We start from the raw sequence: 576,716 nt of genomic DNA, 5'->3' as shown, positions 1-576,716 counted from the left end.
TTTACTCACTTTCCACACATGCTGTTCCTCCCAGCTGGGCGCTCTCGATTCCTCAGCCCCGTCTTGGTTGACTCCATCCTATCCATCAGAGTTCCTTATCCCACAGCAATTCTTCCTTCATCTTTCCCTACCAGCAGGCATCACTATAATAGTTTCCTGAATCCTCTTCAGACCATGAGCTCCCCGGGGGCAGGGCCATGTCTGTTGTGTACCAGTGTACCACAGTTTTCATAATTGTTACAATAATAATCATCTACGAAGTGCTGAATATATGCTTTACGTGATCTCATTTTATTCTCATTGTATGCATATTGCAGAGCATTCACATACACGGTATTTCAATTTATTCTTTTCCTCGCCAATATGACTGCAATGTGGGTACAATGTTGAGACAGAGGAATGGAGACAATGGAGGTTGCTCGACCAGAGGCTGAAATGAAAGTAATCCTTGTATATGATTAACTATGTGGGAGACCAGAATTCAGACAGGAAAACCTCCTGGAGCCAGACCTCACTCTCTTAATAAAGTTTTTAAGTTATTTTCCAGGGCTACTGCCTTGGAGAATAAGACTCAGCAGCATCTTGTGGAAACAGTATGTGCAGATATGTAATTCCCAGAATCCCTCACACCCAAAGTCATCTAAAAAACTTTCATTTTCTGAGTTATGCATTGGATTGATAACCACAAGGCCAGCAGTTCAAAACCGCTAGTCACTCTGCTAGAGAAAGATGAGGCTTTCTGCTCTAGTAAAAGGTGACCATCTCAGACACCCACAGGGACAGTTCTACCCTGTTCCTATAGGGTCACTATGATTTGGAATTTACTCAATAGTCATGAGTTTGGTTTGAGTTTTACTACGAATGAAACACTGTGAACTACAATTCCCAGAATTCTTCACATCCACTGGGAACCTTTAAAAACTTGGAACCCTATGCATTGAAAGGAACTTTTTCCTGAAGTCATTAATTTTCAGGTTCCTCTGGAGTTTCTAATGTTTCCTCAATGTGGCCTCTGTTTGATCAGACTCACTCTTTCTATGTGTAAGACACAAGAACCTGATCCCAGCAACAATATTACTGAGGAATGGCAGGGGCTAGATCAGCAGTTCTCAACCTTCCTAATGCTGCGACCCTTAATACAGTTCCTCATGTTGTGGTGACCACCCCCCCAACCATAAAAACTATTTTTGTTGCTACTTCATAACTGTAATTTTGCTACTGTTATGAATCGTATATAAATATCTGATATGCAGGATGTATTTTTATTGTTACAAATTGAACATAATTAAACATAATTAAAGTAGAGTGATTAATCACAAAACAATATGTAATTATTTATTGTGAAATAGTTACGGGTTTTCTGATGGTCTTAGGCGACCCCTGTGAAAGGGTTGTTTGACCCCCGAGGGGGTCACAACCCACAGGTTGAGAACTGTGGGCCTAGGTTATTGTCTTTATATTTTAGCAGCCAGGTTTCCAGTTTTAATGTGCTCTTGCTCAAAGAAAAGGCTCGCTTGGGGTTTCAGAGCCCTGGTTCCCCAGACACTTACGGACAAGAGCTATAGCTGTACCTGGTGTTTGCTGAAGTCTTACCCGCTGAAGTCAGCTGGGCACCAGTGGGTCACTCACCAACACCACGCTCCAGGTGGCAGGCTGAGCGCTGGACTTGAAGTCACCAGCAGGGAAGCACAGGAGGCTAAGACTGTGTGCTGTGTGGCTTCCACATACAACATGCACACACGGAAAAGATATATTATCGGGAAGCAAAGGCTACGTACATTTTTCAACCATCTTTTCACAAGCCCTCTTCTCCTCCATGAGCTGAAACTTAAAATCCTCCAAGCTGTAGCACTCAGTTTGCAGACGGCTAAAGCTTACAGTGGGAGCCCTAAACAATCCATTTTTAGAAATTGAAGTACTAGAGTCACATGGTCATGAGCCATCTCCTGATGGTCTTGGTCCAAGGGTCCGGGATTGCCCTTGTACATTTTCCTAATCCGGAATTGTGTAAGTACCACACTCCTGGCCCCTTTCCCACAATAGAGCTCTGCCGGTAACTGTGATGAATTGATCTGCTGTCAATCATGATTCTGTGACAGTTTCCTTCGTTCCCCACCTCCTACTCAAGCGACCGAGTCTCTATGAAATGGGTCTCTACAAATTCTACTTTAATTTGGGGTCTCCGGCTCCTAGAAAGTTAGAAGCCCCCTAAACTTGGCCTGGACTCCAAGGCAGAAGGGCCTTCTCCGAGTCAAATGGGGACAAAGGAGAATTCTGTCTTTTTCTTCATACTTCTGCAGAAAAACATTGGCAATGCTTTGTTCTGTCTTCTCACGGGTGTGGTGGCGATAATTCAACCAAGTCAGCAAAAAGCTGGGGTCACGCAATGGCTCAGGCTCGCGCTGAACAGAAACCCGAAATCGAAGCATTTATCTTTCATCCCTCTCATTCTTTTATTTAATGTTATTATTTCAGAATTTTATTTTATTTGTATGAACAAACATACTCTATAGTTTGGAAACTAAGCACTGTGGCAGGAATTTTAAAGACAAACAAGAGTCCCTGCTGTGATCCCTCTTCATTTCTAGGTCTCCGCCTCCTTAATTCCACACCCTTGGTATTTACTCCTTTGTACTGAAACCCAGCCAGCTAGTTCTTGATTTCTTTTCAGCTTGAGATATTGGCTTCTACTGCCTCTCCCCCACTTCCCTCCCTCCTACTCACCCAAGTTTGGTTAAATCAATAGGCCGTGTTCCTATTATTATGAACTTCTTACCATTTGCAGCTCCGGCACATTCATAGACTCTCTTCCATTCACTTTGCTTCATATTAATGGGGGAAATAGACTATGATTCACTTTGCTTCATATTAATGGGGGAAATAGACTATTTTCATCTGTTCCAGAAGCTTCATCCATCTCCATTTAGCCCTCTCTTCTTCAAAGCCTAGGCTTGTGCAGGATCATCAGAGGATGTAAGGGGACTAAATTTTAAGTCATTTCCCTTCCCCCAGGGTACTTGCTTAATTTTTATTAGGAAACACATGTTTTTTAAAAATATATATTATTTTTTGAACCCCCCAAAGAATCTGTAAAGCAAACTTGCAGGCTGCTGGAACATAACCACTTGCTGGAGTGACATCCTGGGAGGAGTCTCTCCCAGCGACCCCTGTGGGGTTCGAGCCTGTCACTGTTTTAGGGAGCAGAAAGCCCACTCTTTCTCCCTCGGGGCTGCTGTGGGTTTTTCACTGCCTACCATACAGATCGCAGCCCAGAGAGTAACCACGACACCACCAGGCTTCCAGGGTGGAAGGGGTTAAAATCCAGCTAGTCAGAAGTTGGAAGGGAAGGGATGTGGGGGGTGGGGGTGGGGTGCGAGGGGAGGACCGAAGAATGCAAGGCCTCTGGGGGGAAGGCGGGTTGGCTGGAACTGGCCTGCTCTTCCTGTGACTTGCTAAATATAAGGGTTAAGTAATCGCCATCCCAAGGGGGGGGTCATTCTAATGGGAGGAGCTAGGCAGGGAAATAAGTGGTTGTTTGCAATTTCGGGTCAAAGGTAGGTTGGAGAAAGCCCCATTGGCACATTCTTTTCCTGCGCTTCAGCCCTCTGAGTTCAGTGTCATCGCTGTTTGGGGGGGTTCACACCGAGCAGTCTGTCCCTGCCCGGCTGTGCCACCTGATAAAGGTCAAACACGCCCCGAGGAAGGCCTGGCTGTCCCTGGTCGCTTTGATTAAGTGCCTGCATTCCTTTCCGTTCTTTATCTGAGCATTCCGGACTAAACTGGGACCGATCCCTGAGAAGTGCTGACGGACAGGGGGTCTCTGCTGACAGGCACCCAGGCCTGCCCCAGCGCAGGGGCCCCGCCAGGGCTTTCTTCCCAGGAAAAGCCCTCGCTGCGGGAAGGAGCCCTCGGAGGGTCGGGAATGGTCCAGGGCCTGCGGGTTCGCTGGCGTCCCTGCCTCGCTCGTTTCCTGGTGCAGCCGGAGGCCGGGGACAGCAGCCTCTCCCTGACATGCTATTGTTTGTGCTGAGCATGAACCCCGTCAGCTGGAAACTTCGGATCTCTGTTCATAAATAGCCACAGAAGGAAAACCTGACAGGGAAGGGGCAGGGAGAAAGAAAGAGCTGGCTTCAGAGAAACGAGTTGTATTTGACATGTTGGAAAAATGACTCAGATCCACTCTAGCTACAGACAGGAGTCTCAAACAGCTGTACTAGCAGGCAGAGACCATTGTGATCTTGATGACGCTGGATCAAACTCACTCCTTGGCCGCGTGGCCTCCCTATAGACCCGGGGGGATTTGTTCTGGGTGCAGTGGTCTCTTTCTTGTTCAGGACAGCAAGTTTTTCCCATGCTTTTTGACTGCTGATGGGGGTCTTGTCTTTCTTCCTCATTATTTGTATTTTGGTCTTTATATTATTGTTATTTTATCCTTACCACCTTAAAAAAATGCCTTACCTGTGGAAATTCTGCTTTGCGGAAACACCGGGAGAGGGTCCTGCGATTGCAGATGAGGTATTTGTTCCGTCTTCGGCTGTTGGTTTGTGTGTACAGGAAGGCCAAGCGGACATTTCCCTGGTGCTGTGAGGAGGGAGGGCTGTTGACCCGCCCGCTCCTTTAGAGCAAAGCGACAGGCACTTTGCAAACACGTCCTATAAGGAGCAGAGCAAGGCTGTCATTTGCATCCCGAGGGTTCAATGCCCGTCAGAGGCCTTGAGTCTCCAGGTCCTGCTGAGTGTGGGAAAGGCACCGTCTCACGGGAATGGCCGTCCTGAGAGGCGCCCACCGTGCTTTCGTGGCGGGCGGTCAGCCTGAAGGCCTTTCCTTTGACCATTGCCTCAGCTCAGTGGCTCCCCAGAAGCACCCTTTGTTGAGGGGGGTGGGCATCTTGTAAAAATACATAGTCTGCATTGAGGAGGTTTGAAGGAAGGGCTATGCGTCCGCATTTCTAGCAGGCTCCAGAGGATGCTGGTGCCAGTTAAACATACTTTGTCACATTGCAAGTCACGATGTAATGAGTCACGAGGTAGCAGAGAACCTTGTAGGGGCAGAGCAGCCCCCGACATTGTCCTCAGGCCCTGGGACTTGGGGGCTCTTCATCCTCCCCACGGACTCTGGCTATCCCGGCGAACGGGATGGTCCTGGGCCACACCTCTGTCCTCAGACCACCCAAGGGCTGGGGGACACTCTACCCACTGCCCTGCTCCTCTCCTCCACTGAAAATGTGTAAACCAAACCAGGTGACTCCATCGTGTGGTGGCCCTGTGTGCGCCCGAGTGGAACTGGCCTTGTAGATTTCTGGGGGTTGTTCAGAAGGGATGGCCAAGTCTTTGTTCTAAAGCACCCCTGGGTGGACTTGAACCTTTCCGGCCTTTTGGTCAGCAGCAGAGCGAGTTCACCATTTGCAGCAGGAGTCCCAGAGCGGGCGCCATGCTAAGACAGAGTCCGTGCACTTTCACTCCCAGCTCTCTGCAGGACGGTGACCACTGCACCTGGGATGGCAGGGGAGGAGGGCAAGCCTCTGAGACGTGAAATGATTAGCCGAAGGCCACACAGCCGGGACCCTAATCATTGTGCCGTGCTGCCACCTGACTCATGACCCGCATGGCAAAGGCTGGGAGGGAACGAAAGGCAAGGCACCCTCTTGTTTGGTGGGAGCAGGTCAAGGACTTTGTCTCATTCTTGTCACAAACAGGACTGCTTGCATGGAGGATACCAGAACTGGGCTTCCAAGGTCAACCAAAGCCCTTCCGTGTGGCTTTGAAAGTCAATGGAGCAGGGTTATCTGAGGTCCATGCTGCTGGGAGAAGACAAAAGAACTGATAACAATTCAAACAAGAGACTTTGGGAAAGAAAAGCCATAAGGGAAAATTGGGCTTATCTCAAAAGGTGGCCCTCAGATAACCTTGGCTTCCATGTTCAGCTCTCAGTCAGCCCCGGTGCTCCTTCCTCCTTACCTCCTCCCAGAGACTGGATCCGAGTCAGAAAAAGGCTCCATCTACTTTCTATTGTTAATGTGGTCAAATAGGTATCGCATAAAACCTGCCACCATTTTAACCAAAATATATATACATGTGTGTGTGTGTGTGTGTGTGTGTGTATCCACAGTCAAAAATACACCATTTCCACAGCTTCTACCTACGTGTGAGCAGTCCAGAGAGGTTGGCGATGTTCTCTGAATTGCGTGGCTGTTCTCAGCCATTCCACGCCGTGACTCCATTGCCAGAGGAGTAGATTCACTCAGTCCCTGTCTGCTAAGCTTTAGCTCAGTGTCTGCTTGGTCTCACAGAGAAAGCTCTTCAAAAGAGCTTAATGTGTAAAACAGATATACTTTACAATTAAAACTATATATATATTCATGAAGGCTCCAAGTGATCGTTTAGTTTAAGGTTAAAAATTTTTTTAATAATTTTACTGGGGGCTCCTACAACTATTATCACAATCCATCCATCCATCCATGGTGTCAAGCACATTTGTTGCCATCAGCATTCTGAAAACATTTGCTTTCTACTTGAGTCCTTAATATCAGCTCATTTTCCCCTCCCTTCCTGTACCCCCTCCCTCATGAACCCTTGATAATTTAGAAATTATTATTATTTTGTCATGTCTTACTCTGTCTGATGTCTCCCTTCACCCATTTTTCTGTTGTCCATCCCCCCAGGGAGGAGGTTATATGTAGATCCTTTTCATCGGTTTTCCCCTTTTCTACCCCATCTTCCCCCCACCCTCCTGGTATCATAAGGTGAAAATTTAAAGATTATCTCAGAGCAATAATTTCAGGGACTCGTTCAGCTTTAACAGCTCTGGAAAGTCTGAATTCCATTAAGAATTTGAAATTCTTTAAGCGTACAATTCAGTGGTCTTCATTGTGCTGACAGTGGTGTTTGTTCTGGTGTCTTTCGTACGCACCTGTCTAGTGCACCCTTTGAAAGAAAGACACTGATCTGCTGCATTCAAATAGAGCAAGGGTCTGGGGAGCCAGGCACATCCGTACCTGTAGAAGAGGAAATACATCTGCACACCTAATAAAGGTACAAGGGTGGGAGGAGGGCTAGGCACTCATTTGTAAAATCAATCTTATTAGAAGAACTTTGGAAGTTCCATCTTCTTATCCCTGTTTCCTCATCCTTAGCATGAGTCTTGAGCTATCACGTGCTATGACAAATTACCCACCCTGGCCCCGCTCATCTTTTTCTGTAGTCTCACTCCACTCTTGCTCAATTCGAGCTCTCCTCTGAGCCCCCTGCAAAGTCTGACATCTTTGGGGAAGAAACCACGCCACACCCTTCATCCTTCATCAACTCACTTTAGTCAAAACCTGGCTCTATCTGAAGGACACTATTGCCTCCTTCCCTTGCCCCAAATCCCACACACATTCCTCCACTCCTCACCTTCCCACCCCAACCTGACATAGCCACTAAGGGTCCCGACTTATCTCCAGGTTCTTTATCCATCTGACTGTCTTCTCCATCCTCAGCTCAGCACCCTTTGTGGTGGTCTACACCCTTTCCTGAGTCTCGTGGTGCCTGCCTACCATTCTCTAGGACGGTGTTCAAATACACCAGGGCTGACTGATAGCTGAAAGTGGAAACAAAGGTGAGCTGAGTGCCACCTCAGATAGTCTCTCCCACTTCCTGTTCTAGAAATATCCATAGATATCTTTTCCTTACATGTCTAGAGACCCTTACCTCCACTCCATTTTAGGTTGCCAAGACATAAGCAGGTCATCTTACAGAATGCCTCGAACCCCGGAGTGCCTGACACTCTCCTCTGGCACTCTTGCTCTTGATGAGCAGTGACTTTGTCCCTTACCTCTCACCATCTTCTTGATGCCTCTCTTGCTTTACTTACACCCCGCTCAGACTAGAAGCTTTCTACTTTCAACTGCCCAGGCTCAAGTCTCCTGCCCACTCATTTCTGCAAGCTTCTTCCCCCAGCATCGGTGCTTCTCCGTAACCTTACAAGCTTTCTATCTGGATAACCATACCTCTCATGTGGGGCCATCAACTAAGGAGCATGGCTACTGGCTTCACATCGGACTCTGATTCAACCACAAGGAAAACTTGAGTGGCCCTTGGCAGTTCTTCAGTTTCCTCTGACTTCTCCGACAGCCCACAGAGCCGCTCAGTCTTTTCTCCTCTCTTTGAGATGCCATCTCTGGTCCCTACTCTTCCATGTTTTTTATTTTTGAAAATGTTGTGATTGCCTGAAGGAAGGAACTTTGTCATGTTCTTTCCACTTCCGGCCAGCCCTGTAGTTAGAATATTCACTCCTTTCAGCTTGGAATAGCCCAATCCACTGTAGCATTTCGCTAGTGCTCGGCCCTTACCCTTCCCTTGTTTGAAACCTATCACATTTCTGCATTATCTTCCCAGACAAAATCTCAATGATTCTAGTAAGACTGTTCCCACACGTGCTCATTTTGCTTGCCGCTAAGTCTTTGATTATGATTTTCTTGGAATTCTTCTTTATTGCCACGTGACAAATTTTATCCTCTCTTGGAAACAACTCAAATGCCTTCTTCCTAAGAAGTTGTCTACGAACCTTCCTTTTAGAAATGAATTGTCACCTTTGTTTTCTTAGATCTCGAATCCTCTTGCAGCATTTATAACTTTCCACCGTATATTGCAGTTAACACCGAGATCTGTAAGTGTGTCAAGGATGAGGCTCTATTTTACACATCCCTGAGCATCCATATGTTACAAGTGGTTAACACACTCAGCTGCTAACCCAGAGGCTGGAGATTCAAGTCCACTCAGAAGAAAAGTCTATCTACTTCTGAGAAGGCAGTCATTGGAAACCCTATGGTGCTCAGTTAAATTCTGACTTAGATGGGGTTACCTCAAATCTCAGTTGATTGGGTAGTGACTGGTTTGGGTGAGTTCTATAGCCCCCCTCCCACTAGTAACAGCATAGTACATGACACAGTATTCAACTATGATGCATTTACAGAAGAGAGGTACACAATACCTAGACAAAAAAATAGAATTTATAGATACATAGTGGTGGGAAGCACAGTGTAACAACTGAAACTCAGAGCTTGACCAAGAGACTGAAACTCAGTAAAAGACACAAGTTCCCTCTAGATCTTATCTCTGCGTGTTAGATTCATTTTCCTGTGCCAGTCAAGGACCCGCCACATGGCACAGATGATGACCAAGAGCAGCATGCCAGGGTTCCAACCTCAATGAGGGGCTGCATTCCTTTTCTTAGGTTGAAAAATCTTAGAGAAGTACTCTGACTGGTCAGATGCCTGCCCCTTGGCTAATCAGCTATGACCATGGGGTAGAATGACTCACTATAGAGCCAGCTCTGTTAGGAGCTCACTTCTGAGTTTTGCAGATCTTCATAAGTCAAACACTGGCAGCCATTGAGTTGATACGAATTCATAATGACCCTATTGGACATGGTAGAACTGTCCATGTGAGTTTCCAAGACTGTAACTCTTAACGGGAGTAGAAAGCCCCACCTTTCTCACTATGAACTGCAGCTGGTTTCAAACTGCTGACTTTGCAGTTAATAGCCCAACACCTAACCAGGACACCACAGGCCTCCTCCATAAGTCAGACAGGCACCCCTCAAATTCTAGTCCACTTGTATCCAATAAATGTATAATGTAGATGTGTTGTTAATGCTTATGTTGATTCATTTAATTATATAATTGAGTTTTTCCCACCATTTTATCATTCAAAACATTCAGTTATGTAGTTCATATTAATACAGATAAATATTAACAATACACATGTAATTATGATATAAAAAGTCAATCACTGCTTAGAATGATTCCTGGTCATGCTATCTCTGTATTATATTCTTTTTTTTCCTGTATCATATTCTTAAGACCAAAGGAGCCCTGCTGTATCACTGGGCTGTTGTAACCAAAAGGTCACGGATGGAAACCACCCGCTATTCCTTGAGAGATAGATATGGCAGTCTGGTTCTGTAAAGTTTCATGACCTTGGAAGCTGTGTTAGTCTGGGTAGACTAGAGAAACAAATCCAAGGACAGACATATGTGTATAAGAAAGAGATTTAAATACAAGCGCAATTGAACATTGAAAAAACATCCCAGCCCAGTCCAGATCAAGTCCATAAGTCCGATATTAGCTTCTATTTCCAATATCAATCTATAAAGTCCTCTTCAGACTCACGAAACACATGCAATGACACTGAATGCAGAAGATCACAGGCCATTGAGTAGAAAGTCTTTGGATCCAATGTCATTGGAAACATCTCAGCGCTGGCAGGGGTCTCTCTGTGACTTCTCTGGCTTCTAAGGTCTGGTTGCGTCCATGTGGCTTGTCTTCTGCAATGTCTCCCAGGGAGTGGCAGAGAGAGAGGTGTATTCCGCCTCTAAGGAGGAAGTACCAGATTTCCCAGAATTCTCAGGAGAAAGCCATGCCCACTCAGAAGTTTCATTGGCTATCTCCAGATTGACAGCCTAGACTCCACCCCTACACTTTTAATCCTTAAATCGACACCAGATTTCTGACTTGCACAGAAACCCTGTGAGGCAGTTTACTTTGTCCAGTGGGGTAGCCATGAGAAGGAATTGACCTGACAGCAGTGGGTTTGGTTTGGAACCTTCTCTTGTCTAGTCATTAAAGCAGAACTTCTAATAGTGACTCCTGGTTTACTTAATTTCCATGAGAACATATACTTGAAGGGAATAAAGCTATTTCTTTCTTAAAAACCAGTTGTTCTCTAGTCTTCGTCAACTGACGACTCCATGAATGTTAGAGTAGAACTGTGCCCCTAGGATTTTCCATGGCTAATTTTTTTTGACAAAGTAGATAACCAGGCCTTTCTTCCAACATACTTCTCAATGGACTCAAATATATCAGCTAGCAACTAAGTGCACTAACTATTTGCATACCACAGGTACTCATGTTTCTTAAAAGGCCCTTGAAAGTCATTGTTTTTCTAATCTAAACAGGATTTCTCTGTCTGGGAATCTGGCCCCCAACAACAGCAAAAATGACAGCAAACCCCCATTTGCCGTTCTCAATCCTGCTTTTGCCTTTTCCCCCTTATATTCAGTCAAGTTCCTGTTTATCTTGACTTAATTCCACCTCCTTGCATCCACAAAATCCCAATACATGTGGCTTTGCCATCTGGGAGACTGTCTTTACTTACTTTGCCCATATAGGTCAGTATTTGACATGAAAAATTATGGGCATGTTCCTTAAAGCTGCCTTTCCTAGTCCCTGATGGCCAAGGCTGTGACTCTTAGACTAGAGAAATGTGTGAAGGGTGAGTTGATCTGGACACTCTGTGACTTTTTCACACTTCAGGATCTTTAATGCCCAGGGTGGTCAGCTTGACCTTTTTACTGGGGCCTCTATGCCTCCACTGGAAGTCAATAGTAATGGAATTGCCCAGAACTTCTGATCTTTCAGTTCCTGAAGATTGGGGGGTGGAGGTAGGGGTGTGATAAGAAACCTGTTTCAACTAAGCACTATAGGTAAGAAGTGTAAAGAGGGAAGACATATAAGAGCAGGAGGTGTGTTTCTAATGTCTGACATAATAGCCAAACATTTCTATGAAAAGGAGATTCGTGTATCCAGAAGATTCAGGCCAAATTTCTAGAAAACCAACTAATATTTTCCCCTGTGGATTAGGCTGCCCAGATTTACCAAATAAAAATATAAGGTTCCCAGTTAAATTTGAATTTAAGATAATTAATTTGGGGGATATGAATGTCCCAGGCAATACTTCAAACATACTAAAAAAATTATTTGTCTTTTAGCTGAAACTCAATTCTAACTGAGTGTTTTGTATTTTATCTGGAAATCCTATTTAGAGAGGATATTTTGAGTTTATAGAGACCCAATTTTGTTTTTTTAAATCAATGATGATTCTTCTCTTAGATTTTTATCTATGGAAATTAGGCCCTTCTCATGATTTATCTCCATGCCACCATCCTTGAATTGAAAATTTGCACAGCTCTTTTCAGGCTGCTAACTGTGAGGTCAGCAGTTCAAATCCACCAGCAGCTTTGAGAGAAAAGATGAGGCAGTCTGCTCTCATTAGGTTTTATAGCTTCATAAAGCCTTGGTGGGAGTTCTACTCTGCCCTATAGGTCACTATGAGTGGGAATCAACTTTATGCCAATAGGTTTGGTTTGGGTTGGGTTCTCTGGTCTAACCTTGGGAGGCCCAGTGTGGTAGTTACATGTGGGACTACTAACTTCAGGGTCAGCAGTTTGAAATCACCAGCCACTCCTTGAGAGAAAGACAAGGCTTTCTACTCCCATAAAGACTTACAACCTCTGAAACTGACAGGGGCAGTTCTACCCTGTCTTATAAGGTTATTGTGAGTCAGTCTAACTGTTGTTCTTCCTTATACCCAACATTTCCGCTTCCAGCACAGAACATGAAAGAATCACAGTTTGATCACTGGATAAATGAAGTAAATGCTCTTTCTTGTCGGTATGCGCTTAACGAATTGATTGCCTCTAACGTCGATCATCTTAGTAGCAGGTTCAATGTTACAACCTTTAGGCCTCATACATGTCTCAACTAGTCGGATGCAGTCATCCATTCAAGGACCATCATCAAACCCTGCTAGCTGGAGGAGGAGGAGGAAAATGTATGAAAACATCGGGCAAGTCCTCGCTCAAAGCCTGTTGTGCCATTCACTGCTCAACGTGCTAGGCGCAGTACAGTGAAAAAGCCCATACCCTAGGGGGACTCGTAGTTGATTGAAAAACTCATAAAAGAGAACGGGGAAAGAAATCAAGATCCTCCCCACCACCACCACCCTGAGCCAAGGTAGACACTACTCTAGGTTTTTATTTCGCTGAAAGCAATATACAAGCTGAAGGCAAAAGCTCAATTTCCTAAAACCACAGAGAGAAGTTTTAAAGTTGGAGTGGAAGAAAAGAAAGAAGAGGCAAGAGGTAACTGGCCACGGTGGGCTCTTCGGTGGAAAAAGAAATTTGATGGGATAAAAGATGACGTTGTGGCTAGCATATGGCCCCCTGTCCCCAGTTCCACGGAACATTCATTTCTCAGTTATCTGGTGGGGTTGAGTGTCTTTGGGAAGGTCAGACAACAGGAAAGCTATGGCGTCAAAGTGAGTATAAATTAATAGCCAAGTTCTCTCCACAGGAGTCTCCCTCTATCGAGGTGACTTTGTGGAACTTCTGATCCCCTCTATTTGATGGAAGGTAAAGAATTCTTGCTAAGAAGGCAACCTTTCCATCCATGCCAAACTTGGATTTTTGTGGAAGCCAGGGAAGATACCATTGGCATGAGCGACCATGCTCTTTGGCAGCGGTTCAGTTTCTTTTGTTTCAAGCAAACCAAGGCAGATCAGGCAAGGAAATAGGGTGGAGGGGAGATGGGTGTGTTGAAGGCAGGGTACGGGAACTTATGGGGGAGTTCACAGCTTCAAAAGCAAAATTGGACAGGCTGACCTTGGAAAAGCAGGGCTGCTCTATGGACCTCACCAGTCAGAGCTCGGGGCCCTTTCCTCTGGCCTGCTGCGGTCACCTGTTTCAGCCATACTTACTGCCATCTGTCTTCAAATCCCTGTGAGAGAATCTGATTAGTCTGGCTCCCGTGGAGGGGTCTCTACCCGTTGGGGACAGCCAGGTAGCATAGCTGTGGTCCTTGGGGGGAATCATTTGAATTCGGCAGACTCCCATGTTCATGTCTCTTACTTATCCCCAAGCTAGATAAAGAGTGCCAGCTCGAGCGTAGCGGGTTATGCATTAGCCCGCTCACCACAAGGTCGAGTCCACCAGCACCTCCGAGGGATACAGATGTGGCTCTCTACTTCCCTCAAACCCCCATCAAGAGTTCCATCCAGCCTCAGAAACCACTGGGGCAGCTGTACCCTCTCTTTCTTTTAGATAGAGAGTTTCGAATCGTGTCATCTACTTTGGATGGTATAGACATACTCTGTCGCTGTTGAATTTTTCATGGTTACCCTAGAAATTCCATCTTATAAACTTGACCTAACAATATCTAAAGTTAACCAATAGTTTCATCTGCCTTCATCACATGCCCTCACCCCCAGAAAACACACAAGGAACTTAACTGCATTCTTCCTATCTCCAAAATGCCAAACCCACTGCTATCGAGTGGATTCCAACTCAATGAACTGAACCTAGGCTTACAGGATTTCTGAGACTATAAAGATTTACTGAATCCATCAGCCTCATCTTTCTCTTGTACAGCAACTGGTCGGTTTGAACCCTGTGGGTTTCTGAGTCCCTAAATCTTTATGGGAACAGAAAGTCTCACGTTTCTCCCTCAGAGTGCTGGTGAGTTTGAGCTGGCAACCTTGTGGGGTTAGCAGCCCAACCTGTAACCCACTAGCCCCTCAGAGCTCCTTTCCCACGTGCTTAGATATGCTTAGGGCTAGGCTGCCCATTGCCCTGAGAGAATGGTTTCTGATGCTGCTCGGACATAGAAGATGAAGGTGTCTTTCTGCAGGAGAGCAGCTGCTTCCTTCAGCACTGAGATGCTCTTCTATCTAAGACTCCTTTCCACGTCACAAAGGGTTTACGGTTTCTTAAGTTGCTTTGGTCTTTTTCATCCACGGGAGACCGCCCATAGTTGCAGCTTCTCACTGATGTGCCTTTGGTTTTCTCTCTCCTGCTCCCAGCCAAGAACATAACTCCTAAGCCTGTGGTTCACTTCTCTTCTCCCCTCACCCCATCCCACCCCACTCTTCATTCCACACCAGGAATGATCATTTATAAATTCTTCTTTTTTCATGTCTTACACTGACTGCTGTCTCCTTTCACTCCTTTTCTGCTGTCCATCCCCCTGGGAGGGAGGAGCATACATCAATTATTGTGATGGGTTCCCCCTTACTCCCCCTACCCCTCTTCCCTTATGCTCCTAGTATTGTTGCTCCCCTTATTGGTCCTGAGGGGTTTATCTGAGCTCTTATCAGTACCAGTGCACATGTTCTGGTCTACCCAGATTTGTAAGATAGAATTGGGGTCATAATAGTGGAGGGGTTTGGCATTAAAGAACTAGAGGAAGATTGTGAGTTTGTCAGTGCTATACTGCACCCTGACTGGCTCATCTCTTCCTGTGGCCCTTCTGACAAGGGTGTCCAATTGACTACTAATGGGCTTTGGGTCTCCACTCTGCCCTCCCTCTCATTCCCATTGATATGATTTTTGTTTGTTTGTTTTGTTTTGGGTCTCTGATGCCTGATACCTGATCCCATTGACAAACAATGGGATCACACAGGTTGGTGTGCTTCTTCCATGTGGAATTTGTTGATTGCCACTTAGTTATCTTCCAGCCTTTCAGACCCCAGATGCTATATCTTTTGATAGTCGGGCACCATCAGCTTTCTTTACCACATTTGCTTATGCACCTATTTTGTCTCCAGCAAGATGGACATCACAGCATTCTGTGTTAGTAGAACAAATTGTTCTTGAGGTGAGGGATTGTCTGAGTGGAGGCCCAATGTCCATCTGCTGCCGTAATACATTATAAATAAATATATGTACATAGATCTGGTCCCTTGTCATTGTATACAAACGTATTTACATAGATGCATGCCTGCATTTGACCTCTGTAAATGCCCTTTGTCTCCCAGTTCCTTCCTCTATTTCTTCTTCCTTTCCTCCTGTCCCTCTATGATGGTCGGCCTTCACCCGGGTTTGGGGCATTCCTTTCCGTTAGAGCCCCAGGCATCGTATGTCCTCCTCGCCATCAATTTTAGATCACTTATTCTCTTGTCCCTGGTTTTGTTGACACCTCCTTTCTTTCCCCCATCTCTCCATCTACCATGTCCCCCCCGGAACCGTCGGTCCAGTTGTTCTCTCCTCCGGATTGTTCATCCCACCTATCTTGTCTGAATAGACATGCATAGACAATGATATGCGCAAAAACAAAGCAAAGCAAAACATATTTTTAAAAATTTTAAAACAAAATAAAATAAATCAACAACAGCTAATACAACAAAACCAAACAAAAAGAAAGAAAAAACAACAGCATAAACGGAAAAGCCCTCAAACGGTTCCAGGTCTGTCTGTTGACTTCATGAGTGTTTTCCAGTTGAGTTTGCTGGGGTGCCACGCCCTGGCCCCACAGTTCACCATTGGCATACCTCAGGGACTTCTTTGATTTGCCTCCTCTTGCTGCTCTGCTGTACCCCCTTAATGTTTCACCCCAGTGTGGCGGAGTCGGATCGGACGCATCTCCCATACTGAGTCCCCAGTGCTGTCACCCTTTGCGCTATGTGTCAGTGAGGGACGTTGTTGAATCTTGTGATGGGGCCGGGCCTGTGACCCTCTCTGTGCCTTGGCTGCTCTGAGCTGGAATATTGTCCATAGGACTTGGTGGGCCGGGATGGGGTGTGTTCCACTCTCTCCTTCCCTCTTTATTTGCTCCTGATCAGATGCACCCCACTTCCTGAGCTGCAGCTTCAGTGCTGTCCTCTGCAGTGCATTCTTCTTGGGTGGATGCTGACGCTTGACAACCTTATAGGACAGACTAGAACTTCCCCTATGGGTTTCTGAGACTGTAACTCTCTCTCTCTCTCTCTGTGTGTGTGTGTGTGTGTGTGTGTGTCTGTGTTTCAAAACCATATTATTGGGAACTAATACAGATATATCATTCCATAGTTCAATCAAATCAAGCAGTATTGTACAATTGCTACCACAATCAGTTTTAAAACATTATCTTCCTTCTTGAACTCCTTGATCTCGGCTCCCCCTTAGCCCCTCTTCCCTGATTGTACCCCCCAGGAACCCTTATTCCACTTGCTGTCTCTTAGAAAGACCTGTCTTTTTCCTGTAGTGGCTGGTGGTTTCGAACTGCAGACCATGTGGATCGCAGCCCAACTCGTAACCACTACATCATCAGGAATGCTTCATATTGCACCCAAAGGACTTACTCCACATCTGAAGTCCACAATTGGAAAAGGGAAATCACTGGTGAGTGACTGCCTATTGTCTCCCTTCCTCCTCCACCCACCTTGATCTCAGACTCCCATCAGGGTAGATTCCTGGAGAGACAGGCAGGCACACTTTAGTCATCATGAGCGGGAACTGTCCGGAGAAAGAAAAACAAAGTCAAGCTCTACCCATTTTTTTTTTCTTTTCTGAGTCTGCTACACGCTCATAGGGAGGTTGTGTGGCAAAGAGAAGGCAGTGTGGTAAGGAAGCTAACGGGAAGAACAAATATGATAGATAATTCTAATGTTTTACTGATGGCATTCAATTTACATACCATATATATTCCTGTATAAGCCAAGCTTTTCAGCACATTTAAAATGCAGTTTTTGTGGTAAAATTAGGTACCTCGACTGATAGTCAGTTCAGCTTATACTCAAATATATATGGTATTCTTCCTTCTCATTCTAACAATTCCAGTAAATGACCCATTTTTTACTATTGTGTTGAATTTTCTCTGTTAAGAAATACAGTTATATATATGACAGAGGTTGGCATGGGACTATGCATTGACAGTCTACCACCTTTGTGACCCATTTGTTTACTTGTCTAATCCCTGTAGCCTTTGAACTTGCAACCCTTGATAAATGAGCCTAATCAGGAGATAGGAACTTCCATTTAACTATCACGAGGAATGAAACCTCAAGCCAGGGGGGCTCTGCCATCAGGTCCTTAGTTAAGAGAAAATAGACATGATGACCGGTTGTAGTTATAGACATGGGTTCAACGAGCATTTACGAAAGCCCTGTTATTCACTAGATTGCACACTTTAAAAACACAAGCCATCCCATTCATAAGAAAAGAATTACACCCCTTCTTTGGTGCTGAGCAGAGAAATGTGAGAAAAGAAAACTATTTTAGGACTAAGGAAGGAAGAAAACTTCTCACTGGACATTATCCCATATAGGGGAAACTATTTCAGGAATATTTCCGGGAGTCTCAAGGGCACATTTTAAAGCTTAACTATGAACATTGCGCTACTTGGGTAAGCCTTTAGTTCCTCTGAAGAAAACGCTGAGAGTCTTGGGCATAAGAGATTTGCATTTTCTTCCTATTAGTTCATCTGACATGTTAGCTCTGTGGAAAGCTTATGTCCTTGCTATTACTATGAAACCCACCATACCTGGAGTGGGGGCTCTCAGCATACTGCGCGAGAGAGTGTAGCACTCTATTAAGGAAAGGAGCATTGTGTGTCTGTGCGGTTTGCCCCCACCCCCACCCCGCCCAAGGAAAACACCCCTTTTATTTCTCTTTGATGACAGGTATTAGAGCCTATCTTGGTTTCCAAGCTGTCCGTTACAGGCAAGAAATAAAAGGCAGCATGGCGTTCTGGATCTGCTTCTGCCACTTCCTAGAGGATAAATCGCCATCTAGCCGATGCTTGCTCGTTATCTCTCTAATGCTTGTCCCTTTCTCTCAGTCACGGCACCCTAAAGTCATCGGTTATCCATTCCTCACTCATTCTGCCCATGTCCTTCCGGGGGGGAACCTGATCATACTCGAGGTTCCAGGGACAAATTGCTTGATGTAAACCAATCATCCTAGACAGCGATCCTCCTGGCCTCAGGGATTGGATCAAAACGGACAATTTTGACAATGGTCAGTGGAGCATTTGCTGGAATTTCCAGGATGGAAACTTTCTTACTCTTTTTAATACCTGCAGAGATGGATGGTCCTTCCCGGATGAACATGAATGAAAAAGTATAAACCCATGAAAATGGCTGGTAGTTTTATTGTGACCACAGATAAGACAGCCTTAAGAAAATAGTCCATGAAGAAAGCAAACAAAGACATGAAAATAAATTGAACCTTTGTTGAAGTCATTGAGCCTGCAATCCACCTTCTATGAGTATCTGGATTTTTCAGTGATCTGAACCAATAAACTCCCTTTGTTGTATAAAGCTGGTTGGAGTTAGGTGCTCTATTACCTACCACCAAAAGATATCTAACTAATGTGATAGAGGTTTAGATGTGATCATCAGTAAGAACCCTTTCCACTTCCACATTTAGTCCTTCCATGAAACACAGTGCCAAAGGAGTCAATAGCTGTTACCAAGTTTGACCATTATTGCCTACATGAAGAGAGTTAAGCATATTTTCAAAACTTGAGACCGTCTGCCAGAGCTACATTCTCTCTCCCTAGCTGCAAACGCCCACCCCCCACCCCCATATAGTTCATTCTTCATGGGCTTCGTATACGTTGCACTCCCGATTGCCCTCTGAGGATCATCTAACTCAAAAGATCACGTGAAAGTAGGAGGCTTTGGGGAGAAGAGGGTGCCTTATTCTTGGTGTAACCAGCACTTTGACTAAAGCCTGACACGATGAACAAATGAGTAGCTTTCGTGAACCATTTATCAAACACTAACTATATGTTGAGGATCTCTGATAGCATAGTGGACTACGCTTTGGTCTGCTAACTGCAAGGTCAACAGTTGGAAACCACCAGCAACCCCATGGGAGAAAGATGAGGCATTCTGCTCTCACAGAGATGTACAGTCTCTGAAACCCGCAGCAGCAGTTCCACTCTGTCCTGGAGGGCCGTTGTGAGTTGGAATCGACTCAATGAAAGTGAGTTTTGAACCAGATGCTGGACTCCCTGGGTGGCACAAATGGTGCTGTGAACCAGAACATTGGAGACGTAACTGCTGGAGGTTCCCTGAAAAAAAATCTTTGAAATAAACAGATAATCTGCTTCACCCCAAATTAGCCACTAAAAGGCTTACGAAGCACAGTTCCACTCTGCCACGTGTGGAGTTTGAATCGACTTGACAGCAACTGTTCAGTTGGTTGGTTTTCTTTGACGATCATTTGAATGGTAGGACTCTTCTGGGGGAGCAGTTGAAGCAAACCTCTTGTCACCAAGCTTCACATCTTGGAGAGTTTGTTGTGTGCCCCGCACTGTAGAAGACATGTAAAGGAAGCTGTGTTTGCAACCAAAAGAAGCTTGTCATCTTGTTACATACCGAGACCTACACATGCACACACTAATTATAGACTGTGGGAATTCCAAAAATCAGATATCATAGGCTCGCACGGTATCATGTACCTCCCCATTATAGCATTTGTCCCCTTTGCAATTATATATATATGTATCTATGTCATAATTGTTTAATTGTTTGTCTCCTCACTAATATCTCTGCCAGTGAGACTGGGACTGGGTCTATTTTGGTTTCATATTGTCGTCCTCAAAATGTTGAAATAAATTAAGTACCTGACGCACAGTAGATACACACTCTACACCAGTGGTTCTCAACCTTCCTCAGGCCACGGCCCTTTCATACAGTTCCTCATCTTGTGGTGACCCCAACCATAACATTATTTTTGTTGCTACTTCCTCACTGTAATTTTGCTACTGTTATGAATTATAATGAAAATATAAAATATGAAACGGAACTTCATTTAGTACTTTCAAGAAAAGCTGTCATGTTGCATGGAAATTGTGAGTTACTTCATCTTCCTCTCAAGAGAGCCTTGAGTAGTAAGACGTGGCTTTGTCAGTCACGTAATAAAACTCCGGCTCACTGTTGTCAAGTAGATTCTAACTCATAGCAACCCTCGCTGACAGAGTAAAACCCTTTGGGTTCCTGAGACTTTTAGATGTTTTATGGAGCCAGGCAGCTTCTGAGGAGCAGCGAGAGGGCTTGAACTGCTAATCTTCTGGTTGGCAGATCATAGCCCACTATGCTATCAGGGCTCCTTGTCAGCCTCAGAATGAGTATTTCATAGGTATTTGCTAAATTAGTGAATCTAGCCCAGTAGGGTGTTAGCTGTAAAGTAATCATTACATCTACCTCTGAGCACTCAAGGACAGAGGTGGCCATCAAATTCCCAGAAGCCCTTCACGCCTGACAACTCTAGGATCTTCTTCCTATGAAATAACAAGGCGATTGCTCTTTACTTACAGTCCCACAGGTAGCATTCATACCGCGTATTCTAACCTCTACTCTCATGGCCATAAATCACAGTAAAAAATGATCTCTTTGGGGAGATACTAAGTTGCTTTTAAATAGCCAGTCTTTATAGCCACGGTCTTCTATTCTCAAGGGATTGGTTGACTGCCATGAGATTGGCTGATTCATGGTCTACCAAAGGAATTGGTTGGTTCTTGGTCCTGGTGGGAGGACTGAGCCTTGAAATTGACTGGGAGTAGACTGACCCATCCCACAGAGGTGAAAGGGGACCTTATACCCATCAAGACGAGTCTGGAAGAAGCAACAAAGCCCACATGGAACAAGCACACTAGCCTGTGTGATCATGAGGGATCAATAGGATCAGGTATTAGGCATCAAAGAACAAAAAATCATATCAGTGTGAATAAAGGGAGTGAGGAGTGGAGACCCAAAGCCCATCTATAGACAACTAGACATCACCTTATAGAAGGGTCTCGGAGAGGAGATGAGCCAGTCAGGGTGCAGTATAGCACTGAGGAAACATGCAACTTTCCTATAGTTCTTTAATGCTTCCCCCCACCCTCTACTATCATGACCCCAATTCTACCTTACAAATCATGATAGATCAGAACCTTACACTGGTACAAATAAGAGCTGGAAACACAGGGAATCCAGGACAGAGAAACCCCTCAGGACCAATATTGAGAGTAGCCATACCAGGAGGGGAAGGGGAAGGTGGAGTGAGGGGAACTGCTTATAAGGATCTATCTATAACCCCTCTCAGGGGGGTGAACAACAGAAAAGTGGATGAAGGGAGACATCGGTCAGTGTAAGACACTAAACAATAATACTTTATAAAATATCAAGGGTTCATGAGGGAGGGAGGGAAGGTGGGGGGAGGAGGGGAAAAAGAGGAGCTGATACCAAGGGCTCTTGTAGAAAGCAAACGTTTGGAAAATGATGATGGCATCAAATGTGCTTGACACGATGGATGGATGGATGGATGGATGGATGGATGGATGGATGGATGGATGGATGGATGGATGGATGGCTGGCTTGTGATAAGAGTTGTATGAGCCCCCAATAAAATAATTAAAAAGAAGAAGAGTCTGGAGCAGAGAGCACTGTAAGGTCAATTATGGCAGATTTCCCCCTTCTGACTCATAGAACCCTGTAGGAGAGGGTGGAGCTGCCCAGGGGTGCTGAGCTGTCTGTTATGTTGGATGGAGTCAGGTCCCAAGTGACACTTTATCATTGGATCTCCCCTTTGACTCACTTAAAATTTGGTTTGATTTTTGACATTTGCTTCTGTCTTTTTGACTGAGAGTTCTCTCTCTTTTGATTTGTCATTGTTGGCTTGTTTTTGTTTGCTGGCTGGCTTCTTGTTTGTGTTTTGTAATATTTTCTGTATATGAAATGCAGGATAGGTAGATAAATCTATAGAGAGAATAGCTGGATTAATAATTAATTACCTTGGGGCATGGCAGGGTGGATAGGGGGCATGGGAGCGAACAACAAGCTCAAGCAAGAAGAGACTGTTCTCCACTTGTTTGGGGTGATGGTTGCACAACTCCTCCGCATACGCTAGAACTATTACATTGGGAGCTACATGCCAATCACGCTAGTTTTTTAAACGGGGTAAAAGGACATTTCTCCAAAGGGATAATACCCATTAAACTTATGAAAAATAACTTACCATCATTAGTCACTAGAGATGATTGTATAAGATAATTATAAATGGGATATATGCCACTGAATTGTACACCCAAGTAATTTGAAAAATATAGGTATCTTTCACTCTGATAAAAAAGGAAAAACATTTTAAAAGCCATAACTTAACATCTACCTGCCCCCACCCCCACCCCTAAGAAAGAGTCTGGAGCAGAGCGCATCTTTCAGACCAAGGGTCCAGGGTCCCTGTGCTGAGAAGAGCGAGGTGTCACATTGAAGACAGCGCCAGGGGACAAAAGCAGGCTGTGACAGACTTGCTTGGGGAGAGTTGAATGCCTTTGGGCAAGTGGCTTTCCGTGGTCCCAAAAGAGTTGCAACACTTGCCCTTGCCAGACAGAGGCCTGAGTGTACCCCAGGCAGAACTAACACCCTTCTCCCTATGGACAGCAAAAGCCCCGGGAGCATGGGGCCGAGGAAGCTCCGCAGGCCGAGGTAATATGGCAGGAGGTACCAGCAGAAGCTAGCAAGGCCCAGTGGCAGAGAAGAAACATTGGAAGCCATAGAGGCCCTTCCCTCAACCCTCCCCAACAGTGTGCTGGTAGCCAGAGGCAATGGTGCCCAAACAAGGCATCTCACGTGGACCCTGGCACTCTGGCCGAGCCACCTGAGAATGGGAAGAATAAGTGGTTCTCCTTTAAGAATCTTGTTATTGTTCACTGTTTGCTTTCTACAAATAATAGTAATGGCTTTCACTTTGCCAACATGGTAAGTGTCTTATGACTCTGGCTCAATCACACGGAGTAATTGATGCCAGTGGGAGCGCATGGCTGCCTGGAAGCAGGAGGCCCATGTGCTATGCAGACAAACAGAAAAGAAACGACCTGTATATTTAAACATGATATAGTCCCACATAGCAGGAATCACAAACAGGGTGGTGAGTATGAGAAAAAGTGATTTACCCAATAGTTTCCTGGCCGAGGAATTCGTTTCTCCCTAGGCTTGACCTGAGTGACAAGAGCCAGACTGGCTGTATGCAGACGAGGTGTTGACAAGCTCCAAAATCTAGCCCTCCCCCATTCCAGAATCTCCCCCCAATTTCATTATTAGAGATGGTTTTCTTGTTGCTTTAGGCCACCATACTTCCCTTGCAGTTCTTTCAAATACAAACTGTCTTGGAAGTCTCTTTGTTATTTTACTTCCACCCTGGAATGAATTGGTGTAACCTAAAAGCTCCCGGCCCTCAAATGGATTCTGACACCCAGCGACCCTATAAGACAGGGCGGACTTCCCTGTGGGCTTCTGAGACTGTAACTCTGTTCGGGAGCAGAAAGCCCTGTCTTTCTACCGACCTTGCAGATCAGATCGCAGCCCAACTCTTAACTCCTCCGTCCCTTTATCCTTTCTCCGGAGAGAACAAGCAAAATAGGGCAATGCAGAGGATAGAAATGGAGACGTGGCGCGGTGGGGGCCGGGGGCTAAGGTGCAAAGATCAGGCACTGCAGGGTAGAGGGTACTTTGTCTCAGTCTATTTCACAGGTGCAGGAGCTTTGCTTTCCGTTTTGAACCTTTGAGATTTTGACATTCTCTCGTTACAGAGAACAAGTGAGGGAGTGGGGGAAGGCTTATAAAAGTAACTCGGATATTTCTGGATTCATTTATCCCTATTCGCTGAAGACCTACTATGTGTCAGACATTCGCAACTTGGCAATTCTACTCCGAATATCTCACTTTTGTGGAGCATGGAGACACCTGGCTTATGGTTCACTCCCCTCTCCCCCACTTCATCCTGCACCAGGAGGGGCACCGTGCAAAGTGTGTGGATACCGGAGTCAACCTGCCTAAGCTCAGTAGGCCAAGGAGGACTGGCCCGAGAAAGAGGCTTAGGATGCAGACAATGGTAACAGACGCGGGGCCAAGTGTGCAGGCAACAGCACGGGGTAGGTGCCTGGGGCATGTTCTGCAAAAAGCTGGAGGGCTCCCTATGGACTCCATGTGGACACAGACTCACTCCCTAGGAGGCCGGGGCCAGAGCAGCCCTGGGGAACTGGGGAGGAGTCAGAAAAGTTTAATGGACAGTAAGGGTCACATTGGGTATGTGAAACACTTATAAAAGTCTCCACCCTCATTTGTACCTTTGGGGGAGGATTATGAACAAGTATATGAGGAAATACAATAAAGTCCCTGGTATAGAGCCTTTTCTTTCCATTCTTAAAAAAAAACCTTTTATGGTGAAGTAGGTGAAAATTTGTAGAGCAGATCATCAGTTTTACATTCAACTGTTCGTACATATTTTGTGTCAACTCATCCATTGTGTCTCCTCAATGCCCCGTTGCTTAGCCCTCTTCTGCCCTGTGTTTCCTATTTCCTTCCACCTCCCTTCCTACCCTTCGGTCCCTTTGCTCTTGAATGGTGGCTGATTCCACCACAGGGAGAATTCTAGACCTGAAGGCAAGGGCCATAGTCTTGAAGGTCCCACCGGTAAGCCCTGCCTCTGCTATGATTTTGGGTTCTGTCTGCAGTCTCCCCCCGGATTTTCCAAGCAGTGGGTGGTGGTAGCCAGGCACCCACTGGTTCTTCTGGTTTTGGGGTCATGGGAACTGATGTTTGCATGGCCCATTAGTTAAATGGATGAATTGCTTCCAAATGTCTTTCAAGTCTCATCACCATTCTTTCTTCTGGGAAGAGAGAGACCAATGGTTGCTCCTTAGATTGCCGCTCACGAGCATGTGAAATCCCAAGTGCTACTCAACCAAGTAGGCTGCAGAACATTGTCCTTATGAATGATGTGATGCTGATAGACCTTGTTGTCCCCAGGTGATGGGCTGGAAGCCCTAGTCCCAGCAATACATTCCCTCGAGGAATTTTCATATGTCTTAGAAGTATTCATAATTGGGCTTCTTATATGCTCTACCACATTTATGAATATATTTGCAGCCCTGTTCAGCCTGCATATCTAAGCATCCATTCAGAGGTCACCACCGTTGTAGGATTGTGTGTATGACACTATTTGCCTCTGTCGCCTTGAGCTCTTACAAACATCCCAATATCTTGCCCTACCTACATCATTTTTACCCATCTCCTTTTTGTGGCGTTTCCTCTTCCCTTTCATCCAAGTTAAGACCTATCTTACCTCTGCAGGACAGTAAATTACTTAATGTGGTTCTACTAGCCAAAGCCTCTAATTCCCACCAAATGACCTTTCTCTGTATGGGTCTGAGGAGAAGGTGGAGGGAGGTACTGAGAGAATTCACCTGTAATCAAGAACAAGATTCCCGGGAGTGCCATCCTGTGGTGTATAAAATGAGCCCTTTGAGAAGTGGGAGATGAATCTCATTCCCAGACAGAGCCAGGAATATGCAGGGAACCTCCTGGATCCAGAAACCAGCGATGGCAGCAGAGGAGGAGGAGCAGCAGAACCAGGAGCCAGAGTGTGGACCGAAATGATGGACTTCCCAGCCCAGAAGGAGGCAGTGAGTCCTGCTGAGCCCTGGGGGACAGGCATTACAGCCGAGGAAAGAGCCTGGCAAAGGCTTGGCTTGTTCCTACAAAACAACTTGTGAGTGAGTTCATAGAGGGATTATGTTATTTATCTAGTGCTGTGATAATAGAAATACCACAAGTGGATGGTGTTAACAAGTAGATCGTGTGCTTTCACAATTTAGAGAACTAGAAGTCTAAACTCATGAAGCCAATTCTAGGAGCAGGGTTTCTCTCTGTGTTGATTTTGAAGGAAAGCCCGCTCCCTTGAGCATCTGTGGGTCTGGCAGTCTTTGGAGATCTCCGTGTGTCTCGGCATCAGTCTTCCTCTGGGGCTAGAAGGTTCTCAGCACAGGAACCCCAAGTCCAAAGCAATATACTCTACTCCTGGGGCGAGTTTGTCCCTCCTCTGTTCCCTTCTCTACCCTTTTATCTCTTACAATATTGAAGCTATTGCAGGCCACACACCAGGGCAATTCCCCTTACATTGGACTTCAGTAAGAGTTTTACATCCAAATCCTACCCTAAAACCTATGACTGATTGACTGCTGAAATCAAATCATAAGGAATGATTATATCATCACATACATGTCAAACCACTGAGAACCATGGCCCAACCAAGTTGACATGTATTGTGTGTGTGTGTATGTGAGCACATACACAATTCCATTCATGACCATGAGCCTGAAAGGCCAAAGAGAGTGTATCATGCTACCCACCGCTCAGACATTGCAATATGAGTTCATCCCCGGTGTCCTCTATAACAGGGCCCATGTCTTTAAAAGACTCTTCTGTTTCCTGAAGGCATAGACTAAGGTCACTGAAAGCAGAGCCTGAGTCCCTTACCTCTTTCTATACCATGTTGGTCAATCAAGATGCGTGACGTTGCGACGCTATCGAAACTGCCATCATCTTGATCTCCACTCCAAGGAATATGTTGAATCTAAAAGCCCAGGAAGATCTTGTGGGACCAAGGAAATTTGGCTGGAGACTGGGAAGGTGCTAAAGACAATGAAGTCAGGTTTTTCATCAGAGATGCCGATGGAGTTTTGTTAACATTATGATCAGTCACAGTAATAAGAACATTAACTAATTGAAGAACGTTGTTAGCAGTTTTGTGGTTTGTCTGTTTTTCCAAAATAAATAGCAAATTTTTAATACCTAGCCTACATTCAGAGCTACAAATCAATTTAAAAATTAAAATGACCTTATTAAAAGCATGCCAGTGTTATGAATAAGTAAATTAAAGAATAAAAAGCTTTAGTGGCCAAAAAAAATGAAAATATTTTAACTTCACTAATTACAAAAATAGATAAACTATACATATATGAAGTTTTTAAGTTTTATTGACATATAATTCACAAACCAATTCAATGGTTTATATTTATTCAAACAAGTTGTGCAATCATCACCACATTGCAAATTTAATTTACTTTTAAAAAGTAAATTCAAACTACATGCATAGTTTTAATTTACTTCCTATGTATATATTATATTTTAACCTCTGTTGATGTGAATATAAATTGATGAACTTTCTGGAAAGCCAAGTGGTAATACCTGTTAAGATTCTAAATACTGGTAGTTTTCGTGCCGCTTTTCTTAGTTTTTAAAATCCTATCAGCTAGTTAAAAGTTGAGACGTAAAAAGAAAAGTGTTCTGAAATGAAAATTCACATTAAGAGGCTCTGCATTGAATGAAAGTCTGACAGCCGCTGATCTATCCCAGCCTCACTTAAGCAAGGTCTGAAGGCACCAATGTAGCATTGGAAGTTCTGTGATTTATCTCACTGCAACTCACATGTGAAATGAAACAAGCAGTTCTTTGGACGTTCATTGAATCATCCCTGACCTCTGCCTTCACTTATCTCCAATTTGGAATGCTCTCTTCAGCCATCAGCCATCACCCCTACCCTGAAGGACTCCCCCACCCCAGATAGCAGTCTTTTCCCAACACCCCCCCCCCCCCCATGCTCGGAATGTTTCAGAGTAAAAGTTGACTGTGAATCCGTCCCTTCATTACATTCCGTTCACCTTCCTCTCACATTCCACACCTTGCTCTTGGCTGGCGGCTGCTGGGTTTCGTCCGCTCTTGATTCCCCAATTCCGCTTGATAGTGCCCAGACTTGTTGTGAGCTAAGTCCTTTGTTCCCATGTTCCTGGTGGCTCTGGGCACCCTTTCGTGCTGTCCCATGCCTGCGACAGTCTCCTCCTTGTCTGTCAAGAGCTCTGCGGCCAAATCCTGGTGTGAGATGGGCCCTGCTGCTGTTTCCCGGTGGCATTTACCCTGGGCTTGTCCCTGAGGCTGGCTCAGGAAGCACAGGACGGCCTGAAAGAACCCAGAGGGCCACGAGCAGCAAAAACCAGCCCATGCCAGCCGCAGGCTTGCACTTTCGGGGGGGGGGGGGGGGGGTTCAAAGTAGAGGATTTACCATGGCTTCCTTTCCAGCTCTGTTCTCTCCTCTAAATAGAGGAACTCGGCAGCGAAGGGGTGGGCAGCTCGAGGCCGGTTGCTTGAAGCAGTAGGAATTCCAAGAACAGGAGCGAAGGAAGGATAAACAAATGGCTTAGTGCCTGCCTGCCCCAACAACGTCTCCTGGGACCCCAGAGCGTGGATGAGCCCCTTGTGATCCATGGCTGGCTTTTGGAAGAAGCCCCTGGGCCTGCCCTCCTAGTCCATGTCCGTCTGGAAGTTCCCCTGAAATCTGTTCCACGTCATCACAACACGCAAGCCTCCATTGTTGGGTGGACCGTGACCGCTCGTGAAGTGTACTGGCTGGGTAGAGCTCAGAAATGCATCTTTATCGGGGATCGTCACGTTCCCTGGCATACACACTCATCTTCCATGTGTAACATTATCTTCACGTGCATACAAAACCCCGAGGCTTTAGAATCCTCATTTCGCAGATGCAGGCTTTGAGGTTTGAGCGCTAAATCCTGTGCCGGGCTCACATAGCTTGTAGGGAGTGCAAACTAGATTCAGTTTCGCTTCCAATCTAAAGTTTAAATGCTTTCATTTCTCCTTAAAAAAAAACTGGTTTTCTGATTACCTAAGAAATATGATGAGGCTCCTTTATCTTTTAATTCCACTTTCCAATAACTTTTGGAGATCCTCTCATGAATTTCTTTTAAAGAAATTTGGAAAAGACAAGATAAAATATAAAAGAAACAGTCCAAGAGATTTATTATTAACCTTTTAAGAACCTTTTCCTTCAGCCTACATTTGTTGTACTCTACGGCTTTTTGTCCTTCCTCCCCTTTTCCTGTCTTTTAGGCCTCGGTCCTTTTAACCCCATAAATCTAATAATTATTTTTGTCATTTTATTGGCACATAATCCACATCTTATATTATTCAATAGTTGTATTGAGTGGTATGAAGAAGAGCTGTGTAGTCATCACCACAGTCAACTTCAGGACATCTTCTTTCTGGTACCCAGTGTTATGAGCTCCCGTTCCCCGCCCACCCCACCCCCCACCACCTTTGCTGTCATAACTACAAGAAATCCAGTTTCTGTCTCTATAGAGATACCTACCCTGGATTTCATATACAGAAATACATATACTTTTTAGAAAAACAACTAACAACCAAAACAAAATACAACAGAGAAAAGCCCTAATCGAAAATAAAGTAGAAAATATTAAAAACTAGAACAACTTTGGATTGGGTCAAATTATTAGGTGTTAACAATAATTCAATCACTCGAAATATACAATCCAAAGGCTTATATGTACAGATATGTGTAACGACCACCATAGTTAATTTTAGAGCATTTCATCAACCAAAGAGAAGCCTCAGGAGTTCTGTTCAAGACCACACAAGAAAGAAAAGGAAAAAGCAACCAGAGAACACCACTAAGTTCAAGTCTACTCCTCACATTGACTGTAAATCACATGAGATCAAGTCAAGGGAGAGAGAGTAGAATAGACAAGAAAACATGAATCGTCAATAGTTAATCTACAAGAGACGCACCTTAGACACAAGTACATAAATAAGCTAAACTATCAAAGGGGGAGGCGAGAGAGGAATACAAAGTGTAACCAAAGAAGACCAAAAGTGGCAATACTAATCTCTGACAAAATAGATTTGATGTTAAAATCTCCCACAAAAGACAAAGAAAGGCATTACAGAATGATGAAAGGCCATTTCCCCTCGAGGATATAAGCATAACTGTTTCCACACCCACTGACAGAACTCCAAAATACATAAACCAAACCCTGACAGCATTGGAAAGGCAAATAGACAATTTCACAATAATCGTAGGAGGTGAAAATGCCACTTAAAAATGTTTTTGTTGTGAGTCAGATGGTTTGCAGAGTAGATCACTAGTTTTACATCCAATAATTCACATCCATCTGTTTCATCTCATTCGTTCATTGTAATTCTCTTGCATAACACCATTTATCCCACTTCCTCCCTGGGTTTCCTGCTTCTATTCTTCCTTTTTTTCCTAACCTTTCTGAACTTTGCCCTTGGGTAAATGATGCCCTTTTGATCTCAAGTGGTTGATTATTCTAAGGCTTGTACACCTCACTAATGTTATTGTTCCCTTTATGGCCTGTCTATTGTTTGGCTGAAAAACAGAACCACAGGAGTGAGTTCAGTTCGAAGGGTGACTAAGGCCATAGTATAAGCGGTCTCACCATGCTTATCTAGCCTGTCAGCAAAGGCACCACTAAAAAGAAAATTATAGACCAATATCCTCATGAAACCATAGTAACATAGATCAAGAACCAATGGTACCGAAGGAAGAAATCCAAGCTGCACTGAAAGCATTAGGGAAAAACAAGGCTCCAGGAAGTGATAGAACCCCAATCGAAATGTTTCAAGAAGCTGATGTAGCACTGGGAGAACTCACACATCTATGTCAGGAAATTTGGAAGGCACCCAGTTGGTCAACTGATTGGAAGAAATCTACATCTCTACGTACTCCAAAGAAAAGTGGACCAACCGAATGCACAAGCTATAGAACAATAGGATTGATAGCACATGCAAGTAAGTTTGCTGAAGATCATTCAATACGGTTGTAGCCGTACATTGCCAGGGAGGTGCTAGGGAAGGTCAGGACAGATTCAGAAGAAGAAATGGAACAAAGTATATCATTGCAATGTCAGATGGAGCTTGCTTAAATAAAAGAACACCAGAAAGATGTTTACTTGTGTTTTGTTGTTTATACAAAGGGACTCAATTGTGCAGATCATAGCAAACTATGGAGATCCTTGAGAAGAATGAGAATTCCAGAACATGCCATCATTCTCATGTAGAGCCTGTACATGGAACAAGAAGCAGTAGTGGGTGGGAACAGAGCAAGACAATGCTCCATGACTTAAAATCAGGAAAGGTGTGCATCAGGGTTGTCTCCTCTCACTATACTTATTCGATCAGTATGCTCGGCAAATAATCAGGGAAGCTGGCGTGGGTCTCCACGTGGCTCCTCCAGCTCCAGGGCTCTGGCTCCATCAGTGTGTCTCCATGTGGCTTGTCAACAGGAATGTGTAGCAGAGAGAGTGCATCTGGCCTCTAGTGAGCTAGTTAGTCCTTTGTGCCTCCAAAGGAGGTCATCAATCTGCAACCTGATTGACAGGCTAGACTCCACCCCTTTGCAAGTTGACAGGAGATTATGTAACTACCACATCTATTTACCAAAAAAAAGAAAAGAAAAGAAAGAAACGTTAACTTTATCTAACACAATACAGAAAACTAACTCAAAATGGATCAAAGGTCTCATTGTAAAACCTAAAATCAAAGTGCTTTTGCCAGCTAGCCTTTGCTTTCATTGGGTACAGTTGCTTTTCCACAACTGATTAGCAGCAGATCCTCCAACAAGCATTGCCTTGAATCAAACAGACACAAGTGTGGTTGAATCTAGGGCAGGGCTCTTTTCAGTACAGACCCTTGACTCCTTGAGCTGTGAACGAATATGTGATTAAGTGAAGCAAAACGACTTGTAAGAGCAAAACTGGGGCAGAAGGAAACAACACAAGGGTCCAGATATAAAGCCAGATTCTCCTTGGTCCCATCCTGCTTTGTTACTGTCAATTTTGAGCTTATTACTTTCCCTGAGTTTTGGTTTCTCCAACAAGGGTCCCTAACACGGGCTCTCAGGAGAATTCAACCATTCAGAAACTGTTTATGGATCACCTACTAAGTACAGTAAGCACCTGAAAGTGGCCGTGAGCCGATCATCTGCCATCCCAGGTGCGTACCACAGTGCCTGGAAAATTTTAGGAATCAACTCAATGTTTTCCAAATGAATAAATAAATGCATGCGTGGGAAGGGGCTTAAATAAATGAATCAATAAAGAAGAAAAATGAGTTAACACATAAGTACTGCCCATGGCAACGAAGGTCAAGACGATATGTAAGTTCTAATGTCTCATGCACTTCCATGGAAGCAGTTGGGAATAAAAGAATTACTGCATATACTCATGTATAAGCCAAGTTTTTCAGCACAAAAAATGGGCTAAAAAATGGGTTCGGCTTATACACGGGTCAGTGGCATAAATGGATGTCATCTGGTCAAGCCCGACTAACAAAAGGAGGAAATCTCATGAAGCCTGACATAGAGTTAATAGCAAAGTGGGTTCGAGATGCATGGGAAGACATTCCAGAAGACATGGTGCGATGTGCCTTCCAGAAATGTAGTATTAGTAATGCTGTGGATGGCAGTGAAGACTGCGCTTTGTATGAAAATGACAGCAGTGATGGTGATGATGGCAATCTCAGTGAGGACAGCATCTATGATGACCTCACACCAGCTGAAGCTCTGCATTGGGATACGGATGATGATGAGGAATCCAGTTTTGAAGGATTTTAACTCTTTACATTTTACCTTGGTTGCTGATTGAGCTCAGGGAATAGTCCTCTTAAGGTACCATTGTTGATACCTTATTGTTTTTGTTGAACCTATTTTCCACTTACTGTGCTGGTTTACTAATGTTAAACGACTTGCTGTCCTTTTATTTCTGTTTTTTATTTAAAATAAATATTTAAATACATTACTCCACTGATGTCTTAATTTTTAGTAATTTTATTTTCATTTGTTTTGATTATTGAAACTCACCAATAGCTTCTGCATTGTCCACCCTAGGTTTATACTCGAGTCAATCAGTTTTTCTGGTTTCCCAGGTAATAATTAGGTACCTCGGCTTATACTCAGGTCAGCTTATATTTGAGTATATACAGTAAGTCCTTTAATAGTACATAGAACAAAGAAATAAGTGATTAAAGACGTGATGGAAGGCCAGAAGTTAAGCCAGTCTCACTGTGTAAGGAGCAATGTGGCGTGACAAGATGGCCAGGCCACTTTTGTAACTTGTCAGGGTAGCCAGCCCCTAACAAATCATCACAGGCCTAGCAGGAGCAATTAGAATAAGAGAGATAGAAGATGAGGTAAAATAAAGGAGTCAGACACATTTCATGGTATCATGCTCACCTCGTGGACAGTCATGATCTCACCAGGCAGGTCAGCGCCCAGCATGGGTGAAGGAGAAGGGAGCAGAGAGGGGACTGGAGAGGGGACCAGAGGAGAGAGAGGGCGTCTTTTTTGTTTTGGAGATATTTGTAGGTAGCTATAAGACAGTAGTTACATATATCACAGGTGAATGGGAATCATAGTAAAGTCTCTGAGCTCAGGGGAGGAAACCTAATACCTTCATTGGGGGAAGGCATGAGTGGGGATGGGCACCACAGTGGGAGGAGATAACCAGGGAATGTCTGCCTCCACAGGGAGACAGAGCCAACCATGTGCTCACTTCCAGGCAGCATAGCTGTTGGGAGAGAATCTGTGCAAATGACATTTGTTAGTTTCCCACAGTTAATGCCCTTAATGATTAATTTCCTAGTTAACTATTGACATGACCCAACAGAGAAGCCTAAAAGCTGAAAATATCAAGTGTTTTATTATCTGGAATTCCCCCACATGTCTGAGCTCTGACAAGTCACTTGTGACTCATGGAAACACCAGCAAGGAAAACACATTGTAATCTTTTGAAGTATTTCAAGAAACTCAAATAAAATCATCTTTTAAAAACTCCTTGGTGACCCGAAGAGGTACCAGGTAATAAAGAAGGGATACTGGTTGCCCTACACATCCGAGTGCTCCAACCATGACATCAGGTAAGAATTGAGACTCTCAGGACAGGGTTGCCACAGAACCACGTTGCCACACGTGTAACTAGTGAATCGAATTTAACGAGAGGAACGGTGGAGATGTTTGCCTTCTCATTTTCTTTTAAGATACAACAGAAAAATACATCTGGCTATTATTCTGGAATACTGCTGATTCATCCAACTGTAAAATTCAGCAAGGGATCATAAATAATAGACTTGAATTCAAAAATACTTTTGGAGAACCTAGCAAAGAGAGCACCATTCATCTCTCAGTTGGTCGTACCATGGTGTCTCGCTTGCCGCTCTGATACTGGAAACTTTGCATCACTCTTTTAAATATAAGTAAAGTCACCCATGGTGGACATCTTGCAGAAGAGCTTCTAGACTAAGACAAAGTTGGAAGAAGGGTCTGGCGATCTACTTCTAAAAATTTTTGGCCACTGAAAACCTCATGAATACCAGCAGAACATTGTCTGATATAGACCTGTGTTAGGGTTCTCTAGAGCAACAAAACCAGAATGCTAATAATTTTATATATATATATATATATATATATATATATCATAAGAAATGAACAGTTAAGTTAAAGGTGTTCCAGAGGTAGTGTAGCTTGCAAATTGAGGCAGAGAACAAGCAAGGCAGCATCACACTGGTCCAATGATCAAAGAGCAAGTGACAAAACAGATGAGGCTTTCCAAGCCATTTACCTCTCTGCCCTTCAATTAATCCCACATGTGTTTATCGCCAGGTTGGCACAATAAACTACCTCAGACCCAAACAATTAATCCCTCAGATTGGAAGTCACTCAAAATGCAACTGGGGACGAGCTGTGTGGTAGTTAGACAATTTTATGTCACCTTGAAGCTGTGTGTGAGTGTAGGAGTGAAATCCAAACTGTCAAGTAGGCCACAGCCAGATGGTGCCTCCTCCAGGGTGTGGTCTCCTTGAAATGGGGTAGAGAAGTGTGTGGGGTGTCGTGATGGCGTGATTTGAACGTCAAAATGTCCAAGATTTATTCCAAAATACATCACAGTTACTGATAGGGAAAACCCACATATCTAAAAGAAAGATCAGTTTAAATGATTATTATTCAATTATATACACCTGTATACACCAACCATTAATGCCAAAAATGAAGAAATTGAAGATTGTTGCCAACATCTGCGGTTTGAAGTTTGTCAGTACGTAATCATAATTACTGGTGACTGGAATGCAAACATTAAAAATAAAGAAGGCTCACAGGTTGGCAAATACAGTTTTGGTCATAGAAACAATACTGGAGATGGTATGGTAGAATTTTGCAAAATCAATGACTTACTCATTGCAAATACCCTTTTCAACAATATAAATAGTGACTATCCACATGGATGTTATCAGAAGAAATACATCAAAATAAGATTCATTACATTTGTTGGAAGAGACCATGGAGAACTCAAAATCACCAGTCAGAACAAAGCTAGAAATTCACTGTTAAACAGACCATCAATTGCTCTTATTCAAGTTCAGATTGAAGCTGAAGAAAATTAAAACAAGTCCACAAGAGCCTGTGGTATGAATTGGAGTGCCAGCCCCACCACTAATCACGGGTTCAGTAAGCACAATTGTATGGTTGATATATATATATATGCATATATTTGTATATGTATGTGTATATATATGTATATATATAATAAAGTCATCTAGCACGTGAGAGTGAAGAGAGAGTCAAATAATGAAGTCAGACACATTTCATGATAGCATGCCACCTCCTGGATGGCCATGATCTTACCAGCCAAGTCTACGCACAGCGTTGGCCGAGGCAAGGTGGGGTGTAGACCTGGCAGGAGGCTGGAGAACCCCACTTGGTGGTCCTCCTCAGGGGAGCCTGGCCACGAGAGCAGGAGAGAGCCCCCAGGTCAGAAAGCAGGAGGGAGCCTGAACTTTATTGCTAACCAAGGGTTATATATCCTTAGGGGGGGGCACAATTACAGGTCACCACACGTCACGGGAAGGGGCAGTACAATAGGCACACACATCGTAGGAAGGGGATGCATGATAGGCATAAGCGTGGCAGGAAGGGGATGAGCTAGGGGTGTACACGTGACAAGAAGGGCAGACCCTAGATTCATGATGGCAGCCTAACCTTGGTCATCCTAGGGCGGGTTTGACCTCTCTGGCGTCTCTGACAAGGAAACAGACAACTACTATCCTTATCAAAAGGGAGTGGGCCCTATTTGTTGTGGGATAAACAGTGGTGTCTGCTTGCTCTAGATGGCTGATAACCCTTAGGGAGAATAATTCTGACCTACTTCTCATGACCTCCAAGTGTACAGTCATTTGCAAGCAGCTAAGTTTGGCATATATTTGGGAGGGGAGGGGACAACTTGGGAGAAATCCTTCTGTTTCCCACAAGAGCCAAAATATGATCTTGAACCCTATTCCACTTGAATTCAGAGACCACAGATTTGATACCTTGAACACTCATGACTGAGCACCAGGTGAGTTGTGAGATGTTCTCTAGGACATCACACATGAAGAAAGCAAAAGGTCATTAAAAAAATAACAGGAAAGAAAGAAAAGATCTAATTATTTTTAAAATGTTCAAGTATTTCTCCTTTTTTTTAACGTTTTATTGTGGTTGGGGTGAATGTTTACAGAGTAAATTAGTGTCCCATTCCACAGTTTATACACTGTTTCTTTTTGGTTGTTTTGAATTTTATTTTTATTTATTTTTAATCATTTTATTAGGGGCTCATACAACGCTTATCACAATCCACACATGCATCAATTGTGTGAAGCACATCTATACATTCCTTGCCCTCATCAAACTCCAAACATTTGCTCTCCACTTGAGCCCCTGGCAGCAGCTCCTCCACAGTTTGTTTCAAGATCTTAGTTACAACTGCCTCGAGAGCAGCACCCTCTCCACTTCTTCATTGGGTCCACATTCACTAATATTTCATTCATGTCACAGATAAGTAAAATGGCACTACAGATAATTCAGAACTGGTTGTAGCAGTACATTGACAGGGAACTGACAAAAATTCAACTTGATTCAGAAGAGGATGCGGAACAAACGCTGTCATTGTTGGGGTCAGATGGCTCTTGGTCGAAAGTAGAGGATACCAGAAAGATGTTTGCCTGTGTTTTATTGATTGTGCCAAGACATTTGACTACATGGATTGTAACAAAGTATGAATAACATTGTGAGGAATGGGAATCCTAGAAAACGTATTTGTGCTCTTGCAGCAGCCTGTACTTAAACCTAAGTCAGCCATTTGATCAGAATTGCGTAGTTGAATATAAGGAAAGGTGTGGAGCCGTTTTGTATTCTTTCACCATATTTACTCAGAATGATGAGAAAAGAATCCAAGTGGCCGGTTTATAGGAAGAAGAGCACGGTATTGAGATGTAAGAAAGACTCATTAACTCATGACATATCTTGTTTGCTGACCGTGAAGAAGACGAAGTACTTACTGATGAAGCTCAAAGACTACAGCCTTTGTTATGAACTACACCTCAACATAAAAAGTAGAAAACAACAACAACACCAAAGTCATCACTTCTGGGACAGCAAGCAGCTTCATGATAAAAAGCAGCAACGTGGAATTTGTCAAGTGTTTCGTGTTTCTTGCATCCACAACCGATGCCCGTGGCAGCAGTGCTTGGAAAATCAAGCAGCATGTCTTATGGGGCAAGCTTGCTGCAAAAGACCTTTTTAACACATCAAAAAGCCAAGATGCTACTTTGCGACTCAATCTCACACGGCTTTGAAAGTTGGACAATGAATCAGGATGACTGCTGAAGAGCAGATGCACTTGAATGAGGGCGCTTGGTAAAGTGGAGGGTCAATGAAAAAGAGAAAGACCACCAAGGAGATGGACTGACGCCTGGGGCAGCAAGATAGGAGGACAGAGCAATGTCCATGAATGTGGTCGGTGGCTATTCATGGAACCAAACTTGAGGACATCTGACAACAAACATGGCATCCATGAAGGCCAGTAGGGGTTTAGCTGGCAAAGGACCTGATTGGAGGACACAGGGTGGCTTCGTTCACATCTCTGGATCCTCCGATGGTTGGCTGGGACTAGTGACCAGAGGGCTACTGATACGTTGGTCTCAGGTTAGTCAGACTTCTTTAGATGCCTGCTCGTGGTAGCCAGGGAAACTGTTCCAAGAAGCCCATGCAGAAACTGCAAAGCGTATGTCTTAGCGTCAGGAGGTTTTGAGTGTCCCCTCTACCAGCCAGGCAAGTCACAGAGGACACCCAACCCCAAGGGAAGGGGCTCTAGCCTCCATGGGAGAAGCAGTAAGAATGTGGTACTTCATTTCCTATATTTGAGAATGGGGGGAGTGTCTACGAAGAAGTAGGCTGCCTGCCCACGCATCCTTTCTTTTCTCTGCCTCCTTTTTTCAGTAGTGTGAAGATGTGCAGTGAACTTGCAGGCTGAAGACTCAAGCTGCCAGCCCCGCCCAGAGACTGGGGGCCACTGCAAAGGCAGCCGTGGAGACTGCAGGCTTTCTCTGAGGGCAGCTTTTTCGGACTCACCTCCAATGTACCTCTTCTGGGAACCTTTCCGTCTCCAGATGCTTTGAAAAACTGCTGTGCTTTTCCCAGGAACAACACGGTGAGTAAACAGAATGGGGACTCAGAACACTCCAGGTCAGGCCTTTACATGTTTCAAACACGTTATCTCACAAATTTCGGTTCCTAAGACTGGAGAAGGATTGATACATTGGAATTATGGTGCTGGTGAAAAATATTGAGTATACATGGAGGACCATCCCTAGGCCCTGGTGGCACTGAGGGTTAGGCCTTGTGCTGCTAATCACAAAGTCGGCGGTTCAAACCCACCAGCTGCTCCTTGGAAGAAAGATGAGACTGTCTGCCGAGACTCAGGAAACGTCCATAGGGCCCCTCTTGGTTGTAATGGGCTCAGCGGCAGTGCGTTTTGATAGCGGTATCACTCAGACTCGTGTTACCCTGTTCGGCAACTCCTGGTGTCACTCCACCATAGATCTCCTGCACCAGACCATCCACAATCCTTAGTAATGCGGGCGATCAGTAATGTGACAGACAGATGGACACTGCTGCGATGTAACATTCCTCAGATGGTAGAGTACTAACAATGAACAATTTTTAGTATATTTTATTGGGGGCTCTTACAGCTCTTATCACAAGCCAGACAGATATCCATTGCATCAAACACATATGTACATATGTTGTCACCTTTTTTTTCCAAAATATTTTCTTTCTACTTGAGCCCTTGGTATCAGCTCCTTATTTTTTTCCTCCTCCCCCCATGTCCCCTTGATAATTTATAAGTTTTTTCATGTCTTATACCAACCGCTGTCTCCCTTCACCCACTTTTCTGCATGAAATTATTTTATAAAATCTTTCTACGTTGGATTACAACATTATCAGTTATAATACCCTTAGTAACTGATCGAAGCCTTTAAAAAATGTTTCTCCTCTTCTTTTGATTACAACTGTAATCCCGAATACTAATTTACCACCATATCATAGCTAAACCAGAAAACCCGGCCACATCAGCAGCTTTTAAAACACTCTGGAAGCGAGGGAAACAACAGCACGGCTTACAGTTCGTGTCGACGAAACCACAGGATCGGAAGTATCGCTGTAATGGGCTACTGATGGCAACTATGGTCATAGCACATGGTGCAAGAAGCCCATTGCGTAGAGAGTTAGCTTTGTAGGTCCCTGTCCACTGGACCTACAGGAAATGTGGACATTGTTGTAGCCCACGATAGGGATATTTTTATTTTAAAAGGGACAAATATCTGATGAAAGGGCACATACATTTCATAGGTAGGCATTTGGGGCTCATCGCCTCGGACAGCGTCTCTTGGTTATATATTTTTCCTCCCCAAGGCCGGGCCCCTCCCGTGCCGGTGCCAGTACTGGGCTTTTCAAACAGAGAGATCTGGGACGCGGCTGGACAAGGGCGGCACGCTGCGGGAAGGAAGGCTGTCCGCCAGATGGACCGACGACGCAGGACTCCCATACCGGGGCACGCCGAGCCAGGGAGGAGGGAGCGGGCAAGGCCAGGCAGCATTTACTTCTGTTGTATGCAGGTCTCTGGGAGACGAGACCTGCTCCGTGCACCAAACAGCCACCCCTGTGAGGGGACAGACACTTGACTGGCCCCAACCCAGAACAGGGCCCTGGCGATGAAAGTCCATACTCCCCTCACTCTAAGTGGATTAATCGTCTTATAGCAAATATTTTCACAATTTATTTTTCCCCAAGACAACCTTCTAAGAGGGACTATCATCTTACGTTCTTCATGGAGGAGGAGAGAATCTGCAGGCCGGGGTTGGGTGACTTCCCTGAGGTCACAGAGCGCTGTCATGAGACAGACCCCTTCAGGCTGTCTGCTCGGGTGAGTTTGCTCAGGTCCTAAGGCAGCCGCTCTCGAGATAAACGCCTCTCACCCAGAAGAAGCCAGACACACTGAGTGTTCAGACAGTCCTGATACACCCTCCTTCAGGCTTAGAGAGCAGAAAGGCTCGGCGGGGGCATCGGAGGGAGACCTGGTACAACAAGCAGGCTGGTTTGTCTACTCTGCACTTTCAGAAAGTGTCTGTCCCTAAGGGCAATCAGTCTGACACTGTACAACAGCTGTGACACTGGGCATACCCTTCGGCCCAATCATCTCCCCTTTGGAACACACCCCAAGGAAATAGGTGAAAGAGAAAATAAAGCAAACTGTGCAAAGATGTTTACAGTTCTACCGCTCACAATAGTGGAAAAATAGCACATGACCCAATGCCCCAAATTGGGAAAAGGTTATGCAAACTCTGGCACATGGAGACAATGGAATGTTATGTTGCTATTTTTAAAGAATCAGATTTATAGAATCTGGTGATAACGTTAAAGTTCACGTGGAAGAACAAGTTAAGAGAAGAATGCACCAGAGTATGCACACGGTGACTATAAATATATACACTCTGGCTAGAGATATAACTCAGTCTGCATACTCATGGATAAGGATCAGACATGAACAGAGATATGCAAAGAGCCAGTTCTCTGAATTTAGAACAACTTCCCCCTCAAGTTCACAGTCCTAAGAAAATTCAGCTTTGGGCCTTTGGAGAAGAGTCGGGTAAAAAGATGTATCACGCTGGCAGAGAGGGGAGAGGGGTTTCCTGATGCAAAGTGTTAGGGTGCATCTGCCACACACCGTGTCTAGAAGAACAGACTCCCAGCTCTGCTAGTGGGAAAGGAAACGCAGCACCACCCACCCACGCCCACGGATTGGAGCCCTGGCCCCTCTCTCCTCTTCGGGCCTGGTCTGGAGAATGGCAGTGTGCTCCAGGCAAGCCGGAGCCCGTCTCAAAGAAAATTCCTAGGATGATCCCTGTTCTACCTTACAAATCCGGCTAGACCAGAGGATATACATGGTACAGATAGGAACTGGAAACACACGGAATCCAGGACAGATGATCGCTGCAGGACCAGTGGTGAGAATGGCGATACCGGGAGGGTGGAGAGAAGGGGAGGATAGAGGGGGAACCGATTACAGGGATCTGCATATAACCTCCTTCTGGGGAATGGACATCAGAAAAATGGGTGAAGGGAGATGTCGGACAGTGTAAGATATGACAAAACAATAATAATTTCTAAATTATCAAGGGTTCAGGAGGGAGGGGGTAGCAGAAGGGGAGGGGGAAAAGTGAGGAGCTGACACCAAGGGCTTAAGTGAAGAGCAAATGTTTTGAGAATGATGAGGGCAATGAATGTACAGATGTGCTTGACACAATGGATGGATGGATGGATTGTGGTAAGAGTTGTATGAGCCCCTAATAAAATGATTTTGAAAAGAAAGAAAGAAAAGATACCTAGGATCTGAAATGACGAAGACCAGGGTATTGGCAACATGGGTGGCGGTCTCCAGGCACACTTCCAGCCCTCATCTGAAGCCTTGGACGCTAGACACCCCTTGACATACGGGAGGCTGGGGACTGAGCCTCCCTTCCTCTTCCTCTCCCTGCCCCCAGTGTCTGCTCCTTATCTGGGAGCGTCCTGCTCTGTTCTGGGTACAGAATAAGTGTGTTCGTCTGGGTAGACTAGAGAAACAAATTCATAAACACACGTATGTATATAAGGGAGAGGTTTATATACAAGAGGAATTGAACATGGAGAAAACATCCCAACCCAGTCCAGTCCAAGGCCATAAGTCTGATATTAGCCCATATGTCCAATATCAATCTATAAAGTCCTCTTCAGACTCACAAAACACATGTAATGAAGCCAAATGCGGGATGATCACAAGCTAATGGGTGGAAAGTCTTTGGATCCAGTGGCGTAAGATCTCCGTGCTGGCAGTGGCTTCTCTGACTTCCAAGGTCTGGTTGCGTCCATGTGGCTTGTCTTCTACAATGTCTCCCAGGGAGTAGCAGAGAGAGAGAGGTATCTTCCACCTCCAAGGAGGAAGTACCAGATTTCACAGAATTCTCAGGGGAAGGCCATGCCCACACAGAAGTCTCATTGGCTATCTCCAGATTGACAGCCTACACTCTTAATCCTTAAAGTGACAGGAGATTAGGTGACGACCACAGTAAACTTTGTCTCTCCACTCAGCTTGTACGTGCTCATCACATGGCGCGTGGCCAATCCCACTTCTACATCTGTTCCCGCCAGAAGGAAGCAAGGTCTCTTCAGCCACGGCAGGACAGGGAGCATGCAGACCCCGTCCGCCTGGCGTCAGGGGTGGGAAGTGAGAGAGAGAGACCCTGGCCATGGCATACAGCCCTCAAAGCTGACCCTGACTTTGTTCTGCTTCTTTTCCGTGTGAGTAAAGCATACGTGGGTGAAGCAGGATTTTATCCGCTGCCTGTATGTAAGTCATAGCTTTGTTGGTGATCCAGACCTTGGTTCAACACATAGACTATGGGGAAAAGCTGGGAAGGACTGAGGCTGGCCTATCCTGCAGCAGAGACCCAAGAGCTTGCTTTGAGAGTTTATCTGAGTATGGGAAAGAGCCAAGCTCGGGATAGAGCTGCCAAAGACTACATGGTGGTGGTGGTCTGGTGTGTTGAGTCAGTTCCGAGGCCTAGTGACCCGATGTCCAGCACAATGAAACACTGCCCTCTCCCACACCGGCCCATCATTGTTGTTTGATCCCATTGTGGTTTCCACTGTGTGAAGGCTTCTCCTGCAGGGCCTGCCCCTCTTCTGATGCCCCTCTCCTTCACCCAGCCTGGTGTCCTTCTCCAGGGACTGGTCTCTCCTGACACCATGGAGAATAGGAGAATGAAAAAAAAAAACAAACACTGTCACCAAGACAGTGTCCACCTCAATCGACCCCACGTTTTACAGAGCAGTCTGCTCCACAGGGCCTTCTTGGCTGCGATCCTTACACAGGTAGACTGTCAGGTCTTCCTGCTGCTGCCCCACCAGCAGGTTTCACACTGGCCACCTTTAGGTGATAGGTGTGCAAAGACACTTTTGTGCCATCTAGGCACCAAGATATAACTAATATCCGAGCTTCAAATACAGGAAGCATAAAATAACACAATTGGACAGGGAAATGGACAAATCCTCAGTTGCTGTGATCGTTAGGTTTCTGTCCACGTGGTGGGCCAGGATTCTCCCATGCTATGATCTCACTTAGTGTGCTCCACTCGTGATGGGGTCTTCTGTGAAGCAGGTACACAGTTATCTGGTCCTTGTCTTGATCCACTTGAGGGAGGTGTCATTCAGGTGGGGGCTACTCTAGGATACATTGACAGTGTGTGGAAGCAAGCAGACTGGGATTTGGATCCTGCCTCTGGTTCATCGACTTCCTGTTATATCATCAGACTGCCAATGGTGGATTCATTCAGCCGATCTAATGCTTCCAGTAGCCTATGATCTTCTGGCTTCACCTTCCGGCTTTCTGTTTACCAGCCTCTGCAGTTACAGGAGTCAGGAGAAACCTTCAGTTCACATCTGGCCCATGGCCTTGAACTGGACTGGACTTACCCACTTCTACAACTGTGTGAGCCATCTCTCGATATGAATCTCTTTCTATAGGCAAACACTCACAAGCACCACTAGACCTGCTTCTCATGAGCACCTGGCCTAACATTGTCAAAGATTTATTTCTTTTGTTAAAGAAATTTTGTTATTTTTTTTCTTTCATAAAATTTCTTTCTTTTGTTAAATGGATAGGCAAATCAAATCAGTCATTATTCAGAGGAATTGAACAAAAATACCATCCAACTTGGCCTAATTCACAAGTGGCAGTGAATTCCACAGGACTGGAAGTGTGTAAGCAAAGCAGGGAAGGGTATATCCGACAATTAACCAACAGTCTAGGGAACACAGCTTCCCTGACTCATGAAGCCCCATGGGGAAAGTGCATAGCCAAAATTGAACATTCGGCTCCTCATCTGCTAAGATACTCCAACTGGTCCATTGTCAGGGGGACCTACATCCTGAGCTGGTTTTGAGGATGTTTCTAGAGCTACCCAGCGGTGTTGAATTTGACACAGCGAGAGGTGCAACCGGCTGATTTCTTTTGATTTTTGCCCCCCGATAAAAATGTGACTGCCTTGAATTGAGTAACACCTATGCTAATCTCATTAATCAAGCACAGCGCTGTCAACCAGTCTTCCAGTCCACTTCTCTTCCAGTCATGTCAGGGCCTCTGAGGAATGCCCAGAAGCATAATTCATGATTCTTGCCTTCAAGAAACTTACATTCAGGTGATAGTGTCTTGTCTAGCGGTTTCCGTCTGGTAGTGTGAAGTGCTATCAGTAAAACTATTTGAACAAGTTCCCGTATTATATGGATGTTGATGTATAAACATATACATAGATATATTAAATATTGATATGCATTTATTTCCTTCTTACTTATGTACAAAACCTGCTGTGGCTGAGTCATTTCTGACTCAGGGCTACCCCATGTGTGGCCCCAGGCATTTTCTTGGCTGGAATCTTTATGGTAAAAGTTCACTAGCCTCTCTTCCATAGTGTCTCTGGTAGGTTTGAACTGCCAATTGTCAGGTTAATGGTACCGTACAACCCATTTGTGCCAGTCAGGAAGGGGTCTATGTATAGAAAATGTAGACACAATTTTATTCAGAGAAATATCTATGAAGTTCATATATTTTCCTCCAAACTCTTTGAGCCATATCCTCCTCTCCCAGGATGTGAGCATTCACTGAGAGACCATAACTCTTGCCAACGGAGAGGTATGTCCAGTAATATTGGATAAGCCACAATGCGAGTAAATACAGCAAGGTTTGCGGGAATGCGTGTTTATATCTAATGATAACATTATCTATGAAAAACTTTGTTCTATTGGTAGATATTAGAAGGAAGATTTGAGCAACATTTCCTAAACCAGTTGGTACTATGAATAAAACCTTATCATAAAATATAAGCAACTTTACAAAAGCATTAACAAGAAACTTTTTAAAAGAAGCTGTCATCTATGGATTTCAGTAGTGTCTAGCACTGAGCAAGTGGTTCATTTATTAATTCAATATGTACTAAGAACCTAAAAGTTCTTAATAAAGCCTAGGAGTTCTGTATACATCTAGGAGGCCTCTGGGTAGCAAGGATGGTTTGCTCTCAGTTCAGACCCACACAGAAGTTACTATTGAACAAGGCCTAGTGTAATGAGCCCACTCAGTTGTCCTCAGTAACAATTGAGTCACCATGAGTTAGAATCAACTTGATGACAACAGGTTCCATTTTGCTGCTGTTGTGATCATTGCTGTGTATGGTTGGGGTTATGTAGCAAGCACTGTATGTGAACTAAGCATTCAGAGTACCACTCACTCGCTCACTGCCCATGAATCAATACTGGTTCATGATAACCCTGTAAGACAGTAGAACTGCCCCTGTGGGTTTATGAGACTCTAAATATTTACAGGAGTAGAAAGCTTCACCTTTCTCCCACAAGAGTGGATGGTGGTTTTGAACTGCTGACCTTCCATATGTTCCATAAGCAGTCCACCTCATAAGCTACCACAGCTCCATAGTGGGGCAAAAAACAGACAGCAGGTCCTTGAACCTGTGGAGATAAACAAGTGTTTGAGACAGAAAATAAACATACAAGCAAAGAAATAGCTAATCACAAACTAAGGTGCACACGCTGAAGTCAATGAACGGCGAGTGTGATGTGATAGGAGGGAAGGAGGAGAGGAGGAAGCTACTCTAAAGAAGGTGCTTGGGGAAGGCTTCTTCTTAGGAAAATGACCTTTATGGTAAGTGCTGAAGATGGAGTTAGGGTTACCACACAGGAGAGAGAGATATAAATGGCACATTGCCAAACACAAAGCATAGCACCAGAAATATCAACAGAAGAGCAAACTCAAACACCCTCGGGCGCCATTGCGGTCACTTGAAATAGCCCCTGCAGAGGCTAGAGAAGAGTTTTGTTTGAGCCAGTGAAGAGACGTCTTCCCTATCCTTGGGCAACTGAGATCCCCACTCAGCGAAGCTCATTGGGATCAAGGTTTCTTCACTACCAAGCCATGCCTCAACCTCCTGCAGAAGTTACCAAGCCTTCCACTGTCGAGCCTAGTCCACCTGATAGCAAGCCTGCAGAGAGTTTCCAAGACTAAGAATCTTTATGGGAGCATACAGCCTCTTCTATTTTTCTCTTGTGGAGTGGCTGGTGGGTTTGAGCTTCTGACCTCGTGCTTAGCAGCCCCATGGCTAACCCACAGGGCCATTGGGACTCCTTGCAATGGACCAAGGCTACCAAAGCTCAGGCTTGAAAATATCAAAGAAAAATTTAGGTTTGTTCAAAAGCACCTGCTTTATCTCAAAAGGTAAAACCCTGGAAGGCGTGCTGTCAGTTCCATACCCACTGGAGATGCTAATCTATAGGGGGCTGGTTGGATTTATGACATGGGATAATCTGGGAATCCATTCTGTCCATTAGGTCGAGCTAAGTGCTGCCAGGAATGTGAGCAGAGCTTTGCTGAAGCAGGGAAGCAGATAAGTGGCTGTGGCACTTTAAGTGACTCCAGATGGCCGGCAGGTCCCACAGTGGCAGCTCCACACAGGGCGACTAGCTACAAACTCACATAATCCTCCGACGTTTGGATTTCAAAACACTAGCCCTTTGCTGTTTAGTTTCACTGGCTTCTTATATGCACTTTCATGACAAGACAGCTGGAAGGGAAATCACCCAGGACCCAGTTTACTGTTGGAAATAACAACTGTGAATCTGGCCCTCGAGTCAAACGCGACTCATCTTCCAGGGTCTCTAACATGGCTCTCAGAGCATCATTCCTTTTCTGAACACCGCCCACGAGTGAGGAGGACAGCCCCTTGATCTCTATCACTAGAGAGGGAGCCCCGAAGACAGTAAACACTGGGCTCAGACATTGTACTCTAAGAGAGGGGTCTTTCCAGTGGAAAGAGAAAGGCACTCACAATAGCAGAATGGGAGCGAGGAGACTGCTAACACAAAAACCTCATCACCTTCAAAGGACTAAAGTCAACAATGTAATTTTAGCCATTCACTTTCAGGAAGAGGTTCAGAACTTAAAAGAGCTAGCCAGCAAATATACCTACTGAATAAATCCAACCTACTGAATAAGCCTAAATTCACCTAGCCCCCCCAAAAATACAGAATATATTTGATTTTGGTCCCCAGAAAAAAGCACATTTTTTTCTGAATAAAAGATGCTAAGTAAGGCCTGAGAAAAGGAACAGGTGAAAGGTAGAGCCAAACCACTTTCAAGTTTTTAAGAGATTCATTTAAAAAAACAAAAACAAAGACTCCAACCAAGTTCACTGCCTTGCAGTCCATTCTGAGTCATAGAGACTCTACAGGCCAAGGGAGAGTTCCCCCTGTGGGTTTCCAAGACTCAAACTCTGTACGAGAATAGAAAGTCATGTCTTTCTCTTTGGATTGGTTGGTGGTTTTGCACTATTGACCTTGAGATCCGCAGCCCGACAACCCACTACGAGACACTGGGGCTTTCTATAGCAAAGATGAGTTACCATCATTTGCAATAAGCATCTGGCACTATCTCGCCTGGCCAGAGATATGGGGGCTCTGTGGCTAATAAACAGTCCACATGGGTTTGCTGGTTCTGAATAATCCTGCAGAGGAGGGTATGACAGTGATTCTCAACCTGTGGGTCAAGACCCTTTTGGGGGTCGAATGACTCTTTCACAAGGGTCACCTAAGACCATCGGGAAACACATTATGATTTACATTACAATTCATAACAGTAGCAACATTACAGTTATGGCATAGCAAAGAAAATAATTTCATACTTGGGGTCACCACAACATGAGGAACTATATTAAAGGGTCACGGCATTAGGAAGGTTGAAAACTACTGCCCTATGAAGTGTCTGCCTTTAAAAACCCAGTTGCCATCAAGTGGATCCCAGCTCCTGGCTAGCTCACATATTTCAGAAGAGAGGTGTGCTCCACAGTTTTCCAGGGCTGTGAGTTTTCAAAGTAGATCGTCAGGCATTTGTAGACCCATCATTGAGGAGCCAAGTGCTTAATTGTTCAAACTACTGTGACAGTTATATAATCTCCTGTCAACTTGTGAAGGGGTGGGGTCTAGCCTGTCAATCAGGTCATAGCCAAGAATGCCTCTGTGTGGGCATGGCCTTCTCCTGAAGAGTCTGGGACTTCTTTCTTTCTCCCTGGGGGTGGGACACACTCTGTATTGCATGCGTCTGAAGAGGAATTTACAAACTGGTATTGCATATATGGGCTAATAATGGACTTGATCTGGACTGGGCTGAGATGTGTTCTTAAAGTACAATTGCTCTTTGATATAAAGTTCTCTCTTACACACATATAAGTCTCCCAAGTGTTGTTTCTCTAGTCTACCTGGACTAACACACCTACTTAGGGCCCATGTCCTTAGTGGCAGAGATGGATTACATTGCTCTTGGGTACTCGGTCCCTGTCAGCGATTGTAACTCCCCACCCCACCCCCAAACAGTTTTATTGGCATGTGTGTCAGTCCGTGTGTTAGTCTTAGTTGACTAGAGAAACAAATCCACTCGCTCTCACTCCGGGGCTCTCAGTGCACGCATAGCTCCATGTGGCTTGTCAGCAAGCACATATATGTTTTTTGAGTATGTTTTCAAAAGAAAGAGAAAACTGAAACATAATTAACTATAGTTAAAAATTCACGTTGGCTCAGCTCACAACTTTCCAAATGTTGCTATTTATAGAAACAAGTCAACACTTAGTCGTGAACCTAGACAAAAGGACAGTGGTATTTCAGGCAAATAGTCTATTGCATAGGGTCTATTATGAAAGTATTTGAAAATATAGGTATTCAAAATTACCTTCTTTAGATAAGAGCCTATTCCTCATCTAAGGTCAGATATGGTACATGCCAAAGTTATTTAAAACAAAGCCATTTTTTTAGTTATGAGTATAAAAATGAATTCCCTTCCCACCCACCTTTTTTTTTGCCCAACAAGGGAAAGTTTTTCACTACTTTCAAAGTGATTAAAGGCAACCAAATGGACTTTTAGGGAGTTTTCCAAAAGAAGGGGGGAAAAAAGGTGTGAGCTAATGCCAATCTGATAGGATAATCTGGATACCTGAGGGAATTTTGTCCACAAAACATTAAGTTAGCAAAACTAAAACCACAATATGTATCAGAGCCTAAGAAATGCTACTGAAATATATGGATAAATATATCATTTTTATGCCATTTGTATTATTATATACACAATCTTCACATGAATCTGGTGGGAAGGACGAGTAACAGTGAAAGACTTGAGGACATTGTATATCACACAATTTGCTATTGTTAGAAGTTGTTATCAGTAATTTTGTATCTCAGCCTTTCTGTTGTCATTTACATTAAGCAGAGCTTCCAAGTTAAGAAAATATTTTAAATCCGTTCTCTCGTCCCCACTGGAGAGAGACACACTGAATGAATTAAACCTGCTCAGTGCTGCCGACACTCATGTTTCCACTGGTTGGTGGTGCAGACCATGCAGGAAGATAAAGAGATAGCTAAAGGCCCTGCAAAAATAACTGACATATTTGTGGAGGTAGCGCTGTCTCCGCTACCAGGCACTCCATCGGCCCTTTCTCACTGCACTGTGTTTTCCTTTGTGGAACATGGTCTAGGAACTAATCTAGTTTCTTATCCCAGAAGTTGTTGGGTTTTTTCCTCAAAATTCTATTTACTCCACCAATCTCTTGCCTTTTGTCTTTCACCTTCCCTAGTTAGCTCTGTGACTTAAAAGATTATATATATATATACTTAGCATGATATCTTGGTGTTTTTTTGAAGGATTCTCGGTGAAAGCTAGCCCTCGGTCCAAAAGGGGATAGGGTGAAAGTAGGGCAAAGAGTTCATTGAGATGTGGCTAGATGTACTGCGAGGCGCTTTGGTGCTATAGTGGGTCACACGTTGGACTACTAACAGCAAAGTTAGCAGTTCAAACCTACCAGATACTTCTTGGGAGAAAGACGAGACTCGGCTCCTGTAAAGATTTCTCATCTTAGAAACTAGCGTGGCAGTTCGATTCTTCCCTAAGCAGTCTCTGTGTACGGGAATCAGCCCAATGTCAGTGAGTCTGGGTTTGGTATGTGTGTTGCTCCAAGAGTAAACATCTGAAAGGTGTCATTGAACCTGTAAAACATCTACTAAATTGCTTTTTATTTTTAAAATGAGAAATTGCTTACTATGTGGATGTTGTATATGCACCTGATCAATAAGCCAGACGGTGTCATACAATCCATGTATGTTCTTTTATGTTTGTAAGCCGTGCATTAGTTCATCTATCATAATCACCATTAAATAAAAGGTATTAAAGCTTTGTTGTGTCTTTTTTTTTTACTGGCGCCATTTGAATTTGTAGCACTGATTAAACTCAGTGGCAGATATCTATTTCCAAAAGTCCCTTGGCTTTATAAATATAATTCTTTTTCCTCTTTTTAAAAAAGTCAGTCACACACCCTGAAGCTGAGGGATCTAGCTGCAGCTCAAACTAAGGTGCAAGTAGCAAATGTTCTCTAATGGCTAACAGAGAAACAAACCAATGTTTAGCACTGTGGGCTTTCAGCAACTCAGAAAACTAAGGAAGTCCAGTGTGAAGCCTAGTATTATAATCTGTAAAGTATGCACAGTGTCTGGACCGATACAAGTACAGAAACATAACTTAAAGGGGTGAACTGGGAGCCATGAGAGAGGTAGGACACAGAGCGATGAGTTCGGTTTCGGAAATCCCCGTCCTGAAGGCTGAGATCATTTCACAGAAACGTGCCACAAAGAGAGGCTTGCAGCTGGAGGTTCAGTGTGAAGACAGAAAGGGAGGAATCAGCCACGGAGACGTTTGAGGCTTTGGCTAGATAAGGGAGAAGGTGGAGGAGACATACCATCAGGGCAAGACAACCTCGTTCATTTAGACAATATAAATATTCCCTTGTCTTCTCCTCCAGCGAGTAATCAGTTGAGATGTTCTGTTCTATGTCTGCCTTTTCCCTGTCGTTTTGGGTTTACTCAGTCAGTCCCGAAGGGTAAGCAAATGCCTGTTCCACTGAGTCTGAACAGCAAACAGCTCAGCATCAAGGCAAGAAGGCTCCAATGCATAAACTCCATACCCATACGTGGATTTGGGAGTAGGCAAGTCTTGCAACAGGGCACAAAGCATGGGGCTAAGGTTGAGTGGAAAAAGACAGCTTAAAGTTAAAGAACAAACAAACAAAAAAGACTGAAATCTTGCACCACGGTGAAGGTCCTGGGAAGATAGACCTTTGAAGGTCAAACAGAGCGAAGAGTTTGAATGGAGGGCAGGAGTTTCGATGAGTATGGAGACAAGGTATGATGTGCTAACCTAACTACCTCTCCTCCACTTAAGCATTCTAATTCTGACAAGTTCTGATACACTTCCCATATTTTACCCACGATTGCAGGCTTTCAAGCCTGACTCGGAACACACCACCCCGTGTGTAGTGTAAGACAGTTTAAAGGCGCTTGTAGTTCCCACAGCTGACGATCCAAACAGTACGCACCTCAGAAGTCAGGGTGAAAGCTTTTTCTCGAATTCGAAAGAGGCTTCCGCAGTCCTCCTGCTCTCTGAGTGGGCATGAAAAGGGTACCCCTGTGTCTTAGTATTCTCCAGAGAGACAGATCAATAGATACATAATTATTTTAAGAAGTTGGTCTCATGCTGTTGTGAAAACTGGCCAATTCAAAATCCACTAGTCAGGGCTAGCAATTCCAGCTGGATCTCTATTTACAGTTTTGAAGCAGAATCGTCTTTTCTTGGGAAGCTTCATTTTTCTGCTCTTACAATCATCAACTAATTGGATAAGGCCCGCACATCCGTGGAGAATGGGCTGTTTACTTACAGCCGGGTGATTTAAATGTTAATCACCTGTAAGTACCTTCATCACAACTTCAAGACTAGGGTGTGACAGAACAGCTAGACACCAGAGTTGACACAAAAGTAGCCATCACACCACCGAATGTCCAAAATTCAATGGTTAGTTTACTAAAGCAAAGGACTCTGCCATTCTTGTGCCATGGTTTGCACACCATTTTCTGTAGTCCCCAGCCCACCCACCTCACTTTATTACTGGGACCCCCCTCTACTGCTGTTGCGTGTGACTCATTACAACCAGTCATCTCAAGGGAGGAGGAGAGCGAGTGGAAGAGGAGCTTGCTTCCATTGTGTAAGGGAAGGAGCTGCCTAAGCTAGTACCTCCAAGGCCACTCAGGGCTAGGTTTGAGAAAGCAAGTGTTACTGGGTTCGCAAAAGATGAGCTCGTGCTTACTAACTCAGCAGCATGCTAATTCACCGCAAGCAGGTGCAGTTAGAGTTAGGACACTTCATGCTCTTGTTCAAGAGATAGCATGTGAATTCCAAGCGATTAAGAAAGAAGGCGGGAGGGAACTAGGAAGTGCCGGGAGGGAGTGGGATACGTGCGATCATGTTGGGGATCGCAAGAAACAAGATGAAGCAAAATGCATACAAGTTGCGGACTGGACAACGGATCTGCCTAGTAAACCCTCACAAAGAAACACGCGAAACGATCCCCTGAAGTGTCCGTGTGGCACCTAAACTAGTCTCTGGCCATTTCATCTGGGCAGCAGTTCAGGAAAGGGGGTCAGGACACTAAGGTAAGCACTGGGGTATGTCAAGACAGCTGTGGAGGCGGTGATATTTTTTTCGGTAGCCTGGGGACCTCTGCCTTAATGTCTCAAGAAATTAATTTTGGGGTTTCCTCACCCCTCACAGGCCAAAATCTTTTTCCTCGGGCTATTCAACCTATGTGTGGGACTTGCTTCTGTGGCCCGTCCCTTTCTCACAGAACCTTAGCTTACTCAAAATGCCTGCTAGTGTGAGCTGGCCCCAGAGCCTGCCCTGCGGGCCCTACTTCGTGAAGGAGACCATCAGTCTGGTGTTTGACACCCCCCCTGGGGCTGGCCTAGTCATTTCACATGCCTTCGTCTCATCGTAAGAGGATGAGGGACAGTCGAAAGGTTGAAAGAGCTACCATTGGGCCTAGACTTACAGAACCAAGAAGCAAATAAAAGCATGCCACCTTTGCATAGACATGCAACTTTTTAATTATATTTCCTTCTTTGCATGAAATTAGAACTAATTGTTGTGTTTATAGAAAAGACTTTGCCAAGCAAATTGGCCGAGAAAATGTCCTTGTAATAAAAGGGGAGCATCCTAGTACCCTCTCCCAGCTCCAGCCAATAAAGCAGGGTCTGTATTGCAGCTTCAAACATCACATGATTCTAACTTCCTCCATCACTACCAACACTGCTAGAGTCAAGAACAGAAGAGCCCCATCTTTATTAATTCCCTAAATACATTGTAACTGTGCATCAGTCAAGGACTGGGAACTGGACTGGGCAGGAGAAGAGTGACAGGTGCAAAGAAGCCATGGTCCCTAACCCACTGGTGCTACAATCTAGCTGAGGAGATAAAACACATGTATAATCGCCACACTGGAAAGCAATACGCCATGTCCCCCTTGCGAGTGAGTGGTGGGGCTCTGACGTGCCCTAAGAAAAGGAAGGGGCATTTTCTGGTTGAAGAGAGGAAGTTCAAGTAGAGCTGGCCTTTTGCTGATTCATTCAAGAAATAGGTATTGGATGTTACCACTGGAAAACATCAAACGCAAAAAAACTATGCTCACTGCCATTGCATCAATTCTGACTTATAGCAGCCCTGTAGGATAGAGTAGAACAGCTCCTGTGGGTCTCCCAGATTGTAACTCTTCTTTCTACTACCAAGTGGCTGGTGGTGTTGAACTGCAAGCCTTGAGTCAGCTGGACTAGCCAATTAACAATCAATGCACAGCCCGGTACGCTCCCAGGGCTCCTTCTTCAGAGGAACACAAGTGTGATAAAGTCGGCGTGGCCTAGGACCTCTACAGGGTCCAACAGGGAAAAGAGAATTTAATCGAATGATCACAAAATTATACAATAATACATTCTGTGAAGGAAAGGACACAAGGCTAAGAAAGCACTCCTTAGCCCAATTAGTCAATTTCTTAGCCCAAATCAAACACCTGGTGGAAATGAGCCACTGGGCTCGGGGTTTGGGACCATCACCCTGAGAGACATTCAGGTTAAGTGGCATATCATAGTTTACAAAGACAAGGTTCTATGTTCTATTTTTGGGAGTAGCAATTGGGGTCTTCAAAGCTTGGAGGCAGTTATCTAAGGTGACTCTCATATCTCCCAGTCCAGAGCAAAGAATAGTGAAGAAAATTAAAGATTCATGGAAACAATGAGTCAAAGGACTAATGGAGCACATGAACTTCAGTCTCCACCACCCTGATGCCTTAGAACAAGAGGGGCCAGGCTCTTATTCTGAAAGGGATCACAAAGGGTCCTGGATAGAGTGGTAGAAAAATGTGGAATAAAACAAAAAATCACTAAAAAGACCAGGCTGGTTAGTTGGTGTCATCTAAGAGACTATGGTCATTAGTTACCCTGGAAGTCTGGAACTGAATTCACCTCGGGGTTCAGATTTCGGCCAATTTTTCTCACTGCCATTGAGTTGATTTGGGCTCATACGGACCCTGTAGGACAGAGTAGAATTTCCATGTGGGTTTCTGAGACAGTAACTCTTTACTAGAGTAGAAAGCCTTGTCTTCCTCCTGCTGAGGGGTCGGGTAGCGATTTCCAGCTGCTGGCCTTGCAGTGAGCAGCCAAACACAATAAGCTCTGACATCCGGAAAGCAGTAACACCAGTGAGATAGGTACCACTCCCCAGAAGACTGACTCCTCTGAGATTGAAGACAGCGTCTGCCCCAGGGCAAGGTTCCCAAGGCAGGGAGAGGGAAGGAAAAAAGAGGAAGGCCAACAGGAACCCCAGGAAGGACGTGGGGCGAGCGATGTTCCCTTGTGGGGATTGCAACCCGTGAGATGAAATAAAATGTGTATGCATTGTTGAACGGAAAACCGCTGTTCTCTGTAAACCTTTACCTAGTTCACGATAAAAAGTTAAGAAGGAAAAAAAGCCCCAAACGTGGGGCAGTGAAGGGTTTAACTATTAGTTGAAAGGTGGGTGCTTCAAACCCCCTAGAGTCATGGATGGAATTGTGTCCCCTCCGAGACACGTGCTAGAAACCGTAACCACCATAGGTGTGGTTAGAATATTCTTTGTTGCATTGAGTCCGTATATATATAGGTGCACCGTGGTGTGGAGATTCAGACATACGAGCAAGCAGAGAAAGGAAGATAGATGTCAAGCCACGTGGGGTCAGGAGACAGAAACTGCAGACTCGGGACCTTCCCCCAGAGCTGACAGGGAGAGAAGGCGTTCTCCCACCGCTAGCACCCTGAATTCGGACTTCTAGCCTCCTGAACAGAAGGCCAGTTTGTTTGTTAAAGTCATCCACTTGTGGTGTTTCTCTCAGCGTGGCAGGAGTTGCTTAAAACAGGCATCTTGGCAAGCGTTTCTGAAAGGCAGTTCCACATGGGGTGACCGTGAGTCTGAATCAACTCTATTGTGACTCCGCCCAACATCATTTGTGAAGTGCTGTCTGCATACTGAAGTCGCCCTGGTGGTGTAGTGAGGACACATCAAGCTGCTTACCACAAGGTCAGCAGTTCAAAACCACCAGTCACTCTGTTGGAGAAAGATGTGCCTTTCTACTCTGGTAAAGATTCACAGGCTTGAAATCTCTCAGGGGCAGTTCTCCTCTGTCCTACAGGGTCGCTGTGAGTTGGAATCGACTTGATGGCAGTTCCCTGAGTCCTGCAAACTGGAAGCTAGCCATGTGTTATTGTCTTTCATCTTCCCAACAACTCTACAAAGATGATATTACTATTATCTCATATTGTACATAAGGAAACTCAAGCTTACAGAAGTTAAATCATTTTCCCAGGGTCTCAAGCTAGCAAATAACTAGTTCAAAATTAATGATTTCCATTCTACTTAGTTAAAATTTCAAGGAATTCTTTTTTTTCTTTTTATTTAGTCCAAGTTTCATTGTTGAACCTGAAAATATTTTTTTTTAATTTTAACAATTTATTAGGGGCTCATACAATTCTTATCACAGTTCATACATATACATACATCAATTGTGTAAAGCACATCTGTACAGTCCCTGCCCTAATCATTTTTTTCTCCTCTTTTCTTTTTTTACATTTTATTAGGGACCCATACAACTCTTATCACCATCCATACATATACATACATCAATTGTATAAAGCACATCCGCACATTCCCTGCCCCAATCATTCTCAAAGCATTTGCTCTCCACTTAAGCCCCTTGCATCAGGTCCTCTTTTTTTTTTTCCCCTCCCTGAACCTGAAAATATTTTTAAGGAAAAAAATTATTTCCAGGAGTATCACAACTTACAAAACTTCTATAGCTTGAGGACACAAGAAAATATCAGTTTTTGCTTTTTAAATCAAATAGATTTTTAAATGTACTAGAGCCAATGTTTTTGAAGACATGGGGAATTAGAAACCTTTGCACAGCAATTTCACAATGGAAATTGGAACAACCCTTTCGGAAAGCCATCTGGCAATGGTGTCTGGAGAACAGGAGCGTCCGAATACCCGAATATCATGCACCCATTTTCAAAGAAATGACACTGCGGAAATTTGACCGAAAACTAGACGCCATATACATAACGTTTTCTATGCAAAGGGATTAATTGAAACATTATTTACGAAATGATCAAGACAAAGAAAACTATCTAAAAGGACAAGTAATTATTTTTTTAACCTATAGGTATATATTTATTATTAATTATTTGACCATACTACATATATTTTATGTTTTTTAAACATTTTATTGAGAGCTCTTACAGCTCTTGTAGCAATCTATATATCAATTGTATCAAATAAAATGACTAATAATTCTTGAATGTGAATGAAAATTATTATACATTTAGTTAGCAGGATATCATGTTTCTTAAATATTGTTTATATGATAATATGAGGAAATGCTTGTTACAATATCAGATTTTAGAAGTTAGATAGAAGATTAGATGAATATGGTTCAGGAAAAATAGTATGCAGAAAAAAATCATTATAAATTATTAAACCAAAAATTCTGATGAGATTACCCTTGAGTAGTGAGTTGTGATTTTTTTCTCATGTATCTATTTCTCAGGTTTCCTAAAATGAACATGTGTTACTTTATAATTGAAAGATCAACTTTTTTTAAGGAAAGGTAAGGTTTAAAAGGCCTCGATTCATATTGCACTTTTTGACTAAAACTAAAGTAAAATATTTTCTTTTCCCACTTTCAAAGATGGCATGTTCTTTTATTTATAATGCCTTGAGGGCAGCGGTGTGAATAAAAAAGACTGATAAATGAACAAGAATTTCTGGGTCATCAAATACAGCCCTGGAATAATTGAGCAAAACCCCTGTCTTGAAGAAGTTTGTAAGAAAATAATTTTTAAAATTTTTAACCATACCCCTTCCCTGGGGGACGGACAACAGAAAAGTGGGTGAAGGGGGACGTCAGACTGTGTAAGATATGACAAAATAATAATAATTTATAAATTATCAAGAGTTCCTGAGGGAGGGAGGGGTGGGAGGAAATGAGGAGCTGATACCAAGTGCTCAATTAGAAAACAAATGTTTTGAAAATGATGATGGCAACAAAAATACAATAGTGCGTGACACATGGATGAATGTATGGATTGTGATAAGAGTTGTATGAACCCCCAATAAAATGATTTAAAAAATGTTTAGTCATGTACATTTACCCCAACTTCATTTATCAGAACTTCGTTTATTATTTAGTTATGTAAAGAAACACTGATACCAGTTTTAATCACAGAGAACAACGGCGGCAACGCGAATTTGGGAGACCCCTAATCAGAAAGCTTTTGAAATGATTAAATTACACAGATCTGAAGACGAGTCCCACGGGAAGCAGAGGAGGCCTGAGCAGCTCGGATCCAAACTAGTGCACGCGAGCCAGGGACCCGCAGGCACCTGGCTGGGTGGTGGGAGGAGCTGAAGACTGACGGACCCCACTCCCCAAACTGCTGAGTTGCCTTCCCCGTGGTTTCCAAGTCAGCCATCCTCCCGGATGGAGTAGACCTGCCCCCGCAGTGTTCCCACGACTGTGCATCTGTGCCCCGTGATGAAAGCGTTCTGCCTGTCTTTCTCCTAGAGAGCAGTTATGGGGTTGAAGAGCAACATTCTAGGTAATAGCCCAGAGCTTTTTTTAAAAAAAAATCATTTTATTGGGGGCTCGTACGACTCCTATCACAATCCATATATCTACCCATTGTGTCGAGCACAATTGTACACTTGTTGCCCTCATCATTCTCAAAACATTTGCTTTCTCGGCTCCTACTTAAGCTGAAACTCAGGTATAATTCCATGAACCCTTATACTAAATGGAGATCACCACAATACTGGTTGGTCTGCCTACGATTTTATTTTTACCTCAGTCTCTGTCCAGTCTCAAAGTTTGCCATTCCTTTTCACGAATCCCATGACAATTTGACACAGGTCCAAATAATACCTCTTGGCTTTTTACTATCCCTATGTAACCATTGAATGTTGATGGAAAGTGCTTTTAATTTGTAGTATTGAGCATAGTCTGTTTTAGGCCAGGGAGCATGAAGCCATTGTGAGTTAATGCGTTTCATCATTACCAACAATATAATGAGCCGTGTTTTATGTAAACTGGGCAGAGGGTAACACTCTACACACCCTCTCTTCAGGGCAGATGGCAAAATCTCATACAGATGCAAACCCAGGAGGGTAGAGTGAGGACTGAGGCTCTGGGGAAGCAAGGAAGATCAAGATACGACCAGTACTTTGTTACTTAGGAGGGTGTGGGTACGCTCCCCATAGACGGCACATACATAGATACTGTAAGCAGAGGAGGCACTGAGAAGACCCCTCCCCTGCACCCCTCTCCCCACCAAATCTTCCTTTATATTTATCACAGTGCCCAAGGTTCCCTGGAGTCTTGAAGGCTAACCAGTTTATGGCTCTGCTTGGAAGATTGCAAAACACCCCTATGAGTATTTCTTAGCTAAAACCTTCCAGAAAGGCTCGAGCCCAGCGGATCAAGATCTTCGATGGAAGAGGCAGTTAATAGGCTTGGACTTTAGAGTTTAAATCCTCCATCTGTCACTTAGTTGCTGAGTGACTTGGGACGGGCTGTTTGCCAAGCCTTGGTTTCTTCATTTATAAAACTAGGATATTATTTACTTGGACAGGCCAGTTGTAAAGAGAAAACTGTATGTAAAAGAGCCGACCCAAAGACGAGGAGTCTCTATCTGAGTTGTTAGCTCAGGCTGAATAGATGTGCCTCCCTCAACGCAGGTTTATCTCCGGCAGGGGGGTGAGGAAGAGTGTTTCCACCTGCGGGGCATCCCACATCCCTGCCAATTGTGGGCTGCAGAGCGGGAGACCTTGGCTGACCAGTTCAGCATCTCCCCTGATATCCAACCCTGCCCCCGTGAAATCAGTACCCTCTCAAAGGCATCCTGGCACTCAGTCTGCCCTGAAGGAGGGGAGACAAGCTCCTAAAACAGGAAAATGCGAGCGTCCCCAAGGGAAACGTCACCAGTTGAAGTCTGCCTCCGGGAAAGCTTCTTGTGCCCATTTTCTGCGTCCAGGAAGTGGAGATGTGAGGCAGTCATCAGGACTCTTGGCCACATTCCTCTCTGCAGTCTGGCTCTACAGTTGTCAACGGCAATAAAAGCTCCGTCCTGCACCACCCTCACGATGGTTCTTATGTCGCAGTCCCTGTGTCCATCCATTACGTTAGGAGTCTTCCTCTCTTTTACTGCTTTACCAAGTATGAAGGCCTTCTCCAGGGCCTGGTCTCTCCTGACAACCTATTCAAAGTTTGTGAGACAAAGTCTCACCATTCTTGCCGCAAAAGAACTTTCTGGTCATACTTCTTCCAATACAGATTTGTCTTTATAGCAGCCCTTGGTACTGTCAATAGTCTTCGCCAGTACTATAATTCAAATGCATCCATCTTCTTCGGCCTGCCTTATTCAATGTCCAGCTTTCATGTACATATGAGGCAATCGAAAAGATCATGGGTTGGGTCAGGTGCATCTTATTCCTCAAAACAACTCCCTTGCTTTTCAACACTCTAAAGAGATCTTGTGCAGCAGATTTCCCTCATGTCCCTTTTGATCTCTTGACAGCTGCTTCCATGAACATTGATTGTGAATCCAAGCAAGACACAATCCTTGACAACTTCAATCTTGTCTCCATTTATCATGCTGTTCCCTGTTGATCCAGTTGTGAGGATTCTGGTCTTCTTTACGTTGAGTTGTCATCCACACTGAGTCTTGATCTTCTCTTGGATCTTCATCAGCAAGTGCCTCGAGTCCTCCTCATTTTCAGCAAGCAAGGTTGTCTCATGTGCATAGCAAAGGTTGTTAATAAGCCTCCCTCTAATCTGATGACACTTTCTTCTTCATATTATCCAGTTTCTTTGATGATTTGCTCAGCATACAGATTGAATAAATATGGTGATTGGCTACAACCCTGACGCACAACTTTCCTGAGTTTAAATCTTGCAGTACTCCCTTGTCCTGTTCACACAACTGCCTCTTGATCTATGTACGGGTTCCTCATGGGCACAATGAAGTGCTCTGGAATTCCCATTCTCCTCAAAACTATCCATAGTTTATTGTGATCCTCACCGTTGGGTGCAGTGATGCCCTGCTCTTTAAGGCTTTCATAGGCTCATACAAACATGTCTGCCTCATCAGGTATCCATGCCTCATCAGGTATCCAGGCCTCTACCAAATTGTCACGGCCTCTGATTCAGAATCGTTTCTGACCTCATCCTATTGCTATTGAGTGAATTCCAACATATGTGGACTATAGAGGACGGAGCAAAACTACCCAACAAGGTGTCAACGATGCAACCTTTACAGGAGCACACTGCCACACCTTTCTCACATGTTTGAACCCCTAGAGACCTCGATTCAGAATATATGAGGGCTTAGAGGTCAAGAGATCCTAGACCCGGATAGTTGTTTGGTTGTTAGGTGCTGTCCAATTGCTTTCAGCTCATCGAGGATCTATGTAGAGCAAAACAAAACATCCTACAATGCTCCCTCAGCCTCTGGTTTGAAGTCCTGGCTGCTCCCTGTCAGTGTATGACTAGAACGGCTTTTAAATACTCTTCATTGTCATTTTATTTGGATGTGATGTTAATGGTATTGTTTGATAAGTTTTGAATTGCACCGCATCATCTTTCTTTGGAATTATTCTCATGATTTCTTCCAGTGTGCTAGACAGGTAATGGAGCTTCACATTTCTTGGCATAGATTGATGAGCACTTCCAGCAATGCCTGATTTGTTGAAAGATCTTAGTTGGTGTTCTGTGAATCCCGGGAGTTTTGCTTTTCTGTTTTTGTTTTCACCAATGCCCTCGTTGCAGCTTAGACTTCTTCCTTCAGTGCCACGAGCTCTTGATCATATGCTACCTTTCGAAATAGTTGAACACTAACCAGTTATTTTGGCAGTGATTCTGTGTTCTTTCCATTTTCTTTTTTGATCCTTCTGACATCACTTAATATTTTGTCTTAGAGTCTTTTAACACTGCAGTTCCTGCTTGAATAGTTCTTCAGAAATGCTGAGCATTCTCAACTCCTTTTATAGGTTTTCTAACACCAGATCTCTGCACATTTTGTTAACATGCTTTACTTTGTTTTCATGAGTGGCCCTTTGAAGCCTTCTCTTCATCTTTAACTTCATCATTCCTTCCATTCACTGTAGCTATTCTCCATTTAGAATAGTCCCTGTCTCTTCTGACATCCATTTCGGTTTGGTTTATTTGTTTGTTTTTTCCCTTCACTTTCATTTACTTCATGCACTTTGTCCTTGATGTCACCCACAACTTGGCTATGGTCAGTCATTAGTATTTAATGAGCCAAATCTATTCTTTAGATGATCTCTAAATTCAGGTGGAATACATGTAAGGTCATATTTGGCTCCCATGGTTTTGTTCTAATTTGCTTCAACTTCAGTGGGAATTTTCACATGAGCAATGATGGTCTGTACCACATTTGTCCCTTGATCTTGCTTTGATTGAAGACATTGAGCTTCTCCATCATCTCTTCATAGTCCAGTTGATTCCTTTCTACTCCATCTGGTAAGGTCCATGTGCATAGTTGCTGGAAAAAAATCATTTGCCATGAGTAGGTCATTTGTCTTCTGCGTTGTTTCTATTTTTCAGGACATCTTTCCATCCCCCAATACTTCTTCCTTCCAACTTTCATATTGCTGTCACCAATAATTGCCAATGCAGCTTGATCGTGTGTATGATCAATGTCAAACTGCAAAAGTTGGTAAATATCAACTTCTCCATCTATGGCATCAGTGACTCCAGCATAAATTTGAAAAAACAATAGTTGTATTAACTCATTTTCTTGTAGACTTATGGATATTACCATACTCTTGATACCAGTGTACTTCAAGATAGATCTTGAAACAGTATTTTTTATAAACAAAACATTACACTGAGAGCGCTGATACTGAAATTCTTTTGGACAACTGACAAGACACCAAAAAAAACCAAACAAAACCACACTTATTGTCACTGAGCTGATCCCGTCTCACTGGGAGATATTGAGCAAGCTAGAACTTCCTGGTGAGTTTTAAGACTGCAACTGTTTATGAGAGTAGAAAGCCCACTCTTTCTCCCATGGAGCAGCTAGTGGTTTCAAACTGCGGACCATGCAGATTGCAGTCCAAAGCGCTAGCACTGAGCCACCAGGGGTTCTCTTGTCCAAGGACCATTCCTCTGTAATTTATCATTATCAAAGCGGTAGATGATATGAATGTCTGATTCAAAATGGCCCATAGCAGTTCGTTTTGGTACATTAACGCCTAGGGTGTTAATCTTTAAGCATTAGAGTTAATTTTGACCATTTACAGCTTTTCTTCATTCATATTTCACACACTTCACATTCTGGTTACCAATGGATGGATACATTTTCTCTTCCTTTTGGGTCATGCTACATCAGCAAATGAAGATCCTGAAGGCTTTCTGCAGCACACGTCATCAAGGTCGACTGTACTTTCAGAAGGCAGCCCTTCTCCGGCTGTATGATGAGTATCTCCCAACCGGAGACACACAATAGCCCACTGCTACCCAGCGGCTTGTTGTTTTCAGAAGGAGACTGCCAGAACCTTCTTCCTAGTCTGTCTTCTTCTAGAAGTTAAACTGAAATTCGTCCGTGATAGGCACCCTTGCTGGTATTTGAACTACTGATCACATGACTTCCAGAATCAGACAAAAACACAAGCCACCACAATACAACATACTGACGGGCAAAGAGGGAAAGCCAGATTTCCTGGGTTCAAATCCTAGCTTCCTTACTTACAAAGTGTGTATGTGAGCAAGTCCGTTATCTCTGCTCAGTTTCTTCATCTATAAAACTAGGGTAATAATAGCAATCTATTTTAGAGCATTGTTAACATCATAGAATGAGTTCTTATTATGAAATATGAAATAGGGCCTAACCTCTGATATTTTAAAAGAGGCTGTAGCTCGTGAGACGGTTGTTCAGGGGAATCAGTTTTTCACAAGCTATTTTAATTCATTCCACTCATTAGCCTTTAATGTAATTTCAGAAATAAAAACAAGAGATTCAAGAACAGCAAAGTAATGCTTGGCAAATGACTACTGACGGACAAGGGGACTTTGGAGGCACTGCTGTGAATTACTCCTTATATGGACACTTTTACAAAGCACTGGACTATTTTCAAGGTAAACCGGTTATGTCAAGAAGCATGAAGTCAAAAGATTGGAAGCAAACCCAAAATTACAGGATTGCACATGACAAATCAAAGGAAATTAAGCATCGCCAGAAATGTAAAATTAAAATCCCTGCTTTGAGTTGTACATTAGAAGTCAAAAAAAATCAGATGTACCCATCTTAAAATGGAGAAAATTCCATCTAACTAGCTCCAGACGTATTTGGGGCTCCAAACCTGTATATTACAAATAGACTCAGCACTTTGTCAGAAATAAAACATGCAACACAGGAGGAAGGGATCCCAGTGCTATTAGCAGTGTGCTATGTCTTCCATGCTTTTACACTTCAGAGGTGGTGTTGCAGCTCCTTCCTTGTTTCTGTTTTATTGTTCTTTCATTCATTGTCTTCTTCCCATTCCTTTGGACGAGGTAGCCAGTTAGACAGTAGCATTGCTTGGATCTATTAGAAACAGGTGACTTCTCTTCTCTGAACATAGTAAGTTCACCTTTGAAAAACCCCTTTCTGCTTCTGCTGCACTTAACAGCAATTGTTCTAACAATATTTTTGGCTCCTCCAACCTTTCAGGAATTGCATAATTCACTCATACTGTGTTGTGGCAATTTGGGGCATAACACAAATGACAATGTGTCACTCCCTGGTTGTTTGGCACCTTTTCTCTTTATGTTCTGTGTTTGTTTACTGAGCTAACAAATACAAGGGAACACAAATGTTGTATTTCATCCACATTATAATGAGTTTTATGAGATGAGTAAATAAATATTACAAGCTCAGTTCCATCTATTTTTAAATTTCTATTATTAATTAGGAGTTAAAACCTATATCATGTCATACCATAGTTCAATCACATCAAGCAGTATTGTACAATTGCTACCACAATCAGTTTCCAAACATTCCTTTTCTTTCTGGACTCCTTGACATCACCTCCCTTTTACCTCCTCCTAATTTTTTATACCTATCAATGTAATGAACATTAATATGAGCACTAGAATACACTATTGCACCAAACAGTGTTAAAAAAAGTAAGAAATATAAATTTGAAAGACCCCTGATTACAAGTGCCATTTTAACAACCAGTTGGCTGAACTCAACAAAAAATTAGGTTATTGGTTCTGTGAACCGGCTAAACCCCAACCCTAATTTATAGTATGTACATTTAAGGTAATTCTTGACATTCGTGTTATTGTTTATTTTCCACTTGTTTCCTCTAATTGTCACTCCTCTGTTTCCCTTTGCTTGCTTGGATGGATATGAATCCGGGTCTCATCTTGCTTTGCTCATAACGTTTCTGGTGTATCTCTTTACACCGTTTCCGTAATGGTTGATCGAAGTGTTACACTATACATCTGTCCTGGTGTCAACATTTTCCCCCTCCGAGTGAAGCATAGACGCTGACTTACATTTAGATCTCTTTAGGTCCGGTTCACAGCAGCCTTATAACAAAGTGAAACCCTCCTGGACCGCATCATCGGCCCGAGTCTGGGGCTGCCTGAGCTCATCCTCTTGGCTATTGTGTCAATCCACTTCATTGGAGATTCTCCCCTGTTCACTGACCCTGTTCTTGCCCAGACAGAGATCCTCTTCCAGGGATCGATCTCCCCTGATGATGTATCCAAAATCAGTGCGCCGTAGTGAGTCTCGCCCTCTCCGCTTCTCAGGAATATTTTGATTGCGTTTCTTCTAAGATGATTGGTTCTTTCTCTGGCAGTACATTCACTGTGGGTTACCAACGCCACAGTTCGACTGCATCGATTTCCTCTGGCCTCCCTTTTTCATTACTCAGCTTCTGCATGCAGACAAAGTGATTAAAAACACCCTGAGGCGGGCATGGGGCACGTTAGTCATCCAGTGGCATCTTTGCTTTTGGATTCGGAAAGAGTTCCTTTGCAGCTGATTGGACCTACGTAGTACATTGTTTGATACAATGTCTTTCCAGGGACATTGATTGTCAACCCAAGTAGAATCACAGTCACTGGCAGCTTCATTTTCTTCTTTATTTATCATGATGTTTCTTTTTCACATGTGTTCTGAACACATGTGTTTTCTACACAACGAGGCATCATCTTTCCTGGAGGTTGGAGCCCCTGAGCTTCATCAGTAAGCGCTTCAAGTTATCTTCATTTTTGTCAAAGAAAGAGGTTTTCATCTGCATGTCTCAATTTGCTAAGGAGTTTTCCTCCGAGTTTCCTTCCCAGGAGCCCTGGTGATGTAATGGATTCTGCATCGGGCTGCTAATCTCAAGCTTGGGAAATCAAACCCGCCAGCAGCTCCATAGGAGAAAGATGAGTCTTCTGTTTCTGTAAGACTCACAGCCTTGGCAGTCCAAAGGGGCAGTTTCACTCTGTCCCGTAGGGTTGCTATGAGTCAGAATTGCTTCGATGGCGGTGGATTTTGGTTGTTGTTGACATTTTTCCTCATTTAGTCCAACTTCTCCAAGTATTTATTCAGCACACAGCGAATAAGGACAGTGAAACTCTACAGGCCGAACTCACGCCCTTCATAATTCTGAACCACATATTTTATCCCTTGTTCTGTGGAAGCAACTGTTTCATGATCCTTGTACAGATCCCACAATGCAACAGCAGGATTCCAATTCTTTAGCTCTCTTCCCTCTAAAAATATCACTGCTTTGAATATTAGATGTGCTACCATTGTTTGCGCAAAGAATCAGAGAGGATATGTACAACTCAGAGGACAGGAAGGTCTATTTATGTAGCCCTCTCTTGAGTGTTTCCACTCTCACAAAGAGCTACAGTCGAAGAAGCCCACGAGGGCAGTTCTACCCTGACCCTTAGGGTTGGTATGAGTTGTAATTTACTGGCTTGATGGCAGTGAGTTTGGGTGTGTTGCTGTTGTAATATCTTATCTTTCCGATATTCTTTCTTCCTTCCTGATGCTCCAAGAGTCTTTCTTTCACCGTCACCTTTGTGTTTGGGAACCTCCTTTATTTCCTGTCACTTGAATTAGTAGTGCCCATTCCCAATAGGTGTCCCCCTAGAGGGAGGTGCCATCTTAATAATACAGGGTTGCTATGAATCAGGAGTGACTCGACAGGACCCATGAATTCTATAGGTAGTGTCTTGTCTTCTCTGACTTCATTTAAGATTTTTGTTTGTTTGACTTTAGTTTTCTTTTTTGACTTTAGTTTTCAAGTGGGAAAAGATGAGACTTTCTGTTCCTGTGAAATTCACAGGCAATCTTAGAAATCCACAGGAGCAATTGTACCCTTACCCTGTAAGGTCGCCATGAGCCAGAGTGGACTCAATGGCCATGAGTTTGGGTATTTTGCTTTCAAAGGGATCCCTGGTGACATAGTGAGTTACACACTGGGCTGCTAACTGCAAGGCCTGCAGTTCAATTCTACCAGTCACTCCATGAGGGAAGAGGAGTTTTTCTACTGCCATAAATATTTACAGTCTCTATGATATGAAAGTAATAATCTATAACTTATCAAGGGTTCGTGAGGGTGGGGGAAAGTGGGGAGCTGTTATCAGGGGCTCAGATGGAGAGAAAATGCTTTGGAAATTATGGTGGCTGCATGTGTACAAATATACTTGACACAATGGATGAATGTATGGATTGTGATAAGAGATGTAAGAGCCCCCTAATAAAAGTATTTAATAAAAAAGTTTACAATCTCAGAAATCCACATGGGCAGTTCTACTCCATCTTATAGGATCACGGTGTGTCAGAGTCAAAGTATAGAGTTTTTGGAGTCTTTAGTCAAATTTTAGAAGTTTTCAGCCTTTTTCTTTCTTTTCTTTAGCCTTCATTTTTTCAAATAAGTCACTCTCTTTCCCTCCCCTTCTGGGGCTCCAGTGCTACACATATTGGATCTTTTGCTATTGCCCCCACAGGTTTCTGAGACTTTTGTCATCCGCCCCCTCCATAATATTTTATCTCACTTGCTCAGATTGAGTAAATTATATGGGTTTAATTTACAAGTTTACTGGTCCATCCTCACAAGCTCATTTGGCAAGTTAAAAATTTTCCCAGTCTTGTATTTTTCAGTTCTATCATTTCCCCTTGCTTCTCTGTATTTTTTTCTGAGAAGTGCTAATTTTCATTTGCTTCATGAGCATTTATATTTAGTGGAGCATTTTCATGATGGGTGGCTTGATATCTCTGTGAGTTGGTTGGTGTACGTCGGTGTTGGCACGAGTTGTCTTTTCTCGTTTAACTTAAGGTTTTCCTGTGTCTTAGTATGGGGAGAAATTTTCATCCTGACCATTTTGTCTATTATGAAAGGAGGCTTTGGCTTCTTTTCAAATATTTTATTTTAGAAAGAAATCACCTCTGTATACTGTATAGGTGTTCTGGACTGTGGTTGCAATGATAATTTGATTTTTCAACGACTCTGTGGTGTTATTATTACTTTTTTTCTGCTAAGCTTAGGTGGTCCTGCTAACCTGCTGGTCCCTGCTTTCTGAAAGAGTAAAAGTCATCACCCCAGACCAGGCCACTTGGTGCCCCTTGATGAGGGGGAGACATAGTGGGCTCTTCCCACTATCCTGATGTCTCTGAAAAAATGTGGCTGCCACTTTTTAAAAATTAATGGACTGTTTTTTAAAAGCAGTTTACATAAAAGGTAAGCAGAAAATAGAAACAGTACTTATATTTTCTCTCGCCTGTCCCAAGGTTTAGCCTGTTGATAAGATCATGCACTTAGTGTGGTGCATTTGTTACAACTGATGAACTAATATCAAAACATTATTATAAAGTCCACAGTTTAATTAGAGTCCACTCTCCATGTTACATAGTTCTGTAACTATGCACTGGCTGTGTGAATGTACCATGTCATGGGTCCGGCACTTCAGTATCACACAACATCATTTCACTGCCCTGCGCATGTCCTGCGCTCCAACTATCCCTTCCTCTTCCACCTTCCCACACTCCTGAAGCCCCTGATCTTTTTATGGTCTCTACAGTTCTGCCTTCTGGTTAGTTTATTCTATAGTGTTGCCTTTTCCACAGTGTTCCATAGTGGGAATCATATGATACATAGCTTTTCAAACCAACTTCTCTCCCTTAGCATTGTGCATTTAAGTTTCGGCCATATCTTAAACGCGCAGTGTTTGTTTATCCAGTCACCTATTGAAGACCATCTTGATTGCTTTCAACTTTTGGTAATGAGGAGGAGAGCTTGTGTAAATAAAACCAAACAAGTTTTGATGCTATTGTTGATGGCTGGGCTACACTAGGATGCTTTCAAGATGTGCATTCAGTTGGACAAGATACACCAAGCATTCTGGTTAATGTAGTTAACTAAAATAGAAACCACTGGTTAAGTCTAAAATAAAACCCAATAAAGCAACCTTAATAAACGTATCCGATATGGGGCCTTCTTGAGTGTTCTAAAGTGCACCATTCGACCCCGCTCGACTTGCTGAGGAGCCGCAGGGGCTAAACACGGGCTCCCCGCCAGCTGAAACCAATGAGGATTTGCAGGCCTATTCCCATTGGAAATGTTTCATTAGCCGGCATTTTGAGTCAAGATATTGGACTGGCCAATGCATGGAAATTCAATGTAATTCAAGGGAAGGAGTCTTGTTATGAAAATAAAGAATCCTGGGTTCCAGTTTTGTTTCTGTCACTCCTGAGCTATTTGCTCCAAGAGACATGTATTTCTTAATCTGATTTAGAGAAATTATTTCTGGAATACTTTCTTCCGAGTGTTGTGAGGGTCAAATCACAAAATATATGAAAGCATAGGCTGCTACCGCAGGTAAGAGAAGCCATGCCTTTTTGGATCGTGGACATTTGATTTCATGATACCTGCCTGGCTTTTAGAATGCTGTCTGGTACCAAATCATCATTTAACGATACTCTCGAGTGGATTCCTACTCGGAGCCAGGCTCCCACCCCACCCCTCCCCCACCCCACCCCCACCCCCCGCAGCATCTTCCAACCTTGGAGTGGCTGGTGGTTTGGAACTGCTGACCTTGTGGGCCGCAGACCAGAACATAACACTCCGTCCTCAGGAAGGTGCTCACGCGACACTGCAGACGTAGGGTGTCAGGATGCAGTGACTGATCTGGGACCCAGAAGACCTGACTGTTCTGCTTTTACACCAACGAGCTATGTGACCTTGACGAAGTCACCTGAACTGTAACACAATATGCCCACGTGCAAATGCAAGAATTGGACCTGGGGAGTTGTCAGAGACCTGCCTGTTCTAAAAATATCCTATGAAGTACAAAGCCACCGCCAGGCCCGGTGTGGCCGACTGATCGTTGCCGCAGATGTCAAACGCGGCACTTTTGCTTGACTGGCTTCAGTGTGGCTTTCCCCAGGCCGAGATGGTCTTGCCCACCGCTCTGCTTCACCGTTTCTTTGGGATGTTGCCTGAAGACGCCTCTCCTTCCCTGGTCCACTGGTACTACTGCGAGAGGCCATCACCCCTGCCTCAACCAACCACCCACTATCACAACACGCTGTCTGTCTTTCTCCAGCGGCTTCAAAAATGTCATGGGAAAATGAAATGGAAAGATAATGACAAAAGGAAGCAATTATATAAAGTACTAAAAATGGCATCTGGCATTTCACAAATGCTATATAAAAGTTTGTAATGTAACTAAAGTTTGGTGGGATTTTTTAAAAAAGAAAATAACAGAATTCCCATGGACTTTTAAAAGCCCCTTCGTATATCCTTCAATTGGGGTTATTTGAAAGTCATAGAAAGAGATCTTAGAAAACAGCTATTTCACAATTTTCTGAACGAGTCCTTTCCTGAAGAAGTGCTGCATGCGCGGTGGTGCAGTGCTGGGGAAATTCTTAATTCCCCTTTTGTAGAGTCACAACTCACAATTGAATGTTAAAAGCACCTGTAAATCCTTTAATATTCTCTGATCTAGAGTTCCCCAAACTAATTTTTATTACAAAACTTTTTTGTCTCCGTATAGATCTATCTATCAACATATCTTGAAACTAATCTCCTGAAAAATATAGTTTGGAAGTCAAAACCATCAGCCACTCTCTGGGAGAAAGACGGGGCTTTCTACTCCCACAGGGACTGCTCCACCCTGTCCTACAGGGTCACTATGAGTTATCATCAACTCCATGGCCGTGAGTTTGGTTGGTTGATTGATTGGTTGGGGGGTTCAGAGAAGTGATTTGGCAAGGTCACAGATCTGCTTATTGGCACAACTGGATCTCAAAACCCAGATGTCCAAAATTGCCCTGCCTTGAGGGCGCCCTCGTGGCACAGTGGTTGACGTGTTCAACTGTTAACATAAAGTCAGCCGTTTGAACGCAGCGGCCACGCTGAAGGAGGAAGGTGCGGCAGCCTGCTTTTGCACAGATTGCAAACTTGGAAACCCGATGGAGCACTTCGACTCTGCCCAAAGTGATGCTGTGAGTTGGAATCATATTGACGGCAACTGATTCTTACTCTGTTCTTTGCACTATACCACCATACCACCCCCTACGAACCAGACTCGAAAGTTGCTGGAAACAACAGAAAATGGTTTTTAAAAATCATTTCAATACAATATATTTCTACACATGCAAGTTGTATGTAACCTTTAAGAGGGGCATACCGTTCTATAAACTGTATACTCACCATTCAGTTTAGGAAATATAATATTATCAGGCCCTTTGAAGCACCCAGAAGTCCCTCCCCCTTACATGTCTCTGTGTTTATCATTCACTCACTTTCACTTGTATTTTTATTGCATATATATACACCCTTAAAATATAGGCTTCTCTCTTGCCTAGTTTGAACATTTAATTAATGATATAACTGTAGTAAGCTGCCTGGGAGTGAAAACAGGTAATCATCCAACTACTAGTCAGAAATTGGGTGACTGGAACCCACTCTCAGGAGTCTTAGAAGACAGGGCTGGTGATCCGCTTCCCAAAACCCACAGCCCTGCGAACCCTGAGATGCAATTCTGGTGAGATGGAACCAACTCGACCACATCTGCCAATATTACTGTCAGAAACGTCTACAACTTGTTGAGCCTTTGCTCATCGCTTTATGAAATCCGTGCAGGTTGGTAAGGGTTTAGAAGACTCTCTCTCATTCTTGTGTGGAATTCCGCCATGTGATAGATTTGTCTCTGCTTGTACATGCTCAAGAGTCGGCGCCCTGAGTGTGATCTCGAGCTGCAGGACACACGGTTCTTCAGTTTTCCCAGCTCACGGATCTCACTGTGCCGTTGGCAATTCACTTTCTGAACAGCGGTGTGGGAGGACTTACATGGCTCCAGATTCTTGGCAACACTGTCTTGCCAGACATTTCTTTTTAATTATAAAATTAAAAACAAACCTCCAAGTTATGGACAATATCAAACATGTACATGAATAATATTATGAACCATTCAACAATTACAAGCTCATGGCCAATTTTACATGGTCCATTTTGGGCTTTTATTAATGCAATGCCCACTGTGGCGTCACTTCATCTGTTGAAATGTCAGAATGCAGCCTTAAAAGAGGAGGAGTCAGCCTTTAAAATCGTGAGGCAAAACATGCGGGAAAGTATGCGAATCTTCGGGCCACAGTTGGATGAGTGGTGAATTTTTGTATTTGGACATACCTGTATAGCCACCACCAAATGAAGATCTAGAACATTTCCAGTTCCCTCACAGGGTTCCTGTTTCAGAACTCTTTTAAAATATAAGGAATATCGCTATCTCACCTAAAACAAGGACTCCTTTAATCTTAGGACATATCCAATTAATGTTCAAATTTCCTCAATCGTCTCATCATTTTTTTGTTTTATTATTTGCTAAAGTCAGGGTCTAAATAAGCAAAAGCCTTTTCCCCTTATAATTTATTTAATAAACACTTAAAGATGGAGGCTTGGTGGCACTTCGAGATAGCTATTGAGCTGCTATATCCAAGGTAGGAGGTTCAAATGTACTAGCCACTCGGGGGGTAGGGGGGCGGGATGAGGTTGCCTGCTCCCATAAAGATTTACAATAGCAGAAATCCTATATAGGGTTGTTATGAGTCAGAATCAACTTGGGTTGGGTTTGGTTTTGCGCGCGCGTATATGTGTGTGTGTGTGTGTGTGTGTAATTGATTATTGTTAGGTGATTTCAAGTCAGTTCCTATTCATAGGATCCTATGTACTCAGAAGGAAACACTCCTTGTCCCTGCACCATCCTCATAATTGTTACTATATCTGAGCACATCACTGCAGTCAATGTATCCATCCATCTCCTCGAGGAGTCTCCTTTTTGGACGACACTCTACATTACCAGGCATGACGTCCTTCTCCGGGAGCTGGTCCCTCCTGGCAACATGTGCAATGTGTGTGGGACGAGGTGCTGCTATCCTCCCTTCTCAGGAGCATTCTGGCTGTACTTCTGCCAAAAGAGACTTGTTCTCTTTTTATGACAGTCCATGATCTCTTCGATATTCCTTGCCAAGACCATCATTCAAATGCATCCATTTCTGGGGCCTTCCTTATTCAGTGTGCAACTTTCAGATGCACACGAGATGATTGAAAATACCTTGGCTTGGGTCAGGCACGCCTTGATCCCCGAGGTGATGTTTCTGCTCTTTAATACTCTAAAGAAGTTTTTGCAGGACATTTGCCCAATGTAATATGTCATTGGATTTCTTGACTTCCATGATGTTGATTATGGATCCAAGTAAAATGAAATCCTTGACAACTTTAATTTTTTCTTCATTTGTCATAAAGAAATTGGTGCAGTTGTGAGGATTTTTGCTTTATGTTGGGGTGTAAAATCCATATTAAATATTATGGTCTTTGTTCTTCATAGTAAGTACTTCAAGTTCTCTTAGTTTTCATCAAACAAGGCTATATCATCTGTATATTACAAGTTATTAATGAGTCATATATACTTTCACATGCACATACACACTCATCCATATCCACATACATATATATAATGCCAAACTCACTGCTGTCGAGTCGATGCTGACTGATAGCAGTCCCCAGTGAGTTTCTGAGCCTGTAACTGTTGATGGGAGTTGAAAGCACAGTCTTTCTTCCAAGGAGATGCTAGTGGTTTCTAACTGCAGCCAACATGTAATCAAGACACCACCAGGGCTCATATACATATACAATAACTCACTGACATGTAGAGCTACTTAAGAGAGTAGAGAGCCCCATCTTTCTCCTGAGGAGTTTCTGGTGATTTTAAACTTCTGACCTTGCACTTAGCAGTGAGCAGTAAATAGTTAGTCCCACGCTTACCCACTACTCCACCAGAGCTCCATATACAATATAAACAATCTATGTGTGTGTATGTGTATATATATATGTATATATAAATATGAAATTGACTATGAATTACAGCAATCTTGTATCTGAAATCAGTAGGTCAGATGATGGGCTAGAAATTCCAGCAGGATGTCCATTTATAGTCTTGAGGTAGAATCCTACTTTCTTGGTAAACTTCGGTTTTTGCTTGTAAGATCTTCTACTAATTAATGAGTCCCACCCCATTATAAAGGGCAATCCACTTTACTTAGGTCAATTGATTTAAATTCTAACCATATGCAAATCCCTTTAGAGTGGCATCCAGTGTTTAACCAAGCAATGGGGCATCATTTGACATACAAATTCAACCATCACAGTGGTTATCCAGTGAAGATATGGACAAGAGACAAAAACTGGCAAAACACAGAAGAAAATAACATGGACTAACTATGGAAAGATACTCAAAGAAATCAAATAAAACCATTATGGTTTTTACATTGCTAAAAATCTTAAGATTGATAGTCTCCTATGAAAATTGCATCTCAGGATAACCAAATGATGAGGGGAATTTCTCTTTAGAGGACTATACTTACTTAACATAGGAAAAAGAATCCCACAATTTTACAGCTTCCAATGACTTTTAAAAGGTCTTTTGCAGGAGATTTGCCCAATGCAATAGATTAATTTCTTGATCAGATTCAGCATCAAACTTTGACCAGCACATCCTGTAAGTGGTAGTTTGTTCTACTATCAGGAAGCATAAAATGTCTCATTGTGTCCATTTTTGTGTGTCATGTGAACAATCATTAATCATCACCACTTAGTTCCATTACTTCACTGGATTGCTAGTCTTTTCCTTCCTGGTTTTTAAGAGTTCTTTACATATTCTGGAAATCAATTACTTGTTGGTTGCAGCTGTGCACAGCCTCTCACAGCTTATTATACACAAGGACTGGCCATTGGGGATTTCCCTATATTTGCCAGCTTGGACACACATTTTTCTAAAAGCTTCAATATGTTAACCAGCATTTCAGGGCACAAATATACCGACACTAACAGATGATGTAAAGTCTGTATGAAATTTACGGAGAGACTTGAAGGCAGAGAATCAGCAGCATACATGGGCCTCGATCTTCTCACTTAGCTGTGGGTAGGTGTTCTTGGACAGGTAGAACTAGAAACACCCAGGAGAGTAGTCTAGTCAAGAATCCTGGCAGCCATCCCACTCGCCATGTTTCTGGAGAACTTGGACTGTGGCAAAAGGTGCTTCCTAGACAAGGGCACACACTTACTGGAGAGGGAGAACCTCTGGAGCTCAGCCATGGCAAACCTGTTCTTGGGCTGAGCTAACCCAGACCTGCTGAGTGCACATGAGCCACCACTGCCACTAGACTTGCCCCTCCTGATTTCTGAGGCGCCCAGGGAGCAGCGGTCAAGGAACCCAATGGCATGTTGCATTAGGTAAACCTGCTACAAAACACCCTTTTAAAGTGTTTGAAAAAGTAAAGGTGTCACTTTAAGGACTAAGGGGCTCCAGACCCAAGCCCCGATGTTTTCAATCACCTCACATGCTCGACATGGGATAAGAAAGAAGAAAGAAGAGAAAAAGAAAGAAGCGGACTGCAACATCTTTCCTTCTCGGAAGAGCCGGTAAGTTCAAATCACCAAACTTTCCGTTAGAAGTTGAGTTGTTAACCACTTCACTACCAGGGCTCTTTGGTAAAGGAGAGGGGCAGCGCACACACGCGCATATACACACATGCACACAAATGTCAACAGGGTGCATTTACTCAGTGGCTCCAACAAAAGGTTCAAACATAGCATCAGCCGTGAGGATAGCACCTAACAATAATAACATATCTGAGGGGTTTTGCAGTGAGAGTTCTCTTCCCAGGCTTTCTATCCTGCCATTTGACCGGAAACGGAAGTCCTCCAAAGAGCATGGATGAGGTCAGCTGGATACTTGCGAGGAGACTTTGAGAGCCAACGTACGGATTGCTGCCACATTGAACTTCCTGAAAACTTGACTTTGATCAGGTCCATCTCTAGCTCAAAAGTTTTCCAGAGACCCCACTTCCTACATTAGTCCAAACTCCTTGGCTAGCCACGGAGGACTTCTCCAATCTTGCTCTAATGCAGTGCTCCCAACCAACTGGAACAATTTCTTGGTTAAACTCCTAAAATATCATTTGAGTGCACCAACTACATTTTTACTGCCTTTTGTCTAATTATTCAAGCCAGAAGTTTAACATAAAAAACAAATTCTCCCTTCCCTGGGAAGCACATCCTGACTGTTCTTAGCTCTTAGGAAATATCTGTTGGTTAAGTATAGATGATGACTTCTTTTAACAGTTTTCTTGACATATAATTCGTGTATCATATCATTCAATAATTCAAATAGATATAAAAAGAGTTGTCCAATCATCACCAACACATTTTCTTCATTATTTTTGTTTGTTTTATTTTCTTCATTCTTGTATTCATTATTATTAGCTCCTCATTACCCCCAACCTTCCCTGCCATACCCCTAAAGAACCATGATCTAGTTATCATTGTATAGATTTACCTATCGTGAATTTTACATAGTCATTTTTTTAAAAGACAACAAAATAAAACACAGAAAACCTCAATCCAAAAGAAAGCATAAGATAATACAAACTAAAACAAGTAAAAGATTAGTCAAAAGGGAAAACACATGGTAGTATGATATATTTTACCATAATTATCAGTCGTAATCCACTTCCAATGCATGCTGTCTGAAGGCAAGACGACTCATATCCCTGTTCATAGTCCATTTGTATATCTAAAGTTATTTATAGATGTGTGTTTCCCTACTCCACTTTACTGTTTGTCTGTTTGTTCCTGCTCCACTTCAGAGGCAGCAGTATCCACTGTTGAGAAATAATGTAAGTGACCTCCTTGAAACAATTGGTAATTCTACTATTAGTATCATCAATGAACCCAATGGTATAGACTGTAAAGTACTATTGATAAAAGAAAAATATACACATGTAGGAAAGCATTGCAGACTAAAATATATGGGATGTTCACTTATACATGTTATAAACTTAAGTACCTGAATGTTATTTAAGAAAGAAATGAGGTCTAGACACAAGACAAAAATGTCAATAATGTTCATTCATTAAGGCCAAACTATGTCTGCGGGACTAACCAGAGACAATAACTGTGGAAAGAGTTAGTACTCACCCTGAGACCCATGTGGTTCTGATATTTCCCAGCATCCTTTGCAGCTGGCTTGGAGCGATGTGAGTTATTCTGACCACAGGACTATGAGGAGGTGACAAGGCAGGTAAGAGTTGATGCATTTTCCTCCGACTCTCCAGTCCACTTCTGTAGCAACCTTGGGGGCCATGTGTTTCACACAGCAGTGCCACAAAATCGAGGCGGACTGCCTTGTCGACAGTGAGCGAGGATTAGACCACAGAATTTTGAAAGCTGACTTGTTACTGCAGCATTGACTAAGCCCATTCTCATTTCATCTGGTCGCTGTAAAAGTGTACTAGGTCATCTTGGCTCCAGGTCCCTTATACGAAATGCCCAGTGAAGCCCCAGAAACCGCCCCTGCCACTGAGCAGGAGTTGCCACAGCCCCAGGCTGAGACAGGACCTGGAAGAGAATCTGACAGTGATGAGTCAGTACCAGAGCTCGAGGAGCAGGAGTCCCCACAACAAGTTGGCAGCGGCAGCTGAAATCGATGAGGAACCAGTCAGGAAAGCAAAGCAGAGTCCGAGTGAAAAGAAGGCACGCAAGGCTATGTCCAAACTGGGTCTCCGGCAAGTCACCGGGGCTACTAGAGTCACTATCCGGAAATCTAAGAATATCCTCTTTGTCATCACAAAGCCAGGTGGCTACAAGAGCCCTGCTTCTGATGCTTACATAGTTTTGGGGGAAGCCAAGATGGAGGATTTAGCTCAGCAAGCACAGCTAGCAGCTGCTGAGAAGTTCAAAGTTCAAGGTGAGGCAGTCTCGAACATTCAAGAAAACACACAAACTCCAACTGTGCAAGAGGAGAGTGAAGAGGAAGAGGTTGATGAAAGAGGTGTGGAAGTTAAGGACATAGAATTGATCATGTAGCAAGCAAATGTATCAAGAGCAAAGGCAGTTGGGCCTCGAAGAACAACAGTAATGATACTGTAAATGCTATTATAGAATTAACAATGTAACCATCTGAAAACAAAGGAACACTCCCCCCTTTGTGTGTGTGTGTGTTTCAAAAATGTAACTGCTGTTTGGTTTGAAATTTGTACTGTTTCTATCAATAAATTTATGGCTTGGATGAGCCCCCATTCCCCCCCAAAAGTGCACTAGGTCTTAACTCTGATGTAATCTTTCTTCATCTATCATTATTAGTTGTGTCTGCCAAGCATCACCATTCCATCTTTTAAACAAATATTCCTCCCCTTATTACAGAAGCATGACCCCTATGGAATGTCCATGTTCCTGCAGGCTATAGTGGACCGATCCGGGATGCCTAACCCAAACTGGTCAGTGAGTTCTCTCCATGATGCCTTATTTGGAACCAAGAGTTCGCTCAGACTCAGACTTTGCTAGTGACGGAAACATATCCTGCTATGTGGGGAAATCATGCCAAAAGATTGAAAAGCAGTGACATTTTAGACTCTGTACCCATTTGTTCCTGGAACTTAAACGCTTCTCAATGTTTCCCTCATCTTAATGTGCTAACTCTTTTCTGAATTCCAAGAGGTAATACTGTATATACTCAAGTATAAGCCGACCTGAATAGAATATCAGCGGAGGCACCTAATTTTACCACAAAAACTGCATTAAAAAGGTGCTGAAATGGGGAGCTGATTATCAGGGGCTCAAGTGGGTACAAAATGCTTTGAAAATTATGATGGTGGCATATATCAAATGTGCTTGACACACTGGATGAATGTATGGATTGTGACAAGAGATGTAAGAGCCCCCCAATAAAAGTAAGGGAAAAAAAGAAAGAATAAAAGTATAATTATATATATGTTTTAAATGTGCTGAAAAACTCAGCTTATACATGAGTGTATACGGTAAGTTCCACTTTGAGTGGGGTGTCTGTCACCTACTTGCAGTGAATCCAATGGACATCTCCTTTTTTTATTAAATCATTTTATTGCGGGCTCATACAACTCTTATCACAATCCATACATCCATCCATTGTGTCAAGCACTTTTGTACATTCGTTTCCTTCATCATTCTCAAAACATTTGCTTTCTACTTGAGCCCTTGGTATTTGCTCCTCATTTCCCCCTCCCTCCCTACTTCCCCCTCCCCCATGAACGCTTGATAATTTATAAATTATTATTTTGTCGTATCTCACACTGCCCGACCTCTCCCTTCACTCACTTCTCTGCTGTCTGTCCCCCAGGAAGGAGGTTATATGTAGATCCTTGTAATCGGTTCCCCCTTTCTCCCTCACCTTCCCTCCACCCTCCCGGTATTGCCATTCTCACCCCTGGTCCTGAGGGGTTCATCTGTCCTGGATTCCCTGTGTTTCCAGTTCCTATCTGTACCAGTGTTCATCCTCCGGTCCAGCAAGATTTGTAAGGTAGAATTGGGATCATGATGGGGCGGAGAGTGCGGAAGCATTTAAGAACTAGAGGAAAGTTGTATGTTTCATTGTTTCTACACTCCACCCTGACTGGCTTGTCTCCTCCATGCGACCCTTCTGTAAGGGATGTCCAGTTACCTACAGATGGACTTTGGGTCCCCCCTCTTCACTCCTCCTCATTCACAATGATATGAATTTGTGTTCTTTGAGGCCTGAAACCTGATTCCTTTGACACCTCGTGATCACACAGGCTGGTGTGCTTCTTCCATGTGGGCTTTGTTTTTTCTCAGCTAGATGACCCTTTATTTATTTTTAAGACCCCAAACACTATATCTTTTGATAGCTGGGCACCATCAGCTTTCTTCACCACATTCGCTTTGTCTTCAGTGATTGTGTCAGGAAGGTGAGCATCTCAGACTGTCGAATTATTAGAACAAAGTGTTCTTGTGTTGAGGGAGTACCTGAGTAGGGGCCCATTGTCCATTTGTTTTCTTAATACTGAACCTATAAATATATGTACATAGATGTATTCCCCGTCATTGTATATAAATATATTTACATATGTATAAGCCTGTATTTAGATCTCCATAAATGCCCTTTGCCTCCTAGATCTTTCTTCCATTTCTTTTTTTAAAAATCATTTTATTGGGACCTCATACAATTCTTATCACTATCCATACATACATCCATTGTGTCAAGCACATATGTACATTTGTTGCCATCATCATTCTGAAAACATTTGCCTTCCACTTGAGCCCTTAATATCAGCCGCTCGTTTTCTCCCTCCCTCCCCACTCCGCCCTACCTCACGAACCCTTCATCATTCATCAATTATTATTATTTTGTCATATGTTACACAGTCCGACGGCTCCCCCTGCCCTCTTCTCTGCTGTCCCTCCCCCAGGACATCTACTCTGTCTCCGGAGAAGCCTCCTCACACCAGCTGTGACGGATGAAAATGCGGCCTCAGAAAAAGCAGGTTGAAGCTCTAACCCTTGTCCACTTGCATGTGACCCCGTTGGGAAATCACGTTTTCTTTTATTGTGTCAATGAATGAATTCATACCAGCCTAGGAGCAGGGGAGGTCCTAACTCTAGCCCCTTCTGAGTGGTCTCATAAGAGGCACAGCAGATATGGAACTACGCAGATGGACACAAGAGGCCATACAAGGAACCATCTTCAGCCCAAAGAACAACAGGGACTCTCCGGAGCTGGGCACAAGGAGGGACCCTCGCCTGTGGCCAACAGTATAGACTTCCCCAGTAAGCACAAGCTTCTCTGTGCTTACTTACTAATCTGTAGTGAGCTATGTCACAACCTGGTGACAGCGGGCAGCCTGATGGGGCTTCTTGCCTCCAACATTGTAAAGCAATAGATTTCAGTCCTAAGCCATTCCTTTTTGGCAGTTTATTGTTATTGTTGTTACAGTATCATTAGACACCAGCCTAACAGGAATTTGGAAATCATTTTGCCTGTAAAGTGGTCCCCAACTGGTAATGCTCCTTAAGAGCATAGGATGCCCTAACCCATCGCCAGTCATCTTCCAGCCAAGAGAGCTTCTACCTTAACATCAAAAAGAGATATGTGGTGTCTGGCTCTATGGAGCCATGGAGAATGTGTGTGTGTGTGTGTGTGTGTGTGTGTGTGTGTGTGTGTGTTTGGGGGGTGGGACAGAAAGAAGTGGGGACTTTGGAGGCACCAACCTTGCCCGACAGGAAGAATCAGGACAGGAGGCTGGTTGTGTCGCACTGAAAGTCTGCATGAGACGGTGCGGGAAGGACTGTTTTGTCAGGCAGAAGCTTTTAGAAACGTTTTCATTCATGGTAGCAGAATGGGATCTGCCTATTGGGATCCACACGCATCCTCTGAACCTATGCCTGGGGCACCTGCAACTTGGTGACCAGTACCTCACCATACCAACTGCTCCGGGCCTCATGGCCCCGAGCCTCTTTTCCTGAGAGCTTTCTCTGACTGCAGAGGGCTGCTCACCCCATTGCCAACCATCTCAGAAGGACCAGGGCATTAACAGGCCCAAGGACCGCTCTAATAAACGAGGGCTGGGAATTGCTGTGTAAACGCCCCAGTGTTCTCGGGCTTGGGGAGGGTAGTCTCCTAAGGAGCCGGTGGAAACGAGCTGTAGCCTGGGAGCTCACTGGTTCTCTTTTACTCCTCTCCCCCATGCCTCCCCACTCCGTCACTACGGTTTCTGGTTAGATTACTTGCTCCTACATGCTAGTCTCAAGAACTGCTCCTGGGGACTCAACCTGAGACTATTTATTATTGTTACTGCTATTATGTTATTATTGAGGTGTACACTATGCAGGTTGGAGGAGCCATTTTTTAAATGTACCAGGATGTGAGTTCTGACAAACACCTACAATCATGCAAGCACCGCAGCAATGCTGCTGAAAGAGCTGTCTATTACCCTTCAAAGTTCCCTGGGATCACTTTGTAGTCAGCCCCTCCCTCCACTCAAAACCCCTGGAAATGATGATTTGTGTTCTGTCCTTATTCCAGAATGTGCTAGCAATCGAGCCATACACAATGATCACTAAACACAAACCTGAGATTCGTTGTGTTGCCGGGGGCACTAATGTTTGCTGGGCGTTATTGCGGAGTGACAGTCCATGCGAAGGGGTTGTCCATTCACCAGCTGGTGGGCATTTGGAAGCTTTGGGAAACGCTGCCTATACCACCCAGCACATCCACAAAGGGGTTTCTGTGTGGACATAAGCTTTTATTTCACTTGGATAAATACCTAGGGATGAGATTGCTGAGCCCTATGGCAAGTCTGAAAGAAGCTGTCGAATTGGGTTCCAAATCACAATAGATCCGAGTTGCAGTCGTTCCACATCTGTGTTGGTGTCAATCAGTTTAAAATGTTTACTCATTCTAATAGTTGCGGAAGGATCCCTGCGGGCATGCTCTGAACGAAGTGGTGGGAGGCCAACCATAAGGCTGGTGGTTCAAACTCAACCTATTTAGTAGACACTATTTGTTTATTAAACCTCTATGGATGAACATTAAGATCACATAAAACATCTAGATCGCAAATTTCTTAACATGAATTGCTTCAGCCCTTTTCACTTTCTTCTGGGTTATTGAAAACTACCTTAAATATTTAAAAGTCCTTAATAAACATGAGAGAGCTTCTTTCCATTCTTCATTTATTTCGTGAGAATTCAATAAAAATCCATTAGGCAGCCCCCAGCTTGAAGCGTGATTAGAGCCTCTAACCAGGAAGGGAGCCAAGCAGGATGATGGTCTGGTGGACGTTAGAAAAGTGCGAAGTGCTGAGCAGTCGGCAAAATACTGAGGCTTAGGAGAGTCGGGTTTCTCACGCTCGAGAAGGGAATTACAAATGTGGGAAAGAAACAAAACAAAAACTAGAATCATCTTTAAGTGTCGGATTTGGATTGGCATTACAGTGACTGGTGTCAAATAGTGTCTAATCTAAATGTAGAAACAAACACAAAAAAACGACATAGAACACACACACACTGTGTGTGTGTGTGTGTGTGTGTGTGTGTGTGTACGTACTTCCTGAGCTGGCTTGACACAGAGGCTGCACTGATGGGTCAGACATAGGAAGGGTCATGAGAATGACACAGGGATGGGCAGTGTGTCCTTCTGCTGGGCATCGAGTCAGAATGGACTCAATGGCACCTAATAACAGTGTATGTATATATAGATACATGCAGAGTCTTCTGAAAGTTTGAGGAAAAGTCCATTATGTCTTTCATTCTATATGGATGCCAATACATTATATATATGTATGCACACAGAGAGAAAGGTCTCTGGTTACTAAGAGGGCTTGTAGCAATGAACGCACCCAGTGTCCACATCTCTGTATCTAAATACCATTGCCCACTAAAAGAACTCCTTGTAGAAATGCCTAATTCCAAGACTGGGGTATGAATGGTGTCTGGCACCTTTTTAAAATAAATTTTTAAATGTATGAACTAGTTGTGGGCAGTGGACATTTCAGACATCAACTCTACACTCAACAGTTGGAACCACTCACCCACCCCGTCCCTTAGCCTGTCCTCCCACCTCCCAATCCACCCCCACCCCACCCCCCCATCTCTTCTCCCGCTCACGGACCTCCATCCTCCCGATTCCCTGTGCCAGAAGTAGAGAAGTACTCACGAATGGATGGGGAATACACAAAGGACACAAGAGACATGTGAATGGGGCCTCCCGGACCCCCTCTGGGACAATTTGAGTATCAAAATAAATCATAGTAGTAACATGACATAACATTGAATAAAATAAAAACACTTAACCCGTTACAAGTGGAAAGAGATAAATCAATACTTGGAGAATAAAAAGCTCTTCTTTAGAGTGAAATGTCACCTAATAGATGTAGGAGTGATTAACTGATTTTAAAAATTATATGTATTTATATACAGTAATAATTAATTCAGGCATGAAACATCAATTGATGCTCAAATTGGAAGGTAACCTGGCAATGAGTACTAAAATGCTTATACAGCCTCAAAGTAGTTCCTCACAAAATACTTAGTAATTTCTGTGGCGGTTAGATTTTATGTCCACCTATGTGGAGGTAGGGGCAGAGGCCAACTTATCAATCAAATGGTAGCCTGATGACACCTCTTTGGGAGAGACACTGGGAACTGTTCCTCTCTTGCCATTTGCCTTCATCTTGCTGGGACTTCGTGTCTGCCTCCAGTGGCAGCTGCATGTGGGCCGCCTGGCCCTGAGAGCTGTGGGCACCTGCCATGGTTCTACCAACCTTGGATCCAGACGGCTCTACACCCACTGGCCTGTGATGTTCCTGCGTCCCGCTTCACGGTCTGAGCCATCCACTGGTAGCTTTGTAAGTCTGAAGGGGGCCCTGACTGCCATCAGACCTGTGGACTGGAGTGGATCTAAAGGTGCTTCTTGATGTAAAGTTCTTTCTAGAATATAGATGAGTGTCACTGATGTGCTTCTCTATACCACCAACCTAACACAATTTCAAAAGGAAAAGCAACTTGACCATCAGACGTGATTAACATCACATTGGGAAAAAATGATACCATGAGCCACTTGATGAGACACAGTAAAATGAGCACAGCATCTTCAGAGATATTCCTGCTAAACCGCACAGTTCATCAGTCTAATCCCAAGACAACAGGGGCCCTGCCAATGTAGGGGTTATGCATTAGGCTGCTAAATGCAAGGTCACCAGTTCGAAACCACCAGTCACTCCCAAGGCAAAAGATGAGGTTTTCTATATCTGTGAATAGTGACAGCCCTTGGAAACTCACAGACAAGTTCTACCCTGTCCTGGAGGGTCACTATGAGTCAGCATCAACTGCATGACAGTGAGAATCCCACGACAAAACCAGCTCCATTATTTCTTCAAAATAATGGAGGAACAATTCTGGATTGAAGGAAACTGAAGAGATATCAATGAGCTCCAATGTGTGATGTTAAATGTGATCCTTTTCCTACACGCACTGTAAGCGACAGTTGAGACAACTCGATGGTGTCTCCGGGTAAATCGTTCGTGGCAGTCCTCACACTAGTCTAGCCATTTTACGACAGATTCGGAATGACTCAAAATAAAGTGTCACCAGAACAAGTCACAAGCAGAGAGAAGCCAGAGCAGTGTTGAGTTTAGAGGCAGATGGGGGAACAGGACACAGCAGGCAGTCTCCTTTTGGTCTCTGGTCGGAAGAAACACATCTAAGGCAGAGGACAAGAGGAGGTCCGAGTGGCTACGTGATGTAATTGACTGTTCTTCATTAGCAAACATATAACAGATGCAGGACGCTCTGGAAAGGCCTCTGGGAGCTTGTACGGTTAGTATGATCATGGCCACTTTCTCCCAAGCCACTACCTTGTGAAAAGCCGGAGTTCAAAGTGAACAAAATCACGCCCTCTTCAAAAGCCAGTAACGAGGACCGTGCGATGGGGTGAGAGCCAGAGCATATTCTGGGATTGAGTCTCAGTACCTAAATTTAACCATCTGGAAATCTTTTCTTTGAAGGATCATCCGATGCAACCTTTTCAAATAAAGGATGTGCCTTTTAATAGAACGTCTGTATTTCATCACATGCCTGTCTTCCTTATCTAGTGCTGCTATAGCTGAGATACCACAAGTAGTGGGTGGCTTCAACAAACTGAAGCTTGTTTTCCACAGTTCAGGAGGCTAGAAGTCTGAATTCAGAAACTGCTCTGGGGGAAGGCTCTGTCTCTCTGGCAGCTCTGAAAGAAGGTTCTCATCTCTCTTCAGTTTTTGCCCCTTGGTTCCTTGAAGATCTCCAGATAGCTCTCTAAAATTCTTTAACTTTTTATTGCTAAGTAGGTGAAGGTTTACGGAACAGATGATAGCTCTACTTTCAACAATCCACGCACACGCCGATTCGATTCATTCCTTCCAGTCCCCCCAATATCCCAGCGGGGCTTACCACGCTTTCTCCCTCTATTATCTCCATAGAACTTGGCCTCTATCTTACTCCACGCCTACTTGTTTGCTTGTCCTTCCCTGAAGTTTTTATATCTTGTAAAAGATGGACTCAGAACAAACTTAGTCTTTCCCTGTTCATGGAACACACAAGCACAAACGCTAAGTTTCACAACACATATTTTGGGGGCGATACAGTTCAAACCATAAAAGGCATAGAGCTCAGGCTATGTCACTATTTGCTTTAAAAGTCAAAGAACATTACAGCAAACTATACTTGCTCATGCTTTTTAAATAGGTGGGGAAGATTTGGATTTGACATTATTTATTTCAAGGTATTCATTCTACAACTCCTTGTCTAGTATGTATCAGGCACACAATCTAAGTGAGTGCATCATTTTCATATAGTAATCATGAAAATCAAATTTAACATCCCAGTGATGAAACAAGGCATCTACCTAAGCATACACAAACCCCAAATAGTTTAAAAAATATTTTTAGATCAACTGCAATACTTTCTTAAGTACATATGTAAAAATATCAGACCATGGACATAACTGTCTGGGGTAACTATATTAGAATCAAGCAACCAGAGTCGTGAATATTCAGAGATGTTGCATGCACTTGTTCTGCTTGATTAAAAGGTAGGGAAGTAAGTAGGGAAAGCAGTAAAGTAGTTGGGAATAGAGCAATCTGAGACAACCTGCCTGCACCTCCATTAAAAACAATCTTTATAGAAGCAGCCTGACACATCTTTCTCTGGCGAAGCCACCGCTGGGCTCACCAGGCCAGTCTGTCAGTGAGTAGCTAAGTTATTAATCATAGGGCTATCAGGGCTCCCTCCAAACTAGAGCAGGGAATGGGATGTGGCTAGAACTGTGCTGTACAAAGGTAGAGCTGCAGGAGCCAGTACGATGGATTTGAATGAAGCAAGGTGGGAGATGAGGAAACAGTGTCATTAAATGGTCCACAGACAAGCCATGGGAAGGGGATGGGTCTCTAAGCCATTTCCCAGGAAGATGTGGTAGGACTCCTGGTTGTACACAGGAATGGAAGGAGAGTAAGGAGACTGAACTAATAGGCAGTTGGCAAGCTGTGCAGGGTAGTGGTGCCACCCACAAAAACATGTCAGGAGGAGAAGAGATGTTTGCTAGTGTCAGGGACATGCTGATTGTTGGAAAATGGGTCAGGACCCTGGAAGAGGAAGAAAAGGAGACAGACATGCAGAAGCCATCAGAATAGAAACTATGGTTCAGCTTAATCAAGAGGTCAGAGAAGAGACGCTTGGGAAGTACCTATACTTAGGGAGGAGATCTGTATCCAGAAAAGAGACAGACCAGGTGGTCAGATATGAAAGGACATCCACATTAATAGAATCAAAAAGCACCAAGCCTTGAGGATGATATTCCCTCAAGGGACTATCAGAGCAGCTCAGAGCAGCCAGTCCACAGAGAAGACCACATGGCCAGCCCCACTATGAGACATGACATACCTCACTGAACCATAGCCCTGCAAGGAACGATACTGGAGACACAGTGTGGGAATTGTACCCGATCTAATCCCACCACACACACTGAGGCAAAACACTAAGAGCGTGCAACAGAACAGCAAGGGGAACAGAACAACGAAGTCCCCAGGGAATACTAAAAATAGACTTTGGGGCCAGGGCTTGGCACCCCAGCAGACTCCACCGTCCTAAAGGCCAACAAACAGTCTTGAGGCCAACAAACAGTTCTTGAACTAACTACAGGCTTTTGTTGTTGTTGTCTTTTTGTTTTCTTTTGTTGCTTTGTTTTACTGTCTTGTTTTTGTACATGTTATTATCTTCACAGGTCTGTTTAAATAAGATAGGCTGGATGAATAATCTAGAGGAGAAAACAATGGACCTACAGACAGTTGGTGGGGGAGGGTCATGGGAGAGGGGGAAGTAGAGGGAAAGGAAGTGGTGTTAATTAACTCAGGGACAAGGGAACAACAAGTGATCCAAATCAGTGGTGAGGAGGGTGTAGGAGGCCTGATAGGGCATGATCAAGGGCAGTGTAACCCAGAGGAATTACAGAAGCCCAAATGAAGGCTGAGAATGACAGTGGGACAAGAGGAAAGTCAAAGGAAATAGAGGAAAGAGCTAGGAGGCAAAGGGCATTTAAAGAGGTCTAAATAAAGGCATGTACATATGTAAATCTATTTATTTTATTTTTTATTTTTATTTTTTGTAAATCTATTTATATATGAGGATGGGGAAATATATTTATAGGTTTAGTATTAAGGTAGCAGATGGACATTGGGCCTACACTCAAGTACTCCCTCAATGCAAAAATACTTTGTTCTATTAAACTGGCATTCCATGATGCTCACCTTCCCAACACGATCGCTGATGAAAAAGCAGGTGAATAAGCAAATGTGGTGAAGAAAGCTGATGGTGCCCGGCTATCAAAAGATAAAGCATCTAGGGTCTTAAAGACTTGAAGGTAAATAAGTGGCCATCTAGCTCAGAAGCAACAAAGCCCACATGGAAGAATCACACCAGCCTGTGTGATTATGAGGTGTTGAAGGCACCAGGTATCAGGCATCAAAGAACAAAAACTCAAATCATTGTGAATGAGAGAGAGAGTGCAGATTGGGGACCCAAGACCCATCTGTAGACAACTGGACATCCCCTTACAGAAGGGTCACAGGGAGGAGACGAGCCAGTTAGTGTGCAGTGTAGCAATGATGAAACATACAATTTTCCTCTAGTTCCTAAATGCTTTCTCCCCACCCCACTACCATGACCCCAAATCTACCTTACAAATCTGACTAGACCAGAGGATGTACACTGGTACAGATAGGAACTGGAAACACAGGGAATCCAGGATAGATGATTCCTTTAGGACCAGTGCTGAGAGTGGTGATACCGGGAGGGTGGAGGGAGGGAAGGGTGAAAAGGGGGAACCGATGACAAGGATCTACATATAACCTCTTCCCTGGGGGATGGACAAGAGAAAAGTAGGTGAAGGGAGACATCGGACAGTGTAAGATATGACAAAATAATAATTTATAAATAATCAAGGGCTCGTGAGGGAGGGGGTAATGGGAAGGGAGGGGGAAATGAGGAGCTGACAGCAAGAGCTCAAGCAGAAAGCAAATGTTTTGAGAATGACGATGGCACCAAATGTACACATGTGCTCGACACACAGATGGATGCATGAATTGTGATGAGTTGTACAAGCCCCAATAAAATTGTTTAAAATAAAAAAAGGATCACAGCAGCTATTGGAAATGAAGCTTACTAACCCCAAGGTCAGCACTTTGAAACCACTAGCTGCTCCTAGTGAGAAAGACATGGCCATCTACTCCCGTGATGACCCCACAGGGTCGCTCTGAGTCGGCCTTGACTGGATGCCAGCGCGCACAGTAATGGCCATGAGCAGCGCCATGTTGGAAACTTTCCATGGCTTGTCACTTCTTACTGTTTGAGCGAACCCTGGTGGCAATGTGGCAGTCAGCTTCCACACGATCACAGCCTAGAACCGTTCATGAGGCCGGTTCTGTGCTACAGGGACACCAAGAATTGGAATCACCTCAATGGCAACAGTTCTCTTTTTCTTTTTTTTTTATTTTCCGGCACATTGAAAGTGAAAGCAAAAAGGTGGCTGTAACCAGGAGGCCTATTTCAGATGAAGTAATTAATACCCAGATCCTGTACCCTGCTTTTTCTTTTTTGTTACATTAATATTTTAAACCTCTGTCCTCTTTTTTAGGAATGTTCAACAACACAATTATTTTTTCATTTTTATTAGAAGTTGTCTTCATAAAAAAAATTTTATCAAATCAACTTAAGTATGCAGAAATATATACATACTTAAAAGGAAGTGAGTGAGTACAAGAAAGAAGAAAGTGTTTCTGATTTGACGGTGGTTATGATTGTACAACTCTTCTCGGTGTGACTGAACTACTGAATTGTATGATATGTGGATTATGTACCAATAAACCAAGAGAGAGAGAACTCATGAGCAGCCCTCTAAGTGACAATTACTGGTCTTTCTCTATCCAGAGGACAGAAGGGGGATGCAAATCGAAGACACATGGAAACCATTAGTCCAGAGACCAAGAAGCCATGTGAATGAACATCACTCCCCAGGACCCAGAAACCAGAATTAGATGGTGTCTGGTGATTTTCACTACCAACTGCTCTGAAAGGGACAGGTGGCATCAGAAGGTCCTGGAAGAGGAGGAGAAAGATGTTCAACATGAAGGATACCAGGCTTGCTGGTTGGATAAAGACAGGTGGAAACCCTGCCCTCCCTGACATGATGAGTCTTTGGATCTGGAACTGAAATTGTAGTTTTCAGTCGAGCCATACACAAGTCTATAAATGGAATAATAGCATTATTGATGTGTGCACATCTTTGGAAATTGACCAGTTGGGGCCAAGGGAGCACCATTTACCCAAGGACAAAGTCCAAAAGGGTTGGAAAGCAGGAGGAATGGAGACAAGAAACACAGTGAGTCGGTGGGATCCGTCACGTTACATAATGTTGGATCAGTGAAGTTGAGGAGATTACAGTGAATGGAAGGAAACAAATGGGTACGAATCCTGGAATGTAAAACCGATCATCTAGTCTGTAAACCTTCACCCAACTCACAATGAAAACATTTCAAACAAAACAAGACAAAGTAGGTTATGCAAGTATCAATGTATGAACCTTCTACCCTGGCGATCGCAATGAGGTTGTCCACACTCTAGTCAACGCGGACTGCAGAAACTCAGACTCACTGCCTGGGAGTTGATGCCAACGCAACTGTTCACTCTGTGTGACTCATTACAGGCTAATTGATTATATTCCTGAGACACGCATGGAAACCATATATGTGGATGCCATGAGCTTGATGCCAAAGGCCAATTGATCTGAAGTGTGCCTAGCAACTGCCCACCACCCCGCTTCACACCGCCTGTGACTTCCGACTCATCAGCACATATTCAGCAATTCTCATGGCGGTTCTGAATTTCACTTGTGTCCGTTAGAAGGGGAAGTATCTTCTGGAATCCACACTGTGATTCCTTACATCTCACTCCCGGGTCTAGGTCTAGGATGACCAAATGTGCTAATCTTTGAACATGCTCCGTCCGTACTCTCTGGTTTCCAGAGTTATGCTCACATTGTCATCACCACCGGTGTTTGAACGATACTCATCTGCACAAGTAACTGCCCTAAAGCCTACTGGCTTAAAACACAATCACTTATTTGCTCCCAATTTGAGCCGGAGGAGAGACAGCTTGTGTTTGCGTCACAGGGTATTGGTTGGGATGGTTCAGTCGGGAGGATTTACTTCCAAGAAAGATTACTCATAAGCTGGCTGTTAGTGCTGGCTGCAGCAGAGAACTCACATGAAGCTGTGGGTGAGGGCTGGGCTTGATGTTCTTCCATATGTACCTCTCCTAGTGACTGCGTGAGCTTGCTCGCTGCATGAAAGCTGGGTTCCCAAAGGGAAGCAGCAGAAGCCACGAGGACTGTTTTTAAGTTCCCCGGCTCGGAATTCCTAGAATGTCACTTCTTCTGCATTCTATTATCAAAGCAGTTGCACAGTATCCAGGGTACCTCCCATCGCTTAATGGAAAAAGTGGTGTACATCTCCCCACGAACCACACGGCCCTGGAGCTGACTCAGAGCAGCCCCACAGGGAGAGCAGACCTGGTCCCTAAGGTTTGGGAAATTGAACATCTTTACGGGAACAGACAGTCACATCTTCCATTCTTGTAGTGGCTTATGGATTTGAAACCACTGACCTTGTGCAAGTTCAAGAGTCAGATGTTGACTTCATGACACCAGGGACCCAAACCCAAACCAAACTCACTGCCTGCAAGTCAATGCCAACTCATAGTGACCCTACGGGAAAGCAGGGAACTGCCCCTGTGTATTTCTGAGACCGGACCACTTTATGGGAATAGAAAGCCTCGTCTTTTCCCCAAGGAGTGGCCAGTGGTTTCAAACTGCTGACTTTATAGTTTGCAGTCCAATGCATAACCACTACCCCACCAGAGCTCCTGTATATATGTACAGACAGGTAAAATCACTGGGGCCATCTTTGAAAGCTAGCTACCACCATCCACCTAATGGCTACAATTCATGTGCCTTCCACACGGACAACATGCTTATCTCCTCACCTAAATAGCTCCTCCTACTGCACATCAGCTCATCTCCAGGACGGAACAGCAAGTCACAGTCTACAGGCCAAAGCTTCTCTATGGTCGGTTTTTATATGCCCCTCAGATAAGGATGGAACATATAAATAAAGATCATTTTATTGGGCCTCTTACAGCTCTTATAACAATCCACGATGTTGCCATCATCATTTTCCAAACATTAACTTTTGATTTGAGCCCTTGGTATCAGCTCCTGGATTTTGTTTTTTTTTATTTATTTCCTTTCTGCTTTTTTTAAAAAAAACATTTTATTAGGGGCTCATACAACTCTTATCACAATCCATACATATACATACATCAATTGTATAAAGCACATCTGTACACTCTTTGCCCTAATCATTTTCTTTTTTTCCTCCTCTTTTCTTTTTTTTACATTTTATTAGGGGCTCATACAACTTTTGATTTCGTATTTTTAAAGCGGTATTTAAAAATAAAAAAGAATAAAGAAGACTATGAGATAGGGACCAAGTGTGACTCAGGAAGCCTAAAACATTTACTACCTGGTGCTGTCTAGAGACAGTATAGCAACCCTCGTCTAGCACATTGTCATGTAAGTCAGGTTCAAGTGTAAATGTGACGATTCCTTTAGTAAGGCTCTTCAGTTTTCCTGATCTGAACATCAGTGAACTCAAGAAAGCACTTCTCTGTCCTTCACACGCCCAATATCTAGTGGTAAGACAGAGACAGAAGAACTGTGGTAAACATTTCTAGTCTCAAAAGGGAGAGAGGAGAGAAGCATAGCAGACATTGGACCATAGCAGTTCGGAAAACCAACTAGTCCAAGGTTACCATGAGCTCAGAGAGCCATTACTGTCAGGGGAGGCTTGATGCTCTGCAGGTTTAGAGGTGCGCGCAGACTAGCACAGCCTCGGGGAAAGACCTGGTGATCTATTTCTGCAAAATCAGCCAGCGAAACCCTGAGCCTAAGGTACATGGGTTCCACGACAGTCTTGTGTCTGTCTGGGTAGACCAGGGAAACAAATCCACAGAAACGCATATGTATAAGACAGAGTTTGATATCAAGGGTAAGTGCACATCAAGAAAACATCCCACCCCAGTGCTGGCCAAGCCCCCGAGCCTAACATTAGCCCATATGTCCGACACCCATCCACAAAGTCCTCCTCCATCTCACCAAACACACGCAATGATGCCGACTGCAGGAGGAAAGCTGAGTCAGTGAGCATGTAAGCATCACAGTACTGGCAGATGTCTCCACATGGCTATTCCAGCATGCAGGGCTGCATCGGGGTAGGTCCATGAGGCTTCTCCTTGGGGATGTCTTGCAGTAAGTGAGCCTTGCCAGCTGAAGCAGGGAACTGGCAAAGGCAGTTGCACCCTGGTCCAACCATCAGAGAGCAAGAGACCCAAGAACTAGAAAGTCGAGGCTCATGGAACCATTTCTCTCTCCGCCCCTCAATTAATCCCACATGTATTTATTGTCTAGGTTGGCACAATAAACCTTATCTATCTCAGTCTGATCCCAATGTGTATGGGTTCTTATTCTTAGTGGCTTCTTGCCTCATCTGAGTCACCTTTCCTTTGAGGAATAGCACATGGTAGGTGAGCTCTCTCATCCTGCTTCCTACCTGTGAAGTTGAAGGCCCACAAGCCTTTCTTCACTGGGAAACTTCTTTCTTTCTCACTGTAGTCTGGTAGAAATTTTCACCAAGTCATGAGTTTCTCATGTTTCAAGCTATCCTCATCTCTATTAAACAAAAGCCATTGTTGCAGTCTGGCTTAGACTAGAGGATGTAGACTGGTACAGATAGGAACTGGAAACACAGGGAATCCAGGATAGATGATCCCTTCAGGACCAGTACAGAGAGTGGTGATACCGGGAGGGTGGGGTGGAAAGCGGGGATCTACATATAACCTCCTCCCTGGGGGGTGGACAAAAGAAAAGTGGGTGAAGGGAGACATCAGACAGTGTAAGATATGAAAAAATAATAATTTATAAATTATCAAGGTTTCATGAAGGAGCGGAGAGCAGAAAAGGCAGGCGGGGGGTGGGGTGAGGAGGTGATTCCAGGGCCTTAAGTGGAGAGCAAATGTTTTGAGAATGATGAGGTCAATGAATGTACAACTGTGCTTGACACAATGGATGTATGTATGGATTATGATAAGAGTTGTATGAGCCCCAATAAAACGATTAAAAGAAACAGCCATTGTTGCTGTTGTGGTTAGGTTCCATCGAGTCAGTTCTGACTCACCGTGACGTTATGCACCACAGAACAAAACACTGCCAGGTCCTGTGCCATGCTCACCATTGTTCCTGTGCTTGAGCCCATTGTTGCAGCCACTGTGTCCATCCATCTTGTCCAGGGCCTTTCTCTCTCGCTGCTCCACTACTTTACCAAGCATGATCTCCTTCTCCAGGAACTGGTCTCTCCCGACAACGCGTCCGAAGGAGGCAAGACAAAGTCTCATCATCCAGGCTCCAGCTGCACTTCTTCCAAGACAGATTTGTGGTCCTTTAGGCAGTCCAGGGTACTTCAATATTCGTCACCAGCACTACAATTCAAATGCATTGAATTGGAAGCCATCCACAGCTTCCTCCCCCCCCCCCCCCCGCCGCCTCCCCACTCCAAGACAAGCACCTTAAAAGCCTTGGGCTAGTTGCAGGGCATTTTAGAATGTTGTAGGACAACACTTCAGACTCTGAGAACTCCAGTTTTCGGGTTGAAAGGTTCTATGAGGTACTGCCTTAAATCTACCTGAGGTATCAACTTACCTATTGCTCTACAAAAAGTAACCCCCAAACTTAATGACTTAAAATAATCTGTTCGTATTTCCATGTATCTGTGGGACAGAAATTCAGATTCTACTTGACCGGAACACCTCTACCTCATGTTCTTTGAGAAACCTGCAACCAAGGTATCAGTTCAGGCTGCGGTTTCATTGGAAGGCTCGGCTTTAGGGAAGATTCACTCCTAAACTCACCCCTGTGGCTTGGCTTGGAGTCAGTTCCTTAGGGGCTGTCGGACTGCAAGCCTGGGTCCCTCGCTGGCTCTTGACTGGTGGTCTCTGAATTTTGTGACATGCCACCTGGGCCCCCACGGTAGACAGCTCGCGTTATGGTTGCCAGCTTCCATCAAAGACGCACTCCGTCTCTCTGCAGTCTCATCTCGGCAGTGAGCCCTGCAACTTTGCATGCTTCATTAAAAGCAAGTGTCTAGGTCTAGTTCACGCTCAAGGGGAGAGAATTTCCCAAGGGTTTGCAATATCAGGAGGACAGAATGACTGGGGACTATTTTAGAGGCTGCCTACCTGGCTTGAATTTCCCTATGGCCATATTTCCCTAGTATCATCTTAGAGTTTATTTTTCAAGGAATGGGAGATTTGGTCTCACTTATTTTGGACAGGCTGTCAAGGATTTGGTCCCTAGTAGAGGACATCATGCATGGGAAGTAGAGGGTCAGTCAAAAAGATGACTTGACCCGGTCAACCACGGGCGGAGGACAGGGTAGCACCTCTTTTTATTATTGTTGTACAATAGATGGCTGTGAGTCAGACCCAACTGAACACTCCACACAGCCCTCAACAACGAGATCAGTCAGGAGCACGACAGTTTTATAACAAACCCGGCAGGTTCTGGCTCCTTTATATTTTCCACTGTATTCTGCCTAAAGATAAGAAAGCTTCTTTTCGTTTTCAAAATAGGAATACCAGCTATTTTTATACATTTTTTAGCTCTTTCAATATTCTGTCCAGAAATCAACTGTGCTTCTTCCACATGTTCATGAAGGGCCTTTTCCAGCTTTCATGCAATCCCAGCCCACACCACTTGTTCTGCCAATATATAAATTGGGTCCTGCCCCCCTTCCCCTTTTCCCTAGATTCAAGTAACACTATCCTGGCTGTCCTTCAAGCCTTCTATAACAGATTCCTCAAGGTTCTGGCAGCTCTCATCCTCCCTGATCCCAAAGCCACTGCCAAACATTTTAGATTTCTGTCATAGCAGGATCCCACTTCCAGGTACCAAATGATGTTGTAGTATTATATTGCTGTATAACAAACCACCCTTCAAAGCTTAGTGCCTTCAAACAACAGTGTTCCCTATTTTTGCTAACCATTTTGCAATCTGGGCAGCGCTCGGTGAAGACAGCTCATCTCTCTTCCACTTGGCGTCAGCTGAGCCAGCTGAAATCAGGCTAGAACAACCGCGTCAGAGAGAGTTGACTCCCAAGCCTGGCAAATTAGCGCTGACTGTCTGCTAAGAGCTCGACTGGGATTATGAGCTGGGAACCTCGGTTTGCCTTCATGTGGGCCTCCTGATGTGGCTGCTGGAGCATCCTCCAATGAAGGTGACTGTATCTGAGCACAACGACTCAGAAGGTAAAATCAAGGAGAGAGAGTAACGACTTGGAGGTGGGTGAGATGAGGGAGAAGGGGGTGTCAAGGGTGACAAAAACCCATAAAACACGCCGTCTGAGCTCAAGGACTTTGTGGTTCAGCAGAGCTCGCAGAAGTGAACCTTTACATTCCATGTGGTAGACACTGTAGCTTCTCTGCCTCACAGTTAACTCTCACAGGTACAAAGTCCATGCCACATAAATAGTCTCAAAATAGTCCTTTAATGTTCCCAGAGACAAACATTTAAGACATAACTATTGGTTTGGATTTCCTAAAGCCTCAAAATGAACTGCCACAGAAACAAGAGATGAGTAATAAAAACTATAGGTGCTTTAAGTTTTCCCTTTCAATCTAACAAGCCAATCAACAATGCAGTAGGAGGTGGGCCTGGGAGAAAGCAGGTGTTACTTGGTCATTAGCCCATTCCTTTGTTGCCTTATGATTCTTTGTAGGTCTGGAAACAATTGCTACTGAGGATATCTCTTGTTTGAAACTTTCCTTCTTTGAAGTAACCAGATCATAAAGACCTTGTAGACCATCATTGACTGCATATTCGCCTCCACTCTTAAATGCTTTCCCTCCCTCACAAAAAATTTATAAATAGCAAGAGTCTGCTGATTGACGCTCACTGGGTCTAGAATGATAACATTTATCTATTGTTTTTCCAGATAAATCTAAACCATTCTTAATGAGAAAAAACCCAAAAAAATAAAAACCAGGAACCCTCTTTTTGTGGCATATAACTTCATCCCTGCATGCTCTTCTGCAAACATCTTGAATTTCATTTTCATGGATGATGATATTCTAGGCCTTTAGTGTCAACTACCTGATGACACTGTCAAGTTGATGTTAGATTGCTTACACAAGGTCGGTGGTTCATGTCCACCAGTTTCTCTGTGGGAGAAAGATGAGGCTAGGCGCTCCTGTGAAGAGCAGGACACCCTGTGTAGGGGCGCTATGGGTCAGAATGGGCTCCATGGCCATGGGTCTTGTTTTGGGTACCTAATTTAGCAGAAGGAGCCCTGGTGACATAGTGGATCACCCACTGAGATGCTAACCTAATATCAGCAGTTCAAAACCACCAGCCACTCTATAGGAGAAGACAAGGCTTTCCACGCTTCGTAAAGAGTTACAGTCGCAGAAACCCATAGGGGACTTCTACTCAGTTCTTAGGGTCACTATAAGTCAGAATTAACTTGGTGACAGGGAGTTTATTTTTTCATGTATCAGAAAGAGTTCTGGTGGCAGACTTAAATGCTTGCCTCCGAATGGGGTTTGAAACTACCTATCACTCCTCAGGAGAAAGATGGAGCAGTCTGCTTCCTTAAAGAGCTACAGCCTTGGAAACCGGACAGCACAGATGTATGCTGATCTATAGGGTCACCGGGAGGTAAAATTGACTTGATGGCACCAGGTTTGGTTGTTTTTGGACTATGTGTTTGGCACTGTCTAGATGTTAGAACATTGAACAATCTAAACAAAGATCCTCTCATAAAACGTATTCTTGTTTTTTATTCCCAAGGTTTTTGACTTTTAACAATAGACAAAGTCCTGGCTTGGCTTAAAGACGAATGAATCAGGTTCTACATTTGGCATGAAGCCGCATTTCCCTGTGTAGGAGGAGGGGAGGTTCTCCTAGCTCCTTGAAATCACACAACATAGCCCACCTATTCATAAGTGGGGTCTGACTGGCACCCTCAATGACTAGATCGCTGCTACTTTTCTTGGGTGTTTGCCAGGCTTGAATAAGATAGTCCCTCTCTGTAAAGTGCCTTTGATAACAGGCAGGACCGGCCAACGAGGGCAAAGAGCGGGCACTTTTAGTTGGCACCATGGTCCAAGACCACCATTCAATCATTGCTTGGGAAGACATTGCCCCCTAGTGGTTACCTCAACCTTCTATAGCGGAGGGAGAAGATGCCAATGAAGTCAAATCCCTGCATCCAAACAAGGAGGAGAGTTAGCCAACTTTAGGAAGAAAGGTAGCCCTTGCCCTTCTGCAGTAGCTCAGGTGCTCCGCAGGAGAAAGATGGCGCTTCCTACTCCCCATGATTTACAGTCTCAGAAACCCAAAGAAGTAGTTTGACGATGTCTAAAGGGGCACTGAGTCCCAACTGACGCGTCATGGCAGTGAATTTGGCTGAGTTGCCCTTTTGAACTTCTTCTATTGCAGTGTCAATAAACTCTCCGTTTATTTTCCTTCAGGATACACTTTTGTTACCATAGAGGGAAATTACATCATAGAAGCAACCACGAGAATAAGAGAACGTTCTCTATAAAAATCCTCCAGGGAGCCTTTGGATCAACGCGTTGATCACAGTACGTTGGGTTATTATCCTCAAGGTCAGCAGTTTGAAATCACCAGCCGCGGGGTGATTTTGTCTGGAGACAAAAAACCACCGGGTTTTAACTCCCGTAAAGAGTTCCCGTCTCAGAAACCCACGGGGGCATTTCTGCCCTGTATTCTGGAGGCGCTCTGAATCAGTATCGACCTCATAGAGACTTTGGAGTTTTTTGGTAGAAAATCTCCATCAAAATCGTCAGATCTCCAAGTAAAATCCAGTATGAGACCCAGCCTCAATATTACTTTTCATAGTACTCTGAGATAGCTTTTACAATTAGAGAATGAAATTGCTTTCTACAGTTTTAAACCAGCACTCTGCGATTATGCTGCTGCAGAGTTGTTTGGGGTGATCTTGTCTCCACACCCCACTTTAAACTGTGCAAAGGCCTCATGGTCAAAGCCTACCTTACAGCAGGATGGGAACCAGCACAATAGGGTAAAGAATGTCTAGTGGGGAGAAAAGAGAGAACATTAGACAATGTCTAGGGGCGGGGGGATCAATAGAATTTGTGATAAGGACTGTGAAGGAACAGCATTCTGTGAGCGAGAACTGGGGGTCAGTCAGTAGTGGAGAGAACTCACGGAGAGGGACGGACTTTGAAATGTCTGTGTTCTTAGCAGGCAAGCTTGAAAGCGGAAATGATCCACTCTGAGTGAAGCCCTCCGAGGCCCAGGAAAAATGGGATACTTCTTAATGATAGTGAAAGCTGCCATATATTGTGACCTTAAACTGAGCAAGAACGGGTGGGTGCTAGATGTTGTATCTCTACCAATCCAGGTTGTTACAGGTGCTAGTTCTGACTCACGGAAGCCCCATGGGTGTCAGGGTAGAACTTGTATAGAATTGTCCAGGCTTCTCCAGGTGAACCTTCCCTGGGTCCTCGATGGGTTCTCACCACCAACCTCTGGGCTGGCTGGTAGTCCTGCCGCTAACCTCTTGTGCCAGCAGGGACCGTTCTATCCATCTACAACTCAGGGCCATCAAGCCAATGCCGATTCATAGCGACCCTCTCAGAACAGAGAACTGCCCTGTGGGTTGTCGGGATAGTAGCTGTTTACAGGAGAAAACTCGGTCTTCCTCCCTTGGAGCAGCTGGTGGTTTCGAACTGCTGACCTTTCTGATAGTAGCCTAACGGATAATCACTATGTCACCAGAGCTCTTATCAATCTATAATCTCCTTTAATTCACAGGAAACAGAACTATGCAGCACCTCCCCGGAGGTGAAGATCCCCACTTTGTGTGTGCCTCCAGCCCTCTGAAGATCATCTATATTGCCCTCAAGTTCCGCTTCTCACTGTTCCTGGTGGATCCTGACGCACAGCGGCTCTAAGGCAGCAGAAAGCTATTGAGTAGAAAGTTCAACCTTTCCCCTGCAGGGCGGCTGATTGCATGCCCAGGTGAACACACTGCCGCCCAACCACCCTGCCAGGTGTGCTGAGGCTGTGAATGTTTACGGGAGCAGGCAGCCTCATCTTTTCCCCTTGGGGATGCTGGTGGGTTTGAACCGACATAGAAACAGCGCATGGTTTTTGTCTTCTCAGTGGGATCTGGGGACGGGAGGGGAAAGAGTTCAGATAAACAAATAATTCCGGTCAGGGCGGTGAGCGGTGTGAACCGAGGCCAATCAGAGCCCTGGGCGCAGCCGGCCCTGCGGGGCGTTGGTGAAGTGGAAGCTGCGCCCCGACCACGCCGGCCGGTTCCGAGCAAGCTGCCCTCGGATGTCTTCCTGTCTTTTCCAACTGTGGGCTCGGAACGATCGGCGCTGTGGTTCAGTCAGTCATGAAAAATAAACAAATAAACACGGTCGTCTTAGGGATAAGGGTGCAAATTCCTCCAGGAAAGTAAACAAAAGTAGCACAGCCCAGTGCCCGGTCTCCGCCCAGTCCCCGAAGCCCCTCTCTGAGACCGCGCGCACCGACGCTCGAGGCCCACGGCGGCCGCGGGGGCCCCGGGGAGGCAGCGAGGCGGGCGGCGGACCCCCCGCCAAGTCCAGAGTCGGGGTCCGCCGGCCGCTTCCGCCCGCGGCCCCCCGCCCCTCCCCGGCGCGCGCCATCCGGCCCGGGGACCGCCGCTCCGGGCGCCGCCCCTCCTCCGGCGGGGGGCTCGGCCGCTCCCGTGCCGCCCCCCCCTCCCCCCCGGACGGGAGCCCGCAGCCCACGGCCGGGGAGGGCGGAGGGAGGAGAGAGAGGAGGGGAGAGGGGAGGGAGCGGGCCAGGCGAGAGAAAGGGAGCTGCTTCCATCCCGGACTTCCCAGAGCCGGCCCGGAGCACGCACCCCGCGGCTCTCCAGCCCCCGCGCCGCGCGCCGACGCCTCCTCTCTGGGCACCCCGCGTTGCCCCTCGCCCCACCTCGGCCACATCCCCAGCTCGGTAGCCCGGTCCTTGCTTCCTCCCTTCCTTCTCCCGCGCCCGCGCGCCGTCTCCAGGTCTCCCTCCCGCGCCCGGCCACTCCGCCCGCGCCCGGCCCGGTCTCCCTCGCTCTTCCGGAGTCGCGCCGGCCGCCGCCGCCGTCCCCCCGCGGGAGCCCGAGCCGCCGCGGCCCCTCTCCAGCCTCCGCAAGCCCGCGGCGCCCCGCCCGAGGGAGCCCCGGTGCCCCGGGAAGGGAAGAGCGGGCGAGCGCGCTTCGCCCAGCCCCGAGCCCCAGCCCCGCCCGGGGAGAGCGGACCGGGAAGATGAACAACGGCGGCAAAGCCGAGAAGGAGAACGCCCCGAGCGAGGCCAACCTGCAGGAAGAAGAGGTACGGAGCGGTGGCGGGCGCGACGAGGGGCGCGAGGCGCCGGGGCTCCCCTACGTGCCGGCGGCGGGAAGCGGGCGCTGGTCCCGGGCGGCAGGCAAGGTGCCCTGGGCGGGGGCCGCCGCAGTCGGAAGTTTGCGAAGTGCCCTTGCCCCAGGACGCCCTTGCCCCAGACGGTCCCTGGGACCGTCTACCTTTGGGGGCTGTGTTTTGGGGGTGTCCGCACTCGGTGGCCACACTGTACCTAAAATCGCATAAGTCCGAAGGACTTTACGGAGACTTTTGTAAGTATAATGATCAACTTTGTTTGCTCGGGAATGGCGAAGTGGCTCCGGGGTGACCTCGGGATCAGGATCTGGAGGGGCAGGCTAGAGATCTGCTTCTGAGATTGGAAGAGTGTGTGTGTGTGTCTGTGTGTGTGTGTGTGTGTTAAGAAATTAAGGAATAAGTTTTCCTTCCTTCAGAGATTATCTTCTGCTCCCACACCCCTCCACACTCCCCGCCCCCCTTTTCAATGTTAAAAGGATGTGTGTGTGTGTGTGTGTGTGTGTATGTGTGTATTAAGGAACTCAGGAATAAGTTTTCCTTCCTTCAGAGATTATCTTCTGCTCCCACACCCCTCACACTCCCCGCCGCCCCCCACTTTTCAATGTTAAACGTTTTTGGGTCAATATCCTTCAAGCGGAAGCATTTTGGTTTAATAGACAATTCATCACCCGCATTCTTCTCTGATGAGTCAAAGACCCCCGAACCTGAGCGGCTAGTTTTAGCAAACTTAGCGGTGATGTAGATCGATACAGGGGACATGATTTAAAAAAAAGGTTAACAACTTAATAGTTCACCAAGTGACCTTCGGAGCTATTTTAACAGCCCTTTGATTCCTGAACATAAATTGTATGTGATGCGTTCATAATAACGACAAAAATTTGCGGCTACGAAGAGTTTCTTTGGTGGAAAGACAAAATCGTGTAAATGTAGAGAGGGATCCAAACATTGCAGAATTTTTGTACGTAGGGTATTCGTGGTATCCTTTTAAATACTCCGTTTCTGCAGGTAGTTACCTGGAGTCCGAGTAGTTTGCTAATTCACCAGATCTTTCAATAGCTGACTTTTGAAACACACTAAAGGAACTATTTAGTGTGTGCAAGTGCCAGAAAGTAGATCTCTAGATCTGACCTATATCACATTCTTAGACATAGTACATCCTAATATATAAAGTGAAGACCGTGTGGAGCAAAAAACGGTTCCGAAGCTGAGATTCTTAGTGAAGCGCAAACAGATTCAGATAGTGAAACCAAAAGTGGGGGGCATTTGTTAATAGATGTATAAGCCAGCTGTGTGTTAATCTATTTGTTAATGAGAACTACCTCAGTGGAGAAGTTTCGAGAACTAAGACTATGTAAAATGATGCAAAGTAAATACAAGGTATTCCTCTTAATTGTGTGATCATGCAGGCTACAAGAAATGTGATAAGGTAGAAACAATTTCCTTCTTACCTGAGGAAATTGTCTTTAATAATTCTGAAAGTAGACTTAATTTTGAAAAGTTGTTTTTTAACAAGTGAAACCATACCGATCTCATCCTTTTTAAAGAGATGGAGACTTGACTAGCAATCCTACTGGTTACTTGGCTAGGTTAGTAATTTTCCTTATCACTTAAGAAAAGCTTTACTTTACCCAGTCCATTCAACACCAAGAGAATCATGGCCTGCTTCAGATATTTTTCTTATTTCATTGAAATTAGCCGTCTATGCACTTGAGGGGTACAAATATATCACTTTCTTTCTGTTTAAACTCCCACCACCCCCAATTGTAAAAACTTGTAACTGGGGAAAAGTTAAGCCTGGGAAGTCAGATTACTTTTTCCTTTTGGTAGGCGGCAAAAAGAGGTATGAAGGTTCCACAACCATAACCCATTTAAGTGAATGGAATTGAGTAGCAAAAAGCCACATTTTTCTGCAGGGCCGGCCTCAGCGGCCACCAGGACTGAGGCTTGCATGCTTAGTTCCAGGGCCTTGCTTCACTGCGGAAGATACTACATCCCACCAGTCTCCCTGCCACCCACCATCCCGTGTTCCTTTCAGGTGGGAATTCCATGTGGTACCCAGGAAAGTGCCGGTGCATTTATTTAGCCAAACATTTGTGGTTTGAAAAATAGGTGGACAGATTTTGGCACTCAACTATTGCAAGAGGAGGGTACGACCTCTGACAGAAACTAAGGAAAAGAAGAGTTGCCCTGGATGATCTAGGCAGTTTTGCCCCCAATTTCCTGTTTTGGGTTTTGTTGGTTTGGGGAAGACTCCCTCCCTCTCTCCCGCTCCCCCCAGCCCTGAAAGCCACAAGTAAAGTAAATATTGGTATTTGGTGAGTCCCGTTAATGTGCTCAACAGTGTACAAAACCACCACACTGGACTCTTTCTCTGCCCACCCAGAGGATCAGCAGTTCGGTCTCAAGCACATTTAAAAGCTTTGGTAGAAGACTCCAGTAAACAGAACACACACATCTAAAGTGTGTACATAGCCCTCCATGGCAGGAGAGGAAAAACGCGTTTTGTTGTCGTTTCGGATGGCCATTAAACTGACTGGGAAATGTGGATACAATCAGCAAGAGAAAATAGTTTGTTTCATAGATCATCAGGGTGGTTCGTTTGTGTTTTCTCTCTTTTTTTTTTTTTAATTGAGCTCTTTTATCATCCAGAATATTTTAGGCCCATTCGAGAGCGTTTGATGCTTTTTTACTCTGAAGCGATGCTGCTGCTGAGATACCTATTGACTTCCAGCTCGGTGTATTGAACAGAACGAGAGTTAGGATAAATTTTGCAGCGCGCTAGGGTTGGCAGTTTTTAAGAACTTGGGAAGGACATGCACTTCTGCGTTGGGTAGCATTTAAAACTTTGAGGAAAAATCATTTTAAGATTTGGCCAGCCAACTGTGTCAGAGAGGTAGTACATCTGGCTTCCTGGTTTCTAGTGTGTTTTTAACTGTTTGTTCTTGTACAAGTTGTCCTTATAAAGAAAAACTAGTCATTGAGCTCTTACTGGGATCTAAGATTTATACGCTTTATTCTGTAGAGAGCATCCGGTAATATTTTACATCATTTATCAAGTGAAAGAATTCCTCAAATTTGTCTATGTACTTTTAGTCCATGTAATAATATTCTCTTAAAATGCCTTAGATCATTAACTTGATCAGACTTTATTACTAGTAAATTTGTAAGTCATAGACTCTGTTAAGTTGTAGCTAACCATTTATTGTAAGTTTTAAGATGTTCAAATATACCAAAACTTTGTAATCTTGTCATAGAAAGAACTTGCATGTTGAACACAGGATTTTGAACTAGAAATCTCTTTTATGGAAAGTGGATTCAAAAACAAAGAAAGAAAGAAAATGGATTCATTGGTAACCTGGTTTTTATTTTATCCATGCCATGGAGTATTTTTCAGGAGGATTGCAAATCCTCCTGAGGCACTGGTGTGAAGTAGAGTAATCTTCCCTAAATTGCTTTGACTGCACTGACGTGCTTAAAATAAAACCAAAATAGGGAAAAACTTGTCACTGTTATGAATATTGATCAAAAAGATGTCAGGCTGAAATCATGTAAAGGAAATTCTTCAGAGCTTAAATCAAATTTTTATGTTTACTTTTAATGTGCTTAGTAATTTTTCCAACATATTGGGTCATACAGAACAAATGATATTTCTCTTTGGCCCAGAGAAAAGTGGGGACCATGTCAGTTTGCTGTGGCACCCCACATTGAGCAGTAAGATCAGTTCATATTAAGACTTTAGAACATACAGGACAATCTTAAAAAATTGTAGCTGTCTTAGGAGTTTCTGTTAATGCTGAAGCAAATCTAATACCATGAACATATATTTCCATCGTAGAATAGGATTTGGTGACAGTATTTTGGATGAAAAGGTGGTGTGACCTTCTGGTAGAAGGGTGATCTTAAGATCATTGCCAGTTGACATACACTTGGAGTTATTTTTCTGGTGGTGGCTGTAGAATTTCCCTGATGTTCTGTTTTGAGGGCCAAAGTGTCTACAATTGAAGGACTTGGGCATTACCAATTAAAGCATGCTTATGGCCCTTCAATTCAGTCACTGTATTTTTAGGAATTTACCTTAAGGAACTAGTAAGCATGCATGAAGATTTGTTTACTTATATAAATGATTTTTACCTCAAAAAAAACCTGAAACCAACCACACCAGCATTGAGTCAATTCTGATGCAGAAGGAAAGCTGCCCATAGGGTTTAAGAGGCAGCCTCGTCTGTACCTGGAAACTGGTGCATTGCAACTTTCCTTTCCTTATTTTTAAAGAAAGTGCCTTGTAATTTTGCCAAAATATTGGGGTCATAAAGAACATAGCGGACTTCTCTGTGAACTTTCCAATGCGCCATCAGAACCCCTGCTAATGTCATCGCATGATATTTGAAAGGTACTATGAGGCAGCCAGGAAAGGCCATGTTCTTAAAGGTTACATTTTAGTTGAGGGGATCATCCTCAATCCATGATTTCCCCTAAAGATTATATGGAGTCTCCTTGGGTGGTGCAAACAGCGCACTCCAAAACTTGGAGTTTCCAGAACCCCCCAGGGTTCCACAGAAGAAAGTGCCCATGACCAGCTTTCCCAAACTTTCCCAAATGCAGCCATTGGAAACCCCTGTGCCTGAGAGCAAGCAGAGATTCTGCTTGAGGGCAAATGACTTGGATATGTAGTGTGTAATGATAGCATTTGATGAAAAGATTAAAAATTTACATCGCCTGTGTACATAAAATCAAGTATTTAGCAAAAGCAACCTGGATAGATGACAAGTCATTGTTATTTACTTTCTGCGACTTGTCTGTGTGTTTCTAAATTTTTCTGTAATGAACATAGGAACAAAATTAATGGACTGTCCGGTGGCTTTGCAGAGTTCTTTGAATTCCTTTGGAAATGTCTGTAGATGTCACAAAACCATCTTCTGTTCCCTATCACCTTTCTTAATAACGCTTATCAAATTCATTTCGTTAGCCTGGATCCTGGGAAAGTTGTTAGCTGCTCCCCTATTCTAATGGGCTTTTCCTCAGTCAGTCCCTCTCAGATCCTCAGACGTCCCAAATCCTTCAGCAGCACTCTGTTCGCCACAAAACCATGCTCGATGGGCCTCCACACTGTGCTCTCCATACCACCTCTCACCCTCTTCCTCTCTGGAAGAAGAGCTATTTCCAAGCAGGATTCAAGCTTCCGCCTCATCTGAGGGCCCACCCCAAAGATCCGTTTTGTTTTTTGTCCTCAGAATGCCGGCAGAAGTGACTTCCTGTTGTCTACTTCTAGTTCTCTAGCTCCTAGATTGTTGCCTTCTTTAATTTTTTTTAACCATAAAACATTTCTGTCATCTACTACTCAACACCTACCCTAGTATGGTACCATACCAGCAGCTCAATTGGTTTATTTATATACATGCATGTTATTTATATAACAACAGAAAACCCACTGCCTTCAAGTTGATTCCAACTCGGAGCGACTGGAACAGGGTTTCCTGAGCTCATCTTTCTCGCTAGGAGTGCGTGGCTTGGTGGGTCCCTTCCAGTTAGCAGTCCATTGCTTTCCTGACACTGGAGTGCCATAGGCACATGTGGTTCTTCATCAGTACCTGGTGTACAGATGGATCCTTACTGATGAGGTTAGTGATTATCCCTTTGTGTAGATGAGCTGTGGCGAAGCAGCCACTTGTTTAGAGCTGAGGGTGTTCTCACTAGGGATTGACAGGAGGAATCCCGCTGGACCAGCAGGAGGGGACCCTATCTCCTTGCCCCCCTTACCCTTATCTGTGCACAGATAATCATGCTCACTCTCCATGCAGAACTACTCAGGTGTAGTTGAGTTTCCCAGGTGGGCTCAGGTAAGCATGCCTGGCCCATCAGGCCTTCACTTAGGTACAGTGGAGTTTTCACCACTAGCCTTTGATTTGCCCTCTTTGATGTGGGCTTCCGGTAGCCCTGGTTAGGTGGAGGAGCACGGAGCTCCCTGTGTTCCCAAACAAGCCTGCTCTGTGTGACAGCCACTCAGGAATGTTTGTGTTCAGTTTCATTTGGCACCTTACTGTCTGCCTGGGGGCAGGCGAGAGGGAGTGCAAATGCTCCTCTCAAGCCGTGCTTGCTTTGGTCAAAGAACAAACTTCAGAAGGAAGGAGAATGACCCTTAATAGCGGCAGCAAAGGTGACTGCCTGGGACTAGATGGTAGATGGAAGCTAGTGTTGAGGGGAGTCTGTTGGAGACTCCCCTCCCCCTGCTAATAGGTTTATGGGGATAACTTCTAACAGGCCTCACCCTGAAAGGGTTCTGGGGGAATATTTGGAACAATTTTATTGCATTCTGGGTGAGGGGGGCCTTGTGGGCATGGGTAGGGTTAGTGGTTAACATTATATCATACTGGAAACGGACCAAATCCCTAGAAAAGAGCACCCAGTTTGTGAATTTCGCTGTTAACAGGAAAAAAAGAAAAGGAACATGTCAGTAATCTTTTTATTCACCCATTCCAGCGATAATCGTCCCTCAGCTTTTATTGAGCATGTATTATGTACCAAATACCGGCGAAGCATTTGCATGTGCTGGTTTATGTCATCCTCTCAGCAAGCCTTCATGTGGAAGCAGCAAGGTTCTGGGGGTTGAATAACCTGGCACAGTGCGGTGTGCCGGACCCTGGAAATGCCAAGACCCAGGAGGGGCCGGCCCTACCCTAAGTGGCTTCTCGCAGTTTAATGGTGTGACCCTGTGTCAATAAACAAGTGTCCCGCAGAAAGCCCGGGTGTGAGAGAACATCGCCAGATCTGTGAGGACAGGGTGGTGTAGCCGTGTCCAAGAAAGCTGTCGTAAGTGGAATTTGAGCAAGACCTCCATGAACCCTGTCAGATCGGGAAAGGGTTGTGACAGTGGAGAGAGAAGATGGCTCCGAAAAAGGGATGACCCCTGTTGAGCCTTTTTTTTTTTTTTAAATTTTTTTATTTTAACAATTTATTGGGGCTGATACAATTCTTTTCACAGTTCATACATATACATACATCAATTGTATAAAGCACATCTGTACAGTCTTTGCCCTAATCATTTTTTTCTCTTTTCTTCTTTTACATTTTATTAGGGACTGAAACAACTCTTACCACAATCCATACATATACATACATCAATTGTATAAAGCACATCCATACATTCCCTGCCCCAATCATTCTCAAGGCATTTGCTCTCCACTTAAGCCCCTTGCATCAGGTCCTCTTTCCCCCCCCCCCCTCCCTCCCTACCCTGTTGAGCCTTTTTAAAAACACTTGTCTCTATCCAGCTCTGACTCCTGACTCTCCCTGTGTGTCAGAACCCCGGCTGCTGGTGTTCGGGAGCAGGGTCGCTGGGTCCTCCGAGTGCACTGGAAGTCTTAGAATGTGTTAACTGTTTAGAGTGTGTTCACAGTATGAACCCCTCAAACCCAAACCAACCTCACTGCCAGCTAGCTAATGCTGCCTCAGACCACCCCTAGAAGACAAGGCAGAACTGGCTCCCCGGGGAGCTCCCCAGCCCACGACTCTAGAGGAGTTGAAAGCCTCCTCTTTCTCCCGTGGAGCGACTAGTCCTTTTGAACTGCTGACCTTGTGGTTAGCAGCTTGTGGCCTCATCAACTCTGCCACTAGGGCTCCTTTTGTCCCACCTAAGCTCTCCTCTATGAAAAGCTAGAGCCAAGGTTTTTCAAGCTGTGGGTCACGACCCCCATGGTCTTAGGAACCCAGACTTGGCTTTTTACTCCTCCTGTCAGAAAATGTAGCAATGTAGGCTACTGTTGTTATATTAAGACTGTTACCCCTGCTACACGGTGTTTCAAGACAAAATTTCATTTATTTGTCATTAGAAATAAACACTTTACACTATATAATTACATATTGTTTTGTGATTAATCACTATGCATTAATGATTTTCAATTTGTAACCATGAAAATACATCCTGCATATCAGATATCTACATGATGATTCGTAACAGTAGCAAAGTTACAGAATAAAATAGCAGCAAAAATAATTTTATGGTTGGGGGTGGTCACCACAACATGAGGAACTGTATGAAAGGGTCGCGGCATTAGGAAGGTTGAAAACCACTGATCTCAAGCCTCTCATAACAGAGCACTTCCGGCAAGGCACCCGGGCTTGGCAGGAGATATGGGGGCGGGGTGGGGTGGGCAGTGCAGATGAAACTGGAGAAGGGAGGGTGGGACAGCCCAGTGAGATGGGATGTCTGAGTCCTGACGTGGTCCATGCTGGGGAATCTTGACTCGAGCCTGTGCTTAGAAGCAAGAGACTTGGTTGCATTCTGGGACGTTCCAGTGGGAAAGGGGCTCTAGAGGAGCTGGGCGAATTCAGAGTAGGATCCAGACTGAGGAACGGGTAAGGTGTAGTGGCTGGCCCTGGTGACTGAGAGGCGGACATGGGAGCCCTGATGCCTGCTGGTTGGGTGGCAGGGAGGACTAGAGACATCCCTTAAGCCACTCAGTGTCTGTCTTTTGGAGGACTAGGCTGGATGGTGGTTGTATCTGTACAAGTGGAAAATCGAGAGGCTGGTAGAGAAGACGGCAACTGAGACAGGAAACTGAGAGGTGTACAGTGCAGCGCTCTGCTCTTGAATTTACATATTTCAAAACAATAGAAAAACACAACTGACCATTGACAGACAGTAGGGGAGATACGGCTGTGTGCTTCCCAAATTGAAGAGAGACATGAGACCTGAGGTCTTAGGAAAGATACGGTTTACTTTAAAACATTTTTTTTAATGTATGGAGGGAAGTGGGAGAATCAAATTCTCAGGTAAAAATTATACACTATTTAAAAAATGATACTTTTTAAAGCACTCTAATTTTGGTATGTAAGAATAAACTTCCTATTTATAATTTTTGTGTACATTTGTATATTTGAAAGCCTAAGTGTGGGGAAAGTGTAGAAAACTATCAGGGATCATAGGATTCTTGTCATACACTTTATTGCTTTTATGAACTATCCAGAAATGATTTTCCTCCAAAATTTGTAATATACAGGCTTCTCGCCTCACCGACTTTTCCGAGTTTTGAACCTAGAAAAGATCCAGCCACCACTAAATCTATAAATGGACTGAAGTGGCTGATCGTCTTGTGCACTTATAGGAAAAATAAATAATCCAAGTTGCTTCATTTGAAAACTTTTTTATTGAGGGCCGGGGGAGGCTGGGTTCCGACTCGCAGCCAGTGGCCCTATGGAACCTGCTGGTGGTTTCGAACAGCTGATGCGAGTCAGATTATCCCATCTGTTGGACAGATTACTCCGTTTATTCAATGCTCCTTTCCTAAAGGTTTGCTACTTGTTCTGACCAGCGGCGGAGAAAAGTTTTTCTGGAACTTCAAAAGGAAGCAACCACTTTATTTTCTATTCCTGCTTCTCTAAGGTGCTAACCCAGCTGCCACCATTGTAGCTCCTGGTGTGTGGAATGTGAACAGAGGAAATGGTGGTAATCAATGCCCTTCTCTCTTCGAGGGCAGCTTCAAATTCCAAGTGGTAACCTGGTATTGTCACACAAATTTAAAATGCAAAGAGAATGCCTTGGTGGCCCTGAGCCATCTGGGAAGATCCTACTCAAGTATGCGAAATCTGCATTTCATCAGCCCATAGAAAACGAACTCAACATCTGTTTCCACTCATTATCTTCCATGTCTCATGAGTTGATTCTTAATGGCATTCTTCTGATTTTCCTGAATTCTTAGGCCACCAGGTAGATATACTGACTAGCGGCCAACAGTGTCCTAAGAGCAATCCTGAAGGTTAAAAAACAACAAGTCTTGAATCCCCCAGATCCTGTTTCGTGAAAAATTCCTGTTATGCTCACCTGCAAGGTGGCTGGTTGAGTCCTTGTGGGAGAAGGTGCCGTGCAGAAGTGCTATCTAATTACTGAAGTACCGGGGTTCCCTTTGCGCTTCCAGGGGAAGTGCTACCAAAGTGTAATTACTCTCCCCAGCATGTGTGAGCCACAGGACCTACAGATGTGTGAGTTTCCTAAGAGGTATCTATCTGCTTTTAAATACAGTATCCCTCCTAGCTGGCAGGATGTGATTGGGGCGCTGGGGACATGCACTTCCGTCCGGTGCCTCCCTCGGATGGTGGGTGACTGCGCACTGGGCCCACTGGATCCGCTGGTAATTGTTGCTCCTCAGGGCCTTGCTTATCAGAGTTGAAGGAACAGGAAAAATAGACGCAGTGCTGGATCCACTGAGGCCACACCCACTTCTGATTTTGCCCTCCCTCTCTGAAGCCCACTTTCCCAGGCCTTCCAAAGCATTGCCCCAGGAGGGAGCAGAGGCATTCTCTGAGACCCTTTTTTGGTTTGTTTCCAAAGTTGGCTTTTTGACCTTCTCTTAATACGCCTAAGAATATCCCGGGGGGGGGTGGGGGGGGTTTGGTGGTTGTTTTTCTTATACAGGTGCCAATCCAAATGTAAGCAGACTTGTAAAAGCATTTGTGGATTTTGCATATTAACTCAGTCAACCGACCCAGCCTTCACTGGACAGCGGCTGGTTTGTGCTTGTAACAAACCAGCTGAGCGGGTGTGCCTGCACAACTCCATGGCTCTCCCGCTGAAGTTGGGAAGGAACTAGGTTCACGTGACTAAGCCCCTGCTCATCTCTGACCTCATCTGCAAGAATCAGGGCCTCATGTTTTATATTTCAGCTACTGGAGCCTTGTTTTAAGTAGCTAAAACTTGCCAAACTTGTTCCTGCCTCAGGGCCTTTCTGCTGGCTCTTCCCTTTGACCCGGACACCCCTATCCCAGATGTTTACAGGGCTGACTCCTTCCTGTCACTCTCTCAGATCTCAGTTCAAATATCACCCCGAGAGGGCTTTGATCTCCAAGTTTAAAGGAGCTGCCATTCCCAACCTGGATCACATCCCTCATTTCCCAGCTCTTCCTCTTTACGCACAGTACCTGTGTGCTCACGGTCACTGCATCCAGCAGACACCTCCCTGGTCATCATACCTACAACAAGGTCTGAAGCAGCCCCATTTATTTGTTAGATAAGCTGGAATACAAACCAGCCTGTTTCACGCTGAAGGTTGTGCAGTATAAATCACATCATCAAAAAGAAATCTCACAGCATTTCCATATTGAATTTTACTTATCAATGTTCGTATGGTTCATTCCTTGGGCCCCCAACACCTTCCTCGCAGAAACTACACTGCTCATCTGATGTTCTCTGAAAGTGAGAAGTTTTGTTTTGAAGGCTAAATAGACGATAGGCCCTTTGCTAGTGGTTCAAGCCCTGGTGGCGTAGTGGTTACAAGTTAGACTGTGATCTGAAAGGCTGGTAGTTCAAAACCACCAATCCCTCCAAGGGGGAAAGATGAGACTTCCTATACCCCTAAGTCAGTTACAGACACGGAAACTTGGGCGGTTCTACCCTGTCCTATAGGGTCCCTATGAGTCGATGGCAGTGAGAAAGCTGTAGCTATTTTCCACACGAAAAGGACTCCTCCCTCTGTACATAGTTCCAGAAAACCAGGAATGAAATATGGGAAATGTGAGTAAAAGTGGGGTCAGAGGAAGTATTTCATGCCATGAACTTGCGTCCTGTTTTGCAGTTGTGACTCTTGGGTGGCAAGGGTTTATGTTAAGAACCCAGTTGGTTTGGAGAGTTTGCCTAGCGGCACGCTCTATGCCAACCTCCTTAACCGGCACTGTAGAGCGAGGTAAGGGCGCTGCAGCTGTATCCTGAGTTTAAGCACCTGTCTCTGGTCCTGAAGGAGTGGTTGCTGGGGCTTGGGGAACTCTCCGTAGAGCTCCCACAGCCACATCGTGCCCACTTGTCAGCCTAACAGAGTCAGGTGCTGTTGGGTTGGTTTTTGTTGTTTTTTTGTTTTTGTTTTCTTCAGGATAAAAAGAAAAAGTAAGCACTTGGTACTCTAGGCATCAGACTGACAAACTCCCTGCCAGTTGGACAGAGGAATGCAGTAAGGACAAAGCGGGCCATTGGCGTTTCCTCATCAATGTCCTGATACTTGACCTTGAGCAAACTTTAACTCTACCCTCATCCATTGTCTAATTATCTTGGAACCCATCTGTAGCATAGACATACAAGGGGTGCCCCCCAAATGTGGATTTTTTTCAAAGCTATGTATTTCATGTAAACTTTTTAACAAAATAACCGTATCACCTTCAAAGTGCTCTCCATTTCACTTAATACATTTGATAAATCTGTGATTCCATTCTTGGAAACAGTTTTAAAACTCATCTCTTTGGATGGCTGACCGTGTCTCCCTTGATTTTTTTTTTTTTTTACCCCCTCACCTCTTTGTCTCAAATCACTGTCCTTTCAGGTCCTTAGTCATTCACAGAAACAAAAAGAAATCACACAGAGTGATACCAGAAGCGTGGACATGCTGTTCTTTGCCAAAACTGGTGCAGAGATGGCTGCGTGAGCCAGGTGCATTATTGGGGTGGCAAAACCAGTGCCCCCTCAAATCAGGCCTTTTTTGGGCCACATGCTTATGCAATCTTTCAGAACCTCTAAATAGAAAGCTTGATTAGCAATCTGACCCTGTGGAACAAGCTCCAAATGCACTTCTACCCTCCCCCCCTCATATCACATCCCTTTTTGGGGGATACCCTCTCATATCTCTATATAAGCCCTTAACCAAATCATTGATACCCTTCTTTTTTATAATCACTGGAGCAAACCCCTCTGGAGCTTGTCAGCCTCCATGCCCTTAGTTGAAATACAGAGATTGGATAGACAACACTTGATGTGCACTGTAAAATCCTGGGTTTTCTCACTTCCAACCGGCTTTCCAGTTCCTCATTGTTACACAGAACACTGTTTTCCATGCCAGGATGCATCAGGGCTGAGAGGATAGGCTGTTTGGGGGAATGGTTTTAAGCCCTTTAAATGAAAACACCAGACTTTGCCTGTTTAGTTTGTTAAATTATTATTTTAAGGAAATGAAAAATTGTTGAAGTGCTGCACTTTGGAAGTGTCTTTATGAGTTTGAAAATATTTTCTTAAGCCTGGCTTTCATACCTGGGAAAAAAATTTTTTTCTCTTTAATTCCTAAGAAAATGAATGCCTTGCCTTGAAATGGGTGGTTCTTTCTGGGTGTCAGCTAGAGGCAGGAAATGACCCTTCCTAAACAAAAGGACTCTTTAAGGCCCATCCTGAGTCTTTTGTGTTTGAGGAGGGTTTATGCAGAAAACCAGAGCTAGGAAATGAATCTCTGCTTTAGCCATTGGGGGGAAGGGGCAAGGGAGGGAGGGGAAGATTCCGGGGCACACGCCCTCCCTGGTGCCTTCAGAGGGCGGGCAGGCGAGCAGCCACCCTCTGTGAACCTGGAAGTGATCTAGTTATCAACGGTTGGGCAGAGTTATAATCGCTCACCCTTGTAGGACAACTCCCCCTCATGAGAGTAGGAATGGACCGATGATGCCAGTGTGTGGTTTTGGCTATTTATCCATAGTAAAAGGTCAGTTGCTGTAATTTGCTAGTAAGCAACCCTATAAAAGACATCAAAGTTTGGGAGGGTTACCTCAACTACCATCCTCATTTCTCCAAATTGAAACGGATGGCCTTGATAATAGGCAGGGCTTTCTGGGGCACAGCATAGTGGATGAATCTACTACTCTTGGAAACTCACAGCCTTGCAACCCCTCAGTGGCAGTCAGTCCTACCTTGTTATGGGGCAGGCTTGCTGGGAATTGAGTCTGTTGTCTCTCCACTGATGGGTACTGAGGGTGTTGTAACTGTTGCTCTAGTCAGTGACCCTCGCTGAAGAAGCTCCAGGTCTGCTGAGGAATGTGCCCTCTGGTCAAAGTGACTTTAGAACCAGTGCCACCCATTAGGCTCCCCAGCCCTTCGCTGCCATCCATTGGCCCTCTCTTACAAAGCCTTGCTAGCTCAGAGCTGGACATTTCTGCTCTTCAAGGGACAACATTTTCCGAGGAATCTACACCTTATCACTATTAATTAGGAACACATCTTGAAAAAGGTGGCTTACTGAATTTTCAGGACTCTCAAGAATAGCATACAGCTTTTCAAAGGAAAAAAAGTTGTTACCCCACTATTTTTATACTTTATGTTTAACTCTGAATTTGAGAAAAAAGGCCAGGGGTGGTGTATTTAGGCTTCTCTGTGTTAAGGGTTGCAAGGAGCTTAAATACCCGCTGCCCCTGTGGTAACTGGTTTGAAAGGGGTGTGTGTGTGTGTGTGTGTGTGTGTGTGTGTGTGTGTGTGTGTGTTGGTTTACACCTGTGGTAACTGGTTTGAAGGTGTGTGTGTATGTGTTGGTTTACTGACTCCACAGCACCAGAGACTTAACTGAATTACTAAGATAAGATTAAAGTTGCCTCCCAGATCCTATTATGAAAGAACATTGTTTCTACATTACAGGTACTAGGAGAATGTATTTAAAATATACAGAGAGGAGAACATTGTTCAAAGGAGATGGGACCATTGTAAAATCCAAAGTTACAGGGAAGATTTATTCTCCTAGAAAATTCCAGTGTCTCAAGTGTTGGTAGATATTTCTCATTTCCTGAATAAAAATTTTAAACCTGTCATATGAAACTGGCGAACATTATAATGCGTTATTAGATTCACGACTGTAGAAATACATACTCATTCAAGGGATCTTACATATGGTAGACTTTTATTTTTTTTCTTTATCTTTCCATTTTCAAAGTACCAGTGATTTTCCAGTTACTTTGTTAGGATCACTTGCATTAAATAAAACAAAACAAAAAAACACCATAGAAGTACCAGCCAGTAATAATCTATCCTCCGGAAAAGTTTAAGCTACTTGCAACAGAGTAACAGCACCACAGCCCTTTGCAACACAGTTTCTGCATCAGCCTTCCAAGCGTGTAGAACAAGGTTAACGGTTCACAGCTGGGGCACTTTGAACCAGGTTTGCTTGTGCTTTAGATGGATTTGGGTACGCAGTGTGTCTGACTCTATTGGCATCAGAAGTTGTTTTTTTGTTTTGTTTTTTTCTGTAGCTCTTTGCGTTCGTGGAACTTCTGGTCACTGCTGAATCAAAGTGATCAGGAATGTTTGTCCGCTCTCCCTGTGTTCTGAGGCGATCAAAGGGAAACGTCTTGCCCTTCGCAAGTCCGGCATCTGTTGCCATTTGGTCATAGGGCACCCAGCCTGCTGACTCTGTGTCTTAACAACGAAAACAAGAACCAGTGGGGAGGAAGCAAAGACTCAAAGTCCTGTTGGCTTTGGGGATATTGTGAGTTTCTGATTTTGGAAAATACATAAGGGGGCTTCAAACGTGCTTGGGAAATCCACTTACCTGTTAATTCCATTTTCCCACAGACTTTTGGAAGCCCGCTCGGATATGCCAAAAGTTTTAACTTAACTCTCCTCTTCATCTCTCTTCCAAAACACCCCACAGGGGTTTTAATCCATAGGAAATGGGTCCTTGTCCTGCTGTTGTCATGATTAGACAGAGAAATGTTTTTGGCATGAGCTTAGTTTGTACCCTGAAGTCAACAAGCAAGTATTTTTTTCCTTTTACGGTATTGAGGTCAGACCAGGTAGAGCTTGGCAGCTTCGCGGTGTAAAAGACAATGGCAAAGGAACCCAGACGCTTGACCCGGGTCTTCCCGCTCCTTCAGAGAAATTTGCTCTTTGGAAGCTCTCCGCAGATCTAAAATCCTTGTTTTCCAGTTTGAAATTGTGTTTGCACTCCCCCTTTCCACCCTACCACCCACTGAGTGATGTTGATTCATACTGAGCAAGCAGAGCAGATAGTAAAAGTTGCTGAAGCTGTGAAGCTCTCCCGGTGGGGGGGGGGGGGGCAGGCCAATGTCACCTTTAAACAGAGGGGTCGCTAGTGAGTTTCACCCACAGACCAGAGGTGAGGTGCCCAGTGCTTCACCAGGCTGTCACCCAGGCTTAATAGTCAGTCCTGTGCCCCAGCCAACTTCTGTCATAGGGGTGGGGTTCATTGTACAGTTCTGAGATGATTTTCCTTTACTGAAACACCCAGTATATTCTTGCCAGAGCCCTGGTGGCACAGTGGGTGATGCATTGGGGTGATCAACTCAAGGTCAGCAGTTTGAAGCCACCAGCCACCTCACAGGAGAAAGATGAGACTTTCTACGCCCATAATGTTTGGACACCCTGGGAGACCCCCCACACAGGCAGCTGGACTCCATTCACAGTGACTGGTAATTAACCCAATGGCACTTGAGGTTTTTGACAAGTGTATTCCTGTAGTTCATTTTTCTGTGTAGGCCATGTGCGGTCTGCTGCTGTCTGAAGTGGCCATAGCATACAAAGTTTATGGTTGGTTATTTTGCCAACATCTCTCTCCTAAAGGGGAATACGGGCATCAGAAAATACAGGTAAGCAAAACCGAGAGAAGCAGAGTCCTACATACACCTCACCCACAGTCAGTGTCAGCACCTTAATATGTATTTTTAGCGTCTTCTATGTATCTACCTCTCTCTTAAAAAAAAAATTAGATCGCATGGTAGAGTCTTTTTGATTGGATCGGCATCGCTGCACTCTGTGTGCCAGGTACCTTTCTGCCTCATTTTTCATTCTGTGTTCTTGGCGGCGCACAGTGTGGATACCCCATAAGGTTGTCACAGCCCACTGCACCATGTTGGGCAAGGAGCTTGCTTCCAACTTGGTGACATGCGGAGCTGTGCATCCTCCAAGCCAAGCCTATATGTTTGCTTTCGCCGCTTCCTTGGCTGAAACACGCAGAACTAGAGTTCCTGGGTCATAGGCCAGACATTTTTGGGAAGACTTTTGATGATTAATGCCAAGCCTTCTCTAGAGGAGTGCACGAACTCCCACCCAGAGTCACTTGCACGACCAGTCTCCTGTATCTTTGGCCACTGTGCTGTCTCGAAGTGGTTCTTTGTGGCATATTTTCACCATTGCCTTTTATCTGTGATTCATAACTCATATTTCAGCCTCATCTGTATAACACTTGGATGCTACATATTGAGGGGTTTTTTACTTCATTTGAAGACCAGAAATTCTAAAACCCACCTCCCATGGAGTGAATTCCAACTCAGTGTGACTCAGTCAATATAGCATTTCCTAGACTGTAAATCTTTTTTAAAAATCATTTTATTGCGTGCTCCTATAGCTCTTATCACAATCCATACATACATCCACTGTGTCAAGTATTTTTTTCCATCATCATTTTCAAAACATGTTCTTTCTACTTGAGCTCTTGGTATCAGCTTCTCATTTTTCTCCTCTCCCCTACCTCCCTCCCTCATAATTTATAATTATTGATCATTTCTCTTTTTTTTTCATTTCTTACACCCACCGCTGTCTCCCTTCATCCACTTTTCTGTTGTTTATCCCCCAGGGAGGGGGGTCATATGTCGATCATTGTGATCGGTTCCCCTCTTCTAGTCCACCTTCCCTTTGCCCTCCTAGTACCACTACGCTCATTATTGGTCCTGAGGGGTTTATATGCCCTGGATTCCATGTGATTCAAGCTCTTATTTGTACCCGTGTACATCCGCTGGTCTAGCCAGATTTGTAAGGTCCACTTGGGGTCGTGGTAGTGGGGGAAAGCATTAAACAAGTAGAGGAAAGTTGTGTGTTTCATCAGCACTGCACTGCACCCTCACTGACTCATTTCTTCCTTGTGACCCTTCTATAAGGAGATGTCCAATTGTCTACTGATAGGCTTTGGATCTCCACTCCGCCATCCCCCTCATTCACAGCAATAAGATTTTTTATTCTGGGTCTAGACTCTATAGGGGCAGATAGCTTCTTTTTCCCATAGAGCAGTTGGTGGCGTAGAACCTCCAACCTCATGCTTAGCAGCCTAACACTTAACCCACAGCAGTACTGGGGCTCCTTTGGTTAAGGATTGCTTTTCTCAGATGCCATAGGCACTGAAAATACTTACCCTTCTGTTAATTGAACGCAATGAGTGTGAGCTTTGATCTTTTGTATTAGAGCCAGGAGCCCTGGTGGTGACAGTGGGGTTACACATTGGTCTATTAACCACAAGGTCAGCAGTTTGACTCCACCAGCCTCTCCAAAGGAGAAAGATGTGGCAGTCTTTTTCTGACAGGAAGATTTGCAGCCTCAAATCCTACAGGGGCAGGTCAGTCGCAGTTGACTCAGTGGAAGTGAGTTTGGTTTGGAGTGGACATTAGTTCCTTTTTATCATGTCTGCAGGGGAGACTGCTACATTGAGTGTTCTGTGTGCCGTTCGAGAATGTCACTGACTCAGTCCCATGCCTTGTGGGTGAACTAGTGATACCGAACTCTACTTTTCTGGCCCATGATTGGTTTGCCTTTGCGATGGAGAAGCGACCCTGGTAAAAATGTTGGTCAATTTGACATAATTCTTGGTGGGATAGTTAGCTATCCTTGGGAGGAGCTTTGTGAATACAGTTAGATCAGTGGTTCTCAACCTCCTGCCATGACCCTTTAATACAGTTCCTCATGTTGTGGTGATCCCCCAACCATAAAATGATTTTCATTGGTATTTCATAACTGTCATTCTGCTACTGTTATGAATTGGGCAACCTCTGAGAAAGGGTCGGTCCCTTCCCAACAGGGTCATGACCCACAGGTTGAGAACCACTGAGTTAGCTCAACGATGCCATGTTTTTGGTATGAGCTTATGCCCTGGTGATGTGCAAATGATGGCGTGCTAGACTGTCAATCTCAAGGTTGGTGGTTTGAACCCACCCAGCAGAGGAAGACCTGGTGGTCCTTCTGCTCCTTAAAATTCACTCACTGAGGAGAAAATCCGATGGGGCAGTTTTACTCTATCACGGGGGTGTCTGTGAGTCCCAATCAATCCCAGGACAGCGAACAGCAGCAGCGGCAGCAGGCCTGTGCCTGCGAAGGCCCTGCCAGGAGTCTTCCCCAGTCTGAGGGACAGAATGCCCGTGCCCCGTGGAGGGGCTGTGGTTTCCAGCACATGCACAGACCAGACACTGACCGAGGAGAGGGGGGCTGGGGGACTCGTGGTGTGGGCGGGCAAGCACCATGAACCTCAGTCCACGGGCCTCCTTAATTGTAAACAGAACTTTCCCAGGAGCACACACCCTCCACAAAGCCTACACACATGTTGTTAGAATGTGACTCTGGGAAATGAGCCGCTGTAATGGAAAGCTCTGGCTTGACTCATCCTGATTGCTATATGTGAGTGGAATTTGCATCTCATTTAGCGTATTTCATCTAAGGATATATTTCAGCCCCAATTCCCACTGAGGTCATGAAATAACTGAATTTACATGGACCCTTAACACTTTTCTCAAAGGAACTGGGAGGTCTCTTGCAAATGAAAACATGCCTTCTTTTTCTCGACTTCATCGATTCTGGTTCTGGTTGACAGATGGTGGAGGAGTCCATGAGGAACGCTTTGGTTAGTGGTGAAGGGCGCAACTTTCCTGGGGTGCAGTCATTGGTACTTGTTGAAGACAAGCCATGAGCTAGGGCAGGGGGTCCTCAAACTTTTTCAACAGGGGCCAGTTCACTGTCCCTCAGACCTGTTGGAGGGCCAGACTATAGTTTAAAAAAAAAACTATGAACAAATTCCTATGCACACTGCACATATCTTATTTTAAAGTAAAAAAACAATTGGGGCAAAAACACCCGGCGGGCTGCATGGGGCCCGTGGGCCGTAGTTTGAGGAGGCCTGCGCTAGGGGGTGTCTTAGCTGTCTAGGGAGGGTGGGGAATATAGAAGCGTGGTTATCAGTGTGGAATCATTTCCTGTCTCACTCAGAGCCAGCCAAGACAGGAAGCAGCAAGAGCTCAGTACATATTACACTCCCACTGCGTTCATCGTAGGCACTGGCGATACAACAGCCATCATGTGGGCCAGGTAGAACACGCTGTGTTAGGAGAGGCGGGCTCCAGGAGCTGGTAAGATTTAAATGGAAACAACAGCAAAGCAGGTAGGTGGCTGCCATGGTGACCCCATTGATGTCAGAATGGAACTATAGTCAATGGGCTTTTCAGTAGCTGCTCCCCCCCCCCCTTCCTTTCAGAAGTAGAGTATGGAAGTAGAAAACTTCATCTTTCGCCCAAGAAGCCACTGGTGGTTTTGAGCTGCTGACCTTGAGGTTAGCAACCCCACGTAACCACTACACTGCCAGGGCTCCTGGTCTGTGAGGACTCTGCCTTCGTGGAGGAATTTAGAGACCCAGGATTGCCGAAATCCTTGGATCCGTCAGTAGAGTGGCAGCCGCTTGTCAAGGAGATGAGTCACCCGTATATAGCATCTCCGGTTTCCTCAATCTGGGTGGCCGTAGACTTCTCAACACAATCCACTCTCTCCCGCCTTTTCTAGCCTTCCTGTCTCTGGACAGCGGACTTCCACTGGGTCTCCCTTCTTTTTTGTCCATTCAACCCTCGTGGAAATTCCTCGCCGGAAGGTACTATTTTCAAGTCAACCAACAACTGAAAACATTTGGAAGCCCTTTGATGAAAGAATCAGATGGGTGTGAAAGTGCTCTGAAGATTGTTGTGTTAGTCTGGGTACATTAGAGAAACAAATCCACAGAAACTCATGTATAAGAGCGAGTTTTATATAAAGGGTAAGTGCACATTAAGAAAACATCCCAACCCAGTGCTGCCCAAGCCTACAAGTCCAACATTAACCCATATGTCCAACACCAGCCCACAAAGTTCTCTTCCATCTCACAAAACACACACAGTGATGCAAACTGCAGGAGGAAAGCCGAGTCAGTGAACGTGTAAGCATCTCAGTGCTGGCAGGGGTCTCCACGTGGCTGCTCCAGCACCCGAGGCTGCATCGGGGTAGGTCCATGTGATTTCTCCTCAGGGACATCCTGCAGGAAGTGAGCCCTTCCAGCTGAAGCAGGGAACTGGCAAAGGCAGCTGCACCCTGGTCCGACCATCACAAAGCAAGAGACCTGAGAACTAGAAAAGTGAGGCTCACTGAGCCATTTATCTCTCCGCCCTTCAATTAACCCAACGTGTTTATTGGCCAGGTTGGTCAATAAACTTGAACTGTCTCAGGTGTAAAACGACGTACAAATGTAGACCACCATCTTTATTACCATGGCAGATGGATCAGATCCAGATTTCTCGGTTTAACCGTTAAAAGTTTCCATGGTTAGGCCCTTGCCCATGTTTCCAAACTTCCCCCGGACTCTGACTCTCTCTCACCAAGAAACCAGCAAACTAGTCTAGCACCCTGTTCTTTTTTATTTTTTCCCTTGGGAGGGGGAAGGAGAGGGGGAGAGGGAGAGGGAGGGAGGAAGGGAGGGAGAGAGAGAGAGAGAGCCCCTGTTCTTTTTTTAATAGCAGCCTTATTGAGATATCATTCGCATACCTTTCAAAGTATACAGTCTGCTGGTTTTTAGTATTATGTCCACAGAGTTTTTAATATAGTGACCCTGTGCCGTGCAACCGTCACCCCCAAGAGATGCCTCATGTCCAAGTGTAAGTCATTCCTCACTTCCACCACCGCCACCCAGCCCTGGGTTCAACAGCTTTCTGCTTCTGCATTTGTCCATTTCGGACATTTCTGTAAGTGGAAAACAATTTGTAGCCTTCTTTGTCTGGCTTTTTTCACTTAATATAATGTTTTCAAAGTTCACCTACTCAGTATTTCAATCCTTTTTAAAAAAAATTTAAATCATTTTATGGGGGGTCATCTAACGCTTACCACAATCCATATACACATCCATTGACTTCATTCATTTTTGTGACTCTAACATTCAATTGTTTGGACCTGATGATATCTTTTGTTTATTCTTCAGTGGATGGACATTAGTGTATCCACCTTTAGGGTTGGTTCTCTGCATTTTACAAAGCCATTCCCTCCTCTCTCCTGCGTAGTGTGTTTTCGTCCATCTTGTTCATTATTGATACCCCCCAACACACACACAGCTAAACTCTAGCCTAGGAGATGGGAATCTTTGGGGGGAAATAAAAAAATTCCATTGTCATTAACTCAATTTGTCCATGAGCTTTAAAACCATTTTTTTATTAATTAGGTAAAGTGTATGGAGCAGAGCAGGTTGTTAGTTTTCTCTTCAACAGTAATACACATTTTGTCTCCATTCATACGATGCAGCCCCTCAGTACATCACATACCCTTCCTCCTTCCTTTATTTGCTCTTTCCATCCTTGCTGATCTCCTAGCCCTCTGTGCTCTGTCCTTGGGTCAGAGCTGCCCGTTGGGTCCTAGTAACCCGGGTGTGTTCAGGGCCAGGCCCGAAGGGCAAGCAAGCGCCAGAGGCTTCAGGGTTCCTGTGGCCTCTGCCCGTCCAGTACCTGTTCTCTTTCATGAAGCTCAGCCTTTGTCCACATGTCTCTCCTACTCTCCAGGGCCTTCCAGAATGCTCCATTTGTTTCGGAGCTAGGGGTAGCAGTAAAGTGGGCACCATCTAGTTAAGCCCCCTCATCTTACGTTATTTACTGACTTCCCATGTATTAATTTTAGCAGTACATTTATGTGTATATATGTAATATGTTTGTCTCTTTGGGCCTTGAGTTCTTTTTTTTTAAAAAGAAAATCTGTTCAACGAGTACATATTTATCACCTGTAATATGCTGACTACTAGTGAGCAATTGGGATAAATCAGTGAACAAAGTTACCATTCTTATCTCTATGGTTACATTCCAGGCAGTTTTTTTAAAAATTGTGGACAAGATGCAATGTAGATCCTCAGTAAGCATTATTTGATGACTGTCACATTAAAATTTTCTCGATTCTTTTAAAATTTAATGCTTAGTTGTTTTTACCAAACAAACCAAACTCACTGCCTTTGAGACAATTCCAACTCGGAGTCAAGAGCAGTGAGTTTGCTGCGAAGCCGCGGGTGGTTTTGAACTACTGATCTTGGGGTTCACAGCCCAAGGCATAAACACTAGCACCAGGGTTCCTTGGGTGCTGCCAAGTCAAACCTGACACATAACGACCCCATGGTCTTCCCCTCTCCGTGAGCCTCCATTGTACCAAGCATGACGTCCTTTTCCAGGGTCTGATCTCTCCTGTTACCATGTTCAGAGTACGTGAGGTGAAACATTGAACTAGACCTGTCTCCATGTCAGCAGCCTCTTACTGGCACAGTGATGAGTTCCTGAGTTGGCTCTTGAAGAGAAGGGACAGTAAGAACAAGCCAGGAAAGCACATCTCGTCCCCCTCCGTCCAGTGGGAGTCTTAATTAGTGCAAGGATTGGAATCTCGAGGACGCGTCGTGGGAAGAAGGAGAGGGAGGGTGGAGGCTCTTCCTCGCTGTCAAACTTGATAAATGTGCCCCCTCCTTCCTGTTCCGGAGTAGGAAAGGGTTTGCTCAGTTCCTGGCAGTGGCGAGGCCAGTCTGACCCTGCAGCAGGCGCCCCAGGAGGGCTGCTGGCCCTTGTCCTCCTTGCCTGTCATTGGCTGTCGTTGTCTACGATCCCTTTCTTTCCCCATCCCCTTTGAGAGCGCTCGCTTGGAGAATTCATGAGCTAATATTTGTAGAGGCCTCTGGAAATGTTAAGTGCTCGGGGTGGCTCTTATCGGCTCTAGTCGCTCGGAGCACAGCGGCCTTATAAGGCCGTGCACGGGCCCAGGGCTGCTCTGGGAGCTGACCCAGCCTGCCACTCCACGACTGGGACGTCTGACGGCGAGCCGAGCACAGGCTCGGATTTTAATACTAGAGACACTACTCTTTTTTCAGGGGAGGGCGGCTGATTGTTAGTGCCTTGTAAGACCCCCACCCCCATCCCACCCCCCACTTTCCGACACCTGTTTTTACACTCCAGCTCCAGGATCCTTGCTCAGTCAAAATCATTGGTAAATCCGGGAGAACAGAAATAGTGGAAAACCAGCTAAGCTGGCTTTTTTTAATTGTTCCTGGAAAAATAGGCTCCCCCCCCCACCCTCCGAGAGTGGTTTTGAAGTGAATTCATTCTTGCTGCTGTATATAAAATCATAATAGCAGATATGACATTCCTATAGCTCTCCCTTTTAAAAAAGTTAAATGCAAGGCATCCTCTATCGGTTTCCTACAAAAGTTGCTTCGGTTTTCTTTCAGGAGAAAGACATTCCTTTTCCAAGAGTGGTGTGACCACGTGGGAATTCACGTGTTCAGAAACCGGCTGCCTGGGTTCTCAATAGAATAAGACGCGTTGATTCGGCTGTTGAGGGGTTTTGGCGCCGGGAGTGAAGTTGACTCCTCTTGAGCTGGGGGCAGCTGAGACCTGAAGCTGGGCTGGAATTCATTTCCTTTGTGAAACAGGCTCCTCGGGTTTGACTGGCCTTGTTCTAAGTAACCCTTATGCCTCGCTCTGGAAGGCGAGATGGTGCCACGACCCTCCGGGTCCTGTGGTGCGAAGTACAAGGACCTGGATATTTTGAGTTACTCCTCAGCCTGCTCTGAGACGGGCGTTACCGCAATGGCTGCAAGCTGTCAAAGTACTGTTCAACTTTAGTCAAGAGAGGGGGGAAAGGTCCAGATGTTGTTTCATATGTTCTTGTTGATCTTTAGAAATATATTTTTTTCAAGTAAAAAATAAAGTGCCAATTATGTGGGCACTTCACGTAGCATACCATTTAGAAGTCTTTTTGAAAGAGTTGTCAGAACCAGAGACTTGGGGTTACAGACGGGCTGCCGTCATTCATGAAGGAGACACACGCGTTGGTTTGCCAGGGCAGGTTCGCTTGTAAGTAAGCCAAAAAAAAAATGCATCTAGAGGGACAAATATTTTGGATGAGCCTTGGCACTCCTGGATCTGAGAATGTTTATAGGAACATGACATGGTATTGCGGAACGTTGGCCTTTGGAATGGTGGGAAATAGGGCAGGTAGGTGGGTCTGTTGCTGGTTGGGTTGCTTGATTAGGACCGCCTGTTAATGGGCTCTTGGTCACTGGGTCATCTGTAGCGGCAGCCAGCCAGCTCAGCTGTGCGCAGTCCTTGGCCAGGAGGCTGGTCAATGTGTGTCATTGTCAGGAGGCTGGAGTAGATAGTGCAGATTCCTCTTTAGACCCCCAAATAGCTCACACGTCCTTGGATCGTGGGCTGGCTTGTTTCATTTGTAGGGAGATCATAGACAACATTTAGAAATGTTACCGGTTGTCTTCATTTAAAAAAATATGTCTACCGTGAGTCTTTGGAACGTACAGACAAGTCTAAGGAAAGGAAGCAAAACTCACTCGTTTTTCTGCCACTTGGGGTTTTTCCATCCTTGATATTTTCTCTTTGGCTTCTTACCTCTCTCTATCCCTACTCCCCCATCTTCCTTTCCACCTTTTTTCCTTGGTTTGGTTCTTGAAGAGGAGTATTCCTTAGCCCTTTGTCTGAGTCTTTCGTTCTTGGATCATACACGTCCATGGATGGTATCTTTGTGCGGCTCTGTGTTCAAATACCCAAGTGTCCCCACTACTTCCATTTTCATTGTCTCTCGTGCACCTCAAATGTACCATGTCCAGTCACCGATAAATTGTTCTCCTCCCTAAATCTGCCATCCCATGGTACCCATCTCTAGGAGTCAGCCGTCACCCAGGCACCGTTCCTCCCTTCCCTAACTAATCCACCACTAAATTTCCACAATGCGCCCTCCACATGTCTCTTCAATCTGAGGGCTTCTGGCCCTCTTTGCTAGTTTCAGCAACCAGCCAAGCTTTCCTCTCGGTCTCTACTCTTTCCTCCCTTCCGTCCTTGCCCTTCAGGACAGTTCGGAGAGACCTGGTTGTTGTCGTTCCGTGCCACCAAAACACTGCCCGGTCCCTCACAGTCATCTCAATTGCTATTTCAGCCCTTGGTCCCAGCCACTGTGTCAATCAATCCATCTTGCTGAGAGCCCCCCTCTTTTTCACCGACCCTCCACATTACCCCATCCATATCATTAAGGGCACTGTCCATTGAGCAGGCAGCTCTTCCCCATCCCGTGGGGCGCACCTTCCAGCCTGCGGGGCCCATCTTCTGGCGCTCCATCTGACAGGGGTCCAGTGCTGCTTTCAGTGGTTAGGGCCTCGGAAGTGGACCACCCATACCTTCCACCCAGTCTGCTGAAACCGGTTCACTATAGGTAACCCAGCTGGTACCGTGGCTTCCAGCAACCCGAGAGCCACTGAAGTGTGACAACAAGTGGTGGAGAATGATCTGTCCCCCGCCCCCCCAAATTCCAAACCCCTACCATCCAGTTGTTTCCAGCTCTCAGAGAGAGCCCTGTAGGACAGACTCTAGGTTTCCAAGACTAAATCTTTGGGAGACTTGTAGTAAAGCCTAAGACTTTCTCCCGCAGACACTGCTGGTTTTGAACTGCCGGCCTTGCTGTTAGGATCCCAACTCAGAATCCGCAAGGGTCCTCAGAGATGACCTTAGAAAAAAGGAATGTGCTGTTATTCATCTGCTTACCACCTGAGCCCACCCTCTTCCCAGAGAGCCTCTTCTGAGATGTTCGCTCTTGCAGGCTCTACCTTTAGTAATACAGAGCCCCACTCGCTTCTGAGGTGCCGGATTCCAGCAACACTTACTGATTCGCTACCACGCCAGACACCAGGTTCTAGCGGCTTCACTGGAGGGAAAGCACTTGGCCTGTGGGAAAACCTGAGCAGGACCAGGAAGTTCTGTGCTCGGCTTGCCCTTTGCACTCACTGCTCTGGAACCCTGAAAGAGAGTAACTGCTGGCTTTGCGTGAAGGACACAGGACGATTGCGGGGACTTATTAGGAAGACACGTGAAGGAAGCTGCCCCGCATTGACGGGAGCCCAGGGATGTGTGGAGGGATTTGTTTCCCGCCGGTACCTGCTCTTCTCTGAGGGCAGCCACGAGGCTGCTGTGTGGTTTCTTTGGGAAACCTTAGCCCCTCCTGGACTTGTGGCTGCGGGCTTTTTATTTTTCTAATTCTCAAAACGCAGTGGACCTTTAAAAGCAATAACTATTTGAGTTCCTTGAGGATGTCGAAACAGTGCCTTTGACAGGGTGGACATCCAAGAGCCCAGAATTCTTTGGGGGAAAAGGTTTAAATAGAAAGTAATACTGCCTTCCAGAAGCATTTAGACCTAGGAGGCGGCTATGTTGGGAAACACTCGCTTCCCATTTGAGTATTTTGTTTAGCAAAAGTTTCTGTGATTTCGAGCAGGCCTTTCTGACTTTCTGTCTTCCTGCTTGGCACGTTCCCTGCTTCATCGCTGACTTGTTTTGAGCCTTCTTGGCCAGATAAACTAAACAATGTGATAGAGGGTAGGAAAGGCCCTTCGGTAATGGAGTTAGTGTTTGGGTAAACATTAATCCATAGGAAATGCAGTGTTCTTTGCACTCAGCCCATATAGATGCACTCCCCCGCGCTCAGCCCTTGCACGCTGCTCTTTTTTTCTCTTGCTGGGAAAAGGTTGCTCTTCAAAGGGACAGGCACTAAAATTTTTTTTTTAAACTAAAGAAAACAAAGGGACAGGCACATCTTTTCACTTAATTTTAGAATACAATAAAATCTTTTGATTGGGTTGTGTTGACTGAAAATTTTGTTAAAATGTTCGGGTATTTTTACTGTCATGTAAAGACAAGACAGAACACATCACAGTGAGTAGGTGTTTAAGACAGGGGCTCTGTCTGATTCTTCCTCACTTAGCACCAGATGACCGAAGCCAACATGAAGCCTTGTCAGGAAACCTGCTTTTCATAAAACGCTGGAGAGTTACAAAGATCTATAAAGATCATGCCTCAATTTTAACAGTTTTATCGGTACTTCATCCACAGATCATACCATTCAGTAGTTCAACCTTATCAGGAAGAATTATATAATCTTTACCACAATCAATTTTAGAACATTTTCTACCCACCCCACTCATTGTTATGCACGCAATGATGTCTTTCCATTTTGGCAGGAAAACACAACGGACATTCAACAACTCCTCCATGTTCAATTCGGTGTCGTTCATTTCACTCGTTGTGCTGTACATTCATTATTGTTATCCCTCTCCAAATTGTTCTCCTTCCTTCACCAAGGTCTCCACAGGTCGAGTTTCTTTTTGGTTTTTTTAGTCGTTTTCTTCAAATCATACACTTCCAGAGTTATATTGCTTCTAGTAGAGTTGTCTGTACATCATCACAATCTGCTCTAATGCTCCCTCCTGCATCTATTAATTGCTCCCCAATTCTCCCCTACCCCTTGCCCCCTTCCTACAAACCATCGTTTCAGTTATTGTCTTCATGCATGCTCCCTTTCTGTGCATTTACCTACTTATATGTAGAGAAAACTGTTTTCTTTACCCCCACTTTCTATTTTAACTCAACAATGATCTTGGCTCTTTCAGGCCAGTGTGTCCATCTAGAGCTCATTTGCTCTTGTAGCCACGTGGTATTTCATTGCGTGGATGCACTGTGACACACTTAGTCATTTCTGGCTAGTGAGCACATTGGCTCTTTAAATGCTATTGCAATCAGCCTATTTGCATATATATCTTTGGGAAGAACTGTTGGCATCAATGCCTGTTGAGAGTTTGCCAGGCATGCTGAATTCAGGATCACAGTAAGTTTTGTTATTTGATAATTCAGAACTAGTCTTTCAGAATAGCAATGTACAGCCCAAGCCCCCCAGGTGTGTTTCTTCACCCCGCTTCTGCCCAGCATCGTATCTTCATTACTCTGCAATCATTGGCTCGAGGGGGAGGGCATTTAATTTATTTTACTTTGTATTTATAGGTGGTATCTTTTTACCAATCATTTTTAGTTTTTCAACTTTGGTATTTATATATACTTTAATTTCCTGTTTGGTTGTCTTGATTGACTTCTAGATATTCTTTATTATATTGTAAGTATTGATTGATTTGTCTCTTAGATCTTTTTCAAAGTTGCTGCCAACCCCCACCTCCTCCTTTCCTTGTTTTTTAAGAATAGACTCGAATTGGCATTTGCTATAATTATGATTATCTGCTTGGGAAATTTAAGATTATCAATTGAGAGTTTTGCGCAGAGAGGGGAGAGCCATATGACATCTAATTAAAAAATTTGGCTATACAAGATAAACATAAAAACTGGAGGCATAAATATATATGGGGGAGGGGAAGGAGGCTTAGAGAAACAATCCTGATTTAAAAACAGTAAAAGATATTCCTGACAGCAGTAACAAACTATAATTTTGTAAGTACTACATGAATGTTATATTCTGAAGAACTAATGTCTTGACCAACACTTCTGGATAAAATACTTAATATTATAAATCCCTCAGTTTTCTCCAAGTAAAGTGCAAGGCCAGTTAAAAAATCCAGGGTACTTGTAGAAAAATTGAGAAACTAGTGCTAAAGTCCCAACTGGACTTATAAATATATACGTGTATATAAAGCCAAGGAGTTTTTGAAAAAGAACACTGGAGGGAAGGGGACTTCCCTCCCCAGATATCAAAATCTATTTCAGATCTTTGGGTTTAAAAATAATGTAATGTTGTTGAAAAAAGTCACTGAAGAAGGAAGCGGAGCCCAGAAGCCACGTGACCTGCTTCCTATGGTTTTCCAGCTCTCTCCTCCCTGAGTGGATTCTAACTCCTCGGGACCCTGCAAAGGATTGGATGCCAACTCCTAGTGACCCTGTGAAGGGTCTCCAAGGAGGTGAATTTACAACGGGAGCACCCGGTTTCAGCTCTCTTTCAAAAAGCTTCTTTTCCCAAAGTTTTTAGAAAGCAAGAACCTTAAAGACCATCCATCTTCTTCCAAAACACAGTGCTAAGTACTTGCGATGTTTCCCATGTGAGTAATAGACAAGTCAGTGCAATGGAATGGCCGCTGGGTGTCCACCAAAGAGCCAGAGGTGAGCAGCCTATAGCGGGACTTCTTAAGAGCTTCGACAGAGGCGCTTGCTTTCTTTCTTTCATGGAAGAAAGATGAGGCCTTTTATTCCCATAAAGAATTATACTCCCTGGAACCACTTCCCACCCACCCCCATGAGTCCTAGAGGGTCACTATGAGTCAGAATTGACCTGATGGGAGCCAGTGAGTTGCTTGCACCACCTAAAGTGATGGAGCATTTTGGTCGGATTGTTAGGACGCAGCCAGTGTTGTACATAGGCGCTATACAAAGGCACCTAACAACAACACTATTTCAAATGTGATGGGATAGTGTTTTATACCTGCGAGTCATCCATGTAAAGTCAATAAACAGCTAAAGCATTAGATTTCTTTCCTCCCATACGTCATATGTCTACTGAATTGTGAAGATGAACCGTAAGTTCAGGAATGAGAGGGGATTTAGAACTCGGGATCGGGGTGGGGGGGAGCCCAGCCACTGTGAAGCTGCCAACCAGGAGGTATGCAGTTTGAACCCCACAGGAGAAAGATCCAGCAGTGCTGCTCTGGAAAGAAGTACAGTTTAGGGAAACCTATGGTTGCTGGGGTGGGGGGGGATGTTGATGTTGCTGCTGTTTGGTTCAGTTACTTGCGTGAAATTTGTTTTGAGTTTCAGAATGTTTCTTTAAGGTCGGTCTGAGCTGGTCAGCTGCGGAACCTCTTGTTTAGCAAACCAGATAGCATCTGGGGTGGAGCAAAGGGGAAACACGCATAATCACACACTCGCCAGCTTCCTGGCAAGAAGAAACTGGTCCCCAGGCAACAGCAACCAGGCTCATTGAGCCCTGATTCTAGCCAGACACATCCGAAGGAGTTATTCCTGGTGGTGTTTTCATCGAGTTCGGCATTTTTGGTGGGTTGTGTGTGTGTGTGTGTTTCCCATTAGCAGTGTCTTAAAAGTTCAAATGCCCTATCCAGATGTTTTCTTACACTTGAAAGCACAGCGTCAAGCAAATTGTTAATTTTAAACATTTATTGGGCCCCTAGTATGTGTGAAAAAGAGGACGACGCTCAACGAGAGCTGAGTTGACACAGTGGCTGCAACAAGGGGCTGAAGCCGAGCAGCGGCGGTGTGGATGGTGTGGGACCACGGGCGTTTGTGGTCGCTGGGCGCCCACGCGATGGCATCCAGCAGCCGCCGTCTGCTTCCCCGCACTCTGTTACCGCTGCAGATGCGTCGAGTCGATGCCGACCCATGGCAGCCCCGCGTGTACCCACGCCTGTAGGGCTTGGGGGGCAGGTCTGTGGAGTCACTGGGCGGGTAACACCACCAGCCCCTTCAGTTAGCAGGCGAGCTCTTAGCCCTTCTGCCGCGGGCCCCTCTTGATCATCGGCAGTGGGCTAGGAGCCGTATGGAAAGGTGAGCAGGGACAAGATTAGAAAAGGATCATTGCTATAACGTGAAACCAAACTGTTGACAGTGGGCAGGGAGCTGCCGAGACGTGCGTAGGAGCTGGACTGTGTCGGATTAGCTGCTGTTACTACTGTACACGAATCCAGGCTTTGTTTGGGCAGGATAGGGTTCTACACTTCCCTCAGAGGACGCTTCGTACAAGAGAATCCCAAATGTGTATTTCTCAACAAATGAAACCAGGGTGTCTGGAAAGCCTATCACTATGTGAACTGGGGTCTCATCACACCCAGGAAGTTATGGGGTGGGAGAGACATAGCAATAACCCCGCCCCTCCAAAAAAAGTGAGAGAAATCCTGTAGCTTCTTAATGGACTGCATTGAGTGGATGTGTTTGACCGAAGCCGAGTGGCATTTCCGTCAGGATTTGTTTATGTCTGCTGTTTGTGCTGGGGAGATTCCGTAAAACAGGAAATCCTATTCAGTGCACAAAGTCCCTTTCATTTTGTAGCAGTCACTGATTTGTTAGTTTCGACTGCCCGACAGCGTAGGACCTGCTGCTCACGTCGCTAGCCGTCGTAATGCAGGTTGCCAGCCCATGCCCTCGCTCCCCTGTGCCGCACTGGAAGGAGAGCTGCCCAGCCCCACTGAGGACGGGCTCATTCTGGCCCCTGAACCCACGTGGGCTCTGGTAGGCTGTTTGCCAACGTCTTACCAGGGTTCTTTTTTTAATTCTTGGGCCAGACTCTCAAGCATCTGCAGTATTTGCCCCTTATCGTTTTGTTCTGCTGCCCATCACCTTGTGGACTTTTACAGGCCACCGGTTCTGCTTTCATTTGAAGCCCTGTCTGGCAGGACTTGGCGCTGGCACCTCGTGCGTGTGTGTCCTAGTTGCCTGGCTGCAGCCTGAGGTCACTGAGGGAGGATTGGTCTGGACTGGACGCATGGGAGAAGTTGAGATTTAAGAAACCAAACCAGTTTCCATTACATAGATTCTGACTTGTGGCAGCCTTGTTCGTGTGGGTTAAGCGCAGAGCAGAGTCCCAGAGGGCTTAAGGCCTTGACTTTGCGTATCCCCACGCCTCTCCCAAAGTGTCTCTGGGTGGGTGGCAGCCTTTATCCCTTTGGTGTCGCCTTTGCACTGCTTTCAGCTGTTTACCTCCCCAAGGGCCCTCATGGGAGCCAGGTTTCTTCCTGCTCGCTCCTTCCCCTTTCTTTCCTCGAATTTTCAGGCCTTCTTTGCTGTATCTTTTCATGTCTCAGACCTCTCAGTCAGAGATTGGCCAAGGCCTTGTATCCATCAGGATCCAAAACCAAACCCATTGTCATGAGGTCTATTCCAACTCACAGTGACCCTGCAGGACAGAGGAAAACTGCCCCTGTGGGAAACACTGTAACTCATTACGGAAATAGAAAGCCTCATCTTTCACTGAAGGAGTGGCTGGTGGTCTCAAACTGCTGACCTTGGGTTTAGCAGTCTAATCCAAAGCCCTTTATACCACCAGGGCTCCTTACCAGGACCAAAATTCTGGGTTAACTGATGGTGAGGGCGGAGGGGAAGGGAAGGGCACTTCCCGGAAAGAGTAAATCTTAGTCTTGTTTTAAAGAGACAAGTCACACGGGTCAATTGAGAAGAGGTCAGGTTCCTCCTCTGGAAGAAAGACATGATGGGGGCGAGTTTTAAATTGGGATTGCTTTAGCTGCAAGGTCAGCAGTTCCAGACCACCAGCCACTCTGTGTGAGAAAGATGAGTCTTTTACTTCTGTAAAGATCTGCAGTCTTTGGAACCCACAGGTACCCTGTCCTCTGGGGTCTCTATGAGTCAGACTTGACTGTGGTGGTGAGTGGTGAGTTTTGTAGCTCTTAATCAGCTAAGTGTATGGAATTTGGCATCAGCCAGTATGGGATTCGAATCCTGGTTCTCACTAACTAGCTGTGTTGTCCAGCGGCCACTTGTTTTCTCTGAGGCTAGTTTTCCTATATAAATCCAGAACAGCAAAAGTCTACAAAATACCGTGGTCACACAGATTTAAGACTTATGCCTCCACGGGATTTAAGTAAACTACTCACAGGTGGAAAGTATCGTTAGAGAACTGAGAATTGAATGCCTGGGTGGCCCAAACAGCTAAGTAGCAGAATTGGAAACTGGGACTGGTGGGCCATTAGACTCCTTCCCAAGATGCATTTGAAGACGTACCTGGAGGTCTGCATCACCCTGGAAACCCTTGGCACTGTTCTTCTCTGACAGATATGGGGTCACACAAGGCGACTCAACAACTAACAGCAACTTCACTGCGACAGTGAATGAGGACAGACAAGCCAGGCAAGAGGACCAAGTCCCGTGGTGTTGGCCATCCAGTGCGATTCACAGCCTGCACTGGCACTTGCTGGCTGTGAGTGCCCTCTGTCCTTGCTAAGCTTTGGCTCCTTGGTCTCTCTGCCAGCAGAGAATGATACTGGTGGGGCCTGCCTCGGGGAGTAGATTAAAGAAGATACTGTATGTGAAAACCATAGCACAATGTCTGACACAAAATTTGGGTTAGAAAGGAAGCTGTTAATTTTACTTCATGATATGCTTTAAGGCACATAGTTCATAACCCAGTAAAAGAACAGTAGACCAGCAGTAACAATTATGCTATAGTGCTTCATTGCCTTTGAAAGGCAGCTGTTCTGTTTCCAAAAAGGATTTATACCCTTGCACTGTTTTCTTCCCTTTTTTGCACTATTTTATTTTCAAGGAATAGACCATGCACACACTGCAAACAGTAACCCTTTTCTCCGTGATTCCCTTTGCACAAGTTCCCATCTTCCTTCAGAAGCGAAGGTGAGGTTCCTTAGTATACGCATATAGTTCCCCTTTGTTTTTTGTTTGTCTTTAAAAGTTCTTAAAATGGAAACAACTATAAGATGGGTCAAAAGGGAGATCAAATGATGTTTCATTTTAACGTCACTGTGTCTGGCATAATCAGCTTTACAGTGCTCTCTGATAACGAGGCTGGTCACATCCCTGTCTATGATGGGAGGACAGTTCACTGGAGGCTTAATGCAGGTGTGGACTGCAAATGGATTTTGGGCTTTTACCATCGTAGCCTTATGCAAACCAAGTGTTCAGCAAATGGATTCTGGGCTTTGTGTTAGTCCGGGTGGACTAGAGAAACAAATCCATAGACACTCGTGTAAAAGAAAGAGCTTTACATCCAAGAGCATTTGTCTATAAGTTCGATATTAGCCCATCTGTCCAGTACCAATCTATAAAGTCCTTTTCAGACTCATGAAATACATGCAATGATACCGAATGCAGGAAGATCACAGAGCAGTGAGTGGGAAGGCTTGTGGATCCAATGGTGGGGTAAGCATCTCAGCACTGGCAGGGGTCTCCATGTGGGTGGCTTCTCCAGGTCTGCTGCCATCAGCATTGATCTATGTGTCTTGTCAGTAGAGTGTCTCAGGGAGTAAGCAGAGAGAGAGAGAGAGAGATGTCTTCCACCTCCAAGACTGAAATCCAGGAGTTCCCAGAATCCTCAGGAGAAGGTCATGCCCACACAGAGGCCTCATTGGCTATATCCTGATTGACAGGCTAGACTCCACCCCTCCACTCTCAATTCTCAAATTGACACCAGATTATGTAATTGCCACAGACTTCCGCTGGCATCCAGAGCCTCCTGCAAACCAGGTGCTCACAATTTAAGCTTTGATGCCATTCCTTTGTGATTTATGTTTTATTAGTTAAAATCCTTGGATCACACAGGCTAGCGTGCTTCTTCCATGTGGATTTAGTTGATGCCTCACCTTCATTGCTCCTTGTTTGAAGGCAAACTTTTAGACCTCCGACACTATTCTTTCTGACAGCCAGGCACCCTCTGGTTTCTTCACACTTTGCTACAGCACCCGTCTCTTCAATGAGCTCGTCATGAGGGCAAACATTCATGGATGGTTGAAACAGCTCCTTTGCCTGAACAGAAATTTTGGTAAGAACTGTCTATCTGTCAACTACTTAACATGTACTTTTTCAAATATAAACTTCCTGAGTGCGCATAGCAATATTATAGGCCCAACTATTTTCCCACTTTATTTATGAAGAGAGCACAGTAGATAGGGTCAGTAACTTGCCCATGCTCACGTAGCTCACCTGTCACGGAAAGATGGCATCTGAACCCAGACAGATGTCTTGACCTCAACTGTGGTTTCCTTACCCCCTCCCCCGACTGCTCAGGTTTGCTCAGTACCAGAAGTCTTCTCTTGCATGGACACACCCACTGCCTCCCACTTGATTCCGACTCAAAGCAGCCCCCAAAGACACAGTCGAGTGACTGTTAACAGTTCCTAAGATGACGAGGTGGGTTGACACAGTGGCCGCAACAGCGTGACAACCACCGTGAGGGTGGTGCAGAACCAGGCCTGGTTTCGTCCTGTGGTCCACAGGAGCACTGAATCGGAACCCACTCGCTGACACCTAACACAAAGAATTTACAGTGACCGTGGGCCGCCCGGGCTCCTTTGGCTCGTGGAAAGTCACGCGTTGCGTTGTGCCGAAGTGCTGGCGGTGTGCAGGCGAGCCTGATGGCCCTCGTCAGCTTGACTTCATGTCCCACCGAGGACCACAGCGCCAGTGCGTAAAGAAGAGCTCCTGTGCTTGGTTTCCCTTAGGGGCAGTCATCCTTTTAATCTTGTGGTAGAAAATTAAAGCGAGCGTCGCTGAAGTGTGGTTCGTTTTAAGTTTTCTTTTAAATATTAGTTTTTAGAAGTTAACTAAGTATCTGGCTTCTTGCAGTTCCCCACTGTTCTCATGACACCAGGGCAGGGGTGGAGGAGGACATGGGTGCGGAGAGGGCATTCCTTAGGAGACGAAAGTTACAATATGGGAGGGGGTTAGTAGGGATAGACTAGATGGCAGTGAGTTCTGTTGTTTGGTAATGCCCCAACTTCCAAAGAGCCCTGGTAGCTTAGTGGGTTCAGTGCTGAGCTGTTAACTGCAGGGCTGGCTGTTTTAACCCACCTGCTAGTCAACAGAGACAGGTGAGGCAGTCTACTTGCAGTTAGATTTATAGACTCTGAAAACCTTGTGGGACAGCTCTGTGAAGCACAGGGAGGTGTGAGTCCAGATTGACGAGAGAAGCAAATCCAGAGACACTGATGTATGTTTAAGCAAGAGCTTTATATCAAAGAGTGATTGTGCGTCAAGAAAACCGCCCAGCCCAGTCCAGATCATGGCCACATGCCCATAAATCTGATACTAGGCCATACGTTCCTCCTCAGACTCACACAGCACATGCAATGATGCAAACTGCAGGAAGATCACAGGCCAGTGGGGGCCAAGTCTTGTGGATCCAATGGGTTTCCACGTGGCTCCTTTGGCTTTCTGAGTGTGGCTGTCTACAGGAAGGTGAGGCTTAGGGAGAAGAGAGGCCCCTCGCAGGTCTCCAAGTGGGTTGTCAACAGGAAGATGAAGGCAGAGAGGAAATTCCTAGAATCTTCCTGAGAAGGTCACGCCCACAAGGAGGCACCATCAGGCTGTGACCTGATTGACAGGCTAGACTCCACCCCTAGACTCTTCATACCCTCAAGTTGACACCAGACTATATAACTGCCACAGGGGCCTTCTAAAACTTTGTGGGGAAATGGAATTACAAATGAAAGATTTCCACAAACTTCTTGAAATAGAGGCCCACTGATGGTGCTGGGCATTGGTGTATTTTATCTTAAGAAGGCCTGGTGATGCAGTAATTAAAGTACTTGAGGCCAACCTATATAGATCAGGGGTTTACCCCACCAGCCACTCCATTTCAGTCAAGATTTACAGCCTTAAAAACCCTTTAGGGCAGTTTTGCTGTAACCTCTGAGGCACTATGATTGAGTCATCTGGCAGTGGTGCTTTGATTTTGGGGTTTATCTTATCTGTCTATCGGGAGCATTTGGGGTCCTGGGTAGGTGGCAGCCTTTTATAATAAATACAGCCTGGATCCACTTGGGCAAACATCGCTATCTCAGGTCTTGAGGCCTTTTGAACAGAGTCTGGAGCCAGAGTGCTGCTTGTCACAGCTTCAGGAAGTGCCAAAGAAGAAGAGAAAGTATTCTCCTTTTGCTTGCTGTTATTTTTCCCCTTTTTGTGTCTTAGACTTTCCCCGGTATTGTAAGTTGCGGCAAAGACGGGCTCCAGGCCTGTATGAAAGCAGTCATTGTCACTGTTTTTTTGAGGTCATTGATTGTTTTGAGGTTATAATAATGGTTGTGGACATTCTTCCTCAGTGAACAGGCCCCCCCCCCCCCCCCCGCCCCACACGCACACACGCAAGCTGCTTTATTCATACCTTACGGAGTCAGTGGCAGTTCATTTAAAGGGCCAGTTTGTCCCCTTCTCCGCATTTCCTTGTTCTTATCCTCTGCCTAGGGAGCTCTGGTGGTGTGGTAATGTGTTGGGCTGTGATCCTCATGGTCAGCAGTTCAAAACCACCAGCAGCTCCGTGGGAGAACGACTGGGCTTTCTACTCCCATAACAGTTACAGTCTGGGAACCCTTGGGAAACGGTGGCTGTGAGTCAGCATTGACTCAGTGGCCATGAGTTTAGTTTGGGTTTTAGAGCCAGGATGGCCTGGCTCTAAAATTCAGCTTATTGGTTAATGTTTTATCTTTATATTCTTGCTCACATCCCCAGACATCCCTGAGCTCCCCCTCAAAAAAAAAAAAATCATTCCAGAAAACTGCTGGTTATCTCTTCCCCAGCCACCACTGGCCAAAAAGAAATGGATGTAGAAAGGGGCCCAGTTAGCTAGACTGTAAAAGCTTCCCAGTTCTGCCCCTCCCCCTGCCTCTGCCCTCCTCCCCTACCACACTGAATTCCCCACGCTCACTCACCTTTCTGTCGCTCGGCACATTCTGCTCTCGGTCTATGTGGACTGCCCTTCCATTCTCTGCGCCCCCCCCCCCCCCAGGAATGCCTGCCTGCTCATCTTTCAGTACCCAGCTCAAGAAGAAGCCTGCGTGAACTTTCCTGGCACCCTCCATCCTCTGTTTCCATAGGCATTTTTAAAGGCCTCTCTGACAGCACACATATCATGTTGTAATTATTTTTAAAATATTTGGCAGACTTCACCACCAAGAGCTTGTCATTATCATCTTTGATCGCCCAGCAGAGTGTCAGTTGCTAGATATGCGTGTGATCTGGAGTTTCAACAAGCGAGTGTGGGCTTGCACAGTCAAATTCCGATTCCGACTGCCACGTGGCAGCTCTGTGACTTTCGGGCAATCACATTGTGTCTTTGCGTCACCTTTTCCTCATCTCTAGGCCGACACGTGCCTGACACATGATGAGATTCTCAAGTATTGTTAACCATTGTAGCATTTAATCCCAGCGTTTCAAAATCCGACTGCCGTTGAGTTGATGCTCACGTCCTGGACCCTACGTGTGTCGACAAGTAGGGTTGCACAGGTGGGTCACAGACCGCGGCTTCCAGGCGACCTTGGGGGAGTTGAGCCTCTGAGCTGTCAGCTAGCACCTGAGCATGTTAACACCCCGTGCTGCCCAGAGATTATGTAAGGGTGTTCTTATTGAGAGGATGAAAAATGCTTTAAAAAATCTAGCGTGATTGGAGATAACATTATTTAGTCTTTGCAACATTTAGTCCATCTGTCTTCTTGCAGTGTATAGCCCCTGCATTGAGAAAGACAGACAAGTCTTTGGGTTTACAGGGTACCCAAGGCAGGCTCAGTGGGTCATTCTCTCTGCAGTCTACCACCCACTTTGTTTTCTTGCAAACTGTTATCTGTGTGAGAGCATTAAGCTTAGTAAGAGTTAGGAACTGTGAGCATATTGGTTCTTTTGTGTACACACACACGTAGTTATAGGAAATTGAATGTGTAGCATTTTAATATTAGGGTCTGAGTGTCTTCAAAGGCTTGTGTTTTTCTAATTAGTTTTCAGAGCAGTTGGAGCAAGCTCTGGGGAGTGTGGTGGGCAACCCTTATTTGTAGTCCCCCATTCAACATTCTAGGACAGCGGTTCTCAACTTGTGAGTAGTGACCCCTTTGGGGGGGTCTAACGACCCTTTCACAGGGGTCACCTAAGACCTTCAGAAAACACATAAATATTTCACAATATATAATTACATATTGTTTGTGATTAATCACTATGCTTTAATTATGTTCTATTTGTAACTATGAAAATACATCCTGCATATCAGGTATTTACATTGTAATTCATAACAGTAGCAAAATTATAGTTATGAAGTAGCAACAAAACCAATTTTATGATCGGGGTCACCCCAACATGAGGAACTGTGCAGGGGTCCTCAAACTTTCAACAGGGGTCCAGTTCACTGTCCCTCAAACCTGTGGGAGGGCTGGACTCTAGTTAAAAAAAAAAACTGAACAAATTCCTATGCACACTGCACATATCTTATTTTGAAGTGAAAAAACAACTGGGCATAAAAGCTCGGCGGGGCCACATAAATGTCCCCGGTGGGCCGCATGTGGCCCGCGGGCTGAAGTGTGAGGACCCGTGGTATAAAGGGTCGTGACATGAGGAAGGCTGAGAACCACTGCTCTAGGAACTCACAGGAAACACTGGATCGCAAAAGCAGTTACTTCTTTTTCATAAATGACGGTAAGTCCATTCCAGACCCTAGTGACCTTATAGACCAGCGTGCATATGAGACTGCCCATGTGGGTTTGAGACATGAACCTTTACGGGAGTAGAAAGTCTCCTCTTTGTCCCTCTGAGTGGCTGCTTGGTTCAAACCGCCAACCTTTGGGTTTGCAGCTCAACTAGTTGTCTGTGATGCCACCAGAGCTCCTTACCTTAGTGTATTTGGTTTCTGGGCAGGATCGAGATTTTCCACTAAAGTCTTGTGAGTGGAATAATCCTACTTCAGGCCGGGAGGAACTTCCCCAGCACAGTCTCCTGTCCTTTACAGGTGTGGAAGCTGAGGTCCAAAGCGGTGGAATGATGTGCGACATACCATTGTGTGTGGATGTGGAGATGGCAGGTCATAGGATGGGCATGTGCTTGGCTTGGAAGCCAATCAGGTCGTGCCCTCCCATCCCACTTCGGTGCCACCTGGAGCTCACAGCTCGTTCTCGAAAGCCTTTCTGGACTCCCCCAGCGGTCCTTCCTGGGTGCTTGCATAGCTAACTTTGGCCTTTGTTAAAAGCAGTGAGATCCAGGCCTCCTGGAAGAAGGATGTGCGCTTTCCCCTTTCTAAAGGGCAGACTAATTAAGCAATGACAATGTTGGAGGAAGCCTAACCACCCCTATGCAGTGGTCGATCGAAGACCTCCTGGACTTTTGTAGTAACTAGCCACAGTGTGTAGGAGGAAGAAGCAGCACCCTAGATTGGCTGCGGTGATGGTTGCTCACCTCCAATGCATGAGATTGAACCCTTCAAATGTGTGGTGCGTGCATTGTATGTCGGTGAAACGGTTAACAATCCACAAACTCATTTTTAAATTTTTCATAGTCAGTTAAAAAGACTGTGTATACTCTTGCTTTGTAATAAAAGTATAACCGCTGCACTAGGTCTCATGCTGTTGGATGCTTCAGGTTGCCCAGGAAGATCCCCTCAGAACCTGCTTCATATCACTTCCTTTATGTTCTGGATTTTCTGTGTGTGGAGCTTCCGAAGCTCAGCATTACAGTAGTTTGGGCTGCTATGACTAATACATTTTTAAAAAGTGATATGTATTTGATATTATTTCCTTTTTCTTAATGTGTATCAAGGTGTGGTTTTAATTTTTAAGGTGGAAGGGAGAGTTCTTTCAGTGGAATTAAATAAAATGGAAACATTAAATGCCCAGGCCATTGACCACAGCTACTGACTGCTCTTGAGGTAAGTTAGACTCAGGTGACCCTATAGGACTAGAGTAGAGCTGCCCCTGTGGGTTTCTGAGACTAAATCTTTGCAGGAGGACCGAGCCTCCTCTTTCTCCCAAGGAGCCATTGGTGGTTTTGAAGTGCTGACTTTATGGTCAGCAGCCCAACTCATGACCACTATGCCACCAAGACGCCTTGCCCAGGCCATAGTAAGACTTACAGAAAAAACACCTTTAATTATTAGAGTCTGCATCTAAATGTAACAAATGTAAGAAGAAATCTCATGAAACCTTTGCCCTTGTGGGCAGTGTAGGAAAGAATCGTAGAAGTCTCTATGGACCCTCGTATCTCTGGGAGAAGCAGCTTAGTTTCATGCCTTCTTTCTGTTCCTGGAATGTGGAATGAGGTGTTTGAGAGCTCTAAGCAAAGAGAAGGCTTCTTTGGCATATTCTAAAATGTACTTATTTGGTACTCTCCCCCCCCCCCCCCCGATTTTATGAAGAAAAATCTATTTTTTAGTGAGTTAAGTAATAACTTGGCTTTATTCTTCTAAGTACACCACACACAGTATATCATTACAAAGTTTATCAAAACAAAGAACAAAAGCACAACCATGAAAGTAGTTTTAAGGTTACTGGTATTTGCAATGCCTTGGCAGTCCTATTTGTTGTGAGTGGGAATCAGTTTAATGGCAGTGGGCGTTTTTGTTATGTGTTCGCTTGTTCCTATGAGTTTATCTCACTACTTAGTTAAGGCAGGTCAATCAGGCAGCCGTCTTTTTCTTACGTGTTTGAGTATGTAACACTTTGAGGAACATGTTCCAACACGAGTAACTAGCTTCTCTAGTTGATAAAGCATGATCGCCTCGGCCACCTTCAGTTCATTTCTTTTGAATGTGGATGAAAGTGCTATGAATTATTAAAATGCTCACCTCTTGGGGTCACGTCTTCTAAAAAGCTAGGCTAGGTGTCTACTGTGTGTTAGGAACTAGGCAAGCTGTGAACATTTAAACTCGAATCAGACTCTTTCCTTGTCTAGCACCTTGATAAAACATGAAGCAAGCAGGTAATTACATTGTAACAATATATGTGATTTGTGGGGATGACTTCCTTTTCATACTTCATGGGTAGTTAATAGTGCCCTTGACTTGCATGGGAGAGAAAGGTGTAGGGTTACACCTCAGTGGGAATTGTTTGGCATACGTGGTGTAACTGGCATACGTGGTGTAACTGGCATACGTGGTGTAACTGGCATATGTGGTGTAACTGGCATACGTGGTGTAACTGGCATACGTTACATACAGCATACTCCGGGTGGTAGGTGCACAGTTAAAAGTCTGCTCAGCTGTTAAGGAAATGTTTGTGGTTTCAAGGTCACCTAGGAGTGCCTCCTGGCAATCAATTGGGTATGGTGTGGTGGATGGCAAAGGTCATGGTCTTGTACTGCCTACTGTATTATGCAAATGAGGTACCTGTGGCCCACCAAAGGATTGGATCATGCAAATTGGATGTATGGAACCTTATTGGTTGCTTTTGCCATCCCACTGGGATTAAAATGAGACATCGCAGAGGCAGACAGGCAGGTACACTACCACTGAGAGGAGAAGGGAGCAGAGATCTCCTTAGGCCCCTGGGTCTGTGCAGCTCCAGGAGACAGCAGAACTGTAACTCTGGAGAAAGCGCTCCGTCTGCTGCTGGGGGAGCAGGAGACAGTGCAGTGCCTTCCTGACCCATGGAGGAAGCAAGCTAGATGAGGCTCACTGGGTCGACACTATGTGGTGGAATGGGGTGCGTCTAGGTCAGCTGTTCTCAACCTGTGGGTCGCCACCCCTTTGGGGGTCAGATGATCCTTTCCCAGTGGTCGTCCAAGACCATCGGAAAACATTGGAAATATATTTTCCGATGGTCTTAGGAACAAAGACATGGGCCTTCTATTCTCTCCTATCTGTCTCCAGGCAGGTCCGCCCACATGCAAATATGCCCACCAGACTGTTACCCATGCTACACCGTGCTTCAAGACAAAATTTCATTTATTTGTCATTAGAATAAATATTTCACAATATATAATTACATATTGCTTTTTGTGATGAATCACTATGCTTTCATTATGTTCAATTTGTAACAATGAAAAATACATCCTGCATATCAGATATTTACATTATGATTCATAACAATAGCAAAATGACAGTTATGAAGTAGCAACATAACTAATTTTATGGTTGGGGTCACCACCACATGAGGAACTGTGTTAAATGGCGAGGCATGAGGAAGGTGGAAACCCACTGCCCTAGGTGATACTGACGGACTTTTTTACACTTAGCTGAGTAGGGCGGAAGCCGGTGAAGGGCCCAAGAGGCCCCCTAGGGGCACTAGAGAAAGGTGTGCCATGACTGAGTAGATGCTTCCCTGATCAAAGAACTGTTTCCTGAGTTGTTTCTGACCCTGAACTGTAGTGTAGTCTTTTGCTTCTCAAATAGACCCCGTAACTGGAGGGATAGTTGGTGTTGGAATTGACAAACTCGTTGGACATGGTCTTGGGCTGTGTTGATCCTGATTCTTCTTCTCCCTCGTGAAGTGAAATTAGACAAAGGAGCTGCTACCACTCCACCTTTACAACTTGTAAATCCAACCATTGAAACCCTTTGGAGAATTCATCAGCAGCACTAAACTTTTTAATTTTATTTTAAACTTGGAGTAGACATTACACTAATGAGAGCGTTCAACTGGCCACTTACCATATGAAAAGATCCACAATGTCATTAATCATTCCATAAACCAAACCAAACTCACTGCCTTCCAGTCGATTCCTACTCATAGCGACCCTACAGGGCAGAGTAGACTCGCCCCTGTGGGTCTCTGAAAATATAACACTTTACAGGAGTAGACAGCCTCGTCTTTCTCCCATGGAGTGACTGGTGGTTTCAAATTGCCTTTTAATTAGCCACTGGACAGTTACAAATAGAAAAAAACAACAAAATATCTACTGTTTCACTCCTAGGGTGGCTAAGATTTAAAAAGCTTGCAAGCAGCACCCAATGTACAGCAATTGGTCTCTCTTCTCATCAGGGACAAGAGGGAGATGAATCAGGGATGGGAGGAGGTTAAGGAAAAGTGCTGCTTATCATCTCCATAAACAGTTGTCATTTTTGCCACGAAACCAGAAGCAGAGCAGTGCCGGGTTCTCATGACCAAACATGGTGATGAAAGACAGTGTAGAAGAATGCCGATCAACAGGAGGGAACCGAAGAACAGAACTTCCAATCCTCGTGGCCTCTCTGAGCCACACCTGAAACTTTCCCTGCGATGTCTTTAAACTTCAAACTAATCATCTCCTCTAGAGTTTTTTTTAGCTTAAATAGCCGCGTAGGGATTTTGCCTCCAGCCTTATCCTATTTTAAGATCTATTTATGTGGCATTCATTTGGTAATAACAACTCAATAAGCAAACCTGGTGGTGAGTTAATGTTATTGGGGAGGGGCCACTGGGAAAGGGAGGCTGAGAATGGTGCCCAATTTGAATACAATCAAGGTCCCTGAGCGGTGCACTTCCTGCTGTGTGTATTCTCAACCACCACTAAAGTACATGATTCCTAAAGCTAAATAATGAATAATGTTCATGATTCCTAAAGCTAAAGGCGTACCTTCTTAGGGAAGAAAGAAAGACTACGGAACACAATTCTACTCAGAGGTACCCAGCACGGTGTGGGCGCCACCAGTTGGAATCCACACATCATAACTGGTTAACGGCTGTCAGGGTCCTCTTACCGAATGCACAACTTTAGATTTTCCCTTCCCCAAACCACCCTGCTTTTTACCACACCCTTCACCGTTAACAGCGTTGAAGTAGTCCTGTGGTTGCTTTAATAAGCTGGTCCTCCATTCAAGACATACCCATTTTTCTCTGCTCTGCAGCAGGGTAAGCCTTGGGCTGATAACAAAGGTGTGGGGATCAACCCTGAGTCACACTTGAGGAGAGCGTTGAGGCTGGCTCCTCGTGGGACGTGGGTGCTGGGTGGGCCTGAAGAAATGCTCTGAGCCTCAGGCTAGAGAGAGAAATTCAGAGACATATTTCTACTCTTCTGTACGAAATAATGACTATGGGTCCTGGGGGCACAATGCTTAGGTGCTCAGTGGCAACCCGTGGTTGGGCTGTTCAAACCCAGAGGCAGATGCAGACAGGTCTACCTTGTCCTATAAGGTCACCAGTCAGTTGGAATCCGTTTGAGTGCGCCCAACCGAAAGTCTGTGGTGAGAGCTCAAAGTAACGATGGCCCCGTACTAAACACAGAGATTATTGTCGCTTCACCTAGTGCGCCTTCGGGCTGTTGGTGCACAGCCCACTTAAACCCAGTGGGATGTTTTTGTCCCTGGGCAGTTTTTGTCGGTGAACTGCCAGTTTTGCCTTTTAGTGAACCAAACTACTTCTTTAGTTTTTCTGTTGGGATAAGGAATATGTCCATGAAGTAGCTGTTGATGACATATATTTGTTCCCCGACTCATGGGGACCCCTAAGCACAATGCTAAACAGCCTTGCCCTGTCCCAGTGATTGGGCTGCTGCTATGTTTCATTGTCTGGTTTTACCAACTAGATCACCTGGCCTTTCTTCTTCGGCTGAAGGTCCACTGAAACCTGTTAGCATCATAGCCACATGCTGTCCAGTGGGTGGTGGCTGCTTTTGTGTGTCTTGATTCTTCATAGAACCGCACGGACGCGTCTCCCTGAGCTACTGTTGTCCCCCAAAGCCGGGTAGGCTTCAGGTTTTATATGGCAAATAGTTCAAGGTCAAGAGTGATAGTTACTGTAATAAAACAAAGTATTGCTTCTGGCTCATTTGTAGCATAGCAATAGATTATTATTTTATGTTTTATTCTTGTTTGAACAAGGCAAGGAATACATAAATAAACAGGAAAGGATCATTGCACAGTTGTTTTCTCTCTGCCTCTAAATTGCAACATAAAGACAGCAAGAGAAAAAACTCTCGTTTGTGGATGTGCCATTGACAGAGTCACACAAAAACACCCAAACAACTTTTATTTAAAAACGAGACTTTTCTTGAGTCTTCCCTTAGTGAACACTGGGGAGAAATTCAGTGCATGCGCCTGCTCCTCTAAATTGATGATGTCTTTTACCTAAGAATAGACCCTTCTTTCTGTATAGAAACTAGATAGGCTGTCACCCAGTGATCCAAATAGCCAGCGGCCGTCCGCACCCCCACCCCCCTGAACTTGACTAACAACACAGCAATATAATTTTACTGTTTGAGACTTGGCTGACCCAAATGTGAACTCTCAAAGAAAACAAGAGTCATTACTAAAGAGATTCCATTTCTTTCCGGGGCTTAATTTAGGATGACTTTCCAAAACTTGGGGAAAGAAGAAAAAAACACTCATTCTTGCAATGGCCACTTGATTATGAAGCGAATTAAAGATCCACAGAGGAGGCAAAATACGTACTTCTTTATGTTTGCATTTTACAACATCCTTTCTGCAAGGGTAAACTCCTTTTCTAGGTTGATCATCCACAACAAACCAAACTCGCTGCCATTAAGTCAGTGCCGACTCCACAGCGACCCCCTGTCAGATTATACTCTCGGGCTCCACCTGAAGATTGTAGTGTGAATGTTAAGGGTGGTGACTTATGAAGAATGTAATCCTTAGAGTTCAATTCTTCAGATCCTCCTGTTAGTCTTATCTTGCTGTTCGGTGCTGCCGATTCATTGGTACAATTTTTGTCCTTTTGTGATTTGGCTTATTTTGTTTAGGTTGTGTGTGTGTGTGTGTATGTGTGTGTGTGTGTGTGTGTGTGTATGTGAGAGAGAGAGAGCGCACATAAATGTTTACGTGCTTTGGGTGAAAGTTTACAGAGCAAATTAATGTTTCATTCAACAATTGATGCACATTTGCAATTCACTCAGGGTAAGAGCAGATTTTCTACTTCCTTCTTTGGTTGGGTTCCCTATTTCCATTCATCTTCTTAGGAGCTATGTTTCACATAATGTCTTCAAGTGCTTTCCATACTGTAGCATATATATCTAGACCAGGATCTCTTTCTGGCTGAGTAGTATTCCATTGTACTATGTACCACTTTTGTTGACCCATTCTTCTGTCGATGGGTAAATTAGGTTGGTGCCACATTGGCTAGTGGATAGTGTTACAGCGAACATTGTTATACAAGCGTCTGTGTGAGACTCAGCAAATAGTTGGGGGATATATATATATATATATATATATATATATATATATATGCAGGAGTGGAATTGCTGGTTCATGTGGTAGGCCTATTCTTACTTTTTTGAGAACCTGATGTAACTTTTCACTGCCATTCTGCATTCCCTTGAGCAGTAAATGAGAGTTTTATTCTCCTCGTCAGCATTTTTATTGTCTTTTTTTTTTTAATCTTAGGCATTTTAGTGGGAGTGAAGTGGTATGGTTTGCATTTGCATCTCTTTGATGACTAATGCTGTTGAACATCTCTTCGTGTGTTTGGTGATCATCTGATTGCCTTGGATGGAATCTCTACTCAAGCCCTTTGCTCATTTTATGACTGGGTTATTTGATTATGTATTTTGGTTAGTAAATCATACTAAATAGTTATGATATTATAACTAATGAGGATGAAAATATTTTCTTTTTATGACAAAAGTTTTCTGTTTTTAAGAGGTGCCATGTATTTATTTTGTGTTTCACTATATTACTGTTTGACTCATTGTTAAAAAGGCTGAGTTTTATGGTTTTAGTTTGCACGTTTAGGTCCATATAGTGTGTGTGTGACACATGGTTACTATTTCATTTTTCTGCACGTGGAAATTCCACTTCCCCGGTACCATTTATTGAGGACACTTTTCTTTCCTCGTTAAATTGACTTAGCCCCCTTGTAAAACAAATCCGTTAACTGCCGGTCTGCGGGTCTGGTTCTGGCCTCTCGGGTCTGTTCCACTGGTTTATGTGTTTGTTGCGGCAGATTGCTTTGATTACTGTCATTGACACGGGCTGTTTGAAAATAAGGACACCTCAGTTCTATTCCTTTCCTCTTCTTCTCTTCCATCGTGGCTTTAGCTATTGAGAGCCTCTTGCCGCCCATCAAAGTTAAGGATTAGTTTTTCTGATTCTGTATATAAGGCTTGTGGAAGCTTGACCAGGATTCCATTGATGCTGTAGATCTCTTTGTGTAGCACTGACATTAACCAATGCTCACTCATCTTATTCATGAACACAGATCATGTTTGCATTTATTTCAGCCTTTAATCTTTTCAAGGACACCTGATGGCACACTGGCTGCTAACCTCAAGGTGGGTGGTTCCTACACACCAGTTGCTCTTCCAAGAGCAAGATGAGACTGCCTGATCCCATAAAGACAAGTTCATGCTGCCATGTGGGGTTGATTTGAGTCAGAGTGGACTAGACAGCCATGGGGGGTTGGGTTTAATCTTTCCAGCAGGGCTTAAGAGCCCTTCATGTATGTCATGGATTGAATTGCTTCACCCCAAAATAGGTGTTACCTTGGCTGGTAGTTATGTAATAATGTGATCGTCTCCATGACAGTCTAATGGAATCACCCAATCAATTGTTAGGGACTACCATGGGATGTCACATTCTTTCTGAGTATAACAATGTGATCTAATGTCAATGGAGCTTCCCTGTTGGGTTTCCTTACCTTACAAGCGAGAAAAGGGAGAAAGCTATCAGAGAGGTAGCGACCTTCCACCAAGAAAAAAAGAGTTAGCAGTGGATTATGTTCTTTGGAACCGGGTCCCAGCACAGAGAACCTCTTTAGCCCAAGGGCAGTTAATGTCAAGATCTATGTAGATCTCCACATTCCCCAAATGTCACAGATGTTGGCAGGAGACTAGTTCTTTCCTCCAGAACCACTAGTGAACTCCTAGAGATGGGGCTCTCCATTTGGATTTCCAGCCTTCTCCATGGTGAGACAGTAATTCTCTATTAATTAACATCAATGCCTCTTATTAGCATTAATCCTGGACGGGTTTTTGTAGATGCTATTTTAAATGGAATTATATCCTTGATTTCCTTTTCAATTTATCGTTTCTGGTGTGTACAAACCCAAGGTTTTGTGCTTGGTAACCTTTTATCTTGCAACTTTGCAAATTCCTCTATTAGCTCTAGGCTTTTTCTCTAGACTGTGTGATTTTATATCTGAGATATTAGCATCTGCCAACAGAGATGACTTCGCTTTCATTTTGTCCTTTTGCTCTGACTAGAACTTAGACTGCAATGTTGAATGGAAGTGGTGAGAGCAAGGTACCTTTGAGGCTGTTTTCCCTTGGTTTCAGGAGGAAAGTACTGAGTCTTTCAATTGTGTATAATGTTGGCTGTTGACTGTTCACTCCAACTTTGGATCACATGAAGGGATTTCCCTTCTATTTCAGTCTTCTTTGTACTAGATTTTAACAAATACATTTTTATGTATATGAGTGGGTATTCCCCCCCAAAAGGGAATGTTTTCAAGCTATTATTTAAGTTTTTTTACAAAACAACCTTACCACCTCCAAAGTACTCTCCATTATACTTAGACATTTTCAAGTCTGCTGTTCATTCTTAGAAACATTTTTTCAGACTCATCTGTTTGGACAGCTGATGTCACTTCCCTTGTTTTCTTTACCTCTTCTGTCCTCAAATCACTGTCCTCTCGTGTCCCTCTTCATTCTCAGGAACAAGACTGCATGGAGTGTGCTCAGTGAGTCAGGTGCGTGGGCAAGAGAGGCAGGCTGCTTTTTGCCAAAAACTGGCGCACCGAGATGGCTGTGTGAGCAGGTGCATTGTGGTGGTGGCAAAGCCAGTCCCCTGTCTGCCAAACTTTTTTTTTTTTTTTTTGGTCACACACAGAGATGCAAACTTTTCAGAACCTCTAAGTAGAAAACATGATTAACAGTCTGACCTGGTGGAACTAACTCCAAATGCACTATCCCCCTCACATCCAAAAAAAAAAAAAGCATCGTCTTGATCTTTGATTTCATTTGATAAACTTTTGGGGGGCAAGTTGATGATGGCGTCTCTCACTGACTTGATTGATAGTTGCTTTCAGGTTTGTAAGAATAGCACCATGTCCTGTCACCAGTAATGACCTTGGGAAAAAGTCTGGGTCACTTCCGAGCTGTTCGTTCAAAGAACGTGTTTCCACTCAACCCTTTTTCCTGGTCAGTCAGAATCTGAAGCACAAATTTTGCAGCGATCCTTCTCATTCCCAAATTTTCCTCTAAGATTCTCTGAAGCCAGCTCCAATATAGTCCAGATAACGTCCCCATGTCTTCAGTGATCTACCGTCAGCCTTTGTGCACAAGTGCACAAATTTTGTTGACTTTTTTGCCCCTTCAGTATGTTGACAGATGTGTAGAACAAGGATTGTCATCAATTGACTTTTCACCTTTTTGGAAATGAGAAAACCACTCATACACTTGAGTTTTTCCCATAGCGTTGTCCTGGTAAGCAGTGTTCAACATCACAATAGTTTCTGTGGCAGTTTTCCTGAGCAGGAAACAAAATTTCACAGCCACACAATGTTCTCTTAAATCGGCCATCACACACACAAAAAAGGTTCGAGCGAAATTGCCTTAAAAAAAATTTTCACTGTATCCAGAGAGAACCTTCCCAGGCTATGCCACTGGGTGCACTAACTCAGAGCAAGTTGCTCCGGGCTTGTCTAGCTTACTACTTAAACTCCGCCCAGTTGAGCTTTAGTTTGTTTGCTTAGGAGGGATAGCCCTTCGTATTTATTATATATGAAATATCATAAATTTAGGGTAGGAATGATATTTTTTCTGACATGTATTTGCTATTTAGCTCCAATAATTCCTTACTCTTCAAGAAAATAGTTGTCATGACTTTCGCCTTCCAACTGTTTTCTTTTGACTTTTGCTAACCTCTAAATACTAGCCATTTCTGGTGGTTACTCACCTCAGACCCTCCTATGACTTCCATGCTTGGTATGACGCCTGTCTTGTTGAGTGATTACATAATTTATCTACTTCTATATATGTATCTCTCCTTTGCTTTTTACCCTTCAAGCTCAACATAAAATTTTCTGCAGTTAGTTTTTATCCCTTGGTTTCTTATTCTTTTGCTGATGCAATCACTTTTCTCTGGCTCCTCCTTCCTACCTGTGCTCAGCATGGCCTCTCTGCACACCAGCCTGCCAGGATAGCAGTGCTCTATGTAAATGCTGCTGTTGCTGAGAGCGATCTTAGTTTTCAGGACATATGTTGTATGTTTCCTTACTTCCCCACGACGGGGGCATGTGGTCTGCCACAGCGTGCTGATGCCTTTGAGCCTTAGTGTGGTGTGCAGGTAGGACTTTCTTGTGTTTTGTTGTAATAGCGGACACTTTAAAAGAAAGATACCGATTATCATGGGGAGAAATTCACACGTAAGTATTTTGTACTGGCGACCATCATTGCTCATGGAAACGTCTCTGTTTCTGGAAGTACTTTTTGAGTAACAAACTGTTGCCTGTTTGTGTTCCCCTGTCGTGATATGTGTAGCAGTTTGACCTGGGGTTGTCAGGACTATCAGTCAAAATATTAAAATGGATTTTTTTAAGAGCTTGCCATTTAGAAAAACAAGTTGACTTTCAAAGAGTTTTGTATTGAACTCTTTGTTTAAAAGCCTTATCTAGGTAGACACGTGAACATTTTGTTTTCCCTGACGTGGTTTCTCTGTTCTGCACGGTTGTAGATGCTTATTGTGTATTAGTTCGTTCCCATCTTCCTCTGGTTTCACTGATAAATCACCTGGTGGCTTCTATAGAAGACCAGGTGATCTAGATGGCTCTGTAAATGGTGCCAACTGTGCGGTGCCTGGCCAACTTCTTGTCTTTTTCTTCCCAACTTTTAAGATGGCCGCAATAACCAGTATCAGGTAAAGAGGCTAAGTGCATCTCTCACTTTCTGCCACCTCCCTTTGCAGTGAAGCTAAGATTAGGTCCTAAGGTAAGTGAAATGAATGCCATTTACCTGAACTTTTTAATGGCCTTGGATGGAGGGACACTTGTCCGAGAGAAAACATGACGGGCTACTTTTACACAGAGACATGATGATTACCCCACTTACTTCTGCAATTCCAGTGGAATTATTCTCTAGTACTTTATCCTAACACATTTTGGGGGAGTATGTGGCAAGGATGGAGCTCTTTCAAGTACTAATAAGTACACTGTCTTAATGTTTGTCTTCCCTCAGCATCCAGTTTGTTCCATCTAGGAGTAGAAGTACTAGCTCTGATGTTAAGGTGATGCAGTGGCGAAAGCACTTGACTTCTGCTAGACAGCCTGGGAGTTGTGCGAACCCCAATAAAATGATGTAAGAAAGAAAGAAATGTGGGAGGCGGAGAATAAACTAAGCATCTCGCAGCAAACCTCTTTAATGTTTGCCAAAGGGAAAGGACGTGTTGTATTCCTTCCATGTTTCTTGGCAGGTCTCGTAGTTGAGTTGGGAATGGGTAACTTCCAAGAATCAAAAAGAAATGTTGGTGGTTCATGAGCAAAATATTTGCCCTCAGCAGGCCATTTTCCCAGTGGCATCATAACTAGGAGACACTGATTCATGGTTCTTGGGGGCTTGGGGTGGGGGTGGTCCCTAAGAGATCTTTATGTTCACTGCCTTTACAGTGAACTTATTCCAAAAATGACTGTTGTTGCCAGAGACTCTCTTGACACATGACAGCCTGTTGGTCTAACCGTTCAAAGGGAAAAAATACTCCTTAGAATCGTTCTCCTACTAGGATCTCACTTGCCAATGTTGGTTTTTACCATTAACCAAACATAATGACCAAATAAATTTTGAGTGTCTGGGGGCACACAAATGTGAGATACATATACATGCACATATATTTGGCCTAGCCTAGAGATCCGTTTTTAATTTTTCTCCTTCGCTTTCTTCTTAACACTGTTTGGGGGCATTTTGATTGTAATCTGGTGCAGCATAGGATTGTTTCTAACTGACTTTCAGCAAGCTTGCCTGTGGGCCCCTAACCTAGGTAGAAATGGCAACGGGGCATTTTGGGAGCTAAAATTCAGGCCCCAAATTTAGCAGAACTACTGTGCTGATGGGACAAAACAAAAGGTGATACAGTTCCGCAGACCACGCTGGAGAAAGCATTTGCCATGTCTTAGGGTTGCGAATAACAGGTGTGCACGGTCAGGCTCGGCCATGGTGCTCAACCCCACAGGCGTGCTCCGCAAAGAGAAGGGCTGGAGAAGGCGATGAATCGCCTCAGTTCCCAGCAGGGACTCATGTTCCCTTCACCTTGATTCATCCCCCTCTGACAGAGGCTAGATCATATCATGAAGTTTGGGTTCTTCTTCACCATCAGGAGGATTTTTTATTCTTGTAGTCTTCATGTGGCATCAGCATGAACTTTATGATCCGTCTCCGGTAGACGAATGTACAGATGACAGAATCCGGGACAGAGCAGCCCTGGAGATGGAGTGGGATACTTGTTGGCCTTTTAGCCACGAGGCCGGTGGGTCCAACCCCCCCGCTGCCCCCCAGGAGAAAGAGGAGGCTTTCTCATAGTCTCTGAAATCCAGGGTCTGCTCTGTCCTATAGGGTCACTTCGGACTTCATACAAGGTATGCCGTTTGTTCCTTTGTCTTTTGATTTTTAAAAAGAGACAAACTTCGAGAGAATCTGGGACGTTCTTGATCTAAGAGCATAGAAGGTCTCAGTAACGTCTTCAAAGCATATTCTCTTGGACGCTGAGTTAAATACATGTAGGATGCTCCTTCTGTCATAGGCCACATTACGTCGGTGAGGAAGTCAACCATTTCAGATCCATCTTCACAGTCTGCTTCTTCAGTTCCCCCTCGGGACAGGTCCTCGTGTCTGTCCATCATTCCCTTTCCTGGTCCTGCACTGGCTCTGGGTTTCCTCAGCCGATTCCCACTCTTCCCTCCTTCCTTTGCCGGCCCCAGAAGGTGGGCTTTGTGTCCCTGTGGCCTCTTCTTTTCCTGTAAACCTGTCACAGCCCTTTCCATCTTAATTAGCTTCTCCCACCCCAGCAGACTTCCAAGAGGGCTTCCTGTTTTGCTAAACCAATCCTTCATCTGGGGCTTGTTCTCAGACAGATAAACGCTGGGGTACAGAGGCTTTGGGGAGGAAGCCAGGTCAGGTGCACAGCTTTCCGTCCATTTCCCCAGCCAGAGGCCAGATTTGTAGAAGGTCTGAGCCAGAATCGCCTGTTGGAAGCAGGGAGGCACAGAGAGCGAACCTCAGTAAGGAACTGGGTAAACGCAAAACCTCCTCCACCAGAGAAGATACAGGTCAGAGTGAGATTTGGGGTGACATGGTGACCGGGCGGTGTTAGGTACTGTTGTACCCCGGCTAGAAGGACAGTCCTTGAACTTGGGATTCTGATGGAAAGAATTGGCGATTCACTCTTCTCTTGCAGTGCAAAAATGCCTGCCCCTCCCTCCCTCCCTCCCTCCCTCTCTCCTTCTCTCTCTCTCTCTCTCTCTCTCTCTCTCCCTCTCCCTCTCCCTCTCCCTCTCCCTCCCTCTCCCTCTCCCTCTTCCCCCCCCCTCTCCCTCTCCCCCTCTCTCTCTGTCTCTAGTTCGTTCTTTTCTCATGGTACAGTGAGTAACGCGTCTCCCCAGAAGCAGGAGCTTTGGGCAGGGGAGCTGTGGAAAGTGCATGTGCGTGGATCTGCTCCTAGTGGCCCTTTGATTATGACGGTTTGGCAGTCATCACTCCTCCACCTGCTCTGCTGTTTCCCGCCAGCCCTAGTTGTGTGCGGTGCGGCTTGTTTATAAAATATTGGAATGAGTTCCCAAAGCAGTGTTGTTATTCCCAGTACTCCTCTTTCTTCGGAAGCCTAAATCTGGTGGGTGAGCGGGTGTGTGTGCTCATGCGTGCACATATTTAAGGTGACCTGTAGATTTCAGAATGCAGAAATCATTGAACAAGATCACATGCAAGTAAAATTTTGTTAAAGATAATTCACGCCTCAGGGGCTGTAGCAGCAGATACATTTGAGCTGTAGAAATCCAGCTGGAGTCAGAGGGGAAGTGGACGGAGAGATGGTATTGTTGTAGTGTTGCTGTGCATCCGAATTGACAGGATGGCAAAGAGTGTGGTTTTTGGAATATGGTTCGAAAAATCAGTCACCTCATTGATCGATATGAAAAGAAGAGATACAATGGTTAAGAGTACACATTCAACATGGCTTGATTAAAATTCCAGCTGTTTGGAAGAGCCCCCAATAAAATGATCTTTAAAAAAATAAAATTAAAATTCCAGCTAATTACAATTTACTAGGTGTTTCACCTTGGTCAGGTTCCTTTGACCATCAGTTTTGGTTTTTTTAAATCATTTTATTAGGGGCTCATACAACTGTTATCACAATCTATGCATACATCAATTGTGTAAAGCACATTGGTACATTCGTTGCCCTCATCATTCTCAAAACATCAGCTGACGTCAGCTCCTCAACTTTTCCCCTCCCTCCCCACCCCCCTTCCTCATGAACCCTTGATAATTTATAAATTATTATTTTGTCATATCTTGCCCTGTCCGACTTCTCCCTTTGCCCACTTTGAACATAAGTTTTTATATTTACAAAGTTCTTCCTATAGTACAGGAATAAGGTAAGGATCTGTGAGTTTACAGGTTCATAATTATTTATCTAAAATTCATTCTTATTTTAATAGGTAAAATATTACATAGCCCACAGACTGCATATAATCCCCCCCCCAGAACTCTTGGGTAATGCCTAGTAATTAGACACATGAATGTTTTTGCCTAGCAAATAGTCAAACTAAGTGGAATAGTCTATAAATAGAATCATTTTACTCTGTTTTGTGCAGCCCCCCTCCCCACTTAAGGTTTAGGTTTTCTGAACTTTCAGGTTTTGGAGTTGTGGATTGAGTGGAGGTGTACAGAAAACCTTTAGGACAGGTGTCTAACGTACCTTGGGAAAGGTTAGGTATATTACCGAATTCTTTCTATACTTTTTGGCTTCGATGGTTATTAATACATGACTGTGATTCAGAATGGATGTTACAAATGCCGCACTTGTCAATCTGTTTTTCACTATCTTCTGTTTACTCGTTTTTCAAAGAGCAACTTTGGGAGCAAGGTAGGGCAGAGATGGCCCCACACTACTTTCACTTAGATCAGCCTACTGTTCGCTCCACGTTCTTCCAAATGCCTTCTTTCCCAAAAATTTCAAATAATTTCTGAAATGCTTTCTTTTATTATGACTCCTGTCTTCTTTGAAAAGACATTACTCCGAAGGACATGGTGAGAAGAGAAAGCGCCCCTGTAGATCATTGTCTTTTGACCTGCTTTGTTCCCATCCCATTGGATCAGCTGTAGAACATCTGATGGGAGGAAATTCTGAACTTTTACGCAAGTCACAGAACTCTTAAGGTTTCCACATTCTGTACCAGAGCGAGAAACTCCTTACCTTAGGACTGTGTGGCTGGGAGTACACCTGTCTGTGTTAGGATTGTCCTGAACGCTCTAGCAGGCTTGTACAATTTATCCTGAGATCCATTAGAATCCATTAGCACTGCTCTAAATGCTTCACCGTGTAGTTTGTTAGCGTCTCCAGCATCCCAGTTAAGGGAGAAGGGGGAGGGGAGAAGGGCAGGAACAAGGCAAGCCATTAGGAGGTTCTACAAGTAGTTGAACACACAAAAAAACAGTGGCCTGGTGTGTAAACCACCACCTGATTCACAATAAAAATGTTGGAAATAATGAATGCTGTATAATGAAGACCTATCGATACTTTTCTAGAAGACAGTAATAAGATAACTAGATTTTTATCCTTCCACCTAACATGTATTTTCTGTCAACTGGCAACACTAAAATATGGAAAAATCTGAAACAATGATGCGTGTCTGTTTTTTTAGATAAACCACAAAATGGAGGAAGATAAACCACTACACATATATTATAAAAATATTAAATGAGTTTTTACTGCCCTGTATCTTTAAGAAATAGACACATTGATAAGTAACTAAATACATAGATTTTTAAATACTTCAGGAGAGTAAAATCTTTTACATCAGTTCTCTTATTCTCTACAGAACTATCCTTTCCACTTTTGCCCATAAACCCATCACACTGCCTCCTTCGAGTCAAGGCTGACCACACAGCCCTCCATGTGGCCGGAGCACAGCTGCCTTCTCTGGTCCATGGTCGGAGCTCTTTACGGGAGCGACTGCTTCCTCTTGCTCTGCCCCCAGGGGCCCCTTTTCATAACTCATTGATCATTGCTTACCCGACATGACTTATTTTCTATAAAAGTAAGCAGGTTAGAATGTTTATAATTTTTTCTTTCTCCGCAGCATTGCTTCACCATTTATCTTTAGTCAGCTTGCAGATATATTTATGTGAGGGCTTTTCTAAAAGGAAAGAGACAATGGAATGAGTTATGACACAGTAATAGGATACCATGAAAGTAACTTGGAAAGTTAGATAAAATTTGCCTTCTTGAATTAGTAAGCCTTGTTTCAACTTGTATACATCTATCTCTTGTTGGTTCACATTATAGTGATATGGGATAGTAAGATGGTCTTACGGTTGTTATAGTTAGTGGTTTTTAAAATTTTGCGTTTTTTGTGATTAATCTTGTGAAATATAAATCATTTGTCAGTTTCATTTGTAGTTGTCTTATTCTATTTAAATCTTAAGTTTTAGGTCTTTAACAAGTCAAACGTTAAAGATAATACTGAGTCTGTTTTGCTTAAATTTAAAAACCAGAGGGATTAAGGAAGAAAGCAAGATATCTTTGGTTTCTCTGTTCTTTGCGCATTCTATTTTTTTAAACAATTTTTTGGGGCTCATACAATTCTTATCACAGTTCATACATATACATACATCAATTTTATAAAGCACATCTGTACAGTCTTTGCCCTAATCATTTTTTTCTCCTCTTTTCTTTTTTTACATTTTATTAGGGACTCATACAACTCTTATCACAATCCATACATACATCAATTGTGTAAAGCACATCCATACATTCCCTGCCCCAATCATTCTCAAAGCATTTGCTCTCCACTTAAGCCCCTTGCATCAGGTCCTCTTTTTTTTTCCCCCTCCCTCCCCTTTCCCCCACTCCCTCATGTGCCCTTGGTAATTTATACATCGTTATTTTGTCCTATCTTGCCCTATCCGGAGTCTCCCTTCCCCCCCTTCTCTGCTGTCCCTCTCCCAGGGAAGAGGTCACATGTGGATCCTTGTAATCAGTTCCCCCTTTCCAACCCACTCACCCTCCACTCTCCCAGCATCGTCCCTCACACCCTTGGTCCTGAAGGTATCATCCACCCTGGATTCCCTGTACCTCCAGCCCTCATATGTACCAGTGTACAGCCTCTGCCCTATCCAGCCCTGCAAGGTAGAATTCGGATCCTGGTAGTTGCGGGGAGGAAGCATCCAGGATCTGGGGGAAAGCTGTGCTCTTCAGCGCATTCTATTTTTAAGACTTATTTCAGGCAGAATAATTTTTATTTCATCAGTTACAATAACCTTTAAAAGAAGATCATTTTGATTTAATAACATGAAAATAACTTCTTTGTGTAGGTGGTTATTAGAATATTGATTCATCTGCAACAACGGACCCAAAATAATAGAGCCTAAACATACGAGCTGTCCATTTCTCTCTCACGTAAAAGCATATCAAGTGGTCCACGGGTGGTGACTTGGCAAACGTTAGGACCTTCCTGTCGCCACAGGTAGCTTCCATTGTGCCCACGGGCTGTCCCACTGCCTGCCGTCAGTCGGTGTCTAGACTGGAGAAAAGAAGGAAGGAGGAAAACATGTTTTCTTTCAATAAGGGCACAGCTCCAAATTCTACTCCTGCCCGCACCACGAGGCCAGAACTTAGGAAATAACTGACGAGGGAGTTTGGAAACATTTGTGACCAGCAAATATGTGTTCGTTTATCATTAGGTGAAACGGGCAGATCTACTAATGTGTGTTGTATTACCGTGATGCTTTGTTAATTGTGAATGCTGATAGAAATCTCTGAAAAGTGCGGAGGGGCTCGTGTCCATACTGCCATTGGCTCTAGAACGCACCAGCCTTCTGTTCCATAGTTGACTACGGAGGAAGGGCTCTCCTGAATCCAATATAGGAAAAGTTTGGGAAGAAGACGGCACGGTTTAATAGAAGTGGAACATACATTATGGTATAATTAAGGGGGGACAGGAGAGAAAAAGCATAGAAAATAAAGATACCCATGAGTACTATAAGAACTTTATTGTCTCTGTACAGAAAATTGTACCTACGTCACTTTTCCGCTGTGCAATGTATCGTGGACACCTTTCTGTTTCAGCCATGTAAATCTACCTTATTTTATAATACTCTTTAGGATCTCTGTGGTGTCATGGTTATGTGTTGGGCTGTTCCCCGTAAGGTCAGCGGATGGAGACCAGCAGTCACCCCGCAAAGGAAGATGAGCCTTTGTACTCCCCGAAAGCGCTGTGGTCTTGGAAGCGTACTGGGGCTGCCCTACCCTGTGCGGGACGGAGTGGGCTCGAGGCAACGAGTCACCTTTCTAGAATCTATTTGTTAAATTCTGGTTTGTCTCCTACTTCACTTGTGACTACATCACGTTCTAGATGATGCATTGTAGATCGCTTACTGATATAAGTGGAAGGTTTCTGAAGCCTCTATTTCCTTTTTATCCTCTTGCTTCAGTCATCTATAATTGATATTTTTGTGTGTTAGAAGGAAGCGTTAAAAACGTTTGATGTGGCCTGCAACCGCAGTGCCCAATGTTAAATCCAAAATGACGCAAAGAACGAATTCTCTTTGTGCTGGATTCTCACTCTAGATCATGTTTGACAGGATTTTGTTTTCTCTCGATTAGAATTGAATGTATCAGTTTATGTGACTGAAGAATTAGAAGAGTTACATTTATTTCGTATTTGTCCTATGCTCTGTGAAATTAAACCCCCTTGTCAACCTGGAGTTGCTCTTAAAATAAATTGTTTAATAAAAAAAATAATAAATCCAGTTTATCCTGTTGCTTCACAAATTCCAGTCAAGAAATCTTATCCATCAAGTTGGAATTTTTTTAGATGGACGCAGCGGTGTGAAAAGAAAAGATGGTTATTAACAGAAATTTGGAAGAAGCAAAATGGGATAGTGGTTGAGCTTTTGGATTTAGGAGTCAGATTCAGGTCTTGGCTCTCTTTACTTTCTAGTTGTGTGTTTTAAACAAGTCACCTAAGCTTTCTGGACCTCGTTTTCTCTTAGCCTCTAAAATGGGGATAGAAATAGGACCTAGTTCACTGTCAGTCCATCTCAATCAGCATGCTGTCCTTCTGCAGAGACTGGCCTCTCCTGACAGCTGGAATTAGGATTAAGTAAATTATTACATGGTTTGAAACTACCAGCCATTCTGGGAGAAAGAGGCTGCTTTCTACTCCTGTAAAGAGTTACAGTCTGGGAAACACACAAACCAGTCTACCTACCCTAATCCCCAGTGTCCCTGCGAGTCAGCATTGACTCAATGGTTGGGTTTTGCTGCCTTGGGTGACTCACTCATCAGCCTGGCTGGCTTACCTACCCAGCCCTCAGAAATGTGTGCACTGGCCTAGGAATGCCGGAGAAGAATGAGAGGTCATTGCTGCAAGGACAAACAGCCATTAGAGCAACGCCAGTCTAGCTCACCATTCTGGCCTCTTTCCACAAATGTATTGTGAGCTTGTTCCTACTTGAAAATGAATGGAAAGAAGAAAAAAAAGTAAGAGAAATGGATTTTTAAAGGTATGAATAACAAAGCTTGGAGAAATTTTATTTTAAATCCCGGTTTTTAATGAAAATGCTAGGAAACCCTGGCATGGCTCTCTTTGTTTCTGATTGAATCATATTTTGATATTCTGAATATCCTGTAATTAATGCACTTTCCTCCCCTCCTAGTGTTTCACTTTTGTGAATCACCTGGTGATCTGGGAGAGAAAGAACACGCATTCTGCCACTGTGAAGACTGGCCACTTCGGAAACCCTCATTGCATCTGCTATGAGTCGTAACCGACTCAGTGGCAGGGCTGGGGGGCTGGTTTCGTCCTCACATGGCCTCTGCGGGAGGAAATAGAAGCCCGTTCGGTCCTCCCCTCACCCGTGGACAACCTGAGGTGCAGAGCATCCTGCGTCTCTGCGACATAGGGCAGATTTGAGGTCTTCTCTTCTCTAAAGTCTCTTAGGCATTTTTGTTTTCGCGGTACTTTTCCATTGTTTCAGGGGGGAAATTTCCTTTAGATCCAGATTTTACAGTTTTATGAGCAGATTTGGGTTTCAACCGAAAATCTTGAAAAATCACCATTTATTTTTAGTTATACTCCAAGTCGACGGGATGTCCTGTTTAGAAGCAAGGCCCCATGCCTCCTTAGAGGATAGTTTATCTTTCTTTTAAACAAATAGAGGTATTATAGAGAACGCAGATGGAAGGCAGGTCGCCACATCAAAATAAATTATGCATGATTAACTTCTCCCAAATAACTTCCTTCTCCAAATGAGGGGATCGGGGACTGGATTAAAATTACCCAAGTTCAGATGGCCATGCCTGTTCATGTTAAAATCAAGACACATGGGGACTAGCTAGCATTTTAATATTTGCTTAAAAGTAAATGGCTTTTAAAAGCCCCGGAGGTAAACTAATCGCATGTTAGTTACTAAAAATTAATCATTAAACAGTTCGGCATGACAGATGGACCCCTTTAGCTTGGCCTTCCCTATTCGGTAGCCTCAAGGAGCCCACGTGGTGCAGTGTTCTGCTACTTAACCACAAGCTTGGCCTTTCAAATCCCACAGCCCTTCCATGATGAAAGACAGGACTGGTCCCATAAGGACTGACTGCCTTAGAGAGCCTAAGGAGCTGTTATGCTCTGTCCATCGGTCCTCTACAGGGAACCCTGGTGGTGTAGTGGTTTCGAGTTGGGCTGCTAACCATACAGTCAGCAGTTCAAAACCACCAGCTGCCCCACGGAGTCTACTCCCTAAAGAGGTAGTCTCTGAGACTCCCAGGAGCAGCTCCACCCTGTCCTATAAGATTATGATTGATGGCAGCGGTGAGTGTATGAGATGGCCGTTGTGAGTCAGCATGACTCAATAGCAGTGAGTTTGGTTTTAGTTTCTGGAATTTGAGTTTTTGTTGGCGGGAATACAGCACCCTCAAGTCTAGCAGTTGGGATTCTGTGCCCTGGTGGCATTGCATAAGTTACGTGTTCAACATCCCCCAAAGAAGGCTTTCTTCTCCAGGAAACAGCTCCTCTCGGGGACCCACAGAGGCAGTTCTGTCCTGTCCCGTAGGGCCTCTTACGAGTCAGAGTTGACTTGATCACAAGGGAGTTTGGTTTGGGTCACACGCACAGCATTATTTCAGGTGGGAAAAGGTGACATCCACAGCAGACAATTTTTGGGGGGAAGCAACGAGGGAGGTCATTAGTACCACTAGAACACAGGACTCATAATTTCCTGTCAAGGGCTCTGTTCCCTCCGAGCCTCTGGCCTCTGTTGTGAGATGCCACCACAGGGCTGCGATTGTGCATCTGAGGCAGTGGTTCTCAACCTTCCTCATGCCGCGACCCGTGACTCTAGTTCCTCATGTGGTGGTGACCCCCCCACCATAAAATTATTTTCATTGCTACTCCATAACTGTCATGTTGCTACTGTTATGAATCAGGTTGTTCGACCCCCAACGGGGTCAAGACCCACAGGTTGAGAACTGCTGATCTAAGTGGTCACCGGCTGAAAGACTACACAGGTTAAGGAAAGCAATGAAAAGATGTGTACTTTACAACCATCCGTGTTACCATGAAAAACATGGGTGTTTCTGTGGACTTTTATCTTTATTCAGAGGTGGCCAGAAACCAGGGTCTGTCAAGTCCAGCCAGGGGGGAGCAGGAAGAAATGAACCAACCAGCTTGATGTGTAGGGTGATCGTACCATATCTTAGCATGCACCGTGAAAGAAGGCCCCCAAGCTGCCGCCGGGGGAGAGGCGAAGAATCACTGAGTTGGGTACTCGGTCTGGCTTTTAATCTAGGCTTTAGATGAACGGGAGTGTTGAGGTTTCTTTAGCTCTTCTTACTCTCTACATCTTGCCGCACCCCCCCCCCCCCCCGCCGTCTCAGAAGGGATCTTTGTATCTGTGTGCTTTAAGTGCACAGAATTGTTTGCCACCCCCACCCCCCCAGTCGTTGCTTTTGATATAGCATCTCTTTGAATTTGCTCATCTTTTACCTGGATGATGCCCGAGTGGGGAGCAGTCACAAATGGACCTTATGCCTCGTTGCCCCCAATCCTTGGGAGTCTGTCGTGTCCCTACCCCGGGGTGGCTGGTACCACCAGTGAGGTTTATCACCAAACCCTTTACTTCCGAGAACTCGTGGGTCCACTGCCTTGAAGATGGGTGTATGTCATTTGAAACAGATGAGTGTGGGTGGATTTTTTAATATGCAATCATTTTTCATGATTGTGTTCTACTCAAACCTGTTTAAAATCTTTTCCTTGGAGTTTTCTAAATGCCATCCTAAAATGTCGGTCTCTTCTAACTCTTAGATACTTTCTCTGCAGTGTCTGAAGCATCTCGTACACTGCCTTGAGGAATGGTTATGCTGTGGCTGTTAGTAATATCTGTGGTGTCCGCAGCCGTTTTCCCAGCATACGGTGAGAAATGCAAGGGATCCAGCCTTGCGTATTCAGAATATTCAGGATGAAAGTTCGGACTGCGAACCTGGCAGCTAGTTAGAAATGCCTCATCTCGGGGCTGGGACTGTACTCACTGAATCAGAATGGCCGTTTTAGCAAGATCCCGTCTACCTGTAACCGAGTGTGCACACTCAAGCTTTGGAGACACACCAGTGTCAGTTCTCGGTGATCATGGCTTCATTATGTGCTCCACAGCTGACTTTTCTGAAACAAAACCAAACTATTACCCCCAATACTTAGCTTAGGGGACATCTCAGGAGACTGGCTTGCTTGTTACATTATTTTCTGTAAGAAACGATAGTGAAAGCTCATGTCGCGGTGTCACTAGTTTAAACACAGATTTAATGATTTCCTCCTAAATAAGTGCAGAAGTGCCTCATAAAATATAATTACAAATCTGTTTCTCGTATGGAAGGGCCTAATTATAACCTCCCATCATGAGCCGCTGCAGGCCTGCCTCATAGACAGACCTCTCTCCTCTCTAAGATGAAGCAGCGTGTTCCCAACAGACTCTGCCCGTGGCACTTAGCAATTAGGAACTTTCCAGGGCCACAAACCGTCTCAGTGGGAGTAGGTATAATTGAATGCTGTTGATGGGTTCACTATAAACGACAAAACCTTCCCTGGGCTTGTGACGCGTCATATCAGTGTTCCTCCATTGTGCCTGCTGCACTGTTTATTAAAATCACCTGTGCGGCGTCTTAAACTCTAACAACCATAGTTTTCATCCCCAGACCAACAAAATCATAGTTTCGGGATGATAGTCCTAACTCCATATGACACCAGGTACCTGAAGACCGGGGACACCTGAGAAACGGCGCAGCTCATCACCTTTCTGATCCTGTGTCTGAGCGCTCCGGATGTCAGCGGCTCTGTGTTCTGAACACATTTCACTCCAAGAAGAGGAGGGTGTTGGCTCCAGGTTGCCAGTTAATATTGGGCTTTGAAATTGTGGGGACTTAAGTACTTTAGGTTGTTGTTTGTCAAGGATTTACAAGCATCTCGTCGTCAGGAAGTTATTTCAGACTTCCTCTATTCCTTGAAAAGTGGCGTGAAGATGTCAGGTTTCATCCAGTCTACACACGAAGGAGACAAGATGTAAGACAGTAAAGTGATGAAACCAAATGGGATACATAAGAAGTATGTTCCTTGTTGGTCTACTAACCACAAGGTTAGCAGTTCAAACCCACCATCTCTTTCTCTGCTGGAGAAGGAAGAGGTGTTCTCCTCCAGTAACGACTTACAGTCTAGCGACCCCACAGACACAGATGAGCCCCTTTTCCTTACAATGAAAATTCTGGCCATTTTGGTAAGACAATTTAGATACCATTCACTTGTAGCTTCTTTAAATCGCTATTATTTTAAGGTACAAAAGAGACTCCCATCTCAAATATAATTTAAAGAGCACAGTTGCTAAGTCTTGAAAGAGACCAAGCCACAGCCACATCATCTAAATCAGGGGTCCTCAAACTGTGACCCCCGGGCCACATGTGACCCGCTGAGGACATTTATCCGGGTGCTTTTGCCCTGTTTTGTTTTTTTACTTCAAAATAAGATATGTGCAGTGTGCATAAGATTTTGTTCATAGTTTTTAAAAACTATAGTCCAGCCCTCCAACGGGTCTGAGGGACAGTGAACTGGCCCCCTGTTTAAAAAGTTTAAGGAGCCCTGATCTAAATGAAGTAGACCACCGACAGGAGATTGAGATGACATCCAAGCGTCCGGTGAGCTGCCAAGCTTTAAAGGGCAAAGGAAATTGTCACAAAGGCATGGCTGGGAGCAGATCAACACGCCACGGTTACAGGTGGGAGGACTAGAGAAGGAGAAAGCGACCGCAATTGGGGCACATACATCGTGAGACAGGAGGACCTACAAGACTGGCCCAGGGCCTTCTGACCTGCGCAGTGAGGGTCAAACTTCAACCCTGGTACAGAGCCCTCCATCCTGGACCCACCTTGCATCCGGCACCTCATCGGCGAGCCCCTGAGAGACAGACGGACTGCTGCTCCCAGGCCTGGCCAGAGAGGGTGGAGGCATTCTGCCCAGGGCGAGATTACCCATATCCTTGGTTAGTGATCTGAAAGCATTGAATGGAGGCTTAATCTTTGTGGTGGTCTGCAAACAGATTTTGGGCTGGCACCGCCAACCAAACCCTTCTGTAAACCAGGGTGCGCAGCATTTAGGCCCTCAGCCACGATGCCGTTCTGTAAATGCCGGCCTCACAAGCGAACGTAGCTCCCTAATTTAAGATGTAATCACAGAGGTGAAGACGACACGCTGCTGCCCTCCAGGAATTTCTCCTTTCGCTGAAAGGGACTTCACTGAAGGATGAGAGGGGTGTTTGTGGTACAAACAGTCCACTGGGGGGAGGAGGCAGGAGTGGAGTGGCACTTTATTGGGGCGTCTGGGGCCAGTTATAATTTGCCCGTGGTGTAGTAGGAGGAGAAGAGAGTTGCCTGCAGACATACAGATTGACAAAGGGCTTTTCTGAGGGAGCGCAGAGTGGAGTGAAGAGTCTGGGTTCGTGGTTCTGCCGAAAAGGAGCAAGAACCGTCGTGGTGACGAGCGCTGTAGACCAGAGACGGGGAACTCTGTTTTGATGTAGTTGGAAGAAACTAAACACGTTAACAGCGCCGATTATGAGGTTGGAAAAGCAGTAATTTGGACTGTGTGTGTATTTTAAATACGTATTTCCAAAATTCAGGGTGTGTGTGTGTGTGACTGTGTTTCTGTTTTTAAAATCTTTGAGTTATAAGAAGACATGGCAAATAAAGGTTAAGATTTCTGATGAAACTTCTGTCCCTCCCAAATAAGACAAGGGAGACAAATGGGACCGCCAAGGGAGAAACGTGGCCGTGGGCTCATTGTCATGGAGTTGATGTTGACGGATGGGGATGCCACGGGTTTCAGAGTTCAGTCACACTCCAAGGGCGTTTTTTCATGATCGCTGCGTCCTTGCTCTGGACGACAAGCCATCTCCCCAGGTGTATCTCTGGGGGGGGGACTCGAACCCACACCCGCTATTTTAGGAGCCCCGATAACCCTTCCAAATTAATTGATGGGGTATCCAAGCTCTGTTTACACTGGGCGCGTCAGAGAAATGAAGTAGAAGTTAAGCCTCTTGCTTCTTTCAGCATCCTGTGGGGCCGTCGCCCGGGTGGCACGGTTCCTTGGCAGAGTGGCCTGGTGCCTGTGGTGTTACCCCACGTCCCACCAGGGCAGTCTCAAGCTCAGTGTGCATTGTCGTTTGGTGCGCGTAGTGTCTGCTGTGTGTGTGGTGGGGGGGGGCTGTTCTAAAGGTTGGGAACATGTAGTGTGTGCTCTGTGTGTGCGGGGCGGGTCCTCGCGTTTAGTGTCTCTTCATCGAGCGTTTGGGACATCAGAGCGTCCCTGCAAGGCTCCCCGCCAACCACACGTTGATGCACAGCTGAGCTGCGGCCCTTTGGAAGAGTCCTGGCGAGAAGGCCTGGCCCGCCGCGGGTGTACCTTTATTTGGTCATTTCAGCCCCCAGATGCTGCCCGTGGGGGTTCACGCCTGGACGCTGGCCAGAGCTGGGCTGTCACAGCGGGTTCCAGCGAGGTCACTGCCCGCGCTGCGGGATCCTTCACATGCCCCCTGCCTGCCTCTGGTGGGCCTGAGAATTCTTTCCCTCGCAGTCAGAGCCGGGCAGTTCTGACATTGCCTGAGCTGGGTGACGTTTCCCGAATGGAAAATGCCAAGCTGCTTTTCTCTGCACCCGTTACAGACGCGTGAGCTTGCAGACCGAGTCTTGTCAGACTCTGCAGAGGAAAGTTCCTCTAGGTTTCTACCTTCCTGAAGGTGGTGGGTGAATGGCACCAAGTGATAGATGGAGCCGTGATCAGAGGCCATCTGTCCCCACAGAAAGTCCTGTGGTCTTGGCCGTTGACTTCCAAAGGATCTTCCCCTCACTGCATGGGATCAGTGAGGAGCCAGTGGTTTGCACGTTAGACTGCTAACCAGGAAGTCAGCAGTTTGACACCACCGGCTTCTCCCTCTCCGCAGGTATCTGGAATGTCACACTCACTGTATTGCATTCATTTGTGCTTGGTAAAATACAGGGGCAGCAAAAAAGAGGAAGACCCACCCTCAGGCTCAAACATACCAACAGGATGGCACAGCACTGGGCCTTGTGTCTTTCCTTTGTACTTAGGGTCGCGGGCAGGGGTGTGTGTCAGAACTGACTCTACAGCACCCGACGACAGATTCCCTGTACTTTGGAGATGCGTGCTGACACCCAGTGCTGGGTGCTGGGCTGCTCACTAGTATCATTTGAGAAACAACTTACAGTTTGAAGGAGTTGAGGTGAGCTGACTGAGCCCTAAAGACTTTTAAGCTGCACATTGGCGAGTTACTCATCACTAAATAAGCAAGCTGCTGATATTAAAAATTACTAAATGCTTCACATCAGCTGGTGGTGTTGGAGCCACGGTTCACCCGTGTAGAATCCATTCCCCCAGTGCTGTGGAAGAACCCATGCGGAATGCCATGTACGAACGACCAGGAGGTCGTTGTGTTCTACGTGGTGCAGTGGGTGGGGGGATTTCTTCTTGGGACAGATCTTGCCGCTTACAATAATAATCCCGGATAACTTCGCAGATGGAGAAATTCAGAGAAGTCTTGGGATTTTCCAGTTTTCTGCTTGCATTTTATTTCACCAGCCTCTGGAAGGACCTGTATTACGATTTGCCTATGAGATCCTTTTGACATTTAGCTTTAAGACTCTTGTTTGGTAGAATTGCAGTAGAATGCAAACTCTGGTTATAACAGAACGAATGAATGCAACCACTTCCCATCTTCCAGTTTCAGCTTAGGAAGCTAAGTGAAGAGTAAACTTCCATGGACTAACAACTGAAATAGGAGGAACTGAGGCAGAGCAGGGCCGAGTTTAAAGCTTACGGCCGTAAAAAGAATGTGGAGTTGAACTCTTGTAAGATTTGACAACCATATTTTGTGTTAGACAGCATTCAAGTGTATTTCCTAGTAGTGAGGTCGAGTTCCCACGCGGATATACTCATCTCTGCGTAAATCATGAGAAATTCTAGATCTTCTCCTTTTCAGAGGCGGGGGGTGGGGTGTGTGGGGTGTGTGTGTGTGTGTGTGTGTGTTGCAATTGTCAAGCTTTTCAGAGGTGTGTGTGTGTGTGTGATTGATGCAGTTGTCCAGGCATTGGTCTTAAAAGGTTCTACAGAAGCCAAACAGTTATCGATTGGCATTATATTGAGCTGGGATAGGCTCCTGGTAGAGTGTACTCAGTGCTGAATCGCCGTTCCCGTGTCCTGTGTATGTCCTGAGCAGTGCTCAGGCCCCGCATCTATGAATTTATGAATCATGGTTGCACCTCTCAGCCACATGTGCCCCTGTAAGGCCTCTTCTGATCCTAATGGAAATTCTCTGATCCTCTTGGCCGGGAATGCTGGTCTTAAATTCAGGGTAGACCTTTAGTATTCTACAAAGAGGGCCAACAAGGAAATAATCACTTAGGGCAAGCACCTGTCGATCTGTCGAGGGCACGGATGTGTGTACTGTGGATAATTTTGTAGGTTTTTTCCTTGAGAAAAAAAAAAGACACAATTAGCCATTGAAAGCAAACAATCCTGGGAGTCATAGTGACAGCATTGTGCCCATTTCTAGCCTATGCTTAGCATCTCTGGCAACATGGCCTTCTGAACCACAACAGAGCTTCTCAGGAAATGGAAAAAGGTCAAGTCTAATTCATATAAGTGACCATTGTCAGGAAGAAGAAACATGACCAACTGCTCCATCTTGAAGCAGTTGCCCAAAAGAAACAAGAGCCGGACCAAAGGCTTATCAGTCTCCACTGAGCTGCAACCAGAATTGAATGCCTAGCAGGCCATTTTCATGATTGTGGCAATCCATTTTCATGGTGGCAAACATGAATGGGAAGTCAGAGCAGGCCAACAAAGCCTTTCTTTGGAAAAGAGATGAATAGCAGGTCTTGTCATTTCAGTGTTTGGGCTGGTGCTTACTGAACATACAAAGAACTAAATCCACCTGTAGTTTATTTTAAGAGGTCAGAATACTGTAACCAGTGTGTGCTGTCTAAAACCCCTCCTCCGTGTTTTATGGTGCACAAAGAGCTGAGGCTTCGTGGTAACAGATACCAACTCATATACGTTGTCAGAACAAGAAGACACTTCCTTAGGTGTTGGAGAGAACCCTGGACACACAGCCACTTACTGCTTCTGATGAGCGCATCGTGGTGTTCTGTAGATTGTGAAGCCAGTGTGAAGAGATTGATTGTGTGTTCCTCTGATGCCAGAAACATAAGCAGGATTCAGAAGAGAGCATGCAATGATGCCTACCGTTGTTGATGTCAGATGGACACTGGCTGAAAGAAGAGAATGCCAGAGAGATGCTTACTTGTGTTTTCCTGCCTGTGCAAAGGCATTAGACTGTGGATCGTGACAAAGTGCGCAAATCCTCTTGAAAGATGGAGATTTCAGATCACTTCGTGGTGCTCATGCAGACTCTGTACAATAAGAGGCAGCAATTTAAACAGACCAAGGAGACACCGTGTGTGGTTCAGATCAGGAAAGGTATGTGTCAGGGTCATGTCTCTCAGCACACACATTCAGTCTATAGGCTGGGTAAATCATTTGAGAAGCTGGACTAGAAAAAGAAGGGCGTCAGGATTGGAGGAAGTCTCCAACCTCCAATACGCCAGTAACCCAACCTTGCTCGCTGAAAAGAAAGAATAGTTGGAATACTTACTGGTGAAGTGTATTAGATGGGGTTCTCTAGAGAGATAAAACCTGATTGCTGACAATTATATATATATTTATAAAGATAGATATATAACACAAATGAAAAGTTGAATTATAAAGCAATACAAATGGCTCACTGAAACTCACTCCCATAAGAGAACTGTGAGACACTAGCAGTCCTTCAATTCTTGAGAGCCGCCAGGTAGTCCTCTGTAGAGAGAGAGCTAGGCTATCCCAGCACAGGCAGCAAACAGCAAGCCAGGTCACCAACAGCCAGTCTCCAGCTCAAGAGTTGTAAATTCCAATCGTGTAGTCTTAAAGGAACCTCAACTTGTAGTGACACAGTCCACAGGCTAGGCGTCCCACAGGTAGTGTAGCCTGTAAATTGAGGCACAGAACAAGCAAGGCAGCCACAGACTGGTCCGGTGATCAAAGAGCAAGAGAGAAGAAAGATGAGGCTCACCAAGCCATTTATCTCTCCGCCCTTCAATTAATTCCACTTGTGTTTATCGGCCAGGCTGGCACAATAAACTATCTCATGAAGATTAAAAGCCATAGCCTTCGGTATGGATTACACCTCAGCATAAACCACCCCCCATTGTCACTGAGTTGTTTCCAAGTTATAGAAATCTTACCCAACAGAGTAGAATGACCCCATAGAGTTTTTGAAAGTGCAAATCTTTACTGGGACAGGCGCGTCTTCCTCACCAGCCTTGCGTTTGATGGTTCAGTATTTAACCCACTGAACGACCAGGGCATCTCACGCAGCAGAAACATTACAAAGATCTCACCACTGGAACGTGATGCAACATGTTATAATGGGAGAAAGGTTGGGATTGTCAAGGATTTCTTGTCTTTCTGTCTTTATTTTAATTTGAGATTCACAATAAATGCCTATGGACATCAATAGACTTATATTTTTATATTGGGTTGGAAAGTTTGTGGCACAAAGACCAAACAAAGAACTGATACACTTGAATTATGTAATTAGGGAAGATCATTATACCAGTTAACTACCAGAAGAATGAACAAATCTGTCTTCGAGCACCCAAAACCCATCTGTAGACAATTGGACATCCCCTCACAGAAGGGTCATAGGGAAGAGATGAGCCAGTCAGGTGCAGTATAGCACCAAAGAAACACACAACTTTCCTCTAGCTCCTTGGTGCTTCCTTCACCTCACTATCGTGACCTCAATTCTACCTTACAAATCGGATTAGACCAGAACGTGCACTCTGCTACAGGTAAGAGCCTGCAACACAGGGAATCCAAGATAGATAAGCCCCTCAGAGTCAACGAGACTAGAGATACCAGGAAGAGAAAGGGAAGGTGGGGGTGAACCTATAACCCTCTCCTAGGGCCCCGAACAACAGAAAAGTGGGCGAAGGGCGCCCGAGGACGATGATGGATATCCTACATGGGTTCCACGAGATGGATGAGCTTAATGGCTGCAGCTGCAGGCTCACGAACGCAGCGAGTTTTCGGAGAATGTAGGACCTGACAGTGTTTCATTCCGTTGCACACAGGGTTGCTTTTTGTTCAATAGCTCCTAGCAACAAGGTGATGCATAATTTCCACTGATCTTCCAGATGAAGATGGATGGACAAGGGGAAAAGGTCCATCAACCTACATCCAAATATCAGCCAGTGAAAACACACTGGGCCACAAGGATCTGACCTGAAGCCCGGGATCAACTCACTCACGGCCGTGGTGTCACTGCTGACTCACAGCGACCCCTGTGGGTTTCTGAGATGCTTCACTGGAGTAGAAAGCCAGTCTTTCTCCCCGGGAGTTGCTGTGAGTTTCCAACTGCCACCCATGACGATTGCCGCCCAAGGGACAGCCGCTGCGCTGCCAGGGCTCCTGCAGCCCTGATGGTCGGGTGTTTTGCCACCAGTCGCCACAGCACACAAGCTTGTTAGACTCGTGCTACTGCTATTAGATGTCACTGAGTTGATTCGGGAGACAGAGTGACACTAATCCCGAGGGGTCTCTTGACCTTTCAGAGGCAGCTCACCTGGCTGTCCATTATCATCAATGGGGCTTTTTTATTATGTACATTATATTATTATAACATGCTATTATGTGCGTTGAATTATATTGTACATTGTCATGTACATTAATTATAATATACATTATAATCAATGAGGCTTTCTACTTTGAAACGCCACTGGAGAGACCTTGTCTCAGAATCAAAAAATGATTACTCCATAAAAGGGATTCGAATGTATAACTCATTTGAAAGCTTCTTTTAGCGCCTACATCTGTATGTTTAGAAATGTGGGCAGGGTAGAGCTTACCTCGTGAGTCCGTAGTTCAGGGAAGGGGAGAGCCGGAAGCCGCCCGCAGAGCAGCCGGGGGACCCTGAGGCCTTTGTGCAAGCAGCTAGCATTGAGGCGCTTTGCTCACGGCCGCATGTGGCCAATGATTGAGAAGGATGTGAGAACCTTGCCAGGTTCTGAAATTAATCATTTACCTCTTGGCTTTTATTTATGCCCAGATTATATTCAATGTAAGGTATGCTCGTTGTTACAGTTACGGCTTTCCACGTCAAGGCCTGTTTGGGGGCTTTCCGTTCAACCAGGCTTTAGAGTGTTCCTTTCCTTTTGAATTTGCATCTTAACTCAAAAGGCGGTCATTGGTAAGTGGTGTGTGTTTCTCAGCAGGAGCTGACAGTGCCAGTTTTATCCACAATTTTATTTAAAGGCACAATAAATAATGACTGAGCCAATGAAGCTCTTGTTCTTACTTGCCCGAGACGATTTCTACTAGCATTTATTGGTTCCGTCACGTTGGGGAAGAAGGATGTTGGGGTACTTCTACAGAATCCATTAAAGCCCCTTTGGGATAGAGCTGTCAGCAGCTTCATCTCTCCATCTTCCATGAGGCATGTCGTGTCCTTGACTGAGAAATGTGTTTCCCCTTGGGTCTTACAAAGTAAACATCTGTGGATGTTGAAGGCCGAGGGCCAGGCACATCTGTGTCCGTTGACACTGCTGGTAAATTTAGGGCTGCCCTGCATAATAAGTTGACCTGCTGGAAAGTTCATTTGGCTTCATTCATTTGTTCTCTCTCCCTGTTTTGGGAGGTGTTTTGTTGCTGCTGCTGTTTCTTGAGTGTTCAGCAAGCAGAAACCCAGCTTTGCTATTTCAGTGGCTTAGTCACCAGCGTGATGATATATGGAGCGATATGATGGTTGGATTAAATTCCGACTAATCAAACGTATGGTGGTGGTGAGAAGAGAAGAGAAACTAAATTGTTCTCAAATATTCGTGACTCTAGTCCAAGTTCACCATAGAAGAGCTTGAATGTAACCTCTAAAAGAAGTCATTTTTTTCCATCCGCAATGCATGATTTCTTTTCACACATGCTTTCCTGGCCCTTGGTGGTCTGCCTCGTCTGTCACAGAAGAGAATTTCTCTTCCGTGGGAGGTGAATGAAGCAACTGTCTGATATCGGAGACAACAGTGAGATTAATTAGATCCTGGGAAATGTGGGTAATGCCCATTTGAGTTTTTTTTTTAATCTTAATTACCTCGAATTTGATAATCCAGCTGCTTTAAGACTTCTTATCCATGGCCCAAAAGGAGCTCTTGTTTTCCCTGCTTTCATGTGTAAGTTTACTAGTGAGTTATAAGATCAGAACGCACTTCTGGTTCTGGTTTGCACTCTCATTTACAAAATAAGAGTTACTGGCATACCTTTTATAATTTTCCATTGGTAAAAATATAAACATTGTTTCTACTTTCCTAAATAAAGTAAGGCAAAGTCCTGAAACCAGGCAGTTCTCAATCTAACCAAAGAAAAACATACATTATATGATGCATGTTTATTACAGAAAACTGAACAATACAGAAGGGAAAATAAAAACCATCCCGCTCTCTACCATGGGCTGTTTGTGGTGCAGTGGGGTAAGCGCTGGGCTGCTGGCTGCACAGCTCAGCGTTGGGACTCCACCGAGTGACACCCTCGGAGAAAGAGGTGAGGATGCGCCCTCATAGGCATGTGCAGCCGTAGGAACCAAATGGAGCCATTCTACTCTGTCCTGGAGGGTCATTATAGGTCAGAATGAGCTCAGTGGCCGTGGATTTGTTTCTGGGGTTTTTATTATAGCACTTAAGGCTGAATTATTTAAATATAAAAAATCCTGGTGTTCATGCTATAAGGCCTTTCCCCCTCTTTAAATACCGTACATACTCGAATATAAGCCGAGGCACCTAATTATTACCTGGGAAACCAGAAAAATTGATTGACTAGAGTATAAGCCTAGGGTGGGAAATGCAGGATGTGAATTAACACAGAGACCAGAGGGGAGAGACAGAGCGCAGCCACAGACACATCCTTACCAGTTCAGCTGCTGGCGTAAGTGAGTCTCTACGGATACTTCTGCGAATTGGAGCCGTCCACGTCATAGGACGGCTCTGACTGGTTAGATGCGAGTAAGCAAACATTCAAAGCCCTGCAGTGTCAGCAGGGCTTTGAATGAACAGAGGAGGAATGGCAATCGCCCGCAAGATGTTACACCTCACTAGGGTACCACTGACCCGTGTATAAGCCGAACCCGTTTTCAGCACAAGTTTTTTGCCCTGAAAAACTCAGCTTATACACAAGCATATACGGTACCTGTTTAGAGATGTGCTCACCGAGTGAAGCCAAGCTATGCAGGCTTTTATTTTTCATTGAACTTCATTTTTATTGGCTGTCCCTTACTGTTTTATGGATCATCTCCTCTATATTCCTTTTTGTGTTGTTAATTTACTTACTTTTAAAAAAAGCAGTGTTATTGGCACATAATCCACAGAGCACACAATACAAATCGTTCAATCAGATCATCCCCAGATTTCTAATAAATCTGGGGAGTAAACTCTTCTTCCAAGTTTGTCAGATGTTCTCAAATGCCCAGATCATTGTAGTATTTTTATTTAAAACAATGTTATAAATGGCAGTTTTTTAGGTTAACTCTCCAAAACCTAATTTGATCTATCATATCACTAAGCCAAACTGCTGGACAAGTGGTACCAAATAAAACTTATTTCCATAGAAATCTCTAATCTGGTAATTACCTGACAGTGTCTGGTGCATTAAGATACTCATCAAAACCCAGGCTGTGCTGGAGAGCCCAGCCAGAGTGGAACAGAGACTGCTCCCTTGCTCGGTTATGGAAGAGGGTTGTGGATGGCAGAGAGGGCCCACTAGATAGCAAGAGTCTCCCGTAATGGATGCCCTTGGCAGCCAACAAGGCTGTGACAGGCCTGGTGAACACAATCATTTTCATCGTGAGAAAGTTGGTGCACAAGAGGAGGAACACCAGCCTCAAAAGAGATTACTCAAATGAGATATTCAGAGAGCGTTGCTTAGGAACCTAATAGCTGAGATTAAAAATAATGTGAAACAAATTGATAGAACTATGAGGAGAAACCCATAAATTACCGATAACTGAGTTTTTTATCCCTCTTTCAATAATTGATAGAGAATGTAGACATAGAATCAAAAAGATAGAGAAGCCTCAGCAGCAGACTTAGTTTGCATTTATCAACATACTTTACTCATCAACAGCAGGCTGTACTGTGAAGTGTACACAGAAGGCCGAGTGGGCCAAAGAGGACGTCTCAGTCAATGTAAAAGGATTCAAGTCATATAAAATGTGCTCTCAGACTAATGAAATCCAATTTAAAAATCAATTACATCGATATATTCCCCAAATATTTGACAACTTAGTAAAACATTTCTAAATAACCTGTGGATCAAGGAACAAAATCAAAGGGGGGAAATTATAAAGTATTTTGAAGTGAATGGAAACGAAAGCATAGCATACTGTAACTTGTGGGAATGTCAGTAATGGGTCAGTTAACGATAAATTTATAGCACTGTAAGAAAGGGAAAAACGATTTAAACTTAGTGACATTAATATCTTCCTGAAGAACTAGAAAAATAAGAACAAATTAACCCCAAAGAAAGCAGAAGAAATAAAATAAGAAAAATCGGAAAACATAAAGAAGAAGTGGGGGTAAACATCTAGAAGATTGATGGGGAAAAACCCAACCTTGATCCTTTGACAAGATCCACAAGTTGTATAGACCTCTAACCAGGGTCATCAGATGAAACAGAAAAGAACACAGATTACTAATATCAGTGGAGACGGGATACTGCTACAGATTCTGAAGATATTGAAAGGGTAATAGGCAATATATATATATATATATATTTTTTTAGTTTTGATCACTTGTATTAATGCTTTCTCTTCTGTTCAATAGGCAATATTATGAACAATTTAAGCCAGTACATTTAGAACTGATGAAAGGGACAAACAAGCTCCTTGTAAAACACTTAATGTGTAACTCACCAAGATTCACTTCAGAAGTTGTTACATGTGGGGGAAGGGAGATATCGGTCCATGTAAGACATGAAAAAATAATAATTTATGAATTATTAAAGGTTTATTAGGGAGGGCTGGGGATTGGGAGGGGGAAATGAGGCTCAAATAGAAAGAAAATGCTTTGAGAATGATGATAGCAACAAATGTGCTTGACACAATTGATGATGGCTGTGTGGATTATGATAAGAGTTGTATGAACCCCCAATGAAATGATTTTTTAAAAATACTTGTTCTGTGTCGTGGAATCTGTTCCAACCATAGTGACCCTGTGCACAAGAGAAGGAAGCCCTGCCCAGCCCTACTCAGTCCCCACAATCGTCCTCTGCCTGAGCCCATTGTTGCCTAAGTAGATCGCTTAAACACCTTTGTATGTGTTAGAGAAATTGTTTGTTAAAGTCTTTATCACAAAGAAACTTCTATTCCCATGTGAATTCATTAGCAAATTCTTCCAAACAGTTAAAGAAGAAATAATACTAATTATACATAAACTCATCTGGAAAATTGAAGAAGAGGGTTGATCTCCCACATCACTCTACATGGCCAACATCACTCTGGAACCAAAAGCAAAGATTTATGAAATATGGAAACAATGAGCCAATATCCCCTAGAAAGAGAGAGATGAAGATTCCCCCGTGAAGAAAATTCTAAACAAATTTTTTGGAAATTCGAGTTTTAACAATGTATAACAAGATAACACATTCTGAAAAACTCAGGTTTAATATTTAATATTTCAAAATTAGCCAATAAAATTCACTAGACTATAAAAATATTTGTGGCTATTTTTAAAAAGATAGACAAATACACAGAAACCAAACTTGTTTGATGGTCACCAGGGATGAGAAGCATAAATAACTCTCTAGATGGGAGACACCTGTTCCCATGGTGATGGGGAGGCAAGATCAAGGGTGAGTGAGAAGAGCAGAAGCGAGCCAAAGTGAACGCCCAAACTGACCGAGGCGGACACCCAAACTTTGGTAGGTGCTATGCCATGCAGCACTAGAACGGGTGCCTGGTTATGTTGTTAGACGTGGTGTATATTTGAAAGGCATCTTGAAATACATGCATTTGCTTTTAGAGATACCTGTATGCATGCTCAGGTAGATACATATTTATTTAGGCTGCATATACAGCCACACATGTAACAAAGTACATGGATCCACAGTTAGGAGAGCTCTTAGAAGTGTCTGCAAACCATCTGTGGGGTCCGTGTAAAGCAGTGGTTCTCAACTTGTGGGTCGTGACCCCTTTGGGGTTCGAACGACCCTTTCACAAGGGTCACCCGATTCATCACAGTAGTAAAATGACCGTTAAAAAGTAGCAACGAAAATAATTTTGTGGTTGGGGGTCACCACACGAGGAACTGTCCTAAGGGTCGCAGCCTGAGGAAGGTTGAGAGCCCCTGCATAAAGGATTAGAAGGCTTGGGAGCAGAGTCCCAGAGAGCACTGCAGGTCGTCGGTTGGCATATAGTTCACCAGGATACCGTGCCACCTCCTAGTTTGGTGAGTTACATCTAGAGTGTTAAAAGCTTTTGAATGGTCACCTACGATACAACTATTGTTGTCAACTCCTATGGGGATAAAGAGACTGAAGAAGTGAAACATCCACAGGACTGACTCATCAGCCGCAGGAACCAGGGACCTTGGAAGAGCACTGGATGGTGCCTGGCAAGTGTCACGAGGGTGCACATTTGGATCCACTTGTTCAAAGGGAACCTAGTTTGCTTTGTAAACTTTAACTTAAAAAAAATTTTTTTAAGAGCAAGCTGTTCTACAGTAAACATTATATTTAATAATTGGATCACCTTGTAACCAATAATTTAATGATCCACCGTTGCCACCCCGTCCATTCTGACTTCTAAGGGAGCCTGTTTCGGGTGTAGAAGGGCGGCACCCTGTAAAAGCAGTAGTCTCATCTTTCTCTAGAAGAATAACTATTCCCATTCTTAAAAGCACTCCCAGGGAGGGCGCCTTCGGATTTCATGTTCACATCCTCCCATTCTGCTTCAGAGAAGCCACCGCCGGGAGAGCCCCAGGGAATGCAGGTCTGCAGTTGGCTGTGAACCAGCATCAACTCAAGGGCAACTGTGTTACTGTCACATCATTTGTTGTTTTGCGCCAGAGAAATTTCCACATGGTCGCACTATCTTATTGCCGTATAGTATTATGCAAATATGTTAGCAATATTACTATTATCATATAGTGACACTATATTATTGCCTCACTGGGTTTCCTGGGCTGTAATCTTTACAGGACTAGATCACCAGGCCTTTGTTCCGCTCATCCCTGCTAGTGGTTCCCATGAACTGCTGAGAGAGTGTTCCAACACTGCTCCCCCAAGTTGTCGCTAAGCACCCACCTACAAAGGGCATGTAGTTGCACGGTATGGGACCTGGCTCCATGGCTGTGTGATTGCTTCAGTTTGGGTGCTACAAGGATGTTGCCTACTCCTTTTGTGCTTCTTTACAACTAGAATCTGTGAAAAGAGCTGTTCTTGTTAGGTGACCTTAAATGGGTTCCGGCCCATTTTAACCCCAATGCACAGCAGAATGAAACACTACCCTGCCCTGCGCCATCCTCGGAACTGTTCCTAGGCTTGAGCCCATTGTTGCAGCTGCTATGTCAGTCCGTCTGCCTGAGGGCCAAGAGATCATTCTTGCTATTTCTCAGAGGAAAAGGTGTGCGTGCTTCATACATGGTTAACAGTGGAACATGACATAGTTCCTTAAAGAGCAGCAGGATTTCCCTGGAGGAACTCGGCCATGGTACCACCAGCATGAGTCAAGAAGAGCACTAGAAAGGGCGGAATGGTCATTCAATAGGCAAGACTTGGTTCCTAGCCAGCGACTTTTAATGACTTGTGGTTTTACCCTAAGCTACCTGTTCAATTTGGCTGCCCCTCCTCCCGTCCTACTTCTCTGAAGGAAACCCACACTCCAGCCAATAAAGCTTTGCTCTGCTGTGACCGTTGACCATCCCACCCACCTGTTACCCTTCGCTGGCTACCTGCCACCCTTCCTTTTCTGTTGTTACTCAGATGACAGCATGACACACGAGACAGTGGTTTTAGTACATGCTAAGCCCCTAAGTTTGGACCTTGTTTCTTGAAGTACAGATATGCCGTCTTAGTGACTTTTATTAGCAGCACCTGGCAGGGATATGTGCTAGCTGTGCCTGGTAGGAGGCTTGGTGGCATAGTGGTTAGCAGTTAAAGACTGCCAGCCACTCTGCAGGAGAAAGACAAGGCCTTCTACTCCCATGTAGAGTCGCAGTCTCAGAAACGCACAAGGGCAGTGCTGCTCTGTCCTGCCGGGTCACTACAAGTTGTGGATGTGCACAACTTGGTAGCATTGGATTTGTGGGTATGGGTGCCTGGTGGCAGCGTTGGGTGGGCATTGGGTTGGTTGCTAACTGCAAGGTCAACCCTTGGTGATTACCAACTGCCCCATGAGATGAAAATGAGGCTTTTACTTACTCAGTGACAGCCTCAGAAACCCCCAGGGGCAGCTGCTCCCTTCCCACAGGGCTACTCTGAGTTGGCACGGAATCGATGGCAGGGCCTTTGGTTTTGGTGGGAGGTGGGAGGGAGGGAGGCATTGACATGGAGGTGGGCTGTAGGGCGACCCAGCAGAAGCATCATCGGTGAGGTCCAATCTTCTGTTTTGGAATTCAGCAGATATTGAATGCGTTTTAGTTACTGTTTAGATTTTTTTAAACTGTACTCATTTATTGAGAGTTCAAAATTACTGATGCGAATGAGGGAATCCGTTACAAGCAGGAGAAAACAAAAGTTCTTGGGATTTTTTTATTTGTTTGAATTTTATATTCAAAGACCTTGCTGAGGGCAGGAGAAGGAGAGATGACCTGCCCTGGTTCCGTTTTCCCTCCAGAGCTAATATTGAAGTTCTGTTCTGTGGGGCTCCGGTTTTCAGAAGTGGGCTGTGGCTACTTGGAAAAGGAAGTCGGTATACAAATTTGAATGGGTGCTGTTAGTTTGCTGCACGGGGGAATCTGTGTGTAATAGCGCACTGCTCAGTGCAATTCCATCTTTTGATCTCTTCCATATGAGCCTGTTGTTGCAACTCCTGTGCCGTGTCCCAAACCCAGGAGGCTCAGCATCTGCCACAGTCACGGACGCTTAATGCTTGGTTGTGATCGCATGGGTTTTCACGATGACTTTTTATAAAGAGATAGCCATTCCTTTCTTCCTAGTTTGTCTTTGTCCGGAAGCTTTGCTGCAACCCGCCCACTATGGGTGGCCTTTGTGGTATTTGAGATACTGGAGGCAAAGGTTCCAGCATCATAGTAATCAATGTGCAAGCCCCCAAGGACAGCAAACTCACTGACGGTGGTAGAATGAGAAGTTAGCTACTATTAATTCACATTGGTTAATTGACTTAGTTGGCTCAGTGGCACCCAACATTAGGGGATTTATTTTACTTTATTTTTTTTAACATTAGGGTATTTAATATCATGGAGTTGCTTGAATAGGATGTTTGGAGATATGTATTTTTAAGATTTCCGCTGACAATTTTTCTTTGGATGATCCGCCCCCTTGACCACTTCTCACTTTTATTTTTTCAGGTTCGGACCCTGTTTGTCAGCGGTCTTCCTCTGGATATCAAACCTCGGGAGCTCTACCTGCTTTTCAGACCGTTTAAGGTACCTTAAGCTGTGTTTCAGAAATTGGAAAGAAAGAGAATATGTGTGTCCTGCGTGCTTCCTGGGGCTTTGGGGGGATGCATGGATGAACGGTTGGAGAAGCATCCCTTTTTAAAGGGTTCTTTAAAAATAATCGGTTCAGGGGTATTTACCAAGTCCATTCTGATGTGTAATCTCACAAAAGGGAGATTTAAACTACTCTTAGTCTTCCAGTGACTAGAGGGATCTCTTCTCTGACGAATGTGGACATGACACTAAGGCCAGCCGTGCACATTTCACGCAATACCCTTCCTCCTTATCTGCCTGCAGTCAGGAATGTGCATGTGAAACTCATCTAAATACGTGGGCTCACACACTGCGCCTCTCGAGCCATCTGCAGCTCTTTCTGTATGTGCAGGGGGCTTTGCATAAAGTTGAAAAAAATGATGTTATACAAATAACTAGTGATTTCATTTGCTTCTAAAAAACTATATTTATGCCTCTTGAATAACTTTTCAATTGTCGTGATGGACAGGATTGTGGCTTCCATCTTTGCCAGCCCCTGGTGTATATCATTTCTATCAGTCAGTCCTTACACCCAGAGGCGTTCTTATTACTGGAAATAGTGTGGATAGCATTCTTTAGCTACATAATAGGTTAAAAAGGTTTTCATAAATTCGCCTAATATAACCACCATTATTTTTGCCATCGGGAAAGAATCTGTCTCCATGTTTGAAACAATGTAGAAACAAAATTGTAAACAATATATCTTAGATTGAATCAGAGGGAGGTGTCTGGTGCTTAATGAAAGGCCAATGTCAACTGCTTGTCCCTGCGAACTCTAGAAGAAGAAAAAAATCTGAGATCCTTGTATTGATGAGATTGAACACTTGCATGAAGCTGAAATATCTGTGCTGCTATTGAGCGGCCTTGTGAGGGTTTGCTTTCGGCAATAAAAGGAGTAAGTCAGCTGAGCGTAGACAGACGGTGGACATGGAAGGTGTGAGCTCAGCGTGGCATTGGGAATTCATGGTCACGACAGGCACCCTGGGTGAAGCTGGACCCCACCCAGAGCAGGGAGAGGAAAGGGATCTAATTCCTTCAGGAGGAAGAGTAGCGTGGGCATCTCAAAGACCTGCTGGGGGAAGCTGATTGCAACAGGCAGTGATAAGCTAAAGTCTAGCGAAGGTACCAAGACGGTATGATGTCATAACGGTGACCAGGCAACGCTTGTCAGCCACCCCAAGTCAAAAAGGAGTCCCAAGGCCAACGCTGAGGACAACAGAGACTGAATACGGGATTCACCGAGAAGCAGGCAGGAGTGTGGAGCGAACACCAAGTTCAAAGACTTCCCTGCCGCTTTTACTGTCTTACCTTTCAAAGGACGGTGGCTTTTAAGCTAATTGATCGTCCTTAAAGGCAAAAACTAGTGCTTATATATTTGTATTTATAAGGAAAGGGATTCTGCAAGCAATCCCTTGACATGACTAACCTTATCTAATTCTTACTACACTCCTTTAAAATGGGTTGCCCGCTGTTTTTCAGAGAAGGAAACTGAAAGAACGTGTGTACAAAGTGTCGTGCGTGACCAAGCCAGGATTCAAACCCTGGCCCCCTGCTCTGTTGTCCCTGCTCTGAACCCCTAAGTCGCCCTGCGTCTCTGTGGTGTGAGCAGCGATGGCTCCCTAGTCTGTGTGCTTCCTGGAGTGCACGAGCATGGGTCCTTGGCCAGTGAAGCCCTTGGGATATTTAAACCTCCATGTTCCCGCCCCCTGGAAAAGAGGAGGAGGCAGGGCTGTGACTCGTACCTCTCTGGCCACAAGAGCCCAAACCCCCGGGGTGAAATGTTCACAGGAACTAGTTGGTAGCACCTTCTCGGCTCGGAAGATGGACGGGGAATGGATGCCAACAACCTCATTGCTAACACTAGCACCCTAAGATGTTAGCACAGCCACCTTCCTTTCATTGTGGTCCCTGGGGGCGGACCCCAGCTGCACATTTTAGGAACAAACAGACTTTATTGTCTTTCTCCTGAGGACCCAGCGTGGGTGGAAGGAGTGAGCAGAGGGAGTGCCACCATCTTGCTGGAAGATGACCCCACGGAGCGGAAACCCAGCTGGGGAGGTGGCAGTCCCCGGTTCAATGAGTGCACACTCAAAAAAAAATAGTTCAGCACCACTTCCTGCCCAGCCTCCCCTGGTGGCACTCTTGCGATGTTGCTGAATAGGTTCTGTGCAGTATATTTTTTAGCATTATTTCCTGGTACATTCGTAAGGAGCACTGGTGGGGTTGTGGGTTAAGTGGTAAATCAGCTAAACACAAGCTCAGTAGTTCAAACCCACCAGCCGTTGCTAGGGAGAAGGATGAGGTGATCTCTTGAACAGACTGACAGTTTAGGAAAGCCTGTCGTGTGGTTGCCTTGAGTCCCACTTGACTTCCAGCTACTCTGGGAGGAAGGTGTGGCCCTTTGCTTCCCTAAAGATTACAGCCGTGAGCTCTCTAAGGGACAGTTACTCTGTCCTTTAGCACTGCTATGAGTTGGAATTGACCGGAAACATTGATTTCGGTTTCTTGGTATGTTCTTGATGTTTTATTGTTGTTCCTTTTTGAGCAAATATATGACCAATCGTCACATGCTCTGACCCGCCCTTTGTTAATTATCAGTCCCTTTCTCCTAGCACAGTGGTTCTCCACCTTCCTCATGCCGTGACCCTTTCATACAGTTCCTCATGTTGTGGTGACCCCCAACCATAAAATTGTTTTTGTTGCTACTTCATAACTGTAATTTTACTGTTATGAATCATTGTGTAAATATCTGATATGCAGGCTATATTTTCATTGTTACAAATTGAACATCATTAAAGCATAGTGATCAGAAAAACAATATGTAATAGTATATTGTGAACTATTTATAGACAAATAAATCAAATTTTGTCGTGTAGCATGGGTAAACCGTCTTCATGCCGGATACTCGTATGTGGGCATATATGCAGGTGGGCGGACCTGCCTGGAGACGGAGAGAGGAGTGGTGTCTTGTGTTTTGCGATGGTCTGAGGCGACCCCTATGAAAGGGTTGTTCGACAACCCCCGCCCCCTAAGGGGTCGTGACCCACATGTTGAGAACCTCAGTCCTAGAGCTACAAAATCACCACTATTCTTATCTGTTGGAAGCAGTCATTGGTTTTCTGTCATTGCCTAACTTCATATGGGAAAGAAAACACATGCATGAATTTCGGGGCTTAAGGAGGCCTGGTGACCTCGTTCGGACGCCCTGGCAGCTGTGCGGGAGAGAGATACATAAGGCGTTCTGCTCCACAGAGCCAGGTCTGCCCTGTCCTGGGTCTAGCTCAGAGTCAGAGTCGACTCATGGCAGTGAGTCTTGGAAGAGTGTGGAAACCTAGGCGTCTGTGTCCACATATCAATGTACATACAAATGTATTTGCTTTCCAAATAAACGTCGTTTGTGAGAATTGGATATTAATGAAGGGATTCGCTTTATTTGAGTCGTGTGCCTAGTATTCACCGCCTAAACCTGGCTCTCCTTTCTTTTCAGGGCTATGAGGGCTCGCTTATAAAGCTCACGTCTAAGCAGGTAAGAATCACACTTGTGTGTACATCACACTTGTGTGTACATCAAGTCTGTGTCTTCTTTCTTCAGGACAGTGACTAAGGCCCGCTGCTCTCATCTATTCCGTAGGATTTGATTATTGTTATTGCTTTCAGAAGAGCTCAGTTAGGGATTAGCACAGGAAAGCCCGTCACTAAGCCGAGCCTCCAGCTAGGGGGATTGTCAGACGGGAAACACAGTGCCTCCGACTCGGAGCCAGGCTGAGAGATGAGGCTTGTATTGCTATCAGCTTGTACATTGAAGGGAAAAATCATTATCCTAGTTCACTTCGATTCTTGTTTCCCTGCCCTCTATTTCTTATATGGTCAATCCAGCAAGCTTCAGTGATCTCTGAGGATCCAGTGGTGAAGAGGCACGCTGTCTCGCAAACCTCTAAATCGACGGGCAGTCCCGAGTCTAGAGTAGCGCACAGACAGTGCTGAATGGCCGTGATAATCCGTGGCGCTGAGTTCCCAGGAGCTTTTTGCCAGTCGGATGCTTTCCTTCCCGTCTAATCTGACACTCAGTATTCTCAGCCCACGCGTTCCTCCCAATCGGAACTCTAGTGCATCCAGGAATGAGCTGTGTTGCAAGCAGCCTCCTGGACAGCAAGCCCTGCGCCTGCAGGGGATGATCGCCTCGGTTTAACCCAAGTCCTGTGGTTCACGCCTAGGGAAACCCTCCGGATCTGTTACGGCATCCCTGGGATTTGCGATAGAAATGTGGACCTTGCAATTCTGGTCATGCAGGGACAGCCCGCGGCGCTTTTAGTGTTGTACAGTGTTTCCCCTGCACGAACAGTGCACACAGAATGATTGATTCAGTCCTCTCTCCATCTTCAAGATGAAGAGACTGAAGCACAGTGAATTCCATGTAGGGAAGTAGATCCTCTCTGACCCGAATTAACCTCCATTTCTTCCTCCATTGCCGCTCACCTTCCAGCCCCTTCTAGATACTTTTCTAATGACCCTAAATCCCCAGCTCTGCCCATCTGGAACCACCCTCCCGATCCCTGTCTATCCATGTGCGCCATTGCACTAAGCCACTGAGTTGTGATTTTTCTGGAACAGTTGTTTGATGGCTGTCCGCTGCCTGTCGTCATATTCATCGGTTTGCTTCAGTACGGCATTCTCGCTGACCCAGACGACTAGACCGGCTGGCCCTGGGTGTTGGTTTTTCTTCTTATTTCCTTTTTTCTTTCTTCCTCAGCCTGTAGGTTTTGTCAGTTTTGACAGTCGCTCAGAAGCAGAAGCTGCAAAGAATGCTCTGAATGTAAGTACTACAATGACGTCACCTTTCTTTATGAAGTGGGAGGAAGACACAGACTCTCCCTGGACAGCAAATCAAATGGAGGGAATTTGCAGACTCAACCTAACAGGGAGGATTCGTCCGTTTAATGATCCCTCTGAAGAGCTCCTTCCTAGAATTTGTGATCAAATGTGCAAAGTATTAAACAACATCCCATGGTGATGTGCAGCCCTGCCAGTGTTCTCTAGAGTATGTGGGAAATTTGCCTGGCCATCATTTTCTTTACTTCGTGAGATTTCCTTCCTTCTGCGATGTGTGACTAGACTCCCTGCCCAAACCTCTCCCCCTAATTTTGAGAGATCAACATTTTACAGAAGATTTTCCCAATAGACGATGATAAATTGTAGTAGTCTGTAATTGAGTAGTGATAAACATAGGCATCTTGCAGGTTTTGTAGGCTGTTATTTGTGTTATTAATATTATTCCCCTTTGATTTGTTGGAAAATTGGACAAGTTACAGTGGAAAGGTTGCTTGTCAGGGGAAGCCAGCCCCTAACACATCATTACGGGTCCAGTAGGCACAATTGTAGTGATAATAAGCAAAGATCATAATAAAGTTATAGAGAGCATGAGATATAGAAGAGAAACACTGAAATAAATGGAGTCAGACATGATTCATGGTAGTATGCTCACCTCAGCCCCACTTGATGGTCCACGTGGAGGGAGAGAGAGAGATCTTTAATGCTAGCCCAGGCTTTTTATATTCTCTGGGGACATGCAAGCCCCCCAATTACAGGTGAGGACATACGTCACAGGAAGGGACTGTGCTTTAGGTCATACAGTAATGAGAGGGGGTGGTCTAGGGACATACACGCACTAGGAAGAGGAGGGATTGGAGGTATACATGTGACAAGATGGGCGGATCCTAGATTTAGGATGGCAGCTTAACTTTGACCTGTTCTCTGGGTCTCCATAGGATCCATTATCAGTAGGGTGTAAACCCCACCTACTGGAACCAAATAGATGACTGCAGGCTTCCATTGTCTTTAACAGCAGGGAGTGGGGCCCTCTGCAGTCTGGCATCCTCAGGGAGGATGCCTGTGAGCATCTGACCTCCCCCACAGTTGCTAAGCTGCAAGGAGATGGGAGGAAGCTGACTTGAGTTCTAGGTGCTGAGAACTGACTAGTCCTCAGGTGAAGGTCTGATAGAAGTCTCTTCTGTCCTGGTCCTTCAAGTAGCCACTTGAAGGACCGTTGTGTGGCCTTTTGGGAGGGTGACATGTTCGTGTTATGCAAAACCTGAGGTGCTGCCCCACCCCCAGCTGCTGCTCTCAGCTCTGGATGTTAAAGCAGTTGGAGAGAACGTACCTGGGAGCAGACTTGGCATGAGGAAATAAAGCCTTAATAGGGTCTGCTCAGGTAGCACAAAGGAGCCCTGGTGGCTTGGTGTTTATGAGTCAGTCTGCTACTGCCCAGGTTCATAGTTCGAAACCTCCATCTGCTCCTAATCCCGTAAAGAGTTACAGTCTAGGAAAGTGATGGGGCGCTTCTGCCCTGTCCTGTAGTGTCGCTGTGAATCTGTATTGACCCATGGCAGTTAGTTTGGTTTGAATAGGTCACCGAATCATTATCACAGTGACGTAATCCTGAAAGGATCTTGGTCTTGCAGAAAAAGAAATATTCACAATCTCAGGATATATAGATATATATATACATATGTGTGTGTGTGTGTGTGTGTGTGATGCTTATTGTAGGCTATTAAGGAAAAATGCCTAGGAATACCCTAGGGGTCAAGATGCTCTAAAGAGCTCAGTTTTTCTGAATTTAGATAAATGACCTCTGGTGAGAAAAAAAAAAACCCTGCCCCTCTCACACAGGGGCAAACCAGTAGTTTTTTTAAGCACCAGTGGTACATACTGTGTAATTGAATGTTTTGACATAGAAATTGGATTGTGACTTTTGCGTTAAACCCATTAGAGTTTTCTCAGTATAACCAATTTTTTTATTTAAAAAACAAAACAAAAACTATAATTTCTGAGTGGGCAGAATTTTCTTTGATTCTAGCTAGCTGGGGGGATTCTTGGTTCCTCAGACTTAGGTGACCTGAAGCTTTCACCACGTGCTTTCCACTTGTTCTCACAAAGGAGCCTTCACCTTTGGCCACGGAGGACGAGGCTGGTTCCCAGAGCCTGCTGGCCCGGCCTTATGTTCTCTCTTGTATGTACAAAGATGTCACCAACCCACTGTCTGCATGACTGTGACCTTTATAGTGACTTCATCTGAAGAAGGCAGCATTCCTGGCTTGCTTGATCTAACCCCCAACCCCCACCCCAATACACACATGCACCATAACTGAAGTTTATTCTATAATAAATTTACCGTGTTTCCCATGATTGCTTGTAACATATATAGCAAACATAATTTTTTTCTGGTGCCCAAGGGTCCTCATTGTAATTAATGAATCATATTGTAGTGAAAGGGTGACTAGGTGTTTGCCCCTACACCAGCTGGTTCCCACATCATCGCTTTCTACCCTTCAGGTCTGGTTTGAGGGTGTGTTAGTCATGGTAGACTAGAGAAACAAATTCATAGACACTCTTGTATATAAGAAAGAGGTGTATATATAAGAGCAATTAAATATTGAGAAAATGTCCCAACCCAGTCTAGATCAAGTCCATTAAGTCCAATATTAGCCCATATGTCTGATACCAGTCTATAAAGTCCTCTTGAGATTCATGAAATACATTCAATGATGCCGAATACAGGAGGATCACAAGCCAGTGGGTTGGAAGACTTGTAGATCCAGTGGTGTTATAAGCATCTCAGCACTGGCAGGGGTCTCTAGATGGCTTCTCCATCTCCAGAGGTCTAGTTGTATCATGGTAGGTTCACATAGACTTCTCCAGCACCCAGAGCGTAGTGCCATGTGTCTTGTCAGTAGAGTGTCTCTCAGGGAGTGACCAGAGAGAGTCTCCAAGGAAGTAACCAGAGAGAAAGTGTCTCCCAACTCCAAGGAGGAAATCCAACAGATCCCAGAATTCTCAGGGGAAGGCCATGTCCACACAGAGGCCGCATTTGCTATGACCTGAATGACAGACTAGATTCTACCTTATCACTCTTAATCCTCTTAAGTCCCAAATTGACACCAGATTATATAACTACCACAGAGGGGGTCTCCTTAATCTCAACTCTCTCTTTTCACTGGCCATGAGCCTGCCTTTAGTGGAATCCTGCCCCCTCATTATTGGTCATGTCTTAATAACCTGGACAGGCCCTCAAGCCCAACCAGTCAGTTTGGGTGGGTCTGACAGTAGTGATGTAGGAGCACTGGTTAAAGCATTTGTCCACTAAGCACAAGGTTGGCGATTCAAACCTATGAGCCACTCCAGGGGAGAAGATGTAGCGTACAACTTCCATTGTGTATATGGACATAGATATCCAATATTCCCGCTCCGCCGCCCCAAACAAAGAGCAGAACTGAACGCATTGGCCTTTTTTGCTTCACCCCAGTGACTTAGGGAGCTGCAAGTTGCACTGCTAACCACAAGGTCAGCAGTTCAAAACCACCAGCCAATCCTGTATATTCAGTGGCATTTCTAATTATATATGTGAGGGGTGTGGATGTGTATAAACATGCAGTAGGGATCTTTTCCTAATTTTATATGTAGAGGACCTGAAAAGCAGAGCAGGGAGGCATGTTATTCAGCAAGTGTGGGTGAGAGCTGTAAGTAGAAAGAAAGCAACTTTCCTGTAGCTCTCTGTGCACTTTGACAGAACCTCGTGTGCTTTGCTTGTCCGCGGGATTTTGCCGAATTTTCCCGGTGGTATTGTTAATTCATGACAGGTAGCCATTACCAAGCTTAGTAGGTGACCACTGAGTAGTTTCTTCTAGAGAGCAAGTGGGTCTTTCAGTGTTTAATCATGAAGAAGCTGACCTTTTACATGATCCAACATGGTAGATATCCTCTTGCCAGGATGTCTTTTCTAACTGAGGTAGAAATCTGATGGTCATTCCATTATAAATGCCCTCCTCTCATCCTTCGTGCAGGCTTCCCTTCTTCAATTCATTTAAAGAAAGAAGTTTCCCTCACACCAGACTTCCAGATGGCTAACAGACAGTCATCCAGGAGAAAAGGATGATAGCTGTCACCTTATACTGAGAGTGACAACCCAACAACAAACCTAGAGAACAACGACGTTGGGAGGGTGGGGCTGTGAACATCCTGGACAACCATTGTGAAAATCAGCATAGCCCTTCCCCAAGCAAATGGGAATAGAAAGTCCATACAGGCCAGCAATCTCTCTTCTGGGTTATATACCATAAAGAAGGAAGAGCCCCATCACAGACAGACATAAGCACTCTGGTGTTCGGGCCACCCAATGTTCACAATAACAAGACATTGGAAACATTCCAAAAACCCATCCGTAGAAAATGGTTACAGAAACTTGAGTGCATACGCACAGTGGTATACTACGCCTCACTAAAACCAGCGATGAGCCCAGGAAGCCCTCAAGCTGAGTGGACCCAGCGAACATTATGCTGAGTGAAGCTGGTCAATCACAAAAGGGCAAATACTGTAGGAGAGCTTGACTAAGGGTTTTTTTTTAAAAAATACAAAGACTTAGATAATAAAAGGAACTAACGCTGTAGGTTCCCAAGGGATGGGGCCAGAAGTGGGAAGGTGAAGATTAGCAGGTGTTGACTTCAATGAAGGGTAAGATCCCTAAGAGAGAAACATTGATAAGAGTTGGACCCTATACCATTATACCTGCCCTGCATTTTATTTTTGTTTGCTTTTTGTTGTTTCTTTTTAAGTTTTTAGAAATCAATATTTTTTTAATTAAATAAGGCTAAAGCTCAATATCCCTATAATTTCTTACATTTCAACATTACAAACCATTTTTAAAACAATCTGATTCCCTGGGTTATCTGCTCCCACTTCCATTAGTGTCCAAGTGGAGCGGTGCTGGCCTAGAGATTTCAAATGTGTGGGAAAAACGAAAGATAAGCCGATGCTTTGCTGTCAAGGTGAGGAATGGTTGGGTTTTGTAATCGTGTGGATTAGAGGAGCCAGGAATAACAAAGGAAAGGCTCTTTCAAGATTATTTTTGGCCAGATTGGGAGATTTTGCCATAAAAATTCTGCATCTTGACTATTTTGAGTAACCCTCTAATAAGAGTTCAGGGTTACTAGTTAATTTGGTTTGAGTGTGTTTTCTCAAAAAAATTTTTTTAAGGCTGAATGCAATGAACTTTAACAATAAAAGAAAGTCAGTGGAATTAAAGAATCAGTCATTCAGGGAAAAGATTTGTTTACTTCTACCAGGAACTGAAACAACCAGAAACTAAACTATAATAATAAGAAATAGTAATTTATTTTTAATAAATGGTTTTTATGGAGGCAATTCGATTTTAGACCATCAACCCTACACTCTGCAATGCACATCATTGCAGACCCCATCCACTCCTCACCTTGACAGCCAAACATGTAGGCTCGCTTCTGTTCTTCGTGCACCTTTGAAATTGCTGTACTAGCAAACCTCCATTTCACACTAATAGGAGTGCAAGCATATAGTCCACAGAATCAAATTGTTTAAAATTTTTGTTTGTAATTGGGGAATGTAAATAAATTCCGATTTGTCAAAATTTGGGGGTGCGGGATCAGGACAAGATACAGGTCAGGTCTACTGATCAGTGAGGGTGCTGAGGAGTTGTGGGGTAACACATCTCGGCATATTCCCAGCACACTCGTTCCCAGTCGTCATCACCCTGTTTGTAGCAGAATGCAACAGTGCCTGGTCCTGTGTCGGTCTGTCTCCCTGCGGGTCTTCCTCTTTTTCACTGACACATATGAAGGATGTGGTTTCTTGAGTGCGTATACGTATCTGTTTTTATCTGTTTGCTACCCAGTGCTCTGTTTTGATGTTCCCTATTTAAATAGTTGTTGTTCGGTAGCATCTTGTATACCATGGCGTTGATTCTAACTCTTAGTGACCCCCATTACAAATACAAACAAAAAGAAACGTCTGCCTTTGAGTCCTTTCAGCCTTCTGCTCACTTGGAGCAGACTAGATGGTTCCCCAGAGAGTTTCCAAGACTGTGAACCAGAATCTTCTTGTGCTTCCTTGAGGCAGCTGGTGGCTTTCAATCAACTACTTCTCTTTCATCAGCAACTCAACACTTAGCCCACTGAGCCAAGAGCATGAAACTGCCTCAAACTCTACTATTTCTACAAGTAGCTTGTCAGAATTTTTGTCCCATCAAGCCGTTGGTGGGCTTGATCGCCTGAACTCTTGGTTAGCAGCCCTCCTAGCACTTACTCATTGTGCTTCTATGGTCTGTTAGCTATTATTATAAATTATTGTGTCAGAAGTCTCATATAGTTAAACATGGTCCATTACAACTATTAACAACCACATCAGGAAGTAGGAAGGTACCCTGGTGTCATAGTAGGTTATGTGTTTGACTGCTGACCGCAATGTCAGTGCTTCAAAACCACCAGCCACTCGGCAGGAAAAAGAGGAGGCTTTCTACTCTCCTGAAAAGTTAGTCTTGGAAAAAATCCAAAGAGGTAATTCTTCCCTGCCCAAGAGAGTGGCTATGAGTCAGATTATGTCCAAGTTGCACTGAGAGCGTTGTGGGAAATCCCTGGTACCAAGATATGTCTACGATGACCAACCAACTGGAAGAGGCCCATATTTCTGCCCTTTGAAAAGAAAGGTGACCCAACAGAACATAGGGATTATTGAACAGGGTCACGTGCAGTCAAAAATGGCTGTAACCGTCCAGCACTGTCGGAAATCAAACTGCATTCAGAAGAGGAAGCAGGGTATCATTGATGATGTCAGGTGGATCTTGGCTAGTACCAGGAATATATTAGCTGTGTTTTCTCTCGTGGTAATTGTCAAGCAATGTGCTGTGCTCTTACAGACCAGTGTGTCCGCACTGATCGACACGTGGTTATCCACAGGTCCGGGAGTCGTTTGGACAGAACGGGGGTTGGGTGATTTAAAATCAGGAAGATGTACGTCAGCGTCATGCCCTTTCAGCACACTTACTTCCACCTAGACTGAGCAAAGAATCTGAAAAGCTGGATTATATGAAGAAGAAGGGGCATCAGGATTGGAAGAAGAGTTTAAGGACCTTGGATATGTAGGTGACACGACCTTGCTTGTTTCGAGTACAAAGCACTGGAAGCCCTTTCTGAAGCAGACTAAATATTGAGAAGATGAAGATGAGAGCCTTCGGTAAGCTTTACCGTTCTGAAAAAAGCCCAACTCACAGGGAGGAACATTTTGATAAGTGGAGAAAAGGCTGAATTTGTTTCCCTTTTTTAACCTATAATCAACACCCATAATTTGGGAAATTCGAGGACATATTGCAATGGGCCAATCTGCGGCCTGGAATATTCTTTTTATGTTAAAGCACAGGAATGTCGCTTTGAGGGTATTGTGCTTGACCCACGCCAATGGTATTTTTAATCACTCGTGTGCTGAACCCTTGGAGTAGGGAGCAATGGGAACAAATGGGTGCTTTTCAGTTTCTCTGTTTGGAAGCATTTGGAATTTTGAAATGCGTGAAGGGACAAACAAGCCTTTCTTGGAAGAAGTGCGGGCCGAATGGCCCGTGTGGTGTGTGGGGAGGAGGAGGAGAGTGTGCAGAACAGTGAAACGTATCCACTCTTGCCCCATCGTCGCAATTGTTCCTGTGCTTGAGCCAGTTGCTGCAGCCACTGTGTCCACGCGCCAGGCCAGCTCGTGAAGCGGCTTGGGCTGCTAACGGCAAGATTAGCAGTTCAAACCCGCTAGCAAACGTTGGGTGATATCCGGGCTAGCATGCACTCTGCTAATCATAGATTCGTGCCTACATTAAAATTGGATAGGTTTATGTTTTCTTTTTACTCTGCTTCTTCCTCTCAATCCATCCCCCAAATCTGTGGGTTCTTAATTAGTACTTTTTGACTGATTGGAATAATAGATTCTCTACAGATGTCTCATCATCGTTCACAAATCGGAGCTGTTTTCTCTGCCCAGTGATTTCTTTTGGCATTCCACGTGGTTTCAAATGTTGTTTTCCTTCACCAGGTAGCAGTCACAGTTCTTCCTGTGATGACAGTTCTAATTAATGTAAGTGTCTGCCCCTTAAACTGTCTGCTTCACCTGTTAATGAATCACAGATGGAGGAAAACCCATCCTTGGATGACTCATTTCATAGGACGTATTTTGTTTTTCTTTATATACAACAGCATAGGGGTGAAGAAATGTTTTCTCTAGCTCTAAATAGATTTTAAAATGAAGAAATGAGAAGCAGTTTTGCTTTTCTGAGGAACGAAAGGTGACCGTTTTATTTCATATGAGAGTTCTAATAGGAAATGGAGCTAAGATTTTAGAGTATCAAATTGCTACTTAATCATTGAAGTTATAGAATAATTCAAAAACATTTGTGGTATTAAAAGCATGTTCAGTAATTTGAAACTAGTAAGAAAGCATCTTGAAACGACTTGTAAGTGTACCTTGTTGGAAAAAACACTTTATATAATTAGCGGATTTTAAATTTCTTGTTCTACAAATTATAGTGGCATCCAAGTAACTTGAACAACAACCAAAGAACTCCTTCCTGTCGAGTCAATTCTGACTCAGCTACTTTATAGGACTGAGTAGAACTGTCCCATCGAGTCTCTGTGGCTTTCATCATCCTGTGACAGCCAGTAGCTTGTCTTTATCTCCCGGAGAACCGGTTGGATTTGAACTCCCGACGATCCCCTGAGCGTTCAACCACTGTGCCATCAGAGTTCCATTTGAATGTGATGTTTCTGTCACACTGATCCCATCGTTGTTCATCATTTTTGATGGGGAGGCGTGTCTACTTATTTTTTAAAAGCTTGAGTTCTTGAATTACTGAATTTCTGAACAGCCAATAAAAAACTCCACCTACTGCCATGGAGTCTGTTTCCAATTCTCTCTCCACCACTTTCTCCTGTGAAGCAGTTGGTGGGTTTGAACTTCGGGTCCTGTGGTTAGCAGTGCAGCACTTAGAACAGCTGCATGTAATTCCCTTGTTCTCCTGCATCTAAAGTTCCTCATTTGTGAAATGGGGGTATTATTTATTCCAAAATTTCCAAAGGAAATAACCGAGCAAAGCCTTGGCAAATGCACGGCATGTGCGTGTGTTTTGTCAAAGGCAGCCGGAAGTGCACACGCGCCCAGTTGCGCGGACACCTCGGCCCACGAGACATTTTGGGTTTGCCGAGACAGCAGTCTGGAGGAACAGTCTGTTTTCCCTCATCGTGCGTGTCCCTGACAGTCGGCAAGTCCCACAGTGAGATCCTTATGTTTCTACAGCTCGTGGGCTAGATGAACGATTTCCTCTAAACAAAACTTCACAGACACCGGAGTCCACATGGCCTCTCTCAGGCCCCCTCACCAGGCACGGTGTCAGTGTGTTGCTTCTCCGTTTTTACATTTCTCCCTACGTTTCTCTGGGCCGGCTGCTCAGACTGGCTGTGGAGGCTCTGTTAGCATGGTCCCAGCTGGGACTTTTCGACGGGAAATGTGCAAGGCTGCCAGATGAGATCATGAGCCTGATCGCGTGTTTATCTGTTAGAATCTGTTTAGAACTGGTTACTCTGGACTCGCCGGGTTTAAAAGCTGTCACTTGACGTCACTGGGCTGGGGACGAGACCTGTGCCAACGTGGAAGCACCCTGATGCAGGGGCCGGTGGACCCCAGCTGTTTTTCTCAATGACGGTAGTCACCCTGGGGCTTATCAGACTCGCCAACTCCGTTGTCCCCCTAAGGAAATCTGAAATAGGCTCTGCGTCGGGGACATAACATTAAAAGTGACTCATGCCTCAAATATATGTTGTAAAAAAGCACTGATTTAGCAAATGTTCAATGTGTCCGTAGAGAAAGAATCCAGACGTTCTTTTTGCTGGGCTTTTAAAACGACCCTGCGCGTTTTGATGTTCCTTGGGTCTGTGCAGCGTGTGATATAACACTTCCCCTTTAAAAAAGGATGCTTTTTCTGTGAGCATGAGGAGTTTGTGACAGTTCCAATTGTTGCTTTGTCTAAAGAAAGCAAATTATTTAAATCTCTTTAAATGTTCACACAGGAAACTGGACAATATAACCCTCGTTTAAAAAAAAAAAGTCCTAAGGAAGTTTGTGGAAGGAAAATGTTAATATCATCCTTATTCCAGGGAAGTCGACAGGAAGAACTACTGGTGCTAACAAAATAACCAGGCAAATACGAGGGGGCTTCGCAGCATTTGTGGGAAAATTCCATGATCTGTCCATTGACGTTTTCCATGTATGTTTCAAGTTCACCCAGGCAATTTTGTCAAAGAAAAGGTTTCATCTGCTTTGTAGGCCTAAGCAAACCTGCAAGGAGCCCTGGATGGCAGAGCAGGCTACATGATGGGCTACTAATCACAAGGTCTTCAGTTCGAAACCACCATGTGGCAGGAAGATGAGGCATCCTGCTCCCCTGAAAAGTGCAGCCTTAGAAACCCGCGCGGGCGGGAAGCGCGGGCTCGGTGGCAGTTAGGGAAGTAGAAGCCTTCTTCTACCTGGTCTCCCAGCTTTTCCAACGGCCTTCTGACCATGCCAGCTGTGCTGGCCCCGCCCTTAGGACCGTTGCAAAAATGCAGAAAATGTCATTTACCTTCATCATAAAATGCAAGTTGAAAATACAGTCAGTTTCTGTGGAACACAACGTGCAGCGAGTAGGCTCTTCTCTAGGATTTATTTTGCTAAGAAGTCAGGCCACTTTGAGAGCTTCGGAGTCTCAGCTTTTTCCCCGTGACTGGTGGCTGTGCTGTGTGGTGCCAGTGGCACCTTAAATCACTGTCTTTCTGCGCTCTTTTGCTTCCTAGTGCGTGCACGCACATAGCCCCAGATGGCTAGAGGCTACAGTGCTCACCCCCGCACGCTGACCAATGTTTCTGATCCTCTCTGTGGACTTGAACTTTGAGACCACCTAACAGAACCCTTTGCCTCTCTCTGAATGCTTCAGAAGCTTTTCAAACCTTAGGTGGAGGTGGGTGGGGCGGACTTAACCCCTAAGTATCGTGGGCGGTTTTGACAGGACATTTGTCAGTCGTCCTCTTATTTCCTTGTAAGGGTACATTGTGAAGTGTTTTCTTCCTTTATACTCAATGGCATGCCTTCTCTTGCCACTTCTATTGATAGATTTAATAAATATTGCACAGAAACTTTTTAAAGAAGGGGTTTTAATTAAAAGAACCATGAATCATCGATTTTCTTTGTAAATAAAGAGAATTAAGTAAGTGAATGTATCTGGGCTATGCGGAAAACATCTAGCAAATTAGAAATATTAAAATTGTATTTTAATTAGAGGAGCAAGACATAACACCTTGTAATTTGATCTCTTTTTAATAATTCCTACTTTCTTTTCAATGCAGGTTTTTCACTGTTTCGGTGGGTTACTGTTAGCTTTGTTGTTGTTTTGTGTGTTTTTCTGGATATGAAATCCAGGACAGATAAGTCTTACAGAGACTGAACTGGATAAATGGTTTCTTGGTAGTATGGCAGAAGAGATTGGGGGATTTGGGGGAACTAATAATCGTGAATACAAGAAAAAGGAAAATATGATAATTGATTGTAGTGATGATTGTAGAACTCTTCTTAACATGATTGAACTATTAAATTGTGTGATAAGTGAATTCTATGCCAATAAAACTTTTTAAAAATTGCAAGAACAAGACCCAAGCCAAGTAGAATGAAGATGAAAGCTGTATATTGGAGTCATCTAGACTCTTAATAAAATTAAGATCTGTTAACTAAAGAAAAAACTGATATTCATAGAAAAGTCATCATGAAGTACATGTTTAAGAATACAAATTCCTTTCTAAATATGTATTTTTTCATTTAATTTAGAACCTTTTATAAAATTAGTTATTTTGAATAACTTGTGCATTGCTTAAAGGAAGGTAAGAGTTTACTTAGCCATTATGGGCATATTAGTTTTTAAGATAACACTTCAAAATCAAAAGATAAAGTAGTTTCTTCAGAAAGTGCTCTTGGTTAGAAAATTCCTAACGGAAACTAATGACCAATGTTTCCTTTGTATTTTAAATTATTTCAATCCACTCTGTTCTGTATTTGCTTTTAGAAAATCAATCCGAAGTATTTGAGCGAGTACACACGTAGAAATGTCTCAGGAGAATTAACAATAAGTTTAGAAGTAAAGGGATTCATACTGAATTCTCAAACTTAACAGTTGACAAAGTATAAAAGGGTTGTTTCCATACATAATTTAAAACTCGAAAAAAAAGTAGAATCCGTGCAATGTATCGGAACCATTTCTTATGGATTTGGGGATTTTCTTGAAGAAGAGACCTGTAATGATTTTGAGCATCATAGAACATTCAATGGAAGGCAGAAATGTTGTTCCCCCAGTTTACAGTCAGGGATGCATCTCATGGGGGAGTTGGGGGGAGCAATGAGGTGTGTAAGAGAGCCTGGCTGGCAGCTGGCACATCTCAGAATGCTCAATGAGTGAGTAACAGAATGTTTTAGGCTTAGGGGTTCCTCAGAAGGAAGAAGTTGCTTTTCCAAAACCTAATGGAGTGTTTGTCAGTGTAGGCGTGTTGACCAAATTCCTTAAGAAGAAATTTAATTCATTGCATATGTGATATATGATGTATTTGTGCTTAGCATAAAGGTTAGGGCGTTCACACATGGCCAAAGTTGTTTAATCTCCAAATTGAGGCTAGCAGGAGATGAGAGCATCTTTCTGTCAATATTCGCCCTCGTTAAGCGCACACATGCAGAGCGAATCGGGCTGGAGCCCTGGCGGTGTTGGCAGGGGCTCGGCATTGGTCGGGTATCCACAGGCGCACCCGTTTGAACCCATCCGCCGTCCTGAGGCGGAAAGAGATGGTTTTCTGCTCCGTAAAGATTTGCAACCTCGGAAACCCACTGGGCCAGTTCTACCCAGTCCTGGGGCGGCGCTATGACTTCAAAACTGACTCAAAGGCAGTGAGGGAGTTTACCAAACAAAGCTTCTCACGTCCCTCGTGGACGGTCCCACTAATTGTACAGGCTTTCTTCATTTCTGGCCCATGTCAGTGGATTGTGTATTTCAAAACAAAGGCACCTGCCTCCACTCAATACAAAATGTTGTATCAAGCACCAGTGATTTTCCTGTCCTGGAGCTTATTGCGGAAACAAGCCTTTTCATGGGAAGGGAGAGATTCCGCCCAGCCGAGGAAGATGCCGAGGGCGATGCCGAGGCAGGGTGAGGAGCCAGCGCTGCCTTCACCGGCTCAGAGGTGAGCATTCTGATTCACTCCCTGTGCAGGAAGCACTTTGCAGCAGACTTCCGAAGTTTGGACTTCACCGTTTACATTCTTTTCAGCCAACTCGTGCCTAAATCCCAACATTCTGATTGGCAGTACTTGCAAACCATTTGGGGTCTGCGCTAGAGTTTAAGAAGAAAAACAACAACAACCTGTATAACAATGATCTGTGTTTAAGTGGAAAATAGTTTTCTATGTTCGTATTTTCCTGTTTTCACTGCATTTATTAGAGGGCAGAACTTCCACCCCTTGCACTAATTTATGCATTGTGGCATATAAATGACTTTGAAGACCAGTAAAGTTACACATTTCATCCTCAGAATGTTTGAATTTCCTCAGTAGTAACTGGTAATTTTGAAGATAAAAGGCCATGACTTTCCAAAAATATTTAACATTTTTAAGAAGCTGGGCCCTGATGGTGTGTAGTGGGATACAAATCGGGCTGGTAAGCATGTGGTGAGCAGTTTGAAACCACCAATCGCCCCCTGGGGGAAACATGAGGTTTTTCTAGACAGGTAAAGAGTTACAGTCTTGAAAACCAGCAAGGGGGTTCTACCCTGCCCTTTGAGGCTGCCATACTCAGAGTAGACGCAATGGCAGGGAGGGTTGTTTTGTCTTGTTTTTTAAAATTTCTTCCCCTGTCTGTAATACTTTCATTATTATCTCGTGCTTCTTGAATACCCGTAACCCAGATGCGAGGCTTTTCTGCTACCTTACCATAGTTTACTTCATTGAGGCTAACCAAACGTGGCCATGCCCACACAGTGTGGGCAGCCTCCTGGGCCCCAGCTCAGGGCCTGGGGAAGGGGCTTCTGTGCTGAATAATTGGAAAGCAGAAACAGGCTGGAGAAATAGCCCCAGACGCCTGCTAGGCCCTTTGTGGGCTCTTTAAAGGCATGAAATCCTTTCCGAAGGGTTTTGAGAAGTTTGCAGGCTAATGTACTTCGTTCCATTGCAGTGTGTGTTTCTATCGGAATGGTTTTCCTCTCCTCCCCCAGCCTCATTTTTTCTTCTCCTCCGGCTGCTAATAAAATACCAAAGTAAACTTTGTAGGATAATAGGTAAAGCCTAAACAGTTACGGGGCTACTCAGATGATTCAGATGGAGCTGAGTGTATTAAATGTACTCTTAGACCTGCCCACCTTGCAAGTGGGACTTATCCCTGTGCCTTTTGGGATGGCACAGGCACTCTAGAACAGTGGTTCTCAGCATGTGGATCGCGACCCCTTTGGGGGTCGAATGACCCTTTTACAAACGTTGCCCAATTCATAACAGTAGCAAAATTATAGTTATGAAGTAGCAATGAAAACAATTCTATGGTTGGGGGGGGGTCACCACAACATGAGGAACTGTATGAAAGGGTTGTGGCATTGGGAAGGTTGAGAACCACTGCTCTAGATTTTAATCATTCTGAGACTGTTTACACTGCACATTGTTAATCATTCCACTTACCATAAAGTGCTATCATTTGTGTGTTTGCACACTGCTACACACATATCTGAAACTCTTTTATGTCACCATAACCCTGGCATTTTAAATGTTGAATGCACTGGTGGGCCAATGTATAATTATTTTTCTCTTGAAAGCCAGAAATGCTTGCCTAAGCACCAGTGAATTTGCTTTTTCTGATCTTTAGTAGGCTTGTATTGTTATCTATGAATGACCTATTGTCCATGTAAGGAATAAAACTTTAGAAACTCATCCTTTACATGCACTCTTAGAGAGGTAACCCAAGATGTGGGTGCTATAGCAAAGTTTGGGGAAGAAACCAGATGGTGCTTGGCTGTCAGATAGAACAGCATCTGAGGTCTTAAAAGCTTGTCTTAAGACAATCAATCATCTGAGTTAGGTGTCAACTAAGTCCACACTAGTCTGTGATCCAAGGATTATAAATAATAAAATTCAAATCCAAATGATCACCCAGTTAAAAGGTGGCTATAGCAGACAACAGAAGCCCAAAACCATTTGGGGCTATGACCAAAATCCACTGGGGCTAAGCCCCAAATCCAGGGTCCCCACAGAGATTAAGCCTCAAGTGAATCCCCTCTGGCCATGGATGTCAATATCCTTGTCAGAGAGCACTGTAAATCCAGTTATGTCAGATGTTCTCACTGCCAACGAGTCGATGCAGACTCCTGGCAGGATAGAACTGCCCCTGTGAGTTTCCAACACTAACTGGAGTCGAAAACCCTGTCTTTTCAAACTAGGGACTGTTCGGATTGCAGCCCAAAGCTTAACCACCCAGGCTCCCTTATGGCAGTTGCTAGTTAGGTTAAAATGTGGTATCTTATCATTTGATATCCCTTTCAGTGGATAATATTCAGTGGTTAATATTTCCTGCTTTTTTGTGTGTCATGGTTGGTGTTTTTGATGTTTGCCTTCCGTTTGTGTTTTGCATGATTTTCTGTACGTGAACTCCAGGAGAAAGAAATGCCTTCTCTAAAGACAGTAACTGGATTAATAATTACCTGGGGCACGGCAGGGGAGGTTGGGGGAAAAGGAGGACAAATAACAATGAGTGGGGGAAAGAAGAAAATGTTCTGAAATTGATTGTGGTGATGATTACACAACTCCTTAGTGTGACTGGATGACTAAATTGTATGATGCATGAAATATATATATATGTGCCAATAAAACTAAAAAGAAAAGAAGCGACTCATCCCTTCCCAATTAGATCCTAGATTTAGTACTTTACACAAGCTGCATGAACATACTTGTGTCTGTTCTGAACGAAAGTAATGCTCTTCATCTGCCACCCCTGGGAAAGAGATTTTAAGTTGTTTTTTAATTTTGTAGTTGTGATTTACACTGTTTGCACATCAGCACCTGCGCGTTTTATCAGGTAGATTTCATCAGACACATCTTTGCTAAAAGGATTGAGCAGTGAAGGCGCTGGCTAATTATAGGATTGTGATTTCTTTTGTTCATTCATTTTATTGTTTGTTGTCTTTCCCCCTGCATACAAACCCCACTGATAGACGCCTATAACCGGAGCTTTACAGAGACACACTGTGTAACTCAAAGAACAAGTACCGTGAGGGAGTATGGTGTGCACTGAAATGTCTTTAGGCTATCACTTTAATCTCTGCATTTTTTGCCCTGACCTCTGTAAGGCTTCCAACAAGTGCAGGGAGACTTGCTGGTTTCCTAAGTGGCGGCAGCAGCCATCAATATTCTGAGCTCCCCTGGTCTGTGCTCCAGGGACAGACAGCAGGCTGGAAAGCCTCAAGCCCGAATTAAGCAGGTGTGAACCATCAAAACGTTTGTAGACTTAGCCCATATCCACCCAAGATCTTTCTTCCCCACTTCAAAAACTTGAAAAAGTAAAAACTGCTTCCTAGGATCTAATTGCTTTTAAGCTCACGTGTCCATTTGTTTGGCTGCCTTAATTTAGCAGGTAGCTGCTGTTATCTTTTTTCTCCTTTAAAGAGGAGGAGGGGGCACTGATGGGTACAGCCACTGTCTTAATGCTGAGCCACTTGAGAGAGGGGCCAAGGAAAGGACTTGCTGGCAGCACCAACCTTTGTTGGCATTTGTGGTCTGGGTCCCCAGCAGAGCACTTGAGCTCTGTTTACTTTCATAACACTCCAAAGGGAGGGAAAGCCGGTTGGTGTCACAATTCCTGAGTCAAAGAGCATCATCTGCACTCCGGCCTGTGCTTCTTCCTGTGCAGCATTCTCGATTTCAACATGTCATTGTAAAATACACCTCTCTGCGTGGCATGGAGACAGCCCCTACCTACCATGGGCAGGGCCCAGGTCTTTCAATCATCCTTTTCAGGATAGTCGAGGACACCAGTGGCAGAAGTTCAAACAACCGTGCCCTCTCAGCCCCTTAGAAAGTCAACTCTGCATGGCTCTGGTTTTGCTGACATGTTAAGGACTGTGTTTATGGCTTCTTCAAAGGCCCTGTCATGGCTTTATAGTGCTATACAAAGCAGATTTTCCTAGGGCATGGTTATGGACTTAGAGGTGGCTGGCTAAATATAAAGTCAGTGGGCTTTTTGGTAGAAAGAAAGGATGAACATTAATTGGGGTGAATGGCCAAGTCAGATGGAGACCCAAATAGATCGAAAGCCCATCTACCAGAGTCTTCTACAGACTACGCGATTCCCAGCCAGTCTCCCAAGAGCCACTCAGGCTGTGTGAACCAGCAGAAACAGGAAATGAAATCACGGAGACTAACAGAATTCTAGAACCAAATTGGATGGCTCAGGTATCCCACTGTTTCCGCCCAATCGATTCAGTCTGTAGTCTGCTTCCCGGTTCATCGTCCAGGAGACTGAGGAGCAGCAGATCTAAGATTCACATAGTGCAAGTGGTTTATATTTGAACCCAGGCAGGCAGCCTTAAAGCCCACACCCTTACGTTCTGCATTTTTAAGCCTCTTACCGAAGGTGCAGGAGTGGGCTGTGTTTTCTTCTGTTCTATCTAGAGTCATATATGCGTCAGAACTGACAGGACAGCATTTAACAAAAAAGCCTGTCATTTGACTATTCCTCACTGCTTGGCTGTCTGTTGAGTGTCTTGTTAATTGATGGTAGTTTGGGTGCCCCATGAACCTGCTCTCTGACTTGCTGCTGAGCCAGGAAGTTGGAAAAGATACATGAAGACCTCCTTCACCTAGTTCCTTTTCTGTGCCGTGTGTGTGTGTGTGTGTGTGTGTGTGTGTGTGTGTGTGTGTGTGTGTGTGGTTGTTGTTGTTGATTATTGATTGGAGAATGCAGCCCATTGGGTTTCCAAGGCTGTGAGTTTCCCAGACGAGCGCTGGTGGCGGAGCGGGCCACTCTGGTCTGCTCATCACAAGGTCAGCAATCAACACCTCTAACGGCTACAGGAATGGCTGGCATCTTTTTGGATCGACTGGTTTTTTGTATCAAGCACGGCGTCACCAAGGCCCTTTTCTTCTGGGTTTAGAGGGCAGAAAGGAAATTTTCCTCATATTATTTTGAAGGCAAACAAATTCTTATCCTAACTCATGTGTAGGTTTCACCTACTCGTTTGTAGGACTCCGGCTCAGTGCTGAGAGTCTGGGATTGAGTGCTATAGTTAGTTCACACACCTAAGTGAAACTAAGGATAAGAGCTATTTTAATAAGTGGTCTAGTCACGAAGAAATATTATTAAAATCTTATGTCAGACCCCTGGGGGCTAGCCAGGGGCTGAGGTTGAGTTTCTGTGTCGTGCAGATTCTATACGTTGGTTTGACAAAATTGGGGGGTGGAACATAACTTTATTGGAAGAGAAAAAAACGGGGCTTCTAGTTGAGGATAGACGTCTCGACTTTTTTTAGGCGAATCACGTAACATAGTCCTTTCTTTCACTAAAACCATCCATGCAGGCTAGAATTTCTTTGTGTGTTATGGATCATTTGGTTTGGGGAGGGGGGCATGTTGCAGACTTTCTTTTTTAATTAAGGGATTTAAATCAAGAATATACAGATAAAGCTATCTGGAATCCTCTTGCTTATTAGGAGGCACTGGAGCAAGAAAGTGTCCCTTCTTTATTAAAATCTTCTCATATCAGACTGTAGCGCCGCTTCCACCTGAAAGCTTTCTGTCCAGCGGATGTGTGTAGACCCACAACAAATGTTTGGGATTGACTGTTTCATGATAGGTAATATTTTCAATGGAAAGGGTCACATAACTTTCAAATGACTCTTGACTGGAGGCACGGAATCCATTGCCTCGTCGGCTACATTGTGTTGAGGTAAATCCAGGGCAAGTATGTGGAAGTAGTTGGATTAAGAAGAACAAGGCATAATTGGTCTGCTAGAGTTTCTCAATGGGCAGTGACCCAGCAGCCCGGGCTGTTACATTAACAGTGCCGAGGATTCTGCAAGCAATTCCCTTATTTAGGAAAAGTATGAAATACGGTTTACGTCTGGCAGATTCTTCCCCTCGCTTGTTCGCTTGCTCTCGGAGCTCACGGGTAGCTAAATTCAGCCCCGTGGAAACTAAACAACCACTAGTTTATTTATTATCTGAAACTAAGGTAGGTTTTATTAAAAAAAAAAAAAAAGACCATCACAGAGCTGTAGTGTGCACACGTGCTTACTGAAGTTTGGCCTTGACTCTGTGCAACTGGGAATTTGGGGGGAATTACTTGACCTTTCTGTGCCCTAATTTCTTTGTCTGTATTAGGAAAGCTGTTGGTATTTTGGATGGGACCATTCTGATTTCGTATGGAACTGAACATCCTTGACTCCTGTCCAGTAAATGCCAGTGGTGTCTTCTGTTATTGTGACAGCCATAAAACACCCGCCCTCATTCCAAATGCCTAGAAGGAGGCCAAGGAGAGGGGCAGGAAGTGCCAGGGGTAGTGTGGTGTGGTTGGAAACAACTGGATTCTAAGCTCCCAAAATCTCAGTATTCGAAACTCTTGTTAGTTTCTTGTCTTGCTTAGCTAAACCTCAACGTCTGCTACTAAGCATCAGAGATCTTTACTCACCAAGAGCTTAGTTTTAAGAAAATGTGTAGCTGTCACAAGTTTTCACTTACTGCACAATAATATACTTTTAAGTGGTAGAATATATTTGATCTTTTTTAAGAAACAGCACTGAGTTGTGAGAAAAAATTTTAAAGTATGTATTAATTTCACATGTCTTAGATTCCTCGTCCCCCCTCCATTCCACTGCTTTTATTTATATGTGTATTGAATAGCTTTTTCTTTAATTCATCTCCTCCATGTTGTCCCTGAATGACCAAGGACCCTGTTTACCCCACTCATAGGAAGGCAGTGTTGATACTGGCTTATCATTGAGTTGTTTTAAGGCTTGAGCATGACAGTGGTTCCACAAACTCATGGGGGAAGTAGCATATATTTTGCTCTGTGTGTGTGTGTGTCTGTCTGTCTCATACGCACACACACCTCTAATAGAGCTGAGTTCCAACAATTCCTATAGAAGGGAACGTGAATTGTAAATATATTGGGGACCCAGTGAGACTTCAGTAGATGTTTACCCCCTAGTTTCTGACGGGAATGACACATCTATCAATCACAAATGTCACGGAAGTTTGTATTTCTGATTTGCTTTTAACTTCTAAAAGGTAGCCATCCATTTATGCCACTCTGTCCGTTTATACACTGCTGAAAGTGTGTACCCACCAGGATAGTTCCCCTTCATGTCGCCAAAATGTTCTTTGGAAGCAGTTCGTGGTGTGACAGGCCCCCTTTCCAAGGTTGCAGACGCAGAAAGGACCTTTGCAAGTCCTGAAGTTTTCATGGACTGCTTCTCAGAAGCAGATCACCAACCCGCTTTCCCATTTCCTCGTCGTGTGACACTGCGCTGAGATGGCTGGGATGTGCCCGAGCTGCTTTGCCGGGACTCAAACCTGCACAAGAGAAATTCTACCACAGAACCGTCGATGCCTCTTGAAAACAGGCTAAATAATCTTTTTTTTTTTAATCTTAACATTCTTGATCAGATGATTTGAAATATAACAACCCTCTCGTTCAAACTTGCTGCCGAGCAGTCAGTCTGATGCATCGTGACCCTGTGACTGTAAAGCCCCCTCTTTCTCCGTCACCGCGGATGATGGTTTCTGTTAGCAGCCCGATGCGTATCCCACGATGCCACCACGGCTCATGATGCAGCAGCTTGTATCTCATTGGTGATAGCTGTCACGTGTGACTACAGGGGGGACTGACAAAGGGGATACTTTGCTTTGTAAAGGGGAATGGCTACTTTTACAGGCAGTTTGATAGTTCTTCGAAAGGTTCTTTATAAACGTTAACCATAGAGTTACCATATTACCCAACAATTCCACTCCTTGTTAGCATCCTAAAATAATTGTAATGTGGGTACACACACGTGTTCCTAGCATGTTTCATAGTAGGTTCCAAAGTGTAGAATCAACTTAAATGCCCATCAATTGAAGGCCAAACAAAATTGTTTCTCCATATAATGGACTGTTATTTGGCAATGAGCCAATAAATGCGGATAGATTGTTATTAGCTACGTAGTGCACTATATCAGAAACACCACAAGTGGAAGGCTTTAACAAATGGTGATTTATTCTCTCAGAGAATAGTCTGAATTCAGAGAGTGAGATCTGAGAAAGGCCTCCCTAGTGGTTCTGCAAGCAGGCGCTTGTCTCCTTCAACATCTATGAGCTCCGTATTCCGTGGAGATCGCCCAGAGTCTTTGTCTCCATCTCCCCCGGGGCCTAGGAGTTTCTCAGAGAAGTACATAATCTCAGGGCCAAAGGACACCCCGTTCGTGGATCTTCTTTCTTGGTGGCAATGAGGGTCTCCTTCTGTCTGCGTATTTCTCCCTCCATGTCTCTCTTAGAAGAAGGAAAATGATGTAGGTCACTCTCCAGGAGAACGTCCTTGAAATCCCATCACTTGTGACCTGAATAATGGTGGATTAGCATTCCACGCTAATCCTTGTGCCATTGATTGGCTGATCACATGAGATAACGTCATTCAGGATCATCACACCACATCATCACATAGCTGCCAACTACTGAGACTCATGATGTAACCCAGCCAACACGCTTTGGAAGTTAGCGGGGGTCACTCAGGGGCACCTTCCACTCCATGGAAACAGATGAACTTTAAAGACAATGTTGTAGGTAGAAGATGCCAGTGACCAAAGACCACATATTCTGTGACTCCATTTATGTGATATGCAGAGGAGTCCAGTTGGCCTAGTGGTTATGCTTTGGGCTGCGATCTAAACCCGTAGCGGTTCTGCAGGAGACAGACAAGGCTCCCATAAACAGTTACGATATTGGAAACTCCAAGGGTACCATTCTGCCCTGTCTTACAGGGAAGCTCTGAGTTGGCATTGACTGGGTGGCAGTGAGTTTGGATTTGGGGTGTTTTTTTGTTTTGTTTTTGTTTCATTACATAGATCAGGCATCCTCAAACTACGGCCATGGGCCACATGTGGCCCGCTGAGAACATTTATGCAGCCCGCTGGGTGTTTTTGCCCCTTTTGTTTTTTTTTACTTCAAAATAAGTTATGTGCAGTGTGCATAGGAATTTGTTCATAGTTTTTGTGTTTTTTTAACTATAGTCTGACCCTCCAACAGGTCTGGGGGACAGTGAACTGGCCCGTGTTTAATAAGTTTGAGGACCCCTGATATAGATTAATGGTTGAAAAGACCAGGGGTCTCAGGAAGAATGGAGCACGACTGCTATTGCTGAGAGACTTTATTATTCCTTCTGGGATGATGAAAATATTGTTAAACTATTGCCAATAGTTGTACAACTTTAAGTATATTAATTATCACAGAATCGCACAATTGAAGAATGGATTGATGGCATATGAATGAACATAAAATGCTTTTATTAAATAGCTTTATATGAAAATATCGGTTTTTCTGTTAAATCAGCATTAAAACCAAAACAACCCATCTCTGACAGGTTGACGCCCCGCAGTATTTCCAAGGCTGCAGATTATTTAACCACTATCTAGATCAAGCAGGAGAAACAAGCATTAAATATCTTACAAATATTCGTTAAATCTGTCCAATAGAAACTTGGCTTCTAAAATAGACTCTGATATTCAGTCACTTGGCAAGAACAGACTGGTACATTTTCATAGTTGAGTGAAAGAAATCTTTTGCCCCAAACATTCAAGCTACCTCCAACTTCTGATTATCTCGCCCATATATTCTACATAAGCATGACTAGAAACCTCTGAAGCATGGTATATGCAGGAGTAGCCAAACAAAACTCATTGCCACCGAGTCCATGCTGTCTCGGCCAGGGTAGAACTCCCCTTACAGGTTTCTGAGCCTGTTACTAGAAAGCCTCATCCTTGTGCCGTGGTGCAGCTGGTGGGTTCAAACTCCTGAGCTCCTGGTAAGCAGCCCGATGCATAATGACTACGCACCTGGAAGAAGCATTCCAGTTTGTGTGATCCAGAGACAACAATAACAACATTCAAGTATGGGAAAGGGGAAAGTGTCAGAGTCTAAGTTGCAGACACCCAATCATTTGTCGAAGGCTGTGGAGGAGACTGGAAATCCCAAACCCATCTGCAGAGTATCCAGCCCGAGTAAGCGGGCAGAGCCCCATGAGATTCTTCTGGGTGTATTTCTTGCTTGTTCCATGACAATAATTTCTTCCCTGGCCTTTTAAATATTCCCAGTGGTTTTTTCTGTCTTGCTCACTGTATTATTATTTTTATCCTTACCACTTTCCCCCCGTGTTTTTTATTGTTTCTGTTGGGTTTTCCAGTTTTGGAAGCACAACAGGAGTAGCGGCATAGAAAGTAAGAACTTTCTATGGTTTGTAGGGGAGGTAGAAGAGGGGTGAGGGGTGTGGGAGCGCACGAGGGGGAGGGGGTTGGAGGAGCAAACAATGTATGTGGGAGGGATAGGGAGCAGTCACTAGAACTGATGGTGATTACACACCTCATTTTAAAAGTGATTTAACCTAGGAGGAAAAAAAAGAGAAAATGTTCCAAAATTGATGTGGTAATGATTATATAACTCTTCTTGATATGATTGAACCATTGTGTGATATGTGGATTAAGTGCCAATAAAACCTGTTAAAATAGAAAAAGATTTATAGCCACTTCATTACCCTTATCAGTTCCCCATGCTTGATAAGCCCAAATAAAATTTTTAAGCCCAAATAATTAAGAATAAAATCTCTTTCTACCCCAGTCCAGTCCCACTTGGAAAAACAATGGTCTAAATTAAAAGCATTGTTTAGTTTCCGTGTTTCTAAAAGGGAGGCATGCACCATGCTGTGGTCCGTGAAGAATCTTAGTGGGGAGTACTAGGGTCTTGTTTCCTAGGACCCCTGCATGTGCACATGAGAACTCCATTGCTCCGAGGAATTGCGTTTAGAATCAGAAACTATGAGAACAGGCTTGGTGGGGAGAGGAGTAGCGAAAATGAGGTCCAGGGATTGAGATTAAATTACCAAATCAGAGAGCAATCTAGAGAATTTGATCTCATCTTAAGCTTTTTCCCTCGGTTTCTTTCCCGGACTCAAGCTGGGGTTTTCATTGACCTCACATGTGAAAATTAGAAGGTTCCCATGGACGAACAAGAACTGCGTAGAGTAATTCAAAAGAGAATACACCTAGATTTCATTGTGTACTGTGTATAGTTTCTAACGGCAAATTCTTCTCATCTGTTTAAACAAAGGCAGAGTGAATCCATCGCAATAATGTAAGCAAAGCACGGAGCATTTTTCTTCTCTAGCACAAACACTTGGAGGAGCAGGGACTTCTGGATCCCCACATAGCTTGAGCCAAGGTGGAGTTGGTCCTGGGGAAAGAGGCAGGAAGGAGTGTATTGGAATCACTCCCGGGGGTGGGGGTCTTAAGATGAAGTTGAAGCTTAAGAAATGACTATGGTTTTACTGTTTTTTGTTCTACAAGAGAACCCCTTTGTTTCATGGTACTTTCATCAGGTTCAATACATATTCATTCCTCTGACCCACTCAGTTGGAATAGGATGTGTGTGAGATACTAGGAGATCCTAACAGAAAATGACCTTTGCTCTTTAAGAAGTAAACAACTGACTGCCTCCCAGAGGAGAGGAGGCTCCATTGAACGAGGAATGAGTGCTAAGTGGCCACCTACTCTGCCATGGGGTTCACCTGGATGGAGAAGTGTTCTTAAACAAGTGTGTTTGCTCAAATTGGGGCTTTGAAAGACCTGGACCTGTCTGACCAGAAAAGTCAGGCATCAACCACTACCCAGCATTTTTTTTCTCCCCACCCCACCCTCTCAGCACAGGCCAAGAATTTGCCTGATGCTTTCTAAGCAAACCGAAATAAAATACACTCCCAGGGAGTTCATTCCAACTCCTACCGATCCTAGGGGACAGAGTACACTTGTCCCTGGGTGTTTCTGAGGCTGTCAGTTTTTGTGGGAGGAGAAAATTCTCATCTTTCCCACAAAGAGCCAATGGTGGGTTTGAATTATTGACCTTGCAGTTAGCAGCCCAATGCATAACCCACTAGTTGTGTTTATTTTAGCTTTTTTTCCCCCTCCCTGTTTTAAATGGTCATTTCAACATATTACATCAAATAGGTAAAAATTTTAAAGTTAAATATTCTGTCACGTAAAAGGCTTGCTATCCCAAGAATTCACAGCAAGCTGAGGAGAACCTTGTTAAAACTCTAGTAAGAGAACTTACAAATGTTTCTAAAATGGTGAATAGTCTTAAATATATGAACAGACAAGTAGATAACATAAAACGCCAGCTTGGCACAATGGATGAATTATGATAAGAGCTGTAAGAGCCCCAATAAAATGATTAAAAAATAATAATATTACAATGCCAACAAGGATTGCGAAGGGACTTCTAAGTTGAGCAGAAACAGAAAGAAATGAGCCCCTTACTCTTTTAAATGAATAGCCCAACCACCCTGAACTTGAGAGAACCAGTCTAAAGAATTCCTGAATGTATGTGCCTTTGGGCTAAAGACAACTAAAACTGCAAATATATACCCAGCTGTGGTGGTCACGCCTTGGACTGGTCTCCGGAAAAGACTTGTCCCCCGCTCCCGCAAATGATTCATCTCAGACACTCACCGGGGCAACTCTTCTCTGTTTTGTAGGCTCACTATGAGTCGGCATCAACTCAATGGCAGTGAGTTCAGTTTGGGGTTTGTAGTTATGGGGTTTTTGGGATAGTGGTATTGGTTATGAATTTTGAAACTACGTGTGTAAATGGTTAGTGAGAACCAGGATTCTCACCGTAATTTGAGCTCTCAGGGAGGACTCTTGTTTTTTTAGGTGCGATACACAGACAGGTGTGAGCGACGTTGTGTGTTTGAACAAACCTGGGACAAGTTGGACATCAAAAAAACCAGAATAATGACTTAGGTGCCACAGAATAACTTAAAAATCTGGGTCAGTACTAATATGCTCGAATAAACAGGGGAGAGGGGAAAGCTCTTCAAGGATACTTACTAAAAAGAGGGAAAATTGGTGACTGTAATAGAGAAACCTGGCAAGCCATCAAAGCTACTAGAAATGGGGGGGAAAAAAAGACACCATATCCCTCACGTGATACACTGAGCGCGCACAGGATCGCTCTGTGATATTCCTTCCCAAAATGAAAACTCCAATAAGCCCAACCTGAGGGACAGTCTGCAGAAGATACAGTCTGTGCTCTTCAAAATGCCAAGGTCGTTGAAAGTCAAGGACTGAGGAAGTTTTCCAGATGAAAGGATCTGTCCTGGGTCAGGAGAACAAAGAGATAGTTTTGCTTTAAGGAAATCAAACCGAAGTGTGCAGTGGCCAAGGGTCATTGGGACTACAGTTTAACTCCTGACAGATCAAGGAATCAGTTAGGTATTTTATGCATACGCAGAGGGAAGGAGAGGGTGGGGGCATGATAAAGCTAATGTTGTGGTTTGTAGACATCATTTGTACTACTCCTGAAGTTTTTTTGTAAGTCTGTACTAATTCAAATTCAAGTCTTCAAAAAGGTAAATAATACAAAGGAAACACCGACCCAGCTGTTGGTTCCACTCTGGTTTTTCCAATCTTCCAGAGGAAATACTTTATCTCAGCATCCTTTTTATTTTTTAAGTCTATGTGGGCTTCTCTGGTTGCATAGTACTTACACATTGGGCTGCTAACTACCAGGTCAGTAGTTTGAAACCAGTCGGTGCTACTCCTATAAAGAGCTAGTCTCAGGAAATTCACGGGGGCAGTTCTACCCTGTCCTATAGGGTCACCATGAGTCGGCATTGACTAGATGGCAGTGAGTTTGGAGCTTCAGAGTGGGCTTTATAAATTTTAATTTTATAATTATGCATGTGACAAGTTCGCACAGTGTAACGATGTTCAGAATAGAAGCCCCTCCGATGTCACCACAGAACAACGGTCACTTCGTAGCTTGTCTGGGTGCATAGGCAGCCGCGTACGTGCACACATACATATCCAGAGTCCCTTCCACCATTTTTTTAATCCTAAATGCTCATGGCTCTCTTTCTGAGTACATACAGCTCTGCCTCATTCGATCACAATCTTGTCTCTAAATGAATGATTCTATTGAACAGACAGTAAATATTTAGAAAATGATAGCAACAAGTGGAAATATGCTTGATACAATTGATGTATGGAATGTTTTAAGAATGTCAGAGCCCCCAATAAACTGTTTTATAAAATAAAACTAGTTGTTAGAGACTTGGAGCCTGGCATACTTGAATGGTAAAACTATGTGTAAGGACCCTTGGGTGGCTGGGAGCGCAATGAATTGAAGGATCTTGCAAATAACCAAGAGTCCAGTGGGCCTGAGAGCATCATTGGAGGGTTTTTCTTTAGAGAAGTTGTAAAAGAGACTGTTCTGGACACCTTCAGTTTCTGTATATCGTCATTCACAGTCCAAATAGACCCAGGAGAGAAAACAGATCTGATCAATTTGGGCAATGTCAACCCTTCATTTGTCCCCTTCGGGAATATAGACAGTGGCCCCTGGGGCCCATAGAATAAAGAACTGCAAGGCTGCAGTCCCAGCCAGTTCCTACCCAGTCCTTATTCCTGGCTGCTGGAATGGGTTCGTGCCTGGGCTCTTCAGCCTTTCCTCCACTACGTTCAGCTTCCTACACAGGAGTTCTCCAGGGTTTGGTTTCAGCAGCACCACATTGGAAACTTGTGTCAGAAATGCACATTCTTGGGCCCCGTCTCAAACCAACTGCACTTGAACATCTAGAGGCGGGACCCAGCCGTCTGTGTTTAACAGGCTCTCTGGGTGACGGTGACATTCGGGGATCGATTGCACAATAAGCCCTTCGTGATCTCACTGCCTCCTATCTGTCCAGCCGTGTCTCACCTCCTCCTCCCAACACCCCCTTCTCCACATCCTGTCACACGGAACTTGCTGAGTCCTTTCCTGGACTGCCACCTGGTGAACTCGGCTCTCCAGCACTTCCTCTGTGGCGGCTTTCCCATGGCGCCCTCAGCAGAGCATTGGTGTCCTTGCCTTCTGGCCAGGCAATTACCTGCATTCTCCTCCTCCCTCCTTGAATGAGCTCTGACCATCGAGCCAGGGACTCAGGGGCTTCACCTCATTCATCTTTGTGTCTGACACCTGACAAAGGTTTTCTGCTCTGTCAGTGTTTTTAGTCTTGTTTATGATTTTAAATATGGTAACTTTTAACATACCTAAAGCAGTGTGCAGTAGAAAGAATATCTATTTACCCATTTCAGGGATTTACTAACTTTACCCATTGCCATATACGCTCCCCTGCCTCCTCTTCCTCCTCATTCATTTCAAAGTAAATAACCGAACCAAACTCACTGTCAGCAAGGTGGTTTCGACTTTTAGAACCCCTGTCAGGCAAAATTGCCTCTGTGGGTTTCCAAATCTTAAGGCTTTATAGGAGCAGACAACCTCACCTTTCTCCCACAGAGCTGCAGGTGAATTTGAACTTCTGAACTTGTGGTTAACAGCCCAAAGCATAACCCGCTACGCCACCATGTCTACTTTTAAAGTAAATAAATTGTGTTATAGTCTCGCAGTTTGTGACTCTGTATATTCAGTAAATTTTACGTTCACAAGACGTGTTCCTGCATCAGCATCGTATGGAGGAGTCGGTCCCTGGCTTGCGTTGCCTTTCTCACTGCTAGCTGAGAGGTAGACAGTAGAGCTACCCAGCTCACTTCCGCCTTTCTGAAAGGTCACAGCCTTGAAAACCCTGCAGAGCGCATCTTCTGTGCACACAATGGCGGGTGGGATGGGGGGCATACCATGAGTCAGTCAACTAAACCCCCACACCATAATATCACTGCCAGGACTAACCCAACTCTTCAACACATGAATTCCCAGGTTGCCACACCATGCAATCTGAACACCGCTCTTTGCATTTTCCTCAGTCTCTTGCATCTAGTTTGTCCCAATTAAGGACCACACACTGCGAACGAGGGCATTTTAATCATCCTACTACGTCCGCTCCCTCTTGTTTTGCTTTGTCTTGTTTTGTAGTTCAGTGACCAATATTTGCAGCCTCTCAAACAGGATTACATTAATCCAGTACCAGTGACCTTTCTGAAGAAACGGTGGACTGATGTTAGGCTTTTATTTCCAGAATAATCTTTTATATGATCCCAACCCATGATTTTGAGCTGGTAAATCACTCAGCACCAGCGAAGGGCTCCAGGAACCAGTATCGCACCAGGCAGAAAACCAGGAAAGCAATTGAGGACCCGGGCTTGGCGACAGATTCAATTTATAACTTCTTTGTGGTATTTCTAGTGACCTTCTGGGTTTGGGTAGGGATTTGGGGAATTTTACCCCTTCACTTTACCCATTTTTTGGTGTGCCTTATGTACTAAACTTTATGAAAAAAACAAACAACAACCAGATTCACTGCCCTCGGGTTGATACTGTCTCATAGGGACCCCATCGGACAGGGGAGGTAGGACTGCCCCACCGCTTTTCAGCAGCTCTGACTGCTTATAGGAGTAGAAAACACATCTTTCTCCCTCAGAGCAGCTCATGGATTTCACCTGCTGACCTTGTGGTTAGCAGCCAATGTACAACCTCCTGCTAATGCATCACATTTCTCTAGGTCTCTTGGTTTTGCTATAGCTTCTAGAGAACGAAGATGCCAGTTTCCAACTCTCTGAGCAGCAGTGATGGTTCAGATCAGAAGTAGAATTTCTCCCTTCCATGTGAGAGCTAGGTTGGACCTGATGGACAACTAAGCAACCCTAGGCATTGGTGACTTGGGCATTGGCCCGGTTAATGAGCGGGGTGCAGCGGAACTTCCAGGCTAAGTAAACTAGGCAGAAAGGTCTGGCGATCTGCTTCGGAACGTCAGCCAGAGAGAAACCCCACAGACTACAATGGCCTCAGTCTTGGGGGTGGCATAGGCCGGGGCAGAATGTGGTTGCCTTGTCAGTGGGAGAAAGACGGGCCTTTCTACTCCCGAGAAGAGTTACAGTCTCAGAAAGCCCCGGGGGCAGTGTGTCTCTGTCCTGCAGGACAGCATTAATTCAGAGGCAGTGAATTAATAAACGTAAGAGGTACTAAAATAAACTTTTAAAAAAATTCTCCAGAGACTGGGTCATAATAACGGCTCTATGATTTGACAGCATTTACAATGTATAAGTAGTCTTTTTAGTTTTTCTGAGGATGTTCTAATGCCTCGGAATGCAGCTCAGTGATTGATTGAATTATTAGCACTTTGCAGGGTTGTTGAGGAAAACTGAGGGTTGCGTCACCAGTCACTGCCGTCGCGTCCATGTTGACTCATGCTTAGTGAACCCTATAGGACAGGGTGGAAATGCCCCTGTGAGTTTCCGAGACTGGAACTGTTTGCAGGAATAGGAAGCCCTGTCTCTCTCCCTTCAACCTGCTGATCTTGCCGTTTCCCCGCCCTGAGTGTTCCCACGCTGCCACCAGGGCTCCCTTGGTGGAAAAGTGAGGTGACGGGCAGTCTGATAGAGAGGGCGACTGACCTGTGTAAGGTCACAGGGGAGGTTCTGAAAGGAACTAGCACCATGAAATGTTTGATGGACAGCACATCTTCGTAGCCCAGAAAAGAAGACGTTGTAAGTGTCAGCATTATGGATTTGAAATTGCCCTGGGGTCCTCGGCGGCACCGGACCACGGAGGACACAGAATCTGTTGGCATATCTTTGTGCCCTCCAGCGTGTGTGCGCCCTGGGTGGTGGGTTAGCCTCTTATCCTGGGGTGAACCCGCACTGCTTTCGTCACCAGGTGTTAGGCCAGTTTGCAGAGATTGTTGGCTTTCCCTGGAACACCATAATAACACTAAAAACTGCCCTTTCTGGTTTCCATATCAACAGGACACCATTTACATTGGAAAGAAAAACGTTTCATTATAAGAAGAGGTTGGGTGAATTATTGGCAAGACAGGGACTTGACTTGAATGGCACAGATTCCAGTTCCTTTGAATTGGCAGTAATCTTATCCTGACAGCATTCAATGTGGAATACCCGGAGAATAATCATATTAGGCTTTAATTAAAGTCACAAGGTTTCTTTTTGCTCTTTTTGTTTCCTTTTTAAATTTGTTTGTCTTTTTAATTTGGTTTGTTTGGGTTTATCATTCTTATTTTTCTCTCCCTGTTCATTTCCCAGTTCTCTCCTCTTCTACCCTTCGCTTCCTCCTCCTTCTTGAACATTTCCAATGTTTTTGGCTTGGCTAATCCCCATGGATAGAAATTTAGCTGGGCAGGATATTGATTACCAAATATGGTATTGCTGCTAAAGATGTTAGAGGAATGTGGCTTGGTCTGAGCCTCCGGCCTCTGAATAAGCTGCCAAACAAATTAGATCATTTAAAGGATGCTGGAACTTTGATTTGGAATACTTTAGTGGTGTTATTTTAGCTTTGAGGGGGGTGGAGTCCAAGTAGGGGGGCATGTTTTAGGAGGTGAGCCACCAACCCCAGGTTGTGCAAGAGGCAAGTACTTGTATAGGCCCTCAGTTGACTCTGGCAGAGGCAAGACAGAATTCCTTTCTTAGAGGCTGGAGGCTCTCTCTGCCTGAGGTGCTCAGGAGTGTGGAGCTTCACACTGGAAGGTTGTGCGTTGAATGCTTTGGGACTTAAGCTCCAAGGTGCTATAGCCTTGGGGCTTGGTCTCACTGCAAAAGTCTGCAGCACAAACCTCGACTTGTCTGCCAGGAATGGCACTTGTCTCCAGCAGACCCGTGTTTCGGGTCCATATTTGGAAATATTTATTCTCTTGTGACACTAGCTTTGAGAAAGTGAAATCCTCTGAAGTGGCAGCGACGGGAAGCAAATGCAGACGAGCGCCGCTTGCTTCCTTGTATACATTTTTGGCAAGATAATACTGAGTTTTCCTGAATTAAAAATAAACCCAGGAAAGGGAAAGAGCAATTGTTTGTTGTTGTCGTTGTGACTGATTTTTGTTTGTTTGTTTTTCGCAAAACAGGCACCAGCTTTCGTTTTTCGGTGTGGGTTAGGACTACACAAGTGGATTCCCTTGTTCTTCTTCCTCTTTGTGATCCTGACTTGACTTTTTCCTCCATGAGAAAAATCAGGCTCCTGAAGGCTCTGGGAAGCCTCTGGGTCAGGGCTCTGTGGCTTTGTTTTACCTCCCCTGGGCCTTCTGTTCCTTCCCCTCTCTGCCCCTCATTTCCGCCACGGCCATTGCCTCCCCATCACAGGCCCTGGGCCACGTCAGATCCAGAGCGCTTCATCCTGACCCGGAGTGTCAGTGAGTCTTACTCATTTCTTAGGGAAGTTAACTTTTACCGTTCTTCAAGCTCATGAAGAAGACGGGGGCGCTATGGAGCAGACGGTATCCGATTTGTACTTTGGAACACTGACCGGAGTGCCCATGTTCTCAGCAATCCACGTTTACCGTACTCGTGTCCCTCCCAGAACACAGCACACAGGGGCTTCAGAAAGATGTTCCACTTCATTCTAATTCTACTTACCCACCCTTTTGAAGGCCCCTGGTATTAGCATCCTAAAATCGTATCCATTCGTGTCATCTGATGACCTCATAGCTGGGCCACCTTACGCACATTCTCCACATAGAGCAAGACGGAGACTTCCCTCCCTGTTGAGAGCCGATGGGATGAAGACATATTCAGGAATTTTATTTTAATTTGTTTTATTTTTCCATTAAATTGAAATGCTGGTCAGGCCAGAAGCCACTTAAGATGTCCAGTTAGACTTTCCAAGATGTCCAGTTGGACTTTCCAATACTGCCCAGCATTTCTACATAGTAGTTTTTTATGGTAGCTATTAATTGAGGTTTGTCAACTACACAAGGAATTTGCAGGTCCAAATATTATGACTTAAACTGGAAAGCTTTTGTCCAAACAGGGAAGGGGAAAAGAAATGTAGCCAGATTTGTAAATCAAGTAGGAAATCAACTTCCTCCGCCCCCATCCCCGTGGCCGTCGTGTTGCGGTTCCGGTGGGTTCCGTGTGCATCGTGAGAACGAGTGGTTTGCTGACCTCGTCGCGTATTGGCCAAGCATGTTTTGTCACCATTCCGGTTGGAAATGAAAACGTCTTCCATTTGTTGTCTGTTTCCAAAGGGCATCCGCTTCGATCCTGAAATTCCACAAACACTACGACTAGAGTTTGCTAAGGCAAACACGAAGATGGCCAAGAACAAGCTCGTCGGGACTCCAAACCCCAGTACCCCGCTGCCCAACACTGTACCTCAGTTCATCGCCCGGGAGCCATGTAAGTTGGTCTCCGCGCATTTGGTGGGGGTGGAAGAGAGGAATAAGAACAGGCGGGGGCTGCCTGTGAAGCGCACCCCGGGGCTCGGCTAGCTCCCCGTTTTTGAAAGAGCCCCCTGCTCCCGCAGTTGGGCCTCGGAGGACGGCCGGGTGCGGGGCCTGGAGCCCCCGGACGCCGTGCGTGCGTGCGGTGGACAAGCATGCGCCACGTGTCCCCTGTGCGGCCGCCCCGTTGTGAGCGTGTCCTTAGTGACAGTGGGGGCTGAGCCCTTCATGCCCGCCCCTTAGGCACAGAGCCACTGCTCGGCGTTTGTTTACTCCCTGGGTTCAAGGTCAGCAGCCCCACAGCTCTGGGAAACAGATTAAAAATGAAAGAAGCAGATCTGGAGAGGTTGATCCTAATTTTGAAGGCAATTTTGCCATGATTCTGAAGAAGGGAAGAAAGTAAACACATGCCAAGAATTTACCTTGTTTCCAATCATCAGTTCTGGCAAAACAATGCCAGTAACGATAAAAGGGAATTTCGGACTTCCTGTTTTCAATTAACTGGGTAAAGACACGGACTGACTGCTGAGCACGTCTTTCACCCCAACTTCAGTGCGCTTATTGCCTTAAATAGCCAGAGTGCAGTTTCTGCTTGGATTGAGTAAGGAACTTGCAAAGGTTGCCGTAATCCCTCCTCATGCTCCGTCAGCGGCTGAAGTGAGGCGTGAGACAGGGCTTCACGTGCCCTCTCCTTGCCGCCTGGGTGCGATTTAATAGGGCAGGCTCCCCAAGGAAACCCAAGGGACTTGCTCGTGCATGGAATCCTCTTATGCTGTCTCTCTGACCCTCCTGCACCACATGATGATGATGCTCTTCGTCCTAATTTCCCAGACGGTGCGCTTCAAATCTCCTGACTCAGATTGAAAGGCACGTGGTGGGGGGTTCCTCCGTGTCCCCTGGGCCGCTTCGTGTCCGCGGAACCAGATGACCGGAGTGAGCACCCCATCTTCCTTTAGCTCAGCCGTCCCTTCGCCACCTCCACAGCCACCCTGCTGGGAGGCTTTCCCAATAGTCAGAACTGGGAAGAAAACTCTTCACCCGTCTCCTGGGGAAATTTGAATCCTTTGTTTGTCTAAGGGAGATCTAACCAGAGATTGTGTTAGCTCTCTCAGGGTGGACATACACCTCGGTGCTTGTCTCCGGGGAGAAAGAATTCACGCCGAAGCCTGGCTCGTGATCGCAGTGGGTTGATGGAGAATAGTAGCAGTTTCAGGCCCGACAGTGAATGGAACCCAAGCCAGACAGAGTCCGCAGCCGCTGGGAGAGAGAGAAGGGGCCCAGAGCAAAACCTCTGGCCTTTTCAGGGGCCCCATTGGGAGGCGTGGTCAACAATCCTTGTCGACCCCATTGGCTGAATCAAATTCACCTGGCTTAGATGAACCAATGCCCACGTAGGTGTACCATCCTGGCCAGCAGCTCGAACCTCTGAGCATGCGCAGTGGGCGCCCCAGTCCCTGTGCTAGTGACCGAACAGTTTCATCCTCGGCATCATTTTAGTACGGAGGATATAAGGATGGTCTTGCATAATTCTATATCCCTACAGCACCTGGCTCAGTGCTTTGTAACATATATCTACTTAATAAATTTTTATTGCATGAGCAGATGGGTGGGGTAAATTAAGAGTTGAATTTTGGCTATTCAGAATAATTCCATTTATATGCCTCTTCATTTCTCCATGAAATTTCTACCGTCTTGATCAGGGCATCAGACAGGATGCTTTTGACTTAGGAAAGGTAACCTGGAATAATGCTTGGCTTTTCTAGCGAATTTGCCTTCCTCCGATCTGAGAATACCTTGAAAAGATTAATTCAGACGGAAAGGATAATGCCAGTAATACTTAATCCTTTCAGTTCTTTGCTGAATTTTTTTTTTTTTTCAGGGAACTCCAAAACCCTGAACCCTCTAAAGTAGGCAGTCAGGGAAGTGACAGCCAGGTCACACCAGGCAGCAGAGATGGGCAAGCTGGACAGCCACAGGTGCCCTATGCCATAGCAGAACTTAGAGCACTCCCTCCTCTGTGTACCACACTGCTAGAAACGGCCAGGGCATTCCCATGGCAGTGTCAAAATTCACTAGGCTTCGCAGAACAAAGCAGGCTTAAAAGTCAAATAGATATTCGTGTCAGCCAGCCAGCAGTGTATTCTTAGGATAATAAAAGCAATTATGCTTTTATTATCGCTCCTTCTTACCACACAGGGGCCTTGCTGAGCAGTAGTAAGTCTTGTAAGTCGCTAGAGTTCCCTCTAGGAGTCAGACTTCTCGTTCCCTGTGCTGAACCAGTTACTCCCCCAGAAGCTTTGTCCATACCATGAATACGGGGCTTTCTGCTGGCAAGCCCAATTGGCCGTCACTGGTTACCAGAGCAATCTGGTTGGCTATCCATCTGGTGTGGTCTAGGATGAGATCTTAGAACTGCATGTGTGGAAAATCCTAAGGGTTCTTCAATCCTTCCAACGGAATTGATCTTTTGTCCTGTAAGCTATGAGCTATTGGCACTTGATATAAGTGACTTTATTTAATGTTGTTTTTTGTTTAACCATTTTATATGATAGTAGCTGAAAAGCACTCCTTGCCATCATTAAAGAAACACGATCCTAGAATTCAATTACATAACAAACATTCGTTCTAAATCTCCATCAATATCTGTTGGGCTAGATTCTGGGGCCAGAAAACTTGGCTCTCCATAAAGGGTAGAAAGAGATCCTTGCCACTTAGGCTAGATTAACCAGAAATCTACTGTGTGCCAAACATCGCAAGTGAAAAAACCAGGCCTGCCACTTCCCATGGTAGAAGGTGGCTTGCACTGGAGGGCCTTGGCCTTGGCCTTAGATGGAAGATGCCACCTTGTTCTTCCAATAGTTCTCAGACATTATTGTGGCCTTAAGGAAAACATTCTTACCCCTCCTATGCTTTTGTTTTACACACACACACACACACACACACACACACAGTAAAAAGTAAATACCTTCTTCTCATGTTTATGTGAGAGTGAAGTAAAATCACAAGGTTGCCATGAGGATTAAACAGGTGTGTAATTCATATACAGAGTATTAGGTAAAGGCGATGTACCATCTGTTTTTAAAAAGCACAGGTTGCTTTTGTAGTAGTTAAAAGTAAGTATTGATTGAGTTGTCATTACTGTGTTAGTATGACCTGTTATCTTGGCACATTAGGAGAAAGGATTAAGTAAATTCAAGTCCGACAAATGTCATATGCTTTCTTAACCAACTTTTTATGAGTAATTACATTTGGCTGTTTTCCCCCTTTACCTAAAAATCTGGCATAGACTGCGCAGGGTTATGGACAAGATCACCCCATAACGGTCTTGTGAAGCGGAAGATTCTTAGGCCTTTCTGTTTGTTCATGGTTGTCCCCTTCCCGGCAAGTGCAGAGGAAGGTGAAGACGATTTATTTAGAGTGTTGGGGTATGATGGACCTAGAGCAACACACACATATAAAAAGTGTGCAGTTTGACCGGTTTCTCATGAAATATGTAGAATTTAATGGAATACAGGAGCCCCGGTGGTTGTGTGTTGGGCTGCTAGCCTCCAGGGGCTCCCAGGTGGAAAGATGAAGCTTTTTACTCCAATAAAGATTTGGTGTCTCGGGAGCCCTAAGGAGAAGCTCTCAATCCTCTAGAGTTGCTATGAGTTGAGTAGCTAGGATGGCCAAGATAGATCAACCAACTGTTTTGTCCTTGAGCCGATTCAGACTCATAGCAACCCTGTAGGACAGAGTACAACAACTCCTGTCGGTTTGCCTGACTGTAAGTCTTAAAAGGCTTGGACACCTTGTCTTTTTTCCAGGGAGCAATTGGTGGTTTGGAACTACTGACCTGGTGTGACCCACGACACCACCAGGGCTCCCCACTGAAGAACAGTGAGGTTTGAGTCAATGTTATGGGTTGGTGGTAGCGTGCCCTGTCATCACAGTGACTATGCCCTGAGGGCAGAGGCAGACAGAGCTTAGTCGGGCCTGTCCTCAAATTAGACAGCTTCATCTTCCAGTTCAATTCTTAGGGCACAAATGTCCAAAAGGCTCCTGAACTTGGCAACAGTCCAGATTCTTATGTCGCAGCCCCTGGCGTTCTGGGGTTGGGTTGGGACTAAGGCACTGTTATTTCCAAAGCTCTTCAGACGAGCCTGATGCCCAGTCAAGTCACTAAGAGAGGAAGGAATTGGGAAGTTAAATTTCTCCAACCTTGTCACACACTCTCCTTTCCATTCCCCGCTCAGCTTTGTGCCCAGAAACAAAACTTGCTTTATTGAACTGATGCTCTTCAACACCTGGGGGGCCTATAACCACTGGGTGAATAATCCAACCACTTCCTTGTTTGACTGCCATCCCGCTGGAATTTCCCATTTCTCCAGTGCAGACCTGCACACTCGGGCAGTGACGTCTTAAGGCATGTCTAAAGAGAGCCTTTGAACGTTCCGGGATGCTTGTAAAAGCACCTACCAAGAGCTCACCAGGAGACCACGCTCAGCAAATAACTAAGAGGTTACCTGTGTGCGAGGAGGGTACCTGGGGCCTGGTTTCACGTGTCCTTTGTCCCTTTGTCATTGTCCAAGTGCACTTGGTGTAAGCCCATTTCCCATCTCTGCTCCTGAGAAAACGAGCAGCATTTCTCCAGATAGCGTAGGTCAGTCCTTCCCAGAGCCCGAGCTGGGTCCCTGGAAGCTCGGGTCATGGAGAGAGGGGAGGCCAGGAAAAGGCGGGCAGTACTGGTGTTCCGCGGGGCCGGGGGCAAGACTCCTCTACACTGAAAATTGTCTTCTTCATCCTGTACCTCGCTCTGCTTTTTGGTTTTGTGTTTTTGTGCTGGTGTGTCCTTCCAGAGCCGAGGTGGGAACGTTTTCCTGCCAAGGCCCATTTGGATATTTTTAATATCACGCTCAGGCCATGCAAAATTATCAACTTAAAATGTAGCCCGTTATCTTTGACCAAACATTACATTAGCTCACCCATCACGTGCTGGTGGAGACTGTTTCTCTTTGATGAGACGTGTGACGCTAGCTGATATTGATGATGTTGCTGACCTTGGCCAGCCCTGCCCCTGTTCCCTTCCGGAGATTAGAAAAGCGTCAGCCAGCCCAGGCTTGTAGAGAAGAAAATAAGTCAGCAAATGTCACCATTTAAAGATCATCATTGCTGAGCCTTTGCTGTCTCCTCTGCCGTGCCTCTAATATGCATATGACAGCCAGGTACCTCTGCTTTTCGAATGGTTAACTCCTTTGACATGCCATTCATCATTGCGTCAAAGTTCCCATCAAATGGCAGAAATGGAGGTGTGGCCTCTTCCAGGTCTTCACTGTGGTTCCCTTGGAGCTGTGCTCACGTGGAACCGCGTGCCCTGCACTAGGAGTGGTGGTCGGCAAGCCGATTGTGCTGCAGAGAGCCCAGCCAGCTCCTGAGCCCATACCAAAATGGAAGGGAAGACAGAAAACCTGTTCTCACCAACTGCTCTACAACCAAAGGAAAACCACACTGACTGCCATGGAATCGATGCTGATTCAGAGCGACCTTGTAGGACAGGGTGGAACTGTAACTCTTTAAGGGAGTAGAAAACCAGATCTTTCACCCACAGAGCAGCTGGTGCATTTCAACTGCTGACCTTGTGGTTCCCAGCCCAAAATGTAACCAACCCACTACACCAAAGAAACTCCATGTAAAATACTCATTTGGCAAGTTTTTTAAAGTAAAATGAATCTAGAAGTAAGAAGACAAACAAGTTGTCTTGGAAGACGTACAGCCAGAATGCTCCTGAGAAGCAAGAATGACTTTGGACATGTCAGGAGAGACCAGTCCCTGGAGAAGGACATCATTCTGGGTAAAGTAGAGGAAGATGGAAAATGAGGAGGGCTCAATAGAATGGCATAGATTGGCACAGTGGCTCCAACAATGGGCTTCAAGCATAGGAATGGTGATGAGGCTGGTGCAGGAGCCACTGGTGCTTTGGGTCGCTATGGGCCAGAACAGACCCGATGACACTTGACGATAACAGAAATAGGAGGGATTCATAAACAGCACCCTGGATTTGCTCCAGTCGGGGAGGCAGGGTCGAATAGCTGTCTATTCCTGCGGGAACATAAAGAGGGACAAATAGGAGGATCACAATCTGGGCGTATGTCCTCAGGCTGTCTCACTTCATTTCGTGGTCCACTTTGATTGTTAGGTATAAAACCAAACATCCAAGCTCACTGCCATCGAGGAAGAGGCCAGCTCATAGTGAGCCTGTCGGATGGAGTGGACTGTCCCTGTGGGTCTACGTGACGGTGGCTCTTGACACGAGTAAGAAGACCTCATCTTTCTCCCAAAGAGCGACTGGTGGTTTGGAACTGCTAACCTTGCAGTGTCTGACCCCTAAGCCACCAAGGCTCATTGTTAGTTATAAAGGGTCATATAAATGAAATGGCGTGTATTACTTATATACACGTATGTGACATAGACAGTAGATGTCATTTTCCCCTGCATGAACATTTTCAATGCAAGACTGATTACCCAGAATTATTTGTACAGGCTCTGCGTTAACTGGTAGAGAGATAGTGGAAATTGTTGGCCATGAGAGGGTCTCGGTTGAGCAAAGACCCCTTCCTTCAGACGCTGCAGGGAGCAGCTGCAGAGGCAGCAGAACACCATCAGGCTCTCTTAGGTGAGGGGGAACTGGAGTGGTCTTTCCAAAGGCACCTGCCCAGGATGGTTTCTTTTCAATGTGACTTGAAATGCTACAGATGGTAGCTTGCTTTGGAAGGCAGTGCCCCCCCTTGCCATGCCGCCCCACACCCGCCACTCTTGGGAAGAGTCCGTGGCGGGAAGACACCTGCTTTCCTTGTCCTGAGGGAAGGGAAGGCACCGGAGGCTGATGGTCTCTGCAGAGGGAAGTGAGCTGAGAAGGTCAAAAGTGTGAGGCCACGCTTGCAAGCTTGTGCTCACCTCAGTTGCGGCCCATGTCCTCAGGCAGATTTCCAGTGGGTCTCTAACTCCGTCCGCTGTGCCAATGAGTCACGGATCACCCCGGAACCCACCGGCTGTGGTGGCCAGATTGTCACACAGAAGGAAAGTCCCGTTCTCTGAAGAGAGGACACATATTTGACACCCTGGTTCTCTATGAGGGCACCACCTGCCAACACCTGGACACCAAGGGAGACACGTGCACCATGCTATGGTCAAATAGTCCTCTTTTTAGTGGTAAGCCGTTCTTAGAAGCTGAGAGGTAATGTGTATTTGCATGTAGACCCAGGCCTGGCGGGTCAGGCAGAGAAAAACAAAATACTATTTTTCAAAGAACCCCAAACATACTGAGCCCCACCAGTGTTTACGACTCACCTCGGAGTCTTTCTCTCCAAACCTGCAATATGCCTCGTTTTGCTCAGACGCCTAATGTGTAGCGATTCCGTTGAACACCACTACCAAAATATTGTTAGGCAATGACTTGGTGAGAATGGATTCCGAATACAGACGTGGCTTGTTTCCTGTGGAGGGAAGTCTTTATAGAATGATACAGATCAGGTAATCTGATCCATTGGGTTCATACCATTTGACTACCATTGAAAAGGAGGGTCACTGTGAGTCAGCATCAGCTCCGTGGCACTGAGTTTGGTTTTGGAGATGGGGCAGAGGGGAAGATGACTGTCTAGGGCAACAGGGCCGACAGAAATGGGGCAGAGCAGAGCCTCGGTGAGGTGACTTTACACACGCGCGCAGCACTGGACTCAGCAGCCCAGCAACATCAAGCTCCGTGACACATCAGTCCACCACGAGGCCCCGTGGCCGCTCACCCAGCCCCCACAGTGCACTTGCCATTTCTCTTTCGTCTTTATCAGATCGTTTATCTACTCTGAAACAAATAGGAAAACTTGGGAACTCAGAGACCCTCTTTATAAATAGCAATTCTTTTTTTTGATAGCAATTCTTTTGCAATGCAAACAAGTGCCCCGACTCCAGTGTTGTATAAACTCGGACTGTTCTTCAGCCCCGGAGAGAAGTGGAGAATAAAGGGCGCGGGCTTGCTGAGAGCAGTCCAGAAGAATCCGGCGGCATTTAGTCTTTTTTCGTTCGAGGCCCTTCTCGCCTCACCTCCTATACAGGAAGGCCTTTGCTGCCTGTCTGTCGCCGTGTGATGTGGCTCCCTGCCTGGCCTTCCGGATCTGTAGTCCTTCAGCAGGTCTCAGACGAGGAGCCACAGCCCCACTTTGGCCCTGGGCCTCTCCAGGGCCTCCGCACTGTTTCGGAGAGGAGTTGGCTTTCTGACCGTGGATTCGCAGCAGCGCTGGGGATAGAACCAGGGGCTCCGTCACACCAGTCAGGACAGTGGCACCAAGTTGGCCTTGTAACCAGTGCCTCCCTCCACTGCGGCTTTGCCTCCGGCCTAAAAGTCGGTCCTCAGTAAAGCAGAGACGAGGCACCTTGTTAATCTCCGCCCCAAGTGCAAGGAGGCGTGTGTGCGACAAAGCGGGCCTGACGTCCCGTGACCACACTGCAGCCAGCGCGGGTCCCTCCTGCTGCTGTTTGAGGGGTGCCCGGACGGACGGACGGGCAGACGGCACTGCTGCTTCACGAGACGTCCTGTATTGCCTGGAACAATGAATGACAGACAAACTGAATGTTCAGGCTCGGGGTTCTCTGAGATATATTCATGAAAATTCACCAAATGAGCCTGTCACTTGAAGAAAACAGCTGAGGTAATTTGTGACTAAGACTAAAACTCAAGCTTGAAAGCAAAAAAATCATCGTTTCCTTAAGACGTAGATCCACTACCAGGGTCCAGCAACGTTCTAGCTCTCTGAAGACTGTTCTCATGAGATTGGTGTTGACGCTGATGAATGTGATTTTTTTTAATCACACAATGAACTGCGTGAACATTTGGAAGGCCTGCATAACCTAGTGGACCAGCATTGTCCAAATGACTGCTGTATCGAGGTACGAGTTGGACCGGGGATTCTAGTGGGACAGAATGCAAAAAATTCTCCTTGGCAGCTAATCAGTCTTTAAGAAACTACTGATCAAATATGAGTATAGTATTAAAGAGGAATATCTTCAGTTAACTGTGAGTGCAGCTGTGTGAGGCCATGTGTTTTTACACTCCCACCACAAACAGACTGCCGGCTGAATGTAAAAACAAGCAGAAGAGTCTCCTGTATTCTCTTCAACGGAAGAGATTTGCAAAATTGGAGAACTAAAGTTTTATCTCCTTTGTTTTGGAATATGTCGTTTCTCATTAAACTGCACTATTAATCATGAGGTCATTTATTGTCGTAGAAATGAATTCATAAATGGTAAAGTACTTTCATACACTACATATTGATTGTATCGCTCTGGTATCTCCAGTAATGTACCCAGCGAATAGTCACTTCCTGCTCACGGTGACCCACGTGTCTCGGAGAAGAACTGTGCTTCTTAGGCATTTCTAGGACAGATTTTTGGGGAGTCGATCGATTGCCAGGTCTTTCTTTCGATGTGCTTTTTGTGTGCTCACCTGGCACCGCCCTCCTGCATTGACACAGTGTCTGCAGCGGGGGGCCTGGCGTGAGAAGCATTGTGGGGACGGTGCAGGACCCGGTCGGCGCTGGATCCATCTTCTGTTGTGCCTTGCGTCTCCGGGAGCTGTAACACAACACCTGACAACGACCACCACCACACGAGACTGCTGGAATTGTGCGTTTACGTTGATTAGCGAGTCTTTGAAAATCTCTAGTTACCAGTTGCCTGAGTAGCTGTAACGCTGTTTGAGGGAGATGCAGTGCAGTTGCCGGCAGCAGCTAAAGCCAGTCAGAGCTAGAGTGATGGAGGCCGATGGTCTTCTGCTCCTGGGTACCCTGCACACCTGTGCGCTCTTCTCTGCTCCTGGGTACCCTGCACACCTGTGCGGTGCCAGCCTTGAGGCACTGCCTGCTCTACCAGCTCAAGAATACATACTCACGGGGCTGTTGGAGGAACTGTCTAATAAACAACGCAGTCATCTTCAGTAACCTTCAGAGATGCCTCATCCTGCCCCACCCTGCCAGCCTGCCCCATGACCACGTGAAACATTAGCTTCTTTCAGGGAACTTGGAAAAGACCAAAAGGGGAGAGAGGGGAAAGTTAATGTTTATTTAAGTTGCCAACCCTTAGAGTAGTTTTAAAAAATAAGCATGTATCACTTCCCTATACATCTTCCACTGAATACAATGTTACTTTTACTTATATATTATTTCTGTATAGTTTTTACTCTATTATCTGGATATAGTATATTATCTGTATACTTTTAAACTTGTGTGCAGAAAGTTGCATCTAGAAAGGTATCCTTCACCCCGGATAAACATTGTGGTAGGTTGGATAAACCGCTCTGTAAATGTAGCCATCAGCAAGCTCTGCTGCTCTGACCATCTGCCTGGGCTCTCAGCTCTGGGCGTTGCATGTCTCCGCATCCGCAGTAAGTAGGGAGCTGGTCCAAAACAATGCAAAGCCATGTCCATGTCGTCAAGACTCTTTTCCCTGGCGGTAAAATTGGCAGCAGCGGTGCTTCCCTGGACAGGAAGAGACATGGAAGACCCCACGGTTGGGGTGTAGTGTCGCCTGTGTACACACGGTCTCCTTTTCACCCCTCTTTTCCTTGAACTCTGTGACTAGGCACTAAGACCTTCTCATACAGGGGGGAGTGATGTGACGGGGCCGGGAGCCCCCACTTCCCGGCGGACGCATTCTTCATTGGAGGCTGCGGGCAGGGGAATGTCTCTGGGCTTTTCATTAAATCGCCCTCGGAGAAGGTCGGAGTTCAGGCTAGTCAGCATTAGCAGCTCTGCTCAGGGAATGCTGGCGCCCCCCACGCCACGCCAATGGCCCCAGCTGAGCTTAGCAAACTCTGGAGGGAGGCGCGAGATGGATAAACGCTGAGGCAGGTACAGCCCTGCTCTCACGGTGCGGACGCGGCAGTAGGGAAACTGAGTCCCAGGGCCTGCTGAGCAGCACGCTGTCCGAGAAGACTGACCATCTGCTCCTGGTAGATGACCGGTTAGGAGCCCCATGAGACAGTGCCCCTTGGTCTGGAGGGTCACCGCGTGCCAGACTGCAAGGACACACAGCAAATGGGGGGGGGTCTCCCCTATAAGGGAGAGGGGGAGTGCTAATGGAAGGGATGGGCGAATCTGGTGCAAGTGGTGAAGCTGATCATTAGGAAGAGACCTTAGAGGAGTTTCTGATTTAGCGGCTCAAGGCGAGAAAGCTGTCACGAAGTGCAGAATGTGCGAAAGGGCCTCCAGACGGAAGTGAGTGAAAAGTATGGAGGTGTCCGGAGGGATAGAGCTCAGGAGACACCCCGCCCCGTCCCGGCGAGCCTGAGCAGCAGTCAGGGTGGCTGGCTCTGGGAGCCCCTTCCGTGCTCGCCATTCGAAGGAGGCTGCTCTGGGAACCAATGGAAACCGGGTCATGTGTGTTACCGCCTCCCAGTACATACCTCACCAGCTTGCTTCATCTCAAGAACAACCAACTGATGATGGAGGGTGGGGGCTTGGTTTGGTTTGGGGTGCCCCTGTCACTGACTTACTGCTGTTTGCCAGATGTGGGCATCTACTCACCTTCTTGGTGATTCTTCATAAGAACAGTGCAGAGCCATTTGATCAATGGGAAGAAAGGACCAGATGATCAATAGAATGCTGAGCAATAGAATCCTCCCTTCTTTTTGGCTCGCCCTCTCCTCTTGATGAGCAAAGAAAGATGTCCAAAAAAGACAACGACTTCCAGTGAAGCAGCGTCCCTATTTGTCCTTTACAGGAAGTCGGTGTCAGGTCGAGGAGAGCATTCAGTGTGTCATTACCCTGTTATCCTTGAGGAAGGGGGAGGTGTTTGAATAACAACTCCACCAACTTAAACACTATTGAAAATATTTCTGGCTGCCTTCAGTTGCCCGTATCTCATGCAATCGCTGTCACCTTGGTAACCTCACAGGATGAAACCTGTTTGCCAGCCCAAACACAGAAGAGGTTGATGGCTGGGTGATTTGTGTTTCATTTGGATAGTGTTATAATCTAGCTAAGATACCCCTCCCCCACAGAAGCCCGCTATTCACATTTCATGGTTACCAAGATTTCAACTGACTTTATTGATTTATAAAATGTCAATGAAATGTGCAAAGAACTAGAGTTAGAAAAATAAAAAGGAAGAACAAAGAACTCAGGGGGAAAAAAATCAAGCCTTGAATTGCATTATTGCAGGAAGGCAAGCATGCACAGTCCTTGTACCAAAAAGCACCAGTCTGCGTTCCACCATGTCAAGAGGTAGCCGAAGGCTCAGAACCTGGGATGCTGCGGAGAGAAGGCTAAGCTGCACTGAGGGCGTTAGCCAAAACCGGGCTACAGGAACCGGTGGAATGCCAGTTGAAGTGTTTCAACAAGCTAATGAAGCAATGGAAACACTCACTTATCTATTCCAAGAAATTTGGAAGACAGCTACTCAGCCAGCTGACTGTAAGAGATCTATATTTATACCATTTCCCAAGAAAGTTGACCCAACAGAATGCACAAATTATAGCATTACAGTAACATTAATCTCACAAGCAAGTGAAATGTTGCTGAAGGTCACCCAACAACAGGCGCAGCAGTGCCTTGACAGGGAGCTGCCAGGAATTCAGACCCAGAAGAGAACATGGAACAAAGGCTATCACTGCTGGTGTCAGATCTTGGCTGCAAGCAGAAAATACCAGCTATTTGCTTGTGTTTTATTGACTAAGTAAAGGCACTCGACTAGGTAGACCTCAGCAAACTGGACAGGCCTGAAAAGTGGGAATTCCAGAACACTTAATTAGGTTTAGGCAGACCGTGTCCGTGGATCAAGAGGCAGTGGTGTGAACAGAATGCGTGGTTACTACATGGTTCAAAATCAGGAAAGGTGTGTGTCAGCCTTCTGCCCTCTCCCCATACTTACTCAATGTGTCCGCTGAGCTTGTGCGTTTTCTTGTTAGTTCAAGGTGTTTCGCGGTGGGCAGACTTTTGGAGTGGCCCTCGTTCAGAGGGCGCAGCACACTGGGGGCCCCGCCCGGTGATCTGGACTGGTGCACCTTTGTATGCCCAGAATGACCTGCCATTGGCGCCGTAAAATGTCTTTCTGTCGCTGTTTATATCGTCAAAACATCGCTTTTGTCCAGAAAAAAGACCTCTTCTCCAATGATGTGGGCGGTTTTTCCTTTGTTGTTAGCGACTGTAGGTTGTGAGATGGGAAGAGCAGGTCAGTTGCGTGTCCGAGGAGTGGGAGGAAGGCGCAGAGGCGGGTAAGAGCGGATGTCGTAGCACTTGGTGTGTGGAAGTGAGGCCTACGTTCATTTTCGGGTTTTCACCGTAGCTCAAGCCTCCTTTGAGTTCTTTCAGACGACGCACCTGCAAGGTGATAAACCATGCCCTCAGTCAGAGTGTGTGGATTGTTTGTGTCTGTGTTGTCCGTTTGTTTTGTGTTGCTTGGACAGAGTGTTTTAATAGACTGACAGTGGGTGTGGTAAGCGAATGAGCTTTTCAGCAAAATACATTTCAGAAAAGCTGCCTTTTTAGTTGAGCGCTGTCTCTTCACAGTGTGTGATTGATTAACTTGTGAACGTTGCTTCTGTGCAAGTACTGAGCGCACATGGGGAATGTGAGGTCCGAGGTGCAGGATTAAGGATTCTGAATTGCACCGGGCACCCAGCTTTTTTCCCCTTTTTTGCTTACTGAAGCACATCTTCTAAGGAATACATCCATCCTTTTGGGAGCTGCTGAAAACCTATCAGAATGGATGGTGAAGTTGGGATAAGTAGTAATTTATATTTGTCTAATTTCTTATTCTTTTGAAAGCTATTATGGATTCACCAGACTTTATTTCTTTAACTGTTTTATTGGCACTTCATCCACATAACACACAATTCAAGGTTTATACAATTATTACCTCAATCAGTTTTAGAACATTTCCCCACCCCACCCCCCATGATTAAATCACTTTTAAACTTAGTATGTCATCACCATCGGTTCTAGAGAGTGCTCCCTCCCGCCCCACATGCGTTGCTTGCTCCCCCTCCTGCTCTCCCACCCGCTCCCCTACCATCCCTTGCATCTGTTCCCTTCTCTGTGCCTGTACTCCTTCTGAGCCGCCCGAACTGGAAAACCCAACAGCAACAAGTTTAAAAGGCAAAATAAAGTGATAAGGGTAAAATGATCCTAATACAAAGGTAAATACAATAGTGAGTAAGACTGAAAAGACCTCCGTGAACCTTGAAAAGGCCAGGGAGGGAAGTTTTGTCATGGGGCCAACAAGAAATACTTGCACCTCAAACAGTTTCAGGTTGGGTCAAGAGGGAGGTCAACTGACCAAGTATCAGGTTCGATCCAGTCGAGTCAAGATGACAATGATCTGTAGCTGATAGTAAACCTGTTTGAGACCCTTACCCATGTCCAGAGGGGATTTGCCAGCAGCTTGATTGACTAGCTACTCCGCAGGTGGGTTTGGGGCTTCCACAAACTAGGTGTGCACATCTTGGCCTCTGATCCTTTTCCCTTTGACGTATTTGAACTTTGTGGTCGTGTTGGAATCACACACCTAGTGTGCTTCTTGCATGTGGACTAAGTTGGCTCCTCACTGACGTGGCTGCTCTGTTTGAGAACTAGTCTGTAAGACCCCAGGCAGCGAAGTGTGTTTGAGAGACCCCTAACCAGCTCAGGGAGGGGCAGCCTAGCCCTTAGGAACTGGCCTAAATGTACCCTTGATGAAATTGGGGTGCTAGGGTCCAACAGTCATGAGTCCTACCCTGACTGCCTTCGTCGGTGGCCCCCAGCCAGTCTGGCAGCTTTTCGATCTGCGATGGCGGACAAACCCCTTTCCCCTCAGTGGCCCCGCCTGCAACCTGGTGGATGAACTGGTCTGGATCCAGTCGGGACTTAGGTGTGGGTTCCCTTTGTCCCCCACGGCCTCCTACCCGGCAGCCTTTCTGTGAAGCGTGGGACACCATTATGGCCGTGTGCCGATGGTTTCCCTCAGCCGGATGATTTGTCTTTGTCCTGTTTGAAACTTATAAACTTGCCTCTATCATTTATCTTCGCATCTGGGGTCTTGTGTCTCCCCTTGAGCACGTGTTCCGGAAGTTCCCTGGTGAAATTAAGCCCGGACTGGACAGGTAGTGCACGGGACAGCCGAAGGTTCATCTACAAGAAATTAAATCTGTGTCTTACAAAAAAGGGGCCTCTGACTTAGGCATGTCAGATAACATAAGGCAGACTGAGCCAGGATAGTGACTAGATGCTTTAAAATAAGCTCCTGGGGCAGAAAGTTAAATATTTAGATTAGTGTGAAATGTTAGCTTTGTAGCCATCTACCCCCGGCGGAGGATTCCTGGAACATGTCTTCCCTGCTTGCTTTAACACCTGACCTGGGTCCTTGAAATGGAATGTCGGACAGGAAGACACCAAGCGAGGTTGTTAAGTTTGTTTGACATTTTCTCCTTGTTTGTACAAAGGCTTTGGTTATTGCGTTGCACTTTCCTTAATGCTATTGAATTTTTGGATGGCTTTATAAATCCCCGATCGTCCAAATCTGTTGTGGTCTGTTTGGGTTCATTGACAGTTTCCCCAAAAAAGACTAGACACTGGAGCCTGTAGTTCTTACCTGACTTTTTAATCTTGTGTGCTTGAGGCCCAGATTGATTCCGTCACAGTATACGCTGCCTCATACACAGCTGGAGACTTAGTAAACATTTGTGGGGTAATTCGGTGATGGGTTGAAGGTGACCTTGGAACTCTCCTGCAAGAGCAGTGAGACTTTGGAGGCTTGTCATTTACAAGGACAGGAGAAGGAAACAGAAAGACACTCCGGCAGGGTAAGGATGGGCAGCCGTGTGCCCACTGCTGACAGGCAGACCTCCAAGGGCAGTGTGGCCCTTTTAAGACCAGACCTTAACCTTCTAGTTGAACCTTTCCGTTTCAGTGTAGAAAATTTAGAAAAACCAGGTACACGCAAAGAAAGTAAGCCTCTAAAAATCTCATCTGAACCAGGCCAGATATAACCACTGTCATCACATTCTGTGTACAATCAGTCTCATGTTTATATCTATTTTTATATGTATAGTCTCTTTATTGAGCTCCCCCAATTATCTATATTTTTATTAAATATCGTCTGTTATCTTTTTTATTTTTTCCCTAAAAGTTAATTGTTTTCTCCACAGTTTTATTGGCAAATAATTTACATATCACATAATTCAATAGTTCAGTCATTCACTCATATCAGGGAGAATTGTACAATCACTCCCACATCCATGTTTCTTTTAACCTTCCCCCTCCCATGGTTATATCAGCTCCAAGAGGAGTTCTACCATCATAGTCCATTCTAGTGCTCCCTCCCCGTTCCCGTCTTCACCCCCTTGTGAACGGAATAACCCCCTTGTTTTTAAACGGAATTCTTTTCAGTATGGATGTTCATCACCCGCTGCTTCCACTTGCCAAACTTTGTGAATGTTTTCAACCCCTAGGTAATGTTGTTTCATGTCAGATCAATCCCTATTTATCAGTCCCCACCTTCCTAGACAATTTAAAGATTTTCAAGTTTTGCTTATAAAGAACACAGTAACTGGTTTTCTGTTATGTCTTTAGTTTATGTCCATAATTACTACACCTGCCCCTCACTTATCTACACTCTTGCTTTCCAACATTTCATATTTATAGCAATAGTGAATAGATCTATCAATAGCCTCAGAGAACACCAAGACTGATTCACAAAAAATGTTTTGTTTAAATATGCTCTTTAGCTGTTTTGCACATTAGTGTTGTATCTTTGGAAGTGGTGAGCAGCCATGTAAGGTGGGAGGCATGCTGTTATGGGCTAATTTGGCTAGACCATGGTCCCCAGTGGTTTGAGCAGTTACTGTGATGATGAAATTTGGCAGTTATATGATGGTATAATTTGGTCGGTATTGTAAAGATTATTGGTGCTCTGGTATGGTTAGCTTTGAGCTGAAGCCCACCAACTATTGTGCAGGAAGAATATGAAATTACCTGCTACTCTAAGGGTTTATAGTCTCAAAAGCCACCACTTGAGGGCAGAGGATTTGGGGGATAATATAGTTTGCCTACTGTTTTGTGAGCTGATGTGATTGTCCTTCATTTTCACCTAATTCTGATTTTTAACATAACTGGATGATCTAGCCTTTGGAAGCTAACCGTCTTTCTATAAATGAGAAATGAGTGCACTGTAGGATACAATTTGGTAGAAAGAAACTCCGGGGTCAAAGTCTTCTGATATATCCGTTTATTTTCTAGAAAGTTGTAATTCATATAAACCTACCTACATGGGATATGATTGCCTCTCCCACTTATAGATGCAATTATTTCCCATCATACATAAAGTTATTTTACATTAACTGGCATATTTTAATACTTTTGTCAAAAGTGGGTTTTTTTTGTTTAATATTCATTGGCCATTTTGTTTAAGGAAGGTTTGTTTTAGTTAGCCGCTTGGTGTTGGGCCATCTTTTTCTTCCTGATACGTCTGTCTAAGAAAAGCATGCTTCCTTCACTCCTGTGGTTTCTTTTCGGTACATAAATATCTTCATTTTTTTCAAGGGAGAAGCTGATAGGATTGGTGGGGGTTTTTTTGGGGGTTTTTTTTTTTTGTTTGTTTGTTTGTTTTGCATCCTCCCACTACTCTAGGCGGCTTAAAACTGTGGCTAAACTTCCTCTTCTGGCGAGCTGGCTGGGAATAAAATGAACTCCTATGCTCCAAAGTGTGTACTTGATGTTCTCCGCTGCTGTCCAGTCAGCTCTGTGCATAGCAGGATGACATGTGGCCCGGCTCTACCACATTCGTCATTGCAGGGTCAGTCCATTTCTCTCAGCCCCCTGGTCCATCCTCATAATGGTTGCTCTCTGACTCCACTGCTGGACCCAGTGTGTCAGTCCCTCTCCTTGCGGGCCTTCCTCATGCTAGCTGATCCTGTCCGCCACCAAACATGATGTCCTTGTCCACAATTGGGTCCCTCCAGATAACATGTTCAAGTCTGTGACAATAAGTCTTGCCTCGCTTCTCAGGAAGATTCTGATTACTTCTTTCAGAGTGGATGTGTGAGTTCTAGTAAGCCATGTAGATTCAATATTCCTCACCAAATACCATAAATTCAAATCCATCCATTCTTCTTTGGTCTTTCTTCAGTGTCCATCCAGCCTTTGCGTACATATGAGACGATTGGACAGACTGGCTTGGCTCGGGTTCATCTCAGTCCTTCTCGGTGCGCATCTTCGCGGCAGCTGTGCCCAGTGCAGTAGGCCTGATTTCTTGACTTCTCCCATCAGCGGGGATTTGGGATCCAAGTAAACGAGAATCCTTGGCAACTCCAGTCTCTTCTTACTTTGTCATTGTGGTATCTATTGATCCAGTTGTAAGGATTTTTGTCGTCTTGACCTTGAGCTGTCTTTTTTTTTTTTTTTCAATCAGCAAGTGCTTGTTTTGCTGTTTGCAGGCAGAAAAGGCTTTATGTCCTCTTGGCTTTTAGCAAAGTTGTCTTTTGCAGATCACAGGTCAATCATTTGCATATCACCGGTCGTTAATGAGCCCTTTGCTAGTCCTGATGCATCTCTTGCTCAGACTGTTTGCTCAGCGTGCAGATTAAATGTGTATAGTGAAAGGATATGAGCTGGTGCACACCTGAGTAAGCAGTGCTTAGCGGGTGAGATAAATGCTGCCCTTGAAGCCCAAGACATAAAGGCAGGCTTCGTTTCAAGTGTCGTTTAGAATGCAGGTCTCTAGGATTGAGAGGCTGCAATGGGCTGCTGAACGAGGGACGCGAGCCTCAGAAACCCACTAGGACAGAGTCTGAAGTCAGCTTGATACCCTTCATTGTTTCTTCCCAGGCTCTTGCGTTGCATGTAGTGTAGTCACATCTCGTGGTGTCTTACTGTCCCCAGTGACTAGAAACCAAAAGGATAGACAGAGAAAGAGGGTGGACAAGTCAGCCTGCGTTCACTTTTATTGCGTTTACTGGTACCATTTCCATCGTTTATCTCTCTCGCGCTCGCTCCCATAACTATCTATCTATCTATATAGATGTATTTCCTGGTAATGGAGACTTTCAAAACGATAAACATGCTTTTCATTTTCCCCTTGTGTTTATTATTTGTTTTAACAGTGTTTCAATCAGTACCTAAATCAATTCTGACTTGACATTTGGCTGGTCTCCTACACATCTTATTTATATCTTTTTAATATAGTAGCTATTAAATTCTTCTCTCTCTCTCTCTCTTCCCCCCTTCTGGTTTACTTATGAGGAGCCTATTTTGTTTGTCCTGTAATTTTCTATTGTTTATATCTCCGTGGTGTTCCTCTGGTTCTGTAGCTTCTTAAAATGTGATGGTTTGATAAGGCTTAAACAGATGTGGCTGGGGGGGGGGCTATCAGATTATTCTATAGTGGTAAGGTATATTTCTTTCATGAGACATTCATTGATTTGTGGTGACTTTTTAAATGATGTTAATAACCATTAGTAATTGTTATTTAGTGTCCTGCTAGTTACTTGCCATTCCATTTTATAGTCCTTCCTGGGCACCATCCCCCACCCCACCCCTCCGCCTTGCTTATGTTCATGCATTTCATGAAGTTTTTAAAACATTTGATATCGTTTCCAAATTGCCCTGCATTAAGATTATGTATGCCACTTTACATGGAAGAGGAGCCTGGCTGGCATCGTGGATTACCAGTTGGGCTGCTAAAGTCAGCAGTTCAAAACTGCCAGCCTCTGCAGCTGCATGATCGGGCTTTTTACCTCTGTAAAGAGTCAGAGCCGTTTTGATTCAAAATCTACTCAAGAGCAGGGTGTTCAGGGTTTTTTTGGCGAGCATTTACAGCAGCCATGTACCTGAGTCTCGAGTTTATGTGTCGTGTTCTCTCGTTTCTAGTTAAGGTACTCATTTTCCCCAGTGGCGCAGGTTTTCGCTGTCAACCCTGGAACCTTGCAGCCTAGTATACAACACGAATCTGCTTCCGTCCTTGGGCCATAGCCCTGAATGACCTCTCGTCTTCCTTTTTAAGACAGGGAAGAAGGGAGGGAAAAGTAAGGTGGCAAGGTGAGAGGTTACAGAAGAGACAGGAACTGCTTCCATAGGAAAGCTAAAGCCACAAAAGGGATTCCCCAAACCTCCCCGATTTCCCTCCCTGTTGCAGATCAGTGCTTAGATCTGCTCATGCCTTTCCTAGCGACTAGTGCTTTGCACAACATACATTGAACCAGATTGGCAGCGCTGTCGGGCAGTCTTGAGGTTTGCCTGTGAGAGAGGACTTTTCCCTGGCACCTCCTTGCGCAGCCTCTAAAGACCATGGTTAACACGCTCTATAAAAAGTACCAAAGCTGGGCTCATTCCTATGGGAACATTCCAAGTTTAGGTCATCATTTCGCCTAAACATAACATTTTTCTTTCTAGCCTTTGTCTCTAAATTTATCGGTGTATATATTTATGAAGAAATTTAATCTAGATGTGTTTGATAAACCTTGTCATTAAAACGTACTCCCAAAGCCATTTTATTGTATACTAAATGTGTTTCAAACTTGTTTGATTTAAGTTCTTTTCCTAAAATAGCAATTGAACTTGACTTTTGGCAAATAGTTACTTCTCAAAGGTCGTGCTAAATTTTAAGTGTAATAATTTTACACAGACTCTAAACTTAGCAATTAGCATTCTCCAATTTTAGTTAAATCGAAGTGAACTTTGGAAAGTAATATATACTGGCTTCTCCCCCAACCCTTGTCTCGTATTAACAAATGCCAAAGAAAATATGCAAATAGGAAATGGCATGATTCTTGTAAAATGTGTTTTAAAATCTTTTTTTTTTCATGTCACCCTTTCTTCTCCCCCTCCCTATAATAATCCTTTGGAACTATAATAATCCTTTGGAAATTTAAGAAGAGTTTCTGTTTGTCTTCCCCATGTCTCCCTATTTATATATTTTAAGTGCTACCTGATATCTCAAACAAATGTAAATTATGTCCTTTCAAACTTCCCTAGCTTCCTCTCCGAAGTTATTTAAAATTCTGGATCTATAATGCAAGCCATCAGATAAAAGTGGGAGGCTTGTTTCTAGAAGGAAGTGTGCTGCTCCTTTGAGTGGATCAGTATGTGTCAGTATGCAGTTCAGGGGAAGGCCAGCTCCTTGAAGGGCCCAGTCCCTGACACCAGGCTGCGCCAGGGGCTCTCCCAGCCAGCCCGGCCTTGATTGCCTTCTTCTCCCGAGTACCTGCACAGTCTTACAAAGCAGCACACCACTCCTGGGAATGTGTTCATTCATTTTAAAATAGTTGATCCATTCCAATTGCCAAATAGCTGTGAATTTAATAACAGGCTTCCTTTCAGCAGGCTGGTGTTCAGGGCTGGGGAACCAGGCCATGACCTAAGAACTCTCTTGCCCTCTGAGTCAAGTTACCTCCTTAGCATGCCCCTTGGGGCCTGCGTTTGATGGAGCCCTCTGCTACGACTCAGTGGCCACTGGTCTCCTCAGAAACTGTCCTCCCACCACACCGACTGCTATCCCAGAAGGCATAAGGGCAGGCCTGCCTTCTTTTCAGTTTTCCCTTAGCCTGCCCATGAACTCTTTCATGCACATCCTTTCCCTTATTCTTCTGATGTCGCCTTGGCCATCTCCTCCTTTGGAGAACCCTCGGGAGACTGTTAAGGTGGATGAGTTGCCCTACTGGGTGGGTTGGCCCACAGAACCTCATTTTCTCCTGAGTTCCTGGAGTAATAAGACTGGGCTTTTGCATGCTGCCAGTCAGATAAAAAAATCTCAGATTCCCTGCCACCAAGTTGTTTCCAACTCACAGCGACCCTTTAGAACAGAGTAGATCTGCCCCCTTTGGGTTCCTAGACTTAATCTTTTGTTTGTTTTTTTTTAATCTTTATGGAAGTAGATCATCTCATCTTCATCCCGAAGAGCAAAGGGAAGGTTCAAACCTTCCAATTAACTGCTCAATGCTTAGCCCACCACACCACCAAACCTGTGTCAGGCATAGAATAGGTGCTTAATATGTACTTGCTCAATTAATTAATCTAAGCTAGCATATGATTAATTGGACAAACTATGTACCTTGAAATATCCACTCACTGAACTGTTTTTATTCCTTGGCCTCCTGGCACAAGACGAACCCACCCTTCACAGATACCCTTCAGCATGTAGTTTAGAATGAGATATTCCAAACGACCAGTGATTTCTTATACCTGAACAGAGTGTGTTTATTTGTTTAGAGAATTGCTGTCGGGAAAGAGAACGAACGGGCAGCTTTTCACTTATAAAGAAAGGTAGCCACGATCTTGCCATCTTCATTCTAATCAGGGAAGGAAGACAAGACAGTAAGAAGAGGTGTTGGCTACATTGAGTAGAGAACAGCAAGCAGGTAGAAGGAAAGTTCCCTCCATAAAGGTAATTCCACTGAGCCCTTAATTTTAGTTCAGTAACTTCTGCAGCCTGGCAAGTCATAAAGTCGGCCCTTGAAGCCCACCTGGCCTAGGGGAAACGCTCACTCTGAATTTCTGTGGCTAGCCCTTGGTTTTAGGGGTTCTTGTGCAGGCAGGATTAAGAGCAGACTTAAAGTTGACAGAACAGACTTTGGCCAGCCACTGGTTGAGGGTGTTGCATGCGCTTGCCTCCATGAACTCCATCCAGCCTTCTACTCGAGGGACCTCGGGCTCCGAGAAGATGGAGGAAGAAAGGATGCCTTGGGATTGGGTGCTGGTGAGGAATATCGACAGCACTGAGGACTCCTAAAGAGCCCGCAAGTCTGCCCCGGGGGCGGGGGGGGGGGGGTGGCAAGACTTCCTCTCGTGCGCTTTGGACATGCTAGCAGGAGAGCGCGGCCTCTGGAGAAGGACCGCAGGCTTGGTACAGGGAAACTGAAAAAGACCCACAAGGAAGGAACTGGAGCCACCTTGGGCTCACATCACAGAGCAGAGCCATTGTGAGGCTGGCGCAGCCCCCCCCCCCCCCCCCCCCGCCGGGGCAGGGCGGGTTCTGTTGAGCGCAGGACAGCTCTGCGTCAGAGTGGACTGAACAGAGATCCGTGAGGAGAATTACATTATTAAAATGTTGTCGTCTTTTTTATTTTTATCTCCTCCTCCCCCCAAATTAAGAGAGTGATTAAAAATGCATCACCAAAAGTGCCAGCAGGGGTGACCGTTCAGATCATGTCACTGTGTGACTTCACTCCTAACACATCATTCCACCACTTTATCTCCAGCACCATCCAGATCTCAGCCGAAGACAGTGCAGTGTGGGACATCAACATGCCCTGAGGAAACTAGGTCGAATGGACAAGATCTTGAGAGACATTCTTGGAGACTCTCAGGCCAAATTCTCTGTATTGGCAGCAGGGACCGAGGGGTGAAGGAAGACCCCTTCAAGCTGCTGTGGGGGCTCCCAGCCCCACTGTCGTCTCTGCGCTTCTCCTCCCCACCCACTAGTTCTCCCAGTCTCTGAACCAAGCTTTTTTTTGGCCCATCATTTCCCACGAAAGGTCCAGAGACAGTTCTCCAAACAGTTTCTCTTCCCTCAGAGACGTTTGTAAACTACTGTCACGTCATTCACCAGCTGGCCCGCAGCCACTGGGCTCTTCCATGGCATGATCTTTCCATAACGGACCCTCCGAAGCGCCGCTCTGTATGTGCCGTGGGCTTGCTGAGCCCTTGACCAGACTTCCCAGCCCCTGCATCCTGTGCTGGGCCTCAGCACCGCGTGAGAAAAGGGAAACTTGGCGGGCGTCCAGCACCGGGAATGATGGAATGACTGGGATGAGGGGCAGCTCTGAGAAAAGGCTGCAGGAGCGTGCGGCGGGGTGAAATCGATGGGGAGAGAGCAGGCGGCCGTTCCGTTGGCCATTGACTCTCTGTCTTGGAGGAGCTGTGAGATAGGTTTAAAACATGTGTCTGGTGACAGTCCCTCTTTGTGGGGGACGTGACCTTGCGAGGAGGGGTGGTTGGAAAGGCTCCAGTCTCCGCAGCAGTACGATTACAGTCCCTCTGTTTTCCATCCTTGCCCTCTGATTACCTGTGAGGTCATAACATGAGCAGCTGCAGATGGGGGCGGGGAGACACCAGGCATGGGGGGACTCCAGGAGAAAGTTTGTCTCATGGCCTCCAGGTGGGGAGCGAGGAGACCCCCTGGGGGAGTGTACCCTGGGGAGCCATTGACTCTTACACTGATCAAACCGTGGGGGTGGGGGTGGGGGTCAAGAGTAAAGCAAAAATTACCTTTGAGCATTTCTAGTAAGAGAAGATTGAACTAATAATCATGGTGATTGATGACAGTCATGGTGGCAGCTGATGTTCATAGGAGGCATTGCACTGAGCCCTTTCTATTCATTATCTCATTGAATCCTCACAACCTCTGATGTAAATACAGTTCTCCTCATTTCACGAATGAGGGTGTAAACTCACAGAGATGGTGGTGGTTCTTTATCATGTGCCCAGAAGCAGCACAATGAACTGGTAAGCTGCCCAAGGACAGTCCACATTTTGACAAGCATGCATGTCCCCGCGTGGCAGAGACCGCCCCAGGCTGGGATCGCATGAGTCCCGGGCCTGGTGCTGGCATGTTGGTCTTTACAAGAGTCAGCCAGACCCGAGTGTGGAAATAGAGGACAGGCCGAGCATTCGCCATGGGACACGGGCAAGTTCGTCGACCAGCTGTCTGCTCCTGGGCTTGCCCACCCCTGAGGCCAGCTGTGACATAGGAGGTACTCTGTTATTGTTCAAATGACTTCTTCGCTAGGTTGTCGATCCGTTTTTCTTCTGTTTATTTGTGCTGACATGGAATTGAATAACTATGAAAATGTTTGTATCTTATTCTTTTGTGCTTCTTTTCACTGGAACCAATGCCTTTATTTTTTCTCCCAGCCTCCTTTATGTCCTTCCCTCATCCTTTATCCAAAAAGGAAAAAAAAGTACAGTAATAATTCATGGTGATTGAAACTCAAAGTGTGAATGAGCTCAAAGAATCTGGAAGATCCACCATCTAGCGATAATCTCAATATTATTCTGTATTCTGTTACATTTTCACATGTTCTGTAAGTACAAAAGTTCTTGATGTATCTCATTTAATATGACAAACGATGAGCACAAGTGCTAATTTATTTTCATGAGAAATAAAATTTTCAGATGAGCGATTTTAGCCTTAAAGAGGAGCTGGAGACAGAGGTTTGAAACCAGGTTTCCTCCCCAAAGCATTATGCCAACCCCTCCGTGTAATTCCGTGTAACATGTCAGTGGGGTCATGTTCATGCTTACATGGGAGCCCTCCTTGCTTGTCAGAACCACCAGCCTCCCCTCGGGAGGAAGATGGGCTTTCTACTCCAGTGAAGAAGGACGGTCTCAAATTCTCAGGGGTGCTTCTGCCCAGCTCTGTGGGGTCCCTGTGAGTCAGTATCCACTCACTGGCAGTGAGTTTGGTTTGGAGATTTGTGGTTTTAATTTTTGTGTAACTTGCTCTCTGTTTTGTGTACATCTTCGTGTATTTGCAAATACAGGAGTCTACATTATAATTGGCTATGATCATGTGCCACTTTATGATTATCTAACCAGTTCTTAAATTTGAATGTTTGGAATTTTTTTTCCCTCATATCCTCCCCACCACCACCATTACTATCCTTTTTTTTTTTTGGCTCCTATGACTATCTTCATTCATAGTGCTTAACCAAGCATAATGTTGTAGGAGACCTCCCCTGCCCTGGAATGTCTTGAGCAGACTCTGAAACAGTCAGCACCCGGCTCTGGAGAGGTCAAGAAAACCCAGAAAGTCTTGGTTCCTCCACAGAGTCTCCTCCAGGGTTCTGAGATCAGGCTAGAGCTAGCCTTCAGCGATGACTTGCTAGGTGAGCCAGCAACCTTTTGAAGGAGTTGGAAGGAAGTGTATTCATCAAAGCCCCAAGATCTGAAACCACTGCAAAGAAGTGTTCTTTTGCTCTTTCGGTGCCTGTCGTCCCTTCCCAAGAATGAACACAAGCTTCAGGAATGAGTGGGGAGTTGTTTACATTCCCATTTGCCAAGTTCTCACTGTTTATCTTCCTGGACAGTCAACAGTGTGACTATTAACCTCTCACACAATTAAAATCGAGGGTCTTTGTTATGGTTCGTCTTGAACTGTGGTTGAATCTTGCTGGTTGTATAAGGCAAAGGTGGGAGAGCAAAGGAAAAATCAAGAATGCCCTGTACGTGGAGGGTGCCCAGGCCCCTGGGCCCCGGGGGCAGGGCGGAATTCCCAGAGGCATTGGCCAGTGCGGTGTTGTGAGATTAAGTGGATCTTTTTTATGGGATTGGATTCTCTGAGCAAACTTGTAGGGCAGTGTGACTTATTGAAGTTCTATCTTCCAGTTATCATTAACTTAGCCCTCGTTTTTTAAAAACGTTAAATAAGAAATAAAGAGGTTCAAAGGAATGAGGAAGAAACCCCACTGAACACTCGAAGTGGCCGAGAGCACACATTCCAAAGCAGCACTCCCTGCACTTTGCTCATGCAGGTGTGCGGCCCAGAAAACTTGATGAACTAAGGAGTTTTTCTTGTGGTAGAGGGAGCCCTGGGCTGTGCCTTGAGTTGCTAACTGCAAGGTCAGTGGTTAAAATCCGCCAGTGGCTCCGCAGGAGGAAGTTGAGGCTTTCAGCATGCCTAAAGATGTAAAGTCTCAGAAACCCAAAGATGCAGTTCTGCTCAATCGTTGGGGACAGAGGTGCTGGGTTAGCGTCAACTCAGTGACAGTGATTTTGATTTTGGTATCAAGTCGATTCCAATTCATTGTGACCATAAATGACAGCGTAAAATTGCTCCGCACAAGTTCCCAAGGCAATGGTCCTGACAGACGCTGACTGCCACATCATTCCCCAGCACAGTGGCTGGTGGGTCTAGCGGTGGGCCTTTTGATTAGCAGCGAAGCTCTTAATCTCTGCCCCCCCACCCAGGGCTCCTCCTCCTGTGCCATCAGCAAACCAAAGATCAAGCCCACGGCACCAAGTCAGCCCTGTAGGATAGAGTAGAGCTGCCCCGTCTCTCTCCTAGGGAACGATTGGTGGGTTTGGCCTCTGCAGCTTGACCTTAGTGCCTTTCCCTTATTGTCCACACTCGCACGCCACCGCCTCCCTTCCTGTCCTAGATCAGTGTCCATGGTTATGATGGGTGTTAACCATCACCGCACAAACCCTCTGTAAAGTGTTACTTTGAGGACGGAGGTGTACTTGACCCACACCGTGGTATTTCCAATGGCCTCAGGTGCATGTGAATGTTGGACATGGAATAGGAAAACCAATAAGAATCATTGCATGCGAATTCTGGTACTGGTAAAGAACACGGCAAGTCCTGTGGACAGCCCAAAGAACACACAAATCTATCTTGAAGGAATACAGCCACATGCTCCTTGTCAGGAGCCTTTCTGCAAGAATAGCGAGCCTTCGTGTAACATACTTTGGACATGGTGTCAGGAGAGTCCAGTCCTTGGAGGACATTGAAAGAGTAAGGCCTGCCTCCACATCAGTGGTTCTCAAGCTTCCTAATGCCGTGACCCTTTCATACAGTTCCTCATGTGGTGACCACCCCCAACCATAACATTATTATCATTGCTACTTCATCACTGTCATTTTGCTACTGTGATGAATCGGGCGACCTCGGTGAAAGGGTCGTTCGACCCCTAAAGGGGTCACGACCCACAGGTTGAGAACCACTGCTCCACATGATGCACAGACATTGGCCTCAAATGTAAGAACAATTGTGAGGATGGTGCAGGACTGCACAGGTCCCTGTGGGTCAGAACCACTGGACAGCACCTACCAACAGCCTGCACAGACTATGTTGTTCTTTGTGATCCAGTTGATTCTGATTCACGGTGACCCTGGACGTTACAGACTAGAACTGCTCTGAAGGGTTTTCTGGGCACGCATCTCCACAGAAACAGGTCTGCTTGCTTCCATGTTACTCCTTGGGGTGAGGGCAGGGGCAGCGATCCAACAATTCTTAGGTGTTCATTCAAACGCAAACTATTTGAGCCACCTAGGGACTCTGAAATGAATTGTGCATCTCCGGTTCTCTTTAAATTTTGTAATGAACCTTTTAAAAAAACACACAATGTTTAATAGTAAGCGTTACTGTTGTTTGCCGAGTTACGCCTGCTGACTCATCATGGAGCGCCCGACCCCCTTGCTTTGTAGGCTGTGAACTCTGGGAGATGACCGGCTCGTTCTCCCATGGAGTCAGTCGCCCACCAGGTGCTTTCACCTGCCAGCTTTCCCTTAGCAACCACACATGCACGGAGCCATTGTGTCACCGGAGCTTTTGGTTTTACGTAAGATGGATTGGCAGAGGCATCTTGGGAGATTGGCCATTATAACACGTGGACTCTGTCTTCAGATCATGGCCTCCTAGTCGCATGGCTGTGAGCCTGTCACTGGCTTTCTTCAAACACGGATGTACCTCAAAGGGATATTTGGCTGTGAAGGATTATGCTTAGCTTCCCTCCTAATCCTTGTCGCCCTTCAGTAAGTGGACAGTCCCTTAGAGGTCTTCTGTGAACGGTACTGAAATCTCTTTGCCATCTACATGATCTACTACAGATCTGAAAGGCTGTCTGGGGCTAGAAATAGACCAGAAACCCACAGTGACTGCTTGATCTTGGCGTCCCAGACTCGATCAAGCAGGGAGGGGTGTATTGCGCACCCCCTGGGTGTTTCGTGAGTACCTACTTTGTTCCCGGCACCATGTAAGTTCTTAGGATTCAGTGACGGACACAACAGAAAGACTTGCTGCCCACTTGAAACTAAGGTACCTCTCTATGGACATGGGCCGGGCAGGCATTTGTCTATGAAGCCGCTGCTTTCCGAGGATGAAGCTCCCGTGAAACCTGTGGGTTTGTTTGCAGCCTTTGCTTAGGAAGCCACACTTTGGAGAGATTGACAGACCCTCCCGGGATCAGTCCCCCTGTGCCTGAGAATGGAATTGCCTGGGGAATTTCTGGGTCGCCCTTAGCCCAGCGCAGCTGCAAGCCAGGGGAAGGAAGGGGATTGGAAATGGCCTCGTTGCAGTGAACAAAAGTAGATAAGAGTGGTGACGTAGGCATTTAGTCCCCTGGGAACCTTTTTTTTCCTCCCCTGCCTCTGCTTTGGGTTTTCTTCAGCTCTGAGATCAGACATCAGATCCTTGGACCCACAGACGGCGTGGGGTAGCGATTGGCCTGGAACAGCTGGGCGGTAAAGAAAGTGCTGGACCAGGGGAGCAGAGACCGCAAAGAAGGGTGGCGGACATGTATTCGCTGGGGAAGAGCCACCACTAGGCCCTCTGGATCAAGAGCAGGAGCCGCTGGCCTCTGGAATGTCCAGGACATGCTTGTTTTCTGGGTAGCTGGCTGCCTCGTCTGTCCCTTCAAGAGAGATGAGAGATCTTATGAGAGATACGCTCGACTGTCCCTTTCAGGGGAAGAGAGTAGGGAGCCACTTTGATATCAGGAGGCTGTTAAAAGAATCTGGGTACGAACCTGAATTAGGGTGAGAGAGAAAAAAATGGGAAGGGAAAGACCGCCAGAGAGACGTGTCAGTGTGGAGAGGCAGAGGAAGAGGGGCGTCTGGCCTCCACATGCAGGAAACCTTGATGTCACATCCTGGCTTGACTGTGAGTCCTGGAACTGGCCACGCACCCCCTGCTTCTCCCGGTGTCAACATGGCTCAGCTGACCTCCTGCCACAAGGAGCCAGGAAGATGGAATGAGATGTGGAGGGGGGGATGGGGGTACCACATTTGCATCTTGTCATTTTGATGCTGACGTTTAGGAGGACACAGCAGTTGTGTCGCTGGGAGAAGTGTGGGTAACTCTGAACCAAGTACTTGGGCAAAAGAAAAGAGCTGGAAGTGAGCAGAGGGGTTGGATCTGAGAGCACAGTTCACTTTGGGATGAGTAAGTTTGAGGAGTTGAGAATAGAGCAGAAGTCAGAGCTACAGAATTGTGTAGATTTGGTCATGGACAGGGCAGGTGTATTTGTCTCGGCGTCTCCAACACTTTGTGCCTTGGGTTTCCCCGCACACAACACCAGGAGCGGCCACTGCAAGCTCTGCTCTCCAGAGTTGATTGCCGCCTTTGAGTTTTTCAGCACAGATTTATCCCTTCATTGCCTTCTTTCATAAAAATCCTCCTCTTGACAAAATAATAAATTATCAAGGGTTCTTGAGGGAGGGGGTGGGGAGGGAGGGCGAAAATGAGGAGCTGATAGCAAGGGCTCAAGCAGAAAGCAAATGTTTCGATACTGATGATGGCAAGAAATGTACAAAGGTGCTTAACACAATGGATGGATTGTGATAAGAGTTGTACGAGCCCCCAATAAAATGATGTTTAAAAGAAGGGCTCTGCCCTCCAACATGTATGATATGCTCAAATCAATTATTTCAATCAGCACACAACCCCGTGGTCTTCCCTTGCAAAGGGCAGGGTAGCCTCTCTTCGTTTGCCCTGTGGCAGGTGTAGTGAAAGGGAATGTGTTCTGATGCACTGTGCCAGGCACTCGGCCTCCAGCAGAGAAGGAAGCCTGCAGCCCTGCATCCAACGGAGGCTTCTGAAGGATGTGTGGGCCTTCACCAGGTGAAGGGGGTTGAGGAAGATGCCCTGCAAGGCCAAGCAATGAAGGGAACAGGGCAGAGCCAAGCAATGAAAGGGCTGATTGTAGACCAGAGCGGGGAGAGCCAGAGCGGGGAGAGTCTGGTGGAGGGGGCCAGACAGTGGCCAGCTCACACATGCAGTTGAGCAAGGGAGAAATCACAGAGCCGTTTTAAGCAGACAAGTGTAACAATTGGGTTGTTGGGCCAGTGATTCGAGATTAAAGTGGTAGTGGATACAGGCAGCGGTGCCTTGGTGAGACATGAAAGGTGAAAGGGGATGGGGGTGATGTGTACTGCATCTTTTACTGAAATTTGCAGCCTAGAAGGACAGGCAGCTGAGGGCACGTGACATCGTGAGCATGAAGTTACTGTGGGTGTTTCTAACTATAGAAGAGCCAAGACGCAACGTAAATACTGGTTTAAAGTTCTTAGACCTTATCTTTGACTCCGTTCATCTGTCTGAACTATTCTCAGGGCTTTGTGGCCTGTTTCAGACTCGTTCATCTTTCTCAGCGTGTCAGTGCGACCTTAAATGGGAAGTTTCCCTTTTCTGCCATTTCTCTCCTTCAAACTGAAAAGGCAGAGGCCAAGACGATCTTTCCGAGCTCTTTGGTCCTAGACATCCCCCAGAGAACGACTCTCGGTGGAAGGTGGAGTTTGTTGTCGTCGTCCATGGACCACTGCATCTTGCCATGCTAAGAAAGGCCTCCTTCAGGTGTGTCCTGTGGGCTCCCAAGGTGCAGAAGCAAGCATGTAGCCAGAACAGGTGCGATGCCACACAAACTATGCGTGTCCAGGTGCCTCTAGAAAGGGGCGGTTAAGGAGGAACCAATAGCATCAAGGGACTGGTGGAGGGAGTGTAATTTCACCAGAATATCCATTAAGCCCTTGGCCTGACTGCTGACTATACTGGGTGCATTCACACTGGGGGCCCAGAGTGCCCAGTTCAGTGGGGCTAGGCTTTAGGCCGGTGTAAACCAGTGAATTGACTCCACACATCATCATAAACCCAGTGGGAATATGGGAATGGCCAGGAACCCTAAACCCTATTGGTCAGCCTGCCCTTGACCCCTGATCCCACCTCATCTCTGTGATGTATCTTTTTTTTAAATTAAATCATTTTATTGGGGGCTCATACAACTCTTATCACAATCCATACATCCATTGGGTCAAGCACATTTGTTCATTTCCCCCCACATTTGTACATTTATTGCCCTCATCGTTCTGAAAACATTTGCTTCCTACTTGAGCCCTTGGTGTCAGTCATGTTTTACACTATCCGATGTCTCCCTTTATCCACTTTCCTGTTGTCTGTCCCCCAGGGAGGGGGTTAGACGTAGATCCTTATGATCAGTTCCCTCTATCTCCCACACCTTCCTTCCCCTTCCCCTTGTCGTATTGCTACTCTCATTATTGGTCCTGAAAGGTTCATCTGTCCTGGATTCCCTGTGCATCCAGTTCTTGTCTGTACCAGTGTGCGTGCTCTGGTCTAGCCGGATTTTAAGGTAGAATTGGGATAATGATAGTGGGGGAAAGAAGCATTAAAGACCTGGAGGAAAGTTGTATGTTTCATCAATGCTGCACCCTGACTGGCTTGTCTCCTCCCTGTGACCCTTCTGTAAGGGGATGTCCAGTTGCCTACAGATGGACTTTGGGTCCCCCACTCAGCACTCCCCCCGTGATGTATCTTTTTAAGATCAGAAATCCCATGTATTAAAGAACACACACACTGTATTTGTTTCATTTTTAAACCCTTCTGAAGAAAAGCACCTGTGGACTAGGTAAAAGATCCTTCAGTTAGCTAGTTCCTGTGGGTCAGGAGGACGTGGTGAGTGACCATTGATCACAGGCCCCAGGAGGCCGCCAACCACCCCCATCCCCTTTGAGGCGTTCCGAGTCTCCCACTGCCATAGCAAACATGGGTTAAACATGTGTGCAGGGGCTTGGGACTTACTTGATTTAAAATGTCTTAAAATAGCACGGTAACAAAAATAACAACAACAACAATAGCATGCTAAGCCTGAGAAAAGTGTTGTTTGTTTAACATCTGAAGCATGGGTTCTGCCCCCAGTCCATTCCCACTGGCGAGGCTCCCACAAGAGCCTCTCTGGTGGGAATCACGGTCTCATGACCAGGGACCCAGAGGCACCTGCTATGTGTTCTCTGGACCCTGCTGTGAGGGCCTTCCTGAGCCTGCAGCCACCAACGCCCACACTCAAGCTGGTCATTTTACAAAGAACTTCATGATATGGCTGTTCTCTTGAACCTGGTTGTTGTGCAAGCAGTTGGTATCCCATCGCCAGGTCCTGAGGTGGGAACTTTAACTGCCTTTGGGGCGGGGCGGGGCGGGCAGGGACAGAACAGCCATGGTGCCTTCAGGCGGTTTCCAGGATGTGAACAACCTTCCTTCTCTATGGATGGTCGGCTGGTGCATCTTGCCGCTGGCAGGCTGTGAGAAACATTGCCCACGGCTGCCATGGTTGTCCACGGTCTCAGCTTCTTCCTGGGACGTCCCCTTTCCATACCCAACCGTGCACTTCACTGCGCCTGTCCGGCTCCTGGAAATCCCAGGCCAGAAACGGCTTTGGGGGAGTCGGAAGAGTTGGGGTGTCGAGAAGGCTTGGAATGGTGTCCTGGGTGACCAGGAAGGCCTGACGCGGCTCAGGGCCTGTGGCTTTGTGTGCTGTCAGACCGTTCTGAATGACAGCATCCCTAACCTAGCCGGAGTCGGATTTGACAGGTGGTAAAAGCGCACGTCGAGGCTGCTGCTTCACCGGGTCCAAACTCATAGTCCTTGCCTGATGCTCCGTTGGCCTTGCTGAGAAGCTGCTACTTTTAACAGATCGCTTCCCGATCACACTCTCGGCTCAGGCACTTCCCCTTGCACCTGACAACCGGGCTGGGGCTGGACCTCAGTGGAGCCGGAAGCTCGGGAGGGACAGTGAGGGCCGGGCAGTCGGCAACCTGACTCCCATTTCTTCCACCTAGAAAAGATTGTCGGTGTCGACATTGTTCTGCGCAGCTTGATGGAGCTTAGCTTTCATCAGGACGCTGCAGCCGAGCTGCCTCCCTTCCACTGTCTGTGGGTGCAGGATCCAAAGCGCCAGCTGGTGACAGCGTTTGGCCGTGTGCTTCTGAGAGGTCCGTGGAAAACGCTTGGTGATCACTCACGATGTGCTCGTCAGCGGTGGTCATGCTGATGAACTGAACCATCTTGGCGGTCCTCTGTCTGCCGGGGTCCTGCCAGCCCTTTTTCTCCCCAATGAGTTCCCTCGTGGAGTTTCTCCTGCCAGCTCCTTGGAGACGGGTGCAGGGAGTTGTGGGGTGGGGTCACCTTTGTTGGTGGGGGCAGGAGCTCCCCACTGTTTCAGGTCCCGCCCCCTGGGATGGTTACAAAGACATCACAGAGTGTCCGAGGTGGAACCTGTGGGCCAGAGGGCCCCGCAGGCCAGACAGGCAGCAGAAGGTGCTTGTTGTAGGTACTGCCCTCCTCCCCACGCCCCCCTTCTTACTTAGCGTTTGGGACACCACATCCAGCAGGTTATTAAAAGGAGCGTGATTTGACATCTGGGATTGATTGGGGCTTGGGGTTATTGGTGTTTTGTTTTGTTTTGTGAATTGAAACGGGCGGTGTGGTAACCACTAACTCTCCCTTATTCTTTTCTTGCAGATGAGCTCACAGTGCCTGCACTTTACCCCAGTAGCCCTGAAGTGTGGGCCCCGTACCCTCTGTACCCAGCGGAGTTAGCACCTGCTCTACCTCCTGCTGCTTTCACCTACCCCGCTTCACTGCATGCCCAGGTAATTTATACCCATCGGCCACCACTGCACCCACTCCTCCACCAGCCCTTTCAGACCTGGTTCCCCAGAGCACACCATACAACTAACACCTGTCCGGCTAACAGACCCACCTTCAGGAGATTAATGATCCCTCTCAATCCAGCTGATGCTCCTCCGGGACTTACGAGGACCGTCTGACAGCAATGACGTCACCCACTGCCTGATGTTTGCCCCAGACGACACCTCTCTCTCCCTTAATGATCTCACCCTCACATCACACACGAGGGACGGGGGCGAGGTTCCCTCCCTGGCTCGGCCAGCTGGAAAGTGGGTGTCACCAGAGTGGAGGCGTGGAAGGGGCTGCAGGGGAGCCGGGCACTGGTAGCTCGAGTCGCGTGTGTCTGTGCGTTTCTGTGTATTGAAAGACTTCTAGTCTCATGTTCTCCGAGCATCTAGGGACCCCAGGGGATGGGGGGGAGTTTGGAGCTCCCAGGAAGAAGTCTTAGATAATGCTCTACACGTGCTCTGGGGGAAGATTAAGGGCGGCGGCCCTATTTTTAGGAAAGGGCAGGAAAGGAGGTCTAGAATGTAATTACAGGTCAAGGTAGAGATCGCGAGGCTAGCGGACTTGCTGTCTTAGATAAGAATAGCCCAAGTCTGACAAACAGACTCCTTGGTCACTCCACGAAGATGGCTGTCCATCCGCTAATGCTTCCTCCTAGCTCAGCTTCTTGTGTAAGTAGCAGTCAGGGTTCGACGTGGGATCAACCACGCCTTCTTTGTCCTGCAAGAGCCATGAGAAACGCCCACGGAGGCAGAATACTGGTTGCCTTAGTTCGAATGCGTGGGTCACGCTGCTGCTCAGTAGGAAAGCCTAGTTTTCTAAGCAATTGTTGGGCTAAACAGGTGGCCTTTCTTCTCTGTTTGTTCTGCTTTGTGTTTATTGACAAGACTGAATAAAATAAATAGCTTCCTAGAAAATGCTTCCTTCTGACTTAAAACTCTTGCATGTTGTACACAGCACACTATCGTGATTGAGACCCATAGGATCAGCACAGCCGCACGCACACACACACCTACACTCGTGAGAGTTTACTAAAGCCACTGGGTCATCCTCATGATGTCCTTCCACTCTCAGCGGAGTGCTGGTGCCTGGGCCGCCTGGCTTCCCAGCAGAGTCCACGAGAAGGACTTGGGAGCAGGAAGTAGAGTGATACGTTTGTGAAGAAAACTGTTGGTGATAGTGCTTAGCATACTTCACGCAGAAAAAAGTAGCAACAATGAAAGGCGCGCTCACGACCCTGTATTCCTCAGTGGGATTAGTTGTGCCTCTTGCTCCTCGCCCCCCACCCCCACCCCTTTGTCCATGTCATTGCTTGGTAACCCTGCAGTGGCAGTTAGCAGAGGAGGGAGGCAGTTGGCATGGAAGAGCAATCTAGAAATTGTATGCCAAGTTATCCATAGGTTCCCTACTGTGCTAGAGGTCACTACGTAGAGGATTGGAGCAACAAGAAGAGTCCGTATCCGTTTTATCATCCACCCACCCCCCTCTTTTTTCTGGGAATGACATGTCCCTTTAATCCCTCTTCTCTGCTTACATGACCCAGTTGTAAAGCGGAGGCCGCTAGCCCCTGACTTATGGGGTTCCATTCTGCCATTAAATTAAACATCTCTTGCCCCCTCCAACCCCACCCATTATTCTTTTTTTTAATTAATGCCTTTATTTATGTGTCTTGATAAATCTGTTAGCGTTTTAAAGAGTGAACATCTGTGAATAACATGAGCAAAGTATGCACTGCCACATATTAGTGAGACACCCTACCCAAAAAACAAACAACAAAAGCATATCACTGTAACTGATCCTTCTTAACTCAGATGTGTCTTCTGTCGAGGGCTTATACTACCTGCATAATACAGGTCAGTTGGCAACTAAGGGAAATTGTAATGAATACCATGGAAAAATGCCACGTGTGCATAGTCTTTTGACTCTCCGTGGCTTTGGCTAATCGGCAACAAAGCCTGTCACTGTTTCCCCTGGATGATCAAGAGTTGGCAATGGCCAGTAAGGTCTGGGAACTGTGGCATTGGGACATGACATCTGGGTAATCAGCCTTTGGTTGTTCACGTAACGGTTGAACTCCGGCAGAGTTCTGGGAATGTGGAGGGAGACCGGCTTACAAAATCTATGAAATCAGAGCCTTTCCACTGTGAGCACAGATGGGGAGAAAATGCCAAGATTAGACTAACTCGGCCATCGGAGTTCATGAGACACGTTGCCTGTGTTGGAACGCATCCCCTGTGAGTTCTTTTTCAATCTTGTGGTTTTCCCATCCTGGAATCCCCTTGGCGTTGCCACACTTGCCCTGGACTTGGTGGACCTAATCTAAGTCAAATCCACGTGCTCAACCTCCCTTCTCCTTTGGAATAGTCCCCGCGCAATCTTGGCTTCTCCAGCCTAAAGACTCAGGAGCAAATGCAGCCGTTTAAATCTGTGTGTCCAGGGTGAAAACCGTAGAATGAACCGGTGGAGGGTTCTCCTGTCAACTGGTCTGACCCACTTTGCAGATGAGACAGACCTGAGAAAATGGAAAGTATTATCCAAGGTCACAAGTGACTGACTCTACCCTGAGTGTGCGCGGGTCACCTGGTTCCCAGCCCTTGCACTTTCCACCCTGCGGGTCTGCCTAACCAAAGACGTGTTCTTTAACGAAATGTCAGAAAGACTGCGTTCCCGTGGCTCCTCTAACTCGATGGGAATCCCCTCAGAAGAGTCCTGGAGGCAAAGCAAGGGAGACAGGACTTACCTTCACCGAAAGGGCCTGAGAGAATTTTACTAATGGGAGGTCGAGCAGAGAGGGCAGGCCAAAAAGGCGCCATCTCCCTCTGGATAATGCCCTTTCGTTTCAGAAGTCTTATGTTGTTGGAGAAACTTCTAAATAATGTTGCTTTCCTTAGCAATGTCGTGCCCTGTTTTGAGACATGGATTTTTTTTTTTTCTTCTAGTGTTTCTCTCCTGAGGCAAAGCCCAACACACCTGTCTTTTGTCCACTTCTCCAGCAAATTAGATTTGTCTCTGGGAATGTGTTTGTAACATACCAACCTACTGCAGACCAGCAGAGGGAGCTCCCCTGTTGAATGTGCCTGTTAGCCATTGTCCCCCCCACTTTTGCAAAAACAGACAACCACCACCCAATTTCTTGGCAACGTTTTGAGATATTTCAATAAAAAATTTCATGCGATTGAAATGATTCCAAATAGACTGCAGCGTTTTGTTTTCATGGTGATGTGATTTTGGAACCAAGGTGTTACCCTCCGCATCTGTAGGCCACACCTCCCAGGAGGGCACGTGAGCTCGCCAGGTGAAACAAATGGAGGGAGGCGCTTTCTATGCACCACCTGTGAGCATCCCAGTGAAGGAGGGGTCAGGAGTCATTGAATGGGGGTGGGAGAGGGGGAACTGAGGTCAAATCCCAGACTCGGTCTCTGTGTGATGGCCTTCCTGCCCCAAATGGAAGATGCTAATTTGCCATCACATCCCACTCTGACCAACTTACTGTCCGAGACAGTAAGGCCACAAGCAGCAAGAACTGGCTGGATACCTTTAGAGATGAAAGCAGTTTGGTGCGGCCAACAGCCTGACTTCTAAGAAGATCATTAGCCGCGATCAACCTGTTTCCTTCCAAGGTCGCTGGTATTTGAAATGGATGAGGTCTATTAAGTATGTCACGGTGAAGAGGAGAGCAAGGGCTGTCCTATTGCTTTCGGGAGGCCTCGTGACAGCGCCGTCAGCTGTCCCCACACCTTGTACGCACACATCTCGGCTTGTTTAAGGCGGGGTTCGTTTCTGCTCTTCGTCGTGTTGCTGAGAGAGAGAAAAGTCAATACCATGCACTATTCTTGACACCTTCTGAAAGCACACCACCACTTAGCCTCCACACCGTTGGTCCAGAAACCCTTGCAGGTAAGTAAGGCTGAGGGAGCGCCGGAGCCCTGAGGGCCTGAAGTTCCTACAGAGTGCAGATATGACTGCTCTCCAGTTTACGGTTGTTACACCCCACCCCACCCCCACCTGCAGACAGGAAACCAAAGGAGATCACGGCCCAGCAAGGCCTTCCTGGGAGCGAGACATGCCCCTGGGGACATCCCTTGTGACACCCTGGGAACTTTTTTTTTTAAGGTTAAACCTAAAATAAACCCAGAAAAGGACCATGGGAAACGTGACCAGGAAGGAGCAGAGGGACCTAGGAAGCGGGTCTGCGTTGCTTTAAATGCACCGCTGCCCCTTGCCAACCCTAGCGTACCAATTAACTCCGCGCCGTGGGTCTTCATGAGAAATGTCACTGACCGGCTTCTCCCTCTTGTGTCACTGAACCATCCCCTGTTGAGATAGGCCAAGAAGAACACGCAAAAGGGTTTGGTTTGGCCCAGCGTGTATTTAAGGAGGGCGCGTCCTCAGGGAGTAGGGAATGCCTGAGTGTGCGATCAGGTGAGCGGGCCATCCCTTGGACATCTCCTGAAGGGGCAGCATCCTGTCCAGCTTCCCTTGGCACGCACGTGAGGGAAACCCCTCTCATGTCTTATTTCTGTGCCTCCACCTGCGTGGCGGGCAGTAGCGGTGTTAAATGGGGCTCGGTTCTGTAAGGAAGCCTGCAAACAAAACCACCTTCGAGGCCCGGGGAGACCATGTACACACCCGACTGCGCTGGCCAACCTGCCCAAAATAAAGGAGGTTTCAGGAAAGAGTTGCAGGATTCTGGCCACTTGTTCTATAACTCCCAGATCCAAAAAGCCTTGGTGACAGTGGCGATACATTGGGTCAGCAGTTTGAAACCGCCGGCTACTCCAGGAGAGAGAGAGGAGGCTTTCCACTCCCGCAAAGAGCTCGTCTCGGAAATGCACCTCTGCCTTGTTCTAAGGGTCACTTCGCCGGAATGAACTGGACGGCATGGAGTTGGATCAAGTCTTCACCTTGACCTCCGCGTCGGAGGGCCTGGATTCCCCTAAGGTACAGTGTCTTCCTCCGGAGCTGGGGCCTCTCTGTTGGAAGAACCACCCTTTGAAGAACTGCAGAGCTTGTGGGGGGGCTCTTCAGCCCAAGACTCAATTGTTTCCAGACATTGGCCCTTCACTCTAAACCGGAAACTCTGTGAAGGTCAAACTGTGAGGAGGCGCCACTTTAAGAATGTTCTGGCTCCCGAATGAACGAGCCTTGTAGCTCCCTGTGCTGTTTGGTTTTTCATTCACCGGGACTGTCTGCGTGAGCTCTCCTAGGGAGCAGACACATCACACCGAGTATGCCCAGGTGGTTCCCATCTTGCCTCCATGTTAAGAGACATTGCGCCCGGCGAGTTTTCTGTACTGTCCTGTGTGTCGCCCTGGCCTGTGCTGACTGCACCCCTTCAGGTGAGCTTCGCAATGCTGGTTTTCCTTTCTGAGTCCAGGGTCTTCCTGGAGCAAAGTTGAAAGTTCATGCTCTGGACCTGCCAATCAAACTCTGGCTTTGCCAGCTAATTGCTTTGATTGAGCAAGTTCTTTAACCACGCTGGCCTTCCAGTTCGGCGTCTGTAATGGGTTTTCTAATCCCACCTGCAAAAGACTGAGTCTGGTGGTTCTCAACCTGCCTCATCCCTCCGCAGTGCCTCATGTGGTGGTGACCCCAACCATAAAATTATTTTCGTTGTTATTTTCTCACTGTCATTTTGCTACTGTTATGAATCGGGCGACCCCCAAAGGGGTCTCGACCCGCAACTTAAGAACTGCTGACTTAGTTAGTGCCTGGCACATAGAGAGTTAAATATTAGCTAAAGGGGGGTTAGCATTTCCCTCGGATCTTTAAAAAAAAAACAAAACGTGAATTTTCAGCATGCAGTAGGGAGTGCAGGACCAAGACACTTCTTACCTGCCCAGCTGTGATAGTTCATACACCTGGGGTTTCTGGGGGAAGTGAGTGAGACAGATGGGGGGCAATCAGTGTGAGTGCCACCAAGTCTCCAACGGCACCTGCCCTGCACCCGCCAGTGCGGTCCCCATGGCTTGTGCCAAAGCTGCCAGGACTGACTCCCGACTAGGAGTCACTCCTGTAGCTGACCGTGTCACATGGGCTTCAGTACATTCTTGATGTGCTGCACAACATTGAACCCGTTGGCTAGGGATCAATAAGTGAGCACAAGAAAGCCCTTGCTCAGCTGGCTTCTAAGGTACTTCAACCCTACCTGGGTTTTACAGGTGAAAGGAGGCTTTGATCCTGTAGTCAGGAGCCATGGAGGTGGGCGGGAGAGAGACAGCCGTACTCAGGAGTAGATCTTTGATGTGGTGGGAAATCAAAAAGGGAAGTTGTTCACTACAAGTTCATAGTAAGTTCGAGCAAGCTCATGCGAACTTTGCTAATAGTGATCCTACACGGTTACCCACACACCTGCCTGAAGAAAGCCATTCCCCGATGGGAAACTTCCCGAGTGGGCATCCACTGACATCCCAGGTCTCTTTTTCTCACTACTGCCTTATCTTGCTTTCTTGTCTGAGAAACTGGAGAAGAGAAAGCCCCCTGGCCAGCCGGCCGGCCCACCCAGCCCTCCCTGCACTCTGCCCACAGCTCCACCACGACTCTGCTCGGCCTCATTCCTAGGCCATGGAGGTTTACACTCCGTGCCTTTCGGGAGATTTTTCCCTTTAGGGTCTGTGTCCTTTGAGGGCCAACCAAATCCTCTCTCCTGTTCACCCTTCTGTCCCTTTACCGCTTCTGCTGTTGGACTTTGGAGGACGAGGGAGGGCCCCCTCCAGCTGTGAAGTATCTTCGTAAGCATGTGTGGCCATTGCCACTTCAGAAGCCATCTTCATTTCCCTGGGACGCCATCGCCAAACGCCACAGAGCAGGGCCTTTAAAACATACCAAGTTCCTCTCCTCCGGTTCTGGAGACTGGAAGTTCAAATCCAGGGCACTGACAGGAAATCCTATGTTGGGTTCTAGGGGGAAGATTCTGTTTCCCTGTCTCGTTCCGCTTCTGGCAACTTCTGGATGTTCCTTTGTTTATAGGTGGGTCTTCACGTGATGTCTTCTTTCTCGTGTACGACTCTCTCTCAGCCCTCTCCTTTGATGAAACACCACCCAAAACCCTACTGGAGCAGTAGCTCATGTAACTGAACCGATGAAAAAAAGAAAGAAGGGGGTGGGGTAAGCTACCCAAACAAGATCGTGCTTTATGGGTCCTCCGGGGTTAGAACTTGGAACATGTTTTTTGGAGGACTTCGGATTCTTTCATGTGATCCAAAGGCATTCACCCAGAGCCTCTGGGGATTGTTCCGTTGGCCGGAGTGGGTGCTCCTGAAGCCCCACCAGAAGTGGTCTCCTGGTGATGTGGGGGGCTTGCAGGGGCATCACACAGTGCAGTGAGGGCCACTCCTAGAACTCTTCCTCCTGATGGGTGGGCTGCCTGGCCCCCAGGAGGGGCCCTGTGCTTCCTAGACTTGTCAAGCCCTTTCGGAGTTGTCTTTTGGCCGAGACTCAATTCCCAGATCCTGTATGTTCCTGGGCCTCGTCCTCTCCCCTGGATGTGCTGTGTGTGTGTGTGTGTGTGTGTGTGTGTGTGTGCGCGCGCGCGCTCCTTACCTCCTCTTTGAGTAGCAGAGTACCTGTCACGAAACTGGGGCTCAATGTTTTGAAGCTGAGCCAACTGGATTTTAAAGGCAAGTCGACAACTCTGCTAGCGCTGCGGAGCCATGGTGACTCCCAACTAGCGGTCAGCAGTTCAAACCACTGCCATGAGGCAATGCCAACTCAGGGACCCTGTAGGACAGAGCAGGACTGTTCCTGGGGGTTGCCAAGGCTCTTAGCTTTCCTGGAGGAGTCTGGTGGCTTTGAACCCCCAGCCTTGCTTTTAACATCCCTATGTTTATCCCACGGCGCCCCCTGGGATCCTTCTGGAAGATTGCAGCTTCCAAACCCTGTGGGGCAGTTCTGCTCCGTCCCACATGGTTGCTGAGTCCTTTGACTCACTCCATGGCTCTGCGTTTGGTTTCTGGGGGGGGTGGTGGTGGTTGCTAACTTGGAGGGTGTAGACCAGCTCTGTCATCTCACAGAACCTCAATTTCCACATCTCTGAATTGGAATAACTCCCGCCTGATGGGTTACTTTGCAGTAGAGTCAAATACTCAGCATGGCATCGAATAGGAATTACTAACATCTTTTACCATTTCCCCCTGCCCCACGCCCCCCCCCCACACACACATACACACTTGTCAAGAGCCCCGGGGTCTGTGGCCCTCCCTCTAGGTGGAGGAAGTATTTTGGAATCAGGGACAGCTACTAACTAGAGAACCCTGAGTTTTCTTTTATTGAAGCAGCTGAGAGCAGTAGCCAGGGGCCGTGTGTACGGAGTGAGGGCTGGTGGTCCTAAGACTCCTGGCCACCTTCCACATGCAGACACCTCCTGAAAGCAAGGGACGTCTCGCAGCAAAGAAACTTGCCTTTCGACTTGTAGCTCGGGAAATGAGAAAGTGAACTTTTTCTTGAGGAAAACCGATTGTGACAGGGGTATAAAAAAAAACCCAAAAAATCAACTCCAAATGGGATGATGTTTTATTCAGGATGTGTGCTGCCAGTGGGGAAGGCCGGACCCTGGTGACAGGATGGGAAAGTGGGAGGCCCCGGCTGCAACCCCCAGTCCTTCTGCCACAAAGTGCTTCTCGCTTCGCTGGGCTCTCTGCTCCTGGGGCCCTCTAATGGCCCTTGATAGCAAACATAGTTAAAAATTAACAGTAACGAAATTAAATATGGATGACAAGCAGCCGCTGTGGACCGAATCTGACACGGGGTGTGACACGCCTGGGTGCCCTCTACCCACTTGGCGTCTCAAGTGCACTTCTGGGCCACCCGGGCACATTTTGCATGCCTCTTTGGAAGATTGCTGGGACGGACAGGGAAAGAGGCGAAACGCCTGGTAGAGAAAAGGAGGGCAGGAGCTGTCTTCAGAAACCCGCCCTCACTTGGTCTTAGGTGGGGGTGTTCAAAGTCCTGGGACCTGGCTCTAACATCCAAGTGGGCTCAGCTCCTGAAGGTGACCCACAATCCAAATTGGGAGGTCAGGCAGGAGCCTGGCGTTCTGCAGTCAGGACTTGACTCTTCATCTGGTGGGGTGGTGAGAGCTCGGGCAGGCCTCGCCTTTGGGCAAACTCGCATCAAACACCGAGTTTGCCTGGGTGCTAGCGATATGTTCTACTGCCCTACTAGATGCCAGATGCGCAGTAACACGCCGCTTGCACTGTGTCCTCTCGATGCCTGCCAAAGGGAGCCCTGGTCGCGTAGTGGTTATAAGTTGGGCTGCAAATTGTAAGGTCAGCAGTTCGAAACCACCAGCTGCTCTGAGGTAGAAAGGCGGATCTTTTGTCTCAGAAGCTCACAGGGGCTGTTCTGCCCTTGTAGGGTCGCTGTGAGTCAATGGAAGTGAGTTTGTTTTGTTTTTAAGTATCTTCTTAGGATTCCAACTCTCAGGCCAATTTAACTAAAGAGGTTTTGAGGGGAGGGGAGAGCAGAAGGCTCGGTTACATTCTACAAAGTTCTGCTTGGTGGGCATCTTTTCCCCCAGCAGAGAAACCCCACGACCATGTCCATGCACTTCTTTCTGGTGGACGCTCCGTTAGAAACGGAGAGGCCTGCTCTTTCCGAGCGCTGTCTGGAAGGACATTCCTTTGTCCGTGCTGCAGTCTGGCTGGTGGCGTTGGAGTTTTTGTTCGGGATCAGGGTCTGCTTCAGTCTTGGCCCCTCTCCGCAGCCTGTCAGCCTGTGCGCAACCTCGCTGGTGGTGTGGCACGCTGCCCACATGAGCACCTTTGGTCCTGGCCTCGGTGGGCAGTCGATGGTGAGGAGATCCCTTTCAAGACAGAATTGCTGTCTGCTTTGAATCGTTTTTGAAACCATGTGTTCTCAGTAAAGAAAGGTATTTTGAATGATATGAAAACCAACTTTTTTTTTCTCCCGAGGGGGTGTGGATTTTGATGCCCTTAGTGGGACACATGTCACCAGGAGGTCTCTGGTGCTGATAATGGTGGTGGGCCGGGACCTCACCAGACTGCTGCAGGCACTCAAAGTGGGATAGGAGCTTCCCACTAAACCCCAGAATGGGGGTGGAGTGTAGATGAGTACTCTAAGTCCCATGGCTCGTGGACGTGTTAAATGAATGTTGAGACTGGGAGTCCCTCTTGGGGATGATAGCAGAAACCTGACCGAGGAAGTCCATACCTTAACCGTCAGCTAGCAGCCTGTTGTTCACATTAAGGAGTTGTTCAGGTTACTGTCTTGGAGCGCTTTGCTCAAAGAGGGATGGCATAGACATCTAGGAAGCAGTCGGTTTGATGGTCTTTCAGCTCTCATTAGTTCAGAGCAAGAAGTGTGAGTGTCATATTGGGGTACCTCAGTCCTGCAACCGACAGAAAGCCAGCAGTAGGCGGGACCTCCCAGACCACCATTTCTCAACACCAGCAGATGTTACGGGCTGTTACATGGGAAAACGGCCCTGTAGTCCCCAGGGTGAGCCTGAGCCAAACAGGGCTCTTCATTGTGGAACTTCTCGAGACCTTAATGTGTCTCAAGCATCTTCTCCGGGGACATCCACTTTGCATTTCTGTTACATGTCTGGCTGGGAAGCAGCTGCAGACCAGCCTCCTTCCAGCCACACTTGGGAACCTTAATCAAAAGCAGTGCGTCTCAAACTCACGGCGTGTATCAGACCCCCTAGGAGGCTGGTTAACACAGACCACTGGGCACCCCCTCCCGAATTTCTGCATCCCTAACACATTCCAGGTCATGCTGGTGGTCCAGGAGCCACACCCTGAGAACCACTGACCTGGACTCAGCCCTTCTTTTCATAAAGAAGAAAAAAGCGAAGCCGTTCACACCCACTGCCACTGAGTGCCTCATGGTAGCCCCTATATACAGGACGTCTGGGGCTTTACACATCCTTCCAGGAGCATACAGCCTCCTCTTTCTCCCAAGGAGAGGCTGCCTCGAACTGCCAACCTCATGGTTAGCAGTCCAATGCTTATCCGACAGTATCATCAGGTTCCTTCTAAGGCAGTGGTTCTCAACCTTCCTAATGCCGCAACCCTTTCAAACAGTTCCTTGTGTTGCGGTGACCCCCGACCATAAAATTATCTTCGTTGCTACTTCATCACTGTGATTTTGCTATAATTTCACAGGGCAATCCCTGAGAAAGGGTCATTCGACCTCCTCAAGGGGTCGCTTGGGACACTTTTTCCTGTTAATGGTGGTGGATTTGTGCACCATCAAAATCAATCTCACTGATTGTCAAGTGTTAAGCTGGCAAATGTTTGTTATGTGTATTAGAGACCCCTCATTAAGACCATAGCCAAACCAAACTCACTGCATCGAGCCGATTCCAATGCGTAGCCATTGATTGAATGCGGCACCTGTAATGCACGTCTTCCGACTGTGTGGTCTAATGTGGAGCGTGGCGACGGGCGTGATTGTCCGGAAAGCCGATCTCACGGTGCCAGTAATGGCGAACCACTGGGGAAGGCAGGGGTCCATCTGGAGATAAGTCAAGGTCTGTGTCCTTGACCACATTCTTCATGCTCTCAGTCATGTTGTAGTTTATGGCTCTGATCATCTCGGAGCACTGGTGATGCTGTGGTTAAGGTACTCAATTCGGAACCAACAGATCCGTGGTTTGGGCCCACCAGCCAGTCCGTGGAAGAAAGATGAGGCGATCTGCCCCATTAGGATCCCAGCCTTGGAAACACTGCCTGCAGTTTTCCTCTTCCCTGTGTAGGGGGCACTCTGAGTTGAAATCCACCAAGGACAGTGAGTTTGGTTTTCCTGTTTGTTTTGATTAAGGTTTCTTATCTGTCAATGGAAGAGGGTCGGAGTCATTGTTCTGAGTATTTACTACTTCTCTTGGAGCCTGAGCTGGGCAGTGCTAACCATCATAAGGTCAGTAGTTCGAAGCCCCCAGTCAATTTGTGAGCGAAAGATGGGGCTTTCTACTACTCCCATAAAGACTTACAGACTCAGCACCCCCAGGGGCACTTTGATCCTGTCTTGATAGGGTCATCACTGTGCTTTAGCATCCCCAATGACAATTGAGTGTGTTTTCAGTTTTACTACTTTCTGTGGCACTCCATTGTATTGTTGTTGGCATCTTTCTTTTCCTGGGCATCTGTACTGTTTTTCACCTACCTGTTTCAGTCTCAGCCTCAGTCATTAGGTACCCTTCTGGGTGTTAGAGACTCAGCGTTCACCCTTTGGAAGGGGCAGCGTTTTAAGTGTCATGGTAGATTGTCAGGCACATGGCCCCTGGAGAGTAATTACAGTCACTTACCCACTGTCATCAAGCCGGTTCCGACTCATAGCAACCCAGTCGGACAGAGTAGCACTGCCCCTGGGGGTTTCCAGGACTATAAATCTTGAAGAGAGCAGACTACTGCACCAGCCACTCGGGCAAAAGAGGGCTGCCTGCTCCCTTAGCCCACAGCTTCAGAAAGCCTCCGGAGCAGTTTTACTCGGTCCTGTAGGGTCTCTCTAAGCGGGAGTCCTGGTGGCATGGTGGTGATGAGTTTAACTGAGATCCTCAAGGTTCACGGTTCAAAACCGAACCACCAGCTGCTCCTCTGGAAGAAGGGTGGGGATTCTTACATTCATGAAGAGGAACCATTGCATCATCTCATGGGGACTGTTCTCCCCTGTGCTGCAGTGTCACTGTGAGTCGGCATCCACTCGATGACAGTGAGTAGCAGAGCAGGATAGGGGCTCTCTGAGCGAGAACCAGCAATGTGGCTTATTATTATTAAACTCTGATGAAGAAGGTGCTGTTGTTTTCTTTGTTGGTCAGGACGTGTCACCTACCATCTGTATCAAGGGTGTTCACGGCCACTGACCCAGAGTCTTGGTCCCTGTCAGTTTGAGATAGGTCAGGAACTTGGAGTTGTAGAAAAGATGGCACGTGTGAGCACGAGAGCATTTTTCTGTGGATGGAATGATGGCATGTTGGGTCCATTGCTTTTCTTGGAACGCCATTCCATGGCACTAACAAGGAGATCTAAACTCTCCGCGGGGATGTAGCTTATCTAACGCAGGGCTGGGGTCCCAAGCCACTGCAGCATAGCGGTCCACAGCAGAGCACTTTCACCTGTCCCACCCACAACCCAGAAGGAGCCCTGGTGGCATCATGGGCTAAGCATTAAGCTGCTACCCACACGGTCAGCAGTTCGGACCCATTGGGACTTTCTCTGCCCTCAAAGAGTTACTGCCTCGGACACCCACAGGGGCAGCTCTCCTCTGTCCCTTGTGTAGGATTCGTGTGGGCATTGGCTCGGTGGCGGTGACTGCTCCTCATTCCCCTGCCTGCCACCTTAGAGACCGGGCAGTGACCGCACAGGCAGGCAACACAGTCTCCGGGAAGAGGAGCCGCAGCCCCTGGGTGTCAGGAATGCAGGGAGAAGCTTCCGTACCCGCCTGGCAAGCCCCCATAGTGCCCAAGTGTCCTGGCCTCTCATTACCACCACCCCCTTACACACGCACACACCTGAACATTGGCCCTGAGCTGAGCTCAGAGGAGCACCTTTGCTGGGTCCCTGTCCCAAGGCTGCCAGGAGCCCCGGGCAGGCACACGTGAACGTGAGGGAGAAGGCCAGGGCCATGTGTGAGTGGGGTATGGCTGCGTGTGCGAGAGCTTGTCGGACCACGGAGCGGGCGCTCTCGGTCACCTGCACCAGGACAAGGCTCACGCCATCCACGCCCGTGGTGAACACCATCCCATCCCGGCCTCGCGGGGCGTGGCGCCCAGCTCCACCCCCAGGCAGCACTCTTCGCTCCACCCTCGCACAGACCCTCCCTATTTACCGTGCGTCTAGGTTCCCAGCCCCACACCTGCCACAGGGACCCTGGGCCCCAGGCCCATCCTTTATCACCTGTCTCAGGAAGGCAGCTCCAACCCTGCCCTTTGCTTAATGAGCAAGTGGATTCAGATGCACAAAGCCATAAGCCATGGGTAGGTATGCATGTTTCTTGGTTCCTCTCCCTCCCTCCTACCCTGTACCCCAGGCTCCTCCTCATCCTGCCTCTCCCATCTTTTGATGTGCAGTCCTAAATACCTCAAAGAACTGGTTGGTTGGTTAAAAGCCACCTGCCTAGAAAACGATTTGGGTCGTTCACTGTCCCCCAATTGCTGAAACTGTTCCATCACAGCCCTGCCTTAAGCCATTTCTTCCATGCCTGCTGGTGGCACCCACAACTGCGGGGCGCCCGCTAGCCCGCCTTGGTGGTTCCTCCGATGGTCCCACGTTGGCATCCTGCAGACAGAGCTCAGAATGTTCCATACTCTTCAGCCCAGAGCCTGCTACCCTAGGTGGGTGGAGTGGCCAGAGGCCCCCAGTGTGGCCCCACACCTGTGGGAGCAAAGAGCAGCTCAGAGGAGGCTCCCAGGGGCAGGAACAAATGGGACAGAAGGCACTCCAAGGACGACTGCTGTGGGTGGAACGGGGAGAAGGCCAAGGACACGCCATTGGCTCTCGGGCAGCGGGGGCGGTGTGGGGCTATTCTTAAGCACCTGTGCTACAAGGATGAAGTTAGAGCATCTGAGGGAGCCCCGCTCCTGGATTCCAACCCCACTCCCATTAGGATGTCAAGTGGAGTCCCCAGGTTCTGTAACTGCCACACCCCGCCCTCAAGTCTGCCAGAAAGCCTCCTGCGGAGATCTGTGGAAGATGCTGCATAGGGGGACTGATTCCACTGCAAAATAGGTCATTGGGAATGCCGGTGGCTTCGAGTCATGGAAGTCAAAGTCCTGCCAGCCACACATTGTATGTCTGGAAAGTCATCCAGGTGAAGCAGGCTGGACCTCCCTAAGGGTCAGAGCCATTTTGGGGCTGTAGGCTCTGCCCCTCATCAGATCAGGCAACAGAGGACCCGGGACCAGGCGACCCACGGATCCAGAAAGCCAGACCATTCCTGAGGGGCAGGAAGAAACTCCATCAAAGCCATGGCCCCAGCCACTGGTGTGAATGGGCTCGTGACATATCCCTTCCTGACTCCTTGCAAGATGCCTTCTTGATCGAAACAGGTAGATTTCCCACAGATGCTCAGCTTCCTGTGTTGGAAATGACTGAGGAGCATTTGCCTCACTCTAGGCGTCCCCCCTAGGTGTCCCTGTGAGATGGAGAAAGGCACTCTATGGAGAGCTTGGCCACAACAGAGGGGGCTTGAAAAAGTTCATGGGAAAATCCCAGTATCTTTTACTTCCATTTTTACACCAAGTTTTTGAAGCCCCTCCTGTTACAAAAGGTGTAGACACTGCTGGGTAGTTTTCAGCACAAGGGTGGGTGAGAGGCAGGCAGGCAGGCGTGGGTGGGTACCATGTTGGTTGACTGAAGAAGTGGGTACCAAGCAAATCCTCCAAGGCGTCAGAATCTGCCAGGGCCTCATCACCTCTCCCCGCATGTCTTTGCAGATGCGCTGGCTCCCTCCCTCAGAGGCTACGTCTCAGGGTTGGAAGTCCCGTCAGTTCTGCTGAATACTATGTAAGTATTATTCTCCGTTGGGAATGTAGCACGTGCCTTGCGTGCCCGGCTGGGGAAGGGGCGCGCTCTCCCACTGTGCTCCACTCCCACGTGTGCACTTACTGCACGTCTGCCTTTGTCCAACTCCCGGAAACCGGCAGTGGACGGTGCATAAAGGTTTCTGAAGTGAGCTTTGGAATGCACTCTGTGTGAGTCTGACTTGAATGGACTCCCTGAAGAGCCCTGGGACTCATGCTCCAAAGGCAGATCACTCTGTTGACCCAGATCAGGGCACCTTCATCTCAAGCTGTGGGGGGGGGGGCACGGACTGCTAAATGCGGGCTCCATCAACCGAGGCTCTTGCTTCACTTGTCACCTGCTGACCAGCCCTGGTCCTGGGCCAGAAGGAGGACATCTTCATCCTCAAAAATAGGGGAAAGATCAGGAATGAACACCAGAGTATCAAAGTGCACGGTGACATGGCCAGTGTGCGCGGCCACCCCGTAGGCCCACAGCGCTGCTGACCAGGATGCTTTTCCTGGTGGTGGTCGGAAGAAACACGTGGAGGGAGACTATGTCCATGTTCCAAGACATCCAGCAGGAGCCCTGGTGCCCTAGCGGGTACGTTTGGCTGCTCACTACAAGATCGCACCTCGGAGTCACCGGGCCTCTCAGCAGGAGAAAGACGGAGCTTTCTAGTCCCATAGACAATACCGTCTCAGAAGCCCCCGGGGCTCGTCCTACCCTGTCGTATCGGGTCGCTGTGAGTCAGCATCCACTGGGGGTAGGGAGTGAGTGAGTGAGTGAGTGAGTGAGTGAGTGAGTGAGTGAGTGAGTGAGTGAGTGAGTGAGTGAAGACATCAATACATTAAAAGGGTGTCTGTGCATCCCTGGCCCGGGCTTTCTCTGGCCGTGCATGGGTCAAACATCACTCATCCTCAGGGATAAGCATCCAGTTCCGAGGTCAAACAGGGCTTTACAGATTTCTTCATAGAAAGATTCCCAGAGGCTTTACTCTCATGTGAACATCCTGAGTCTGTAAGAGAAGTAGGCATACAGTGTGGAATATTTTGCAGCTGTTTTGAGACCAGGGAGCCCTTACCAGTGTCTTCATGTTTTACGTAGAGCGTCCTTTGGTAAACTGTATCCTGTCCTATTATCCAGGAGGTGATATCAGCCAGTGATGTCAACTCCAGAGAGCCTTGGATGGTGTGAGGCGTGTGGAAAATGTAGTGCAGGACAATGTGGAAGGTACTTGTAGCTATCCCTCACTTTAGAAATGGTGTCGTGGTTCCTGTGCAAGTACTCTTTTAAGATGAAATATTAAAAAAAAAACTCACTGCCATCGAGTCCATGCCAACTAGCAGCGAGCCTGTAGGACAGGACAGCTCGAGCTGCCGAGAGAGACCGTGACTCTTCACAGTAGATGGCCCTCTCTCCCCCATGGGGCGGCTAGTGGCTGTGAACTGCTGACCTCATAGTTAGCAGTCCAACAGGTCACCAACTCACCCCCAGGGCTCCTTGAAGTGGCATTAGTAGATGGTAAATGTATGTTAAATTCCTTTTGGAAAAGTAGTCTGAAATCTTATGGTCTTTACCTATAGTGTTTAAAGTGTTCTCTTCAATCTTTCACTCTCTTGTAAAATCTAAACGTTTGCTTTAGAAGACACGCTGTACTGTCTTCGCCGTATTCCTCCCCACAGAATGCCATTCTTAAGTGTTAACATTTATTCCAAGGTGTAAGTCCAGAATTACATAAGCCATGGTTTATATCCATCGGCCCGAAAATCTTAAAGTCACTTATCCTCTCAGCACGCTGTCTTCATTCAGAAAACCTTCATCATGGAGTCATACGGGAGCGTTGGGCCAGCATGGCCTCATGAACACAGTTCTAAAAGCTGCCATTCCGTCGGCCCAGCTGTGACTCTCGTTCCCGTCCCTCTTCCATGACTCCATTCTGGCAGGGCCTTCAACTAGTAGAGGTTTCTAAGGTGAGCTAACCGGAATGTCTGACCGTCAAGAAAGCGTTCACACCCTGAAATGTCCATCTGTAACTCCGCATGTGCAACGACTAAGGGAGCTGATGTCATTCCTCAAGAGGTTGTCAGAGAAGTCACTGAGGACAAGCAGATCCTGAAGTCTGGGCAACTTCTAGAGAGCCGGGACAGATCAGCCGTTGAGAACGAAGAGTGGGCGGAAGTGGCAGGTGAGCAGGCATCCAAGAAAGGGGAGCCAAGCACCTGTCCGCAGTGTCCTGCTCCGAGAGAGCTGAGGGAGCTGAGACACCTGCATATCTGGCCATGTCGGTCAGCCTAAGGGAGCAGCACTTGCTTGTTTCGTTCTCAGTTTTTTGGTTTTTTCTTTTCTTAGCGCATTTCTGTAGCCCAAAGGGAAGGCATCCAGCATGAAGCAGTTCTACAAGCTGCAGTGTGAAGGCTCTTGAACTTCTTTCAGATTGACTCATATAATTCCTGTCAAATCCTCAATCTCAACGGATTCACCAATCATCCAGGAATGTAGAGGCAGCAATGGGGACCAAAGAAAGGCTTGCTGTTCATCCCCTTTGCAAGAACAGCATATAAAACCCTGTAGGGTCTGAAGAAAGATCTACAGTGGCTGCTGAGGGTGACTCATTTATTCTGAGTAAAAGTCGGACCAGAGGCCAGACGCCTGCCTTTGGTAAGGGTCATTACCACGCTAGGGGTTGGGGATTACGTCTCCCATCCTGCCTGAAGTTAAACCAGTTCCATGTGGCTCCTTCTTGTCTCTTGGATCAAGGACCTTTCCAGACAGCCAATAACCCAAGTTACATAATCCTAGGGAAATGTAACTTAAAATTGGGAACAGGGGTGCTGATGAGCTAATGTAAACATTTTACAGCAAAATGAGTCTCACCAAGGCCAAATGAAGGGCAGATGCCACTGACAGCATCCTTGGCCCAAGTGACCCTTCTCAACTCACCATGGGACGCTTCTTCACCACTCACTGCTTTTCTTACATGAAAAAGAAGGTACCAGAGTGGGGAGCAGCAGCAGTGCTGTCTGGTGTCCGATAGAAGCCAGCAGGTAGATTGGCCATCACTTCTGATGGAATGGAGCCTCAAGTCCTCGCCTTCCAAATCCTGAGTGAAATTCGCATCCTTCAAGGACACTTCCTATTAGCAAAGGAAACCCAGTGGCTTGAGGCTGTCTTTGTCCCTAAGGAGCTTAAGCTTAATGGGAGTCACAGACTTCAGTGTCTTGCCCAGGTGATAAGATGCCCTGTGTGGGGGGCCTGCTACGAGACAGCTCCAAGGTAGGACACGTCTGTGTGGGGATGGGTGTGAGCAGTGCTGCCACTGGCATGGGGGGGCGGGGCAGTGAGCACACACAAGCCCATGGGAAGCCCAGGAGTCAGATGCGAGGTGCCCTTTGCTCGGGGTGTGGACAGTGTTCCCTGCTGCAAACTCGGCCCTCACATCCCGAGGGTTCAGCCGTTGTCATTAGAAAGTGTCCGTTCCCAGAGAGGTTGCGATCAAGAAAGCATGAGCAAGGTTTCTTATCCCTTCCCTGTCGGGCCTCCAAATGTAGGCAGTTGGTTTTGTCTGTTTTCAGGAAAAGAAAAACCGTTGGGATTTGGGGCTGCGGTGAGAGTGCTCTTCTTTTCGAGCTCGTGACGATTCCCTGGGTCAGGGACCGAGACCAGGAATGATAGGCACATGTCGTTAATGGCCGCACCAATCTAGACAAGGCCATTACAAGTGACAACATAGCTGGGATGTGAAACAATTGCGCTTCACGTTTCCTTTAGGGACGAATGGCCTGGTGTGTCGTGGGCTGTGGATGAGGCCTTAGGCACAGTGTCATCCTTAGGGGAGCGTTGGGTTCTAGCGGCCAGGGCAGGAGCTTTGCAGGGAGAAGGCACGGGCTCTTCATGCCCGCGAGAGAGCCGCTGACAATGCTGCAGTCCACACCAGCCATCTTCCCACTGTAGTGTCCAGAGATCAGTACGCATGGTACTTCGAATGATTTATTCCGCCCCTTGCCAAACTCTCTGACACTTGAATTCATTAGCACAACAAATATTCAGGGAACATCTGTGAGTGTGAGGGCTGTCCCAGGTGTCAAGGATTTAACAGTGAACAAAACCAGGCTCAGATGAAGGTGTGCCTCCATGCAGGTACGCTGTGTAGCGGGGAGGTGGCTGTGAGGGGCCGCAGATTCCAACTCACAGCAGCTGTAGCTACAACAGGGACAAAAACGACCTTGACCTGTGCCCTCCTCACAACTTTGTGCACCTTCTTAGCAGCTGCTGTGGCGGTCATCTTTCAGGGTCTTCCTGCCACCTTGCTTCGCACGAACGCCTCGGTGCAGCTTGGACTTCTTCCTTACGGCCCCAGCCTTTCTTGAGCAGACTCCTGCAGGGATGGCCTGTCGGCTGGTTCTTATAATACTGCACTTTCTCGGCTCGAGCTGCCCGTGGCCATTTTCTGCTCAACTCCGTTGATTTCATCATTTTCTCTTTACACTCAGGGCGACACGGAGGGGAAGGGGAATACATGCGAACAGGAGTGAGGGGTATGGCGTGCTGGGGGCAGCGGGGTCAAAGGGACTGGTGTTGGCAGGGAGGGATGTCTAGGTTATGCAGGGGAGCCGGAGGCCACCTGACAGGACATCTGAATGTAGACCCAGAAAATGCCTGCGTTTGAGAGTCAGTGTTTGTAGGGCATTTCCATTATCTTCTCGTTCTATTCCTTCATCAAACCAGACCTCACTCAACCAGCCCTGGTCTTGCGTCTCTCGTTTCCTGGAATACACGGGTCTGCGGGCAGCCAGCCTGACTTATGTGAGGCTGTAGAAAGGCCTTAGAGAAGAGCCGGGCTGTCTTGAAGGGGGGAGGGGGAGTTGGCTTCTCCGCCCTCCTGTTGCCACACTTCCCGACTCCTTGTTTATTTTTTTAACCATTTTATTGGGGATTCTTACAGATCTTCTAACAATCCATCCATCCATTGTATCAAACACATATGTACATATGCTGCCATCATCCTTTTCAAAACATTTTCTACTTGAGCCCTTAGTATCAGCTCGTTTTTCCCTCATCTCTACCCAGCCCTCCCATCCTCATGGAAACCCTGATAAATTATATTTTCATATCTCACATCATCTGATACTGATCCTGTCAACATCTTGTGATCACGTAGGCTTGTGTGCTGCTTCCCCTTTACTTTAAGTAAAAGACAGCCAGCCAACTGGTGGTGAGGCTGGTGCTTCCTGAACAAACCAACACCAACTTCAGTGAACGCTGCAGGGTGTGCATTTTCTGGTGGTCTCGGAGACGCCAGTCTCGGGCCCCAGTGAGGTGACCCAGCTCTTTTCTAGAGGAAGATCTAAGAGGCTAGACTGTATGTTACATTGAGTCTATGCCCACTTGCAGTGAGTGAACTCTACTTTGGGGGTTTTGAGCATGTGAAACTGTACTGGCTCAGAAAGCCTCAATCGTTCACCCGCAGAAGGGTGCTGGGTTCCCAAGGCAGAGCCCACGAAGTGGCCAGGGCTCCTGGATACAGTGGGCCCAAACTCAAGACCACGAAACTTCATGGAAACGCTCCGGCCTGCTCTTTCTGCACTGAACACCTGGTGGTTTAGGATTGCTGGCCATGAGGTGACCACCCACATTTAACCCCCAGCACTATCGGCTCCTTTGGCCGTAGGTGATGACCCACAGATTGAACTTCAGTGGCTCCACAGCTCCCTGAAGCACTCGCTCAGGTTTCAGAAGTGGACACACACAGGCTGCTGTACTCCCTGTTAAGTTGCAAAGGTTCTTTGGGTCCTCTCTCAGGCCTCTGCACAACAGAGCCAGGCTCAGGCCGCTACCCCAACCATCGAGGAACCCCTGTGGGGGACTTGCTGCTGCTCCTGCAACTCACCGAGAGAGAGCCAGGCTGGCAGGGCACGTGCTCCCTCACCCCGGCAGCCCACTGTGAGCTCAAGTCCAGGGTCCCCAAGGCATCTGAGGACCAGAGGCGGCTCTCAAACCACAGGCCTGTGGGCTCCTGCACCGGAAGTTGGGAGGGTCGGAGGAAGTGTGTGGGGTGGTGGGTTTCATTTCCAAAGAGCAGAGTTTGTTTTTCCGACCTCAGGTCACTCGGCTTTCACCTGGAAATGAAGAATCGTTCACAGTCCATCTTTGAATGAGTTCTTTTAATCATTGTGGTTTGGGGTTTGTTTGGTTAAAGTCTTAAGGATTCCCCCTCCCTGCTTTTCATTCTGAGAAGAGACAATCTGGTCCAGCTAAGATCCCCTCAGCCTTACCCGCTGGCTGAGTTAGGTGCCAGTCCCAGACCACCTGCTCACACTCTCAGGGAACAGCCACTCGGGGTTTGCCACCATTGTGCGCGGATGTTCACGGAGCCCTGCTACCAGAATCTGCCTCGTCTGCAGGCAGGGAAGTAGGGCTGCGGATTCAGCAACTGTAGGGAGCAGGTCCTGGGGCATCTGTGGAGCCACCAGGGTTAGTGCAAACTGGCAGCCTGCAGGAGGAATATTAAACATCACTCAGCTGCTAGGTCTGTGTACCTTGTGCAGGCGGGTTCTCAGTGGGCCTGGGGAAGAACAAGAAATGGTCCAGATGTGCTCTTGCTGGTTTGTGTGCTCCTGTGGGTGCAAGGAGAGTGCACAGGACAGCAACACAGTTCGGCTGGAGAACCACAGCCCTGCTCTCCCCGCCTTTGGAGACCTAGCTGGGGTCTCCTGCTGCCTGGGGATTCCTTGCCTGCACCTTCACTCAGCGGCTGTCTGCTTCTTGGCCAGGTGGACCCCTTGCCACCTCTGCCCACAAGGGGTTTACCCCACACCCAGCCCCTGCAGTCCTGAAGGCACATCCCAGTGCCCTGGCAGCAGGCCTTCCTCTGCCCCACCAAGCCCCAGGGTGCTGAGAGCTTTTCAGGCCACTGGTGAAAGGTCCTTTTTGGAGGGCAGTTTGCCCAGCTCAGCAGCGGTGACCCTTGGTGCTGATGCCCTGAGAGCCGTCTGCTCATGGCTCACAGTGCTCCCCCCTCCCCCCTGCAGGTTCCAGGTGTGTGATGGTGGCTGCAATCTGTCTTGTGGGTGTTAATGCGATCTTCAATGGTGGCCACTGTTCTCAAGCGGTTCTACAAAACTGGAACGCACTGGTAAGTTCCACAGCGGTGTGGGATGACCTGATGGGACCAGCGCTACTCCAGTGGTCACTGGCACTGCGGGCCCCAAGGGGCACTGGTGTTGCCCAGGGGTCTTCTCTTCTTGCCCGTGGGCTGCCAGGGAGGTGCCCAGACAGCAATTTATCCCCAGAGCATGGCCTCGCTCGAACGGGGCCCTCCCCACAGCCTTCCCAGGTGAGGCAGACACCCCCGAGCACCCACAGCAGCTTGAAATGAGTTACTCCACCAGAGAGAATATGACGGAGAAAAGCATTCCCAAGAAGCCCCCAACGAAGCCCTTTCAATGACAATGAACATTTCTGGTAGAAATCTTTTTTCAAGTATAGCACATCCCTTTTTCCTGATTAGTCCGTTTGCACTGAAGCTAATGCCGCTCTTGCTTGGGGGCTCAAGACCTTGTTATGAGCCTCTTCAGAAGCAGGTAACTCATGACCCCCGCCCGGCCAGTAGCACATTCCTGGGAACGTTCCCTTGTCTTATTTCATTGTTTGAAGCCGCCTTGTGTCAGAAGGCTGTGCTTGGTGGGGTGTCTGTATTTCCTGTCCATATCCACCTGTTAGCTTCTGCTCCCATGAAGAGGTTCTACCCGCATGAACAAGTTCCACTCTGCCCCACTGGAGCCACTAAAGCAAAAAGCCACACCATGGCACCCGGCGGCAGCAATTTAACATGACCCACTTTAAGAAAACAAAACAAAGTGGCATCCCTAGAAGTCACCTGCCTGCTGGGCAAGAAGCTTGGAGAATCAGTGGTTCTCAACCTGTGGGTTGGGACCCCTTCGTAGGGGTCGCCTGATTCGTAACAGTAACAAAATGACAGTGAGGAAGTAGCAACGGAAATAATTTTATGGTTGGGGAGTCACCAGAACATGAGGAACTGTACGAAAGGGTCGTAGCATTAGGAAGGCTGAGAACCACTGTGCTAGATCTTTTTGGAAAGTCTGGTTTAGAAGAACAGCAGGAGGGCCCGGCAGACCCACAGCGGTTCTTGTTTCGGCCCAAATAAGGCAGCAGCTCTCTTCCCCAGGAGAGGCGGCAAGATTCCTGCTAAGGACAGGGGACCAAGCCATTCGGGCCAGGAAAAGTCATTAACACATTTTGGGGCTTAAGCCATTTCATACTCATACCAGCTCAGCCAGAGGTGCCTGCAGCCCTTGCTGGAGACCGCCTCCTACCTCCCCTGCATGCCTCCCCCCCCCAACCTGCTAGCAACCTGTGCTTCCCATGCTACTGCCGTTTGCCCACCCTGAGCGCCAGGGACCTTCTCCAGCCACTATTGAGTGCTTTCTGATTGGTGTAGCCTGCCCAGGGTGGTCTTGCTGAGAGGCTCACACAGGGACACTTTTTCATATGCGCGCATGGTCTTTCCCCCCCCCCCCCCCCCACTTTCCCCTCCAAGGAAACTTAAGAGACCAATGATAAGACATCTGTACTACTATTGTGTATGTAGTAAGGGAGGGGGGGGACCTTCATGATGTTTTTAAAAATTCATCCCAAGTTCCAGTCACTGAGGACGCTGGAGCTGAGGAACCCGGAAGCTGCAGCTTTAGTCACCTGTTGATTTCCTGGTGGGGCAAAGAGGGGGGTACCTGCTGAGGGCAGCTGAACAGGGCTGCGGGTACACTGAGAGGCACAGGGCTGGCCCGCTCCAGGTTCTCCTTGGGTCAAATGGATTGGTATGTGGTGAAGGGGAACCCCATAAGGATTATGGGAGGTATTGCCCAGTATGACAAGTGTGCTTGGTATCACTAAAATTATACACCTGAAGAGTAACTCAATTGCCAAATGATGTTTTATATAAGAAGGCTTCACAAAGTAGACTGGAATCAGAGAGGGGTTTTCCCAAAATGCTTTTGAAGCCCTCATTTTTTAATAACTTTAAAAAAATAGGTGTACAAACTAGGGTGATATGTCAGACCACTGTTCTTGTGGGCAGAGCCAGCCTGCACTGAGGTGACCTAGGGTCCCAGCAGAGCTGGAACCTCGGGAGTGGGCGGTTCTGGTGGCCACTGTGGGCCGTGGTGGGCACAGGGGGCCATCGGAGTGGGGTGTGTGGAGCGGGAGAGGAACTATTGGTGAAGGAGCACTATTCCCCTGCAGAGGGGAGCTTCTGAGGTGTCAGCTGGCCCTTTTATGACAGGTTAATGCCAGCACTTAATATTAAAAAATGAAGCTGACCAGTCTAAAGTGAAAGATACCATAATTCTTATCACTTAAAAGCTGTCGTCACATAATGTCTCGTATGTATTTAGAGTGGGGCGAAGTGGGTATGGGACCTTTGTAGGACTGAGTCAATAGTAGAGGGAGCGATCGAGGGAAGACATGATTGGCCATCAGTCACATGTTCGTGGAAAAGGCCCCTCCAGGCTGGAGCAGTACCAGGAGGCACCTGGGCAAACCAAGGCCAAATTACAAATGGGAAGGACAAGTGAAGTGGGCAAGCCTCCACCTGGGCACTGGGTACCCCCAACAAGCCTTCTACCCCGGCCCCTCTGCCATAGCACCAAGGGCCCCAAGATGTTTCTGATTGAGAAAATGAAGTGTTTTAGAACTCAGTGTCCCCTGATGTTCCGCTGCCTTCATACCGGGGTGGTTACCTACCTCCAGAGCTTATGTACAGAGGGACATCCGCCATTGTCCCTCCCGAGTGTGTGCTGTGACAGCATTTGCTCCTCAATCTGAGCCTACCCCCCTCAGCCCCCCCTTACCACGATGCCTTGTTTTCCCGGATGCCTTTGGATGCTGTTTAAAATGTCCTCTTTAATACATTCCAAGGTTTGAACTCCGTCCCCAGTTAAACCTCGTCCTTGTTTATAGGGACTGAAATAGCCCCATCTTGACCTTCTGTTCAGTCTGGGAACATGGAAGGCAGTGCAGCTGCATTCCTTTCCCATGCGGGAAGGGGAAGCAAATTTCCATGGCAGTTAAGGGACACTCGGCGGCCATGTGCGGCGCCTCCCTTCTTCCCCAGCATCACCGCTCCTAGCCAGGCTGAATTAATGAACCAGCCTTGGACCCCTTTCTTCCTGCCCACTGGGCCAAATGTTGAACTGCGTGATTGCATATTTGTTGCATTTTGAGGTCAGTGGGTGTTTTTCCCCTGGGAAGCTGCAGACAATTCCCAATCCCCCAAGCTCCCAGCTTCCTGGAGGAGGAGGAGAAGGTCCTTGGTAGGATAAGGTTCTGAGACCCTCTTGTTGTCTGAAGGTGTAGTGGCATTTTTGTTCTGTGCCTGGGACCGTATCTTGGGGCTGAGGAAAGGCAGTTATTCTCCGAAAAGAAAGGAACCATTCATGGTCATCCTTGCCAAAGCCGTGGCCCAGTCACAGAAGCCCGGAGTAGGAGCTGAGAAAGCCCTAAGGCTGTTGTCCATCCCAAGGGGCAGCTGGGAGAGGAGAGGACACACCACATGTTCTTGTCAAAAGCAGATGTCAGCCCAGCCGCTGGGGTCCTGGCACGATGGTGGGGGGCTTGGCGAGCCTGAGGGGAGGTGGTCAGGTCATCATCGCACTGCCGAAAGCCGAGTGACGGTAGAGTCGGGTGGAAGCGTGAACGAGGAAAGGCAAACCACTACTGTGGTGTAGAGGTGAGCGGAGCAGGCCTGTGTGCCAGGCCAGCATCACGGCTGGGCTCGGTGAGTGTCGGGCAGAGTTGGAGCTGTTTAGGTCAGTGTGGTGAGTCAGCTTGGACGAGTGGCCTTAGAAGTCACAGCAGAGAAGTCCAGTAGAAAGCGGGGCATTCTGATAAGGAATCATCGAAGAAATCTCTGTGGGGCCAACAGGGAGCCCAGACCAGTAGGGTGCCCACCGGGTGACTAGACACACGAGTCCAAGCAGCAGCAGCAGACCTACAGACTGTGCCAGTGCCTTGCCCTTCCTTTGGGCCCCGTATAGGGGCCTGCTGGCTCAGTCCCTCCTCTCTGAAGGTCCTGAAAGGTCTGCAGGGACCCTCATCTGTACATCCACTCCCAGGTGGCCTCAGAGCCCGAGCTCTGTGAGTAGCCTGTTGGTGACGGGCTGCCAGCCCGTGCCTTGGTTCCATGTAAGGCAGCCAGAGCAGGGCTGCTGCTCCTCAGAGCAGGTCTCTTGCATAAAAGACACACAGCTGGCTGGCATGTGATCCAGTATGGAAAAGACATGGAGCTTGTCAAGTCAAAGATGTTGGCAGAAATCAGTTCTTGTCCAGACACCACTGGGGCAGGAGAGGTGTCATCCCCTTCATGCTGACCAACCTCTGGGAGGAGCCGGAGCCCCTTTGGCAGGTAAAGGGCAAGGCAGGTGTCCACAGTATGTGGAGTGTCCAGGAGAAGGTCAAGAGCTAATGAGGGAATTTGGGCTACTCTGTACTACCCAAGGCAATTGGGCAGTGCCAGGCCCGGCCTCATAAAGACACTGCTCTCATTACCCACTGGGGCTGTGGCCTGCCGTGCACACAACACGGAGAACCCTGGACCTCACCCCCAACAGGTGGGGGTGCACAGCTGAAGAGGTGGGAGGCTTTCAAGAGCGCTCCTGCTGAAGGCCCTGCTCCTCCTGCACAAGCTCGCTGAGCCTCGTGGGCATGACCCGTCCCAAAGACCTGACAGATCCTGCAGACTCTGATCTCCTCTTTAGCCACTTGCTGAGTGTGCGCTGACCGCACAGCTGTGCCAGGCACGAGAACCAGAAAACCAGTTTGTTCCTCAGTCCTCTTTCAACATCTGCTGGGAAAGTGCAGGAGTTGGTCAGGCTGGGTTGTCTAGAGAAACAAATCCAATGGCAATCGTCTCTGTAGGAGAGAACTTTATATCAAGAAATAGTTCTAGGCATCCCACCCCGGTCCAACTCAAGTCTCTAAGGCAGGGGTACTCCTCAGACTCACCAAGCTGCAGGCCGATGACACCGAAAGCTGCAACAGGACACAGGGGGATCCCAGGCCAGTGGGTGCAGAGGCAAGTAGATCCAAGGTTGCTGGACACATGGCAGGGCACTGACAGCACTCAGAGTGGACAGTGCACAGGGGGCCACCCCTGGGCGCAGGCAGAGTCCCAGAGAGGCAGGCGAAACGGTAGAGGGACAAGTTCCCAGTTACTCCTTTATAAATTAAGGCCACATCCCCAAAGAGGCGTCATCCAGGCTGTGACCCCATTGACAGGTGAACTCAGCCCCTAGCTAGCAAGTCTAGTTGCCAGAATATGTAACTCCCCCCAGGAGGCAGAGAGGTTGGAAGCTCAGTGCAGGTGCCTCTCCCAGAGCACTTCATAACCCAGGGCCTCTAATTAGGTCTGCAGCCTAAATTGACTAATAATTGCCACAACCTGAGCAGGCAGGTAAGCTAGCTCTGAATGTCTAAAGTAAGGGATTCCACCCTCCCCATGATCCATAGGTATGTGGTCATTCTATTGGGCCTTTGGACTTACGGCTAGTGATAGTTCTATTAATTTGTAACGCCCCATCATATCACCACCACAGCAGAATGGGAACAGCTCCGTGTAGGTCACAGTTCAGATGCAGCCAGAGTTGTACAGAAGGGTTTGTGAAATTATCTGAAGTGATGTGACAATGAGGAGACAGGCCCCCAAACGGCTCACGGCATCCGGGGAGCGAGCGGACTCCTCGGACGCAGCCCTGACCACCCCAGGCATGGGCCTGCCCGAGGGGGCTGGAGAAAACCCCAGGCCTCTGCCAGAGGCCTCTCCCTGGCCACTTCAGGAGGAAAGGAGACCTGTGAAGAATCCATGAAGTAAAGGTAACAAATGGAAATTATTATGTTAGTCGTTTTTTCCCGTGGAGATGCGCGAGGGGGCTTCAAAGCATTTCTGGAAAGATGGATTAAAAAGAAAACTGAATTTGTCCACAAACCCTGGGAAGCGTCCTTGTACGTGCGCACATGGGTTTCCAGGCCAGGAACTCATATGGGAGGAAGTGCCGCCCGGGTCCCGAGCGCTGCCCTGATGACCGGTTCTCTTTCTGTTGCAGGCTTGAATACACCGTGCCCAGTTTTGAGCCCTTCCAAGACTTTGCCACAGCCTCTATCACACATCTGTTTTTTCGAAGAAAAAAATATTATATATATAATTAAAATGTTTTACTCTTTTACACTGTATAATTCTAAGAAATAGTGTGTTACTTGTGAATGCATGGCCTGACATACATTTCTGTACAGTTTGGAGATATTTTCAAACAAAACATAAAAGAGGTCAACAATAAAACCAAGAGTTGAGTATTTTTATACCAAACATTTTAAGTGTGACGGGATAGATGGTCTTACACTGGGTCAGATCACATTTTTTGTGCTTAACTTTTAAATGCTTGTAATTATCTTTTTTTCTTTTAAAGTAAACTGCATGTTTCAGGCATGTTTTAAAATATAATCACAATTTCCGAAATTGTATTGTGGATGGGTAGCGGGGTTGCCCTGGGTCAGGTCTGCCTGAGTTAGTATGTGGTGCTCGAGTTAGAAACAAGTACATTTTCTGTGTTGTTAGCTGTGTGACCCTGCTTCTAGTTGGATATCCCTGCAAGACAATCATAAGCCTACAGACCTTTCTGGCTTGGTGACCTGCTCACCGCTGGGCAAGAACACTTTCCTCAATGCCATTTCTTGGCCAGAGGTGTGCACTTAGCCCTGGCAGTTCCATATGGGACTGACTGCCAAGTATCAGTCTCTGTGGGTTTAGTTTTATCTTTTAAAAGAGCACACTCCTCTTGGGTGTTTGTAACTCACTTGATGCATAACTGACATTCCTGATGTCCCCCTCCCAAAGTGGAAGTGTAGACTGCTGAACCGATAGGGGAAACCCTACCCTGCTCGCTCGCCACCCAGCTGACAGCCGTGGGCAGCTCAAGATTCCCAAGAGGATTTGCAAACAGGGGTTGAACTGAGCCGGCGTCCTGAGTCTTCGCAGCACCTTGCCAAGCGAACCGCTTCAACTTTGTCTTTGAATTCCATTTTCCCTTTGTGAGACTACCTACCACAGCAGCTCAGCGATGTAACCAGTGGAGTTCACAGTAAGAAGGTTGTTTGCTTCAAGTAGCAGCCAAAAAGTGCACTTGTGTTGTCCTCTTGTCGAAGAGCCACGTGAAAATGATATTGGCCCAAGACTTCTCCACGGCTAATCATCACCGGGATCTTCCTTACTAATCTGCGCAGATTCATGCTGAACCCCTCAATATGCTCAAGGTTACAGGTCCATTTGGTTCTTGTGTGTCTCATTTTTTCCACTGGAAATAAAGATGTCGAGAAGCTTTTTAAAATCATCACACACACACCCAACAAAAATAAATAAACAAACCCATTGTGGGGCCAGGAGTGAGGTGCTTTCTTTCTCAGGAAGGGAGAAAGGGTGATGAGCGTCTTGGGACCACTGACGTTTACTCGTGTCTTCAGACTAGCTTTGCCTTCAGTGGCACAGGGTGCCTGGTGAGACTTCTGTAGCATGCTTCTAAGGGAAACAGAACAACTCCCATGCAGTCTGTTATGCTTTTATAAACTGTTTAAAGGTACTTTTCCATTGTTGTTTTGAAAAATAAAGTGCATATTCCAGCTGTCACCCCATGGCTTGGCAAGTTCCTTTTTTGCACAACCACCAACCACATCGTGCCCAGCAGACCTGGGACCTGCAGGCATGCATATTCACGTTCAGGCCATGATGCTAAGCACTGGTTATTGAGCCAGAAGAAACAGAAGCAACAATGGAGGCTGATGCACCACAGGGGTTCACGTGATCCAGGAAGGGCCCTCATGCCTCAGGGTTCTCACCAGACCCACCACAGAAGAACAGTTAGTTCACTGCTTCCCAGTATACTGGAGCCTGTGTGTAACTACAGACGCCAACTGAAACTTCCCAGCCTTTCCAGTGCATGTCCAGGACTGGGCACATTGGGTCAGGCTGCTTGGCCTTCAGCCCACCGTGAACTCAGGCATCCAACTTGCCACACAGCCCAGGTACTAAAGGTGGCTCATCCCTAGAGAGTGTCCCCAGCTAGCCCCCAGCTAAACATTTGCAACTACTTTCAGAGGGTTTCCAAGGGGTCCTGGGGAAGGTTGGAGGTTCATTGAATGTATCTTTCCTTAGGAGGGAAGACGTGCCACTGGTGAACATGAGGGTGACACCTAAAACAAACCGTGAGGCCTCTAACAAGATCACAAATTAAGAGCCCAAGAAAGCCAATGGGCAGGTATTTCATTCCTTTGTTTGCTTTTGTCCCCAGACGTATTGAGGCCCCCTTGTAGGTTAGATGTATTTTCAGAAAATCTACTTCCAAAGAAGGAATCCACAGGTGGCACAAACTATTAAGCATTTGGCAACTAACCAAAAGGTAGGCAGCTCAAAGCCACTCTACAGCTTGTTGGAAGGCAGATTTGGCAATGTGTCCTACGGTGGCTGGGTCTTGAAAACCCTACAGAGCAGCTCTGTGCTGCACTTGTAGGTCACCGTGAACCTGAATCTACCAGGCAGCAATTACTCAGTTAATACTGCCATCATTTCTGAGATCTCCCAAACCCACTTCCCCACACTTCTTTGAATTGTGACAGGTGTGTGGCAAAGGCCCCAGGACTCCACATTCCTATACACAAACACTCTTGGGGCCTGGCAGTTGCATGTGGTTATCACCTAGTTATTGCTAAGTGCTAAAGAGCATGCAGGTGTCTTCCCCTAGCACTAGAATAAAAGTCTGGTAACTAGCAGAGAGGGCCCTCTCCCAGTGTTAGTGTTTGCACATAGTTCCTCTCTTACTTCTCATCTCTGAAACGTTTCTACCAGACTACCATGACATAGGACAGTTCCTAACACTCTTTGGAAACAGCTAGAATACTTATTAATAGTGAGGTATTATCTGACATGTCAGTCTTCAGAATGCCTGTATATCTATCTTGTCAGCTCTGTGATTAAAGCTCCCAAATTAGGAAGTTTTTAAAAGCGGCCACAATAAAGCTATCTGATGCTACTGCTGTATATTCCTGATTATGCTGAGTTCTTTTTTTTAGTATGTAAATTTTTTCACCAGCAAGACCAGCAGGCTCATCTTCCCAGGCACCGGGGGTGGGGTTCAACACACCCAAATTGTGGCCTGCGGGTGAGCGTCTAAACAACTGCACCATCCGGGAACTTCTAGATAACTAGTCAAAGAAAATTGAGGGAAACGCTTAAATTCAAGCCAAACTTTTCCCATAAGCAAAAATAAAAGTATGGCGCGCGTGTGTGCACACAAATGACCGCAAACACCAAGTGCTACTCAAGTTAGAAATCGTTACCTGGACAAAGTAGTTCTTCTCCCTTAACACCAGAACACAGACCCTTTACCTTGGGCACGAGAGCCTCGCCAAGCGAGCTAAAAGCGCAAACAGTCCGGGTAAACAAGGAAAACCAGCTCCTCTTGGTTTGGGCTGTGGATGGCTCTGTCCCCAGATGCTCTCCTCCTCCATCTGTGTCCTCTGAAGGGAGCCGGGCACAGTTCTGATTTGCTGAGGTCAGAGCGCTAGACGCAAGGCCAGTCCCACAAAGTTTCCAGTTGATCTCAGCTCCCTACAACTTGAAAGTAACTGTTAAAATACTCCAAATCACACCCAGCATCTTGAATCCACACAGTCCGAGTCCCCAGAATGTGCTGGCCTGGCTCCAGACTACTGGAGCTGAACCACTAGGATGGCCCTCAGCTGTCCAAAGGGGACCTTACAGAGCTGCCCCATCCATCTGCACTGGGGGGGGGGGGGTGGAGATACACTAGGCCTGTTCATGTCTACAAGTCCTTTCATGAAGGAAAACATGCTGCCGTCTTCTAAACTGGTGGGGAACACTGGGCCAGACTAGGCTGTGTTTTCCGAGTGCTTCTCTCAGCACTCATGCCACAGGACGGGCACAGGTAGTCCCAGGCCCACTTAGTTTGACAAACTGCTACCAAATGTATCTGATCAGTACTGGTCTCCCCAGAGCACTCATTAGTACTTCTATGGGCCATCTCACAAAACGCACATGGGAATGAGGTCTCCTCAGACTGCCGTGTGTGAACACAGACAAGCGCCATACTGCTCTGCACGGAATCCGCGCCCCCTGCCTTGTTCAATTCAGTTCATGAAAATGTAGGGCAAGTCCAAACCCTTTTCTACACACAGTAATCATTGAGAAAACAAGGGGAGGGACAGGAGGGGGCGGGGACACTGAGTCTCCCCGATCATGCCTCAGAGCAATTGCCATGAGCAGGTGAGAACCGGGAAGTTCATACATGAAAATTCTCACCCTACCACCCGAGTTCAGAACATGATCTGACTGCTGGCGATTCCATGCAGCTCACAGGTCACTGAGAGCTGGACACAATGCAGGGCTGGCTCTGTGGACACTGGGGTATGTGAGGCCCCCTCACTGCCCTTTCAACACCACCACCAACAGGTAATGACACCCCCCCTCCAATTCCCAGTGCCCCCCATCATCTGGCTGCTCTTATAGGAGGTGACAGCAGCAGCCCATGCTTGGTTTTTACACTTGGTCTGTCAACCACATTCTCAGCTCGCCTCTGAAAGCCTCAAATGACTGTGATGAATTATGGATCAAATGCCCGCAGACTGTCTTAACCTTTTAACTCACTCAGCCATGCAGTTCCCACTTGCCTCTAAATGGCCTGCAGAGCCAGGAGAAATGGGCAGAGGTAGGAACATGACTGCGTGTTAACTTGGGACTTCTGGTAGATGTTTCTAGACCCCCTGGAGAACTGGTCAGGCAGTTACTTCTTCTTATTATTATGATTTTCAAACACAACTAGGCTCCTGTCACAACTTTCCACAAGAATGTGCCCTCCGCTCATGACACAGATGAGCCAATCCCAACGCCGGCAGAGCCAGGAGCTCCTCAGACAGGAGGATTAAGGTTCCCGAGAGAAAAGGGGGATCATCGAGGTGAGGCGGTAGGACTTGAAGGTGTGGTAATCAGGCAAGACACTTGGATTTTCTCAATTTCCTCATTTCTGACTGAAATGAGTTTTAAACTGGGTAATCAAAACCAATGAGTAAGTCCGCCTCCCACACGCTGGTACATTCAGGCTTAGCTAGAAATCAGCAATAACTTACAGTCAGCAATCAGCACTGTCCGGCTTGGATACCTGTGAGGGGGCCTCGGTGTCGCTGTGCCTGCAGACCAGGATGCTGTGTCTGAGACGCCCATGCTGCATCTCCAGGACTGCTCACAATGGTGGTGTGGATGACCACTGAAATTAGGCATCTGTTTTGGCAATAAGCTAGGCTTTAGAGCAGTGGTTCTCAACCTGTGGGTCTCGACCCCTTGGGGAGGATCTAACGACCCTTTCATAGGCGTCACCTAAGACCATCGGAAAATACATGATATATTTCACAATATATAATTACATGTTGTTTTGTGAATAATCACTATGCTTTCACTATGTTTAATTATGTTCAATTTGTAATGACGAAAATACATTCTACATATCAGCTATTTACATTATGATTCATAACAGTGGCAAAATTACAATGATAAAGTAGCAATGAAAATAATATGGTTGGGGGGCATAACATGAGGAACTATATGAAAGAGTCAAGGCATTACGAAGGCTGAGAACCACTGCTCTAGAGTGTCACAAAAATTCGTTCTATGCCACAAGCCCCATTCTACTAGCAGAAAGTGTCTGAGACAGAGGAAGGTGAGTTAAGCTTCCAGGTCTCGATCACCACATGGCCTACGCAGAATTGCACCTTCCCATGCTATAGCTATAGACAGCGAGGAGCAGGACAACACTGGAAGCAAGACAAGGGGTGGAGAGAGAGGCGGGAAGGTGGCGGCTTCCTGTCACCTCCCCAGTGCACTGATGCTCAGGGAGCATCAACCCCTTTGTTGTTTATGCCCTACAGCCTCCACTGGTGGAGAAGACTGCCACATCGAACCATGGCTCGAATGGCCTTCATGAGCCCTGCCAGTGGCTAGGGGGGATGCTGAGATCAAGCTGGCCTCGGTGAGCCTGCATTCACATTTATGTTGAACCATGACTTGCGAATCCATGTGCCTAAACAACACAGGCTCATCCCTTTAGAACAAAGCATGTCACTCAATGTAGCGTTTCTTTACTGCTTTAATGTGCTTACACAAAAAGCATACTTTGCGTCCCAAATGCAAAGTCCATGTTTTCCACAACAACAGCATTGCCAGTGTGCCCACGGGGACATGGGTGGTCAACAGCCACCGCTCTGGAAGGAAAAGACAAAGGCTGAGCTCGCCAACACTGCTAATGCCTTTCTACAATCATTTTATTATAAATACGTTCATTCGGAACAAGCGAAGACTGCATTCAAGACTACCTGCAAACTTGCTCTAAAGTAATAAATGAAGAACATGGAATCAGGAACCACCCAAAAGCAGAGCTAAATATCGAAGACCCTCACGTGCCAGGTTAGAAGTCGCCTGAAGAGAAGGGCTACTGTGCCTGTCACCCCAGCCCATTTCTCAGGCGCCCAGGGGACGAGAGAACCTTCGAGTCTGGTGGCTTGTACTTGGCGCGGAAGCTGAACTGCTGTTTCTTCTCAGCCCTGAGTGGGAGGGCAGGAAGAGTGCGTCTCCAGATTGCTAACATCACCCACAATGCCCTGGACTCTGGATGTGCAGCTTTTTGCTCAAGGGCAGAGGTCACTGTTTGCCAGGAGTGATGTCAGAGTAGTCCTTCAGCACACCAGCCAAGTGTTCGTTGTGAGTCTTAAACCGTCGCTTCTTCTGTGAGGCAGGCTTTTTCCTTCGTTGAATAGGTGCCTAAAAGGATGAGTACAAGTGTTAGTTACAATCGTGACTCAGAGAGGGGTAATATGGCCAGGGTTTACTAAAAATCCCCCAGAAATGAGACAGGGGCAACGAGAAAGGGGCTTTCACTTTCCTCTCTCCTGCTGGGTAGGGCAGCCTCCCACAGAGCAGCTCACTCCCTGCACCAGCTCAAGAGCAAGGGGCGCTACCCAGCTGACACTGCTTTGCTAGCACTAAATTGAGCAAATGAGAAGGCTCTTTGCCGTCTTCCTTTACTGGGTTTAGGAAAAATACCACCACCATTGCTGATAGGAAAAATGAAAGGGGAAAGAAAACAAGACCTGAAGCTAGTCGAGCAAAGCCCGAGATGGGGCGAACTGGACACACAAACGTGTGTGCTATTAGTTTTCCTTTTGCTCGATTACTGAAATGTATCATGTGACTTTTTAAAAACTCAACAAACTAAGCAGCAACAAGAAAGGATAAATGCTGTCTCACACTAATTCATGGAAAGAGCTCTGGCAGTACATCTGTTCTTTTTACAAGTCTCCAAAATTCAGTGAACAGAAACAGACAAGCCAGAGTCACTGAGAAAGCAAGTGTCGGAGCGTGTTGTACACGAATGGACCTGGACAGAACAGAGCAAGCCCATGGACTGGCCAGTAGTGCTCATCCCGGCTTTGCTTTTGGAGCACCGACAGCTGATTAGCTGGAACAAGACACTGCACATGTTCTCATTTGATTATTGCACCTACAGAGGAGTGGGCAAAGGGTGAGGGCTACAAGGGCAGTCCTGTGTGTCCTAGGAAGACTGAAAACAGCCAGGACAATTCAGTGTGACGACAGCTATGCAGAGCCAGCCTCAAAAGGAATGATGCACAGAGACCAAGCAGGTTCCTTTGAGAATCTGCAAACAATATTAGAGGGCTCCCAGATGTTTGGAATGGTGAGAGCTGCTGGGATGAGGCTTGGAGAGGTGAGGAGACTACTTCCATCCACTGTACCCCCAGCAGAGCAGAAACAAACTGGTCTACATCACGAGACCAAGACGCTGAGGAAAACGGGATAGGGATGGGCCACTCATTCTCCACGGAGAACAGGAAGTGAACAGTTCAAAGAACAGAGGAGTCGATTGCTCCTAGGATGACGTACCACTTTCTTTGGTCCGGAGTCTTGCATGGAAGAAATACCCTGTCGCTTTAGATACTCTTCAATTTTCTCCTCATCCATTGAATCCACAGTGACGCTCCTCCACAGCTTCTGAAACTCTGTGCCAATGAGACAGTGGTGAGTGTACATTTCCACAAGCTACAACGTCAAATTTTAACAAGATCTGGGCGTCCCTATCATCTCCCCTGGTGTAAACAGGTGCATGTGAAACTTCATTGCAGAAATTAAGGCATGAAGACTAGAGGATCCAAATGCTGAACTGTGGAGAAGTGCCTGGCAACACAGGCTGTGCCCTTCGAGATCCCACCACTGGGGCTCTGTCTTCAGTATCGAGGAACCAGGTGGGCTGACCTCAAGGTTAGCAATCTGAAACCACCAACTGCCACACAGGCAGGTATTTTTCTTCCCTTTTCAGTACTGTTGAGCTTTCTACTCCCACAGAAGAGTTACAGTCTCAGAAACTCACAGGGCAGTAACACCCTGTCCTTACAGGGTCTGGGGTCGGCATCGACTCAATGGCAGTGAATTTGCTTTGTAACAAAGGGCAAAGTGATTAAGGTCTTCTTATTTCCCGGGTAAGAAAAGCAATCGACAGCCTGTACTTCAGAAATCTGTTTCCTCATTCCAGGCAAAGCGCTCATTCCTCCTCCCCTGGCACAGATGTGGTTTCTCTGCCACCTCACCGTTTGCGGACCCCAACGATCACAAAGGGGCATTTCCAAAACAAAAGCTATTAGCTTCCTAGCTTCTGCTACTAGACAGGCTCAACTAGCTGGGTTTCACGTCAGAGGCCTGCTCATGCAAGTTAGGTTTTGGACTAATAACAGATATTGTGGGTAGTTCTACCCACCCAACCCACCACTCTGAGCTAGACAGACCCGGCCATCTGCCCCTGTGAAAATTACTGTCCAGAGAACCCCAAGGGCAGCTCAATGTCACATGAGGAAGCTCTAAACAACAATGTCATGATCAGTATATACTTTCAAACCCACAAAAATTTCTTATAATGTCAAACTCAGTACACTTCACCTGCCAAAAAGAAAGAATAAAAAAACCAAACCAAAGCACCCAACGCCATGAGAGCTCTGAGGCAGGGACCCTGGGCCTGGTGTTCCCACAGCCATCACCCACACACAATGTGCCTTCCTATCGCAGGAATGCTGTATCAGGGCAGCGGCTGGTACAGCCCCACCACCTTCATTCCACAGCCATTAAGTTTCACATGTGCTGTCAACACGTTCTGTTCACGAACTCTAAATAGAGCAGATCCAATTCTGTGCCAAGTCTGTCCTTTTCCTGTTGCCTCCCCTCCCTCTCCGCTCTTCCTTTTTCAGGTTAAGACATAGTACATCAAGCAAGTGAGGCCCGCACAATTGGGCTCCCGCTCCCTGAAAAGCTTTTTGTTGCCAGTGACTAAATGCAGTAGGACACAATCTACTACAAAGACTTCAACCTGGACACAAAGTTACTTAAATGAAAACATCTCTGAATATCCAGAGATAGTAGAACTCTTGCATCAGCAGACATAGAAATTCTTTAACTGGGTGTTGCTTATCCAGAATTACCTCACTGGATGCCAACTGTTTGTTGCCAAGACTGCCATTCTTTCCAATTTTAACGTTAATTTTATACTTAACGTGTGACATTAAAATCCCTACACACTCTTACTCTAACATTAATGCCTTATATATTCCTCCTGCAATTACTGAAACAACACTAATATAAGCATCACTAGCTAATGTACAGAGCGCATGCAAATCTTGCCACTTGCCTACCAGTCCTTTCCTGATCCAGGGCCCACGTGCTATGTGGTGTAACACCTGGGAGCTCCCGTCTGTAAGAACAGCTCTGTCAGCCGGTGTCGCTCATGGGCACAAGAGTTTGGAACAATACTGGTCATTTCGCAGAATGGCCCCCATGCCCACACTCAGTTTTGGGCCTTCATGGTCAGATACAAATTGGCCATGTGTGGCTGACTACCAGAGGAGTCGAGTATGTCCTAACTGCTTGTCCTACCAAACTCTGACTCCTGGCTAAGGTGGCGGCTGCCAGGCTTCTCCACCTAAACTTACTGTTCTTCCTTTTATAATTAATACGTTTCTTAAGGGGAGATCTTCTGCAACCATGCCAACATCTCTTCTTCTACTTTCACTCACTAATTATAGCATCCATTACAGATGATTCTTGCCTACAATTGTGTGTGAATTTGGGTAAGCAGCCAAGAGTAGGAATAGCTGCACCATGATTAACTTTCAAAAACATGAAATTGGACCCATACCTCCCACCAAATGCAAAATTTAACTAAAAATGAACAAACAGCTCAACGTTAAAAGCTAAAAGTGTACCTCTTAGAATTGGGGGAAGGAGGATGTCCTGACCTTGGATTAGGCGAGTGTTTCTTAAATATGACACCAAAAGTGTACACAACTAAAGAAAAATAAGATACACTGAGCGCTATCAAAATAAAAAAACTCTTGTACTTCAAAGGGCACTATACTAAAAGTGAAAAACTAGCCACAAAATAGATATTTTAAAATCGTTTATCTTACGAGGGTCTAGATCTAGCATCAAAACACTTACAGTCTATAGCCAAAGAGGCAACTCAATTGTTCTAATGAGCAAAGATATCATTGCACATTTGTCCAAAGAAAGGACACATGTCCAATGTAAACATTAGAAGATGCACACAAATCAGCAGTGAGGGACGAAGGAAACAACAGTGCCGGTACCACCTTACCCCATGTGGAAACCGACAGCACCAAGCATGAGTGGGGGCGACTGAGGAAGTTGCTCCATTTCTTTGTTATTTTTCGTGAGCTGCTTAAAAGGGTCCTTTTAGCCAGTCTTAGGACTCCCACAAAATCACTGGCTGGGACGCTGAAAATAAATAAGGAGCTATGGGTCACCAAGGGGACTGGGCAGTCTTTTAATAGCCCAAGGAAGGCACAGGAAGCCATTGGGGGAGGCAGAATTATGCAAATAAAGCATACAGACTCCTTTAGGGGTTGGTCAGCTTTGCCATCCCATTGTATTTAAATAGTTCATCCTGAAGAGAGCAAGAGCACATCTTTGTGCCTGGCTCCCTATGCTGGGAACCTGCTCAGCCCAGGGCACATAAAGAACACACGAGATGGACGCTTGCTGGTGGAGTGGGGGCAGCAGAGGGGGGGTGCCTCCAGTCACTTCTTCACTAACTATACCATCACACCATTTTTACAGTACGGTTCTGGAGAAATTAGAAGCTAATAAAATGCTAAAAATGTTCTACATTCAAATAAGACAAGTGTTGGCTGTACAACTTTGTGAACTCACGGTCAATAAACTGAAATACGGTAAAAGGTTGACTTTCATGCTATGTGGAGCATCACATTATTTTTCTCTTTAAAAACTGTTTCAAAAGAAATCTAAACTGCTGTGGCACTGTGCATTTCTACCAACAATATCTGAGAGTCAAATTGCTCTGCACCACCACCATCCACGTGAGTGTTTCTTATAGCTCACCCCCGCCCCCAGCTATTCTAACACGCTCATAATGATCACTGACATTGAACATCTCTTCACGTGTTATTTTCTTTTTTTTTTTTCCTTGAAATTCAGAAGAGTCTTTTATTCGATTATAACCAGACTGTGAGACTCTGAAAGCGACTCCTTGATTGCAGTCCCAAGGGGGACATTTCAGTCCATCTTTAAAGGCAAAAATTCATTTATCACTTGTCTAGGACTTAAGCAAGCATGGACAGAAGCAGAAAGCAAAAGTAATGTTATTCTTTAGAGTTAGTGAATGGTACAGTGTATGGTATTGATTATGACAGCCTGGTTAATAAAATAAAAGTAGTAATAATCCTGGTTATAAGATCAAAAGGAACAATGTTATTAATTACGATGTTCTGATCTTGAGAACATAAGTATGTTAGGGTTCTCTAGAGAAACAAAACCAGGGCAGTAATGATTTTATATCTATAGATAGATAGATATAAAACATAATAAATAATTAATCTATAAAACAGTACAAATGGTTCAGTACAACTCACTCCCATGAGAGAGCTGTGAGACACGAGCAGTTCTTCAAGTCTTGAGGGCCGCCCTGTAGAGCAATTCAGGCTATGTTAGGTAGCTAGGATAGGGACTGGGGCATCCACTGCACATGCTCAGAGGTTCCAGCTTCTGGCCAGGAAGGGGTGGAACACACAGATGGGTGTTATATCACGTGTTATTTTCTAACCATATGTATTCTTTAGTAAAAATTCAAAACTTTTTCTTTTATTAGTCTATGTTCTGTGGATGGATTGAACTGAATTGGGCTACAAACTGCAAAGTCAGCAATTTGAACATGATCTGGCTTTCCACCCTCACAAAGATTTACAGCTTCAGAAACCCACAAGGGCAGTTTTACTTTGTCCTGTAGGTCCACCAAGAGTCAGAATCCACTGGATGGCAGTGAGCTTGGTCAGAATTTGAGGGATTGAAACTACAGGTACACAGGAGATACGAGTTCAGAGACCTCAACTAGAGGTACACAGGAAAGCAAGTAGCTTCCAGTTAAACTTCCAAGGCAGACCATAAAAACACCTCTATATTGCCAAGAGAGCATATAAAATTATTACTTATAAATGTGTGCCAACAGTGCTGGAATTGTGCCCGATCTGTCCCCACCACACGAAGGTGAAATGCTAAGGATGTGAAAGAGAGCAGCAGGAGGAGCAAAGCAATGAAGTCCCCGGGGAATACCAAAAATAGGCTTTGAAGCCAGGATGTGTGGCATCCCATCAGATCTACCAGAAAACACCTAAAGGTGAACACATCTGGAACTATTTACAGGCTTTTCTTTTTTTTGTGGTTGATTTTTTTTTTTGGTCGTTTGGGGTTTATTTTGTTTTCTTTTGTTGTTTTGTTTTGCTCTACCTTGTTTTTGTGATTATTGTCTCTTCATGTCTCTCTAGATAAGATAAGCAGAATAAACAACTGGAGGAGAAAACAGAACCAACAGTTCCAGGAAGTCACCTGAGAGGAGGAAGAGGGGGAAAGGAAGTGGATGCTAGCAACCCAAGGAACAACAAATGATCTAAAATCAATGGAAGAGAGCATAGGAAGCCTGGTAGGGCTTGATCAAGGGCAATGTAACCAAGAGGAATTACTGAAACCCAAATGAAGGCCGAACATGATAGTGGGACAAGAAGAAAGTAAAAGGAAATAGAGTTAAGAACTAGGAGGCAAAGGGCATTTATAGAGGTCTAAATACAGGCATGTACATATGTAAATATATTCATATGTGACAATAAAGAAAGAGATCTATGTACATATATTTATATGTTAAATATCATGATAGCAGACACATATTGGGCCTCTACTCAAGTACTCCCTCAATGCAAGAACACTTTGTTCTAATAACCTGGCATTCTGTGATGCTCAGCTTCCCAACACGACCACTGAAGACAAATGGGTGCATAAGCAAATGTGAAGAAAGCTGATGGTGCCTGGCTATCAAAAGATACAGCTTCTGGGGTCGTAAAGGCTAGTAGCAGCAATGGAAGCACACCAGCCTGTAGGATCAGGAGGTGTTGACGGGTTTGGGCAATAGGCATCAGAAGACCCAAGACAAACAAACAAAAAAACATGTTGTTGAGAATGAGGGAGTTCGGAGCAGAGACCCAAAACCCATCTGTAGACAATGGGACATCTTCTCACAGAAGGGTTACAAGAAAGGGATGAGTCAACCAAGGTGCAATATAGCACTGATGAAACACAAAATATTCCGCTGGTTCCTTGAGGATTCCTCACCACCCATTATGGTGACCCCAGTCCTGCCTTTCACTGCAGGCTAGACCAGAGCATGCACACAGGTAAGGATAAGAGATAAGAGCTCATGACATGGAACCTAGGAACAGGCATGGGAGTAGTGATACTAGGTAGGGAGGAGGAAGGTAGGGGGAAGGGGGAGGTGAGGAGAGAGGGGAGGAAGAAGGGGGAACCAATTCCAATGATTAACACATAATCACACACACACCCAGGGGGATGAGCAGCAGAAACCATGGGAGAAGGGAGACAGCGGTCAGTTTAAGATATGAAAATAATGATTTGTAACTTATCAAGGGGTCACGAGGGAGGGAGAGAGGGAGGGACTGAGGGAGGTAAAAAATGAGCCAATACCAAGGGCTCAAATAGAAAGTAAATGTTTAGAAAATAATGACAGCAACGTAGGTACAAAAATGCTTGATACAACTGATGTATGGATTGCTATAAGACCTGCAAGAGCCTGCAATAAAATATTTTAATTAAACTTTTAAAAAATAATTTTAAATTTAAAGAAAAAGAAAACTGAACTATTTCCTTTTGCTAAAAGAATGATCACTTAAGCTATTTTCAGGAGAAAAACCTTGGGATAAAACTCCATTTATTCCCACTTTAATCCCTACATTGTTATTATTGCAGTATTTAAATATTATATCTAACATGAAAATGTATTATAGATGTATAAATATTTAAGAAGAGCACTTAAAGGTAAGATCTAATTTTAAAGGAAAGCTCTCACGGAGTCCCAAATCTAATTACTTTTTAATGGACAGCAAATGCTAAATTGACAGAACACCCCCCAAAAGGAAAGAAATTGCTTTTCTTATATTATAAAATTGATAGGGGCTGGCTCCAATCTCAATTACGTGGACACCTGCCCCTCCTTCCCCCTTTAGAATTCACTTCAGAGGACAGCACTGAAGCTACAACTCAAGAAGAGGGACATGTCTGATCATAGCCCACAGGACCAAATGAAGGGAGGGAGGAGAGAGCAGAACACATCCTGGCCCACCAAACCCTAAGAACGACATTCCTGCTCAGAGCAGCCAATGCAGAGAGGACCATAGGGCCAGCCCTATCACAAGACACAACATCCCTCAATGACCCATAGCCCTACAAGGGACAACACTGGAGAGACAGTGCGGGAACTGCACCCAATCTTACCGCACCACACCCAGGCGAAACACTAAAGGCGTGCAACCAAATAGCAAGAGAGTTGAGCAAGGAAGTACCCAGGGAATACCAAAATTAGACTTTGTGGCCAGGGCGTGACACCATCAGACTCCACTGGAAAACACTCCTAAAGGTCAACAAACAGATCCTGAACTACTTGTAGGCTTTTCTTTTTGTTGTTGGGTTTGTGTTGTGGTTTTGTTTCCTTTGGTTGCTTTGTTTCCCTGTCTTGTTTTTCTGCATATTATTATCTCTGCATGTCTATCTAGATAAGATAGGCGGGATAAACCATCTGGAGGAGAAAACAACAGGACCGATGTTTGGGGGGGGGGGGGGCGCCATGAGAGACCGGAAAGCGGGAGGGAGGGGGGAGGAAATGGTATCAACAAACCCAGGGACAAGAGATCTAAAAATCGATGGTGAGGGTATAGGAGACTTAGTAGGGCTTGATCAAGGGCAATGTAACTGAGAGGAATTACTGAAACCCAAATGAAAGCAGAGCATGAGAGTGGAAGGTAAAAGGAAATAGAGGAAAGAACTCAGAGGCAAAGGGCATTTAGAGAGATCTAAAAATAGGCATGTACATACGTAAATATATTTATGTATGACGACAGGGAAATAGATCTATGTGCATATGTTTATAGTTTAGTATTAAGGTTGCAGATGGACACTGGGCCTCCACTCAAGTTCTCCCTCAATGCAAGAACAACTTGCTCAAATAAACTGGCATTCCATGATGTTCTCCTTTCTGACAAGATCGCTGAAGACAAAGCAGGTATATAGGTAAATGTGGTTAAGAAAGCTGATGGTGCCCAGCTATCAAAAAATATAGCATCTGGGTCTTAAAGTCTTGAAGGTAAACAAGCGTCCATCTAGCTCAGAAGCAACAAAGCCCACATGGAAGAAGCACACCAGCCTGTGTGATCATGAGGTGTCCAAGGGATCAGGTATCAGTTAACAAAGGAAAAAAATCATTATCATTGAGAATGAGGGGCAGTAGTGCAGAGTGGGGACCCAAGTCAGTCAGAGTGCAGGGTAGCAATGATGAAGTATACAACTTTCCTCTGGTTTTTAAATGCTTCACCCTCCCCCCCACTATCATGATCCCAATTCTAGCTTTTAAATCTGGCTAGACCAGAGGGTGACACTGGTACAGAAAGGAACTGGAAACACAGGGAATCCAGGACAGATGAACCCCTCAAGACCAGTGGTGAGAGTGGTAATACCGAGAGGGTGGAGGAAGGTAGGGTAGAAAGGGGGAAACAGATTACAAGGATCTACCTATAACTCCCTCCCTAGGGGGGTGGACAAGAGAAAAGTGGGTGAAGGGAGACGGCAGCGTAAGACATGACAAACTGACAGTAATGTATAAATTATCAAAGGTTCATAAGGGGGGTAGGGGCGGGGAGTAAGGAGAAAAAGATGAGGAGCTGATACCAAGGGCTCAAGTAGAAAGAAAATATTTTGAAAATGATGCGGGCAACAAATGTACAAATGTGCTTGGCACAGTGAATGAATGTATGGATCTTGATAAGAGTTGTATGATTCCCCCAATAAAATGATTTTTTAAATTGATAATCAGACAAGTGCATATTTTAAGTATTACAAGAACTGTGCATTATTTAGGCTTACTTCCCCCCCACCTTGTCTCCCAAATATAAAATCAGACAGACACGATGTCAGTCTTATATTATTCTGGGAATTTCTGTAGCACTGGAATGGAACCCGTCAGCAGTAAATCTGATAACAGGTTACGAACAGCGCATTTAGGCTTACTTTTAAGAGCAAAATAAATGCAAAATATAAACTAACTTTCCCTCTGAGGTTCAAATCAATTGTTTAAAGTATATCTATGGAATAGAATACCACGGTCATAAAATCAATGATCTAAAATAGCACCTGAGCCCTAGCATAAAGACTTAAAAGTAGCAGCAGCTGGGAGAAGTCCTGAATTCAAAGGATAAAGTTAGAACTCACTACTGTTATCAAGCAAAAGAACAATTTACCAGCAATGGGGAGAAAGTTACATTGTTATCAGACCTCTGCTTCTGAGAGAGTTTTCATGATAGAAAACACTATCATGAACGGAATTATGTCTTCCAATAGTCCGTGTCAATTTGGCGTTCATGTAATAATTTGGCAATTATGTAATGAGGTAATCACTACATGATGTGATCTGATATGATTAATCAGTTCTAAGAATATTAGGTTGGGCTGTAACCCAAAACAAGAGAATCAAACTCACTGCCATCAGGTTTATGCCGGCTCATAGTGACCCTAAAGGAGGCAGAGAATTGTCCCTGTGAGTTTCTCAAACTATTCTTTAAGGGAGTAGAAAACTTTCATCCTTTTCTCATAGGAGAGCTGGTGGTTTTGAACTGTTGACCTTGTGGTTAGCAGCAGCCCAATGATAACCACTACACACCTAGGGCTCTCTTAAGAATGTAACATTCTAATTCATATTTGATGGGAAGGACAGTTTTCCCAAGGTGTGAGCTGTATCACATCTATTTTTGAAACCAATCCCAAACTCACTGCCTCTAAGTCAATGTCAACTCATAGTAACCCCATAGGAGAAATGAAAAATATTCCTTAGTGCTTCTGAAACTGTAAATCTTCTCCCCCAATACCACTTGAAGATTATAAATCTTATGAGAGCTGACAGCTACATCTTTTGCCTGCAGAGTAGCTAGTGGGTCTGAACTATTGACTTAGTAGTTAGCAACCTAACACTTAACCCACTGCACCACCTGGACTTCTCCTTTGTTTATCTTACAAGATAAAAGGAGAGGAGAGTGAGGGAGAAACCCCAGTACCAGCATCAAAGGAGAGCCCGGAGCAGAGCACATCCTTCTTATCCTGAGTCTCTGTGCTGAGAATCTCCACTCATGAGAAGCCTGATGCCAAGACACACAGAAATCTCTAAGGATCCCACAGATGTAGAAAGGAGACAAAGTTCCTCCCCTTCCTCCTCCTCCAGTAGGCGAGGAAGGGAAGCCTTCCCCTAGAGCTGGTACTCTGAATTTGAACTTTTACCTGCTAAACTTTGTGTCAAAGCCATCTATTTGTAGTATTTCTGTGATAGCAGCACTAGATAACTAAGACAAACAGCAAAGAACATTACATAACTGTAAAAGATTGCAAATGTCTTCCCAGACTGCTAAATTAGTTGTTTCTCCATTATCTAATCAAATGCAAAACTGCAGATCCATTGAGTCATTTTCCAGATGGACTAGTAAAATTAAAACAAGCATTTTGGATAAGTTTTAACAATTTTCAATAGTATTAATAACAGCTAACATCACTGTGTTCTTACTATGGTCAGTTTATGTTCACGGCTCTAACTGCTTTTTGTTTGTATTAACTCAGAATCCTCCTCACGGTAGTAAGGCCAGGTTTACTACTCCCATAAGGATTTACAGTCTGGGAAACCTTTAGATGCAGGTTTGAGTCACTATGAGCTGGAATCAACCCAAGGGCAGTGAGCTTGGTTCCGTTTTTGTAATCTTGCTAAAGACCATGAGGTACATGTACCATTATTCCCACTTTACAGATAGAGAAGCTCAGAGAAGGTCAAGTATATTTGCCACAGCTAGTAAGGCACAGGACAAGGCTTTCTTCTCCTGGGAAACCCACACGGCAGTTCTAACTGTCCTATAGGGCTGCTCTGAGCGCTCACTGATTCAATGAGTTTGAGAGTAAGGAACAGAGTTAATATTAGTACTTAAACCTATTTCTAGACTCCTCAGACCATCCTTCTAAGCCAGTGGTTCTCAACCTAACTAATGCCCTGACCCTTTCATACAGTTCCTCATGTTGTGGTGACCCTCCCATAAAATTATTTTCATTGCTACTTCCTAACTATAATTTTGCTGTTATGAATCGTGATGTAAATATATGCAGGATGTATTTTCATTGTTACAAGCTGAACATAATGAAAGTATAGTGATTAATCACAAAACAATATGTAATTATATATTGTGAAATACTTATTTTTAAAGACAAATAAATGACATTTTGTCGTGTAGCATGAGTAACAGTCTTGACACTGGGTACTCGTATGTGGGCCTATCTGCATGTGGGCAGACCCGCCTGGAGACGGACAGAGGAGCGGGGTCTCGGTTCCTAAGACCATCGGAAATATCTATTTTTTCTATTTTTCCGATGGTCTTAGGCGACCCCTGTGAAAGGGTCACTCGACCCCCAAAGGAGTGGTGACCCATGGGTTGAGAACCACAGTTCTAACCACTGCATTTATGCATTATACTGCCTATAAATTATTAAGGCCCATTTAAGGAAAAAGGGCTTTTGTGAAAGCAGATGCATTCCTAACTTGAATTTGCTAGGTCAAACTATTTTGTGTTCACTTTACTACAGGATCAGAAGAACTACTACAGAATAAATGTCATCTTTACTTCTGATCTGCCATATTTTAGGATATTAGCTTCTATAATTCATAGAAAAGGAATGATTTTTTTAAGTAAGTACAAAAGAAAAACGATGATCGCTAAGTGTGACAAAAAGCTTTACAAAAGAAAGTCAGGAATCCTTGCTACAGCTAAGGCTGCCACCTGGTGCGCTACCACAGCACTAACCAATACACTCAGGAGGAGAGCATTTGAAGGTTAAAAGAACGCCCCTCTAGTTCCTAAATGCTTCCTCCCCACCCATCCCCACCCCCCACTATCATGATCCCAATTCTACCTTGCAAGTCTGGCTAGACCAGAGGATGTACACTGGTACAGATAGGAACTGGAGACACAGGGAAGCCAGGGCGGATGATCCCTTCAGGACCAGTGGTGTGAGTGGCAATGCTGGGAGGGTGGAGGGAGAGTGGATTGGAAAGGGGGGCCCGATTACAAGGATCTACATGTGACCTTCTCCCTGGGGACGGACAACAGAAAAGGGGGTGAAGGGAGATGTCAGACAGGGCAAGATATGCCAAAATAATAATTTGTAAATTATCAAGGGTTCATGAGAGAGAGCTGGAAGGGAGGGGAGAAAATGAGGAGCTGATGCCAGGGGCTTTAAGTGGAGAGCAAAGGTTTTGAGAATGATGAGGGCAATGAATGTACAAATGTGCTTTACACAGTTGATGTATGTATGGATTGTGATAAGAGTTGTATGAGGCCCTAATAATACGATTAAAAAAAAGATGAACAAAAGAGGAGGAGGGCAGGGCAAATGCTAACATTTACAAGGGAGTTTCAAAAGTTTTTGGAAAACTGAAATTAAAAGATAATGGAATTTTCCCACAAACTTTTTCTTAAATCATTTTATTGGAGGCTCTTACAGCTCTTATCACCAGTCATCCACACATCCATTGTGTACAGCACATTTGTACATATGTTCCCATAATTTTCAAAACATTTTCTACTCGTGCCCTTGATATCAGCTCATTTACCCTCTCGCCCCACAAACTTTTTAAAGTCCCCTCATACATATGTCAGTTTTTAGTATGTCTTCTTTGCAAACATTTTCCACTCCCATCATTAATGATATTTTAGGGTTTTTGTTTTAAAATTAGCAAGTTATACAATATTAAGACTTCCAAAATTGAAAACAAGAGAATTGTTGTATAACTACAATATGCAATATACATGCTATACTCCTGTAAGCTCAAAGGCAGAAATATTACTCTGATATTCCTAGTACCGTCTTGGTACCTCTGATAATACTTTGATAACCCTGGCATAACTGAATGAAAGACTCAAAGGATGCTTGAAGAAAATATCTCAATTGGTTTCTAATTTTATAATCATAAACTATACCTCTAATGTAACACAATCAGGAATCACTTTGCCACCTTGAGTATATTTGACAATATCTGGTGATATGTTGGGGTGTTCTGGATGGGGGGGAAAGAGTATGTTACTGTAACATCCCACAATGCACATGGCAACGCCCTACACTCAATTATCCAGCCCAAAATGTCAGTACTACTAGGGTGGAAATTAAACCCCTCAGCCACCTTTCTTATACAGATTGAGTCTGGATTCAATTGTTTTACATAAATGCACACACACCCCAAAATAAAAGGGGGGAGCACAGTTTTTACTATTGTAACACACACTTGACTCTTCAGAAATGTATAGTACTTTTTTGGGGGTGGTGGGGGTGGTGTGTGTGTGTATGTGTGTGTGTGTGTGTGTGTGTGTGTGTTTTCCCTTGTTAAGAAAGCAAACTGTCTTTTACATTTCTCAGAACCTAAGAATTTTTTACCACTAAAGGAAAACACTAGTTATGGTATATAAGAAGCTGACATGTCTGTAATTGTCTCCTTGTAGGTATAACATTCATTGTTCAGTCTACATATAAATAGCGATATGTTCTATTTACATTTTAGTATAATTTAAGTTTTTATAAACACTGAAAAAATTCAAAATTAAGTCAATGTTTCTCTTTCATGTTACAGTTGGGATATTGCACTTACTTTTTAAGAAATAATAGGTCGTTTATAGTATCTACTTCATTTTACAAAAGCAAAGAAATGTTACAAAATATTTGCAATAAAAAGGGTCTATTGAACCTGATTAAAAGATGTAAAGTGCAGCTGTGGGCGAGGGAGGAATACAGGCGCCTTACTAGCACAGTGGTTACGTTCTCTTCTGCTAACTCAAAGGTTCTCCTCAAGATAGATGTCGTACTTGGCTTTCATAAAGATTCCTAAACCAAACTCACTGCAATCGAGTCAATGCTGATCCATAGCGACTCCCTGTGGGTTTCTGAGACTGTAACTGTTCACAGGAGTAGAAAGCCCAGTCTTTCTCCCAAGGAGTTGCTGGTGGTGGTCTTGAACTGCCAACCATGCAGACAATGGCCCAATACATAGCCACTACATCCACATAGATTAAACTTGGAAACCTTGTAGGGCAGTCCTATGTAAGCTTCATAGAGTTGCTAGAAGTCAAAAGCCAGTCAAACAGCAACAGGTACTAGAGCGAAAAGTCCAAATCTCTCCTAGTCTTTGCCTTTGCCCAAAGTCCTCCCGACACTCTAAAATGTAAAACTTAACACCAATGGGCACTTTCTGTTACTTTGCAAGGTGGGCTCTGTATCATTCTCTCATCGTTCACTGAGACCTTTTCTGAGCCCAGCTCCCCTTGTATCATTAGCACACTCTGCTCCTTCCCTTCACTGCCTTCATGACACTCATGCAATCTGTCATCAGGTTTAATTTTGCATACTGTCTATCGACCCCCTTTAGAATGTCAGCTCTGTTAAGGAACAGACTAGTCTGACTGGGGCTTGGAAGATGAACAAATATTTGCTCAATGAATTCATGAATAAATAATAAAATATTGTGACAAAAAAACCAGAAAGTGTCAACAAAGGGATAAATGAGCAGGAGAATGAGTAAATTAACAGTGTTATCTATAATTTTCAGCAAATTACTTAATGAAGACAATGACTTTATACACACATACTCAATGAGTCAATAATTTTGACTGATAGCAACCTTATAGGACAGAGCAGAACTACTCAATAAGGTTTCCAAGACTGTCAATCTTTAAAGAAGATCTAATTTCTAAATAAGTAAAAGGTAGAATACATCATAAAGATTGTAAGTATAAAAAGACACTCGAAGATACCCTCAAAAAATTAACCTCAATCATATGGTATCTACAAAGGGAATGCCTAAAACAAAAGAACATGGTTACAAAGTTAGAGCATAGGTAAGAGACTGTGCCAGTAAGTAGCCCAATTTCAAGGAAAACAATACTAGATAGGACCGCAAAGCTTCTAGACTCAGGCCTGTTTAAGATTTAATAAATATCCTTGAATAATAAAAACTGACATTTAAAGAGATGCAATCAATAAACAAACTTTGAAATCAAAGATGTGCATGAAAACACATGACAGCAGTTAAGTACATCAATTACTGGGGCAAAATGAGAGTATATTCAGGAGCTGATACCAAGGGCTCCAGTAGAAAGCAAATATTTTGAGAATGAGGAGGGCAACAAATGTACAGATGTGGTTGACACACAATGGATGACTGTATGGATTGTGATAAGAGCTGTATGAGCCCCCAATAAAACGTTTTATAAAAAATTATACAAGAATAAGTTTAAAAAATGTCAACTCGGGTTCTAATGCATACATGTGCAATTTCATTGTACAGACAATGTGTTTAAACTTGTCTCTGAAATCAGTGGATAAATACAGGCAAAATCTCTCAGAAATACACTTGTCTGAGACTCCTGGTGCATTCCAAAATAGATCCAACCAAACCAGTGGGTTCGCAGGGGATTTGCTGGATCCGTTCCATTCAAGGCAGAGAGATCAGCTCAGAAGGTTATGGCTACTATCTCCGGGGACTCCAAAGGGGTCGTCTTGATAGGTTTCTTAATGGATAGAGAGAAATCATGGGGGCTCAACAGAAGAAACTTTGTGCAAAGCGAAAACTGCACAAGTGAGGAAAAAGCCAGGAAAATTGTGCCAAGATAAAGTTTCCATCACAACAATGCACCCACTTACTCTTCAAGGCTGTCTTATGAGGATTTTTGTTGGAAAACCTTACCTCTAACAGCCCTGATCTTGCCCCTTCAACTTCTTTTTGTTCCCCAAACTGAAAGAACATTTCAAAGGAACACAAGCTGATCTCTCAAGGATGCCCAAAACTGGTTTTTTGACCTCATACAATTTAAAAACCACAGAATTCTTTGAGAAAGGACTAGAGATGAAAATACTGCCTTCAAAAGTGTACAGACATAGGTGGCGAATTTACATTTTGATATATTTATTTTATTTAATAAGGTTTCTTTGAATTTTCAGCAATACGTTTAGACTTATATGGTAATTCCATTTTCTATCAAAACAAAATCACAGTCACAACAACATAAGTAAAACAGATAAACCAAGACTTGTCTTAAAAAAAGAAAAGCCCAAACCAAAGAGCTAGCAATAAGGGGGGAGAAATTTTTCAAAAAGCAAACAAGATCTTGAACCAAACTCTACAAAATGATTTTCCAGGAAAACATACGTAACCAGTTAATATAAATTAAAAACAAAGTACATGACCAGAGAAAAAATTAGGAGTGTTATAATTTTTAAAGGCAGCAAGATATATCGGTGTATGAATACTTTAAAATCTTTTAAAAAATCAATATCCTCTTAAAGAAAGGTAAGTCAGCAACAACAAAGATCTTGAAAGATACAGAAATGCATTTTATCAATTTATTTACCAGTACCTTCCTAACAAAACTCATAACAATAAAGAAATATATGGCTACTTCAGTTTTTAAAAGTCTCTCTATGTAAGGACATTTGCTGAATGGTTAAATATTTTGAAATCTATCCCATACAATTTAATATTAAATAGTTATGCACCATTATAGAATATCTGTGATGTATAGAAGTCAACTAAAAGAATAAACATCAAACTATTAACAGAATCTATACCTGGGTATGTAAGATACCTTCTTTTACTAAGAAGCAAATATGATTACTTTAATGAATTAGGAAAAAGGCGAGAAATCCTCATTTTGTCCAAAGGTTATATAAAATGGTAAAGGAAACTAGGGGTATTATTAAGGAACATAAGTAAAAAATACAAAAGAGCACTGCGTAGGTGAGATGGAGGGGTCGGGGTGGCGAAGTCATGGGAGAAAAGTAACAAATACCCTGTTTTCAAAAGGAAAGAAATTTCCCAACCTAGAGAGGGGACAGTAAAAGGGCTCAGCTGGGAAGAGTAGAATATGTACACAAATGACAGAAATGACAGAGTGATAGGAAGCAGCCAGGGTCCTGGCAGGTTGGCAAGGACAAACCCTTGAGAATGTGTGCGCCATCCTTATATGGGGGGTACGAAATGAACAGTCAACCAATAGCTGAAGGTCCACCGTTAGTGGCAAAAAAGCTCAACATTCCATCTAGCAGATACCTCAGACTAGTTAAGATGTCCATCCTCATAATTTTGTTGGGCATAACCCTTAAATAAACTCATTCCCTCCACTCAAATCTTGTTTCCTCTCTCAAGTGAATATTTTCTTGGGAGTGTGACAAGAACCAAGAGAAGAAAGAAAAAAAAAAAGCACCAAGAGAAGTGAGGTTGGAAGTCTCCAGTCCCTCCTAGTAACAACAGGAAAAAGCTAAGCAAAGTTGAAACAATGGTCCTCACGGGGGCAAACAATTACAATGGTTTAGCGTGGCGATCACATGAATATTCAGCTATATTACCAAACACAAAATATACTTACTCTTGAAGTTCTCTGATGAAATACTATGGAGAAATTTTAGAGTTTCATGTTACATCTAAGGGTACTACTGTAATTTCTTTCCTATTAACCATTTGCCAGTTTTGAAACTTCAACTTACAGAATAGATCTCCTATGCTCTGCTGCCATCTGCAGAGCTGACTTAATACAGAAAATTTCCACTAAGGCAGGTTAAGTATGTTGCTTGTTGAAGTGGCAGAGAGATAGCTGTTGGAATCAGAGCTGATAAAAAATAAATTAGACCAGAGCATGCACACTGCTACAGACAAGAGCCCGCAATACAGGAGTCCAGGAGAGATTAAGCCCTCAGGGCCAACAAGAAGAGTAGAGATCCAGGAGGAATTAGGGGAGCGTGGGGGAAGAAAGGGAGAATTGATCACAAGGATCAACCTAGAACCCCCTGCCAAATAACGGAAAAGTGGGTGAGGGGCAATGAAGGATGATATGTAAGATGTGGAAAAAATAACCTATAACTTATCAAGAGTTAGTGAGGGAGAGCGGGCAGAGGAGGGAGGGAGAAGTAATGGGGAGCTGTTATCAGGGGCTCAAGTGGGAAGAGAATGCTTTGAAAATGATGATGGCGGCATATGTGCAAATGAGCTTGACACACTGGATGAATGTATGGACAGTGATAAAAGATGTAAGAGCCCCCAATAAAAGTACTTTTTAAAGAACAGAGAAATTAACAATATACTCAAGACAAAAACATACTGTGAAATGCATACAATCAAATGATGTATCTAAGAAAGATTGCCTGTGGGAAGGAAGAGAAATGAGTTTGGGAAACGTAGATAAAGGGAAAAAAATTATTAATTAATAAAATTATCCCTTTATATAAATTAATTAGACCACTAAAGCAGAAATAAGCAGCATAAACTAAATATGTTGCATTATGGGTTGGCAACACCAGAACTAGCTAATATAAAACCAGTTAAGTAGCTGTCTTAATAGAATATGATTAGTACTAGCGAAAGGCACATCTTTTATTATAAGATCTTTAATATTTGAGCATGTAATAATTATGTTTTCTTTGTAACTGTAATCCCCTCCTCATACTTAACTGAGTTAAGTACACGCTCAAGAGAGTAGTAGCAAGCCTCAGGAAGAAGGAGTGGCATGATGAGACCTCAGCACTAATCACCCTCTGACATTTGTTAGCAGGGTTACCTTTCTTGGTTAGTGCCAAGGGATCTGAGAGTCCACCATCCAAGTAGGCAAGTGGCATGTCACGTCAGCTTTGGGGCATAAAACTGGCTAGTTGAGGGATTTTCTCTATCTCAAGACTATGGTACCAAATGCCAATTCCTTTGAAGAAAAGTTCAGCCTACCTAAGCCTATTGGGCCTGGGAGAACCAGCAGGTTCCCTTTTCGAAGTCCTCACCTATGGCACAATGTGGGATCACCTAAGAGTCGTCACCTATACCCTGAAGACCTTTTCCAAGCAGCCGAGCAGCTAAAAAAAAAAGGGGGGGGGAGGGATCAAAATGTGTCTTTCAATGTGCAGTCTTTAGGAGCCTGGTGGTGCAAGGGTTACTCGCTCAACCCAAAATTCAGCAATTCAGACCTCCCAGCTGTTCGAACCATAGGAACAGTGTGTGGTAGTCTATTTCCACAAAGACTTATAGCCTTAGAAAAATCCTATGAGGCAGCTTTACTCTGTCCTATAGGATCAATATGAGTTAGAATTGATTTGCCAGTAATAGGTTTGGTTATAAGCTGTCTGCTTCTTGTAAAAAGCTAATGTTCTGGGAGCTATCTGGTGTGTGTAGGTTTGAGTTAGTGCCTAAAACCAAAAAAAAAAGAAACCCTTACAGAGCCCCAGCTTCACCCTAAGTCTTGAAATAGTCCCAATGCTATCTTGAGTACCACACATTCACTCTCAGACCATGAACCTGCCATGGTGAATTCCCAGTGAGACACAAGAGAGGGCAGTCCAACAAGTACTCACTGTCACCGAGTTCATGGTCTACAGGGCAGAGTAGAACTATGGGTTTATATTGCTTTTGAAATTTCATAATTGAGCTAGTTTAAAGTTATTTTCATACCATTTAATAAAATTTTTAAAGTATAAAAATTTGCAGGATCAGATTTCCTTAAAAGATTTATACTCGTACAAGCAAAGATGTCTTATAACTTAACACTTGTTTAATATCCATATTCCAATGATTTTGTGAATTAAATAAATGAACTCATTCAAAAACAAAAATAATAATATCTACATTAGGACTGACAAATATTTCATTAAAATACAAACTAAAGGCCCCTTACATCTCGTAGGAAACTCAACATATTACTTGACAATTAGCACTGTCTAACTACCAGAGAAGAAAAAAAATGGCTCTCCTTCATTATTCCTTATTCATTCGACAGTCACATGTTGAAGTTTATCATACCAACCTGGCCGAAAAACATATGTGGGGCTAATTGAAGGACAGAGAGATAAATGTGGCTCAGTGAGGTTTGCCTTTCGAGTTCTCGGGTCTCTTGCTTTGTAATGGTCAGACCAGGGTGCAGCTGCCTTAGCCAGTTCCCTGCTTCAGCTGGCAAGGCTCACTTCCTGTTAAGACTTCCCTGAAGAGGAAGTCACAGGGACCTATGCCGATATAGCCCTGGTTGCTGGAGCAGTCGTGTGGAGACCCCTGCCAGCGCTGAGACGTTTACATATTCACCTACTTGGCTTTCCTCCTGCAGTCGGCATCATTGCATGTGTTTTGTGAGATGGAGGAATTTGTGGATTGGTGTTGGACATATGGGTTAATGTTGGACTTGTGGGCTTGGGCAGCACTGGGTTGGGATGTTTTCTTGATGTGCACTTACTCTTTATATAAAACTCTCTCACACATATGAGTTTCTGTGGATTTGTTTCTCTAAAGCACACAAACCAACACACATGTGATTTAACAGAACAATGGTCACAGAAGGCTTGTTCCTTTTTATCATTATGTATCAAGCTTTCATTATCAGGAGATGAAGCTATATTTGTAAAATAATAGACACAAAGAAATAAAGTCCTTTTGGTAAAGTTGCGGGTAAGAAATTACAAACTGTTACAATTAATCTAAAATATTTCTAATGGCAGATTTTATTTTTAATCATTTTATTGAGGGCTCTTACAGCTCTTATAACATCCCATACATTAATTCTATCAAGCATATTTGTAAATATGTGGCCATTATAATTTCCAAAACATTTTCTACTTGAGCCCTTGGTATAAGCTCCTCTTTTTTTCCCCTCCCTCCCCCACAGATTTTAAATTCCATTCTGAAAGCCAATGTTAGGCAGTAGGATCATTAAGATGTTCTGTCATAAAGCATGATGATTATAATGCTTTACAAGTAATGCCATACATTTTAAATTTATATAGTACTATGAATATACTAAATTTCATCGCTCAAAATTATCGTCTTGTGGGCTATAAAAGTATCCACATAGAAAGACTCACCTTCATCCACGGAAAACTGGCAGTTCTTGTCATTGAAAAAAAGAATTTTCTTCTTATCAGGACGATTTACAAATAGTATCTGGTCCCCTAAAGCCTTAAAGATACAAAAGATTTTTCAGTTAACTCAAAACTGACCGAAAAAAAAGAGAGCGCAAGAGACATGCTTTTTGTTTGTTTGCACAACAGAGGGCTCTCACTTCTCTTAGTTCTCAGTGTGCCAGGAGCGCTCGCTGGACTCAATTCTAGTTTTTGAGAGTAAGTTGAACTATTCTTTCAAGGTTGGTTTTCTGATTTTCATTCTTAAGAGGTATTTTTCCCTGTATTTAAAAAAACTAAAAATCCATCCTTTATTACAAAATCCATCCATATTACAGTTAATAATGGGTCCATATGGGGCCTTTTATTAATCTAAGATACGCTGTGGGATCTTAGTGGTTTTATTTTTCCTCTATCTCGAAATAATTTGCTACATTTTCATCTTAACTATCTTTTATTTCCCGTTATGGGATCAGTAAGTAGACAGAAGTAGCAAAAGTATTTTTCTCATGGGAGGAATGGTACATATAAAAATTTCACTGTAGAAAATGTAAAGATATCGTCAGAGAATTTAAAATCACTCAGTGGTTCTCTGGACAGCAGCCTGACAGGGAAAAATGGAAGAAATTAACGAGTTGACCTTGCTGGTATTTCAAGCTTGGTAAAGGTGGGTGATATCAAAATGAGAGCGGGAACATCCTACTTGTTGTTATAACTGTGCTTGTGGTCACCTAGCGTCCAAATTTGGACTTTTCTCTATTGGAAGGTAATAAAATTTTCCCACTAAAGTTCTAAAGGCCCCATGTAATTCTGCAAAGGTTTCAGTCGCCCTTTATGTTGTATCACATTTCAGTAATTTTTCTCAATATTTCAAATGTTTTCATAATGCTATCACACACCTCATAGACTACTCACTCAAACTCACAGCCATCGAGTCAATTCTGACTCAGAGAGACCCTGTGGAGCCAGGTAGACCTGCCCCTATGAGTTTCTGAGACTGTAACTCTTTGGGGGAATAAAGCCTCTTCTTCCTCCCACCACGTGCCTGGCGGTTTTGAACTGTGGACTTTGTGGTTCGCAACCCAACAAGTAAACAACTACACCACCAGAGCTCCTTACTACAGCCCAGTCTAAACACCACCTTTTATACACATGGGAAAACACAAAGATGCATGTGGCTATTTTATTGTGATAGGTGTTGGGACCAAGCCCACAGTATCTCTTTAGTATGCTACTTCTCAGATCAACTCGCAAGTCAGCATTTCTGCACCACTCAGAGCTCTAGTAAGTGCTTAAACATAAGTTGACTGTACTTCTGCCTCTGACACAGAGGGCTCAATTGCATTTTTATAGGGCTCTCTCAGTTCTAGCCCAGCATTAAGGCCGAAAGCAAAAAAATCATATGGTGATTCAGAAGTATCATTTTACAATGAAATAACATGGTTTTATTGTTGTTTTAAGTAAAAAAGTATAGATTTTTTAAAAGCAATTAGTAAAGTGCATGTTCACCTTTTACACAAAAATCTATTACCATATATATTTGAGCATATGTCAGTCGAGGCACCTAATTTTACCACAAAAACTGCACTGAAAATGTACTAGAAAATTCGGCTTATATACACAAGTATATACAGTGCTTTTATTTTTTTAAGTTGCTTCTTACATAGTTCTATTCTCAGCAGATAAAAGGTTACTTATCTGCTTCTCTCCAAACAAGATGTGTAACCTAATACATTTTACTTTTAGGCTTAGCACTGAAAATAATTGAGTTAAACCTCACTAGTTTCCTTTAGGCAATCTTCCCAATTTCAACCTTACATGTTTTTAAATCTGCATGAGTATTTAACCATCACACTTTTTCTAAAAGAAGGAGTCGCATCTTAAATAACCTTAGCAGTCGCTCTTGATTCTATCTTCCTAACAGAAAAAAGAACCTTAAAAATGGTATTCACAGGAGCTTAAGACTCCAGACACTCAATTTCCCATCACTCCTTTAACTGTCCTTTTACAGAGATTAGTGGGGAAAGCAGATTTGAATAAATTATTTCTCAAGTACTATTGAGAGGTTCTAGATTCTATAAGGCAAAGATCAAGTTTGGTCAAAAGAATCCTTGAAAAAAATATCCTAAAAGTGCCTTAAATCAACTAAGGTTCTGGGCCCTAGGTCATTAAGCTCTCATAAACTAATAAAATAAATAATTGCTCTTTGTATTTCAATTATAGTTCCTCCATCTTTGAGAAGGAATTTCTCTAATGTTCTTTTTGCTAAATCTGTATGGTTGAATTTGTGTTAAGTTAAAGCAAATGATTTAACTCAGAAAAGATCAAACAAAAAAATAAAAACTTTTAAAACCATTGAAATGACACCAATGATCTACAAAGGATATTATTTCCACGCAGAAGGAAGAGGAAGGTTACCTTGACAGCTTTCTGTGAATTAGGCAGTCCTTCTTCTATGTCTTCCAAAAGGATCCCTCCTAATCCTCGCTGGTCATGCTTATCTAAGAGCCTAAGGAGGGCCTTCTTATCTTTCAAGTTATACTTGGGCTTGAAGGCATACTTCCCATCTATTACTTCAATTTTGGGATTGTTGACTAATGCCTGTAACAGTAATACAATTTGGATATATTAAGAAATGGAAAACTTCATATACAAGTTCTTAAATTGCACAAAGTAACACTACCTAATACAGTAACAGATTAAAATATCTTATGAATGCCAAATGACAGATCTAAAATGCTGACTGAACAGCTGACTGGAGATGAACCTACTGCTGCTTTTTTGAAAGAAGCTATATACTATTTACATAACTTCTCTAGAAGAGATTATGGCAACTACTCTGAAAAAAGATGCACCCATATTCTTTGAGTACAAGAGGGGAAAATAAATACAACACCAATTAACACTAATAAAGTAAACTTCATATTGCCCACCAAAGTACAGTTTACCATTCATTGGCATTATCACGTTTCACAAAACACTACCCTAGGATGAAACATCTGCCAGTCTTCACCACCTGAAGAAAACTGGCATTTACAACTTTGGAAAGACCTAACAGAACCAGACTAATGCATCTAAGAACAACACCCTATAATGTCAGCTTGTGAATGGAACTGACTAGGATTTAAGGATTACTGAATATAAACTGTTGTACAGTTAATATCAGAAGGAAAGCTCCTTATAAAAAAACAACCCTATTTACTTACTTTTACAACTGCCAACCTGACCATTAAAGGATAAAGAGAACTAACATAAAAAGGAGAAAGGAGGCAGGACACAGTAGTAATGAAATGAATCTTTAACGAATGTTGGTAATCTATGAAGCTGCAAGGTTAGGTAAACCAGTAAAATACACATGTAGATTATACTAATGATATACAAATAATGGGAAAGAGCTACAAAGTGACTAACTGGTTTGTTTTTTAATTATGAAATTCCATTAAGTATATTTTACTTGGTAAAATAAATTAGTTGAATAATATTTGGGGGAGTTTACACATGGTCTTCAGAATCTAGCACTGGTCCAAGAAAGTAGTCTTGATTCTTGTGTTAGCGAACTTGAGATAGGTAAACATCTGATTTTTTTAAATCACATTAATTTCCACATCAGCAAAGTTACTGATTGTGTTAGAGTTTATTTTCTTCAAATGTTCTATGTTGTGCTGAATCCAAATTAAAGCAACAAAATATCTTGCTATTCCTATAGTACCTCATATTCTCAATTTCTTAATATGTAAATGAAGGCAATACTATCTATAAGCATGTAAATTATAAATTTAGCTATTCAAAATAAGCAACACTTATTCTGTAAAGGCCATTATATCGAAATGGCACATGGACTGACTTTTTAAAATAATTTTTAACCTAAAGCCTTAACTTTTTTTTTTGTTTTGTTTTTTAAGCCTTAACTTTAATATAAACATAAACAAAACAAGAATGAAAAATTAAGACATAAAATACTAAAACTAATCAAATAATCTTAAAAACTCACATCCTCGTATGTGTATGTATGGATTGTGAAGAGTTGTATGAGCCCCTAATAAAATGTTTTTTAAAAGTTCTGGTTACAGAAACGACCTCCCAGTAAAGAGCTGACTCATTTTTTTCCCAAACACCATTCACAGGTTTGTAAGACTATTCTTACCTCGCTCATGAGCCATTGTTTCTGCTTGAGTCCAATATCTAAATGCTGTGTTTCATCCAAAATTTCTTCTAAAGTTAGAGGGTGTGTATCCCCTTGCTGATGCCTTGTCTATTGAAGGAAGAAAAAAAATTCATTATTAGATGATTGCTATGTTACCTAGCTTTATTAAATAATACATAATAAAATTAGCCTCTTTAGAAAAGCAGAACATGTATTACCAAAGGAAGTCAAATTACAGTTACATTAAAACCAAGTCAAAAAAAAAAAACCAACAACAACCAAGTCCAACTACGGGCTCCGTAAGATCAAATGATAAAATTGGGGAAAAAATAATTTGCAATTCATGCCATAAGAGTTTTATAATAAAAAAGAGTTTTGTAATATTTCGTAAGCTGCAAGGATCTAACAGAAAAGTAGTACAAGGATAGCCTAGAGACCACAGCAGCAAAGTGCAAATGGCCTAGCACATATGAAAAGATACTCAACTTGAGCCAAGATAGTTCTCACCTATTAGACTGGTAAAAACTCACATGTCTGACAATTCTACATACTGGTGAGCCTTTACAGAATCAAGCTTTCTCTTGCACTGCTGCAGAGAGTGTAAACTCCTAGGGAGGGAGACTTGGCGATATAAATGTAATTAGCCTCTGAGTCAGCAACCCTATTTCTAGGGATGCAGCTATCCTACAGATAGACCAGCAAAACACAGAAGAAAGGATCCACTTCTATCAGGCCATTGCAGCACTATAATAGCACATCACTAGAAACAATAATAAAAAGTTGATAAAACTGCAGTACATCCTTACTACTACACAGATATGTATTAAAATCTTCTGTATGTGTTAATCTGGAAAAATCTCCAGGACAAAAATCATTATTAAATTTAAAAACACATGTAGAGTACAACCTTTATGTGTACAAATATAAACTATGTATATCCTAAAATATCTTAAATATCTGCATATCTTAAAAATTTAGAAACAACTTTCTAACCTTTATGAAAATCTTCCATACAAAACCCTCTGTGAATTTAAAATCAGTATGTCAAATAATTAGGGGAGCTGTTAGGTAAATTGGAGTAGACGGGCTACTGAGCGCCTGTCTGTGTGATATACAGCTGGCCGGTTTTCAACAGCTGTCCTCTGTTGCATCAAACACTGGTAAAGGGCGTAGTCAGTTGAGCGAGCACAGGTCTGACAGCACATACTGTAGGTACTGCTATGTGGGGTGAGGAAGCAACACTGAAACCATTAACATGGCTGCTCAACTGCCAGTCACTCAGGGCTAGCATGCCGTGGTGCATGAAATGCAAAAACCGTGTTTATTTTTTTAATGACATAATATTGTGAGTGCCCCTAATGATATACTATAAAACCCTGGAGCTTCTGGACCCTGGCCAAGAAGCTTTTTGATAGCAGGGTATCTTCAACCAACATCATAAAACCAAAAAAAGTAAATGGGAATCACAACAAGCTCAATGAAGATGAAATATTCAGAAAGTCTGATTTCACTGGGTTGTCTCATCAGAGAAACTAAAAATACAGCTATCCGATTATCGGGTAAAAAAAGCTGGTACAAGATGAGTAATCACCAATAAAAAAAACAGGAATTATAAATGTGAGAAACTTAAAGTTCCTTATTTCTTGCTTTAAGGGCAATGAATGATTTAATGTGGCTCTTCTAGTCCAAGTCTCTAACTTCCTCCAAAGGACCTTCCCCTGCACTGGCCTGGTAAGAAGATAGGGGAAAACACTGATACAATTCAACTGGGAATCATTGTACACAGGATTCTACAGAGTTCCATTCTGGTGAGTAAAAAATGAGCCCTCTGAGAAACAGGAAGAGGAATCTCACTACCAGCAAGAGCCGGGAGTGGAGCTCATCTTTTGGACTTAAGATCTTGGATGCAGAAGACAGCTTGACCATCAGAAGAGCAGCAACAGAACCAGGAGCCAGAGCACGGGGAAAGTTGATGGGACTTCCCACCCATGGAGCAAGAAAAGCTGAGTGCTTTTGTGCGGGAGGCTAACTCAGCTGTGGGGTGGCTCTGCACACTTAAGCTCAGGGGACTGGGTTGCTGACCCATAGAGCTTGAGCTGAAAGCCTCCAGTGGAGGGGTAGTCCCTTTTGAGCATTTATAAGCAGACCCGGAAGAACTTTGTAACATGCCCTGGTAAACTCAACCCGAGCAATTCTCACTGGCCTTACAACTAGTTAACTTAACAAATCCTTTCATCATGAATTGTGTCCGAGTTCTGCGTAACCATTGTGACAGATTTTAGAGCCCAAACAAGTAAAATAGAAAACAAAACATATACTAAGACATTACACTTGCTCTCAAATCAAGTGTTTTTTGGGGTATGTTTTTTTTTTTAATGTTTTGGTTTTTTTAAAGCAAAAACTGGAAGCATGTTTGCATGCTGTGTTGTCAGTTGCTTGTAAGACAGCACCAGATAATGTACCATCTCCACGAGAGCTTGTATGTCTGAGTTCATTATTCCGGCTACTGGATTAATCCACCTGTGATAGTTACATAATCTGTTGTCAGTTTGAGACTTAAGAGTGAAGGGGTGGAGTTCAGGTCGCAGCTTGATGACCTCATTTGGAGGCCCTAAGGAGATAAACAGCTCACTGGGGGCAAGACACAGGCTCACTCCCTGAAAGACATTTCCGTTGACAAGCCCCACATGGAACTACTCTTCCCTGATGATGTAGTCAAAATGAGCCAACTTTTCATTATTCTCACCTCTGCAGAGTATTCTGATTAGTTGTTCATTTTTCTAGCAGTACACAATACGTTCACTGAGACTACATACTACTCTAAACTGATAAAGACTACTCAGTTTTCAGTGATATTGAACTCTGAGCTTATTTGTTAGTCTTGTCCATAGTTTCGGATTATTTTTATAAGCTATACTTGTTCTTTTATTTTTCTTGAAAATTTATAAAAAGCTCTAAAAAATGACCTGGTTAAATTATAGATTCTTTGGTCTATTCTCTGTAATTGTTAACTGTAATTTTAATTTTTCCTTTTCCAATTTTTATGGTTTTTTTGGGGGGCGGGGCCTTGTTTTCTTGCTATACTATTGTATGTAGGGCTTTCAGAATAATACAGAATAGGAGCTGTGACTGATCTCAGTGAAAGCATTCAAGATTACAGCGGTTGTGGGTAAGCCCTAAACTGCTCATCAGAATAGGGTGTTTGAACTTTCCAGTCAAGGTGCAAACACTGTGCTATCTGCTTCTATGAGGATCATTGTTGTGTTCAGATTGATTCCAACTAGCAGTGCCCCTCTAGGGCAGAGTAGAACTTTCCCGCAGAGTTGCCAAGGCGGCAATCTTTATAGAAGCACACTCCCGAGGGATTTCAACCTCAGACGTTTCAGTTAGTAGCTGGCCACTTAATTACGGTTTCACCCGAAGCCTCAGCAACCCTATTGCATACTTCTACGATAACCTATAGGCTATGAATTGGAAATCGACTGGATGGCAACAGGTTTGTGGTTTTTGTTTTGTTTTATGGATGTTGGCTGAAGGTATGCATAGATACCCTTTTATCAGAAGGTTTCCTGACCAGGATTCCAGGAGCTCTGGGGTGTCACAAGATGTCATTAAGGGTTCCCCATGACATTGTGTCATTTAAAAATTAAACATGGTCTTTGCATTTCACGCCATGACACCCTGACACTGAGTGACTGCCAGTAGAGCAGCCATGTTAATGATTTCAGTATTAATCTCTCACCCCACATGGCAGTACATGCACCATATGCTGTCAGAGTTGTGTTCATCTGACTACGCCTTGTTATTTGACACAACAAAGGACAGCTGATGAAACCCGGTCAGCTGTATATTGTACAGACAGCACTCAGTAAGCTGATGATACTAGCAACTTCCTTCCAAATTACCAACTTCCCTAATCGCCATTGTTGTTGGCTGCCATCAGTCCCTAAGTTTAGCAGCCTCATAGGATTTTCTAAACTATAATCCTTATGGATGCAGTACTCCGGTGTCTAGTACAAACATACTTGCACTGCCAGGTCTGCATACAGAGTACCAACTTGTTCTTCCAGGTCTGCATACCGAGTACCAACTGACTTATGGGCGCAAGCAAGATTGACAATGCAACAGACAATCTTTAAGAAACCTCCATTCTAAACAAGGAGTTTTTACATACCATAACTCATCTACCTCCTGGAGCTTGCTGTTGTAAATACTACAAAACACGGATCATGCAGTTATATACTTTTGTTATTCCCATATTCAGTTTTATAATTTATTAGCATTTGTGTTTAATAAATGTAGCTGATAATCCAGCAGTGTGGTGATATTTAAAGATGACTGCAACGGTATGCTGCAATGAGATACAAAAAGGTCAACCATTGCAATGCAAACTACTAGCAATCTAAGTTCTCCTATTCCCCAGAGCCATCTGTGGCAAACAACCTACCATACGTAGAACAGTCGTTCTCAGCCTTCCTCATGCTGCAACCCTCTAATACAGTTCCTCATGGTGTCGGGACCCCCAACAGTAAAATTAGTTTCCCAGCTACTTCATAATAACTTTAATTTTGCTACTGTTATGAATCATCATGTAAGTATCTGATATGCAGGATAGTTTCATTGTTACAAATGAAACATAATTAAAGCATAGTAACTTATCACAAAATATGTAATTCTACATTGTGAAATATTTATTTCTAATGACAAATAAAGTTTGTCTAGAAGCATGGTGTAACATGGGTAACAGTTTTAAGGTGGGGTACTCATATGTGGGTGTAGGCATGTGGGCGGACCCGCCTGGAGACAGAGGAGTGGTGTCTCCGTTCCTAAGCCCATGGGATACATGTGTTTTCTGATGGTATTAGGCGACCGCTGTGAAAGGGTCCTTCAATCCCCAAGGGACGGTCGCGCTGCCATAGAGGATCTCGCTAAATCAAACACTTTTTGTTCCCCAAACACACTTTAACTGTTAAAAATATCCACCCATTGGATAAATCAGATACTAAAAAAATGCTTGAAGAAAAAGGTAAAAGTTGCATTAAGTGAAAAGGCTGGAGCAGCAAACTACCTAGCAGCAGGACTGACTGCACAGAAGAAGGGGCTTGATGGGGACCTGATGGCAGTATGTCAAATTATGAGGAGACAGAATCCTGCACACGGTGCTGTAAAGATTCCCACTCTAAATAGTAAAACACAATGATGAGACACGGTGCACATGCTGATGAGAGTCTGCTTAATAAACTGAGAAGAAACAGCTTCTGTACTTTGGTTTACAAATCAACAGATTTTACCAATGAGTGTCTTGCAGTAGCTTATCTGTGAAATTTGTAATTTATAATGAAAATAAAAATAAAATTTTTCTATTGCAAAGAACATATTTAATAAGGCATCTTTCAAGAGCACTGCGCATGCTGAAAGATCTATAATTCAAATCCACCAGGCACTCCAGGGGAGAAAAATGGGGCAGGTAAAAGATGCTTTTGTAGTTTTACACCCTCAGAAACTGCAAGGAACATTTCTACTCTGTCCTTCAGGATGGCTACAAGTCAGCATAGGCTCAACAGCAATGTTTTGGGATTTTCTTTTAAAATCATTTTATTGGAGGCTCGTACAACTCTTGTAACAATCCATATATACATCCACTGTGTCAAGCACATGTGTACATTTGCTGCCATCATCATTCTCAAAATATTTGCTTTCTACTTCACCCCTTGGTATCAGCTCATTTTTTCCCTCCCTCCCCACCCCACCTCCTTCATGAACCCTTGATAATTTATAAATTATTATTTTGTCATGTCTTATACTGTCCAACATCTCCCTTCATCCACTTTTCTGTTGTCCACCCCCCAGGGAGGGGTTTTGTATGTAGATCCTTGTAATCAGTTCCCCCTTTCTACCCGACCTTCCGTCCACCCTCCCAGTATCACCACTCTCACCAGTGGTCCTGAGGGATTTCTCTGTCCTGGACTCCGTGTGTCCAGTTCCTATCAGAACTGGTGTACATGCTCTGGCCTAGCCGGATTTGTAAGGTAGAATTGGGATCATGATAGTGGGGGGGGGGGAGCATTTAAGAACTAGAGGAAAGTTGTATGTTTCATCTCAACAGTATGGGTTTGTTTTTATGGGGAATCCTTTTCTGGTTATGAGCTTAACTTTAATAAAAGTTATGAAACTTTTTGTTTCATAAACAGAAAGTCTGTATCTTAGAAGAAATGCTTCTTGCTATACAGATGTGCCCCATCAATGACTGGCTCCATGAAAGATTTTGCCACTCTTTAAAAAAGAAAATCTTTATGTTTTGTCACAATTGCTTTCTTCTGAGAGGTACTAGAGTCAAAAACCCTTGGAAATGATAAGTGTTCTGAATGATGCTACAAACTGATTTGCTTTATTAAACAAAGACCAGTTCACTTGAGTACATGAACCTCCTACTACACCCTGAATCCAGTGGCCTAGCAGTTCTCAACAGAGCATGCTGAAAGGCGAATTGCAGAAGTACTTTCCAGAAAACAGTAGGTCATTCATAATTGGATGCTTTAAAGAAGAAAGATGACTGCAGAAGCTAGCTTTCTTAGATTAAACTCTCCCTTTTTTCTTAAATCATGTGAATTAGCCAAACAAGTTTTTGCAAGGCCCTAAGGGAAAAAATGCTTTGACTACAAGTGACAAGATTTTGAATTAGAAAAATCTTTAGAAAATTTGTGGAACAAAATGAAATCTCATGTTTTAGCTTCAGCAAGAAACCAAAAAACAGGATTAAATAATAATTTCCCTCCCTTGCAACAAAAACACGGCCTGGCCTGGATAAAGGACACTTTACCTGACTCTTGTGCACAACCGAAAAGCTCACTGTCTCAAGTTAATGCCAACTCATGGCAACCTTACAGGACAGGGCAGAACTGTTCCTGTGGGTTTCCAGACTGTAACTCTATAGAAATTCTCCTGCTGAGAAAAATACCTTGTAAGCTGCAGTCCAATAAACCTGCACTCAAAATGAGATTTACCAATCTGCCCAGAGACAAGTTCTAGATTTCCTTAGAAAGCCGGCAGTTTTCGGCTTTTTACATGCAAGAGCAAGCTTTCACTGACATCAAGGGCAAAAACTGAAATTGTCTCCTTTCGGTTGAAAACAAACTGTGTTCATCTCGTTTGACTCAGAGCTATATAGCAACAAACAAATAAACAGTGGTTTCACATTAAAGAGGTAAATTCTATTCACTATTTCGAGTTTCAAAAACTGAGTTTTGTGCACAGAGAAACATACCATTACCAAATCTTTTTAATTTTTAAACTCCTAAGTGGCTTAGACTATTTTTATTCAGATTACTTTAGTTTAGAGTTTTAAGTTAGCCTTTCTCAACATCAACAAATTTTCTTGTTATAAAAGAAATGTAAAACCTTTATTTTAATCTAAACCAACTGTATCTATATTTAGAATGTTATCTTTTTAAGAAGTTTTACACCTGTAGCAATGAGAAATACTATATAGTTTAAATATCTTAGCCTTGATACTGACTAGAAAAAACTATGTGTATGACCCCTAGCCATTCAGTTTTATTGTTTCTGATTCTAGCTTAATAATACTGTTTTTATAATTGTCAGGATGAATTGACAAAAATTAGGCCATTGAAAAAAAAATTAGGCCATTGGTCTTCAAATTCTAGCATGTACGTATATACTCAAGTATAAGCAGACCCGAATATTAGCCAAGGCACCTAATATTACCACAAAAACTGCATTAAAAATGTGCGGGAAAGCTCGGCTTATACACGCGTATATACGCTATCAGAATCAACTGACCCACCAGCCACTGCCGTAGAGTTAATAGACCCCGAAAGTTGCTGAGGCTGTAAGTCCTTACAGTAGCAGATTGCCGTATCTTTCTGCTGATACGTGGTTAGTGGCTTTGAGCCTCCAACTTGTAGTTAACAGCCCAGAACATAACCGACCCCATCACCAGAGCTCCAAAAATCATCTAAAGGGCTTGTTAAACACAGCTAAGCTGTGCCCTAGACGTGCAGATTTGGCAGGTCTAAGGTAGGGTTGGGAGGGTGCATTTCAACTTCTTCCTAGGTAACGGGGATGCTACCAGTTGGAGAATGATTCTTCAAGAACCACTGAGCTAGTCTAAACCAAATTAAAAAATAGTCCAACATATTTTAAATAACTGAGGTATATCCCCATAAAGGAATAGTAGTGAAAACGGGGGGGAAAACCACTCTATTATAAACCCAGCACGTTCTCAACTTGTTCTGCGTGATGCCTAATATGGATAAAAAGGTCTCCCATATAAGGGAAATTTCAAAACATTAACAGAGTAGGCAAAAAAATTACCTTTAAATATTTATCTAAAACATGGAAGAATGGTTAGATAGAATGAACACTGACTATACAAGTCTCAAAATATATTATTGTCTGCTATTAGAAATTCATTAAAAATACAAAATCGAGACATAGGCCAACACCAAGTCTCTTGACTTAAAACAAAGAACTGAAACTTAAAATAACAATAGAGTTCTTTCTTTAACTCTTCAAAAGATATACCAAGTAACTAATTAGGAACAAGAGTTAGACCAAAGGAGGTAGCAAATTTGAATTCACGTATCCATTTTATTTATAAATTACTTTAATAATGTATAATCTAAACCATTTTTTTCTGGTTTAGTTAAAAAGAACGTCTTGTTTAAAGCCAAAATCTCTAAGCATCAAAACGGTATGTGGACAAAGTACTAGACTGTCATCAAACATTAAATTTCTAAATTTGTGAGTGAATGTCTTTCAATTAAGTCTCTTCTCCAAAATATAGAGAAGCCATAACAAAGGATCTGCTTGAACCAGGTAGATTTTATCCCCAAAATCATTTACAACTCGAGTTTTGCTATCAGCTACCAAGAGGAGATTGTACTTATTGTACTTATTGCCTGGGAAAACACAGGTTAGCACTCCAATGGGTAACTCACTGTGCTACCAAGGCTCCTTTGGGGCACACTGTTATTAAGTGCAACAGTCGTTTAAATTGCATACTTGAATGAATGTAAATTAAATTTACTTTATGTTATTCATTGCAATAGTAACTGAATAGGCTGAAACACCCTAGGTGTGAGAAGAAACAGATGGCTAAATAATAGTGTGGATTTGGAAATCACTGAATACATTAGACAGGGTTCTCTAGAGACAAAACCAGATTGCTAATAATTTATATATATATATATATATATATACATAGATATATAACACAAGAAATGAACTGTTAAATTATATGGCTCACTGCAACTCACTCCTGTGAGACAATTGTGAGACACTGGCAGTCCTTCCTTCACTAGATGGAGGGCCACCAGGTAGTCCTCTGTAGAGAGAACTAGGCTATCCCAGCACAGGAAGCAAACAGCAAGGCAGGTTCCCCAACAGCCAGCCAAGTCACCAACAGTCAGTTCCCAGTTCAAGAGATGTAAATTCCAATTGTGTGACACAGCAGGTCTTGAAGGAACCTCAAATTACAGCGACACAGTCCACAGGTATGTGTACCACAGGTAGTGTAGCATGCAAAGTGAGGCACAGAACAAGCGAGGCAGCCACACACTGGTCCAATGATCAAACAGCAAGACAAGAAAGGCGAGACACGCCGAGCCATTTATTTCTCCCCCCTTCAATTAATCTCACATGTGTCTATCGGCCAGGGTGGCACAATAAACTAACTACCTCACTGAACTTCAGTATTGGCAATCTAAAATTACAAGTTGCTATTTTCATGTATACGCTTTGTTTTGTATGACATGTCCAGCAGGCATAGTTCTGTATTAGTGAATGAGCATTATTGAAAGTTTTGCCCTATCTCCAACCCTCATTTTTAAAAAAATCACTTTATTAGGGGCTCCTACAACTCTTATCACAATCCCTACATACATCAATTGTGTAAAGCAAATTTGTACATTCACTGCCCTCATCAATTCTCAAAACATTTGTTCTCCACTTATACCCCTGGCATCAGCTCATTTCCCCTTCCCTTCCAGCTCCCTCCTCCCTCATGCACCCTTGATAATTTATAAATTATTGTCATACCTTGCACTGTCCAACGTCTCCCTTCACCCACTTTCCTGTTGCCTCCAGGGAAGAGGTTGTATGTACATCCTTGTAATTGGTTCCCCTTTACACCCAACCCTCCCTCCACCCTCCCGGTATCGCCACTTTCACCACTGGTCCTGAAAGGATCATCCGCCATGAATTCCCCGTGTTTCTAATTCCTTTCTGTACCAGTAATACATCCTCGGGTCTAGCCAGATTTGTAAGGTAGAACTGGGATCATGACAGTGGGGGGGGGGGGGAAGCATTTAGGAACTAGAAGAAGCTGTATGTTTCGTCAAGACCATTCTGTAAGGGGATGTCCAATTGCCTACAGATGGGCTTTGGGTCTACACCCCTACACTCCCCCATTGCAATTTTATGATATTTTTTGTTCTGATGATGCTTGATACCTGATGCCTTCGACACCTCATGATAACACAGGCTGGTGTGCCTCTTCCATGTGGGCTTTGTAGCTTCCAAGCTATATGGCTGCTTGTTTACTTACCTTCAAGCCTTTAAGACCCCACGTTTTATCTTTTGATAGACAGGCACCATCAGCTTTCTTCACCACATTTGCTTATGCACCTTCTTTGTCTTCAGCGATCATATCAGGGAGGTGAGCATACAATGATTTTTGTTCTTTGATACCTGATAACTGATCCCTTCGGCACCTCATGAGCACACAGGCTGGCGTGCTTCTTCCATGTGGGCTTTGATGCTTTTGAGCTAGATGGCCGCTTGTTTACTTTCAAGCCCTTAGGCCCCGGACACTACATCTTTTGATAGCCAGGCACCATCAGCTTTCTTCATATTTGCTTATGCACCAGATTTGTCTTCAGTGATTGTGTCGGGAAGGGGAGCAATCATGGAATGCCAGTTTAATAGAACCAAGTGTTCTTCCATTGAGGGAGTACTTGAGTGGAGGACCAAAGGCCTTCCGCCAACTTAATAATAAACCTACAAATATAGGCATATAGATCTATATCCCCATCCTCGTATATATATTTGCATATGTACATGTCTTTGTCTAGACCTCTATTTCCCTTGACTTTGCTCCTGTCCCACTATCATGCACCGTCCCCACCTGGGTTTCAGCAATACCTCATTACATTACCCTTGATCATGCCCTACCAGGCCTCCCACACCTACCTCACCACCAATTTGGATCACTTGTTGTTTCCTTGTCCCTGGGTTTGTTAACACCACTTCCTTACCACCCCCCCACCTCACCCCCCCCCCCCCGCCAACTCCCCTTATCCCATTTCCCCCCGGAACTATCAGTCCTGCTGTTTTCTCCTCCAGATTGTTCATCCATAATCCTCATTTTTTGTGTAGTGTTCCAGTCACTTAAATTTTTAATCTGTATAAGCCAACAATCTTAATAGTTTGTCAAAATGCTTCCCTATATACATATAGTCTCCTTTGCTCAACAGTACTTTAAATTCGCTAATAAAATCTCTAAAGGGGACCAAAGACATACATATACATACATACATATATATATATGGCGCTTTTTTGCTTGCACTTAATAGTAAGCCCTAATCAAATAATTAGTTCTCATGATGCGGTATTTGACACTTGCCTTCATGAAGAGATCACAGAATATTTGAGTGCTATACCAAAGTGTAGTAAAGAAATCAGATAGTGCCCAGCTATCAGAAAGAACAGTATCTGAGGTTCTAAAGGTTTGTCTTAAAATAAGCAGCCATCCATAAGTGAGGTAGAAGAAGCACACCGGCCTGTGTGATCCAAGGATTATAAATAAAAAATCCAAGACCAGAAGAGGGATTTGCCATTATAGCTTAAATTCTGAGCACCCAGCTTGCAGAAGACTATGGGTGATAGCAAAAGCCAAATCAATTTGTAGAGTCCCCATGTGAATTAAGGTTCCTGTGAATGCCCTTTCACTATTGACCAGATGCGAACAGCCTTGCTGTCAGACAGAGTGCATTGGAAAGTGATTAATGGAGATACACCAAAAAGCCAAACTCAATTCCATCCAGTCAATGCTGACTCATAGCAACAACCCCCCTGGTGGGTTTCCGAGGCTGTAACTGTTTACAAGAGCAGAAAGCCTACTTTCTACCATGGAGCTGTTTGGTGCTTTTGAACTGCTGACCATGCAGTACTGTAGCCCAACTCATAACCACTGCACTACCAGGGCACCTACTAATGGACATATCATTAAAATTTAAAACCTTATCATTTGCTTTCCATTTTGATCAATTTTAAATTTGTTTTCATTTTTCTTATGTTCCACTTTCTTTTGGGATCAAGAATTTTCTATGTGTTTTGTTGTTGTCAACAGGTTGTTTGTTTTTTAATGATTTCTTCATATGAAATCATGACAGGTAAATCTAAAGAGCCAGTAACTAAATGTACAATCTGATCAATCCTGACAAGTGGGTTTCTGAGACTGGAACTCTTCATGAAAGCCTCGTCTTTCTCCTGCAGTGTGCACGGGTAGTTTTGTACTTAATGTTGCGGTTAGCAGCCCAAATTACGATCATGATGCCACCAAGGGCTTGGAGAAGTGTGCAGAAGAGTGTTGCTACTGGGGTTCCCAGTTCACATTAGGGTACATCAAAAAAATCTAAGGTGCCTTTAAACACAAAAAAGTCCAATAAAAACAGTAACTTTCCAGGAGATATGTCAGGTGAGTTAAGTTCCAGGCAAAGAATCAAGTCAACCCAGATTACGGCATTTATTTTTGAAAATTCTAACGGGGTAATCTTGATAGATTTACTCAATCGACACAGGGTGATCACAGGGGCATAACTAGGAAGAAAGTTTAAGAAAATTGGAAACTGTTCTGATGAGAAAAAGGATGTTACTTAAGAAAAGTACTTACCTTCATGTAATTTACAATCTTAGCAAGAACTCCAAATTTATATCCAGAGCTTCCTGAGAGAGCTTTCAAGTTAAATGGTCCATTACTATGATCTGAAAATGAATTTTAAAACACAATTATATAGAGGATAAGATTAAGACAAAACCAGCATTACATCTATACATTAATAACAGATCATTTAAAAAAGAAAATAAGAGAAAAAAATACCTAACAGTACATTTAACTAGGGAAGTAACTAGACTCGCACTTAAATCTATAAAGTATTCCTTAAGAAATTAAAGCAGCTCTAAATAAATGGAATCACTACCCATCTCCCAATGATCCTGAAACTTTGCAAGTAGTATTTCAAACACCAACTGGTCACCTGTGGTGGGCAGGTTTAGCAGAGCTTCTAGAATATGAAAGATAAAGGAGAAAAACCTGCTGATATATTGCCAACCATTAGCAAATAAACACCCTATGAATCACAACAGAGTACTAGCCAATATAGTGCCAGAAGGCAGTCCTCAAGTTTAGAAGGCATTCAAAATGAAGTAATGGCCATAACAATGGATTTAAGCATACCAATAATCATGAAACAGGACAGGGCAGTGTTTCATTCTGTTGTACATGTGGTCACCAGGAATCATAACTGACTCAATAGCAACTAACAACAACAAAATGGAAAAGCATCCTGTGATCATAGACTAGAAGATTTAATATTGTGACAATGTCATTACCACCTAAAATGATCTACAGAGCCAATGCAATCGTGACCCATCAAAAATCCAACTATCTTTCTTACAGAAGAGGGAAAGCCAATACTCAAATTCATGTGAAAGCATAATCGGTCCCAAATAGCTAAAAAAAAAATCTTGAAAAAAAACACAATAGGACTCACACTCGTCAATTTCAAACCGTATAGATCAATGAAAGAGAATTCAGAGTTCTTAAATAAGCCTTTATAGCTATGTTTTGGGCAAAAGTACTAAGAACAGTCTCTTCTGTAAATGGTGCTAGTATTACTAGTTCTCCACATGCCCAAGAATGAGGCTGGACCAATACCTCACACCATAAACAAGCATTACTGCAAAATGAATCAGTGATATAAAAATTAAAGTTTACAACTCTTGTAAGAAAATACTGGGATAAAATCACAAGACCATTTTTAAGATACTTAGATGTAAAATCAAAACAATAATAATAGAAAATAGCAAACTGGATTTCATTTTTAAAGAGTTAATCAACAAAGTGTAGAGAAAACTTTTAGAGTGGGATAAAATATATGGCGAACCAGGCATCTGGTAAGGGCTTATATCCAGAATGCCAGGTGATTCAAAAAGTTCGTGGAAAAATTAAATTGAAAGATAATGCAATTTTTCTACAAACCTTCTGAAGCTCCCTTGTATGTTAACAACTCAATCACAAAAAGACAAAGCAACCCAATTTTTAAAATGGACAACGGACTTCCTATTTCCCAAAGATAATATACAAATGGCCAATAAGCACATAAAAAGATGCTCAAGGTCATTATTGTTGTTAGATGCTATCAGGCAACGTTGCATGTGTCAGAGCAGAACTGTATTCCATAGGATTTAGAACGTGTGACACCTGGAAATAAACTGTCAGGCCTGTCTTCTGAGGCACCTCTGAGTTGGTCCAAACTGACAACCTTACAGATAGCGATGGTCTACTTCTTTGCGGCTGACGAAATTGGAAATCATAACCATGTCATATCACCTCATACCAACGCAATGGCTATTGTCAGAAAATTAGAAAATAGCAAGTGTGGGAGAGGATGTAGAGAAGCTGCATTGCTAGTAGAAATGTAAAATGGTATAGCTACTGTGAAAAACCATTTAGAATATACCCGAGAAGTTAAAACCCATCAATTCTAGTCCTCCATACACCCAGAGAACTGAAGCAGAAATACGGAATGTGTACCACGGTATTTATTACTCAGGATAGCCAAAGGTGAACAAATTCAAGTACCCATCAACAAGTAAAAGAATCTACAAAATATGTTGTTCAAATAAAAGAATATTATTTAGTCATTAAAAATCAAGTGAAATTCTGATAAATGCTATTACATAGGAGAGCCTTGAAAACACGATGCTACATGGACTAAGCCAGAAACAAAGACAAATGTTAAATGAGCCAGTTTAAGTTTCCGTCCAAGGTGATCTAAAATGCTTGGAAGTAGTAGTGATGGTAGTACATCACCTAAATGTTTTTATTTTTTACTTTGTTATTTAATTAGGTTTTTTCCAAGAAAACTAGAACACCGATTTGAGAGGTTAAGTTCCAATTGTGAGTGCAAAGGAAGCTCGCAAGCCCTGGATCTGAGGAATACCTTTGATTTTTGCCAAAATGTGGGGGTCCAAGGCTTTCTGATCAGCCTTGAGCTGATCTGTGATCTCATATTTCTCCTTCTCGGTGTCAAAGATCTCGCCTTCTTGGTGTCTGGGCTTCTGCAGCTGCTTCTTCTTGAAGCAGGTGTCCATGAAATGCTTGAGGATTTTCACACCATTGCTATCAATTTTGGTGGAGGTGGCGATGACAAATTTCTGGTGTGTTCTACGCAGAGGAACTCAATTAAAGGAGAGAGGTCCAGTCACAAGCAGCAAGCCACTGTCCAGCTGCTTCAGGAAAACCACTCCTGACTCGGTGGAGTCCTGTGAGGATGATCTAACAGTCCCCGGGTGATGCTGGCACGCAGTCACCTGACACACTGATTGAAGGGCATTTTGCCATGTCTCAACAGATTCCGAGACACGGCTCCTGTAGGCTAATACCAAGGCATTTGTGCAGCTTCACCACTCGCCATTCTGGTCATTTTGTGACAGTAGCCAGGACCGTCTCTTTCTTCTTCTCAACCCAGGATTTGGCTGCTGAATACTCCCTCTTGTACATGGCCTTTCTGGAATGCATGGAGGAGCTGGAATACCAGCCAATTCCTCTGACTACGATGGGGTTTTGGCTGTAGTGGGGCTTCTCCTTAGGTTTTTTACCCTTGATTTTAGCCTTCTTAACTTGGCCACTGGCATCTTATTTCTTGACTTCTGGCTTCTCCCTGGTGCCTAGCATTTTCTCAGCCTTTTCACCCACCATCTTGCAAGAGGGGAACCATGTAAATGTTATTAATATCAATTGTACACTTTAGAAGGATCAAATGGCACCAATTTTATATGAGAGGCTTTCTTAAAGTTCATGGAAAAGTGGAATTAAAAACAATGGAATTTTTCTACGAACTTTTTGAAGCCCTCTGTATATATTTCAATGCCAAGAAATTGTAAAGTATAACATATTTTCAGACTGGACATGATTTAGATTTTTAAGAGCTTGGGCAGCATAGCTGGTTACAAGCTGGGCTGGCAGCTAACCACAAAGCCAGCAGTTTGAACACATCAGGTATCACATAGAAGACTAGGCTTTCTGTTCCATAAATATTTGAATCTCACACCTAAAGGGGTAGTTTTACTCAGTTCTATAGAGTCGCTATGAGTAGGAATCAACTAGATGACAGAGAATTTAGTTTGGTTTTTGAAAGATGACTAACTCTTCTAAAGCAGTTCCTGTTTGAGTTTTTCAACTTAATGAATTTTATCATGTAAAATTTGGTGAAAAATACAAAATCTATTAAATGTGAAATAAACTATCAATTTTCTCACTAAGTGTAGAAACAAAGTCTGTTCTTAGGTGCTGTCAAATCAGTTCCAACTCATAAACCACATGTACAGTAGAATGAAGCTCTACTGAGTGCCATTCTAATTACTGTTCTTTATGTTTGAGCCCATTATTGCAGCCACTATGTCAATCCAGCTTGTAAAGGGTCTTCCTCTTCTTTGCTGCCTTCTCTACTTTACCAAGCATGATGTCCTGCTCCAGGGACTGGCTCTCCTGATAACATGTACAAAGGATATTAGATGAAGTCTCACCTAAGGAGCATTCTGGCTGTATTTCTTCCGAGCCAGATGTTTTTCTGTTGACAGTTCATGAAACTTTCAATATTCTTTACCAACATCATAATTCAAATGCATCCATTCTTCTTCAGCCTTCCTTATTCAATGTTCAACTTTCACATGCGCATATGAGGCCACTGAAAATAGCATGGCTTGGGTCATTTAGAACTAAAGAACACTTAGTTCTCAAAATAAACATCCAAGCTTTTCAACACTTTAAATAGGTCTTGTGCAGCAGATGTACCCAAAGCAATGCACCATTTGATCTGTTGACTAGTGCTTCTAAGAGCACTGATTGAAATCCATGACAATTTCTATCTTTTCTCTGTTTATAATGATGTTATCTTCTGGTCCAGTTGTGAGAATTTTGGTTTATTTATATTGAGTTGTAATCCATCCTGAAGTCTGCAATCTTTGATTTTCATCAGTAAGTGCTTCAAGTCCGCCTTTACTTTCAGTCAAAAAGGGGTTGTTGTCATTTAAATATCACAAGATATTAAAAAGGGGCTCTGGTGACAGTAGTTACACATTAGACTGCTAACTGCAAGGGATAAAAACCACCATCCACTCCATAGAAGAAAGACAAGACTTTCTACACCCATTAAGAGTTAGTCTTGGAAACCCACAGGGGCGGTTAGACCCTATCCTATGGATCCCTATGTCAGAATCAAATAGATGGCAATGAGAAACAACGTGCAAATAACTCAAAAGTTTAAATACATTTCCTATATAGGTCCTATTATGTCACTCTATCATTAATAACTAATTAGGCACATTATTTTTTAAACAAGGGAACTGTGGTGAAGCAAAATTACTTAGTGTGAAATTACTTAAGGTAATATAATCATATACTTTTAAGTCTTACCAAATGACTGGGTAATTTAAGCGTAGAAGATAGTACCTTGAAGATTGGTCAGTTTTGACATCGTTCTGGGTGTAAGAAGGAGTCTTCTCATACAGAGGAACAGGAATCCATGACTCTCAAGGAAGAAGAATTACTCACAGAACCTGTGAGATCCATGCCTGGCAAAGGCACTGAAGGCACCAGAAGTTGCAAAACAATGCCCAGGAACTGCACCAAGACCAAGAGGCAGAGTGTCCCAGCCCATGGAAAGAATAAAACCAAGTACCTTCAGGCAGGAGCCTGTTTGCAGAGTGGGGTGTCATGGGCATGTACCAATGCTAAGGGAGCCTTGTAACACTTGCTCCACCTGGGCAGAGGCTAAGGGGTAGCGTGACTGAGAGGCCGAGCACCAGAGAAAACATGCTGCTGGCATGACAGAGAAGCAGCTTTGCTATATACAAAAGGGCTGTATCCTCAATGTTTTCTGGTCCTGATTTGTAGTAACTTGTTAACTTCCCTAATACATACCCATAAACTGTGTGTTGTTTTATCAGTTTTGTGTGGCCAATGCAACCAATTATCAAATCCATCAGAGAAGTGCCGTGGAGGGATGGTCGGTTCAAAATAAGGTAAAATAGGATGGAGGTTGGAAACATGTCTGATGTCTACCTTGTGGCAATCAGCTTGGGCTGGGGTGCAGTGGGAGTCCCCTTTCTACAGAAACTGGAAGACGTCACATCAGACCTCCACATTATCATATTCCTGGAGACAATACAAACTCAGCCTGATCCACAGGGCCTTACTAACAAACTTTAAACCATAAGAAGTGATAAATTATGTGTGAGGAATTTTTTAAATTCAATTTATCACCTATTTTATCAATTATTACTTATCAACTTAAACCAAATAAATGAAAATCAATGTAATTCTACTCATTAAAAGATATATTATAACAATTTTAAAATAAACATGAGAAAAAATATATAAGCACTTCTCAATAAGGATGACAACACTGTTTTGAAAAGCCCCTAACCCCCGAGATCTAGTTTTAATGTGGAGCAACCTTTATGGAAGACGTTTTAGAACATCGATCATTTTGTTTCATCTTACGAACTGAAACCCTAACACTATCAACATACCACAAATGAATTTTATTAGTTATAGGCAGGAACAATAAAAAATACATCATAACTATTAGACGCACATTTCAGAAGCACACATCCTATTATCAAGCCATCAGATATCATCATGTTCCCATGTGGCTGATCCATTGGTTAAATAAGTAGGGGGAGGGAAACAAATCTCTGGCATCAGCACAGTAATAATTTAAACAAAAGAATGCATTACAAAAAACACAAGTCAAATGCAACAATTGTCAGCGATCCAAAAGAACAACGTCTAGATGGCAGCATAATACTCTTCAGATTAGTTAGTGAAAAGGCTTTATTGAGTCTTTCTTTTTTTAGACTAAAATGAAATTTCATATACAATTTCCCTTTAAAAAATAATGTGACACAGGAGGGAGGAGTGCAATTTGCGCAGGTGCTAAGCAGAGCAGTTGGACTCAAGAGACATTACCCTGGTGCCAATGGTAGAGGTTTCAAGTCACATGGTGCCACCACCAGCTATGCTGCCTGAGTATCAGCTTTACAGATAGAAGATGGCCGTGCCTAGGGTCCACGGAACTACCATGTTTCCCCACTCGGTGTCTTGCCTCATGCTCTCGTCCTCCTGGCTTGCTCCCCCACAGTCAAGGTCTAGCTCAGACACTGCCATCTCCACACAGTGCTCGCAGCTCTCCAGAGGACAATGCTTTCCCTCTTTTGAGCTCAACAGTCCTTCCTCTGCTCGCTCTCAGGTATCAAGCACTTTCTGCTTAATTTGGAGCATTCAGGGTCAAACCTGTCCTGTCTATTTGCAAATGCTCCCCCGGGCTAGAACAGGGACATGTCCTACTATGTGCCCTCATGGCTGGGCAGGGTTCATGGCCTGAGTAAGGAGAAGGATGGTTCCCAAAGAGCTTTACTGAAAAGCAACAGGAATATGCCATGCTTCTAGAGCCAAGTGGGTATGATTCCACTTGTTTGAGGAAGGTGGGTGCAAGACTGGCTTAGGCTACACACTCCCCCTGCCACTCATATGGGTCTTCACCAGCCTGTAGGAGAAAGATGAGGTCATGTGCTTCCAAAAAGAGTTACAGTTTCATAAACCCTATCAAGCAGTTCTACTATATTCTACAGCAGCGGTCTCATGTGGGTCATAACCCCTTTGGGAATTGAACGACTCTTTCACAGGAGTCACCCGATTCCTAACAGTAGCAAAATCAGTTATGAAGTAGCAACAAAAATAATTTTATAGTTGGGGGGTCACAACATGAGGAACTGTATTAAAGGGTGGCGGCATGAGGAAGGTTGAGAACCACTGTCCTATAGGGCCATTAAGAGTCAGATAGACTCAGACCAGGTATAAGGCATCATGCAAAAAAAAAAAAAAGATATAAGTGTGTGTGTGTATGTATGTGTATATATGTGTATATGTATATATGTATGTGTATATATGTATATATATATCATATTAAATGAAGGGGGAAGTGCAGAGTGGAGACCCAAGGCCCAAGTGTCGGCCAATGGAGATCCCCTCATAGAGGGGTTTAGGAGAGGAGATGGGTTAATTAGGGTGTGAGGTAGTATCGATGAAGAACACAGCTTTCCCCCAGATCCTGGATGCTTCCTCCCCCCAACTACCATGATCCGAATTCTACCTTGCAGGGCTGGATAGGACAGAGGCTGTACACTGGTACATATGAGGGCTGGAGGTACAGGGAATCCAGGGTGGATGATACCTTCAGGACCAAGGGTGTGAGGGACGATGCTGGGAGAGTGGAGGGTGAGTGGGTTGGAAAGGGGGAACTGATTACAGGGATCCACATGTGACCTCTTCCCTGGGAGAGGGACAGCAGAGAAGGGGGGAAGGGAGACTCCGGATAGGGCAAGATATGACAAAATAACGATGTATAAATTACCAAGGGCATATGAGGGAGGGGGGAATGGGGAGGGGGAGGGGAAGAGGACCTGATGCAAGGGGCTTAAGTGGAGAGCAAATGCCTTGAGAATGATTGGGGCAGGGAATATATGGATGTGCTTTATACAATTGATGTATGTATATGTATGGATTGTGGTAAGAGTTGTTTGAGTCCCTAATAAAATGTAAAAGAAGAAAAGAGAAAAAAATGATTAGGGCAAAGACTGTACAGATGTGCTTTATACAATTGATGTATGTATATGTATGAACTGTGAAAAGAATTGTATCAGCCCCAATAAATTGTTAAAATAAAAAAATTAAAAAAAAAAAAAAGAGTCAGATAGACTCAAGAGCACTGGGTACTGATTAAACACTCAGTTGCCAACTACTGTTTGAGCCCCACCAGCCACTCCATGAGGAGCCCTGGTGGCTATGTAGTGATTATGTGTTGGGCTGCTAACTGCAAGGTCAGCAGTTTTCTTTCTCAGAAGAAGGGGCTTTCAACTCCCATAAAGTTACAGCCTTGGAAACCCACGGGGCAGTTCTACCCTATCCTATCGGGACACTATGAGTCATCATTGATTTGATGGCAGTGAATGAGTCACTCCATGGCAGAAAGATGACGCAGTCTGCTTCCTGGTCTGTCTTCTAGTACCAGGAATCAGAATTGACTCGGTGGCAATGGTTTCATCATTTTCCCTTTTGTTGTTGTTGTTTAGGTGTTGTGGAGTTGGTTCCAACTTATAACAACCCCATGTACAACACAACAAAACCATGTCCGGTCCTGTGCCATCCTCACAATAATCTGTCAGGTTTGAACCCACTCTTGCAGCAGTGTCAACCCATCTCATGGAGTCTCCTTTCTCCCTTCGCTCCCACTTCAACAAGCATAAGGGATGTGTCTCTCCTGATAGCATGTCTAAAGTATGTCAGACAAAGTCTAACCATCCTTCTTGTTAAGGATCATTCTAGATGAACTTCTTCCAATACACATTTCTTTGTTCTTCTGGCAGTTCATGGTACTTCCAACATTCTTCACCCACACAATAATTCAAGTGCATCCACTTTTCTTACATCTTCTCTACTCACTGTCCGATTTCCGCACACGAGTTAAGTAAAAACATTATGCCTTGCGTCAGGCACACCTTAGTCTTCAAAGCAATCCTTGCTCTTCAACATTAAAAAGATCATTGGCAGATTTGCCCGAGGCAACACATTGTTTGATTTCTTGATTGCTTCCTGGGTATTGATTATGGTTCTAAGCAAGATGAAATCCTTGAAAACTTCCATCCTTTCTTGGTTTACCATGTTACCTACTGGTCTAGCTGTGAGGATTTTTGTTTTCTTTATACTAAAGGCCACAGTCATGGATCTATGCGCAAGTGCCCCAAATCCTCTTCATTTTCAGCAAACAAGGATGCATTATGTGTGTATGGAAAATTGTTAATAAGCCTTTCTCCAATCCCGATATACCATTCTTCTTCATACAGTTCAGCTTCTCAGGTTATTTGCTCAGTATACAGACTGTATAAGTAACGCTAAAAGAGGCAACCCTCACACATTTTCCTTGACTTTAAGCCACAGAGTACTCCTTTGGTTTTTTGTTTAAACTACCTCTTGGCCTATATACAGGCTCCGCATGAACACAACGACGTGGTCTGGAATTCCATTTACCCCACCTTTATGGCCCCCAATCTAATGTACCAATTTATCTATAACTTAAAGATGAGTCTGCATATAATCTTCCCAGTCCTCTGTTGTTATAATAGCCAATCTCATATTTAAAATTGTATAATGCTTAGACCACAATCCTAAATAATACACCACAAATTAAAACTATCTTTAAACATCCAACTGGAGAGTCTTTTGCCCTTTAAATTTCAAAATGCTTTTTAATGTAGGTAGCAATCAAACCTCCTCTCACCTTGCAGAGTTAAAAATCTTAATTCTTTGCCCTTAATTTTTCTCCTTAAATCAAACCACCAGATGTAAATTACCACTTACAAAGGGCAAGATTTACATATGGAAATAAATTTCATTTATAAGATCTCATGCACGCTTCCTGGAGGAAATATCGTGCATGTAAACCCGGGCTATTTGTTTCCAAGGTTACTACCTCTCCCACCATTAAGCTTCCAATCTTAGCAATGTAATATTCATGGGAAGAACTGCAATTTTACAGTTAAACACTAAGGATTCACAAATTTGGTAGTAATCCACAAAATCCAACACAGAAATGTAGCTCAATGACAAACAGAAAGGTGAGAAAAAGGAGTGGCAGTTTATACCTCAAACAGCTCTATTCAAGTTTATGAATGATTTAAGGATAGCAGGACTTAATGCAAATGAACACAGAGGAACCTGTCAGCTGCACTGTGGTTCAGCCAATAGAAGCAAAGCACCATCTTGGCTGTGCACTAGCCTGCATTACAAACAGACCATACCATCGCTGCAACAGCATCCTTTCAGGGAAAAGGTAGGTTTATACAATTTTATTTTGATATATGTCCTATTGATACAAAAGAAACGTACTTTACCTAGAAAGCCAACCAGAAGGCTTTTACCTACTAACAACCAAAACAGGAAATATATTCAATTCAATGCCTGGTAGATTTTTAAAATAAAAATAGGAACACTGGCTTGCGTTATCTGACAAGCACCCTTACCATCTGTGCCTTAATGGAAAATTCATCACTGTGGAATTTTATATGAACCTGATCTACATCCAGGCCTTAATAATAAACCGTAAAGTGTTTGCGGTCTCCTGGTTAATTGCTAATTTCTCTTCTCTAAGGGATTTCATTTCAGCAGTTTGGTCTATCTTAACAAAGGATTTTTCTTAAAGAGAAATCTAGACTAAAAACAAATTCTGCTCTGATCATATGTAGAAATTACATTTGGCTAGTTTTAAAAACAGTTACTTATAAGAAAGTTTGTTACACTTTGACAAACCTAGGAGGAACCCCCCCTTTTTTTTTAATTTGAGGGAGATACAAAGAAGGCTAAGAAATAAACCATAATTCTAATTTCATTAACAGTAAAAAGACCATAAATGATCACTATGCTGGTTATATCATATTGCAACCAAAGGGATGTTTTATAGGGCTTCAGACTTCTTAACATTTAATTAAAATAATTCCTTAGTGAAATCCTAAAATGTAATTTACTCTAATTTATAAATCATGCCATTATATAGAAACCTTTTAAAATAGAGTTTTATTTTTGGTAAGATATAATAAACTTATCATTGCATTAAAATATAACATTAAAATTGTTATTAAATTGATCCTCAAGGTAAATACAAAATGTAAGTGTTCCTGGCAGATTATATTTAAGACAAAAAATGTGTTCTAAGAGGAGGGACAAGTATCTTCCGGGGAAATATTTTTATAACTCAAAACATTCATTGTCTATTAAAATTTCACATCAACTAATGAACAAATATCTAAATTCACAATATTTAAGCATGAAAATAACCATTTAGTAGATGCTAGAGCTCGAGGATATTATCTGTAAACACTGGCATATTATCTAACTTTTCTTCCTGTGTTTGTGGGAAAATCTATTCAATTCTCAATTTATTTCTTTTATTTCATAGCCAGCATTCAGTTACTGTAAGGAAAGTATCTCTTGTACAACCCAATGGCTGCTGTAATTTGATACTAGCTCTCCCCAAATTCAGCACAATGGTGTTGTGGCTTTCTATAAAAAATAAAAATTTGTCTCACATTAAAAATAAAACACTTCTGTCAAGTAAAACTGTTAGCTTGTAACTCAAATTTCAGGTAAACTGTAAACAAAATCCTACCCACCCACCCACCCCACCACACACACACACACACACACACACACACACACACACACACACACAGTCTTCCACTCTAAAAGCAGACTCCATCTTCCGTGTAATATTAGTGAGAGTTAGCACAGATGGGGACTCATTGCTCTCATTCAACCTCCTTGGGGCTTTCGCAGACCTCAATTGAGGGAGTTACTCTACATTTCAAGGCTATTATAGTTACTTGATTATATTCTCAAAAACATTAGAGAATTTAATTCAAGAGTTAAAGGCTCTTATTTTTTTTTCATAGTTAAATCTAGAATAACTTTATTCTCATTTGGCAATTTAAGGTTCCAGAACTTTTCCAAATCTTATCCCTATATTCTACTACAGCCTTTTTTAATGGGAGGGAAACTAGGTTTGAAATCTCTAAATCAAATTCATTGCTACTGAGTAGATTCCAACTCAGGGACCCTATAGGACAAAGCAGAACTGGTCCCTGAGTTTCACATATTGTAACTCTATTGAAGTTAAAAGTCTCATCTTTCTCCTGAGCAGCAGCTGGCGGCTTCGACCTGCTAACCTTGCAGATAGAAGTTCAATGTGTAACTAGAATATATATTTAGGGGGAAAAAAGTTTTTTTAAAAAACAAGATTTACTTAAAAAGCTCTCAATTCCTGTTGAAAAGATGAGGGATGGAATATTCTGTAAGTAAATTGTTCTTTTTTTTTTCACTTTTACTACTTATAAACTATGCTATAGCATTTATTTAGTATCAGGTAAATAATTTAAGTTCAAAGACCATCTCAGAATTCTATTCCTGTAAACAGTTTGTAGTCTTGGAAACCCATGGGGCAGTTCTACCTTGTCCTATAAGGTTGCTATGTATTGGAATCGACTTGATAGCATTGAGTTGTCCTAAATATAACACAAAAATTATAAGTAGAATTCTACAGTATTCTGAAAGAATAAACGACATTAGAATTAAGGTAGAAAATTACTTTGCATTGAAGGTTTAATTTTTTTTTCTTTCAGGTATTTCCAGTAACTAACTAAAGAATGAATGTTTTGAAGGAAAAAAAGATGTTCCTAGAATTTTAAGTTACAATTATGAAAATGTAGTGTCAAAATTAAGATTTACAATCTCAGTCTTGTAAGATAAAATGTCTTTGTAAATGTTCATGTTGAATTACAAATATAAATACAAATTTTTACATGTATAAAGAAATATAGATGTCGGAGAAAACCTTCAAAATGTTCCTTGTTAGGATTTGGGAAATGAATTAAAAAACCACAAAATTTTTTTTTAAAGATTGAAATATTGAATTGTGTGATTGGTGGATTATGACCCAATTAAAGGGGTTTTTTTGTTGTTTAAAAAAAAAAGTTTTGGTTTTCTCAGTAGTTACCAATATGCTCATTAAGTACTAAATTGTCATCAAATACAACATAAACCTGACACACATGTAATACCTCTTCCTTAAACTGCTTAGACACTTCCCATAAAGTTTACACGTGACGTTAGAGAGGCATACATTGCTCCCCCACAGGCAATGTTCCAAGTATAATTATGATACACACTTTGTATGTAGATAAAGCACATTCTGATCAAAATGGGCATCTACTAATCATAATTCTAATTTTCTTAAAGTAACCTAGAAAACTCAGCACATGTATTACATAGCTATATAAAACTTTTAAAGCAAAGGGGGAAACAGTATATACTTTTTTTCTTTTTAAATTACTTGGTTTGCATTCAAATGCATTCAATGTTTCAAAAATCGAAGACTATTATGAGCTTTGGTGGTACTGTTAGGTAAGCACCAGAATGAATGTTAACTCCAAGTTCAGCAGTTCAAACCCACCAGCTGCTCTGCAGCAAAAGATAACACCCTCTGTTCCCATAAAGATTCAGTCTCAGAAAATGTCATTGGGCTTGTTTGTGCTTATTTCTTTTCTTTTGGGGGGTATACCCTGAGAAATCTCACTGCCAGGCCTGTCTCCATACTTTCTCTCCCTACCCAACCACACAAGTAAACCATGGTGATTAATTTATTGTATATCCTTCTAAGATTTTTGTGCTGACACAAGCAAATGCAAATACATATTTTTATTTCTCCTTTTCCTTTATACATTGTCCCATGCCTTTCTCTTTTCACCTCAACAATTTATCTTTCTGTCACCACACTTGCGTCATTTGTGTGTAATATTCTATTGTGTCCATATCAAGTAAGGTATGGGACATTTACAGAAAAGGGGAAAACAAAAAACATACATTTGCACAATAATCTTGTTGGGGATACTGGGAGGTTTCAAATACTCACAGTATTGCTAGGTACCATCAAGTCAGTTCCTACCCACGGGGACTACAAAAGAAACACTTCCCAACCCTAGGCCATCCTCACCATTGTCCCTATGCGTGTGCCCACTGCTGCAGCCACTGGTGTCTCTCCTTTCACTGCCCCTTTCCTTCACCAAACAGCATGTCCTTCTCCAGGGACTGGTCTCTCCTGACATTATGTCCAAAGAATGCATCACACAGTCTCCCATCCTTGCCTCCAAGGAGCACTCTGGTTATACTTCTTCCAAGACAGATCCATTTATCCTCTTAGCAGTCGTTGGTACATTGCATACTCCTCTCCAGCACCACAATTCAAACAGTTCATGGAAAATGTTCATTACTTTTCAATCCTCCATTACCTACCCCAGCACCTGTGTTTTTGTTTTGTTTTTTAAATCAACTTGTTGACACCCTCTTATACAAAAATACTAATGTAAGGAGCCCTGCGGAGTAGCAGAATGGCTAAGCTCTTAGCTGCTGATCTGAAAGTTGGCAGTGTGAACCCACCCAAGGGCTCCTCTGGAAACAGGCCTGGCCATTTGCTTCCAGAGCTGTAACAACCAAGGGAATCCTATTAGGCAATTCTACATGTCACATGGGGTCGCTCTGCATGAGAACAGACCTGACAGCCCACAACAATTACATTAAGTTAATCAGAAGAATAGTTTATTGATGGGCACAGACTGGCCACAACTAAAATGAATTAAGTATGTGTATGTGTGTCTCTCTCATTACTAATTTTTTTGTAGGGGGAGGCGCCCACAGACCTGAAAGAATTTTAAAGAGTTGGCTTTTATCTGAAAAGTAAACACAAAAGGACATTCCTTATGCTAGAATTTCCTTTTAGTAACTTACATTATTATCTTTATAATGTCTCCCTAGTTTTAAAAGGCCAACCCAAACAAAAACTTACCAATCAAAATACAAAGGAATAATAATCTCAGGGTAATTTCAGCTAGGTACTTCTGTAAATGATAGCTTTATGTGGTCAGTTTTTTGAGAAAAACACTAAATGTCTGCTAGGAAGACAGAATTATAGGTGAAACTTTTAGTCTTGACTTAAAATTTCTATAATGATGCTTCTGAAAGCATCAGTAGTATAATGTGTTAACTATGTCCAGAGGCTCTCTTCTTCCTCTCCCCTCATGGTTCCCCATGCAGCCCCTTCTGTACATTTAGAAGAGGATGCTTCAAAAGAGATGCCTAGATTTTCAAAAGCAATCAATTATTTCCCAACAGAGAATCTTAAGAAATTTTTATGAACACTGAAGAGGTCCTAGTTTAGCCCAGAATAATTTTTCAGACCGACTCCTAAAGGGATTATCCCTGCTCTGCACCTACCCCCAAGTGATACTACTACTTACTTCACACTGGTCTTACTCTTCATCGTCTCTACCAACTCTACTTTTCAAAGGGAACCCAAAACTCATTCATCCTGAAGTAAAAATAACCATGTGTATTACCCACTTGCAGGAAAATCTGCATTTTAGCAAAGCTAAAATTCTGAAGGAACTCCACAAACTGAATGCACAAGTTTGGTTTTAAGTTTAAGATGACTTCAGAAGATATATTTTTAAAGTTTTTTAAAAAATCATTTTATTGAGGGCTCATACAACTCATTACAATCCAAACATCCATCCATTGTATGTCAGACACATTTGTACATTTGTTGCCCTCATCATTCTCAAAAAATTTTCTTTCTACTTGAGCCCTTGGTATCAGCTCATTTTTCCCCCTCCCTTTCAGTTCCCCTCTCCCTCTTGTGCCCTTGGCAATTTATAAATTATTATTTTGTCATATCTTACACAGTCCAATGTCTCCCTTCACCCGCTTTCCTATTGTCCGTCCCCCAGGGAGGAGGTTACATGTAGATCCTTTTTTTTTTTTTTTAAACTTAAAGATTTTCTCAGGGCAATAATTTCAAGGGTTCAACAACCCCATTGACTCCAGAAAGTCTACCTTCCATAATAATTGTAAACTCTGCTCTGCATTTTCTCCCTTTTGATTAGTATTCTTATTTGAAGTTTTTGATCAAATTGTTTAGTAATGGTAGCCAGGTACCATTCAGTTCTGGTCTCGTCAGAAGAGGTAGTTTTTTTCATGAAAGCATTCTATACCTGACTCTCCTTCCTCCTTTGTTGTTCCAGACAAGAGACCAATTGTCATGCCTTGAATTCCAAAGACACTACACAATGACCTAAAAAATATGTTTTATTAAAGTATCTGGGGGTTTTTGCTTGCTTATTTTGGTGGGGGGTTGATAAAGATGATGCTGTGGTTATGTCTATAAATATGATACTCTGATTATGTCTAAAAATAGAATCCTCTTCTCTCATAAATGTATACTGTAATATTACTGGATAAAATTACATACTGTTTAGGATTTTCAGCAAAGTAAGGCTCCATTGAGTAGAAAGCAAGCACAGAGGGACAAACAGCTAAATGAAGCTGCATTATAGGACATGGGATTCATTATACTTCTACCACTTCTGTGCTCGACTTTGAGACTTTTTTCTTTGCTCTTTCCAAAATTTTCTTAATGCACAGGTTATTTTGAAATTTTTAAAAATAAGCTTTAAAAGTTATTTTTGAAAGATTAAGATTATAAAATTCCATTTAGTGTGATTCACTGCTGTGATTTCATACAGAAGAGAAAGGCCCTAAGGCTGTTCTCCATTCAATTTCTCTCTCTGCCATGGAATCGATGCCAACTCAGAGACAGTACAGAGCTATGGGCTTCAAAGACCGAAACTCTACGGGAGTGGAAAGCTCCGGCTATCTTTCTCTTGTGGAGCAGCTGGTTGGTTTCAAATTGCTGGCCTACGGTTAGCAGCCCGAGGCATAACCACTAGGCTACCAAGGCTCCACTTTCAATTTAGAAAACACTAAATACCACCCAAAAACAGTTTTTATGCAAATTACTTAATTTCTTAAATTTCTTATAGCAAGAAACATAAATCATCCTGCCAACTTTCTAATGACTTATGAAGCTTAGATATGAAGACTACTCTGGTAACCAGGAGTTTTTTTGTGTACTCTTTAAAACCAGATTATAAACAGGAACTTTTGGGTCTTTGTCAAGACAGAATACATACAAGTTCTTTTATAACTACACATTTTCGATAATGTATGCTATCAATTTTGCTCCACTCTATCCAAGAATTTATTTAGCCAATGAACAAATATTTACTGGATGTTTATTACATATCACAGATTATAGTAGACACTCACTCAAGGCACAATGGTAAGCAAGACCAAATCTTAATATAAAAATACTGAAACTTTTCATTAACTTATTTTGTGAAATGTAGTCATTTAATAATTAACTCTCTGGGGAAAATTAATTTGTTAAATATTACTGTCCCTGAGTCATTTATATATATATAAAGCATTTAAGTCTATCATACACATAGAAAGTCCTCATACCTAAATCTTTTCATAAATAACAAAAACCTAAAATTTGATTCTTATTCTGAAAATTGCTTAGTTGGCTTTTCTCTCTATTTTTCACTCAACCTCTATTTCATAATTCAGATCTCCTGTTATCGAAAGTTTAAAGGAGTAGTAATAGGAGACAAACACACTGAACCCATAGGGTGAGAGAATTTACAAAGATGATTAGAAAAGCTTTTATACAAGGCAGTGTAAAGCAGAAACCTCAGAACAATTAACCATCATGACCAACAGGGCAGCATTTGCCCCAAAATCAAAGCTTAGAAAGCAGCAATGGGCAGGAAAGAAGTATAAATGGAAACTCAGGGAAGAAATGGGAAGGGTAGTATTATACTGAGGACCTTACAACTATGTCACAAAATAAAATGTGTGTAAACTGTTGAGTGGAAAAGTATCTTGTTCTGTAAACTTATACCCAACCTAAAAAAATGGTCCACTGCCTAATCACACACACAAAGAAGCCAAGATTTCTGGTAGGTAATAACCCCTGACCACTGCTTTAGCCAGGTTTGAAATCATCAGCTGCCCTTTTTTTAAAAACTCTTCAGGGAGTAGTTAACTTCTGGATATCAAATTTAAACAAAAGAACATATATACTGAATGAAAAACCAGTTTGCAATGTAAACTTTACATGATTCACATAAGTTAAAAATTAAAAACATACATGTATAAGTACATATATATGTCTAACAATAATATTTTAAGAGTATGGCATACAGAGTACATTGGCACAGATAAACTGGAAATTCACAGATACAAATCATTCATGATGATTTCTTTATTATTTCTTATGGGAAACAAAGACTGATGAGCAACAAAAACTCAAATTTTAATACAAATATTTGGAATTTTACTGATAAATCTGTAGAGACTGGTCACAAATATTTATATTCTGTTTTACAGATTTGAAAGAGCAATAGAAGTATGGCCACCTTGAGCTCCAGCTACTGGAATGAAACCACTACATCTGTTTATCAGTACCTCAGTTTTCAAGTTCAAAAAATTTACCCCTTCCATGACAACTGGAACACCGCCTGCTTTGTCATTCTACTTTTATTCATATTTACGGTGGTGTCTTTAGTGGTGTTGGCCTTCCTCTATGAAGTACTTGACTGCTGCTGCTGTGTGAAAAACAAAACCGCCAAAGACTTGAAAAGTGAACCTAACCCTCTCCGAAGCGTGATGGCCAACCTGAGAAAGCGCGAAACTGAAGTGGTCTAGCACACGATACAAATGTTCTAACTCTCTGAAAGTCTTCAACCTCTTCTGAGCAAAAAGAAAATAACTTTCTGAGGCCCACCCATTATAACAGAACTGATTCTGCCTTTGAACGGTTACATGATCCCCAGCAGAAAGGAAGAAAGGAGTGAAATATGCACTTTTGTGTATGTATGCCTTTCATTAAATCTACAGTGAAACTTCATACACGTGAATCATTTCCTAAGCTGTCTAAACGTTATTTCAAAAACTGGGAAAATGTTCCTAGGAAACATAAGGCGAATGACACTAAAATAACAAACAATTCACATAATACTACACCAAAGAAAATGGAATAGTCTTCCAGGTGTTTTGATAATTAAGTACTATTTATTAACAAAATCCAGCAATCATTATAATAATTCTCAGTAAACTAGTAATAGGACAGTCTTTAACCAGGTAATCTACCAAAAAATAACTGAAATCCTACTTAATGTAAAACTGAATGCTTGCCCCCTCTGATGACCAAGGCAAAGATGCTCACTCTCATTTCTCCTATTCAAACTTGGAATAGAGGCTCCTGACAATGCAATAAGGAGGAAAAAGATATAAAAGCTATCTCCTTTAAAAAGAAAGAAATGAAACTGTCTTTATTCACAGATATAATCATATATACACAAATTCCATTGAAAGCAACCAAAGAAAGGTACCAGAACAAGCAAGTTACAAGGTTGCAGAATACAAGATCAAGTGACAAAAAGAAAAGGTAATCCTAGACTCTTATAAATAAACTAAAAATTTAAATTAAAAAAAATCCCATTTACTATAGCATTAAAGATTATGGGATAAATCTGACAAATGATAGGTAAAACAATACACTAAATACTACAAAGAATCCCTCCAAAAGAAATTAAAGACTTGAGTAACTAGATATACCTACAACAACTTTACGGACGAGAATAGGCATTATTAAGATATCAAATCCTTCCAAGTTCACCTAGAGATTCAACACAATCTCATTCAAACTCCAACGTTTTTGTAAAAATGGACAATACCAAAATGCTTAATGGAAACACAAGCAGGCTAGAATAGGCAAATTTATTTGAATAATAAATTCAAGACTGATTATGAGAGAATAAGCAATACATGCTGGTATTGGTGACAAGGAAAACATCAGAACAGGGATTTCAGGAATCATACAGCCGTATGCACAGGCAAGAATTCCATGGAGAAAGGGCAGTCTTTTCAACAAGCAGTGCTGAAACAATTGGGTATACATACGTAAACAGGGTCCTTTAATCCATCCATCATATCATACCAAAAAATGGAGATTGTTAACCTTCAGAAAGTCTTGCAAGGCTGGCCCTTGCTTGGCTTCTAGGGACCCAACCCCTAAAGCATTCCCCATTAACAGATAAGAGGGGCTCCCAGTCTCTGGACTGCTTGTGCTAACACAACTTGCTTTCCTTCTGGGAGTTGGAACAATTGCTACGCAATAAGCAGTGTCTGTATATGGTAAGCCCCACAAAGGAACCTGGACTCTGAATCTCTAGTGGACTCCCTAGGCAGAAGTAGATGTGTTACTGTTGCTGGGGAAAGATAAACCCACTCATGGAAAGAGCATAAAAACTTTGCATATGGATCCTTCTAAATCCTGCCTGTTTCTTTTCCTCCTATGATCCAACTGTAGTGGATGTGGTTTATTTCCTTACCACATCTCTGTAATAACCTTAGTGGAGGACAATTTAATTAAAAAACATAACTATTGAATATGCTTATCTAAATCTAGAGTAGACTTGTATATTCTAAATCTAGAGTATAATTTGTAGTTATACATAAATTTTCTATTTATGATAAATTCTTATTGAAGACAGCGTATGTATGTGTGTGTATATATATATATTTATTAACCATTTTAGGTAAAATTAATATTTTTAAAAACTCAAAATTTGCTGACATTTTAGGAAAAAATGCACAATCTAAGAAGGGTCCGAGCATTTTCAAACAAAAATCTACTATTAACCACCCTGTACTTTTTTGAGTTTTCACTTTCATTTTGCTTCCCATATTCACATTCCCATGGGTTATGCTATTCAATGAAAGAAGACTGCAAAGCAGTCAAACCACCACCCAACACCTATCAGAAAAAATAACAGGCCCATTCTCCAAAGCCCACTGGCTTAACAGATACCATATTTTATGCTCTTAATAGTATTTTGTTACAATCCAAGCAACATGAGCAAACCAAAAACCCACTGCTATGGAGTAACTGCTGACTCAGAGGGACCCCCTGTGAATTTTCAAGACCCTAATTGTTTATGTGAGTAGAAAGCCCAATCTTTCTCATGGAGCTGCTGGTGGTTCTGAACTGCTAACTATGCAGATCACAGCCCAACATGTAACCACTACACCACCAGGGCTCCTTCAAAGCATGCTCTATCTACTACTTACGCTGTCCTTAGGCCTGAAGTACCTAAGAATTCACCCTGAGAAACTAATTAAAAAGACAGAGGTTCAAGATAGAATAATGTTTATAATAGCACTGTCCAAAAAATCATAACACTGGAAACAACCAAGCCTATACCTAAATGTGGCACATTACCTTAATGAACTATTAAAAAGCCACTCTAGAAATTAAGCAAAATAGAGAAAGTTTCTGACGTGAAGAGAAAAATGCATTCACAATATAGTTACAGATGATTTTATAAGTATGAATACATGAGTAAGGTCTGAAAAGAAATAGAGAAAAGCTAAAATATCTGACATGTTAAGATGGAATAATGGGTTTGTACAATAAATATGTGGTAAAGTGGGAATAAATTTATTTCCAATTTTGAGAACCCTAAATACCATCATGAAATTGTTTTTACTCATTCCTTATATTTCTTCTAGCAACAGAACCAAACGTAAATCATCCAAGTGATAATCCACTATGCTCCAGGGTGTCCATGAAACTTAGGTATACAAAACTTTTAGGTTCTTATCATAGATGGAAAACACCGAAGTTCTTTTATAGCGAGATTTAAGAGGTATGGAGAAGAGCTGTGGATTCAGAGATATTTAAGAGGGTCTCAAGATGGTACAAAACTATTAGCTCTTGGCCACCAACTATGAGGGTGATGGTTAAACACCACCCAGCAGCACTGAAGAAGCAATCTCCTTCTGTAAGAGGCTACAGCCAAAAGCCCCCTATGGAGTTCAATTCTACTGTGTACAAGGGCCGGCCACCCAGGAGTCAGCATCAACCCCATGGCAAATTATTTCTAGAGACCTTCATCACCGTTTCATTTTCCTCCAACTCACAGCTCCCTTTATATATATTTATATGCGCGCGCATATTTGGGGGGCGAGGTGGAGACTTGGGAGGGATGCACAAAATTCTTGGCCAACCAAAGAGAAGCAAAGCCATTCCAAGGTCTTCCTGCTGCTAAATGGGATCTGCTGTTTGTACTTATGAAGATGAAGTTCTCAGCTGCCCAAACAAGGGGAAAGTAGATAAACCCCATCTTTATCACTAACTGAGCCCTCACCTTCTCACTTTCTATCCTCGTTGCCAGCCAAGTGGCACTCTCTTCAGCTTCAAGCCACCGGGGCTGAGTCTAAGCTCACAATTTAGAGGGACTTCTTTCAGACTGACTCTCGCTGCCCCTGAGAGCTTACTAATGTGCTGGAAATGATTCACACATTAACACAGAAAACACCATACTTCGGGCTACAAGTTTATTACAAGCAAAAAGCAAACAGATGAACAGACACTTTTAGGGCGAGGTCTGGAGAGAAATCTCAATGTGGAGCTTCCAGGTCCCAGAGAAGGGCTTGCTTGTTACTCTCTCCTGTGAGGAAACTCACCTGAGCACTCGGCTTCCAGGCTCTCATATTAATTGGCCTCTCAAAAACCCAAAGGGGAATTCCTAGCCTATCCTATAAAGTCATTATGAGTCTGAATCAATTCAATGGCAGTGAGTTTGAATTTGGTTGGTTTTATGTTTTGTTTTGGTTTTTGATGTTGTGTAAAAGAGAATAAAGAGTGAATTAAGACCAAATCCAAAAAAAAAAAAAAAAGGAATAACAAAAATTAAGGTGAAAATCAATGCAATGAAAGAGGAGAAATCAAAGAATCAAAAGTTTGTTCTTAAAAATATTAATAAATTGACAAACCTGTAGTCCGACTAATCAAGAAAAAAGGAGAATTTATAAATTCCTAAAACCAGGATTGAAAGATGAGCTAAAAGATTGTAAAAGACAAGTTTAAAAAATTAGGCCAGGTTTAAAATGTATAAATTTCCATATATATATACCAAGTGCCAGGATTACCTCAAGAAGAATTAAAACCTAAATAGACATAATAAAATGACTCTTCCCACAAAGAAAAGCTCAGGCCCTAAGGACTTCACTGGTAAGTTCTGCCAAATACTAATAAAGGAAACAATACTAATAATCGTTCACAAACTTTCAGAAAGTAGAGGAAATCAAAGAACTTTCCAACTAATCTATGAAACCAAAGTTACTCTAACACCAATGCCAAAGGCATCAGAGTCAAAAAAAAAAAAAGAACACTGCAGAACATAGGATTCCACACCACAACTATGTGGGACTTGTTCCAGGAATGCAGGTGTCGTACCATCTGAAAAACCAATGCAATACGCCACATTCATAGAGTAACACAGAAGAACCACATGTGTACTCAATCCACCGCACCCCATTGACGGAGGACTGACCAATTCAGAAAACAAGAGTAAAAATGGTTGCATTAACTTGGAGAAGGTAATCAATGTCACTGAGTGGTATAAATTGTTTAATTGGCATTATGTTCTGCTGTGTATATTTTCAACAAAAATAAAATAACTCCTGCAAGCAAGAACGGTGACTGGCTGGGCCCCACCCAGAGCCCTTCCTGCCTTTTGCCCATCTGCCCTGTGCTGGCCAGTACAGGCTCTGCTCCTGGCCAGTGAGCCACTCGACCCTGGGCCACCAGTCTCAGGGATGGGCACCGTATGGGCGTAGAGAACCCAATGAGTAGGGCCTGCTGCTCCCCTTGGCCTCTGAGCCAGGCCCAGGCTGACCCTGAAGCCCCCAGGTGCCAAAGGAGCCCCGCTGTCCGCACCCCACTCCCCGCCCCAACCCTGATAGGCTGCCTTCCCAGAGGGGCCGGTCCCCTGGTCTTTTGTCAAATAAAGATTAAACTTGGAGAAAAAAAAAAATAACTTTTAGAAATTTCAAATATATCATAGATCTAAATATAAGCACTAAAACTATAGAATTTCTAGAAGAAAACATAGGAGTAAAGGTCATCTTCTATTCTCAAATTCACTTCAACACAGTGCAATCAACAGGAACACTGAACTCGGCAATGGATTTCCTGTGACTACATGGTTTTCTGAAAAATAAAAGGAAACAATACCAACAGTCAATTTTACTAACCGGAATTTTGTTTGGAACCTGATGATCCTCCATGCTCTAGCTTTGCTTTCTTTTTCTTGGACAATGATGATGGCTCAGGAGCCACTGACCGTTTCTCTACTACAGGATTAGAAAGAGCTCGTTTTTTGAATAGCTCCCGTTCTCTCAGCAGCGTGGGATCCATAATGCTACAGAGACAAAAATAAATGTTTTTAATAGATGTTACTCCAAACCGTATATTCGGTACACATACCTCAATACGTATTAATTGCCTAAAACATCATTATCTTTTATTATTAGTTTTTTAGAATGTATATCTGGTCAATTATTTGCTCACTAAATATTTAATTAGTGCCTATTATATGTCAAGCAAGGATTAATGTTGGCAAAATGGTAAATGTTCAGCTGCCAACCATGTTGGTAGTTTAAACCCACCTAGTACGTCAGAGGCACTGAAGATTTACTCCTCAAAGATTTTGGCAGAGTTGCTGTGAGTTAGATTCAGCACTTAATGACACACATGTCAAGCACTATGCTGAAGCACTAAAAAAAGGGATAAGTTGGTACTCTAAAGCTTGAGAACTACAGTGACCAATACAATAACCACTATATGCCTAGGGAGCACCTGAAATTGAGCGCAGTAAACATTAAGTTGTGTTCACAATAAGATATTTTATTTATAAAATTATTAACACTTAATACAAAGAAATTATCAAGTCACAGGGGTATGTTATACTGATATGTTAAAATGATAGCATGAAGAGCCATCAAGAAGTTCATAGAAACATGGAATTAAAAGATAATGAAAATTTTGCATTAATTTGTAGAAGCCTCATATTATTAATATCGGGTTGAACAAAGTACTACAATTGATTTCTATTAGCTTCTTTAATATTGCTGTAACAATAAATTACACATGTGGCTCAGATTCATAGCTCACACTACATGAGGGTAAGCCAAAAAGCTTTGCCACAAAAAAATCATAGTTTTATTTAAAAATATTAAAATATGAAGCTACTGTAACTCTTTCTAGGTCTATACATTTCTGAAGGCATATTTCCATCTCTGACTCTTTCGCCGAAAGTGCTGCACTGTGTCATTTACACTACACAAAACTCAGTTTTGGTGGCCTCCAGGAACTCAAATGATGTTCTTTTGAGTTTTGAGAGAAAAAAGTCTGAAGGGGCAAGATCAGGGATGTAGGCTGGTTATAAAGTTCCCCAGTGAAATCATCATAGGACAGCCCTCAAAGAACACAACAACTGCTGTTGAATCATGATCCTGGCAACCCTGGTATGAATTCCACTTGGACATTATGAACCATATATACTCAAGTATAAGCTGACCCAGTTATCACCAAGGCACCTAAATTTACCACAGAAACTGCATTAAAAATGTACTGGGAAACTGCTTATACACAAGTATATACGGTAAATTTTTGATATGTTGTTGGATTCTGTAAGCCAGAATTGTTGAGAATTTTTACAATTATGTACATGAAGGAAATTGGTCTGTAGCTTTCTGTCTTTAACTGGTTTTGGTATCAAGGTATGATCACTTCATAGAATGAATTTGGAGTTTGCTGTCCTTTCTATGTTCTGGAATAATCTGTACAGAAATGGTGACAGTCCCTCCATGAATACTTGGAAGAATTAACCTGTGAAGCCATCTAGTCCTAAGTTTTTCTTGATTGGAAGTTATTTTTATTCTTGAGCACTATTTAAATTCTATATATTTCTTGCTTAAAGGTTTTCTTTTTCCACCTCACTATAGAAATAAACATAGGGGGAAAATTATATGTGATCCTCTTTTGTATGAAATCATTTTATTGGGGGCTCGTACAACTCATCACAATCCACACTTACATCCATTGTGTCAGGCACTCCTGTACATGTTTCCCTCATCGTTCTCAAAACCTTTGCTTTCTACTTGAGCCCCTGGTATCCGCTCCTCAGTTTTTCTCCTCCCTCCCCGCTCCCCCCTTGATAATTTATAAATTATTATTTTGTCTTATCTTACACCATCCGATGACCCCTTCACCCACTTCTCCACTGTCTTCCCTCAGGAAGGTTATATGTAGATTCTTGTAATCAGTTCCCCCTTCTCCCTCACCTTCCCTCTATTTTCCCAGTATCACCACTCTCACCACTGCTCCTGAGGGGTTCACCTGTCCTGGATTCCATTTCCAGTTCCTATCTGTACCAGTGTACATCCTCTGGTCTAGCCGGATTTGTAAGGCAGAATTGGGATGATAGTGGGCGGGGAGGAAGCATTTAAGATCTAGAGGAAAGTTGTATGTTTCATTGTTGCTACACTGCACCCTGACTGGCCCGTCTCCTCCCCATGACCCTTCTGTAAGAGGATGTCCATTTGCCTACAGATGGGTTTTGGGTCCCCAGATAGGAAATTTCTTAATGACCTTCTCTATTTCTTCTTTTATCATGGGTCTGTTCAAGTTTTCTTTGTATTAAATTCAATAGATAGTGCATATCTAATTATTCCTTTCTTCTAGTTTTTCAAGTGTGTTAAGAGTACAATCTTTCACAGTACTGTGTTATTACTCATTTTATTTTGTTTGGATGTTATAACACTCTTTTCATCTCTCATCCTAAACATTCACATCTTCACTATCTTTTCCGTTGTTGCTAGCGGTTTGTCAATTTTGTTAATCCTTTCAAAGCACCAACTTCTTACCTCGTATTTTTTCCCAGTATTTGTTTGCTAATTTGTTTATTCTCCCCTAGTCTTTTTCCTGCTGCTCTTTTACATTGTTACCCTTGTTCCAAATGCTGGAGGTTAAGTTATTGGTGGTGCTGTGTTTAGGTGCTGACTTTGGATTTCTCTATTTTCATTTATTCACTGATAGCTATAAACTGCCCTCTGATAACTGCTTATGCTGTATCTCAAGGGCTGAGATCATTGTTATCATTCTTGTTTCAAGGAATTTTTTAATTTCATACCTTATTTTACCTATTACCCATTCCTTTTTAAGTATTATGTTGTTCAGTCTCAGTATGTTTGTCTATGTTCCTGTTCTATTGGTGGTTTCATTTTATAACATTGTGATCTGATCAAATAAATTGTAGGATCTCTATGTTTTTCAATTTGTTGAAGTTTGCTTTGTGCTCTAACGTGATTTGTTCTGGAGTGTGTACCGTGTGCAATGGAAAAAAATGTTTACTGTACAAGTTATAAGAGAATTGCTCTGTATATGTCTAAGAGATCAGCTGGTTGTTGTTTAACTCTTCTGTCTCTAATAAGTTTCGCTCATCTGTCTTTCATTGAGAGTGGTTTATTCGTTTACTAGTATTACTGTCAAGCTACTTTTTCAACTCTGGAAATTAATCAACTATGTCAATGCACTCCGAGGGTCTTTGACTGCGCACAGGTTTATTAAGGCTGTACCTGGAGTGTCGTTCTTTTCATCTTTTGTAGTGTCCGTTCTCTCTCAATATGGCATTTGCCTTGCAGCCTATTTTTATCAGTTATTTTTATTGCCATTGCTGTTTTTTTATAGTTGCCACTGGCTTGACTTTTACCATCCACTGACTGTCTTTTTTTGTCTGATTTTCAGCTGTGTCTCCTGTAAGCAGCATCTAGACAGGCCTTGCTTTCTAATCCAGTTGCTGTCTTTTGATTGGTGGATTTAATCCACTGACATTTTTGTTAGGCAGGGTTGACTAGAGAAACAAATGCAGTGATTCTCTTATGTGTGAGACCTTCACATCCAGAAGTAGTTATTTGTCAGGCAAATACTCAAGTCCACAAAGCTGATACTAATCCATAAATCCCTCTTTAAACCACACAGCCACATGCAATGATGCAGAATGCAGGCAGATCACAGGCTGGTGGGTGCAATAGATCCAATGGCAGAGGAAGCATCACAGAGCTCTGACAGGTTTCCTCATGGCTCAACAGTCAAATGAAGGCAGAGTAGGGAGGTTCCCAGGAGACTCCTTATGAGAAGGCCATGCCACAAAGAGGCACCATCAGGCTGTGACCTTATTGACAGGCTAGACTCTAGACTCCACCCCTACACTTTTATTTATCAAGTTGACATGAAATTATGTAACCACAACATTCAACGTCAATATTGATATGAACAAGGTTTTATTTTTGCATTTTGCTGCCTTTGGTTTCTTTTAAACGTATGTGTTCTATTGGTCCATTTGTTCCTCCTCTATTTCTGTGTTGCAGAGTGGTGCCTTCAATGCACTGGATTTGAGCTGATGGTGTGCTGTGTGACGCTACCAAGTTTGTCTGCTGTTACTGTAGATTCTCTGTTATAGTAACATGGTTAATGTTTTTTGTAATGCTAGTGTTTTCATTAATTCCTTTAGTTGTCCATTTTCTAGAAAAAAATTCCTCGCATTTGAGGTATAATTTTACTAGATATAGGATTCTTGTTTGGCAGGGTTTTTCTTTAGGTTTTAATATACAAGGGAATACCTAAAAAAAAAAGCCAGGAAAGCTCTGCTGGGCGGAGCTTTCATAGCCAGGTAGGTGAGTCATGAGCAACTGGCTCTGAGTTAGGGCACCCAGTGGAATCACCTGAAAAGGTTCTCTCTGGGCACAGTGAATTTTTCTGTAAAAACAGTTTCGCTCGAACCTCGTTTTTTATTATGATCACACAAAGACAACAGCATGCAGCTGTGACATGTTGTTTCCTGCTGAGGAAAAATGCCACAGAAACTGCTGTGATGTTGAACATAACTTACAAGGGCAGCACTAGGGGAAAAACTCAAGTGTACAAGTGGTTTTCTCGTTTCAAAAAAGGTAAAATGTTGATTTAATAACAAACCTCATTCTGGACGCCCATCAACTTCCAGAATGGTCAAAAATGCCAACTCATAGTGTATCTGAAGTTTGTTCCAGCAGGTCAGACTGTTAATCAAGCTTTCTATGTTGAGGTTCTGAAAAGACTACATAACAATGCGCAATAAAAAAGGCCTGATTTATGGCAGACACAGACTGGTTTTGCCAAAACAATGCATGCTCACGCAGCCATCTCAGTGCACCAGTTTTTGGCAAAAAACAAAATGCTTCTCTTGCCCTACTTACCTTACTCAACTGACCTCACTCCATGCAACTTTTTTGTTTCCATGAATGAAAATGGACATGAAAGGGCAGTAATTTGACAGAGTAGATGAAGAAAAAAAAACAAGGGAGGTGCCGTCAGCTGTGCAAACAGATGAATTTGAAAAATGTTTTCAAGAATGGAATTGCAGACTTTACAAATGTATTAAGTGCAATGGAGAGAATTAAGTGTGTATTAAGTGTAATGGAAGGTGATTAAGATTGTTTTGTTTAAAAACATTATATAGCTGGGGGGGAGATCTTTTTTTTAGGGGCAACCCCTCCTCATGTCACTCTAATGCCTTCTTGTCTGTATAGTTTTTTCTGAAAAGTCTGAACTTACCCTTATTGGTTTTTCTTTTTTTTTAAGCCGCTCTGCAGCTTTCTCTCTTTTCCTTGAAATTGGAGAGTTTGAATACGATGTTTCATGATGCATTTCTTTCAAAGTCTATCATATTTGGAGTTCTTTCCCTTTCCTGAAGTTATTTTCTCTTCCTTTGTGACATTGGGGAAATTTTCTTCCATGATATCTTGTACTATTTTCTCTGTACATTTTTAAATTTCTTCTTGTTCTAGGATCCAAATGAGAGGTGGGTTGTCTCTCTTGGTAAATGTCCCACTTTTTTCTCAAGCGTTCCTCTGTTTCTCTTGTCAATTGTAGTCAAAGTGAGTATCTTCAAATTAACTGATTTTTCTCTATCTTCCATTGCACTCATGTCCTTTACTCTGTGTTCTTTATTCCATCACTTAATTGTCTAGCTTCTGAGATTCCTTTGGATTTAGAAATTCTAGTTTTTCCGTTTCTTCCTTGTTCTCAGGAGTATTCCCACATCTTTTGAAAGGACCTAAATATCAATCTTCTGAATTCTGTTGCTGGTGCTTGCTGGACCTCTTTTTTACAGTACTCTATTACATTTGGTGATTTTTGGTTTTTTGATTTGTTTTTCTTGATATTTTGGGTTTACTGTGGTTGACCGTTGTTTCTTTGGGATTGTATACAACTATTAGTGGTATGTGACCTGTTGAGTCATTTAGAAGTAGTTGACTGTCTAGTGATATGGGAGAGGTCTAATAGGAGCTGGAAAACATATGGTAGTGAAATATAAGAAAAAGGAGCGAGACAGGTAAGAGAGGAAAATGGGAGGGGGGAAGGGGGGAGTCTGTCCAGAGATAAAATCCAAGTACTGGTAGTAATAATAAGTGATTGTCTGAATAGGCTAACAGATTTGTAAAAGTAATGGAAAAATGGATTGTAAGAGGGATAATTAGAGTAAGTTTCATGGAAATATATTTCCCGAAGGAAAAAAGAGGGCAGAAAGAGATAATGTGTGGAGGGAGATACAGTGGAGAGGAGGAACAGGCGACAAGACTCAAGTGTGGCTTGGGTGTGGGTGCTGAAGCTTGGTTACTATGACAGCATAAATGTTGGTGGCTCTGTGCACGAAAAGGAAAAAATGAAAAGAAATAAAGGTTTTATGGGTATGCAGGAATCTATAGGCCTGCCTCTTTTGCCTGGGAGGAATTCACATTATATCAGGAGAGTTGTTCAAACTGGAAAGAAGACACAAAAAGAAAAGCAGCAACAGGTAGAAAAAAATAATAAAGGTGTTATCAAAGAACAGAAGTACAAAAACTAGAAAATAAACAAAACCCAAAACTAAGTTAGGGATTCCTCCTTTAGTAATTTTATTATATGTATGTATATGCTGTGTGGGATAAGTAGGACATGTGGCATGGGAGGGCACCAGTGAACAAGCAGGAAAGGAGAACGGCAAAACATACTAACAGTGTAACTTAAGTACTGAAAATGTCTGCACTAAGCTGCCCACTGAATCTGCTAGACACAGAGAGCCCTGAGAGGCCAGTGAGATAAGAGGGTTGGCTGGCTGGTTGCCTCTTAATCACTGTTATCCAATAGATGCCAACTCAAAGGACTGGGGATAATTGGCAGTGCTGGGGAGGATCACAGAAGTGGCTCATGGAGCTGGTCAATGGTAACGGGGAGTTTACCCTTAAGATGCTGCTCTCCTACTTTATAAAACTTGGGTCTACTGAACTTCTAAGCTGATTTTCTCACTACCAGGAAGGGCAGGATACCCCTTTGTGGTAGCCAGAGTTTATCTCTCTCAGTTTTAATTATGGCAATCCTGTGTGTGTGCAGATTGGAACTGTGCTCCACAGGCTTTCAACAGGTGGTTTTTATACAGTAGATCCACTTGCTTATGTGCCTGGTGTTTAACCATTTTCTGCCAGCCATGAAGAATTTCATCACATACTTTTAAAGCCTGAGAAGTGAAGTATAGCTCAAGAAATATTTGTTAAATGACAATGATGAGAAAGCATCTTTAAATTGTTCTGGTCTTGTTATTACTGGTTTGAGAGACAAGCTTTAAAGGCCTTGTCTTTAAGCAATTTACGTCTGAGAACATGAGGGCATTGGACATTGTGCTCAAAAGCAATGAATGATTCGGAGTGCTAAAAATTAAAAATATAAGCACTGATAAAGAATCCCGCTGACCTTCCGTTAAGAGTGACAAGTACTGGACTCCTAGTCAGACTTGCCTTCTTGACATAGTTCTAACTCCAAAGCAATCCTCTAGAATAAACAAGCCCGCTGTTGTCCAATACACTCTAACTCACAATGACCCTACAGAAAACAGCGGAACTGCCCAGATTTCCAAGGCTGTAATCTACAGAAGCAGAATGCCTTATCTTTTCTCCTCAGAAGCAAGAAGTGGAATCAAATCCCTGACCTTTCAGTTTTGGCAGCCAAGCATTCAACCACTATTCCACAAGGGCCCTTGACAATCCTCTAGACTCCTCCAAATCTATTTTATCATAAATAAAATTAGGATACTACCAATACTCTATATCTGGCATCACCATTTAAAAAAGTCATTTTAAATAGCAAAGCACCAGAGTACATATGTTATTCTTTCAGAATGACTATTTTTGAGTTGCCTCTGACAAAAAATAAATAACTAAATAATTATAGTAAGGTAATAAAGAAGGTAGAGAGTCTGAGGGAAAAGGTAAATATAACTAGCAAGAATGAGAACTAAAAATTGATGTGGGGAAGTGGGAATAACAGAAGACTATAAATGCTAAGACAAGAAGTGCTGGGCCTGGTGGTATCTAATGAGTACCCACTATGGGTTACTAATTGGTAAACACAAGATCAGCAGTCAAAACCACCAGTTCTTCCACCAAAGAAAAATGAGGCTTTTCACTCCTGTAAAGAGCTTCAGTCTCAGAAACCCACAGGACAGTTCTACCTGTCTTAAAGGATCACTGAGAGTGGGAATTGACTCAATGGCAGTGAATTTGGTTTGAAAATAGTAATTAACTTAGGATTTAAAAATGACTTAAACATAAAGCCTTAGAATTTACAAAGCAGTAAATGCTTACACAAAGAACATGTTCTACTTACCTCAAACTGAAAGAACCCAAGAAAATAATCAAACCTCTATTTGCAACATTAAAAGATTCTATGGACAATATTGATGAAGGAAACATCAAAAGATGGAAAGATTCATATCAATGTGAATGAGGGGGAGTGCAGAGTGGAGACCCATAGCCCATCTGTAGACAATTGAACATCCCCTTACAGAAGGGTCGCAGGGAAGAGATAAGCCAGTCAGGGTGCAGGATAGCAATGACGAAAGAAAACTTTCCTCTAGTTCTTCCTCGCCCAGTCCCACCATCATGACCCCAATTCTACCTTACAAATCCAGCTACACCACAGCATGTACACTGGTATAGATAAGAGCCAGAAACACAGGGAATCCACGACAAACAAACCTCTCAGGACCAATAATGAGAACAGCCATACCAGGAGGGAAAGGGGAAGGTGGGGGAGAAAGGGAGAACCGATCACAATGATCTATATATAACCCCCTCCAAGGGGAGGGACAACAGAAAAGTGGGTAAAGGGATAAAACAGTGTAAGACATGGGGTAAAAAATTATAAATTATCAAGGGTTCATGAGAGAGGGTAGGGAAGGGAAGGAAATGAGCTGATACCAAAGGCCCAAGTAGAAAGAAAATATTTTGAACATATGTACAAATATGCTTGACACAATGGATGGATGGATGGATTGTGATAAGAGCTGTAAGAGCCCCCACTAAAATTATTTTTTTAAAAGATTACACAGAGTCACTGTACCAAAAAGAACTAGTTAACAGTCCACCATTTCAGGAGGAAGCATATGAGCAAGAACCACTGTACTACAGGAAGAAATTCAAGCTTCACACAAATTAGCCAAAAACAAGGCTCGAGGAATTGATGGAATACCAATTGAAATGTTTCAGCAAGCTGATGAAGCCCTGCAAGCACTCACTTGTCTTGTGCCATCAAATTTGGAAGAGAAGGGGGGAATGGGGAGGGAGGGGGAAAAAAAAAAGAGGACCTGATGCAAGGGGCTTAAGTGGAGAGCAAATGCCTTGAGAATGATTGGGGCAGGGAATGTATGGATGTGCTTTATACAATTGATGTATGTATATGTATGGATTGTGGTAAGAGTTGTATGAGTCCCTAATAAAATGTAAAAGAAGAAAAGAGAAAAAAATGATTAGGGCAAAGACTGTACAGATGTGCTTTATACAACTGATGTATGTATATGTATGAACTGTGAAAAGAATTGTATGAGCCCCAATAAATTGTTAAAAAAAAAAAAAAAAAGAATATGTTCTAAAAAAAAAAAAAATTTTGGAAGAGAGCTACTTGGCCAAACTGGAAGACATCTATTATTTGTGCCCATTCCAAAGGTGACCCAACAGAATGCTCAAATTATAGATGATCACTGATATCACATGCAAGTAAAATCTTGCTGAAAATCATCCCACAACAGTTGCGGCAGTATACTGACAGGAAGCTGCCATGCCTTAAGTTCAGGCCAGATTCAGAAGAGGGCGTAGAACAATGTGTATCATTACTGATGTCAGATTAATCTTGGTTTAAAGCAGAGAATGTCAGAGATATTTACTTGGGTTTTGTTGACTATGCCAAGGCATTCGACTATGTGGATAATAACAAACTATGGATAACCGGATAACCTTAAGAGGAATAGGAATTCCAGGACACTTCATTGTAATTTATGCAGAACTTGTACAAAGATAAAGAGGCAGTTGTGTAAAGGGAACAAAGGAATACTGCTTGGCTTAAAATCAGGAAAGGTGTGTGACAGGGTTGTATCCTCAAACTATACTGATTCAATCTGAATGCTGAGCAAATAAAGAGAAGCTGGATTATATAAAGAATGTGGCATCAAGAAGGCTTATTAACCTATGATATGCAGATGATACAACTTTATTTGCTTAAAGTGAGGAGGACTTGAAGCACTTGGTAATAAAGATCAAGACTTCATACAGACTTCAGTATGGATTACAATTCAATGTGAAGACCAAAATTCTCACAACAGGACCAACAGATATGATGATAAACAGAGAAGATTGATGTCAAGAATTTTGTTTTGCTTGGATACAATATCAATGCTAATGGAAACGCAGTCAAGAAAGAGATCAAAAGATGAATTACATTAGGTAACTCTGCTGCACAGATTTACCTCATTTAAAGTATTGTAAAGCAAGGATGTGTGTTACCTTGCGGACGAAGGTAGCATGGTGTCTCGACTGCCACACCAGCATGTGAAAGTTGAACTGAGTAAGACTGAAGAAGAATCCATCCCTTGGAATTGTGGTGCTGGAGAATACAGAAAGTACCATGGACTTCTACCAAACAAACCTATCTGTTTTTGAAGAAGTATGGCTACAGGGCTTCTTTAGAGGCAAGGATGGTGAGACTTAAGTCTTACACGCTTTGGGCATGTCAGGAAAGATTCGCATCTGGAAAAGAACATCTTGCCCAGGGAAGTATCAGGGAAGTAAAAAAGAGGAAGGCCCTCAAGGAAATGGAATGATACTGTGACTGCAACAATAGGCTGACGCATGTGAACAATTGTGGGGTTGGCACAGGACTATGGAGTGTTTGTACTGTTGTGCTTAAGGTGGCGATGGGATGGAACCAAATGGCTCCAGTATTTGACCCTTACAACACTCTGGATTATAAAGTAGCACTTTGACTGCTGGTTTAATATATGAAATCAGACACGAAAATGTATGGTGTCACTCAGACAGCTAGGAAAACTAGGGCATAGGACCAAATATGCTGAACTCCTGGGCAAGTGCTCCTTAGAAGGTCTCCACAACCAAGGCCATGCGTGTGGCGGCAGTGGTGTCCGCTGACTGGGATGTGGGGCTCTCATGCCCCACCTAACTTTTCCTCTTCCCAGAAGACTTCTCACCACTCGCACTGAGTTCCCCAGCTCCCTACGGAACTGTCACAGTAGACGGGACACCTTCCCAATCTACTTTGGGGGGAGGGGGGGAGACCAGCGTGTGCCTGCAGAAGTGAAGATGAAGCCGCCAAACCTAAACCAAACCTTCCGGCTCCGAAGGCCCCCTTCTACACCACACCGTTCGCCTCTTAGAGCCGCCTTCTTTTCTTCTCCGCAGGGCTTTCCCTAAGCCTCAGAGGTGCGACTTGGCACTCCCTCCCCTCGGGGCTCCAAACAGCCGGAAGGCTGAGGAAAAAACCCAGAAATACAGTCAGGCGAAGAAGGTGCCTCAGTATCGTTCCCGGGAAATGCCTTCAAACTATACCCCCCCCCCAAAAAAAAAACCGCTGAACTAGACAAAGAAACGTATAAGGGACATTATACATCAGGTATCCGACGACCGAAGTAATACATACGAGTATCTAAATCACAACCTCTATGGGTCTGCCTCCCGCGGCTCCAGAAACGCACAGGGTAGTTTGTCTACTACTAATGGAAACTTGAGCGGCTGGGAGATCCTCCGGCTTCCTGGTTGTGAACGTTCCCTCTTTCCAACCCAAAAGTTTGCTCGCGGAACACTCGGGCCTAAAAGACAAAGCTCCCAAAGCAGAGTCCCAACCTCTCCGTCTGCCGCGTAGGGAGCCGGAGCCCCAGCCTCCCCGGGGCGGCGGCGCGTCCCAGGGCGCGGAACTACAGGCCCGGGCCGGGCGCCCCTCCGCCGGCCGGCCGGCCGCCGCACACCTACCTGGAAGAGTTCAGCCGCGCGCGACCCGCCGCCGCTCCTACGCGCGGCCGCCTCGTGCAGGTCCTCGTCGGCGCCCCCGCTTGACCGCACACGCTCCTCGCGCGGACCCGCCAGGTCTCCGCGACCGCACCGGAGCGGAAGCAACGGCAGCCGAGCTGGCGACTCGACTCCGACTTCCGCCCGCCTCTTCCTGATCAGGCGGCGAGGAGCCGCGTCCCGACAGCCACCGCGGGGCCGACGCGGCGGGGAGTGCGCATGCGTCGTCCCGCGTCCCGGCTGGGATTCTGCGAAGCGTTGGAACGCGTACGCGCGTTCCGGGTCTCCTTGACGACGGGAGGGGCGGGCTCCCTGAGCCGGCGGGAGACAGCGTGGGTGGCTCCAGCAACGGAGGAAACCTTTTCCTTGCAGAAAAGAAAAGCTCCTGGATCCGACTCCGTAGTGCCCTGCAATCTAGAGTGGCAAACGTGTTGCGTGTCTTCTCAAAATTCAAAATGTGTGGATTTACCTGAAATAAATAACCGGCTGCCTCTTTTAGAGATATAAAAAAAGTGACCCAGTGAAGTGAATAACTTGCTAAAGAGCCCTGGTGATCTAGTAACCGGTTAGGAGATGGGCTGTGGTGCTCAAGGACAGCAGTTCAAAACCACCAGCAGCGGGGAAGGTGGGAGGGGGGATGGAGCTTACTGTTCCCATAAAACGTTACAATCGGAAATTCACAGGGGCAGCTCCATCCTGTCCTATAGTTTCACGTTGAGTCAGTGTTCAAGGCAGTGAGAAAGCCCGTTCTCTGAACTGCCAACCTAGGCTCATTCCACCATATCTCTGAACCGCACAGGGCTTGGGATTTGGAAGCAACCAAACCAAACGGAAAAGATAACTGGCTAGAACAGAAAACCTAACAACAGTACGTTAGAAAAATCAGATTTTCAGCGCTGTGCCTTCCTCACTCTCGTAACCTATACTGACAGCGTAGTCAAAGCTCAACAAGTTGCGGCTGTTGTTTAATTACACTTAATAGTACTTGGTCTCTCCAAGTTATTCAACCTGTGAAGCTTTTTCGTTTGTAAAGTGAGGGTGATACATTTACTGCAAAAGACCTCTAAGTTTTCAAAAGTAAAGATATCACTTTGATAGCTACGATGCACCTGACCTAAGCCACGGGCTTTTCAATGCCTCATATGTATGGGTAAAGTGGACAATGAAAAAGGAAAGCAGAAAAATTGATGCTGTAAGAAATGGAGAGAACAACAAGTGATCCAAATTGGTGGTGAGGAGGGTGTGGGAGGCCTGATAGGACATGATCAAGGGTAATATAACAAAGAGTAATTGCTGAAACCCTGGTGGGGACTGAGCATGATAGTGGGACAGGAGTTAAGTCACGGGAAATAGAGGAAAGAACTGGGAGGCAAAGGGTATTTATAGAGGTCTAGATAAAGACATGTATATATGCAAATATATGTGAGGATGGGGAAATAGATTTATGTGCATATATTTATAGGTTTAGTATTAAGGTAGCACAAGGACATTGGGTCTCCACTCAAGTACTCCCTCAATGCAAGAATACTTTCTCTTATTAAATTGGCATTCTATTATGCTCACCTTCCCGACACAAACACTGAAGATAAAATGGGTGCATAAGCAAAAGTGAAGAAAGCTGATGGTGCCTGGATATCAAAAGATACATCGTCAGGGGTCTTAAAGGTTTGAAGGTAAACAAGCGGCTATCTAGCTCAGAAGCAACAAAGCCCACATGGAAGAACACACCAGCCTGTGTGATCACGAGGTGCCAAAGGGATCAGTTATCAGACATCAAAGAACAAAAAAATCATATCATTGTGTGCTCACCTTCATGATAAGAATGCTGATGACAAATGGTTGCATAAGCAAATGTGGCAAAGAAAGTTGATGGTGCCCGACTATCAAAAGATATAGCATCTGGGGTCTTAAAGGCTTGAAGGTAAACAAGGTGGCCATCTAGCTCAGAAGCAACAAAGCTCACATGGAAGAAGCACACCAGCCTGTGCAATCACGAGGTATCAGGACCAGTGGTATGAGTGGCGATACTGGGAATGTAGAGGGAGGGTGGGTTAGAAAGGGGAACCCGATTACAAGGATCTCCATGTGACCTCCTCCCTGGAGGATGGACAACCAGAAAAGTGGGTGAAGGGAGACGTCGGACAGGGCAAGATATGACAAAATAATTGCGCGAAATAGAACCAAAGATCCAATTAGCAAAGTTTTAGAAGCAGGCTTTATTGAGAAGCTTGCGGGCGGGTTCAGTAACTCAGGGTATTGAGCTATTGAAACCGTGCCGGGGAAAATATCCTGGCAGCATTTTTATGCCCACTGCTGGCAGGCACAGCTGGGGAGGATCTGCGCATACAGGGGCTTCTGAAGGGAGAAGGTCGTTAATCTTATCTTTATGTCAGGAACGGGTGGAGTGGCCATATCTTCAAAGAACCTCCTGGCTTTGGGTATGTTTGGTTCTCAGAAACTTGCAGATTTCATCAAGGGGAGGGGAGGCCAGCGAGGGGTGAATTCTGAGAGCTAAGGTGGATGCGCCGACTCAAAATGGAGTCCCTTGTGCCAAGACCAGGCAATAATAATTTATAAATTATCAAGGGTTCATGAGGGAGGGGTAGTGGGGAGGGAGGGGAAAAAATGAGGACCTGATGCCAGGGACTTAAGTGGAGAGCAAAGGTTTTGAGACTGATGAGGGCAATGAATGTACAGATGTGCTTTACACAATTGATGTACGTATGGATTGTGATAAGAGTGGTCTGAGCCCCTAATAAAACGATTTAAAAAAAAGAAATGGCAAATCTGACCTCTTCTGGCTTCCCTATTGCCATGAGACAGGGATCAAACATGTCGTCCTTCATCATCCTTCTGACCTAACCATTCCTCCACGGCACTCTGCTTCTATGTTGGTTTCAATACTTCATTGCAATGGCTACGCAGAACTCATAATATGCACAGTTATGGGGGGTTATAAGAGAAGTCAATAAGGTACCACAAGTCATTATCAATAAACAATAAGGATATAGTCATTGTTCCACAAGAACATCTCTCTTCAGCCAGCAGCCAAGTCTCTCTCCTCTCAGGGGCCAGGAAGTCAGCCTGCCTGCTGTTCTGTCTCACTGTTCCATAGTCTAAGGCCGCCTCTATAGTTTTGGTTCTTGTCCGCTGAGTCTCTGTGCCATGGTCTCTGATGTCTCTGGTCTCACCCACCACCACGTCAGACAGAGATCTGGAATGTGCTCTTCTGATGGCCCAGGACTCGGTCTTTCTCTCTGCTGCTTCAAACAAGGCTCATCCTTGTAGCCAAGGGGATGGTAATGAAAACTGACCAATCACCTCTACTAGTGTTACATACACACCCTATATCCATAGTCCCACCCTCAGTTTGTGGGCATTGCAGAGACTGGGGTGGAAGAGCAGTGCTGAGAAATTTCACTTCACCACAGATGCTGTCAGCACTTGCTGCTGAAGGTAAGCATTGTAGCCTACAGTATGGATTACAATCCAATGTAAAGAAGACCAGAATCCCCACAATTGGACCAATAGTTAAGATCAGGATAAATGGAGAAAAGGTGGACATTATCAGGATTTTGTGTTGTTAGGAACCACAATCAATGCTCATGGAAGTAGTAGCCTTGGAAGAAACACAGCTCGAATTTTCCTAAGAAGAGAGGGTGCTGAAGCTTCAGCTTGCTTTCTTTGGACAGTCATTAAAACAGACCAATGATTAGAAAACAACATTATGTGTGCTTCAATAGCAAGTCAGTGAAGTGAAGGACACCCTCGATGGATCGACACAATGGACGCAGACACACTCCTATGACAGAACTAGATCTACTGCACAGTAAACTCAATAAATGCTCATCTGTGTTGGGCATTTATTGCCAACCAGCATACAAAACTGAACGAGGTCAAGGGCCGGTTGTCTAACAGAGGGGTAAAATTAAAGAGACATCAGACAAGATAAAGCATGCGATTCCTCACCTCCAGGACCATCATGACCTCTGGAGCCAGAGCCATGCAGAGAGCGAGAATATATTTCCAACCAGGGCTTATGTACACTCTAGGGGTGGGCCAGTCCCCTTAATTACAGGTAACCACATGTAACAGGAAGGGCTTGTACAATAGGCACACACGCGACAGGAAGGCATACCCATAACAAAATAGGAAGGCGGAAGAGACAAGATGGCAGCCTAACTTTGGTCGTCCCTGAGTAGGTTTGACCTTAGGTGTCTCTGGGCTCTCCTTCAGGGGAACAATCCATGGTACTTGTCAGAAGGGAGTGAGCCCTACTTAGGGTAGGTTAGACTATAGGGTCTGATTGCTCTAGGTGGCTGACAACCTTCAGGCAGATAGACTTTAGGCAGTTGGTCTCCAAGTGTATAGTCCATGTTTGCAAACAGCACCTTAGATTTAGCATTATTATTGGGGAACATCCTGGGAATAACTTTTCTGTTTCCCACACTTAAGCATTCTTTTATTTCAATATTTTGTCTCATTTCAGCTAGTTGGGACAAATATTGACCCAGCTAAAATATCTAGTGACAAAATTAAAATGTTATTTATAACCAAACACCAATGTTTTAAATCATTTTATTAGGGGCTCATATAACTCTTATCACAATCCATACATACATCAATTGTGTAAAGCAGATTTGTACATTCATTGCCCTCATCATTCTCAAAACCTTTGCTCTCCACCTAAGCCGCTGGCATCAGTTTTTCCCCTCCCTCCCCACTACCCCCTCCCTCATGAACCCTTGGTTATTTATAAATTATTATTTTGTCAGATCTTACACTGTCCAACGTCTCCCTTCACCCACTTATCTGTTGTCCATCCCCCAGGGAGGAAATCACATGGAGATCCTTGTAATCAGTTCCCCATTTCCAACCCACCCTCCTCTACATTCCCAGTATCGCCACTCACACCACTGGACCTGAAGGGATCATCCACCCTGGATTCCCTGTGTTTCCAGTTCCTATCTGTACCAGTGTACATCCTCTGGTCTACTCAGATTTGTAAGGTAGAATTGGGATCATGATAATGGGGGGTGGGGGGGAAGCATTTAGAAACTAGAGGAAAGTTGTATGTTTCATCGTTGCTACATCGCACCCTGACTAGCTCATCTCCCCACAAAGACCCTTCTGTAATGGAATGTCCAGTGGCCTACAAATGGGCTTTGGGTCTCCACTCCGCAACCCCCGCCCCTCATTCACTATGGTAAGATTTTTTTGTTCTGATGATGCCTGATCCCTTATCCCTGATCCCTTTGACACCTCGTGATCGCACAGGCTGGTGTGCTTCTTCCATGTGGGCTTTGTTGCTTCTGAGCTAAATGGCCGCTTGTTTACCTTCAAGCCTTTAAGACCCCAGACACTACATCTTTTGATAGCTGGGCACCATCAACTTTCTTCGACACATTTGCTTTTTCACCCACTTTGTCTTCAGCGATTGTGTCAGGAAAGTGAGCATTATAGAATGCCAGTTTAATAGAAAAAAGTATTTTTGCATTGAGGGAGTACTTGAGTGGAGGCCCAATATCCTTGTGCTACCTTAATACTAAACCTACAAATATATGCATATAGGTCTATTTCCCCATCCTCATATATAAATATATTTACATATGTACATGCCTTTATTTAGATCTCTTATGAATGCCCTTTGCCTACTAGCTCTTTCCTCTATTTCCTTTGACTTTCCTCTTGTCTTACTATCATGCTCACTCCCCACCAGAGCTTCAGCAATTACTCTTGATTACATTACCCTTGATCATGCCTTACCAGGCCTCCCACACCCTCCTCACCACCGATTGGATCACTTGTTGTTCCCTTGTCACTAGGTTTGTTAACACCACTACCTTTCCCCCCACTTACCCCTCTCCCAGAACTGTCAGTCCCGTTGTTTTCTCCTCCGGATTGTTCATCCAGCCTATATTATTTAGACAAACCTGTGGAGATAATAACATGCACAAAAACAAAACAGAGCAAAACCGAGCAACAATATAAAACAAAACAACAACAAAACAATGACAAAAAGCAAAACAAAACACAATAAGAAAGAAAAGTTTGTAATTAGTTCAAGGACTATTTGTTGGCTTTTAGGAGTGTTTTCCAATTCCGTCTGTTGGGGCACCACCCCTGACCCCAAAGTCCACCTTCAGCATTCCCTGGGGATCTCCCCGCTCCGTTCCCTTGCTGTTCTGTTGCACGCCCTTAGTATTTTGCCTCGATGTGGTGAGATCAGATCGGGCACAACTCCCACACTGTGTCTCCAGTGTTGGGCTGTAGGGCTACGGGTCAGTGCGGGACGTCGTGTCTCATAGTGGGGCCAACCATGTGGTCCTCTCTGTCGACTGGCTGTTCTGAGCGGGAACATCATCCTAAAGGACTGGTGGACCAGGATGCCAAACACTGATCTTAATTTCCCCTTCCTTACCCAAATATTAGGGTTATTCGTATCATTGAAGAACTTGAAACATTCCATAATACACCCTTGAGGACCCTGATAAAATATATAAATGATGAATATTGTCAACCAGTGACATCATCTCTGCTTGTACTATTTCCTGGAACTAGTCACAACACTGAGAGCAATGATATCTTTAATTCAAAATACTTTGGGGTGCCCTGTGCCCTGAAGATACTAGTTAAGTAAAAGCAAATAGGAAATAAGGGATTACTGTATGTTTGGCTACTGGGCCAGTCTTATAAGAGGGATGCACTTTGGCCAAACCCAACCAAACTCACTACCATCAAGTCAATTCTGATGCACAATTACCCTATGGGACAGAGTAGAAGTGGCCCTGTGGATTTCTGAAGTTATAACTGATTATAGGAGTAGAAAGCCTCATCTCTCCCCTGAAGAGAGACTTCTGATTTCAAACTGCTGAACTTGTAGTTAGCCCTCTGACTTATAACCCACAACCAAGACTCCTTATAGATAGACATCAAAGTATAAAATAATGAAAAATAAAATAAACACCATCCCATTTGCCTGCATGTAATGCAGTGTGTTTGGTTGGGGTTGGATTATTGACTCTAAACAATAACCAATGTGATAATCCAAACATTATCTGTCAAAATTAGCTTGATGTCTTTCACATGATTTCAGAAACCTCACTATTTGTAGTTAAACATACAGATTTTCATCCTTTTTCTCATCCTTGTAACCTAATCAATAGACTATCTAGATAAAAAAGGTATAAGAAAAATATGTAAGGTGATGGGCACTTACATGTTGTATAACATACACCATCTCCCCATCATATATATACACACACACATGCATGCATATGTATGATTTATAATGTTGCCATCTCCGTATTTCTTCATAAGAGGGATGTGACTAGTATAAGTTGTATGAAAGGCTTATGATATCCTGAATACTCTTTGATAGATAGGATGGTGGCTTCTTCAGGGAAATATTTATATTTTATAAAACATTCTTTAGCTTCAACATACCAAACCTTTCCCATACCGCACAAGTAGCTCGATATCACTGTAGGGTTAATTCTAATGAAATGGTTTAATTTTACATTAAAAATATTTTATTAGATTACCGGGAAGATGGCACCAAGAGAGGAAGGGGAGGGGTGGGGGGAGAATGGTGAGCCAATACAACGAGTACAGGGGAGTAGTATGAGGGCCCTAAAATTGAAGGCAGGAAGGTGTAGCTTTTCTGGTAGTGTTTGATCAATCAAATTGTATCTGAGAGGAATTACTAAGGTGAACGATGGGTAAACACAATAGTGAGACAAGAAGAAAACAATATATAAATATGTGTACTTGTTTATATGTGTATATACGCAAATACAACAAGGAAGCAGGTGGTCTTTAGGTCTCTACTTAAATCTGTTTTATTTTGTTTTTCTACTTAAATCTTACCTCAACGCAAGAACGGTTTATTCTAATAATGCAGCAATGTATGATAATCACCTTCCTGAAATGATTGCTGAAGCCAAAATGGGTGCATAAGTAAATGTGGTGAAGAAAGCTGATGGGGCCCTGCTATTAAAAGATATAGCATCTGGGGTCTTAAAGGCTTGCGGTTAAAAAAGTGGCCATCCAGCAGGGAAGCAACAAAGCTCACATGGAAGAAGCACGCCAGCCTGTGTGATCATGAGGTGTCGATGGGAAGAGATGTCAAAAGTTCAAAAAGAAGCAACCAAATTGATGTGAAATGGTGTAGATGTAGTAGAGACCCAAAACCCACCTGTAACATAATTGGATAGTCTCTCTCAGAAAGGCCACACAGAAGGATGATAAATCCAAAGTGTGGTATGGCACTGACAAACCACATAACTATCCGTTAGTTCTTTAATATTTCCTCCCCTAACAATTATGGTTTTTATTTGTTTTACCTCATTTGTTATGTTAGATTTGCATATGTTCATTTGTATATTTAAGATCATTAGGTACATGAAAGCCAAGGTAGATAAGCCTTCAGAAACAGTAACAGGAAGAAAGAAAAAAAAATCAGTAACGGGAGTAACAGTTCCCCGAGAGTAGGGGAAGATTGGGTGTGTGTTGGGGGGCAGGGTGGGAATAGGGAGCTGATAGCATTGACGGCTGTGTAACCCCACTCAATGAGACCGAACAACAGAATTGTATGTGAATAGATATATTGGATGTGTAAGATATGCCCAAAAAAAGGGAGTGTTCTTGGGGAGTAGGGTGGGGTGGGGACGAGATAAAGAGGAGCTGATATCAAGGAGCTCAAGAAAAAAAAATGTTTTGAAACTGATTATAGTGCAATTGTACAATACTGCTTGAGATGATGGAACTATGAAATGTTGTGATATCTGTAACAGCTCCTAATAAAAGGATTAAACAAAAATCTTAAACATGTTTACTTATATATAGTAGTAATATATATATTACATTTTATATGTATATACAAACATAAATACATATGTATGAGGGGGTAACCCCCAATGGAATTTTTTTAAGCTATGTATTTAAATTTTTTTACAAAACAATCTTATCACCTTTGAAGTACTCTCAATTACACTTAATGCATTTGTCAAATCTGCGATTCCATTCTTGCTCACTAGAGGGAAAAATGCGTACTACAAAAGCTCCACCCAGCAGAGTTGTTTTCTGTTTTTTTTGGGGGGGTAACCCCTCATAATTTTTTACATTATAGATTTAAACTGAAAACAAAAGCACTGCCATCGACTTGATGTGGTAGTTACATAATCTGGTGTTAATTTGAGATTATTAAGGGTGAATTGGGGGGGAGTTTAGCCTGACAATCAGGTTGCAGCTTGATGACCTCATTTGGAGGCAGTAAGGAGATAAATAGCTCACTGGAGGGCAGACCCACACCCTCTTCAACACATTCCTGTTGACAAGTTATATGGAGTTAAGCTGATAGAGCCCTGGAGCTGGAGGAGCCACATAGAGACCCCTGCCATTACTAAGATGCTTCCACTGCCACTGGATTCCCAAGACTTTCCATCCACCGGCCTGTGATTTTCCTGAATTTGGTGTCATTGCATGTGTTATGCAAGTTTAAGAGGAATTTATAGCCTGGTATTACACATATGGGCTAATACTGGACTTATGGACTTGACCTGGATAAGGCGTGGGTATTTTCTAAATATACAAATGTTCTTTTATATAAAGCTCTTTCTTTTATTAAATAATTTTATTGGGGCTCATACAGCTCTTATCAAAATCCATACATCCATCCATTGTGTCAAGCACATTTGTGCATATGTTGCCATCATCATTTTCAAAACATTTTCTTTCTACTTGAGCCCTTGATATCAGCTCCTGATTTTTCCCCTCCCTTCCCCCTCTTCTATCCTCAAGAACCCTTGATAATTTATAATAAAGCTCTTTCTTATACACATATGAGTGTCTATGAATTTGTTTCTCTAGTCTACCTAGACTAACACAGGAGGCGGGCAACTACAGAAATGACTCAGCATGGAGAATGAATACTTGTTTTATCTCTGTCCCATGGTAGTAGTTCTTCTTTGGCTAGCCAGAGGTCAGATATGGCCACATAGTTTACTGGGTTGTTTTCTGGAAAGAATATGAGAATTTAACGTTTTGATTTCTAGAAATGATCTTGGTTAATCCTGTCTGAAATGTGTGTTAATCCTGTGTGAAAATGATTGTGATAAAAGTGAATCTTGAGCTTGAGTGGCAAACTATCCCCTTGAATTTCTCAGAAACCATGCTGCTTAGTGAAAATGGCTGACAGAAGGTAAAAATGGCTGACAGGTCAAAATGGCTGACAGAAGGCCCTGGCTTGATTCAATCAAAGGCTTATGGCCATGTATCAATGGAATAGTTTAGATAAGTAGATAAGGATTGAACTTGACTGTTTTAAGAATTGAGTTTAGGATCTAGCTATACTGTTTTCTTCTGCTTATTTTTATGATTGATGTGATTGATAGAAATTATTATTGGGGACATCTCCCCAGCCAGCTTCTGGCAGGCCCTGGCTTCTCTTCCCTCTCCCCTCTCCCCTCTCTCCCTTCTCCTAAAAACAACAACAAAAAAGAAATTATTATTGGAGAGTATGAAAATAGAGAGATCGTAAGCCCACTTGCCTTCAGGCATTAATTTGAATATTTAAATGGATTAAGACACACTCACTGGAGGCCAGATCCACATGCTCTGCTTTGTCTTCCTGCTGACAAGACACATGGAGCTACACGGATGGAGCATGAGCCCTGGAGCTGGAGGAGCCACATGGAGACCCCTGCCAGAGCTGAGATGCTTCCACCACCACTAGGCCCACAAGGCTTTTCACCCACTGGCCTGTGGTTTTCCTGAATTTGGGGTTATTGTGTGTGTATCTGAAGAGAAATTTATAGACTGGCATCAGACATATGGGCTATTTGGGGACGTATGAACTTGATATGGACAGGGCGGGGGTATTTTGTCAATATACAATTGCTCTTTCTTATACACATGAGTGTCTATTAATTTGTTTTTCTAGTCAACCCTGACTAACACAGTTGCCATCTAGGCAACTCTTGGGGCAGAGTGGAACCACTGCCTAGGTTTTGAAGGTATAAATCTTTATGGGACCGATGGCCTCATCTTTGTCTCGCAGAACAGCTGGCAGCTAGCAGCCCAATGCTTAGGTCAATGGGCCGCCAAGGTGCCTTCGCTACAGTGTTTAGAAAACACTGCCATCATGTCGATTCCAATTCACAGCAACCCTGCAGGAGCTGACAGCCTCATCTTATTCCAGTGCAGCAGCTGATGAATTTGGACTGCCAACTCTGAAGTTTGCAGCTCAACACCTAATTCAGAGTGCCGCTATAGTTTAGAAGAAGAAAACTGGGGTAATGCAAACAAATTCATTTCATTCTTCTTTCAATTATCAACTGTCCTTCACCTTTGCTCACCCATTAGTCATTTCTAACTATACCAAGTATCTAACCTCTTAAAAGAACCACAACAGAAAACAAGCTAGCACACACACATAAACCAAAAGACAACATAAATATTGTTTGTTTGTCCCTGGTTTCTTCACATTTCCATTTTCCCCGTCTGCCAAGCCTTTTCCAATTTTTTCTGATTCCACTTGCCCAGTTCTCAAAAATCATCCCAGGACCCTAACTACTTCATGAATATTCATCTCCTTTCTAGCAAACTTCCTCTCAAAAGTCAAGATGTGCTTTTGCCTTCACTCGCTGTTGGTGTTATAAGGTGTCGCCGAACTGATTCAACTCAGAGTGACCCAATGAACAGAAAGAGACACTTCCCAGTGCTGAGCCATCCATGCGACTGTTAGGTTTGAGCCCACTGTTACAGCCATTGTGCCCATCCAGCTTCGTGGAGGTCTTCCTGTTTTTCACTGCCTTTTATTTTACCACGCACGATATATCATGTCGGGGACAGGTCTCTCCTGACCACATATCCTAGCATGTGAGATGAAGTCTCAGGATCCTCACTTATAAGGAGCATTATGGCTGCCTATGCTTCTTGATCTGCAGGGATTAAAATACTGACCTTAGCCTGAATTTCCTCTCCACCATTTAATAGTAGGATGACTTCAAGCCAACACCTAATCTTTCTAAACCGTAGTTTCCTCATCTCTAATGAAACAGATTAAATGAGATAGTACGTACAAACCAGTTAGCACAGTATCTGGATTACAGCCGGTACTCAATAAACTATAGTTACTATTATTAGAACCAAACCCACTAATTAAGCTCTTCTTCAAGGATCACCACGAATTTCTCAGTTGCCATCTCCAATGGCCTCCGTGGTATATTGTATAATTGTTCATAATTAAGGAAGATTATACTTCCTATTGAACTCAGAACTGGTCCTGTAACTTGAGTTGGCAGAAAAAACAAACCCACGTGAACAGAATGCCTGTTTGACATCCTAGTTCAAGCTTTCATTTACAAATCAGCTTGTGATTCACCATGTCTTGCTGTTTGCTCTTTCTTAAGATCCTGCAGATTTCTAGGCTGGAGTGTTTCATCACCCTGATCCTAGTGAAGATGACATCAAGTAATTGTAGCTTGTCCACAGTACCCTTTACCAAATTCCTAGCCTCCCTACAACTGAGAGCAGTAAGCAGCCTGTCTGGCAAACACTTGGAGCTGGAGGTTTCAGGGACCCGGGAGTTCCTCCCCCCCCTTCTTCTCTGCCACTTGGACCCTTTATATTGCTACCACAACCAGTAGCAAAATTACAAAAGACTTAACCCAGAAACATTTACCATCAATGTTGCTGCTGCTGTGTGTTGTGGAATCAATTCCAACTCATAGCAAGCTCACGTGACAGAGGAGAACTACCCCAGAGGGCTTTCCTGGCTGTAATCTTCATGACTCACCTGATCTTTCTCCTGCTGAGTGGTTGGGTGAGTTCAAACCATCAGCCTTGTAGGTTCACAGCCACGTGCTTAACTTGTACACCACCAGAACTCAGTAGGACATACTACTCGAACATCAAGCATTGCCGAGACCACTTCCAACCATGCACCTTGACAAAGTCAGCACATGGAGGAGGAGCATTCAGAGAAGGCTCCACCAAGGAAGGTCTCTTCCGCGAACCCTTTGAAATTATTGGCCTGATATCATTATTGATAATTGTAGCTGCTCCCTGGTTCTTGATAATTTTGATCACTTCCCCTTTTGGGAAACAACTGATGTCAACTGAGGAATATTCCCCAGAAGTTGAGGTTACTCCCCTTCTATGGCTTTGAAAGATCCATGTCCTGACTACGTGCAAAGGGTATTGTATAAAAAAACTAGAAACTGGAAGCCAGAAACCCCCCTTAAGGAATTTATGTCAGATTTTGAGCAGCCTGAGCTATTACAACCCAAACCCACGGAAATCTCAGAGGCTCATTTGGAAGCTTTTGTGCAAGACTCTAAAAAAGTTTATCATCCTCTTCCCACGGTTTTTCCCTTTCCTTATATTGGTTACCATATGGGGGCATAATATGGCACCCCCCTCCAGGAAATAACCCAAAGAGAAATAGAGTTCCTGACCCTGATTTACCTTATATAGGGGCTTGTAATGAAAATGGCATAAGAATGATTAACAAAGAAGGTGTACAAGTTCCTTTTAGTTGTTTAAGTATTATGGAAAGGTTAGCAAGAGGAAGGCCCCCGTGGTGTTTGAAGTCCACTGAAGCAAAGCTACCTATTTGTGAGGCAACTCATACCTTGGTACAGAAAGACTTTTGGGAGTTTAATTTATGTGAACTTAGTGGAAAAGAAAGAACAAGAAATGAAAGCCCAAGAGGAACAGACTAAGAAAGAACAGAAAGAACAGCCAAAGTCTGTCAAGTAATTTTTGATAATGAAATGTATTAATGCTTTCTTGATTTCATAGTTAGAACAATGCACCCTAGTTGGGTGAGGTGTGCTCAGTTATTGTTAAAAGGTTTATGTCTATCACCCTTGTAGTTAAGAAAGTTTTAGTTTCAAGATGTACTAATTTTTAACCAAGAATCATGATGTAATTTATGTAACTTGTCATGGTCTTGTGGCCTGAGAATTTCCTAATGTATGATCTCAAGTCATAAGCTTTAAGCCAAGAAAAAGACTATATAAGTTGAAGCTTTGCATGAATAAAATTGGCACAGTCACCCGCAACCTTTGAATCGTGTGGTTTCTGTCTCCCACTCGCTGATGCCGTGACCCACTTTGAGGGACCCCCAGACCTTGCAGCTGGACTGTGACAAAGCATCAAAAAACAAACAAATAAAACCCACCAAAGACATTGAGGTGTTTCAATTATAGACATTTTCAAACATTCACAAAAGTCAGAAGACTCTTTTATAAATGAGCTCAAGTACCTGTCATCCAATTTTAGGGCTACCAACACAGGACCAACTCTGTTTTATCTTACCCAACCCGCCCCTCTTAATTATAACTTGATTTTATAACTTGATTGTTTTAAAGCTAATCCAAGTACTTTTTAAAAAACATTTTATTAGGGGCTCTTACAACTCTTATCACAATTCATACATATACATACATAAATTGCATAAAGCACATCTGTACATTCTTTGCCCTAATCATTTTCAAAGCATTTGCTCTCCACTTAAGTCCTTTGCATCAGGTCCTCTTTTTTTTCCCCCTCCCTCCCCGCTCCCCCCTCCCTCATGAGCCCTTAATAATTTATAGATTATTATTTTGTCATATCTTGTGCCCTATCCGGCATCTCCCTTCACCCCCTTCTCTGTTGTCCGTCCCCCAGGGAGGAGGTCACATGTAGATCCTTGTAATCGGTTCCCCCTTTCCAAACCACTCACCCTCTACTCTCCCAGTATCGCCCCTCACCCACTGGTTCTGAAGGTATCATCCACCCTGGATTCCCTGTGCCTCCAGCTTCTATATGCACCAGTGTACAACCTCTGCTCTATCCAGACTTGCAAGGTAGAATTCGGATCATGGTAGTTGTGGGGAGGAAGCATCCACGATCTGTGGGAAAGCTGTATTTTTCATCGGTGCTACATCGCACCCTGACTGACTCATCTCCCCTAGACCCCTCTGTGAGGGGGTCTCCAGTGGCTGACAAATCCAAGTACTTTTATCCACAAATAACTCAGGATAAATTCTCCATAAAATAAGGAATCTTTTAACTTTGTTACAGCATCATTATCACACTTTTTTTTAGTGTTTTGGGATGTTTTGTTTATTAGTGACCATTTTATGGAGGGCTCTTCGAAATCTTGTAACAATCTATCATTCAATTGTATTAAGTACACTTGTGCGGATGTTGCCACCAACATTTCTAAAACGTTTTCTTTCTTCTTGAGCCCTTAGTAACAGCTTTTTCCCCTCCCTCCCCACCTCCTTTTGATCAATTATATATTATTACTATTATTTATATACTTGATCAACTATATATTATTATTTTTGTGTCTCTCACTATCCATTGTCTCCCTTCACCTGCATACATTTCTGTTACTTTTCCCTCTCGGGGGCAGGGGTGGGGCTCATTATCACACCTTTTAAAAGGAACACATTTTCTCGACCTTACAGGTACCTTTTTTGATTGGTTTGTTTGAATCAGGATCCAAACTGCTGAGAAAGTTGTGGCAATTTGCTTACATAAAAATTCAGTCTTAGAAACTCAGAGGGGCCTACATTAAATATTACAAGCTCCACACATTGCAATTAATTGATATACTTCAAGTTGAATATGTCTGTGGTCATATCAGGGAGGTGAGCACAAAATGATATGATATTTTTTTTTTGTTCTTTGATGACTGATAACTGATCCTTTCAGTACCTTGTGGTCACACAGGCTGGTGTGCTTCTTCCATGTGGGCTTTATTGCTTCTGAGCCAGATGGCCGCTTATTTACCTTCAAGCCTTTAAGACCCCAGACACTATCTCTTTTGATAACCGGTCACCATCAGCATTCTTCACCAAATTTAGTTGTTCACCCACTTTGTCTTCAGTGGTTGTGTCGGGAAGGTGAGCATCATAGAATGCCAATTTAATAGGAGAAAGTGTTCTTGCATTGATGGAGTACTTGAGTGGCAGTCCAATGTCCCTCTGGTACCTTAATACTAACCTTATAAATATATGCATTTTTTTGTTTTAATATGAGGGGGATAGTGCATTTGGAGTTTGGTCTACCAGGTTAGACTGTTAATCAAGCTTCCTATTTAGAGGTTCTGAAAAGATAGCACAACCGTATGTGACAAAAAAAGACCTGATTTGGGGCTTACAAGGGACTGGTTTTGCCACCATGACAATGCACTTGCTCACACAGCCATCTCAGTGCGCCAGTTTTGGGTAAAAACCAGCATGCCTCTCTTGTCCCACGCATCTGACTCACTGACCTGGATTCTTGCGATTTCTTTTTGAGGAACATGAAAGAACAGTGAGTTGACACAGAAGAGGTGAAGAAAAAAACAAGGGAGATGCTGTTAGCCATCTGAACAGATGAGTTTGAAAAATGTCTCCAAGAATGGAATCGTAGCCTTGACCAGTGTATTAAGTATAATGGCAAGATTTTTGAAAATGATAAGGCTGTTTTGTAAAAACAAAATAAATACTTACCTTTGAAAATATTTTTCATGTTTTTGTTTTGGGGTACCCCCCCCTTATGTCTACCTAAACCATTTGCTTTATATATATTCTCTATTTTGCTTAATTGATCGGACTTTAGTCATGTATAACCTGACCCTATAGGACAAGGTAGAACTGCCACGGAGACTAACTCTTTACAGTAGCAGAAAGCCTCGTCTTTCTCCTAAGGAGCAGAAGATGGTCTCAAACTACTGACTTTTTGGTTAGGAGCCCAACAGATAACCCATGACACCACCAGACCTTCTGTGATTGGTTACAGAGACCCTTCAAACTCACTGCCACCATGTCAATGCCAACTCACAGCTGCCCATAAGACAGGATCAAACTGAGCTTCTAACTGTTTACGATAGAAAGCTCTCTTTCTTGCTCAGAGCGGCTGGTGGTTTCAAACTGCTAACTTTGCAGTTAGTACTCCAATGGGTAACCACTGTGTCACCTTAGTCACATATAGCAGGCTTTTAAAAAGGGGGAAGAGGAGATTTACATACTTGTATGTGATGGCAAGGTTTTTTATTTCCAATAACTGACCACAGGATGGTGCTAGCTTTCTAAAGAATCTGTTTTCCAAAGTCAAAGACCAAAATTAAATGCAACAGCAAGCAGTCACTAAATATGCAAGAATACATTTCAGTGCAGCCTTTTTAACCAGTACATTTTAGACCCTGGTCTCTTCCTTCAAGAAATCTGATATGTAAGAAAGGAATTTGCTTCAATTTTCTATTGTTAAAATTTATACTCTAACAAGGAGTCTTCCTTATTATAAAACCCACTCCCCACAAAAACAACAAAGAAAAAACACTGCTGTCGAGTAGATTCTGACTCATAGCGATGCTGTAGGAGAGTGTAGAATTGCCCCTGCATTCCCAAGATTGTACATTTTTACTGGGCTTTCTGTGCCCATAAACAGTGACAGTCTCGGATACCCACAGGGGCCATTATGAGTCATCATTGACTCAATGGCACTAAGATACCACCAGAGTTTTTATAGTTAATGCAAAATATTGTTTTGTGTAAAATATCCCTGCTTCTTAAAGGGCTGACTTGACCCTCCTGCTCAACAGAATGCCTCCTACCATGGTCGCCTGGACTGCGCAAGTCCCGCCTTGCCCTGTTCATGGAGCTGCGGGTTTCTTCTGAGTAGACATGCTTGCCTTGCCATCTTCCTGGCACATAGGTTGTCCGTGTGATACGTGACTTCTATGTAAGTGGAAATCTAGTTGGGGGCTGGATGGACGTTTGGCTCCTTCCCTCGTTTCACCTTGTTTGCAACACAGACATGACGCTAGATGCAAAGCAGCTGGGCTGCAGCCACGGCCGGACAAGCGTGAACAGGAACACTGCCTTGGAAGGTTGTGAAATAGAGAGATGGAAGCTTCGAACCTTCGTGGCATCGCAGAGCTACATCATCTGGGCAGAATAACAAAGCCTTACTTGGTTTAACTATGACAGGCGGGTGTCTCTTACAGCAGCTAGACATGATCCGTAAGTGATGCTCCATCATCTCCTACCTTCTCAGGGCTCATCAGTTCCGTTTTCAGAGGAAGCACCATGCCACGGTCCTAACGTGTCCTTGAGCTGATGAAGCGGCTGTGGTCGGCGCGGGTTTCACTGTTGCCGACGTGTCTTCTCTAGTACTGATGACCGCTCACCTAAGCAATGAACAATTTCTATTTCAAACCCCAACCAACTCTGGGTTCCCCACTCATCTCCGTGGCAGTGACATCTTCTTTCCCGGATCTGAGGCTTTTGGCTCACTTGTGTAGCCAGATCAGGTTGCTGGGATGATTTCCACACACCACTTTCTGATCCTCTGTCTCAAAACACTAGCTGTAGCAACTGGTCGTTGTCTCTAAACTGTCCTTGGAAAAAGAAAAATGCAACCTAAAAAATGCCCATATTATTGTTTCCTGAGCTGCAGAAGGATCCGAATGTGGAAGCCCCATGACTAAGGCTGATTCTGTCACATCGCCCTCATCCTTCCTTACTGGCAAAGGGTGACCCCAGACATTTTTATACCCAGAATACCAGATCCTATCAAAAGATACCGAGATGCATCCTTTGGGCCAGAGGGTCAGTAGCCTCTTCCAAAGCTCCTTTGTCATCTCTAGTTTTCTACAAGAGCATGAAAAGCATTTTTCAGGACAAACTACTTTTGACATCATTGGATACATTTGAAAGAGATGACTAAGCAAGCTTATCACTAATTACACTGCTTAGAAATTCGAGATTTTACAAGTTGCCCCCCAAAAAAGAAAATGAGTAAGCACCTAACATCTGTAATCAACTGCACTGAGCTACAAGTGACTGTCATTCATACTAAGGCAGTGAGCTACTAATAGGTTTCCAAAACAATATTCCAAGAGATGAGGCAATAGGTTGTAAAACTCCCAAGTGACGCTTTTATAGTCAATTTCAAATCTAAGATGTGTGATATTGCTCAAAACAAGACCATATAACCTAATTGGCAAAGCCAAAAGAATCTCTCATAAAAAGCTCGACTAATCTTCGATTCAAATGTTCCTGGGTATATATGCCCATGACAACCTCATTACTTTGTAATCCTCAAGTCAGAGACCAGCTTTGGCTTTCTTTTCCAGATAAATAAGGGTGGCCATGCCTGCAAGGTTTCATACGGTGCTCTGGGGTAAGCAATGGACTTCTGACAAGGTTGGTGGTTCAAACCTCCCAGCTCCCTCTCAGGAAAACAGAGGCTATCTGCTCACATAAAGATCGATAGCCTCGGAAACCCTATGTACAGGGTCATAATGAACCAGAATCAGCTCGATGGGAGGAAGTTGGGTTGGTTGGCCCTTGATAGAAAGTGGGGTATAGAATTGCTGAGTCAAGGGAACCTGACAACAGAGGTGCACAGGGAGCCTTGGTGGAGTAGTGGGCTACGTGGGAGGCTGCTAAACTCACGACCAGCAGTTTGAGCTCACCAGTCCCTCTCCTCCTGTAAAGATTTAGTCTTGGAAACCCCAGGGGTAATACTCTGTCCTATAGTCACCACGAGTCAGAATCAACTTGATGGCAGTGAGTTTTTTGAGGGAGTGGCATACCCAGACTACTTTGATTGGAGGGCCCTGAACCAATCTTGTTACAGTCGTGAATGTCATCCTATCGCATTCCCACTTCGACACAAGTCCTGCCTGCAATTGTGATGAACTGATCTGTTGCCAGTCTTGATTTTGTGACAGTTGCCTTTGTTTTCTGAGTCCTATTTAAATAGCTGAGCTTGTCAGGCACTGACATTATGGGATCATGGTCATGGTCTTCTTCACCAGATGATTTGTCTTTGTCTTGTCTTGATCCTACTTAAGACTTAAATATTTGTCTGGAAATTATGTGAGAATTTGGTGTCTTTTTCCTCCCCTAGGACATCACATGGTCTCTTCCAACTTCAAAGCCAGCAAAGCCAGGTGAGTTAGACGGGGTTCTCTAAAGAAACAAAACCAGGACACTTATTATTTTATATATATGGATAGATCGATATAGCATAAAGGAATATAACAGCTAATTATTCCACACAGCAGTACAGAGTACTTGGTTCAACTTACTTCCGTGAAACAATTACTATACTGTAAGTCCTTCAATTCATGAGGGCTGCTGGGTCCAAGGTCAAGGATACAGATAGTTTAGTCTCCCTAGGGCAATGCAGGCAGTCTGACCATAGTCACCATACCGACAGTGCTGGTTACTAACAGTCAGCAGCTCAGGAGCTTAGTGAAGCAGGCCCGGATGGGATATCGAACTCAAGCAATGCAAGATGACAGGGTCTGACAGGCTCAAACTCAGGTGATGTATACACCAGCAGCGCGGTGAAGCAGGTCTCAAAGGAACCTCAACCTCTAGTAATACAATCCATAGGTTGGTTGTCCCACAGGTTGTGTAGTTCACAAGTTGAGTTTGTCAGATCACCAGAGAGCAAGAGAGGGGTGGGTATTGCTGAATCATTTCTCTTTGTCCTCAAATCAAACTGTGACCTTATTAATCCCACATGTTCCTATTGGCCAGGTTGGTACAATAAACCTACCTATCACAGCAGGTGAAGTTGTTTTTATGCAGCATCACACTGACTTCACTTCCATTGTCATACCTCTGATTCTTGCCTCCTCTTTCACTTAGAACAGTGATTTTCAACAAGTGGGTCACGACTCCTGACCCTTTCACTGGGGTCGCCCAACTCATAACAGTAGCAAAATTAATTATGAAGTAGCAACAAAAATAATTTTATGGTTGGGGGTTCACAACATGAGGAACTGTACTAACGGGTTGCGGCATTAGGAAGGTTGAGAACCACTGACTTAGAAGGATCTTGGTGATTTCATTTAAGCCCCCTGGATAGCTAGTATGATTTTTCTCTCTCAGGATTTTCAACGTAATCATTTCTACAGTCTCTTCTGGCACATAATGTAACATATTACTAGGTTCCAGTGATAAGAATGAGGATACACTTGAGGGGCCATTATTATGCCTACCACAGCTGGGGAAGGACGCAATGTTCTCCCTTGAGGAACAAGGGTTTCATCATTAAGAGACTTGCAACATCAGTGTTTCACATCATCCTTCTGTTGGAGGCCACAGGGTGTAAGAGTGTTGGCGCGCATCTTAGAATTCTAAGAATTTGAATTTCACTAACATGTTGTGGAACATTGTTGGCAACCTGCAGCAGTGGTTTTCTAAATGGCTCTCAGATATATTTCAGACCCCCGCTTGTAGGCTTCTCCGGGGAGCAGGGCCATGTTTGCCTTATTCACCTATACCCAGTATTCAACATGGTGCCTGCCCAACACCTAGACTGCTCTGGTGGAACATTAGTTGAACAATGAACATGCTTGTCTAAACTGTCAACTTTACAAGCAGGGGGAAATTTAATGCCTTGGGATAATCTGAAATGCCTGCCTCCCGAATGCTTTTGAGTGTCTGTATGGAGATAAGATGCATAATAAAACATAAGCTAACTCATTGATTTCTACTTGACTGGATGCTCCAGGTTGTGAAACCACTCTTGCTATCCTGTTCCACAATATTCCAGCACCATCAACACAAACTTAATGCGCTCTAAGTGCTTTCTCCCTCCCGCCAATCCCTAGGGACTACTATTCGTTTTCTACATATTTCTTGTATGTGAACGCTCCACTTACGATTTTTATGTCATTATTGATCATCGAGTACGTCTTGCGTGTAAGGCTTAAATTCTAGAGGAATCGTCTTACTTTCTGTCCTTAAGTAGTTTATATTTAATAATAATCTTAAAAGAGCCTTAGAGACCTAGAATGGAAGTCAAAGTGTGACAAAGGTCTGTTGATGTTGTTACCGGTAGGTGCCACTTCAGGATTCACAAAGACCCATGTGACACAGCAGAACTGCCCCCATAGGATTTTCTTGGCTGTGGGATCATTAGTTTGAAAACCATCCATCGAAGCTCCAAAGGAGAAAGTCAGGACTACTCCCGTAGCTAGTCTTGAAACCGCACAGGGGCGGTTTTACTGTAACCCTAGGGTCGCTGTGCTTTGCCACTGACTCGATGGCAGTGAGTTTGAGGGCTCTTCTTGACTCTTTCAAAATCGATCGCTGAGTTTCTTCTAGTCACCACAGGGTGAGTTAAGACAACCTTTTGATGAGCAGCTCAGTGTTGGTGCGCCACTTTGATAACTCCTTGAAAATGATTCTTGGAAAGATTTAATTAAAATGCTTTGGAAAAAGAGCGAGAAAGTCAGCTCTGTGGAAGGGGGAGGTCAAGTTCAAAGGATGATCAGGATACTATAGGCAAAGCTGTAGCAGAAGCAACAGAGAGATTTGTAAGCAACATCAGAGAGACTGACCTTCCCAAACAGGGTGGGATGGGTGAGTTGTCCTTCCAGTCTGGTCGGTGGATCTGAGGAGATAAAAAGGCTGGAAAGGTAGATTGCGGCCACTTGTCAAGTGTAAGGCTGTCTATCAGAGTAGGCAGGCAACCACAGATCTATCTTAGAGGCTGGCGTGGTGTATCATGGGAACCAAACAGGCCCGAGTCACGCTCTCAGACTCTTCAAGGCAACATTTAGAGGATTTATCAAAAGCTTGAGACATCTGAACTGAGTGTCATGAAACGCTCAACAAGGGGAGCCAGGGACCCAAGAGCGGCAGGTGGCTTCTCGCTACTGTAGAGCAGACCCAGGAGCTAGCAGCAGTTACCCACTGGAGGTGGGGGTGGTGGCGGTGTGATCAGGTGGAAGGTGGGACATAGCATTAGATTGGTTACACTGGCATAGCTGGCCCCTAGCTCCACCCCAGGAAGGATTTTTAGGTGATTACAAAGGCGATTTAGGTGATTACACAGGGTGAATACAAAACATCTGCTTTGAGAACAGACTGTTAAAATATCCAGTGGATGTTTTACACAATGGATTTCAAATATCATTTAAACCAAGATGTCCACATCTTTATATTGTTTACCTGAACCATAAAGAAAAAAGTTTCGTTAGTGATAGGGTTATATGTAAAAAAATAACAACTTATTACAGAAGAATTTAAGATGAGGTCTGAGACCAGAAATATTGATCAGCCATGACTTTGGTCAAGTATCCTATTATTTTTGCAGTACGGAATCGACTCTCTGGCAGTGAGTTTGGCTTGGGTTATGGCAAACCTTGTCTTGAATCTTGAAGCAAACATAGGTAAGGTGTCACTTAACGGTCACAATATATTCTGTGAACTAAGATGCTGTGTCATTCGGCCACTGTGAAACCGTATGAAAACCTATGGGAGCTCACTTTCCCTTCCAGTGGGTTTTGTTACCATTGCTGCTGCTGCTGGTGGCGGGGAGGCCAGAGGCTTGGAGGAAGCTCATCAATGAGATAGACGGACAAAGTGACAACAACCATGGGCTCAAACATGCCAACAGTGAGGATGGCACACAACAGCTCAGTGTTTCATTCTGCTGTGCACGGGGGTGGGTGGGACACGACAGGGCAGTGTTTCATTCTGCTGTGCACGGGGGTGGGTGGGACACGACAGGGCAGTGTTTCATTCTGCTGTGCACGGGGTCGCTATGCACTAGAAATGATTGCACCTAATAATTGCTACAAGGCAGTTCATTGTGGGATCCGACCCTCCTATGTGAAATAATCTTAGAGAATAAATGGCACCGTACACATTCATAATAGCAAATTTTATAAGCTACAAAGGCTGTGATTTATTTCTAAATTTTTAGAAGTCTTTAGAAACAAATTAAATGACAAGAACATACACACATATCGCAGTTATTCATGGAACTATACACTCAGCACATGAAGGGGGTTTGGAAGTACTTGAATCCACCCTTCTCTGAAAGCAGGGGTGATTTCTGCAATATCCATATATCGGCTCTTTAACTCAGACAGGTAACTAAGCCCCTCTGAAACTTTTCCAAGTCTGAAAACTCCATCTCCTGAAAATAGCACAAACCGCTGTAATCGTGTGACACGAAAGAAAGCATAAAAGCAGGGAGGCAGGTCTGTGTCTGTCAAGCACTTCCTAGAGAAAGGCCACATCCTTGAAGCAGCTGCGCGATACGCAGAGCACAGCACCAGCTTCAGGAAAATAAAAAGGTTCCGTTCGTGCACATGCATCATTTAAATCATGAAGAGCTGCTGCCGTCCTCAGCAAGCTCTGGTCGTTCAAGTACATTAATTGTACTTCACTTAGTTTTATGCTTGGGATGAAGCTGAAACAGGAAGAGAAAAAAAAAACACAGCTAACACAGACCAGTTTAACAAAAACAAAACCACAATACACTGAAACATTAATTACTGTGAGATGGGACCAAGTGAAAAGGAATTCCGCATAAAAAAACACATGGCTAATTACATAAATAGGCTCTGCATGGAAATTGTGTACTATAAGGGGTGATGATTAAAATGACATGGGAACAGTGATGCAGTGGGATGATTTGGTTCATTTCAGAAGGTCTGCTGGTCCAAAGGCCAACACGCCAGACTCGGGGGCTTCAGCGAAGGGTGACCAGCTCCTCGGACGAGGTAGGGTGGATGGCAACGGTGTTGTCGAAGTCGGCCTTGGTGGCTCCCATTTTCACCGCCACGGCGAATCCCTGCAGCATTTCATCACAGCCGATCCCTTGCATGTGGATCCCAACCACCTGGAACACACAATGTTTGTTTCCCAGTGAAATTCTCCATCAGGGACACAGTTAGGACAGGCACCCTATTATTTTGAAGTTCCTAAAGACCCCAATGGCATTTCTAATGCCAACATGAGGTAACCTGGCTTCAGAGGCCATGGGCAGACCCCTCCCCATGTCCAGCCTCCAGCCCCTCTCACACAACTCTCCTGCAGGCTGTCCTCCCGGCCCGAGCACCCGCCGTGATTCCTCCGTTGCGCAAACTGCTCCTTCCGAGGGCACCGGCTTTCTGCTCTCATAGCTAAGAGTCAGACCCTAGTCATTCTTCACCGAGCTTCCTGGCTGAATTTCTCTACCACGTGATCTCTCAGTAAACATACTTCTTCATGGGTTTATCACAGTTCTACCTTTATAGTTATTGGTGTGGCTCAGCAATTACAGCCCATGTTTCCTGGCAGACTTTAATCTCTGGGGCATGACGCCCCCATGGTGTTCCCTCGACTCTGTCTTTCCGCAGCTCCGCGGGGGCCTCAATCCATACATGTTGGATGACTGTGTGAATGATCAGAAGGCAATCGTTTCCAATTGCATTTTCCAGTCAGGTGGATCAATACATCTTAGCACTGTCAGTGTATGGTCTCTTTTGCAGACACATTCAAGGTGAATATTCCACTGAAGAAGCAAAATCAGGGGACGTGAAGTATAGCTACAAAAAAATTATTTAAAACCAATCTGCTGTGTCTTCATGCAAAACCAAACCAAACACCAGAGCAAGTGTGAACATATGCATCAAACGCAGTCAGAACTTTAGTTGCCGTGATCTCGGGAGAACTTACACACGCCTCTGGTGGTGGCAGGGGCCCAGTTTTCAGCCTTGAGAGACTCTTAAGGCAATGCTTATCAAAATAATGAATAACCACAAAGAAATAACTGATGGGAAGAGATAGGGAGGGACCTTGCTGATTTCATACCCCGAAATTTAGGCTGCAGAGTATCTTGTATCTTTCAGGACCAGAAATGTAACCTTTTTTTACACTTTTTTTGCCTTCGCTCTGATTCTCTGCTCTGCCTCGGTGACACTGCACCCTATAAAGCTAGGGGAGATGCCCTGCAGCTTTGTGGTATGGGCTACGGAACCGAAACACACTGCGCTCTTTTTGATAAGAGAAGCTGTAAACTTCCATGAAGCGCAGTTAAGCCTGTGTCCCTCACTTCATTATTGCAATGCACACGTGTTCAGTTTCGCCTTCATAATTAATGGAAGTAGTAGGTTCAGTAGGCTGGCCTCACACAAAAACAAAACCTATCTTGAAAAGTATGAAAGAAAACCTGTTCAAATGTAAATCGAAACCATGATAAGATACCACTTCATAACCCCTGGTTCAGAACCAAGACGACGATACCAGGTGTGGTGGGAATGTGGAGGGACCGGGATTCCCACACACAGCTGGTAGGAGTGCAAACTGGTGCAGGCACGTGCAAACAGTCTGCTGGTTCCTCAGAAAGTTAAACCAAACACAGATCACTACGCGCTTCAGCAGCTTTTATGATATAAACTTCTATTCCTGCACAGACTTGCTATGTTACATTTCTCTGACATAAAATCCTTACATGGACCAGTAGCTCTAAGTTTGGCATCTATTTTAGTTTTATGGTCAAAAGTGGTAGGTTAGCTGGTCAATGAGAGTTTTCCACCTTTCCCCTGTATGGATCTTTCAATAGCCGGTGAATGTTCTTTCTAAATTAAATAGTCTGAAGAACCCCAACAGATAAAACTGGAACTGTACTATTTGAATCAGAAAGCATAACTTCGTATTGTCCTCTCTCCCCACCCCATCAAAATACCAACCGGGCACTATTGATTTTAAAAATTATTTTTTAAATGTTTGTTTTTAAAAAATTATTATGACTAAATTATTTTATTGGGGGTTCTTATAGCTCTCATAACAATCCATATATCAATTGTATCAAGCACATTTGTACATATGCTGCCTTCATCATTTTCAAAATATTTTCTGTTTGACCCCTTGATATCAGCTCCTTTATTTTCTTCCCTCCCCCACCCTTCTGGACCACTGATAAATTATAAATTATTATTATTTTCAAATCTTTTACCACTTGCTGTCTCCCTTTGTCCACGTTATTGTTGTTTGTCCCCCAAGAAGGGAAGGATTATGTGTCATTGTAGTTGGTTCCTCCTTTCACCGCCTTCTCCCCCCACCTTCCCTTACCCCTCATGGTATTTCCATTGCTGTTCCTGAGGGCTTTATCTGTCCTGGATTCCATGTGTCTAGAGCTCTTTTCTGTACCAGTATCCTTGCTCTCATCTAGCCAGATTTGTAAGGTAGAACTGGGGTGGTGATAGTGGGGGCAGGGGAAGGAGGAAAACTAGAGGACTGTCGTGTGGTCCGTCGGTGCTGGGCCGCACCCTGGCTGTCCCATTCTTTCCTTGGGACCCTTCTGTGAGGAAAATGTCCAATGATCTACAGATGGACTTTGGGTCTCCACTCCGACCCCCATCATTTGCATCGATATATTTGTTTGGGGTCTTCGAGCTTACTGACTTTTCCTCCTACCTTTTCTTCTTTGTTGGCGCAAACCATTTTCATCACACATTTTGTTTTCCTTTTTGTAACTGCATGGTACATGGGGGTAAACATGGTTGAATAGGTCTTCACATTCTCTTTTCCGTATTTATTAATGGCTTGGTCTATAATGAGCATAAAAGAAACATCTATCAAAAACCTACACATTACACTGGGTATTCACAGAGCTAAGAGATGGCCAGAATCCATGGTGAATCAAACTGTGAGGAAATGCAAACCCAAATCAAGGATATTGTACAAAATAACTTTTGATGTCATGAAAGGCAATAAATGTTGATGTCATTCAGGAATGCTGTCTCTAGATTAAAAGAGGCTAAGAATACATTAAAAACTATAAACAATGCACTTGCCTTGCCATTGACCTGATTGCGACTCCTGGTAACCCAATGAGGTACAGGGTAGAACTGAGCGCCACGGGCTTTTCGTGGCTAATCTACGACAGCGGGTCACCAAGCCTTTCGTCTGCCGCATTGCTGGTTAGGTTTAAACAACCAGCTCTCAGTTTGAAGCTGAGCACAAACCATTTGTGCCACCCAGTAAGCAACTGGATTCTAGACTACAAAACAAACGTTTACAAGGACATGGTTGGGACAAGCCAAATGTGCATAAGACTTATAGTTCTTATCATGCTGGATCATTTTAAATATCCTCATTTGGAAGCAGTACTGGGGTAATGTAAGGTCATGACCTTGTTATAAGGAAATAAACACTGAAGAGTGTGTGGAGGGAGAGAAGAGAGAATAAAGCAAAAACGTGAAGAGTATGCAGGAGTCCTTTGTTGTACTGCAATTTAGGTTTTGAAAATTAACAATGCAATTTAGAAGAGTAAGATGGAATACTCTTTAAGTATTAGTAACTGGAGAGAAAATGAGAACTGGGAGCAGGGTCTACCCAAGAAGGAATACAACGTGGGAGACTCCGAGACTGACCCAGCGGACAGCGCAAATAGAAAAGAAAACGCGAAGGGACCTTTGAAAACACCTACCTTCTGTGAGTCCCACTGTCCCAATCGGGGGGTGACTGAAGACCACCGTGGGGATGTTGTCGTAGTCCAGCTTGGAGTCGGGTTTGCATTCAAAAAGTCTATGGGCGAGTTTTCGGCCAGCAGCGATAGCAACTGGGAAGATATTTGAAAATCGGTGTTTGTCTTACTGTTCGTTTTAACACATCAACATTGTTCTCTGGTTAGAACTAGTCTGACATAGTATCATGCTAGTGTTCATTAGAAGATCTTACTTATACTGCAGATACATTGATGCCTTAAACATTCAAAACTATTGGTTTATCTGAATTCTACACATAAAAACAAAACAGAATAGTCTCAACTCTTCCCCTAGCACTTAATAGTTATGTACTTAATAAATACATTTTTGATACAGTATTTATGGAAAAACTCTATTAATTCCTAGAAGCTTCATTTTATTTGATAACATAATCATTTCACACTTTTTCCTTTTTAAAAAATGCTTATTCTCCCTTAGCCTGCTTTGTTTCTAACAATTTTATTTTCATGTCTGGGTGCAATATAAACATCAGTTTTTAATTTTGCTGATTTCAAACTGAAAATATTTTACTAAGTAAAATATCAGCACACATAAGTGGTCTTCACTTTGATATATTGTCAAGTGCTCTACTGCATGTATTATCAAATTTTTAAAACTTTTGATGGTCACTATGCTTTTCTTTAAGAGAACTTTCCCCCCAGACTCACCGCCTTAAGTCAGTTCTGACTCAGAGAGTCTTTAGGACAGAGTAGAACTGCCTTTGGGGTCTCCTTGGGGTTTCTGTGAATCTTTACGCGAGCAGGATCTCCTATTTCGCCCTCGGGTGGTTCAAACTACTGACCCTGCGGTTAGCAGCCCACCTCAGCCCCACCAGTGCCACCAGAGCTCCTTCCAAGGGCTTTCCAGAGGAGCTAAAAGACTGGGTGTGTGACCAGGGCAGGTTCCCATCCTCAGGTAAAATACCAGGACCAAAAAAAAAAAAAAATACCAGGACCATCTGGGAAGTCTGGCAAAGGCTCAAAGAAAACAGAGTCAAACCACATGAAGGAGTGATGTTGACAACAGGCAGAAGTGGGACAAAGAGGTGGAAGTGGCATCAATGAACTCCGGATGTGCACTGAGTGCTGGGCTCAATCCTGGCTGTTTCAAACCAGTCATGTAATATAATAGTCACTCTAAATTACGGCTTCCTTAGAGCCACGTCCTTCCGCTGTCACTACGTACAACGGATTCTAAATTCTAGAAGTCTTGAAAGGGTAACCACATCCCCTCTATGAAAATGTCAGTCTTTTATATTGTTTGTTAGTAAACAGTTTTATTGGCATATAATCCATATGTCATACAATTCAATAGTTCAGTCATATTAAAAAGAGTGGTACAATCATAACACAATCAATTTCAGGACATTTCCTTCATTCCGGTACTTGTTAGCTCCTCATTTTGAAAATGTCAGTCTTTACAAGGCGTTTTTAAAAGTCCTTTAATGAAAAATGAGTATCATTCAGAAAATGCCAAGAACACACACATGTATCGTAATACATTGAAAAAAAATCATTTTGGTGACTCAAAAGATACTCACCCTTTCACTTTTGCTTCAGCAGATTCACCTGTGAGAGCCGGACAGCCCTATCTGATCCCCAGAGAGGAAACAGTACCTGGAGTAAGAAGCGCCTTTCCGCACACATCGCCAACCGCGTAGATCCCTTTGACGCTGGTATTCTGGAAGTCGTCCACGATGATATGGCCCTTGTCATCCGTCTGGATGCCCTGAAACAGGCAAGGGCGCCCTGAAAACACTTGGTCCATCAGGTAAAACTGACCAATCCTCGGGATCAGCCTCATTTCACACTGGGACCCCTGACACCAACATCTCCCACAAACATTCTCCAAGAAACGCTAAGACTTAACCACAAGATGGAAACATTTCAAGTTGGCGGGTTTCTTACGTAGGTAGCTATCTATTTGGCCCAGTGTGGGGGATCCTCTAAGAGGATTTGACGTTGCCATGGACAAACCGACTGTCAGGGTAAATGTGAAAAGGAAACGCTGAAGCTACAGATGCAGACTTTCAACTAATAAAGACGTGCCTCTTGCTCTCTCTGGAAAGTCCACCCAGGACAGTGTCTTCCTGAGGAACAATAGCTTTTCCTCTTGGAAGAGGGCGGGGTGGGTAGCAGACTGAGGCATAAGATTTCTTGAAAGCTTATGATTTTAATTTTTAAAAGCCAAGCAAAATGTTCACTTTACTCTTAAAAAATGCAAATATTTCTTTTAACCAGGAGATGGTTCCTATAAACTATTGGGTTTCAATTTTCGTTCTAAACAGTACTCTGCTTCTCTTTTGGGTTCGCATATTTTCCTGTCCGAAGCAGTGACACAGGATCAGTAGGAAGGAGGTAGCAGATGGCTAAGTGTACAACCTTTGGAGCCAGGCTGACCCCAGTTAAAATTCTTCTGCCACCTACTAATCATGAGACCTGTATTGCCACCTACTCATCAACAAATAACAGAGCTTGAATAACAGAGCCTTAACCTGGTCATTGGGAAGCAGTGGTACAGCAGAGAGGATTACAGCCTCGTGAATCAGCCATGGCTCTGTATTCGCGCTGTGATCTTGGTTTGCTCAGCCGTAGTCATCACAGTTTATAGGCAAGACTGAATTCGGTAATAATGTGTCAATAGGGCCTCAGAACACGGTAATCATTCCATTTGTATTATACAACTATATCTTAACAATGAATGAAACTGATACATTTTCTTCTCTAAAAATGCAGCAAATATAGTTAAAAACGGCATCTACTATTGCCTCCACTTGTACACAGGCAAACATCTCGAGAGAGTTACAAAGTTGTCTGGTCTAAGTCATATGAAGACAGACCATTAGGTTTTAACTGACTGTCACTGAACAGGAGTAAAGCAAGTCAAGCAGCTCCCTGAGTACTCTAGTCTTCAAAAATGCTCAAAAATAACTTCTTACAGATGTGCAAAAGGAATCCAGATTATAAAACATAAACGAAAAGGTTACAGATTGCTCAAGAGACCTCCTCAGATATGAAAACCTGAAACATAAAAGATAGTCTATTTGAACTAGCAGAGTCAAGCAGCGTATCAGAAAAAGCATCATCATCCTCAGGAGCAGCAGCAGCGGCAGCAGGTTCACACGCTCTTTCTCACAGACTCTCTTCTATAACTCAATGAGGCAAGAAATAGTTTTAGTTCCAAATTCTATACGATGCAACTGAAATACGAAGATAAAGCTCTTGCTCAAGGCCAGGCAATTCGTAAGTAGTACAAGGAACGTTCAGACATGGGCCGATCTCTGGGGACAGGCCTCAAGCTACTACATTAGATTTAATTTCCAATTCTGTAAGTGGAGGTAAGAATGCTACCTGTTTGCATATACAGAAAAGGCAAAACTAATCTTTATGGAACTTCAAAGAGACAAGTATGAAAGTAAAGTCTGTATGGAGAAAGCTAGTTAGAAAGCTGCCCCAGACAATCTAGATCGGAGGTAACACACATGCTCTAGCGTGAGGACACTAGAGGAAAAAAGTATACATTTTACTGTCAAATGGAGAGGCAATGGGATTTTAAGATAAACTGAATATATGGAATGATAAGAACAGAATTCAATATAACTCACCTCTAATTTTGAGTGTGTCAGGGTGAAAATAATCACAGGGCCACTAAGATTTAAGAATTTTATGGGCAAAAAAAAAGAAAAGAATGTTATGGGCATTTAACCCAATTCACCACAAACAGCTAAAAAAAGGAAGAATGTTTAGCACAGACTAAGTCACATTACAACCTTGAATCCCACCAGAAGTTAGAGAACGTCTCAAGAATAGAATTGATAAGTGGAAAACTAATAGCTGACGACAAATTATGTGATGGTACCCAGAGCATCAAAACATAAAAAGAAAGAAAAGCCCCGAGTGGAAGCCAGAAGAGACTCTGAAACTTCTCTTGAATGTAGGGGAGTGTGTTAGTCTGGGTACATTAGAAAAACAAATCCACAGAAACTCACGTATAAGAGAGAGTTTTATATAAAGGGTTAAGTGCGAATCAAGAAAACATCCCAACCCAGTGCTGCCCAAGCCCACAAGTCCAACATTAACCCATATAACCGACAGCATCTCACAAAGCAGACACAATGACACCAACACAGGAGAAAAGCCAAGTCAGTGAATGTGTAAGCATCGCAGCGCTGGCAGGGGTCTCCACACGGCTGCTCCATCACCCAGGGCTGCATCGGGGTAGGTCCATGCGGCTTCACCTTGGGGATGTCTTGCAGGAAGTCAGCCTTGCCAGCTGAAGCAGGGAACTGGTTAAGGCAGTTGCACCCTGGTCTGACCATCACAAAGCAAGAGACCCAAGAACTCAAAAGGTGAGGCTCACCAAGCCATTTATCCCTTTGCCTTTCAATTAACCCCACATGTATTTATCAGCCAGGCTGGCACAATAAACTGCCTCAAGTAGCTAAAGCAAATGGAAGAAATGATGAAATGAAAAAGTTGAGTAAAACATTTGAAAAGGCAGCTCAAGAAGACAAAGTATTCGGATGTAATATGGAATGACGTGGAGTTAGAAAACCACAAGGAAAGAGCAAGCACGACGCTCTTCAAATAGGAAGAATTGAAGGAAAAAAGGCTTGCTTTGAATTGCAATTTTGAAGGATTTTATGGGCAAACTGTTGAACAATGCAGGAAATATCATCAGAAGATAGAACAAAAACAAATCAGAAAACACAAAAGATAGAATACACAGTTACTGCACCAGAAAGAACTGGTGAGCATTCAACCATTTCATGAGGTAGTTCATGATCAAGAACGAATGGTGCTGATGGAAGAAGCCCAAGCTGTACTGAAAGCATTAGCTAAAAGCAAAGCTCCAGGAATTGACCGAATGCCAACGGAAATAATTCAACAAGCTGACCCAGCACTGAAGGTGCTCATTGGTCTATGTTAAGAAAATTGGGGGACACTTACCTAATCAACTGACTGGAAGAGATCCACTTCTGTGCCCACTCCAAAGAAAGGTAACCCAACAGCAGAATGTGGTCCCACGGGAGTAAAATTTTGTTTAGGGCAATTAAAAAATCGCCGTAGCAATACAGATAGGGAACTACTAGAAATTCAAAGTACAATCAGAAGAGGACATGGAGCCAGGGACATCACTGCTGATGTCAAACAGATCCTAGCTGGAAGTAGAGAGTACCAGAAAGATGTCTACTTGTGTTTTATTGACTGTGCACAGGCACTTGACTATAGGGATCATCACAAATTAAGGATGATAACTCAAATAATAGAAATTCCCAAACCCTTAATTGGCTCGTGCGGAACTTATACACAGAGCAAACAGAACAACTCAATGCATGCATCAGCACTGAATCCTTTCACCATACTAATAAACTCTGTGTGTTGAGCAAATTATCAAAGAAGTTGCAGTATACGGAAAGCACACATCAGGATTGAAGGAAGGTTCCTTATGTGCAGATGACACACCTCAGCTGCTGCAAGAGCAGTGGACTTGAAGCACTTACCGATGGAAGCCAAAGGCTGCAGTCTTCATCAGGGAAGGTGTGATGATCTCTATCATAAAATGGCAATGCTATCTGTAAGGGGAACCATACCTATACCACAGAAAAATGAATGGATTGGGGGCTTACACTTGATTCATGGCCCTGCTGGTGAAGAAACTAGATGGTGCCTGGCTTCCAGAAGGAATAGCAACGAAGACCTTAAGGCTTGTCTTCGAACAAGCAGCCATCAAAGCGAGGCATCAACTAACTCCACCTGGAAGCACACCAGCCTCTGGGATCCAAGGATTGTAAATAAGAAAATATAAATTCGAAGGAGAGAATGGTATCAGAGCTTAGATCTGGTTTGCAGAAGGTTATGGACAACAGTGGCAGCCCAAAATCCATGTGCAGGGGGACACATGCAGTCAGCCTCTGGTAAATCAATCCTTTCGGGCCAGTCAAGGTATGTGCCTAGCCTTGTCATCAGACAAAAAGAATGGCAAAGTTGATTATGGCTGATGTAGTTAGAGTGAAATAAAATACCTCAGCATTTGATCTCTCGACTCATTTTAAGGCTGTTTCAGTTAAAAAAAGGGGGGGGGATAAACGTGGATTAAGCCTCCTGTGAATTCCCTCTGACCATCAACCAGGCATATTAATAGCCTAGCTACTATGCAGAATGCACTGGAAAGTAGATTATTGAAAATTCAGAAAAAATAAGGACCTGATGCCAAGGGCGTAAGTGGAGAGCAAATATTTTGAGAATGATGAGGGCAATGAATGTACGAATGTGCTTTACACAACTGATGTATGTATGGATTGTGATAAGAGTTGTTATGAGCCCTCCTGGGAGGACCTTGTGTTTCACTCCCTGGTCTCTTCAGGAGACTGTGCCCCTGCCCACTCCCCGTCCCATCCCCCACCCAGGGCTGAGTCCCTGAGTGTTAGGCCAGCAGGCCTAGGGACATAGCCAATCAGGCTCTGATCACTGTGACACTCCCCCACCCACAGGAGAAAAAAAAAGAGTTGTTATGAGCCCCTAATAAAACGATTAAAAAGATTCAGTTAGTTTAAAATTTAGCACCTTATCATTTGATTTCCCTTCAGATACACGTTAACTTTGTTCTGGTTTTTAATATTTTCTGCTTTCTGTTCAACTGAGGTTTTTATCTATTTTACTTTGATATTATTGTTAGCTTTTGTTTAGTTTTTTTAAATGGTTTTCTGTATATGAAATCCAGGTTAAGTAAATCTAGAGAGACAGGAACTGGGTTAATGTTACCTTGGGAATGTGGCAGAGGAAGTTGGGGGAAACAAGGAGCTAATCAGGATGAGCACAAGAAGGAATAAAATGTGCTAAAATGGATTGTGGTGATGACTGTAGAGTCCTCTTGATATGACTGAACTATTGACTTGTATAGTTTGTGAATTATATGCTAACAAAACGGTTTAAAATAAAAAAACAAATAAAACCTTCTTTGCTCCACAACAAAAAGAAAAAAATGTTTTATAAAAATGGTCAGACATCAGACAGTGCAAGACATGATAAAATAATTTATGAATTATCAAGGGTTCATGAGGGAAATAGGAAGGGAGGGAGGGGAAAAATGAGGAGTTTATAACAAGGGCATAAGTGGAAAGAAAATGCTTTGAAAATGATGGTGACAACATATGTACAAATGTGTTGACACAATGAATGGATGTATGGATTGTGATACGAGTTGTATGAACCTCCAAGAAAATTATTTATTTAAAAAAAAAACTTACAAGTTTGTTTAAATTAAGGCCCCTGGAATTCGGTTCTCGTCCAATGGCCCACAGCAAACAGTCAACATCCGGAATGGTGGTTACAGTGGGCTTCCTCCCAGGAGCTGAGGTGACCATGCTCAGTTCCAAGCCGGATGAGGTCTTTTTGACTTCTTTGATCTATTGACAATTAACATGTGGTTAAGGAGGAAACATTTTTAAAAGGAAAGCAGACAAAGGCGCACCTGGAATTCTTAATGTTAAAAACAAGAGTAAAAACCTCCAGTGGACTCCACAAGTTAATACACAGCTATTTACTTTTGCCCAAAGACCATCAACATGAGAATTCCCAGGACCCCACCAGATCTCCAAGGTCTTAAATCGTTGTATCTCCATCTGTTAGGACTGAATTGTGCTCCCCAAAAGAGGGGTTACAAATCCCAGCCCCTATAACTTGAGGAGGATCCCTAAAGGAGCAGTGGTTAGATGCTCGGTGATTTCAACCCACTGGCCACTCTGTGGGAGCGAGATGTGGCAGTCTGCTTTTCTAAGACTGACCGCTTTGGAAACCCTATGCAGTAGCTCTGGGTTTATTTTTGTTTGTTTGCTTTATTACACCTCTGTATGAAATCCCATTTGGAAACAAAGTTTTCTTTGCTATGTTAATGAGACCCTATCAGTGTAGGATATGTCATAAACTCTAACCCCTTTTCATATTGAGATATAGAAAGAACAAATTAGACACAGAAGTTAAGAGCAAGCAAAACAGAGGGCAGACGGATGTCACTGGGTGCTCTCCAGGGAGCTAAGAGCTCCTGCAAAGCTGAGCACGACTTCCCCTCAGCGTGGACGGAAAGAGCGCCTCCCCCCAGAGTCGGTGCCTCCTAAAGGGTGAGAAAATCCGTTCTCTGCGGCCACCCACTTGTGGAATTTTTGGAAAAGCAGCACTGGCAAATGAAGACACCACCAAAGGACTCCAGTTTAAAGACATGATTCAACGAGTACTCCTTAAAAAACGGATAACATTTGTTCTCGGTTTTAATATTTTCTGCTTTTGAGGTTTTTATCTGTTTTACTTTGCTATTGTTAATTTCTTTTTTAATTTCCTCTTTCGCCCAAGGAGGGACTGGTGGTTCCAAACTGCTGACCTTGAGGCTAACAGTCAAACACATAACCAACTCCCTACACCATGAGGGCAAAGGGGTTATTGTTAATTTTTTAGAAAATGGTTTTTTGTTAATAAAATCTGGATAGGTAAATCTATAAAGCCAGTAACTGGATTCTTGCTTGGGAGAATAAGGCAGGGGAGGCTGGGGAAAACGGGAAGCTATTAGCGATGAGTACAAGAATGAAAAAATGTTCTAAAACTGACTGTAGTAACGATTGTACAACTCTTCTTAATGTGACTCAACTATTCAATTGTATGATATGTAAATTATATGCCAATTTAGCTGTTGGGGGTGGTGAGAAAGAACGGTGATAACACTGCAAGTCATAAATTGAAGCACAGGGGTTCTTGCAGAGTGGGGTGAAGATACAGCAAGCTTTTAAAACGGTTCAGTCCCTGTTTCTCCTGGAATGTTCTTAATCAGAACTGAGCAGAGGAGGTAAGAGTTAGTCAGGAGAAGTGAGCATATTATGTATTTTAGTGGAGATCTTAACGTGAGTTTACCAACACCCAAACGCCTGTATAAAATGTCCGGGTTCACAAAGAGTGATCTCATTGATTCCCCTGATATGGCCTTTGTGAAGCTGTGAAAATAATGGCTAATTATCCTAGAGAATTCTACTGAAACTTAGGAGGAGCAAAGTATCTCATAATTCTTTCTACTACCAAAATCAAACGGTAAACTTAAAGTCATTCTATAACACCATTTCCTGAAAACAGAAACCTGCCATTAACCAAAGGATTAGTTCTACATTAAACTCCTAGATTTCTAATCTTTTTATGCCTTAACTCATTGATCTTTGAATGTGAAATAATTGTTTCTTAGGGAGAAACATTGATGTGCTCTCAAAAACCTTCAACTCACTGCCCTCTGGTCAATTCTGACTCACAGAAGCCCTAGAGGGCAGGAAAGAACTGTCCCCCCACCCTACCCCCGGCTCCAAGGCTCTCTAGCTTTTACAGGAACAGAAGCCTCATCTTTGTCCTACGGAGCTGTTGGTGGGTTTGAACTGCTGACCTTATGGTTAGCAACCAGTACATAAACTCACTATATCACCACGGCTCTCGAGGAAATAAATGCAAAGGAGTAGCCACAGTGCCTGTGTTTATAAAACTCACTGGGTAGAGTGGAAGCTACAGGTGGGATTCCCAAGAGAGCGGTGGGCAAGTGCTGCGACCAGTTACCTGGGAGTGTTTGAGGACTTGGACGCCCGCTCGCTCTAGCTCTTCAGTGCAGTTCGAACTGATGAGCCAATCAAAAGTCCGGAGCACCTGCATACAAACACAGGCAGCAAAGGGAGGGGCGATGGGCGGCAGAAGGAAACTTGATTAAAGACAAGCTGTAAACTCGGGAGGGAAACTCATTCCCTCCACTCCCTCTTCTCCCCTCCTCCAATCATGGTCACATTGTGAGTGGCATTTTCAGAAATCCTTTCTTTTCCGAGAGTCGTTCGTTCACCATCATCTGAATTCCATTGGACATCACCAACTTCTGTTTCGGAGCGAAATGGAGAGTCAACTTCCAGGCTTCCCGCTGTCTTCGCTGTGCGCCCTCCCCATAAAAGCTAAGGAGCAGAGATGTCCTTTCCACTGGGGCCAGCTTTCCCTCTGATATGATTTACAGGAAGGTTCGTTACCACAATTTCTGAAATCTCATTAGCTTGGCCTCAAGAGATTTTTTGTGATAGCACTGAAGCACGTACCCACATTCCCCCAGCAGGGTTTGGGAAGTCATGAGTGATACAGCACGCAGTTCTAGAGTGAAATTACACCAGGACAAAGGAAGGAGGGAGGAGGAGCCTGAAGCACTGTGGGTAGAGGAGCAGGGAGCCTGAGTACATGTGTTTTCTGCTGCCGTTTTTTAAACTTCTGTATTCACTTTTTAAAAGCCTGGGTTATCTTTCTGCCTTCTCTCTTTTCCCCATTTGCTGCATGTGCTCTAGCAGTGCAGTCACTTACCTCTGGGAAACACCACTCAGGGTGGATATAATCAGCAGTCATAAAGCTCTCTTGGGTCTTAATGTCTCCACCGATAACATGCAGTTTAGTTTGAGCACGTGATCGCGAAGTTTCCTTTTAGTGAAAAAGCTTTAGTGGCTTTTTCTGCTCATATGAAACTGATCTCCAGGATAAGAAATTAACCTAACACTCTGGTGGATTTAACTAGCACTTGTATTTACGCCTACACATCTCCTTATTAAGGCATCTGATGACTTTCCATCTCATATGGAAAATACCAGGCAGTTTGATCACATAAAAGTCATATTGTCACCTAGCAGTGCGAACGAAGCTGGATGGATTATAATGCCAAATTCAAACAACCTGGATTCGGTGCCACGTGGAGCAGACCAATGAATGATTGTCGTACTCCTCGTACCTTAATATCCACTGGCAGCATGGGAAAATATGCTCAGTGTTGACTTACAAAAGCTAACATCAAGGAAAGGGCAGGGAGCAGGACAGACTTTACCTTATCATGCCGTATCATGAGTGACGTTTCAGAGCCCAGAGCAGAGAGGATCCCCGCTATCTCCACCGCAATGTAACCCGCGCCGACGATGACACTGCGCCTGCACGGAGTGGGTGGGGCACGCGGTCATTCTGGTGAACACACTTCTGACTCGGAAACGATCCCAGAGCTGGTCAAACCTTGCAAAGGTTGGCGAGAGGGTTCTCAGATTCCCTGTCCCGTTTTCCCTAAAGCAAATGTCTTAGACAACCGAGGTCCACTGGTCAAAAATGAAACTGGCATCGGTAAAAAGTGAGGAGGATTAAAAAAGTTTGTGGGAAAATGGAATGAAAAAATAATGGTTTCCATGAACATTTACACACACACACGTTGTTTATTGAGATTTCACCAATGTTCCATTAATGTCCTTTTTCTGTAAAAGATCTAATGTAGAAGAAGGGAATATGTATTTGTAGGTTTTAAAAATTCTTTGGCAACATTTCTTCAGAGGGGAAAGAGCAAGAAAAGCCATGAGAAGAGAGAGACACCTCGGTATGTAATCATCTCCCACCGAAAGCTATAACCAGGGCTACACTTCTTACCATGGCTTTTCTTCTCTGCTCAGCGTTTATCCGTGATCATTATCACTCCCACTGATCCTTGACACATGATTAAAGACCAGTTTTGGCAAGCTCTTTGTAGTAGAGATATGCAGTAAAACGTGAAGTCCCTGGATCTGGTCTGAGAACGAAGCTTACAGACTAAAGGTTTGGACAAAGGTTGGAATTAACAGTGACCAAGCCAAGATCGTGGTGCTACTGCAGTGCTTACAGGCCCTCAACTGGCGCTACCCCATGGGTGGCTGGAATCACCTAGAGCTTCAATCGTGGCCCTGTACCATTTTTAACCCGTTGGTGTAAGAAGCAAACAATCAAAATAAAAGAAGAAGAAGAAGCAAACAATCAGGGTGAGAACAATGGAGCCCTTCCAACATCCATGGAGTCTACAGGAATCAAGCCTTTAGCAACAGGTCTGCATAGGTAAGAGGCCGTGTCGTGAATTTTTGCCCTCCGAGGGGCTATAGTCTGAATGGACAGTAAAGTATGAAACCTCGGGCTGTAAATTAGACATGACAACCGCCCTATCCTACAACCCAGGGCAAGAACAGAGAGATGACTGGATAGGGCGACACCTGTGAAATAGATCTTCTTCCAGCTCTAGCTTCCTCTGATTACATGTTGGCTTGGGTAATTCTTTCCTCTTCTTCAACCTCCAGCTACCTTGTTTTTACTCTCCTAATGTTTTCATTTAAATCCTCCGGTGTTCACAAGCATTGCACTGGCTAGGATAGGCAATGGTCCCTTCCTAGAGGAACTTGCCCTGAAGAGGTCAGTAGGAAGATGTTGCAAGGGCTAGAGCAGAGGTCCTCAAACTTTTTAAACAGGGGGCCAGTTCACTGTCCCTCAGACCATTGGAGGGCTAGACTATAGTTTTTGAAGTTAAAAAACAAACAGGGTAAAAACACCTGGCGGGCTGGATAAATGTCCTCGGCGGGCCGCATGTGGCCCACAGGCCGTAGTCTGAGGACCCCTCGGCTAGAGGACACAGGTAAGTAAGCAGAAACAGGCACAAAACAGCTTGGCTTCTTCAGAGATCGGCAGCATCACTGTTTCTCCGCTCTCGGAAGCACCTTCCTTCCCCACTCCCCACACTAGAATCCAATGGAAATGAGCTTCTATCCTCAGAACCCTACAGCACTTGTGATAACTCCTTATGGGGCTCAGAACCACTTCTGCTACACAGGTTCCACAGGGTTCATCCTAAGCCAGCCTCCTGAGGGTAACACGGAGTCAGGCAGCCCACAGCAGACGGCACGCTGGCTCCCGGATTTGTTCTTTCCAAGGCTTTGAACTGGGTCATTCTAGTTTTACCCCTCTGCTGAGAATTTGCATCCTCCCCCCACCCCCTAGAGTTTACATTTTAACTAGAATCATCTGGGGGACATGTTACATGCAGATTTTCATACAGTCTATCTGGGGTGGACATGCAAATCTCAGCAGTGACTGAACGAATTATCTAGTTGGAAGTCTTCCTTCCTTCCTCAATTAGTCACTGAATCACAAACATTTTAACAATGGAAAGGACTTTTGTAAAAAAGGAAAATCATATTATTAACTATAGATTCATTTTTCTGTGTCCCCAGAGCTTTTTGTTTCTACTATGCATGTCAATACAAGTTTAACAAATGAATATAATGGGCAGATATGTATAATGAAGCTTTCTGGAGGATGGGTATAGTACTTACATAATTTCATGTCAACTTGAAGAGATAGAAAAGTGTAGGGGTGGAGTACAGCCTGTCAATCAGGTCACAGCCCTATGGTGACTCCTTGTGGGTGTGGCCTTCTCATAAGGAAGCTCCTAGGAACCTCCCTTCTCTCTCCCTGCCTTCACCTTCCTGCTAGAGGACCCTAGCTGAAGCCAGAGCCCTGGAGATGCATCCACCACTATTGGACCTACCGGCCGGTGGTATTTCTGCATTCTGCATCATTGCATGTGGCTTCGTGAGCCTGAAGAGGGCTTTATGGACTAGTGTCCTGATATACAATTACTCCTTGATATAAAGCTCTTTCTGATATGTGTGTGTGTCACTGGATTTGTTTCGCTAGTCAACCTGGCCTAACAATGAGTCTGGATTAAATTATATCACTGAAGCAATACGAATCATGACATTTCCAGACACATTTTTTGCATGTGTCATATCATTCAGGCAGTTTGGGGTGGGTCATGAAGGGAGGAAACCTATTCCTTCACAGGGTGAATTCCTACACCCTGACAGCAAATTTGAGAGAATACCAGTTTTCCTCAAGATTCTTCAGGGCCATGGGATTGGCTCAGAATCCTCCTTGCTCTGAGCCAAGGAGAGGTTTGACTGGAGCCATGGAACTGCAAAGAAGCGCTCACTTGCCCCCCATTATCCAGCCCTGGCTCCAGGGGGATTAAGGTAAAGAGTATGACCCATTAGTCACCTTCAGAAAGCCTTGACAGAAGCAAAGGGATTAGGACCTGAAACTGGACTGGCAACACACGGTGAGGGAGCAGCACGTTGAGCAATCCTGACCGCAGAATGAACGCCCTGCAGAGGAGATGGCAGCCAGCCTCTGGGCCCACAGGTTCTCCCCGTCCCTCGGGGTCCTCTCTTATCATCAGTGAAAGGTGGGGCCCCACAACCTACAAAGCTTGGAATTTGCAGTGTCTTCAAATTAGAGAAACTAACTTCCCCGCTCATTTGTGGCTCTCTGTGTATCCAAAGCCATGGTAATTCACTGAGGCGGTTCCAACAAAGAGCAATTTCCAAACCCCTATCATCGCGACACCAACACAGCCACAGCCTTCACTTATGGAGAACTCTCTGAGACAGCTGTTTAAAACACCCGAACCAAAACAACAAAAGCAAAACTAGCATGATTTTAGACATAAAACCAACGGATGCTGTATCACACTGAAGAAAGAAGACAATTATAAACTATGGCTAATTTTGTTTGAAGGATTTTACCATTTATATTTAGAAATAACTGTATTTGGTTTTGAATCTAAAAATGTTTGGAATTGGCTCTGTCCAAAAGCATTACAGATGTGCATCATCCACTGAGGGGCCCAGTGAATGAGCCCTCCCCGCCCCCACCACCATCACCCCGTAGAGGAAAGGCTCTTGCCGTGTGCTGTCAAGTGGCTTCAGTCTCCTAGAGACCCTGCGGGACAGAGTAGAACTGCCCTGTGGGGTTTCCATGTCTTTACAGAAGCAGTCTGTCACGCTCCCTCGGAGCACCTGGTGGGTTTGAACTGCCAACCTTTTGATTAACAGTGAAGCACTTACCCATGGCAACACCAGGGCTCCTTACAGAAGGTGTAGGAAGACAAAATCCAGCGAGAGCCGGCATTTAATGGCTGAGAGGAGGTGGTAGGCCACATGTTATCAGCAGGAGAGATGACGGGGAGGCTGGATCCCTGGGATGCTTACCTAGGCAATTCTTCCAGTTGAAAAAAGCCGTCGCTGGTTATTCCGAGGCTGGCACCTATGTAGGAAGATTCAATAGATCACACAAGACTGTGCTTTCTTGTAAAATAATTACAACATTTTATGCAAGAACCAAGCATCTTTTAATCCAACATACTCTGTTTTGACAAGTTTTGCTAATGTTTCTACTTGGGAAGCAGCCAAGTAAGTCTTTCCGGAGTCAAAGTTTTTATTCTTTCTCCAGAAACAGGAGATTAATAACAAAATAACTGTAATCTCCCTGAAGAACTAACATCTTTTCAGCTCTCATGAATAAACATTTTTTTTTTGCTGGCTCTGCTCCATCCTCTCAACCATCCCCTAAAGTACAGGGGGGGCGGGGTGGTGGTGGTGGTGCGGGGAGACACACAGCTCAGCCTTGGTCTCTTCTCTCTACCTTCCTCATCAAAGGTTTCAACCAGCTCTCACCCCTCCATGCGAAGGAGGCAGTTCCTGTTCTGGCCTTTACTTCAAATCCCTTTTTTTAACTGTCGTGCCATACCATTCTTCTTTGCTTCAAACTCACAATATTTAGAATTGGGCGTTGTCACTAGAAGCAGCCCTCTGCCCCACACAGTTCACCACCTGAATTAAGGGAACCACCCTTCCCCAGGAGTCCCGGCTTAAAGCCCTGACTTGCCAAGTAGCGATTCCGCCTCCCTCCCCGGCAGCTCATCAGTAAACCGTCTGACACGTGGCCAAGCATCAGCCTCTGGAGACTCACCGGGAATCTGGGTCTCAGGAGGAAGCGTGGGCATGCCGCCTGTGGCAATCAGGATGTGAGGAGCGGTGTATCTCTTCCCATTGACCTCCACAGTGGGTGCGCGATCACAGGTGAAGGTGGCACAGCCATGGATGATATCTATATGGGACTGAAGAAGTAACCAAGGTGGCTTTACTTTCTGCTTAAAATAAAACACCTGCTGCAGAGCTTATTCGATTTTTCCCTTTCTCTACTAAGGATTTTGATTTTCGGTTAGCGGCTGCCAAGACAACTCTCCATCGTTTCAGATTTCTGCACAATACCTATTCTTGGTACCTAGGTGAGAAGGCTGCCATTTGCTGGTGAAGTGGCGTAAAAAGAAATCCCAGTGCTCTGTTGTGCCTCGATGAACAGACCGACTCTTATGCGCGAGTCACCCCCACAAGAAGGAGACTGCATCTTAGTCCCCAAGAGTGAAGGGGACACATCTTCCTTACTCTCAATGAAAATAAATTGATGAGTCTACAGGACGGGCAGACAGGAGAGAAAGCAGGGCTTTGAACCGGTTCAGACCTTCCCCAGGCCCCCGCAAGATACACTGAATCAGACTCCACATTCTGGGGATCTGTAAGAATCACTAGAGCTCAAGTGGAAAGATGTTTTGAGAATGATGATGTCAGCACATGTACAAATGTGCTTGACACAATGGATGGATGGATTGTGATAAGAGTTGTACGAGCCCCAATAAAATGATTGTTAAAGAAAAGCACCACTAGAGGATTTTGTTCAATGGCAGTCTGATTCCATGCATCTGGGGTGCAAATGGAGTTATGGAGGACCTGCAGCAAACTGGGCCACAGCCTGTGAAAACAGCACACGAATAAAGGAGAAGGGAGTCCAGGTGGAAGGGAACTAAGACTCTGCCAGGGGGAGGGAAGTGCTGAGCTTCTGCGTGCTTACACAAAACGGGGGCAGGATCACAGCATCGCAAGATGGTGAAGTGCTACGTGAAGGTGTTGAGAAAGACTCTGATTAGCTCTCAGCAGCATCTGTGCACACGGGCCTTGCTTTGAGGACGATGGCAAACTTCTGCCAGTCATGACACAGGTACTGGCACGCAGAGTGGGCACCGTACGAGGATAATGGGGCCATGCAAGCATGATCACAGAATGGAAGGTTTACAAAATTTGGAACATGCTTGTATCCAAATATTTCTCCCTTTCCGACCTGTTCCTACAGGTACCCGGCTTAAGCAAGCTGAATCAACATCAATACAAAGCTTCCAAACTCCAAGGCAATGATTTCCCTGGGGTGTGAGGCAAAAAGGGGTGGGTAGAGAGGTAATACTACAGATAATCATCTGGGGGAGGAAATGATTCTATTTTTACTTTCATTCCCTAGAATATTAGACCAGCTTCCTTTCCTCCCCAGGGTTTCTGGATCAACTCGGTGCAATTCCTTCCCTCTATGAAATGCCAGAACAAAAAGGTCATAGTTAGGTTCTACTGCACACCAAGATTTGTGCATAGGAACACATCTCACTCTCTCCGTAACTTTTCCATCTTCTTACAGAAGTACTTTCCTTAGCTCTCATGTATGCATTTGATACGGATGTGGGCGCCTCATGTTTGGCAGCCTTCAAATCGCGCATCGTCGGTGCATAGAGGACTTTTGTGTGCCCGCCCTGCTGGTAATTAACAGCAGAAACTATCACCCTTCAAAAAGGAACCTAATGAATGAGTGATAGTGGGTTTGAATTTCCAGACGGAATGTTAAGAATCAGCTGAGAGAGAGAGAGAGAGAGAGAGAGAGAGAAGGTTAGCCAGCTGTAGAAGGAACTCTCTTGAAAGAGGGTTTATAACCATGCTGCTAATGAGATCACAAGGGCCCCAATAGCAAATGGCTCCTGAGCTACACGACTGCAGCTATGTCATCATCTCAGAAATGGCCCAGGGAGACAGCAAGGCAACGGAGATGTGGTGTATTCGCTGCGGCCCAGTCAAAGGAGAGTGGGATGAGGCAGTTTGCCAGGCCTACAGGGGAGAAGGACGAAGTCTGGCAACAGAGGAATGAGGCAGAGAAGGCCTCAGAAGAGTGGAACACAGCAGGCTGGAAGCAAGTGTACCTTTGCTCAAGTTGTAAATTTGCTTTGCATCAGATTCCATTCACGCAAACCTCCTTTTGAACCGCTACTTGGTCTCCTGAGTAGGATGAGGATGCTCTGAGTACATGAACCCTGCTAGTTGTCTAGACAGCTAACGCCCCTCGTTTTAATTAATAAACTGCCATCCAAAACCGAACCCACGGCTGTCTAGTCCAACCCAACTCACAACCACCCAAGAGGACCGAGTAGGACTGCCCCATAGGGTTTCCCAACACTGTAATCTTCACTGAAGGAGGCTGCGACATCCCTCTCTTTGGTGCACCTGGTGGGCTTGAACCATTGACCTTGTGGTTGGCAAGTGAATGCTGAAGTGCGACACCACCACAGCTGATGTACTCCTACATAATTAGGTTCTGGTGTGTTTGGTTTCTGACTAAATGGAGGGCCAGGCCAACTCTGGCTCACACCTCTCACTCTTGGTAGGAAAGCAGCCTACAGAGATAGGTCGACTGCATAATGGCAAAAGAAATAATGGACACTCTTAGGCAGAAACGGGAGTTGGTGGGGCAAGCAAGTGGGAAAATATCCTGAGCAAGAGAAGAACACTCCAAGGACATTGCTGAAAAACAAGCCTCCCCCTCCCCTCGGTGACCTCCCAAACCCAGATGCAGGAGACTAACCGTTGTAGCTAACATTGATCACTGTGGCTTAGTCCGCGTTTGCAGACAGCAAAATAAAATTCCTCAGCTACTTCTTCCCCAAGACCGGGCGATAAAACTCTTCACCTCTCTCTCGCCCAGACAGCTCGACTTCTTGGGCTCCAACGAGGGACCCGTGAACCTCGCCCAGGAGCTCTGAAATAGAACTCTAAAACTATTTTCCCCCTTTGTCCTTTTTCTTTCTTTCCATTGCCAAAATTAGCTTACAGACATAATCAGAGGTCTAGGCAAAGGCTATATATTCTAGTCTGACAGGATGTGGTAGCTCTCCCTACCGGCTAAGAGTTCTTTTCCAAAATTCAAAACCCAGCTTACAAACCTTGGTCAGATTGTTTTCATAGATGGTGTTCAGGCGGCTCACATACGCGTCCCGCTTCTCCTTTATCACGCTGCAAGGAAACCTGAGTCATTATTGAGAAGCAGGAACTAAGCCTTTACCCTTGAGCACCCTTGAGCAGAGAAGCACACACTGTGACTCAGAGCCCCACTGGACGACTGCTTTGAGGACACTCTCATAGGCCTCCCCAAGGGTAGAAGCCCCCCTTCCAGCCCGTGGAGAATCGTCAACTGGCAGTCACAGTGCTTCTTAACCGTATCTATCACACAGTGGAAGTGGGCTGGGCCCATGGAACACACACTTCTCTCTGCATCAGAGACAAGGAAGCCTGCCTGGGCACACGGCCTACTCAATCACTAGTTGAATAAATAAATGAATTCACGCAAAACTTTGGGAAACTAGGTAACGCCAAAAGATGATGGGTCACTTAGTTATGAAAGGAAAAAACAATTTCATATTTGTAAGGCAAAACCTCTGAGCATCTATAACACTTACCTCCAATTGAATTTGCTCTCACAACTTTGAAAGCCATAGTCAACGTGATCGTGCATAAATTCAGAGTGCACAGCGGTGTTCCACATCACCTATTAAAAGCAAGAATCCAAAACAGTGATCGACGAGTTTGGAGGAAAGGCAGAAATCATGAAATCACACCTATATAACAGCAAATAAAATTTAAATAGAAAACCAAGTATATAATTTTACTTATTTTATTTAATCAATTTTATTATATTATTATGTTTTGAACGTGTAGTTCAGGTGAAAGTTTAACCAATAGTATATACATTTTTTTGTTTTGTTTTCTTTTTAGGTATATACATTTTTAAAGAAAAATTCAGAAGCATCATCAGATGGATTTTATAGTGAGGTTTCTAAGATGCTGGGGAAACTTATTCCTACTGTTAAATTCTCACTCATTGCCATCAAGTCAACTACAACTCCTAGTGAACCGATAAGACAGGGCCGAACTGCCCCTGGGATTTCCAAGACTAACTTTTTACAGGAGTCAAAAGCCTTCTCTTTCTCCCAGAGCGGTTAGTGGTTTCAAACTGAGGACCTTGTGGTTAACATTCAATGAATAACCACCACACCACCGGTGTTCCTGCTAAAATACCTGGTGTATAAACAATAGAAAATGCCTCATCATATCCCTTCATATATATATTCCTTTTCCTTCAAAGTTTTAGATAGCTTTAAACCCTGCCCTGTTTGATTCAGTTCCAGGTAATAAGAGTTATAATTTTACAGTAAAATCATTTGAAGTCATCTTTTAGATAAAGTTGATGGCTAAAAACTATAAAACAATGAATTCTATTAAGTATTCAGTTATTTGGAAGAGTCAGAGCTTAACACAAATAGTATTTTTAAATAATGAGGCGCTAAGATAGCACCAATTGACATTGAATTTGCTATCATAAATGGCTGAATGAGAAAACCATGCTATAATTAATTTACACGATTTATTTATTTTCATGACCTCAAATGGTGCTCTGGGTCGCATAGTAAGTTACGTGTCAGGCTGCAAACCAGAAGGCCAGCAGTTTGAATTCATAAGCCAAGAGAGAGGAGGCTTTCTGTTCCCATTACATTTGCAGCCTCAGAAATCAGTTCTATTCTTCCCTGTGTAGATTCTATGAGTTGCAATCTGCTTGATGGCAGTAGTGTTTTTTTCATTTGTTTATGTTTGTTTTTAGTTACAATTTCAAATGGAATAGATTTCAAAATCTAGGACCAAAAGGAAATAAAGCAAATGAGGAAAATATCCCCCCCAACAAAAAAAGAAATTTTCCTAAATCGAAAAAGAAAACAAAAAATAGATGAATTAAAGGACAGATTACAGGAAACCTTTCTGGAATTAAACTCTTTTATGTGTCACTGATGAGATTATAGTATTCGTTGAGATAATAGGAAGCTGTCAATTTAAAATGTACTCTTGGTTACAAAAGATTGTAAGCTTGGGATTAAAACACGTTTTAAAGTACATTCACATGATGAGTAAAATTATTTGCAAGTTTAAGCAAGCAGCAACTTTGGAAATAAGATTTGCCAATGCTTCATCTTTGTCGAGCAGAAAGAATGAGTTCATTAAATGTGATCTATAAACAGATACTAGGACCCCAAACCACTACAGCAGTCAAAAGAATTCAGGAGGATACAGTTTTATGAAAATGCTGAAAAACAAGTCTTCAATAATCTGATTTGCTGGCCTTATTGAGAAAAGACTGTCCTGTACTGATGACAACCAGTCTTGATTTCTAAGCCCAAATTTAATATCATGCACTCTACACTAATAAATCGATACATTAAAAAAACAAGTCAGTTCCTCGTGATGGTCAGTAATCACATCACTAGCCTGTCTGATCCCTCCTGAACAAAAGCAATACAGTCACATTTCTGGAATAGCAAGGATGGGTACTAATCCCGAAACACAGGATTGAGCAACAAGTAACGTCACACATGGAATCCAGAAACCTCATGAAAGCAACTTGAGAAATACAATTTTAAAAAATATTTTTATTGGGGGCTCTTACATCTTTTATCACAATCCATACATTCCTCCAATGTGTCAAGCATATTTGCACATATGCTGCCATCATCATTTTCAAAGCATTCTCTTCCCACTTGAGCCCCTGATATCAGCTCCCCATTACTTCTCCCTCCCTCCCCCGCCCACCCTCTCTCACGAACCCTTGGTAAGTTATAGATTATTTTTTCCACATCTTGTATTGTCCCACCTTCCCCCTACTCTCATGTATGGATGGTTATAAAAGCTGTAAGACCCCAGTAAAATTCTTTATTTAAAAAAAAAAAAGGAAAGGGGGGAAAAAAGTATTAAGCAGGAACTAAGAGACAGGCATTACCTCTCCAGGCTTCTTAATATGTGACAGGAAAAAGTACAAGCAAACACAAGCTATGCTCTTGTTTAATTAAGCCCTTTGCAGTTGGGCTCGCAGTGAAGTTTTGTAGAGAGCTTCCTATAAGGAAGCATCCTTATTCAGATCACAACTCACCAAATAAGAAAAAGGAGTATGAAGGAAAGAGAAATAAAAATTCTACCTTTTTGGGTACACATCCGACATTCACCTGGAAAAAAAAAAGACATACTTTAAGAACATGAAACGAAAACCATCTAACAAGCCTGTAAGAAATGAGACCCAAGCATGAAGCCATGGGACCTGGGACCGCCTCAAGTTCTGGGGCCTGGTGACATGCTCTGCAGTTGCTTTTCCCATTCTAGAACTGGAAGAGATGAGCAACACCCCACCCCCACCCCGGCAAACAAGGTGAGATGGTCGTCCTGGTGGCATCGTTGGCTATGTTTGGGCTGCTAACCACAAGGCCGGCGGTTTGAAACAACCAGCCACTCTGAGGCTTCTGAGATGAACAGTCTCAGAATCTCACAGGGGCAGGTCGACTCTGTCCGACAGGGTCACTGAGAGTCATCACCCACTTGATGGCAGGTGGTTAGTTTTTTGGTGCCTAGCAGCTAGGCCCTCAGATGAGGAGGACGGAGAGGCTGGGCTCACCCAGGGCCAGAGGGTGGAGCCAAGCAGCCCCACTGGGCATAAACGGGCAAAAAGACCATTTGAGTAGTTATATTAGAAGATTGCTTGGAAATTTACTGTGGAATATTCTGGATAAACACCTAGGATGGCCCCTTTGAAAGAAACCTCAAGTGACATGAATTGTACGAGCCCCCAATAAAACAATTAAAAAAAAAAAGAATAGTTGAAGACAAAAATAAAAACCTCAAGTAGAAATATACATTATTCTTTAGAGACCAAGGCTGATGCAACAACAAGCAGTGAGGATCACTCATGCCAGGAAGGCTTCAATACTTGCTAAAGCTAGACCAGCTTTCTAGTAGTCAAACACACACACACACACACAGATTAAAATTTCACCAAGTAAAAACGAATCAGTTGCTTTAGAAAATAATTATTCATCCTGGTAAGGCTAGGAAGAAAATCCTCCTGAGTGTCCTTAAAAGTAAGCTACTATGCCTTTCTTATACATGGCTTTTTGTGCACGTGCTTATTTCCTGTTGAATGCTTCCTAAAATAAAAATTCTAATTAAAAAGAAGAAAAAGGCAGGTTAGAAAAGATGCAAATTAGAATTGCCTGGGGATAAGAAATTGTATCTGATAGCAAGAGTCTCCTCTGTGTATTCTAGGAAAGGAGCTGACTGCAGAAGGAAAAGCAGATGTTTTTCCAAAGGCAAATTCAGAGGCTTTATCGGTTTAGACCTGCCAGCAAATACATATTTCACTTATCCTTTGATCTTACAAATACTGACTGGGAGGTACTGGGTGGTGTGTCTTGGCCCCTACAATGAAATTATAACTTAAGCAAAAATAATCGACAGTATGCATGGTTAAAAGAGCAACAGTCTTTCCTGAAATTGATTATGGTGATGTTTGCACAACTCTTCTTAATATGACTGAACTAGTGGAAGCGTATAGTTTGGGAACTGTATGCCAATACAGCTGTTTAAAAAATCGGTATTTCTTTCATGCTTAACCAGCATGACCACTCAAATTCTGACGAATAACCAAAAGCACTAAAGCATGGGCCTATGGCATGTAACCTAAGGCTTGGATTTATCACTAATAAGGAAACTTTTCTTAATACAGTTTATGTCTACTTCTAAGTATATATCCTAGAGCAGCGGTCCTCATCCTGTGGGTCACAACCCCTTTGGGGGTCGAATGACCCTTACACAGGGGTCGCTTGATTCATCACAGTAGAAAAATTATAGTTATGAAGTAGCAATGAAAATAATTTTATGAATCCAGGACAGATGAACTCCTCAGGACCAGTGGTGAGAGTGGTGATACCGGGACGGTAGAGGGAAGTTGGGATAGAAGGGACATTTATTACAAGGATCTACATATAACTTCCTCCCTGGGAGACGGATAAAAGAAAAGTGGGTGAAGGGAGATGTTGGACAGTGTAAGACATGACAAAATAATTCATAAATTATCAAGGGTTTGTAAGGAAGGGGAGGCGGGGAGGGATGGGTAAAATGAGGAGCTGACATCAATGGCTCAAGTAGAAAGAAAATGTTTTGAGAATGATGATGGCAACAAATGTACAAATGTGCTTGACACAGTAGATGTACGAGCCCCCAGTAAAATGATTTAAAAAAAAAAAAAGAGTTACAGTCCCAAGGGCTCAAATAGAAAGCAAATGTTTAGAAAATGATGGTGGCAACATATGTACAAATATGCTTGATACAACTGAAGTATGGAAGCTTATGAGAGCTGTAAGAGCCCCCAATAAAATGATTTAAAATAATAATTTTATGGTTGGGGAATCACCACAACATGAGGAACTATATTAAGAGTCACGGCATTAGGAAGGTTGAGAATCACTGTCCTAAAGAAATAAGCCCAAAATACAGAAAAGTTCCTGGGGGACAGACAACAGAAAAGTGGGTGAAGGGAGACGCCGGATAGGGTAAGCTATGACAAAATAATAATTTATAAATTATCAAGGGCTCACGAAGGAGAGGGGAGCGGGGAGGGAGGGGGAAAAGAGGACTTGATGGAAAGGGCTTAAGTGGAGAGCAAATGCTTTGAAAATGATGAGGGCAAAGAATGTACAGATGTGCTTTATACAACTGATGTATGTATATGTATGGATTGTGATAAGAGTTGTATGAGTCCCTAATAAAATGTTAAAAAAAATACAGAAACGCTCACTGCAGAAAGATGACCGTGTTATGAATGGGTATATATTTATATATTTGGAGGTAGCCATTTCCCTACTGTTCTGACATAGAACTTACTTAGATAATAAAAATGAAAAGAGCAAGATTCAATAGAAAGTACTCCGCCCCCCGCCCTCCATGTCAGGCAGGTAATGTGCCCACATCATAGCAAGGTTTATGGGAGGCACATATCACACAGACACATGAAAACCCGATCATCATGCTTATGAACCGGAAAAGGACCTAGAAATGGGCTTTTAAAAAACTAAAGAAAACCCCCAATAAAATGATTACAATAATAATAAGGGGGAAGTGGGGAGGGAGGGGAAATGAGCAGCAGATATTAAGGGCTCAAGAAGAAGGCAAATATTTTGAGAATGATGATGGCAACAAATGTACATATGTTCTTGACACAATGGATGGATTGATGGATTGTGGTAACAGTTGTATGAGCCCCCAAAAATGATTAGTAAAAAGAAAAAGAACCCTTCGTGGAGCAGTGGTTTGAGTATAGGGCTGAAAGGTTGGCTGCTCGCTCCATGGGATAGAGACAAGGCTTTCTGCTCAAGGAGATTGATGGTCTTGGAAATCCTATATGGTCAGTTCTACCCTGCCCTATAGGGTCACTATGAGTCATCAGTCAACAGGAAGGCAGTGGTTTAGTTTTAGGATCAAGGTACTAACATAGTTGATACAAATACAGTTGGCTATAGATAGTTAATGGTGCGGAGGTAGAAAATGTGCCCGTTTTCTAGGTTCATATTTTTCATAATGATACTATGAAAAGTTGACTCATTCTATCATTTTCCGTTTTAGTAAAGAAGTAAATCCAAATGCTGTTATTTGGGTGGTTAGAACATAGATGAGTTAATTCGCTAACCCCATCTTGCCTATTTTCTTTAAGGACATTACGTTTCTATAAAAACAAATGCCTTATAGACTTTCTTTAGGTCAGGTACTTGCAGCTCGGTTGACAATGTCTATTAGAAACAGGTTGGCTATAAAAAGGAAGTGGGAAAAGGAAAAAAAAATGGGTAGCGGGGGCACAGGGCAGTAACCCATCCAAGGGGAGGGTATTGTTTATATCTCCACAGGGAAAGAGGGACCAGACTTCCACCTGGTGCTCCAAGATATGAATGCAACATGCTGGCTTGGAGTAGAGAACCAGTGGAGAGGTCTGGGGGGCTGACCCTAGTCCCAACTACTAAGTGGACACCTGCCCCTCCACCCAGAAGATTTCAAAGGATGGCACTGAATCTGAAGCTCCAGGAGAAGGACATATCTGATCAGATCACACGGGAGCCGATGAAGGGGGAGGATGATGAAGATGATGACGATGACCCAAATTAGAGCATCCAGTCCACAGAGAGGACAACATGGCCGGCCCCACTATGAGACATGACGCCCCTCACTGACCCATGGCCCTGCGGAGGACAGCACCGGAGACACAGTGATGGAATTACGCCCAATCTGATCTTGCCACACCGAGGCAAGATGCTAAGGGGGTGCAACGGTACAGCAAGTGAATGGAGTGGCTGCCCAGGAAAAGGTGGACTTTGGGGCCAGGGTGTGGTGCTCCAACAGACTGGGCTGGAAAACACTCTTAAAGGCCAACAAACAATCCTTGAACTAACTACAAGCTTTTCTTTCTTGTCGTGTTTTGTTTTTTTGTCATTGGTTTGTTGCTGTTGTTGTTTTCTTGTATATGGTTGCTTGGTTTTGCTCCGTCTTGTTTTGTGCATGCTATTATCTCCTCAGGTCTGTCTAAATAAGATAGGTTGGATGAACAATCTGGAGGAGAAAACAACAGGACCGACAGTTCCACAGGGACATGGGAGAGGGGGAGGTGGGGGGAAAGGTAGTGGTGTTAATTAACCCAGGGACAAGGGAATAACAAGTGATCCAAATCGGTGGTGAGGAGGGTGTGGGAGGCCTGATACGGCATGATCAAGGGTAATGTAACTAAGAGCAATTGCTGAAACCCTTGTGGGGACTGAGCATGATAGTGAGACAAGAGGAAAGTCAAAGGAAATAGAGGACAGAGCTGGGAGGAAAAGGGAATTTATAGAGGTCTTGATAAAGACATGTATATATGCAAATATATTATGTATGAGGATGGGGAAATAGATCTATGTGCTCATATTTATAGGTTTAGTAGAAAGTCATTGGGTCTCCACTCAAGTAGTCCCTCAATGCAAGAATAATTTCTCCTATTAAATTGGCATTCTATGATGCTCACCTTCCCGACACAGTCACTGAAGACAAAGCAGGTGAATAAACAAATGTGGTGAAGAAAGCTGATGGTGCTCAGCTATCAAAAGATATAGCAAAAAAAAAACAAAAACAACAACAACAAAAAATATAGCATCTGGGGTCTTAAAGGCTTGAAGGTAAACAAGCGGCCATCTAGCTCAGAAGCAACAAAACCCACATGGAAGAAGCACACCAGCCCGTGTGATCACAAGGTGCCGTAGGGATCAGTTATCAGGCATCAAAGAACAAAAAATCATATCCTTGTGTGCTCACCTCCATGATAAGATCACTGAAGACAAATGGTTGCATAAGCAAATGTGGCGAAGAAAGCTGATGGTGCCCGGCTATCAAAAGGTATAGCGTATGGGGTCTTAAGGGCTTGAAGGTAAACAAGCGGCCATCTAGCTCAGAAGCAACAAAGCCCACATAGAAGAAGCACACCAACCTGTGAGATCACGAGGTGTCGAAGGGATCAGGTATCAGGCATCATCAGAACAAAAAATCTTATCATAGTGAAAGAGGGGGGGAGTGCAGGGTGGAGACCCAAAGCCCATTTGTAGGCCACTGGACATCCACTTACAGAAGGGTCTGAGGAAACTAGCCAGTCAGGGTGTGATGTAGCAACGATGAAAAATACAACTTTCCTCTAGTTCCTAAATGTTCCCCCCACCCCCACTATCATGATCCCAATTCTACCTTACAAATCTGGCTAGGCCAGAGGATGTACACTGGATAGGAACTGGAAGCACAGGGAATCTAGTGTGGATGATCCCTTCAGGACCAGTGGTGTGAGTGGCGATGCTAGGAGGGTATAGGGAGGGTAGGTTGGAAAGGGGGAACCAACTACAAGGATATCCATGTGACCTCCTCCCTGGGAAACAGGGAAAGATATGACAAAATAATAATTTATAAATTATCAAGGGCTCATGAGGGAGGGGAGAAGGGAGGGAGGGGGAAAATGAGGAGCTGATTCCAGGGGTTTAAGTGGAGAGCAAATGTTTTGAGAAAAATGAGGGCAATGAATGTACAAATGTGCTTTGCACAATTGATGTATGTATGGATTGTGATAAGAGTTGTATGAGCCCCTAATAAAACGATTTTTAAAAAAGAAACAGGTTGGCTAGGTATAGCCACAGAATACAACCCCAGGACTTATAACAAAATACATTCTGAGTGTTCTGGAGCAAAACCTGAGCCACATATGAATTTGCCAAAGAATGAGGTAATGAAATCCTAGAGTCAAGGGAACCTGTCCAATTTCCATTTAAGATCTCTGTTGGAAAGAAGTAGTCTTAGTGGCTAGAGTGTTCTATTCCACTATTTGTTCCAAGTTGTAACTGCTAACAGCATTATCTGCTCCAATTTTATAATAATCCTTTTATTTGCTATTATTCTACATCCAGAAATTATAACTGACTGAGTGATGTTTCTATGATAGTCTCAGGGTAGCAATTACTTAGGATTTCTCTATTTTTCCTGGATAGAGATAGGTCATATGTTTTGGACTTTGTTAGTTTTAAAAAAATCATTTTATTGTGGGCTCTTATAACATTCCAAACATCAATTGTATCAAGCATGTTTATACATATGTTTCCATCATCATTTTCTACACATTTTTGTTTGTTTATTTTTAACATTTACTTTTTGTTTGAGCCCTTGGTTTCAGCTCCTTTTCCCTCTCTCCCGATGGACTTTGCTTTTTTAATAGATCATGCTACAGCGAGGATTCTTCAGGCAGAAGAAGAAGCCGTAGGTTTGAAAGAGGGTACCAAATTCAAACCTTAATCATCTTTACATTATTCAGAAAGCACTTTCTATTAGCAATCAGAATAATTTATAGCTTTCTCTCCAGAATGTCTCAATGGATCTATTTCTCAACCTCAAGTTCTTGAAAGAGCGCTAGCACTGCAGTGGGTTACCCATTGGACTGCCAACTACAAGGTCAACAGTTCAAATCCAGCAGCCCCTTCACCCTGCCCTAAGGAGTTACTCTGAGTCCGGACTGACTCCATGGCAGTGAGATTTTGTTTGGGGAATACGTTAAAAAGTCAAAGGCGACATGGGAATTAGGCAATTCTACAGAATGAGAAAGGGTGTTTCCCAAACGATGAGAACAAAGAGGAACCGGTTTAATCCCCAGGGCAGTGTTTCTCAATCTTCCTCAGGCCCCGACCCTTTCATACAGTTCCTCATGCTGTGGTGACACCGCCCCCCCAACCATAACATTATTTTCGTTGTTACTTCATCACTGTAATGTTGCCACTGTTACGAATCAGGCTGAGAACTGCTGCCCTAGGGGAAAATAATCCCAGTTTCAGGAGCTCTGGTGGTGCTGTGAGCTAAGCATTGGGTTGCTAACTGCAAGGTCAGCTGTTCAAACAAACTAGCTGCTCTGAGAGAAAAAGATGAGGCTGTCTGCTTGCATATGGATTTACACCCTTGGAAACCTTATTTTCTAGGATTAGAATTGACTTGATGAGTCTTTATCATCAGGCCTGCCTATTTCAATTCATTTGGCAAATAAAGTTGCCAAATTCTATGTGGAAATCTTTAGTTGGCTGCTCAAGTTTACTAAACTAAAACTAGCTTCCACAAAAGTAGAGACCATTTCAGTATATTAAATATGCTCTGCTTCTCTATTAGTCACCTTCTGCACACTCACAGGAGCCTGTAAGTCCATTTCAAGATGTCACAAAAAGCTCTAACGGATCGGAACCCCTTTCTGATGGTAAAATTACTCCACATGTATACCTGAAGCTATTTTAAAGATAGTTAGCACCAAAAACGTACATACATTTTTAATTAGAAATATTGTTAACATTGTATATGACTTATTTATGTTCCAGTGGCATAGTGGTTGAACACTGTAGTTTGAAACCAGCAGCCACTCCTTAGGAGAAAGACTGGGTTTTCTACTCCCCCTAAAGTTACAATCTCAGAAGCTCCCAGGGGCAGTTCTGCCCTGTCCTACAGGGTCACTATGAGGTGGCATGGACTTGATGGCAGTGAGTTTGGGGCTTGTTTGGTGTGTCACACTTTGGGTAGCGGGGCCATGGCTGCAAGGAAGGCGAGGACTCTGAAATACTCCTTTGGTTTTGGCAGCAGGACGCGTTGAGGAGCAGTGGTTAGGTGCTTGGTAGTTATCTGAAAGGCCAGCAGGCGTTCTATGGGAGAAAGATGTGGCAGTCTGCGTCCTTCTTGATTTACGGGCCTGGAAACCCTATGGGCGGTCAACTCCAAGGCTATCGGGTGGGTTGGGCAGAACCTGAGAATAGCCCTCCAGGGGTTTCCACAGGCTTTAGGAATGTACAACCTGGAAGCATGACTGGCTATCAGAGGCATCTTGAACTTGGAAGGGGAAACAACAATTAGTTAGCTACAACTCTGGGAAAGCCAGGAGATAAAGCTTGAATTCAGTATCATGTACAGTCATGCTCCACCCTCCCTGCTGCCGCTCCCCTTCCTGTTGCCCATTCTCTACCTGGCATGCGGCCTGGGCTGTCAAGCAGAGAGGCTGACAGCACTGTAGGAGTTTGCAGCTGAATGCTCTCTTTTTACTATAGGACTTTGGCCAAGTTTCTTCATGTCTCAGAGTCTAAACCAGATAATGCCTGTAGTCCAGAGGTGTTGCACATAGCTAACAAATTAGAGCACACATTCTAATTTATGGCAGATCTGATGATGGCACTGACACTTCTGTATTATTTCTGCAGCCTAGTGGTTTCCCATGTACACAAAATCCACAGGGGGTAAGACAAGAGATACATTCCCAAGCTGCTCCCTAATTGTGGTCCTTGACTGCCAAGAAAACTTGTTCCCCAGAATGGGACATGAGCATTTTGGTGACCTTAAAATGCACCTAACTGAGGGAGCACTAGAGCTGACTGGGATTGCACAACTCATTTTAAAGATCATGTAACCAATGGGTGTGGGGATGGGGGTGGGAGGTGCTCTAAAATTGATATAGTAATGATTGTATAATTTTCCTTGATAAAACTATACAAGTGAACTACTGAAGTGTATGCTAAGTAAATTATGTGCCAATAAATCCATTAAAAATAAAAGGGGGAAAATTTAAATATCTGTTGAGAGAATGAGATGAAGCATGTAACATGTGCACCAGCACATTCCCTTCAAGACCCCCTTCCCCACCCCATACGCCAGGTGAGCAGAGGCGATGCTCAGTCCTAAGCAGTGTCTGGTCCTCTCGGGTGCATTCAGCAACAGAGGGGGCTCCTGTAAGCCTGCTTCCTTTCCAAACTGATCATCAAGAACTACTTCTGCCAACCAGAGTGGAGTCCAGGGGATCCTTCCATTCCGCTGGCCTGCCAGCCTCGCTTCACAGCGTGGAGGGCAGGAACCCCGCCCAGAAGGGAGAGAGCATGCAGAGTCTGGTGGTGAAATTCAGAGACTTCACCAATTTTATGCGTCCTGTCCTTTTAGATTTGATTCTGCCTACATGGGTAAGAATGTCACATGGCCTACATGGGTGGTAAAACAAGAACTTCACTAATTTATAACTGCATCTGCCAAGACCACCACCTGTGCTTCTTTTGCTCCCGCCCCTTAGCCCCATCCCCACTTTCTTGTCTCCAATCTTCTGTTTTTGCTGCCTAATCTAGTCTGTGACTGGCACCAGGTAAAAGTGCTTAGAAAATGGATTCGTCCTCATTATTTACTCAACAAAACATGCGTCATCTCATTCTCTCAACAGATATATGCGGAGCCCCTGCTTACACGCAAGGCCCTCTTCTAGGGCTTAGGACACACTGGTGACCAAAACGGAAAGAGGTCCATCTTCACTCGCTGAGATACTCTGCCCCAAATACAACCCAGCACCACCGAGTCAATTCCAACTCACAGCGACCCAACACACGGTTTCTGAAGCCTTAGCCCTCTGCAAGAGCAGAGAGCCGCGTCTTTATCCCACGGAGGGGCTGCTGGGTTGGATCGCTGACCTTCGGGCTAGCTGTCCAAAACCCAATTTGCTCTGTTCCTGCCACATACTAAATATTCAAAATCAAATCCATCTTCAAAGGCTTCTTCATTTCCCATAACGATTAGTCCAGGGAGGCTTCTGGTTTAAGAAAGAACCAAGTGTTCTGGGCTGAGCAAAAGCTAAAGCAGATAAATGAACGGACTTATTTACAAAAAGGAGTGAAGGGGAAGGACATGGGTGCTCCTGTGGAGGCCGTGAAAAGTGAAAGACCACCAAGGAGCTGGATTGGCCCAGTGGCTGCAACAGAGGGCTCAAACAGAACAATTGTGAGGACGGCACAGGGTCAGAATGAGTTGAAACTGACTCAAAGGCACCCAATGACAACGACAACATTTTAAAAGGTTAGAAGTTCTTCGGGCATGTTAGTGTCTCCACAGGTCTGTCTGAATAGGACAGGCTGGATGAACTATCTGGAGGAAAAACAACGGGACCGACAGTTCCGGGGGGACTTGGGGTGGGGGGGTAGACGGGGTAAGGAAGTGGTGTTAACAAACCCAGGGACAAGGGAAAAACATGGGACCCCAAATGGTAGAGAAGGGGGAGTGGCAGGCCTGGTGGGAAATGATCAAGGGTAAGGTTGCTTAGAGAAGAGGTATACTCTAGCCCAGGTGGCGACGAAGCATGGTAGTAGGGCAGGAGGAAAGTCAAGGGAGATGGAGGAAAGAGCTACGAGTCAAAGGGCATTCTTGGAGGTCTAGATAAATACATGTACATGCAAATATATGTAGGAGGATGGGGAAATAGATATGTGTCTATATTTATAGGTCAAGTATTAAGGTGGCGGAAGGACCTTGGGCCTCTACTCAAACACTCCCTCAATGCATGAATACCTTCTTTTATTAAATTGGAACTCTATGATGCTCACTCTCCCGACACAACGGCTGGAGCCAAAGTGGGTGAACAAGTAAATGTGGTGAAGAAAGCTGATGGTGCCCGGCTATCAAAAGAGATAGTGACTGGGGTCTTAAAGGCTTGAAGATAAACAAGCGGCCATCTAGCTCAGAAGCAACAAAGTCCACATGGAAGAACACACCAGCCTGTGTGATCGAGGGGTCCCAAAGGGATCAGTTACCAGGCATCAAAGAACAAAAAATCATATCATTGACTGCACACCTCCATGATAGGATCGCTGAAGACAAATGGGTGCATAAGCAAATGTGGTGAAGAAAGCTGATGGTGCCCGGCTATCAAAAGAGATAGTGTCTGGGGTCTTAAAGGCTTGAAGGTGAACAAGCGGCCATCTAGCTCAGAAGCAAAAAAGCCCACATGGAAGAAGCACACCGGCCAGTGCGATCACGAGGTGCCAAGGGACCAGGTATAAGGCATCATGCAAAAAAAAGATATGTGTGTGTATGTATGTGTATATGTATATATGTATATGTATATATATATATATATACCATATTAAATGAAGGGGGAAGTGCAGAGTGGAGACCCAAGGCCCAAGTGTCGGCCAATGGAAATCCCCTCATAGAAGGGTTTAGGCGAGGAGATGGGTTAATTAGGGTGTGAGGTAGTACCGATGAAGAACACAGCTTTCCCCCAGATCCTGGATGCTTCCTCCCCCCAACTACCATGATCCAAATTCTACCTTGCAGGGCTGGATAGGACAGAGGCTGTACACTGGTACATATGAGGGCTGGAGGTACAGGGAATCCAGGGTGGATGATACCTTCAGGACCAAGGGTGTGAGGGACGATGCTGGGAGAGTGGAGGGTGAGTGGGTTGGAAAGGGGGAACTGATTACAGGGATCCACATGTGACCTCTTCCCTGGGAGAGGGACAGCAGAGAAGGGGGGAAGGGAGACTCCAGATAGGGCAAGATATGACAAAATAACGATGTATAAATTACCAAGGGCACATGAGGGAGGGGGAAAAAGGGGAGGGAGGGGAAAAAAAAAAAAGAGGACCTGATGCAAGGGGCTTAAGTGGAGAGCAAATGCCTTGAGAATGATTGGGGCAGGGAATGTATGGATGTGCTTTATACAATTGATGTATGTATATGTATGGATGGTGGTAAGAGTTGTATGAGTCCCTAATAAAATGTAAAAAAAGAAAAGAGGAGAAAAAAATGATTAGGGCAAAGACTGTACAGATGTGCTTTATACAATTGATGTATGTATTAGTATGAACTGTGATAAGAATTGTATGAGTCCCAATAAATTGTTAAAAAATAAAAAGGTTAGATGTTACCCCCTCGGATGCACACTGGACCTGATCTGGTTTTCAACATTTCCTGTATTTTTGCTTTGTTTCCAGTTTGTTCAAATTAAGGTTTATCTCAGAGGTGTTATGTCATGACCCTTCAAGGGTCATCCTCTTGAAGCTGTGTTGTATGCTTTTCTGGTTTTTGGCATATGAAACGCAGGATTGATGAACCTATGGGACAGCAAGTACAATAAGGTTTTTGGGTGGGGGGAGTTATGGAGGAGGGTGTGTGTGTTAAAGGGAGACAACGTCATGGAGTCCAGGAAGAAAAAGAATGTTTGGAAACTGATTATGGTAACAATGGTACAATACTGCTTGTCGTGATTAAACTATGGAATGATATATGTATTAACTCCCAATCAATAATAACAAAAAATTTTTAATGAGCTGATGGCAGGGGCTTAAGTGGGGAGCAAATGTTATGAGAATGATAAGGGCAATGAATGTACAAATGTGCTTTACACAACTGATGTATGTATAGATTGTGATACGAACTCTATGAGCCCCTAATAAAATGTTTTTTAAAAAAAGAAAGAAAGAAATTTTAACTTGAAAATAAAAAAATTGGAACTAAAATTTTTAATGGGTTAATATTTGGCTAAATATTATATTAACTCCAACTGTTATTCCCAGGGATCCTCTAATGTTGACATTCTGGGGCCTCCAGGAAGCTCCCTAAACAGCGTCCTGAGACAAAGCTCTTTGGGAACAGCCTTTAACCCAGTCAGTTCTCCCAACCTGCTGTTATCCCTAAGGTGCATGTCTGGGCCTTCTACATCCTCCCTCCCCTGACTGATCCCGGAAAGACACAAGAGCCCACCTCCAATGGAATCGCTCAATGTAGGGCACCAAGTGGATAAACTATCCTAGTTTCTGTGAAATCCCTTCAATCCCACTCGACACTAAAATACCCTCTATTGCTACTTATCCAAGTACCTTTCACAAAGAAAGAGACATACAGGGGGATCTGCAGCTTTAGGAGGTTTGACGGCAGATGGTAAAGCAATTCCTAGATTAAGACCACGATGAAAGAAACTGATGGATCAAGGAAAATCAATAGGCTATTTTCAACAATGCTAGGATTCCCTTTCTGGTCCCTCCTTTATTTGGCACTTAGGAATACTTGGTGTGCCCCACTTTATGATACTCCAAACCCCACCCCACCCCCCACGATAGCATTGTCTGTCTAAACTAAAGGGACACCTGTCAACACTGAAAGACCTGATGGCAGATTCTTTTAAATCGTGAGCTCCTTTTAGTCCATGTATGTTTAAAAATGTATGTCTTGCCATTCAAAGATACAGGTAGGTATCACAATATCAAAGAACACTCTCTCGGTGCCAAGTTATGATTTATATGTTGCTAGGTAACTGCTTTCTGCTTAGATTCCAATGATCTACTGGGCAGTTTCTTTCTCAGGCTGCCTTCCAACACCTGCCTCTCCCCTGGGCGACTCTCAAGATTCACAGGTCTTTGTCTCGGAGATCAATGCTCATTGGTGAGAGCTGCTTGCCAATCTCATGGCAACAAGGCCACACTTTATCAACAATCAGTAAGATTCAGCAAGAACACTGGAATGAGAGCTCCTGCAGGCCCCTGGGGCAAATGGAGCAGAAGGTCAGAGGAACTTACCCTCTGCTAGGCTGAGAATCAAACACCTGAACTGCCCAGGCAAAGCTCCCAGAATGCTCTGATTCACGTTTTGCTCGGGGTGTTTCTAATCTAGATCTGCACTTGATCAGAGAATCCAACGGCTGAATTTTTAAGATGTCATCTATTTTTGTCTCCAAAATGACTCAATCTCAGTAGTCAACGAGGAATGGCATGCTTACCTTTAACTGAACTACAGGGGAAAGGAGCACTGGGGTGGAGTGGGTTCACCATTCGAGCAGTTCCAAACCACCAATGGCTGGGCAGAGGAAAGAGAGGGGGTGGGGGGTGGGGGGTTATTCCTGAAAAGAGTTACCGTCTCAGAAACCCTCAGAGTCTGCTGCAGCCTGTCCTGTAGAGTCTCTATGAGTGAGAGTGAGAACTCTAAGGGAAAAGACGGCTGAGTTTCTGAGTCTTCTATTGCTCATGTTTCAATTATAACTTTTTGTCAGGTCTAGAAACATAAGGTCTGATTTAAGAGGGGACTCGGGCCATCAGTACAGGGGGTTATTCATTTGCTTAGCAGTGGTTGGCTTTGCTCAGGCAGCTGCAACACGGACAAGACTTCCTCACGCTGAGCTTTTCTCCTTTACTTGACTTTCTTACCCCCTTTCTCCTCCGAGGATTAAATTCCATCAAAATATGAATCTCCTAGGGTGGGCCCTCCTCCATTATATCAGGAAAAAGAAATACAGCAATCCCTCCTAGTCCGGCAAGAAGAGCCCTGCTGGGGTAGTGGTTACTGCAAGGTCAGCAGTTCGAAACCACCAGCTGCCCTGCGAAGAAAGATGGGATTTTCTACTCCCTTAAAGAGTTATAGTCTCAGAAACCCACAGGGGCAGTTAGTTCTACCTTGTTCTAGAGGGTCGCTATGAGTCAGAGTTGACCCTGCCTGAGTTCAGATTCTTTTTTGTTACTTCTTTTTTTGAGCTCAGTCTTAACTCCATGTTGAGCCTTGAAAAATCAATTCAGGCACTATCCTGAGTTCTTTACACCCCTCCCACCATTGGGCGGCCCAAGTGACCATGACAATTCAAGGTGAGCAAGGAAAAGGTAAAAACCACAACTCACTACCATCAAGTTGTTTCCAACTCATACAAACCCGCAGGGCAGAGACCTGCCCCTGTGGGTCTCCAACCTTGTAAATCTCTATGAGAGTAGAGCCGCTGCTTTGGGCTGCTGGCTTTTTATGGTAAGCAGCCCCTGCTTCACCTCCTATGCCAACAGGGCTCCTCTGCAAGGAAAGTTGGTAAATGCCAAATCTGGCAAAGCAGGGACAGGCAGTGTGCCCGAGCAGGTTAATTCGTGCTCACGCAGACTAGCAAACATGACCTGGGCGTATATTCTTTTCAGAACAAGCGCATCATTTTCTCTCCCCTTTTCTGGACTGTTAGCCCAATGAAGACCCTCCTAACCATGCCCAATCTTGCCTAGACCTGGAAACTACATAGGGTCGGGCCTGCAGCAGCTGGATGGTGGAGCTGCCAGTTGGACTGCTAACCTTTAAGGTCAGCTGCTCAAACCCACCAGCCACTGCATGTGAGAACGTTAAGAGTGATTACCTCAAAAACCCTATATGGGGCCTCAGTGAATCAGATGACTCAGTGAAAGTGAGGTTTTTTTTACGTTAGTTACTACAGTCTGTGTCAATGAACTTCTGAAAAACAATCAGAATGATTCAGTATTATTTTTAGCTTATCTATGGGAGAATGCAGGGGGCCTTGGTGGTCTAGTAGGGCTATGATCAGTAAGGTCAGCAGTTTGAAGCCACCAGTCACTCCCGGGGAGGAAGACAGGGTTTTCTCCCCCTGTAAAGAGTTAATGTCAGAAATCCACAGGGGCACTTTTACCCTGTCCTACAGGGTCTGTATGAGTTGGTATTGACTCAACGGCTGTGAGTTTTAGATGGGAAAATGATGTTTGTACTTATTTTTTACTTATAGTGTTGGTTTTATAATGTTCTAGACACTATTCTGATGCCATAAGCCATAAGGTGATTCCCACCATTGGTTTCTCTTTGCTGCATATGCCAAACAAAATCTCCTGTCTTCACTACTATAACTTTGGGATAATTTTTCCTCCAGAATAGGGCCTGGAACATTGCTACTCCAAACCCAGTAAGGATCCATTAAGTCTAATCCTTGGGGAGATGAAAATGATGGGGGCCATACAGTAACTGTCTCCTAACACATTTGAAATGTAAGCTTTCTATTTTTTATGAAAATATTATTCTTGGGGAAAAATGGTAGTAATAGTAAATAAATTACTCTTTTAATGGCTATTGTTGAAAAAAGTCCGTCAACTTAAGTCAATGCCCACATTTTTTTAAAAGTTGGATAATGTAATCCAACTGAACTCTAAAATCATTGCCAGTCCTATCTCCCCAACAGTTGGTATTTTCATGGAAGATGGCTTAAAAGAAAAAAATCTTTGAAAAAAAATCATTTTATTGGGGGTTCATACAACTCTTATCACAATCCATACACCCATCTATTCTGTCAAGCACATTTGTACATTTGCTGCCCTCATCATAAAAATCTTTTTTTTAACTTTCTAAAAAAATACTTTATAGAAAATTCAGAAAATATTGGGAACATCTAAAATGTAAGCTAAGAGGAAAGAGACTTTTATTTATATGACTATGTGATCTATTTATATGCTGAGATTATATAGTCATTTAAGTAAAAATCTCTTTCCTCTCAGCTTATATTTCAAATCAAGGACAGTCCTTTCAATCTAATTTTAATGTTAGGAGGCAGTCACTTCATGCTCCCCATTGTTTTAATTTCCAGGACTGCACCTCCCTACTGGAGTAGAAAGCCTCCTCTTTCTCCTGAGGAGCAAGCAGTTGATGTTTACAAACTGCTACACTTGCAGTTAGCAACCCAGAGCATAACCCAATACACCCCCAGGGCTTCTTACCCAAGCAGCTGCTAAATGAATACAGGAACAAGTGAAATACAGTGCTTCTGAAAGTCTCTGTTTTCCTTAAATCTTGTTTGGGAAGCACTGTACATTATGATTGTAACTGTGGATAGCTCAGAGTATTTGACTCTTAAGACAATCCTAAACCCTTGTTGCAAAAATGGTGGCAATGGCGACGTGTCATGAGAGGGCTTCTTCTAACGTCACAAGGAGAATCTAGATCAACTCTTTCCTTTGAGGTGGAGGTCAGGCATACTTCCACCCCCTGCCCTTTCTCAGCTCTGACTCTAGGTGCCCTTTTACGGCACTCTTCCACTCTTTGGAGCTCAACATTTAGTTGCAATAGCAAGGCCACAAAGAACTCCCCTTAGGGGGTATTATTAGGACAGCGTTTGTGGTGGACATGCCTGCAGGACTTTAGCCTGCCCTCTGCTCTGCTCAGGCAAGCATTCCAAGCTCTTTAGCTCTGCCAAAAGGTACTTAAAAGGCACTCACTCTGCTGTCATGGCTCCTATCTGAAGGCAGGCCCAAGGCAGCTCTCCCCTGGTCCTGGCCCTCGGCTATCTTGTGCTGTCTTCATGTAATTGCTCTGTCTCCTGGGTTCCCAGGGGAGGATGCTAGGGTCAACCGGACGCATTCCATTCTTGCATTTTCTTTTTGGAGATAGTGAAGTCTATCTCTCCACTTCCAGGATTGGCTCACTTGAAGTCTAAAGTGATGGGAAAACTGACCAATCCTACTGCTAGTGTGCCATACACCTTATTTGCATAACCCTACCTAAAACAAAGCTATCACATGCATTTATTTGCATTACTAACAGACTGTCCAATCACCATGGTGCACCATAAGCACCCAATCATTTTGTGAGAGTTACCTGACCATGCATGGCTGGATGGGCAATTTTAGGTAATTCACTGCACTGCCTGTATCCTATCCATTCATCTATTTTGCCCTCATTCAATCTATACCCCACACTCATCCTTTTTTAAAAGAAGTTTTATTGATGTGCAATTCAAAACCACAAAATTCTAAAGTTTAAGTATATATTCAAAAGTTGTGCAATCATCACCAGGATCCATGTTAAAACATTTTTCCATTCTTGTATCCATTATCAGCTCTCATTACCCCCCAAATTCCATTTCCATCCTACACTCATCACTAACTTAAAACAAAAGCCAATTTCAGAAGTCTTAATGAAATGTTTTTTTTAAAAGGAAATATCTTGAATATTCTCAGAATGTTTACTTGTGTTTTATTGAACTATGTAAAGGCATTTGATTGTGTGGATCACAAAAAATTTTTGAGAAGAATGGGCATTTCAGGACAATTATGCTCATGAGGAGTCTACATGGACCAGGAGGCAGAGGTTGGAACAAAACAAGAGGATACAGCATGAATTGATATCTGGAAAGGTAGGCTAGGGTTGAATTCTTTCAGTATACTTATTCACTCTGTATGCTGAACAAGTAATCCTAAAAGGTTCATTAACAGTCTGAGTGGTGAAGTGAAATTACCTGGTATAACTCTTTTTTTTTTAAACTTTTCAATCTCAAGTCATTAATAAAGTTTCAAATTGGTATAGCTCTTCTATTCATAGGCTTTGTAATTTCAACCAAATGACTGGGTGGGAGCTTGCAAGTAAGAAAGGAGGGTGTAGAAGACTCAACTCAGGGATTGGTCAATTTTGCCATTCCACTGTGTGTAAGAGGGAGTCATCTCAGAAGCAGAAACAGAGAATCTTACAATCATTAAGACAGAAGAGCCAGGAGTGAGGCGCATCCCAGATCCCTGTGTGAAGTGGCAGTAGCCTTGTGTGAATACTGACAGCAGAGGTACCAAGACCACAGCATCAAGTCCCTGCCATGGAATGAGATGGAGGCCAAGGGGTCCCATGGCTGACAGACTGAGACCAGAAAAACGTAAATGCTGACATGACTGAGAAAAGATGCTGCTGTGAACGATATTAGAGCTTAAATTCTGAGCAATTAGTTTGCAGACAAGTATGAATGGCAGTAGGAAGACCTGATGGCTTAATGGTTACTCGTTGGGATACTAAGTACAAGATCGGCAGTTCAAAACCACCAGCAGCTCCTCTGGAGAAAGATGGGGCTTTCTTTTGCCATAAAGAGTTACAGTCTTCCCCCCCCCCCCCAAAAAAAAAATAAAAGTTACCGTCTCAGACTCTCACAAAGGCATTTCTACCCTGCCCTACAGGGTGTCGGCACTGACTCAATGGCAGTGAGTTTGGTTTTGAGATTTTTGGCACCCTAAAACAGGCCAAAGAGCTGTATCCTTAATGTTTTCTAATCCTGACTTTGGATAACCTATTAGTTTGCCTAATAAACCCTTTAATTGTGAGTATGAATATTTTCTGTGTTCTGTGTAACCAGTGCAATGGAGTCTCGCGCCCAGCAGTGGACGGTTGGGGTAGGAAGAAGGGTGAGGCGTGCATGGGCTCTGCCTCATAGGGGTCATCAATGGGCAGAAGCGAAGCTGGAGTCTCCACCCAGCAAGCACAGCGTGAGGATGTCAGTCCTGGTAACCACATCATTGCTTCAGTCTGCAAAATGCAGATGACACACCTTGTTTGATGAAAGACTTACCAGAGAAAAAGACTTGAGGTACTTGCTGATGCAATCAGAGATTACAACTTTCAGTACGGGTTACAACTTAAAGTATAGAAAAGTCTCTACAGTGTGACCAAGAAACAACATAAACAACATAAGCAAAGAAAAGACAAAATTTGTTAAGGATATTTCATTTTGCTTGGATTCACAATCAATGTTCACGGTAGCAGCCGTCAAGAAATCAAACAACATACTGCATTGGGTATATTTGCTGCAGAAAACTTCTTTAAAGGGTTTAAGAGCAAAAATGTCAGTTTGAAGACTAAGGTGTCCCTAACCCACATTACAGTATTTTAAATCAGCACACGCTGCTTGTGAAAACCGGACAAGGAATAAGGAAGACCTAAGAAGACCTGAAATTGAAAAGAAAAGAGAAAGAAAGAAAGAAAGAACAAACTGAAATCTACTGCACAAGACCTCTGAAAAGCAGGGAGGTTACTTTGAAGACTAAGGTGTACCTGACTCAAGACATGGTCTTTTCTTCTTTTTTTTAAGAGTCACTTTATTGGGGGCTCTTACAGGTCTTATCACAATCCATCCATCCATCCACTGTGTCAAGCAAGCACCTTGGTACATATGTTGTTATCATCATTTTCAAAACATTTTGTTTCTACTTGAGCCTTTGACCATTGTATTTTCAACTGTCACATATGCATGTGAAAGCTGAGCACTGAATCAGGAAGACAGAGAAGAATAAATACATTATGAATTATGGTGCTGCAGAAGAATATTGAAAGTACCATGGACGGCCACAAGAACAAACACATTTTTTTAAAAAATAGAACAAGTCTATCTTGGAAGAAGTCTAGCCAGAACGCTCCTTTCAGAAGCAAGGCTGGTGTGAGTGTCTCGTGTACTTTGGACATGTCCTCAGGAAAATGTCATGCTTGTGAAAGTAAAGGGGCTGTACAAAAGAGCAAGGCCCTGGAGGAAGTGGATCGTGCCTGCCATAGTCAGCTCCAGCACAGGAACCACTGTGAAGCACGGCGTCAACATGGACGGGAACCCACTTGAGCGCACCTAACCGCAGCAAAACCTGATTCACTTGAATTGAAGTCTTGTTGAATACTGACTACCATGGACTGAGTGCCAGAGGAATGAGGAAGGAAAGCTGATCGTCCTTAGAAGGGAAGAGAGCTTTGGGCATGTTATCAGGATCAGATCCTGGAAGGGGCATTTGCTTAGCAGAGTTAGCAGAGTATCAGTGAAAAAGAAGCAGCAGCTCACGGAAATGGATTGACATAGTCGTTGCAACAGTGGGCTCTAACAGGACCGTGAAAATGACGCAAGACCAGGCAGCGTTTCCTTCGTTAGACATCGTGCTCTTACGTCAGAACCAAATAATCAATGAGAGGCCATATAAACTGTTAAACAGGGGGTCCCCCAAATAGATCAATGCTTCAATGAAAATAAAAGTTGCTTCGACATAGTAATATGGGCCCTCCCCTCAGTAAAGTAGCAGCCCCTGTGCTCTGCCTGGAAAGTAATTTATTTCAGTGTGTTTATATTCCTTAGTAGGAGCCTAAAGAGAGTCAGCCGTACTTTTAAATTTGTTTTTAGTGAAAAGTATATACGAGGGGACTCCAAACAGTTCGAGGAAAAATTCTATGATCTCCGAATTACATTTTTCCACAAAAATTTTTAAGCACTTTCGTATAGCAAAGCACACACATTTCAACAATTTCTGTATGTACAGTTCAGTGGTGCTGGTTCCATTCATCACATTGTGCTACCTTTCACAGTATCCTTTCACCCTCTTTAACCCACTCACTGTGCTGAAGGTGCTCACCTAACTTGGCGTTGCTGTTGTTCATTTGATAAGACATAGCCAATTCTTCAACCATGTCCTGTCCTGTAGTACTTAGCATAAGCACGTCTCTCATCTCTAGAGCTTATGGGGAAGCTGCTGTCCCACTTTAGTACATGCTGCCTTCTGGGGGTTGTCCTTGTGTGAATCTGCAGAAATGGGTCACATACCACTAGTCTCAGAGCCAGAGACCTCTTGAGACATATGTGCCCCACAAATTGTATCTAAAGCCATATTACTTCTGGTTTAGGGTACAAAAGAGACCCCAATCTCAAATATAATTTAAAAATATTCACCAAGCCTTAAGAGGAGTAAAGAGCATGAAGAAACAGACACATCAGCCAAATGAGGGCGCCCATGAGCACAAGGTCAAAATGGCATCCAATGATTCCTAATTAGGGGAGGCTAGTTATATAAGGCATGGAACAAGGGAAACTCACAAATCATGATTGGTGGCAGATCAATATATCACAGTTACAGGTGGGATGACAGAAGCAGGTACAGGACCATGATTGGGACATGTACATTCTGTTAGAAGAGCTTACAAGTTTGGTCCAGGGCTTTCTGATAAAGGCAGGATACCACGGACAGGGCATGACTTATGACTATGGGATCCCCAGTACTGTCCATCAAGGTCGCAATCACGAAACCCCCTACGAAAGTGTCCCTCCCTGGTGTGGCTGGAGAGGGGTGGAGGTAATTCACTTTACAATACACTCTGTGTAAGGACAAGGTTATCTACAACCTTGATTAATGGTCAGAATAAATTCAATGGAGGCTTGCTGCCTAGGAGGCTCTGCAGATGGATTTAAGGTTTTCACTGGCATCCAGAGCCTTCAGCAAAGTGGGTGCTCCGAATTTACACTCTAAAATACTTTCCCCCCTATTTCATTCAAAACGGTTCCCATTGCTGAAAACACAATTTCAACCAAAAACTTCAAAGCAAAGAAACAATCAAGTCTCGAAGGACAACGGAGCACAATGCTCAAGAATTCAGCCCCTGCTCATTAATACCAATGACAGCTGATTAATACCAATGACAGCTGTAAATGCCACAAATTACAAGGAAGGACGAAAACAAAGAAAAAAGTTGAGATGCCAGGGTGACTGACAAGTGATCAAGTGGTCTCAGCTTGCAGGAGGGGAGGGGGGTGGTAGGGCGCTGAGAGGAACTTTTCAACCAGAATTCTCCTAATCTTCTGGTTTGAAGCATCAAAATCCAAGTTGATAATAGGGATTTTTCCTTTCTACATTCAGAATTGCCTGTGAACTTTCACACAAAAAATTAGAATCCCCACCTCGCACCAATTCAATCCGAAGCCCCGGCGCAGGCCCCAGACAGGAGCACTTTTTCAGCCTCCTCTGTGATTTCAATGTGCAGCCTAGACTGAGCTCAGCACCCGAAGTCCTTCTTTGCCCTTGAAGCTGACGAGAGGCGCCAAGATCGCAGTCCTCGAGGAAATGCAAGAACGCAGGTGCATTCTCCCAAAGGCGAGCTCAAACGTGAAGTACAATGGTATGCTCTCCTTTTGAGGAGTACGGCTGCAAGGACACGCTAGCCTCGATGGCCGGCAGCTTCCCTGCAGTACTGCAGCCTGCACCGAGCTCAGCTCCGTGAGCAGACCACTCTTTTCCCGACGAAGGTTTGGATGTGGCGGGGACGCCCCTGCACACTTCTTGCCCGCTGAACTGGGCACGAGCCTGACTCTAAGGGGATGACGGCCCTGGAACCTGGAGGAGGGCAGCGCGGGGAGCCCATCCCGGGCCCGGGGGACGCGGCCGCACGGGGAAAGCGCGCACGCGCCGTGGCGGACGCGGAGGCGAGAAAGCGGGCAGCGCAGCCGAGGCGGCGGAGGGCGCAGCGCCCGGGGGGATGGCTGGGGGGCCGGTACTCACGCAAGTGCCTCCCAGTTTGTGACTCTCCACGACGGCGGCCCTGGCGCCGAGCTCCGCGGCGCGGCGCGCGCTGGCCAGTCCGCCCGAGCCGCCGCCGATCACCAGGTAGTCGTAGGAGGCGGCGGCGGGCGGCGGGCACGGCGCCGGCGGCTGCGGCTGGCTCGCCATGGCGCGCGAGGAGGAGCGCGGGCCGACTGCGGGCCCTCGGAGCGGCCGCGGGGAGCCCAGGGAAGCGCGCGCCGCCCGCCACCCGCTCGGCGCCGCGCTCGCGCTCCAGGCCCGGGGCAGCAGGGCCATGCACGCGGAAGTGCCGCGCGGGGGCGGCGGGGGCGGGGGGAGGCGGTGGCCGCCGGCAGACGCCCCCTCACGGTGACTAAGCAGCTGGCCGCGGGGCAGAGGGTTCGCGCGTCCTCGCCGCCGCTCCCTCGGGCCGGGGGGCGGGGAAGGGGGGGAGGAGGGGCGGGCACCGGCCGGCGCGGCGCGAGGTTGACCCGCCCTCCCCACCGCAGCCTTGGCCGTGGAGTCGGGCGGAGCGTGGATTCCGAAGGCCGTGGGGCCGGGAGGGGTGAGCGGCAGCGGGCGTGCCCAGCCTTTCCCCGAGGCGGGAACCCTGGGAATGCCCAAGTCCGATACTTTGCTCGCTCGCTCGCTCGCTCGCGCCCTTTCTGCTTTTTTTTTTTTTTTAATTGCTGTCTCATCATTTGATCAGCAGACCATCTGGAGCGCTGACTCCGACCCTAACCGGACTCCGAATCCGGAGCTCTGCGGGTGGGATCCTGGAACCACGTTTTCGACAGCACCCTGTGGTCACCCTCCGTGCAGGTGATTCTGCAGCACAGAGTCTAGGCCGCCGGGCCTCCTCCAAAGGAAGTGGAGAGTGGGAAAAAGCAGTACTCACTCCTTTACAACCTTCCTACTGATAAGTGTTTTCTCCAGAACTATTCATGAATGTTGAAACCGCTTAGGCGGATGTTTGATGATGAAAAAGATGTTTACGCAGCCCCAGAATATGGCCCTCCGGTGGCTTTCCAGTGGGCCGGACACCCCCCCCCACACACACACACACACCAACCAAGGGTTTTTGTAAAAGGACCTGTATAGTATTTTTAGCAAAAATAGTCTTTAAACTGGAACTAATCCGGAGGTAGCATACACTCAAAGGAATGGGAATTTTACAAAACTATCATATACGCTGTTTAAATGAATCAATGTCTTAAAAACAAAATGAGTAAATGTTCTTCTGGATTGGGGGAGATTGCGCTAAAGTACAATTGGTGAAAGTTTATTGTGACCTGTATGAAATGTAATTAACAAAAAGCCAAACTCACTGCTACCACGTTGATGCTGACTCATAGAACAGAGTAGAACTACTCCTGTGGGCAGCAGACACTTAACTCTTTCCAGGAGTAGACAGCCTCATCTTTCTCTGTCAGAGCAGGCTGGTGGTTTCAAACTGCACACGTTGCCATTTAGTAGCCCAACGCTGACCACTCCCCCAGCAAGGCTTCTATAATAAGTTCAGTATTGAGTTTGACCATTGAACTGATTATGTGCAAGAATATCCTTGTTTTTAAGAGATACACACTGAAGATTTTAGAGAAGAATCTGAGTCATTGAAACCTAGATTCAAACTCTGCCATTGGCACTCTTCCTGGCTACTTGCGTCATAGTTTTTTAATTACTCCAGAGTATCATTTTCATCGTCCATGAAGTGTGGAGGTTGACAGAAAGGAAATACGCATGCCAAACAATAAATTCAAGTGTGGGAAAAGAGCTGACAACACCAGGAAATAGTCCAAACTCACATCATCCTTCCAACTCCTAGTGACCCTGTGCAGGGTTACCTAGGCCGTGACAGCCTCATCTTACTCCCACAGAGTGGCTGGTGGGTTTGAGTGTTTTGGTTAGCAGCCCCACTAGACTGTGGGTAATTTGAAGGAGATGGGGGAAGACAGGATGAGCCCTGCAAAGCCTTGCTATTCTGCAGCTTCTCGGGAGTGACTGGAGATTTCTCTGTAGTGTCGTTCCCTAAAATTGTATGAACTGAACTAGAGGTGGTGGAACCAGCAGTAGGGTGACCAGTCAGGAGGCAAGAATAACCAAAAAACCAAACTCACTGTAATTGAGTCAATGCCAACTCATAGTCACCCTTATGAGACTGTAACTGTAGGAGGAGAAAGCCCTCTTTCTCAGAGCAGCTGGTGGTTTCAAACTGCTGACCTTGTGGCTAGCAGCCCAGCACATAACCCAGTAGGGTTCCTTCGGGAACAGATAGGAAGGGATACATTGGAAAGACCAGAAGTGGAACTGATTAGGAGGCTAAGTATTTCAAGATGACAAGTCTTGAGCCTGGATAAATGGGAGAAAGGTGATGCTCTAAAGCATTAACCTGTGGGTAACGGCCCCTTTGGGGGTTGAACGACCCTTTCACAGGGGTTGCCCAATTCCTAACAGTAACATTATAGTTATGAAGTAGCAATTTAAAAAAATGTATGGTTTGGGGTCACCACAACATTAGGAACAATATGAAAGGGTCACCGCATTAGGAACGATATGAAAGGGTCACCGCATTGAGAACCACTGCTCTAAAGCAAACATAAGGAAGATTCCACAAGGAAAGGTCCACGTCACTGCCAGTATCATTCACATTGCTTCATTATTTAACCCCATACACCACATGGGGGCTTAAATAAATTCATGGGGAAAATGGACTTAGAAGATCATAGCATTTCCCCCCACACACACTTTTTAAAGCCACCTGGTATTCTAAAATAACATCTATACAGCGTTACAATGGATTACTATGCAACGTTAAAGAATATTGACAAAATTGTGAAACACCACCAGACATGGGTAGATATGGAGGACATTATGCTGGGTGAAGTTAGTCAAGCACATAAGGACAAATATTGTATGAGACCACTGTTATATTCAAAAAAAGAGAAAGAAAAGGTTTTCATACCCAAAGAAACAGACTTTGATGGATTCCAGGAATGGAGGGGCAGGGAGAGAATGGAAAGCAATAGGCTAGAGGGGAGAGGCTGGTAATGAAGGTGAACGTTCCTTACCATCCAGGTCGGGGTAGACCTGTCCCCTGTGGATTTCTGAGACTGTAACTGTTTACTGTTAGCAGAAAGCCCTGTCTTCACTTAGGTGAAAGGGAAGATTATGATACAAGAGGGAAATGGGGGGAAAGAGGGGGCAAGGCAGGGAGAAGAAACAGTGCAAATCATTGTTTTAAGTTGTGGAATGTAAATATAATCTGATATTCAACCCCCCACCTAATTCACAATAACAAGTTTAAAAAAAAGTATAAGGTGTTATTTGCAACTAACAAATATCTTGTTTTTATGTAAGCGTTTCTTCTCTTTGCTTCTGATTTTCTTGGGCAGGGAATAAGTAGCCATAGCCCATGTACGGGAAGACTTTTGGTCATAACTAACTTAAAATGTCCTGTTCTTCAAGCAAAGAAATGGCAACGAAAGTAAAACTTCAGTGAGTGTAGTTCATAGAAGTGAGTTCTAGGAGGGTAATCAACATTAAGCGTGACAATCACTACGTCATTCAAGTGTATCATCATAGACCAGCGTTGATTAGCAGAGCCTCAAGCAATTATTTCACCATCAAAAGTTTTCTTAGAACTTAATTTATACAAAGACATTGTGAAATATTTGTCAAAATAACTGAAGCAAGTAATTAGTATGTACTGAGCCCGTGCTTAAGAGCTTTATTAGAAACTACTAAGGAATAGTATTATTGTTTCCTTTTCGTATCTCCATTTTATAGATGAGACTAAGGTTAGAGAACTTGAACAAGGGTAAACAATCCAGTGAATGGGGGAGCTGGAAGTTAAATTAGTGATAAATTCAACAGCTTAGAGAGTGTCTTACAATGAAAATATGGGCTTCTTATAAAATATATTATTAAAATGTTTTCTTTTTTAACATATTTTATTAAAATGTTTTCTTCTTAAACAGCTTTGTTGGGGTATAATTTATATACCATACAATTTACCCACTGAAATTGTATAATTCCATGGTTATTAGTATGTTCACAGATATGTGAACATATACAATTTTAGCATATTTTCATCACCTTAAAAATAAATGAATAAATAAAATCCATAGTCTTTAGCTATTGATCCTAGATTCCCTGGTCAGCCCTAAGCAGTCACCAACTGACTTGCTGTCCCTCGATTTCTCCATTCTGGGTATGTCCTCTGGCTGCAGCCAGCGAAGACTGTGCTCGTTTATAACTGTCCTCTTTACTCATCCGTCTGGGTAGCTTGTATCAGTGCTTCCTACCTTTTCTCATTGAATAATATTCCATTGTATGTATATCACCTTTCATTTTTCTTTTTAAAATCATTTTATTGGGGGCTCGTACAACTCATCACAATCCATACATCCATCCATTATGTCAAGCACATTTGTACATCTGTTGCCATCATCATTCTCAAAACAAGTTCTGTCTACTTGAGCCCTTGGTATCAGCTCCTCATTTTTCCCCCTCCCTTATGAACCCTTGATAATTTATAAATTATTGTTTTGTCATGTCTTATACTGTCCGACGTCTCCCTTCACCCACTTTTCTGTTGTCCTTTCCCCAGGGAGAATGTTATATGTAGATTCTTGTAATCGGTTCCCCCTTTCTATCCCACCTTTCCTCCACTTTCCCAGTATCACCACTCTCACCACTGGTCCTGAGGGGTTCACCTGTCTTGGATTCCCTGTGTTTCCAGTTTCTATCTGTACCAGTGTACCTCCTCCGGTCTAGCCAGATTTGTAAGGTAGAATTGGGATCATGATAGTGAGGAGGAGGAAGCATTACAGAACTAGAGGAAAGTTGTGTGTTTCATCATTGCTGCACTGTACCCTGACTGGCTTGTCTCCTCCCCACGACCCTCCATAACGTGATGTCTGGTTATTTTCAGCTCAACAATTGATGGACCTTTGGGTTGGTTCCACCTTTTGCCTATTAAGACTAGTGCTTGGCAGTGATTGTGCAGCACCGCTTGATATGGTTGAACTCTGCAATGCTATGATGTATGGATTAGGGCCTAACCAAATTATTTGAAAGCAAAAAAGAATAGTGATTCTATGCACATCTATATATCGGTATTTGTGGGGACATCTGTTTTCATTTCTCCTGGGCATGTTCCTGATAGTGGGATTGCCGAGTCATATGATAACTCTGTGTCTAATCCTTTGAGCAACTGTCAAGACTGGTTGTAAAGCAACTGCACCATTAGGTGAGCAGTTGAGAGAAAACAGTACTACTCAGGGGCCTTGCATCCATGATATTTCTGAAGTCTCCACTCTCCTTCAGTGGCTCGCCTGACGGTGCCTGTGCTGCTACCATGCGACCCTGAGTGCTGTTACTTTCTGGTCGTTTTGAACTGGGCAGTGGGAGAGCTCCCACCTAGTCCTTCCTTTTCAAGATTGTTTCAGTAATTCTGGATCGCATGCAGCTTCTTATGAGTTTTAGCATCAGTCTGTCTGTCCATTTCTACAAAGAAGTTACCAGGAATTCTGATAGGGATTCAATTTCATTTATACATCAACTTGGGGACAGTTTATATTTTTGTGATACTAAATCGTAATTTTCCAATTAACTTAATTTTTTTAACCATTTTATTAGGGGCTCATACAACTCATCACAAGTCATACATACATCAATTGTGTAAAGCACATTTGTACATTCATTGCCCTCATTATTCTCAAAACATTTGCTCTCCACTTAAACCCCTGGCATCCGCTCCTCATTTTCCCCTCCTCCCCACTCCCCCTTCCCTCATGAACCCTTGATAATTTATAAATTATTTTGTCATATCTTGTCCTGTCCGACGTCTCTCTTCACCCACTTTTCTGTTGTCCGTCCCCCAGGGAGGAGGTCACATGTAGATCCTTGTAATCGGTTTCTCCTTTCCAACCTACCCTCCCTCCACACTCCCAGTAATGCCACACCTACCACTGATACTGAAGGGCTCATCCGCCCTGGATTCCCTGTGTGTCCAGTTTCTATCTGTACCAGTGTACATCCTCTGGTCTAGCCAGATTTGTAAGGTAGAATTGAGATCATGATAGGGGGAGGGGGAGGAAGAACTCTTAATTTCTTTTTAACTTTTATTTCTTCCCAGTTTTGGGGGCATATGTTTTATACTTCCTTTGTTTTGCTACATTTATTCTTAAGTGTTTGTTCCTTACAGTTATTTACAAATGCATTTGAATTTTATATCCTTGAACCATGCTGAAATAGTTTACTATTACTCCAAAAGCTTTTCAGAAGTTTCCACAGACTTTTTTTATTATTAATAAATAATTTTATTAGGGGCTCTTATAACAATCTATACATTGGGGGAGCAGGGAGGGAGGGGGGAAATGAAAAGCTGATGCCAATGGCTTAAGTGGAGAGCAAATGTTTTGAGAATGATGAGGGCAACGAATGTACAAATGTGCTTTACACAATTCATGTATGTATGGATTGTGATAAGAGTTGTATGAGCCCCCAATAAAATGATTTTTTTAAAAGCCTAGAGACCCCCCCAAAAAAGCTGTAAGAGCCTCCAATAAAATTATCTTTTAATAAAGAAACAAACAACAAACAAAAAGAACAATCCATACATCAGTTGTATCAAACACATGTGTACATATGTTGCCTTCATCATTTTCAAAACATTTTCTTTCTGCTTGAGCCCTTGGTATCAGCTCCTCTCTTTTTATCCACCTTTCCCCACCCTCTCACCATCTGGAGCCCCTGATTAATGATAAATTATTGTTATTTTCATATCTTACACCGCCCACTGTCTCCCTTCACTCACATTTCTGTTGCTTGATCTCATGGAGAGAAAATTATACATCAATCATTGTAGTCAGTTCCCTGTTTCTCCCCCTTTGACCCCCTATCTTCCCCCTACCCTCATGGTATCGCGACTCCCATTACTGTTCCTGAGGGGTTTATCTGTCATGGATTTCATGTATCAAGAGCTCTTAACTGTATCAGTGTACATACTACTGTCCAGCCGGATTTATAAGGTAGAACTGGGGTCATGATAAGGGGGGAGAGGAAGCATTAAAGAACTAGAGGAAAGTTGTATGTTTCATCAGCATTGTGTTACACCTTGACTAGCTTGTCTCTTCCTTGTGACCTTTCTGTGAAGGAATGCCCAGTTGTTTACAGATGGGCTTTGGGTCTCCAGCCTCCATCATTTGAATTGATATATTTGTTTGTTTTGGGTCTTCTGATACCTAACCCTATCAATACCTTGTGATCACACAGGCTGGTATGCTTCTTCCATGTAGATGTTGTTGGTTCCCTGCTAGATGGCTGTTTAACTTCAAGTCTTTAAGACTCCAGAGGCTATATTGGGCACCATCTTCTTTCTTCACCACACTTGCTTAATCACTCATTTTGACTTCAGTGATCATGTAGAAAGGTGAACATCACAGAATGCCAGGTTATTAGAACCAAGTGTTCTTGCGTCGAGGGAGTACTTGAGAAGAGACCCAATGCTCATCCTCTCCCTTAATACTTAAAATTTAAATATATGTACATAGGCCCATATCCCTATTCTTATACATTAATATATTTACATATGTGCATGTCTATATTTAGACCTCTATAACTGTCTTTTGCCTCCTAGTTCCTCTATTTCTTTGTACTCTCCTCCTGTCCCACCACCATGTTCAACCTTCATTCAGCTCTCAGTACTTTCTCTCGGCTACATTGCGCTTGGTCAAACCCCACCAGGCATTCTACACCCTCCCCGCCATCGATTTTAGATCTTTTATTTTTCCCTTGTCCTTGGGTTTGTTGGCTCCCCACACCCCCTTCTACCTCTTCCTCTCCCATGTTCTCCTGGAGCTGTCACCCCATTATTTTCTCCTCAGGATTGGTTATCCTGCCTATCTTATATAGGTAGACATGAGAAAATGAAAAAGGAAAAAAAAAAGCCTATAAATAGTTCCAGATCTATCGGCTGACTCTTCTGAATGTTTTCCAGTCAGATCTGGTGAGCTGCCACACTCTGCCCACCGATTCTGAAGTCTATTTTTTTGATTCCTTGGGGACTTCATTGCTTTGCTCTCCTTGCTGCTCTGTTTCGCGCGTGTGTGTGTGTGTGTGTGTGTGGTGTGTGCAGGGGGAGGGGGGTTGGTGTCAATACTTGCCCTGTGTCTCCAGTGCTGTCCCCCATAACACTGTGGGTTCATGAGGGGGTGTCATGTCTCGTGGTGGGGCCAGCCCATGCTCTCTCTGTGCATTGGCTGCTCTGAGCAGGAATTTCATCCTTGAGGTTTGGTGGGCCAGGATCGCTTTCCCTCTTAGTTTGTTCTTGTGTGGTGTGGTTTGGGCAGCCCTGCCACTCTCCCCAGGCTGTATCTTCAGTGCTATAGTGGGGAAGAGGTCGATGTTGATGGGACTGGTATGGATACCCTTTTTGTTTTCCCCCTTGCCAAATTGTCCTGTCTAGAACCTCAGAACCTCTAACCAAACCAAATCAAATCAAACTTACTGTTATCAAGTCAATTCTACTCACCGAGACCCTATGGGACAGGGTAGAACTGCCCCTGTGGGTTTCTCCTTAGGGAGTAAAAGGTAAAATGTCACATCTTTCTCCAGAAGGGCTACTGGTGGTTTCGAACAGCTGAGCTCAATAGGCAGCCCAACACAAAACTCACCACACCACCAGGGCTCCTTAGAATCCCCCAAATCATGTTTAATAAAAGTTGTGAGAGTTGACATCTTTGTCTTATTCCCAATTTTAGGGGAAAGCATCCATTCTTTCATCATTGAGTATGATTTAATTGTGGATTATTTGTCAATGTAGTCAAGTTGAAAAGTTGCTATTCCTAGTTTTCTGAGTATCTTTATTAATGAGTTGTATTGAACTTTGTCAAATGCTTTTTCTGATTCTGAGATAATCAAAGCAATTTCTATTTCTTAGTCTACTGATTTTACATGAATTGATTTTTTAATGTTTAATAATATCTCATTCCTAGGATAAGTGCCAATTAGTTGTGGTATAATAATTCACTTTACATGTTCCTAGATTTGATTATGTTTACACCCACATCCATAAAAACTGTTTTGGTTTTTGTCCCTTATGATATCTTTGTCTTGTTTTGGTATCCGGATAAGACTGGTCTCATAAAATGAGTTAGAAATGTTTCCTCCTCTTCTTTTTGGAAGTGTTTGATTATAGGTGTTAACTCTTCTTTAAATGTCTTATAGAATTCACTAGCTATAATTTTCTCTCTAAAAGCTGCTTATATGTATCTCATTGTATTAGGGCTTAAGTTCAGAGCATGCCTTTTGTAGAAGGCTATGTCTGGAGGTGAAAACCCAAAATCCATGTGCAGAAGTGGTGTAGTGGGTTACACGTTGGGCTGCTAACCACAACATCAGCAGTTCAAAACCACCAGCAGCTCCTTGGGAGAAAGATAAAGCTTTCTACTCCTGTAAAGAGTTACAGTCTCAGAAACCCACAGGGGCAGTTGTACTCTGCTCTAAAAGGTCACTATGAGCCAGAGTTGACTCCATGGAAGTGAATTTGAGTTTGAGAGATGAGAACAGTGGCCCCCAGGCAGAGTGCATTGGAAGGTGGATTACCTCCACCCTTCTCCAGCCAACCCAGGGAGAGGCAGGCTTGTCTAGTGTGCCCTTACTGAAGAGCACCACACTGGAGGTGGTTAGTAGGGCTTGCCTAGCTATGAGTCATGCCCAATCAGGTATACTCGGACTGCCTTGGCCAGAAGGCCCTGGACCAATCTTGTAAACTCCTCTATCTAACATAGCAGCACAAGTAGTGAGAGGCGACCACAAGTAGGGAGGTGGCTGAAGTGGGCATGCTGATCCACAAAGTAAAAAGTAGGCAGAGGTCCTTTGAGCAGGTGGATTGTCTCTGTGCACTTGGCAGAGCTAAAGAGCTGTCACACTAGCCAAAGCTGAGCAGAGGCTGAGAAAAGGCCTGGCATTTGGAACTGGCCCAGAGAAGGCCTACTTGCATATGGGCTATGGGCACACCAAAGAAGAAACTGGGGGTGGTTTTGATTGAAAACCTTCCTGGTAGACTAATTACATCCTGTCTCTTCAGATGTAGCTTGTTCTAAGCTGATCTCGATCCCAAGTTATGGCCTGTCACTTCCCGAGTAAATCACGAGTTGAGTGTGTGAGCTGTGTGTGTCCAGAGAAGCAGAGTGTGCCTGAGGAGGGCCGCTGGTGTCAGAAAGGGTGGGAGAGGAGAGGTAGGTCTCCCTCCCCGCAGCTGAGGTCAGCTTTATGCCGATCTTGGTTCTCATCCCTCCTCTGAAGTTAGGCAACCTCTAATCTAGTATAGCTGTACATTTTCTGTTGGTTGTTCATATTTATGAGCACTTATGTGCAGTGTAGCAACAATGAAACAAACAACTTTCCTCTAGTTCTTGAATGCTTCCTCCCCCCCACTATCATGATCCCAATTCTACCTTACAAATCTGGCTAGACCAGAGGATGTATACTGGTACAGATAGGAACTGGAAACACAGGGAATCCAGGACAGGTGAACCCCTCAGGACCAGTGCTGAGAGTAGTGATACCAGGAGGGTGGATGGAAGGTGGAGTAGAAAGGGGGAACCTGTCACAAGGATCTACATATAACCCCCTCCCTGTGGGATGGACAACAGAAAAGTGGGTAAAGGGAGAAGTCGGACAGTATAAGACATAACAAAATAATAATTTATAAATTATCAAGGGCTCATAGGGGAGGGGGTAGTAGGGAGGGAGGGGTGAAAATAAGCTGATATCAAGGGCTCAAGCAGAAAGCAAATGTTTTGAGAAGGATGATGGCAACAAATGTACAAATGTGCTTGACACAATGGATGGATATATAGATTGTGATAAGAGTTGTATGAGCCCCTAATAAAATGATTTTTTAAAAAAACTTTGTATATTAGGAACATCAACCCATTTGTGTTGACAGTATTTGTAACCATTAAATTAAAATGTTTAGAATTACAGTAGAGTTTCCTTTAAGTATCCCTGCTGGTGCCATGGCTCAGCACTTGGCAACTAAGCAAACACTTGATGGTTCAAGTGCACGGGCTGCCTCATGGGGAAGATGGGAGAGCGCGTACATGTAGCCTTGGAAACCCTGCGGCAGTTCTAGTCTGTCCTTTAGGGTCTCAGTTTAATCAAGTCGATGGCAGTGGCTTTTTAAATTTTGTTTTTAATAAAATGTTTGTATATTTTAGCACCTTGGTTAATGTTTAACATTAGTCTAGCTTTAAACTGTTATTCCTGGAATAGGTAATCATTCACTAGGTCAAAGTTGAAAACTATAAAATTTTATATATAAGGAAGTTTCATTTTGATTTTTGCCTCCTTTATTCTATTCCCCTCTCATTTAAGGAATTACTTTAGCTTTTGGTTTGGGTATGTATGTGTGCATTTTTCTGGTGTTTCTTTATTCAAATATTAGCAAATATAGTCTCCTCACACACTCATTTGTATAAAAGATAGTAGTAGAATACTGTCAGAAATCCATAACTTGCTGAGTCAGTCTCTGAGACCCACTCATAACTCACTGCCATCGATTCTAGGCTGACTCCTAGGGACCTCCTGTGTGTTTCCGAGGCTGTAACCGTTTATGGGCGTAAAAAGTCCAGTCTTTGTCTTTGTAGAGCTGCTGGTGGTTTCGAACTGCCATCCATGTAGATCACAGCCCAGTGCATAGCAACTCTAACCACCAGAGCTCCTGAGATGTCTTATAGGCTTGATGATTCACTGAAAGGATTCCCAAAATTCAGAAGTTATTATATTCACGATCATGCTTTATTAGAGGAAAAGCAGATCCAAATCCGGGAAGGGGAAATTTATGGGTAATGTTTGGGAGAACCAAGCACTAGCTCGCAGGTCTCTTCCCTAAATGGCATCGCCTGGGGATGTACTCAAGTCTCCCAGCAGGGATCTGTTAAAACATCTGTGAAGTAATGTCAATTAGGGAAGCTTACTTGAGTCTCCATCAGTCCTCAGTCTGTCATCATGTATCACCCAGCAAGTGACCTCAGCTACTTTCACTCCATTTTCCCTCCCCAGAACAAGCACAGGCAGCCACAATAAATCACAGGGTAAATTTATTTGGTCAAATTAGTACAGTGTGGCCCAAAGCCTCGGGCATTCATTCACAAACATTTACCATAAAGATAGGATAAATACAATGTGGCCCGAAGCCTTGGGAATACAAAAATATTATCAGAATATTTCAAGGGCGCATTGATTTCCTCCCAGGAGTGGGCCATTGCCAGCCCTATAAGCAAGCCTTTCTCTGTAGAAATCCCTGGTGGGTAGAGGCTTACACGTTAGGTTGCTAAATGCAAGGTCAGTAGTTTGAATCCATCAGTCCTTTTGTGGGAGAAAAGAGGAGGCTTTCCACTCCTGTAAAGAGTTACAGTCCCGGGTGGTGAACAACAGAAACATAGGTGAAGGGAGATAGTGGATGGTGTAAGATATGAAAACAATAATTTATAATTATCAAGGGTTCATGATGGTGGGAGGTGTGGGGAAAGGGAAAAAAAGCTGAAACCAAGGGCTCAAATAGAAAGAAAATGTTGTGAAAAGGATGATGGCAACGTATGTACAGATGTGCTTGACACAATGGATGGATGGATTGTTACAAGAGCTGTAAGAGCCCCCAATAAAATGATTTTGGAGGGGGAAACGTTACAGTCTCAGAAACCACAGGCGTAGTTCTCCTTCTTCTTTAGGGGTAGTTCTCTTCTGTCCTATTAAGGTCGCCATGCTTTGGAATTGACTTTGTGGTAGTGAGTATTTCTTAAGGGTTTGAAGGGTGTAGGCCTAAGCAACCCAGGCTTGCTAAGTTAGTCTTTTCCTTCCTGCTTGCTTACTTCATTTCCTAGAGATTGTTCCATATCACACTTAATTACCTGAAAGTCTGCAGTAAGACGCAGCTAGACGTCATAGCTATTGAGTCTATGTTGTGTGTTGAGATTCTGTGCCTGCAAATGTGATTCTGTTGAGAAATAGGGTTTTCTTTTTAGGTCAAACCAGAGTTCTGGGTGATAAAGAGATTTTTAAAAAAAAACATTTTATTAGGGGCTCATACAACTCTTACCACAATCCATACATATACATACATCAATTGTATAAAGCACATCTGTACATTCGATAAAGAGAGATTTTAACACACACACATTTGAGAAACAGCCACACGTGCAGATTGTCTACAGGCTAAGGACACAGGAATACTGAGGAGGCGCTACCCACATGAAGGAATAAGACAGCTAAGGCTGTATTTTAGGGTTTTAGTTTTTCTAAACTGAGAGGAAATAAAATTCTGTTCCTTAAAATCGCTCATAATATTTGTGTTAAAGGAGCACTAGGCAACTAAGACATGTAACTTCTTCCTCCAATCCCCTTTAATAGATGCTTCAGCTGGCAAAGGTGTCTATCTCAAGATCTAATTTTGAAAATCCAACAATTAAGAAACATTTTTATACTAATATGGATATTTGAGGCACATGGACAAGTACCTAGAAGATAAGTAGCAATAGCGGGATTTAGATGATCAGCAGCAGATACCTGGATAAAACAAAATGTGGTCTACACATATGAAGGGACAGTATTCAAAGAGACATGAAGTTCTGATATGTGCTTCAACATAGGATGAGCCTTTGAAAATATGCCAAGAAAAATAAGCCAAGCTGAAAAATAGAAGGGGGCTTCAAAAGTTTGCGGGGGAAAAGTTTATGAAAAATGAAAATAGAATTATCTCAAACTTTTTGAAGTCCTTCTGTATGATCTCACTTAAATAGGCAGCTGCATAGGGACAGAGTAGCAGCTACCTGGAACTAGTGGGAAGAGCAATGAATGGGAAGGTATTGCTTACAGGTTAAGGAGCTTCTGTTTGATCGCACACACTGAATACCGTGGTATGCATGGGGTTTGCTTCCAAGACTCTCACTCATACCATATCTGAATATGCTCCAGTCTTAGAAAATCAGACCTGGGGACCATATCCAACCTTCTAAACTTCCAAAGCCAGTTGCCACAGGTGGAGGTCAACATATCTCTACCTTCTAGCCTGGTTTTTTGTTGTTTTATTGGGGTACTTAATCCATGTTATCACACAATTCCATAGTTCAGTCATATCAAGAAGAGTTGTGCAGTCATTACCTTACCACAATCAATTTTAGAACACTTTCTCTCCCCACTGCTTCTATCCTCTATTTCTCTTCTGACACCAAGTGTCCTCCCTCAGCACTCTACTTCTGTGGCGGGGTTCAATCATTCATGACAATGGCCACCCAGAACTCACAGATGATGCTCTTGGTTATGGGGTTTGTGTAAGGGTTAAGAGACAAGGGATGAGATATGAGAGACAAAACATGAGTATTAGTAAGTTTTATTTAGGTATAATGGGAGTTACAGAAATAAAAGGGAATGAGATAAAAGGGATTAGGGTGGTCAAGGGAGGCTGAGACACCTAGCTATAAGGTGTAGGGCCTCTAAGACCTCTGTTGCACAGAAAAAAGAGAAACAGGTTTTAATACAGACTCACTAGCAGGCTACAATAGCGTTTGGTGAAGAAAGTTAACGAGTTCTTCCCCAACTGCAGCCACTGCCTGCTGTTTTGTGGCAGAGAGCAACTTCAAGGAGGAGCTGGCAGATAGAAGTGGAGTAAGGAATTAGGCATGAGAGAGAGAGAACACACTCATCTCGGTTTTTAAGACCTTGTGATGTCTCTAAGTCTTTTAGACAGGAGAGTTTGTGCATCTTTCTGATTAGACCCTTCTGTGCCCCTGGGCAGACACTCACATCTGCAGGCTGTGGTGACATCGTTTTTTTGCTTTGTGACCGAGCTAGGGAACTTGGATTTGTTTGTAAACAAATAGGGGGGAATTAAAGCTGGCTGGAAACTGCAAACAGTCTCCCAATCGGCCCCTTTAGTTCGGAGTTGATTAGGGAAGTTAACAGGTTACAATTCAGGTGAGAAATGCTCAGGATACAGTTGTTCAGTCAGGTTAGTTCCTTCTCTGGCCTCAGCGTCTTGGCACAGCTTCTGTCCTGCTTGGGAAATGCCACAAAGCTCTCTTGGGCATGCTAATAAATGCCTAAAGGCCATGCCACTCTGCTAGAAGCCTACACTGGAAAGAACTCAGTTCCAGCTCCATGGGTCAGTAAACCCAGCTCCCCCATTTAAGCCCAGTGCATCCCACTCCAAAAGTCAACTTCCTTCCCCAAAGCACTCAGCTTCATGTGCTGTTGGCTGGGAAGTCCACTGCTCTGTCTCAGGCTCTGTTTCTTATTTCTGCTACTTCTCTGTCAATCCTTTGGTGTCAAAAGTGTCTCCTGGATAAAGGATGTTCTATGTGTAGGGATCTTGGAGTCCAAAGGATGAGTTCCACTCCCAGCTCTTCTTTGTTGTTCTTAGGTGCTATGGGTGCTCCGACCCTATGCACAAGAGATCGAAATACACACGCTCCTGTGCCATCCTTATGATTGTTCCTATGCCGGAGCCCATTGATGTGGCCACTGTGTCACTCCATTTTGTTGAGGAATATTGAAGAGTCTTGGATGAACCGTGGACTGCTAAAAGGACAAACGGGTCTGTTTTGGAAGAAGTGAGACCAGAGTGCTTGTGAGAGGCCAAGATGGCAAGACTTCATCTTACAGACTTTGGAAATATTGTCAGGAGAGACCAGTTCCTGGAGAAGGATTTCTCCCTGATAGTGAAATCCCCTATTCCCACTTTTGAGTTGGTGTCTTGAGCACCTAACGACAGCCCTAAAGACAGAGCTTAGGAATGAGTGGCTTGTTGCCTATCCTAGTGTGTGGCTTAGGACTCAGCCGGCTTTTGCACCAGGGCAGAGAACTTTCCGTCTTTAAGCTGGGCGCAGTGACTAGGCCAGGTTCTTTCACGAGCATAACACTATGAGTCCAGCAGTCTTTAAATCAATTTACTCCAAAGGGCATTCACTCGATAGTAAGTTAAGAAAACACAGGCAAGAGCGAGGGAGGCGTGCGCGTTCTGTCCATTGCAGCCATCAGCGGCTCTCCCTTCTGGGCTGGGATATTTAGACAACTTCTTTGGGGGTTGGGGTGCAGCCATAGCTGTGGTCGTGGGTGTTCTGTCCGATAGGGGTGCAACCGCAAGTGTTTACTCGCAGCTGAATCATATAACCCATTTAGTACATTCCCCACCTGAGATGGTTTCTTACGCAGACCAATCAGAAACACTAAGGTCCTTTGGTTGGAGTAACAAAGGCTATGGCTAGAACCATATTAAATAATTCATGGCACTGCAAATCCCTATAAAATGGAGTAATATTTGCACATAAACTATGAACATCCTTCTGTATACTGTAAATCATCTCTAGATTACTTATCATAGCTAATATAGATACTATGTAAATACCATTTATTGCTCCTTCTTAGTCTTTGTAGGATTGTTTTAACCACTTTTTTTCTTTTAAAGATCATTTTATTGCGGGCTCTTACACCTCGAGTTACAACCCTGCTATAGTTTATTGTGCCAGCCTGGCCGATAAACACAAGTAGGATTAACTGAAGGGCAGAGGGATAAATGGCTCGGTGAACCTCACCTTGCTTGTTCTGTGCCTCAATTTAAAGGGGTACAACTACCTGTGGGATGCCTAGCCTGTGGACTGTGTCGCTGTAAGTTGAGGTCCCTTTAAGCCCACACGATTGGAATGTTCATTTCTGGAGCTGGCGACTGACAGTTGATGACAGTAGGGGACCTGCCTTGCTGTTTGCTGCCTGGGTATATACAGCCCAGCTCTCTCTACCGAAGGGGACTGGCAACTGGCAGCTCTCAAAACTTGAAGGACTGCTAGTGTCTCACCGCTTTATAATCTAACTGTTAATTTCTTGTATTATCTATCTGTATATTATTTAATGGTTTATTTCTTGAATTATATATCTATCTTTATAAATATATTTATATATAATTACTAGCAATCTGTTTTTCTCTCTAGAGAACCCATAAATCAATTGTATCAGATATATTTGTACATATATTGCCACCGTTCTTTTCTAGACATGTACTTTCTATTGAGCCCTTGGGATCAGCTCTTTTCCGCTCCCTCCTTCCCCGCCCGTGGTCCCTTGATAGATTATAGATTGTTATTATTTTGTTTTAACCACTTAGTTGCTGTTTGTCCCTTGTCTCAGTATTTTTGACCCAGGGTTGGTTGTGTCTACAGCCTCACAGGGCCTATGTGCCTTTATAATAAATTTGTAACTTATATACAACATCATTTTTATCATCTTCCTCTTATTGATCTTGAGGTTATGCCCTCATATTTTGTACTTTCATTTCCAGGGTAAATTTCTCAGGTACAATGCAAACCAAAGCTTTCAATGGCTCTAGCTCCATACCATGATATACTTCCACTTATGTTTAAATTACAGCAACAATCGCTCTATTCAGATTGCTAAACTTGAAATCACAAATCACAGCCTTTTCTTCTCATTTTCCTCTTCACCTCCATCCCTTCAAATCCCTGACCCCAGACATTCCTAGCGTTGTGACAAAATCTAGCATGAATTCCTTCAGGAGAACTCTCCCAGACCTCAGGATAGGGTTGCGAACACTCTGATAACCCTGTTATAGCACTCAGGCACCACTGTATTTGTTTAATCTTCCCTCCTGAAAGCACTTTCTTGAGGACAAATTCACCAACGCTCCTCTATTTGAATGTCTACGAGTTCCAGTGTACATGACAAATTAGGTGCTCATTGACAGAACTAAATTGGGTTGGTGGTTGGCTCAAATGATTAAATGTTATGGGTTTTAAGGACCTCCGTTAGCTTAGCTGGCTTGGAGGTGGGCAGAAAGCAGAGTGACAGTGTGCCCTGAGGTCACAGAAGTATGAGGTCATGGTTAGGTCATTAACAAAACCATGTGCTGCCCGAAACTGACATGGGGAAATGGCCCTGGCAGTCGGGTATGTGTTGGGGCAGATATTTGACGCCAGTGCCCACCTTTTGAGTTGTCTTCCCGTAAGAACTAAATCTGAGGGAAGCCCAAGGGAGCACGTGCTTGGCAGCTCGGCCCCACAAGCATGACTTTCGGCCAAGGCCAGGCTGCCTCCTCCTCATCTTTTTCCCTTGTAACCTTCGCAGCCAACAGGGCGGGCGCTGCCAGCGGCCGGGGCCGCCGATGTCCAGGTCGTGCTGCCCCAGGGAACTTGGGGCGGCAGGCTGGTGAGGCCTTGCGCTCCTAGGCCATCATGTGACCTGACACGGTGACTTCCCTGTTTCTGCCGAAAAGCGATGTCCGACTTTGAGTGAAATAGAGGCTTATCTCAGTCCCACCCCCCAGCCCACGTTAAAGTCCAACCTCTCCCTCAGGAGAGTCTCCGCTCCACCCTCCAGAGGCCGGTCAGCTACAGGGGCGGGCTTCGTGACCGGAAGCCGGCGCCTCGCAGCGATGGCTTCTCGATGGGTCGTGGGCGTTTTCCTCCTCTCTTCAATTCCCATCTTGTGTCTGGAGCTGCGGCGAGGGATTCCGGATCTAGGTGAGTGCTGCCTGCTCCTCTTCGGCTTTCGCACACGGGCAATTTAGCCCTAGAAGTTGCGGAGAATTAGGGCCCACCAGGCTGCTTTGCCCGCGGAGCGTGGACTACGATTCCCACACTGCATTGCGCCCCAAACGCCCACCCTCTTCCGGCGTCTGCCCCGCGGGGGGCGGGGCGGAGGAGCCCGCCGGTGCTGTCGGGAAGCGTTTCTTCCTGTCCCGGCGGTATTCCTAGTCCAAGGCCCGGGCCAGGCCAATTACTTCTTTAAGGACTTGCTGTAAGTTTCACTGTCGTGGAGGTACTGAGGTAAAAAGCCCAGGTACAAATATAGACAGGATACTTTCAGATCTAATGAGCGCCCTCCAGGAAATTAGCAATTGTATCGATTGTTTTAAAAATATAGGAGCCGAATTTACGGTCGCCCTTGGAAGACTTCCTGACGAATTAAAATGAACGATTCTGAGATTTGACTAGTCAAAGGAGTCACCCCTGTGAAAAGCCAGGGGAACCCTGTTCTACGCAGAAGGACTTGTGACGTGTTCCAGCGTCATTATGAGTTGCCATGGCAACTGGTTTAGGAGGAAATGGATGAAGTCCCTAGGCTTGAGTCAAAGAGAGCAAGGGGGAGTGGAGCAAGACTCCATTTATTGAGCCCTGTAAAATGTCACATAGTGCCTATTCACTGTTAATTCATAACTTATTGTCTGGGTTAATTACTCACTGTTGCCAAGGCCATTCCGAATACAGTGACCCCAAAGGCCAGGGTAGAAAGAAATGCTTCATAGAGTTCCCAAGACTCATTCCTTTACCGACTGCTTAGAAGTGATCCCCAGGCTTTTCTGCTGAGGGTCTTGTGGGGAATGTGAATCTCCAACCTTTCGATTAGAAGCTAATCGCATGACCTGCACCACCCAGGATGGTGGCAGGAAAGAAGTATAGGTACATTTTGGAATTTATCTTTCTGAAGCAGAATCAATAGGACTTATTTTCAGACTCAAGGATGACTCCAGAGTGGAGTTGAATAACACCATCTAGTAGGTAATACTATCAAAAGGGGAAAACTGAGTAATGTGGGGATGTGGAGAATTAGGCAGTTGATTTGGGACGTTTAGTGATCAGAGGACTTCTCATTAAAAAAGATCCTAAGGTTAGAGACCAAGATGAAGCTTAGCTTTGTATATTTCCTCATCCTACCCTCCCCCCCTTCTCATCTTGGAACAGCCAGGAGCCTCCAAATGTTTTACATTAGAAATCAGAATGCTTCATTTATTTATTTTTACAAAAGACCTGCCAGAAGCCACCTACTCACCTCTTATATTAGAATCTAACAAGACCTTTATCAAAGTAAGATAAGCAACTCACTACTATTGAGTCAATTCCAACTTACAGTAAGCCTATAATAGCACAGGATGGGACTGCCCCGGTGGGTCTCTCTCCTGAGGAGTAACTGGTGGTTTCAGTTTGCTGACTTTGTGGTTAGCAACCTAACACTTAACCCGTTACGCTGGCTACCAGAGCATCTCCAGTCAAGTGTTCCCAAAGGCGCCACAGTCTTCACTTTTACTGCACCCTTCCCACCTCTAGCTAGGACCTCCTACTTTGCAGTAATAGTCACTAGTCAAGAAGCAAGGAGCCGTAGTGGTGCCGTCATTTAGTACTTGGCTGCTGAGATAGTAAAGGTTGGTGGTTCAACACCTCCACCTCCTGTAGCTTTGCTGAACTGGGGAACTCTGTATGTAAAGATTCCTCTGAGGGGCAGTACGACTCGGTCACATCAGGTGGAGGTAGTAGAGGTACCCAACAACATCAGTGATCAAGGAGAAGATGGCTCCTGTGGGGGAGCGAAGCCTCGCCAGTCTCATAATCAGCTCTCACCCTTGGGAGGTAGACTTCTTTAGGGCAGAGGCCACGTCTGATTTCTTTTTGTATTACCAGAACCTAACAGGATGTCTAATTTAATAAAATTAGACTTTAAATTGCAGCAAATGTAGCTGGGATGTATCTTCATCTGATTCCTGGGATCTCCTCTTAATTAACTTTCAGTTTCTCTCTGTTGTGAACTGGCATTTATTCCCTGAAAATAGGTTCATCCAAATATTCAGTAATAGTATTTCAGTAAATTTTAAAAATTCTGTGTCCAAGTTCAACAGCTAGAGGCCAAGCTAGTTATGTGTGGAGCCATATTTATAGACACGAAGACTCGTAGCAAGAGCCCTGACTTAAATTCCCGGTGAACTAGTTATTAAATGAATTGTGTACTGGCTGTCGATGCCCTGGTGTAATTATGTAGTGTATTGAACAACACCTGAATCAATAATAAGTGCTGTCAAATGTTAGAAGAAGGTATGATGCAAAAAATACCATGTTTCTTGCCCTGTGTTCATACTCTTCCAACTTTAACTTAACTAAACAACTTTAAATTGTTGCTTGTAGGTTTTTTTTTCTTTTTATGATAGCAATCTGATTATAGTTAAAAATGAAATATTTTAAATATATAAATTTTAATTTCTAGTTAAGTGATGACCAGCTTTGATCACATTGGTAAGGTGATTTCTGTATACCTCTATCAGGGTACTCTTTAAAGTTAAAAAGAAAATTAAAGACTTTTGTGAAAGCCATTCTCCTCAAGGTTTTACCTTCTCACCATTTAGCAAATTCTACAATGGGCCTTCAAAAAGTTTGTGGGAAAATTCCATTAACTATAAATTCACTTTTTCCAAAAACTTTTTGAAAACCCCTTGTATTGCACAAAGTAGATACGCTGTACATTTTTATTGATTTAAAATTATGTTTTTTTAAGGTAATGATTATGACCAAATGATTATTTTTTTTAGTTTTTTAAGGCAACCACATAAATAATCATTTCGCCTGTGCGATCACGAGGTGCCAAAGGGATCAGGTATAAGGCATCATCCCTCCCCAAAAAAAAACCACAGTGAATGAAGGGGGAAGTGCAGAGTGGAGACCCAAAGCCCATTTGTCGGCCACTGGAGATCCCCTCACAGAGGGGTTTAGGAGAGGAGATGAGTCAGTCAGGGTGCGATATAGTACCGATGAAGAAGACAGCTTTCCCCCAGATCCTGGATGCTTCCTCCCCCCAACTACCATGATCAGAATTCTACCTTGCAAGTCTGCATAGAGCAGAGGTTGTACACTGATGCATATAGAAGCTGGAGGCACAGGGAATCCAGGGCAGATGATACCTTCAGGACCAGGGGTGTGAGGGGCGATACTGGGAGAGTAGAGGGTGAGTGGGTTGGAAAGGGGGAACTGATTACAAGGATCTACTTGTGACCTCCTCCCTGGGGGACGGACAACAGAGAAGGGTGAAGGGAGACGCCGGATAGGGCAAGATATGACAAAATAATAATTTATAAATTATCAAGGGCTCATGAGGGAGGAGGGAGTAGGAGGGAGGGGGAAAAAAAGAGAACCTGATGCAAAGGGGTTGGGTGGAGAGCAAATGCTTTGAAAATGATTAGGGCAAAGAATGTACGGATGTGCTTTATACAATTGATGTATGTATATGTATGGATTGTGATAAGAGTTGTATGAGCCTCTAATAAAATGTTAAAAAAATAATTTCATTTTCAAATGTTTAAATACTGAGAAGTAGGAAACCATTGCATTAAACAGTTTAACTGAAAAATACAAATTTGTGCTTCAATGGAAAATGGGTGTTTTTTTAAAAAAACACTTTATTGGGAGTTAATAAAGATAGCATATAATTCTGTAGTTCAACCAAGTCAAGCAGTACTGTACAATTGCTACCCTAATCAGCTTCAAATGATTCTTTCCTTCTTGAACTCCTTGACATCCGCTTCCTTTTACCCCACCCCCACTCCCATGGGTGTTTTAAAGTAGAAATGGAATTTTAAAAAGTTGACACTGACACAATTTAATGTCTAATTATGTGGGCAATTTTAACCCTTTCTCTGAGTAGAAAGGAAGCTAGAATGTATTCATTAGTGACAGAACCTTTTAATTTAGCACAGTTGCTCTGGTTATGCCTGCATCCCTGAAATGGAAGATGTTTTACATGGTGAAAGTTTTATTTTATTTTCCGAAAAGTTGGTCTGGTAGGCTCACAGGGGCAGTCTCCCCTGCTTGAATTGATGGCAGTGGAAATGATGCCCCAAAGGGATGATCGATGCTGTTCTCTAACAAAATGACAATGATGTCTTTAAGGTGACCCAGAGACATATATAAACCCTAGATACATGAATGGATTTGGGGTTTGCACTTGACTCTAGCCCCAATCTCAGAACCATCAGTTCTTCTGACAGGGCCCTGCTTGATGCTCACCCTCATGAAGAGATCACTGAAGATAAGGGTACGATAGCAATGTGTGATGAACAAAGTAGATGGTGCCCAGCTATATGAAAGAATAGCATCTGGGGTCTTACAGTCTTTTCTTCAAACAAGCAGCCATCTAAGTGAGGCATCAACTAAGTCCACATGGAAGAATATACCAGCCTGTGTGATCCAAGGATTGTAAATAATACACCGGTAATCCAAATCTAAAGGAGGGAATGGTGTCAGAGCTTAAATTGTGAACACCTGGTTTGCAGAAGACTGTGCATGACAATGGAAGCCCAAGATCTATGTGCAGGGTCCACACACGGTTAAGCCTCTAATCGTAGTTAAAGGAATGTTAATAGCCTTGTTACCAGACAGAGAGCTTTGTGAAGCCGATTATGGCAGACATATCGTTTCATCTCCCTTTTGACCCATTTTAAAGCTGTTTCAGTTTTTTAAAAAGGGAAGGGCAAAATACATCTGGATTAAGCCCCTGGTGAATCCCCGCTGACGGTGGACCAGGGATGTCAACAGCCTGGCTAACATGCAGACTGCATTGGAAAGTGGAATGTTGCAGATGCAATTAGCTTACAATTTAGCACCCTATCATTTGATCTCCCTTATGATCCAATTAAATTTGTTCTAGTTTTTAATGTTTTCTGCTTTTCGATTGAAGTTTTTACATATTTTACTTTGTTTTTGATTTTAGGGCTTAAAATTTTTAAAAAACTGTTTTTCTATATATGAAACCCAGAATAGGTAAATTGTAGAGACAGTAACTAGATTAGTGGCTCCTTGGGGATGTGGGAGAGGAGGTTGGGGGGTGGGAGCTAATAATGATGAGTACAGGATTGAAGAAAATATTCTAAAAACTGATTGTGGTGATGATTGTACAAATCTTGATATGATTAAATTATTGAATTATATGATAAGTGAACTATATGCCAATAAAACTGATGAATTTTTTAAAGTTTTCTGGTAATGACAACCATGACGAATTTGATCACATAGGAATTTTGTATGAAAAACATTATCATTTTTTCATGCATAGAATATATTTTAGCATGTTTTTAGTACTGTCATTCATTATTAGTATTAAGAAAGTGTTTCTGAGTATTAATTGCTTACTTGTAATTTCTTTTTTTCTTGATAAGGAATTAAAGATCTCATTTTGCTGTGTGGCCGAATTTTCTTCCTGCTTGCTACTCTTACAGTAGTCATTTCTGTAACTACCTCTTGGCTCAAGTCATTGAAACGTTGCCAAGTTTACCTGAAAGGTGAGTGCATTCTTCATGCTGCCCTCTTATGCTTCAATTGTTAAAGCTTATTCTAGAACTTTGCCCAGTAGGAAACATTTTACCGTTATTTGTGATGTGTGATTTTGAGATAGCATGGTCATTTTAGGAGCAGACTGGTGGCATCGTGATTGCATGTTGGACTGCTAACCTCAAGATCAGCTTTTAGAAACGACTAGCCTCTTCTCAGGAGAAAGACGAGGCGTCCTCCTCCTGCGGAGTCATGGGTTCAGAAACGCACAGCGACAGTGCTACCGTGCCCTCTGTCTCCATGAGTTAGAATTGACTCAATAGCAGCGAGTTTGGTTTTATAAACTTTAACTTTAGGCATGATTATTTTGTTACTACACTTGATCTTAGCCAAAAGGCTGAGAAGCGATTAGTCATGATTATTTGAATGAATTATAAACCCCAACATTATTATGAGAAAATGTCCATTTTCGATATATGTATTCTATGTGGGTACAATGTAAATTCATTAATTTCACATTTAATTGTGTATGTTTGTGCAGTTTGTAAATATTCCATAGATGCTAACTGTAAGGACCATTAGCCTCTAAAGGCCAGTACCCTGTTTATTTTCCATTCCCGTTTAGAAACTTTATTGAGGCACTGTGTTGGACAGGGTTCTCTAGAGAGACAAACCAGATTGCTAGTACTTATAGATAAATATATTTATAAAGACAGATATATAATACAAGAAATGAACCGTTAAATTATATACAGATAGATAATACAAGAAATTAACAGTTAAATTATAAAGCAGTGAGACACTAGCAGTCCTTTAAGGCTTGAGAGCTGTCAGTTGCCAGTCCCTTTCTGTAGAGAGAGCTGGGCTATATATACCCAGGCAGCAAACAGCAAGGCAGGTCCCCAACTGTCACTAACTGTCGCTCCCCAGCTCCAGAGATGAACATTCCAATCGTGTGGGATTAAAGGGACCTCAACTTGCAGCGACACCGTCCACAGGCTAGGCATCCCACAGGTAGTGTACCCCTTTAAATTGAGGCACAGAACAAGCAAGGCGAGGCTCACCGAACCATTTATCCCTCTGCCCTTCAATTAGTCCTACTTGTGTTTATCGGCCAGGCTGGCACAATCAACTATCGCAGCACCTGTCTCCTTTGCATTGTTAAAATGCCCTTAATTTAGGAACCTACTTGACACTGACAACAACATTAGGAAATTTGTTTTGTGATTTGGAAAAAAACCCAGTGTCTCATGTACTTTGGACATGTTGTCAGGAGAGGCCAGTCCAGGAGAAGGACATCATGCCTGGTCAAGTGGAGGGGCAGGGAAAGAGAAGAGGCCCTTGATGAGAGCAGGGACAACCGGGGCTGCAGCAATGGGCGCAAACAGAAGCAGCCAGTGTTCTCTTCTGTTGCACAAGGGTTGTTTGAGTCTGAATCAGTGTGATGACCCTAAAGACAAGAACAGACGCTGACATTTAATGAAAGTCCTCCAGTCGCTAGCTTGCAGGTTTGAGGTCGTTCATAACCATATTTTTCTCTTCAATATTGCAAGTCAGCTTCCTGTATTTTATCATTTTCCACAAGGTGTTTCTTTGTGGTTATAGATGATTAAGATTCACTTTTCCTACTCTTGATGAATAGTTAGGTTGCCCCTAACTTTAATGCACTTCCTTGAAGAACACTCCAGAGCAGGAGCATTTCCTGTAGAACTGGCTCAGCCTCGTAGGCACCCTGTGTACAGCAGAATGAAACGCCCCAGTCCTTGCTATGTTTGAGCCCGTTGTCGCCACTGTGTCATTCCTTGTGAATGGTCGATGGGACCAGGTATCAAGCATCAAAGAACAAAAAAGTCATATCTCGTGAAGGAGGGAGTGTGCGGAGTAGAGACCCAAAGCCCATCTGTAGGCAAGTGGACATCCCCTTACAGAAGGAGGATCATGGGGAAGAGAAGAGCCAGTCAGGGTGCAGTGTAGCAACGATGAAACATACAACTTTCCTTTAGTTCCTAAATGCTTCCTCCCCTCCCCCACCACTATCATGATCCCAATTCTATCTTACAAATCCAGCTAGACCAGAGGATATACAGATAAGAACTGGAAACACAGGGAATCCAGGACAGATAAAGCACTCAGGATCAATAATGAGAGTAGTGATACTAGGAGAGGAAGGGGAGTGTGGGGTAGAAAAGGGAAACCGATCACAAGGATCTACAAATAACCTCCTCCCTGGGGGATGGACAACAGAAAAGAGGGCGAAAGGAGACGTTGGACAGTATAAGACATGACAAAATAGTAATTTACAAATTATGGGTTTGTGAGGGAAGGGTGGTGGGGAAGGAGGGGGAAAAATGAGCTGATACCAAGGGCTCAAGTAGAAAGCAAATGTTTTGAGAATGATGATGGCAACAAATGTACAAATGTGCTTGGCACAATGGATGGATGCATGGATTGTGATAAGAGTTGTACGAGCCCCCAGTAAAATGATTTAAAAATAATCATTTTCTTGGGGGCTCGTACAACTCTTATCACAATCCATGCATCCATCCATTGTGTCAAGCACATTTGTTGCCATCCTCTTCAAAACGTTTTCTTTCTATTTGAGCCCTTGGTATCAGCTTATTCCCCACCCTACTCCTGCTTCCTCATGAACCCTTGATAATTTATAAAAAGTATTTTTTCATGTCTTACATTGACCGCTCTCTCCCTTCACCCACTTTTCTGTTGTCCGTCCCCCTGGAAGGGGGTTATATGTAGCTCCTTGTGATCGGTCCCCCTTTTCTCTACACAATTCAATGCACTGATTTTCCTGAGGATGCTGTGCAACTATCACCGGTATTTGTCTCCCAGAAAGTCCCATCACCCTTCACAGGAACTCAGGGGTGTTTTTGTTTTGATAAGCGAAAATCTATTAGTTCTGAAATCCTATTAAAACCATATTATCATTAGTTCCAGAAAAGATTAATCCTAAAACTAAAGCCTACATTTTCCTATGTATTAGAAAGACTTTTGCCAATAGTTAATCTGGTACTTTTTGTTTTCTATTTATGTGAAATATAAAAAAAGATACATAATTTAATTGATAGTTGCTTCAGATTACTAGCTATAAACATAATCTTCAAAGATTATGCCATTTGACACAAACATGAAGCCCCTGTGGATATTTCAGGGTATTCAACCATATATTTTGGATTTATTTTTTCTTTTTATATTTGATCTCATACTTGAAATTATTCACATAGAAAACTAAATGAGAGCATTTCTTAGGTAATTTGGGTTAAATATATTTTTATATGAGGATAGCTACTGCATACATTAAACTATTAGGCAGCAAGTCGGTGTTTAGTAAGAGAGGGAAGAATACACTCCATACAATTTCTGCCTTTCAAGATGTACATTATGTTGTTGAAGTGGAAGTCATTGCGGTGCGTTCACAGGTTGATAATTTTGAGATAGTCATCACTGAAGAATACAAGTACCTAATGTATAATTATAATTGTGACTGTATGTTGTTGTTGTTAGGTGCCAGTGAGTTGGTCCCAACTTACAGTGACGCTACGCCTAACAAGAAAACTTCCTGACCCTGTGCATCCTCACACTTGTTATGTTTGAGCCTATTCTCGCAGCCACTGTCTCAATCAGCTGATTGAAGCTCTTCTTTTTCACGCACTCTTCGCTTTACCAAGCATGGTGTCCTCCTCTAGGGACTGGTCTTTCCTGAGAACATGTCCAAAACTGGTGAGACAGTCTCGCCACCTCTGCTTCTGAAGAGCATCTGGCTGTACTTCCTCAGGGCAGACTTGTTTTTCTTCTGGCAGTCCATAGAGCCGAGCACATCTATTCCAGGATGAAAACTGCCTTGCTCATAGAAAAGTAGTGTGCTAGTTCCTGTACTGCCATTGCGCACCGAGATCCGAGTCTGTGAGTGCATCCACAAGTTGATTCCTCCTTATTTTGTAGAAAAAGTTTGCAAAACAAAGTTCAAAAGCAGTCTGTCCTCTGTGTTAACAAGTATACTTATTATTGATGTATTTAAAATGTCATTCTGAGTTGGGGCTTGGTGGAAGACGTCTTAAGGGTAGCTGGAATCTGACTGATCACATAACATAAATGTTTTGTGGTCTAAACTGGCCCTTCTGATTACCTGTTGTACTTTACTGCTCTCATCGTTACTTTACACACTTAAGTAAACACTTCTTGTCATGGAAATGAGTTTCTGATAGAACTGAATACTCTGAGATGAGGAGCCAGGTAATTCAATGTGTTTATTTTCTTATAAGATGGATCATTCCTCATGGGAATGTGAGTTAGTTTAGGTTTGATGTTAGTGTTTGTGAGCCATTTTGAGTATTATTTTTGCTATATGAGAAACTTATTTGTTACATGTTATTTTAAGAAGTGAGCCACATGCTTAAATGAAAAGTTTACCCATAATGACAGAGGTCCTTCCCCCCAAACCAAACTGACTGCCATTGAGTCAATGTCAACTCAGAGCCACCCTTTAGGGCCGGGTAGAACTGTCCCTGTGGGTTTCCCAGACTGCCCTGTACAACAGTAGGAATTCTTTCTCTTGGTATTCAGTAGCTGATAACTTAACCTTGGCCAGTCATTGTGGGCATTGTCAAGCACACCCACTGCTGAGGACCGCATGCTGTGTGAGCAAGGCTGACTGCCCGGCCTCCCTAAAGTATCGCTATGATTAAAAGTCTGCACTGGTGGAACAAACCCCAGATGCACTCACTGTCCCTCTCATAAAAAAACAAGTGAGTATCATCTTGATCTTTGATTTCACTTGATGAGCTTTTTAAGGTGAGGTGACGATGGTGTCTTCCACTGGCTTGCTTGACGTTGCCTTGGGGGACGTAAGAACAGCACTGTGTCTTATCACCAGCAATGGTCTTGGGAAAAAAAGCCTAGGCTGCTTTGGAGCTGTTTTTCAGAGCAAGGCATGTTTCCACCCGATGCTCTTTTTCTGGTCCATCAGAACCGGAGGCACACATTTCAAGGTGAACTTTCTCATTCCCAAATTTTCCATTAAAATTTGCTGTACTGAGTTCCAAGGTAGTCCAGATAACCTCCCCACCTCTTCAATGACTCATTGTCAGTCTTTGAGCACAAGTACATGAATTTTGTTGACATTTTCGTCTGTTCAGAAAAATTGATGGACGTCCATAACAAGGTTTGTCATCAATGGACATTTCACCTTTTTTGAAATGAGAAAACCACAAAACACGTGAGTTTTTCCTATAGTGTTGTCCTTGTAGGCTATGTTCAACATCATAAGTTTCTGCAGCATTTTCGTGAGCAGGAAACAAAATTTCACAGCCACACACTGTTCTCGTAAATCTACCATCACACACACACACAAAACAAAACAAAACAAAACAAAGTTCAAGTAAAAGGGCTTTTATGAAAAATTCACTGTAACCAGAGAGAACCTTCCCAGGCGACGCCTTTAGGTGCATTAACTCAGAGTGAGTTGCTCCATGCTCACCTGGGGGTGGGGGTGGGATGTGTACTATGAAAGCTTTGCTGGGCGGAGTTTTATTCTGTTTTTGTGTGTGTGTGTGTGTGTGTGTGTGTGTGTGTGTGTGGTGGGGGTGTGGTGGGGTGGGATAGGGGCTACTCCCTTGTACATTAGAGAATCTGTTTCAGAACAGAGCTTCTATTGTATTTTACTTTTGGATCTGTGTCACCTATGTGTATGTATTGTATGTTGTGCTATTAGAAAAAGAAAAATTCCACAACAGAAAGGCACCTTGTCTTTGTCACAAAATGTTAAAATCTACAGGTTATTTTCAGAGAATATTGCATTCAATTTATTTGGATCCTTGGGGATTTAATTTTTTTTTTATTGATGTCTTAGATGAAGAAGAGAAAAATGAGAAAAGACAAAAACTTGCAAGAAAAAAACAACAAGATGCTCAGGGTGAAAAGGTAACTCCTGCATTCTAGAGACTATTGACAGAGGAAACAGAGAGATACCTGGGCTTTGGGAGGATGCTGAGTCTGTTATTTTCTGGGTGTACTAAGATTGCCCGACCCCTTCACTGGGTGAAATGAATTTAACCTAAAATTAACCATTGTAAACAAGACAAATCAATTGTGTCAGTATTCCCACAATCTGTGTGCCAAATATTTTCATCATTCCCAAAGAAAATACTGTGTCTCTTAAGGAGTGACTTCCCATTCCCAGCCCCATGGTCTAGCAGCCACCCATCTGTCGCTATAGAGTTACCTTCTCTGAATATTTCATAAAAATGTAATTGTACATTGTGTCTAGCTTCCTTTCACATGACATGTGTTTGGGGTTATTCCACGTTGTAGCATGTATCAATACTTTGTTATTTCTTATGGCTAGGCCATATTTCGTTGTATGGCTATACCTTAGTTTATCGGTTGATGGGTTTTGTCATTATTGTGAATAGGGTTAGCATTTGTGCGGGTTATTTGTCTCAGTATTGTTTTCATTCTTTTGTGTATGTACAGAGGGGGAATTGATGGATCCTTATTAACTCTATGCTGCACTTGTTAAAAGACCTGACAAATTATTTTTCACATAGGCTGCTCCATTTTACAGGCTCACCAACAATGGAAGAGGCATCCAGATTCTCTCTATTCTTATCAACCCTTGTAACTTATTTATATGCTTTTAAATTGCAGCTAGTCATCTGTAATGATTTTGGTTGGCATTTCCCTAGCAAGTATGCTGTTGAACATAGTTTTATGAGATTGGCCTTTTTTGGTGGGCTAGGGGGATATATTTGAGGTGTAGGAGTTCTTTATATATTTTAGCTATTAAACCCTTATTAGCTCCATGGTTTACAAATACTTCGTTCTGTGGGCTGTCATTTACTTTCATGATGACACTCTTTGCACAAAAGTTTTAAATGTTAATGAATCCAGCTTATCTATTTTTGCCTTTGTTACTTGTTCTTTTCTTACCCCGTCTGAAAATATGCCAAATCCAAAGACATGGTGGATCCCTATGCTGTTTTGTATTGTTTTAGTGTTCGCATTTAGGTTGTTGATCCATTGAGTTAATTTTCATGTATAGTGTGAGGTAGGGATCCAACTTCATTTTGCATGTTAACATCTACCTTTCCCAGCACCATCCAGAGTGGTGGGATGAGGGGGGATTTAAAGGCTAGCTCTCAGCAATTTTAGTAAAGGAGGAGAAAGAGACCCCAAAGTCTTACCTTTCAGTACGTTCATTTTCACTTACTCTGTTTTCATTTGCACAACTGCCCTCCACTAGTCCTACGACTGTGAAGCCTCTCTGGAGCCTCTCTGGTTCATTTCCCCAGACAATAAACCTCCCTTCCATGTCTGGTTGTGTATAATAGGATAGTGGATCTGAGGATTGAATAGCTCTTTTATTTTTCACTAAAAAAGTCCAGTGTAAAGAATTAATCCTAATTATTGAGTCATTGCTAACTCATTATTGGTCCATACATGATGTATCTTCCTGTCAGCTTCCACTTCCTGGTTTTAGCTGTGTGTCTCACTCTATCGCCCCTAGCTAAGGTAGCTGAGCTGCTCCAGGTGTACTGGCTTGATTCTTATCATTGTTCTCCTTTGCAAGCACCTAGGTTTCAGCCTTTTCCCTTCTGTGATATCAATTTCCATTCTTCCATGTGGTGCAAATGTAGTGGTGTAGGGGCTAGTGTTTCTTTGCTTCATCAGTAATAGAATTTGAGTTTGTGTTTTTGGTCCTCTTGTTGACTTGGAATGATTTTCAGGAAGAGGAGGAGCGAAATGGCGTTGTTAGTTCAAAACCATCAATTCCATGGCTTTTAATTTCAAATATTGTTTCTTCTACTTCACCCTGACCAGACTATACAATTAACCTTCCTCCAATCAAGTTCATGCCTGTTAGGATAAGGCAGTACAAGAGGGAATAATAATGGCCTTAAACAAACCACCCAGATGTAAGCCTCCTAGTTGTCTGGCACCATATCCTGTTCCTTTGTGTGTCCTTCGTAAGGTGTGTTGCACTGAAAACATGTTAAAGGAGATCTAGCCACCGTAGCAGCTCTGGCGGTGTAGTGGTGTTGGGCTGCTAACTACAACTTCAGCAGTTAGAAACCATCAGCCACTCCTCAGCGAGAAAAATGGAGCTTTCTACTCTGGTAAAGAATTCCAGTCATGGAAATCCAGAGGCAGTTCTACCCTGTCCTACAGGGTCGCTATGAGTCGTGATTTTGAGTTTGGAGGTCGTGTACCGTATAAATACAAATACATGAATTTGTTTTAGTTCGCATGACATGCAGAGGCTGACTTACAGAGGGAAGTGAAATGGGCAGTGCTGCCTTAATTTGTACAGTGGAGTTGATATGAAGATACAGGCTGTGAAGGTTCTTGGAGACTTCATAGTCAGGGTACATGTTCTCAAAAACTGTCAGTGAGTCAGAGCAACTCACAGTGACCCTTTAGGATTGGGTAGATTATCCTGTAAGTTTCCGAGAGGTACGGTTTTTGGTTGCAGAAAGCCCGGGCTTTCTCCCAAGGAGTGGCTGGTGGTTCCGAACTGCTGACTTTTTGGATTGCAGCCCAACATGTAACCACAGTGCCGCCAGGGCTCCTGAAAGAACATTCGTATGTATAGTATATGTAAGGTAGTAACATGGACTTATTTATTTTTCTGAACAGGTCAGCAGATACGTGGAGAATGTATTGAAGCCTCACCAGGAAATGAAACTGAAACAACTGGAAGAGCGATTTTATCAAATGACGGGAGAAACGTGGAAGTTGAGCAGTGGCCACAAACTTGGGGTTAGATGTTTTCATTGTGTTATTTGAATTTTTCTACGACGCGTGTTTCTAAGTTTGTTGAGCTTTCTGTTAAAATCATGTGATATTTTCAGGAGTGTTTATTGATAATGATTATACATCTGTCAGCCTGATATCAGTTTCTGTTCAGCCTGATGTGTTGAGTAGTTTAGTGAGTCTGGAGGGCTGCAGACCATGTCACTGAAGCCCTGGCCAAGCACTGACATCAAGTAGCACTCGAACTCACTGGAATAAGGAACGATGGATTTCCTATGTGAGGGCGCCCATGTCTCGCTGGGGCCGGCTCTCCAAAGTATCGTTAGCTCACGTTACCTTTATTGTTGAGCTCCTCTCTTCCGAAAGCCCAGTTAGCTTTGGCTGTTTTTCATTGGGTATTATGAATTTCTCATTTGCCAACAGAAGTTTAATTTTACAATTTTGTTTTCACAAGATTCCTGTAAAAGCATAACATTGTATAATACATGTCCACCGCTTCTCCGTGTAAGCCCATTTTTATCCCAAAGACATTTTTGCCTTTTACACTTTCTGTTTAGACTGTACCTTTTATAAAGAAAATGATTCAGCCTAAACAGGATACTTGTTGTGAGTCAGAATCCGTTTTTATTAATCTCATAATGATAAATACGTGACACAATAAACATGAAGTAGCTAATAGGATTACCGTGGACGATAGAAAACGTCAAATGTAAGGGCTCTTTGCACCGGACTGAGCTGGTTTTCTGTTCATTTTTTGGGTGCTGGGCAGTGATAGCTTGGTTTTAGCCTGATGAAACGATTGCTAAGATGATCTCAGTATGAACTGCCCATCTTACCCCTGGCTTTTAGGCAGATACGATTGTATTTTTACACAAAAGGCACATGTTATGTGCTGGCGCTTCAAAAAGTACATGAGAAAGTAGATTTGAAAGATAGTGGAAATTTTTAAAGCCCCCGCATACGTTTTTTGTAAACCGCACTTTCCCCTCCTACTTTTATTTCTTCTGTGCACCATTGTGAGTTGTACTTACGTGCATGCTAATTGTGTGTGTGTGCATTATCAGATTAAAAATACAGCAACAGAATATCGCCTTTAATCTGAATATTAAACAACCAAATGTCAGAGGCAGGGTAAACTGCTAGCCTTGGTAAAACTGTAAAGAACGAGAGGATAGAATGTTGGAGCTGGAGGAATATAGACCAGCTAGTGTAGTCCCACAGTGTCAATAGGGCACTCGTCTCACCTGTTCATTGCTCCCTTCAAGACTTCAACTCCTATTCCTCATGCGGCTTCCATCAAGTTCTCTTACAGTAAAGAAATAAGGGAAGAATTGAAATCCCACTGAAATGGGAGCACCTAGCAACTATAGAAGGAGTTGATTAAATTAGTACTGATGTAATTGAGAATTTGACACTTAAGTGAATAATTTAACCAGGGAAAAGCTTACTAGATTTAAAAAAAAGTAATCTTACTAATTTTTGGAGAAATTCCTTGCCTCCTGAAGTGATTACTTCCAGTGGAAGATGAGAGTCGGAATTTGAGTACTGAAATAGTTTTACATATATGACAAGATACTAGTGCCCTATTCAGTAACAGAAGTTTCACATGATCACAGCCATATGCTTTCCAACATGTATGTTCTATTTTCATACTCTTTGAAGGCTTCATCACCTATACTTCCCTGTTTCCTTTACTGAAAGAAGGAAACCATTCAAATTATTTTCATCCTGCGGATAAACTAGGAGGTCAGCCTTTTATCCATCAGAGGCCAGCCTAGAACTGGATATTATGAGAGCTGGCATAGTGGGCTACAGATTGAGCTGCTAACCCCAAAGGCAGCTGTTCAAGCCCACCAGTAGCGCCACAAGAGAAAGATGAAGCAGTCTACTCCCTTCACGATTGACAGTCCCAGAAACCCACAGGGGACAGTTCTTCTCTGCCCTACAGGGTCGCTGTCACTCAGAATCCGCTCCATGCAGTCAGGGAGATCTGACAAGTTGAGCCTCAGGCTTTCTTGTCTAAGGAGAATGTGTTTGCATTTTCTGGGTTTAAGAAACCCACTCATATTTTTATATTGGAATGCCACCAGGATAAGAGAAATGACCATTATGAATAGAATACAGGTGATTGGGGCTGTTTCTTGATACACTGTCGGTTTTCCTTGACCAGAGCAATGAAGACGTGGTGCTTGAAAATGCAAGTCAGATGTCTTTTGAAACTTCAAACAGAGAAGCAGCAAGGAGACGGAACTTGCCTAAAGCTTTCACCAGAGTTTCACCACCTGCTAAACACCCCCCACCGAAGAAGGTCATTGCTTGATGACTGCTCAGACTTGTATCAGTGTGCTACGGGAGTAGTGTTCTCTGGGCAAGAAGGCGTAAGGGTGAAAGCTAGGGCTGGCTTTAATGGGTCTTCTCCAAAGGTGATCCGTGACCCATGAAGAATTTCATTCCCTGTTCACTATTAGGACTAATGCTGTGGGTCTAGCTTTGAAGATCAGTGACATGTTTAGGAAACACTCAGTACTTTTTGAGGATTTAATTTGAAGAACTGGAAAATGCAATGCTTACTGAGAACATATTTATTAGGCAACTGAAGACATGATTAAGCCCCAATTAGTTACTAAGACCTGCTTTTAATAGCAACATCATTTTAACATGCGTGCATAAGTTCCTCGCTGACCTATTTCAGAAACTGATGAACAACTATTCACTTTATGATGATGTGAAATTCTTGGTATGGCTCTTCTATTCAGTCTGTAGCTCCCATGGGCTCACTGGGCGTGAACATGCAAATAAGGTGTAGAGGATGCTCAACTTACACTGGGCCTAACAGTGAGCCACCTCACATACAGGCACGGAGGGATCCTACGACCCCACGGAAGAGAGTCGCTAGTAGTGCACCGGTGAGAGCCCTGTCTGAAGGGGCACTAGAAGCTGTAGCACCAAGTCCACGAGACAGGGCAGAGGACCAGGAACTCCTTGAATCATTTACATGGGCATCCTATTTGTGAAAAATAGTTTTCCCTTCAAAGAGCCAGTGAGGGCAATCATGTTAAAATGCATGTATGTATCAGTCTAATGAAGTAATTGTAAATACTGAAGTATAATTCATGTCAATATTTATCCTTTGTTTCTTTTGTGTATGGTATTTGGAAATACCGTAAGAACATTTTTTTGCATGTACAGATTGGCACAATCATCTCAAATGCGTTTATCTCATTTTATTGAGGGCTCTTACAACTCTTATTACAATCTATACGTCGATTGTACCAGGCGTATTTACCCATATGTTACCATCATTTTCTAGACAATTACTTTCTATGGGGGCCTTGGTATCAGCTCCCCCCCCTTCCAACTCGTGTCCCCTTGATTATAAATTATTATTTTTATATCTCACACCAACCACTCTCCCTTCCCCCATGGTTTCTGTTGCTCTCTCCCTTGGCAGGTGTGTGTGGTTGTGTGTCAGTCATTATGATGGGCTCCCCCTTTCCCTCCAATCCCATTTTAATAATCCAATATTAACACTAGGTAGTTTACTTTTTAAAAAGTATTTATTTTGCTTCCCCTCCTATTCTATAGATGTACACTGAGAGAGGATTGTTACTGAAAGGAGCCCTTTGTATTTATTACTTTTTTCTCTGTGAAAATGTTGACATTCCTGTTACCAATGTTTGCTTTTCTTTAGGTTCTTGATTTACCTGAAGAACCTCCGGAAACAGCTGCTGAAGTAAGCTTCCACCCACTCCCCTCTTAAATGTTATTTCTTTTTTTGGGTATATATGTCTTACCTAAAGTCAGATGTAAAGACCTTGGTGGCCAAGCTGTTAAGTGCCCAACTACTGGCTGAAAGGTTGGCAGTTTGAATCCACTCATGGCACCTTGGAAGACAGCCCTCGCAGTCTGCTTCTGAAGGGTCCCAGCCTTGAAAACCCCACGGAGCGGTTCTGCTGGGGGTTGCCATGCATTGGAATCGACCCGACAGCAATTATTAAGAAAATCAAAGTTGGGTTCACATGGAAAAAATGGCTTAAGTGCTTCTGTGCATCTCCTTAAATTGGGTCTGATTCTACATACAGTAAGTAGTGGAAAAGCCCTCCTCAGTGAGCCTCTTTTGGAAGCTGCTGTCCGTCAGCTTAGTTTGTTTTCAGAGCGCCCATTGGCAGCAGTGGTGGTATACGTGGACTTTTCTAAAACTTCAGTCAACAGATGAGCTACTTACACGGAATCAAAATCAGCAGAGTACTTCAAATGCTAGTTTCTCCCCTTCCAAAAAGAGCAAGTAATGAAGGTAGCTCTGCTGTAGATGTTTTGAGGTGGTTGCTGCTTGGGCCTGTGGTGGGGCCCAAATAAAACTGCCCTGAGCTGCCTTCTCAGCCTCTGTCTGCCTTGCCTCAGGGGCAGGCCACTCACCTGGGAACAAGGCATGTAGGTAATAAAAGCAGACAGAACCCCCAGAGCTCCCGTGGCTCTCCATTTCTGGGCACTCAACCACCAGGCTCTCCTTGAAAACCATGTTTTATGCAGCCTTGAAAGTAATGGGGAGGGTTTCACGTTTGCCAGCACATTTGCAACATCTGTTTTGTTTTGGAAGTCTGAGGAAAACCAGATGCTGACACAGATGCAATCCAACTACCAGGTACCTTCCCTCCCACGCCTGGGCTGCCAGAGTTGCTTTTTAAAAAATGGTTAATTTATCCCTTGCCTTTTGTGTCAAATTCATGCCTCTTCTGCATCCCCGTGTCTCATCAAGCGCTGGTATCTATGGCAAGCATTTCATAATGCAGGAGTCGTTAGGTACAGTTCGGGTTTGACAGGGAATGCTCCTGTAAACTCATGCAGGCTTTGAGGCACAGGACACACCACCTCCAGAGCAGCAGCTCAGCACCCAAGGTCCCCTGGATGGCAGAGCTGAGTGTCAGCCACAGCCCACTGACATTGCACCTGTTTGTGCTTAGGGAGAAAGGCAATACTTAAGATTGTTAGACTTATGACCCCAACATGGTTCAGAAACTGTAGAGACAAGAGCAGTCCGTAATGGACTGGAACCCCGGAAGAAGAGTGGTGAAGTGCTCTGCTGTAACAAAAGGTCCACCTTTTGAACCCCCAACCCCCAACCGCTCCGTGGGAGGAAGATGTGACCGGCTACTTGTACAAAGGTGGACAGCCTTGAGAACCAATGGGCTGTTAGTGTCCTTCAGTGTTGTCCTATGGTGTCAACTAGGAGTTGGGATGAATCCACAGGCAATGGTTTTAATAGTTACTCCCTTTTATGTTACATACATGTCAGTGTATGAGAGTTTTAGAGCTAGAGTAAACTAATCACTCTTATTTCATGGGCAGAGAGTAGTTTCCCTTTGGTGCCTGACTTATTTTGCCCAGCCCGTTCCCAAGACTCATTCATGTTGTAGTATGTATAAGGACTTCACCTCTCAGTGTGGCTGCCTAATGTTCCACAGTCTGTCTGTACCCCAGTTTACCTTCTAGTAGACAGACATCAGGAGCCCTGGTAGTGCAGTGGGGACATGTGGGGCTGCTAACTGCAAGGTCAGCAGTTTGAAACCAACCCTTCTTGGGAGAAAGACAGGGCTTTCTGCTCCCAGAGTTAGTCTCCAAGCTCACAGGAATCATCTTGACGGCAGTAGTGAGGTTGTTGTTTATTTCAGGTCTATGCACCTTTGGGCTGTGAAGTGCTGCCGTGAGCATTGCTGTAAATGTTGTGTCTGTTTGTGTCACTACTTTCAGGTCTCCGGGGCATATAGACACCTATGCATGGACTAGCTGGGGCAGGTTGTAATTTGAAGTCCAACTTTTGGAGGAATTGCCAAACTCTTTTCCCCAGTGGTGATACCATTTTACATTCCCCCTTTCAGTGGATGAGTGGTTGCCGGCTTACTTTTAAATTGAAAAGGCAATTTAAATAACAATCATCACAGATTACTACAGCAACTATTTTATCATATGCTCTTATTTGTGTTAACAACTTCTGGGGCACGGCTTTGATACTCTCATGCATATGTTACCGTATGACCCAGCTTATTCCATTCATAGGTCTATGCGAAGACATTTGAAAGTAGTGACACAGACACAAGATGTACAGCGATGTCCAACAGCACTTTGCAGCGTCTAGCTGTGGAGGAGCCCTACTGGCCCAACAGCTAAGCCTTTCAACCCAAAGGCTGCATTTTCACCTGCTCGCCACTCGGGGGAGGAGAGATGAGGCAGTCTGCTTCAGTACATACTTACAGCTGCAGACCCTGAAGGAACAGTTCTCTGTCCTATCGGGTCACTCTGCTCTGGAATGAACTCAATGGCAGGGCTTTAGGTTTGGTCTGGACCATCGTCTTTGCCTTTTCTCTACTCCTATCTTGGTCTATTATCCAGTCAGTAAATATGACAAACAGCACAACCAACCATCACAAAAAGTGTGATAGAACAATTGCTACATTTCAAGCAATAAGTCTTTCAAGCATTTATCGAATATAAAACATCACTATAACGTAAGCTTTGTCTCTCAAGAAATAAGTTGGTTGTAATTCTTTTTCCATCGCATCATTAAAGGTTGTAAAATTAAATTTTGTGATTGTTGCTCTACAAACACTTTTTTTAAACCACTACTTTCTATACAGTGTCCTGCCAATGCAATTCACAGAACAGCTAATGATAACATTAGTCATAAGAATTTTGAAGGAGGCAAATATTAGACATCAATTATTGATCGATCATCTGCTTAAACAAAATCCTTTTATAATGTTCCCTAATAGATGAGCAGTTTGCAGGCTAAGCCTGATACTTTTTTTTAGCAACGGAAGAACTAGAGAAATTCCGTGTGTAAAGTAGATAAAGCAGGAGCTGCTCTAAGGAGAGGCCTCTCAGCTTCCAGATTCTGGGACAGACTCTGGGCTCATTTCCCTCTGTGGAGGCGAAGTGAGGATGGTACACACCTGACCCAAGAGACTGGCTGGGGAAGATGTAGTTTCTTCCAGTGGAGTATTTTTGTCTAGAATCTGAGGTGGCCCTGGGGTTCCGTGGTTTGGTAGGTCATGTTACCCCAGCTTCATTTGGGGTATATTTGGGGCAAAGAAGTGTTTAGTCTGTGATGCCTGCTTTGGAAGGCTCTGTTACTAAGTAGGTACAGTTCCACTCTGGCACACACGGGGTTGTTGAGAGCTAAGAGTGAAACCAAACAAACAAGCTAGAGTGGACCCAACAGCAATGAGTTTAGTTTTAAATAGGAGGAGTAACTTATGTCATGGGTTGGAGTTCTCGTCTGACTCTTTGTATTCCTCAGGTAGTTACTGTGGCTCTCCGCTGTCCAAGTGGCTGTGTTCCGAGGAGGAGGTTTTTTAAATCTTGCAGTTCCCAGGTGAGAAACACATACCGCACATACTCAAGGATAAGCTGGGGTTTTTAGCTCATTTTTTTCAGCTTTTGTGGTAAAATTAGGTGTCTCGGTGGATATTTGGGTCAGCATATACTGAAGTATATATGATAGTTATATTTGTAAACTTGACAGTAGCTTATTCATGTGCCAGAGGAAGAGTTTGATACTTGATTAGATGGGGAGAAAAGGGCACAGACATGCAGAAACTAAGACTTGTTGAACCTAGTAGTCTACATTACAGTTTGCTTCTATTCCATTTTCTGTCTGTTGATTTGTTTTTCCCTGCTTGGTGGGTAAGATGCTTTCAGCGCTTAGGAAATGGCCAGCATAACTTTGCTTCCACGTGACCCGAACGCCACTGCTCATATAATTTTTAGATCACTCTCAAGGAGCTTGTTTCCTTTTGTCCAAGTATTTTTTCTTCTTGTAAAAACAACTGTTTTCAAAAGCAACACTTTGGAACCACATACAGAACAGTAGAGAGAAATAAAGATGAGATCTATACCGAACACTGAAACCAATTACTAAGCACTCTGGCGTATTTCAGTTCGTAAGTACATTTAAAAAGTAAGTAATTTTTAATCCTGACAGTTGTGTTTAACTGTCTTTGTCAAGAAATGGTATAAACCATAATGGAACTAGTGACATGACTATTACAAAAAAAATAATAATAAACGGAAAAAATGGAGAAAATTCATAAAGCTAAACATCAAACTTGCAAGAAAAGGTTGTACCATTATAACAATACAGCTAGTTTTTATAAGGAGCACATATGAGTCAAATAAAAGGTTAAGTACTTCAGTAGACTAGCAGAAAAACCTGTGTGGTTTTCCAAAGAAAAACAAAGAATAAAAATGTGAACGAACGTGGGGTCACATCACATCACAGAGGTGCAAATTCAAACGAGGCCTCATCTTGTCCCCATCAGAACATCAACTCTCAGAAGGGGTTTTAAAAGTTGTGAGAGCATTCTTTTCTTTCCATTACTTCATTGATACCAATGGCGCCATTTAGTCAAAGAACCCTGGAGAACTGGAGGAACCCAAATGTGTACAAGTATGTGATAACAACAAAGGTTTTCTTCTTTTGTAGGTCTTACTTGACTGGATGATGAAAGTTGGTTATCCCACATCTCTGTATAGCCTTTCTACCTCCTTTCCCAGGAGGCCTCTGGAAGTAGAGGGAAGTTGGACACTGGAGGACATAGGAATAACTGTGGATACTGTCCTCAATGTGGAAGAGAAAAAGCAGAGCAGCTAATTAAGAAATGAGTACTATTTCTTGTACAGAAAATCAGTTATACCCTGATCTTACAGGACAATAAAGGTTTCAGCTGAAATTGAGCCATACCTTGACTACATTAAAGGTCAGCCTCCTTTAAGATGGCTTCATTAATCTCTCCCAGTATTCGAAGGACAGGTCTCCCACTTGGAGTGAGTCTGCCAGTCAAATCCCAGACTTCACTTCACGACAGCCTGATGAGACCCGAATCAGCACACCCAGGACAGCCGCTTCTGAATTCCTGACTCTCAGAACTGCAGAATAAATGCTGTTTCAAGCTGTTAAGTGTTGGTGAAATTTGTTCTGTGATAATAATCAGTACAGAAACTAATCAGGGCACACACCCCCCACCTCTGCCATCCAAACAAACAAAAAAGCAAGAACAATTTATTTTGGGAGGCGGATTCTTTGGCTTCTCTGGCCATCGAGTTGTCCTAGTTCCTTTCAGAGTTTCAGTGAGCTTCCAGCAGGTCTTTCAAATAGCCTGATGTGCCAAGAGAAGAGTAAAAAAGAATGAGCATGTCCACATCTACTTGTTTTGAACACACTTGCATAGGCTGTTTTCAGTAGTCCATCTCCATCATTCCTAAGAACCTGGAGTCCAGAAAATTATCAACACTAAATTAAAAAAAATATTTTCGTAATTAATATATTCTAAAATGCAGGGAAAAACAATGCTCCTGCCTCAATTTTTCAACACAGAATTTATGAGGGCTATTTCTTGGCCACGCAGGCAATTTTCTTTAAGACAAAGAAAAACTATTCCTTTGCATGAACAACTAATGGGCTAATAATAGAAATGTTTAATTGTCTCCTTGGTTACAAAAGCAATGTTGTTCTGAATTTAGGCACAGGAGCTATGGCTGGCTTAAAGGGCAATGTATACAAAGACGGTCCTCAGCAGACTGACTCAGTGGTCTGAAGTTAACATTGTAGTCTTGAGAGCTTTGGATACAAAGATGGTCCTCAGCAGACTGACTGAGTGGTCAGAAGTTAACATTGTAGTCTTGAGAGCTTTGGATACAAAGACGGTCCTCAGCAGACTGACTGAGTGGTCAGAAGTTAACACTGCAGTCTTGAGAGCTTTGTTATTCTTTTTACCGAAGTCATCTTGCAATGAGTTGGGAAAAATAGAACCATCTAATCAAGAAGTTAAATTATTTTTCAAGGCATGATGATGGTTTGGTGGTTAAAGGAGTCCTCTCTTTCAAGATGCACCTGACGGGAAATGAGGCGAAGTCTGCTTCAAAAGTACTGCTGGACAGGGAACAAACGGGGAGTGGATAAGGACGTAAGTTGACAGGTACACGAGGATATGTTCTTCTATGACTGTTTTGAAGACCTTGCATACAAGACAAAATTTGGCTACCACAGAAAGGAGGAACAGAAATGCTGAGAAAATTGTACCTCTAGAGCCAAAGCGCAAAGGGCATTCCTAAAATTGAGGGTTAACTGCGACAGTAGAGAACTTCTTGGCCCTATCATGAACTCGGCACCAAATAATAACAATTATTATGTTCCCAGAACAATTTATTCCAATGAAAAAAGTTTCTAGTATTGTTTTAGTATACAATTCATACTATTAATTATTCCAACATTAATCGCCTAAAATAGGTACAGAGCCTTTATCTTAAATTTCAATAATAAACTTTCCATTTAATGCATACCACAGTAAGATGTTTTTATTTAAAATGGAGAGTTTATTTGCTCAGTACACCAAATAGGATGCAAGCACCGACATAACAAATATACAGAAATATGCAGGTCAACATAAAAGTAATCTAGTTTAAATGAAGGGAAATCTCTTTAAATGTTATGACAACATACTCCCAAGAAGAATCTTCAGTTAATTACACATTTCAATAAAATAAAGGGTCATAGGTTAAGTGGACGTTAGCTTGTGATTTTTCCTTAAAATAAAACTCCAACTTTATTAATCCATGCCAGTTAAACACTGTAACTAAAATCTCAACTAAGTGCAAAAGGAGATGAAGGAATTAGTTACCTTCTTGTCTGAACAGTCCAGCAGAAAACGTCACTACAAATGCAGCAGGCCAACTGCAGAGTGACTGATCTAAGACAGAGTGCTGTACTGAGTGTCAGTTTAAATTGTGCTACATGGTCATCAGGATGGCACCGTTTGGTCCATGATGTGGTTTTAATGCCAAGACAGATTCCAATTTGTTACAGAAACACACAGATTATGTTGCTTCTCTTATTTTGAATATATATTTTTACAAGCCAAGTATATTTCCACATACAAAGGACAGTTTTCCCTGGAGAAGTTACAGGAAGTAGTCAGGGGTACGCCGGGTCACGTGAGGCTCTCCACGACGAGGTGCTGGGTCAAACTGAAGGCTAAAAACGGAAAAAAAGGGAAGGGTTTTATATTGCAGGTAAAGGGGGTAAAAATCAAGACGCGAATAGGAAATCAATACAAATGCTACACGAAGGCATGCACGAGTAACAGCGACATTTTGTAGTGTGCGCACACCATGTGCGATGCACTCGCATACATTTGCCTTAAACCGAGTGGTGGTGCAATGGGTCTGATCTCAGACGGGCAGTGGAAGCTTGGAGGGTGGAGAGAGCCGTAGCGCTGTGCTTCCCTTAAGCTTCCAGCTGTGGTTAAGAGCCCCCGAGGCAGGTCTATCACACAGGGTCACTAGGAATCAGAATCCACACCCCTAACAACACGCAGACTACTGGTAACAGAAACACACAAGCGGAGTGGTCCAGAAAGGGTCACAAGCAGCTATTCAAGAGGCAGCTCCCCCGCGCCGTGGTAGTGAAGCGGCTACAGGTTGGGCTACAAGCAGCAAAAAGGTAGATCTGGAATGTAAACAGTGATCAACAGGCTTCCAAATTCTATTTGTCTAACAAACACAATTTTTTTACTATAAAAATAACAGTCTCCGAAGAATGATTATTTTTGTAACAGAAGCAATTAATTATCCCTCTAATTATTACTGAAGGGGAACAGTTTCTTTGCTTTTAATTTATAGCTTATTACTGTAGTACCTCATTAAAATATCTTTGATATAACATAAATCAAACTTTTCCGATTTGAAGTACACAATTCAGTGGTTCATGGTACGCACAGAAGTGGGTAATAATGGCCTCGTATTAACCATTCTTAACTCCCCCAGGCCCTGAAAACCACCAGCTGAAAAGGCATCTTTACTGATCTTTCATTCTGGACAGTTCATATGACTGTGGCAGTGCATGCTCCTTTCATTCTGCATCAGTGCCCTACAGGCGCCTCCTCACAGGTGTATGAAGGACAGCCTAATACTGTTTGGTGTATCCCCCTGATGAACATTTGAAGTGCTTCCTCTTTCTGACTATTGTAAATAATACTGCCATGAACATTTGTGTATAGGTTTTTTTGTACTGAAAGCTAATTTTATAACACCTATGAATGGCGTTACTTGTTTACTTTGCAACCCAGGAACTTTTATTTTTCTTGCGTACCGCATATATCGTGTACAATCCGAGTTTTTCAGCACAAAACATGCACTGAAAAACCGGGTTTGGCTTATACATGGGTCAGTGGCATGAATGGGTATCATCTGGTCAAGCCCGACTAACAAAAGCAGGAAATCTCATGAAGCCTGACATAGAGTTAATAGCAAAGTGGGTTCGAGATGCATGGAAAGACATCCCAGAAGACATGGTGTGACGTGCCTTCCAGAAATGTAGTATTAGTCATGCTATGGATGACAGTGAAGACTGCGCTTTGTATGAAATGACAGCAGTGATGGTGATGACGGCGATCTCAGTGAGGACAGCGTCTATGATGACCTCACACCAGCTGAAGCTCTGCATTGGGATACGGATGTATTGTTTTTGTTGAATCTATTTTCCACTTACTATGCTGGTTTACTAATGTTAAATGACTTGTCCTTTTATTTATGTTTCTTATTTAAAATAAATATTTAAATACATTACCCCACTGATGCCTCAATTTTTAGTAATTTTATTTTCATTTGTTTTGATGATTGAAACTCACCAATAGCTTCTGCATTTTCCACCCTAGGCTTATACTCGAGTCAGTTAGTTTTTCTGGTTTCCCAGGTAATAATTAGGTACCTCAGCTTATACTCAGGTCAGCTTATATTCTAGTATATATGGTAATTATCCAGGCTAACTAAAATCGAACCTACTCCCAGTGAGTCCATTCTGACCAATAGCCAACACTACATAAGGTTTCTGAGACTAAATCTTTCTAGGAACTGACAGTATTAAATTTCTCCCACAGAGAAGCTAGTGGGTTAGAACCACCAACCTTGGAGTAAGCAGCCCCATGGCTAACCCAAGGTGCCACCAGGGTTCTTTAATTGTCCTGGCAAGAATGTAATAGAAGTGACAGGAGCAGGCGAGCTTGCCTTGTTTCTAACCTGGGAGAAAACACCCAAGTCTTTCACCTTGAAGTATGATATTCTTGTTGTTAGGGGCCCTTGAGTCCTGCTCCAATTCAGAGGGACCCATTGTCAGAAAGAATGAAACATTGGCCAGCCCCAAGTTACTGTCCTAAGTATTATGCTTAAACTTAATGTTGCAGCTACTGGGTTAACCCATCTCATTGAGTCTCATTTCTGACCCTTCACTTTACCCAGCAAAATGCCTTTCTCCTGGGACTACCCTCTCCTGATAATGGATGGTCAAAGGCAGGCAAGAAACAGTCTCTCCATGTTTCCTTCTGAGTAGCATTCTGGCTGTGCCCCTTCCAAGACAGGCTTGTCATGGGTAACAAATTTGCCCAGTGCAATTTGATTTGATTTCTTGACTGCTGCCTCCATGAGCATTGAGTGGATCTAAGTAAACTGAATTCCCTGCAAACCTTAATTTTTTCTCCATTTATCATGTTTATTGATTCAGTTGTGAAGATTTTTGTTTTCTTTACACAGAGTTGTAATTCAAACCGAGGCTGTGGTTTTTGATCTTCATCAGTAGATGCTCTAAGCATCTTTCCTTTCAGCAAGCATCTTCTAAATCCAGTTTAAATTTTGGACTTGGGCTTTTCTTTGACTTTATATTATAATTACAAATTCAATTTCTCTACTTATTACAGAGCTATCTAGATTTTCTATTTATACTTGACTTAATTGTGGTAAATGAAATTTCCAGGAATTTGTCCACTTCATCTAAGTTAGCTTTTGGGTAAAACTGCCTTTTCATTTTTATCCTGATTTTCAACTATAATATATATTGCATTATCTTTAGAAAATAAAACCCTACTTTTGATTTTCATTTTCCGTATTTATTCCTTATTATTACTATTAAAAATTTTTTTCTTTTCTAGTTAAGGTAGGAGGTTAGGCTTTAGATTAGACAGCTTTCTATCATCATCAATTTAGTCATTTAGTTATAGACCCCACAAGCACATGTTACTAGATCTTGTAAGATACTCCGCTTGAGGGCCCCGCGCCCCATGCCCCAATTGTTATTTGGGTGAAGGTTTTACGAAGCAAATCAGTTTTCAATAATAGTTAGCTCATATATGCTCTGCTTCATGCTATAGACTGTAATTCCCACAATGTTACAATACTTGTCCCACATGCCTCCCCACAGGGATTCCTGTTTCTTCGTGCCTTCTGAGTAAATGCAGTACTTTTGATCTCAAACAGACCCTGTTTCATTTGCAACTATGGCTATACATATTACCTCTATATATGTCTATATAAACAGAAAAAGAACTTAAGTTGCCATGGATTTCATTGTACTTGGATCCATAATCAATGGTCATAGAAGAAGCGTTCAAGAAAGCCAACAATGTAACGCACTTGGCAAAAGGTACCTCTTTAAAGGGTTAAGATAGATGCATATGAAATATGCTGATGACAAAGAATTCTGAAAATACCACAGACTGCCAGAAGAACAAACAATTGCTTTGGAAGTAGTACAGAATTCTTGTAAATGAGGATCTTGAAATTTTGTCCCACATACTTTGGACAGGTTATCAGAAGAGCTGACCGAGTCGTGGACAAGGACCTCATGATTGGCAATGCAGACAGCGGGTCAGTGAAGAAGGAGGCCTTCAGGGTTGTAACAAGGGGCTCAAGCATACCAACTGTGGGAATGGCTCAGGACTGCTAGTGTCCTGCTGCGCACGGGGCGACAGCACAGACGGACATCATGCCTCTGTATGCTATCAACCCCGACTGTACCGCTAAAAAAATCCTTACGTTACATAATCTTTAAAGTTAAGAGAAGCAAATGTATAGTTATAGATGTTTTAATTTTTTTTATTTACCATTTTATATTTATATATATCTGTGTTGTTTTTTTTCTGGAAGCAGATTTCAGGCCTGTCTGGAATCATTTACGTTCACCAGGTCAGCTCTAGTGCTGAGCTCCCTAGTAAAACTTCAGTTATTGTAGCGAAGTTTACTCCAGGATTTCCAATTTCAAAAGAATGTTTCTCTCTGTGTTAATATTCTCCACGTGAAGATGTATTCATTAGCATCACTTTCCGGTAGGTACTCTTTCCACACGTACTCTCTAGTTCGTTAGCTTGTATTCTGTGGCTTCCAAGTCTGTCTGCCGAGCGCAACATTTTGGTCCTTCCTTCAGAGTAGGTCCTTTCTCTTGTGTGTGAGTCGAACCTGACTGTTTGTTTACATGTCTTGCCATTTCTTTTGGTTAAACAATGGATTATATACACATTATAGTATGTCTGGATAATTATCTCTCTAGGAAGTGATGATATTTGTTTGATCATATTTATTTAGTGACTTGGAAAACGAACTCTATGTACTCTACTTTTCTCTGTGTGTCCCTCTGGCTTTGTTAAAACTAAAAATATAAATTTCCACTTGTTCTAATCTTTTAGCCTGGCTATGTAGAGGTTGCCTGGTTGGGTATGAGCCATTTACTGATAAACCAGCAGGATTTTATCCTTACTGTTGGTGTATGTGTGGTTGGAGGCTGTTACCCCACTTCTAGGGGTTTACTAATAGCCAAGGGACTAGTAGCTAGAATTGGCCATCTCCAATAAGGCCTGGGGCAGAATCTAGAGCACGCATACCATCTCTGAGACTGCCAGTCCAACCACTGTTGGATCAGAGGTTGCGCTTAGGTCCCTTGGAATGGCGAGGGGCTTTGTTGATTCCTTCCAAGAGTGGCTGGGGGGAATGTTTTCAAATCTGCTTCACTTCTTTGCTGTGACTAAGGGTGTAGCCCAGCATGTTTACAGCCTTGTCCCCTAGGATCGACAAGTCATCTCATGGGGGCACGCTTTGCCTGTCTCTATCCCAGTTTCTAGCTGTTAAGTTTCTGGACGCTCCACTGTTTTGCTCGTTGCTAATGGTACTGTAACAGCATTCTTTATTGCTCTCTATCATGATAATCTGTATTTTTGACAATGTCCCTTAAGTTGGAATTCTCTTATCTGTTCTGCATAAGGGAAAATCCAACAGACTTCAATGACCCTTAGACTTCTCTTGCCCCAGCGAGCAGAACCTCTGCACGTCTACTCCAGGCTTGGGGATGAGCACGAGGGCCCGATACTCAGTACCGTCCCTGTGCCATAGGCAGGGACTCAGAGGCAGTGTTCTTGACCTGCCACACCCGGATGTAGAACTTCTGCTTTAGTAGCTAGGTCAGAAAATGGAGCTACTGGTCTCTTGACGGTGCCAGCCAGGAGCAGCTTCTGGAAGCTAGGCAAGCCTAGGGTAGACTAGGAATGACGGTGGCCTCCTACTGCTGGAATGAAACAAAAGCCTTCAGCTGGTGCTAAGGGAGCACCCACATGCTTGCTCACATTCACCTGCAAGAGACCTGCCAGGAGAGGAGAGAGCATAAATCATGCTCCAAATGTTACAATCTTGTTACTGCTCGGCACCACACCTTTCCAGAAGCAGGAATCCATTACTTCTATTTTTAATACCCACATTTCAATTTTTCCTCCAAAAATTGATATAATTAAATTCAAATTACTTACAAGGAATATTTTAAAGTGTCATCTAATTCCATGATAGCAGCCTGGTTTCCACAGCGATAACAGTAATTGGGTGCACTGAAAATGGTAACCACATTCCGATCATGACACCAGTTATATCCCTGCAGCGTGAAACAAAACCAAGCATTTATTTCAAAATTTATTGACATAGAAGATTTTAAAACTAAATTGAAATATTACAAATATTCTAGGTGCACATGTAGTCACTCTATGAACAAAATGGCCTAACAGTTAGGTTCAGGGTTGTGTTACAAGGAACTCAATAATGCTGTCCATTAGCTCCTTCTCTACAAACCCCTCTGACTGTGTATGCTGGAGCGAACTACTGACATCTCTCCAAGAATGAAAGTAGCCTTCTCATTTTTCCTTGTAAATGATGTCTACTTTAGTATCGCATAGTTTAAAGGTATTATTAAGTAAACACGAATTTCTTTTAATTTTGATTATCCAATATGAGAGTCTACTGTAGTGAGCAAAAATTTTGTTCCATTTACATTTCTTATGATTAATTTTGTTCCATTTACATTTCTTATGATTACAGCTGCCATTGGATTCACTTTCACCAGATGAATTTGAGCTCTGTACTTACCGTGTTCTCACCCCTCTCCTTGCCTCTACCCTGTAGAAGGAATTTTGTTTACTAACTTATATTCAGTCCCTGATGACTTGGGAGAATTTATTCCTTTAACAACTATAAAATGGTAACATCACAGACACACTTTAAGCAACCACAGTCAACGCCAATAGCAGAGGCATAGCACAAACAGATTTCACGTCGCCCTAAAAGGAGTTACACTGAGGCAGGAACAGCATTAATTGTACGGTGTGTTTGCAAAAAAGGCAGACCCCAATCTATAGTCATCAGGGAAAAGCAGCCAAATACATCACTTACATCTCTCAAAAATGACAAGAGGTTTGTCAGGGCTCTTTGCAAGGGTAGTGGACACAAATATACCCTTCGTCAGAACCTGTAGTGGCCACAGCTTTCTGTACTCCATAATGTTTCCCAAAGCCAAAATGTTCTAAGTTGTCTCCACATTCAAAGCATTCAGAAAGAGAGGCAAGGCAGAGCCACCAAAACATGCACCTGACTTCCATGACAAATGTAGCAAGTAGAGCTACTTTTTGTGTTGCTCTAAGGACATGTATAGTAACAAACCAGGATGACATTGGAACTGGGACCCTGTTGGGAACAATGATCCCAAGGGCATGAGATCAGTAATAAAACCAGATGGTAGAGCAAACTAAAATGTTCCCAAACCAACTTACAATTGATGCCAAATTAAAACACTGTATACCCATTAAAATATGGCATCATCCAAGATATAGTCAAGACCATGCCAAAAATAAAAATTCTGAGGGCTTTTTCTGTACCAATGGCGACTGAAGAGACAGTGATGCAACATAATCCTGGGTTGCCACACACACATACACACACAAGTTCATTTTCCTCTAAAGATCATGAGTGAGTCAAGTGTTTAGATAAGATAGTAATACTCATCAACGATAATTTCCTGATTATGGTAACTACACCGTGGGCTTTAAACAGAACGTCTTCTGAAAACTGACGGTTTAGAGTGAAGCAGTAATATGTGTCCAACTTATATGCAAGTGATTTGGAAGACAGAAACAGAAGAGGAAACACACATAGATAGAGCCGACGTAGTAGCTTAATGTAATAATAACATATTCTAAACATAATTTTAGTACTTCTCTATTTGCTATGAAGAGCAAGTCGTTCCTCAGCAACAGGTAGAACTGCTCTTTACATTCTCGGTCTGTAAGCGTTAGTACAGGCAATACACATGTATTCTAAAACGAAATTATTTTGCAGCGAGAGCACATACCTCCATCACAAGCTGGTGAGCACGGGAAACCAGTGTGAGACCATTGGCATGGTTAAATGTTTCAGAAATATCTTGTCCAAATGTGTAGCCAGCACCACGTGGAGAAATACCCCACCCACCGCGATCATCTGGATCTGACCATAATAGATCACACATTGGACCCTGCGAAAAAAACGAAGAAATTGTTACCAACTATTAGCATCATATGCAACTAATTTAGCTCTACTACCGCTTGGCTCCCTTTCCTCCTATTTGTACCTCATGTGGAACTTCCTGTAGTCGATCCAGGGCTCTTATATGATCCAGTGTATCTATGGATGGAGAGAGGCCACCATGGAGGCAGAATATCTGTTCATTAATTAAAAAAGAAAAAAATTGTTTAATTGCTAAAAGTTAATATGTATGTCAGTCCTAATCTTCTAAAAATAGTTAAAATATGTAGTAATACAAATTTTAAAAATACAAAGATAACAAACAAAAAGTCACACCAGACAGACCTTTTATATGTATTTCCTCTTTTTTAAATGTCCCAAGATATTTTATAATTAATACTTCCTGTGGAAAATGAGCTCTCCATTCTTTTTTTCTGCACTTACATGTTCTGTGGGTATGGAAAACATCACCAATTCCTGTTATTGGTTCTAAATATTTTTCAATTTTCTTAGATTTTGACATTCATGTCATTTACAAAATATCTATTTGCCTTTTTTCTTTTCAAATAAAAATAGAATTCAAGTGTTAAAAGGCAATTTTCTACTGATCTTGATGGTTTTCATAACTCATCGATAAGTACACCCCATAGAACAGGGTAAAACCTGAGACTGTAACTTTACAGTAACAGGAAGTCCCATCTTTCTCCTACAGAGCGGCTGGTGGTTTTGACCTACGGAGCAAATAATCCAAGATACCGAACTATATGAAGGGCATAGCATAAAGACGGGAAGGCTAATGAACAACCTGTGATATGCAGATGACACCACTCTGTTTGCTGACAGTGAGGAAGGTCTTGAAGCTGATGACAATCAAGGGCTGCGGCCTTCAATATTACAACTCAATGTATAAAGAAAACAAAAATCCCCATAAAATCAACAGGCAACATCATGATAAATGGAGGGAAGAGTGAAGTTATCAAAGTTTTTATCTTGCTCAGATCCACAATAAACGTTCATGGGAACAGCAGTCATGGAAACAAGCATCACAGTGTATACTGGGTAAATTTGCCGGGTAAGTGTTTAAGTGCAAGGATGTTACTTTGAGGACTAAGGTGTGCCAGACCCAAGCCAGGGTGTTCTTACTCGAGTCCTATGTACATGAAAAGGTTGGACATCGAATAGGGAGGATTAAAGAAGAATTTATGCCTTTGAATTCTGGTGCTGGCGAAGAATCTTGAAAGGATCATGGACTGCCAAAAGAACAAACAAATCTGTCTTGGAAGAAGTACAGCCACAATGCTGCTTCAAAGCAAGAATGACAAGACAGCTCATACCTGGGCCATATTATCAGGGGAGAAGCCGTCCCTGGAAAAGGATATCGTGTTTGGTGCAGGAGAAGAGCAGTATCAAAGAGGAAGAGCAGCAATGAGCTCAGACATGTGAACAATTCTGAGGATGGTCAGACAGTGCAAGACATGGAAAAACAGTAATAATTTATAAATTATCCAGGGTCCATGGGGGGGGGGAGAGGGAGGGAAAAAATGAGGAGCTGATACCAAGGGCTCAAGTAGTAAGAAAATGTTTTGAGAATGATGATGGCAACAAATGTATACATGTGCTTGACACAATGGATGGATGTGTGGATTGTGATAAGAGTTGAATGAGCCCCCAATAAAATGATTTAAACAATTTTTTTTGAGGATGGTACAGAACTGGGCAGTGATTCATTTTGTTGGATGTTGAGTTGCAAGAAGTTGGAATGTACTTGGTGGCACCTAGCAACATTAGAATGGGAAATTTTATTGGTCACCTAATTCAGGACAGATACATAGAAAGACAGGGAAAGCAGGGGAAAAAAGGAAGGACACATGAAAAGATTGCAAATAGCATCTGGTTTGTATTACTGTTTTTACATGTTGGTGCTTTGTTGCACTGTTCAAATCCCTTATATACTTTAATTTTACCTACTTGATATCTAAAGTGTGTAACATTTCCTAATACTCCGTATTCAATAATTTGACACCAATAGTCTGTGTGCGCTGGCTGTTTTATTCCTTAAAAAAAATGTATAGGGAAAAAAAGAAAAGAAAAGAACTATAGATAGGAAAGATCAATGGATCAAAAAAGATGAGCCTTGGAGATATCCATTTGAAAAGCTAAATTCATCACCAATACTGATAGCTAAGCTTTTGAAACAATTTTATTTTATGTTAATGAATGACTATTATAGATGTTTAAGCAAAAATGAAAGAAACCTTTATTCAAATATAATACCCTTTATATACATCACCACATGGCTTTTCTCATTTTGGTCAAGTCTATGCAAAATAATGTCTTTTAAATAAGTCATTGGAGTGTTCACAAAGATGGTGGACCGTAAGGATTACACCGACAAGATCATTATCAAATTATCTTCCCATCTGTACAATCATCAACAACTCTGGGACTTTTTAATTAAGAAGAGTAAGTAAATAAGCTTTTAGAGTTGCAAAATGATAGCTTACACTTTATATTTAAATAAGTACGTTAATAATTATTAACACTAGAATGTGGATTACAGGAAACAGCACAATTCCCTTCTTACACTTTGAGAGTTTCACAGTACGTCTGCACTACATGTTACAAGTAGAAACACATCAGTTATCGCAAAAGTGAAGTTATTAATGGCAACCAGCAGACATTAAGCAGTCTGTATGGAGATCTTTGTAAAAACTAGGTTATGTTTATTTGGATTATATATATCAAGGCCTTACATATTTTATTTACAATATTTCTCTAACACACAAAACTATAATAGTGTATTTGTTAGTGAAAATATCACACACATATTGAAACAAGGAATATAATGGTTTGAATGTAACTAAAATTTAACCAGCTTCTTGTCCCAGAATTTTAGTAAAAGGGAAAGAAGCAAAAATGCCAAGGATATGCAAAAACGCAGGTAAATCTATTCCAGCAGAAATATCTTATGGCCTTTTCCTGAGATTTCAGACAGAAGCTCACACGTACCTGTCCATCTACTAAAGCTGTGAGTGGAAGGTAATCAAACAGATCTGTAAAATATTTCCACACATTAGCATTTCCATATTTTCGTAGACACTCATCATAAAAGCCATATACTTGAGTAATTTGTCGGCTTTCGTGGTTTCCTCTTAATATTGTAATGCGTTCTGGATAACGCACCTGTAGGAAAGCATAAAAAAATCATGATGTAATCATATTTTTACATGATATATTACACGTATTAATTTCTGTCTTATTTGTTTTAAATGGCTCTTTTGTCTGCTAACAAATTAAATGTTAACTTTTTCCAAAGTAAAAAACTTTCTCACTTATGCTTTCAGGTAAGCACACCCTAATGATTAACCTTGAAAATATTTTTTTATCGTCACCCTTCAATGCTCTTTATACCACCTTCATTGGGATCTTCACCAACACCTACCTTAGTCTAATGAATTTTCTTTGTAAGTCCAGCCATCACTACTCTATTTTCCAATGACTGGATTCAGAATACTAGAAACATGAACTTGAGACAAAGTCCTGCGCAGGCTCACTCCTTTTTTCAACTTTTATTTCTCAAAGAAAGAGTGTAGCTGCAAACAATGCACTAATCAGGTCCTTGATAAATCTGGACAATATTTTGAACATGCCCCCTGGACCATAACAAAACATAGAAACATGTTTTATATTTAGGGATGTGTCTGATAGGAAATAAGAGCGAACTTACTTTGTAAAATAAACAAATTGTTGCACATGCATACTTCTATACTTCATATTTCTTTACCAAACTTTCACTATGTGTCCACTATTACACTAGGTGGTCTAAAACTATGTGCCAGGTCCATGAGTATAATACATGGCTTCTAATGTTCAAGAACTAAACTAATTTTACTAGGAAGAAAACCAAAATAAATACAAGGTAATAAATTACTGTGTAACAGAAATGAGGGATGAGAGAAAAGTTCCATGATAATTTAGAGTAAGGAGGAGTAAAGCTTATAGTTGAAGGCTTCAGGAAGATAAGCAGGACTTAACTTGAGTCATGGCGGAAGAAAGAAGAAATCAGGGAGTACACTCTTAAGGAAGCAGGATAAGTCATATGAAGAGACTGAGCAATCATCAGTGAGAGAACTCTTTGATTGAAGGTAAATAATTTGTGCAGCCAGGTGCCATCAAGTCTATCCTGACCCACAGTGCTCCCACACAGGCAGAATAAACGAACTGTGCCAGAGTGCTTGGCTTGCCAGGCACTTGTGGGGTGGGTTTGAACTGATGACTTAGTGTGTTTAATTAAGTGCTTGTATCACTCAAATGTCTTGCTATCTACCACAGGCAGCCAAATTCAGGTTAGACCACAGAGGTTAGCCAACGAGTTTTAGCCCATAGACTCTAAAGGCAACATAGAATCCCTCCAAAGTTTGGGAGCAAGGAGGTACATGATGGAATTGTTAAATATGAGATTTGATCTGGCAGCACATGCAAGGCTCATGCATGGGAGATTCGGAAGGGTCTGACTTTGGAGTACAGACTTAGTTACCAAGTTACTGCAATAATTGAAATTTTAAGTGATGAAGATGTAGTTTATGTGGAGACAGTACAAACAGAAAAACACAAGAATTTTTTTTAAAAGAAAAAAATAATTGTATATAAGGGATAAGTGACTAAGTACTATTCCAGAATTTCAATTATGGATTATTCAAGAGAATGAACCACTAACTAGAAGTACGCAAACCATAAAAAAGTAGACATCTAATGCATCATTTTCATCCCACTTTGTAAAGGCTGTGATTATATTCAGAGGAGCCATGGTTGCCCAGTGATTAACCTCAGTTGCTAACCAGGTCGCAGTTCACACACTAGCTGCTCCACCGGTGAAAGACATGACAGTCTTGTTTCAGTTAAGATTCTCAGCCTCGGAAACCCTGAGGCAGTTTTGGCATGTCTTCCAGGGTCACTGTGAATTGGAACTTACTCACTATATTATTTTATAGGCTAAAATGGAACAGACTGCAAAGTAGAATAAAATAAAAGTAGATCATTAAGTGCAATGTAATTGTACTCTTACTGCTTTACCTAAAACAAGATTTTATTTTCATTTTTAAAAGTAATGTTTATTGTATACTTGGTGATAGTTTACGAAGCAGTTAAGGTTGCGGTTCAGCAGTATCTATACAAATTGTTGAGTAACAATGCATGAACACATTCACTGTCCGTTCTAGTTTTTCATTTTCGTTCATCTGATTTTCCTGCCTCATTCACACTCACCTTTGTTTTCAGGTAATGTTGACAATGGGTCTCATGTAGGTGGTGACTTTTTAAAGGAGCAAAGTACTTATGGATGGTATTATTTACAGAGAAAACTAGAAGGTTTTCCCAAAGGGGGATGCATAACAGAAACGTGGGTGAGGGGACACGACAGACAGTGTGAGATACGAAACAATAATAATAATAGATAATTGATTAAGGATTCACCTTGCTGGAAGGGTGGGGGAGGAAAAAGGAGCTGATACCAAGGGCTCAAGTAGAAAGAAAATGTTTGGCACGCTGATGGCAACATATGTACAAGTGTGCTTAATAAAATTGAATGATGGATTGTTAAGTGATTTGTAAGAGGCCCCGATAAAATGATTTTAAAAACCCCCAACTAAACTAAAAGGTAATGATCCATTAATTGTATGGTATGTTTACTATGTACCAATAAAAATATTTTTTTAAAAAGTGATGAAACCCAGTTGTATCTTACATGGCCTCTTGGCAGACTTTAAAGATCCTAGACAGTACTCACCAAACTAGGATGTAGAACTCAACTTTATAAACTGCAATATGTTAATCGATCAAGATGTTCCATGAAACATGAGTCCAAGTCTTTCAAATTCCCAAATTCAATACTATAAGGTTGGCCACCATATGTAAGCGTGTCCTCTGCATGCTCCATTCACACACGTGCCCAGTCAAAAGATGCACACCACTTTAATATTAAAGGAAAAAACCCAAACGCATTATTCACATACCTTTAATGCCACCAGAAGAGTCACAGTCTCCACAGAATAATAGCCTCTGTCCACGTAGTCGCCCATGAACAGGTAGTTTGTGTCTGGTGACTTCCCACCGATTCTGAAGAGTTCCATAAGGTCATGGAACTGACCATGGACATCTCCACAAACGGTCACAGGGCAGCGGACCTCTTGCACATTTGATTCTTTTGTTAAAATTTCCTTAGCCTGTGAGAAAGAAAAAAACCAAAACATTAAAGCATACAATAATTGTATTATTTACAGATCTAAAAAGGGTCAATATGTAAAAAGGTTACAAATTTATTACTCATTCCTTCCATAAACAAACCTATTCATATACCAAATTCTATCCAATATTCAATTTCTTTATTCTAGTTATTACGTATTTTATTAAGTGAAGTCATAGGCTCTAAAGTACACAATTTATGTACAAATAGTAGCAAACTAAATGTGTTGACTAAATTCAAGTTCATTAATACCTTATACCTGGTAACCTGCCCAGCAGGGAGTCCAGAATCAGAAAGAACATTGAAGAGTAGCAAGAACAGATGTGGGGATAAACTTCTCCCTGTTTACTTGGTACGCACAAAATCCTAATGAACTGTTGATTACCAGGCCTATGACAGATTAGGGGCAGAAAACCATGGGAGATAAAAAGACTATAAACTGGATTAATATTGATATGCAAACTGAAAGTAAAGACTTGATTTAATTTACAAATTTTATAAATTCAACCAAAATCCCAACCAACAGTTTATTCTTTTTTTTTTCCAACAGTTTATTCTTGTAGAGGATTGCAGAATCAATGAAGAGAATTGGCTGCACGTCCTTGCTTTCAAAGCAGGAACTAGAATGGCCAGCAGCCCAGGAAGTGATTTTGGTTTTTTTGGGTCAGGAATCGACGCTTTCAGAGAATTATCGAATAAAGAAATTTCCACTAATGAAGAGGAGATATATGACATGAAGTGTACAGCTAGCTTACTACCTGTTTTAAAAGCAGCTTGTTAGGTGCCACTGAATCAGCTCCAACCCACAGTGATCCTATGTGCGACAGAAAGAAACACTGCCCAGTCCTCCCAAACATTCCTGGGCCCAAGCCCATTGTTGCAGCCAGTGTCAGTCCAGCTCGGAATGCAGGAAGACACCCCCCCCTAAGATGATCAATAAGCACTGGACTCTGAATTTTGCTTAGCTTTAAGGAAGCAAAAATCTACTTGAAATGCAGAACTTCTAAAATCATTAAAAAAGTTAGATGTAAATGATGATGGCTCTATTTTACACACTGACCTTTATAAAATTCTAGCAGAGAAGAGTGAAAAGACAACCCAGGAAAAAGTAAATGCTATAATAAATTTGGCTGATATAAGTAAATGTTGATGACAAGCTTAATTACATCAAGTTTGTAAACTATAAAAGACAACCAATGAGCAAGGTAAGTACGCTAGAAAATCTGGAGACTGACAGAAAACTGAGGCATCAATAGTTGGGAAGCCACAGAGGGCCCATCACCACTACCCCAAATCATGGTCTAGAATCAGAAGACAGATGGAGTAGGAAACATTCTCAAGTAAAGGTAACAGAAATTCTTTACTAGCAACAACGAGGAAGTTCAAAACATCGATTCCCTTCACAATTACCCTGGGTTCATATAGTAACCCAACTGCAAAGCTAAAGGACTCAAATGCACTAAAGGTATGCTATTTTAAATTAAGGTACTTAACAATCTTTTCTGGAAAAATTGTGACCTATTTCTTTGAGTTTTTTTGTTAGTTGCAGTATTTATACTTGTAAGCCAGTAGTAATACTTTAAAGTAAAAATATTATTGCCAGGTTGTCAGTTGGAAAATGACAACTCCAAAATGTGGGCATGGTAACTAAGCTGTATAATTATTTTCACTTGTCAGCAAATTTATTTTATGTCACAAATACTTCTTTAAAAGTTTTCTTGACATTTGTTTCACAAATCATAAACTTCCACAGTTCAGTCATATTAAAAAGTTACATAATCTGAAGAGCTGATACTAAGGGCTCAAGTAGAAAGCAAATGTTTTGAGAATGATGGCAACAAATGTGATTGGCACAATGTGATGGATAAAATGATTTTTAAAAAGTTGTACAACCACCACTATATTCAATTGCAGAACATTTTCTTCCCTCTTGCATTCGTTATTAGTTATTAGCTCAAACCTTATTTACCTCTAATCTCCCTCTCCCCCACCCCACAAGCCCCCAATCCAGTTATTGACTCTACAGCTTCACCCATTCTGAACTTCATATACTGGAAAACATACACAAATAAGACCAACAACAAAATAAACCAGAGGAAAAAACCCAATTGAGAAAAAGGCAGGGAGTATTAACTTTAACATGGGTCAAAGGGAGATCAGATGATCAGGTATCGCATGAACACACACTGCCTCTGCTCTGATTTGCTCACGATCCTCCGTCTGAGATCAAGGCCACTCGCATCCCTCAACAACGATCAGAGGCATTCAAAGGCTTCATCCATGTGGGGACCTTGCAAATCGATTGCAGGCTTCCAGCCAAACATCAGGTGTTCAAATGTAAGCTCTGATACCATTCCCTTCGGCTCTGATTATCATCCGTTAATAACAAATACTTTCTATTAAGTGTTTTTATAAATTATTCATGCGATATCAATTCCTATGAAAGAAAGACGACAAAGTCACTTTGCTAAGTATTTTTAGAGTTAATATTGGTCTTTTCCCTTTGTTTTCCCTACCTAGACTCAACCTTTGTTTTCTTTCTTTTCTTTTTTTTTCTTCAATTTTTTTTGCGAGCGGCCTGCCGGCTGGCAGGCCTTTGTTCTTTCAAAAGAAAGTAAAAGCTACAATCTACCTGAGAAGCAACAAGTCCACATGGAAGAAGCACACTAGTCTGTATGATCATGAAGTGTTGAAGGGATAAGGTATCAGGCATCAAAGACTCATAATAAAAAATCATATCAATGTGAAATAGGGGGAGTACAGCGTGGAGCCCCAGAGCCCATCTGTAGACAACTGGACATCCCCTTACAGAAGGGTCACAAAGAAAAGACAGTCAGGGTGCAGTATAGCACTGATGAAACATACACCTTTCCTCCAGTTCTTTAATGCCCCCCCCCACTATCATGATCCCAATTCTATCTTACAAATCCGGCTAGATCAGAGAATGTACAAGGGTACATGTAAGAGCTGGAAACACAGGGAATCCAAGACAGAAGAACCCCTCAGGATGGGAAAGGGAAGGTGGGGGAAAAAAAGGGCAATTGATCACAATGATCTACTTACAACCACCACCCCCGGCAGACAATAGAAAAGTAGGTAAAGGGAGACATTGAACAGTGTAAGACATGAAAAAATATTAACAATTTATAAATTATCAAGGGTTTGTGAGGAAGGGAGGGAAGGGGAATAAAGAGCTGGTACCAAAGGCTCAAGCAGAAAATGTGTTAAAAATGATGATGGCAACAAATGTGTTTGACACAATGTATGCATGTCGGTATTGTGATAAGAGCTGTATGAGCCCCCAATAAAATGATTTAAATAAGAGATGTAAAAGCCCCAATATTATTTTTAATTTATTTTATTATTATTTTTCTGAACCTGCGGTTCCCAATATTATTTTTTAAAAGACATGAAAAATAATAACAATTTATAAATTATCAAGTGTCTGGAAGGGAGGGAAAGTGGGGGAGGGAGGGAAAAACTGAGGAGCTGATACCAGGGCTCAAGAAGAAAGAAAATATTTTGAAAAAGATGATGGCAACAAATGTACAAATGTGCTGGACACACCCAGAACAAAATCATACCCAATGTGAATGGGGGTGGGGGCATGGAGTAGAGATCCATACCCATTTGTAGACAACTGGACATCCCCTCACAGAGGGGTCACAGGGAAGAGATGAGCCAGTCAGGGTGCAGTATAGCACCAATGAAACACATTGGTGCTTCCTTCCCCCCACTATCATGACCTCAATTCTATCTTACAAAACAAATTAGACCAGAACATGCACACTGCTACAGATAAGAGCCTGCAACATAAGAGAATCCAGGATAAATAAACCCCTCAAGGCCAAGAAGAGAGTAGAGATACAGGAGGATTAGGAGAGGGTGGGGGGGGGGAGAGACAAACAATGGAAAAGTGGGTGAAGGGTAATGGAGGACGATGTAAGATATGAAAATAATAATAATTTATAACTTATCAAGGGTTCATGAGGGAGGGTGGGAAGGGAAGGGAAGGGTAAGAAATGGGGAGTTGATATCAGGGGCTCAAGTGGGAAGAGAATGCTTTGAAAATGATGATGGCAGCTAAGACAAATGTGCTTGACATACTGGATGAATGTATGGATTGTGATAAGAGATGTAAGAGTCCCCAATAAAAGTATTTCATTAAAAAAAAAGATTTACAGCTTTGGAAACTCAAAGGGGCAGTTCTACTCAGTCCTACGGGTTCACTCTGAATCAGAATCAATTCAAGGACAGCTTGTATAGTGTTGTCTTATTAAAATGGAAAATACATATTAAAAAATGCTCTTGACACAATGGATGTGTGTATGGATTGTGACAAGAGTTGTATGAGACCCCAATAAAATGATTTTTAAAAAGAAAATAGCAGCTACAAAATATAAAACATTAACCGGAACATGCTAGGATACATAAAAAATGTGCAAGTAGAGGCCTCTAAAAGGGAGAAAATGGCTATGATTACATATCACAACTGCGTCAGAAAACGGACTGTCTTTAAGAGCTACATTTTTGTTTCAAAAAACCCAGTACTTGTTGAATTCTGAAACCTCTTTCATCTTTAAATTGCTAGACAGTGACATTTGTTCTATGTTAAAATTCGAAAATTAACTCCCCTCCCCTGCTCCCTTAAAACAAAACAAAACCCAAAACTAATCCAAAAATTCTATGAGGATGTAGTTAGAATAGTTTTGAACACAAAAGGAATAAGGAAGGGATTTCCACTTCCCAGTTATTCTTAGTATAGTAAGTAATCCACTGTCGTCAAGTCCGTTTTGACCCCCTGGTCACCCTCTTTAGGGTTCTCCAGGCTATAAATCTTACTGGAGCAGATAACCTCCTCTTTCTCCATCGGAGCTGCTGGTGGGCTTGAAGGGCCAACCTATGTCAACACTTCATTAACAACACTACCAAAGTTCCTTATGTAGTAAGCAAAGCAGTTCACTATTGGCACTGGATTGAGGCAAGGATTAAAGTGATGATGTTGTATTTGGGGAGTGGAAACAAAGAGGATAAGGTGAGGAAAAGGCAAGAAGATTTCTGTTATGCAGTCTAAAGTGACCAATTTCTAAGTTAAATGCACCATGATCAGAGAACACGATCTAGGTAATACACATTCTTTTGTATTTGACTTCTGCTTTATGGCATGGTACACAGCTCACTTTTATAAAATGTTCATTTCATGAATAAGCTTGGAAAGAATATATAGGTACACAGAATAATGAGCAGTTTATACATTCATTAGGTCAAAACTATGACTTCTATGTTTACCTATACACTATCCTTAAAAATCCTTTGATTTACCTACTTCTGAGCAGTGAAAATCTTCCCCTGCAACTGAAGTAAGTAAAACTGAAGAAGGATGAATGTTTTTGAATTACAGTTCACCTAGTATTTTTAAACAATTTATAATTGATACCCTTTATTAAGACTCTTGGCTCAATTATAGCAATGTGGCTTGCCATCAAGAAAAGAATGTGTTAGACTGACAGTTCACCTGACCTTGGTAATTCTCGATATAAAAGTATCAGGGGTCCCCTTCCATCATTAGGTAGACATTGGAGTCTAGAGTCAGACTCACCAAAAACAAGCAAGCCAACCTGCCCCCAACAACCTTCAATGCCATCAAGTCAATTCTGACTCACAGAGACCCTCACAGCTATGGTTTATTACAGTGAAATCAGGAAAAGGCACATTAGGATAAGGTCCTGAGAAAAACCAGGGGAAAGCTTCTAAGTATTCTCGCATGGACTCACATCAAGATAGGAGTCACTCCGCAGCCAACAACTTGCGCCATGTCAAAAGGTGCTTACCAGGGAGGGTAGTCATTAGCTGCTCAAGCCCAAGGTTTCCATTGGCGTTAGGCCAAGGAAGAAACCCCTGCCTACCATGTACCCAAATTCTGAACTCCTAAAAGGAAAAGCAGATGTTCAGCATAAATCTTATTTCTGCATAAACAATTTAGGCATCGTGAGAGATTATGGTTGGGGGGATTGTGGTAACGCTCTCAAAATCCAGACCATAAGGGCCAACCTTGCAAGCAGGTATTGCTAAAGATAGTCGTCTCAGGCCTGTTTTCATAATGCTTTTCTTTGTTAACCTTTGTGATTTCATGTATAAATCTCATCAGTGTTTTTTTCCCAGTAGTGAGGGATTTTTAAAAACAGTTTTATTGGCACTTAATGCACATATCACACAATTCAACAGTTCAATCACATCAAGGAGAATTGAACAATCGGGAACTGATCACAAGGATCTACATATAAGCCCCTCCCTGGGGGACAGACAACAGAAAAGTGGGTGAAAGGAAACATAGGACAGTGTAAGACGAAAAAAATATATTTATAAATTATCAAGGGTGCGTGAGGGAGGGAGTGTAAAAAATGAGGAGCTGATACCAAAGGCTCAAGTAGAAAGAAAATGTTTTGAGGATGGCAACAAATATACACATGTGTTTGACACAATGGATGTATGTATGGATTGTGTGAAGAGTTGTCGAGTCCCCAATAAAATGATTTTAAAAAAGAACTGAACAATCATTACCACGATTAATTTAGTACACTGCTCCCTCCATGGTTAAATCACTTTTAAAATGAGTTGTGTAATCACCGTCAGTTCTAGAGTGTTCCCTCCCACTCCCACATACAGTTTGCTCCTCCAAACCCCTCCCCCTCCCTAGTTCCCCATCAACCCTCCCATCAGTTCTTATCTCTGCCTCCACTCCTTTGCTTTGCAAATGGGAAAACCCAACAGACACAGTAAAGTGGTAAGAATAAACTAACACAGAGACAAAACTACACATAGTGGGTAAGAAAACAAAGACCATCATGAATATTTAAAATCTCATCGGTGTTTTTTTATGTTACTCAGTCTGTTCAGGACACACATAAGACCAACTTTAAACCTACAGACTGAAGGGTGGTGGTAAGGTAAATGACAGAGATACACTCAGGCCATTCACAATGACCCAAACTAGATGCAAGTTCCTTCCGTATGATGAGTCATTGCATGTCAAAAGGCTAAGAGCTACTCTTGACACAGTTTGTAAAAGAAATAACACTTTAAAAAATGTAAACAGGAGGTGGGGGGGTGAGGGAGATGAGGTACATTTACCAGAATCTAGTAAAAGGTCTCAAACGTCAACCTGAATTTCTAACACCAGAGCACTTAGAATGCGCTTTTAAAACGCAGATACCTGAGGGCCTTAAGTCAATCAATCACTGCTATGAAGTCCAGCACCTGAAAATAATTTTTATTTTTTTAAATCATTTATTGGGGGCTCATACAAGTCTTAATCACAATCCATCCATCCATCCATTGTGTCAACCACATTTGTACATTTGTTGCCACCATCATTCTCAAAACATTTTCTTTCTACTTGAGCCCTTGGTGTCAGCTCCTCATTTTACCCTCCCTCCCCTCCTTCCCTCAGGAACCCATTTTCATATCTTACACTGTCCTGTGTCTCATGTCTCCCTTCACCCACTTTTCTGTTGTCTGTCCCCCAGGGAGAGGGTTATACATAGATCCTTGTGATCGGTTCCCTCTATCTCCCCCACCTCCCCCTTACCCTCCTAGTATCGCTACTCTCATTATGGGTCCTGAGGGGTTTATCTGTCCTGGATTCCATGTTTCCAGTTCTTGTCTGTACCAGTGTACATCCTCTAGTCTAGCCGAATTTGTAAGGTAGAATTGAGATCATGACAGTGAGGGGTAGGAAGCACCAAAGAACTAGAAGTTGTATATTTCATTGGTGCTATACTGTACGCTGACTGGCTTGTCTCTGCCTCACTACACTTCTGTAAAGGGATGTCCAGTTACCTACAGATGAACTTTGGGTCTCTACTCCGCACTCCCCCTCATTCACAATGAAAGGATTTTTGTTCTTTGATGCCTGATCCCTTCGACACCTCGTGATCACACAGGCTGGTGTACTTCTTCCATGTGGACTTTGTTGCTTCTCCACTAGATGGCGTTTATTTATCTTCAAGCCTTTAAGACCCAGACGCTGTATCTTTTTTTTTTTTTAAGACGCTGTATCTTTTGATAGCCGGGCACCATCAGCTTTCTTCACATTTGCTTATGCACCCACTTTGTCTTCAGTGATCACGTCTGAAAGGTGAGCATCATGGAACTGCAAATGATTCTTAAGGAGCTCTGTGCTATTACTGGGTTACAAGTTGGGCTGCTAACCCAAAAGTCAGCAGTTTGAACACTTCCTGAGAAAGATGAGGTGCTCCTGTGAAGACCTGCAATCTTAGAAACAAACTCACAGGAGCAATTCTACTCTGTCTACATGATCTCTAAGAGTCAGAATCAACTTTGTGGCAGTGATCTTTTCTGGTAAATCAATGGTTCTCAACCTTTCTAATACTGCAACTCTTTAATACAGTTATTCATGCTGTGGTGACACCCAACCATAAAATTATTTTCATTGTTACTTCATAACTATAATTTTGCTACTGTTATGAATCAGGTGATCCCTGTGAAAGGGTCTTTTGACACACAAAGGGGTCACAACCCACAGGTTGAGAACCCCTGTTGTAAATGATTCTTATTCAAACTTACAGTTTAAGGAAAAGATGGATAATTTTTACTATATAAAATGCTAAAAACTACAAAATTACAAATAAACTGAAAAATACATTGAACTTGACAAAAGTTATAACTTCTGTAACTTTAAATGCAACAAAAATTCACATTTTACAATCTTATGACTGATAAATATGCTGTTTCCTTCAGGTATTATATTTCACATATCTGTTATTTATTAGAATATTCCTACATAGAATTTGCTATGTAGTAAAAAATCCTTTTTTGATTACAAAAGTAAATTATATTATGAAAAATTGGAGTTTTTCTTTATCTTACCGAATCTCTTATACTCCAGCCCATCCCTTTCCCTTTTTTTCTTATCAAGAATCAGTGCCTGATTGACTGGTCTGATGGTTCCTGGGGGCATGGCAGAGGGGGGAGGAGAGCAGGGAGCCAACAATGATGAGTACAGGGGAATAGTAAGTGTTCTAAAATTAATGGCAAGGAGGGTGTAGCTTTTCTGGTCGTGTTTGGTCAATCAAGTTGTATCTGAGAGGTATTACTGAGAGGTGAACAAAGGGTAAAAATGATAGTAGGGCAGAAAGAAAAAAAGTAGAAAGAAAAAAAATGTATATATAAATATGTATACTTGTTTATATGTATATGCAAATAAAATAAGGAAGCAGATGGTTTGTGCCTCTACTTAAATCTTAGCTAAGTACAAGAACACTTTATTCTAATAATGTGTCATTGTATAATACTCACCTTCCTGACATGATTGCTGAAGATAAAATGAGACAAAATGGTTGCATAAGCAAATGTGAAGAAAGCTGATGGGGCCCGGCTATTAAAAGATATAGCTTCTGCCATCTAGCAGGGATGCAACAAAGCCCTCATGGAAGAAGCACACCAGCCTGTGTGATCATGAGGTGTAGACGGGGAGAGGTATCAGAAGTTCAAAAACAAGCAACCAAATCAATGTGAAGGGGCGTGGATGTATTGGAGACTCCATACAGAAGGGATGATAAATCCTGGGGTGGTATACCACTGATGACCTAGAGGATAGTTCCTCCTTTACTAGTTCAGTTTTTATTTGCTGTGCCCGTTAATCATGTTAGATTTGCATATGTTCATTTGGATATTTAAAATCATTTGGCACATGAAAGCCAAGGTAGATAACCCTCCAGAAACAGTAACAGGAGTAACTGTTCCCTGAGGGTACAGGAAGGGGGTAGGGTGGGAATAGGGAGCTGATAGCATTGATAACTATATAACCCAACTCGATGGGACTGAACAGAACTTTATGTGAGTGAATATATTGGATTGTGTCAGATATGCTCCCCCCCCCAAAAAAGACCAACTATTATAGGGGGCAGGGAGATGGGTTCCTGGGGGTGGAGGAGGGATGGGATAAAGGGGAGCTGATACCACGGAGTTCAAGACAGAAAATGTTTTGAATTGTGGTAGCAATTGTATAATACTGCTGGGTGTGTTTGAACTATGGAATGTTATATCTGTAAGAGCTCCCAATAAAATGATTTAAACTTTAAAAAAATCAGAGCCTGACACGTTATTATTACATCTAACTCTCTCCACTTCCGTTCAGTTGAATCTCTAAAAATCTGAACACATAGGCTTGCAACTAAAATGTGTTGCATGTGGTCAGATTACATTGCGTCAACATGTATTTTTGCTAAGCAAAAGACAGCTCAACCCAATCTATGTGCTCTTTAACCAGGATATACCATATATACTCGAGTAAAAACTGGACCAAATATCAGCCAAGACACATAATTTTACCACAAAAATGGCATTAAAACATGTGCTGGAAAACTCAACTTATACACGAGTATATACGGTAAATAACATGTAAGAATCTTTCAAAGGGAGATTCAACTGTATCATTACCTTTTCTTTTCCATAAAATGGTGCAGTACCATGAATTATGTAAGATGGCTCGTCTAGTCATAGCTTTTGCTTTTCCAACCAAATAACCTTCTACTTTCTTGGTGGGTCTAGCTAAGGTGGCAGTGGGGCATACTGACTGGGTGTAAAACAGCTATCTCCGAACTGGGTAGAGGGATTTTACTACTAGCCAGAGAAAAGAGCCAGGAGTGGAGCGCTTCCTTTGGACAGGAAATCCCTGTGCTGTGAACCTCTCTGATCCAGGAGACAGTTCTGTCACCCAAGGACCAGCAGAGGAGGGGCAGAATCATGAGCTAGAGCAGTGGACTTTCCAGCCCACAGTGCAAGCAAAGCAGGTACTTTGGGGCAGGAGGCTGATTTGTGCAATGGGGTGCCTGTGGGTACTTAATTTCGGGAGGTGGGTTTGCCGATTCAGAGGTGGAGCTCAGTGCCTTTGGGTTAAGGCTTATAGTGGGGAAGCATGTCCTTTGGGCACTTTTTTGCAACCCTCAGAGTTTTGTAATATTATCTAAGTAGTGCTGAGGCCAGGCCAAATGGCTGAGGGCCAGAGGCCTGCCTGTGGGGCAGAAAAAGAGAATGTCCAGACAGGACATGTGTATCTTGAGCTTTTCTCACCTGAATTGTAACTTGTTAGTTTCCCTTACTCCACTCACAATCATGAGGACGGTCCATAAGTCTGTGTTGCCACTGGAAAGTTATTGAACCCAGCTACAGAAGTAGAGAGAGATGTGGGAAGGGGGAAGGACAGTTGGTGTCAAAATAGGGTACAAAGGGGTAGAAGCATGTCTGATTTCTGTCTTTAGTAAACAGCTCTAGGAGCCAGCCAAGGTCAGATTTGGCTCATTCCATTTTGACAAATGGGAAAGACAAAAATTAAATGACTGCCCACACCTTATCTTGTACATGCCCAGAAGTGGAACTGCTGTAACACATGGTAATTGTTTAACTTTTCAAGGACCCACTAAACCAGTGGTTCTCAACTTTCCTCAGGCCGCGATCCTTTAATACAGTTCCTCATGTTGTGGTGACCCCCAACCATAAAATTATGTTCGTTGCTACTTCATAACTGTAATTTTGCTACTGTTATGAATCGGGCGACCTCTGAGAAAGGGTTGTTTGACACCCAAAGGGGTCCTAATCCACAGGTTGAGAACCACTGCTCTACACTGTTTTCTAGAGTGCCAGCACAATTTGACATTCCCACAGGCAATGTCTGAGGGCTCTGATTTCATCACATTCTCACCAACATTTATTTTCCATTTCTTCTGTTATAATAGCCACCCTGTGAGTGTAAAGTGGTATCATATGCTTATTGGTTATCATATTGCTTCTTTGGAAATATTTAAGTCCTTTGCCCATCTTTAAAATCCAGTTGTCATTTTAATGTTTTAAAACTTTATACATCAACTCTTATCAGATAAATTGTTTGCAAATATTTTCTCCCATTCCATGGGTTGTTGCCTCAGTTTTTTGTTGTTAGGTACCACCCAGTCTTGGGCCATGCCCACAACTGTTATGTTTGGCATCGTAGTTTCTTAGTGGTACTTTAGTAGAAATTCTACAAATGGGTAATTTTAAAGAACAGAAGCTTCATTTCTATCAGCTTAGCAGGCCATAAGTCTGAAATCACGGCACAGCTTGGGGGGAAGATCCCAGGCTTAGTCTTAGCTTGCTGCAGCCTTCTTGGTTCCTTAATCACCTTCAACTGGAATCTAATCCACTGCCCACTTTGTGCTTCCTTGTCTCTGTGTCCATGCTTGCTCCTTCTTAACTGAGAAGGGATCAAGTTTAGGGCACATCCAACACTAGTATGACTTTAGTTACATAACAGAGAAAACCCGTGCCAAAATGGGATTACATCCACAGGTGTAGGAATTAGGATTCTAAACCATAATATGGTGGTGGGGACCCACAATTCAATGTTAACAGCATCTTTTTTCTTTCTAAATTATACATTTTGACCCATAAAGTTCCAAATTTTTATGTTTATATTTTTCTCTTGTCCTGGTTCTAAATTCAAGGTCATGGAGCATTATCTTTATGCTTTAGAATTAGCACTTATATTTAGCTCATTGATCTATTTTGAGTTAATTTTTAAAATCATGGCCACAAAATTTTAGCTGCAGCCGGGTGTAGAAGAGAAACCCATGGGATTTTTGACTCACATACAAAAAGCTCATTTCTATTAGCATTTAATCATTACAGAATGCTTTGCCTTCCCATTGGGAGACTGATTCTGAACCAATGCATCCATCTCACGTGCAGCCTCCAGCTGTCAATGAAAGCTTGTCGACAAAATGTGCTAGGGAAAAAGGCCTGGTGATTGAGTTCTGAAAATTAACCAATGAAAGCTCAATAGGTCACAATTGTTTACAATCAATTATGCGATGGCTTGGGATCAGGCAGCATTTTGTTAGGTTGTATGATGGCAGCTAAAATCAACAACAACAAAACTCATTAAGATGGTTTTTGGTATTCAGGAATTTAGTACCCTATTTCACACTATAAATGAAGTAAGCAAATACCTGAAGATATTTTGTTGATGTTGGGGTGAAACCAAGGCCTAGAAATGTCCATTAGTTTAATATAAATTCAACCTTTTTGTACTGCTACACAATCCTCAACATGTTTATGTACAGGCTCTTCAGAATAAAAAATCTGTCAGCATTTTCCCATTTAAAGTACCACTACCAAGCGTCTTCATTTGTTAAGGCGAGCAGGTAAAAAAACCCTAACATTTATACTCCGCCAGAGCTTTGACCAAGAGTCAAATTTAGCTCCAGTCATCGACTATCCTGACCAAGCAGCCCCAGTTTGGCTCTGGAGGCACACTTAAATCACTGTGCGCAAAGCTGTTGCAGGAATGCCCCGCCGAAGCAATGTCTTCACACGGCTACATAAATCACTAGTTTGCTCAGTCAAGTTTGTGCTGGCATGGATGGAAGACATACTTCTATATGAACTGTATTTTCACTACATAGAAATTAAAGGGAATCAGAGACTTACCGAACCAGTCACATCCATATGTTTTGGTAGTTATTCTTTCAGTGGTACTAGGAATTCTATTTTTGTTACTATCTCAAAATAAGAACTTTACTAAATACTACTTTAATGTGAAAGCTGACTACTTCAGTTCTCAGGCAATCTGAATTAGAATAGAAATTTCCATGGCAAAACAACCACCACTACCACCACCACAGTGGTAAAAATCCTTTTAATAATTTTCAGTAGAGGTGCATTTTCCAAAAAGTGCAAAAAAAATTCTAAGAACAAAACAGAACCCCCAATAAAAAGATTAAGACAAAACAAAAAACCGAAGCACAATCTAGTGGAAAGGAACTAAACAAAAAGCGAATGATCATTAGGCTTGGCTCTTTTTTTTTTCAAGTGAAAGGACAGTCTTATTTTAATCAAAGTCTCACGCACAGGCACAAGCAGTCTCACGAGAGTGCCTCTGGAAAATGTCGAAGGGGCCAGGCTCAACCCCAGCTCCGGTCCGGCTTCTCCAGGAGGGAGGCCACGCCAAACCCAGGGGCTGAGCGGCTACTTGGTCTAGCTGACTTTGGGGATGTCATAGTGCTCCGTGAGCGTGTCCAGGTGTCTGTTGAAGTCCCGCTTCTCCTGCATCTTCTCGAAGGCCACCTGGGCCGGGGTCCGTTTGTCCAGGCCGCATCGCTTCTCCTCCTCGTTCTTTTTGTTCGTTCCCATCGCTTCCAGGAGTTTCGCCTTGTCTTTGTCCTTCCTTTTCTTCTTCCGTTTAGTTACCCCGAGCTCTGCGACGCCTTCTCGACTTTTTATTTTTTCCTACACAGCTGCGATTCTCAACCAGGAATCTTGGGACTGAGTCAAGCTGGGAGCTGTTTTACCTCATATAATCGCGACCAGCCTCAGCAGAGCCACTAGACATCCTCATTGACACCGTTTTTCTAGGCTCTAGAGCAGCGCTTCTCAACCTGAGTCACGACCCCTTGGGGGGGCCGTGTCAAAAGCCCCTTTCACAGGGATCACCTGATTCATCACAGTAGCAAAATGACAGTGATGAAGTAGCAACAAAAATAACTTTATGGTTGGGGGTCACCACCACATGAGAAACTGTATTAAAGGGTTCTGGCATGAGGAAGGTTGAGAACCATGCTCTAGGGCCACTACAGACCATTCTAGTGGCGCAGTGTGTTAAGTGCTAGGCTGCCCGCTGCAGGGCTGGTGGTTTGAGCCCACCAGCTCCCCTCTGCAACAAAGATGTGCACCATGCTTCACAAAAATGTACCACCTCAGAAACCCTGTGGGCAGTTCCACTGTCCTCTAAGACTGATTGCTCTCATCCACAGCAGTGGGCTTTCTTTCTGGTTTTTAGTCGTGGCTACTATATATCAAACCTCTTTTGAAAAACATTCTCCACCGAAAAGTTTTGATATATTTGACATAACCCACAGCCAACAAGTTGATTCCAATTCATAGCAACCTGACAGGAAAGAGCGGAACTGCCCCTTCGGGTTTCCAAGACTGTAAACCTTTCTCCTGTGGAGCAGCTGGTGGGTTTGAATTGACCATGCAGTGAGCAGTTCAACAGGTAACTTACTATGTCAACATTTATTTTGTGTTTCTCCGCACCCCCCCCCCAAATAAGTGAGGTTGAGGTAACATTTAAAACAAAAGAGCTTATTTTTAATTATTTTTTTCTCCATTTAATATTCACTGACAATACATAGGTATTATCTTACTTAAAATTCACAATCAATGCACCCAGGTTATAGGTAATGTTATTCATGTCTTACAAAGAAGGAATTTTGTAGAAGTACTTAAGAGACTGATAAGCTATGATGCCAGGGCTTAAATTCAGATGCACAGACAACTCGAGGTACTTTCACAAAGGAGGAGGAGGACAAAGGTAGGGATATGAAATGAAACCAGAGCCCTTTGTACTTAAAGAGACACCACAATTGCTATAGGAAGACAGATGAAGTTTTCTACTCCCAGTAAGAGTTAGTCTCGGAATCCCATGGGGGCGGTTCTACCCTGCCCTATAGGGTTGCTACCAGTTGGAATTGACTTGGTTTTGGTTTACAGTGGCTATAAGACACCCGCAAAACTAAGGATTGTTTGAAAGAGTTGACAAAGGAACTCGCAAATATTCCACATCTCTGTTCTATGGAGGGAAAAAGGTAAAGGGTGGGAATCTTCATGTGAAAATTCACCTTGTGAATCAGTACGTACGCATATGTAGAGGAACAGAGTGAAACGTACACGACACAAGCTTAAGTCTATAGATAACATCCGAGGAACTGGCAGTCCCAATGAAATACAATCTCTTGATATGTGTACAGAAAATTCCCTCGACTGAAAATTTGACTCCAGATTACTTCAGAGGGCACACATTTCTTCTCTAGAAAGATCTCTTACAATTCTTAGAAACCAACAAAACTATCTGTTATCCACAACACACACAATGTGCAAAGGAAGCTAATACAACCAGCTAACTTTAAAACTTGCTATTATTCATGAAATTAAATGTCTCCTTAAAGCTACAAAGAAACTATTTACCTGGCAGTTCAATGTTATGAAGATCCCATTTCTATCAGTATTAAAGCAAAAATGGTGTACTTACTCTTTCATGGGCCTCAAATATGTGAAAATTAAACTACTTGGTCTATACTATAAAAAAATGAAAGATAAAAAAACCTTGATTTAAAGCAAAGAAGATGGAGAAATTGAAATAATTTCAGTGGTTATGAAAACATTTCAGAGAGATTGCTAAGCCTACAGAATCAAGGAAGGCTGTATACAGCACACTTATTATATAATAAAAATGACTGAAAACGTTTTATGAGAATACGAATTATTTCAAGCAAGTACTACTTTCGAACTTCCTTAAGCCTTGATGTCCTGTTTCTGAAAAATCAACATTTTACTTCTAAGAGACACTCGGAAGGCCAGTTCCCATCTGTTTAACCCGAAGTCAATCTCTATTTTAAAATGTTATTTTGACTTCATCCCCACCTCCTCTGCCGCCAATTCTAGACGCCTTCCAAGTTTGAGATTTTTTTTAGGTGTCCCCAACCGCTTGAGAAAATCAAGTTAAATCACGTTGTTAACAACACTCAGGTTAATTTCCAATGCATTTTCAGATAGGATCACGATTAGTTTCCGGGGCATTCTAACGAGATGTCACTGTTTGTCCACCTGTGAAATGTTGGAGTGACACGAACTGCCCAGGACTATGAGACACCAATCAAACCTGGGCCCCCGATTCCCGGTGCCGAGCCGGTTTCTTCGGCCCACCTACGGCCGGCTCCTAAAGGCGGCGATGTACGCGTCGGCCCGGGAGAAGAGGCACAGGGCCCGGCCACGGCCCGCTCCGGCCTGCGGCCTGGAAGTGGGATCCAAAGGCGCGCGGACGCGGGCCCCCTGCATCGGCTGCGCGCACTCCCGGGCCGGGCAGGGCCCGCCGCCCAGCGCTCCGCCCCTCCCTTACCTTTTCGCACAGCGTCCGCACTTGGTTCTCGTTCAGCTGCTTACACTCGTTCAGCTGCTCGACCCACTGGTCTAGCTCCTTGGTGAACGCCTTGTCGTCCATGTCGGCGTCCGCGTTTCGCCCCCCACCCTCCCACCCCGACCCCCGGCGCCGCTCCCCTCTCCCACCGCCGCCGCCAGCTCCCGGCGGCAGAGGAAGGAGACGGGCAGGGCGGCCGCGGCCCACACGCCGCGCCCGAGCCCCGCGGGAAGCCTCGGGGACACCCGCCCCCCGGACGCCTCGAGTCGGTGCGGGGAGGTGGAGGGGTGCGCGGCGCGGGCCCTCGGCGCGGCTCCGGCGGGCTCGGCGGCCACTACTCGCGGGCCCCGGCTCTCGCTCGCCCCCTCCGCTCCCTCCGGCTTTCCGTCATCGCCCGGGCATTTCCGCCGGGAAAGGAGCAGGCGGCGGCGGCGGCGAGCGACCCGAGCACCCCAGCGCCCTCGCGTGGCTCGGAGGAGAAACGACCCAGGAGGGTCAGAACCACCCATCTACCTGCCTCTTCTCTTCCAGAAACCCTGGTGGTGCTGTGGTTGAAGCGCTTAGCTGCTAACCTAGAGGAAGCTCAGTCTTACCGGCCACCCCCAGGCCCCGGCCCAGCCCCTGTCTTCCTGGTTCTTCATTCACTACCTCAACCCAGCCTCCTGCAGTGCGTCCCAGCACTTTGAATGGGGAATTGGACGACAAGGATAGTCCAGAGCCAAACCCTTGCTCTTAGTAAGCATGCAGTACATATTTCTTGAATGAATAAATGAATTAGTTCAAGTCTTACCCACTAAGTAGCTGTGAGGTTTGAACATTTTGAATCCTTCCTTTCAGCATTCCTTAGGTGAGATTATTGTTCTGAATGATATTAATCTGTGTCCCCATCCCAACATTATTTTATTATGCCCAATGTTTGCTCAGTTTGATGGATTTCTTTGTTCAAAGCTATGTATTAAATTTTTAAAAATAAGACAATCTTATCACCTTACAAGTACTCTCCATTACACGTAATACATTTGTCAAATCTGTGCTTCTTGGAAACATTTTTCTTTTTTCTGGTATTAACATTTATGTGTAATTTTTTGGACACCAGTAGTAACAGAAGCAGAATTGGGTCCTTGAAAACGAGATGCCACTATGTCAAAAACATGACCATGGTTGGAGAACATGGGGTGGATAAAAACTGGAGTCGTCTTGAGAAGGCTGTTGGTAGAAGCCTGATCGATTCCAAGGAGGGTATCAGCGTAAGATCAAAGAAAACGGAGGAACACAGATTTGAAGCATGGAGGAAAAGTGGCTATTGATTTTAGCCACTTCTTATTTTAAACACTGAACAAATTGTCCTCTGTGTAACGTAGAAAGTAGAAAATGTGCCTTAATTGAACTGATGGCACTGGATGCTTCCAGGCAAGACGCCAAAAGCATACATTGCATTCTTTTTATTTTTATATAATAAGGTACGTTTAGAATGAGATGAACTGAAGAAAGATTATTACATTTGAAGTAGAATTTACAGCTAACATAAAGAATCCACCACTGCCTGGGTTAGGGGATAAAACAAGCACACAAACAACAACAAAATATGTCCTTCCTAATTTCACAACAGAAATTTATCAAAGTAAAAAGATGTCAGAATAAAGACCAAAGCCATGGTGCTCTTAGGAAAACATCTCCTTGTACAGATCAATTAAAGTTGTGGTTGTACAACATTTTCTGGATTTCTTTTTTTTAATCATTTTATTGGGGGCTTGTACAATTCTTATCACTATCCATACATACATCCATTGTGTCAAGAACATATGTACATTTGTTGCCATCATCATTCTCAAAACATTTGCCTTCTACTTGAGCCCTTAATATTGACTGCTCGTTTCCCCCTCCAACATTTTTCAAATGTATGTTTGGATGGCTGACAGCACCTCCCTCATTTTTTTCTTCACCTTGTCTGTGTCGTTCAATTCCTATCCCTGTGCATTTGTGGAAACAAAAAGAGGTTGCACGAAGTGAGGTCAGGTGAGTAAGGTGTGTGGGGCAGAAAGGCATGCTGTTTTTGTTTTTTGCCCAAACTGGTGCGCTGAGATGGCAGCTTGAGCAAGTGCATTGTCCTGGTGGTAAAACCAGTCCCACAAATCAGGCCTTTTTGGTCACGCACTCTTATGCCATCTTTTCAGAACCTCTTGATCAGTGGTTCTCAACCTTCCTAATGCTTTGACCCTTTAATACAGCCCCTCATGTGGTGGTGACCCCCCAACCATAAACTTATTTTCGTTGCTACTTCATAACTGTCATTTTGCTACTGTTATGAATCAGGTGACCCCAGTGAGTTGTTCAACCCCCAAAAGGGTCATGACACACAGGTTGAGAACCGCTGCTCTAAATAGAAAGCATGATTAACCGTCTCACCTGGTGGAATGAAATCCAAATATGCTGAGTCGACATTTTAGGCTGTTTGAGAAGTTGGCAGATGTCCAGAACAAGGTTTGTCATCAATTGACATTTTACCTTTTTTGAAAAGGTGAGGGCCACACCTACATCCGCCTGGGACACACTTGAGTTTTTCCCACAGTATTGTCCTTGTAATCTGTGTTCAACATCACAACAGTTTCTGTGGTATTTTCCCAAGCAGGAAACAAAATTTCACAGTTGCATCCTGTTGTCTTAAATTGGCCATCACACACACAGAAAACACAAGGTTTGAGCAAAACTGCCTTTACAAAAAAATTCACTGTAAACAGAGAGAACTTCTCAGGTGATGCCACTGGGTGCACTAACTCAGAGTGAGTTGCTCAATGCTTGCCTAGTCGGAAAAATGTATACTGCGAAAACGCCACCTAGCAGAGCTTTTTCCCAATTTTTTTGGTACCCCCTCGTATATTTATCAAATAGCTGCTAATTTCCAAATACTGTGTGGAACAGATTCTGCAGGGCCACATTTCCTCTATTAGAGGTACATACGTACCTGAACTTAAGGGAGGTGACACCAGTTTATATCACATTGCAATCTTGATGTTGCCAACTCGCTAGCTTCATCCTTGAACAAAGACTTTCTCCTCCCGTACACATTTAGTCTCAGAAACCCACAGGGCAGTTCTACCCTGTTCTATAGAGTCACTATGAGTCAGAATCCCCTTGTCTCCATTAGGAGACAGCTTTATATTAGCATTTTAGTGGAAGGTACTTGTGGAGAAATCTCTCTACCTGGAGAATAAGTATTTTGGGGCACGGTCAATTGTCTTGGGACTGGAGAGGTTTTCCTCAGAAATCCTCATGCTGGTTTTCCATGCCCTGTGGTCACAAGTGTAGAGAGTAGGCCACTTACACTTTCTTCCGTGTCCTCCGTTTCCCAGAAGGGTTTTTTGCACAATAATACTGGAAGGGAAAGACCTATATTGGAAATATTTTAAATATTTCTTTAGGAAGATGCTGACACATCCTCCTCTACATAATAGAAAAAGTCCAACTCTTCTCCTATGAGCTCTTCAAAAGCTGAAGAGCATGGTTTTTGAGAAGGCACTGATTAAATTTTTGTTGAGTGAATTTGAAGAAAGCAGCAGGGGCACCAGTGAAGGAAAGCGGCAACCTAACCACAGCGATTAGTTTCAGGATTTAGGAAGCACAGTGTTGTCAGCACAGGGAAGGCCTCACCAACGGCTCCGTCGTGTCCATCTTTCAAATGATATGATTTTGATACTGTAGTTTTTCATTCCAGTATGACAGATGGCTACTGGTCTAGTCCATAGTCATGGTCCATGTTTGCCTTATTAACAATTCTCTAAAACAAACAAACAAACAAACTCCCCTTGTAAAAAAACAAACATGTATGCGCTGTGATAAGAGTTGTACGATCTCCCAATAAAATGATTTTTTTAAATACCCCCAAAAACAAACAACAAGCATTCCGAGTGAAATGAAAAGCTTCCCACAGAGGTGGCACCCCTCGGGCAGGCCGGGCGAGCTGTGGGAAGCTGCTGAGGGGAGCTCTGCAGGAGGCTCATTAAGGGGGTTACTCAATGGCCTGCCCGGAACTTTGGGCTGCATTGGCAGCCATTTTAAAGAGTCCCCATGGTACAATGGTTAAGTGCTCAACTGTCAACATAAAAGGTGGCAGGAGCCACCCAGTGCTCCAGGAGAGCAAGACAAAGTAAGCGGTTCCTAAGATGACAGGCAACAACACACTTTGTCACAAGGGGTGGATGTGAGTGGAAAACCACTCAATCGTGCTTAAAACGCAACTCAGAAAAGAGCGCCAGGCGAAAGGCCACATGCCAGGGCTGGCTGGCAATGAAGGCAGAAAAAGCTGGGGTTCCCGACAGCACTGGGAAACTGTTAGGTTTCTCAGGTGGGAAATACCTCGGTTCTGGGCTTTGCATGAGAAAGAATTCATACCGATGACTGGTTTGTGATCCAAGTGGGTTTCCATAAAGGACAGAAGTTTCTGGTTTTATAGTCTCTAAAGAGTACACACTATTTCAGGGAACCATGCCAAACTGTGTGCAAATCACCCTGGGGCTTCCCACTGAACATGGGCAACCTCATGGGACTGCTCACCCACACATAGTGACCTGAGGCCAGAGAGACTGAGGCATGGCAGAGCAGGTGCTGGAGCAGGTCCAAGGGGAGAGGGTACAAGGTGGAAAAGGGGAGGGTGATTCCCACCACTAGGGTATTTAAAGCCTCTGGCTGAGGAGGTGTGGTCAAAGGTATTGGTTGACCCCAGTGGCTGAATCAAGCCCACCTCAATTGGAACATGCCTAATTAAAGGGTCCTTATAAGTGTTTAATGCTCGCCTGATTTCTTCCCAACCTCCTGTAGGGGCCTTCAGGGATGGAGAGGGACAACCCTGTCCGTATTCTGCTACCTAACAAAACCATAATGTAGGGAGGGAACTATTCTATGGCATTTTGGAGGTTTTGTTTGTTATAGCTAAATACAAGCATGCCTACTACAACTTGGTATTATGATCTCTTTAAAGAGTACCTAGAACACTTATTGTTTGTATGTCTGTGATAAGTGTCTTAGACTGGATTCTCTAGAGATGCAAAAACAATAAAACATATATGTAATGTATACAGAGAAACTTATCCGAATATTCCCGAATATTCCCTCAATGCAAGAATACTCTGTTCTATTAAACTGGCATTCCATGATGCTCACCTTCCTGACACAATCACTGAAGACAAAGTGGGTGCATAAGCAAATGTGGTGAAGAAAGCTGATGGAGCCTGGCTATTACAAGATATAGGGCCTAGGGTCTTAAAGATTTGAAGGTAAACAAGCGGCCCACATGGAAGAAGCTCACCAGCCTATGTGATCACCAGGTGCCGAAGGGATCAGTTATCAGGCATCAAAGAACAAAAAAATCCTATCATTGTGTGTTCACCTCTCCTATACAATAGCTGAAGACAAATGGGTGCATAAGCAAATGTGGTAAAGAAAGCTGATGGTGCCTAGCTATCAAAAGACAGTGTCTGGGGCTTGAAGATAAACAAGCAGCCACCTAGCTCAGAAGCAGCAAAGCCCACATGGAAGAAGCACACCAGCCTGTGTGATCACAAGGTATCGAAGGGATGAAGTATCAGGCATCAAAGAACAAAAAAATTATATCATTGTGTGCTCACCTCCCCAATCCGATCGCTGAAGACAGATAGGTGCATGGGCAAATGGGGTGAAGAAAGCTGATGGTGCCCGGATATAAAAATATATAGTGTCTGGGGTCTTAAAGGCTTGAAGGTAAACAGGCAACCATCTAGCTCAGAAGCAACAAAGCGAACATGGAAGAAGCACACCAGCCTGTGTGATCACGAGGTGTCGAAGGGATCAGGTATCAGGCATCATCAGAACAAAAAATTCTCTCATTGTGAATGAGGGGGAGTGTGGGGTGGGGACCCAAAGGCCATCCGTAGGCAACTGGACATCCCCTTATGGAAGGGTCGCCAGGAGGAGACGAGCAAGTCAGGGTGCAGTGCAGCAACAATGCAACATACAACTTTCCTCTAGTTCCTAAATGCTTCCCCCCGCGCCCCCCACTATCACGATCCCATTTCTACCTTACAAATCTGGCTAGACCAGAGGATGTACACTGGTACAGATAGGCACTGGAAACACAGGGAATCCAGGGCGGATGAGCCCTTCAGGACCAGTGGTGAGAGGGTGGAGGGAGGGTGGGGTGGAAAGGGGGAACCAATTACTAGGATCTACATATAACCTCCTCTCTGGGGGATGGACAACAGAAAAGTGGGTGAAGGGAGACGCCAGACAGTGCAAGATATGACAAAATAATTTATAAATTATCAAGGGTTCATGAGGGAGGGGGGAGTAAGGAGGGAGGGGGAAAATGAGGAGCTGATGCCAGGGGCTTAAGTGGAGAGCAAATGTTTTGAGAATGATTAGGGTAACAAATGTAAAAATGTGCTTTACACAATTGATGTATGTATGGATTGTCATGAGTTGTATAAGCCCCCAATAAAATGTTTAAAAAAAGAAAGAATATGATAATGGCAACATATGTACAAATGTGCGTGATACAATTGATGTATGGATTATTATAAGAGCTGTAAGAACCCACAATAAAAAGATTTTTAAAATGATTGTGGCAACGATCACACAACTCTTTAATAGATCTAAGTCCTTGAATTGTGTTGTATATGAGTTATAGGCCAATAAAACGGTTTTAAAAAAAACGAAAGAAACTTATCTGAAGGAAATGGCTCGTGAAATTGTTGGGGGTGGTAAGACCCTAGTCTGTGGGTCAGATGTCAAGCGAGAGACTTCTCTTGATTCCCGTCGCTGTAAGGGTCACCTAACAGGGCAGGCTGCTGGCTTCAGAGCTGAATGAATTCAATATTGGCAGGGTATACGATGGGTTGTATGCAAATACCTCATGTTAGAAAACCACAACAGAAGAACACGCTCAGCGCATCTTAAACTGGAAGAACGAGAGCCTTGAGTGAGTTTGTCTTGAAAGGTGTTTTGGGCAAAATATGGAACGAGAAGATAGAAAGAATATACAGTCACTGTATACCAAAAAGAACTATTAACATTCAACCATTTCAAGAGGTAGCATGTGAGCAAGAACCAATGGTGCTGAAGGAAGGGGTCCTACCTGCAGTGAAAGAGTGAGTAACAAACAAGACTCCAGGAATTGATGGGATATAGTTGAAATGTCTCAACACAATGATGAAGCACTAGACGCACTCATTTGTCTATGCCAAGAAATTTGGAAGTCAGCTACCTGACCGACTAGAAGAGACCTATATTTGTTCCCAGGCCAAAGAAAGGTGACCCAACAGAATGCTCAAATTATACAACATGTAAGGAAATTTTGCTGAAAATCATCCAACAATAACTCTTAACAGTACATTGGCAGGGAGCTAGGAGAGATTCATGCCAGATTCAGAGGGGGATGTGGAACTCGGGATATCATTGATGTGTGATGGCTCTTGGCTGAAAGCAGAGGATACTAGAAAGGTGTTTACTTGTGTTTCATTGACTGTGCCAAGGCATTTGACTGTGTGGATCAAAACAAACTCTGCAGAGCCTTGAGAAGCATGGAAATTCCAGAACACATCCTTGTACATAGATCAAGAGGCGGTTGTGGGAACAGAACAAGGGACTACCACAGGGTTTAAGAGGAAGAAAGTTGTTTGTCATGGTATCTTGACACTAATTCAATGTGTACACTGAGCAAATGATTAGAGACGCTGGATTACATGAAGTATGTGGCATACGGATTGGAGGCTTATTAACTATCTGTATGCAGATATGCCACAACCTTCCTTGCTGAAAATGAGGGGGACTTGAAGCACTTGCTGTTGAAGATCAAGGATTGCAGCCTTCAGTGTGGATTACAACTCAATATAAAGAACAAAATCTTCACAACTGGACCACTAGGTTACAGATAAATGGAGAAAAGATCAAAATTGTCAAGGATCACATTTTGCTTGGGTTCCTAATCAATGCTCATGAATCCCCAGTCAAGAGATCAAATGACTCACTGCATTAGGGAAATCTGCTGCCCAAGCTCTTTAAAGTACTGAAAAGCAAAGGTGCTACTTTGAGGACTAAGGTGCACCTGTCCCAAGCCATAGTATTTTGAATTGCCTCATGCATGTGAAAGTTGGACATTGACTAAGGAGGACCCAAGGAGAGTCAGTGCCTTTGAATTAGGGTTCTGTTAATTTTAAGTAATAACCCCCCCCCACTCCACCCACAAGAAAAACAAAACAAACCTGCCTTGGAAGTTCAGCAGAATGCGCCTTAGAGGCAAGGATGATGAGACTGTTTCAAGTACTTTGCACGTGTTACCAGAGGAGCCCCGTCGCTGGAGGACTGCTTGGTAAAGTGGCAGGGCAGTGAAAAAGCCTTCACAATTGTCAGGACGGGGCAGGGGCAGGTGGTGTTTGGCTCTGTTGTACACAGGGTCACTTTGAGTTGGAACTGACTGCATAACACCGAACTCAGAGGCTGCAGATGCAAAGGATTGCCTGAAGAGTAGCGGACATCGTCTAGTTAAGGCTCCTCTCCATGCCATCGCTCACACCTGCTCTGTGATCGCGTGGCCGTGTGTTCGGAACAGGCTTGCATTTGCATCTCGGTGTGGTTTCTAAGATGGCTGGGTCAAGGTAGAAGGCAAATCTGCCCTCTGGATACAAACTGTCTTGCATAGCAGGTGGAATGATTGATTCTAAATTCGATACATAAAATACGTAAAACATTTGGCCAGACCAAGATGATGATGCTATTTTCAGGGACCAGCCCCTAGAAAAGGGCATCAAACTTGGGAGAGGGTCAGCGAAAAGGAGAAGACACCCAAAGAGCTGGAATGACACACTGGCTGCAACAGGGGGCTCAAACATATTAACAACCGTGATAGCGTGAGTGGGCAGTGCTTCGCGGTTGTATACCCACTCGTGGTGACCCAGCAGGGGTCATATTAGAACTGTGCTGCAAAGGATTCCCAATGGCTGTTATCTTTTGGAAGGAACACAAAAGTCTTTTCTTCTAAGGTGCCTCGGGGTAGATTCAAACTAACAACCTTTTGGTTAGCAGCTGAGGATTTGTTTGCATTGCTCAGGTACTCCTTGTCATTAGATACAGAAATTTTTTTATAAGTGTAAACCGTGTGTGCGCCCATGTGTATGAGTCCTGGTAGTGTTGTGGTTATACATTTGGCTGCTAACCACCAGGTCAGCAGTTCAAAACCATCAGCTGCTCTGTGGGAGAAAGACAGGCTTTCTACTCTTTTTGTAAAGAGTTGAAAGTCTTGTAATAAATCCACTCTGGGTGAGCTTGAGGTAAAGTCCAGTTTACATATATGGTTTTTACATCAAATCCTTCTGGTGAGGCCTCTGAAGGACATTGGGCACCTTGAAACTATAAAGTCCCAGTAGTCTGTAGCAAATGGCCTTGATTATTAAGGGCTGGGGTAGAAACTAGGTCAAAAGTATGCGATTAAGTCTCGTTCTGGGCATTTGTCCCCTTGAGTTCTATGCGAGTATTGGTAAGCTTCCCTGCCCACGTCCCACAATGAGAGGCTGTTCCTGTTTACCCACCAATAGAAATTGAACTGCTTTCTCCGATACATACATGCTCCCCTACCTCATCTCGACTTGAATTTCCAGTAAGGTTAACTTGTACACGTGTTGATTTGGGGTGACATTAGCACAATGTTGTATAGCAGCAACTAAACGTTCGTCCCCTCTCCCAAACATCTTGAAAAATGGACCCTGTCAAAATGGTTTTTTAAGATGCAAATATGAAGGGGTGATACATGGCTCATGGGTGCTAGAGGCGCCCTCGACTGACACACTCCCTTAAACGTAAGGCTTGAACACCCTGATGTGAGGGGCAATCGAGGTAATAGACTCGGCTGTCATGGGACTTTGGTTCAGGTGTCTAATGATGGTGGTGTGGGGCTACCACATATTTACTATTTTAATAAACTCTTTGCTTTCGTGTGATATATATTTATTTAGTAGGGTAGGTTCTGTCTTTGTGAAGGTTATTGAAAGTTTTGCCCTCTCACCAATGCCCATTGCTTGTGTAAATAGTATCCAGTCACTTGTTTTATCTGTGTAAATCAACAATCCATGTATTACAGCCTGAAGCTAGCCGGCCCAAATTTCTTTTTCTCAAGTGTTTTGAATTCTATACTATTAGCTAACTGGTACTATCAATAGAATTACCTCATGCTCTAAGGGAATGATTGATAATGATCTCTACCATTGTTTCTAAAGTGAATCAGCAACATATGAATGGATTTGGGGATTAAGTCAAGCCTGAATGTAAAGAATTAGTTATTACAATGGCCCCGCTCAATGCTTGTCCTCATGAAGAGATCACTGAAGTTATGTTATATAGCAGTGTGGTGACTGGCTGTCAGAAAGTGAGTCCCCATGGAAGATGCACACCAACCTGTGTGCTCCAGATTAGAAATAATAGAACTTAAATCCAAAGGAAGGAGTCTCAGAGGTTAATTGTGAAGACCCAGTTTACAGAAGGCTACGGATGACAGGAGGCTATGGGAGCCCAAAGGCCAGAGTCCTCCCCTGGTAGTCTCTGGTGAATCTCTTCCTGACCAGTGCAGGGATGTGAACAGCTTTGCCACCAGACCTTGTGAAGTTGATCTGGCAGATGTAGTTGGTTAAAATATAACACTTTAGCATTTGATCTATCTTTTGACCCATTTTACAGTTGGTTTTAATATTTTCTTTTGCTTTGAAGTCTTTCTATATTTTGTGGTCCTATCGGTTATTTTTGCTGTTTGCTTTGTTAGTGTTTTGTATGACTTTCTGCGTATGAAACCCAGGAGAGGTAGATCTATACTGGTTGGGGCATGGCAGAGGAACATGGGGGTAATGGGGAGGTAGCAACAAGACAAAAACGTTCTGCAACTGCTTATGGTGGTGACTGTAAAAATAAGTGACTGAATGATTAAATTGTTGTGTGACATATATACCAATAAAATGATTTTTAAAATGGGCAGTTTCAAAAACCCCACGGGTCGTTCTACCTTGTCCTGTAGTCTCTCTCTGAATTGGAATCCACTCAACACCAGTTTGTTTTTATTTGGTGCAAACCAAAGTTTGGATCAATGTTCACCTCACCAGCAGCAATTTGAAAGCATGTATCACCACATAACCCAAACTGCTTATAATTTTCCAGTGGTTCGTCATAGTTCAACACTCATGCTTTGAGATACTTTTAATATTATGTATTAATAGACAGCAAAGTGATCATTAAAATTATAATTATTTAAGAGTAAAAGTTGGCTTGATGTTTATCTCTTCAAAGAGGTGTTTATGAACACCTCAGCTTATATGCCATCCAGTGATTGTATCCATTACTTTGTTGTTGCTGTTTTTTTAATGTCAGTTACTAATATGTGAAACTCATTTACATGTTTGTTACATGGTTTTGTAGAATAAAAATTGAACAAGGGCAAGGATTTTAGCTTTTCATAAGAAACTCCAAGTAGCAGGGAAGTTTATGAATGCAAAAGAGGAAGAAAGAGGTAAAGCCCACAGCAGCTGGGGCTCCGGTGCTCTAGTCGTGTGTGTACAGTCAGGTAGCTTGGCCAGCCTGCTGTGGGGGTTCTCATGTACACATGTAAAGTAAGGATGGCCCAAAGTCATGGTTATTCTTCAAGAACCACCACACACACACACACACACACACACACACAGAGAGACACACACAGACACTCTGAAACTACAAGGAATCCAGTTTATTGAGATCATTCCTAAAGTTCCAAAACATTTGTAAACAAACATGTTTCCTTGTTTCTGTTTCCACACATTTCAATTTTGCTCTAACTTTATTTTTCAAACAAAAATATACTTCAGAGGGAAACAAAAGAAAATATTCCATTGATTTTCATATTATGTTTCAAAGTACAGATTCTTTTCTCATACAATGGAATGTTTAGAAAAGGATATTTTTTCAATTTTAAAGAAATCAAACCTAAGTAATGAAAACATTACAGACAAAGTCAAGAGAAATGGAAATTATTTAAAGAAAAGAGTCCTTCAGAAGAATCTTAACTATTGACTTAAAAAACAAATTTAACAATAGGAAACGCTGTAATGTCTTCCCATTACCAAATACAAACCAGATGACAGAACCAAAGTCATTTTTTGAATATCAGTTCACTGTGCTTCAAAACCTTCAAGCATTTTGGTGGTTTTGACAGACTATTTTAAAATAAAGCTATATTGACAAAAATATATAGTTCTCTTAACATTGCTTTAATCCTAGTCTTTTCAAATTGTTACGTTGTAGTTTTCTGCTTGACTTTCCCTTTAAAAGATATTTGTTAGTGAAGAAGTCTAAAGTAATTCTGAATTACATCTACTGTTAATCTCCATAAAGAGGTTTATTCTGGAGGTGTTCAGCATTTTTGCAAATTGAAAAATTACTTACTCTAAAAGGCTGAATCACATTGCCTATCTAATAAGTTTTCTAACAAAATATATTTTGAGAAAACACCGAGGCTTTTTGGTCGCTATTTGTTCAGGTTCAGCCACAGCAAATCACGTGTCCCATTTCATGGCCCACGAGCTCTTGAGAAAGTTCTATCTAGGTGTGAGGGATCTTCGGCTGGGATGGTATGAAACACGTGGTTGGTTTTGCGTAAGAAAGGTAACACACAGCCAGAAGGCTGCTCGAGGTGCAGTGGCAGATTAGTCCCAGTGACCAACCAGGGCTATCATGAAGAGATTTTTAACTTTTGTGGCTTGTTTAACAAGAAAAACAAAAAAATTATGTTTACAGCATTAAAAAAACTGTCTTTGTACTACATTATTTAAATTACTTTCAAATGACTAATTTTAACTACCGAAGCTGAAGAAATTATTTTCCCCACTTTCATTACAAATCAGTAAAACAATCTCTTAAATTGTGAAACAAATATTAAAGAAGTAATCTTGTGGAAAAGGCCTGGTATAGAAAGGGTGTTAACGTGCTTTTGTTTCAATATAATGAACAGAAAAGAAAGCAGGAAAAAATCTCTATCCAGGTAAACATCTAAAATATGCAAATCAGCTTCTTTATGAAAAAGATTTTATAAATTGTGTTTTAAAATATTGAAATGGAAGAAAATTTCCATGTCATATACAGCAGAATTACAACTCACAAAAATAGTATGTCAAGAATTATATTATTGGTTTGATGACCCAGTTTTAGAAATTCCTACTGTCATCTAACTCCAATGGTGAAACATAAAAAAGTACTAAAAATATCAGAAACAAAAACTCTCCTCTAAAAGACTTTGCGACAGCTGCTTAACCTTTATCATCAGAAATGCTGTATTTACTCCCTTGACATTATTATAATAATCTCAAAGAAAATCTTTACTGATAGTAATATTTTAAAAAAATAACTCTAAAATAATGATATTCATGTTGTGGATGGCTAGGTGGACATGAAAGAAGAGTAACCTACTTCAGATGTTAGAAACTGATTTTCCTTTGCTCTCTGTGGTACAGTGGTGCATTTAAGGATGGTATAAAGAGCCATATGATTTACACTTCCTTCTAAATTTACATACATTAAAATATTATTAAAATAACTTGCTTTTTAAAAACTTGAAACATTAAATCTCATTTATTTCAGTAGGCTGAGGAAGACTCTTTTCAATGTCCTGGCTGGAAGGATCCTGGTTGCCATGGAACTGGAAGAGAAACCCCCCACCAGATTTGAGATAAGTTAATGATGAAGACCAACAATACCCTAATTAGTACAGTGAAAAGAACATGAGTTTAAGTGAGGACAAAAGAGACCAAGGTTCAAGGTGCACACCTGTCACCGTTCACTTGCTATGGGAGCCACAAAACATTACTTAAGGCTTTCTGAGGAACAAATTTGTTTATAAACGAACAACAGTATCTAGACATCTCCCTCAGATATCCTAAGAGAATTAACTAGCACATATGTTGTAATGGCCCCTGTCACTCGGGGTTCACTGAATCCCTTTCCTCTGGCTCTACTTTTTAGTGTCGAATATAAAAAAAAACATTATCAGCAAATGCGTGACAAATGGGTCCTAGGGCTTTTCAGATCTTTAGAAGGAATGCAGGCTAGGTGTGAGGCACCCTCTGTGCAGTGTCAACACTCAAGAAAATGAAAAGTTGTGCTCGTGATAGAGCAATTACCTACTGATTGTTTAGTGGCTTTTGGACATGACTATCAGTGAACTGCTTTGTTTTCTCTTCTCTTGACTAGCATAACCAAAGGCACCCTGGTGGCACAGTCATTATGCAGGGGACTGTGATCTGCAAGCTGGGCAGTCCGAAATCACCAGCCTCTACCAGTGAGAGACTGGCGTTCTACTCCTGTGATCAGTTACAGTGTGGGGAACTCAAGGGGGCAGTTCTACGTAGCACAGCTCCATGGCAGTGCACGAGACTCTAACCAAGGGGGTACCAATGTTTGGAAACTTCAACCTGAATTTGCGTCAACAGTCACCCTCTAAGATTACAAACAGCTTGGCTATTAAGAACACCAGAAAGCCCAAAGCTATGAGAACCTTTATGAATTGATTATAGTCAAGGCTTTCTATTTAAGAAATTAAAGCATCTACTTTCATCCATAGGTTTGCCTCATTTACTATGCTTCATGTGTTTACTGAAGCGCAAAAGAATTAATCATAAAGGAAAATGCTAAACAAACTGTTCTATTTCCCTCCTGCTTCCTCCCCCATCCTTGGGTAGTGCTGTTTTAGGTATAAATGGTCTCCCCCCAAAAAACACACCTCAAAAATAAAGAAAAAAAAACACACCTCATCAACATACCACCCCCACCAGGGCTCCTTAGCAATGTTCTAGTCCTGTTGAAACTCCTCTGGTGGGAAAGGAAGCAAGGGGAAAGATCTGTACCCAGATCATCACAGCCCCACAGACATTTCATGCACCTTTCCTTGCGAGAGAAGCAGAGGAGGAATACCGTGGGGGCGCGACAAGAGGGGCCGTCACCCGGGGACAGTCAGAGATCCAATGTTGGAGGAGGGACGAGAAGTGGTGGGAGCCGAGACTGCATTTCCAGAACTGTGAACGGCCTGAAACTCTTAACCTACAGCACTTAAATGCTGGTAAACATATATTTACTTAAATTTAACTTGAGACTGCTGTTTTCTAATCCTTACACTGAAAATACAGTTATCTGTTTAAAAGCATAAAAACTCCAGTTCTAGTGGTAAACTTTCAAGTTCTTCACTAATGGAGTCTATGAACTCCATTCGCCTACACCAAGACAATGGACTGAAGCGGGGAAGAGGGAAAGGGGGAAAAGACTGCTTTATCTGATTAAGAGTTTCTTTTAACTCATTTTCCTCTTCATTATCAAAATAATGGATGTTCAGAGTCGAAAAGAAGTAGAAACCCTGTAATGACCCCAGTCCTACCACCCAAAGGCAGACGGACATCGGTGTATTTCCTTTCAGAATTTCTGTGCCTTTATTTGCCCAGTCTTATATGTTTTTAAAAGTTCTCACATCACCAAAAACTCTTATAAACCTTTTCATGCATATTTCACTTTATAGATTAAATACATTTTATTTAGCTATTCACTATAGTTGCATTTCATTGAAGCATATCTTCATGATATTACACCTTTTCAAAATCTCTGTAATGTCCCCCAAGAGCCTACGGACCCGTTGTTTTCTTGTTGGGATTAGTCATCCTCCTGTCCTATAGGAACTGACATGAGAAAAAGAAAAAGGGAGAAAAGAGAAAAAATACCCCAAAAACCCTATAAAATAGTTCCAGTTTTGACTGAATGTTTTCCAATCTGATCTGGTGAAGTGCTGCACCATGAAGGTGGGGGAGGGGAAGAGAGGGGAAAAAAGAGGAGCTGATACCAAGGGCTCAATCATAAATTGATGTACAGACTGTTATAAGAGCCCCAATAAAATGATTTATTAACATTAAAATTGCTGATAACTAGATTCTCACCTGACAACAACACAACTCAACTCTGCCTACGACACGAAGCCTTCTAAAAATCCGCAAAGAAAAGTAACAGCTAACCAGAATCACTTGTTTTATATTCCATTCACATACATAAGTGTGCCAGATCAAAAAGCAAAACCTCCAGGAAGCAAGCCCACACATTCGTGAAACTCACCGTACACCCACGGGCCGCCTGGGCGCAGTGCAGGAGCGGGAGGGCAGGGGTACGCAGCGGTGGGAGGGAACGACGGCTGCGGAACGCTGTAGGAAACCGGCATCTGAAACTGAAAATACCCGTTCACCGGCACAGAGATAGCTGCCTGCGGGCTCTCGGCAAAGGCGCCATGATTTTGCGAGTAAAAAAGATTCGAGTAGGCATTCTGGACAGTACTTGCAACTGCAGTTAACATGCCCAAAGGAACCGTTGGTGCTTCGTAAGATGCCATCCCCTGGGAAGTCTGCATTATGGAACTGCCACTGATGCTACTATGATGACAGACACGCCACGTGTAGTAAGGATGTGAAGCTCCAAACGAGTGTTCAGAATTATATGTCGAGGTACAAGCAGACGGTGGAGGTTCATTCCAGTGAACGGCAGTATTCTGAGTCGGGGGTTTTGAGTTTCCACTGCGCCGTTGCTCGGGAGGAGCATACCCTGCTGAGGGATTCACGTTCAAGGTTGTGTTCGCGGACGCTCCACCACTGACAGCACTGGGGCTCGATGCGCCCTGCGTAGGTGTTTCTTCCGGGGCAGTGCTTTCAGGCTGTGCTTCGTTTGCTTGAAGAAGAGGAACTTTGCTCTGTGTAAGCGCAGGTGCTGAGGAACTGGTGCATGTAGCGCTCTCGGTTGACACCGCCAGCATTTCATTACTGTGAGGCTCCAGGGCAGTTGCCTTTACTCCTAGGTTGGTAGCGGTGTCCTTCACCAAATGCAAAACGGGCTTCGGGAGCCCTGATGTAGTAGGCAGAGAAGCACTACCGGTTCCTGGTCTTGTGTTGGCAGGCCATGAGTTCTGGGCACCATCTGGGGAAATTTTGTGAAATGTCTTCGAAGGCATCTCGTGGGCTTGTGAAAATGTGCCATCTACACGGTTCTGGTCACACATTCCAAAAGAAGCACCAGCTTTCTCATTCTCTTCACCAGTAGCACCAGAAGCCATGCTCTTCTCCCAGTTTTTCTGTTGCCCTGCGAAGTCTTCTGAGACGTGAGATGAACTGTGAGTTACGTCTATTCTGCTTTCCAGGTTTGCTGTGCAAGCGTCTTTCAAGGCCTTGAAAGGTGCAAGGGAGGTAGGTGGTGGTCCCGGCATCTCAGCCTCTGGTGGAAGGGCATGTTTTCTTTTCAGATGGCCAGATGCACTTGGTCTGATTTTGTTTTCTGGTTGGGGACCAGATCTTGTAGTCCTATTAGGGGTAACATATACATAACAGACAACTTTAAACATACAGATTCATAGAGGTTTTAATAAAAATGAGGTTAAAATTTTTTTTAATGTTTTCACTAAACAAGAATTCTTTTTTCCCTCTTTTTTTCTTGTAAAGATCGTTTTATAGGGGGCTCTTATAACACGCCATGCATCGATTGTTCTCAAAGATATTTCTACATGTTGCCATCATTTTCTAAACATTTGCTTTCTATTTGAGCCTTTGTTATCAGCTCTTCTAACAGGAATTCCTAAGACATCTAATTTTACTCTCTTGGCAACTTAAAAACTACTAAGACATTGGCCATTGTGTCAATCCCCACTCCTGGTAACCTTGTGCAGGTCAGAATGAAACTGCTCCAAACAGGGCTTTAGACCTTTTCCAATGTAGAGTGCTAGGCCCTTCCTCCAAGGCATCTCTGGGGACTTGAATGGTCAACACTTTGGTCAGCAGCTGCGAGCACTAACCATCTGCCCCAATCAGCTATTTCAACAGCAATATACCAAGTTACGTAGTTCCCCAACTTTATTCTCCTGGTTGGAATCTAGAAACTTTTCCTATGGAGGATGTTACACTCTACATTTCAAACATGTCCAATATTGTGATACATTACTGTGGGCTTGGACGTTTCTCGACAGAGGGATTTAAAAGTAGGAAAATATCACTATTTAGTTTGCTCATGCATTTCCTAACTCGAGGGTCTCCAGCCTGGTTGCCAACCCTCGTGTAAATCGCTGCCTGGAGAGAGAAAACCGACCAGCTGTGTGCCGCCCATGGCTGTGCGTCCCTTTCGCTCGTCACCAACGGTGAGTCTATTTTTCACCTATTAAATTGTGAGAACAGAAAAGCAGAACACAATTCCTTTTTGCTACTTTATTATTGGCACACTCATCTACATTGATGGGTGCCCTGGTGGTGGGGTGGTGATGCATTGGGCTGTGATCTGGCACGGTTGGCAGTCAAAGCCACCAGGAGGCTCCTCGGGACAAAGACTGGGCGTGCTGTTTCAGTTACAGTCTCCACAACCCAGAGGGGGTCACTATGAGTCAACAGTGGCTAGATGGCAGCGAGTTACCTAAATTTAGCCTGTCTCAAGCAGGGTGAGGGGACTTTTTCAGACAGCTAACAGGCTCTCTGGGTAAGACTATTTTTCAGTGTTTCATTGAATTTATTGATTTCTATGTGGTAAGTAGCATGCTGAGAAGAGCAAAGTACCCCCACTCTTCTACAGCCAAGAGAAGGGAATTTTTGGCCGGCAATTTATATATTCCACCCTGGAAATTCAAACCTCGTTCTTGAATCCAACCTCCTTAAAAGGAACTTCACTGACAAATAGCATTAGCAACCAACCCCCTGCAACACTTTGAAAGTATCCAGAAAGTACAATTTTATTAAAATTGACTTTCCAGTGCTCTTTCGGAGATGTCTCAATTGAAAGTATTGGCAACTGTCTAGATCAGGGGTCTTCAGACTTTTTAAACGGGGCCAGTTCACTGTCCCTTTGACCGTTGAAGGGCCAGACTATAGTAAAAAAAAAAAAAGAACTATGAACAAATTCCTATGCACACTGGACGAGTCGGCTGCTAAGCAGGACAGGCAGCGGCGGCAAAAACACCCGGCGGGCCGCATGTGGCCCATGGGCCGTAGTTTGAGGACCCCTAGAGATGGTCTGTCTTCGTGGAAGAACTATGCCTTATATTAGGGTCTGTTCCTGCTAAGCAAGAGAACATTTGAGTCACTGATTTGCAAAGACCACCGGTTTCAACTTAACAACCAAAAATAAGGAGCTGGTATATGTTATTCTTCCAACAGCCTATGCATGTTTCTGTCACTATACAAGTTTCCAAAGAGTCATCAATGGCAGGGAAACAATTCTAGAGATTCAGTAAGTAAAATGCTATATTTAAAGAACCAAACCTCAGTAGGATAGAAATGAGATGGCTCACTTCTATTTCTTATTCTATGCTAGTCTCAAAATAAAAATTAACTTAAGAGTTTAAATGAAATTATAGAGTTAACTTCATTGGGCTCACTTCACATTGAAAATGACAAACAAATCATATAAAGAGTTTTTAATAAAAACTGTTTAATCAATTTAGAGGACGATCCCCAGAGGTCCTATTTTCCTTTTTTAGGAAACTAAAACAGCCTTTCACGAAGCTGCAGTTGATCAACTGCACTTGTGTGTGCATGTGTACACACTCAGTATTTTTTTCCTCTAGTTTTTAATGCTTCCTCTCACCCACACTCATGATCTGGCTAGAACAGAGCATGTACATTGGTACAGCCAAAAGCTGCAAACACAGGGGCACACTCAGTATTTGTAGCAATATTCCCACTTAATAAGTTGGCAACTATTTGTATCTGTAATCCATTGTGAAAGCTGGCTGGTATCGGAAGAGCCTAGTGTCTGGGAAAGAACATGAAGTAAAAGGTCACAGGAACACCCTTGACAAGATGAACCGACACAGTGGTTTCAACAATGACCTCAAACCTAACAATGGTGAGGACAGTACAGGAGCGACCAGTGTTTCGTTTCTGTCCACACGGTCTCTATGGGTCAGAACCGACTTGGTGCATCTAACAAGAAGAACACAACAACATAAGGGGGCCATAGATGGTACAAACGGTGCTAAACGAACCTCAAGGTTGGCAGTTTGAGCCCACTCAGTGGTTTATACCAGAAAGGCTTGGAGATATTACTGTAAAGATCACAGTCAAAAAATGGGAGGGGGGGGGAGAAACCCTACGAAGCAGTTCTCTGTAACACAAAAGAGCTGCTCTAAGTTAGATTTGATTCTACAGCAATCGGTTTGGTGGTGTTTGGTAAAATCCACAGGCTTAACAAAGTTATTATACCAGTCATCAAACCCAATCAATTCTCTTATGTCTGCAAACACTGATTTCCCTTTCTTATTTTGAAAATAATACTTTTATGCCCCAGAAGTCTGAACTTTTCTAATTGTACTCAGAATCTCCCTACCATTTGTATCATTGAAAAAACACATTTCTTGTGATACTGCCTTTCCATACTTACAGAATGAAGTTCAAACTTCTTTGGTCTATACTTAGGATATTTTGTAATATGAAACAAATTTCTCTATCCTTAGCATAAATAATTTTAATTATTATTCTCTAATATTTTCTCAATTTTGCTTAGTTTTTCTAACGCGGGACGAATAGCAGTTCCTACCTTGGATTCTCGAGTGCTGCCAATTCTTCATTAATTTTGGTGATATCGCTGATGTCAACCTATGTTGAAAAGATACAAGAAAAATCTAAATTGGTGACAATTTAGACTACAACGAAGTTTTATTATCTCAATTAATATTTGTATTAGTTTGTTATGACATCACCCAAACAACAAGGTCTAAAACTGAACTCTGATGCTCTCTCTTCATTCCTGAAACTAGAGACTCTGCGGGACTTCCCATATAGAGAAGGGGAGATAGAAATTTGAGTTTTGGGTTTTTGCTTTTCTTTTCAATCCCTAAAACCCTTTTTAGTGCCGCCTCCCTTTATTATTAATGTGGAATACACAACTTGAGTATCTTGTGTTTTCGAAGTATGATTCCAAGTGTTTGTGTGTTTTTTTACATTTTATTAGGGGTTCATACAACTCTTATCACAATCCATACATATATATATACTTCAATTGTATAAAGCACATCCGTACGTTCTTTGTCCTAATCATTTTCAAAGCATTTGCTCTCCACTTAAGCCCTTTGCATCAGGTCCTCTTTTTTCCCCCCTCCCTCCCTGCTCCCCCTTCCCTCATGAGCCCTTGATAATTTATAGACTGTTATTTTGTGGTTTTATATTAGGTATTTTCCAATGAGCGCCATTCATTAAATGATTAAAGTCTTCGTCTCTAAAACTAGGGGCTAGAACGAACCCAGCTTTTTATTTTACATAGAGGTTTGTTTCTTCTGAGCTGGGGAATTCTCAGAAAGTTGTCAAGAGGAGGGCAGGGCAAGTGCTAGCTTGCCCTGGCTCAGGAGCTGCACAGCCTGGCTTTAGATTCTGACTCTCTCCCCTATTTACTAACTCTGTGACCTTGAACATTTGACCGAACCTCTCTGTGCTCCATTTTCCCATCTTTAGATAGCAGTACTGTACACATCACTAAGCAATTTATAATGACTGCATTAATTTCTATAATCCCTAGAACATAATCTAGGGGACTACATGGCAAGTACATAATATACATGTTACATAAAGTTCAATAACTTCTTTGAATCCCTTGATAGTCATGTAAAATATATGTGTCCTATTTGTTCCACTGGATAAAAGTTAGAAACGTGGGTTACATTAGATAGTTCTTAATATCCTTTACTTGGGCACAGACTTACTATGTAGAAGTTACTCAATATTTGTCACTACTAAACTCTTATTCATGATATCTGACTTTCCCTTAAGAGGATACTAGTATTCATTCTTCCATGAAATATTTTCTCAATGCATTTATTAAAAAAATTTAAATGAAAAAAACTAGACATTTGGAAGGTATCCTTTCAAACATGAAACCATGAGCTGAAATTCAACATTTATGTAGTTTTAAATATAAATTGCCCAAGTCAACACTTAGTGCATAACTTATTTTCACAAGGCACATTTTAAAGAGTTCTTAATTTTTTACAATTTTGCAACCTAGTTTGCTTCAGGAGTGGACTTGTTCACCAAAATAATACTTACACCGTTTTGTTTGAAAACATTCGTACCTTTTGCTTTTTGCAACTGGAAAGAGTAGAATTTTTCTCTTGTTCATCAAGGTCTTCATGTGTGTCTACAATGAGAGGTCGCTTTGCAGAGGAATTTGACATGGTTTTGATTGTGCACTGTGAAATCGAAGGTGCCTTCTTCACATAAGTCCTGGGCTGATTAATGTCCTTCTCATGTTTTGAAACATGAATGCTCATCTTTCCATTTTTCTGTAACTGTAGAGTCTTCTTTCTGTTATATAGCATTTGGCAAAGGATAAAGGAAGTGGCTAATTTAGCATCTTTAGCACAGATCATCTTCATGTGTTCAATAGTTTTCATGACCTTCATCACATGAGCCACTTTTCCTACATCTCTCTGAGGAGCTGCCATCACATTTTTGAGCAGAGCGGAAACCCGACTATAGTTGCGCTCCAACTCTGATGCGGTGTTTCCGTAATTGACGGATGCCGCAAAGGGCATGAAGTCAACATATGTGGAAAGAGAACACTGAGACGTCTTCACGAGTTTCTTCACTTCTGAAAGTTCTTTAAGTTCTCTTGAAAACAAATGCAGAGCATACGAGCAATTAACAGCTTCATTAAATTTGCAGATAATACCTAGATCTTTCCTAAGCTCAGAAATCACAGTATCTATCACTTTCCCAAGGCCATCGGTTGAATTATCTTTAAGAAAGGAAAAACAGGCCATTTTTTCTTGGCAATGAATCACATCAGGAAGAAGCGACAAGTCAAACCAAAGCATGCCTCGAAACCTCTGCTTGTCTAGTTTCTGTGCTATTGAGTTTTTCAGAAAATGCACTGTTTCTAAAACCATGAGGATTTCAATGTATGTTTCAATGGCTTGGGGCTTTAAAATTACAGCCTCACAACTGTCGTTTTTTACCATGTCCAAAGCATTTTCTTCTGTGATAAAAATATTAGCCATGTCATCCTCCTGCAATATCTGAAAGTGCTTTTTAAAAATTTCTAAGTGATTAGTACATCTCAAAGTGAGCTCCTGTAATGTTTTAACGTCTGCTGATTCCGCTTGATCCAGTATTTCACTAACAAAACAAATATTTGGGTGTGAAAGTGAAGGATTGTTAAACCTGTGGCGTTCTATGCTGATGGCTGCTTTACTTATTAGACTGTCTGGCTTTTTGCAAGCAATTACAGTAGCCTTCTCGGGTCCAATACTGGAAGTTCGTTTACTGCTGAAATCTTTAGACAAAGTATCATAAATGTCCTGCAGTTTTGAAAAAGCCTCTTGATTAATTTTCAGCAGCATTTCTTTATACTTCTTTCGGGAGTATTTTTGGTTTGAAGATCGTCTTCTCTCTTCCCAAACAAGCTTTTTCATCGCATCAAAAAATATATGTTCCAAACCATAAAGAGCTCTTTTAACACTGATTGCCTCATTGTTCTTGATAAAATGCACCTTGGAGGCTATCATTTCTATGATAATCCACAGGTGGTCCAGTTTTCCGGGACACGAATGAGCTTTAGGTAAGTCATCATGGGCACTGATCAGCGCTAACGTCCTTTTCCTTAAGGTTTCCAAGTCTCCTAAACTGTCGCCCAAATTCACTCCACAGGTAAATGGAACAGAGAGCATGAAGTCGAAGCAGTCGGGGCAGTGTTTCATGATTGCTTCACACTCTTGAATCTGTCGCTTGTATTTTAAGAATGCGTAGTAGGAATTGGCCTCCCTCTTGGTCTCCTCAAAGAGACCCACCAACTGGCCGTGGTATTTCTGCAGCTCACAGAAGGCATTGTACTTGAGCCTGCCCTGGAAGGCAGGGTAAAAGCTGGCCTGCTGCTGGTAGCCGCGCGGCCCGGCCAGCAGCTCACTGTACAGCGTCTCGTCGAACCACAGCAAGCTGCGGAAGGTAGGCTTGTCCTCCAGGAGCCGTCTCTTATTCTCCACGAACTGGAGCGTTTCCATCATCATCTGCAGTTCCACCAGAGACTCGACGGCGCCCGGTTTTAAGGTGCTCCTACAACTGGTCCACAGGCTTCGTGTGACCAACAGCTCCCGGGAAATGAGGATGTCTTCAATGGCACATCCCTGGTCTCTTTGGAAAGCTTCGATAAACGAGGGGAGAATGTTCTGGCACGCCTTGGCTTGCTCCTGGAGCCTCTGCAAGGAGGGCGCCTCGTGGGCCCGCTGCAGGATGTGGGAGAGCGCAGCTATGGGCGCGCGGGGCCGGTGCCCGGTAGGGCCGCGGCGGGGCGGGCGCGGGCAGCTGGGCAGGCGCGGCATCCCTGCACTGCCTGGTTGGCTCTGACGCGCTGCTTCTGGGCGCCCGGTGCACGGGGACCGCGGGCCCTGGTCAACTGTGGCTTTCTTGCCCCTCTCTCTCTTGTTAGGTGGCGGAGGGCCGGCCTTGTTCACAGAGGGCCCTTTAGGAGAGGAGGCGTTTTGAAGCCTCAGCTGAGCCCCAGCCGGGTTATTTCTCACTGCTCTCCCACGGCCGTAGGGAGAGTCTTCTAGGATCTTGGCACTTCTGTATTCAGTCTTACTAGAGGGTTCGTCTGGCTTGCTTTCTTTGGGGTAAGCATTGCCAATGGACCGTTTCCCATTGCTTTCTGCCTGTGAAGCGGGCCGCCGTGTTCTACCCCCCGCGCTCTCCTTAGAAGATGAACCCCTTCCAGGATCTGTTCCGAGCCGCGCGCGGTCACTGGAGAGCAGTCTCTTCCCGAAGGCACCGTCTGCAGAACCTTCACCAGTTGCGGACAGGAGATCCACGCTGGGCTTGGCAGGATCGCTCCCACCTACTGGCGGATTCGCTGAAGAGCACCTTTCCTTCTTCAGCACACCGTTCCCACCGCTCTCCTGCTGCTGTGACCGCGCCCAAGACCCCCTCTGTCTATCGCAGCCCTCAACACCCGTCCCTGGAGCAGCTGGACCCAACTGCGCAATACTCTCACACTCTGTGCGCGCTACCACAGGGGGCTTGAATGCGTCCACCGCGCAGTGTCCTGTGAAATGGTTGGCTTCTGGGCTTTCCAGGGCAGTTGCGCGTGTTTCCACAGGGCAGTTTCCTCGCCGAGTTCTCTGACAGTCAGATAAAACATTACATGGTTTGCAGAGAGCACCACTGAAGACGTCCTTTGCACTTGCTTCCAGGACTGCAGTGAGTCCATCGGTGTTCACTGCCCTGCGGGCTACAGGAGTCGCATCACAGCTTTGGACCCCGTGGACTCTCTCACTTTCTTTCATGCAACGGAGAGGCACTACGCTCCTTGCCTTTGCCATCTCATCGGCCTCGGGACTGATCTGTTTGATTATACTCCGCATATTACTACTATGGCTCTCAATCTTCTCAGAATTATGAATATTGGATAAGTTTTTCTCAGTGTGACTTTCTCTTTCAGGGAGCTTCACACCTAAGTGCTCCGGTGCAGAGAAATACCTGGTTTTCCCAGGGAAAGGCTGCCGTTCGGACAGCGCCGGGAATCCCACACTGCTAGCGGTAGAAGCGGTCTGACTTGTACTCTGAGATGTGGGGAGTAGGCACAACTGCGACGCAGGAAGATGTTCTTGGTCACCGAAGTCCTCCCCACGAGTGCCGGCTACATTCTTCTTAGAAAGGAGCTCTCCATTTCTATTACAGGACTTGGGCCCTGGCCCGTGGCTGAAAGATGGACCAACATCAGACGCTCTTCCCTTGCTCTCTGTGTCATCATTTCCTTTGGAAGAAAAACAACCTTCCAGGTCACAACGTTCCCCCAAATTATTGCACAGTACTGCACATGATTTTGGCAATGGGCTTCTTTTTTCGCCGACTTTAGTTATTTCCAAGGACGTATGCACCCTTCTGTGAGCTTTCTCTAAGTGAAGAACGGTTCTGTCCACTTTTCTGGAGAGACATTTGATTTTGCATAAAGATGCTTTAAACTTTAGAATATCCAGGGCATTCCTAATGTGCATTCCTGACTGAGAAAACGTCATTTGTCCTTGGGATAATGACCAAAACCCCTCAGGGGAGTTTTCAGTCAGCAGCTTCCTCTTTTTCTCATCCATATTGCGGCATGCTAAATCTTCCTGTGGGAGCTTTTGGTCCCCGAGAACCGCATGCAGCTTTCTTTTGCCAATTCCCGAGCCCACGGGGTTTTCCCTTCTCGCATCCTCACAGTCTGCTTTCGGCTGTGCAAACCAACAGCTGTTTCCGCTATTTACTGCACTACTGGAAGATTCCATACACACAGCTTCATTGCTTTGGTTTCCAGACATGTGATTCACGCGTGCATCCTGACTTACATCAAGAGAAGGGGATGATGCTTCACAGTTAGTCATCAGTCCTGATTCTTGTATTATGTTACCCAATTTATTGTCAGGTGGGCAATCAGAACTGTCACCAGAAGACTGGGAAGAAATTTCTAATCCTGGAACCTGTTCTCTTTCATTGATTTCTGGAACTGCTGCGTCACTTGGATGACTGTAGAAATTCTCTCTCAATGCACGGGAGTCGGCAGTGGGGCTGAATCTTGGCCTGAAAATATTAGGAATTCTAATCTGTAGATCTGGAAGTAAAATTGGGTCGAGACGCTCTCCTCTGGTATTTCGTACAGGAGAATAATAATAATAATTAGTGTTCTCAGAGTAATGCTGATTGGTGTTCTCCCTTCTCGGGGTTTCCAGTGCTTCTGTTTCATGGCTCCTGCTTTCCAAAAGAGCTTCCCAATCGATACGAGACTTCAGATCCTTATATGAGGCCTGCAATTCGTCACTAAGCACACCTCCATGCGTATACGCATCTTGTTCCGATAGAATAGCATCCTCATACTGTTCTGTTTCTATTTCAATCTCACTTTCCAAGTCTAAGCCTTGAACAATCAAGTTCTCATTTACTCCTGACTGAAGAAATGGGTCTCGTGATATACTGGCATTTCCCTCAGTTTCGCAGTCGGAGAGTACAGGTTTTAGTAACACGCCAAGATTCGAAGTCTCAGATGAACAAGGCTCTTGACATGGGCACCTTTGGTGATCTTCCTGAGGCATGGATGTCCTAGCTAAAGAACCCGGAACTTCCAGAAGCACTGTGGAAGCCAAGTGTTCTAGACTCTTCCCATGGTTGTGAGCATCTTCTTGTTTTAAGGAAGAGACTGGAGCTTCACTTCTTATTAAGGTAGTCTCTGCTGGCAAGTATTTTTTACCCCAAGTCCTGCTAAATGTAGTAGAACGTTCTTCAGAAGTCAGAATTTCTACGGTGCTGTGACTTTTATTCTCCCTTTTCTCACCTGCATTGATAGCCATTTTGTTTGTATGAAAAACCTGCTGCCCAGCTCCATATATGCTCTCTCTGTTGTCCTGGGGAGATGAAGCAACGTCTTTGTCATTGGCGGCACTTTCACATTTTTGCTCTTTCAAGGCAGTATTCGGGGGCATATCCTTGTTCAGTTGTCTCTCACAGAGAAGAGGATCATTTGGACTTTTATCTTTAGAACGAGGGATCTCTTTATAGTCTTTCTGTTTGTCCTCTAATGACACTAGCTCATTTTCATTTTTCTCACGGACCCATAAATGTTCTTTACTTAAATTGCCACTGAAATTGTTTTGAGCAGTTTCAGTACCACGAGATGAAATAACTTTATCACTGGCCTGGAAAATGTCTTCTGCTTCCTGTAAAGCATCAGGTATAAGGCCAACGTAATTTTGATTTGGTTTTTCCTTGTTAAGTTCCACCTGCTTTTCAGAAAGGACAAAGCTTGTATGTATATTATCATATTCCAAAGAATGCTGATGATTTTGCAAAAGGCTCTCTACACTTGGCATAAGTCTATTTTGTAAGTCCATGGCTAGATCTTTTAGTTCATATGCATTATCTCTGGTACATGTGGAAGATACTGATATTTCTAATTCCTGTGTAATTAATATTCGATCACAGTTTTTCCGTGAAGAATCAAGGTTGTCACTTTCCGTATGTTCTTGGTATGAGATGTAATTGTCCATTGAACTGGTTTTTGCTTCATTAGTAAAATAATGATCAATGTCCTTCCAAAAACTTTGCTTTTTCCCTGGTTTGGAATTGCCTTCTGGATCAGTTTTAAGGTTCCCCATATTTTCAATATACTTATCTATGATATCTTTATTTTGAAATGAAGACATCTGGTAATTCGGTTGACATGCAGTTACTAAACTAGATGATTCTGACTCCTTAGAGACGTGACTTTTGTCATCTGTTGCACAAGAATTCGCTGCTTTGTACAAGCTAAGGGGCTTGCTAGTTTGGCTGGTTCTCTGTTGGCGTCTCTGGATGTCATCCTCATTGTGGTTCTGGTTCTTAGCTTTTGGAACTCCCTGTGACAAAGAAACTGGGAGGGGAAAATTGCCTTGGCCTGTACATTGTCCTGTGGTGGTGATTTTATTGTGAGTTGAATGGTCATAGTCCTTGGGGTACATGCTAAGGACCTGGGATTGTGAATCATCCGAAGGAATTCTGCGGCACGAGGCATCCAAACAATTAGCATGGACAGTATGACCATCAGGGCTGAGTTCAGATGAGGAGACAGAGTTAGTTGACATAGATGACGAGTTGATTGCTGAAGTGCCAGATTCTAAGTGCTTCTCCACTGCCAAATTATCATTTAAGCCTGTTTTATTATTCTGATTTTCTTGACTTGCTTCTCTCCTCGTCATTCTTGGGTCTTTGATGAGTTTTGAAGTAATCACTGTGCTTGAGCCAGTATTGTTGTAAATGGGAAAAGAAGTAGTCAAACCACTTAAAATATTTTTAGCCTGTGTCAAATTTAACAAGAGGTCACTGTTACCACTTTCTGTGGTGTCACTGGGCATCGAGATGAGACCTGAATCATGGGCACGTTCTGGACAAGTGTCACTATGTTCTGCTAGCTTGTACTTTGTCTGTCCAGTGTGTGTTTCCAGTATGGAAAAGTTTCCAGTTATTCCATTTGCACAGGAATTAGAACTGTGCGAGTTGCAAGGATTCGTCTTTGCATTTGGTGCACAGCAGGAACAGCTTTCCTGAGTAAATGGATCGCCAGGCTTTCTGAAATGCTCAAAGATGACAGGAGCATCTTTTCCTTTTCCAATTCTCTTGGCCACTGTACAGTTATTGAGAGAACATGCTCTTTCTGTGGAAACAAGAAGGAAGGAAGGAAGAAAACATATTTCTATATAACTCTCAAAACAAGTAAATAGTCATGACTGGTTTTAACACCAAGGTCACAAAATAACCAAAACATGATTAAAATTAATTCACAGCAGAACAATGGTAGAGTCGAGTCTGTGTAACAAACTCGTAAATACAAATGAAGCTCTGTCCTCGATGAGGAACTTTAATTTTTAAAAAATGTTATTTTGCCATCAAAGAATTGATTTCTGATAAATAATAAGAGAAACGAGTAAGAAATTAAAAAGTAACAACAATAAATTCTTACATTAATTTTCTGTGTTCAGATATTTAGTAACAGCACCTATGCGTCTGTCTATGTAATAGGTAAAATTTTGTCTCCCTTGTTCCTTTCTGTACCCAACTCAACTGTTACCCTTTCAAGTCTTTAAACTTAATTATGGAATATTTACTCTCCATTTTTGGCAATCCCACCAAATAAATGAAAAAAATTTAAATGCAGTATCTTGAATATCTTTTTCAAACCCACCACAAAGCAAATTATATTTTATGAATCACACTCTCAAATCCTTCTGACCAGATCATCTGAGATGATAAAACCCACTGTCATCTGTGCTATCCAGCATGGTAGTCACTAATCATACACGGTTAACAAGTGCTCGACCGTCCCTAGTGCTACTCAGCAGTTAAACCAACATCTAAACAGCCATGTCAGACTAAGCAGCTTACTGGATTGGACAGTACAAGCCTAGAGCACACTATACTTTAGAGCATGGGTCAGCAACCTTTTGAAAAAGAAGAGCCAATCCAGTCCCTCACAACAATTTTAAAAATATTTGAGAAAAAAATAGAGTCATAATATATTTAAAAACAAATGAAACCATCATTATCTGAATAAGATCCTTTCAAAGTTTTCTATTTTACTTCAGAGCCACATATATGTACTGACAGAGCCACATGGTTTGAGAGCTGCGGTTTGCTGAGCCTTGCTCGAGGGAGATGAATATGCTGCCAACCGCGTGACCTTGACTGTGGGCATAGCATCGATAATTCCCACAGTTCAATATTGGGAATGGACATGAGTTACAATATTAGGAATGGACATAATAAGCTACATAATTGGGAATGGACATGAGTTGAAGTGGGGGGGGGAAGTTTGTATCTATTGTCTTCAATGCAAACCACTGCAGCTGAAAGAAGATCTGGCAAGAAGAGCGAGGTTGATATTGAGAGTAGCCATACCAGGAGGGTGAGGCAAAGGTGGGGGGATAAAGGAGGAACCAATCACAGTGGCCTACCTAAAATGCCCCCCCAGGGGGATGGACAACAGATAAGAGGTAATGGGAGGCATTGGACAGTACAAGACATGGAAAAAGAATTTTAAGTTATCAAGGGTTCATGAGAGAGGGATGAAGAGAGAGGTGGGGGGGAGGAGGAATAAGGAGCTGATACCAAGGGCTCAAGTAGTAAGAAGATGTTTTGAGAATGACGATGGCAACAAATGTACAAATGTGCTCGATACAATGGATGGATGTATGGATTGTGATAACAACTGTACAAGCCCCCAATAAAACGATTAGAAAAAAAAAGAACAGTGAGATTGGAAAGGATCGAGGGATTAAAGGCCAACAAGCCTGTGAAACTCGAAAGGCTCTGCTAACTCTTGAAAATATCAAGCTTAGTAAAGATGTGATTTATCAAATTACTTTCACTAAGGCTGCACAACAGACCAGCTCCTAACTACCATCATCAAACAGTTGTTAAAAGATTGAATTCTGTTTTCAAGAGGTTATGTTGAAGTTCCAGTCCCTGTACCTGTGAATGTGACCTTGTTTGAAGTGCTAGCGTTTTTCTTGCAGATGTTAACTGTGAAATGTGATGACCAGTTCCTTTTGGTACAGCGACTGTGGACCAGGAAAGCCATTCTCACCAGACTCAAGCTCATTGCCATGCTGACTCATAGTAACCCTATCTACGGGGCATGGCATTACTGCCCCTATGGAACATGGAACTGTAACTCGTTACGGGAACCTTGGCTTATTCCTGTGCAGCGAATGGTGGTTTCGAACTGTTGATCTTGCGTTAACAGCCAAACATGTAGCCACTATGCAACCAGGGCTCCCCAGAAAGTCACATTAAAAAAGTCAGTGCAGCAATGAGATACTATGTCACCCCAGCATTAATAGTCAAAAGAAAACAAAAGTCAGGGAACTACAAATACTGGCAAGGGTGTGGAGAGTCGAAATTATTGTTAACGGGACTGTAAGATGGTACAATTACTGTGAAAAACAGTACGGTGCTTCCATTAAGAGTTGGAAGTATCAGTATCATGTGATCTAGCAATCTCAACATTGGGGGTCTTACAGAAGTAAGGGCCAAGACACGAACAGACACATGCATATATATCCATGTTCATCAGAACACTATTCAGAACAGCAAAAAGACTGGAGCAATCTACATGTCCATCAACGGAAGACTGAAAAAGCAAACTACAATGGAACCCTAAACAGCATAAAAAATGATGACTTTAAAATATCTTATAACAGAGATGAACCTGGAGAGCATTAGATTGAGAAAAGTAGGCACATGTTAACTTGGATGAATAAAAAAGCAAAAATAAATAAATGGATAAATAAACAAAAAAATAAAATACTAAGTTTAGCAGATCTTTTTTTAAAAAAAAGGAATTTAAAGGAACCAATGGGAAAACAATTATATATGAAGAAAGTGGGTCCTAACCCTATATTACTAGTGTTTCCTAAGAGAGGGAGACATGTTAAAGTTACAGATAACATGTAAAGATGGAAGCAGATGTTCTCTAACAAGCTATCCTGCTAAGGATTTCCAGGAAAACCCAGAAACTAGAAAAGTCATGGAACAGCTTCTCAAAGTATTGATAAGGCTTACACCCTGATTCTTGATTTCTACTCTTGAGAACTGTGAAAAAATAAACTTCTGCTTGAAGCACTCACTTTGTTATTTTATAGTGGTAGCCCTAGAAAATCAACACAGGTGTATCCAGTCCCCAAATAAATATTAGAAAGGTGAAAACACAGAGAAAAACATGAAAGCTTAAACAATTAAGCAAAACTTAAAAGAGAGGCAGAAAATCATCAAGGAATTAAATATTTGGAACAACATTATCTAGTTAACAGTTATCTATAGTATACTACCCCCCAAGAGTATATATACATTCTTATCAAATGCATGTCGAACACCGATGCACCTGGAACAGTCTCTAGAATAGATCATATATCAAGGTCATAAAGCACACACCAATACTTTTGAAACTATATTAGTAAGTTATCTGATTATAAGAGTATAAAATTTGAAATCACTAACAAATAAAATAAAACTCAACATTCTGTAAGAATGAAACAAAAGCTTTCCGGCGCTGATGACCACCGGCGATCATGTCTCTTGCAAAGGATCTCCTTCACCCCTCTCCCGAAGAGGAGAAGAGAAAACACAAGAAGCAGCGCCTGGTGCAGAGCCCCAATTCCTACTTCACGGATGTCCGATGCCCGGGCGGCTATAAAACCACCACAGTCTTCAGCCAGGCACAAGCAGTAGTTCTGTGTGTTGGCTGCTCTACCATCGTCCTCTGTCGGCCGACAGGAGGAAAAGCAAGGCGCACAGAAGGATGCTCCCTCAGACGGAAGCATCACTAAAAGGCCCTGAGTCGAGATGAGTGGGAAGCCATTCTAATAAACCCACTTTGGATACAAAATTAAAAAAAAAAGAATGAAACAAAACACTCTGAAATAATACTGAGTTAAAGACTATTCAAAAGAGAAAGTAGAAACTACTTGGAGATAATGAAAATGAAGAAACAACATACGCTTGAGACACACAGCAGTGTTTAGAGGAAAATTTACAGCTATACATGTAATGCTATCAAAAACAGTACCTAAACACTGAAACATCGGAAAGTGTAAAACTAATTCCCAACACTAACAATTTGAAAGACATAATAAATAAAATAATAATATTAAGAGAACAGACAAAACCAAGAATCAATGAAACCAAAAGGTGGTTCTTAGAAAAAGGCAACAAAAGCAACAAACCTTTACTCAGCTTGAAAGAAAAATAGGGAGAAGACAAAATTCCTTTAAAGTCAGATCAGAAAGAAGGGATATTACTATTGACCGTACAGAAATAGAGTATCATAGAGGAATACTATGAAGCTTAAAGCTAAATAAAATCTTAATCATGCTAGTTCCTACTTCAGAGATGTGAAAAAAGAAAGTCGTAAAGTGCCAAACAGTCAAGGGTGTACATAGAGATCCTCAGCTTCAGTATTTACCAGGGAGATGTGAATTAAAATGACAGGGAGTTACCATCTGAAACGCATGAGGACGGGCACAAATACAATTTTGAAAGGTAAAGTATGTCTCAGGAGGACGCAGCCCAGGAGGATTGCCCACAACTGACTGTATGTTAAGCTGATGTAACCAGTTTGGAAAACCATTTGATACCATCTTTTGTTTAACTTGTACATCTCTGATGCACCTGCTATCAGAAAGCTCTTGGGCCTATGCACCAAGAGTCACAACGTAACAAAATGCTTACATAACAATTTTCAAAATAAGAACACTGAAATTATTCTAGCAGAATAGTGTATAGTCATACAACAAAATTTCTCTATCTGTATAAATGAAAGTATTTATAACATATCAATGTGAAAGAATAACATATAATACTGAGCAAATGTCACAAATATATGTGAAGAATGCTTACATATATCCAAATCTATATCCACATCTAGATATCTGGAGGAAATATGTAAAAAAGACAGCTATTTAGTTTATAGATTAACCTAACAGAAAATAATCTTCAGAAAATTTATGGGTGAGCGTCAACGGTAATGAAATGGGATAAGCTGTTTCTTACCACCCCTCTTAGGAAATCCTGTTGAGAGGAATCTCAGTGAAGTCATGAGGTTATCCACTTTTTGACCAATGAATTTGACCGTTATAATTGCATATGGAAGGCACTGCCTGGGTTTATCTACTGGCTTTGAAAAAATACTGTATTCATAGAAGTACACCTGAAAGATAAGAGAACATTTTAGATGAAAAAAAAACCCTCATATAATTGCATAATGTTATTTATTCAGTATCTTCCATATATATCCTTTCCCTACTCTATTTAATCTCATTTTCTTAAATATATATATAAATTTTTATCTATTCCACCACACTTTTTCCTTGGTAGACAACGAATATCTGTTTCAGATTAAAATATATTTTTAGATTAAATTTTTTCATTAAAAGGTAATCTTGCATACGCTTTGAGGCACTTCATTTTAATCAGTAACAAAACCAATTAGAAAAATAACTTATTACATTTTGTGTGGAAGTATATATTCAGAACATTAAAGACTTAGTTAAGTGTTCCAGTAACATGATAGAAAATTTTTATCTGGTACTTAATAGTAAAGAAGCCTTTCCTATTGGTGCAAACATTAAGCCAGCAGTTCTCAACCTGTGGGTGGCGACCCCTTCGGGGGTTGAAAGACCCTTTCACAAGAGTCGCCCAATTCATCACAGTAGCAAAATGACAGTTATGAAGTAGCAACGAAAATAATGTTATGGTTGGGGGCTCACCACAACACGAGGAACTGTATGAAAGGGTCGGGGCCTGAGGAAGGTTGAGAACCACTGCATTGAGCCCTCCTCGGATGCCAACTATCGGCTGGCAGCTGCAAACCATCTCGCTCCTTTGTTGGGACCAAGACCTGCCCCAAGAACATCTACTCGGACCCTAGGGAAGCAGTTCCACTGCCACAAGCGGCTGCTGGGAGCTGAAAATCAGCGAGCCAGCATGTTAAGAACAAAAACAGCTTCAAAGTAAACCTCTTCTACTTTTAAAAGTACAATGGCTGGAAAACATTATTACAAAAGAGCCTGTTGACAAGAGAAGTAGGTATGCTTTATAAATTAGAAAAGATATCTATGGAACATCTAAATAATGTAGCCACTGTATTTTGAGTATATTTAAATGCAAATTTGGACTATCTTAAAATTTCCAAATCACAAACATTTAAATGGTTCTACCTATATATTTAAGAACTTAAACATATATGGTGGGCTAAAATTGTATATGTACTATTTGAGGAAACTGTTTTAGGTCTTTGATCGTAGGCTCATCCCCCATGGCACTTCCAAGCAGTCACACGAACTGAAAAGTTAACATACGGCCGAACCATAAGCTTGATAATCAATGGAATCTTTCAACGAAGGTGCACTTCTTGACATATGACAATCAAAATTAGGAGAAGGATCCAAAGAAACCTTGTTTTTATCCAAAGAAAGCTGGATTTTCTTCACTTTTCCAAAGATAACCTAAAAGAAAATAATTTAAAATAACATACCAAAACATTAAAAAAAAAACTTTTTATCTATTTGGAACTGAAATTTGGGTTAATACTTTTTAAAAAATTGAGGTAAGACAAGAGAGATAATTCATGTTCTTGATGACTGAGCTGCTTCAACAAGGCAATTATGGCAATTTTGTGTAATTAGTTCCTAAGACTTCAGAGTAATTTCAAAAAATTTTCAAAAACTATTTTCAGAAATAATTTTTAGTCTGAAAATGAATTTGGAAAAGAAATAAACAAGAACAGCTCACTTCTGAAAAGTAAAAAAAAATCTATGGGTCAGAGATAGAGAACAGAGTAGTTAGATGGCCTGTACTTCCAGATATTTAAATCACGTCTTAGAATGATGACACCACAAGAAAAACCTGGATGAAAACTTAATAAGCCAAAGTAAGTTCTGAAATAAATATACCCAAAATACAGTGTAATAAGTTAAAGATATAATTTGAAATAAGCGAAACAAGAATAGTTTGAGACAACTAAAAAAGTTTTTGATACTCTATAAACCAAAATAAATTATCAAGTTAAATGTTTATGTACTTAACCTGCTTCACCCAGGGGGACAAACAACAGAAACCGTGGGGGAAGGGAGACAGTGATCGGTGTAAGATATGAAAATAATAATTTGCCATTTATCAAGGGGTCACTAGGGTGGGAGGAGGGGAGGGTGGGAAAAAAAGAGTTCATACCAAGGGTTCAAAGAGAAAGTAAATGTTTAGAAAATGATGATGGCAACCTATATACAAATATGCTTGATACAACTGATGTATGGATTGTTATAAGAACTGTAAGAGCCCCCAGTAAAACGATCTTTAAATTAAAAAACAAGGCAAATATTTATGTATTAAAATTCAGTAAAACTATTGCAGAAACAAATAAATTTGTCTAATCCCAAGTGAGACATCTTTTCTACGTTTATGTGAAATCATGAAACAAAAACTTACAGACTGACTATGAAGTATTCTAACACTTGGATACATAAAAGCGAAGTATAAGAAATGGAGAAAGCCTGAGCATAATTCAATGACAAAAGATAAGCCACAAGTGCAGATAACCTGACAAGTTTCACATTTCATCTACATTTAGAAATTCTATGACTTTCATTTTAATAAGTTAACAATTCACTTAAAATGGAAACAATAATTCATTAAAAATGTAGCATTATCCTTTACTGGATTCTAGACTAGAAAAGCTTTGGCGGGGAGAGAAAAGTGGGGGCTCAAGCGGAAAGCAAATGTTTTGAGGAGGACGATGGTAACAAATGTGCAAATGTGCCTGACACTATGGGAGGATTGTGACAAGAGCTGTACGAGCCCCCAATAAAATGATTAAAAAATATATATATTGGTGGAAAAAGTGTCAGAAGCCAAAGTCTGTAGTTTGGGTCACAGTATTGAAACAATGTTCATTTCTTAGTTCTGAGAAATGAGCTATGATGATGAACAACAATAATAAATGTAATTACTTTATATAACGCAAAAACACTAGTCATTCACCCTGACAACAAAATATATTCGGATAAACTTAGAGCAAACGGTCTATAATACTTAGTATCTGGTTCATGCTACCTACCTTAAAAATGACAATACTGTCTACAGTAATACTTCTACTATGAGCATAATTCAAGGCAACATCAACATATCGAAATACATAAATTCCAAGTAGAGGGTTTCCGAGTATCTTTAATGTAGAGGTGCTGGTATTTAAACCATTCTGATAGATTTCAAGCAACTCATTTCGAGGAATTGCTAAAAAGCAGAAATGCTCTTCAAGTTCTCGTCCATGTCTTCCATTCTCACGCATCTCTGACCTAAAACAAAATGGTGTGTAATTAAATGAGAATATCCAAAGAATTTTCAAGGAGGAGATAAGTATGAGTTAGAGGACAGTAAAAGTAACGGCAACACTCAGAGAAATGACTATCTTTTGGTAACAAAGGCTGAAAGCTGTCTGCAAATTCAGTAAGCGGCCAGAGAACTACATCATCAGGATGGAAAGAGAACTACAGCAGGATGGATGGAGAACTACAGCAGGATGGATGGATGAATCACACTGTTTAAGCCTGGGACAATAACGACAAGCGATAGCAGTTCTTGACCGTTGTCTATTTGCCCAACTGTTAAATCTTAAGCTTTACATGCCCCGGGCCATCTTGTTCTCAAGCGTAGTGGTTATGCTGTGCACTGAGCTGCTAACCACAAGGCTGGCAGTTCAAAACCACCAGCTGCTCTAGGGAGAAAGATGGGACTTTCTACTCCTGGAAAGAGCTACAGTCTCAGACACTCACAGGAGGAGTTCTACCCTTGCCCTACAGGGTTGTTACCATTCAGAATAGGCTTGATGGCATTGAGTTTGGTTTTTGGTATTACCAAATTGAAGATAATCTTCTATTTGGATCAGTGCTTTTCTTAAAGTATCCTTTCCCCTCATCACCTTGTTGGGCAGAAATCATATTCTTTTAAGAAAATCAAAGGAATGGGATAACATAATAATATGGATTTGACCCAGGGCTACAAAACCACGCTCAACTAAAGTAAAACATTTTCCTTGGCATTTTATATTGATAATACTAATAAATATTTTATAGTTATCCATGTATTTTTCTGCAGAATTGCATTGGAAAACAACTTTCAGCTTCTTTTTCTTTTTTTTTTATGACAGTAATATATAATAAAACATTTGTCATTTTAACATATTTTACGTGCATGATTCGGTGACCTTATTTCTAATTTGCTTTTCAAATAGTTTTTGGCTAAAAAGTTTAGTAAAACTTTGGTTTTTTTCAATGTTATTCAAACAGTAGGAACTGTGTTAGTATATTAAAAGATAAAAGTTCAGAATCTGAATATTTCCATTTCAGAAACAGTAAGGAACATGAATTTAAATGTTCTTTTGTATGTACTATAACATGCAACCACATAATGTACAGAACTAGGCTAAAAAAAGTGATCTATTATCACCAATCAGCACCAAGTAAAATTCTTCTTAAAGATATAATTTTTAAAATATGAAGACATAAGAATTAAAACATTTTCAGAAATATATCTGCATGACTTTCATATACACTTGAGAAGAAGAAATGTCAAAATCTGTCAGACTCTGGACACGATAATCCCCAAATCAACTCAGTGCTACAAACTGTCTAGTAACCATCCTAGTCACAAGCTTGTGACCACTTTTGGTCATTATTTTTAACTCTCATTTTATTGGATATTGAGCAATATAAAAAATTTAGATGGGAAAACAGACATTGGTAGAGAAGATATAGAAGTTAGTGTAAAAAAAAGTGTAGAATGATGAGTGAGTGGTAGAAATGACTGGAATCTTGAGTTATCTTCCTCAAGACGTTGAACTCAGAATGAAAATTGTGCTCCCTTCTTGTTCCCTAGTGAAACCAATTACAACCAAGTTAAGAGTACAGGGTACAACTGCCTCAAACGTAATGCTTACATCATAGTGAATGAGATCATAAAGAATGTTAAAAGAACCGGAATATTGTAAGCAGTCATGAGTAAATGACAGTCTGAGAAGCATTATTTCCAGGTTGAACTGGAAGGCAAAGGAAAACTGAAGGTATTTAGCTCCTAAGTAGGTCCTGGTGAGAAAAGAAAAGTATTCAAGTATGTTTTTCAGAAAACAGTTGAAGAACTGAGGTAATTTGCTCTAGAAAGCTTGAAAGGGTGCTTGAGGTTCCGACCCATCAGATAACTGCAGAGAGGCAACCATTGTTTATCTAGTTCCAAGTGTAGTATAGGAAAACGAAGCATGGTCAGGTAAGAGAAAATCAGGTTCAACAAGGTTTCAATAATGGGCTAAAAAAAAAAAAGGGCTAAAGCAGCAGACATCTGGAGATAGGGCAGTGTATTCAATTTTTTAAACTGCTTCTGTAACAATCACCACAGGTTTAGCAGTTTAAAACAATACAAATTTGTTACTTTACTGGGAAGTAGGTCATAAATCTGATACAGGGCTCATCATGCTAAAATCAAGGTGCTTTGGCAGGACTGCATTTTTCCTGCATTTTTAGGAGAGGATCCCTTTCCACGGGAGAATATAAATACTTGTAACTGTAAGACTAGAAGGTCTTTAGTTTCCTTGGCTCATGGGTCCCCTTCCAGCAATAGCAGGTTGGTTCCCTCTCAGCTTTCTGCCTCCTCTTTCTGATCCACTCGTCTTCCTCCTTGATTTTTACATTAATATGTGAATAAAATGGGCTCACCTGAATGCTCTAGATGCCTCAATCTCTAAGTCTATAATCTTAATCATATCTACAATTTAAATGGGCTCCAGATAATGAGAATCTCCCATACCTTAAAAGATGTATAAACTCACTCACACATGCAGTCAGTCTCTTTTGCCAACTTCACAGGTTTGAAAGATTAAAGCATAAACATCTTTGAGGGGAATTCCAACAATAAGCAGATGCTGAATGTATTCAATCTTTGAACACATTAGGAAATTAGGTATTTTTCCCCTCCACTTGATTCTCCACTTTGCTGTCCAGTTTTAGCTTTATCTGTGTCTGGTTTCTCTCATGGTCAAAACAGGACTACAGGCTTTCTTTTCACACCCAGCTGGACAAATACTGATTTTGCCTTCTCAGATCTCTGTCACTTTCATGTCTGTCCTAATAGCCCATACACCTGCATTACCAATAAACCGATAGTGGCAAGGGGAATGAGACAAAAAATGGTTTACATCAAGTATTTTAGGTTGTCTAGAATTGGTGGGAAGACTGTAGGCTTGCTTACATATTTATACATACCACTATTATAACATACTTGCTCACTTAAAGCGCTTTCAAGATCCATCTCAAGAAGGGGCAATCCGAAGCCTCATCCAGTTACTGTGTCTAATCCAGATTCCTGATGTGAAAGGTATACCTACTGCTCCAACAGGCTTGGCTATAGATCCATATAGTAATGCAACGAAAGGCAAAGCTACGCTCAGCGATAATCAGTCCTCAGCACAAACCAGATTTTTATGAACAAAAATCACCCTAGGATTTCTCCTCAAAATTCAAAAGGCTAGTCACCACAGCAAGAGATCTTGCTTAAACAATGAATCTAAGAATGTTTGTGTCTCTTAGCAACAAGCCTCTGAGATCTCTTGAGCCCCTCCTCCCCCACCACTTGGTTCTTAACCAATTGGATTTCCGTTAAGAAACTGTTTCTTCCCTCCAGACTGCAGCTAAACTGCTTTCACAAAAATATTCCCTGTGACCAGAGAGAACCTTCCCAGGTGACGCTACTGGGTGCCCTAACTCAGAGCCAGTTGTCCATCCTTGTCTAACAGGAAAATGCATACGATCGAAGCTCTGCTCCACCCAGTGTAATTCGGGTGTGTTTGGGGGTATTCCCCTATATAACAAGATATTCTGAAATCAGATAGCCTTTATCAGGGCTGGATGATTCTGTGACATTAGCTGCTATCCGAGATAGTGTTTTCCCACTTCTTTATGTTGTTGCTATCCAGTTTAAGGTCATGCTAATGTCAATCTCAATGTCTGAAGAGTGAGCCAGCGCAACAGATTAACAGCATGCTTCCTGGTTCCTATCAGAACGGCTTTAACGTTTCTCCACTGTATCACTGGCTCAGACTGGCTCAGTTCTGTCCTTGGTAATCAGTCATTGACAAAGTAGATAAATTTTCCCATGAAACGCTCGGATGACTTATCCAGGATGGGATGTAAATGGAGGTATTCAACACAAATTAAATCATAGTCATTTAACTATGGATAACGAACTGGCTACTGACAACCTTTAAAATGAGGGTTTTTTTTCACATAAATTGGAAATAAGTAAAGGAGTATGTTAAACTTAAAGATCAAAACAAGAGCTAAATTGATACAAGTTGTTGTTAAATGCGGTCAAGGAGTTCCAACTGATAGCAACACCAGGAGCAACGAATAAAACTGTCCAGTGTGAGCCCACTATTGTATCCACGACGTGGATCCATCTTGAGTGTCTTCCTATTTCTTGCTGTCCCTCTTTTTCAAGACATTATCTGTTCTCTGGAACCAGTCTATGGTATATTCCAAATTATTCATGAACACCAATATTCAAACACATACGTAATTCTTCAGTCTGTCTTCCTGATTCACTGTCCAACTTTCACATACATATGAAGCAACTGAATATACCATGAATGGGTCAAGAGCATCTTCGTTCTCATTAGCTCATAATGAGGTCTTCAATATTAGATTTTCTAAATCTATTATTTTGACTTCTTGACTACTGCTTCAAAGGCTTTATGAATCCATGTGAAATGAAATCCTGACAACTTTGATCTTTTCTCCATTTATTCCAATGCTGTATATTGATCCAGTTGTGTGGGTTTTGTTTTTATAGTGAGCTATAATAGTTACTAAAGGTTACAGTCTTCCAGCTTCATCAAGTACTTCAAATTCTCTTCAGTTGTGGCAAACAAGGTGTGCTTCTACATATCACAGCCTTATTCCAATCCGGATGCCACACTCTTCTTCAAAGAATCCAGCTTCACAGACCTGCTTAGCATGCAAATTGATGAAGTATAGTGAAAGGATACCGCCCTGACCCATACCTTAATTCACTTCTTTAGCCCTTTGTTCTGTTCGAATGACTGTCTCTTGGTCTATATACAGGTCTGTGTGAGCACAATGAACTGTTGGTTTCCCCACCCTCACAGCGTTATCCATACTTCATTATGACCCACACGTGAGATACATTTGGATAGTCTATAAAACATAAGCAACATTTTTCTGGTATTTTCCCTTTCAGTCAACATCTGCCTGACATCAGAAATGCTATCCTTCATTCCATGCCCTGAGTCAGGCTTCAGTTTTGGAAAGCTCCTTGTCACTGTTCTGTTACAACTATTGTTGGATCATCTTCAGCAAGATTTTACTTGCCTATGACATAATGATATTGTCTGGGGTTGCACTGGGTGGGGTCACCTTTGGAATGGGTACGAATATCTCTTTCAGTCTGTGGCCAGATACCCGCCTTCCAAATATCTTGACACAGACTAGTGACTGCTTTCAACAAACCATTAGTTTGTTGAAACATTTGTTGGTATTCCATCCATTCCTGGAGCTTTGGTTTTTGCCAATGCCTTCAGTACAGCTCGAAACTCTTCTTTTGGTATCACTGGCTCTTAAAATGGTTAGACATCAGGCAGTTCTTTCTTGGTACAGTGGCTGAGTTTTGTCATATGTTGAAGCTTCTTGTATCCTTCGATAATGTCGAATGTTGTCATTAGATGTCATCAGCAGGCGATGTTTCCTTGTTGCACACTGACTGGGTCATCACAAATCGGAACCAACTCTATGGCAACTAACAACAAATAGAACACTTCAAAATTAAAATTTCTGGCTTGATATTATTGTCAGTACTTTCAGCTTGAGAATTTCTGATCATGTTCTTCCATTTTTGCTTTCCAATTCCAAGCCCCCACGTTTCATTATAATACTTTGTTTTCTCCAGCTGCCTTACATTTTTTTTCTGTTCAGATCCTTTAAGCCATAATTTCTTCCATTTGGTTCGCTACTCTATGTCCATGAGCATGTTTCAGTCTCTCCCCTGACATTTACTTTGTTCTTTACTTTTTATTTGTCCCTGATTTTCTGCAGCTGTTCCTTGTGATTTCGAGTCGTGCCCCATCAGCAAGTCTCCGTCCTGAAAGCTCTGCTCCATCCATGTCAATAAGCTTGACTGCCCCGAGGCAGCGCTTCCTCAGCCATATTCCGAGTGTCTTCCACCTGGAGCGGCTGCTCCTCCGGCACTGTCATGCAGTGCTCTGCTGTCAGTCATAAGACTGTTCGCTGATGAGTCTCTGGGAAGAGGACTTAATTATTCTTTCTTTCTGATGTGTCTTTTCCTGGATGCTCCACTGAGGCCTGTTTGAAATACTGAGGCGTGTTTGAAATACTGTTCGGATAGCTTCCAGCATCACAACAATAGACAAGGCACCGTAGCAAGACAAACTGACAGACAAGTGGTAGAAATGGATACATACAGGACAATGGTATTAGGGAGAATTCCATTCAGTTTCTCTCTTACCCACTATAGCCAGTTTCTTAACTCTTGAAAATACCTAAGACAACAGTAATAATACTTATTCTCTTATCTTGGTATCTGTATCTGTTATAACATTTATATTTACTTGTATGTCTTTTCGCAGAACATAAACTCCTAAGAGATGAGAAGCAAGCTTTATTTACTTTTCTCCAAGGGATTTACTTTTCTCCAAGGGTATCTAAAGGTCTAACACAGCACACAAACGCTGAATGAGTGAACATATATTCTATTAAGGAATATTTACAGACCTCACACTTGTCTTCTCTTATCCAGGAGGTACGAGATCTATAAAATGGCTGCTTAATAAATGTGTTGATGTATGCTTTTGAAGAATTTATCAAAATCAGCACATTTGAAGCAGATATATAAAATTGGACTACATTAATGCATGAAATGTACTAATCCAATCTCATGTTCAGCTCACTGTTATAGAATGCTCCGAGGAGATAAAAATCATGCATAAATTATCTAGTAAGTACTTATTTTTCTAGTCATACTTATTAAATATCAAATGGTAGAAATAATAGAATTGCATAAACCACCACACCAAAGCAAAATAAACAATACCCGGTGTAGGTCATGGTAAGTGACCCTGTTGTTGTAGTCAGGTGCCCTCAAGGGGTTCTGACCCAGAGCGACCTTGAGCACAACAGAAGGAAACATCGCCAGTCCTGCGCCCTCCTCACCACCGTCCCTCCGCCCGAGTCCACGGCTGCAGCACCGATAGCCTGACGCAGAGCTTCGAAACTTACCTCTTGGCAGAAAACTGTTTTTCCAGATCCTCGTTGTGAATGAGTTTCGTGTCTCCAAATTGCCATGACGACTGTAGGTCATAGTTTACATCAAGTCTGCACTGGTTAAGCGCTGCGTGTATGAAACTATATTCTCTAGTATTGGTGAAACAAGGTGACAAATAAGCTAAATAAAAAAAGGAAAAGTACATCAAACATGATTCAAAATAATCAAGTACTTGAAATTTTCATTAACATTTGAAAGCAAGAATTTGTTTAAAGTTCCACCAGGATAACACAAGAAAGTACTAATCGATAATGTAGAATTTTGTACATTTGATACAAATAAAAACAAATTGTGATTTTTCCCTGCATACTTATTAACGTAATGTCTTGGAAACCCAAAGGGACAGTTCTTTCTTGTCCTCTATAGTGTCACTGTGAGTCAAAATCCACTTCATGGGGGATCGTTTGATGGTTGGCGAGCACACATTCTGTATGATTTAAATTCTTTCAAATCTGTTGAGATCTGCTCAGAATTTTGTCTCTCTTGGCGCCCACATAATAATGGGAAAGGAACGTCTATTCTGCTGTTATAGGGTGACTGTTGTTAGGTACCACTGAGTCAGTTCCAACCCATATGACGTTATGCATCATAGATCAAAACACTGCCAGTCAGGCACCACCCTCACAATCGTGCCCATGCTTGAGCCCATTGTTGCAGCCAGTGTGAATCCACCTCCTGGAGGGCCTGCTTCTCTCTTGCTGCCTCTCTCTAGCTTACGAAGCCTGATGTCCTTCTCTAGGGACTGGTCTCTCCTGACCACATGTCCAAAGTATGTGAAACAAAGCCTCGCCATCCTGGCCTCTAAGGAGCACCTGGCGATCCTTCTTTGAAGACAGATTTGTTTGTCCTTTTAGCAGTCCATGGTACTTTCAATGTTCTTCCCCAGCACCATTCAAACACATCACTTGTCTGTCAGTTTGCTATACTGTTGTGGCTCGTATGTTGCTGTGATGCTGAAAACCATGTCACTTGTCTTTCAAATGCAAACAGGGTCACCCAAAGTGAACATGTTTCAGGGTTGCCTCCAGTCGGAGGAAGACTTGGCTGCCCATGTTGGAGGAAGTAGCCGCTGAAAACCATATGCTGTAACCAAATGTTCGGTAGGTGTAATCTACAAGTATCAGTCAGATCCGGCTGGCTGACAGTGTTAAGTTCTTCTCATTTTCGTGCTGATTTTTTATCCAGTGCTGCTATCAAAGGCTGCATCCAATGTGCACTGACGTCTTGAACTGTAACTCTGGATTCAACTCTTTCCCCTTTCAGTTGTGTCAATTTTGCTTTTTGTATAAGCACATTGGGAAGAAGCATTAGTAGTACAGTAACTTACATATTGACTTGCTAACTTCAAAGCCAGTGGTTTGAACCCACTGGTGGATCCAGGGAGAAAGATAAGGCTTTCTGCTTTCGTAAAGACTGAAAGCTTTGGAAACCCCAAGGTGCAGTTCTACTCTGTCCTACAGGTCACTATGAGTTGGCATCAACTTGATGGCAGTGGGTTTGAATTTTTATATCTTCTTGGTGAATTGATCCCCCCGCCCATCTTCTTTTCTCTCAATTTTATTTCACAAGTTACGAACACAGCTATTTCTGCTCTATTTTGGCTAGATTCGCAAGCCTCTAGTTTCCCAAAAAGCTTACTTTCAACTAACCTTAATATATTTGAAGTTGAGTGCCCAATCAAAAGTACAGAGTTGAATCATGCTTTACTACTAATTCTGCCAACATGTCTTTTAATTGGCATTTTTACACTTAATATAATTATATTTACATTGATCACGTACATAATTTACATTGATCATGAACCTAATTATTGATATATTCAGGCTGAACCTTGCCATGTCTATTTTTCTATTTCAGTTAAATTATGTTTCATTTTCTCTTATTCCCTAAAAGTTACTTGAATATGTTTACAATTACATCTTGATTTAACTATGGCATTTCTGAGTACAGTGGTTATTTAGTAGTAAAAATCTTATCTTCCATGAGGGGGAACTAGGCTCAATCGCTAGGCTTCAAATGCGGCCACCACTGTCTATCAGTGTAAGCTTGTATGCTGCTATGATAATTAACTGGTTTCAGCAGATCTTCCACATTAACATGGACTAGGAAGAAAGGATTGAAAATCTATTTCTGAGTATCAGCCAAAGACTACCCTATGAATCCCAATGGCTCCATTGTGTAAGTATGAATCAGAGATTGATTTAATGGCATTTTATAACACATGCTTAAAAACAATGTTTTTAAGAACCTTTAGCTTTGATTATAAAATTATAGATTCACATGAAATTGTAGACTATACCAGAGAAACGCCATGCTCTCTTGAGCTCGTATCCCCCACTGGTAGTGTCTTTCATAAGTATGTCATAATTATGTCACAATCAGCAAAGTGACACTGTTCTACCTTCAAAATCACTAATTCTTGTTCCCAGCTTCTCCTAGTTTCTTCTAACGAGCTTTTATTTTTCAGCTCCAAATCTTCTATTTGCTTCTTGATTATATTTTCTATTTCTTTGCTGAGATTGTACATATTTTTTGTTTCAAGAGTGTTTCCGAATGCCTGTTGCATGATGATCCATATTCTATCATGATAGAATGACAGATCATTCTAAAACCTGGGTCACCTTGTTGAGTGCCTTGTCTCATTCAAGCTGAGGGCTTCCTGGTTGTTGGTAAGATAATTGACTTTTAATCTTAGTTATTTTGGGTAATGTTATGAAATGCTGGATCATATTTAAATACTCTTTAGTTTTATTCCTATCATCCCAGTAGGGGAAGGGGGTGAAATCGGAGTTGTCTTTTTATCACCAGGCAGGGAATGAAGTCTACACCCCTCACTCCGTCTTCAGTAACCTGTGGGAGGAAAAGGCAGTCTTTTCCGGCTGGGATGGTGGAGGTCAAGGCCCCTCCTTTGCTTCCCTCAGAGGGAAGGGGCTATTCATCACCACAGGGCAAACCGTGCGAGGGAGAGGAATTCGCTCCTGTTGTGTGTGGTGAACAGTCCAATGTCCCAAGATGGCCTCCATTGGTTCTACAGAGCCCTGGTGGCACAGTGAGGAATGTGTCGGCTGTTGTGGGCATTCTGTAAAGATTTACAGACTGGGAAACCCATGGGGAAGCTCTCCCCTGTCCTCTAGGGGTATTATGAGTCAGAATGGGCTCAAATAGAGGAGTTTATTTTGTCACCACAGAGGCAGAGGGGATGCCTTAGAGAGCTGGGGAAAAACAAAACCAAAAACCTCACTGCCATTGGGTGGATGCGGACTCATTGTGACTCCCTGTAGGTTTCTACGGCTGTAACTGTTTGTGGGACCAGAAAGCCCAGTCTTTCTCCAGCGGAGCTGCTGCTGGTTTCAAAGGGTCTTTTCAAAGTCCAGATTCCCCACATGGTCTCCTCTAATACCGCCTCAGCAGGGAGGGGTGGGATGGGTGTAAACCTCAGCCCGTCTTTTGATAAAAATGCGGGGCCATGGTCTCTCTCCCTGGTGTTTGCAGCAGGAGAATATTTATTCTCACACAGATTTCTGACTTTCTAGACCGTTTCCAGTTTGCAGGAGAGCAGGCCTTTCTTCTCTGCTGTTGGTCTGTCACTGTTGCCGTTTCTGGTTCGTGGGCTTCTCCAGCATCCAGATAAAGCTGGTTAGTTAGACATAAAGAAAGCCCAGATAACTTACTACTATGTTGTCCCTGAAGTCCCAGGGTTCAAAGCTGGGTCTGTTATTTCTCTGCATTTTAGTTTATTTTAGGTGTATTTGGTGGGAGGCATAGGAATAATGTGTCTACTTCCTCTTATCTGGGATCAGAGGTACATGTATGCGTAAAGTATTAAAGATCTCACTTAAAACAATATTGAGTCAAACAGAAGATAACATAAAAAATCAGAGAAATATAGGAAGAAATATTTTTAAAATCTCCTCTTCCATAGAACTATTACCTTTATTAGCTTTCTTTCTGATCTTTGGAATAGTGAATTTCTTCAGAGGATTGACTTCTAAACCAGTAATTGATAGTGTTTCACTGGTTGAGTCCATTTCCCCCGGCTTGTGTTTAGCAGTCTGCTTGTGTTTAGCAGTCTGCTTGTGTTTAGCAGTCTGCTTGTGTTTAGCAGTCTCTTTCATTTCCATTTTTTTACGGGCCTAAAACAAATACAACATTGTTAAAACAAGTCAATAAATATAGTGGCAATAGCAGCAAAATCATTGAAAAATTCTTGAAATGAAAATAAATATTCTTGGTTACACTGACAAGTTTCAATATCAACTTGTCAGCTATCCAAAACAGAAAATGAAAGCATCACTTTGACTTTTATGTTGTTGTTCCAGCTGCTCCCAGTAACCCGTGTACGACAGAACTCGTCATTCTTGTACTTTCTAACCGAACTGTGCCTGCAAGTGAAGCCATGGAAACGGGGCAGTCAAATATGTTTGGGCTCCTGAAAGACTTCAAACATAGGAACTTTGATAAACATTTGGTAAAATTCTTGTCAAATATTCTAATGTTTTTGAAGTATTTTTCTTACCTACTTCTTGTCACCTTAACATCAGAATCCCTGGCTAAAATCCTACAAAGTTAGCAAACTTAAAAAAAAAATCATTTTATTGGGGGCTCTTATAGCTCTTAGTACAATCCATACATACATCCATTGTGTCAAGCACATTGTTACATATGTTGCCATCATAATTTTCAAAACATTCTACTTGAATTTGGTATCAGCTCATTTTCCCCCTCCCCACCCTCCCTCCCTCATGGACTCTTGTTAATATATAAATTCTATTTTTTTCATGTCTTACACTGACCACTATCTCCCTTCACCAACTTTTCTGTTGTCTGTTCCCCTGGGAGGAGGTTATATGTTGATCACTGTGATCGGTTTCCCCTTTCTCTCCCCACTTTCCCCTTCCCCACCTGGTATCGCTACCCTCGTTATTGTCCTGGATTACCTGTGTTGCGAGCTCTTATCAGTACCAGTGTACTTGCTCTGATCTAGCCCGATTTGTAAGGTAGAATTGGGGTCATGATAATGGGGGGTGGGAGGACATTGAAGAACTAGAGGGAAGTTGTTTTTGGTTATTCTGTGATTCCCAATAGTTTGGCAAAATACTACAGATGTAATCTAATTAAATGTAACGTAAGACTACTTCCATAATGAAATCTAATGTAATCAGTGGACCAGCTCAAAGGGGAGTCCCCTTAGGGTGTGATGCGGTGCCTCGAGAGCAAGCATTGATGGCGACTAGGAGCGCTGCCAATCTTGGGATGCAAGCCTGCAGAAGTCTCTAGCCTGCTGCCTGCCCTATGTGTTTTGGATCTGATAGTCCCTTTACTCTCCCAACGCTGTGAGCCAGTAGTTGTAACCAGCCTGTTGCCTTATCTACCAATTTTGGACTTGTATGTAAATGAATACTTCAAATCAATCAATTTCTCTTTTGACTTCTCATTAGTCCAGCTTCTCCAGAGACCCCCCTGAACAGTTATAAATCAACCATTTCACAGAAACCTCTACAGCTGGTGGACAAAAACAAATTAGCCATCAAAAATTTCATGGTAGCACTCGACCTGGCTCAAGACAACAGCATCACATTATTCTAATAGTAAGATTTTGACTTTTTAATGCTTTATCAGAAAATCAAAGTAGTAGTTCTCTTCTTCCTCTCCTCCCCTGCTTTTCTATTCTCCTTCCTCAGTCACACAAATGTTGACTCTTAATGCTTCAAGTAGGTTTCCGAACAGGTTATCAAAAGGGCAGCTATGACCTTCCACACAGAGAAATGTATCAAAACCTATACTTTCCTACCATTTTACCAGTGTGGGCCTCCTGATACTCACGCAGAGTTCAAGCACTGAATAACAATCCAAGCCAGGAGTTACCTAGGTTCTACAGTGACTCATACAAGACAACATTCCATAGGCGGGTCACAAAGGACTGCCTACCAATCCCAGACTCCCCTCTGTCCTTTATGAAAGGTGAGCTTACAATTTCCCAGTCAGACATGGATCAGAAAACTAACAGAAACCAACCACACAGTTATTTTCGTTGCTACTTCATCACTGTAATTTTGCTACTGTTATGAATCGGGCAACCCCTGTGAAAGGTTCACTTGACCCTCCAAAGGGGTTGCGACCCACAGATTGAGAACCATTGGTTTAGCCGGTTTAGCCCTTGGTTTAGGTGGTCCTCCAGGGTTCTGGATGAGCCCAGGTGAATGGATAAGAAAACAGTAAAAACCTCAAAGATATCTGTATAACCCATGGCAATGCACTGTCTTAATATCAAAGAAATGAATAATTGAACAAACAAGCAAAGGAACCCAAATCAGAAGAGTTCTCCAGCAATTAAAACTTATTGCTACAGGCTGTAAAAGTCTATTGTGATTGACTGCTTTAATTTAAGCCATTTAAAAATTAACAAAACAACATTTCTAGAAAATACATAACTTACCAAAACTGGTTTAAGGGAAAATGAGAACGAATGATGCCATCAACGTTAACCAAACCCAAACCCACGGTCATCGTATTGATTCCAACTGGCAATGAGCTACGAGAGTGCGTAGAACTGCCTCTGGAAAGGCCATTGGTAACTCACCTTTAAGAGCCCTCTGACGCTGTGACTCTCCTTGTTTAACAAAGAGCAACAATGCCTCCAGCTCAGGGCCCTCTGGCCAATAAAAACTCTTGTGTTTTCAATGTATAATTATTTTAAATTTGTGTAAATCATACCAATTTCCCATTTAATTTCTTCAAAATATAATTATGAAAAAGGTAAATTATTTACAATATTAAAATTATCATATCAATAGCATGCAGCTAGGGAAGTAAGCCACCTCTCTTCAGGTAAGCTCAGCAAAGTGTTCCCAAGGATACGGTGCCAAAAAAGCCTCGGAACTTTAGTCACATAAATTTTGAGTTCTTCTGCAGAATTCTAAATGAGGCAAGGGATTACTTCTGATATACAAGGTTTAGTCAGCTGATATACAGGATAAATCACATTTATACTTAAATAGATTAAACCAAGAAGAATTCCCCAATTAGGGCTATAAAAGTAAAGATAAACAATATTTTACTTCAACTTTCATTCTACAGACCAGAGAATGGCAAATTATTGTAGCTTACAGGCCAAATCTAAACCTGTATATGTAGGGCATATGAGTTATGAGTGGTTTTATACTTTTTAATGGCTGGGGGAAAGAGCAATGCTTAATTACATACTTTATGGAGCTTTCATTTCTGTGTCCATAGAACTTTTATCGTCACACAGTGATGCCCATTCCTTTACCTACAGTCTATGGCTGCTTTCTGTTGTAAGAGCAGAGTTGAGCAGGTGTGACAGAGATCCTATGGCCCACAAGGTCTACAGGAATGAACTTTCCAGTCTTTTACAGGTAAGTTTGCCAACCTCCATTAGAAAGGAAGCAATTTAAGCATCAGAGAGAGCTTGGATTAAAACTAGGCCTCATGATTCCCACTCCAAGACTCCTCCCTCCCATCTTTTCGATCATGCGAAACCCCTGTCCTCTGAATCTTTCCCCAACAGCATTTTAACACACGGGAAAATCCTCATTTCAAAAATTAAAACTTGCCGGCATAGCATGTGTCCTTGTAGCTCACTTTCAAAAATCTTCCGTCATCAATTTACCTAACGGGGACCAGCACAGGCGTCAAGGGTCTGCACATCAGCCTGGTGGTCTCACAGGGCTATCTCTGGCGCATAACTAACTTGGCCTTTACATTTGCGCCTCATGACCAATCTGGTTTTAGAATAATACAGCCTTCCTCTGACTTCTATGACTTCATAATCCTGGTTTTGCAGTTCTTAATCAAGTGGTGCTGTGCCTGTTAGTAACTTATCCATTTCTAATTGGCTTTTAATACTGTCTTAATTTTCATTCATCTATAGTATATAAAAAGAAAATATACATTAAAAAAAAAAGGAAAAACTGTACAAGAAATCTAAACGCCATTTGACTACCGTCCCTACCACTACCAACATCAGCCCTGGTATTATTATTCCAACCAGTCAACCAGACCTTATGAGTTGTTCCCAGAACATTTTTAAAAAGCAGTAGTCACTGTGCCACAAGGGCTCTATACATCTGTACACATACATCTCTCTATAAAATCCCTCTAAAGCAACTTAGTCTCATTAGTACCATGGCCACTGGCAAACACAAGCCCCTTACCAAGGTAGCAAAAAAAAAAAAAGGAACCAAGAAGGAAGCAGCTGATCCGTTTTTGTAAGAGAGAAATTAGAATGGCGAGAACGCATCAGCTGTTGTTCAATATGAAAAGTACTGGGAAAACATGAGTCACCGAGGCTCAAGAACCAAAACCACATCTGCTGGATTCAAGGGTCTTGAGGGTGCCCTGCTGACTTGCGGAATAATCAAGTAACATTTAGAAAATTCAAACTAATTACTGAGGAAGTTTTAGGTAAAAACTGCCTGACCAACTTCCATGGCATGAATCTTACTCGTGACAAAATATGCTTCATGGTCCAGAAATGGCAGGCCACGATTGAAGCTCATGTTGATGTCAAGATGACTGATCTCTCTGTGATGAAGAACACACACTTGTAACATGTAATCATCAAAGAACCAAAGGAAAGACTTTGTCTGTGGAGCAAAGTCTACATTGACACATGCCCACAACGGATGACTAAAACACAACGCCGAGACTGTCAAGCGCCTTATGGACTGGACAGAACTGAAGACACGATGCTTAGCCGTTAATCAATCCCATACAGATTACTATTTCACAGCACCATTAATATCAAGGAGAAGAAAAATCGTTTTCACATTAAAGAGACTTTGAAGACTATGAGGAAGGTAGGAGCAGAGGGTCCAAAGAAACGGAATGGATAAGGAGGACAGATGGGAGGGTGGTAGGGGAAAAAAAGTTGAAGAGTCACATACAATGGGGGTGTACTAGGATACTGTCGCTGTTCTTCCTGATGTGATGGGCTGTGGCTGTGCAACAATGCATAGGCTGTTTTTCACTCTATATATTACACCCACAAATAAAGGGGAAAATATTAATAAACAAAATAGATTAAAAATTATACTTTTTAAAAAAAGAGCAGATTCACAGCCTTGAAAACCCTCCAGTTTCCTTACTCTATCAGACCTAAACACTGGTTTGAGTGGTGATAAAAAGAGGCAAAGTCAAGATAGATAACCCTTCAGAAAGAGTAACAAGCGTCCCCTCCCCCGAAAATAATTTGTTCCAAAGGACGACATTGATTCTGCAGCTCTGGGAGATGGACATATCTGATCAGAGCACATGGGAAAAGATGAAGGGGCAGGAGCAGAGAGTGGAACACAGCCTGGCCCACCAGGCCGTGATGATGATGTTCCTGAGTAGAGCAGCCAGTCCACAGAGAGAACAACATGGCTGGCCCTACTATGAGACATGATGCCCCTCAGTGGCTAAGGGCGATACAGGGGACAGCACCGGAGACACAGTGTGGGAATTGCACCTGACCTGATCCCACCACACCGAGGCAAAGCACTGGGGGAGTGCAGCGGAACAGCAAGGGAATGGAGTGGCAAGGTCCCCAGGGAATACTGAAAGTGGACTTTGGGGCCAGGGCGTGGTGCCCCAACAGACTGGACTGGAAAATGCTCCTAAGGACCAGCAAACGATCCCTGAACTAACTACAAGCTTTTCTCTTGTGAAAAAAAAAAAAAAAAGAGTAACAAGCGTAATGGTTCCCTGAGGGTTTGAGAAGAGAGATGGGGAGCAGGGGGGAATGGGGAGCTGATGGCATTGATGACTGTATAACCCCACTCAATGGGATTAAACAACAGAATTGTAGGTGAATGGATATATTGGATTGTGTATGATATAGCAAAAAAGGAAAAACCCAATCGAAAACCTATCATAGAAAAAAAAGAATAAGGGGTACTGGGGGTTATGGTAGGGGGAGGGAGGGGATAAAGGAGAGCTGATATCGAGTTCAAGAAGAAAGATGTTTTGAAACTGATTGTGGTAGCAATTGTACAATATTGCTTTATGTGATTGAACTATGGAATGCTACGATTCTGTAAGCACTCCCAATAAAATGAATAAATAAAAATGAAGAGGAAAATTAAAATTATTTTTGTGTTTGTGGCACAATGCCGAACAAATAATAAAAACACAATAATCAGAGTTGGAAGACCACTTATGCTCAGCACCAGCAGGTCCACTTTCAGGAAGAAAATGATGGAGATCAAAACCCAAGAGGGTCAGACAAATGACATGTAAGACATGGTTCATCAGTTTATTTCACACAGCATTGGGGAAAACATAGAACAGGCTTGCCAGTCTGTTTACGCTCTCCATGTGGTGTTCATCAGAAAAGTAAAAATGTGGAAGAAGCCTAAGTTTTAAATGGGAACACTTATGGCTCTTCGTGGTGAAGGTGGTAGTTCTGGAAAAGCTTCCTGCACAAATATGCATTTTATCTAATTCTTTAACCTCCGTAAACAAAAGAACTGAAAACTAGAATATCGTGATTTTAATGTACATTTCTGTCATTATTCGTGAGGCTGAGCAATCTTCTTTTACTGTGAACTATGTTTCTAAACTGTCTCCACTTCTTCTCTCCTTGTGGGGAAGCAGGTCTTTTAGTTAAGGAGTTTCAAGAGCGCTATCCAGAGAAGTAGTTTTTGTCTGTCATTAATATTGAAGAGTTTTGCTTTTTAATTTTTTTGGCATATTCCTCCCATAAAAATGTAATTTTTGTGTACAGTGGTTTGAGTTTCTTATACTTGCGTCTACACTATCATCAGTAGTGGATTCGAGTTCAGATGATTCTCTACCCTCTGACAGGCTTCAAACTCACTGCCATCGAGTCAATTCCAGCTTAGAACAACCCCATCTAGGGCTCGGAGGCTATAAATCCTTACGGGAGAAGATGGCCTCATCTTCCTCCCCAGGAGCAGCTGTTGGGTATTAACTGCTTACTTTAGAGTTAGTAGCTCAATGCCTGGCCCACAGTCATCCTTAACCCTTGACATTGCAGATGTTAAATTTTGACAGCTTAGTAAGTGGAAATGAAAGCCTAACTATGCAGTCTGAGGAACCTTATATTGGTCCCTACAGAGTCAGAGTAAGGAGCCCTGGCGGCATAGTAGAATGTGTATTGGGATGTTAACTGCAAGGCCAGCAGTTTGAAACCTCCCACCTGCACCTTGGGACAAAGATGAAGCATTCTGCTCCTGTACAGCTTCACAGCCTCAGAAACTCATAGGCGTCATTATGAGTCAAAAGTCACTGGATGGCAGTGGCAGGGACAGAGCAAAAACTGACTTCATGTCAGTTTTTCAAAGGTTTAGAAGCCCTGTGGGGCAGTTCTGCTCAATAGCAGTGGGTTAAGTTTTGGTTTTGCATTATTTGGGGGAAATTCAAAAAAGTGGACAAAATTAATTTGCAAATGCTAATAACCATTTAAAAAGCAGCATAAAAAACATTAAGAACCCAATCAGATGTCACTTGAAAAAGATCCAAGGAAAAAAACAATATAAATAACATCATAAAAACTCAATGTTTTTCTTTCTTTTAAAATATTGCTTCTCAAATGTCAATAGAAATGAGGAACAAAACAATTTTTAGTGTAACTTTATGACAGAATCACAAGCTACAAATATGATGTACAACATCAGCAGGAAAATAAACCCTTACTACAAAATGTTTGCTGGTTCCTGGCTTACAAGATAACAAAGAGAATGCATTACAAACCAAGTAGATAAGAAATATGTATAAATATCCAAATAACAGACTTCTTAGTAAAATAATTTTTTTTAAGTTTAAAATTAGAACACAATTAAAATATTTCTTTCTGTAAAACTAAAGATAAGGGGACATTTGCCCATTTCATATTTATAAGTGTATGAAATTCAGCAGAGCCAATTATGAGGGAGAGATAAAGAGCCCCGCGGCCCGGGTTCCAGTTTATGTGTGCACTGGTTTATTTCAAGCAGAACATGCAGACAGAGGCCTGCGATGTGCACATGGCTGCTGACCGCCTTCTCATTGACATATGAGTCTTAGGTTCATTGGGGTGCTTTCAAAAAGACCCATCAAGCTCTTCCTGTAGTGGCCTGAGGGTGACCGGCCAACTATTTTGGCCTACTCACTTGACCCAGAAAGCCCTACAAAATCCTGCAATTCAAGAGGGTCGAATCTCGGGGTCCACTTCAAGAACACCCGTGAAACTTCCCAAGCCGGCCATCAAAGAAAGGCACGCACATCCCGAAAGCCACCAAATACTTGAAAGAGGTCACTCTGCAGAAGCAGTGTGTGCCCTGCCGACGGTGCAATGGTGACGTTGGTAGGTGTGCCCAAGCCAAACAGTGGTCGGTGGCCCAAAAAGAGTGCTGAATTTTTACTTCACATGCTTAAAAATGCGGAAAGTCATGCTGAGCTTAAGGGTTTAGATGTGGATTCTCTGGTCATTGAGCTCATCCAGGGGATCAAAGGCCCCAAGATGCGCCGCTGGACTTACAGAGCTCATGGTCGGATCAACCCATGCATGAGCTCCCCCTGCCTCACTGAGATGATCCTGACTGAGAAGGAACAGATCGTTCCCAAACCAGAAGGGGAGGCTGCACAGAAGAAAGCGGTTTCCCAGAAGAAACGGAAGAAGCAAAAATGCATGGCTCGGGAATAAATTAAGCTTAAAATCATAAAAGTTAAAAAAATCCCATCAAAACAGTGGCTTCTGAAGGCATCTGGCGGGCCAGCTGACTTTAAGGCAGGAGTCAGCTGGAAAAGGTGATGGGAACGGTTTTCCTGGGATTCCAACGGGGTCATACTGCCAGACATCTCGACGGTGGTAGGCTGATGTCGGGTTTACTAGGAGAAGTGAAAACTGCATGATTGAGACAAGCAGAAGAGTTGTGCTGAGCATTTTTTTGCATCACGAGTGTTCAGCTCCTGGGTCTTCAAGCGCAGCCAGGACACGGCATTCGGCCTACAGCGTTAATCTTGTCCCGTCAGACTGGTGCGCCGCCCCAAACCCACAGGCATTTCAGAGGAACGGGTCTGAGCGCCCTCACGGTCTGTCAGAGCGTGCACAGAAGCTGGGACAGAGTCCTCCGGGGAAGGGTTAGAAAGCTCGAAACGCTGCCTTCAGACGCCGCCTATGTCAAGAAACAACCACTTGACAGTTTAATCATTTTGTTTAATCAAAGTTTCTAGGATTTTGCAGCAGTGCTTTTTAATTTACGCTTGAATATTAATCATGTTGTGCAATCATTACCAATATTGGCTGCCAAGTGTTTCCTGCCTCATAAAAACTTGAAAAAACAAAGAAAACCTTGGTGCTCCCTAAACAATGATCCCCGCCTTTCCCATACCTTCTCTGCCTCTGAGAACCACTATCAAGCTCTGATCTCTGCACACTTGCCTATTCTAGGTATTTTTTATTAGTGAAATCATTCAGTATATTTTCCAGGTGCATCCATATTGTTGAATACAAGGGGTCCTTAAAAAATCATGAAAAAATTGAATCAAAAGATAATGGAATATTTCCATAATTTCGTGAAGACCCTTTGCTTATCATAAGCTTTCATTATTTTTACAGTTGAGTTTATATATATATTTCATACAGTTTATCTATCTACCCATCTGCTGATGGAGCTTTTGGCTGTTTCTAGTGTGAATAGTGCTGCAATGAACACTGCTGTATATTCGATGAGGTACCCAAGAAAATCGAAATCTCTTTCAAAGCTTCGTATTTAAATTCTTCTTTACAAAACAACCTATCACCTTCAAAGTACTCTCCATTACGCTTAATACATTTGTCAAATCTGTGATGCCATTCTTGGAAACATATTCCAAACTCATCTGTTTGGATGGCTGACATCACTTCCCTCATTTTTTCCTTCACCTCTTCTACTTCTTCCAATCTCTTTCCTTTCACATTCCTCTGCTTTCGCACAAGTTTCAGGGAGCAGACAGGTGAGGAAGGTGTATGGGGTAAGATGGGCCTGCTATTTTTTGCCAAAAACTGGTGCACTGAGATGGCTGCATGAGTAGGTGCATTGTAGCGGTGGCAAAGCCAGTCCTCTGGCTGCCACAAATCAGGCCAGTTTTGTTGCGCACGGTTATACAATCTCTTCAGAACCTCTAAACAGAAAGCTTGTTTAACAATCAGACCTGGTGGAACAAACTCCAAATGCACTATCCCCCTCACATAAAAAAAAAAGTAAATGAGCATCGTCTTAACCTTCGATTTCACTCTCTGAGCTTGTTAAGGCAAGGTGATGAAGGTGTCTGTCCTCCACTGGCTTGATTTGATGTTTGCTTTTTGGGTGGCAAGAACAGCACCATGTCTCCTCACCAGTAATGACCTTGGGGGGAAAAGTCTGGGTCTGTTTGGAGATGTTCTTTGAAAGCATGGCATGTTTCTACTCACACCCTTTTTATCCTTTCCAGGCAGAACCTAAGGCACAAATCTTTCAGCGACCTTCTCATTCCTAAATCTTCCATTAAAATTTGCTAAATGCAGCTCAAAGAGAGTCCAGATAACGTCCCCATCTCGTCAATGATCCACCATCAGTCTTTGAGCACAAGTGCACACATTTTGTCAACATTTTTGTCCGTTTTGGAAGTGGATGGATATCCAGAACGAGGTTTGTCATAAATCAACATTTTCACTTTTTGAAATGATAAAACCACTCATACATCCGAGTTGTTCCCATATTGCTGTCCTTGTAAACTGTGTTCAACATCACAACAGTTTCTGTGACATTTTTCCTAAGCAGGAACAAAATTTCAGAGCCTCATACTGTTCTCTTAAATCAGTCATCACAAAAAATCGAGTTTTGAGCAAAACTGCTTTTACGAAAAAATTCACTGTGACCAGAGAACTTTCCTAGGCGATGCCACTCGGTGCACGAACACGGAGAGTAGCTCGAAGCTTGTCTAGAGCTTGCCTAGAGGGAAAAATGAGTACTCTAAAAGCTCTGCTTTTTTTGGGGGGGGTACCCCCTCATATATCTGTCTGCATCACTGTTTTCTTTTGGGTATATTACTAAGAATGGTCCTCCTGGGTCATCTGGGAGTTATGTGTTCAACTTTTTAAGACTCCACCAAGCCTTTTTCAGCGGCACCTGTACCATTTTGCATCCCCACCAATTGATTTCTTCATATCCTTTCGACATTTGTTATTTTTCCATTAGTAATATTTTAAATGTTAGCCATCCTTTTGGCAGAGTAACTGTGTCTTTCTTGCACATATTATCATTTAGGAATGGGACTTGAAGCTTGAATTTTCTCTTTAATTCCTTCTGCTTGAGAAATGTCAAGTGTGTTCCTTCCTTCTGGTCTTTGTACATTTCATTATACTCTGTCTTGCTTCTCTCAAGTCATCGCTAAACTCCTCTGCTCTGCTCTTTCACTTTGTCAACATTTCTCTTTGCTTTGGCTACTCTGCAGCTAAGAGTATGCTTCAGAGACTCTTCACATACACACTTAGGTCTTTTCTTTCCTTTTTGGCATTGTAGTAAGTTTTCAGTGTCTTTATGTGGGATGTACAGCCTTCCCACACCATTCTAGTCTCTGGTCACTAGTGTGTCAAATCTATTATTGAAATAGTCTAAATTAGCTGGATGTATCCAAGGTCCTACTCTGGCTTCCATGAATTTGATTAGCTTTCTCCAGCTGTAACATAAATTTGCATACAGGGAACTGTTCTGCAGCTGGCCGTTGGCTTTGTCTTGAGTGATGGCATTTAGCGTCACCCTAGTCGCCACAGATGTAGCCAAGTTGACCCCGTGCAATCCACCTGGTCCATGTGAATAATTGTTGTGTTGCTAAACCAAAGAATCTGATGACTGACCTGCTGGTCTTTCAGAATTTTATAATGTAATAGCCAGTGTCACTTATACCACAATGTCCGTATTTCCAATTACTGATTGTTCTGTTCTCAACTTTCAAATTCCAGTTGCCAGTGGCTACAAGGAATTCTGATGGCATGTTCAATATAGGTCTTAAAAATCTTTAATTTCTTCACATTTGGCATCCAAGGTTGGTGGATAAATTTAAGTAGCTGGATGAACCAGTCTTCCTTGTAGGTGCATGGATATTCATTTACTACTGATTGCACTGTGCTTTGGGAGAGATGGTTGGAGTGTTCTTTTTTTAACCAGAATGCTACAGCATTACTCTTTTAATTTATTGTTTTAGAATAGACCACAGGGCTGTTGGATTCAAGATGGTCAGTACCAGTCCATTTCAACTCTCAGATGATCAATTTTCAAGTATTCCATTTTAGTTTTGATACTTCCAGTTTTCCTTGATCCATACTTTTGTCACTCCATATGCTTATTACTAATGGATGTTTGCATATATTCTCATTCTGAATCATGTTACACCAGCAAATGAAGGTCCAGAGCATTTTGCTGTATTACAGCATCAAGGACGGCTGTACTTAGGGGAAGCAGCTCACTTTCAGTCATTCTGTGGCTGCCTTTTAACTCAAAGGGCTCATCTTCCAGAACGATATGGGACAATGTTGTGTTGCTGTACTTACAGTTTTCTTTTCTTTTTAAACGTTTTATTAGGGGCTCATACAACTCTTATCACAATCCATATATACATCAATTATTGGGGGTTGATCAACCCTTTCACAGGGCTTGCCCAATTCATAACAGTTGCAAAATCACAGTTATGAAGAAGGAACGAAAATAATCTTATGGTTGGGGGGGGGGTGTCACTACAACAAGAGGAACTGTGTGAAAGGGTCACGGCATAGGAAGGTTGAGAACTGCAGCTCTAGGGGCTGTGCTGAAACCAGCCCACCACGGGCAGCTCTGCTTGTGCATAGCTTCCAGCACCCCAGAAACATATAAGCCACTAGAGTAAGCCAACTGAGGGGGGTCTAATACAAACAAAACCAAATACATAACAATAACATCCTAATACTGATGCCCTTACACAGCAACTTCTCACACCAAGTGGTACTGACCGACGTAACCCATACAGAACGCTGGTGGCACAATAGTGAAGTGCTCAACTGCGAACCGAAAGGCCAACAGTTGGCATTGACACAATGGCTCTATGAAAGGCAGACCCAGCAACCATAGGCCCGTGAGACAGCAGCCTACAAAACCCGATGTGGCTGTTCTGCTTGAAAATGACTCAACGGGAGGGAGGAGGAGGGGAAAAAAAGGAAAATGAGCTGATTCCAGGAACCCAAGTGGAAGGTGAATTTTGAGAATGACGAGGGCAATGAATGTATAAGGGTGCTTTACTCAATTGATGTATGTATGGATTGTGATAAGAGTTGTATGAGCCCGAAGCCAAAGTGGGTGAACAAGTAAATGTGGTGAAGAAAGCTGATGGTGCCCGGCTATCAAAAGAGACAGTGACTGGGGTCTTAAAGGCTTGAAGATAAACAAGCGGCCATCTAGCTCAGAAGAAACAAAGCCCACATGGAAGAACACACCAACCTGTGTGATCGCGTGGTCCTGAAGGGATCAGTTATCAGGCATCAAAGAACAAAAAATCATATCATTGGCTGCACACCTCCATGATACGATCACCAAAGACAAACGGGCGCATAAGCAAATGTGGCGAAGAAAGCTGATGGTGCCCGGCTATCGAAAGAGATAGTGTCTAGGGTCTTAAAGGCGAACAAGCGGCCATCTAACTCAGAAGCAATAAAGCCCACATGGAAGAAGCACACCAGCCGGTGCGAGGTGCCAAAGGGACCAGGTATAAGGCATCATGCAAAAAAAATTTATATATATATATATATATATATATATATATATATATATACATATATATACACATATATATATATACCATAGTGAATGAAGGGGGAAGTGCAGAGTGGAAACCCAAGGCCCAAGTGTCGGCCACTGGAGATCCCCTCATAGAGGGGTTTAGGAGAGGAGATGGGTCAGTCAGGGTGCGATGTAGTACCGATGAAGAACACAGCTTTCCCCAAGATCCTGGATGCTTCCTCCCCCCAACTACCATG

The 576,716-nt window shown here is 43.5% G+C and overlaps 7 protein-coding genes, 2 non-coding genes and 4 pseudogenes across 11 annotated transcripts; 5 read left to right on the top strand and 8 right to left on the bottom strand.

Moving 5' to 3' along the window:
- The first annotated feature begins 77,970 nt into the window (after positions 1 to 77,970).
- LOC142454449 (nascent polypeptide-associated complex subunit alpha pseudogene) lies at positions 77,971 to 78,600 on the top strand (annotated as a pseudogene).
- Positions 78,601 to 101,342: 22,742 nt separating this feature from the next.
- On the top strand, positions 101,343 to 286,274 carry RBPMS (RNA binding protein, mRNA processing factor). Of its 3 annotated transcripts, XM_075556727.1 has the most exons (9): positions 101,463 to 102,016; positions 183,306 to 183,383; positions 186,916 to 186,954; positions 188,179 to 188,241; positions 221,511 to 221,661; positions 255,948 to 256,078; positions 271,516 to 271,585; positions 278,614 to 278,717; positions 284,701 to 286,274. In XM_075556727.1, exons 1-7 carry the CDS (start codon positions 101,951 to 101,953, stop codon positions 271,576 to 271,578), a joined length of 591 nt encoding a protein of 196 aa, XP_075412842.1. In that variant the 5' UTR covers positions 101,463 to 101,950; the 3' UTR covers positions 271,579 to 271,585; positions 278,614 to 278,717; positions 284,701 to 286,274. The 3 variants fall into 3 exon arrangements, with proteins under 3 accessions (XP_075412843.1, XP_075412841.1, XP_075412842.1); XM_075556728.1 differs by lacking the exon at positions 255,948 to 256,078 and having other exon boundaries at positions 101,343 to 102,016; XM_075556726.1 differs by lacking the exons at positions 271,516 to 271,585; positions 278,614 to 278,717; positions 284,701 to 286,274 and adding an exon at positions 259,061 to 259,312 and having other exon boundaries at positions 101,461 to 102,016.
- GTF2E2 (general transcription factor IIE subunit 2) lies at positions 285,040 to 366,678 on the bottom strand. The gene is made up of 8 exons (XM_075556723.1): positions 366,482 to 366,678; positions 354,347 to 354,513; positions 330,347 to 330,438; positions 317,434 to 317,541; positions 315,708 to 315,890; positions 313,254 to 313,347; positions 292,611 to 292,726; positions 285,040 to 291,470 (listed from the first exon to the last, which is right to left on the bottom strand). The coding sequence occupies exons 2-8, from the start codon at positions 354,507 to 354,509 to the stop codon at positions 291,351 to 291,353; spliced, it is 876 nt and encodes a 291-aa protein (XP_075412838.1). The 5' UTR covers positions 354,510 to 354,513; positions 366,482 to 366,678; the 3' UTR covers positions 285,040 to 291,350.
- Positions 301,234 to 301,357, bottom strand: LOC142455885 (small nucleolar RNA SNORA54). Its single transcript, XR_012785995.1, has one exon. It is a non-coding gene; the product is annotated as a small nucleolar RNA SNORA54 (small nucleolar RNA).
- On the bottom strand, positions 332,623 to 333,436 carry LOC142454605 (large ribosomal subunit protein eL6 pseudogene; annotated as a pseudogene).
- SMIM18 (small integral membrane protein 18) lies at positions 348,653 to 348,949 on the top strand. The gene has a single exon (XM_075555762.1). It carries the CDS (start codon positions 348,653 to 348,655, stop codon positions 348,947 to 348,949), a length of 297 nt encoding a protein of 98 aa, XP_075411877.1.
- A 23,504-nt stretch (positions 366,679 to 390,182) lies between the features above and the next one.
- Positions 390,183 to 439,960, bottom strand: GSR (glutathione-disulfide reductase). The gene is made up of 13 exons (XM_075556722.1): positions 439,634 to 439,960; positions 416,613 to 416,639; positions 414,051 to 414,139; positions 413,538 to 413,607; positions 410,417 to 410,564; positions 409,657 to 409,711; positions 405,657 to 405,756; positions 404,372 to 404,458; positions 402,040 to 402,198; positions 396,407 to 396,518; positions 394,733 to 394,864; positions 393,718 to 393,851; positions 390,183 to 391,159 (listed from the first exon to the last, which is right to left on the bottom strand). Exons 1-13 carry the CDS (start codon positions 439,928 to 439,930, stop codon positions 391,010 to 391,012), a joined length of 1,560 nt encoding a protein of 519 aa, XP_075412837.1. The 5' UTR covers positions 439,931 to 439,960; the 3' UTR covers positions 390,183 to 391,009.
- Positions 419,408 to 419,511, bottom strand: LOC142455921 (small nucleolar RNA U13). Its single transcript, XR_012786028.1, has one exon. It is a non-coding gene; the product is annotated as a small nucleolar RNA U13 (small nucleolar RNA).
- Positions 439,961 to 458,013: 18,053 nt separating the features above from the next.
- Positions 458,014 to 481,453, top strand: UBXN8 (UBX domain protein 8). Its single transcript, XM_075556721.1, has 8 exons — positions 458,014 to 458,169; positions 463,623 to 463,745; positions 469,598 to 469,668; positions 472,384 to 472,506; positions 474,671 to 474,808; positions 476,192 to 476,233; positions 479,795 to 479,869; positions 480,980 to 481,453. The coding sequence occupies exons 1-8, from the start codon at positions 458,082 to 458,084 to the stop codon at positions 481,145 to 481,147; spliced, it is 828 nt and encodes a 275-aa protein (XP_075412836.1). The 5' UTR covers positions 458,014 to 458,081; the 3' UTR covers positions 481,148 to 481,453.
- Positions 463,987 to 464,143, bottom strand: LOC142455650 (U2 spliceosomal RNA; annotated as a pseudogene).
- A 1,394-nt stretch (positions 481,454 to 482,847) lies between the features above and the next one.
- Positions 482,848 to 514,475, bottom strand: PPP2CB (protein phosphatase 2 catalytic subunit beta). Its single transcript, XM_075556720.1, has 7 exons — positions 514,323 to 514,475; positions 497,142 to 497,351; positions 494,140 to 494,313; positions 491,237 to 491,326; positions 490,979 to 491,140; positions 489,114 to 489,232; positions 482,848 to 483,526 (listed from the first exon to the last, which is right to left on the bottom strand). The coding sequence occupies exons 1-7, from the start codon at positions 514,422 to 514,424 to the stop codon at positions 483,454 to 483,456; spliced, it is 930 nt and encodes a 309-aa protein (XP_075412835.1). The 5' UTR covers positions 514,425 to 514,475; the 3' UTR covers positions 482,848 to 483,453.
- A 15,937-nt stretch (positions 514,476 to 530,412) lies between these two features.
- On the bottom strand, positions 530,413 to 562,869 carry TEX15 (testis expressed 15, meiosis and synapsis associated). Its single transcript, XM_075557229.1, has 9 exons — positions 562,834 to 562,869; positions 562,680 to 562,785; positions 558,703 to 558,868; positions 551,466 to 551,703; positions 549,712 to 549,858; positions 548,405 to 548,561; positions 536,434 to 543,512; positions 534,906 to 534,964; positions 530,413 to 531,691 (listed from the first exon to the last, which is right to left on the bottom strand). Exons 1-9 carry the CDS (start codon positions 562,867 to 562,869, stop codon positions 530,413 to 530,415), a joined length of 9,267 nt encoding a protein of 3,088 aa, XP_075413344.1.
- Positions 562,870 to 566,079: 3,210 nt separating this feature from the next.
- On the top strand, positions 566,080 to 571,394 carry LOC142455505 (large ribosomal subunit protein uL22 pseudogene; annotated as a pseudogene).
- The last annotated feature ends 5,322 nt before the right edge of the window (positions 571,395 to 576,716 follow it).

This window comes from Tenrec ecaudatus, chromosome 8 (genome assembly GCF_050624435.1).
Source record: "Tenrec ecaudatus isolate mTenEca1 chromosome 8, mTenEca1.hap1, whole genome shotgun sequence".
NCBI lineage: Eukaryota > Metazoa > Chordata > Mammalia > Afrosoricida > Tenrecidae > Tenrec > Tenrec ecaudatus.
The sequence above is the reverse complement of the archived record's forward strand: the minus strand, read 5'-3'. Positions and strand labels throughout refer to the sequence as shown.

What these genes read in the sequence shown, in the direction of transcription:
- RBPMS (XM_075556726.1), top strand. Translation starts at nt 101,951, where the DNA reads ATGAACAACGGCGGCAAAGCCGAGAAGGAGAACGCCCCGAGCGAGGCC. An exon ending in CCAACCTGCAGGAAGAAGAG is followed by an intron (nt 102,017 to 183,305) that starts GTACGGAGCGGT and finishes TTATTTTTTCAG; the next exon opens with GTTCGGACCCTGTTTGTCAG. An exon ending in GTTCATCGCCCGGGAGCCAT is followed by an intron (nt 221,662 to 255,947) that starts GTAAGTTGGTCT and finishes CTTTTCTTGCAG; the next exon opens with ATGAGCTCACAGTGCCTGCA.
- SMIM18 (XM_075555762.1), top strand. Translation starts at nt 348,653, where the DNA reads ATGGCCACCTTGAGCTCCAGCTACTGGAATGAAACCACTACATCTGTT.
- GTF2E2 (XM_075556723.1), bottom strand. Translation starts at nt 354,509, where the DNA reads ATGGATCCCACGCTGCTGAGAGAACGGGAGCTATTCAAAAAACGAGCT. An exon ending in AGGTTCCAAACAAAATTCCG is followed by an intron (nt 330,439 to 354,346) that starts GTTAGTAAAATT and finishes ATTCATTTTCAG; the next exon opens with ATCATAGTAATGGACCATTT. An exon ending in AACAATGGCTCATGAGCGAG is followed by an intron (nt 315,891 to 317,433) that starts GTAAGAATAGTC and finishes TTACTGTTACAG; the next exon opens with GCATTAGTCAACAATCCCAA.
- GSR (XM_075556722.1), bottom strand. Translation starts at nt 439,930, where the DNA reads ATGGCCCTGCTGCCCCGGGCCTGGAGCGCGAGCGCGGCGCCGAGCGGG. An exon ending in GCCTTAATTTAAACAAACTT is followed by an intron (nt 396,519 to 402,039) that starts GTAAGTTTTTTT and finishes TGCCTGTTTCAG; the next exon opens with GGCATCCAGACGGATGACAA. An exon ending in AAAGGCGCTTCTTACTCCAG is followed by an intron (nt 394,865 to 396,406) that starts GTACTGTTTCCT and finishes ATATCTTCCCAG; the next exon opens with TTGCTATCGCTGCTGGCCGA.
- UBXN8 (XM_075556721.1), top strand. Translation starts at nt 458,082, where the DNA reads ATGGCTTCTCGATGGGTCGTGGGCGTTTTCCTCCTCTCTTCAATTCCC. An exon ending in GCGAGGGATTCCGGATCTAG is followed by an intron (nt 458,170 to 463,622) that starts GTGAGTGCTGCC and finishes TTTCTTGATAAG; the next exon opens with GAATTAAAGATCTCATTTTG. An exon ending in TTAAATCTTGCAGTTCCCAG is followed by an intron (nt 479,870 to 480,979) that starts GTGAGAAACACA and finishes CTTCTTTTGTAG; the next exon opens with GTCTTACTTGACTGGATGAT.
- PPP2CB (XM_075556720.1), bottom strand. Translation starts at nt 514,424, where the DNA reads ATGGACGACAAGGCGTTCACCAAGGAGCTAGACCAGTGGGTCGAGCAG. An exon ending in TACAGGAAGTTCCACATGAG is followed by an intron (nt 491,141 to 491,236) that starts GTACAAATAGGA and finishes TTTTTTTCGCAG; the next exon opens with GGTCCAATGTGTGATCTATT. An exon ending in GACACTTTAAAATATTCCTT is followed by an intron (nt 483,527 to 489,113) that starts GTAAGTAATTTG and finishes TTCCGTTTTTAG; the next exon opens with CCTTCAGTTTGACCCAGCAC.
- TEX15 (XM_075557229.1), bottom strand. Translation starts at nt 562,869, where the DNA reads ATGGAAATGAAAGAGACTGCTAAACACAAGCAGACT. An exon ending in CTGCTAAACACAAGCAGACT is followed by an intron (nt 562,786 to 562,833) that starts GCTAAACACAAG and finishes GCTAAACACAAG; the next exon opens with CCGGGGGAAATGGACTCAAC. An exon ending in ATCAAGCTTATGGTTCGGCC is followed by an intron (nt 548,562 to 549,711) that starts GTATGTTAACTT and finishes CTTATCTTTCAG; the next exon opens with GTGTACTTCTATGAATACAG.